Here is a 576,716-nt window from a genome sequence, read left to right on the forward strand (position 1 = left end):
GACCAGTACAGTTAATTTATGCATCTTTGCCAATTTCACATATTTCAATATCCATTCTTGATTGGTTGGAGTTTGTTATGGATCCATTTCCTTCAAGATACAATTCAAACAAAAACATTTATCTGACTGGAAATTTAGAAATCTTAGCTAAAAGATGGAGCCTGGGTAGGGAACATTTAATCTAGCCTACTTGTTTCTGGCAAGAAGGGTTTAAGTGCCCTCAGGCCATGCCAGTCACCAGAAGGCCATTGTAGGAGGAAGGGAGTCTAGTGTTGTGGAGATGTTAGATGGGAACATTCAGGAGTAAAGATGGATGTCCCTGAAGGCTGCAATTCTAAGCACACTTACTAAGGGCCTAAGCCCGTAGAAATCAACAGGACTTACTTCTGAGTAAATATGGTTAGGATTGTGCTGTTGGTAAGGCTTGACAAGGACCTCTGCAAAAATATCAATATCAAAGCAGAGATGGCAATCCCCTCCCTTGAATGCCTTGCCTGCCTTTTAATGTGGCCGCTCCAAATTTCTTTACATATTTGACCTTTCATTGCAGAGAGAAGTTTCAGAAATGAGTAAGTTAAGAAGATTCTCTATCTTTTCCTGCCTATTGTATGGGCTGCTATAAACTAACTTTGACAGCCAACCCAATTCCAGTGAGTAATAATTGACAGAGAGAAAACACACATGGTTTGGTCTACCTTCACAGGCAGTAGCTTGGGAACAACAATTGCAGCCACACTTCCCAGTATGTGAATTCTCTTTTACCACTATTGGGCAAGAAACAAACCATCATGCAAACAACAAGGTTCATCATCAGTGGGTTTAAGGGGGTTGAGCTGAGTGCATGGAACCACTGTTGTTGCTTTGATGGATGTAAGGGAATGAGGTTAGAGGTAAATGAAGTGCAAATAGGAAAATAAAAAATAAAAGCCAGTGACAATTTCCTAAATGCAATACCATACCAACTACAAGATTCCTATGAGTATTTCCTATGAATACTCAGCATCCCACAACCAGTCGGGGTTCCTAAGTAAAACTAAAAGAAAATCCTGGAAGCCAGTCAGTCAAGGACACAGAAATCCCCACACAGCATGACCTGACTCAGGAGCTGCAGTTAGTACAGAATGCTATGGCACAATTGCTGACAGTCATGAGACCCTATCCGCACATAATACCTCTGCTCTGAAATCTGCACTGGTTGCTGATTTGCTACAAGGCTTGGTTCAAAGTGTTCTTCCCAAGTTAAGGGTGACACATAGTAGTTCTGCTCTTGTCAGAAATCAATCATTTAGTATGGCAGCTAGGGATGGAAAGATCTGTCTGTTTCGGTTCTCTCAATTTCTCATTTTTCCAATGTTAAATTCAGTTCTCCACATTTCTAAAGTGATCTGTGAATTTTTTTAAAAAAATCCTCATGAAAATTCTCCACCATTTTAGTGTGAATTTCTCCAAATAAACACATTTCTGTAGGCAGTTTTGACAAAGGTACATGTTTTTGTCCTAGGCAATGTGTCCTGTCCAGAGCCGAGGAATGCAGGCGCACATGATTCAGTAAGGTTTTCTCTTTTTATTAAAGTTACAGCTATCTCAAAAGCTTTTTGACTCATTCACCTAACTATGCTGTCTAAGAACTATTTCTCTGGCTAGCGCTGACTAAGCAAGCCTGCAGTTACAGACATTGACTCAGCACCCACTCCTTGTTAATGCCTCCTTAAATAGGTTTCACTTTCATGAGCTAACAATGGCTTTTCCTAACCCCTGGCCATTGTTCTTCGCACCTCTGAATTCTGTGAGAGTGGGGGAAAGGGGCTGGATCTCAACTTCTCCCTCTGAATGAGGGGGGCTAGCTGACTGGGTAGGCATGGGAAATTGCTGAGGCCCGGCTGGGAATCAGCAAGTAGTTCAGGTGGCTCCTTGGGAGCAGGAGAAAGGGGCATGTCCTCAGAAGCAACCTTTGACAGCTCTCCCTGCACTTCCATGAAAAGAGTTGGGATTTGGGTGCATTGAGATCCTTCCTCCCTCAGCTCCACGCCCGAGTCCTCAAAGTCAGAGTCCTCCTCCTGCAAGCCCTCCCCCCTGTCTTGGGTCACAACATCATCCATCCCTCCATGCCAAAGCTTCCCCCACCCCGATGGCCTGGGCCTGTCCAGGTAAGCTTCATGAAACTCTCTCACCAAATCCGGCACATGTACCTAAGTCGCTGCTTCCCAAGAATGATCCTCTGTACCCCAAACACTGAATTAAGTACTGTAGTTTTCCCCCATGCTACCAAGAATCCAGGATTCACTCCACTTCATACTCTTCCTGACCATCCACCATCATGGGGGAAGGTGGCTCTTCCACGGTGCAATGGGGACCCAGCGGCTGATCTAGAGTAAGCAAGGAACGATGAAAGACAGGATGAACCTTCAAAGTGAGAGGAAGACATAAATGAAATGCCACTGGGTTGATCTGAGCCTCCACTTCAAAGAGTCCCAGTCTTCGGGATTGCAGCTTCTGGCTAGGAACCTGTGTGGGCAAATAGCGCATGGACAGCCACACCTTGTCCCCAGCTTGAATCCCTGGACCAGGCTGGCAATGTTGATCTTCCTGTTGCTTATTGACAGCTTTCTCCAACATTAGTTGTTCTTGTAGCAACTGTTGGATAGCCTTCAGCTCCTGCACAAACTGGGCCGCTGCTGGTACAATTGGGGTGGCCCTGGGATGATGAAATGAATGTGGGTGATACCCAGTGGTGTGCGGGAGCCGGCTTGTACTGGCTCACGAGAGCCAATAGTTAAATATTAGGGAATCTTGCGAGCTGGTTGTTAAACACAGCCATTATTAAAAGCGAAGCATTGCACAGAACAGGAGGGTGGGAAATGGAGTGAAGGCAACAACAAGCGGACCAGAGAAAGAACAGAGCCTCCACAATTTGGTAAACTCTGGAAGAAGAAAAGTCCATTCCCCCTCCCCTTTGTTGCTAGGAAGTACAAAAAAAGAAACAAACGCAAAACCCAGGGAGGGAGTAGGAAGGGGAAGAGCTTCTTTCTCCTTTTCATTGGGTTTCCCGAACTTGCCTGGGAGGGGCTTGGTTCTTCTCTCCTTCTCCCCTCTGGGCCTGAAGGAACTGGGTTTGAACAATGGGGGAAATGCACACCCAGGCAGAAGATGCTAAAGTTGGTTATTCAGATCCTTATTGGCACCTGAATCTGGGAAGCCCATTGGCTTGTTTGAGACTTCAAAGAGAGGTTGTTACAGTCCGCCCAATCCTGTCCACATTTACTTGGGCATCAGTCTCGTCATGTACAGTAGGGCTTTGCTACCAATATACATACATACACACATGTACAATATATAATTGTATTCAGAGGCTGTAAACCTACAGGCGCTTCCTAGGGAGCCACATCTAAAAAAATCGCACTGCAGACGGACTTTCTTCGCACATATCCAAATGAAACTTCATATATAGGACAGTCAAGGAGAAAAGGCCTTTTGTATTCTGTTATTTTTTTACTCTCTTCCTCACCATCCCTTATTTCTCGCCTGATGCATTTTTACTCATTGTTATATCTGAGGAAGATGCTTAATCCCTGTTCAGTACTTTGGCTGGCTGACAGGATTCCTCCCCCTTAGCAGATGACATGTGGACTTTCAACAGGTTAAATGTTAACAGTTAAAGCTCACACATACACAAAAATACAGTGATGGAGAAACTTACACAGTTGAATTTCTACTTGTCCTGTATGAGCATCCTGTCGGAAGTGGGGGAGGGGTCATACGAATGGTGACTGTAACAGTAGAAGATAGTGGGGAGTGGATTCTTTATCTATCTAAGCAAGGCTGCAGTCCTATATACCTGGGATAGCCAACAGGCTCCTTTTGAGTAGACATGCATAGACTTGTACTGTAGATGTTGAAGTGTGTAACATGATGCGGAATGACTACACTAAAGGTTGCCAACTTTTTTCTGTGCCTTTAAAACCTGCATAAAACAGGTAAAGATCCAGCAGGGGAAGCTTCCTCCCATTGATGCACCTTCATGCCAGGAATGCTTCAAAGCTGGATCTCCACATGACATTAAATGATTGAAAGAATAACAGCTCTACCAGAATCAACACTAACCCAGGCTTTAATTACCATTCAGAAACTTATTACCCAAGTATATTCATCACTGAAATCATGCAGTTCTAGTTCTCTATAATATACGTAGGAAGGTATTTATTATATTCATAGCACATCACTCTGTGCATAGTACATTAAGAAACAATGTGCATAGGTTGTGCCTACAGTACATCCTGTACTCCCTTGTCAGTATAAACTTGTTGATTTGCCTTAATAAGCATTTCAGTGTGCCTGATCATGCAAACAAGCACTGAAATGCTGGTGGCTTTCTTAGTTTTAAATGGAATGAACTTCATGGAGTTGCTTGTAACATGCACTTTATATAATTGTAGTAGTTGTTATACATAAAAAATGTCAGCATGGAAAGTGCTTTGCAGCCTAATCTTAAGTATCACATACTCAGAAGCCAGTCCTACTAAGCACAATGGGACTTATTCTCAAGAAAGTCTGCACAGGTTTTTGGGTTGAGGTCTTTACAACAATTTCTATAACAATACTACATGTTGTTGTTGTTGTTATGTGCCTTCAAGTTGATTACGACTTATGGCGACCCTATGAATCAGTGACCTCCAAGAGCATCTGTCATGAACCACCCTGTTCAGATCTTGTAAGTTCAGGTCTGTGACTTCTTTTATGGAATCAATCCATCTCTTGTTTGGCCTTCCTCTTTTTCTACTCCTGTTTTTCCCAGCATTATTGTCATTTCTAGTGAATCATGTCTTCTCATTATGAGTCCGAAGTATAATAACCTCAGTTTCATCATTTTGGCTTCTAGTGACAGTTCTGGTTTAATTTGTTCTAACACCCAATTATTTGTCTTTTTCGCAAATGGTATGTACAAAGCTCTCCTCCAGCACCACATTTCAAATGAATTGATTTTTCTCTTATCCACCTTTTTCACTGTCCAACTTTCACATCCATACATAGAGATCAGAAATACCATGGTCTGAATGATCCTGACTTTGGTGTTCAGTGATGCATCTTTGCATTTGAGGACCTTTTCTAGTTCTCTCATAGCTGCCCTCCCCTAGCCTTCTTCTGATTTCTTGACTGTTGTCTCCATTTTGTTTAATGACCGTGCGAAGAGCTCCAAAAAGACCTCTCCAAACTGAGTGAATGGGCGGAAAAATGGCAAATGCAATTCAATATAAACAAGTGTAAAATTATGCATATTGGAGCAAAAAATCTGAATTTCACATATACGCTCATGGGGTCTGAACTGGCGGTGACCGACCAGGAGAGAGACCTCGGGGTTGTAGTGGACAGCACGATGAAAATGTCGACCCAGTGTGCGGCAGCTGTGAAAAAGGCAAATTCCATGCTAGCAATAATTAGGAAAGGTATTGAAAATAAAACAGCCGATATCATAATGCCGTTGTATAAATCTATGGTGCGGCCGCATTTGGAATACTGTGTACAGTTCTGGTCGCCTCATCTCAAAAAGGATATTCTAGAGTTGGAAAAGGTTCAGAAGAGGGCAACTAGAATGATCAAGGGGATGGAGCGACTCCCTTACGAGGAAAGGTTGCAGCATTTGGGGCTTTTTAGTTTAGAGAAAAGGCGGCTCAGAGGAGATATGATAGAAGTGTATAAAATTATGCATGGCATTGAGAAAGTGGAGAGAGAAAAGTTCTTCTCCCTCTCTCATAATACTAGAACTCGTGGACATTCAAAGAAGCTGAATGTTGGAAGATTCAGGACAGACAAAAGGAAGTACTTCTTTACTCAGCGCATAGTTAAACTATGGAATTTGCTCCCACAAGATGCAGTAATGGCCACCAGCTTGGATGGCTTTAAAAGAAGATTAGACAAATTCATGGAGGACAGGGCTATCAATGGCTACTAGCCATGATGGCTGTGCTGTGCCACCCTAGTCAGAGGCAGCATGCTTCTGAAAACCAGTTGCCGGAAGCCTCAGGAGGGGAGAGTGTTCTTGCACTCGGGTCCTGCTTGCGGGCTTCCCCCAGGCACTTGGTTGGCCACTGTGAGAACAGGATGCTGGACTAGATGGGCCACTGGCCTGATCCAGCAGGCTCTTCTTATGTTCTTATGTTCTTATATTGATAATCCTTGACAAGTTCAGTGTCCTCATTGTCAACTTTAAAGTTACATAAATCTTCTGTTGTCATTACTTTAGTCTTTTTGACTTTCAGCTGTAGTCCTGCTTTGTGCTTTCCTCTTTAACTTCCATCAGCATTTGTTTCAAATCATTACTGGTTTCTGCTAGTAGTATGGTATCGTCTGCATATCTTAAATTATTGATATTTCTCCCTCCAATTGTCACACCTCCTTCATCTTGGTCCAATCCTGCTTTCCGTATGATATGTTCTTCATATAGATTAAACAAATAGCGTGATAAAATACACCCCTGTCTCACACCCTTTCCGATTGAGAACCAATCGGTTTCTCCATATTCTGTCCTTACAGTAGCCTCTTGTGCAGAGTATAGGTTGCGCATCAGGACAATCAGATGCTGTGGCACCCCCATTTCTTTTAAAGCATTCCATAGTTTTTCATGATCTACAAAGTCAAAGGCTTTGCTGTAGTCTATAAAGCACAGGGTGATTTTCTTCTGAAATTCCTTGCTCCGTTCCATTATTCAATGAATGCTTGCGATGTGATTTCTGGTGCCTCTTCCCTTTCTAAATCCAGCTTGGACGTCTGGCATTTCTCACTCCATATATGGTAAGAGCCTTTGTTGTAGAATCTTGAGCATTACTTTATTTGCATGGGATATTAAGGCAATAGTTTGGCAATTACTGCATTCTCTGGGATCCCCTTTCTTTGGAATTGGGATATATATTGAACGCTTCCAGTCTGTGGGCCATTGTTTAGTTGTCCATATTTGTTGACAAATTTTTGTCAAAATTTGGACAGATTCAGTCTCAGTAAAAAATGGAAATGGACTGCCTTCAAGTCGATCCTGACTTATGGCGACCTTATGAATAGGGTTTTCATGGTAAGCGGTATTCAGAGGTGGTTTACTATTGCTTTCCTCTGAGGCTGAGGGGTAGTGACTCGCTCAAGCTCACCCAGTGAGCTTCATGGCCATGTGGGGATTTGAACCTTGGTCTCCCAGGTCGCAGTCCAACACTCTAACCACTACGCAGCTTGTGGCAACTCTATTGGTGTGCCATCTGGTCCTGGTGATTTGTTTTTTCCAAGTATTTTAAGAGCAGCTTTTACCTAACATTCTAAAATTTCTGGTTCTTCATCACATGGTTCCTCGGTGAATGAATCTGTCATCCTGGCATCTCTTTGATAGAGTTCTTCAGTGTATTGCTTCCATCTTCCTTTTATTTCATCTCGGTCAGTCAGTGTGTTCCCCTGTTGATTATTCTGCATGGTTTAAATTTCCCTTTCATTTCTCTAATCTTTTGGAATAGGGCTCTTGTTCTACCTTTTTTGTTGTCCTCTTCTATTTCTATACAATAACTATTGTAATAGTTTTCTTTGTCCCTACGTACTAGTTGTTGTATAGTTGCATTTAGGGTTCTGACCGTGTTTCTATCTCCTTTTGCTTTTGCTTTCCTTCGCTCTTTAACCATTTTAAGAGTTTCTTCAGTTATCCATTGAGGTCTTTCTCTCTTTTTAACTAGAGGTACAGTAGGGCCCCGCTAATACGGTGGGTTAGGGACCAGGCCCCCGCTGTAAAGCGGAAATCGCCGTATAGCAGGGCCCCATAGAGTATAATGGGCTGCGTTGCGTGAAAATGACATCAAAATGATGTCAAAATGGAGCGTGATGGAAAAAAACCATCATATTAGCGCAACAAGTGATGTAAGAGTGGGGCCTTTCCCTAATTGAAAACCGCCACATGAATGAAGCACAGTAAAGCGGAACGCTGTAAAGCAGGGCCCTACTGTATTGTCTTTTTGCATTCTTCCCTGATAATGTCTCTGACTTCACTCCATAGTACTTCTGGTTCTCTGTCTACTAAATTTAGAGCATCAAATCTGTTCCTTATTTCATCTTTATATTCTTCTGGGATGTTAATTGAACTGTATTTTGGCATTATGATTGCTTTGTTCTTCTTTAGCTTTACTCTGATTTTCAATATGACCGGTTGATGATCTGTACCGCAGTCTGCTCCTGGTCTTGTTTTTGCAGAAAGTATGGAACTTCTCCATCTTCTGTTTCCAATTATATAATCAATTTGATTCCTGTATTGACCATCTGGTGATGTCCACGTGGACCCTTCACTGGCTTCATGAGTATTATATCCTGATCCTTCTCCATTTTATCCTCACAACAACCCTGTGAGTTAGGTTTGGCTGAGAGAATGACTTGCCCAAGGTCACCAAGTGAGCTTTAATGGCTAGCCATGGAGATTTCAACCCAGATCCTAGTCAGACATCCGCATTGCTACACTACACTGCCTTGTCCCGCCACCTCCTTAAAATAAAATAACTGCCTTTTTAAAATAAAGAGTATTGTATAAGTTAGTATTATCTGTAAATTGTGTGGTACACATCCTTTATATCAGTAAAAATTATATTAAACTTATGTACGTATATATATGCATACATTTTTTTCCAGAGAGCTGGTTGTTAAACATCTACCGGCATACCACTGGTGTTACCCCACATTAACAAAAAAGGGAGTCTTTTGCATCGGGGCATGTACAGAGTTGTTGTACACAAACTCCGCCAAAGGTAGAAGTTTCACCCAATTGTCCTGCTGATAGTTTACATAGCAACAGAGATACTGCTCTAAAGTGGCATTCACCTTTCCATCCGCCCATCTATCTGAGGGTGACGCACGGACAGCAGTCTTAACTCACTTCCCAACAAATGCCACAAAGCTTGCCAAAACCAGACTGTAAACTGAGATCCCTGATCCGAAACCAAACTGGAGGGGAGCCCATGTAGCCAGAAAATGTGCTCCACAAATAATTGGGCAGTTTCCCAAGCAGTTGGCAACCCAGCACAGGGAATAAAATGAGCCATTTTACTGAAGGCATCTACAACCACCAAAACGGTTGTCTTCCCCTGAGAAGCAGGAAGATCTGTAGTGAAATCGAGAGTCACCATTTGCCATGGTCCCTCAGGCATGGGAAGAGGCTCCAACAAGCCAGCAGGTTGCCCTGGAGTGTGCTTAGCCCTCATGTAAGTCGGACAAGATTGAATGTATTGCTCTACGTCATGCTTGACCAGAGCTTGGAAAAGTTACTTTTTTGAACTACAACTCCCATCAGCCCCAGCCAGTGCTGGCTGGGGCTGATGGGAGTTGTAGTTCAAAAAAGTAACTTTTCCAAGCTCTGTTTGACTTTTGGCCACCAAAAGTCTCGTGACAGTCTGCAAGGTTTTAAAAACCCCAAAATGTCCAGCAGTTGGAGTTTCATGACACTGATGGAGAACCTTAGATTGCAACTCTCCAGGAGGCACGTACAAAGCCTCATAGTGATAGAGAAGACCTCCCCTCCTGGAGTAACCTGGTGGGCAATTCTGTGCAGCCTGTTCCAGTTCTCACATGCGCTTCTGAGTAAATTGGTCCTTCTCCTGAGTGCTACACAATTCCTCCACCCAAGAGTCTGGGCAACCAGCAATCACCATTTTCTCCAGCAGAGTAATGTGACACAACGAGGCAACAGGTTGATCCTCCTGGTACTCAGGCTTGCAGGACAAGGCATCCACTCGATGGTTTTGTGCCTGCAGAATATAGCTAATATGAAAGTGGAATCTGGCAAAGAACTACGCCCAATGCACTTAACGCTGGTTCAGCTTCCGGGCCATCTGAAGGCTCTCCAAGTTCTGATGATCTGTGCAAACTTCCACTTCGTGATGTGCTCCCTCCAGCAGGTGCCACCATATCTCAAAAATGTCCCAAATAGAATCATAGAATCATAGAATCATAGAGTTGGAAGGGGCCTTGTAGGCCATCGAGTCCAACCCCCTGCTCACAGCAGGAAATCCACAGCTAGAGCATCTCCCGCAGATAGCTGTCCAGCCTCTGCTTGAAGACATCCAGTGAAGGGGATCCCACCTCCCTTGGCAGTCGGTTCCATTGCCGAACTGCCCTTACTGTCAAGAAGTTCCTTCTAATGTCCAATCTGAATCTATGCTCCTGCAACTTAAAACCATTAGACCTAGTCCTACCCTCTGGGGCAGCAGAGAACAAATCTGTACTCTCCTCTATGTGACAGCCCTTCAGGTACTTAAAGAGTGCAATCATGTCACTCCTCAGCCTTCTCTTCACCAGACTGAACATGCCAAGTTCCTTCAACTTTTCCTCATAAGACTTGTTCTCCATACCGGCTATCATCCCCGTCGCCCTCTTCTGAACCCCCTCCAACTTGTCTATATTTTTCTTAAAATGATGCGCCCAGAACTGAATGCAGTATTCCAGATGAGGCCTGACCAATGCAGAATATAGTGGGACTATTACTTCCCTTGACCTGGAAAATATAGCTCTGTTTATGCAGCCCAAAACCATGTTTGCCTTTTTTGCCGCAGCATCACACTGCTGGGTCATGTTCAACTTGCTATCCACTACAATTCCAAGGTCCTTCTCACACGCACTACTGCTAAGCCGGGTATTTCCCATCCTGTACCCGTGCATTTTGTTTTTGTGGCCTAAATGCAGAACCTTGCATTTGTCTTTATTGAATGTCATTTTATTAATTTCAGCCCAATTTTCTAGTCTATCCAGGTCCCTTTGGATTTTATTCCTGTCTTCCATTGTGTTAGCTATCCCTCCCAGTTTCGTATCATCCACAAACTTCATAAGGCTTCCCTCCACCCCATCATTTAAGTCATTGATAAGACAGGACAGAACCCTGTGGCACTCCACTCGAAACCTCCTTCCAGTCCGAAGCAGAGCCACCGATGACCACTCTTTGAGTACGGTTTTCCAACCAGTTGTGAATCCACCTGACAGTATTTCCATGTAGTCCGCATTTGACCAGTTTGCTAATCAAAACGTCATGGGGGACTTTGTCAAACGCTTTGCTGAAATCTAGATAGATGACATCTACAGCATTTCCACCATCTACTAAGCTAGTGACCCGATCAAAAAAAGAGATGAGATTAGTTTGACAGGATTTTTTCTTGACAAACCCATGCTGGCTCCTACTAATCACAGCATTGTCATCTAGATAGTTGCCAATGGACTCTTTTATTATCTGTTCTAATATCTTTCCCGGTATTGAAGTCAGACTGACCGGCCTGTAATTCCCCGGATCTTAGCTAGGAGCTCTTTCTCCCACACAGTATAATTGAGCTCAGCGTCTGACAACTTTCTAGAGAAGTATGCACAGGGTCGTAGCCCTCCCCCCCTGCTCTGAGCTGGCTGCAACAACACCACTCCAATAGCCACGTCTGATGCGTAACTTTCCACCACAAAAGGCTATTGAGGATTGGCATGCTGGAGTACAGGCTCTGAGATGAACAACTGTTTCAGTTCCTCAAAAGAATTTTTCGCTGCCTCAGTGCAATGAAAGGTCCCCGAACCTTTTAGGCAGTCTGTAAGGGGGGCTGTCTTGTTAGAAAAGGCTGTGATAAAACGTCGGTAGTAGTTGGCAAACCCTAAAAAGCGCTGCAGGTCCTTCTTGGCTTTAGGTTGGTGCCAAGAGGGTACACAACACACTTTCTCTGGTTCCATCTTGACTCCAGCAGGGGAGATGCAATAACTGAAAAAGTCCAAAGTGGTCAAGTCAAACCCACACTTCTCCAGCTTAGTGTACAGGTGATGCTCTCCGAGTCTCTGTAGCACTGCCTTTACGTGCACCTTGTGCTGCTCTCAGGAGTCCGAGTAAATGAGGATATTGTCTAAATAAATTATCATGAAATAGTCCAAATAGTCCCAAAATATATTGTTCATTAAACTCTGGAAGACAGCAGGAACATTGGACAATCCGAAAGCATTCAATACCCAAAGTGTCCATAACGTGTCTTGAAGGCCATCTTCTACTCAACCCCTTCCTTAATTCAGACTAAATTGTAAGCTCTATGTAAATCCAGTTTGGTGTAAATCTTTGCAGAATGTAGGCGCTCCAGCATCTTCCCAATCAAAGGGAGAGGGTACCAGTTCATGGTAGTCCTGACACGGGCATAACTCCCCACTTTTTTTTTTTTGACAAACAGCAACGGCTCCCCCACAAGGGATTTGGAGGGCCGGATGAAGCCTCTCTGTAGGTTGGTATCCATGAATTCCTGCAGTGCTGCTAACTCTGGTTCTGACAGGGAGTAAGTATGCCCCAATGGAATGCATGCCCCTGGCAGCAGGTCTATGGCACAGTCATAGGGGCAATGAAGGGGCAGTTGGTTGGCTTCTATTTGTCAAACACATCCCCAAACTCCTGATCCTTTGCAGGTAGGGGCCTCTCTTCTGATTTATTTATTTATTTATTTATTTATTTGTTTCATTTTTAGACCGCCCATAGCTAGTAGCTCTCTGGGCGGTGTACAAAACAGATTAAAAATACAATATTATAATAAAATCAATCACATATATCAACAACAATATTAAAATAAAACGTAGACATAAACATTATGTCTACATAAACATACCCGTAGGGTTGTTGGTTGTCCTATCAGCCAACTCTCAGATCTCCAGTTGCTGCTTTTTAATGCCAGATCGGTACATAATAAAACCTCCCTCGTCCATGATTTGATTGTGGACGAGGTGGCCGATCTGGCATGTATAACCGAGACCTGGGTGGGCGAACAGGGAGGAGTTAGTCTGTCCCAGCTCTGCCCACCGGGGTATCTGGTTCAGCATCATGGTAGATCTGAGGGTCGGGGAGGGGGGGTCGCTGTGGTCTATAAGAGTTCCATCTCACTCACCAAGCACCATGTCCATGCAATCACTGGTCTGGAGTGTTTGCACCTTGTGCTGGGCCAGAGGGACAGACTGGGAATCCTTTTGGTGTACCGCCCACCTTGCTGCCCAATGGCTTCCCTAACTGAGCTGACGGAAGTGGTCTCGGAGATACTGTTGAGATCCCCCAGACTATTAGTACTGGGAGATCTCAACATTCATGCTGAGGCTACTTTGTCTGGGGCAGCTCAGGACTTCATGGCTGCCATGACAACCATGGGGCTGTCTCAATATGTTAGTGGCCCAACACATACATCGGGGCATACTCTTGACCTGGTCTTTGCTACTGGACATGGGGATAGTGATCTGGATGTGGGGAGTTTTACATCTCTCCCGTTGTCATGGACAGATCATTGCTTGCTGAAGTTTAGACTTTCAGTAGCCTTTTCCCTCTGCAAGGGTGGGGGACCTATTAAATTGGTCCGCCCCCGGAGACTAATGAATTCTGAAGGTTTTCAAAAGGCTCTGGGGGTTTTTCCGGCTGATAAGACTGGCGCTCCTGTCGAAGCCCTGGTCGATCTGTGGAATACAGAGATGACCCGGGCTGTTGACACGATCGCTCCTGCGCACCCTCTCCTATGTAGAGCTCATACAGCTCCTTGGTATACTCCGGAGCTGAGAGCGATGAAACAAGACAGGAGGCGGCTTGAGCGGAGATGGAGACGAACTCCCGACGAATGCAATTATGAGCTGGTTCGTGCTTCTACTAAGCTCTATGTAGGAGCGGTGAGGGCGGCAAAAAAACAACATTTCGCCGCCACTATTCAGTCATCTCTCTCACGCCCACGGGAGCTTTTTAAAGTGGTTCGTGGCCTACTTCATCCAGGCCTACAAGATACGGCAGATACATCGGTAGCTCGATGTAATAAATTTGCTGAACACTTCCAGCATAAGATCTCATGCATTCGCCGGGACTTAGACTCCTATTTAATAGCAGTTAATCCTACTGAGGTGTCCAGAGCACAGTCTTGTCATGTTTTGTTGGATGAGTTTCAGTTGGTTCAGCTCGAGGACGTGGACAAGGTGCTTGGACAGGTTCGTGCGACCACTTCGGTACTGGATCCTTGCCCCTCTTGGCTAATTAAAACTAGCAAGGAAGGAACAGTTGGCTGGGCCAAGGAAGTGATTAATGCCTCTTTACGAGAGGGAGTGGTCCCTGGCTGTCTGAAAGAGGCGGCAGTGAGACCACTCCTGAAAAAACCTTCCTTGGACCCAGAGGATGTCAGCAGCTACAGACCAGTAGCCAATGTTCCGTTCCTGGGCAAGATCCTGGAACGTGTGGTTGCTGACCAGCTCCAGGCGCTATTGGATGAAACCGATTATCTAGATCCATTTCAATCGGGGTTCAGGCCTGGGTTTGGCACTGAGACTGCCTTGGTCGCCCTGTTTGATGACCTATGTCGGGAGAGAGACAGAGGGAGTGTAACTCTGTTGATTCTCCTTGACCTCTCAGCGGCTTTTGATACCATTGACCATGGTATCCTTCTGGAGAGGCTTGCGGAATTGAGAGTTGGAGGCACTGCTTGGCAGTGGTTCCGCTCCTACTTAGCGGGTCGTCTCCAGAAGATAGTGCTTGGGGAACATTGCTCGACACCGTGGGTTCTCCAATGTGGGGTCCCGCAGGGTTCGGTTCTGTCTCCCATGCTTTTTAACATTTATATGAAGCCGCTGGGGGCGGTCATCAGGAGTTTTGGAGTGCGTTGTCATCAGTATGCTGATGACACGCAGCTCTACTTCTCCTTTACATCTTCTTCAGGTGAGGCAGTCGACGTGCTGAACCGTTGCCTGGCTGCGACAATGGACTGGATGAGAACTAACAAACTGAGACTCAATCCTGACAAGACTGAGATGCTGTTGGTGGATGGTTTCTCTGATCGGATGGTGGATATATACCCTGTCCTGGATGGGGTTACACTCCCCCTAAAGGAACAGGTGCGTAGTCTGGGAGTCATCTTAGACTCTTCCCTCACACTTGAGGCTCATGTAGCCTCGGTGGCCCGGAATGCGTTCTACCAACTTCGTTTGGTAGCCCAGCTACGTCCCTATCTGAGTAAGGAGGACCTCTCATCAGTGGTACATGCTATGGTAACCTCGTGTCTGGACTACTGCAATGTGCTTTACGTAGGGCTACCTTTGAAGACGATTCGGAAGCTACAGCTAGTGCAAAATGCGGCAGCCAGACTGCTAACAAGAACTAAGTGGTCTGAGCATATAACACCTGTGCTAGCCTGTTTGCACTGGCTTCCAATATGCTTCCGGGCCAGATTCAAAGTGTTGGTACTTACCTATAAAGCCTTATACGGCGCGGGACCACAATATCTGTCGGAACGCCTCTCCCAATATGAACCGGCCCGTACACTACGGTCTACTACGAAGGCCCTCCTCTGGGTTCCGACTCATAGGGAAGCCCGGAGAGTGGTGACAAGATCTAGGGCCTTCTCAGTGGTGGCCCCCGAACTATGGAATGGTCTCCCCGAGGAGGTGCGCCTGGCGCCGACACTATCATCTTTTCGGCGCCAGGTTAAAACCTTTCTCTTCTCTGAGGCATTTTAATTCCTGTTAATTGTAAATTATTATATTTTGATTTTAGACTGTACAGTTTTGTGTACAGTTTTGTGTTATTTTTATTGTATTTTTAATGTTCACCGCCCAGACAGCTGTTGCTAGTCGGGCGGTATATAAGCTTAATTAAATAAATAAATAAATAATAATTAACATTAAAAACATTAAAAAGCCTGGGAGTACAGCCAGGTCTTAACCTGGCGCCTAAAAGAAAGCACCGTAGGCGCCAGGCGTATCTCTTCAGGTAAGCTGTTCCACAATTCGGGGGCCACTACAGAAAAGGCCCTAGATCTGGTAACAATCCTCTGGGCATCCTGGTGAGATGGTACCCGGAGGAGGGCCTTAGATACTGAACGAAGTGAACGGGTAGGTTCATAGCGGGAGAGGCGTTCCACAAGGTACTGTGGTCCCACACCGTGTAAGGCTTTGTAGGTCAAAACCAGCACCTTGAATCTGGCTCGGAAACAAATAGGTAGCCAGTGCAAATGGGCCAGGACAGGTGTCAGGACAGGACTGATGAGGTAGTAGCTGCCAGAGTCAAGGGCGTAGACCTCTTGGGGGGCTGACAATGCTGCTCACAGTAATATGACTGAAATGTCACAGTCGCCTCATTCCAGGAAGTGACAGGGTCATGTTGTGCCAGCCAGGTCATACCCAGCACCACTGGGAAATGGGGTAAGGCAGCTAAAGAAAAGGCTATCCATTCCACATACCCCGGCAGTTCTACCCTCAGTGGTTCAGTAGCTTTGGTGACCACTCCTGACTTCAGTGGCTGTCTGTCAATGGTTTCTACTGTGAGGGGCATCTGGAGTTCAGTATTAGACACTTTGTGCTTATGAGCAAAGTCCAAGCCCATAAAATTGGAGGAAGCCCCCAAATCCAACATGGCAAACACTTGAACTTCCTCCCCTGCAGGCAAGCTCAAGCAGACAGGTAAATGTTAGCCAGATCTCATTGGAAGTGGCTCATCTTGAGATCTTTGACTGATAGTTGATCCCAGCTCTTGGACCTCTACAAGGGCTGGGATCTGTAGACTAATGGTCACACTACTACTAATGGTAGACTAATGAGCACACAGCAAGACAATGTGTTGATTGAAGTGAAACTTCCAACAACTATAACTGTGAAGGGGAAACTACACTTCCCAGGATTCTTTGGGGGAAGTCATGCACTTTAAATGTGAGTCGGATGTCCTTTAAATGTATTGTATAGATATAGGTCATAAACTTTGCCTGCATGTAAATCAGTTTAATTATTTTTTAAAAATGGAAATCAGCTACAGAGTTTACTGGGTGACCATGGCCTACTCACCATCTCTCAGCCTAATCTGCCCCTCAGAGTGAAAACAACAGAGGGGGACCATGACCACCCCAAGGAAGAAGGGCGCACTGACAATGTAGAGAAAGTAATATTGTACAACCATAGTGTGAAATCAGATACTTATTGGGACATAGTATGAAGAAATATTTATATAAGCATCACTATCAAATATGTTTATTATTTACACAGCCTGTAAAGATATTTATAGTGCAATCTTATGTTTGTTTACTCAGAAGCAAGGGGTTCAGTGGGGCTTACTCAAACAGGGAACTGTGCAGAGAACTGTAACCTCAAGTGATAAGGTCCTACAGAGCCTGGAAAAGTTACTTTTTTGAACTACAACTCCCATCAGCCCCAGCCAGCATGGCCACTGGATTGGGCTGATGGAAGTTGTAGTTCAAAAAAGTAACTTTTCCAAGCTCTGGATAAGGAACTTCATTCACACAACCCAAAATTCAGAATCATGCCATTTTAAGCTGTTTTGCAACTGTTTATACTTGTTTTTATGGTTATTGGATTTTAAAGGGATTTATTTCTTGTTGTGAGCTGCCTTGGTTTCCAGTCTGCAACCCTACCTCACAGGGTTGTTGGAAATATTCCATACACACACTGGAGATGTAAAAATACACACACCCCATATAACAGTTTGTTTCCAAAAGAAACCAGTTGGCCATTGAAGAACATTTTTTAAACAAAATAAAAGCAGTATTAGTGTCCTACATAATAAAAGCAGTGATATCTATGTAAGTCCTGCCTAATTGCTTTAAAATAGGATTGGAGAGGGAGAGAAAGACTTACAAACACAATTCTTTGATATGTTCACTCAAAAGTCCCATGAATTTACAGCACAATCCTAACCATGTCTACTCAAAAGTAAGTCCTATTGAATTCCGTGGGGTTTACTCTGGGTATGTGGGATTAGCATTGCACCTTTACTCCCAGAACAGCAAGTACTGGATTAAAGCTTCATATTGGGAAGGTTTTCAAAACAGCCCAGAAAAATTTAAGCTCGTTTGACTCCTGCACACAAGAGAGAAAAATACTGAAAGCTATATACTTACTCAGTTAATGAGATCTTCAGAAAAGCAGGAAAAAACAAGCTTTCTGACTTGCAAAGGGCTCTATTTACTGCCTTGTCAATCAGAACCCTGACTTCATTTATTTGCTACAAATGTGAAAAGGCGGGATTAGAGCATCCAGCTACTAACTCATTTAACTGAAGTTGCTTGGGGGGCAGCTGATGTTTTGGTGTATATCTTGGGAACTAGACTACCTAGAAACTTAATTTTTCTTTTAAAATGAAGGCTGAGAGTCTGGAGATTAAGGTGACTCACCCTGAGAGCACCAATAAAATCTGGAGTCTCTGGGCAAAGACCGGACACCTGGCAGCCCTAATGGTTTTCCAATCCCATGAAGTACTAGTTCTTTATTTGGCACTGGTTAGACCTAATTTTGAGTACTGCATCCAGTTCTGGACACCAGACTTTAAGAAGGATGCAGACAAACTGGAACAGGGTCAGAGGAGGGCAACAAGGATAATCAGGGGACTGGAAACAAAGCCTAATGATGAGAGACTGAAAATGGCTATGTTTAGCCTTGAGAAGAGAAGACTGACGGAATATGATAGCACTCTTCAAGTACTTGAAAGGCTGCCACACAGGAACTCTTCTCCATTGTCCCAGAGTACAAGACACAGAATAATGGGCTCAATTTACAGAAAGCCAGCTTTTGGCTGAATATCAGGAAAACCTAACTATCAGAGCAGTACAACAATAGAACCAATTACCTGGGGAGGCGGTGGGCTCTCCAACACTGGAAGCATTCAAGAGGCAGGTGGATAGCCACCTGTCGAGCATGCTTTAAGTTGGATTCCTGCACTGGGCAGGGAGTTGGACTTGATCGCCTTATAGGCCCCTTCCAATTCTACCATTCTATGAAGAAGGCCATGATAATTATACTATGGAAATGCCAAGTAGCTGTGAGTTGGTTCCTAAGAGCATTCCATAGCTATAGTGTCATGTTGCTGTGTCCATTTTCCCTCAGATTAATTGTAGAGCAAGAACTCTGGGGAATGGTTTAAAAAAGATGACATTTATTTAAACCTGGCTCTACTATTGCCCACTAAAGCAATCTTGTATAAGCCATAACATCACAGTGGTATCTTATGAAAGCTATTTCCTTGGTCTTGACCTCTGGCAAATAGATGAACTCAAATCTTTGTTCACAAGCTAAAAGGGAACAGGGGAATGGCTTCATGATACAATAAAGTGCTGTTATGTGGTATAAGAATACATGGGATGCTAAAACGGCAAAGTTTTATGCGTTTTGTTTATGTGTATGTGGGCTTATGAAAATGATCGAATGGGGGAATCAGGGTGTTATGCAACAAAATAGATTTTGTAGGAATAAAATTAATATGAATGTGATTGGGGATTAGCAGCACAGAATGGCACTGTAATTCAGGCAACAGCTATGATTCTTTTTCCTATCACAGTGCAGAGATTGATAAACTAGTCCCAACAAACCAAGTCTGTATTTTTAATTTAAGGTATTTGTATACCATAAAATAGTTCACACAGAAATATTACAACAATAAGCATAAATTAAAACAAAATAATAAAACAGCAAAGACAAGCTATAAAGGGGGTGATTGTTTTTGGAAAACCATATCTCTCTTTCCTTCAGGGCAAGCTGGTTCTATGGGGGCAGTTGTGGGAGAGTTGCGGGAGAGAGAGGCCACCTCCGCTGGAATACTGAGAGGTAAATATCGAACAGCAGTCAAGGCAGTTCTCTCTTTTCTCTCTCCCCAGTACACATGTGGCATTTCCCTTTTCAAAGCAAAATAGAAAAAAAAGGGAGAGAAAAGCCAGGAATAAAATTACTGATACTAAAAATTTGATTTGCCTTTCAAATTACCAATGCCCCCACCCCCAATTGGATATTCTTCCTTGACAAGAACAAGAGGTGGTAGAAAATATAACAGGTTCAAAATTAATCCAAGGACAGATAACGAATAAATATAAAAAGAAAATAAGGCCTGATAATTTGCTTCTAGCCTTGGTTATCAGCCATGGTAAGTACGGCACCCTGGCAAGAGGATTCAAGCAATGGGGGAAAGAAAAAGTGTTATAGATTGAAGAACTGGATTTTGATTTCAAGAGAATATCTGGCTAGCAATTTAAAAGATTGGACACCTTCATGGTAAAAAAAAAAATCAGATTACACATTTTATTCTGCAGGAATTTAGAAGAAATCAACTCAGACAGCTAACTCCCTTTGAAACAATTTTGACAAGAGAATAAGAAAGTAAGCATATATACTCTTGTGTTCATCAAATGGTAAGATCTTTTAAGAAAAATAGAGAATCCTACAAGGTGCTTTGAAGGAAAAAAATGCAGATAATATACAAGCTAAATACAACCTTCTCTGTTAGCTCATCATTGAAAAAGGCCCAGTAAGATTTTGTTTAAATAATATATGCCTCCTGAACAAATGAATAGGGTTTATCAAACTAATATGTTCAGATGTTGAAAACGTAACAGAATGGATGTGGACTTAGGGCACAATCCAACTTGTATTTACGCTGGGCTGAGCGGAGTTGGATATGGCGGATCACTGGCTGAGCCGGCAGAGTCCCTGCTCAGCCAGGCTCTGCCGGCAGAAGCCCGTCACCCTGGCTCAGCTGCGGCAGAGCTGGAACCCTGCTGGCTCAGCTGGAGTTCCACTGGGGAAGCCCAGCCCAGTGAAAGGGGTGCTGGCAGAAGCTAGCATAAAGCTCAAAAAAGGGCATTTCAGAGGTGTGTCAGAGGAGAGGCGGGGGGGGGGACTTAGGCGACATCCAAATCATGTTCAGAGCATTCCTGCAAGTCCCGATCTGGGCCAAAGATATGCCGGGAAAAAGGTTGGTGTAAGAAAATAATTACAATGGAAGTCTATGGAGAGTGCTTATTCCCCAGTAGGGGTATTCATGAGAGCCAGCTTTTACTTTCCGGTCTCTGCATGCAGCTCATGTTCAGCCAGCCTGGCAGCTCCCAAATGTGAAATGGATGCTGTGGACCTTTCCGCTGGCTCCTCCCCCATCAGCCCCCCCCCTTCCACCAGCTTGCCACGAGTTGGATTGCTCTGTTATATGTTGCTAGGAGCGTTGTACCTGCTGTTGCTTTAGAATTGTAAGAAACCAAAATATCATTGCAGTTTTGAAATCATCAGTTAAAATCATTGCATCTTGATTCAAAATGGCATCCAACTGTATTCAGAGATAGACTCTTTGATCTCAGGAACCATCATGCAAAATCTGGAATGAGGCCTGGCTTGGGGGTCATATTGGATTGCTCGATAAAGATATGGATCTAGTGTGTGGCAGCTGTGAAAAAGGCAAATTCCATGTTAGGGATCATTAGGTAAAGAATTAAAAATAAAACTGTCAATATCATAGTGCCATTATACAAATCTATGGTATGAGTACACCTGGAATACCAGACAGAATACCAGATAGTGGTCTGGTCACCTTACCTCAAAACTACAAAACATTCAGAAAAGGAAAGAGCTGGAAAACATTCAGAAAAGCGCAACCAAAATGATGGGTGGTGGGTGGTGGAGCAACTCCCCTATGAGGAAATACAACATTTGGTTTCAACATTTGGAAAAGACAAGTATGATGATGTATGACAGAATTGTATAAAAATATGTATGGTGTGGAGAAAGTAGAGAAAAGTTTTTGTCCCTTTTCTATAACACTAGAACTTGGGGACATCCAGTGATGTTGAATATTGGAAGATTCTGTCCTAAAAAAAGTACTTTTTCACACAGAACACAATTAAACTATGGCATTTGCTACAACAAGAAGTAATGATGGCCATCATCTTGGATGGCTTTAAAAGAGGATTAGACAAATTCATTGAGGATAAGGCTATCAATGACTAATAGCCACAATCACAAATTGGGGGAGTGCTATTGTACTTAGGTGCTACATTTGGGCTGCAAACCAATACAGTACACCCTTACTTGGGAGTAAGTCCCATTGAACCCAATGGAGCTTACTTCTGTATTGGATTGCAGCCTTGGGCTTCCCATAGACATCTGGTTGGCCACACAGGATGCTGGATGTTGGATTAGATGGGCCATTAGCCTGATCCAGCCATCTCTTCTTCTGTTCAGTCCTCCATCTTGATTCAAAAGGTGTCCAATTGTATCCAAACATAAAGGAAAGCCTCCTCTTTTATCCTTGGTTATGCTATTTGAAGAGGTGTTCAAATGCACGGCTGACAAATAACTTTCCAAAATATATAGTACAAGCAACTATACAAATGTTTCAAGTTACTGGACCCAAGTTTCACTAATACAATCAAATAACAAAAAATACTTTCCAATTTACTACACTAACCCCTATGTTGTTAAATTGTGTAATAGACTTGTCAAAAGAAAGAATGTAGGCATGTTTTGATCACAGCAAGGATTCTCTTTGCTCACTGTTACTGGAAAACTTCAACAACTCCAACAACCACAGCATCCTGGAAATTGTGCAAATGGATAAACTAAAATATGCTTTATAGAAAAAATGGACACATGGCACAATGATTCCCCCCATCCCAGTTCACTTGTTTATTATATACAGGAATAATTATTCTGGGTTAGGGAAATTAGATATTTCTGTATTTAAGGATTATTGCATTGTATGTGCAAATATATAAAGCAATAACAACAACAACAAAAGGTGAGGTTGACTTGAGAATCAAGTTGACTATGGTTTTCACCCCACCAACTCATTTTGCTGAAGTACCATTGTGACAGAGGCTTGTGATGTGGTGAGCCAAACATGTCAATGTGGCAAACTGCCGTTTAAGGCACAAGAGCAAGTTCACTTGGGGGGGGGGGATCATCTCGAAAGAAATTAATGGGACACGCATAGGAGCGGGCTATGTAGGATCGGAGCTTTAAGATCTACTCCGACACCTGCGGTTTCCTTCTTTTCAACCAGTCCTTGTTCATTTTGGCCTGTAACAGAACCCTGTTCGTTTTGGCCTGTGAGGGCGCAATTGGTTGACAAGTCGAGATTCCCGCCAACGTCAGCTCATTGTGCTTCTATCGGCCAATCTTGATTGGTTGACCTGCCAGCGGCAGCTCCAAACAGGATTTGCATGGCTGGGGATGGGTGCAAAGGATAGGAGCAAGCAGCCTTTTGTTGTCGACTCTGGCAGGCTGAGGGAGCTGCGCGTGCATTTGGAGGAACTGCCCGGTTGGCTGAGGCGCGCGCGCGCCCTTTCCCGCTTTGCTCCTATTGCAAAGGGGGGGGGGGAGAGCGGGTTTCCCAGCAGGTGCAGCGGATTTGCATTTTCACCTATGGGAAAAGCAATAGCCTGGTAGTACCTGCCTCCTCTTCCTTCTCGCAGCACGAGACACGTCGCTGCTATTGCCGCCGTCTTGTCTGCTTCTCATCGTCGCTGCTGCTGCTGCTACTACCGCTGCTACTACCTTGCTGTCAGCAGTGTCCTCCTAATTCCTAGGGAGGATGGTGGATCTGGAGAGTGAGGTCCCCCCGCTTCCCCCTAGGTACAGGTTCCGGGATTTGTTGCTGGGTGATCAGGGATGGCAGAACGATGACAGGTGAGTAGGCGAAGTGAAGCTTTTCTGTAGCCACAGAAAGGGGGAGGGAGGTGGAAGGAGGTTGCCGCTCGCTGGTACTTCAGTGGTGATATTCCTAGAAACAAGCAAGATACTGTTGCTGACTTTTTCTTTGCTACTCCAATCAATTGAGCCACAAGCATCATCTGGAAATTCAGTAATAGGATTCAGGGGTAGAGTTCTCACAGCTAGGGAGAGAGAGAGAGAGAGCTGTCTGTACATGTGAGGATTCTGTTCAGGCACTTGTGTGCATACAGCTGAATATGCACACACATTTCCACCCTGGGCTGATGCCAGGAGGAAGGGCGGGATATAAATCAAATAATAAATAAATATATAAAATTTCTTGTGCCTATGCATAATAATTCTATATTTCCGCTTAGGGGGTTTATTTTTATTAGACTGATATCCCACTGTTTATCAGGTGCTTAAAGTTGCTTACAGAATTCACATTTTAATGCCACTTTAGCCTGCCCACTGCCCCAGCCTTTTGCACCTGTTGCTCTTTCATGCACATGCTCTGAGCATTCATGCATGCACAGACACATATATGTCTGTCTTGCAGATCCATATAAAGCCTTTCCATATATCTACAGAGCCTGCTGCTATTGTATGTGTATTTTTATATGTGCACATGACCGAGCAGTGTGAGAGTGCTGTTATCCTATACTGCTCTTCCTTGTCTCAACACTTTATTACACATATAACACACAACCCTTCCCCTCTCATGTTTCTTGCCGCTCTGCATGTTATAAGTCTGAAGATGTATTGATCCCCATCAGTACTTTCTAATCCATGCAGGAAATGTGTCTGCTTTTGATGCGTGTGGTTTCAAAGATATTAGACTGACTTTAGCACTTGGAGAAAATATTAAATTGCTTGTAGTAATTCCTCCCTTCCTTTTTCTCTGTTAGTGTATGCTATCTGAAGCTCAGTGCTCTTCTTCAGCATCGTTTCTGCCGTAACATGTGCCCCTTTATAGGGAGAAATATCTAATAATAATTACTTTGTTTTATTATATGACATAATTTTGCTTTGTTCAGACTGTGATGTACTTCTAAACATTAAGGTATATTTGTTTCACATTGGGTTGATGGTGAATCCTGAGCTCAAATCAAGACAATTTGTGGGTACTTCTCTTGTGGCCAGGTTATTAGTAATTTTGAAAAAAAAAGTGCATTTTACGAGCTTCTTAAAACATGTCCTACTCTTGTATGAGGGTTCAGTGGCCTTCCATCAAGGGGCTGATCAAGTCTACACCTGTTTAGCTTTAGCAGTCCTTTAGCATCAGGGGAGAGCCAGTGTGGTGTAGTAGTGGTTAAGGTGTTGGACTATGACCTGGGAGACCAGGGTTCAAATCCCCACATAGCCATGAAGCTCACTGGGTGACCTTGGGCCAGTCACTGCCTCTCAGCCTCATGAAAACACTATCATCTTTTCGGCGCCAGGTTAAAACCTTTCTCTTCTCTGAGGCATTTTAATTCCTGTTAATTGTAAATTATTATATTTTGATTTTAGACTGTACAGTTTTGTGTACAGTTTTGTGTTATTTTTATTGTATTTTTAATGTTCACCGCCCAGAGAGCTGTTGCTAGTCAGGCGGTATATAAGCTTAATTAAATAAATAATAATAAATAAATGAAAACCCCTATTCATAAGGTCGGAATCGACTTGAAGGCAGTACATTTACATTTAGCATCAGGTGATCCCAGGCCATCCACTGAGCCCCTTGCAAGCTTATCTTTAAGGTGTTAAAAATGGTATTGATCACAAATATATGTATATATACACACACTTCATGACTCATCTTTTCAGAACAGATCCTTCTTGTATACTTTTCCTGTAGTTACCTGATGGATTTTAGTGATCTCCATTGAATTTTCTTCCATTTTGCTACTTCTCTCAGGTATTATATATCCTATGAGTTCTGTGCTATAGTGGAATCTTTTTACAGTGATAAAGGCTGAAATTCAGCATGGGGAAATAATGTCTTAGTGATTACTCATTATGAACAGTCTAATGCGTGTTCCTTGAAACCCACATTTGTTTTTGCCATTAAGTGGAATATGTCATAGAATCATAGAGTTGGAAAGAAATCAAATCAAAGGTCATCTAGTCCAACCCGGACTGATGCATGAAATCCACTACTACAGCATCCTTATACAATTACAAGAGTCGTAACCAAGCAAAATAGATAGCCAAGATACTGTCCAAAACTTACTTCATGCGCAACAGAATGAGAGCAAATCAGAAGTCATGCAATTAAACTATTGAACTAGCAGTACAATTCTGTAAATGGCTACTCAGAAAAGCCCATTGGGTTATATTGAATAAAGTCCTACTCAGAGTAGACCCTTTGAAAGTAATGAACCTACGTTAGTCATGGTTATTAATTTCAATGGATCTACTCTGAGTAGAACTAGCATTGAATACACCCAGTGAGTTTAGTGAGACTTATTACCAGGTATTGTGGGTATAGGATTGCAGCCTGAGAGGCGGTTTTGAAGTCCAATGGTATATTTAATTGAAAAGAGAGAAGAGAGAGCAGTTTGTAGGTGGCAAATGTACCTGTGGCAGTTAACCAATGTTGTCAGATGGCTCCACGCCTTTCTCTGGGCCTTTCTTATCCTCCGGTTGCTGGAAAAGTGAGTGATTTTAGACTTACTTGTCTAAAATGTGTTGGTTGAAACATATTACTTGTAAAGCAAAACAGTTAACAAGATTAGTTCTATTAGGCTATAGCCAGTTGCTATAATGTTGAGTTGCCATCATCTCATCTCCCTTATTCTTCATGACTAGATTAATACAATGTATTATCTTCTGTCTCATAACTGTTTGCTCAGGTTTGGGCAGAGCTTGGCAAAGTTACTTTTTTAAACTACAACTCCCATCAGCCTCAGCCAGCATGGCCACTGGATTGGGCTGATGGGAGTTGTAGTTCAAAAAAGTAACTTTTTCAAGCTCTGGGTTTGGGCAATACGCTGCATGACAACCAAAGGCCACAATTCTGTTTGTCATATTCTCAATGAGCAACTCACCTCTTCTAGTGAGTGTGAGAAGTCCTAGCCTTCTTCTTGACCTTAGAGCTGGGGAAAGGATATTATGCCCCTAGTGTCACTCTGCATCTGGGGCCCTATGAGCACCTCAGAAGCAGAAAAGGTTCCCTCCTCCAGCACCAAACTTGGAGCTGGGGAAGGGAGGAATGAATTGTTCCTGATCTTGCTGATGGTTCTGGTAATCACACATTTTGGATTGGCTACCAAGGCCAGTCAAAATTTCTGGTTCCCTACTGATGACATAGTGCTATACATTGTTTTAAGCTAGACAATATTATGAGGAAGAGGGGCAGAAGAGACATGAAGCAGCAGCTGTGTATTTCTTGAGTCTAAATTCCTATTGTGTAAAGGAACAGGAGTACTGAAGAGATAAAAGCCAATTGTCATTAAACAGAAGAGCCCTTTCTAAGGGAGGCCAATATGGTTCTCATGCCTACTGTTTTATGGTCAGCAAGCCACGTGTGTTGTCAAAAGTGCACAAATGGTTCTGGCTGCATCATTAAAACTGAGTATTGGGAAATGAAAGTTAAAGAAAGAAAGCACTACTAATTTTAAGGAGTCTTTTGAGCAGTAGGGTAAAATTGGTAGTAATGCATTCTTATAAAGTGGAACTCATTGAATAGAATGGCACATGATGTCTGAAAACCGCCATAAAAGTGAAACAAGCGCTGTATGAGTGGGGCTTTAGTCTAATTGCATCTAATTGAGACCGCTGTATTAGCAAATCACTGTAAAGCAAAGTGCTGTAAAGCGGGGCCCTATGGTATTAAGATATATTCACAGATGAATTTTCATTAGGTTTTTAAAATCATGCAGAAATGTAGAGAACTGAATTTAAGATTGGAAAAAAGGAAGGATTGTGAGAAACTGAAAGTGACAGGTTTTCCAGTCCCTAACTATGATCCTTCTTCAGAGTTCATCCACACAACTTCTGCTGTCACCTTTGATGAGTAGTTAAACCACAGGTAGGCAGGTTGTGGCTTGGGAACCGCTTGAAGCCCCAACTTCATTCCATGCAGCTCCCAGCGCCTTCTGAAGCTTCCCCATTCTTCCATCCCACCAGAGTTCCTTTCTACCTGTTCATTTTCTCCTTAGATTTCCTTGTGTCTTAATGTGCCCCCCCCCAAAAAGAAAATAATATTTCTCTCTGGCTTCAGAACAATTGGGGGAGCATTTTATTTGATAAAAACAAATTGATTTCTTTTTGCTTTTTTTCCTTGTTGTATGGTGTTGGAGGATAGAAGTCTTTTCATGAGCTGTCTGAGAACAAATTGGTAGGGTTGTGCTATGTTTGTCGTTATGTCAGAAGGAATTATTTTCACTTTTTTTCCAGAACAGCAGCTGTATTTTTCATTTCATTTTATTTTTGGTGGGGCAGAGGAGCAGGAATTGTATATTTATTTGCAAAGCCATAAAACCCAATGGAATTCACTTCTGAGTAGAACTGCATGGGATCAAGAATTCTAATCTGAGGTAGCCATGTTGAAAATTGAAGCAGGGTCGTCTTAATTCTGGATTAGTTAATCTGAAAGACTTTAACATTGATTCTGGCTCTGCCCACCACTGGCATGTGGCCCCTGACAGTTTGCCTCCAAGGGAATATAGCCTTTGCCAGATAAAAGAGTGTCCACCCTCCCCTGGACTATACATTTAGGGGAAGGCAGACCGACTCCTGCATAGTCTGCTACTCACTTTCCTCCTTAAATATGTGTACAATACTTTCAAAAGTGACAACACTAATACATTCTTTGGAGGTATGGAAAAGGTATAGGAGCATTGCATGTGTGTTTGCATAAATCTCACCTTTCATGCAGGAAGGTTTTGTGCCTGCTGTTGTTGAGAGATGGGAGAAGAATTTGGGGAGCATGGAGTATGGACCATGTTTTTTGATGTGGTGAGGCTTGCCATGGGTGAACCAAAGAACCTCAAGGGAGTTAGAAGAAACTTAAATATTGCCTCCTTGAAATACTGTGGTTGGTACTTATGGGGATGTTTGTTTCTTGTGCCTGAAATAGCTAAAATGGTTCATTATCTAACAGCATGGAGTCATGAATTAGTTTTTAAAAAGCAAAAAAAAATCCTTTGTTTTCAAGCAGAAATTGTAAATAGTTGGCATACTAAGTAAATACTTAGTTTAAATGGAGAATGAAAGATAATTCACATATCTGAATTGCAAAAGACTGAGCCAATTAGGTAAAATCACTTTTTGTTTTTTTCCTGTGACATTACCACTTATGTGGATGACTAGTGTGTACATATTTTCATAGAAACATTATCGCTCTTGGGGAAATTTTGGTAACATTGCCATAGAAACTGTCAGCCCTCACTGATAGGAAATATTTAATGAAGAAAGATTGCATAACCTAGTGGTCTCTTGGGAGGCAGACAACTCGTTAGCTGCACTGTGCACAACATTGATTTATTTGGAGAATAACACACAAGCATGTCACTGGCAAAGGGGATGCCTTTCTGTACTTTTGCTAAAGGATCATGTGGATACGTGGATATAAAGTTGTGACAGTGCCTCTTTATTTGCTTTTGTAAATAGAATGCAGTAGTCATTTCTCACATTTATCTCTGTTCACTTTTGTCCCTGTTGCTCTGTGAAGTGCTATGTTCATGATTATGCTAGATTAATAATTAATTGACATCCCTCCACTTCCTAATATTAATTTCCTTTCTGTGCAAGGGGATTTGAGATCTGATCTCAAGTTACACCACTTCTGTTCCAGTGTTTTTTCTGCTTAAGTTGTAGATGGGGTTGATTAGTGCAAACTTGTTCAGCTGATGCCTGTCTGGGACTCTCTAATAACCCCTGGCTCATGCTTCCATATGAACTCTTTGCTCATACTTCCACAATTAAATGCTGTGTTGAGAAATTTCAGCTGCAATCTTGGTGGTTCCAAGGGTTGTCCAAGTGTTTTGTTGCCTGAGACAGAACAAATACCCCTCCCCCAAAAAACAAAAATCTCAAGGGGATATAATCCCTAGACCATTTTGGCACCTGAGGTAGAAAATCCCACATGCATCTCTCACCCTTCTTGGCAATAAAAATACAATAATCACTTAAATAAAAAATTGTTGCTTTTTCATAACATCCAAACTTAGGTGCCTGAGATTGCTATCTCACTCCATCTAATGGTAGGAACAGTCCTGCTCTCCAGGCCATTTGTCCTGGGTCTTTTTGGTACAGTATGGCATTTTGTATTTATTTATTTATTTATTTTTTGATTTACATCCCGTCTTTCCTCCCAGCAGGAGCCCATGTATATGAGCATTATATATACAAACCCCCTTAGAAAGCCACTGCTGTTGATCTGAACGGGCCTTTGGTGACACAATTTAAATTCATCTCAGAGGCACCAGAATTCTACTGTATTGTTCCCAATTTGCTGGGAAGTAATTGGGTGATTTGGAATGTATTCAGTTGAACGGGGGTGACATCCACAGTGCTGTGTGTTATGTATTTGGTCTGTTGCATAGCATCTTGCTTTGGTCAGGTGTTACTGCCAAAAGCAAATTCTGAAGCAAAACCTGGGCCAAACTCTGAAGCAAAAATATGCCTTAAATACTAGCAAGCAGCTTTGCATCTTGTTAGTCTAACAGGTTTATGAACAATGAAAGCCCAGATTTTCCTAAAATGTGCTATGACTGCAGGTGGGCTTAACTCCAAATAGCCCAAAACTGCCTCTATGGCAACACCAACATGGCTATTCTGTAGTCTGACCCCAAAAATAACTCCTAAAAACATCCAGCCCCAATAGTCTATACACATCCTGAGTGTCAGGTTCACACAGGTAAGTAGTCTCTGGCCCCTTCAGCAGTTGCTGGCCCTGCTCTCCCAGGCCAGGTGGAGATTAGCCAGCAATGCAGGCATTAGGTTTTGTAGGATTTGCACACAGATAGGATGCAAGAAAGGGAAAATATGTGTGTGTGTCGATGGAGGGATGGAGGGAGGAAGACAGGCAATTAGGTTGTACCTATAGGAGATAAAAACTTACCAATTTCTCTATCTTCATTTCAGTCCTAGGGTAGAGAACCTCAGACCTGAGGGCCAAATGTTGCCCTCTAGGCCACTCTATCTGCCCCCCCACTCTTTCCAAGGCCATGCCTCTCACTGGCCCTGCTCCACACCCTACTCCACTTCTTATGCTTGGTTGGAATGTGTCCTTGTACTGTTATAATGCTTGCTTGCCTGGTTGTAGAGATGTATGTGTAGATATCACTGACTTTTGCATGGATGGACTTTACCCAACTGTAGAAAGAAAAAAGTAGCATCCATTGCTACACCCACCACTGCCACGTGGCCCCTGTAAGGGATGAGAGAATGAGGCCCTCAGACTGAAAAAGGTTCCACATCCCTGACCTAGCTGAAAGCCCATAGTTCAAGTGGTTGGGCCTATGTTTTGCATGAACTAATGATCCGACTCTGTATTAGGGTTGCAAGGTGTCTGATTTTCACCCGGAGACTCTGGATTTTTAGGGTGCTCTCCAGGTCTCTGGGTGAGTCAGCTTAATCTCCGGACTCTCAGCTTTCATTTAAAAACAAAGTTTCTAAGTGGTCTGGTTCATGAGATATACACCAAAACGTCAGCTCCCCTCGCACTTTCTGTAAAATTATCTCTAGCTGGCTGCTCTAACCCCTCCTTTTCAGGTTTGTAGCCAATAAATGAAGTCAGGGTTGTGATTGACAAGGGATTTCTGGGCCTCCAGGCAATACCTAGACTCCATTGCAAAGGTGAAAAACTGTTGTTTTTTCCCCTGTTTATCTGAAAATCTCATAAATTGAGTAAGTATATAGCTTTCAGCAGTACCAAAAGTCTTTTTTTCTCTTGTGTGCTGGAATAAAAAAAGTTTAAAGTTTTCCTATACTATTGAAGATGGCAGTGTTTTGAGAACCTTCCCAATATGAAGCTTTAATCCAGTACTTGCTTTTCTGGGAGTAAAGATGCAGTGCTAATCCCATATACCCAGAGTAAACCCCACTGAATTCAATAGGACATACTTTTTAGTAGGCATGGTTAGGATTGTGCTGTAAATTAATGGGACTTTTGAGTGAACATAGCAAAGGATTGTGTTTGTGTTGTAAATCTTTCTCTCCTCTCCAATCTTACTTTTAAAGCAATTAAGCAGGGCTTACATAGATATCACTGCTTTTATTATGTAGGACACTAATACTGATTTTTTTTTTAAAAAAAGGTTCTGCAGTGACCAACTCCTTTTGACAATAAACTATTCTTTGGGGGTCTATGTATTTTTACATCTCCTGTGTGTGTGTGTGTGTGTGGTCTTCCCAACAACCCTGTGAGGTATGATTAGAAACCAAGGCAGCTCACAACAAGAAATAAATCCCTTTAAAATCCAATAACCATAAAAAGTATAAACAGTTGCAAAACAGCTAAAAGTGGCATAATTCTGAATTTTGGATTGGGTGAGTGCTGCTTATCACTTGAGGCTGCAGTTCTGTGCACACTTCCCTGTTTGAGTAAGCCCCATTATTCAAACAGGGGAGTTTGCATTCCACAGTAAGCATTGGAACTTGCTTCTAAGTAAACAATTATAGGATTGCACTACAAATATCTTTACAGGTTGTGTAAATAATAAACATTTATATAAGCATGACTGTCAAAGATGTTTTTCATACCAGGTCACAATAGGTATTTGATTTCACACTATGCATGTACATTATTACTTCTTCTAAATTTTTTGTGACCCTCTTCCTTGGGGTTGTCATGGTTCCCCTCTGTTGTTTTCATCTTGAGGGGCATATTAGGCTGTGAGATGGTGAGTAGCCCATGGTCACCCAGTAAACGTTATAGCTCATTTCCATTTTAAAAAAATAATTAAAACTATTTCCATGCAGGCAAAGTTTATTAAGTAGATTTTTTTAAAACAGGGGAAGGGCTGTAGGTCAGTGCCAGGGCATATTCTTTGCATGCGAAGGTCTAAAATTCAATTTCTGGAAAATACTATTGCCTGGAGTCCTGGAGAGCCAACGCTAGTCCATGTCATAAGTACTGAGCTAGATGGCATCAAATGGCAGATTCCTTTGTTCCTAAAAGCGGAAAGAGACCCAAGGGCCACAGTGACTCCAAAATTTATTTTACGTATGTTAATTACAACATTTATATACCGCTTTATTGTAAAACAAATTCAAAGAAGTTTACACAAGGAATTAAAACAATAAAATTATTGGCAAAAACAGTTAGGCAGGTATTTTAAAACATTCAAAATAATAAAACCAACAATGAATTAAAAACAGATAAAAAACACAAAAGCTTCTACATGCCTGGGTGGGTTTGCCTAAACAAGAATGTTTTTAGCAGGTGCTGAAAAAAGTACAATGAAGGTGTCTGCCTAATGTCAATAGGCAGGGAGTTCCAAAGTGTCAGTGCTGCCACACTAAAGGACCGATTTCCTACAAGAGCAGACCAAGTACCATGTGGCACCTGTAATATGGAAAGCAGATCTTTCCATCCTTAGCTGCCATACTAAAGGATTGCTTTCTGACAAGAGCAGAACTATTATGTGGCACCCATAACTTGGAAAGCTCACATTCAACTTGGCCTGGTAGCAAATCGACAACCACTACAGATTTCAAAGCAAAGGTATTATATGCTGATAGGGTCTCACTCTTGTCAGCAATCGTGCCACAGCATTCTGCACTAACTGCAGCCCCTGAGTGAAGTTGTGCTGCATGGGGATTTCTGTGACCTTGGCTGACTGGCTGTCAGTATTTTTTTAGTTTTGTTTTTTGGTTAGGACTCCTGACTGGTTGTGGGATGCTGATTTTTCTGCCTTACTCATAGGAATTTTGTTGTTGTTGGTATGGTATTGCATTTAGGACAGCATCACTGTCTTTTGTTTTTCTTTTCTGTTTGCATTTCATTCACCTTTAACGTCACTCCTTTACATCCATAGAAGCAACAACAGTGGTTCCATGCACTCAGCAAAACCCCCTTAAGCCTGCTAATGATGCACCTTGTTGTTTGCATAATGGTTTGTTTCTTGCCCAATAGTGGTAAAAGAGAATTCACATATTGTGCAGTGTGGCTGCAATTGTTGTTCGCAAGCTGCTGCCTATGAAGGTAGATCAAACCATGTGTGTTTTCTGTCTGTCAGTTATTATTCACTGGAATTGGGTTGTCTGTCAAAGTGAGTTTATAGCAGCCCACAAAGTAGACAGAAAAGGGTAGAGCATCATCTTACTCTTATTCACTTCTCAGACCTCTTTCGGAATGAAGGATCAAATCTGTAAAGGCGTTTGGAGCAGCCATGTTGAAAGGTATGGGTAGGGCATTCCAGGGAGGGGGTTGCGAACCCTGCTTGGATATGGATATCTTTGCATAGGATCCCTTGTCAAGCTTTACCAACAGCACAATCCAAACCATATCTGCTCAGAAGTAAGTCCTGATGATTTCTGTCGGGCTCAGTAAGCGTGTTTAGAATTGCAACCTTCAGGGGCATCCATCTTTACTCCTGAGTGCTCCCATCTAATATCTCCGCAACACTAGGCTCCTTTCTTCCTACAGTGGCCTTCTGGTGATTGGGCTGGCCTGAGGGCACTTAAATTCTTCTTGTGAGAATCAAGTAGGCTAGATTAAGTGTTCCTTATCCAGGCTTTCTAAGTAGGTGAGAAGAAATGATCCTGTCACTTCAGCTGGACCTGGAAACACCCTCATATGCTTGTACCTTATATAGCCCTATGCACACTGTCATACTACATATATGGTTTATGACATGGTAGACATTGGATAGTTCTCATTAGTTCTTCTACTAATAAGATATGTTTTGGGGGTTAACTGTAAGAAATCCTAGGACAGGGATTGCCAATCTAGTGCCTATGGGCACCATGGCACCTGTGGACACCAAAACTCTGTTTTTGTTGACATTGAAATGGTAGGCACTTCCTTTATCTGTGGAGGCTTTTTGTGTGGGGTGTGTGTGCTCAATTATGCTCTGTGCGTGTGTGATTGAGAAATATGCACTTGGGCAGAGAGAGAGGGAAAGATACATGTGTGGGGTGTGTGTGTGAGAGAGAGGTGGGGTCTGTTTTATGTGTGGTCGGTGTAAGAAAGGGAGAGTTGTATATGTGAAGTGTATGTGTGTGTGTAAGAGAAAGGTGCATGTGTATCTGTGGTCTGTATGCAAGTGGTGTGTGAGAAAGTATGTCCTCTTTGTTTGATTTTCCTGGTACTGAGGAATGCTCTCTGGTATTAGACAGCAACAGCATCAGTGTGTGTGAGACTTCCCATGGCAAGCAAAAGGTTTTCATGGGGGTGGGTGGAGGGGAAGCAGCAGTGACTATATACTCCTTAATTTTGTGTCATGATGAATTTTGTCTCCATGGCAGTCATTTTGTGAGTGGCACCCACAGCAGTTTCTCAAACTATGAAGTGTGCCTGCAGATCCGAAAAGATTAGTGACTCCTGTCCAAGAAAATGGGAGTAAAAACTAGAAGAGATTTCAGATTAACATGTAAAGGCCTATATGAGGAGCTGGTCCTGCTCTCAGTAATTTACAATATGATCTTGTGCATGTTTATCTGGAAGAAACCCTACTGAGTTCAATGGGATTACTCTCAAGTAAAGTGTTTAGGATTTCAGTGTATATGAGTAAATGCATTTGGTAAGTATCCTAGGATTATGCAATGGGGGATGGGGAGGTGCTTCTTCAGTTATCCCTAATGAACCTTTTTTGTGTAACTATAGCTTTTTAAACAAAACCAAAGCACAAAACAGGTTTCAGAACAACTGAAGGAGTTTAGCTTTGGTGAGGCTCAGTATATTTTATGTGCGTCCTCTGGAACAGGGGTTGCAAACCTGTGGCCCTCCAGATGCTGCTTCATCATCCACAGCCATTGGCTGTGCTGATGGGAGTTGGGATCCAACATCATGTGGAGGGCCACATGTCCCCCATCCCTGTGCTAGAGTTTTATGTGCAACTATGGCTTTTTCCCCCCATGGCTGATGCACATTTACCTGGGTTTGGTAGAAGTCTCAATCAACTCTGTGGGTCTTACTGAATTGGATCAAACTGTAAGAAAGCAATTAGAACTTATTCTGGGGTTTATTTGCAAGATTAGCAAACTCTGTGGTGAGCTGGATGCTTAAGTGTGTTTTGCTGCTGTTTGGTTCAAGCTAATTGTTAAGAGAAGCAAGCGCAGAGAACATTGATTTGGAATCTTACTGTGATCTAGTATTATGTCTTAACTTGCCACACTGCTGAGGTGCATAGAGATAATTTCACAGTTTTGAGCTACAGCGCTCCTAATTAACTGAATAACTTTTAATTGAATAATTTATAATGAACAGCCATCCTATTGTATTCATAACTTATAATGAATAGCCATCCTATTTTAATGGAATAACTTATAAAGAACAGCCATCCTATTGTGGCCATTGCATAACTCCCATATATTCCCTGTCCAATAAGCAATAGGCAGGGGTGTAGTCCTCCAGGGATGCGGGTTTTTTTTTTTGTCATAGATCCATTACTATTTTGGGAGCAGGGTCCCAGCCAGGTTCCTATGTATAAGCCAAAGCCAATCAGTAAGAAAAAGGAGTGTGTTAGCCACTGAGAAGAGTCGTCATCCTTTCATACTGTTTGAAGCAAATCAGAATGAAAGGTGAGCCAGCCACTCAGAAGACTCTTCTCAATAGCTAACCTCAGCCTCTCCTTTCATGCTGATTGGCTTATGAGATGATGGAGAGCAAGGGAGAGGAGGGAAAGTGGAAAAGGGGTGGGGCTGTGAGGCGTGTGTGGCATGACTCTCATGAAGGAACCTTGCACTTCTGAATTTGCCACTGCGCTACTGGTGATACGATGATGATTTGAGGTGGGAAATGCAATTCTGTTGCTAGAACTACAAGCTAATGAGTAGCAATCTCCTTTCGCCTAATGCTGTGAGTGCTAAACCTCAAGGGGCATGTATAAATAGCTTTCCTACACATTTGGTGCCATTCTAGAATACACTTACGCTTCATTAGATTTGCTCTTTTTGTACTAATAATCAGTATAATTAAAAAAAGGTCAATTTATTTTACTATGAATAGTTTAAACCATTTCAAGCTTTGCCCCTTGGAAGTTTATCTGGCATGTCAGTGATAAGACCAGTAACTGTTAACAAGCTTCGCAGAAAGATAGTTTTGACCACTACTTCTGATCAGACTTGCAGACACGAGAGTATTGGGTGTGTCTTGGGACACACTCTGAGGGTCTCTGGGTCTGGCCTGTGCCCCATATGAACTATATGCACCCTTAAAGCTGCAGAATGTTCTGCAGCCAGAAAACTGTGGTTTGATTGTGAGGTTTCCTTGTGTAGAGAAAAGATCACCCTGGACTTAGAAAGTTAGCCTGTCTCTTATGATGAAAAATCTACAGGGAATGGAGATGTCTTCATAGGTGCCAGGAGAAGGGACAGCCACCTAGCAGACTCACAAGAAACCAGGGAGCTCTCAGGCAGACGTAGCACCCAGAGAGCCTAAGCTCACAGAGCTCTCTTTGGATTTCTAGTGGGAAGCTTGTCTGTAACAGAACCTGTATAAGGCCAGTTCCCAACTCTGTGGGGTGTCTTTGATTAGCCAAATTCTGCAACCCACCCAGATGTTGCTTATTGGAGGAGTGGTACCATGGGCTTTTGTGTGTGTGTGACCCTATGAATCAGCAACCTCCAATAGCATTTGTTGTAAACATCCTGTTCAGATCTTTTAAGTTCAGGTCTGTGGCTTCCTTTATGGAATCAATCCATCTCTTGTTTGGCCTTCCTCTTTTTCTACTCCCTTCTGTTTTTCCCAGCATTATTGTTTTTTCTAGTGAATCATGTCTTCTCATGATGTGTCCAAAGTACGATAACCACAGTTTCATCATTTTAGCTTCTAGTGATAGTTCTGGTTTAATTTGTTCTAACACCCAATTGTTCATCTTTTTTTGCGGTCCATGGTATGCGCAAAGCTCTCCTCCAAAACCACATTTCAAATGAGTTGATTTTTCTCTTATCTGTTTTTTTCCCTGTCCAACTTTCACATCCATACATAGAGATTAGGAATACCATGGTCTGAATGATCCTGACTTTGGTGTTCGGTGACACATCTTTGCATTTGAGGACCTTTTCTAGTTCTCTCGTAGCTGCCCTCTCCAGTCCTAGCCTTCTTCTGATTTCTTGACTGTTCTCTCCATTTTTGTTAATGACTGTGCCAAGGTATTGATAATCCTTGACAAGTTCAATGTCCTCATTATCAACTTTGAAGTGACATGAATCTTCTGTTATTATTTTCGCCTTCTTGATGTTAAGCTGTAGTCCTACTTTTGTGCTTTCCTCTTTAACTTTTGGTGGTTCCCGAGTTCAGATAATTGGTCAGTTGCCTACTTTAGATGGGGTTGTACTCCCTCTGAAAGAGAAGGTCTGTAGTCTGGTGGTGCTCCTGGATCCATCTTTGTTGCTAGAGGCCCAGGTGACCTCAGTGGCTAGGAGTGACTTTTACCAGCTGTGGCTGTTTCTGGACTGGGATAGCCTGACCACCGTTACCAACACACTGGTAACCTCTAGGCTGGATTACTGTAATGCACTCTATGTCGGGCTGCCCTTGAGGTTGGTCCGGAAGCTGCAGCTTGTGCAAAGTGCAGCAGTGAGACTGTGCACTGGGGCAGGGTATCGCCAACATGTCATCCCGCTGCTGAAAGAATTGCATTGGCTTCCCATTTGCTACTGGGCCAAGTTCAAGGTTCTAGTTTTGGTGTACAAAGCCCTACACAGCTTGGGACCAGGATACCTGAAAGACCGTCTTATCCCTTATATACCCAGTCAATCACTGCTCTCTGTAGGTGAGGGCCTCCTGCAGATACCGTCTTATCAGAAGGTCTGTTCCGCACAACATAGGAAACAGACCTTTAGTGTGGCGGCAGATACCTTGTGGAACTCCCTTCCCTTAAATATTAGACAGGTGCCATCTCTGTTATCTTTTTGGCGCCTTTTGAAGACTTTCCTCTTTCAACAAGCCTTTTAAGTTGAGACCTTGTCCCAGTCTGTATCTGTGTTGGAATTGCTTTTTAATATGTTTTTTAAACCTTTTTTTAAACAATATGTTTTTAACCTTTTTTTAAAGATGTCTTGAAAGCTTTTTTTAAAAAAATGTTTTTAAAGGTGTTTTGTTTCAGTGTATTTTAAAGTCTGTTTTTATGATGTTTTAAGGTGTTTTTAGTGCTTTTGTTTGCTGCCCTGGGCTCCTGCTGGGAGGAAGGGCAGGTTATAAATCAAATAATAAATAAATAAATAAACTTTCATCAGCATTGGTTTGAGATCATTATTAGTTTCTGCAAGTAGTATGGTAACGTCTGCATATCTTAAATTATTGATATTTCTCCCTCCAATTTTCACACCTCCTTCATCTTGGTCCAATCCTGCTTTCTGTATGATATAGGATACACCCCTGTCGCACACCCTTTCCAATGGGGAACCAGTCAGTTTCTCCATATTCTGTCCTTACAGTAGTCTCTTGTCCAGAGTAAAGGTTGTGCTTCAGAACAGTCAGATGCTGTGGCACCCCCATTTCTTCTAATGCATTCAATAGTTTTTCATGATCTACACAATCAAAGGTTTTGCTGTAATGAATAAAGCACAGGATGATTTTCTTCTGAAATTCCTTGGTCCATTCCATTATCCAATTTATGTGTGTGATATGATCTCTGGTGCCTCTTCTTTTTCTGAATCCAGCTTGGACATCTGGCATTTCTCGTTCCATATATAGTTAGAGCCTTTTTTGTGGAATCTTGAGCATTACTTTACTTGCATGGAATATTAAGGCAATCGTTGGATAATCACTGCATTCCCTGGGATCCCATTTCTTTAGAATTGGGATGTATATTGAGCACTTCCAGTCTGTGGGCCATTGTTTTATTTTCCATATTTGTTGACAATTTTTGTCAAAATTTAGATTCAGTCTAAGTAATTTGTAGCAACTCTATTCCGGGTGATTTGTTTCTTCCAAGTATTTTAAGTGCAGATTTCACCTCACATTCTAAAATATCTGGTTCTTCATCATATGGTTCCTCCCTGAATGAATCTGTTATCTTTGCAGCTCTTTTATATAGTTCTTCAGTGTATTGCTTTCATCTTCATTTTATTTCATCTTGGTCAGTCAGTGTGTTCCCCTGTTGATTATTCAACATCCCTACTCTTTGGTTTAAATTTCCCTTTAATTTCTCTAATCTTTTGGAATAGGGCTCTTGTTCTACCTTTTTTGTTGTCCTCTTCTATTTCTATACAATAACTTTTGTAATAGTTCTCGTGTTCCTACGTACTAGTCTCTGTATTGTTGCATTTAGGGTTCTGACTGTGTTTCTATCTCGTTTTGCTTTCCTTTTCTCTTTAACCATTTTAAAAGTTTCTTCAGTCATCTATTGATGTCTTTCTTTCTTTTTAACTAGAGGTATTGTCTTTTTGCATTCTTCTCTGATAATGTCCTGACTTCACTCCATAGTTCTTCTGGTTCTCTAAGTTTAAAGCCTCAAATCTGTTCCTCAGTTGATCTTTAAATTCTGGGATGTTATTTAATTTGTATTTTGGTGCTATGATTGCTTTGTTCTCCTTTAGCTTTACTCTGATTTTCGATATTACCAGTTCATGATCTGTACCGAGTCTGCTCCTAGTCTGTTTTTGCAGAAAGTATGGAACTTCTCAATCTTCTGCTTCTAATTATATAATCAATTTGATTCCTATATTGCCCATTTGGTGATGCCCACATGTGCAGTCGTCTTTTCAGTTGCTCAAAAAATGTGTTTTCAAGAAACAAATTATTGGCTTCACAGAATTCAATAAGTCTTTCTCCTGCTTCATTCCTATCTCCAAAACCCCATCCCCCCCCAATTTCTAGTTCTTCTCTGTTTCCTACTTTTGCTTTCCAGTCCTCCATGATTATCAGAGCATCCTGTTTTGGTGTGATCAATTTCTTCCTGTACTTCTGTGTAAAATCTGTCCAATTCCTCTTCTTCTATGTTGGAGCATAGACTTGGATGGTGGTTATGTTGATAGGTTTCCCATTAAGTCTCATTGATATCACTCACTCAGAGCTTGCGTTATGGCCACTAATTGCTGTTGCTACATCACTTCTCACTATTAGAGCTACCCCGTTTCTTCTTAATTTCTCATATCCTGCATAAAATATTTTGTAGTTGTCTGATGGAAAATGCCCCATACCCATCCATTTTAATTCACTCATGTCAAGTACTGTAATATTGACACATTCCATTTCTTTCTTGACAATTTCTAACCTTCCCTGGTTCATGCTTCTCACATTCCATGTTCCTATTGTGTACATTGTACAACTCTGGACTCTCCTTTTGCATTTGTGTGCTTCAGTCTCTGGGCTTCCATTCGGCTTTGACCCAGTTGTGTCATTAGTCACAGCGCTACTCATACTTGTGTGTTGTTTTTCTCCAGTAACTCGATGAGTACCATCTCATCTTTCAGCATTGTCTTGTGTTGCATTTTGAATAGTCAATTCATAGGGCTTTCATGGTAAAAGGTATTCAGAGGTGTTTTACCATTGCCTTCCTCTGAATCTGAATGCATCTTAGTCTGGTGTCTCAGCTTTGACCGTTCTGCCTTGGCTGACCCTTCTAGGAGTCTGTCTTCTTGGTCTAGAGTCCTGACGGCATTGCTCTCAGTTTCATTGATCCTCTCCACCCCCCCCCACATTAAGTTATGCATCCTAGCGGGCTTAGCCTTAGCTAATCATGCTTTATTGGAGTGGAACCACATGATTCACTTGGAATTGTGTGAAGTCTTCCATGTGGTGCATTTTCTTCAGGTTTGCTTGGTTGCATTTGGCTCCTGTTTTAATTTGTTGATTTTTATCAGAACTTTAAGCCAAAGAAACTGTGTGGAGGTGGAGAAATAACAGGTAGTACAAATGATTGGGGGGACATTTTCAAGCGATGGGGGCAGCAGAATGGTCATAATGCTGAGCAGGATCCTCAGAATTCTGGGGGCTGTGTTTTGGCTGGATTTTGTGGATACTGGCAACTCCCAAAGATGATCCTGCATCCTAATCACCTTTTTTAGGCTACAAGGGAATGGATGTCAAATTTATGGGGATAAAAAATGGTTTATTTAGCCAGTGTAACCCAGCTGGACCTATCAAGATCACCTATCAAGATGCACACACACGGAGGTAGGGTTTGAGACAGGACAATGTGAATTCCCCTCCACACTAGGCTTGCTCAATTACTTGCCTATATGCAACAAATAGAAATTGTGTCTCTGGCATCACCAGAGCCTATTTATTCTGAACATGAGAAACTATGGGTTAAGCAAACATTGTTGGAGGTAACATTGTTAATAGATGTTAATGTTTTCCTTTTCCTTTACAAAGTTTGGCTGCCTATGGGTGTCACCTTTTCAAAGCTGTTTTCTCCTTCCGTTGGCAGTGGCTCTATACCTAATCCAGATTCAGGAGCTGTATAACTAGGCAAATGTAATGTAGAGCTGAAGGCATGCTAAGTTGGAGCAGGGGGAGGCTTTACAGATGTGTGCTGCACTTTGTTCAGTGAAAATGGTTTTTTTTAAAATAGGGAAGCTGTATACACTTTAGCTCCATTAAGCTGAATAGAGCTTAATGTACTCGTAATTGTGCATTGTCTTCATCTTCTCACCAGTCAATGTGAGTCTTGAACTTCCACATGTTCCTACACTCTGATATTGACATTTTGTTGCCCACAATGACAGCAAGTCTAGGCTTGCAACGCAGATGAAAATATTTGCAATCGATATATGATACCTTGTCTGTGTGGAGCCTGAGCCATTTATTCAGTATGTATCTTGACAGATATAAAATATATTGGTGGTTTGCCAGAGGGCTTCTGAAATTCTGAAGTTGGTACTATCCCCAAAAGCTGAATGGCCATTTAGGGACAAGTAATCTTAAACAATTATCTGGTTTTAAAAATATTTCTAGCCACTAAAAATATCCTTGACCTAAAGTTTTAACATTAAAAGTTGTTTTTATTTCTGACAGCCCATGAAAAAGTAATTAGCCCTATTTCTTTCTAGGCTAAAAGCTTGTAGGCTGTCGCCTGTGCTTTTCTGGGTGGTGGGGAGGGGGCTTATTATCAATTCTTTGGAGATATATTTTGTCCTCGTGTTTCACTAAGCAGGAGGGAGGGAGAGAAGACAGGCCAGAACTTCCAGTTTGTGTGGTGGAGGAACAGATATATACTGCTCATCACCATGCATGTAGCATAACATATGAGGCAATTGCTGCATGCATAGTCCCATTTGTGTAGAAGCCCGATTAAGGGGCTATTGCTCAGTGGCAGAATGCATGCTTTGCATGGAAAAGATCCCAGGTCCGATTAGCAAGTGTGCAAATGAGCAGCAAAGGACTTCGGCAGATTTGGATGACTTTATCCCCTATGCCTTCTTCAAGTTCTTCAGCAACAGAAAGCTATGAGCACTTTACAGGCAAGCCCCGCTTATACGGCAGGTTCTGTTCTGGAGTGCCACCGTAAAGCGAAAATCACCGTAAAGCGGAACCCATTGAGTATAATGGGGCGTATCGTGCCAAAATGCCGCAAAATGCTGCAAAAGCGCAAAAACGGCTTTAAAACGGGGAATTTCCCCTAATTGAAAGCTGCCGCATTAGCGGAACGCCGAAATGCAAAGCACCAGTAAGCGGGGCCCTACTGTATCACTTTATTTGACTTGTAACTTTCCTTATATTTGAAAGCTTAGAGCTGGCACCAACACTTAAAACAATGCATATTTTAAAATGCAAGCCTGCAAGCCCATTTGGCAATTGGCCTTGTGACCAGGGCTGTGGAGTCCGTACGCCAAACCTTTGACTCTGACTCCGACTCCTCTATTTTTCTACTCTCCGACTCCGACTCCACCCAAAATTGCTTCCAACTCCACAGCCCTGGAAAAGGCTGCAAATGTCTTTTTAAATTGGAAGCTCTCATAGAAGCATTTTTATCGCTGCCTGAATATGCGCTGATCTTGGCATCACAGCATTTGTCTTCATCTGGGTCCTGTGGCATACACTGACACACAAAATGTTTTTCATCTTGAGTTATGTTGAAATGCTCAACTACAGCTGACTTCATGGGAAGCTTCTTTGACATTTTGAATTTATATTTTTTTAAAAATTGTCAATCAAAATTTATTTTGAAGTCGGAGTCGGTACATTTCTACCAACTCCGACTCCACCCAAAATTGCTTCCAACTCTGACTCCACGACTCTGACTCTGACTCCACAGCCCTGCTTGTGACAGGAAGAGCTGCCGGGAGTCCATTATGGATGGGGAAGAAACTCAATTTGGTTTGCATTTGATGTCAAATCTATCAAATTCACACTTTCTGAAACAATATGAGAACTGAAGGACAGCCATCCCTCAAAATTTGTACTTATCTAAAATTTGCAATTCAGTTCTCCAACCGAACAATATTTACAAATTGACAGATCTTTCCATCCTTTAGAGTCCATATTAGATTTCTTGTCATTGGTGGGACCTTCCTCAGGTAGAACTTGGCTATAATGACTTATTGCATGGCAAACAATGGACTATATATTCATGATAATTTTGACATAAACAGCTTTATTAACTTTTTCCATCAATCCACCTTTTTTGTATCTTTTGCCCTTGTCTAATCCACATCCTCCCGTTTTGTTACCAAAAACATTTTACAATTATGGACATAATATAGCACTCACTTCCACAAATTATGGTGATGGTTTAGATAACATTAAAATGAAATGAGACAAATGTATGTATGTGCAACATGTTTTTATCCCACTTCTTGCCCAAAAAGTGGTTTATAAAAATAAGTAGTAATTCATCTCTGTCCTCCAGACATTATAATCTAAAGGGCATGACACATGAAGAAAAATGGGATGGGGAGGAAGGCTGAAAAAAGCAAACTCAGGCACCAGTTCTTATAATGCAGTTAAATAGGTCTGTCTACACAGAGTTTGGCTGTCTTGGAGACAGCAACTGCTTCCCAGAAAACACACACGTTCCCACCACAATCATATCTGTAAGCAGAGCTGGTGGCAATGTCTGGGCAGGAGGGCAGGGATGCCCACTCACACAATGTCTTCCTCATACTTAATGTAGTTCTTTCCTCAGACTGTCAACTTGATGTAATATAACAGATGTCTGCCAGTAGCTACAGTATTAACTAAGATAGCTAAATTGAACCTCCATGCACAAAAATTGTATACATCTGACTACTAAAAAGGCCATACAGGAATGCCATTACCTTCATTCCCTGCCTGTGAACTACTCAAGGCTCCTGGCTGAGATGCTACTGTTGGAAATGGATTACTGGTTTCTTTGTGTAGTAAAACCAGTTCACAAAAGCAGCTTCTAATATTGTCCCTGTCTGGAAGAGACTGTTTTGGTTCAGCTCTATCTGTTGAGTTCCAAAAATGGCAGCAGCCTCTGCCACCTTAAATTCTGGTGAATATATTATGGCACACACTATCACAGGCTGATATGATCAACTTGCCTGGCTCAAATGCACTTTTGTTTGAAAGCACTCCTATGTGTCAAAATCTCCCTGTACATAGAAAGTTCACATGCTAGAGAGATTTCATCTAGTGATTGCCCTGACATGTTAGCTTCAGCGTCATGTTCAATAAAACCATTCTCCATGTATAATTTTGTGAGAGGATGATGATCTCATTAGAAGCTGCACATTCATATTATATCTGGTTACTTGTTATGTGATGCTGTGTTTCATGTTTAGGGCATTTGATGTATAACTGTTGACTTATACTTTGGATATGCCAAAGTAAAATGAGGTATGTATGATTCTTGCCCCACTCTCCTGAACTGCATGTTAGTGTTGCAGAAAGGAGGAAACAGTCCTGAGAGAAAATTGCATGATACATGGATATGTGCCTGCATTAAACTTTTCTTTTGCAGACTGTGTAATGCCCATATCTGCCCATCAGGTGAACAGATATGGGATAAGAGTAGGGTACTTATATACGTGGCAGGAACAACTTCGTCCAAAAGTATCTTCAGATAACTTGAGTGGAAAAGGTTTCAATCTGAAAAGTGAATGTTCCATATTAGAAGACCAAGTGTTCTGAGCCTTAAATACACAAACTACTATGAAATCTATAATAATTGTTGTGAGGGGGTGGGGAGATCCAGGGTCCTTCAATACATTGCAAATTAAATTAGGGGATTCATTTCCAGACGATGTGATGACTACTAGCTGAATAGTCCATTTCATAGAGGATATGTCTGTTAGTAGCTATTAGCCATCAGAGTGCTAAAATTACATTGGCAGCCCAGTGGAAACGAGCCGCAGGGGATGGCTATCTCCATCATCCTCTGGTTGTGAGCCTCTTAGAGTTTTTGGCTAGTCAAGCTGTAGCTTTTGGGCTGACAAAAAATGTTGACATCTTGCATTTTTATGTTCTTATGGAGATAATTGTAAAGTGCAAACTGTCTTCACAAAAGAAAGTATATTATAATATTTCCCCAACAGCATTGTGATGTTTTAAAAGAGAGTGAGTTTACTGTTTGCCAAGTATACATATAAAAATATGCTAGAGAAACAATATTATAAGCATCTGTCTGGACAATAAAAAATAGCAAATGGTCTTGTAAATCACTTGGCAACAATAAAGAACCTAGAGGTATAAGTAAACTATTCTGTAGGGAAAAATACAGTACTAGAGGTGCAGAAATAGTGGAAAGGTTTTGATTGTTTTGGCACAAGGGTACTGTAAACGCAGCTGGCTTGAAGAATTGCTGTAGACCTTAGAGGTTTGTTGTTTTGATAGTTGTCTAATGGTGAAAACTGCTTTCTGTTGCTTAAATTTTCATTTGAATTATCCAAGCAGTTTGGCAAAAGCTCATCCTAATTATGACTGATGGCAACTTAGTGTTTTCCACTGGTATTTTTACCTGGGGATTTGGCATATGGAGCTGCCCTAATATGGCAGGGTTCTTGTATCTCTGTTTTAAATCCCCTAATTTCTCTGTTCAGTTTGCAGGATGCAGTAAACTGTAGAGCCCTGGGAAAATAGCAACAAAGGGCTCCAAATAGCCATGCTTAATTGCCTGTGGCGAGTAAGAATTATTGCCAAGCAGGGAAGTTTTTGTGTTGTTGTTGTTTTGAAACCTAGAAAAGATAGCTCTGTCTCCCTTACCCTCTTGTCTTCAGGCCAGTGATGTGTTACAAAAGGCAAACCTAGCTATGAGTTTGTAGGTGGGCTAGTAAAAAGCTTTGTTGGCTAATAACTTTGGTAGACTTGCTTGTAAGACTGGAATTGCAGACCCTGGTTTGTCACCAGCATAGTGGTATATACTTGCAGCCTCGGAGGCAGAGTAAAGTCCTGGGAGAAAGAGATGACAGGACTGGTGGGGCAACTATGCAAGAATACCTGCAAACCATAACTGAACTAAGCAGGAATACTAGGGATGTTTATCTGGAAGCACATCTCAGTTAAATTAGCAATACTTACTTTGGAAGAAAATGTTGCTAGAATTGGGCTGTTAGTTTATTTTCATCACTGTGTTTGCACCGTAGCTTCCTTCGTCTTCAGTGAGAGCTTCAGTGGAAGCAGGAAGTTTGGGATGCTTCCTAAGTGGACGGGTGGGAGGGAAATTTATAGAGTGGCCACTCACACATTGCAAAGAAAAGGGGAAAGAGAAAAGACAAGAAGAAATGTGTCAGCAAAGAAGAGGACACATATTTCCATATGGGAATTTATATAGAGAGTGCAAATTTAAAAATAAATACTATAATTTAAATAGAAACACAGTGCATCTCATCCTAGCTGGGAAGACAATAAGCAGGTGAATTGTGTTCCTGTCCAGTCTGCTGTCCGGGTGGTAACTTGATGGTATGGAACCTGTGACTCACAAGTGTAATTAGGCCTTCCAGGCCTTGAAGTTTGGCCCGCCAGCCCATTTTGGACAAATCATGCCCACCCACCTATCCAGCACTTGCTGTCATGTATAATGTCAGGTGTGGGAAACGTCAAGCTGTGGCTAAAATGAAGAATTGGAAGTGTACTTACAGCTGCAGATGCAAAAGAACACTTTTCCTCCACAGCCCAGCTTGAGTTGAAGGTATCGCCACAAGGGGAAAATGTTCAATGGAAGACATGTCTGCAAAGGGAAAAAAAAGAAACAATTGTTAGTGTACACTCCTATTTTTTTTCTTTGATGTTGAGTCACCTGATGTCAAAATTACATCTGTTGACAGGTGGGTGGCCATATCTACCTGTAAAGGTGTCTGGGGGAAGGGGGGGGTCAAGTCTCCCACCTCTGTGCTAACTCTTCATGGGAAATTACAGTGGTGTAGTGGTTAAGCTGCTGGACTATGACCTGGGAGATCAGGGTTCAAATCCCCACACAGCCCTGAAGCTCACTGGGTGACCTTAGGCCAGTCACTGCCTCTTAGCCTTAGAGGGAGGCAATGGTAACCCCCCTCTGAATACCTCTTACCATGAAAACCCTATTCATAGGGTCGCCATAAATTGAGATTGACTTGAAGGCAGTCCATTTCCATTTCCATTTTCCATTTCATCTTTGGACTGAATTGCCCTTCAAACAGGATGACTTCAAATTAGAGGACTGCTCTCTGGCAGTCCTTAAAAATAGAGGACTGTCCTATGTGAAGTAAGACATATGGCCACCTTAAGTATAGTATTCTCCTAAGATAGCACTGTACTGTCAGCTGGAAGTCTGTTTCACAGATTGCATTCTCCGCACTGTTCTATAATAGGTTAACACTGATCTGCCATACATACAGCTGAGGGATAAGCATAGTTAGATGGGGATAGGCCAGCACCCTTGCTATATTGCTTTGGACACCTGCTGAAAGCTCATTTATTTCAGCAAACCTACCCAGACATACAATATCGTTATTTATGTTTGTTTGTTTAAAACATGCAGTGATTTTATTGGTGTTTTATGATTAACCAGTGTATAAATCCTTAAATAAATCTCTAATAAAATAGGTTGAGATCTCAAAGCATCTGAACAGCCAGAGTCAGCTGGCATGATAAGACAAGTTTCTGTGAGGCTTTTCCCTAAGTCTTAATATCATTTTTCTTACATTATTAAAGCTAAACAGGTATTCATGCATCTCAATATTGCAACAAGACAAATTACTTTTTTTAAAAAAACCTGTTTGATAATTTGTAAGGAAGCTAGCTTTTCAGAGTTCAAGGTTAAAATTGAAATAAAAACAATACTTGGAATAAAAAAGGTGTTTTGATGGGAACTAAATTTATGTCAGCCCTAACATGATCTGCAGGGATTCCTGGGGCAGTCCTAGCAGCTCATTCTGTAGAAATGTGAGATGTTTATCTCTCTGTTCTACAAATTTTGTGGATTTTAAAAACATATTTATGCACTGTATTTTCTTTAAATCTGGTGTCTTCATGCTGTAGATGGAACTGTTTTGAAATTGTTCTAGTATTCCTAGTTTATTAAATTATGTGCTGCGGTTTCATTTATTTAGTTTTAAATTAATGTCTTATGTGTGTTACTAGGGTTGCCAGGTCAGAAGCATCCCAAAACCTGAGGGCCCTAGTGATGTCAGGGGGGTGGGCCTGAGTGATGTCACATGGGCAGGCCCTAGTGAAGTCATTAAGCATGATACATTAAGCATCAATCACAATTGCTTGGAGCATACAATTTTTTAAAAAATTCTCTGACTGGAAATTAAGATAGAAATCTTACCTAAAAGATGGAGCCTGAGTAGGGAACATTTAATCTAAACTACTTGCTTCCGGCAAAAAGGGTTTAAGTGCCTTCAGGCCAGGCCAGTCACCAGAAGGCCATTGTAGGAAGAAAGGAGCCTAGTGTTGTGGAGATGGGAGCAAAGCATATGCCCTACCAATGAGCTACAACCCTTCCCCTGTTTAAAAAAGTATCTTTTAAAATTGTTCTTTTCAGTTCACTAATGAATGCACAGCATACTAGGGCAGATCCACACCATGCGTGTAAAGCACATTCCACATACATTTGAAGCATATGAATCCCACCACAGAATCATGGGAACTGTAGTTTGTTAAGGGTGGTGGGAACATAATGTGAGGGGGAAACTACACTTCCCAGGATTCTTTGGGGGAAGTCATATACTTTAAATGTCTACTGGGTGACCATGGGCTATGCACCGTCTCTCAGCCTAATCTGCCCCTCAAGGTGAAAGCAAAACAGGACCATGACCACCCCAAGGAAGAAGGGGACATTTAAAATGCAGAGCAAATAATTTGTAAATAATAATTTACAACCATAGTGTGAAATCAGATACATATCAAGGCATAGTATGAAGAAATATTCATATAAGCATCAGTGTCAAAGATGTTTATTATTTACACAACCTGTAAAGATATTTATAGTGCAATCTTATGCATGTTTACTCAGAAACAAGTCCCAATGTATTCAATGGGGCTTATTCAGAGAGCGAAGCATGCACAGGACTGCAACTCTGTGATAAGGAACTTCACTCACCCAATCCAAAATTCAGAGTCATGTCATGTTAAGCTGTTTTGCAACTGTTTTATATTTGTTTTATGGGTATCGGATTTTAAAAGGCTTTACAGGCATACCCCGCTTAATGTCGCTACACTTAACGTTGCCTCGCTATAACGTACATGCTCCATACGCCTGTATTTCTCCAGAAACACAGCTAGCAAACCACTTACAGGGTTAGGGTTAGGAAGAGGCGCGGCAGCGCAGCAGCAGAGACTTTAGCACATGGGGTGGAAATAGATGCGATTGCGCCACCGCAAATCAGCTGGGAGGCGCGATCACGATCAGCTGAGAGGTGTGGCAGTGCAGCAGCAGAGGCTTTAGCTTGGGGCTTTGAGGCTCCGCATGAAGGAGAGGGGAAAAAGTTTTAAAAGGTAGTGCTTCACTTTAAGGACATTTTCGGTTTACGTACTTGCTCTGGTCCCATTGAGTACGTTAATGTGAGGTATTACTGTATTTCTTGTTGTGAGCTGCCTTGGTTTCCAATTCTACCTCACAGGGTTGTTGGAAATATTCCATATACACGCACACACTGGTGATGTAAAAATATGTACACCCTATATAATAGTTTATTGTCAAAACCAGTGGGCCATTGCAAATTTTTTTAAAAAAAGTATTAATTTTCTGCCAAATAAAAGCAGTGACACCTAAGTAAGCCCTGCCTCACTGCTTAAAAAAAAAAAGGATTGGAGGGGGAGAGAAATAGTTACAACACAATCCTTTTCTATGTTCACTCAAAAATGCCATTGATATTCAGCACAATCCTAACCATGTTTACTCAAATCCAAGTCCTACTGAATTCAATGGGGTTAACTCCCAGGTATGTAGAATTAGCATCGCAGCATTACTCCCAGAAAAGCTTCATATTGGGAAGGTTTTCAAAAAAGGTTATGAATAAGACAAATGAACTGCCCTCTTCAACAGTCCAGTAAAATTTAAACCTGTTTGACTCCTTAATTAGAAAAGCATAACACTGCAGCATGTACACTTTTTAAAACTTCTGTTCAAAAATTATTTGAAAGATCAAATGTACAATATGCCATTTTTGCAAGCAATTAACAAATCTGAATGTACACTTTTATTATAACTAAAATTGTTTACTGTGTATTCCTACCAAGATCCTACTGTGATCTTCTGTTGTAGTGCAATCCTATGCATGTTTACTCAGAGCAAGTCCCAATGTTGTACAGAGAATACTATATATTACCTGAATTCCTGATGTGAGACAAGCAGGAAAAGGAAACTGTGACTTTAGCTATTGCCTGGGGTTAAATAAATCTTGTCAATCACAACCTTGACTTCACTTATTGGCTAAAAACCCAAAAGGGCAGGGATTAGAGCAGCTGGAACAAACAGAAGTTATGGGTGGGGTGACTGACATTTTGGTTTATATCTTTTGAACCAGGCTACCTAGAAACTTTTTTTTTTAATAAAGCTAAGAGTCCAGAAATTAAGGCAACTCACCCAGAGAGGACCCCCAAAAACCGGAGTGTCCGGGCAAAAACCAGACACCTGGCAACCCTAAGAATAGGTGTGTGTGTACAAACTATTCAGGAAAACTGAACTCTCCCCATCTCATTCTTTGTTGTCCAGACTCCCTTTCTCTTTATCTCAGCTCCAATAATACTAGTGAGGCAGGCTGAAGAGAAATAGATGCAATAGATCTACTAGTAATGCAATAGAGGGCAGGCAGGTAAGGCATCTTTGGGTGTTGCACCAACTGTTTATATATAAGCAAACCAAGCAAAGCATGGCTGGCCCCATTACTCTTTGCTCCAGGACATCAGGCTTTATGTGGGGCAATATAAAAGGGAGAAAGACTGGACAGCACCTGAAGACCCTTTATAGTTTCAAGGTTTTAGAGATCTAGGGTATCACATTCAAATTTAAGGTGTTGTTTACTAGAAAGTAAAAGAGATTAACCCCCAAGGCCGGGTGAAAGTCAATCCACATCTACTATTAAACAAACTCTTATTTTAGGTTGCCTAATTCATCCTCAGTAGGGACACAGCCAGATTTGCCTAAGTTCCCATTGTGGTGGGTGGCCTAGCCCATCCTTCATACAGGCTTACTGGTGAATGGATAAGGTGTTAAGTCGTCTATTGATCCTGTATGAGCTTATTTGATATTATTTTAGATTTATAATCCAAGGAATGTCAAGGTTGGATAGCCTGTTGCCCTCAGCCAAATTACATGTGGCCCTTGGATTAATTTAATGTGGGTGGCAAGGAGAGGAAGTGAAAAAGGGTGACCTTAGACACATTTTTCTCTGGTCCCACCTACCATTATCATGTAGTCCTGATAAAATGCAGCTCTTGCCAGAAAAGAAGCTGCCCCCTCCTAATGTAAAAGATGGTCTTGTGGATAACAAAAATAAATGTATTAATAAAGAAAGAAAGAACTCTTGTGAAATGTTATCCATATGCTGTTTATTAATAGTAAAACTGACAATCCCTCCCCCGAGCTAAAAGCAAATGTCTAACCTTATTCCTCAGTTTCAAGTAATTAACTCAGAAATTTAGCTGGATATTCTGTCAGGAAATGACAAGAGTGTTTCACACCCTTCAGATGCATCTTTTATGCATTTTTTTAAGAGAACATCAGTGTGGAGATGTATCTTGGTAACCCAAGATTGTAGATACATTTTAGGAGATTATATACCTAAGTTAGAGTCCCTCTTTGTGAAGATTGGCCTTATAGACAATATTGTTAACTATTAATTAATTTAATTAATTGGCATTTGTATAGCTGCCCAACAATACATGTTCTCTGGTCATCTGACAAAGGAATAAAATACAAATAAAATGCAGCGTAAAAAGTATCTTTACTAGCAAAAGAAAAAAAATCATGTGGATATTTAAACACAAACTGAGAGCCCCAGATTTTAAAGTCATATGCTTTAAAAAGGCCTGAGTAAATAAAATTATCTTCACCTGTAAAGAGAATACAGATGGCACTGGAAAACCTCTCTGGGGAGGCTGTTCTATAAAGAGGTTCCACAAGAAGGCCATCTCCCTAGTAGCCATTCTATTTCTGAGGGTAACGAAAATGAAATTGTAGTTTCTACAATGAAAGAGGATAATGCAGGTTATAATCAAGGCTTCAGGCTGCAATCCTACCCATTCACCTACCTAAAAGAAAGCTAAATGGGACTTCTAAGTACAGTGGCGTCACTAGCAGGAGTGCGGGTGTGTGTGGACCTCCGGTGCGCGCCCTCCCAGGGGCATGGATGGGGGTGGCTGGCCTTGCGCGCATGCACACTCAGCAGGAGATGCTGACTATGGGCTCCAGGCTGATGGTGGAAGGCCTGTCCTGGATTCACCGCCAGCGAGTGGGCGCCTGCTTTGGGCGCGCACAGGACCGGGTGCCAGGGGGCCCTTGGTGAGCCCCCAAATCTTGTGCTGAGCATGCACATGCAGCCAGCCGCCCCCGTCCATGCCCCTGGGAGGGCATGGGCCAGAGGGGCACCCAGCCGGAGAAGCAGGCCTGGGAATGCCGGGGCGCCTCCCTTGACCCACCGATGCTGCTCCCGGTCTCGCCCACCCGCCTGCCTGCCTCCGAGGAGGAGTTGGCTGCTCCGACGCCAACCCGGAGTGCTTCTCGGCTCCTTTGCCGGGCAACAGCGCAGGTGCCCTGCCCCGCGATGGGGCGGCTCTGGGTGTCATCCCCCTCATGGTGTCACCCGGGTGTGGTCCGCACCCCCCACACCCCGCTAGTGATGCTGCTGTCTAAGTAAACATGTATAAGATCTCAATATTAATGAAGAATTCACGGTGACCGTGATGGAGAAGCCTGGCCAGATTATTCTATAATTTTAGAAGTTTGTAAAATCTTAGAAGGGGACATGGCTGTGATGTGGTATGGCTGTGACTATCATGAAGGGACCTTGCACTTCTGCATTTGCCACTGCACTACTGCCGAGAATAAGATAGACAGGGAAGATGACCTACCCATCACTTTATTGATCCCAGCTGCTCCAAGATTGGATTATCTGAAAGGAGATATAATAATGAAGGTGATACAGAAGACCACAAACCTGAAGCTTTTCAGAAGATAACCAATGGATGATTGATTTCAGCTCTCAAACACCAGGGGGGCATAGCACAGTTGTTGTTTTTAGAGTTCAACATGCAGTCAGGGAATTTTGGAACAGAAAACAAATTTGGGAAACCTATCATCATGTGTAAAGGGCCTTTTATGGCTAAACCTCCTGTTAACACCAAAGGGATACTATAACCGTATCCAAAGCTACTTAGTTGACCCACTGAAGGTAAGAGGCATGACAGGTTCATTAATTTAAATGGTTCTACTAGCAATGAATACAACCCAAACTAGCTAATTGCCCACTCCCACAAACAACAACAACGCCAATATGACCTTTCAAAATTCAACAAAAGTTCACCCAAACAGTCAGCCCTGGGGAGGGGGGGAGGCTTGGGAAGAGAGTGGAAGAGTTGATACGCCAAATATCTTAAATGAAGTAATGCTGTGACCTCTACAAGAGTCACGTTGCCATGGTGGGCATCCATCTTGATAAATAATGGTTTACAATTTATTTTATTTATTTCTTAAATTTATATCTCACCCTTCCTTCCAGTGGGAGCCCAGGGTGGCAATGCAATTCTTTACATCTCTACTCAGAAGTAAGCCCCTCTGAGTTTAACAGTACTTTCTTCCAGGTAATATATACTGAATTGCAGCCAAACAGAGGTAGAAACTTGTTTACTTTGATTTAAAAGATACAGGGGGGTGCTTATATAAATATAAGAGTGGAGACAGCTTATTGCTGATATTTATTTCATATCACCAGGTATGAGTGAGTCAAGCTTATCAACTCTCTTATTTATTTCATTTTAGTAATTTGTTTGTTGAATTTCAGCATGCAGCATAATTTTCTGGTTTCAATTTCATCTTACAGAATTGCTCATCTTATTATATGCTGATGATACGGTCTTGCTATCTTCCATGAAAATAAGATTAGCATGGATATTTAGATATTAGTTGAGAAAAACACTTGAAGGTTAACTGCAATAAGACTACAGCTGTGATCCTTGGAACCTGGCCTCCTTTTCATGAATGAACAGGATGTTGAATAAATGCAAACACATTACATTATTTGCAAGCCTGATTTTCAAACATGGAATTTCCATCTTGCTACAGCTTAGGCTGAAAACCTTTAAAACAAAATCATGTAGTTCGGGGCTTCTCAAAGTTTAAAGGAAGAACTCAGTTGGCCTTTGGGAAGGAGTGCTCCCACAGTTTCCATATGAATATTTTTAGTATTGTTTTTATTTTTATTTTTTATTATATCATATATCATCCTTATTTATAGGTCACCTTTCAGGGCATAGCCCTTACAAACCAACATAATCATGTAATAAAATACATTTAAAAGCAAGAAAAGTAAACATAATAAAATGGCATAACAGCTGTAACACATAGGGTTACCAGGTGCCTGGTTATCGGCCGGATAATCTGGCTTTTGGGGGTCCCCTCTGGGTCTCACCTTAATCTCCAGACTCTCAGCTTCAATTTTTTAAAAAAATTAAGTTTCTAGGTAGTCTGGTTCCCGAGATACACACCAAAACGTCAGCCACCCCCACTACTGTTAATAACAGATCTATTATAGCAGCTTGTAACTCTAACCCCACCCTTTTAGGATTGTAGCCAATAATTGAAGCCAGGGTTGTGATTTGTTGACCCAGGCAGTGCCTAGACCTCATTGCAACCTCAGAAAATGGTGGTTATAAGATTTTCAGTTTGAGTAAGTAAGTAAGTATATGGCTTTCAGTTTTTTTCCCTCTTGTGTGCAACAGTCAGACCCAGGACTGTTGAAGAGGGCAGTGCTTTGACAAGCTTCACAATATGAAAGTATTTAATCCAATACTTGCTTTTTTGGGAGTAAAGCAATGCTAATCCCATGTAGCTGGAGTAAGCCCGACTGAATTCAATACGACTTACTTTTGAGTAGACATGGTTAGGACTGTGCTGTAAATTAATGGAAGTTTTGAGTAAACGTAGCAAAGAATTGTGTTTATTTATTTATTTATTTATTTCATTTCATTTCTAGACCGCCCATAGCTAGTAGCTCTCTGGGCGGTGTACAAAACTGGATTAAAATACAATAATATAATAAAATCAATAACACATAGCAGCAAGTTAACTAACAAAATTAAACGTAAAAACATTAAAATGCCTGGGAGTATAGCCAGGTCTTAACCTGGCGCCTAAAAGAAAGTACCGTAGGCACCAGGCGTATCTCCTCAGGTAAGCTGTTCCAGAGTTCGGGGGCCACCACAGAAAAGGCCCTAGATATAACAACAGTCCTCCGGGCTTCCTGATGAGTTGGTACCCGGAGGAGGGCCTTAGATACTGAACGAAGTGAACGGGTAGGTTCATAGCGGGAGAGGCGTTCCACAAGGTATTGCGGTCCCACACCGTATAAGGCTTTATAGGTCAAAACCAGCACCTTGAATCTAGCTCGGAAACAGATGGGTAGCCAGTGCAAGCGGGCCAGGACAGGTGTTATATGCGCAGACCGATAGGTCCTCGTCAACAACCTGGCTGCCGCATTTTGCACTAGCTGGAGTTTCCGAACAGTCTTCAAGGGCAGCCCTACGTAGAGCGCATTACAGTAGTCCAATCTAGAAGTTACCAGAGCGTGAACAACTGAGGCGAGATCGTCACTGTCCAGATAGGGGCGTAGTTGGGCTACTAAGCAAAGATGGTAAAACGCATTCCGTGCCACCGAGGCCACTTGAGCCTCAAGCGACAAGGAAGGGTCAAAAAGGACCCCCAAACTACAAACCTGTTCCTTCAAGGGGAGTGTAACCCCATCTAGAACAGGATGAACATCCACCATCTGGGCAGGTAAAGGGCTCACCAACAGTGTCTCAGTCTTGTCTGGATTGAGTTTCAGTTTATTAGCTCTCATCCAGTCCATTATGTTTGTATTGTAAATCTTTCTCTCCCTCTCCAATCCTATTTTTAAAGCAATTAGGCAGGGCTCACTTAGGTATCACAGTTTACATAATGTAGGAAACTAATACTGATTTTTTAAAAAATGTTCTGCAATGACCAACTGGTTTGACAAAAAACTATTATATGCGGTGTATTTTTACACCAGAGAGAGAGAGAGAGAGAGAGTGGGTGGGTGGGTGGGTGGGTGGGTGGGTGGAGTCTTTCCAACAACCCTGTGAAGGTAGGGTTGGTGATTGGAAACCAAGGCAGCTCACAATAAAAAATAAATCCCTTTAAAATCCAATAGCCATAAAACAAGTATAAACAGTTGCAAAACAGCTTAAAGAGGCATGATTTTGAATTTTGGGTTGGGTGAATGAAGTTTATTTATTTATTTATTATTTGATTTCTATCCTGCAATTCCTCCCAGTAGGAGCCCAGGGTGGCAAACAAAAGCACTAAAAACACTTTAAAAATCATAAAAACAGACTTTAAAATATATTAAAATATCTCTAAAAACATTTTTAAAAAAGCTTTAAAAACATCTTTTTTTAAAGAAGAAGAAGAAGAAAAGGTTTAAAAACATATTAAAAAGCAATTCCAACACAGATACAGACTGGGATAAGGTCTCAGCTTATCACTTGAGGCTGCAGTTCTCTGGACATTTCCACTGGATACATTGGAACTTGCTTCTGAGTAAACAAACAGGATTGCACTATAAATATCTTCATAGGTTGTGTAAATAATAAACATATTTGATAGTCATGCTTATATAAATATTTCTTCATATTGTGTCCCAATAAGTATCTGATTTCACACTATGGTTGTACAATAGTTCCTCTACATTTTAAGTGCCTTTCTTCCTTGGGGTGGTCATGATTCTCCATTGTTTTCATCCTGAGGGGCAGATAGGCTGAGAGATGGTGAATAGCCCATGGTCACCCACTACACTTTATAGCTCATTTCCATTTTGAAAAATAAATTAAAACAATTTACATGCAGGCAAAATTTGTTAAGTAGATCCATACAATTATTATTATTATTATTATTATTATTATTATTATTATTATTTATTACAATTGTATACCACCCCATAGCCAAAGCTCTCTGGGAGGTTTACAACAATTAAAAACATTAAAAACAAATATACAAATTTAAAAACACATTTTTTAAAAAACAATTTATAAACACGTGCTAAAATGCCTGGGAGAAGAGGAAAGTCTTGACCTGGCACCGAAAAGATAACAGTGTTGGCTCCAGGTGCACCTTGTCACAGAGATCATTCCATAATTTGGGGGCCACCACTGAGAAGGCCCTCTCTCTTGTTGACAGACTCCCAGCTTCCCTTGGAGGAGGCACCTGCAGGAGGGCCTTGGTTGTTGAGCGTAATGTACAGGTGGGTTCATGTTGAGACAGGCGTTTCATTGGGTATTGTGGTCCCAAGCTGTGTAAGGCTTTATAGGTTAAAACCAGCACCTTGAATTGAGCTCGGAAACATACAGGCAGCCAATGCAAGGGGGCCAGAATCAGTTTTATATGTTCGGACTGTCTGGTCCCTGTTACCAACCTGGCCACTACATTTTGCACAAGCTGCGGTTTCCGAACAGACTTCAAAGGCAACCCCACGTAGAGTGCATTGTAGTAATTTAATTTGGAGGTTACCAGAGCATGGACAACTGAAGCCAGGTTATCACTGTCCAGATAGGGGCGTAGCTGGGCCACCAGCCGAAGTTGGTAGAAGGCACTCTGTGCCACCAAGGCTACCTGAGCCTCAAGTGACAGAGATGGCTCTAGGCGAACCCCTAAGCTATGAATCTGCTCCTTCAGGGGGAGTGCAGCCCCATCTAGGACAGATTGAACATTCACCATCCGGTCAGAAGAACCACCCACTAGTAGTATCTCAGTCTTGTCTGGATTGAGCCTCATCCAGTCCATTGTCGCAGCCGGACACTGGTTCAGCACATTGACAGCCTCACCAGAAGAAGATGAAAAGGAGAAATAGAGCTGCATGTCATCAGTATACTGAAGGCAGCGCACTCCAAAGCTCCGGATGACTGCACCCAATGGTTTCATGTAGATGATGAACAGCATGGGGGACAGAACTGACCCCTGCGGAACCCCATACTGGAGAGTCTAGGGTGCCGAGCAATGCTCCCCAAGCACCACCTTCTGGAGCTGACCCACCAAGTAGGAGCGGAACCACTGCCATGCAGTACCTCCCACTCCCAACTCAGCCAGTCGTCCCAGAAGGATACCATGGTCGATGGTATCAAAAGCCGCTGAGAGATCAAGGAGAATCAACAGAGTCACAATTCCCCTGTCTCTCTCCCAACAGAGGTCATCATACAGGGCGACCAAGGCTGTTTCCGTGCCAAAACCAGGCTTGAAACCCGACTGGAATGGATCCAGATAATTGGTCTCATCCAAGTGTATCTGGAGCTGGCCGGCCACCACTCATTCAAGGACCTTCAAGGACAATACATTTAAAGCACATCCAACTCACATTTAAAGTGCATGACTTCCTCTTCAGTTATAGTTCTCACCTTCCTTAACAAACTGCAGTTCCCATGATTCTGTGGTGGGATTCATGTGTTTAAAATGGGTGTGGAATGTGCTTTAAAGAATGGTGTGGATCTGCCCTTGGTATGATGTGCATTCAAGAGTGAATTGGAAAGAACAATTTTAAGACACATTTTTTAAACAGGGGAAGGGCTGTAGCTCAGTGGTAGGGCATATGCTTTGCATGCAAAGGTCCAAAATTCAATTTCTAGAAAAGACTATTACCTGGAATCCTGGAGAGCCAATGCTAGTCCATTTCATCAGTACTGAGCTATGTGGTACGAAATGGCCTGAGTCAGTATAAGGCAGATTCCTTTGTTCCTAAAAATGGGAAGAGACTCAAGGGCCACAGTGACTCCAACATTTATGTATTTTATTTATGTTTATATATTGCTTTATTATAAAAAATCTCAAAGCAGTTTACAGAAAGAATTAAAACAATAAAATTATTGGCAAAAACAGGCAGGTATTTTAAAACATTCAAAATAATGAAACCAACAATGAATTAAAAAAAGATAAAAACATAATAGCTTCTACAAGCCTGGGTGGGCTTGCCTAAACAAAAATGTTTTTAGCAGGTGCTGAAAATAGTACAATGAAGGTGTCTGCCTAATGTAAATAGGCACGGAGTTCCAAAGCATAGGTGGTGCCATACTAAAGGACTGATTTCTTACAAGAGCAGAAGGAGTACTATGTATGTGGCACCCTAACATAGAAAGCACACCTTGAACTTGGCCCGGTAGCAAATCGGCAAGCAGTGCAGATTTCAGAGCAGAGGTATTATGTGCTGATAGGGTCTTACTCATGTGAGCAATCATGCCACAGTATTCTACACTAACTGCAACCCCTGGGTCAGGTTGTGCTGCATGGGGATTTCTGTGACTGGCTGCCAGGATTTTTTAAATTTTGGTTAGGAACCTTGACTGGTTGTGGAATGCTGAATTTTCTGTTTTACTCATAGGAATCTTGTTGTTGGTATGGTATTGCATTTAGGAAATCATCACTGCCTTTTCTTTTTCTATTTGCATTTCATTTACCTCTGACCTTACTCCCTTACATCCATAGAAGCAACAACAATGGTTCCATGTGGGTCAGCTCAACCCCCTTAAACCCACTGTTGATGCACCTTGTTATTTGTGTGATGGTTTGTTTTTTTGCCCAGTAGTGGTAAAAGAGAATTCCACATACTGGAAAGTGTGGCATCAAATGCTGCTGTTCTCAATCTACTGCCTGTGAAGATAGACCAAACCATTATTCATTGGAATTGGGTTGGCTGTCAAATTGAGTTTATAGCAGCCCAAAGAAAGAGCAGAGAATCTTCTTAACTCTTACTCATTTATCAAACCCTCTCTGCAGTGAAGGGTCAAGTCTGTGAAGAAGTTTGGAGCAGCCATGTCAAAAGGTAGGCAGGGGGTTGGCAACCCTGCTTTGATATGGATATCTTTACAGAGGATCCCTAGTCAAGTCTTACCAACAACACAATCCTAACAATACCTGTTCAGAAGTAAGTCCTGTTGAGTTCTATGGGGCTTAGTCCCTTAGTAAGTGTGTTTAGAATTGCAGCCTTCAAGGGCATCCATCTTTACTCCCAAATGCTCCCATCTCCACAACACTAGGCTCCTTTCTTCCTACAATGGCCTTCTGGTGACTGGCCTGGCCTGAAGGCACTTAAACCCTTCTTGCCAGAAGCAAGTAGGCTAGATTAAATGTTCCCTACCCAGGCCCTCTAAGCAGGAATGATCCTGTCACTTCAGCTGGACCTGGAAACACCCTCTTTTAGCTAAAATTTCTATCTTAATTTCCAGTCAGATTTTTTTTGTTTGAGTGGTATGCTCCAAGGAACTATGGTTGATGCTTAATGTATCATACTTAATGACATCACTAGGGCATGCCCCTGAAATCACAGGATTTGGGATGCTTCTGTCCTGGCAACCCTACCTATTCTGTACATCAGGGATGGGCAACTTGTGACCCATATGTGGCTATCAGCTTGAGGGCTTTGGCCTAATTTTATGTGGGTGGCAAGTAGGGATGGGGGAGAAATTCACTTCAATTCACATTTAAAGCTGAATTTGCAAATTTTGTGAATATTATCAAATATCTGAAACAATATGAGACCTGAAACACAGCCATCCTTCAAAAATTTTACTTATTTGAAATTTGCAATGTAGTTCACCAACCAAACAATGTTTACAGAAATGCATAAATTGGTGAAAGTGTGCACAAAAATTGGCAAAAGTATTGGAAAAAAATAACATAGAAAATGCATTATATTTGGAGAAATTGCTTGCACGAAGGTGTACATTTGTTGAAACTGCATACACAAATGTATTTACTAGGAGAAAGTTACAGTAAAATGCTGAAGAATTTTCAGTTTTTTTAAAAAAACAAATTGCTGCAGAAATGTGTAGAACTGAATTTAAGATTGGAAAAATGAGAAACTGAAATTGATAGATCCTTCCATCCCTAGTGGCAAGGAGAAAAAAATGGACAAAAGCAGTAGCAGAAACAGTAAAAAAGGGTGGTGCCTTGACCACTTTTTTCTCCAGCTCCACCTAACGCTGGCATGTGGTTCTCAACATATTATATGTGGTGCCCCCATCACATTTAGTGTGGCTTTTGGATGTGATCAGAGGTTCTCCCTTTGCCTACTTAATGAGAGGTTGCTTGCAGCTGGCATCCTCCCACCCCAATCTGGCCCCCGTTTAACCTCTAGCTTATGATTTTACTGCTTCTAAATGGCAGTTATTTCTCTTGACAAGAGGTGAAGAAAATTGTGTAGTTGTCTAGAAGCTTCTGCCACTTTGCTGTCCCAAGTCTAAATGCTCCAGTGTATAGGACAGGTGCAGTGGAAAACCTTTCATTGCTGCTGTTCCAGATGTTGGAGTGTTTAGTCCAGGGATAGCCAATTGGCAGAAATTTCCATACCACTACATGATTTTCTGTATTTCTTATTCAGAATTAGAGGCACCACCTAGAAGACTCCCTCACTGCTTTTGACGAGGACAGGTGTCCTCCCATATGTAAAATGACAGTGTGCTCCAGAGGTCTTCGTCATGACAAACAAGCATGTGGGACTGTCATGATCTCTTCTGAGTCCTCTGATGGAGACCAGGAGTGGGAGGTGTATGAGGAAAGGGCAGACAATGGAGCAGAGTCCCATTGACCCCCTCCCCCTGCCTCCAGATGCACCTGGATCTACTGATGAGGCAGGAGTCCCAGAGGCTGCCTCTCCATCATCCACAAGAAGGGATTCTTAGAGACTGTGAAGGCTGTTTCCCTGCCAGAGGGCATGGAGACATGTGCAGAAAGGTGACATATTGAGATAAATGACTCTTCTCCTTAGGTAGAAAACCCACCTCCAGGCCAGAAATTCCTGCAAGGGTAGAGATTTTTGTGACTAGCTGGGAATTCTCCACATCTGCTTCAAAGCTTGGCTGGTAGGTGGGAAAACTCACTGGAACAATATCAGTACCTGTACAGTCTTGAAACACTTGTTACAGATCTTCGAACCTGTACTTTGGCCTTTATTCTGAACCAGATTTATTATCGCTGCTCCTTTGCCTTGTAAGAGCACCTTGAATATATTCTGCTCTTTCCACAACACTGAGTTGGTACTGTTAGTCTGTAGCAATAAATGTTCACTCCTTTACTTACAAGAAAGTGCACCTGCTTTTTAGGAAGGAGTCAGGACAGGGACATCCTTAGAATATGGCATAAGTCTCTTTTGGTTGTTGAATCCAGCTTTTTGGAGCATGGAGTTGCGACTTGTATGATACAAACACTGCCAATGTAATCCTAGGTCTATTTTTTTTTGGGGGGGAGTAAATCACATTGTGTTCAAAGGAGCATTGTCCCAGGAAAGTGCATTTCAGGATTGCAGGCTAAATCTATCAATAATGTGTGTATGTATGAGCATTTGTTGAACTGTCACATGCACATGGGGTTGAAGAATATTATACAGAAAAGTTATGCCTAAACAATAATGCTTTGTAAAATTCCAATATATAAATTATTTGAAGAGGATTGTGTATTTCTGCAGTAATGAAGGAAACCTTTCATTTATCTCCCTCTCTCTAAAGGTGCACAAGGTCTGAAGTACTCTAACTATATAGCCACAAGAGTGGCTGTATACTATTCTCAGCATGGATTTTTCGCATTCCGCAATGTTAAATTGAAAATCCCCCATGCCATTCTGATCCTTCCCATAAGCTCATTTCAAAACAAAACCTTACAAAACTTATAGTCCTGAACTCAGAAACGCTTGCCTAACTAGCCTCTAGATTTTTATTCTGATACACAAAACAGTCAGAGAGAATTGAGAGTTCAGAATGTAAAAAGAGAGAGAGAAAAACCAGACCCCTTTTGGACTTTTTTCTGTCAGAGTTCTCATAATCTGTTGAAATTCATTAAAGATCAGTCATGTTCACAGAGTACCTGTAATCCTATTACTGACCTTGTCCCATACTCTGATCTTCATCTTCTTCAGTTTAAAAAATAAACAAATGCCTGGCTGATCTTTAATTAATTTAAGACATTTTGGCTTGAACTGAATGATAATGTTGGGCATGCTCAGTAAGAACCAACTGCCAGTGTTCTAAAAGCCAGTCTCCCAGCTGCGTGGCTTGGCTAATCAGGGGGCCACACCCACACCACATTTTGATTTCACTTAAGACAGGCATGGCTTCCCCCAGAGAATCCTGGAAAGTGTAGTTTGTGAAGGGTACTGAGAGGAGACTCCTATTCCCCTGACAGAGCTCCAGCGGCCAGAGTGGTTTAACAGTCAGCCACTCTGATTGAAGCTCTGTGAGTGGAACAGGGCATCTTCTTGTAACTCTCAGCGCCCTTCACTAATTACACTTCCCAGGATTCTTTGGGAGAAGCCATGACTGACTGGTGTGGATGTTGCCAGGGCCAGTTTTTGTTTAAATTTGGGTGCGAGGCTACATGTGCCTGCTGCAGAATAAAAAGTTGGGGGAAACCCTGAAAGAAATGATATTGTTCACAATGTTTTCCTTTTGGAAAGGAAAAGGGCTTCCCCTCTGCTTAGTGCCCATCCACCCATTCTCCTCTGCTCCCCCTCCTCTCCTCTGCTCCCCCTCCTCTCCTCTTCCTGCCCTCCTCCTCCCCCCACCCCTCCCCTAGGACAGTTTTACCTATCCTAATCATGATTGCATGCAAATGATCAAACCTGTCCTCCCCTCTTCCTTCCTCCTATTCCCTCCCTCTTGTCCCTTCCCTCTCCCTTCCTTCACCCCTCCCTTTCCCTCCCCAATCCCCTTGCAGTCCGCTCTTCCCCATCCTCCCCCATGGTCAGTTTTACCTATCCTATGACTACGACCTGATAGACCAGGTTTCAAATCCCCACACAGTCATGAAGTTCACTGGGTGACCTTGGGCCAATAACTGCCTCTTAGCCTCAGAGGAAGGCAATGATAAATCACCTCTGAATACTGCTTACCATGAAAACCCTATTCATAGGATCGTCATAAGTCGGAATCAACTTGAAGGCAGTCCGTTTCATTTTCAAGTATGATTGCATGGGAGTAAATCCAGAGCTTGGAAGATTACTTTTAAAAAGTAATAAATTACAGTTACAATTACTTGGCCCAAAAAGTAGTAATTACCGGTACAATTACAATTGCTCTGAAAGTAACTGATTACTTTACTTTTTCTCAAAAGTAATCACTACAATTACATTTCAGTTACTTTTTTAAAAAAACTCCTACAAGGTGCTGGCCTTGGCTGCTGCACATCTAAGAAGCCTAAAACAATATTAAAAATAAACACACACACACAGGGGGTAGTAGAATAAAAAAAATTATCCATAAGATTAACATAATGGCATAACAGAATCTCACATCCCCCCAAGCAATGAAGATACCCCAACTCTTGAAATCAAATTTTACACTTGAAATGCTTTTATAATATATTTCTGTTATGTCTCAAAAGAACAAGATGCTCAAAGAGCATGTCAGACAAGGAATGTCTTTTTACAGTCATTACGTTGCCACCAATACTGAACAGGCATTCTACTGCGGCGCTTGAAGGCATGCCTGTGTTGTGCTGCAAAAAACACCGCAGCACACGTGGAAAGCCATGGAGTGATGACACTTCCCTGCTGGGAGACCTCAGGTACCTCACCAGTTCCTCCTCAGCAGTGTCCACTGCTGACTTCTTGCCCTGGGGCAGAAAGTTAAAGAAGTCATCTTCTAAGTCATCTCCTTCCTGGTCTTTATCTGAAGACTGATCACTGTCCTCATTAAGTACACCCATCTTTATTTCAGCTTTCAACAAGGCTTCCATGGTGTATCTAAGAAAGAGAGAGGATATGTTAACACATATATGTTAGGAAACCATCATCTGCTCTTCATTTCCTGATGCTTGTCATGTCCCCTGGTTCAGGGTCCAGCCTGAGCCTGTGGATGATGACATGGAAGGTAGGAAGGTGACCAAGTCACCACACTCATGAGGCAGCACAGCAGACCCTTAAGGATTACCTGCAGCAACCCAAGGTTGTGATGAGGAGCCCCAGGAAGAAAAGGCCCAGCCCCTGCCTACCACCTTAAGCCCTCTGATGCCTCCCTTGAGACAACATTTCCCTTGGAGTAATCCACCCAAAGGGCTTCCCTAATGTTCTTACTTGTTGGTATGGGTGGCGGCCTGACACGATTCCAGCCAATCTAGTTTGAAGCGAGGGTGTAGGCAGGCTGCCAGAAGAAGCCTCTTGTCCTCCCAGATAGCTGCAAACCGCTTTCTTAGGGCTTCGTGCACACCTCTCAGCAGCTGAAAACAGTATGTGTACCTCTCAGGTTTGTTTTCCAGTCCTTCTAACTTGCGGTCCAGATTGCAGAGCGTTGGTAGCAAATACCCCATGAACATGCCGTTCTCCCGTTGCAGGATATCTAGGGACTGGGCTAGTGGCTCCATAATCTCTGTGTATTCCTGTACCACTTCAATCTCAGCAGCTGTGATCCTGGACAAGGAGCAGCGGTCCATTATGGCATGCATTTTTAGTGGCACAGTTTACAGGAGCTCATGTAGTTGCTTCAACGCATCAAAGGTGGAATTCCACCTGGTCTTATTCGGTACCTTCAGATACACACCATATTGTGCATGGATATACTCAGCAATCTGTGCTGACTGGTTCTGCTTGGACCACAACTTGCTGCACTTTCCCATCAAGGAATGAAACTGTTTCTTGAAAGGACCAAGAAGACTACTTTTGGAGGAGTCAGAAAGCATGGCCTCTATGTCTTGTGTTGCCACAAGGTTGAGGGTGTGGCTAGCACATCTCTGGTGTGGTGGTAAAACAAAATCCTCTCCTGAGTCTGCAGCTTCTTCCTCTGCCTCAGGTCCTGTGTCCAGGATCTCACAGATAGGCACAAACTCCACCTCAGCCTCCTCCTCCTCCTGGTTATCACCATCATCGTCACTGGTGCCTGCAGCTTCCACTGGTTCTTTGGCCATGAAAACTCTGAACGCTTTCACAAAGTTGGAGCCATTGTCTGTAGTAGTGCACATAACTTTGTTGTGGATCCTGTACTGCACATGCACATCATGCAGTGCTTTTGAAAGGACATCGTATGTATGGCGCCCCTTCAGATGCTTACAAGCCAAGGCCCCGACCTCACGTTTCAGGGTAGTTGGGTTGATCCAGTGGGCTGTTACCCCAAAGTAACTCTTCTTGCCATTGGTCCAACAATCTGCAGTGGTTGCTATATATGCCACAGCACCCATTCGGTTTGCAAGAGTTTCTCTCATGTGGCATGCTCTCTTCTCAATTCTGTCTCTCAGAGTCTTGGCACATATGATGGTGAGATCTTTGGGGAGTCCAATGCGAACCAGATTAATGAATGATGGTTTGTCCACAGTCTGAAGTGGTAATGTCTCCTCTACAACGAAATCAATGATTCTCCTGTCGAGATTGCTCTGGGTGACAGGCTCTCTGCCAGATCCCCACCTCTCAAGGGTTGTCTGCTGCTGCTTCAGCATTTTGGGAGAAGGGGTGTCATGCATTGGTTCAGGAAGGCCACGTCTCCTTGCCTTTATTGCTTCTTCAATTGCTTTCAGCTTCTCAGGGTGTGCCCTCTGAGGAAGAACAAAGCATGAATCCAAGAAAAAATGGAAGAGGAACTTCACAATTTAAACATAGACAATGGACACTCTTTGAGGACCAGCATGACAAAGGCTTACCTCAAAATGTTTCTTCATATTGGATGAGGAGGAAACAGCTGATCTCAGATTTTTGATCCTTGGAAGGCAGTAATTGCATCGTACAACAACATTTTTCCCACTCTGGATCACAAATGTACAAGCTTTCTCAAAGCCAAACCATGGTACTTGCTGTTCTGCAGATGTGGCTGTGGGCAACTGGCACTGCTTCATGCCCTCCTCCTCCTAATGAACAGGGCCTCCTTTCTGAACCTCACTTTCTAGTTTTGCCTCCTCAGGATCAACAAGCTGTGACTCAAGTGGCCGCACTAACTGACTGCTGCTCTCAGCAGCAAAACCTGCAACAGGCATCTCTGTAATAAACAAGAGATAATGCTGCTATATGGGTGAACTTCAGCTGTGATGTGCCCCCATCTCTTTCCCATGCTGCAAGATCCCCCAGTCAGAGTGGAAGTAAGCAGGTCGATAGCACAATTAAAAGAGATCCTATTTGCATCATTTTTGCTCACTGAATAACCCTGCCTGGGCCAGTCTAACCTACTATCTCACAGGGTTGTTGTGAGAACAAAATGAGACTAGGGTTCAAATCCCCACATAGCCATGAAGCTCACTGGGTGACCTTGGGCCAGTCACTGCCTCTCAGCCTCATGAAAACCCTATTCATAGGGTCACCATAAGTTGGAATCAACTTGAAGGCGGTACATATATTTTTTTATTTTGAATATGATGATTATGATAATAAATATGCAGCATTTCAAATTAATTCTGTATGAGAAGCATTCCATGCCAAGCTTGGAAAACCAAGGATGAGGTATAAAATGTAGACAAAAATACTTTTGACAAAATGCCGTTTATCTTTTATATCTATATCTATAATTAGCAATACAGCTGAATGATGTATGTAAAGTATTTTTTCTTTCCCTTTTCTTTTTTATTAATATTTTAGTACTACTGCTAAAGTTCTGATGAAAGAATAAAGCATTCATTAGCCAAATTCAAATGATTAGAACACATCACATAAATTCCACTGAAGTTGGAGTTTTTGCCATAGAAAATGAAAAAAACATATAACCTATGATAGCCCAGTAGACAATCAGAACTAATATAAAACCCTATTGCTTCTCATTTGCAAATCTTGCAAGATCTAAGGTAACTCTAGATCATGTGAGTTCAGGTGATGCATGTTATGTACATTTGTATAGATATTAGCAGAGATTGTCAACAGTCTATCTCTCTCTGGGACTGGGAATCTCTCTTTCTCACAGAACATGAGTTTGAGAGCTGGGGGACTGAGAGGAGGAGCTGCAAGGACCCTACTTCTCACCTCATCTCTGCCAAGAACAAAAATATCAGCCTTAAGCCATTTATTATACGCCTAATGATTTTTTATTTTTATTATTATTATTACTATTACTGAGACAGTTTTTGTCCCACATACAATTCAGTCTTGTGATTAAACAGGACAAAAATACAAATAAAAAGATAGATGGAGTTCAAATAAATATACAATAAAAAGCTAGCCGGCATTTTAAAAGGCAGGAGTGCTCTGTCTGGATAAATACAGCACACAGGTAGGCATGGGAACAAGGGGGAGAGTTCAAAAAGGGGGGGAAGGAAGAGAAGTAGGCCGAAGTTTCGGAAGTGCCTTGTGATTGATGGAGGGGGCGGCAGAGGCAAGGAGAGGCAGTGGGGGGGCAGAATGGTGCTGCGGGGGGGCGGGGGGGCAGAATGGTGCCGCGGGACGGAGACACACACACACACACACACACAAAATCATCGTCACTCACCTCCACAGCTCTTCGCCATTCTGCTGCTGCCTTCTCCGTTGTCCTTGCCCTGGCTTTTTCCTCCGGCGTCCATTTTGTCCTCTCAGACGCTAGCAGGCCCTGCCTATTCACCTCTTCCCTCGTGCATCCTAACACAGATCACGAGGGAAGAGAGAGTCTGCGCAGAGGTCCAGTCAGTGTGAGGCACATGTCTTGTGTTAACCAATCACAGCCAGGAGCTGTCTTCCCCTTGTTCCCACCCCCAAGTAACGTGCAACCTAATGTGGAAATGTTAAAGTTGCAGCTGAAAAGTAGGGAAATTACTAGTCGTTCCGTTACTTGCCAAATGTAATGGAATTATCCACTCGTTATTTAAAATTGTAACGAATTACAAGTAGCTCGTTAAAAATAACGAGTTACTTCCAAGCTCTGAGTAAATCCCATTGAACTCAATAAGTATGCAAATGATCAAACCTGCCCTCCCCTCCTCCTCCCTCCCATCACCTTCCTTTTGCCCCTTCCCTCCCCTTCCAATCCCCTCCTTCCCTCTCCCACTCCTTCTGCTCCCCTCTTCCCCTTCTTCCTTCCCTCTACTCTCCACTCCCCCACCTCCTCCCCTATGGTCAGTTTTACCTATCCTAGCCATGATTGCACAGGAGTAAATCCTATTGAACTCAATCATGCAAACAATCAGACCTGGCTTTCTCCTCCCTCCCCTCTCTTCTCCTTTCCTCCCCTCTCCTCTCCTCTCCTTTTCCTTCTTCCTCCTTCCTCCTCTCTTGCCCAGTCCAGGCTTCTCTTCCCATGGTCAGTTTTACCTATCCTAAGCATAATTGCGCGGGAGTAAATCCCACTGTACTCAATAAACATGTAAATGATCAAACCTGCCCTCCTCCTACCCCTCCCGCCTGCTCCCCTCCCCATCCCCTCCCCATTCCCTGTGGTTAGTTTCACCTATCCCCTGGTGCATTCACTTATAGCTGCTCAATTTCCCTGCTTTTTAAAGTTTGATAGAAATATATGTTGGCTATAGGTTCATTCTTAAACAGCAAGGTTTTTTGCCTATTAGTGAATATAGCTCTCATATACCAAAGAGATAATTTCCCTGAATGGCTTGGCCTACTGCTGCTGAGAAACTAGAACAAATTTGCTGCATATGTCATTTGAGAACACATGTGAAATTCTTTCAGCAGATTCCTCTTACTCTATTCTGGGCAACTATTTTCTTTTTTTAAAATATTAATAATAGCCATAGTTCTGAGTCAGACAAAAATATTAGCTTATTTAGATAAATTGTTGTGTGAAGTGTGTTAACACAGGCCACAAAATCCCAGAAGAACTTTATTTTGCAGTTAGGAACTCTATAAACATCCTCAGCTGTCAACTTCAAAGCCGTTTGCAGGGATTCTGCTCTAAACATGACAGAAGATTTGACAAGCTGTTCCATTATTTTTACTTGCAAATGGCATTGTTGTACAACTGTAATGGACCTTAAAGTGACAGCTGAATTAACAATCAAAATATATTGTTGGGATCATTCAAGTCACCTTGAAGAGCCATGTTTTGCAGGGTTCTTTTGTATTCTGTTTGTGATTTGTGGCGTTCTGTTACGGCAAGCTCACAGCTGAAATAAAGTGTCCATTTCATCTATATTTATTTTAAAACAGGCTTGTCTAAATTGACTTCCTAGATAGGTCAAGGCCCATGTAGTCCGACAGCATCTAGCCAGAATCCCCTGGAAGTTCACTAGCAGAGCATTAAGAGCAAGGGGAGGTGGGGCTATCAACACTAAAAATGTGTGCCACCAGCCCCCTGTCATATAGGGCAGGATCTTGTTCCAGACCTCATCCTGCATCTCAGAAGCACAGTACAAGGGCTAAAAAAATCCTTGCTCTGTCCTATTTTGGAGCTGGGGAGGAAACTAGGCCCAATGCTTCTAGGAATATAGGAAGCTGCTTTAAACTGAGTCAGACCATTGGTCCATCTTGCTCAGTATTATGTACACCAATAGGCAATGGCTGTTCAGGATTTCATACAGGGGTCTCTTCCAGCTCGTATCTGGAGATGCCGGAAATTGAACTTGGAACCTTCTGCATGCAAAGCAGATGCTCTACCATTGAGCTATGGATCTTCTCCCCAGCTTGCAGCAAGAGTGGTACAGATAATCACTTCTATTGAGTGCTTGTAATGCAACCATGGGGATGATCCACACTCATTTCTCCAGCTTTTTCTGGCACAGTCTTCCAAAACCCAGCATTAAGATAAGTCTTGGCCTCCCTCTCCAGAGCTTGAGAGAAGCACTGGAGTTTGTCATGCTTTCAGGGTGCAGTGGCAAAACTGTTTGGTATTTTAAAAATATGTTTAAAATAGGAATAGTTTCATGGTCCTATTTCTTAGCAGAGATATAAATACAAGTAGTGGGATGAGAATCAACCAGTCCACCCTTTCCCTCAGACACAAATAATTACAGACACAATCTTCTTAAGTAAAAGATAAAAAATGTTTACTCACGACCTCTCATATGTTCAGAAAACATACGGTGTAGCTTAGATGGAAAAATAGAAGTCTCAGTCCATGATAATGGTCATCTTGGAAGAGAAGCCATGTGGATGCTTCTCTTTCTTCAAGCTTAATGGAGAATATACAAAAATCCCAGACAAAGAAGGAGGAAGAGAAAGCCAGGTAACCCTACCCTTTAGGAAGTTACATCACTGGTAAAAAGGTACATGGGATATTTCCCAAATATCTCTTAAAGGGAACATGCAAGTTTGCTTATTCTAACAAAAACAACATCCAGTTCTCATCTAACCTTTTGAAGCTGGAGAGGGCGCAGGGGTGCCTCTGCAAGCATGTTTGAAGCACTCGACAACTCAGGAGGCAATCCCAGTTTTCCTCTGCAGTTCTTGAAGTCTGAAGAAAGCTTGAGCTTGTTGTGACCCTAGATGGAGGACCCACAGTGTCCCTGGGTCTTTTCTGCTCAGTTCTTTTCCTCTGCAGGTTGCGGGCAATACTGAAACAGCACGTCCATGTTTAAGAAGAAATGTGCCCTTTAATTCTACCAATCATCCTCCTGCAACGCTTATGTTAGGGCGAAGAGAACAATATTGTGCATTATTAGCCAAAGGTAAAATAAAGTAGCTGTTCTGCAAGAACAAAACTATTCAGGTATGAAAGAACATCAGACCTGCCTTGCTAATGAATTCCAATAGTTCAATTTAAACTAAACCCAAGACTTTCTCTCCTTCTTTCTCTTGTGTTTTGCCTCATGATGATACAGATATTTGCTGTAATGCACATATGCCTCCAGTCCTACATCCCATTCTACATTCTACATTCTACATTCATCTGCCTTGTCTCCCCGCCTCCCATATATAACCTGTCATCACCACTGACATGTGCCATTAACTGGGCCCTAAATTAATGGATGTAAAGGCTCTCAGTGTGTGTTGCCTGAAGACCACTGCCTCCCATGGTGTCCTGAGCTTCTATAGCATGAGAGCATAAAATTGGGGCTAAAAGAGTAAGGGAATGTTGGACACATGGATGCTAACATGTAATTGAGCTATGTAATTTACACAGTATTTTGTTGAATAGAACCTGCTGGGCAATCTATTTGGTATGTCGCTTTTGCCCCAAGCTTTATTTGTAAAGCACTGGCTATGCCTAAAATAAATATTGTACAGAGCAGACTGGGGAATCTTTCATACATTATTGCATTTGTAACCTACCCTCCAAGGAGCTTTGGCCAGTTAACTTGGATTATCCCATTTTATTTATTTACTTATAATTTAATTTGTATCCCGCCCTTCCTCCCAGCAGGAGCCCAGGGCGGCAAACAAAGCTCTAAAAACACTTTAAAACATCATAAAAACAGATCTTAAACATTACATTACATTAAAACAAAACAGTGTTAAAAACTTTTTTTTTAAAAAAACCAACTTTTAAAAAGGGTTGAAAACATTATTAAAAAACATTTTAAGCAATTCTAACACAGACACAGACTGGGATAGGTCTCAACCTAAAAGGCTTGTTGAAAGAGGCAAGTCTTCAAAAGGCGCCAAAAAGATAGCAGAGATGCTTATCAATATCCCTACCGGGTAGGTGGGTCCAGTGAACGTCATGACTTAAGTTATAATTTGAACCCCAGTCTCTATAGTACATGCCCCAACTTCTATCTTCGCTCCTGCAGAAGTGCTCTGATTTTTCCTCCCACCAGCTTTTCCTCCAAATGAAGTAATGTAAGTTTAATTTATTCTGTAGTTTCCTGTCTTGAGTACTCTGATCGCTTATTTAAGCACTGTCTAATGAATATTGAGTGGCAGTCAAGTTATGTTTTAGAGAGACAAGGAAAATCAAAACAAACATTAACTACATAATTGATGGTAAGTAACTTGGAAATGTTTGTTGATTTCTTACGCTGTATGGCTGATCTTATTATAGAGAAATCAACCAATATTTGAAACGGGTTTGGCTTCACAAAAAGCTTAGAGATGACCTGAAAACAAAAAAGGACATGTACAGGAAGTGGAAGGAAGGCCAGGGCACAAATCGAGAGTACAGACAGGTAGCACAGAATTGCAGGGCTGGCATCAGGAAGGCAAAAGCTAAGAATGAGCTGAGGTTAGCAAAGGATGCGAAAAGCAACAAGAGAAGTTCTTCTAGTATTTCCATAGTAAAAGACAGACAGAGAAAAGAAATGGTGGTTCAGCTACTCAGTGTCCTGCACGAAGTCGAGGGATTCTGACTCAGCTGTGGCTTTTTCTCTTGTTATTAAAGTAATATGTACATCCAAAGCAGTTCACCTCATTAACCGAAATACTCTTTCTAGGAACTCAGCTCTGCTGTAGCTCTGATTAAACATGACTTCGTGCCGTTGACTCAGTAACCGGGTCTGCCCCCAGTCAGCTTAAGTAGGTTTGGATTGCGTGTGTGAACAAAGACTCCGTATCAGCTCCAACTGTTAAACTTCCCACCTCAAGCACCTCCAAGAGCAGGGTGAAGGTGGTTTGATCTCAACTTCCCCCTCTGACAGAGGCGGGCTAACAGTCAGTTCACGTGTGGGAAGCTGGGCAGCACTTGCCTGGGAAATGTCTGATGTGCGAGGTTGAGCCTCTGGTGGAGGTGGCAGGGGCATGTCCAATTTAAGAGTGTAAGATGGGCCAGGTGGAGCTTCCACAGGGGGTCAGAAGTGGAAGGGACAGAGGTGTCAAAGATGGGGGCCCTATGAGTCCACCCCAGTATCTGCCCCAGTCCTAGTCCTCATCATCTGTTTCACTCTTGTCCATCCTCCCCCTCCCTGCATGGCTCACAGCAATCAGTGAGGATGGCAAAATGATAATGGATGACAAAGAAAAGGCAAATGTGCTCAATTCCTACTTTGGCTCAGTCTTCTTCCAAAAGATGGTCAATGATCCTCCTGGCAAACATGAAGGGCAGTATTGCAGCTTGAGATTGATAGACAAATGGTGAAAAAAAATACCTAATCAAATCTGCACTGCATCCTAGAATATTGAAGGAACTGGCCGAAGAACTCTCAGAACCTGTATCTGTTATATTTGTGAAATCATGGTGGCATCCAGTTCTGGACACCACATTTTAAGAAGGATGCAGACAAATAGAACAGGTCCAGAGAAGGGCAATGAGGATGATCAGCGGACTGGAAACAAAGCCTTATGAGAAGAGACTGAAAGAACTGGGCATGTTTACCCTTGTCGGTGTGCTTTAATTTGGATCCCTGCACTGAGCAGGGGGTTATAGACCCCTTCCAGAATATAGGCCCCTTCCACTGTTCTATGATTCCTTGTATTATTATACAGGGGGTTGGATTGCAGTGATTGACTGGGTATATAAGGGGTAAGACGGTCTTTCAGGTATCCTGGTCCTGAGCTGTATGGGGCTTTGTACACCAAAACTAGAACCTTGAACTTGGCCCTGTATCAAATGGGCAGCCAGTGCAATTCTTTCAGCAGCGGGGTGACATGTTGGCAATACCCTGCCCCAGTGAACAGTCTTGCCACTGCATTTTGCACCAGCTGCAGCTTCCGGACCAACCTCAAGGGCAGCCCCACATAGAGTGCATTACAGTAATCCAGCCTAGAGGTTACCAGTGTGTGGACAACAGTGGTCAGGCTATCCTGGTCCAGAAACGGCCACAGCTGTCTTATCAGCCGAAGCTGGTAAAAGGCACTCCTAGCCACTGTGGTCACCTGGGCCTCTAGCGACAAAGATGGATCCAGGAGCACCCCCAGACTACGGACCTGCTCTTTCAGAGGGAGTACGACCCCATCCAAAGCAGGCAACTGACCAATTATCCAAACTCAGGAACCACCAACCCACAGCGCCTCTGTCTTGCTAGGATTCAGACTCAGTTTATTGGCCCTCATCCAGCCCATCACCGAGTCCAGGCAGTGATCCAGGGCTTGCATAGCCTCTCCCGATTCAGATGTTACGGAGAAAGAGAGCTGGGTATCGTCAGCATACTGCTGACACCTCACCCCAAATCTCCTGATGACTGCTCCCAATAGCTTCTGTTAGGACCCCACCTGCTGCCACCACTTGTCAGGCCCATTCCTGTGGTCACCGCCTTGTCACGGTCCCACCTCAGGGTCCTGGTCTCAAAACAGTTCTCTCCCCAGCTCTAGCAAAGATCTCACAAGATCCCACTGCTAGGCAGCACCACCAGACACTCCCTGTAAAAATATTGCCTTGAGACTGTGCCTTAGTCTCCTCCTGGCTTATTGATACATTGTGTCTGGGTGCACTTGCAGGCCACAACCCCCCTGTATCTTTGTGCCTATAAAGATTACAGCCCTGGGTTGCTCTGGATACTTGATGATATTACACTATCTCTTCACCGCTGCCACCATTGATACTGTTTCCCAACCTTGGTATATGCCCTGCCCACTCTTCTGGTCTGTGTAAGCCCAGCCAAGGATCAGGCATTCTGGTAAACCAATAAATATTTATTTATATACACAGGGAATAACAAGATTACTTAAAGGTATAGTCAACAAGCATGTGGTTTCATAAGACGCGTTACTCTTTATGTTTCTGGTCATCAATGACCTGCCTCACTACCCGCCTAATTCAGTCCACCCAGCAAAAATCTCACAAAAACCCAACCAACTGAACCCCCTCTCCACTGTCATCCTCTCATTTATACCTTCAGACACTCAAGTGCTCAGCCAATCATAATACAACACTCATCAACATTCCAACCCATGTACTCCCCCCCTCACTCAATCTACTTACCACATATACTCTAATAAACCTGCACTTACCATATTTACAGTATTATATATATTCAGGGACATCACAGTGCCATATAGATGTTAAACAGCATGGGGGAGAAGATGGTACCCTTTGGCACCCCACAGCACAACTAACAGGGGGCCGAAAGTTTTTTTCCCTGGGCCTTTTTTTCCTGGGCCTCTTAGTCTTAAAGAGCAGCCAGGCTTTATCTCTGGCCTTGGTATTGTAGTGCTAAGATCAGAGATAAAAAATATCCCTCTGTTTTTTAGTGAAGATATATAAAGAGCAGACATAGCCCTATATCTCTAGATCAGATCAGGAGATAAAGCTGCATGGGGTTGGTGGGCTACTTCATGTGGCTTAGCGGGCTGGCTGTGGGTTAGTCACTACTGCTTTAGGTCCTAAAAGTTCCTAAATCTGGGACCTAGTTAGATAAATGTGTGCACTGCTCAGGCCTCTTAGTTTTCTTCAGTCACAGAAGGGAGCAGGCACGTGTAAGATTGCCTCTAATACTGTATCCACTCTCTGCACTGGCCAAGCCTGAACTGGTATTAATTCCAACCTGGCTTTCTCCCATTTTGCTTCTGTGTACTTTCTGTGTGATGTACTTTGGGTTTCCATTTCCAGCTCCCAGGAAAAAATCAACAAAATCCAAAACAAGATAAGGAAACCTGATCTGAAGAATCTGTCTAGATTCAGGTCTAACCACCCACACCATGGTCTTCAAGAAGTATGTTAATTTCTTTTTGGCTGAATATCCAGGCTAGACATCTTAACACTAGTCTCAGACAAAGACATTTTAAGGGATTAAGGAAAAAATGAAGTTTTTTAATCTGGTGTGCTTATGATTTAAATGAGCATTACCACCTATCAGCAATTGCAAGAGATTCTGTAGGCCAGTTGCTGTCCTTGTGATTGTTGAGCTATTGCTGAATGCCTCCATTAATGTAAACCTCTAAATTCACTCTCACAGTTGTTTGATCTGTCACATTGGTAAATTATTGAATGAATCTCTTCATGAATGAAGGAAAGCACCTTGGGATTGTAAGTAGAAAGGAGGCCCACACATTTCCACATAAAATGCTTTTTCAAATACCTGAGTGTAGTACTAAATCACCAATGTGAGTTCCTTTAAGTAAACATTTTAATTTTGCTTATTCTCAGTAAAGTGGCAATTCAGTTCTATTTTTTAGTTTTTAGTTTAAAATAATGGGAGAGGGGCTTCTAAACTACTGTGCCTTGTAAGACCTGGCATTTAGAGGAAAATCACTGAGGATAAATGATGTTTCCAGAATTCCTGATCCAGAACACAAATTCGTCTAGCTCATAATGTTTGGACGTATTGTGCATCATCCCCCCCCCCCAAAAAAAAATCATTGTTTGGAATGTAAAATTGGATTCTGCACATGCACCAAAGACCAATATCACAGAGCAAGCTGTTTTGTAGCTTTAACCTCTGTCAGTTGCATCCTATGGGGCTTAGGTGGAAAAAACAACCTTGCAAGCAGATAAGGTGATCATTTATACAAAACAAATAGAGCGATGCTCTACAATTGGGACCAGTGCCAGGCATGCCCTGGGCCCCAGCACACACACGTGCACACACACACGTGCACACACACACATGCACACCCCACCTACCTACCTTGCCTTGCTGCTGTGGATCGCAGGAAGGGAGCTTCCGAGCTGCCCACCCGTTCCCTCGCTCCACCTACCTCTCTCACCTGTCTTTTGTGGCTGTGTGCGCATGGCTGCCATTAACCAAGATGGAGGCCGAGGTTTCCCTAAGGGGCTGAAGCCTCTGCCGCCATCTTGGTTGATGGCACGCATGTGTCCAAAATCTATCTCTCTGTCTCCCATTCACATTAGTGGGCAGTGCTTGATGGGATGTATTTATGCTGTGTGTTCTTGTCTCCTCCCCTCAGTTAGTACCACCCACCATAAGTTCTGGAAACTTGAGGTCTGTTGTGGGAATGTGCATTGATATTTGCTTACCTGTGCTAACTCACCTTTACAAAAACCTTTTTATTTTTGAAATATAAGAGTTTTGATCTACCAGACTTGCCCAAAAGACCAATCCAAAAAATAAAATGTCTGCTTTGCTTCAAGCCAGGCAAGGATTTGGAGTTGCTTGCACAAAAGGGTACTGTTTTCTTTCCTTTTTCGTTCTCGTCTCCTGTACCTACAAGGGCAACTTTTATTTTTAATACAGTTGTTTTGTGCAAGAACAGTTTTCCACAAAAGAGTTTAGAAAGAAAAGGAAATTACTGCACACAAGCCTTCAGCAACAATTGGTTGAAAATTTTAAATTCTTATAATCAAAATGTTTCTGGTGACATTTAGTCCCCAGAGAAAGAAAGAGGTAGGGTGGGGTGGGGTGGGGTGAGGAAAATGATGCACTCAGAATTTTTTTCCTGGTTCTATAATGCTGTAATTGCAGAACAGAGCCTTCTGAATTTGTCACTACGCTTTTAATTGCTAGAGATGCATATTATGACATTTTTTCATGGGCTAGTATGCGGAATAGTGGTTAAAGGGCAACTCCCCCCATCACCACCTGCTTTCAAAGAAGATGTAATTGATGGCATTTGTTTGTGAGTACAAGTACAGAATAGTGAAAGACTTGTCATATTGAGAAAATAAGTTGCGACAAACAAATGGAAACAGAAAGGATCTTTTCTGGATTAAATTTGCAAGATGAGTAATAAGTAGTCATCAGGTTCTAGATTGCAGAATCCCAATAAAACAGTAGTTCAATCCAAAGAAGACATTACTTTCATTCCAAAGAACAGCACAGTGATCCCAGGACTTATAATTTGAATCTTCGGATTCATACATACTAAGTAAGGTCAAAATTACTTCCTGCATCCTCAAAATATTGCAAAAATACATTTTACCTAAATATTACAGTTCCTTGAAACACAGCAAGGACAGTATCATCCGTATAAATATCTATGGGCCTTATATCATGCCTGATTGAGACAAACTCTGCTGTTTTACAATGGTTTTCTCCAGGCAAAATAATAAGGGGTCAGATGCACTGCCCTGGTTTATCGGAGTCCTAATTTGCAAGACCTGCCCTTATAGAAAGGGTTATGCCAGAGTTCTAGGGGTTGGATCCCTGTGGTTTGAACTTTTTCATTTTCTTTTCTATTTACTTTGCTTGGGTGAATTTATTATTTATAACTTTAGAGGCTTTTGCCCGATGGATGCATTATTGGAAACGTTGGTAGTATTGCAAATTTCAGTCACTTCAGAAAAAGAAGGAATAATGACAAATATATCAACCCCTGAAACATTAGTGGCAAGCTTATAGGATTCACACTGTATTCAGGGAGGAGGGGGACTTTAACAGACACAGTTTTATACAGGCTTGAGGAACAAAACTGTTTGAAATGTTCTGAAATATTTCAGCTTTCATCCATTTTACTACATATCCTATAAATCGAAAGAGTTGTATAAATGCCTTTTCTTCTGTAACTATGATCTAGTTCTTAGATCTTAGGGAAAACAAAACCAAATGCACAGTTATAAGATGGGAGATATTTGGCTCAGCAATACAACATGTGAGAAGGATCTTGGAATTGTCGTTGATCACAAGCTGAATATGAGGCAACAGTGTGATGTGGCTGCAAAACAGGCAAATGCTATTTTAGGCTGCATTAACAGAAGTATAGTTTCCAAATCGCGTGAAGTATTAGTTCCCCTTTATTCAGCACTGGTTAGGCCTCATCTTGAATACTGTGTCCAGTTCTGGTCTCTGCACTTCAAGAAGGATGCAGACAAACTGGAACAGGTTCAGAGGAGGGCAACAAGGATGATCAGGGGACTGGAAACAAAGTCCTATGATGAGAGACTGAAGGAACTGGGCATGTTTAGCCTGGAGAAGACAAGACTGAGGGGAGATATAGCACTCTTCAAGTACATGAAAGGTTGTCACATAGAGGAGGGCTGCAATCTCTTCTTGATCATACCAGAGTGCAGGACATGGAATAATGGACTCAAGTTGCAGGAAGCCAGATTTTGGCTGAACATCAGGAAAACCTCCTAACTGTTAGCACAGTATGACAATGGAACCAATTACCTGGGGTGAGCGTCTCAACACTGGAGGCATTCAAGAGGCAGCTGGACAGCCATCTGTCGGGAATGCTTTGATTTGGATTCCTGCATTGAGCAGGGGGTTGGACTCGATGGCCTTATAGTCCCCTTCCAACTCTACTATTCTATGATTCTAGAGCAGGGATGTCCAGCTAGTAGTGTGAGAGATGGATCTTGCCCAGAACAATTTTATCTGCTGCCTTTCATCTTGCTAAGTCTAAATCACAATGTGGCCAGAGAGAGAGAGAGTCAGCCTCAGTTTCACTGAAAATGAAAAGGAGCAGTAAAAAATAATAATTTATCCTTCCTATAGTTCTTTATAGTATTTTATGTGGGCATAGCACAATAATGTAGAGTGTGAACTATTATCCAGGGATTGCCAGCAGAAGGAGATTGCCTGCTTGCCTCTGTTGAAAACTTGCTGTTAGCATCCCAGCAGTCATTTTAAGAATTATAACTGGTACCCGAGTTTGCTTTTTATCTCTGCTTTCCCTATCCCGTTTTGATATTGTATTGTATCTTTTAGATTGTAAGTCCGAGGGCAAGAACTGTTTTCTATTATTATTTATCTGAAAGGAACTCTGGGTAAAATGCTTTAGCTAATAACAAAATAAGATGGCATATAGAGTGATTCACAATATGGATGGGATCCACTTGTTGGTGCCTGCTTGATTGCATTCAACAAACTGGCAGGCAGTTCCATTTCAGGTTAGTTATTTTCCTACTCTTTTGCTACCATTCTGATTTTTCCCCTTCCCCCCAAAATATTAATGATATTGTTAACAACGTTTTCTTTTTGGAAATAAAAGTGGCTTTCCCTCTGTCTAGTGCCCACCCACGCAATCCCCCTTTCCCTTCTCCTCCTCCTTCCCCTCCAGCATGTAATTGGATCCTTCCCCACAGCCCTGGGAGAAAATTAGAGCTTGCTCTAATGCAAAGCAGACACAGGCTGGTCAGTTTATCTTCAGAAAAACAAAGGCACAGGCTAGTCAATTTCACTTTAGCAAAGCAAAGGCACAGGCTAGTCAGTTTTACCATAGGAAAGGAAAGGTACAAGGTTAGCAAAGTAAAGACACAGGCTGTTCAGTTTCATGGTACCAAAGCAGTTTGATGCTTTTTTTTAAAAAAGTCTGGTGTTGGGAACAATCAGAGAAACTTGCAGCATTCAGGATATGTCCACAAAGATAGTGTATTTACAGACTTTTTGGAAGTCTGTTGCCAAATTCAATTTTTGCTAAATTCTCACCCATCCCTAATCCACAATCTTTCTGCTTCAGTATGCCCAGCCCAGCCCAGTTGTCTGTAATATGGGTGAATAATACTGATTCATTTTACAAGATTACCATGAGAGTGTGTGTGTAACACTTTAAACATCAAAAGCCCTAAATAAATGTAAAGTGTATACAAATTACAGTAATGTGATATAACATAATGCAAATTCTAAAAGAACAAAGCAGTGTTGCCAGTCTGCCATTTTGAGATCTTTCAGAAAGCATGTTTAACCTCAGCTTTACCTGCTCATCAGTGACCATCTGAGCTGGTGTCTGCTTTTAGCAATACAGTTAATTTCTGAGGTAATGCACTGATATAGAGCCTGATATGCATGGGAAGCATATATCATTTTGGCCAAGTCTAGATATGGTTGAGGTACAACAGGAGGCCACTGTCTGCATTGTCTGGAAGCAATTGAACACATAGCTGGCTGTAGCGGGGAGGGGGAGGGGAGGCACTTGTCTCTTCGTGCATGAACCATAATTCTCAGATTTCTTTCTTTTCTTTTAAAAAAAGTTTCTAGCGTTTGTAGAACCTGAAATATGAAGCACAATGTGCAGACATTCTTCTAATTTCTTTGTGAGAAGCTATGAATGAATGAATGAATGAATCTTTATTTTTACCGTGCCCTTTTTCCAAAACTGGAACTCAGGGCGGCTTACAAATAAAAACTACACATAGGTAAAAAAACATACAAAAATATACAATTAAAATAGAATTAAACTATTTGTGACATTAAAACCATGAAACATACACTTAAGATACTAAGACAATTTAAAACGTTAAGAATAGGACCATAGAACAATACAACAGACCTTATGAGGCCCTATCTTCAACATCTGCATGAAGGGAAGCATAAGTGTCCAGGTCCCCTCGATTCTGTGCAGGTGAAACTGCACCTAGAGTCCCCCTGAGTCCAGTTCTGGGTGACACATGGTAGGACAACGAGGGCTGTGTCCAGAGGAAGGCGGCCTGGATCGGGAGGGGTCTGGGAAACCAAGTTCTGGGAGGGGGAGGAAGAGACTTGCTGCTCTGGGCTGCTCCAGAGCAGGGCTACAACTAATGAGTGGGAACCGCAGTGAAGTAGATTTTAGCTAACCGCCGGTAGTGGAAATTGTGCCCATTTTCAGTGTTTTTAGCCAATGAATGATGCCATCATAGCAATGACTGACATTTAGGAAAGCAGATCTAGCCAACTGGACAAACAGAAAGCTAGAGTGAAACACTCATTATCTCTACTCTTAATTAGTTTCGTATTTTCCCTGGTGAAGCGGTGATTGCTGCCCTATAGAAAACAGTTCAGGTATTTAGGATATTAGTGTGGCTATGATTTAGGAATACTGTGTGTCAATCCAAAAACAAAAGGAAGCAGCAATGTTTATTTATTTATTTATTTTTGGAATGTTTACTCCCCCTCAAAAAAAAAAATCCTACAGGCACTCCTGCCGTATACCTTTGCTATGTTTGCTCTGTGCTTGTATTTGGAGGTAATCAAGTTATGAAGCCTCAAAAAGGAAGAGATCCTTATGGGCTAAGCTGTCTCTGCTCTGGAAACAATGCAGCAGGAACCTGACGTACTGGTGTGGCCAACAGCTGCTTCTGAGGGCCAGTTAAAAAGGTTTTTTAAAAAAGCAGCCTAAACTCTATATTTAGTACAAGAGGAAATGTAATGTTTTCCTTTTCCATGATTAATGTGTCCACTGTCATTGCAAATTTCAATTGTGGTATGGGATATGGTAATGTGATCATTGTCAGATACCTATTCGGTGTAGTTTGTGATGTGTCCTGAGCATTTAAGAAAGGATATTACCTTTCTAAAGTGAAGCTTGAGAGTTTGAGCTGCGGTTTCCTGGTTATTCCTTGGGTACTTAATGTTATTTTGACCTTGCTTCCATTTCTTTTTCCATCTCAAATTAACCATGAGACTTCACTCATTTTACATTTTGCCAGATTATTTGGTGTAAAATTTTCAGCAGTGGGAAGCTTTGTCAAATGCCTATGTCCAGAGGCTCTATGTAAGATTTCATAGAATCATAGAGTTGGAAGGGCCATCGAGTCCAACACCCTGCTCAATGCAGGAATCCAAACCAAAGCATACCTGACAGGTGGCTGTCCAGCTGCCTCTTGAATGCCTCCAGTGTTGAGATGCTCACCACCTCCCTAGGTAATTGGTTCCATTGCCGTACTGCTAACAGGAAATTTTTCCTGATGTTCAGCCCAAATCTGGCTTCCTGCAACTTGAGCCCATTATTCTGTGTCCTGCACTCTGGGATAATCAAGAAGAGATCCTGGCCCTCCTCTGTTTGACAACCTTTCAAGTATTTGAAGAGTGCTATCATATCTCCCCTCAGTCTTGTCTTCTCAAGGCTAAACTTGCCCAGTTCTTTAAGTCTCTCCTCATGAGGCTTTGTTTCCAGTCTCCTGATCATCCTTGTTTGCCCTTCTCTGGACCCGTTCTAGTTTGTCTGCATCTGTCTTAAAGTGTAGTGTCCAGAACTGGATGCAATACTCAAGATGAGGCCTAACCAGTGCCGAATAGAGGGGAACCAATACTTCACACAATTTGGAAACTATAGTTCTGTTAATGCAGCCTAAAATAGCATTTGCCTGTTTTGCAGCCACATCACACTGTTGCCTCATATTAAGCTTGTGATCAACAATCTCACGTGTAGTGTTGCTAAGCCAGGTATCCTCCATCTTATAACTGTACATTTTTTCCTAGGTGTAGAACTTTACACTTATCCCTGTTAAATTTCATTCTGTTGTTTTCAGCCCAATGCTGCAACCTATCAAGATCACTTAGAATTTTGTTGCTGCCCCCTAGGGTATTAGCTATCCCTCCCAATGTTGTATCATCTGCAATATAACCATTCCCTGCACCTCCTCATCCAAGTCATGAATGAAAATGTTGAAGAGCACTGGGCCTTGTTCTTGTGTTGCCATCTTATGAGCTTTCTGTGGAGGGGGCACATGAAGAAGGGCCTCAGATGATAAATGCAGGGTCCAGGTTAGTTCATAAAGGGAGACGCGGTGTTTGAGATATTGAGGTCCTGAGCCACATAAGCCTGTATAGGTCAAAACCAGCACTTTGAATTGAGCCTGGAAACTAATCAGTAGCCAGTGCAATCATGCCAGAATTTGTGCTGTATGTGTAGACCGACCAACCCCGGCCAGCAATTTGGCCACTGAGTTCTGCACTAGCTGGAGTTTCTGAACTGTCTTCAAAGATAGTCCCACATATAATGAATTGCAGTAGTTTATCATCCTTGATAGAGCACATGAGGAGCAACAGTAAATCATAACTTTGCTCAAGGAATTTGCACTTTATTTTCTTCTATATGAAGTATGATTGAATCCTGCCCCTAGCACAATTAAGAAGGAGCTTATTTTTATCTTGTACCACCAGCCTCAGCTTGCAGGATAAAGGCAAGAATCAAATATTGTATGTAGTTTTTTATCTAAAAACATGGCCTAGATTTCGTAAGGCACTACAGCTAGGAAGGCTTGAATTAAAAGGTCAGTAAAAGGTACCTCCTTAAAAAAGAAAATACTGTTTTTGTAACTGGGTGTGCAGGTTCATTTGGCTAAAAAAATATCTCAGTGAATGTTCTTAAAGTTCCTACAGTGGCTAAAAAGATTCATTAAAAATATGCCTTGTAGCATTGATTCTTGACATGATGGATTTGAAAAATGTTCAGATGCAATGATGATGGCCTCATTAGTGCCTGTGTTCAGATGTTCCTGCTAAAATAAAACTCAGTTGATTGATTTATTCAGTTCAGGCTGCTAATCAGTGTCTTGGTCACCGGAGATGGGTATCGATGTACTATATAACATAGAATTACTAATAACTATTGTTCTTCTTTTGTTTTTACTCCTAGTATATCTTGTTGGCTACTACTATGAAACCTGAGCATGGTTTGAAACTTTCACTGTTGAGCTTTTATGCTTGTGTTGGAGATAGGGATGTGCTAAAATTCTGCCCAATTCAGATTTGGTACCAAAGTTTCTATTAATTCACTTACTCTCAATTGCTGAGGATTGGATTTTAATGTAGCAAATTTCCATGGCTATTTTTGAAAACATACTTTTTTTTAAAAAAAAATCCAGCTCTAAAACATTGATCATAAGAATAATTTATCAATATTTCATTCAAAATATCAATATTTCCTTTTAAAATATTGGTATTAATATAATATTGATATTTTTCCGAGCTAAAAAACCCATGAATAGATAAAAGCAACAGCAAGCGGATACAGAATTAACTTGAAATGATGCCAGCCTGTTAGGTTGACAGAATGCTTTCGAACCAGCACCAGCCAGCAGATCCCATCCTTAGTTGGAGATAACTTTTCCTACAGAAAGGAAATAGAGGATCAGCTGTCCTTCACTTTATTCTAACCAATAGAGATGGCGTATTGATTGACGTGACAGTTATGGGAATTTTGGGGGAAAGTGACCATGTTATACTGAGTTCTTGATTTTAAAGGACACAAAAGCTGAGAGTAGACACAGGGCTTATCCACATGGGAGCATCACTTCATACTAAAGACACTGTTTGTTCCTCCGTTTTCTGTTTGTGCCGTCCACAGTAAGGGCAAAATTCCAACTGCAGATACTGTGTTTTCTATTCACACTGAGGGGAAGGAAAAATCACGCAGTTGCCTAATGACCACACCCTCTAATTTTACATTTCAACTCCCTGTGGTTACCTGGCAACCGAGCATGTTCAGTTTGTTCTACCAGTTAGTTTCATTAAAAAAATCAACAACCCAGAAGTGTGATTATTTGTATTTTCACTGGTACAATACAGTTGGAATACAAATCTTTGAGTAGTATTATGCTTTTGCACACAAGTTAGGGGAAAAATAAAATAAATGCACCATTTACAGCAACATAACAATGCCAGCAGAATGGGAGAGAGCAGCCAGAAGTTGCTCTTCCGCAGGAAATGAAAGAAAAGAAGGGAGGAGGAGGGAGGAGGCATGGAGAAGGGAATGATTGATACACCCACCTAAAAGCATCGGAGAACAGTATCTGCAAGCACTAGAGATAAGGAGTGAAGATGCTTTTTCCTTCCCTTTTCGTATTAACAGAGGATTGGGTTAGTATGGATTTACAGGGGGAAAACTGTGTGATAGCTTCTGTTTGCCAGTAATGTCATGCGAACCAGAAGGGGATGTGCGTAGCACCAAACACACACTAAACCACTGTGTAGATGAGCCCATATGCGTACCCTGAACTTCAGGAAAGCCAATTTTAATAAACTCAGAACAATGATAAGAATGGTCCCATGGCAAGCAACCCTAATGAGTGGGAGTTTCTAAAAAAGGAAATTCTAAAGGCACAATTGCAAACAATTCCAACAAGGTAAAAAAATGGAAGACAGCAGAAGAAGCCAATGTGGCTTCACAAAAAGCTGAGCAATGACCTGAAAACAGGAAAGCACACATATAGGAAGTGGAAGGAAGGCCAGACCACAAAGGAAGAATTGCAGGGATGGTGTCAGGAAGGCTAAAGCTGAAAATGAGCTGAGGCTAGTGAGGGATGCTGAAAGCAACAAAAAAACTTTCTTCAGGTACATCCATAGTAAAAGACAGAGAAAAGAAATGGTGGTTCAGCTCCTCAGTGAGGATGGCAAAATGATAGTGGATGACAAGCGAAAGTCAGAAATGCTCAATTCCTACTTTAGCTCAGTCTTCTCACAAAAGAGGGTCTATGACCCTCCTGGCAAATGTGAAGTACAAGTTGAAGGGGCAGGATTGCAGCTGGCAATTGATATACAAATGGTCAAGGAATACCTAATTACTTTGAATGAGTTCAAATCTTCAGCGGCCAATGAACTGCATCCTAGAGTAATGAAGGATCTAGATGAAGAACTCTTGGAACCACTGCTTATCCTTGTGAAATCATGGAGAATGGGTGAAGTACTAGATGGCTGGAGGAGGGCTAATGTCTCTATCTTCAAAAAGGACAAAAAGGAGGAACCTGGTCAGTTTTACCTATCCTCAGAGACACATTACCAAATTCTTCCAAGCTACACAGGAAGTGGATTGGACTGTGAAAGACCAACCCAAATTGTGTTTGCATTTTGACAAATTGTAGGGCAGTACAGTATCTCCGAGAGGTCAGGTCTCCTGCTTCCCTGGTGCATTCACTATAGCTGCTCAAATTTCCCTGCTTTTTAAAGTTTGATAGAAATATCTGTGGGCTATAGGTATGTTCTTAAGCCGCAAGGTTTTTTTTGCCTATTATTGAATCAAATTTGCAGATGATACAAAATGGGGAAGGATAGCTATTACCCTGGAAGACAGAAACAAAATTCAGAGGGATCTTGGTAGGCTGGAGCATTGGACTGAAAACAACAGAATGAAATTTAACTGCAAAGTTCTACATCTAGGAAAAAGAAACCAAATGCACAGTTATAAGATGGGGGATACTTGGCTCAGCAATACTACATGCGGGAAGGATCTTGGAATTGTTGCTGATCACAAGTTAAAAACGAGCCAACAGTGCAATGTGGCTATAAGAAAGGTAAATGCTATTTTAGACTGCCTTAACAGAAATACAGTTTGCAATTTGCGTGAAGTACTAGTTCCCCTCTCTTCAGCACTGTTAGGCCTCATCTTGAGTACTGTGTCCAGTTCTGGATACCACACTTTAAGAAGGATGCAGACAAACTGGAACAGGTTCAGAGGATGGCAACAAGGATGGTCAGGGGACTGGAAACAAAGCCCCACAAGGAGAGACTGAAAGAACCGGGCATGTTTACCCTTGAGAAGAGAAGACTGAGGGGAGATATTATGGCACTCTTCAAGTACAGGTGGGCCCTGCTTATATGGCAGGTTCCATTCCGGACTGCCACCTTAAAGCGGAAATCACTGTAAAGCGGAACCCATTGAGGATAATGCGGCGCATTGTGCAAAAATGACGCCAAAATGATGCCAAAATGCCGCAAAAGCCCCAAACTGGCTTTAAAACGGGGAATTTCCCGCTGCCGCATTAGCAGAACGCCGGAAAGCAAATCCGGTTAGCGGGGCCCTACTGTACTTGAAAAGTTGTTATATAATAATAATAATCTCTTCTCAATCATCCCAGAATGCATGACATGGAATAATGTGGCTTCCTGTAACTTGAGCCCATTTCAGCTGAACATCATGAAAAACGTCCTCGCTGTTAGAGCAGTATGACCATGGAACCAATTACCAAGGGAGGTGGTGGGCATTCAAGAAGCAGTTGGACAACCACCTGTTTGGTATGCTTTAATTTTGATTCCTGCATTGAGCAGGAGGATAGCCTTCTACCTCCACTATTCTATAATAGCTTGTTGACTCTGTTTCCAACTTTTGAGGGAGTAGAACAATGCAGTGTCTTTATACGTCTATTTAAGAAATTAAAAAGAAATGCCATTATGACTTCCTAGCGAATCTTTCAACCTTATTGCAACACGAGGCAACTGCCCAGATGATAGCTAGACTCCATTAAGGGCTGAATAATGGTGATATATTAGAGTTTGTAATAAAAGAATTCTGATGAGATGGAAAATATAAATTGTCCCATTGTATTAAGTACAGTGGAAATGATCATAAGCTTTTAATATTTCTTTTTGACTTAATCCTCACTATGTATGAAAAAATGGCTTTTCTACTAGCAGTAATGGCTTTTTTTTTTTTTGAAAAAAGTCTAGACATTTGCCAGAACCCTCTATACGGAAATGGTTTTTCATGTAGTTTTTTCTTTTTAACTGAAACTGGATTCTTCTGTCTTTGGACAGGCTGGTACAACATTAACAAACTCTTTGGAATACCTAGTGGTTAAAATTTATTTTTTTTGTATTACATAATGTTAATATTTGTAACTGTAGGAAGCTTGTTTGCTTAGATCGTGTAGGAAGCTTGTTTGCTTAGATCTCATTAAAATAATATCTATACTATGAACCTACTCCCACATTATCTCTAAATTTATGAAAGTTTATCTGTAGAGTCACTTCTACAAGCGTCCGTTCCTTTGGTGGATAGGGTCTTTTCTGTGGTAGCACTCTGTTTCTGTTCTGCCCAGAGCGAGACTCACGAGACGGAGACGAGGATGGAATCAATTCCTGTTTTATTAAAGTAACATCGAAGGCAATACGTTTCATAGGCACACTATGCTAGCTCACTGCAATCCCTACGTAGGCTACCTAAGTACACTCTGCAGCGTGTGAAGGAAGTTGAGTCAGCACCCCGGTCAGGGGGGAGCAGGTTTAAGTAGGAAAGGTCTTCGCCTGTAATCTCTGACTCCTTCGAAGAACCTCCCTCTGACTGAAGCGCTTCTCCCGGCATCTGGCACAGGGCGAAAGGGGGCGTGCCTCTGCTGGCTCATCTGGCAATACAGCCTCAATAGGTGCTGTCTCTGCTTCAGCAGGTAGGGAAGCGCTTGCCGTGCCAAGGGGGGAGCTCGGGGTGCGTGGAGTTGGCGTGTGCGCCAAGACATCCCTCAAAGGCTCTGTGGGGTGTCTGCAAGCTGAATGTGGTCTTCTTCAGCGGGAGGACTGTCTGTGGGAACTGGCACAGTGTCAAACACCCCCCCTCCTGCCTCATCCTCGAAAGTCTCCACATCCTCTGATCCTTCCCCTTGCTCTAGCAGCCGGCACTGACGCTCATCCAGCCCCCCTCCTTGATCCTCCTGAGAGAGCTGGGGCTTGACAGTTTCCAAAACTTCCTCCGCAGATAAGTTCACCTGGCATCAGTCATGCTTATTTTTAGGCACCAGGTTAAACCTATTGGTTTTTATCCGAGGTTTTACCTGAACAGGGACCGTGAAGTTTTATTGCTACTACTGCAATTTTACGCTGTGGGAATGTATTGATACCCTGGCTTTTTCTTCCTTTCTGCTGGTTTTGTAATGCTGTCTAATTTTGTTTTTTTATATAACATTCAGGGCTTTTTTAATGATAGTACTCACCGGTACAAAGTACTGGCACCTCTTTTTTTTGCTGCCCATGCCAGCCATTTTGTGCTGACACCTTCTACTCTTTTGTCAAGGTATGAGTACTGGCATGTAATTTTTTATACCCCCAAAAAAACCCCACTGATAATATTATATTTTATTGCATAGAACTTGCCTTGTGAATTTGGTTCTGAATACCATTGATCAATATTTTAGCAAAACTTTATATTGCACGCTTACCAATGGGTTGTATCCAACTAAGTTTTACTTAGAGCAAACCCGCTAAATTAATGAATCTAAGTTGGCCATGTCCAACAATTTAAATGGGTCTACTCACAGTAGGATAATAACATTGGAAATAATTCAGCAAAATCAGGTCGGAGGTATGATAATTATACTATTATACATGAAAATATGGATATTGCAAATACATATGCTAACCTTAGATGTGCAAAATACTACATTCTGTATTTAATATGTGATACTGTTTCATCATAGTGTCTTACTTGGAACCCAAATACTTGAGAGTGCCTTCACCAGTACCTTCCAACCTGAAATCTGCAAACTGAGGGAGACACCCTTCTTGTAGACCCATCAGTAGGAGTAGCGCACAGATCAAGGACCCTAGGCAGGGAATTCTCAGTGGAGGCACCCTAGCTATTGAACTCTTTCCCATGGAAAATTAGCCAGTCATAGAATCACAGAACAGTAGAGTTGGAAGGGTCCTATAAGGCCATCAAGTCCTACCCCTTCCTCAGTGCAGGAATCCAACTTAAAGCATACCCTCCAGGTGACTGTCCAGCTGCCTCTTGGATGCCTCCAGTGTTGGAGAGCCCACCACCTGCATTCAGGAGACTTGTAAAAATTTTCTTATTTATCCAGGCCTTTGGCTGATGGTTTTATGGACTTTTTACACTGCTGGTTTTAATTGCTGTCTGCAGTTTGTTGTAGAACTATTTTAAACTGTTTTTATGTAATTTTATTATTGTCAGTCATCCTAGGCTACCTTTTGGGGATAGTAAATAAGAAGCAATACTTTATTTCATCTCTTTTATATGTTCAGTTTATTTCAAGCTTGAAAATCTGCATTAACAAGATTCCCCACCCCCGTTCAACCAATGAGGCTCATACAATGAACGGTTTGAGGTAGCTTCTCAGAGAACCTAATTTTTAAGAACTTTCCAGAGATTATTTCTTAAATGTGATTAGTATTATTATTATTACACTATCCAATAATTCTGGGATTTGATTATCTCAATTTTGCCAGATTTTTACCTGAAAAAATAGCAACAGTCCTGCATTGCCAAAATGTATTTATAAAATGTATCCCTTTATCAGGGACGGCGCCAGGCATGACTGGGCCCTTGGGCACCAGCCTGCCCCGGGTGTGCAGCTCCTGCCTGTTCCACCTACCTCTCTCCTGTTTTCTGCTGCTGTGCGCACTGTGCGTGCAGGGTTGCCATCAACCAAGATGATGGTGGAGGCTTCTCTAAGGGGCTGATGCCCCTGCCACCATCTTGATTGATGGCATGGATATGCGGTACAGTATGTGCGTGCACATGCCTGCCATCAACCAAGATGGCGGTAGGGACATCAGCCCCTTAAAGGAGCCTCCGCTGCCAGCTTGGTTGATGGCAGCCCTGCGCACACAGTGTACACAGCAACAGAAAACAGGAGAGAGGTATGTGGGATGTGAAAATGGGCGGGTGGCCTGGAAGCTCCCTCCCTGTGATCCACGACAGGGACCTTGCAGCGGATTGCGGAAGGGGAGCGCTATCCTCCCACCGTAACGAGGGGCCTTTCAGGGGGCCCTCTGGGCCACAGGGGCCCTCAGCCAGGGCCCGACCTGGCTGCCCTTTGGCACTGGCCCTGCCCTTAATGTTTGAATACACTTTCTCTGGATTGAAACCATTATTCAAAACAAGTGATATTCAATGTAGATTAGCTGGGGAAGTTCTTTGAAGCTGTGTAGACTTCTATCCTAGATTATTGTTATAATCCCCCCAAACATTTTTTTCATAAAACTTCATGTGCATGTGGAATGAATGTTTGTATACTCAGGTGATCTACATGCTATGGAGGCTGAGATGGTAGAAATCTGGACTGTACCACTTTAGATTAGAGGGTGCCTGAGAGAGGGTCATCATTTCAAATAGGGCTGATTACACTCCTCCTTGTCTGCCCCATGGCTCCAGTCTGGGGGGGGCATCAGGCTGACCTGCCCTGGGTCAACCTGGGGACCACCTGCCTTGGCTCAGAGTCACTCCGTAATAATTTTGGGGGTGGAGTTCATGTTAGGGTAAAATACCCTAATTAAACATATGGCGAGGTGGGAGAAGTTGTTATGTCTCCCCCCCCGACAGAGAGGGGTCAGTTTACTCTGTGTGATGCTGTTGTGCAAGCCCTTTGCAAAACAGCTTCCCCCAGAATCACACAGCCCTGGTGTCAAAAGCTTCTATGTATAATAATCAATCAAGACATTGTAGCAACAATTTCCAGGATATGTAACATATATGGAAAAGTTATATATTGAGAAGAAATGGTAACAATTGGCAAGATTATGAGAAGTAAATTACTTCAAAATAAGTTGAACAATATTGCATCAACCACTAAAGTAAGTACATTTGGAATATCAGCCCTGTTGTAAAGGTACAAATTCAGAAATCTGCACATAGAAGAAAGCAGATATTACAAAGTTAAATGGTACATTTTGTGGATGTGGTGTTTGTTTACAAAGAGTTTGATAATCCAAAGATTCAAGCACACTGTTTTTTTAAAAAATTACTATGTTAATATCCCATCTTTCTTCCTAGGAGCCCAAGATGGCATGCATGGTTTTTGCCATCCCCCTTTTATCCTCAGACCAACCCTATGAGGGAGGTCAGGCTATGAGGCAGTGACTGACACAAGGTCATCCAGTGTCCTTCATGTCTGAGTGGGGATTTGTACCCTTGTCTTCCAGATCCTAATCCAGCACTCTAACCATTACCCCACACTGGCTCTCAACAGGCAGAATGGGCAGCTTGGCTTCATAGCTTTAGTAATCACTAGAGCAGTAGCGGGGAGAAAATGTGACTTGTTGTTGTTATTGTTATTAATCCTGCTCTTCCTCCCAATAGGAGCCCAGGGCAGCAAAATGAAGACATTTTAGCTCATCTAAGATATAGCTAGCCCAGTACTTTGTTTCAATGAATGACCAGCATGATGCCTTCAAAAGCAGGACAATGAAAAAGCTTATTTTTTAGTTTTGTTCCTAGCATCTGTTACACGTAGTGCTGCCTTTGATATGGCACATGGAGGTTCCATTTAGCTATCATGGCAGCACCTTGTTTCCTGCTTTATGCTTTGAATGGTTACATTCCCAGATCCCTGTGCCCACTGTAGAGTGTCTTCAGAGACATTTTGTGCTGGGTCAAGAAGACTCTACTACTGTTCTCAGGAGTCGTCTTTTAATCCTTTAGTATTCCATAGAGCCAGAAAACCAGCACTGAACACACTTAATCTGCCCTAATCTGTCTATCATTCATTTTACTAATGTGTCACTGTATGTGTAAACAGTGAGGACCTTAAGTCTTGCTTCATAAATGTTTATAGGCCACTGTGCAATGTTAATGCAGTGAATCAAGGAGTCAATTAGAACTGAATCACTAATGATTGTAAGGAACAGGGCTGCATTTTCAGAATGACAGTAGTGAGAATTAAATGCTTAATTCCTATAATTAGGGAGGTGTCAGTAGTGAGTTGAAGGTTCTCTTTTGTAAGCCATTTTTACCCCACAGTACTGTTAGATGCTTGGCATGGAAATAGATGGGCCTAGAGGGGTGATCTCAGAGAGAGAGAGAGAGAGAGAGAGAGAGAGAGAGAGAGAGAGAGATTCTATAAGAACAGACTCTATGCCGTATTAGATGATGAATCAGTTCCTCAGAGCAGTTAGTCTAGAGCAGTAGTGCTCAACCTTTTAAGACCCTGGAAACTTCTCCCTCTCATCTTGGCCTGAGAGTAACATGGCCTACATGTACAACAATTGCAAGCTGGTTAAGCTGTTGGAAGAAAAAGGATCAACATTATCCACAGTGAGGGCTACCCTCATGCTGCCATGGTCCTTGGGCATCAGAGAGCCCCCAGCAGGTGCAAACCTGTGTGGCCTAATGACCATTAGGCCATCTGCACTATATATTTAAAGTGCCAATATTCTACTTAAACAGTCATGTCTTCCCCCAAAGAATTCTGGCAACTATAGTTTAAGGGAGGTGAGAATTGTTAGGAGACCCATTTTCCTTTCCCAGAGCTACAATTCCCGGAGTGGTGTTAAAACATGTGTCTGTTGGGAACCTGAGTGTGCGAACCTACCACCCACGTGTCCCATTAAACACACCTCCTTGAGAGGAGGAAGATCTTTTGCTAGAGATAAAGCAAGCGGTTTGCCCTGAAATGTGCCTAAACAGTATGTGTATAACCCCCCAAAAAGCAGGTCCAAATCAGGCTAAAGCAAAACTTTCTTTTATTGAGATAAAAGAAAAGCATTACAAAATTACTGGGTGCATGGCAGCATTAATCATTAATATCCTAACCCATTCATAACTTTAAACTAAAGAGATCAAAGGTTCCTATTGCTATAAGGAATGACAGGTAGCAGATATTACCTATCCTAGGCCCAGGAGTGGGCAATGGAACATACCTGAAGTGATTCCCATTCCCATGCGCTCCTGCTGGGAGGAAGGGCGGGATATAAATCAAATAATAAATAAATAAATAAAATAAAATTTATGTGGCCTGCAGTCCTGAGCCGCGTTCCTTGAGTGCATAATTACACATGTTGGAGCTCAGGTCACCATCTTGGGTCTCAAAAACTGCTCTTAAATACACTTTCCCTCTTATAAATTAATGACAAAAGGAGGGGTCTGTGTATGAGGTGATCTCATGTTGTGTGTGTGTTTCTTGCTGACACTCAGAGAAACTCAGGCTACTTTCTAATGCTTTCTGTAAACAATGGGATCGTTCTGCTGAGCTTGAGGAAAGCTGGCCAAGAAATGAGATAACATTTAATTGAGGGTCTCTACATTCCTCTGAAAGTGCCAAAAGATGGTCCTTGCTTCTTGTCCTCATTTCACAATACTAAGGAAGGCACAGTGTGTCAGAAAACAGGGTGTGGGGTGGGAAACCTAACAAACTACAGCTTTAAGTTGGAGGAAACTTAAACTACAGTTCTCAGTTGGAGGAAACTATAAATGCATTTTGTATACTATTTTCACTCACATATAGATTTTTTTTTTTGCACACTTTAACCTTGTATGTGCATTTTTTTTAAAACACACTACTTGGCCAGAGAACTGCATTGCAAAATTTGGGGAAGTATGAATCTCAAAGGATGGCTGTGTTTTGAGTTGCACTTTATTTTGGATATCACAAGTTAGGTAGGCTTGCTTTTAAATGCAAACTGAATCGAATTTCTTTCCCAACCCTATTTGTCCATCTGTTTTCCTTAAAGTATGGCAGTGGTGCCTATTGGTCCCACTGCAGGACCACACAATTGTGGATCTCTCAATCCACTAGTTAAAGGCCAATGATCTACTATGGGGATGTTGGACTGGACTGCCTTCAAGTCGAGTCCGACTTATGGGCGACCCTATGAATAGGGTTTTCATGGTAAGCGGTATTCAGAGGGTGTTTACCATTGACTTCCTCTGAGGCTGAGAGACAGTGACTGGCCCAAGGTCACCCAGTGAGCTTCATGGCTGCATGGGGATTCAAACCTTGATCTCCCAGGTCATAGTCCAGCACCTTAACCACGTGTTTTCAGAGTGAACATTGAAATCGGGGAAATGACTGCCTATTTCCATAGTGTCATTTCCCCTTCCCTTTATCTTTCTTTTAGAGGAGGGATTGGGGCCCCCTCCTCCCCTTCTTGTTACACCCGTATCATGAACAAGAAAGGCTTTCCCCTTCTCTGCCTCTCTCCTCCTCTCTCATCTCCTGGCGTATCATATTTCCCTTTCAGCATTTATCATCTGCCTTTCCTTCTTACGGCAAGTCTAATTTACCATCATGAAACAGCATTTTCCATCTTTGTCTTCCAGTTTAAATCTTTTATATATGTAATTGTACTGTTACTTACTCCAGCTCTTCTATACACTTAGTGACCTCTGAGAAACCTGGAAACCTCACCCAAATAATGTTGGCTTGTTTATTTACTCTCTCCTTTATTATATATATATATATATATATATATATATATATATATATATATACACGCACTAATAGGCAAAAAAACACCCTTCACAAACTACTCAGCACCCTTCACAAACTTCTCTTCCCGGTATTCTTTGGGGGAAGCCATGACTGTCTCATGTGAAATCAAAGTCTGCTGTGGGTGTGGCCCCGTGATTAGCCAAGCCCAGCAGCTGTGAGTCTGGCTTTTAGAACACTGAAAGTTGGTTCTTACTGAGCCCACAATTATCATTGTTCAATTATAAATTTCTTAAATTAATTAAAAACCATCTAGGCATTTTTTTTAACTTTTAAACTGCAGAAGATGAAGGTCAGAGTATGGGACAAGGTCAGTAATAGAATTACAGGTATTCTGTGAACATGGCTGATTTTTAGTTAATTTCAACAAATTACGAGAACACTGACAGAAAAAAGACCAAAAGGGCTCTGTTTTTTTCTTTCTGTTTTTACATTTTGAACTCTTGATTCCCTCTGACTGTTTTGTGTATCACCATGAAAATGTAGAGGGTTGTAAAGCAAGCGTTTCTGAATTCAGGACTATGTTTTGTATGGTTTTGTTTTAAAATGAGCTTATGGGAAGCATCAGAATGGCATGGGGGTTATTTTCAATTTAACATTGCAGAATGCGAAAAATCCATGCTGGCTATAGTATACAGCCACTCTCGTGACTGTATAATGATTCAGTACCTTTTGGTATGCATCTCCACTGAACCTTGTCAGCTGCTTTATAAAAATGTAAGTACATGATGTTCATTTCACAGCATTCCCGTTATCTGTGTTTCCCCCCTTAATTATCTCCTAATGTAGCAGAGTGTTGCCTCTCATAATCTATTTATATACAGATATATTTGTCTTTTACCTTATTTGCATGAATAATCTGGCTTGCAGATTTTGTCACCTGTTGATGTTTCACCCCCTGTTGATTCTGGCACAAATGAAGTAACTTAACTGTAGTAACTTACTTGGTGCCATTATGATGTTAGGCTGCAGTTATTTATCCCCTTCCTGTGGCAAGCTATTGTGAATTGCATAATTTCTCTGGACCTTTGTCCATTCTAGGATCACTTTTCAATATATCTAATATACCATGACAACAAAGCCCAGATGTTTTGCATTATTTGTAAACTCTTAAGCCTTGCCTTTATGCCGCACCTAATGAAATGTTCTTGAAAGGAGCATGCAATTTTATTACTTAGATTTGTGGCCCATCCTGTCGCAAAAGGTCATGGCAGGAAACATTTCTCTCATTTATGCTTGCAACAAGCCTTTGAAATAGGATATAATTGGTTTTTTTACAGATGGAAGGCTGAGGCAGGGACGGAGGGAGGCAGGGACAGAGAGAGAGACTTACCCATGAGTCACATCTGTAGCTCTATGTCAATGATTTCCAAACACTTTAATTAATAGGGCATACTATTAACGCCATGAAGGGGAGACTGAAATTTGTCTGAAAAAAATAAGCCACAGTGTGAAAGTCACCTCTTATGCTATGTCTGACAGAGAGGGGAGGCCTTCAGCACTACTATTTCCTGCAGCTAGTATGCAGGCAATGGCATTGTTCAGAGACTCTAGCTGATAGGCATGCAGAAATCCTAGAATCATCGCTATTGCCCAGAAAGCACAATTTCATTCCTCAGTCTTGATTGACTGATAAAGAGAAGGGCAGTTTGCTAGGAGGTGATGTTTATTGGACTATTCCACAGATGCAAGGAGAATTCAAGATTACCCAGGAAGTAGCCACTCCTTTGTGAGAGGCACTGGGAATGCCTGCCTAAATCCTGTCAAGTGCCAGGTATGAGAATATCATGTTGAGGCCTGGTGCCACCAAAAGGTTGTCATCAAAGGAAATCCCCCTTTGTGTAGCTGTAAGGGTGATGACAATCCATTTCTTTTGAGATGCCCTCCCAGGGGCAGTCGTAAGGGCAAGGGTGAAGCTGTTTTGGCATATAAGTGGTAAATAAACCACTTAATCATAATGCTGTCCCCTCTTTCTTCGACCAATATTTGGTCCTGATGAAAGGAGGTCCCTTCTTATTGTGGAATGTGGGGATGAGTTGGTACTGAAATTTGAAGGCTTTGATCTTTCTAGTTTTTTTGGGGGGGGTTACTGTGGAGGTCTCTGAAGTCCTTTGTCTTTTCTTCTTTTTATATGCTTGTTATACATTATTTGTATGCAGATTTATTCTCGCTGTTTACTGCTCTCTTTCAGTGGCCTTACAAAGGTGTTGTGGTGATAAGATGGAAATTGGGTTGGGAGAGGCAGTGGGCATATAATTTGGGAGCCATTCAGATAATAGGGAGCAGGAGAAGTTGTGGCAGTGTGAGTCATACAGGCCATTACAGGAGGCGGGGGGGGTAAGTGTTGATTGCTCCACCTTCTAGTCTCTCTGCCAACTGTGGAGGTCTTGGATGGTTTGGTGACCATCTTTGAGGACTACCTTCCTGAAAATTGTGCTGTGGAATGACAACACAGACAATGTAAAAAATTATGGCTATTTCGTTCTTGAATGACAGGCTGATGTGCCATGTATTACCGAGACCTGGCTGGACAAGGGGTGGTGAAGTTGGAATATAATTGTCCCTGCTTTGGCTGCCAGGGTTCTATATACAGCATCAGTCTAGACCAGCCTTTCTCAACCGGTGTGCCTCCAGGTGTTGTTGGACCACAACTCCCATCAGCCTCAGCCATTGGCAATGCTGGCTGAGGCTGATGGGAGTTGTGATCCAACAACATCTGGAGGCACACTGGTTGGGAAAGGCTGGTCTAGACAGTGTTGGTTCTATTTTATTTGTTCATTCTAGTTCTGGTGCTGAAAGTGAGCATACCACATAAAATGTTCTCCCCCCCCCAAAAAAAAGCCCCCTTACTCTAAACCACATGTATCTGTTCCAGCTTGGGTTCAACAGAGGTGTTCACATAATGATTGAGGTTCTGTTCCAATGAGGAAAATAAATACACGAAAGGTTTCTTCTGGTATTTGGTAGAGGTTTGGTTGGACTCCCTGGATTTTTTTGTTGGCTTTCATTATATGTTTTATGTTTTGTTTATTAATAAGATGAAGGATGTCCTGAGTGTTGTTTTAACAGTAGAAATTTAGGCTATAAATACTTTAAATAATGTTTTTTCTTCCTTTTCTTTCCCTTTCCCTGCCTCTTCTATCTGTTGATTCTCATTTGTATCCTGAAGAACCATTTTTAATACATCTGTTTTGTGCATGAACTGTTTTGCACAAAAGAGCTGTATTATATATATATATGACAGTTTTGAAAGCAACAAACAGGACTTCACTCAAGCTTGCTCTGGATCTCTATAAGGATTCCGTTAATCACCTAAAAATATATATGAACGTAATTGTGATTAACAAAACAGAGGTTTTTATTGTATTAACAAAACATTTCAGCTTCCACCTTCATCAGCTGCTAACATACAAATGCTGTTACCAAGGTGGCAGTTATAGAGCTTTGAGGATGGAATGCTCAGAGGGGCTTCATTTGCAGAAGCTAAATAGTGGTGGTACTGTCCTCCAGGTTCAGGCCATGTGGTGCCAATGTGTCCAGGGAGTAAATCCAAAAGCTCTCCCTTTTAGTCAATGCTACTGGATCTGTTGGCATCTCTATCGCTGTAATGGAAAAGTCCAACAGGCTGTGACCCTCGATGTTAAAATGCTTTGCAACTGGTTGCTCCACTTTTTTTGTCAAAATTGCCGACTTGTGGTTCCTGAAGCGTGTGCGTAGGTCAGTTGTGGTCTTTTCTACGTATTGGATATGACATCCTGGTCTTTTGCACTTGATGATGTAAACTATATTGCAGGACCTGCAGGTGATGTTCTGTTCGATGTAATATGTCCTGCCTATCCTAGTGCTTGTAAAAGTGGCATTTGGAGTGACAAGGATGAGACCCTGGATTGGTGATAGGTGGCTTAAGCACAGCTCTCACCAACAGTCTGCGCAAATTAGGAGGTTGACGAAATGCTATAACAGGAGGCCTGCTGATGGCTCTAGTAAGATGTTCAGAGTTTGCCAGCAATGGGTAGCTTTCCCTGATTGCTCGGTGATAGGAGATGCTGGATGGAAATCTGCCACAAATGGAATCCATTGCTCTCTGCTCTTTGAGACCTCAATATGATGGAGAAGGTTTTCTCTGGACAGAATGGAGGCTCGGTGGATGTTGTAATATGTGGAGAATATCCTCTTAGAAGAAGGTGTTCTTTAAGTTCACTGATCCTTCTCTGGTATTTATCTTCAGTGTTGCAAATAAGTTTGATTCTCAGAGCTAAGCTGTACACAATGTTCTTCTTTATATGCCTAGGATGGCAGGATTTCCAGTTTAAATAGGTGTGGGGATCAGTGGGTTTGCTGTAGAGATCAGTGGCTGTTTTGTTGTTTTCAATGGTGAGAAGGACATCCAGAAAAGGGATGTGCGGATTGTCATTTGTACTATTAAATGTAAACTTAATAGATGGATGAATAGAGTTGATGTAATTTTTAAATTGTTCTAAACTCTCTTTACCATTTGTCCAGACATATATATATGCTTTTAGCAGTAATAGGTGAAAATAAAAGAAAAGAGGCAAACTGCATGCTTTGGACTGATGTAAACAAGTGAGCAAATAGAAGTAGGGGCTGTGGGAATAAAGAGTACGCAATAAAATGTCACCACACATGTAAACAACTGCGCAGAGAAATGTGATGTCACAGTGTGCTTCAAAGTGCCCACAGTTGGGCAATGTGTAATTTTATGTTGGATTCTCCCCTCTTATCAGATGATCCACAGATCAGGAAAATCCAGATTCATTGGTAAAAAAAGGAAGAAAAGTGTGGCCTGCAGTTTGGATTGAGAGGACATCATGTGGACCCTGGAAAAAACATGCAGGCAGAAGTAGCTGTGAATCCACATTAAATTCCCATGTGGATGAGGGAGAAGTAAGAGAGGAGTAGGAAGGAGAGAAGCGTAGAAAAAACTGTTTTTTCTTGCCATTTCCAGCCCACTTTCTCTGAAAGTACCCTCCTTAAGGAAAAAGGAGAGAGAAGGCTATATTTTTTTAATTGTTATGAGAAAGAACTGTTGGGAAAGAAGCAGGACATCTGAATAGTCTAACTTCACCACTGATGCCCTGCTGTTACAGCCAAAGGTCAGAGAAGAAGGATGACCCTTGTCTTTACTTCAGCATCCCTCCTTCAAATCACTGTGACTGGGGTACACTGGGGGGAAAAATCACTGTGATTAAAAACTAGACTTGTCCATCAAAATGAAAGATTTGTCCTCCTCTCTACCCGCTCTCTTGCTGAGTTCTGGTTTGGTTTTGTCGGTCAGAAAAGAAAAAGGTGTGCATGGAATGGCCATACATTTTACTTTATAGAAAAATCGAGGCAACAGATCTATGTGAAAGGTTGGGGACTGCCTGATTCACCATATTCAACTTGTTAATGGAACAATTCAACTGAGAAACATAGGGTATCTCAATGTACTTCAATTTCAGGTCTCTGTTTCTCATTTTCCCCAATCTTAAATTCAGTGTTCCATGTTCCCACAGCAATTTGTGATCTTTTTAAATAAAAATCATCTTGAAAATGTGTCAGCCTGTTAGTGCAAATTTCTTCTAATAAACACATTTTTGTGTGAAGTTTTGACTAATGTGCACATTTCTGTAAGCAATTTTCTCTAATATAATGCATTTTTGTATATTTTTACTAATATGTACATTTTTATGTATGCTTTACCCGAATGTATGTGTTTTTGTACACATTACTTGGCTGGAGAATTGCATCACAAAATTTGGAGAATGAATTTTGACAGATGGCTGTGTTTTGGTTCACATATTGTTTTGGAAAGTACGAATTTGGTAGGTTTGCCTTTAAATGCAAACTGAATTGAATTTGTCCCCCATCCGTAGTTATTCGTAGTTCTATCCAGTTGAAGGTCAGGATACAAATCATGGTTAAAGGCAACAATGATCGACAGTGAAACCCTGAAAAAGTGGCATTAGGTTAAGAACAAAGGAGAGCCCTGCTAGATCAGACCAAAGGCTCATTTGGTCCAACATTCCATTTCCCACAGTGGCCAGTCAGATGCCTGTGGGAAGCCCACAAGCAGGATGTGAACAGAACAGCTTTCTCCCACTGTTGTTCCCCACAGCTAGTGTTCAGCAGTCTGCTGCCTCTCATCTTAGAGGGTAATGAAAAACCAGCTAAATGCTAGTGTATCGTTTAACCATCTAACAAAGGGAAGTCTGTGTTGTGTTTCTTATTCTGCTTTGTGCTTAAATGTTTTTACCAAAGTGAAGCTGAATAATTGATATATGCAACGAAACCAAAGGGGAACATGTATAAATCATAACAGGAATAAACAGTTCCATTACCTTTGATGATGCCAGTTGCATTTTTTGATGGATGCTTAGGGTTGTGTTGTATATACCAGTCTTTTCCAACCGTAGGTCCCCAGATATTGCTGGACTACAGTTCCCATCATTCCTGACCATTGGTCATGCTGGCTGGGGCTGATAGGAAGTTGTAGTCCCTCATCATCTGGGGACCCAAGATTGGGAAAAGGCTAGTATACACAATTATGTTCAGTGGGGCTCACTCTTAGGAAAGTATGCATAGAATTACAACATTGGTAGCTCAATGAGTTTGTCTTCTGTATGGGATCCAGTTGTGAACCTTCTATGCTGTATTCAGTACAGGATTTGCTATATATTAGGGGTGTATTTGGGAAAGTAAGAGAAGATAGAAACATTTTTCTGCAGTGTTTGTATGTGTTGAAGTTGAAGCAATTTTGATTAGAAAAATGGCCCTCGTGAAGCAATTCCTTGTGAAGCAATTCCTCCCCACCTACCACTCTTCTAATCAAACTTGAAACCTATTCAGGCTGTTCTTTGTTTATTCATTTATCATTATTGTCTGCAGCCATACACAAATTTAGTTTGGTCCCCACAGTAGTATTCAATTGCTGGAGTAACTAATTGCAGTGAAAAACTCTGTAAAGCTCTTGAATTATTGCTATATATTCTGCGGTCATTCTATAGTGTCATCTAGAAAATGGACCTCAGCAGTTTTCTCAGAATTGATGCTATCAAATGAAACTGGACCTAGGCTTCACTCTTGCTTTCATGTTTGATTCACTATTTCTGCCTTTTTCTCTTTCTCTCCCTGCTGCTTCTAATATAGACTTGTCAAGATAGAGCTGAATGAGACAGATCAGCCTTTGCCAATTTAACCACATGGCCATCTGGATTCCTGTGAAATTAACATGAAGCACATGATTTTTATTCTGTTGTTGTTCTGAAGAAGCACTTGAAAGGGTGGTGAGAGTTTTTGCCAGGATCTAGAGAGCAGTATTGCACGTTGAACAAATCTGACACAAATGGGTCTTTTCAGATTCTCCAGTCACATTCCAGTGTATATACGGCTGCCCCAAAATTCAGATGTACATTTGTGTCTTTTCAGAATCCATGGTTTATTTGCATATGTGTGGTTTGGAGTTATTATGCATGTGTATCTATAATTTTGTATTAAATAGTCTGATTAAAATGAAACTCCATCTGTTACTTTGGCAAGGAACAAGTGCCACCACTCACATCACCTGAAATAAGGGGATAACCTTGGGCCAGTCACTGCCTCTCAGCCTCATGAAAACCATTAAGACCCTCCGTGGCGCAGAGTGGTAAGTGGCGGTAATGCAGCCGAAGCTCTGCTCATGGCTGGAGTTCGATTCCAACGGAAGGAGGAAGTCGAATCTCCAGTAAAAGGGGTCGAGGTCCACTCAGTCGTCCATCCATCCGTCGTCGGTAAAATGAGTACCCGGCATATGCTGGGGGGTAAAGATCGGCCGGGGAAGGAACTTGCAATCCCATCCCATATATACGGTCTGCCTAGTAAACGTCGCAAGACATCACCCTAAGAGTTGGAAACGACTCGCACTATAAGTGCGGGGACACCTTTACCTTTTTATGCAACTAAGTCCATTTGCTATCCTGCCTTTCTTCTAAGGAACTCAAGGTAGCATACATGGTTCTTCCTCCCAGGTTATCCTGTGAGGTATGTTAGGTGACTGACAGTTGGTAATTAGCCCAGAGTCGCCCAGTGAGCTTCATGGCTGAAGGTTTGCTGGATTATGCCTATGCTGAATAGCTGTTACTGTTTGTGTAAGGGTCATTCAAGGTGTTATTCCATGTATCTATTTTCCATGTGTCTACTCAGTACAAATTCATTTTTAACAATTTTTATCAAATGTCAGATGTGGTTGATTTTATATGTTTATCACTTGCAAACATTGCAGACATCTTCCTATGTACCACTGTCTGTGATTCTCTTGAATCCTGCTTCTTATTCCAGTGGAACTTTAATTATGCTTCCCATTCCAGTTCTTCAGCCTGTAACTTCCTTATATATATTCACTAATAGGCAAAAAACCTTGCGGTTTAAGAACATACGTATAGCCAACAGATATTTCTATCAAACTTTTAAAAGCAGGGAAATTGGGCAGCTATAGTGAATGTACCAGGGGAGCAGGAGACCTGACCTACACTCCGAGATATTGTACTGCCCTACAAATTGGTCAAAATGCAAACACCATTTGGGTTGGTCTTTCACAGTCCAATCCACTTCCTGTGTATAGCTTGGAAGAATTTGGTAACATGTGCCTCTGAGCATATGAAGGGTGGTGGCAACACCTGCAATCAGCCCAAATAATAGAAAGAAGACATGTGCTGTGCTGATCTTGTTTTAGCAGGGAGGAAGCAACATTATTAAGACAGTTGATATAGTTCAGGTGGTCACTTTAAATATGTCTGATTTCCTTTGCAATTTTAGTGAAGTTTCCTATAGGGAGGGGAGGGGAAGGAGATTGGGTGGGTGGGCATAGGGCAGAAGGGAAGCCCCTTTCCTTTCCAAAAGCACAACATTGTGAACAGTATCATTGCTTTTCAGCATTTCCCCCACCTTTTTATTCTACAGCAGGCACATGTAGCCCGCCATCCAAATTTAAACTAAAGCTGTCCCTGGCCACATCCACACCAGGCCTTTATACACTTTGGACAGCCACAGCTTCTCTCAAAGAATCCTGGGAAGTGTAGTTAGTGAAGGGTGCTGATAGTTGCTAGGAGACGCCCTGTTCCCCTCACAGACCTTCAAACAGAGTGGCTTGGCTGACTGTTAAACCAGTCTGGCCACTGGAGCTCTGTCAGTTGAATAGGAATCTCCTCTCAGCACTCTTCACAAACTACACTTCCCAGGATTCTTGGGGGGAAGCCATGACTGTCTCAAGTGAAATAAAGGTCAGATGTGGGTGTGACCCCCTGATTAGCCAAGCCTAGCAGCTGTGAGGCTTTTAGAACACTGACAGTTTGTTCATACTGAGCATGCCCTGCGTTATGATTGACTTCCAGCCAAAATTTATTGAATTAATTAAAAATCAGCCAGACATTTTTTTAACTTTTAAACTGCAGAAGATGAAGGTCAGAGTATGGGGCAAGGTCATTGTTAGGATTACAGGTACTCTGTGAATATGGCTGATTTTCACTGAATTTCAACAGATTATGAGAACTCTTAGAGAAAAAAGTCCAAAAGGGCTCTGGGTTTTTTTTCTCTCTTTTTAGACTTTGAACTCTCGATTCTCTCTGACTGTTCTGTGTATCGCCATGAAAATTGAGAGGGTTGTTAAGTAAGCGTTTCTGAGTTCAGAACTATATATTTTGTAAGATTTTGTTTTGAAATGAGCTTATGTAGGGTTGCCAGGTCAGAAGCATCCCAAAACCTGAAATTTGAGGGGCAGGCCCAAGTGATGCCATGGGGTGGGCCCGAGTGATGCTATAGGGTGGGCTTGAGTGATGTCACTGGGTGGGCCCCAGTGATCTCATTAAACATGATACATTAAGCATCAATCACAGTTGCTTGGAGCATACAATTAAAAAAATATATCTGATTGGAAATTAAGACAGAAATGTTAGCTAAAAGGTGGAGCCTGGGTAGGGAACATTTAATCTAGCCTACTTGCTTTCAGCAAGAAAGGTTAAGTGCCTTCAGGCCAGGCCAGTCACCAGAAGGTCACTGTAGGGACAAAGGAGCTTAGTGTTGTGGAGATGTTAAATGGGAGCTTTGGGGAGTAAAGATGGAGGCTCCTGAAGGCTGCAATTCTAAACACACTTACTAAGGGATTAAGCCTATAGAACTCAACAGGACTGACTTCTAAGTAGATATAGTTTGGATTGTGCTGTTGGTAAACCGTGACTAGGGTTCTTCTGCAAAGACATCCATATCCAAGCAGGGTTGGCAACCCCCTGCCTGGAATACCATGCCCTTATCTTTTAACGTGGGTGCTCCAAACTATTTTTTACAGATTTGACCCTTTACTTCAGAAAGAGGTCTGCAAAATGAGTAAGAGTAAGAAGTATCTTTTAAAATTGTTCTTTTCAATTCACTCTTGAATGCACATCATACCTAGAGCAGATCCACACCATTCATTTAAAGCACATTCAAGCACATTTGAAGCACATGAATCCCACCACAGAATCATGGGAACTGCAGTTTGTTAAGAGTGGTGAGAACTATAACTGTGAGGGGGAAATGACACTTCCCAGAATTCTTTAGGGGAAGTCATGCGCTTTAAAAGCGAGTTGGATGTGCTTTAAACTTATTGTGTGAATCCACTTAATAAATTTTGCCTGCATGTAAACTGTTTTAATTAATTTTTCAAAATGGAAATGAGCTATAAAGTGTAGTGGGTGACCATGGGCTACTCACCATCTCTCAGCCTATCTGCCCCTCAAGATGAAAACAATGGAGAGCCATGACTACCCCAAGGCATACTTAAAATGTAAAGGAAGTATTGTACAACCATAGTGTGAAATCGGATACTTATAGGGACACATCATGACAAAACTGGGCAGAAGTAATGAGTGGGGTACCACAGGGCTCAGTCCTGGGCCCAGTACTCTTCAACATTTTTATTAATGACTTGGATGAGGAGGTACACAGCATGGTTATCAAATTTGCAGATGATACAAAATTGGGGGGCATAGCTAATACTGTGGAAAATAGAAACAAAATTCAAAGGGACCTTGATAGGCTGGAGCATTGGGCTGAAAAGCACAGAATGAAATTCAACAGGGATAAATGCAAAGTTCTACACTTAGGAAAAAAGAAACCAAATGCACAGTTATAAGATGGGGGATACTTGGCTCAGCAATACGACATGTGAGAAGGATCTTGGAATTGTGGTTGATCATAAGCTGAATATGAGCCAACAGTGTGATGTGGCTACAAAAAAGGCAAATGCTATATTAGGCTGCATTAACAGAAATATAGTTTCCAAATCGCATGAAGTATTAGTTCCCCTCTATTCAGCACTGGTTAGGCCTCATCCTGAGTGCTGCGTCCAGTTCTGGTCTCTGCACTTCAAGAAGGATGCAGACAAACTGGAACAGGTTCAAAAGAGGGCAACAAGGATGATCAGGGGACTGGAGACAAAGCCCTATGAAGAGAGACTGAAAGGACTGGACATGTTTAGCCTGGAGAAGAGAAGACTGAGGGGAGATATGATAGCACTGTTCAAGTACTTGAAAGGTTGCCACACAGAGGAGGGCTAGGATCTCTTCTCGATTGTCCCAGAGTGCAGGACACGGAATAATGGGCTCAAGTTGCAAGAAGCCAGATTTCGACTGGACATCAGGAAAAACTCCCTAACTGTTAGAGCCATACGACAATGGAACCAATTACTAGAGAGGTAGTGGGCTCTACAACACTGGAGGCATTCAAGAGGCAGCTGGACAGCTATCTGTCAGGAATGCTTTGATTTGCATTCCTACATTGAGCAGGGGGCTGGACTTGAGGCCCCTTCCAACTCTACTATTCTATGATTCTATGAAAATATTTATATAAGCATGACTATCAAATATGTTTATTATTTATACAACCTGTAAAGATATTTATAGTGCAATCCTATGTTAGTTTACTCAGAAGCAAGTCCCAATGTATTCAACGGGCTTACTCAACCAGGGAAAACTGTACCCTGAAGTGATAAGGAACTTGTTCTTTTAGCAAGTCTTTTAAGTTGAGACCTTATCCCAGTCTGTGTTGGAACTGCTTTTTAATATGTTTTTAAACATTTTCCTTAAAAAAAAATGTTTCTAAAGCTTTTAAAAATGTTTTTAAAGATGTTTTGTTTTAATATATTTTAAAGTCTGTTTTTATTATTTTTAAGGCGTTTTTAGTGCTTTTGTTTGCCGTCCTGGGCTCCTACTGGGAGGAAGGACGGGATATAAATCAAATAAATAAATAAAAATAAATAAATAAACAAACTTCGTTCACCCAACCCAAAATTTGGAATCATGCCACTTTAAGCTGTTTTCCAACTGTTTATACTTTTTATGGTTATTGGTTTTTAAAGTGATTTCTTATCGTGAGCTGCCTTGGTTTCCAATCACTAACCCTACACACACAGACACATATGCAGGTGTAAAAATACACCCCATATAATAGTTTATTGTCAAACCAGTTGGTCATTGAGGAACATTTTTTTTAAAAAAATCAGTATTAATTTCCTACATCATAAAAACTGTGATAAACCCTGCCTAATTTCTTTAAAAATAGGGTTGGAGGGGGGGAGAAAGATTTACAACACAAAAGTCTGCGCTAAGTCCCATTAATTTACAGCACAATCCTAACCATGTCTACTCAAAAGTAAGTCCTAATGGAGTTCAATGGGGTTTACTCCAGGTACATGGGATTAGAATTGCTTTAGATATTGGATTAAATACTTTCATATCTCATAGCCCAGGGTCTGACTCTTGGACAGAAGAGAAAAAACAACGTTAAGCCATATTACTTATGCAAACTGCAAAAATCTTAAACCCACCATTTTCTGACGTTGAAATTAAGCCTAGGCATGCCTGGATCAACAAGTCACAACTCTGGCTTCATTGGCTACAATCCTGAAAGGGTGGGGTTACAGCCAGAGCTTTGAAAAGTTACTTTTAAAAACTACAACTCCCATCAGCCCCAGCCAGCATGTCCACTGGATTGGGCTGATGGGAGTTGTAGCTAGAGCAAGGAATTGTTGTAGAGATCTGTAAAAAACAGTCGCGCGGGGAGGTTGACGTTTTGGTGTATATCTCGGGAACCAGACCACCTAGAAACTTAATTTTTTTTTTATTGAAGCTGAGAGTCTGGAGATTAAGGGGTGCTAGCCAGAGCCCCCCCCCCCAAAAAAAATAGAGACTCTGGCCGAAAACCAGAGACCTGATAACTCTAAGCTTATGGGAAGCATCATAATGGCATGGGGGTATTTAACATTGTGGAATATGAAAAACCCACACTTACTATAGTATACAGCCGCTCTTGTGGCTGTATAATTTGGGCTGGAGTGTGGGGGGAGTGTCAAAAACTTGCTCTGTGGGTGGGAATAGGCAGAATGTTTGTTGTCCTCCAGCCACAAGTGTTAAAGTACTTTCCCATTTTTTTCTCAATGGACACAGGAGTCACTTGGATAGTTCAAGTAAGCAGGAGCCCACAAATTTTGGCTGGCCTTAGTAGCTAGTCAAACATTTGTGGTTCCCAGGAACCTTCGTCCAACTGATCAGGGACAAATCACTCTCCACTCCAGCTTTTAATAGAGATGTTATAAAAAAAAACTGTAGTGGAAATAGTAAATTGAAGGGGTGGTTAGAAATGTTTTAAAGAAATAGGACTGTGCGGAATATGTTCCTGTTTCTTATTTTGGAAGGGGCAAAATAATTAATTGGAGGAGGCAGAGGAAAGAAAAATAGTTTATTGAATACAGAAAAAAAGGTGAAAATTCACTCCTGCACCATTGTTTGTTGCCATCATTTCTCTTGTCTGCTGCTTTTTCAATACCATTCCTTTCCCACCCCCCAAATTGTAGTAGTTCTTCATTCTTCCTGGATTATTATTTGTTATTTATATTATTTATTTATTGGATATATGTCCCACCCTTCCTTCCCAAGGGCAGATTAGCTGCAAGAGTGATCCAAGCCTGTTAGGGATCACGTAGTAATAACTTGATCAACAGCACAGCCATATGTATCTAGTTGCAGTTGGTTATGTTATGACAAAGTTGAAGGCCAGTGAAACCACTTGAGAGAGATAGCAAGAAGAGAGACTGTAAATCTGGTGTCAATAAATACATCTGTAACTGAAACATTGAAAAGTTGAAAAATATTCCCAAAATACACATAGTGCTTTTGGCCCAGCCGTACATCAAATTTATTTCACATCTGTAGTATGCTTGTGCTCTAAGTAGCAGTTTACTGGAGGGTCCACCTTTATGATAGGATATTATTCTCTGCCCCTGTGTGCCTATAAAAAGGGAGAGCTAGGTACCAGTAGTGTAGTGGTAAATTGTGAAGTGCAGACGCTCTTCTGCATGACAGCCCTCATAGAAGGGGCATGACTATTGTTATATGGCTTTGATACCAAGCCAGCTTTTGTCTCCTACTCCCTCCACCACCACCCTGCACCATCCCTTTTGCTTAGCATTGAACCTGATGCAGAGTGTTGGTGGACTCAAAATCTAACTTGCTATTTTATGTTTTGTCATCTTGACACTGATGTTTGAGGGTTACATACTTCTGAGTATATTTTTACACAATTAAGGCTCCCCCTCCCCAGTGAAAACTACTCATGACCAACAGCCAACTTGGCTGATAATTTTACTACATACAGTCATTTTTTTATTTTTTTTTAAAAGGCTACCTTGTTTATTTACACCAGATGGTAATCACCCTTCTGGCCCATAGTTTGTTTTATAAACAATTATTTTGTGAATTGCCACTGTTAATTAAGTAAATATCAGTTTATGTGCTTTTCTACTTTTCATTTCCCGCTGACCTAGTTATTTACAACCCCACTCCAATCTGTGTGTATATATGCCTATAACTCAGGATAGCAGTTCATACATATGCTGAGTTAACTGTAGTCCATGAAAGCTTCTGCCATAATAAATTTTAGTCTTTAACATGCCACAGAACTCTTTGTTGTCATAGCACATTGTTTAACTTCTAAGGTTTTCATGTTTTACATAATAGGCTAATTTAACTGGAAAAGGTTGCTCATATATTTCTCTGTTCTTCCATTGTCTATATTTTTCTACTCTCCAAACATGATCCTTGATGATTGGATGATATATGATAATAATTCTCGATAATTTATATTTATAGTCTTTGTAAGTCAATAAAAATATTGGAAGGTCCAAATCACTTGTACTTTGCCTGTATTAGACCAATATTTTCTTGTAGCTGGACAAGTCTGCCCGAAATGGTAGTACGTTCCTGTTTTGTTCTAGTCACACATCCACCATAGATGCCAGTAATTTCTGACCTGTTTTTAAGTTGCAGTACACAATTTTGCCTTTCGCTGTAATCAGGGCCGGTGCTATCATTAGGCCAACTAGGCAGCCCCTAGGACGCAGACCTCAGAGGGGCACAGTACTGACCTTTGAGGGGCACAGTTTTATACAGATTAGTTTTTTTAACCCTTGGAAAAAATGCAACTAAAATAAATTTAGCAGTTCCAAGTTTTGTGCTTTTCATTTTTTCTACAAGACATCTGTTTTTGAAAATTGAAGTTAGCAATTTGGGGGGGGTGCAAGTAGTTAGCCTTGCCTAGGGCACAAAATAGCCTGGCACCAGCACTGGCTGTAATCATTTCCCCTTAAGTTTGTCCAATTGTTGGCATACATGTTCCCAGATTTATTTATTGGATTTATGTGTAGAATTTATATTCTGATCTCCATTGCAAGTGATCCCAAGGCAGATCACAGTATCATAAAAGACAGGAAAGGCTGTAGCTCAGTGGCAGTGCTTCTGCTGTGCATGCATAAGGTCCCGGGTTCAGTCCCTGGCATGTCCAGGTAGGGCTGGGAAAGACTGCCTGACTGACACCTTGGAGAGCTGCTGCCGGTTGGTGTACAGGGGACTGAGCTAGATGGACCAGTGATCTGACTAAGTATAAGTCAGCTTCCTGTGTTCGCATGTACAGTATAACAATAAAATATAATTAAAACATATCATTAACACATTAACACAATTGTCTCTTATATTACAAACAGACACCTTAGTTTGAAATCTGTACACTTTCCTGACAGCAGAGATATGACATAAGCATACATACGTTAACTGTGCATCACTGCGCTGGGAGACGGGTTGCTCAGTGGTAGAGCAAACGCTTTAGATGCCGAAGACCTCTGGTTCAGTTCCTGGCATCACCAGGTAGGCTTCAAAGGACCCCTGTCAGAAACCTAGAAAGTCAGTGTAGGCAGTTCCAGGGTGGATGAACCAATGGTCTGACTCTGCAATAAGTCATCTTCGTAGACGTATTCAAGAGGCAGCCTTTCACTGGAATGAATTCTCATGCTATCTGGTATTCCTGAAGAATGCTATGGTAGTGGCAGCTGCAACATACAGCTAACAGCACTCTGACTACAGTCCAGTTGCACAATAATTTGTAAATTTTGAAACGAAGTGTTCCTTCTTGCTTTATTGTTATATTCCTCAAATTTTGTTAGCGTCTTCAGTTGTACATGTTGCTTCCATAACAATTGTAAATATTCAAACCATTGAACATCTTGATTGTTTATCATGTTTTTATCTTCGTCATTAAATCCTTATATTTATATAGATTATTTTTTCCCTTAAACAAAATCTGCTAACCTGGACCGCAGAGCTGAAAGGAAGCACACTCTGGCATCAGCTGGGGACTAAAACACACTTGGAGATAGCACTCCTTTCCTCCCAGGGAGAACTTCATGATGAGGGGAAGGCTGACCTGACCCCACCCTTTTGGCCAGAGAAGGAGAGGTTGTAGGGAGTGTGTTTTGTCCATGCCAGAAAGAACTATGCTCCATTGCTTGCTTTCATCTTTCCACTTCTTTCTTCTTTTTTATATTGTGTCTGATAGATTATGAGGGTGTAAGCAGGGAGTATTTTATATTTTAATCTGTGTACAACACTTGGAAAATTTTAGGTGCTTTAATAATAAGTAGTAGTAGCAGTAACTGGCAAATTAAAATCTAAATCATAAATTGCAATTGGTAATTTAGCTGGACTTAATCTAATTTTGTATTTCATCAGGTTGAAATGATTATACTTTCTTTCCTTAAATTTGTGTCTCCAACTTGTTCGTAACAAACCTTTTGTTTGACTCAACATGCTCAGTGTCAATGAACACTTTTTGTTCAGTGTTGGTGCTGAACTTCTCTGGATTAGTTGTCCATTCCGATATCCACTGGATAATATTAGCACAGCAATAAAGCTGAATATTTGGCGCAGTCAACTCCCCTTTGTGCAAATACGCTTCATGCAAATGTCTGATATTACAATGTCTTCAGTGCTAGGTTTCGTCCTGTTCTGTTTAAACTGAGCAATTTAATTCTGCCAAGTTCTTGGTTGCTATTTCCCCAATCTTGTTGGAAGTATCAATAATTGCGGTTAAGATTTTCATTTTTATTGGCACAATGCAACCATAACTATTACAGATCCAATTTAGACAACTTTTCTATCTGATTACTTGCTTCTTAAATGCAATTTATCATAACTGTTGTTACAGCTTGTTTTTAATTTCTTGTCAAATAGATCCCCAGATAATGCACTGGCTGTTTAATCAATTGTATCACATTTCTAATTATATATAGTTTTGTTTTCCATTTCTCAATTGTGCAGCTGCTATTTTTGCATGTTTATCTTGTTTAGGGCAGAACCCTATGATCCCTGCAAAGGTTCTCAAATTCTTTAACCAACCTTATTGGATTAGTATTGTCTTTACAAAAGGCCTGTACAAAAGGGACAGGTTTCACTTGAACCAGGATGGCTCCAGATTGTTGGCACTTAAAATAGAAAATGGTGGCAGAGCATTTAAACTGACGGGAGCTGAGGAGCATCTTGTTCAGAACAAATCATCGCCTAGGGATAAGAGTGAAAATGTTTATGAATGTTCAAATGGTGGAGGGGTAGAACTAGGCACTGAGAGTACAGGGGCATATGATAGGAATTTAGAGAGGGCAGAGCACTGTAGGGAAAAAGCATGTGCCAAAGACATTTGGAAAGAGACACTTGGCATAGGTGTTTTATATGTTGATGCTAGAGGCCTCCAAGCCAATATGGAAGAGGTAGAATGCTTGCTGTTGGAGGAGAGCAGAGATATAGTGGGTATAATGTAAACCTGATGGAATAGAGAGAACCAGTGGGGTATCTCTGGATACAAAATTGACAGGGAGGACAGAGAAGGGCATATGGAGGTAGTTCAACAACAGCTCAACAATGTGTACAGTTTCCAGTGAAGCCTCCAGTGCTGGGTTCCACAGGGTTCAATCTTATCCACTATGCTGTTTAACCTCTGTATAAAACTGCTGAGTGGGATCAGCCAGAGTGTTGGAGTGTGTTATCAGTATGTTGAAAACCAAGCTCAGGTTCTCCTTTTCACCTCAAGCAGCATGGCGGTGGATGTGCTGAACCAAGAATCTGGCCTTGGTAAAGGGCTGGATAAGGGCCAAGAAACTGAAGCTCAGTTCAGAATAAGACAGAAACACTGTTAGTAGTGGGTTTCTCAGTTTAAATAGTGAAGTGCAAACTGTTCTATAGTTGGAATCACACTCCCCTTGATGGAGCAAGTGCACTGCTTGGGTGGTACTCTTGGATTCATTATTGTCATTGGAGGTACAATTGGGCTCTATGGCATGGAGTGCCTTCTACCAGGTTGGGATGGTGACTTAGCTGTGACCATATTTGGATGGGGATAGTCTGGTTTCAGTGATCTACGTTTTGGTAACCTCTAGCTGGTATAGCACAGTGGGGAGGAGAGCCTGGCCAATCCAGAGCCTGTGAGTTCAAATCCCCGCTTGTGTCTCCTGGGTGTCAAGGGCCAGCTAAAGATCACCCCCACAGTGAGTGGCTCAGGGGTTACGTGCCCTGCCACCTGTGCAGCCATGGGCAAGCTGCATAGTCCCAAGGAGCCCAGTTGCCCCCCAGCTGGCAGTTGTGGACAAGGAAGGGGCTGGCTTGTGCAGCTGTGGCAAGCTGAGCAGGCCCTAGCCAGCTGGGGAGGACTAGCCTCAGAGGGAGGCAATGGCAAACCCCCTCTGAATACTGCTTACCATGAAAACCCTATTCATTGGGTCGCCATACATCAGGATCGACTTGAAGGCAGTGCATTTCCATTTCAGGTTAGATTATTATAATGTGTTTTCCTTTGCCCTGCCTTTTGAAGACAGTTCAGAAATTGCAGGTATTCCACGGCCAGACTGTTGACTGGGACCTGGCGCTCTGAACTTATAGCTCCAGTTTTAGCCCAACTTCACTAGTTTCCAACTTGTTTCTGAACAAAGTGCTGGTTTTGACCTACAGTAGTGCTGCATGGCTCAGGCTCCAGTAGCTTGAAGACTACGTTTCCTCATAAGAATCTACCCTGACCCTTGGATTGGCATCTGAACCCTTCTCTGATTGCCCCTTCCAAGTTGGATTCAAAGGGTGACAACAAGAGAATAGATCTTTTCTGTGGTACCCCCCCCCAGTGGGATGCTCTCAGACGTTTCCTTGGTTCCAACATTGTTAGTTTTTCAGTACCAGGCAGAGTCTCTTACTCTCTCAGCCATTTGGACAATTTGTGGCTACTTTTTGGAGCTGATGTTTGTGTTGGGTGGGAGGTGAATATTTTTCTACTTATTTTCCTTATTTTATACATATGTTTATGTTTAAGTATTTTTAATGTACACTTTTAGTATATCTGTGTTTCTTTACTGGATACATTGTTATAGATTGTGGGTATTTTATTTTTCTTTCTGTTACTCTCTTTAGGGCTTCCTCTGGTTGTGGGAAGCAATTAATAAATTTAATAAACTAAACATATAAAAGCACTTTTTCAATAATATAATAAGCATAAGGACAAATGTACTTCTAGCTTATAAATCATATAGGGGACAAGAAAGCCAAAGAAACACAGGAAGAACAAAATGTTGTTCTGTGACAACTTATTTGGTACTAATGATTGTGCAGGGCTCTGTAAAATAATCATGTTAACCAGCGTACTGGCCTTCCTGCCTCATAAGATTTTTCCTTAATAGTCTATTGAGCAGTGTTGAGTTTGAAGCTATTGGTAACAGGAAAAAAAACTATATTCAAGATTCAAAAGATGAAAAGGCTACTGTGGTAAAGATATCCTAATTGTGGCGAAAACCTCTTCAAGTTCATAGATTGGAATAAAAGAGAGGAAACGGGAGTCAGGAGAGCATAGAAGAAAAGCACAATGTCCCCCAAACTAGTTCCTCTCGGATCTACATTTGTACCTTTTCCAGGACTTGAACCTCCAGGCTTGGATTCTGGACAGAGGTAATGTTGCTAGCAAGTATTTCTACTGTAGACAGAAGAGCAGTGACTGTGCATACCCAATATATTTATGCTGCTGTTACTCTGAAAGTTTGTCTAACCTGCTGCTCAAGGAAATGACTAAAATTATATTCTGAGTGAAGATAAGACAGTACAGTGGAATAGTTAAGATGATTATTACGGTGAAAACTTTGAAGCATTTTGTATGATTATCTCTTAACAAATCTAATGCATTAGATATTGCCTCTAAAAAGTTTCTATTTCCTAGAGATACATTTTGAATTCTTGGCAGACCCTTCCACTTACATTGATGGTAATTACCTAGGCTATGGTTCTGATTTTGCTAAGTGATTTGAGCACCTGCCTGCCATTAAAACTCATTAAAAATTAAGTGCAAGACTGTTTTAGCATTTTCTTTAAAAAAAATTCTAAGTCATGTTGTTTGAGAGACTGCATTATTGTAAATTCATTTGGAATAAAATCTGGCAGGGGAGAAAATACCTGTTTTTTATGGCTCCCTTCTGTTTAAGATCCCATTTGCCGATTGCAATAATATATTTTAAATAGTGTGGCCATGGCATTTCTCAGAGGTAATTGTAATGTTAAGTTATACATAGTTGAATACACACACACACACACACTTTTGTTGTTTGAGTTCTTTGGGAAAGAGAACCTTCTGCTTCCAAGAATATGTTGTGCTTTTTCTACATGGTATAATAGAGATATGACCTCTGTGATAAAGGAGACCGTCTGTTTTCTTAGGAAGTGTTTACATAGACTCTGAGAGTTTTTTAGGCACTCGCTGGTGTGTCTGGTGATAAACTAATGCCATTTAATGAAAGAAGAATTATTCTAACAGAAAACTCTAGCAATAATGCAGCGAAAAGAACTGGGGGTGTTGGCATTGCAAGGAAACAAACATTTGAATTTTTTCACCTTATTGTGTACATTGCAATGTCCACACTTGGATGATATTCACATGTAAACAACACTGATGATCCCAGATGAATTTTGTGATGTAGATATATGAATTTGCCTTCTTTTCAGACATATACTTTTCAGACATTAACAATCTTATTTAGATGACTGTCATACAGGTGAATATTATATCGTGAGTTTTTAAACATGACAAAATTTGCCTTGAGTTGTCAGTTATGTCTGAAGAGTTTTCACCAAATTCTGGGCATCTACTGTAGCAAATATCTGCTGTACATTTTATATTTGTGCAATGAAATCCATAGATAAAAATAGATACTCTGTGCCATATGTTTAAAGCAGTTGTTTCTTGACAGGAAATTAGAAAGTAAAATAAAGTTTAGTATGTTACAGAATGATCACTGAAGGGCTTTTAGGGCTAAGTGTGCAAAGTGCTGTTCTATGGATTGATCCATTTTTATATGTTGTTTCTACTATTTTATAATTTATCCTATAGCGGTGGCTCCATGTTTTTAATTGCGTGTGTTCTGGCAAGATGCCCTCAGAAGTCCATCCCCGAGTGAGCGTACTTCCCTTCTTCCTGTCCATTCACTCTCCCTCTCCTTCTGAGCCCAATCTCTACCGAGAGAATGATGTACCAGGTGTCTTCCAATGAGATCATGCAAAAATGGGATTTGAAGTGAACCCCAACTAGCTCTATGCTGCTCTAAGTTAAAACTATTTAATAGTGTACTTGTTCTGCTGGTGAAATGTTTTGTGCCAGCGGGACTTTGGGCTCATTCACACAGCAATTTAATATGAGATCGAAGCTGGCTGCATTCCCTTTTAATTTGCAGCTATCTCGTGACTTTTTTTGGAAAGGGAGGGCAAGCTGCTGCATTTCCCTTTAAATGTGAATTAAACCAATCCACTGAAAAGCCGAGTTGTAAGGAAAAAATAGCCTCTGCTTCGCTGCGTCCTGCTCATGTGGTCCCTTATTCCGATGTTTGCTGCTGGGGGTGGTGGATCATAACTTGCAGATATTACTCCCCTTTCTCCACCCACTAAACTCCCCATCAATTCCATTTCATTTCCATCTGCTTAGCCGGCCACTTCCGCCACTCTAGCCTTCCTTTCTGCCCCTTCACTCCCCCACTGTAACATTAATACAAGTTTGTGGGTGTGCAAAAGGGCAACGTTAATGCCCCCCCCCAAGTGCAAGCAAAACAAACATCTGGGTTGTTTCAGGCTGGGAGGAAAAGAACACAACTTATAACTCGTGCATGTGTGCGCTCACACACACACAGAGACAGAGAGAGAGAGAGAGATCTGTCTGCCTGGAGGGAGAGAACCTGATTTCCCCTTCCTTATGTTCCCAGATTTTTAGCTCACCCTCCCATCCCCATCAGCTGTTAGACAGGAAAAGAGAGGCTTTTCAGCCCAAGGAAGCTCAGTTAAAAACCTCCTCTAAACTTTGTTTGTGTAATATTGCAAAATTGCCATTGTGGGGGTGGCCGTGGCAAGGACAGGGTGGCAAGAGGGAGAGTGCTTTTGTGTGTGTGTGTGTGAGAGAGAGAGAGAGAGACCCTCTGTGTGTGTGCACGTGTGTGTGAGAGAGCCCATATGCATACGGGTGCACATGTGAGTCCCTGTATGTGCACATAGGTTCATGTGTGTGCGCGAGAGAGCCCCCATGTGCTTGAGAGAGCCCCGAAGTATGCATGTGAGTGTCCCCATGTGTATGCACAGGCATGCAAGAGAGAGAGAGTCTCCATGTGTGTGTGCAAGCATGAGAGAGAAAGTCCCCATGTGCACGTGTGCGAGAGTAGCCCCATGTTGGTGCATGTGTGTGTGTGAGTGAGAGCAAATGTCTCCATAGGTGTGTGCATGGGTATGTGAGAGAGTGTCCCCATGTATGCAAGCACGGGTGGGCATGGCTTTGTGTGTGAAACAGAGAGTCCCAGTGCATGTGCATGGGTGTGTGTATGTGAGTGAGAGTTCCGATGTGTGTGCACACAAGTGTGTGTGAGAGAGAATCCTGCTGTGCACGCATGCAGGTTTGTGTGAAAATGTGTCCCGGTGTGTGCTCAACAGACTCCTAATGTGTGTGTGAGATAATTCCCTTCTGCCTGCACGCAGGGGTGTGGGCATGTGTGAGAGGGAGAGAGTCTCCATGACTGTGCACATGGGTGTATTTGTGTGTGTGAGAGAGAGTCCCCCTGTGTGTGCTCGTGTGTATGAGCCCTGTGTGCCTGCACACATGGGTGTGGGTGAGAGGGAGCGAGTTCATGTGCACGTGTGTGTGTGAGTCTCAGTGTGTGTGCATGTGGGTGTAGGAGTGAGAGTCTGTGTCTGTATGTGTGCCTTAGAGTTTGCATATGTGTACACATGCATGTGTGTGAGAGAGTCTCTGTGTGTGCATGCGTCAGAGTCCAGGTGTGCACATGTATGTGTTTGTGGGTGAGAGAGTCCCCGTGTGTGTGTGCACAGTCTTGTAAGAGAGAGAGAGTCACTATGTGTGTACATGTGTGTGCAAATGATAGAGTTCTGATGTGCGTGTGTGTGAAAAGAGTCCTATTGGGTGCACGCACACAGATTTTGATGTGAGAAAGAGTCCCTGTGTGCACATGTGCGCCTGAGTGTGTGTATGTCCACATGTGTGCTCGCATATGCCTCTGTGAGAGAGCCCCTGTGTGCCCTTGTGCAAGAATGTGTGTGTGTGAGAGAGAGTCGCCATGTATGCACATGCGAAGGTGTGTTTGAGAGTCCCCATGTGTGTGCCCTTACACACATGTGTAAAGAGTCCCCGTGTGCAAGAAAATCCCAGTGTGTGCAGGTTTAGGTGCGAGACAGAGTCCTGGTGTGTGCACGTGTGCCTGAGGGTGTGTGAGTCCCCGTGTGTGCCTGCATGTGAGTGTTCGAGTGCCCATGTGTGCAAGAGTCCCCATGGGTATGCCTGCGTGTGAGAAAGACAGTCCCTGTGTGAGAGAGAGAACTTGTGCGTAAGTATTCAACCCCTGTGCTGTGGAAGCTCCTAGTTTACACAGATGAAATAAATTGCACTATTGAGGACACAGTTACTTTACCATTGGCCTCCACCAGTGAACTGTTAAAGTTGCTGTCACATTGTCAGGATAAAAAAACCACTGTTGAAGGATCATTGGCCAGACTGTGGATGTGAAGGAAAATGAAGACCAAAGAGCATTTTACAGAAGTGAGAGATAATGTAATACAAATGCATAGTTGAGGAAAAGGGTACAAAATAATATTGAAGTGTTTGGATATCCCAGTGAGCACAGTTGGATCAATAATCAGGAAGTGGAAGCTGCATCACACCACCCAGGTACTGCCAAGACAAGGCCGTCCCTCAAAACTCTGCACTCAGACAAGGAGCTGTGCATAACACTGGCCTGTATGGGCTGTAAGAAGCCATTACTCAAAAAGTACCATCTGAAAGCATGTCTGGAGTTTGCCAGAAAGCATGAAAATGTCCAGCTGTGATGTGGGAAAAGATTTTGTGGTCAGATGAGACCAAGATAGAATTTTTTGGCCAAAACTCAAAGCCTTATGTGTGGCGCGAACCTAACACTGCACATGCCTCAAGATACACCAACCTCACAGTGAAGTCTGGTGGTGGCAGCATCATGCTTTGGGGATGCTTCTCATCAGCAGGGACTGGGCATCTTGTTAAAATTGAAGGAAGAATGGATGGAGCAAAATACAGGGAAATACTGCAAGAGAACCTGCTTCAGTCCACAAAAAAACTGAAACTTGGGAGGAAATTCACTTTTCAGCAGGACAATGATCCCAAGCACAAGGCCAAAGCATCATTGGAGTGGCTCAAGAGCAAAAAGGTGAATGTCCTACAGTGGCCTAGTCAAAGTCCTGATCTCAATCCCATTGAGAATCTGTGGCACTCTTTGATAATTGTGGTCCACAAGCAACGTCCAACCAACCTGAATGACCTGGAGAGAGTCTGCGAAGAAGAATGGGCCAAAATCTCTCCAATACAGTACCTACCCGAAAAGACGTAAAGCTGTTATAGCAGCGAAAGGTGGCTCTACCAAATATTAATGTGTGCGGGTTGAATACTTATGCAAGCAACATGTTTCAGTTTTTAATGTTCTTTACAAACATTTCCCAACATAAAACCAATGTCACCTTATAATAATTGATTTTGAGTTTCAATGTTTCAAAATAAAATATAATACAGAACAAAATTACAATGTACCATTTGTAATTTAGTAATATGAGTGTATTGGTCAGGGGTCTGGTTACTTTTGCAAGGCGCTGTACATTTTGTTAAATCAAATAAAAATATTTAGAAGCAGGGAAAAAAGCAGGAGAAAAAAGTAATCATATGAGAAGTTTAACCACAATGAAAGGTGGTATTGGCTCTTTCCACGGGGGGGGGGGGAATAACCCGTTCTCCAGAAGTGATCTGCTTTTAGATTCGAAATCTGTTGATTGTTTTTGTTAATTTGAATTTATGCAGGGAGATTTCTGGTGCCAGCTGCATTATCTCTTTGGGTTGACACCCAGGTTGTTGGAGATTTATGTTTGGTGAGGTGATAGTCTTTCAACTCTTGATTCCTCTGGATGGTTTCCTCACTCTTGATGCTCCATAATTAATCTTGGTTTGTTTTCATACTTCTTTCTCTGTCTCTTAAGTTTCCCAAGATCCTCTTTGGCCTCCATCATCTTTGGTATTTAGCATCTCACTTTTCAGGTTACTGAACTTTCACCTTCTTTTAAGCCATCTGGTGGTTAATTGTGTTCCTCCCCTCTGATAATCTGTGTCCTTTTTATTCAGGCAAGAGATAACTGAAAGTCAATGAACTGGGATCTTGTGGTTCCAGATACTGAGAATAAGCAGACATAGACTTTTCCAAATGCCTGCTTTTTGTGGGAAATGGGGCATGATTCCGGGATACAGGTGCAGTATTCTTAAAATCTCAACAAGATTCATCATCAGTAGGGCAAAGTAAGTGTGCATGTATATGTACATATGTCAGTGAATATGCTACAACATTGCATAAACATTCTTTTTAAGAACAATGCCTTTATTTTTACATAATTTGACTCTAGGGTTTTCAGAACATACCACCTGCCATTGTTGACACAGGTCACAACATTTAAATTGAATTGCTTTTGTAAATTCAGATCCAGAGCACGAACATTAAGGATTCTAAGAATGTAACTTTGCTCCAGGAAGATCTATTGTCAAAGACTGAAAAGAGTACCAGCTCCCTATTTCTTGTTAACAATCAGCCTTAACAGATAGAAAATAAATCACTTTAGGTACTTGACAAAAATCAATAGAAGGCTGTTGTGCATGGAAAGCTATTCTGCATGGAAAAACTGGTGGACTGCATACATAAATTGCCCTTCTAATATTGCTATACGAGCTCTCAAAAGCAGGGTCTCCATTTCACATTTTAGTGTTGCCACTTCTCAACCTGGACAATATATAGATAACTTAAATCTTGCAGCAATTGTGTCCTCTCTCACCCCTTTCCTCCCCAGTATTGATATGTACCCCATCTCTCACCTGCTGTGACCAGGAGTGACAACAGCATTTTCTGGGCCCAGTATACTGGATGTGGATTGGGTTTTTTGCCCCACTTGCAAAAGAAGACATAAATTGGAATACACTTTGGGTCATATGCAAATGTAGATCCTCCTGTGTGGATGGGGTGGAGGCCCCCAAAGTGAATAGGTGGCCACACACAAGTAATAAGATGTCTGACAGAATCTTTGCAACACTTGAAGCTTTCCCCATACCTGCATTTTCATGCTAGAAAAGGCTTAACCTGTTGAAGTTTTGTCTGCCACACAGCTGTTAAATGCACAAGTCTAGTTCTCTCCCAGTGCCAACCCCAAACCATGCGAAGAACTCAAGTTTCATGAGTTATAAACTAGTTATGTTACTGTAGGTCTTTCTCCAATTGCTGGATTGCAACCAGTACAAAGCATCACCTTGTACTACATGACATTGTTTTGAGAGATGGTTTAATGTGCTTTAAAATGTACTACAATAAAATAAGTTGGATGCTTATTGCTATTATAATGCCATGAGTCATCTCAAGGTGCTGTAAAGCCCCAAGTATGAACTTTTATAGTATATAAAATGAAAATACATTGTAAACGGTTGGCATGATAATTAAGCTTCCTGTAGAAATAATGAGCTGTGGGATCTTCTGAGTTCCATTCGATTCCTGTGTAAAATTCCTGTTTCATACAAAGAAAATTTCAGCTGTTTGAGAGAGCTGCCTCTCAGGCCTGGGTTCAGAGCCTTGTGGTTTGCATAAATCACCCTAATTTAACTCAAACTTCTTTATTTTATTTTATTTTATTTTATTTTGTTTTGTTTTGTTTTATTTTAATTGATTGATTGATTGATTGATTGATTGATTTTATTAGCTTTGTATCCCACCCTTCCCCCCAGTAGGAGCACAGGGTGGCAAACAAAAGCACTAAAACACTCTAAAACATAGTAAAAGCAGACTTCAAAGTACATTACATATTAAAATATATTTATCAGGAGTAGATGGACAAAAATGTTGTGAAATGCTCCAATATGCTGACATATTTTGGGTCTAGACTTTGATGGCAGGTTAGGTTGATTGATGAGTGAAGTGTTCACAGACCATGTATTCATTAGTACATCTGTGCATTACTTCAGAAATCTTTCTATGGTAAGGTTGAGGTTTTTACATATTATACTCCTATTGCCTTCATTCCGTGTTTAACTGATGTTGGGCTCTTAGTACCTTCATCAGAAGCTAATAATTCTGTGTATTGGAAGAGCTATTGGTTTCTTGCTTAGAGAATCTTCTTTTTGGATGTGGTAAGAGCTTGGCACAACTGCTAAGAATAGCAATATTTTCTTAGTTTTAAGAATTGATTTTTTGTGTATATCTGTTGTCCTAATATCTTGAAATATTTCCTGGAAAAATGAACATCGATCCATTTCGATCGTTCTAGACCTCAGATCTGAGTGCAGGTGAGATATATGTGTCACTGACTTTTGGATGCTCTGGGGCCTATCCACACCTAACCACAAAATCCATGTTTTCCATATTTGGTTGGTGGCCTTGAAATCCATACTTGTCCTGTTTGTGGTTGGATTTATATTGTGAAAACACGGTTTTGAAGCATCCATATGTATAAGCTATTGTTCCCTCTAAGATGCTTTAGCGCTGGTCACTCTCCTAAGTCCACCCCTTTTCAGTAATTGGTCCATAATGGTCATTTACTTTTTCAGAAGAGTGTAGAAATGTATATCTTTTTAAAAATTCCCATGCATGTGCAGATTTGTGGATGTGCAAAAAGGCAAAGTTAATGGACCCCCCCCAAGTGCAAGCAAAATAAACACCTGGGATGTTACATATAACGTAGTACATACTAAGAATGGGAGCCACTGGTTACTCCCAATTCCACTGAATTTGTCAAAATGGGAGGCAAGTCCCTTTTGGTGTTTGATTGTTTCCCACTATCTCCTGCTGTTACTGTTTTGAAAGGGCTTTCCGGTTGCCGGGCCTGACAACCAAGAGGTCTTCTGTATCTTTAAAAGTTGTGCAGGGGGAAGGGAGAATTCCACCTTGTGGTTTGTCCCATTACAGAGTTGCAAGAACACCTGCACTTGGCTGACTCTCTCTTCTCCTAAAGATATAGGGTCGTCTCAGGCCATGAACGTAGCAACCCTAAAGACAGGAGTGACTCACACTTCTGCAGCTCTCCAGCATCAATCTTCAGAAAGCTAGGTTCATGCTTCTATTGGGTAGAGACACAATGTGGGGTCCTCCTGTGTAGTCCCAGGCTTTACATGTTACTTGGGGGCTGCAGGAAGGAGTGGCAAGGTTGCACAGCTCTTGTGTTGCTTTGTTAATGTAATGTAAAGACCCAGTCACCTGCTTTTTACACTTTCTGCTCTGAGTATTTTGTTCTAGCCTTGTGGTGGGGCACCAATACTGCAAAACTTGGCCCAGAGGACAATGGAAGTCTAAAAGGGTGTTGAAACATTCAAATAATCAGTTGCTTGCCTTTTGGCATCCCTGTTTGTCATGGTAGCCATTGTGTAAGGAATGCCAATCTGCTTGATAGTTGTGGTTGCTAAAGAATGCAAATTAAAAGCAGGGCACTATTAGGTTATCAGAGCCACTTATAATGGAATTTTAATAAGAAAGTGATTAGCTCCCACACTCACTCTCCTCATCAGCATTATATCACCTCCTACTCTTCTTTTATGTCACACAAATGCTGTAATTTTCATCCTGAAAATATAGGTATGCCGATCAAAGCCATCTGAATAAAATGGGAATGCTTCCTTCATTTTTAAGTTAAATTACTGAGGTCTGTGGCCTTGAATGCCTTTATTCACCTCCTTAAAATTTTCTGTGAAAAGTAAAATTTTGAGGTTTGAATATGACACGACATCAGACAAACAGAGGATTTAAAGTGCGACTCTATTAGTCATGCTATGGCTGAGTGCATCACTACTAATGTCCTTTAACTTCACATGCTAGGTCTACAGCCCTATTTAATGTTTGTTTTTTGTTTATATTTTCTCTTTAGAGTACAAGTTGAATTCTACATGAATGAAAATACATTTAAAGAGAGGCTAAAGCTATTTTTCATCAAAAACCAAAGATCAAGTAAGCAGCTTCTTTTTATTTAAGCATGTGTGTAATAGAACTTCTCTAAGCAGTAATGCATGCTAACTGTGAATAGTGTTTACATGTTACCTTCCAGTGGTAGTTGCACATCACTGGGAGAACGTAGGGAACTGAAACCCCTCAGCATTCTAACCTGTGCAAGGCACTCTACAATGATGCATATTTGCATGCGAGGAGGATGGCCCATTGCAAATATAATGCTGCTGATTTCTTAATTGTGGTTGATGGACTGAAAGCAGGTTCTGCACTCATGCACATACACCCTTCTCCTCTCTGACTCCTTCCCTTCCCTTCCCAGGCTTCAGTATTACAGCTTGGTTCACATCGAATGTTTCCTAGTCTAGAAGATTGGATACTTGAATACCATCCTAATATCATCCTATCTCTCCCGTTTCTTTTTAGTCTTTAACTATGGTTAGGGTTATACCTGCATCAAGTTAAATGCTGAACTAGAATATGAAGCCCACTTCTATCCATGGTTTCAGACTATGGTTTAAAGCACAGAATGATCTGTTCTCAGCTCCACCCAGATGTAACAATAGTTAGGGTTGAAAAGGGAAAGAGGGGAGGACTGAGTAAAGGAGAGGAGCGTGTGAGCCAGAGGAATGTCTCCACATCTCCTAACTATGGCTGAGAGAACTGGAAACCACATAGGACTAAGATGTGGGCTTCATCCTACATCTACACCGATACTGACAATGGTTAATGTTAACCAATACTCTCTGTTAAACGGTATTTCAGTTTCAAATCCATTAATGCAGGTGCAAGAGAAGGGGGAAGTTTTGCCAGAGATGAAAGGAAGAAGAGCGAGGAAGTTTGTGAGTCCATAACCTGCTCCCAGTCCCAGTCTTTTCATGACAGAGAAATTTAGCAGTGTCATGTCTGCATCATTGCAATGAGACTTCAAGGTTGCGTAGCTGTTTATGCTTATATTCAGAGGCCTCTTGTTGTCTGTATGTTTTGATACCTTCTACCAATCTTTCCAAACCTGATGCTTTCCAGAGGTTTTGCACTGCAACTCCCATCAGCTCCAGCCTGCATGGCTAATGGTTGGGGTTATGGGAGGTGTAGTCCAAAAAAACATGGAGGGCACCAGGTTGGGGAAAGCTATTCTGTACCGTTGCATAAAAAGGATGCAATGTAACATAGCCAATTGCCTGAGGGTGTGTGTGGGGGCACAAGGAACATCTTGATACACTGACATTTTAAACAATCAAATTTGGTCTATAAGTTTCTGCAGCATTTTGTTTGAAGGATGAATAATCTGGAGAAAAGGTGAAGTTGCTAGCTTATCTATGTTTACCTCCTTGAGTGGTAGCCAAAGCGCAGATTCTATCAGGACTTATAGGATTTCACTGGATAGTTGGAGAATCTTTCCTTGTTTTGAAAAATAAAAAAGTGCAGGGTAGGCTGATCCCATAAGGTGAATGGGACACTGCCCCACTAAACACAGTCTCCCCTCATCAAGTCCCCATCTGTCCGCCGTTGCAGTCAGTCAGGGGGTGACTCTGCCTGCCATTGTCTCTCGCCTCACCTATTTTTGGTCTCCCTGCCTTCCACCTTGCCAGTCCCATTAGGCAACAGCCACAACTGAACAACAGAGGCAAAAACGGTTGTAGTTCTGTGCTTTGCACATTTAGATCTTATTTTGCTTTGCTTTTATTCTCCTTCCCCACAAAAAGGTATTAGGCTTTGCAGTTTGGTTCCATGGTAAAGCTGAGATGTGGGGAGGGGAGGAGGAGAAGGTTCTCCTTTCCTAGGGTCTTTATGAAGGGTAACTTTTGAGTGTTCCTCCTCAATCTTTATGGTTAGTGGGGAATCACAAATGAGGAATGTGTAGACCCTTCATCTTTTGTAAGTACCTGTGAACTGTGCTGAAGTCCTATACAGATGCCTGAATGGTCACCAAAGAGCCTAAAGCAGTTACCTTTTTATTTTGATGAATAATCAAACATAGTTCTTTATCCCCTGTTATTTCCTGGACAGCATTTAAATTGCTTTAGGCTGCAATCTTATACATGCTTATCTAGGAGAAGGTCCCACTGAACTTAAAAATAGCTACTTCTAATTGCAATGTTAGGCTCGTTTTACAGTGCAACACTGCATATATCAGAAATAACCCCACTGAGTTCATTGGGACTTCATTTTAGATAATCTGTATCTACTTCAAGCCACTCGAACATAATGGATTGTATCCAACAAAGTCATCCTCTTTGTGTAAAGACTTCCACTTGTGCAATGTGACTTAAGAAGTTACATTTCTTTCAAGAAGAAAAACCAAGCTTAGGCTAATGAGAGGACTAACCAAAAAAAAAAAATAGATTTCTATAACTTGGTCCAAGTTTATTGATTTTATTAATAATCCAGAAACTGGAAGATTGCTACCACAGATATATGCTTCGATGTGGTATAATTAGGTTCTGTAAAAAAGGAAAAGATCATAAGAAACATTTTACATTTCATCAAATATTGGTACCATGAGATCTCCCCATGAATAGAGAGACATTATTTAGTTGTCTAATGAATTGTCAAAAATATTTATTGATCTGAATTCCCCTCACTCTTGAAAAATATGTATTGAATTATTGTACTGTATTTATATGTTGAGTAATTATCTTAAAACTTAATGTATATATATATATATTTTAAAAAGAGAGAGAAGAAAAACCAAGGTAATTCACAAAAGCTAACAGCCAAATAACAAGAGTGCACCATTAGTCTGCATTTTGATTAATGTTCTTTTTTATTGCCAGCTGCCTTAAGCAATGTTCTGTTGGAAAGGCAGGATATGTATAAATAAATAAGATGGCAGTAGCTCCATAAAACACTCTTAAGGATGATAATCTGTAAATGCTTGTTAAGATAACAGGCTTTGCTTCCCATGTAAAAGTAAGCAATGAAGGGCCAGGTAGATCTCCATGGGGAGCCTGTGCTAGATCTTGGGTACCACAGCTGGAAAAGGATCTGTCTCAAGTACCCACCTGCTCTGTTTCTGACAATGGAGAGCTTAAAAGCTGGATGATTATGAAATGTGTGCCCAAATTCACCTTCTGTGATTTAGTTATTTATTTGTTTTGTATTTACACAGCCCTGAAGAGCAGTGGTTTAATGGTGCAGGGCTTTTCCCACACACGATCCTTCTTTTAATAAATGACCAGGATGCTCTTTAAGAATCCAAGTGCTAAAGATGAACAGATCTAGGCACAATGCCACAATGAGAAGGAAGACTTGCTATGTTTTTTCCTTCCTCATAAAAGGTTCAGTTTATCTAGCGATAGCCCTGGTATCCAAAAGATGGCTCAGAACTCCTTCAAAACCAGAGCATTTGAGTCATTTTTTGGGTAGCTGGGCTATCGCTATATCTTGGCTAATGCGACATTTTTGGAAGTGCAGTCTGTAAATTAAGCCGGCTTTATAATAGATAGAATAGGCAGCTTCTTTTCATGGCTGCCAAAAAGTATAGGAACCCAGCCACAGATCCAGATGACTCTTCCCACAGCAAGTCAAACGTGAAGGAGCCTGAATCAGACCAATAATCCACCTAGGCTGGTGCTGATTACCCCAACTAGCACAGGGATCCCAAACATATATCTTCTCTTTCCCATCCCTACTGTCTGATCCCTTTAACTAGCACTCATGAGCATTATATTTGTGTCCATCTATATGTAAAGTGTATGAGATGAAATATGATAGCACTATTCAAGTACTTAAAAGGTTGTCACACAGGGGAGAGCCAGGTTCTCTTCTCAATTATCACAGAGTGCAGGACGAAGAATAATGGGCTCAACTTACAGGAAGCCAGATTTCACCTGAACATCAGGAAAAACATCCTAACAGTTAGACCGGTACAACAATGGAACCAATTACTAAGGGAGGTGGTGAGCTCTCCAACACTGGAGGGATTGAAGAGGCAGCTGGTCAGCCACCTGTCGGGTATGCTTTAAGCTGGGTTCCTGCATTGAGGAGGGATTGGACTCAGTGGCCTTATAGGCCCCTTCCAACTCTACTATTCTATGATTCTGTCATTCTGTGATCTGCCTATGTGTAAGAGGAAAGCTATGGTCTTTCATCTTTCCTATGGTCCTTAATGATCTGTTTATAATAATTGTGTGAGAGATTTATTACTGCCAGTATTAATTCTGCAATGAAACTCTTATTTTTGCAATGAAGCACTGATTCTAAAGCTGGCAATTTATGACATGGGTTCTGAGATGTCAGTGTGTGTGTTTTAAGTTATGTATTGTAAGCATTTTTATACCACTCTTTATTTCCCAGAGCAGTTTACACGCACGCACGCACACACTTAAAAGCCACAAAATCATGGAAGTAGTATACAATATTTGGCATGTTTAAAATGTATCTTAAGATGTTTGGAAGAATGGAAAAGTCTTTCCCTGGCACCGGATGGACGATAAGGTACGCACTAGCAAATTTCTTTTGGGTGACCTTTCCACAACTGAGGGGGGCAGACACCAAGAATGTCCCCCCAGTAGATGGTAGTGTTGGATTGTTGACCATTGAACCGCACTGTCACTGAGTTTGTTTTCCATCAAGTCTGCAAAACTGTAAAAAGGGGGAGTTATGTCTTAGCCCAGTCTGGGAACGGGCTGCCAAGGCCGTTGCTATGGTAACCATCTGATAGACTGGGAAAGTTCTAACAGAGTCTGTAAGTTGTGTCCTTCTGTATCATGCCTCTGAACTGAGAGGCTGTCTTACTTTTGCTTTTGGAGAGAGATGTGCTGTAGAGCTAGAGGGGGGGGAAACTGCTGAAAAGCCTTAATGTCTTAATAAAAGACTCTTAACATGCTCTAATGCTCTGAAGAAGTTTCTTGCTCAACTTAACTCCAACGTAATGTATGCTGTTTCACGCAACAACGCACACACGCCAACAGGGTTTATGGGCCCAGATCCACAGCGCATTACACGGGAGTAAGTTGCTGGTCTGAACTGCAGACGGAGTTCCAGAGAGGGCAGCTTGATTGATTGAACCAGACGGAGGTGAGCAACATGGCTGTAAACCTGTCTGGGGGAGGCTTGCTGATGGAACGGCTTAATGAAAAGAATTATGGCAGCTGGAAGACGAGGATGCGGGCTTTGCTAGTAAAAGAGGATTTATGGGAAGTGATTAAAGAAAAACCCCCGGCGGTACCGACCGCGGCCTGGAAGCGTCGAGACCAGAGGGCGTGGGCGTTTATAATTTTGGCTCTATCGGATTCTCAACTGATGTGTGTGAGAGATGAGCCGTCGGCAAAACAGATGTGGGACGCGTTGCAGGATTTGTCCCAGGAATGGCAGCGGAGGCAGGAGGCGCAGAGAGCCGAGTCGATGGAAGCTGTCAGGAGGCAAGAGGTGAAAAATGCCATGCCGAAGGATTATAAACAGGAGCAGCAACAGAGGCTGAAGGCTTGTTTTATTTGCGGAGATTGACGGCATCTACAGCGGGAATGTCCAGTCAAGTGCAACTCCAGGGACGGAGGCTTGCAGCAAGGCAGTGTGAACTTTGTTTGTAAACAGAAGTCTCAAGATTTACGACCTATTGACTGGCTGCTTGACAGCGGAGCAAGCCATATATTAATTAAAGACAGACGTTTGTTTTACACTTCAGAAAATGTGCAAGATTTTGTGCAACTTGCTGATGGATCGCATAAAAGGGTGGAAGCCCGTGGACTGGTGAAGTTTGACAAGCTTGGAATAATGTCAGAATGTTTGTTTGTTCTGGAATTGGCTCATAATATTTTATCAGTTAGAAAACTGGTGAGTTGTAATTATTCAATCTTGTTTCACAAAGACCAATGTTTTGTAATGAGGGGAGATCAAGTGTGTTTGCAGGGAAGCCTTAATGATTCACAGTTTAAAATGTCCATGGGTGTGAAGTGTGCTGATGCCTTGAGTTCAATGGGGCGGAAAGGGAATGACGGTCAGGGCTGTAAACAGACAGCCATAAAAGGCATGCCGTCGGTATTCACTGCCCAGATGGAGGAAGTTCACAGAGAACTAGAAGAGCCAGCATCATTTCAAGCAATCAGGCTGATTGCTTGAGGCAGAGCAGCACAAATGGCAGCAGGCCATGCAGGAAGAATTACAAGCCATGCAAAAGAATGGCATGTGGACATTAGTAAAGTTACCCATGGGTAAAAAGGCCATAGGTTGCAGATGGGTGTTTAAGAAGAAGAAAGCAAGTTCCTGAGAAGTACAGGCGCATAATAGGGAAATTACAATACTTGGTGAAGGTGTCTCGCCCAGACATATGTAATGCAGTCAGTATTTTAAGCCGGAAGGTAGAGCATCCTTCAGAGGCTGACTGGCAAGGGATTAAAAGGATAGTGCGTTATCTGAAAGGCACGAAGACAAAGAGTCTGGTTTTGTCAGGAGCAAAGACAGGAGGTCTTGAATGTTTTGTGGATGCAGATCATGCAGGGGAACTGAGCAGTCGTAAGTCAACCTCTGGCATAGTTGTGATGTGGCACGGGTCATGCATTGACTGGAGCAGCAAGAAACAAAATGTGGTGGCAACCTCAAGTGCAGAAGCAGAGTATGTGGCTCTATCACAGGCCTGTAATGAGCTACAATGGTTCGCAATGCTCATGCAGGAGATAGGCATTGATATGCAATTTCCGATTACTGTATATGAAGACAATCAGACCTGCATCAAGATAGCCACATCAGAAGCTCATACCAAAAGAACAAAACATATTAGTGTCAGATACTTTCACGTAAGGGATTGTGTGCAGCAGGGGTTTGTTAACCTAACATTTTGTGACACTAACAACATGGTGGCTGACATAATGACCAAGCCTTTGTGTGAGGAGAAATTTGGCAAACTGGTGACAAGGCTTGGAATGAGCCAAAGTTTGATTGAATAAAGTTCTAGCTGAATGTACAGAGATGTTCTGAAATGTACTGCAATGTACTGAGATGTAATTCTGAACTGTACTGAAATGTATTGCAAGATGTATTGGAGAAATGTATTGTTGTTATTGTTGTAATGAGTTACAGACATGATGGGAAAAAGGGGGGATTGTTGGATTGTTGACCATTGAACCGCACTGTCACTGAGTTTGTTTTCCATCAAGTCTGCAAAACTGTAAAAAGGGGGAGTTATGTCTTAGCCCAGTCTGGGAACGGGCTGCCAAGGCCGTTGCTATGGTAACCATCTGATAGACTGGGAAAGTTCTAACAGAGTCTGTAAGTTGTGTCCTTCTGTATCATGCCTCTGAACTGAGAGGCTGTCTTACTTTTGCTTTTGGAGAGAGATGTGCTGTAGAGCTAGAGGGGGGGGGAACTGCTGAAAAGCCTTAATGTCTTAATAAAAGACTCTTAACATGCTCTAATGCTCTGAAGAAGTTTCTTGCTCAACTTAACTCCAACGTAATGTATGCTGTTTCACGCAACAACGCACACACGCCAACAGGTAGGGCCCACAGAGACCCCCCACTGAAAATTTTAATATACAGGTAGGTACATATGAGTCGTGATCATTCAGCTGACACAAAAACAGCAAAAATACAACTAAAATACAAAAGTAAACAATAACGATCAGTATGAAATAGAGACTAAAGGCTGGGGGGGTAGTAAAAGTAAACTAAACATGGCCTCAGAAAGACTGGGAGACCAAATATGTTTTATCATGCACCAGATATTGTGGCCATCCACATGTCCAAGGGGAGGGAGTTCCATAACTGGGGTGACAGAGAAAGCCCTGCTTTAACACCAAAGCTGCCCATGGAACCCGTCAGGTTGATCTTGCATCACAGGCTGGTTGATATGGGAAGAGGTACTCTAACAAATATGTAGCTGTTAACAGTTGTTAACAGCTTTACAAATCAACACTAACTTGAACTGGCTCCAGTAACAAACTGACAGCTAGTACAGATCCTGTAGAATAAAAATGTAAATGTACTGCCTTCAAGTCGATTCTGACTTATGGCGACCCTATGAATAGGGTTTTCATGAGGCTGAGAGGCAGTGACTAGCCCAAGGTCACCCATTGAGCTTCATGGCTATGTGGGGATTCGAACCCTGGTCTCCCAGGTCGTAGTCCAACACCTTAACCACTACGCCACACTGGCTCTCCCTGTAGAATAGCTGTAGTATGACATTGTACAGAAGTGTCAGTCAAAACTCTTGAGGCTGCATTCTCCATTCAAGGGCAGCTCAATATAGTGTGCTACAGAAGTCTATACAAAGCATAACCAGAGCATGATGCACTGTGACAAGACCATATCGATCCTGGAACAGCTGTACTGGTGAGCACTCCTTGCTTGGTTGGAGCACCATCAGACTATGAACCTGTTCCTTTAGAGTGAATGTGATACTGTGAAAAAGAAGCCGAAACCCCAATTCCCAGACAAAAGAGCTCCCAAACAAAAAGTGTGTTGATTTTGTCAGGATTCAGCATTAGTTTGTTGATCCACATCCAATCCATTAGCGCCTCCAGGAACCAGTTCAACACCAATATAGCTTCATCTGGATTAGATGATATAGAGAGGTAGAGCTGGGTGTCATTACCCTATTGATGGCGCTGAGCTCCAGCCCCCCTGATGACTGTACCTAATGGCTTCATATAGATGTTGAACAGCTTTGGAACAGAATGGAGCCTTGCAAGACTCCACAGCACAACTGCCAAGGAGTTGACCAAAAGTCAACCAGTGCTACTCCCTGAAAATTACCCTGCACGTAGAAGCTAAACCATCATTACCTCAACCACAAAAGCAACAGAGAGATTGAGGAGAATCAACATGATCACATTCCCAACCCACTGTCTCTCTCTCAATAGAAGTTATTAACCAGAGCAGCCAAAGCTGTCTTAGTGCTAAAACTGGGCCTGAAGCTGGATTGAAATGGATCAAAATAATCTGCTCCATCCCAGTATATCTGCAGTTGTATGGCCACAACCCTTTCACACACCTTGCCCAAGAAGGGCATATTTGCAACTGGGCAATAGTTAGTAAGATCTTCAGGGTTTGGGGGGGGGCTCTTAAAGAAGGGTCCCACACCTGCCTCCTTCAAGATGGTGGGCATAGCCTCCTGCAAAGAGGCATTTATCACGAGGTATTGGACCCACTCAATCAACTACCTTTGGCTAGGTAGGTCACATAAACCAAGATGGGCAAAGGTTGAGAGAGGAAGTTCACTGGACCCCTACAGGCGCCTTGTTCACATTATCAGGCCACAACAACTGAAACTGATCCTGATCTAAGTAATAGCACCAGGATGCTTCTGTAGAGACTGCATTAAGAACAGGCTTAAGGTCAGAATGAAGACAATTTACTTTGTCCTCAAAGTGCCCTGCAAATTTGTCAGAGCAGGCAGCAATGGGTTCTGATATCATTGGCTGGAGAACCAAATTCTCTAGCCCTCTCACCACTCTGAAAAGCTCTGCCAGATGGCTATTCAAGAATGCTTTGGTGGTGGTGAATATGATTTCTGTGCCTTTGCCACATGGATGATTATGTGTTTTGAGTTGTGCTTTGTCATCTACACTCTAGCGGTCTGATTTTGGGGCAGACCATAATTGGATCTTTTCACATTCAGGTTTATAACAGCAGCTATTCCCCTTCACAGGAATGGGGGCAATCATGACAAGAGAGTTAGTATTTTGTTGTTTTGTTGCATTGGTAGACTCTGTCTACTGGGAGAATTCAAAGAAATTATTAACTCCATGCATCTAGCTCTTATTCACCCTTCAGACAACTTAAAAGTTGTATGTTTTTCTATAAAATTCAATCCTCCTTCCCTCAGTTAATTTTTAACCTCTATTCTATTCTATCTTGACCTTTTAGGTTATAGTAAATTTCTGAATGCAAATTCTACTTTAATAGAATAATTGCTGATTCAGATCAGAATCAAGCTGAAGAGGAGTTCATCATCAATAGCTTCAAAACACTTGGTTTCAAGGATGACAGAACTATTTTTGTGGATTTTAAGTGCTATCCTTAAGCTTAATTGATGCCAATTGAATTCCAAGTGAATGTCACTCTAAACCACTTGAGTTTAAGTGTACATTTTTAAAAAAATAGATTAAATGTTCTTTTTAATTCATAAGACTGTCTGGGAATCCTGAAAATGGTCTCAGTATTTGCTGTCTGGTGTTATGTATATTTATTTATAAATGTATTTATAAAAATGTTTATATATTACCCTCTCATAAAATGCCAGGGTGGGATACAGCAATATAAAAACATTAAAAAACTTTAAAAGCAGTACAGTAGAGTCATTAAAATGACTGGCTACACAAGAAAAAATTAAAATAACTGAATAGATCTGTCAGCATAAAAAAAAAGTCTTCAAGAGATGCCTGAAAGTCAAAAGTGAGGATGCCTGCTGAATCTCTGCTTGGAAGAGCATTCCACAGGATGGAAATGGCGACACAAAATGCCCAACTTCTGGTTGAGGCCAGTCAGACCTCTCTAACATAGGGGACAACTAACAGCACTCCTCCAAATGATCTCCACTATAAGGCTGGGATATATTGGGAATGGAGTTTTACCCATACTTCTTCTAGACATCTTAAGGCAGTATAGGCAGAGTTCCCAGGTGGTCTCATATCCAGACCTTGACCGAGCCTCAGGTCATCTTAGTTTCATCAAGATTCTGTATTGTTTGTTTTCAGACCATGCACTGGGCCTGTTGTAAATACTTGCTAACTTCCTATTTCTACCTCTTGTAAGAATGTCTTCCATATTTTGTTTCCCTTATAGTCATAGCCCAGACTTCCTAGTCAGTCATCACATACAGATTTTACCAAAGCCACATGTTCAAATATTATGCAGAGTATATAGATCTTTCCCATTTATTTACTTACTTAGGCAGTGAAGATTTTTCAGTATCAACAGGCTGCTTCTCCTAGTCCTTCTTTTGATCTTCATACCAGTTTGAGAGCTTAGGTGTGAAACTTGCTGTGTTCCCATAAACAAAGGCAAATGGTGAAGACTATTTTTGAAAAAAGAATTAGTGACTCTGGAGCTTGAACAGAAAGGCTAATAGAATCTGTAATGCTGTACCTGCAAATTTTTCCTCTGTAGACTGGCTTTGCAGACAGCTCTGCCATTCTGCAGAAAAAAACGTTAATTTGCAAGTGCTGTTTGAATCCAAACCATGCCTCCAAACTAACAAAGTGGGATTCACTTTCAGCTCCAATCAGCTAATCAGTGTCACTTCCCATCATAATGACATCAGGCAGCCCTGACCACCAGTCAAAGTGATCACCAGGGGTGGGAGAGGTCAGGAACTGGCCCACTGTCTGGAAAAGTTTCCCTGTTCCTATCTAGACAAAAACTGACACAGCCACCTAGAACTGTGGGTGCTCAGGCTTCAGAGCTCTCTTTAGCCACAGAAAAGGATAGGAATATACAATATTGAGCTGTGTGATTGGCAGAGAATATGATACCTCTGGAATTGTAAGGCTTGGCATTAGGGATGTCAGAGAATTCTGAAAGAAACAGGAGTGGAAATTGCCAATGTTCACTTATTCATCCCATGTCCAGAACAGAAATCAGTCCAGTGAAAATGGTCAGTATTTGCTGTTGTTGCTTTCAGTCCACAAACGATATGTAATTGGTTACATTTCCCTCATTTGCATTGTGTTTCCTTTGTACTGAAATGAATAGGTTGGAGTAATGTAATGGCAATATAATTTACATAATTAATGAAGCAAATTAGATAAGTTATGTAATTTTGCAATATCAGGCAGCAAGGCAACATAGTTTTGGTGAAATATGAACTGCCATGGAATGGAAACAGTGTTGCATGTTCTGGCCTTGCCTTGTTGATAGAGTAGTATCTTCAGTTCAAATATGGTTTCAGTTGATGTGGCCTGATGACATAGACAAGGTGCTTGCGATGATGTGGCCAGCAATGTGTCTTCTCGACCCTTGCCCTTCTTGGCTTATTAAAGCTTGCCGAGGGGGCCTGACTGAGTGGATCTAGTGTGTGGCCAACACATCATTGCGGGAGGGAGTGGTTCCAACCACCTTGAAAGAGGCGGTGATCCGACCACTCCTGAAAAAGCCCACCCTGGACCCATTGATTTGTGACAACTACCGACCGGTTGCAAATACCCCCTTTTTAGGGAAGGTGATTGAGAGGGTTGTGGCGCAGCAATTGCAAGTACTCTTGGATGAAACAGATTATCTTGACCCATCCTAGTCTGGGTTCAGGCCTGGTTATGGGATTGAATCGGCCTTGGTCACCCTGATGGATAGTCTTTATCGGGAGAAGGACAGGGAGAGTGTGACCCTGCTATTCTTACTTGACCTCTCAGTGGCTTTTGATACCATTGACCATGGTATCCTTCTGGGCCGACTTGGTGAGCTGAGTATTGGAGACACTTTTACAGTGGTTCTGATCCTATCTCCAGGGTCACTCTTAGAGAATAGCATTGGGTGACTGTCTTTCAGCCCCCTGGCAGTTGTGCTGTGGGGTGCCGCAGGGTACCATTTTGTCCCCCATGCTGTTTAACATATCTATATGAAGCCCTTGGGAGCAGTCATCAGGAGCTTTGGGGCAAGGTGTCAGCAGTATGCTGATGATACTCAGCTCTATTTCTCTGTAACATCTGAATCAGGAGAGGCCGTGGAAGCCCTGGACAACTGCCTGGACTTGGTGGTGGGCTGGATGAGGGCCAATAAACTGAGTCTGAATCCTAGCAAGATGGAGGCACTGTGGGTTGGTGGTTTCCAAGTTCGAATAATTGGTCAGTTGCCTGCTTTGTGTTGGAAGTGGGACAAGAGCAACTCCTGTTTTGTTCTTTTGTTTAAGCTCCAGAAGGAAGATAGAGCTAGGGTCCTCCAGATGGATAGGCATTGTTTACCTTTTACCTGTGATGCTCTGACTGACTTCCTTCTGTCACTACTAGACTATGATGCCTTTAGGGAAGCTTATTTGCCCTTTTCCATTCCTTTGTTCTCCGGCTGTCCAGGAGAGAGTATACATCCCTTTGTCTCTGCTCTCTCTCCAAGCATGGGGCTGACTCCTGCACCTGGGCGTTATGCCTCCAACTTAGCTAGTTAGTTAGAACTAGGTATGCTTTTTCTATCTGCTGTGTATTTCTCTAAATAAAGTAGCTTTTCTAATTTTACTAAGTCTCCAGTCTCAGTGATGTTAATGCAAGGTAAAAGCCTACTTTCTTAGGCAAACACACGCACACACTGGCACACTCGCATTTCAACATCTGCTGTTACTCTGCCTGCTGTGGTGCTGCTTTTAAACAAAATTAAGCAACACAACGACACACAGCGCAACACTTTGGATGGGGTCATACTCTGAAAGAACAGGTCCGTAGTCTGAGGGTGTTCCTGGATCTGTCTTTGTCGCTAGAGGCCCAGGTGACCTCAGTGGCTAGGAATGCTTTTTACCAGCTTCAGCTGGTAAGACAGCTGTGGCTGTTTCTGGACCGAGATAGCCTCGCCACAGTCCATGCGCTGGTAACCTCCAGGCTGGATTACTGCAATGCACTCTATCTGGGGCTCCCCTTGAGGTTGGTCCGGAAGCTGCAGCTGCTGCAAAATGCAGCAGCGAGACTGCTCACTGGGGCAGGGTATCGCCATCATGTCACCCCCGCTGCTGAAAGAATTGCACTGGCTGTCCATTTGCTACCGGGCCAAGTTCAAGGTTCTAGTTTTGGTGTACAAAGCCCTATACAGCTTGGGACCAGGATACCTGAAAGACCGTCTTACCCCTTATATACCCAGTTGATCACTGCGCTCTGCAGGTGAGGGCCTCCTGCAGATATCATCTTCTCAGGAGGTTCGTTCTGCACAATGTAGGAAATGGACCTTTAGTGTGGCGGCACCTACCTTGTGGAATTCCCTCCCCTTGAATATTAGGCAGGCACCACCTCTGCTATCTTTTCGGCACATTTTGAAGACTTCCCTCTTTCAGCAAGCCTTTTAAAGTGAAACCTATCCCAGTCTGTGTCTGTGTTAGAATTGCTTATTAATATTTTTTAAATAATGTTTTTAACCCTTTTTAAAGATATTTTTTAAAGCTTTTTAAAAAAATATTTTAACGTTTTGTTTTAATGTATTTTAAGGTCTGTTTTTATGTTGTTTTAAAGCAAATTGGGGGTTTCAAGGGGGAGGAGAGGAAGAAGTAGTCTTGTTGAGCAAGCAGGCAGACACCATTGGATATCATTCATTGTATTTCTAGGGTGTCTTTTTATTTTTAAAAATAATTATTTATTGATATTTAACAATGTTTTATTGATAGATTCTCTGTTTTTACTGATATATTTCTGTGTATAATGTTGTATGTATATTCTTTTTTATGACATTATGGTATTTTATGTAAACCGCTTTGGGATTTTGTATATTAAGCGGTATACAAATATTATTTTTTTAAAAAAGTGTTTTTAGCGCTTCTGTTTGCTGCCCTGGGCTCCTGCTGAGAGGAAGGATGGGATATAAATCAAATAACAAACAAACAAATAAATAAATACAAATTTAGTAACAGATAACCATTTCCCTGGACTAGAAAAGTCCTGTCCCAGGCCTAGATTTGGCTATGAGTCCCAGTGGCCCTTATAGACTCTACTTTGGTTACTTAGACTTGGGTGGTTGGGTGAAACCCCATTGGATTCTTTTTTTTTTTTGCCTGTCATCTATTGAATCAATAAGTTATAATACCTGGCCCCTTCTGCACAGGTGCTACTTGCATATTCTATCTAGCTGCTGAGTTGGCATGGGAGAATAATTCACTGGGGTCTGGTAGCTAGAATCCACCATCAAGAGTCCCCTGACACCATAAGGGATTCAAATTGAGAACATGAGGTTATACGTGTATCTAGAAGGCAACTTTTGTTTCATCTGTATTGACTACAACAAAAGAAGGGCTAAATGCTAGTTCACGTTATATCTACATAATGTGGAGGCCACTGTAAATCATTCCCCTCGATGGCTATCTTCCCTTGATGAGCCATTCATTTGCTGTGCTGATCAGGAAACAATCTCCACACTACTATAGAACTTAGACATCTTATGACTTTTGGAGACACAGGTCCCATCTAGAGAGTGAACTAATGTGTGCAAATGGCTTGCTGCATGTAGCCACTTAAAGTGACCTTCCCACAGTGGCAGTATTGTATGCCTTGGCCCCAAATAACTAAGAAATATATTGGGCCAAATACCATTTGTGCTGCAACACAGAATATTTCATTAGACAGGTAATCCTATAAAATGCAAAGCTCATAAACAATCCTGTGCCAAAATCGATCCTAGCCATTGTAATTAAGTATTAATGCCTCCAAGTGGCATGCAATTTATTTTGTATTCTTGATTTAAATTACCTGCTTGACTGCAGGTGTATCTTATTACTATGGCAATGCATAGTTAGAAAACCAAAGTTAGTTTTCTGCAAAGATTGTTTCTCCCCTCCCCTCCTCTTCATTTTTTTTTCCAGCAAAAGATTCAGGAGTATGTTTGTGTTAAATGAAATTTTGCACTGCCTGTAGAATACAGTTCAATTATCATGAAAGCTTTTAGGCTTTCTGGTCTCCCCCCTCCTCAGAAATAAAAACCTTCACTTCATTAGAGTTTTAGTAATCCAGAATAGTGGAAGATTTGCAATCTTCTTATTTGAGAAGTTCAAAGTTTTGAAAAAATATTTTTTAGGCTATAGTCCTAAATATACTTATGAGGGAGAAAGTCTCCCTCATAAGTATATTTAGTGAGATTTACCACTGTGTAATCTTGAGTTGGGCTTGGTTTTCTGCAAGGTTAACAACAAATGAAGATATATCTTGGCTAACGATAAGGTTTTCCTGGGACTTGGGGAACAATTGTCAAAAAGAAAATGAAGGAGCAGAACTATGTGGGTTTGTGGGCCTGCCTTTTACCCTGCAAAGTAAGAAATCCATGGAAGAGAAAAGCATGTTAAAAATGATAGACTTCTCATTAGAACTCCGATGCCATTCACCAGTAGAAAGATAGACAGAACTTGAATCCCACATAATGATTTGTCATTCTGCTACAAGAGGCAAAGGTAAAAGACACCTGGTCATTTTATAGATCCAACTGAGATGTTTTCCTTGGTCCTAGTTGTTAGAGTGAATATAACATTTCCCCAGAGGATAGAATGAAGTGACTTTCCATCCTTTTTTGAGAAGACAGATTTTTTATTTGAACTTCTGCATATATGGGCATCAGTCTGGAGTGCTCTCATCTCATATTTGACATTTCAAGCAAGGTAGACAGTGTCTAAGCCATTTTTCTACCACAAGAACAGGATGTTCAGCTCTGGTAAGCATCTGAACTGGAATGTAGCAAGCAGTTATAGGATCTGAGACAAGTACATGATACTTGAGTGCTGAATTACAGTGAAAATTTTATTTATTTATTTGATTTATATCCCTCCCTTCCTCCCAGCAGGAGACCAGGGTGGCAGGAGCCCAGCGTGGGGAATCTACCTCTTAGGCAGACTCTTCACTATCCCTGCCCCAAAGCCCTGGCACAAGCTGCTTGGTGCTTGAGAGGACTGAGATGATGCTCTGGGTCAGGGAAGGGGAACCAGTGGCCCTCCAGATGTTGTTGTTGAACTAAAACTCCCATAATCCACTCCCTTTGGCCTCAATGGTGAGGCTGATGGAAGTTGGAGGGCCACTGGTTCCCTATCCCTGCTCTAGGTTCTGCCTCTGTGGTTTCTCTTCTGCCTCCATCTACTTCTCCACCAGCAGTGGCCATAGTCAAGTGTGTTCTAGCTATAAGAACCAGAAAGAAATTTACACTGACTGGGAAACACTGCTTGAACAATTAGACTGTTGGACTAGGGCTGGGGAGAATCAGGTTCAAGTCCTCAATTGACCATAAATCTCATTGGGTGACATTGGGCCAGTTGCTGTCTCTCAGCCTAAACCACTTCAGAAGGTTGCTTTGAGGATAAAATGGGAAGAGGGAAACAATGTAAGTCAGCTTGAGCTTCAAAGAGGAAAGGCAGGATAAAATGGTATAAATCAGTCAGTAAATCTTCCATTCAAAGTACAGATGAGAATGTTACTGGGGTGTGGCAGTGAAGTTTGGAGGTGGCTTTAGAAAAGAGTTTGCACCAGTGAAAAATGCTCTGCTTCCATTTTCTGTATTGATAAATTGTAGTGTCCGTTGTATGAATCCTCATGAGTACTCTTTAACCTTAAGACACCATGCATCATCTAGTCTAAGGTGAAGGCAGGTATCATTTTCTTGCAGATGACAACCCCGCCACACACACACACACATGTTAATTGGAATTTATGGTTGCAATTAGTGCAGTCTCTTAGGGAAAATGGACAATATTAGGGACACTAAGCATTGACTCCAAAATACATTGAAAACACCATGCTAAATTGTTGACTCCACATATTACTGAAAACTTGCCTTGCCATGCCATTAGCATTAATCAGCTATCTTTGCCAGATGGCATTGACAGAGTAGGAAACAAAGGAAGAAGGAAAAAGGAATTGGATGATATTATGTAGAAGAAATTATATTCTGTGTGAGTGGCTCTGGTCTGGCTATCAAAGGCAGGATCTAATCTATCCCAGCAAGAAATCACTTCCCTTCTGTGTGGTTTCTTACTCACTGCCACAGACACTGATCTTTTCCGTGTCTTCCTGTTAACTTCTGGCCCCTTTCCAGTCTGTAACCTTCAAGAACTGAAGCAGGTAGTCACTCATCTCCTAGAGTTATTCTAATGACCACCAATTCCAATGGCTTCTTTGTACAGAAGCTGTGCCTTTTGGGGTCAAACCTTTGGTTGTTCTCATGGTTACATTCACTTGTCTCCCTTGAGTTGCAGCTAGTATGCCCAAGTCAGCCTCCCCCAAACTGGTGGCCTCTAGATATTTTGGGCTACAACTCCCATCATTCCTGACTATTGGCCATGCTGGCTGGGGCTGATGGGGGTTGTAATCCAAGACATTTCTAATTTTATCTTACCTTCTACAGTTTTCCTTGGAGGTTCTAGATTTTATCTCTTGATTACCTGTGGGAATGTCTTTTAGAAGTGCTTGCTGGATTATTTGCTCTCACAGAAGAGTGAAATTACTCTGGCATAGTAACATAGGGTGAAGACAGATGTTTTAAAAACAGAAGTGATTGAACAGAACAGACAAGCCCAAAGCAACATGAGCGCAACAGTACCAAGTAGCCCTGCCCCCAAAAATCATTTATGGTGGTGCCCATGCATATAGCACAAACATCTGCATGAGGGGCTTTCACAGGTACAGCTGTACATGCAAAGGCTTCTACATGATCTGGAATTCAAGTTGCTCAGGGTTCAAGGTTGCATGGAAGCCCTTGGGTATACAGCTGCATGTGTGAAGATTCTCTTCCTGCCAAATGCCCATGCTATATATGCAGATATCATGGGAAGTGGCTACTTGGTGTGTGCAATGTTGAGGACAGGACTTACTCAACACACTTTCACTCTGTGTTGCTTTTACTCGTAGGTTTTAACACTAGATAGGGCTACAGTTTCTCTGTAAAGAAGTCACATTAATGACAGACACATCTGGCAGGCAGAAATTGCCAATGTGATGTTCATGGGCCCATTTGCGCCCATGGATGCTTTCCATTACACCCACAGTGTCACCTCCTCACACTAGGGATGGAAGAATCTGTCCATTTCAGTTCTCTCAGTTTCACATTTTCCCAGGCTTAATTTTAGTTCTCCAAGTTTCTCGAGCAATATGTGAATTTTTTTAAAAAATAATCGTTATGAAATTTCTCCAGCATTTTAGTGCAAATTTATCCTAATAAACACATTTTTGTGTGTAGTTTCACTGTTGTACATATTTTTGCAAGCAATTTATCTTAATATGCATTTGTGTATGTTATTTTCACTAATATATTCATTAATATACACATTTTCTCCTAATATATGTATTTTTACAAATATGGTTTGGTTGGGGAACTGCATCACAAAATTTGGATACAAAGGATGCCTATGTTTCGGGTGTCATATTGTTTCAAAAAGTGCAAATTTATTTGAATTTAAATGAGAACTGAATTGAATTTCTCCCCCATCCCTACCCCACACTGATATTGCACTTGAAAGAAGCATTTGACTGAAGGCAATTCCATGGGTTGCAGTGTGTGCATGGTTGTGCTCTGTGTGCAATGCCTACATTTTCTCCAGTTTGCAAATGTGTCCACAGGTCCAAAAAGGTTGCTGACACCCATACTAGATGAACCTGATCTTGTTTTCAGTTTAACCTTTTGCCACAAAATGTTTCATGTAACTTTTTTTTTATCCCACTGGTCCTCCAAGGAGCTCAGGAATGGTGCATACAAGGTTACCTTGTATCATGATAATATGCTTTTTGTTTACTTATTTCATGTTTGAATCTCATAATTACATATATTAAAAAATCCAATCCAATATGAATACTAACTGGGATAAAAATATCTGCTTACTGGAAGAGGAAAGTCTTCAACAGGTGCCAAAAAGCCAATAGAGACTATGCCTGTCTGGTATGTAATGGGAGGGTGTTATAGGGGGTAGGTGCCACTGCACTAAATGCCTGATTCCAACATTGTGCAGAACTGATCTCCTGATAAAATGGTATCTGCAGGATTCCGTCTTCTGCAGAGTGTAGTGAACAGTTAAATGTATAAGGGGTGAGAAGATCTCTTAGGTATCCTGGTCTGAAGCTGTATAAGGTTTTATAAACCACTACCAGCACCTTGAACTTACCATGACAGCTAATTATTAGACAAGGGCCACCTATTCATTTTCATGGCTGCTTTTCTGTGTTTTTAGGTTTATTTGATGTGTTTAATAATAAGTGGGCTTTTTGTGGGGTGGGGTGTTGTAAGTTACTTTGAAGACCTGTGGTGGAAAAGTGACCTATAACAGTAAATAAATAACATGACTGAAGATTTTCAGAGTTACAGCATTTTCTTGTCCGGTATAACCCCCATGTCAGTTATACCTGATATGGTTTAAATTTGGAGCTCCATGTATTTAACTTGTAAAAATACAAAATGATGTGCTTATTTCAGAGGCATCCTGTAATATAAAGTGTGCCCAATTTAGTGACCCATTGCTATCTTTGTTCAGATCAAATAAAAACTAACTAACTGGTCATGGGGGGGGAAATGAGCAAATCTATCCTTGCAAGTTTCTCCCCCCCCCATGTTGTTGCAATGATATGAAGGAAACACTGTGTTGTTGTACAGAGTGTTGCGTCTTAAATAATTTATATTGTTCCCACAAACGTCTGAAGATGCAAAATTGTGCATTCAGCACCAGCTTTCAATTATCTGATTTTTAAGTGGTCTGTCAGCAGCTTCAACTTTGAATGAATGTTCAGTATTTTATAGTCTTCTATACTTATTCTCTGCACATTGTTGGGGTAGGGAGGGTGGAAATCCAGGTATTTAAATTATTTTATTTATTTATCTAGTTAGAAGATGTGTATGTCATTTTTGACCAGAATCCCTGATGTAGTTCAAAACAAATATATTATACAGCCACAAGACTGCCTGTATGTTATAGCCAGTGTGGATTTTTCACATTCCGCAATGTTAAATTGAAAATACCCCCATGCCATTCTGATGCTTCCCATAAGCACATTTCAAAACAAAACCTTACAAAACTTATAGTTCTGAATTCAGAAATGCTTGCTTAACAACCCTTTCAATTTTCATGGCGATACACAAAGCAGTCACAGATAATAGAGAGTTCAAAGTCTAAAAAGAGAGAGAGAAAACTGACAGCCCTTTTGGACTTTTTTCTGTCAGAGTTCTCGTAATCTGTTGAAATTCATTAAACATCAGCCATAGTCACAGAGTACCTGTAATCCTATTACTGACCTTGCCCCATACTCTGACCATCATCTTCTGCAGTTTAAAAGTTAAAAAAAATGCCTGGCTGATTATTAATTAATTTAAGACATTTTGGCTTGAACTCAATGATAATATCGGGCATGCTCAGTAAGAACCAACTGTCAGTGTTCTAAAAGCTAGACTCACAGCTTCTTGGCTTGGCTAATCAAAGGGCCACACCCACAGCAGACTTTGATTTCACTTGAGGCAGTCATGGCTTCCCCAAAGAATCCTGGGAAGTGTAGTTTGTGAAGGGTGATGAGAGGAGATTCCTATTCCCCTGACAGAGCTCCAGTGGCCAGATTGGTTTAACAATCAGCCACTCTGATTGAAGGTCTGTGAGGGGAACAGGGCGTCTCCTAGCAATTCTCAGCACCCTTTACTAACTACACTTCCCAGGATTCTTTGAGAGAAGACATGACTGTCCAAAGTGAAATATAGTAGGGCCCCCCTCATAAGGCGGGTTACATTCCAGACCCCCACCTAAAAGTAAAATCTGCCGAAAATTGAAACTCCTTCAATAAAATGGTGCCCGATGCCTGAAAAACACTGTAAAAGCAGAACAAGCGCCATATGAGTGGGGCCTTACTCTAATTTTAGCCGCCATATTAGCAGAATGCCAAAAAGCGGGCCTGGGAGACCAGGGTTTGAATCCCCACAGAGCCATGAAGCTCACTGGATGACCTTGGGCCAGTTCCTGCCTCTCAGCCTCAAAGGAAGGCAATGGTAAAACCACCTCTGAATACTGTTTACCGTAAAAACTCTATTTATAGGGTCACCATCGACTTGAAGACAGTCCATTTCCATTTTTAAACATGATTGCACAGAAATAAATCCAATTGAACACAAAAAGTATGCAAATGATCAAACCCACCCCTTCTCCTCTCTCCTATCCCCTCCCTCTTGCCCCTTCCCTCACCTTCCTTTGCCCCTCCTTACCCATCCCCCTCCCCTTCCAATCTCCTTCCCCTCCCTCCCTCTCATTTTCCTCCCCCCTATGGTCAGTTTTACCTAAGCATGATTGCATGGGAGTAAATACCACCGAACTCTATAAGCATGCAAATGATCAAACCTGCCCTCCCCTCCCCCTTCCTTTGCCCCCTCCTATCTGCTTCTTCCCCTTCCGCCTCTCCCTCCTCCTCCCCATGGTCAGATTTACCTATCCTAACCATGATTGCATAGGAGTAACTCAATAAGCAGGCAAATGATCAGACCTGTCTTTCCCCTCCTTCTCCTCCCCTCTCCCTTCCTCCCCTCCCCTCTCCCTTCTTCCTCCTCCCCTCTCCCTTCTTCCTCCTCCCCTGCCCACTCCAGCCCTCCCTCCCCCTCTAGTCACTTTTACTTTTCTGAAGCATGATTGCAGGGGAGTAAATCCCACTGAACTCAATAAACATGCAAATGATCAAACCTGTCCTCCTCCCTTCCGCCGTTCTTTCCCTTGCTGCTGCTCCTCTTTCTCCTCCCCCCTCCCCATCCCCTGTGGTCAGTTTCACCTATCCTAAGCATTATTGCAGGGGAATAAATCCCACTGAACTCAATAAGCATGCAAATGATCGATCCATTCTCAGCAAACTTGCACAGGATCCCATTTCTTACCTCCCAGATTAAAAAGCTACACGGGAAATGAATTGGACTGTGAAAGACCGACCCAAATGGTGTTTGCATTTTGATAAATTTGTAGGGCAGTACAATATCTCAGAGAGGAGGTCAGGCCTCCTGCTCCTTTGGTGCTGCCCAATTTCCCTGCTTTTTAAAGTTTGATTGAAATATCTATGGGCTATAGGTACATTCTTAAACCGCAAGGTTTTTTGTCTATTAGTGAATAACCTTACCCTTTTTAAAGAAACAAAATGGAAGTTCAGCTAATCTAGAAGCAGTCATCTGCTGGTAGCTATGCCTGCCCCAGTTTCTCTTCAGATTTCTCTCTCATGGAGCAGTTGGTAAGCCCCATGAAGCAGGAGCAGGCATTTGGAGATGACTTTGCCTGCCTCCCTTTTTCTCATGGTTATCTCATGTAGGGCGGTTGGGCTTAGATGGCAACAATAGGAAGGAAGGGCACCCACCTGATCTAGGAGCAGACATCTGCTCTAATGACTTCAATTGCATCTCTCCTGATATTGAGTTCTTCCTCTATTGGTGTTAGATGTCTCTGATGTGAAGGAGGAGTCTGTGTATCTCAGCCTTTCCCAACCAGTGTGCCTCCAGATGTTGTTGGACCACAACTTCCATCAGCCTCAGCTAGCATTGCCAATGATCAGGAAGGATGGGAATTGTGGTCCAACAACATCTGGAGGCACACTGGTTGGGAAAGACTTGTGTATCTAGTCCCGTTCTTTGGTATGAAAACAAAAGAGGCTGCCCCCTTGTTGAAGCTAAGCAGCCCTGCGTCTAGTCAGTACCTGAATGAGAGCCTGCTGAGAACCTCATGTTTCCTGCCTTGGGTTCTATGATGAAAGAAAGGTGGGATATAAAAAAATAAGATGTTGATTAATTGAGCATTCTCATTCCCCTCCCTCATTTGAGCCTACCCCCTTTCATTTTTTTGTTTTACTTTTTATACTGAATATGGAGTTGTAACCTCCAAGTAAACTTCATTTTGTTCATTTTCTTTTTTTATAACAGGCCTCCGGATACGCTTGTTCAATTTTTCACTCAAACTGCTTAGTTGTTTGTTGTATATCATCCGAGTGCTCCTGGATGATCCATCTCAACAACATGGATGGTAATGTTTCCTTCTTTTGTTTGCCTTTCAAAATGCTTCATAATCTGTTTTACCTAAATTGGTCTCATAAGATTTGATCTACAGAGGTTTAATTTTGCATCTGCATTATTATGGCCATATTTCAGATATCACTTTGTATTGGGGGGGAGGACAAGATTCCTATAAAATGTAATTATCATCTTGTGGATGTGAGTAAATTGTCAGGAAATGACATATTTTAAGAGCATTTATTATGTTTTATTGTTTTATACCTCACAATAACTGTTGCAGGTTCTCATTACAGGTAAAAGAGTTACCCACTTTTAATTGAAAGGATTTTGATCTCTAGAATGTGTGCACAGTATGTAGGTCATGCTTAATTGGGCACATAACAATTTGTGCTAGTGTGTTCTATTAGTGAGATAACCATAGATGTGAGTGTTCTTGAGGAACAATTAATCACATAGTGTGTACAAACTGTATTCTGCCCAGTTCAGACAAAATTGTGGTTTGTTGAGCACCTGTAACTAGGGAAGGGGGGGCATGCAAAGGAAGGAGGGGATTACAAGGGCATGAGGCTCACTCACATATTGCCAAATCTTTTTTTAGCATTCTATCTGAACCAGCTCACTTTTTGTGGCACAATAAAAAAGCATTTTCTGGAACAGGCTCATTTCATCTAGTAATTCCAAGCTTGGCATTAATAAGACTGGACGTGCCAAAATTCAGTGGAATATTTCTATATGATTCTAGATTGTCTGTACCATGAAGAAATCAAGATGTTTGAAAGCTGTCTTTTTATTATTATTCTGTACCTCTAACGTCCTCTGAGCTCACCTACAACTCCTTCTGCCTTCATGTCTTAATTTTTTTTGGGGGGGGGGATCCTTGACTACATCAACTGCCAGATGTTATTATGCCTCATTAATTGCCTCTCATATTCTAGTTTTCTGTTCTGCTGTCCCTGACCCCTTTCCTTGTGTCTCATGAACATAACAGCCTTCAGACATCCAGTTTTCTTTTATAATGATCTGTGAAGTGCTTATATTAAGTTCTATACAAAATAATTTATTATTATTATTACACTTAAATTAAATTATTGTTGTTATCGTTGTTAATAATATTAAATAGTTGTAGCAGTAGTTGTTATTGTTTCAATGAGCCTTACAGGTGTTCAGATGCATGCACCTTGTCTCAGAATTTAACACCTTGCAGATTTTTCTGGAGGAGTTGTCCAAGTGAAAGAGTTTGGAGACTGAAATGATAAAAAATTCAACAAGGATTGAGGTTTCAATGGAACTATGCTCCCCTAGCAAAAAGGGAAATATTAATGGGAATCCTGTGTGAAGGAGTATATATTTAAAAGCCTTTCCCAACCTTTAGGTACCCAGATGTTGCTGGACTACAATTCCCATCATTCCTGACTATTGGCCAATGTTGGCTGGAGCTGATGGGAGTTGTAGTCCAACAACATCTGGGGATCCAAAGGTTGGGAAAAGCTATTATATTTCTGAGAATAAGAAGAGTTGGGAGAGAGCTACTTTATCACGGTTTCCACTGAGCTGTCCACACAACCGGAGAGTGGTTTCATTCATGGTTACTGCCTCAAGGGGCCGTATGTAAAAAAGGAGCGTTTGAAATATGGGTTATAGTAAATAACAAAGTTGGAAAGCTTTGAATATTCTGAATAGGCATGGCAGTTATGATGCAACAGAAAAAAGAACCTTTTTTTAATTGGATGTTTTTCCCCGAGTGCAACTGCTAGTGTAGTCAGCATATTTCTGTTTTTAATGCAGACAACAAAATTATTTGTTTTAACATTTATCAAATACATGTAATCAATAATACATTATTCAACAATAAAATAATTAACAAATTAATAATTAATAAAATAATAAAATACAATAATATATCAAGGGAAGGGCTATAGATGAGTGGTAGAGCATCAGCTTTGCACGCAGAAAATCCAAAATTAAATCCCTGACATCTCCAGATAGGACTGGGAAAGCCCTTGAGAACCACTGCAGTCAGTGTAGACAATAATAGTTTTTCATAGGAGCCCTGAACTTTCTGAGGAATATTACTTTCATTAGCATCTAACTGTAGTTTCTTTTCCTCTCTGGTATCCTCTTTGGGATAATATAGAGACCAATTGCACATTTTATTCTGTAGAAGTTATTTCAAAATACATGCAATTATTTTAATGGAGTAGGTAATTTTAACAAATGATTCCTTGTATAAGTTCTCCCGAATAATTGCATTCCCTAGGAACATGTCTACAGAGGCTGTTAGTAATGTTCATGTTAAATAGCTGGAATATAAACTGAGTGCTGTATAATCTAATTATACAGAAAAATACTGTTTTAAACCTGACACGTATTCACATATTAAATCCTATTTCTTGGTGAGGAACAGCAAAAATTCAGACACGTTGGCAGGAGACATGGAGATTCCTGCAAATTAGTGGGTATGAGTGGGTGTCCCCATTCTCTGTTCTGTTATTGTTCCCATGGATTGACTGTGCCTCATCTTCCAGTTCAGCTTGGAGGATATACAAAATTAATTTCAGAATTGGCCCATGTGGCGCTTTCTGCAGTTCAGTGGTGGCTGGTGTCTCCCTGTCAGTGGGGCAGTGGAATCCGCTCTGGGTATTAGTCCAAACTTTGAAGGACTATATGTTTGGGCTAAAACCCAGAGAAGATTCCACTGCCCCACTGACATGGAGCTGCCACTGCCACAGTTTTCAGTTCATGTCGCCACCCTTTCATTATACAGGAGGGCCCTGCTTATACGGCGGGTTCCGTTCCGGACCCCCGCCGTAAAGCGGAAATCGCCGTAAAGCGGAACCCCATTCACTATAATGGGCCACGTTGCGCACAAATGGCACAAAACGTTGCAAAAGAGCAAAAAATACCTTTAAAATGGAAAATGAAAGCCGCTGCATCAGCAGAACGCCTTAAAGCGGAACATCGTAAAGTGGGGCCCTACTGTATGTGTTAATGTTTCAATCACAGAGCAAAAATACTGTTGCTCACATTAACGTTCCTATTTGCATGGTGTTTTCATACATGTGTTTGTGTGCAGAGGGAAAAGAAAGGTATTAACTGAAAAAATGTGGCAATCTACATAATGTTCAGTGGTGTTAAATTTTAAAAGTCTGAATTTTATTTATTTATTTTTTAAATGGCAGTTTGCTAACCCATTCACCCCTCCAATTTGAGAGAAATTTATATTTATAAAACTTTAAAAGTGCACTTTAATTCCAGGTAGCTAACAGAAAATACAAGGCAGACGGGTTTGTGATGGTGGTTGTGCAACAATACTGTCTTAGTCCTAACAGATCATTTGGGTTGCCTTTACATTGTTTTTGTTTTGCTTTTCTGTTTTCCATTTGGTGTCCCTTTTTATGCATTTGCTATCAAACATAACGAAGTAGCCTCTAAATTAGAGTAGGGGCTGCCAGTCTTTTTGGACCAGTGGGCACACTTTAAATTTTTCTAGAGTGCTATGGGCACCAGTCCCAAATGGGTGCCATGGGAGTCTGTCATAACACAAAATGGATGCTGTAGTGTATTGGCCCTCCAGGCTTGCCATATCAGGAACTGCTGTGGCAGTTTCAGTTCCAGGCCTGCCTTAAAAGCAGCACCATGCTGTGGGCCTTGTTCTCTGTATATGTTTAGTTACAGTAAAGTTCTAGTTGTTTATCTGTGTGGCCTCTTCCTTCATGATACTTTTCACTGGGGCGAGGATGGGATCTACTGAGGCACACAGCGTGTTTTCTTCATGCATTTTAGAGGCTGAAAGGGAGAGAACATTTCTCTTTAGACTGGATTAGGACATAAGCTTGGGCCTTGTGGAAACCACTGCGAAGCACTCCAGGTCAGTGTGTATCTTCTGGAATATGGCCACCCAAGGACATCTCAAAGAATTTAACCCTGCATGTCCCAGCAAGTGGGAAAGTTATGCAGCCAGGCTGGAGTTTTACTTGGTAGCAAATGGCATTACAGAGTTAGAGAAGAAGTGTGCTGTGTTACTCAGTGTCTGTGGGGCAGACACTTTTGACTTAGCCCAGGCTCTCCTAGCACCAGCAGAACTTGCTAATACATCTCATGAGGATATCCTGAATGCTTTACAAGGACATTTCTCTACAAAACTGTCTGAAATAGCACAACATAATTCTTTCTACAAACGAAATCAGGGCCCAGCACAGAGTGCTGTATGTTGCTGAACTTAGACACATGGCAAAACACTGCAATTTCCCAAACCTTGAGGAGATGCTGTGTGATCTCCTGGTCTGTGGGTTGCATGATGAGGGCCTGCAAAGTGTCTGTTTGCAAAAGGACAGGTCACGTTCAAGACTGCATTAGAGGCAGCTCTAGCTAAAGAAGCCGCAGCAGCAAGCACCCAAGTAGTGCTCTTGGCAAGGAATTCACCCTGCTCAGAAACCCCACTGGCTAAAGATCCTAATCAACAACTTCCAGAGATCCACAGGCTGCAGTGCAAATGTCCACCAACCAGAGTAGGTGCTGCAGGACCTTCGAAATCCAGACAACTTTCTCCAGAAAAATGTAAGAGCTGTGGCGGATCTCATGAATGTCAGGCCTGCCGTTTCAGAGGTGCACAGTGTTGGTATTGTCAAAACGTTGGGCATATTGAGCGAGTATGCCAAGCCAAAGCAGAAGCAGCTGCCCCCAGGAGTGCAGTGGAAGGAAAAACATCATCAAGGACACAAAGCAGTACCACACACACTGTACAGAAGTTTTCCACACAGAAGAGGTGATTAACCACATCAAGCCAGGGTTGCAGTACTCCGCCAATGTGAGGAAGGTGAGGGGACAGTCACCATCCAGGCCATTCCATGCACCATGGAAGTTGATTCGGGCTCAGATTATGCTATCATCTCATTGGAAACCTATCAGCAAATATTTCCTTGTGGGGGCCCACAAATTGTCCCTTTCTACTCCAAACTTACTGATTACCAGGAAAATCAGGTTCCAAAAAAGGGTGTCTGTGAAGTTGAGGTGCATTACCAAACTTTCCATGGAACTTTACAGTTATTGGTTGCTCAAGGGCATTGCACCAGTCTCCTTGGCTTTGACTGGTTTGAACCATTAGGCATTGCTCTCATGGGGGTCCACCAGATTGGTGAATCATTATGGGATAGCATCCTAAATAATATCAAAGCTGTTTCTGATAAAGGTCTTGGGAAATATAAGGGGCCTCCTATTTCGTTGTTCTTGGATCCTACTGTGGCCCCCATCCGTATGAAACCCTGTCATGTTCTGTTTGCACGGCGAGCAAAGATTGATGCTGAACTTGATCGCCTCATCGGGCAAGGCATCTTGGAGCCAGTGACACACCTTACATGAGAGACACCCATTATCACTCCATTGAAGGCCAATGGTGACATCTGCATTTGTGGTGACTACAAGTGCACTATCAATAAAGCCTTGCATCAGCATCCATATCAAATCTCAGTTGTCAGTCATCCTTTGGCATCACTTTCACAAGGAAAAGTTTTTGTGAAGTTTGACCTGGGCCAGGTCTATCAGCAACTGTCTGTGGATGATGCTACTGCCGATGCTCAGACTGTCACCACTCATCATGGAGCATTCAGAGTAAAATGCAGCCAGTTTAGTGTTTCCGTGGCCCCTGGAATTTTTCAGAGTTTAATGGAGGACATTCTCAAAGGAGCACTAGGTGCCATACCATATTTTCATGATGTCTTGGTTGCCGGCAACTCCATTGCTGAACTTGCCTCACAGGTGTGGGATGTACTGCACCATTTTGCTGTTGCTGGTCTCCGAGTCAAGCATGAGAAATGTGTATTTGGTGTTTCCCAAAATTGAATTCCTTGGCTACAGTATTGATGCCACTGGCATTCGGCCTACCCTGAAAAAATTTAAAGCAATTCATGAAGCTCCAGTGCCCTGTAATAAGCAGGAACTCCAAGCCTTGGGATTCTTGAATTTCTATCATGCCTCCTTGAAACATAAGGCTACAGTGGCAGAACCATTGCATCTCCTTTTTGATAAGCATGCTGCATGGCAGTGGACAGCCCGGCATGATAAGGCTTTCATGATGTAAAACACCTGTTATCGTCTGACAATGTCTTGGTGCACTATGATGAATGGAAGCCCTTGATTCTTACGTGTGATGCATCTCCATATGGTATTGGAGTTTGTCCTGAGCCACCAACTTGAGGACTCTCGTGAGGTGCCTATTGCTTTCTACTCCAGAGCAATGTCTTCAACAGAACGGAATTATGCCCAAATTGATAAGGAGGCCCTGGCTATTGTGGCTAGTATAAAAAAATTCCATGACTATGTCTATGGTTGACCATTCACTATTGCTACTGACCACAAGCCATTATTGGGATTGTTTGCCCCTAACCAGCCAGACACCTCAAATATTATCTCCACGCATGTTGCAATGGGCAATTTTCCTGAATACGTACAATTACACATTGCAACATTGGCCTGGCAGCAGCATTGCCCATACTGATGCTTTGATCCGCCTTCCTCTCTCTTCTGCTGGGGTTGATGAAACCGCTCCATTGGATGTGCTGTTGTTAGAGTCGTTACCGGAACCACCCCTCCATGCTAGGAATATTGCCACTGTGTTGTCCAAGGACCCAGTTCTTACCTGTGTTCTCAACTGGGTGTGATGGCCATTAGGGAAGCTTGAGGAGAAATTCAGACCATTTGTATCCAAACAACATGAACTATCAGTGCACAAGGAATGTTTACTGTGGGAAAATAGAGTTGTCATTCCTACTGTGTTGAGACATCAGGTCAGTTGGAGGCCCTACATGTTGGACACCCTGGTATAGTGCGATTGAGGGCATTGGGGCGCAGCTATATATGGTGGCCCAAGATGGACAGCAAGATTGAAGAATGTGTCAAGAGATGTGAAAAGTGTCAGGTTTCAAGACCAGCTCCACCGCATGCCCCAGTGCATCCATGGGAATTGACAAAAACACCATGGTCACGGCTTCATATAGACTTTGCAGGCCCTTTCCAGGGACAAAATTTCTTGATTGTTCCTGATTCATACTTCAAATGGTTAGAAGTGGTTCCGGTATCGTCAATGACATATCGTATTGTTATCAAGGCCTTATGCAGGCTTTTCACAACACATGGGTTGCCCAACACCATTGTCTTAGACAATGGGGCGCAGTTCACATCTGTGGAATTCCACACATTCCTGGATAATAGACTAATTCGGCATGTCACTTTAGCCCCTTATCATCCAGTAACCAATGCCCAGGCCAAGAGGATGGTCAGGACAACAAAGGATGCATTGAAACGGATTGTAGAAGGTGACTGGGACCGACGCCTTGCAGTTTTCTCCTGACACAACACATCACAAATAAGTAACTGGGGGTGCCCACCCCAAACTCTGCTCTGGGACAGGACAAATCATATACCCCAGGAAAGGGGAGGGTGTCCTCTACGAGATGCCACTGCGTCCCACATGGCCCAGAGCTTCTGCTGGGCGCAGGGCACAGAGGAGCACATATATGCAAAATCAAAGCAGACCAAAACATACAGGACAAAATAAGTAACTGGGGGTTCCCACCCCAAAATCTGCTCTGGGCCAGGACAAATCATATACCCCAGGAAAGGGGAGGGTGTCCTCTATGAGATGCCAGTGCATCCCATCTAGCCTAGAGCTTCTGCTGGGCACTGGGCACGTATGGGTGCATCAATGCAAAATCAAAGCAGACCAAAACATACAGGAAAAAATAAGTAACTGGGGGGTACCCACCCCAAAATTGCTCTGGGCCAGGACAAATCATATACCCCAGGAAACGGGAGGGTGTCCTCTACGAGATGCCACTGTGTCCCACCTGGCCCAGAGCTTCTGCTGGACACAGGGGAAGGATGAGGGCATCTATGCAGACAGAAAGGGTAGAAAATCTTCTTACTCTTACTCATTTCTCAGACCTCTTTCTGAAGTGATCAAATCTGTAAAGAAGTTTGGAGCAGCCACATTAAAAGATAAGGGCAGGGCATTCCAGGCAGAGGGCTGCCCACCCTGCTTGGATATGGATGTCTTTGCAGAGGATCCCTAGTCAAGCTTTACCAATAGCACAATCCAAACTATATCTACTCAGAAGTAAGTCGTGTTGAGTTCTATGGGGGCTTAGTCCCTTTGTATGTTTGTTTAGAATTGCAGCCTTCAGGGGCATCCATCTTTACTCCCGAATGCTCCCATCTAACATCTCCACAACACTAGGCTCCTTTCTTCCTACAGTTGCCTTCTGGTGACTGGCCTGGCTTGAAGGCACTTAAACCCTTCTTGCCGAAAGCAAGTAAGCTAGGTTAAATGTTCCCTACCCAGGCTCCATCTTTTAGCTAAGATGTCTAGCTTAATTTCCAGTCAGATATTTTTTTAATTGTACGCTCCAAGCAACTGTGATTGATGCTTAATGTATCATATTTAATGACATCACTCGGGCCCACCCCATGACATCACTTGGGCCCGCCCCGTGACATCACTCGGGCCCACCCCATGACATCACTTGGGCCCGCCCCTAAAATCTCAGCTTTTGGGATGCTTCTGACCTGGCAACCCTAATGCCTAAGCTTCTTTGCAAAGGTTTCACATTTGCCATTTAGAGACGGGATTCTTTAACATGTATGCACTCACACTTATTGTGTAGTAATAATAACATCTTATGAGTACCTGATGTCAGAAAAACTCACTATAGAAAATATGCATTCTAGTTGCTAGGTAAAAAGGAATGGCAAACTATGAAGATTCCACAGACTATTAGAAAATATAGATAGAAGCAGAAAAGGTACACTAAAGGGGAGAGGAAAACAGAAGCTTTTTAGGACAACTATTGCCTGTTGTGTAAACCACTCACTTATCAATTACTTCACTCATTGGCTAAAAACACTGATAGGCAGGAGCAGCCAGGCAGGCTCATTTCACAGAAATCACTTAAAAGGGTACCTCCACATTTTGCTCCATCTCTTTCTTTCTAGGAGGGCTAGAGACTTGCTTTTTTAAAATGAAAGCTCAGAATCTGGGGGCCCATCTTAGAACACGAATGAAGCCTTTGTGGCCACCAGGTTAGCAACCCTCAAATTAGAATTGCAGCCATTAGAATAGCAGCCATATTACAGAGTAATCCTCCCTAATTGGGCCCTGGCAAGTTAGCAATGTGGAAGGGGAGAAGAGGTGTTTTTATTTCTTTTTTTTGCAGCATAGTGGCTGCTATCAGGGAAAAATGCTGACTTTGGATCCAGCAACATGGTTCCCACCCTGCCCTGCACTCATAACTACCCCGTTTTGAGGCCTTATGGTGGCTACAACTGGTGTGAACACTGGCTGCAGTATGCCCTCCACCATGCTTTCAATGGGCACAGCAGAGCCTCTGAAGCATCCTAACCTCCTCCTGCACTGTGGGCCAGAGGATCAGGATTGCTCTGCAAATATTATTTCAGTGAAAGAAATCAATGAAAGTATCTTCTGGCAGTTTAAAAGGTCAATACTTTATCTATCTGGGATAACCTTGGATTTGTGAAGCAGATGTGAAAATAATGGATACATACAGAAGAAGATCCAGTATGGAAAGCAGGACTCTTTCACAAGGGGAAATATGAAAATACAATTAATTCAATTCAATTGAAGTAAGAAGAAGTCAATCACAAGGAATTAATGAGTCCATAGATGTAGATGGTTCCTTGGTAGCTAGTGATTAATTCTCAAGACATCATCATCATCATCAAATGTATTAGGCTCTTTTTCCCAAAAGGTGAACTGAAAAAGGTATAAACTTACAAAAACAAACATTTAAAACATGAATAAAGACAACCTAAAATGCTCAACAATAATATGTATAAAAGAGCACATAAGAGATAATTACTGTATTATATTACAACTTTAAGCATATTTTAAAAATATTATTAACAACATTACATATGTATATCTAAGCACTCTATTATATATTTGACTTATTAGTCACTAGTAAAAATCTCGAAATGACTTGCAAAAAAGATATAGTATAAAATAAAGCAAAACCATTATAATGATCCATAAACAGATCAAGAAAAAGAGCAAATATTGTACATCAGTAGCATAAAACATTTCATCAATAAGTAGCAAGAAAATTTATCAAATGTCTGGGAGAAGATGCACGTTTGTACCTAGCTTTGCTGCATGCCCATGAAAGCTGGTATTATCCAAGATGTCCCAAAGGTTTGTTTTTTGTAGCAATTCCAGTAAAATCAGCCACTGATTTTAATGAGCCCCATACTAATGCTATAATTTTGATATTGTGGTAAGGCCTGCATAAGTGTTTGCCCAGACTCAATATTCTTCCACCATTTACAAACAATCCTTACATGAATGGAAGAGGCTTTCTGCTAGCAGAAAGGCACCTTTAGATCCAACCCATAATTATATACTTAGTGTATATTCTGAACTATTTCATATCCTGCGTAATTTATTCTTTGTATTGCTAGCTAGCCATGGGGAGATGCAAAGTGCTATGTAACAGTCCTAAAGACTTCCAACCACTGCAAATTATTCTTCTTCATTAACATGAGTCTAGAAACTGACTGACTTTAAAAACAAATACACAAAGCATAAAAGCTGGAGAGTCTTAGAAAGTTGATTTTTTTTTTTAGTGCTCAATAGTGTGCTGTCAGCCAGCCCCCACCTGCCCTGGCTTCTTACTTGCAACCAGTCCAGAGGGTGGCACTGGAAGGGGAGAAAATTAGATTTAGTTGGCTCTGCCTGTCATTGGCTCTGGCTGCTCTTATTAATCTCCTTGTTTTCCACCCTACCAGTTCCATCTTTTTTTCTTTTCTGTGGAATTATAGCATACATAACTTTGGATGATATGCTAAGCCACAGTTTAGCGTGCCAAGAACAAGCTACTATGAGTCTTGGGCTTGCATTCTTCCTTCTGCCCAACATAGCCACAAGGAGCAGTTCAGAAGCTTTCACTTTTAGTTTAGATTAATTGCAGTTTGTTGTGTTGTCCAAACCTATAAACTAATCAATCTTAACTATGTTTTATTTGAAACAAACAAGCTTCAAACCATGGATTAGGGGGCTGCCTTGTTCCAAAAACATGGTCATTGTTAACCATAGTTTAGGGTTCAGTCAACATGTGAATTAAATTAATTGAATTTGGAAGTGAAATCTTGTGATCTGTTTATGGCCACTCTAGAGTTGGAAAGGGGAAAAGAGGAGCATTCAAGCCCAAATCTCAATGCAGCTAATGCTCATCACACTAAACTATGGTTTAGCATGATGTCTGAACATGGCCATTGTCATGGCTATGTGATTTAAATATCCCAAGTTTAACTTTCTAATGTCTTGTTCTTCTAAAAACACATTGTTATGTTTCTTCTGTCAACAAATACTTCCTACTCCCAGTTGTGTCTCTTTTCATGTATGTATCAACCCTTCTAATTTTTAACTTCTTTCCTGTCTTACACAAGACACTGTTGGTCTATTCTGCATGATATTTCACAACCATTTAAAAAGTGTTAAAACAAGCTAATGATCTTGTATGCTTTCCCCCTTCCCCATAATGCCATGTTTTGCAATTACGCCGTTCTCTAAATGAAAATGGATTTTACATTTGGATGTCTGGTAGCAAGGAATTAATTTGGGGATGTTCCAGTCAAAACAACAGTTCCACAAAGATAAATTGGTAAGTTTAAGATCATATTTACAACAATAGTAACATGTTTTGAGTTAAGATGTTATCGCATACTTTTCTTGAAGAATTTTTGTAGTGATGTAAACCAGAACTGTGATTCTGCAGAATGACTGACAAATATAACAGGTATGGGAGGTGGGGAGAAATATTTAGGAGCATGAACCATTGGATGTTTGAATTCACCACCCATACCATTCATCCTAAACATGTAATTGGCATGGTCAAATTGCTCTGGATCATCGTACGAGAGAGACACTTAGCTCGGTGAGTGCATGGCTGTGCTGAAATTCATCAAAGCTATCCCAGGTTTCTTCGTTTAAAAACAAACCAACCAAAAACTTAAAAAAAAATGTTTTTTTTAAAGAAAACATAGTTTTAAATGGATCTCAGAGAGTTTACCTATTATGGTGATTTCATTATTAAGTAAATGTTACTGATTAGGCTATACAAATATTATGTGATAACTGCAGAGTACTTTTTGAAGGTCTCTGCTCTTCAAAAGTGCATTGATAGTATTATTTATTTATTATTGTTTATTTATTAAATTTATATCCTGCCCTTCTTCCCGGTACAGTCTTTCTTATTCCACTTCAATTATTTGGGGGGGAGGGGGGGCAGATCAATCCCATTCTGGACATTGAAGATCTATAAAATGCATAATTATGGTTAAACCGAGGGTGCATAAACGTTACATTATACTATAGTAGTGAAGCTTCAGATACTAAGCTGGAGTCATGACATGGATTTTTTTTTTTTTAGCATTGCAGTTGCTCAGGGAACAAAGCAGTCAAAATAAGCTCCCTTCACCAGGAGAATGGAGCTACACGGAGCTGCAAATCCAGTCCCACTTCCAAAATTGCCCACTTGACCCCACTTTTCTCCCTGTTCTAAAGCAGCAATCGTACAGGATTCCAGAATCTGGAGAAGGCCTATGCGGCCAGGTTTATCCTTGCAGACAACCACACCTAATACGTGGGTCCTACAACCAGTCCCATACTATGCACAACTTGTTTTTGCTCAATGTATGAGTGAAGAGAGATACATTTTTAGCCCAGTTTCTGTGAGGGAAGGGAAGGCTATCAGTCTGACTGGGATTAAAACCTCACACGGTTCCTAGAGAGATGCTTTACAGAGCAGGCCTAGGACTGAGAAAAAGGCATAGATTATAAAGGAGAGGCAGCCTAGTGGCCATGAAGGAAGGGTGAAAAGAGGAAAGGCAAACTAAAATTAGAGAATGAAAGGGAAAGGGAGGGGAGGACAAAGAAGCTGCAGAATTTGGGCAGCTAAGAAAGGGAAAGAGGGCAATGGAAGAGGGGCTCTGAAGAAATGTCACAGTGATTAAGGTTAAGAAAGACTGTATGCAGTTCAGGGAGGGCAAACAGTGGAGTGCTAGGGAAGCCGATGAGGAGCCAAAAAGGCGAAAAGGAAGTGAGGTGGATTGGAGACATTAGGAAAAACCAACTAGTAATAGTGATGCAGATTTGAAAAAAGAGGAGCTGAGAGTGATTAGGCCTGGGACCACATCTTCCACAATGTTTAGATGAAACAGAGCTGTGCCCTATAGGCAGGAAGAATGTGTCCTATGACAGTATTTGGTGTAGCTTATCTGGGCCTCACGAGCAGGCTTTCAAAAATGTTTGATCAGAGGTGCATAAATTTTGTTTCTGTAATTTGACAGGTCGCCTATTATTTGGGTGAACAGAAGCTTACCTTTATGGGGATTACAGGTAATGTATCACTTCAGTTTTTATTATATTTATTACATTTATACCCTGCCTTTCTTTTCATCATGGTCTCTTGTCTCCTCTGGGTGCCTGGAATAAAAGTTGTTAGATTGACAGGCATGCGGGAGAGAGCTTTTTCAGCTGTGGCCCCCTACCCCATTTCAGCTTTGGAATACCCTACCCCAAGAAGTCCGCTCTGCTCCCTCCCTGTTGGTTTTCCGGAGACTTCTGAAAACGATCTTGTTCCGGAGAGCCTTTAGGAGGGACTGAAGGTAGAGCCTGACACTGATTTTATGCCTTCAATGTTAGATTTTACCTTTGTAGTCCCTTTAGTACCACCCCCTACATATGTGTGTGTGTGTGTGTGTGTGTGTGTGTGTGTGTGTGTGTGTGTGTGAACGTAATTGTGATTAGCCAAACAGAGGTTTTTATTATATTAACAAAACATTTCAGCTTCCGCTTTCATCAGCTGCCAACATATATATATATATATATATATATATATATATATATAGTATTTTAATTGTATTTTATGTATTTTAATTTATTTTAATGTTTTTGTGATTTTACTTTTTACACTTTTGTTATGTATGTGTTTGATTTTATTTTTGTAAGCCGCCCTGAGTGCCCTATTATAGGGTAGAAGGGCAGGATAGAAATATTTTAAATAAATAAATAAATAAATAAAAACCCAAGGCAGCTTTTACATATGGTTCCCAGGCGGTCTCCCATCCAGGCACTGACCAGACCTGACCCTGCTTAGCTTTAGTAGGGTGCTGGGCTTATGTGCCAGACCATAACCTGGTCTGCAGATGATGCAGATGTTGTTGAAGAATATTACATTGTAAAAATCACAACGTTCAGCTGTCAAACCAGTGGTGAGGTCTGTGTTAAGAAAGTTAAATTCAGAAAACCAGGCCGTCAAAATTTCTTTTGATTACTGAGGTGAGGTTGTTGTAATCCTTTATACTCTTACCTGGGAGTTAACCCCATTGAACTGAATGTGGCATACTAATGAGTGGACAGGCAAATGATCACTCTGTGAAGCTGATGTCCAGAGACTGCACATAACCAGAAGGTGCTTCTACTTGAGACAGGTGAAGGGTCAGCAATTTGATTTCCATCTGAAGTGCTTTGCACCACCCTGGAAATGCCCATGCCATGCACATAACTCTACCTGTAACCCTTTGGATCTCAGCCTAAAGTGCTCATGATATTACAAGTGGAAAGCTGCTGTTTGGCTCTTTGGTAAAAAGTAAGCTCCGGTTTGTATGTTCTTTCTCTTCACTTGATGGAGGAGCAAATTACTCAGCTATGCAAATTGCCTTTTGATTGGCCTCCATGCTGGTGCACAATCAAACAGATCTCCTCCCTGAAAAGAAGAGAGGATATTGTATGAATCAGGCTTGGCCATGGAGTGCTGGCTTTTACTGAGGAGAGGGTGGGGCTGCCTCTCCACTACACACAAAGGAATGAACTTCCTGTAATTAGTGTGAACGATGAAAGTTATTGATTACAAGAAACTAGCTGAATAGAATCTTCATAATGTTGGACTGTATAAGTTGCTGTCAGTGTTCAATTTAAGATGCACATTTTCAGTATTAGAGTTCTGAATGGTTGTGTGAAATTGGATAGATAATAGTACTGTGACGTTAGTATTTTTATTTCCGTTATTTTCTTTTTTCTTTTGCATATGGGCTGTTCGGTAGAATATCGTTATATCATTAGTTAGGGGCTTTCACAGTCCCGCTAATCATGGGTCTAATCCACTATTATTATTCTTGTATGCTCCTTTTGAAATGAATGGGTGCTGTGCAGCAATACAGTGGTCTTGCAATTCCTATGATGATATTTAGGTGGACACCATCATCCACAATGTTTAATATGGCTCATCCAGTGCTGTAAGATCATAATGTTCCATCTCCAGTCCACATTGTTGGCTGGTGATGGTGCAGACATGAAGCAAAAATTGCCATTAAGTCACAACATAAGGTTTATTAGATGTTACAGAGGAGAGAGATGGGAACTAAGTAACATCTAGTGTGGCCTATAGTGTCAGTCCCCCACCCCAAAAGAGGTGGATGTGTGTGTGTGCATACACACATACATACACATTTTGATTTTATGGGACTGGTATAGAAATGTCTAATGGAACCCAGCACCATTTTAAACAGCAGCTTGGAACAAAAACTATTTTTTTCTGATCTGTCTTTGTCTTGTTTATTGAATTGGTATGTTTTGGAATTGCTGCTGAATCAGCTTTGCAATTTTTTTAAAGAATACTTCTGCTTTGTAGTTTTATAAAGAAACGTTAATAGTCATTCCTAGATACAGCAATTTATTTCTTAATTAACAGATTTTATGTGGGGTCTGAAATCAATAATTTGTTTACCTAATGGTTTCCAAGTGTTGGCAATTTGTGGTTGTTAACACTGAATAATACATATTTTATTTTTATCCCCCCTTAACAATCTAGTATAATTATTTTGTTTTAGTCTTTTATTCTCTGTTTTTGTACCATTCCGTATATTAGATTTAGATTTTTCTGCATGACAGCAGTTAATAAAACCAGGACAATTTGGGAGTCTTTGAGAACAAGTTAAGACTGGACAAGTGAATCCAGATGCCTGTCATTACTTTTATTAAGCTTTTAAATAGTGAGATGATCCAGTCTTTAACAATTGGGTATATAGCATTAATTTAACACAGAACAATTGAGTTGATCCAGAGGAACTTAGCTGCCCTTAAATAAATAGGTAAGTTAGCTGAAGTAACATGTCCTGTTGGTTTCAGTGGGACCTTGGGGGCAGGAACTTAATTTGGTTCAGGACTAATGGATGTAGAAGGTTTATACACTGTCATAGGAGGTGGGGGTTCACATCACCTCTCTACCCACCCATCCGTGTGTTTAAAGAATGTATGAGGGGGGCTGCAAGGTTGCACAAGCTAGTCTGCTCCCTGCTGCTGGGAGGGAGCAGCAGCCACACCCATGCATCTAGTCATCATGTGAATGGGCTCCACATGCATTTTATGTACATTACAAAGAGCTCCTCCACACAAGGGGGGACCTTGATTATGTCAAGTTCCCCTCTTTCATGGAGTAGCTCTATGCACACACAGTCCTGGTGCAGGGGACATGGCTGCCTCAGTTGTCACAGTGGGAACAGGGTTATCCCACCTGACTCCACAACCCCTACATACGTTCTTTCAGAGGCTGGGTGTCATCTGACTCTACTCATTGAGATATATCAGAATTACTCTCAAACATTAACTTTTTTTAAAAAAGACTCAAGATGCCCCATTAGTTTATTTCATTCTATAGATGTCATTTTGCGTCATGGGGTGGCTCGCCTCCTCAATCTTATTTCTCCTTCTCTTGATGTGTAATCCCAGCTCATTCAGCAATAAGCTCTCTTAATGCTGCATAGGTCTCTTACTTCTTTATTCCTACGAAACACATGCTTAACTTCCAGTACCTGCTGTTTCTTAGATCTCTCGTATCCTCTTTTGTTTATATAGGTGTTATAAAATAGGATCTTGCTTTCAGACCATCCTCAAAGTTTTGCCTTCTCTCCTCTTTATTTATTTATTACATTTGTACCCCAGGTTTCTTCCAAGGAATGTAAGATGCCATACATAGTTCTCCCCCTCCTCATTTTATCCTCACAACAACCCTGTGACGTAGTTTAGACAGTGATTGGCCCAAGGTCATCCAGTGAGCTTTCATGGCCAAGTGGAGATTTGTACCCTGGTCTCCCAGGTCCCAGTCTGATGCTCTAATCTCTACACCGGGGCTTCTTGGGACATTTTTCCAAGCCTAGCGCTGTTCCTTTCCCCTCTTCTCATTGTTAGAAGCTGCCTGTGCCAGTTTCAAAGAGGAGCAAGAGTAGTCATGGAGAGGAGATGTGTGTTCCTTCTGGGCTGGGTAGAAATAGGAGTGCTGCTGTGAGCTCTGGTCACAGAAACCAGGGGTATTGGAGCCCACTTCCCACCTGTGAAATTTCATGGACCTGTAAGTAGTGCATAGTGAAAGTCAAGGAGATTCGAATTCTGTCATGAAATGAAACATTTATTTGTGCTGAGGGACTGGGTGTTGGCAGCATATGAGTCACTTCAACCAGAACCAATTGCTTATTTGGTGGCATTTTAACATTTTTTTCAGATGCTGTTGTTATTTTTATACACTTTCAATTCATAGTATCTGTGCTGAATCTTGATTGTGCAGTTGTTCAGGATGCTGAGTTTTCATTAGCAAGGGACATTTGCTTAAAATTAGAAATTCTCATGTTAATCTTATTCAGGATTCCAGACTTGATGATGATATGTTTCTGCAAATACTAGTTCACAGAGTATCATGTCGTTATTGAATGTACGCAGTTATCTTAAGCCATTTAGTTCTTTTTCTAGCAGTTTCAAAATTGGTTTGAGATGACTGAGGAAAATTAATCTGAGAAATTTTGTATGTTAAGGAGCTGAAAAGAGCCTAAATAAATCTGAGTATGAGCACTTAAACTGGCACACAGTCTAATTTGTTTCTGACACTTCTTAAGGTTTCCACTGGGTACAACTTTTTTTTAAAGTGCAGTTTAGATAGAATTGGCTTCACCTAGCAGATGCATGGTTGTAAAAGTCATTTAATCCAGTATGAAAAGCGAATATGTAAGCAATAGGTTCAGATATTTCCTGAAATGATTGATGTAAGCAATATATTGAACCTGATTAGTAATTTTTGGGGTTTTTTTTAATAGTGTAGGTAGCTATCAATATACATGAATAGTATAAATTGAAAATATTGTATGCCTGTCAATGCATGACCTCTTCAAAAAGACTGTCAATTGATTTATAGAAATGATTATAATCAATTGGTGGGAAATCTTCCTCCATTTCTATTGAAAATATAGTATCTGTATTAGCACTCCATGTTAAACCATAGTTAATGTTTGCTCTGCTTCTGTCTCCTCTGCCCTGAGCTGCCCTGGGAACAAGGGCCTCTTGTGTCATCTGAACCTAGACTTATGGTTTGTTTCCCCACAAGCAAATCACAAGCAGTTAGCCAAGAACAAACTTTAGGTACTGCTCATGTTTTGGAGAGAAAACAAACTATAAGCCTGAGTTTGGCAACATGACCAGCCAAAACTTGTGGTCTGTTGTTCCTGGTACATGGCAGGGAGGAATGAAGTGGGGACTTTTGGGCAGTGTGAGTGACCACACTGCTCGTTCACATTAAACATAGTTAAACATTAGCTGTGGTTTAATGTGATGTAGAAACCAGGCCAAAGTAAACATACTTAGTAGAAATTAAACTCACTTCTGACGAGCTCTGGGAGATGGCAAAATTATCCAGATTAAAAGGTCAGAATCTATCACTTTTAATGATGTGACCATGAGACCTTTGATGATTATGTAAGGGCAATAAACATAATCAACCAAGCACTGCTGTCATGCATTTCCCTTTAATTTTAATGTAACCTGCCTAAGAAACTTGCACAAATATTGTAGAAGTAAATGGATGCTGTGTAACACTAATGCCTGGTAAGAGTCTAGGTTATATATAAAACAGAATTTCAGTTGCTGTTCAAGGCAATAAATGCCACTGATTTACTGCCAGAATCAATTTGTGTGCTTAGGACTGCTTTCTATAGTACAGCCACCATCTGGAGGCCATTTCTTATTTAAAAACCTGCTGTGTAGCAGCTCAGTATATCCTTTATTACTATAGAGGATAAGTGGAGGCAGTATGCTTCCAAATACCAGTTGCTGGAAACTGCAGGAGGGGAGAGTGCATGCAGATTTCCCATGAGCAACTGGCTGGCCACTGTGAGAACAGGTTGCTAGACTAGATGAGCCATTGGCCTGATGCAGTAGACTTATTTGTATGCCAACTACACACACACACACACACACACACACACACACACACTCTCTCTCTCTACCCATAGGCAACCCCTGATGCATGCTCTCTCGCCACCACAGTCCCAATCTCAACCCACTTGCCTTGGTTGTTGGTCTGCCACCACCACCCCAGACTCACTGCACCCATTAAGCTATTTTTGTGTCTTGCCACCCAGCTGCCATGCCATGCCCCTGACGCCACACTGTGTGATGTCATGATGGCGTAACATCTTACTTTTTATTATATAGTAAGATAAGTCTATCACTGGCTTTTAGCTTCTGATTACCAGGGTTTGGGAACAAGCAGCAGAGACAAGGAAAAGTCATCACCCTCATCCTTTGTTTGTGAGAATCCAGAGGAATTTGGCTGCCCAAATTTGGGCTAAATCACTCTTGGTCTGATATAATACGACAGCTCATATGAACTGGCTTTATTGTATGGATTAGCTCTGGTGGCTATATGATTTCTGTCTCTGTAATGCTTGCAAACTTTTGTGTGTGTGTCCTGTCAACATGAGAACTGGAACATGTGAGATATGGCTGGAGTAGTCATGATGAAGAAGAAGTTTCACGTATATTCTAGTTGACAGCTGTATCAGGAGAAGTGGTTCCGATCAAGAGATTAAAGGTTCCAAAGGAAATTTGCAGGATAACTTCTTTACTCATAGGTCATAGGTTACCTTCACATTTTACATTTATTTCAGGTTTGCTTAGTCCTCCAATATTGAGCAAGACTTCACACATATTTCATTTCTTTAGGTGTCAGTGGCTTTGATAAGTCTGCTAGAAACTACACTCCTGAGCTATCTGAGCTATAAAGTAAGTAATTATGGCCACATTGTTCCAAATCTATAGTTTAGCCTTTCCCGGCCTGGTGTCCTCCAGATGGTGATGGACTCCAACTCTCATCAACCTCAGCCAACATGTCTGCTGGTCAGGGAAGATGAGAGTTGCATAGATAATTGGAGTTGTACAGGGCCGACCCTACCATTAAGCGGAGTAAGGCAGTTGCCTCTGGCAGCACATGCTGGGCAACAGAAGTGGCAGCCCCCCACCAAGCCATTCTTCCTGAGCCCCGCAACCATTGCCCTCTGTTGGAGAGTTATGTGTGCAACAGCCCTATAATATACCCTCCAAACTAGTCTGTTGCCCTCAGACGCCGTAAGACACTATCACATTGCCATTGTTGTACTAAGATTTTCCTGCCAATCATATTCTGTACATAGATTTTGGTGAGCAACATCTTGTTCTTTGCCTCAGGCAGCAAAGCATCTTAGGGTGGCCCTGATAGTTCATAGTAAGGCACTTTGCTATGGGAAAGTTCTGTTTCTCTCAATTTAACAAGTAAGATTGCAAACAGGCTTTATTAGCTGTATTTAGAAGTTGTTGCAAGCAGTGTTCTTCCAACTCCATGTGGATTTTAAAAACTGGAATGTTTAGAGAGAGAAAACAACAGCCCCGGTATGTTGTGGAATTTTGGATCATGTCCCCTGTGTTCTTGCTGAGCAAGTTCCTTTCCTAACTTACTAACTACCCATTCTTGATTAACCCACTGGTGCTTAAATTTGTGTGCTTAAATTAGTAGCATAAAAATAAAAGTAATAAAATGGGTGGAGCTTTTATGTTTTTCAAGTTCAGTATTTGCAAACATTTGTGAAGGAGCCAGACTGTCATTAGACACAATCTGTCTAGCAGTTGTTCCATTGTAATGAATGGAAGTTCTCTTGTGTAGCTCCCATTCATTTCAGTGGGGCTTGTGCAAAAGATCTTCCAGGTGATTAAGAGTACTGGCAATAATATTTCTGGATGAAATCTTGTCCTTCTAAAACTCACTTAGCGCAGAAGGCCTGAATCTATCTCTTTTAAATATATTATACAGATTAATAACTTTTACTTCATTGGTGATTCTTAGATCCCCCAATCCAAAATTCCATCTTTTTTGTGGAAACGTTTCTTTTTTTTAATCTGATTTTTTAAAAAAAAAATTAATTCACCCTCAGCTAACCTTTCAGGGCCCATGTGCCAGTTTTGAGTATTGCCAAAAGTGAGTGTGGTCACCCCACACTCTTGCATGCACACATACAGCCTCCCCCCTCTCTGGCAGCCAGTCCACACAGGTCAGCTGAGGAGGGGATTATTGCCCTCTCCCTGTTCATCAAATGATCAATCTGATGACAAGGGAGGTGATAATTTGTATAACATCAGGTTGCTGAGGTGGACAGAGATTTTAAACTATGCTTGGGAAGGGGGTTGATCCAGTTAGACACCTCAATTTAGAGTATATTAGCATAATTTTACAGTGTATCACTCACTATGTATCACACAGTGTTAGTGTGTAAAATATTAACTGTTGATTGTTAGTGTTATGCTTTTGTTTTTACCTTCATTTTTAAAAGGGAAACATATGGGAACAAGTTGTGAGAATTCCTTTCCTGTTGGAAATTATTAATGCTATTCCTTTCATCATTACAGTAAGTCCTGTCTATCTGTGTTGGGTGATACAATATTTTAGTGGGCTAAGAATTTATTTTACAACTGATATGTTTTTCTTTATATTTTTCATTTCTTATTCAAAGTCACCCACCCAACGAGTTGTAACTTTTGTTTACTACATTTATTTTTAGTTTGCAAGCTTGTAGTCTAAGTTTGCTCTTTTAAACTTAATTATTATTCAGCACCTAGAGTCAAAGGTGGATTATAAAAAATGTCTCTCACTTCGTTCATTATCTCAAAAAAGAATTTATATTGAGGTTTTGTTAATATGCCCTTTTCAATCAATGTAATTGATTGATTGCTTAAAAGGAAGTTGTTTAATTAAATATAAATTATTTAAATCATAGGCAATCTTAGTTTCCTTGAGTTTCAGTTCACAAACAGTTAATGTTTTTATGCATGTATCTAGTCTGGTCCTTATTTTGTGTTTAGGATTCCATCCTTTATCAGGAGTGAGGATTAGGATGAAAAAAGAATAGTTCAAATATCACAAAGTTCTCTCTGCCTAAGCAAATTCTTCATACTGGTAGTGTTGCTTGGCAGAGCAGCAATGAGGCTTGAAATTTGGTTTTTTAAACTGAAACGATATTTTCTGCACATTAAGTGCAGTTCTATTGATAAGTTTGCTGAATGCATTTAATGTGTTTCTCTATTTTTCTTCAGATTTTCTGGCCTGCATTAAGAAACTTATTTATCCCAGTATTTTTAAATTGTTGGCTTGCCAAACATGCTTTGGAGAATATGATTGTAAGTATAACAAAGGGCTTAGATGTGAATTGATTTAAGAAAAACAAACCTCTGTACTTTTATTTGTGCAAAGCACAGTGCTTGATCCACAGTCTACTTAAACCATCGTATTTTAATTCAAGCCTGTGTAGTACCATTGAAAATCCATGGGGGTAAATTGGATTAAATCCACATATATCAGGTTAATTTGTGTTTGAACTGCTATTCAGATGTTGAAGTTGTTTTATTGTTGGCATTTGTAACCTTTTGTTTTACCACCCTGTGGTATAGTGAGATTCACTTCTTAGAAATCCAAGTGCATTGTCTATGTTTATAATAAAACTACTGGTCCAGCATTAATTTTTTAGCCTCATTTATTTATTTATTTATTTGTATCCCACCCTTCCTACCAGCATGAGTTCTTCCCCTCCCCCCCGGCTCCAAACATCTAGAGTTTGTGATTTTTTGAGGTCTTAGTTTAACAAATAGCAATTACACTTGGCTCCTAATCCATGCTGGTATGTAAATCATGAAAATAACTGAATACAGGGACATGCACAAAGAACAGGTACACTTCACTTATTTCCACCTAGGTTACTTTACACTGGGGACTGCAGCCAACTGGCAGATTTAAGACTGAGCTTAAAACATGCAACTAGAAGGACCAGCCTTGGAAATAATTGGGCTGTGAACCGAATTCCTTGGACTGTTCCTCAAATATTCTCCAAATTTCAGGTATTCTGTTAGGAGCCAGAACCATTGTGAAGCTAGCCAACTGAAGTCCAGTACAGGCTGTAGAATCATTGCAATCTCATAATGCAAAATAGTAGCCTGGGTTCAACCTTTTGCAAATATATAATGCAGAATGCATATTTCCATGTTAAATGCTGAAAAAATCAATTAGTTGAATCATACGTAGTATAAAAAGCATGTCTGAATATTATACATTGCTTTTCTTTTAATCTAGAATGATCTTCATAGAGCCATCCAGCGCACACAGTCTGCAATGTTTAACCAAGTTCTGATTTTAATATCTACGTTGCTGTGTCTTATCTTTACTTGGTAAGTAGTATGTGGTGATGTTATTACTACTATTGTAATTCCTTACTTATACTGTTTCAAGCAAAAGTTTTAATTACATTTTTTGTAAAAACATATTTGATCGTGGAGCAAGTTTAGGGTAAGATGCCTTTTGAATGTTTGTTTGTGATAGGAAACAAAATACTAATCCTTAGCACTTTATGAAAATACAGCTTAGGTAAGGAGACTTCTCTAATCACAGAGTAGCAGAACTCGCTGTTTTGCAAAGGATGTTTGTAGAGAGAGCCAGTTCAAGACTGGGTCCCATGCCATCCAAGGGGGTAGGGGTTCACACCTAAAAGAAAAATGCACCCCTCTGTTCATTCACTCTGTCCTTCTAGGTCCTTACGGCTGCCACCAGGTGGCTGCTTTTCACCAAACAGTCCTCAAATCTGCCTTCCTTATGTCTCCTCAAGATCAGTTCAAGTAGCATGGACCTGGCTATAAGTGTGGGTAGTGAATAATTGGAGATCACAAGATTATTCATGAAACAGGGATAGAAGCTTACTTAAGATGGGTGGTTGTTAGAAAAATAGTATTGTGTAGGAATATTTACAGAAATCAAGCATATCCCACCATCATGCAAAGGAACAAACAAAGCAAGAGATAATTGTGACCCTCTTCCCTTATCAATACACAGCCCCTAAAGATGTAAACTTACATCAGGCTTCACCCAATTGTAAGGTCTCTAGCTAGGCTGTGTGTGTCTGCCTTTTTGAGATTCTGCCTTAAATCTGTCTTGAAAACAAAAACGGACTAGATCTAACTTCTGCCTAGGTGCCCTGCAAATCGCAGGCTCCAAGAAGTTTGGGGGCGTTTAATTCCCAGCTTTAGATAGGCTACTGCTAGCCTTCACATCCTCAATGAATTTTCCCTTTCCCATTTCAGCCCCAAGGCAGGTCAGATACAGCAAATTAATCCCTATGATTCCCAAACTAACAGAGCAGCAAGAGTTTACATGTTCATATAAAACAGTCCAACTATATTTCCAAAAGTTCAAATCCTTCACAAAGGCCGTTGGAAAATGGGAAACTATTCTTCATAAATCACTAACATGGGAATGGAGGTAAATGTGACAAACATGATTGGCTGGAGCAGGGTGGGAAATGTTATGGAGGGCTATAATATATTTTTAATATATTTTTAAAGTTTGAAACCTGATTCTTCCAAACATTCAGAAGCCAAAATGTGATATGTGAAAAGCTAAATCTGAAACTCAGTTGTAAATACTTTTATAAAACTTTGCAGCACACAGTTCTGCATTTCTGTGTTTCAAGTTTAGATTTTTTTGAAAATATATGTTTCACTTCTAATGCAAACTCTTGAACACTAGCAGCCTTAACTGGTGTGTGAAACATGACATTCTTGGATGAGCTTGTGCTTTTGTATTTGTTAGAGTCTGATTCTCTTGTGGCTTCACAATGTAGCTTCAGAAAAAGCTTAGAGATGACCTAAAAACAAGAAAGGACACATATAGGAAGTGGAAGAAAGGCCAGGCCACAAAGGAAGAGCACGGAATTGCAGGGATGGCATCAGGAAGGCTGAAGCTGAGAATCAGCTGAAGTTAATGAGAGATGACAAAAGCAACAAAAAAGCTTTCTTCAGGTGCATCAATAGTAAAGGACAGAAAATAGAAATGGTGGTACAGCTACTCAATGAGGAAGGCACAATGATAACAGATGACAAAGAAAAGGCAGAAGTACTCAATTCTTGCTTTGGCTCAGTGTTCCCCAAAAGAGGATCTATGACCCTCCTGGCAAACATGAAGTTGAAGAGGCAGGATTGCAGCTTGAAATTGATAGGCAAATGGTTAAGGAATACCCAATCACTTTGAATGAGTTCAAATCTGCAGGACCCGCTGGGTTGCATCCTAGAGTATTGAAGAAACTGGCTGAAGAACTCTTGTCTTTTGTGAAATTGTGGAGAATGGGTGAAGAGTCAGATGACTGGAGGGCTAATGTTGTCCCTATCCTCAAAAAGGAGGAACCTGGGAACTACCAACCAGTCAGCCTGACATCTATCTCTGGGGAAATTCTGGAGCTAATACCTTGGAAAACAGAAACAAAATTTAAAGGGATCTTGATAGGCTGGAGCATTGGGCTGAAAACAACAGAATGGAATTTAACAGGGATAAGTGCAAAGTTCTACACCTAGGAAAAAGAAAGCAAATGCACAGTTATAAAATGAGAGATACTTGGTTCAGCAATACTACATGCGAGAAGTATCTTGAGATTGTTGTTGATCAGAAGCTGAATATGAGCCAACAGCGTGATGCGACTGCAAAAAAAGGCAAATGCTATTTTAGGCTGCATTACCAGAAGTATAGTTTCCAAATCATGTGAAATATTAGTTCTCCTCTATTCGGCACTTGTTAGGCTCATCTTGAGTACATTGTCCAGTTCTGGATATCGCACTTTAAGAAGGACACAGACAAACTGGAACAGGTTCAGAGGAGGGCAACAAGGATGATCAGGGGACTGGAAACAAAGCCCTATGAGGAAAGACTGAAAGAACTGGGCATGTTTAGCCTGGAGAAGACTGAGGGGAGATATGATAGCACTCTTCAAGTACATGAAAGGTTGTCACACAGAGGGCAGCCAGAATCTGTTTTTGATCAACCCAGAGTTCAGGACACAGAATAACGGGCTCAAGTTGCAGGAAGCCAGACTTCAACTGAACATCAGGAAAAACATCCTAACTGTTAGAGCAGTATGACGATTGAACCAATGATCTAGGGAGGCAGTGGGCTATCCAACACTGGAGGCATTCAAAAGGCAGCTGGACAGGTTCCTGTCAGATATGCTTTAATTTGGATTCCTGCATTGAGCAGCTGTTTGGACTCAGTGCCCTTATAGGCCCCTTCCAACTCTTTCTCATAACATCACACTGAAGTAGTTGATATAATGTAAAGTATGTCTCCTCACTAATGCCTGGTTGGTTGTGGGAAACAAAAGTGTTTGAGAGCAAGCCAGAGTCTGTGACTGACAAGGAGGAAAGGGCTGTTCGGAAGGGAACATTATGTTCAGGTGCAGCCTGTGTTTTTGTAACTGACAGAAAAAGATGAAGAAAATGGCAAGTTGACCTACAGCAATTACTGCTGCCTTCAGCATCTGCACATAGCAGCTTATTATGCACCATTTCATTCTGCCCTTGTTCTAACCCTTCTAGACCAGGGAAAAAATAGACTAAATAGCAACAAAAAAAGCCCTATAACACAATTGTTAGCTAAGGAAATTAACAGTTTGTAACAGTAATATTAATTGGAATTATGTTCAGTTTGCCTTAAAAACAGTCCTCAGCTGATCTGTCATTTGTTTATGTTGCCGTTTCCTTGGACTTTCCAAAAGTTATGATTATATTTTTACATAATTATCAGCAAATATTGATATTTTAGACAATTTCTCACACACATACAGATACTTACTTGTACTCCTCAAAGCAATTGCAGTTATTATGAAAAATTGTACTTCCTTTATCACATCAACCTGTAAACCATGGATAGTTAGCCCTACTTTACTGTGTGTGTGTGTGTGTGTGTATGTGTGTCTATGTTGTGCTGTAGCTAGAGAGCTTGGAGGACATTGTTGGTGCAACTGGACAACTTAGTCACACTGTGTTTCAAGGTCTGCCCAGAGACCAATCAGCTGTAACAACTGATCTCTCGGGGCAGGACTTGGATGAAGACCAGATGGTGAACTTCTTTCTGGTCCAGGCTGGTCCATAAATTAAGATGCTGTTTCAGACTCCAACTACTTGCCTCATACATCAACCACCCACCTTCATCTGGCAGTGCTCATCTGTTACCTTGCTATGAGCGCACGGTAGCAATCTGTTCTTAGGGATGGGAAGGAGTTTTACCTGCACTTGAGATAGGAGCAGGTATTGTGCCTTCCCCATATCAATGTCTTAGTTCTTTGTTCTCTTTTAAATGCTCTGTTTTTGTCACAAATCATTCTGTCTGGCATTGGGCAGGATCTTCAGCAGAAGGTAAGCAGAGTTGAGCTCACTGGGGGACCCACTTAAGGGGAATTTGGGGCTTTCCATCCCTTAATGTTTTCCCCAGCACCAGCTAGCCTGTTAGAAAGTCAGGTGCTTGTCCTATGCTGTGCCAAATTCTGTGTAAAATGTAGCAGCCAGTGTATTTTTGGAGAGTTTCAGTGTTGTTCCCATCTCCGTGGAGCAGATAAAACTAAAACACTGTATGAAATGAGGGAGACTGGGAACTGGCAAGATGTTTTTCGGCAATAATAAATATGTAGCAGTTATGTAGCACTCCAGTTTTCAAAGCACATTACCTCAATCATTTTGTAAATAGACTGGGATTATTGTCACCATATTGCAACTAGCAATATGGTGACAATAATTTAGGCTTGAGTGGCTTGCCTGCCATGCAGTGAGTCTATAGATTACTTCTAGGATTGGAGCTCAGTCCTTTAGCCATTAGGCTAGCTTTTTGTTTTGAGACTACGCACTCTGAAACATGTATGTCTTTAAAAAATTTGAATTAATCCCCATTATATTTTTAAGATAAAGTTAATATAAGGCTAAGGATTGGGATTTTTTTAAATCCTTCTCAGCATCAGATATATTTGTTATCTGTTTTACTGGTGATCATGATACCCTGGTCTTCATGCTATCACTTTCTCTGGTTAGGTAAAGCTTTTGTAAACTATGTGAACAGTTTCTGCTAATGGGGCTTTTTTTATGCCCAATGGATTCATTTGTTATGGGTTCTGACTCAGTACAGCAGTCTTTGAATGTCATTAAATGTATGCAGGATGTTGATCCCTATTTGAACTCTCTTCCATCCAGTCTTTCAATTCTCAAAGAAATATATTCAATAGTTGTTTGTCTTAGGCTGCACTCCTAACCCCACTTCAATTCAATTCTATAGGACTGACTTCAGAGTTGACACAGTTAATTATGCTGTTATTCACCAGAATTTATCAGAGGAACTGTGATGTTCTTACTGTACATAATACTGTGGGGAATGTGCTGGCAAAGCAGATCCCTGCAGCCAGCAGAAATGAGCCCTCGATGCATCAGCTGGTGAGCAAAGTGTTCAGTCCTTCTGGGTGCTGCTTTGCTAGTATGTTCCCTGCAGGGAACCTGCAAGTGAAGCAGACCTCTCCCCCCACCCCTGGGAGTCAACTTTAACAGTTGAGCAAGACTAGGCAGTTATCAGTCATCATGTCATCAGATGATTGACAGGTGAGTGGTCCTACCCACGTGTCAAAAGCTGACCCACAGGGTGGGTGGAGTTAAGACCTGGCCCACAGGGCCAAAAAAGGTTGCCTACCCCTGTGCTATAGCATCATATGGAGGTACTGTTAAGGATCTTAGGAACCAGCATCTCCACACAGAGGCCACCTAAAAGATCTCCATCACTTGTGCTGCAGGTGTTACAGGTTTTACACAAATATATTGATCCATAAAATGGTGCCCCTACATAAGGGTTGGGGAGAAATTTGAAATAGCTCACATTTAAAAGTGAACTTACCTAATGTGCACTTTCCAAAACAATATGGAAAAATAAAGACAACCATCTTTTGAAATTCACACTTCTCCAAGTTTTGCAAAATAGTTCTCTAGCCAAGTAATGTTCAAAAATCCTAACTTCCTGTCTGTGAACAAAATAAAGCTCACATTCACAGGATGTGTCATGTTCTCTGGTCTCAGTCCCCCCTCTGACTTAGAGAAAGACTCATAAGAGGAGGAGGCAGTGATTGGAGAAGTGTCCAGGCCAGAGGACATGGCTGTATCTGACTTGGAGGGCACCTCGATGGAGTATTCACCACTTCCCCAGTGAAGAACTGTGCATTAAAGGGCAATGGTCCTTTAAGCTTCTTAAAGGAGGTGGGATTAACAGCAGATCCAGACTAGTTTCAGAAGGCCTCAGCATGCCACTCTATCAGCAGATCTCCTTGGATGGGTTCCAGCCAGCACCCCCCATAGTAACATATTCAGGGTCTTGGCAGAATGTGATTTGCTTGCTGGTTGTGATCCAATGTAGCCCACCTTGCCTTAACTGTTGGACTTCCAGTAAGTGCAACTGCTTCAATCCGGCCCTCGCTGGGAGCCCCGCTAAGACAATCCCCCTTGCAAGCACACTGATCATATCTGCTCCTGGGATTGGGGTTCCCTTGGAGGGACCCCTTGGGAATGGTATGGGAGATGATGTGGTATGGGAGATGATGTAGGGGACTGCAGATGGAGGAGGGGATCTATGGAAATCCCCCCCCCAAAAAAGATGTGTGAGTGTCTCATTTAATTTCATTGGGACATGAAATCTGCCTCACAGTGGTAGCCAGAATGCTAGAGCAGAACAAGCCAAAAAACTGATAGGATGCGATATTGGACTGAGTTCCAAACTAGCCTCAGATTTAACAGAGATGGGATTAGCATTAGAACAGGGGAATGCATTTTTGTTTTAACAATTCATAACATTATTAAAAAAACATATTAAACATTATACAACAAAAGCATATATAATCACTTTCAATATACCATATCAAAATAAAGAAATCTGAAGACAAAAGATCTTGACCTAAATTTTCTTCTAAATAAGTTTTAGCAAAGCATATATTTAAGTAGTCACAAACTAAAGAGAGAATTTATGATGTAATTCTGAAAATGGGACAAACTATATATTTTGTGGGACATTCCCCAGATTTAACCATTTTAGCATTGTGAACGTACAAAGCTTAGATTGAGGAAAGGGTTCCCCCCCCCCCCGAAGAAAGCTGGGAACATATTTGTGTTTGCAGAATGCAAGCTGCTTTTATTAGTGAATTTCTAAAAATAACATATTTTCAGTCAACTCTTCTTGACAGTAGTAGTAAATTACCCTCTTTCCCTAGTGTTAGCATTATTGTGTTGTGCTGGCATAACTGCAGAAAAGTAAAGAGGAATTGTATTCTATTTTCATGAATCATTGGCTAGGCAGTCAGCTAAACCGCAGTTTCAGAATAATCTTGGATAGAAGTAACAGACAGAATCCAATTGATGCTTCAGATTTTCTAATAAATCAGCAGGGCAAGCAGTCAGAAATGCATCCCTTGGTTTGAAATAGGAATATACATGAAGTAAAAAGAAGCAAGTGGATAAATGAAGGAGAATATATGACAGCAACTTTGATTTCTCCTCTCCCTTGTGCTTGGTGCACAGCAAACACTCTGAAATAAAAATAATACTGGGCCAGAGCTCTGCTCTTTAATGACATCCTGTCCAAATTCTGTTGTATGGCTTCAAAACTATAAGTGTTTCTAAATCCAGATAAAAGTTTATAGCACACTTTGTTCTTGCTCTGCCAGTGCAAATAATTATGAAATGGTGCCAGTGTTTCAAAATCCTTATACAGGCCTTCCTGTGTTAGCATATAGATCTACATAAATAATACATATCAGGAATATAGTTGTGTGGAAATGGTTTGTCGATTAATGTTTCAGTACCATTAATAACTTTACTTGAGTGGCAAGAGTGCTGCTCCTCTGTGGCTGCGTCTCATATTTCTCAAGTAATGTATGAAGTATGGAGGTTGTGTAGGAAGTTGGTACCACAACCACAGATCAGGAGGGTTCCTATTATCATATCAGGATTTCCCCATATAATCAATTCCTCCCTTGTGATTTCTTCATATTGTATGTTGCTAGGGTGGTATGGGAAGCAACCACAGAGAAGCAGCATCTTGGGTAGCGTATGAATCAGTCCTTAGAAGCCCATGCTTACCTCCTAAAAAGGCATGTACATCTAAATCCTCTTCTGGTACACTGCTAAGTAGTACTTGGAGAACAGGAAGTGAAGAGAAGAAGTGCACAGAGGTTGCGGCAGTAGCTCCTAGAGACGGGTGCAGTTGAAGATACATCAGTGGACCAGCTGAGGTCTCACTCATAGTGTGCAGTTCATTCAGTCACATCAGACAAAGGATTTTCTTTTAAACGTGTATGTTTGTGTGCACACGGGCTATGTGACTAAGAGTTATTCTGCTCATGTTGCAAGACATAATTATGTTTTGGTCTAGAGTTTTGCTAAGTAATCATTAGCTTAGCTTGTTTACTGTGGAAATAATACTGCTTGTTTTCTCTTGTTGCTATCATCATCTTTACTTACTAACTTACTTATAATAACTTAATATACTGCCTTTTAACAAAAAATGTACTCAAGGCAATTTGACTGCTCCCTTGTATTTCTGTTTTTCCACAGAGATGAATGAAGCAGGTGTTAAAATATCAAATGCCAATCTAATATTTTTTTTGTGACAGTATTCAGTAATCTGATTCTAGAAAGAAGTAAGCCCTATTCAGGCATTTTGATTAGGGTGGAATTAAGAAATCATTCAAAGGGAAGCATAAAGACAAGTGCACTAGCTCTGCCCCCTGTTGTGTTGTTGTTCCTGTCGCCTTTCACAAGCTGAAGGGCAAGCTTCTCAAGTGGCGAGTGTCCTGATCTCATGGAGGCTGTCTGAGCATTTTAGAACCCTGGAAACATAAGGATTCTAAGATGCATGGAGATCCTCTATCAGTACAGGAGGCTCCCTGATGCAGAAGCTCACCCTCCAACACAGGAGGCAACAAAAGGGGTGAAGCTAGTACATTCATCCCTTAACATGTGTGTTTACCGAACCCCTAATCAGTGTGGCTGAAAAGGGCTGTTAAAAAGAGTATCAGTACGATTCTGATTATGGCCTGCCCCCTGTGGCACTAGTGGTTTGCAGGGTCTGCGCCTGTTAGAGCTGCCTCATTCTTTGAGATGCCACAGGCCTGTACACTTGTTTAACATGTTCTTGAGTAGCCAGTTATTGTAATGATTGATTTATATGTACTGTGTGTGTATTGCATGCATACATACATACATACATATATATATGTGGTTGGCATAAGTTTTCAACCCCTGTGCTGTGGAAGCGCCCAGTTTACAGATGAAAGAAATTGCCCTATCGAGGACACAATTACCTTACCATTGGCCTCCACCGGTGAACCGTTAAAGTTGCTGTCACATTGTCAGGGTAAAAACCCCACTGCTGAAGGATCATTGGTCAGGCTGTGGATCTGAAGGAAAATGAAGACAAACGAGCATTCTACAGAAGTGAGAGATAATAAAATACAAATGCATAGATTAGGAAAAGGGTACAAAATAATATTGAAGTGTTTGGATATCCCAGTGAGCACAGTTGGATCAATAATCAGGAAGTGGAAGCTGCCAAGAAAAGGCTGTCCCTCAAAACTCAGCACTCAAACAAGAAGTAGACTTGTGAGAGAAGCCACAGAAAGGCCAACAATCACTTTCAAGGGGCTACAGAGTTCAGTGGGTGGGAGTGGAGTAATGGTGCACCTGTCAACCATATCAAGAGCTGCATAGCACTGGCATGTATGGTGGGGGGGTGGCAATAAAGAAGCTGTTACTCAAAAAGTACCATCTGAAAGCATGTCTGGAGTTTGCTAGAAAGCACAAGTGCCCCAGCTGTGATGTGAGAAAAAGTTTTGTGGTCAGACGAGACTAAAAAAGCTTTTTGGCCAAAACTCAAAGCAATATGTATGGCACAAACCTAGCACTGTTCATGCCGTCCCTACAGTGAAGTATGGTGGTGGCAGCAGCATCATGCTGTGGGGATGCTTCTCATCAGCAGGGACTGGGCATCTTGTTAAAATTGAAGGAAGAATGGATGGAGCAAATACAGGGAAATACTGCAAGAGAACCTGCTTCAGTCCACTAAAAACTGAAGCTTGAGAGGAAATTCACTTTTCAGCAGGACAACTGATCCCAAGCACAAGGCCAAAGCAACACTGCAGTGGTTCAGAACAAAAATGTGAATGCCCTACAGTGGCCCAGTCAAAGTCCTGATTTCAATCCCATTTATAATCTGTGGCGCTCTTTGAAAATTGTGGTCCACAAGCAACGTCCAACCAACCTGAACAACCTGCAGTGAATCTGCCAAGAATGGGCCAAAATCCCTCCGACACTGTGTGCAAAGCTGGTACATACCTACCCCAAAAGACTTAAAGCTGTTATTACAGCGAAAGGTGCCACTCCCAAATATTAATGTGTGGGGGTTGAACATTTATGAAAACAACATGTTTCAGCTGTGCACAGCCCTGATATTTTGAGAGAGCGGTTTATAAATTATACAGCCAAGAGTGGCTGTATACTATAGCCAGCATGGATTTTTCACATTCCGCAATGTTAAATTGAAAATACCCCCATACCATTCTGATTCTTCCCATAAGTTCATTTCAAAACAAAACCTTACAAAATGTATAGTCCTGAACTCAGAAACGCTTGCTTAACAACCCTTTCAATTTTCATGGTGATATACAAAACAGTCAGAGAGAATACATAGTTCAAAGTCTAAAAATAGAGGGGGGGAAACCCAGAGCCCTTTTGGACTTTTTCTGTCAGAGTTCTCATAATCTGTTGAAATTCATTGAAAATCAGCCATGTTCACAGAGGACCTGGAATCCTATTACTGACCTTGCCCCATACTCTGACCTTCATCTTCTGCTGTTGAAAAGTTAAAAAAAAAATGCCTGACTGATTTTTAATTAATTTAATAAATTTTGGCTTGAACTCAATGATAGTGTTGGGCATGCTCAGTAAGAACCAACTGTCAGTGTTCTAAAAGCCAGACTCACAGCTGCTTTGTTTGCCTAATCAGGGCCCCACATCCACACCAGTCTTTGATTTCATGTGAGACAACCATGGCTTCCCCCAAAGAATCCTGGGAAGTGTAGTTTATGAAGGGTGCTGAGAGGAGACTCCTATTCCACTGACAGAGCTCCAGTGGCCAGATTGGTTTAACAGTCAGACACTCTGATTGAAGGTCTGTGAGGGGAACAGGGCATCTTCTAGCAACTCTCAGGACCCTTCACTAACTACACTTCCCAGGAGTCTTTGAGAGAAGCCATGACTGTCCAAAGTGAAATAAAGGACTGGTGTGCATGTGGCCCGGGACAGCTTTGGTTTAAATTTGGGTGGGAGGCTACATGTGCCTGCTGTAGGATAAAAAGGTGGGGGAAATACTGAAAAGCAATGATACTGTCCACGATGGTTTCCTTTTGGAAAGAAAATGGGCTTCCCCTCTGCCCAGTGCCCACCCACCTACCCACCAAATCTCCTCCCCTTCCCCTCCTCCTACCCTCCCTGCCCCTCCCCTGGGTCAGTGTTGGACTATGACCTGGGAGACCGGGGTTTGAATCTCCACACAGCCAAGGTCGCTGGGTGACCTTGGGCCAGTCACTGCCTCTCAGCCTCAGAGGAAGGAAATGGTAAAACTACCTCTGAATACTGTTTACCATGAAAACCCTATTCAAAGGGTCGCTATCGACTTGAAGGCAGTCCATTTCCATTTTCAAACATGATTGCACAGAAATAAATCCCACTGAACTCAAAAAGTATACAAATGATCAAACGCACACTCCCTTCACCTCCCTCCTATCTGCTTGCCCCTTCCCTTCCCCTTCCTTGCTCCGTCCCTCAGAGGCACATGTTACCAAACTACACAGGAAGTGGATTGGACATTGAAAGACCAACCCAAATTTTCTTCGCATTTAGACAAATTTGTAGGGCAGTACAATATGTCAGAGAGGAGGTCGGGTCTCCTGCTCCCCTGGTGCATTCACTATAGCTGCCCAATTTCCCTGCTTTTTAAAGTTTGATAGAAATATCTGTTGGCTATAGGTACGTTCTTAAACCGCAAGGTTTTTTGCCTATTAGTGAATACTCTTATGAATAAATGAATGAATAAATAAATTACTGCAGAGGCCCAGCTCCAGGTCCCTTTACTGCATTTTGTAAAATCTTGTGGGGCAAGACTTTTTCATTGTTGGCTTCATAGCTAGCAATCCAGAGAAGCCCATCAAGGCCACCTTATTTCTGGAATCCAGGTACAGAGTGAAGATTTGGCTGTTTTTCTCCTCCGGAATATTAAACAGGATTATTGAGATGCTGCTGGTGCTTTTTCTTTTGGGCTGGGTGATTAGGATTTTAGAAATTGTACACCACCACCATGGGCACCTTGTAAAATGATTACAGTGGGTTAGATTCAGACTCGGTCATGCTTAGCAGACTAAGTTGTGCTTAGACTAGACCCACTAAATCAGTGAGACTTTAGTTAGTCACTAGCTGATTTTTTATTTAAAAAGTTGCAGGATAGAGCAGGGCCTCCTGTCTTTGATGCTACCTTTGCTTTTCAGTCCTGTCCCATCCCACAAGTTTAGGTAACATATACTCACCAGGAGCACACAACAATATTTTGTTGTCGGCCCCACTTGTGGCACCTTTATAAGTGTATGACACTCTGTCAGGGCTTGGCACAAGGCCTTTGTCAAAATCCTCTTGTCCAGATCACTACAATGGATTCAGGGCCACAGTGATCTCAGATACCCCCCCTTCGAGCCGTAAACCATTGCAGGAGGTATAACACCTTATTCAAGGGATGAACACTGTTGTTTTTTCCTTGCACCCAAGACTAGGCCCTACAGGGATTTGGGGCTGAGGAGGATAAGCAAGCTCACCCTCTCCCTTAGACACCAAAGCCATTGTAGAGGACAAGCACAAAAACTAAGAGCCCTCTGAGCTGTTGAGATGTATTGCCAATCTCCTTGATGTGCTTTCACCTGCCACGTTACATGGACCTACCAGATGAGGTGGCTATGGCCCAGATGTATATGGCTGCAAAACTATCACCAAGTTGAAATCATGTTTCATTAAATTTCTATTGATTTTTTAAAAATAGTTTTTCTCATTTCCCCAGTAAATGCCAGAAAATTCAACAGCCAAAACCTAGTAATTATCTGTACCCTGGGAAATTGCCATCCCTTCTGGCCAATATTCAGGGAAATAAAATTATGCTTTGTATGCCTGTTGTTGTGTAGCCATGATCTCATAGCTCCACAACATGCCATTTTGAGGAATGTAATTTTTTTTTTTATGCATCACTACCAAACATGAGGCCAAGAGAACTAAGGCTACAATCCTAAATCCCACTTACCTAGGCAAAACCCCTCTGAATTCAGTAGGACTTGTGAATAGACATGGTTAGGATTGCACTAAAATACTTAGCTTGAATCAGCTCAATTAAGCATTTTTAAGGTCCATTTATTCTAAGGAGCAAGTTTAAAACCTTGAAAAATCTCCCATTTAAAAGAAATACAGCTTAAACATGCTGAAACTAGATCATGTCTAATAAAGATAAAACTCTTCCTGAATTGGTATCTTTTCTGACCCCCTATCTCAGCATTCCCCTCTGCATTTTAATTTTCATTTCCCCGTTAAGTTTAAGTGAGATCTTGAAGGAAGTAGATACTTGTACATATTTATAAAATTATTCTTTCTCATTTCTTGCAGTCCTAAAGCTTATAGGAGATGTGTGCAGGGTTTAATGCCCAGTTATGTGTATGTTTTTAGAAAAAAGTAAAGGATACTATATTGCTAAATCATGAGGCAGATGAACATCACCTATTTACAGATTGTGGTCTCTGCCATGAACATTGTCCGGGATGCTGACATGGAAGGGAGGCCTATAAGCACATAATTTAGTGTATGAGGGCTAGGTATACCACTGCAGCCATTATACTAGAGGTGGATAACCTGTGGCCCTGCATATGTTGACTATGAGGCTTCTGTGTGCAAGTCAGTGGTGCATTTGTCCTGGAAAAGACAATTTTAAGTAGATTGACCTTTGTAACCCCAGAGCTATTTGGGATTTTTGACTGGAAACCCACCTCTTCAGTATTAACTGTGGACTACATTGTAGGAATGCTGTAAAATTCTCCTCTCTCAACACAGCTCCCCAACCTACATAAAGATATATCAGTGAACTTCACTACAAGGTTGTTGTATACTATTATTTCAGCTGAACCTGTAACGTAGCAATAAAGAGAAAATATTACTCTGCAGGGTTGTTGTAAACCACTCAGTTCCTGACCTTTAACATTCAGTGTGAACTATGCTGCGGGGTTTTCATGAGCTTCTCTCTCCCAGCTGCATGCAGCCCTTTCCAACCTCCCAAATGGGTACAATGAACTACATTTGCTTTGGAGCCTGCATTACTAGGACTATTTTTGAAGTGTTTCACACTAAATAAGAACTGTGTTAGAAAGAGCTGGAACACATCTTGTTCTGGCTACCTTTTGAGGGGCAGTGAGGTGGGCTTGCTTGAGCCCAGTCTCAGCTACATTTAAAATCTTGGATTCCTCTGTTGATTTTTATGTGTAAGTTCTCACCTTTGTCTCTAGGGAAATAATAAATAGTTTATCAAACTAGGAAATGACCTCTCTAAACATTGAGGTGGTTCTGACCTTTTAATATTTGTGTCTTTTCCACTGTCCTCTTTTGCTGTCTCCTTGGAGAGAAATGGAACGTAGAACAACGGATGAAAAGAAACAGAATGGCCCACTTTCTATTCTCCTCCTTACACCCTCTCACCTTGGCGGCGGGGGAGAGGTTCACACAAATTCTATGTGTAGTGGGGACCATAGGATCAGCAGGCCATCCACATGTTCCCCTAATGTCTGTGTGTTCAATGGAAGTTGGAAGGAGTTTTATGTATCCAAGTTGAGCTCCTCCATGCTAGGAGGGCCCTTTCTAATCAGGGTGAGTAGGGCGTCATTTTGATGCATGAAGGAGTTTGAGGGAACCCCCTGCTCTCTCACCTAGTCTGCTTGCCTGCTGATAGCAGTATTCTGGATGTTTTCCTGAGTTGCCACTGCTTCCTCTTCCTCTTCACCTGCCTCTTTCAGCCAGACAGCTGATTCTACATTGCCCTTGTCCTGGTTTTCTTTTCCAACTAGCTTGAAGTTTCAGGGCTATTGAGCATGCTCATACATCATTGGGCTGCTTTGTGGGTTTTCTCCCTTTTAAGGGGAGGGGGTTTAAATGTTGTACTTCTGCAAAAGTACAAAAGCCCCAAGCCTGCTGATAACCTTGCCTTAGATCTATGATGACATTGTGTGGGGATGCTGCTGTTTTGGCCACATAAAGAGTGACCCTCACCTGAACTTCCCAAATAGAGGGAGCAATATTGGCTGCAGATTCCTCTTTCACATTATGGCTAATGGCCATAGTTGGATCTGTCCTCTATGAATTTGTCTCATCCTTTTTGTCAAGCTAATCATCAGGTAGTATGTGTCATCACATCTTGTGGTGGTGAACTGTACACAAGTTAGTGATTCATTTTGTGAAAAACTACTTCCTTTTCGTCTGTCCTGAATGTGCTTGATCTAGAGTTCTATTATTATGAGAGAAAAGGAAAAACCTTTCTCAATGGAGTCGAATGAGTGCACAATTTTGTAAAGTATCTGTTTCACTTACTTTGTCTTTCCTGCCCTTAAAAAAAAACTAAAAAGCTCAGCCATTTCCCCCCCTCAATTTTTTATTTACAGATATAACAGAAAAGAAAAAAAAGATAATTATATTAATAAACAACAGCAACAAAAAACCACATTGCGAGCTGACATTAACAATAAGAATATTCCATCAATCCTCATTTAAATGTATGAGTTAATATGGGCAGTCCAAATAAATCAAATTGACGATAATAAGTCATGCGCTCAAATGTTAAAAGGGCTCTGAGATCTTTTTTAATCTTCTCTGATAGAGAAACTGCTCTAGATTCTTGATCTCTCTCTCTCTCTCTCTCTCTCTCCTTTTTTTTTTGTGGGGGTGCTGTGCTATATTTTTGGGGTTGGGTAACCAGACCAATGTTCTATGGCCAAATATAGATTTACAAAATGGTATTATGATGATGACCAACCTGATTTTACTAATAATCCCTAATGTTGTTTTCAGAAGTATTACGCTTGGTACTGCTAGCTACTCAGGCAACTATGTGCCTGCACACAGTGCTAAGTTGGCAGCATCCATGCCCCTGCAATTTCACAGTGGCAAGGCAACTCCCTCCCTTATACAGGGGTGCTCATTGATGGAGGCTGGCAGCCTTCAGAGAACCACCACACAGCCCACTACAGATATTATGTTCACGGGTCTCGTTTATCCTTTAAATGTAAAGCCAGTTCCCAACATTCCATCTATAGTACGACCAAGAGAACATAATCCAGGATGGAATCATGAAAATGGCTACACTCACTGGAGAAATGCAGATTCCAAATAGGCTGGATGGGAAGAGATAAGCTGAAGCTGAACCCTGACAAAACCGAGGTACTGTTTGTGGGAGACAAGGGAACATTGGGGGTTTGGAGCTGGTGCTCAATGGGGTACAATTGCCCCTGAGAGACCAGCCTGGGGGTCATTCTTGACTCCCAACTGTCCATGGAAGCTCAGGTCTTGGCTGTAAGCCGGGTGGCGCTGTATCAACTCCATCTGATACGGAGGCTGCGCCCCTACCTTCCCAATCATCTGCTCCCATCGGTGGTACATGCCCTGGTCTCTCGCCTAGACTACTGTAATGCGCTCTATGTGGGGCTACTCTTGAAAGGTCCGGAAGTTGCAACTGGTACAGAATGTGGTGGCACGCCTGACTAAAGGCAGCCGGTGACGAGATCATATCACTCCAGTGCTAAAAGAGTTGCACTGGTTACCAGTTGCTTGCCAGGCCCAATTCAAGGTGTTGGTTTTGAGCTTTAAATCCCTACACGGTTTCGGCCCAGTCTATCTGAAGGAGTGCCTCTAGCATCATCAGCGATGCCGCCCAACAAGATCAGCCTCAAAAGACCACCTCTCCATCCCACCAGTTAAAACAGCCAGACTGGTGAGGACTAGGGAGAGGGCTTTTTCAATGGTGGCCCCCACCCTGTGGAACTCCCTCCCAAATGATCTCCACCATGCCCCGTCTATAATGAGTTCCCGCCGAGCTCTGAAGACCTGGCTCTTTAGGCAGGCTTTTGGGGTTGGCTAGGTTTTACTATTATTGCTTCAGATTGTTAATGTTTAATGTATTTGTGCCTTTTATTTTGTATGTCGCCCAGAGTGGCTGGATAACCAGCCAGATGGGCGACTAATAAATTTAATAATAATAATAATAATAATAATAGGCACTGCCAGAATTATTTTAAGCCTCCTCCTCAAGACCAGCCCCCCCCATTTAGTTTCAAGGAATAGGGAGGGGGCTCAGTCCTTGCTGTTCTTTTCCACTTCATGCCTCACCCTTATTAGGTTTTACTAAACTTTTGGTAGTTAAGAAACACAGTCCCTGTTTTCCCAAATTCTTCTTGTGCAATCCCATTTGCTTAAACCAAGAGCAGTGTCATATGTCCAAATGTTTCTGCAAATATTTAACTTTTAGTGGCCCACTTAATCTGGTTGCTTATCAGTTTGCTCTGCAGTTTTCTAGAAGTGATGGGGCTTTGTTGCTATAGACTCTTTTAACCATTAGTTTTGAATATAGCTATTTGAGAGTAACCACACTGGAGTTTCAAGAGTGCCACAATATAAGTTTAATTAAGTGGATTTCTCATTGGATTTAATCATTATAATTTGATGACGGTGATGTACACCTTGGGGAGTTCTCTACCTGGCAAAAGGGCAAGATAAAAAAAAAAGTAAATAAATCCAGCAGGGAGTACATGGTATCATGCTTGGAACTGGTCAAATATAAATGTTCAAATAAAACAGATAATGGACAATTGACCAGTGTAGCCATTTAGATTGTTTGGAGCATATTTGAAAAAGAGATAGTTACAGTTCTCTCTGACCACATGTGATAGAAATACCACAAGCCTCAAATACTCCTAAACCAACAGTCTTAGCACCAGAATAAAGAGCTGACCACTGCTATTAGCAACACACAGCTGTTGTGGCAGCCCATCATGGCCCTAATCCCGCTAATAGTTTTCAGAGGGCATACTCACAACTATCATCACAAATAACTCACTTTATTGGTTTCAGCAGGACTAATTTTAGCTGGCTAATGTTCAATTACTGCACTAACAATCAAAATGAAAGCCAAGAGCCAGATTAACAGCCTGTCCCTTGAAGCTGTGCCTGGATGATTCACACTGAAATAGACCCTTGTGTGACACAGCAGAGATTGGACAATCACGACGAAGGCTGTTGTAGACATCCCTTATCTTAAGGATGTTCTCCAAACTGCAGGGCTTGAGTGCTCCATAGAACACTGTGAATGTTCTTTTTATCAGAACATCTTCCACTCCATATCAGTCTAGAGAACATTCTGCAGCTTCAGTGTCATTTATTTTTGGACATTTCAGATCTGGAGCAGCAAGTGTGGAGAGCTAAACAGAATGAAAAGTAGCATGATAGCATGTTTGCTTTTACTCTAACTTTTTCATACATCCATGCAGTTTCAAGATATTTCACAGATAGTTGTTTGGAAGATCTCCCTTCACTTTTTTATATAGATATAAATAAGATATCTATTGCTAATAAGAAAGAGTTGTGTGAGTAACTTTAGCAGTGAAGAGATAATTTCTCCAAGCACTATAGGGAAGGATAAGAGAGAATTTAGCAGTGATCTGAAGACAGTCATTAAACATTCAACTTCCCCGAAGCAACAACTCACCATATGCTCAGAGGCACATGTTACCAAATTCTTCCAAGCTACACAGCAAGTGGATTGGACTGTGAAAGACCAACCCAAATGGTGTTTGCATTTTGACAACTTTGTAGGGCAGTCCAATATCTCAGAGAGGAGTTCAGGTCTCCTGCTCCCGTGGTGCATTCACTATAGCTGCCCAATTTCCCTGCTTTTTAAAGTTTGGTAGAAATATCTGTGGGCTATAGGTACATTCTTAAATTGCAAGTTTTTTTGCGTATTAGTGAATATTATTATAAAGATGGGCTCACATGAAGAGAGGTTGTTGCATAGGTGCTATAAAATTCATGCTTGCTAATTAGAGTATAAAACTTTATGACAAAATATTTTGATAAGAGAATGATGAGGACACACGTCAAGACATTCTCCCTTTCCCATATCAGCCTACATGTGGTGAAATTTCCACAATTTACAGTCATGGTTCACAGTCTTTATCACATAAAGGTGACAGATATGATCCCGGTATTTACGTACATGAGATGCCTGTGTGATTTGCTCATCTCCCATAATTTTATTACCATCTCTCTCTTTGGTGCAAGAGAGAGAAAAAGTGGACTGTTATTAGCAGGGTGAGCCAATTCTAGAACAGCATCATATGTCAATTAATATTGTTATATATGTATGAACAGAGACCACATTTTGAGAGCATGCTATTGAGCAAAAATATCACCTTCCTTCCAGATGGCTCTGTAAATTGCAAAACCAAGTAATCTGAAAGGAAAGCTTTTTTTTGTTTGGCTCTTGTCTCACTGTAAGTTTAAAATATAGCTTACAATGGAACAAGAGATGAAGTATAAGCTGGGGGATGGTTTGCAGAGACTGTAATGAAAGGCTTTGCAGTTATTATTGGTTGTTTGACTTGGGAAACTTTCCAGTTCTTGGTTACTCAAGCTCATAGGATACACAATTTTGTTTGTTCCCTCATTCTTAGAGGGGACTTTCCCACTTGTCCCCAAAGCCTTAAGCATCCCACCACCACCACCAAAATATTTGCTTAGCTATGTGTCAGTAGGAATTGGTGTCCAAAATAGATTTAAGGTGAAAAGCAAAACAATACTCTGCCTGTATGTGGAAATGTTGTTGTTGTTGTTTGCTTCAAAAGAACTTTTAGGGGAATAATATTAGTTTTGTATTGCTTCCAGTCATTATGAGCTATACAAAACTTGTATTCTGAACTTGCCAATAGAAACAATAGTATATGTTAACTCATGTCTAACCCTTTCGGCTAGTAAGTCATTGTCATAAAGTGCCACTAGAAATTGGTACAGAACTATTTCAGTATGGCATCCACAGCAATGACAATTTCCTCTGAATTGATTTTTCAGCCAGATGAACTTTTTGAAGAACTTTCAGAAGTGGGGGCTGCATTTTTATTGTGTTTCATTCTCATTCTTACTTTCTGTCTATATGGTGTTCCTCTTCACTCGGAGAGAAGCACATTTGAAGAGAAGTACTACAGGTTATTTAGAAATAGAATGAATATGGAAGAGAGAGAGCTCAAACTTCCACTTCATTATTTTTATTTATTTATTTATTTATACCCTGCCTTACGGACAAAGGCCCTCAAGGCAGCTTACAAAAAACACAAATATAAAAATACAATATAAAATACATCAATAAAACAATTTACAAAATACAATTTACAAATATTACAAAATACAAAAATTACAAAATACAAAAAATACAAATATTTATGGCTCAGTAGTGTGTATATCCTGTAGATTTATTTGTTCTCCATGTTTCTTGAACTGTAACACAGGAGTGCTCAGGCCCAAAACTATTACAGGGCAGCTCTGCCTCTGAGCCATGCCTTCTAGGTTGTAAAGTTATAAGCAGACGGCCGTACAACCTGGTTCTTTGGCTGGTCACTTCAAGTTTCAGCAGACAGACACCTCTGCACTGCAGCTCTTTCAGGGACAGACTTTCCTTCCACACCCTGGCTTCCGCAATCTTGGGCTCTCTTTCCTCCTTTAGCAGGTCTACCTGCTGCCCTACCATCTGCCTGAGAGGGGTGAGCAGTGCCTCGGCTGCAGCAGGCCCGTCCATGTTGGCTCTGGCACCGATGTTCTGCGGGAGTGGCGAGGAGAGAGGGTCGGCGGGGTGGGGATGCCTGGTGACCAGAGGTCAGCGTGAGGCTGCTTGCGGCTTGGTCGGGCCGGCTGTGTAGAGCGAGGCACCAGGGCCTGGGCTGAGGGGACAAGGTCTGCTCATACTGCAGCGCCCGCTGCTCCAGACCGCCATCTGCCGCCATCCCAGTTGGCTCTGCGGTCTCTTTACCATGCTAACATGATGGGGCCACATGACCAGTGGAGGCATGTTGCCAAAAGCAGCTATACTTGTTCCTGTTAACCTAGTAGCATACCCTGAGAGAAACAAAATATACAAAAAGGCAAGTGCAAAGTGCCCTCATATTGGTTTCCAATAAAAAGCTATTCCATTGTTAACTCCACACATGTGGGACCAAGATCTGTGGGCCTCTAGTAACATTAAAACCCAAGTTCTTTTAAATTTCAAACCAAGTCAGGAAACTGCTGTATCCCATTTCCTTGCCAAGATTTAGTAACCTGCTTTATTTTAATGCCCCCCCTTTTGTATATGATGTTCTCTTCATTTTCTGTCATTGAGGAAGATCTCCCATTTAATTCTTTTTCAACAGAACTTTTCACATTTACTTAGGAAATACGTACTTGCAAAAAAAATAGAGTGGCAAAAGTTTTTGAGTAAACACAGAATGAAACCATCTCTTTACGGGAACTAGATAAAAGATTTCAGTAAATAATGACTCACCACTCCAAAGTTCAAGTAGTTCATGAATGTGACTAATCTTACATGTTAGCTGTATCACACTCCCCTGCCACTCAATTCCTCATCTGTCTGTGCATTACTTGCTTCTGGGTGATATGTGCCCTTTGTTGCCTTAGGAGACAAAGGTTGCTATAATGCTGAGTTAAATCTGCTCTGCCTCCTGGACATCTATGTTCCTTGCAGCAAACTAACTTTTTTTTTAATGAAGTGACAGTATATAGACTTGTGTTGACATTTTAATCTTTATTATTTACTGTTATTTCTTTAAAGCAGCTTACAAATATCAATAATAAAACTATTGATGGAAAGATCACAGTTCTCTCAGTTTCTCATTTTCCAATCTTAAATTCAATTCTTCACATATCTGCAGCAAATTTTTTTTAAAAAAAATCCTTATGAAAATTATTCAGCCCTTTGGTGTGAATTTCTACTAATAAACACAATTTTGTATACAGTTTTGACTAATCACACATTTTTGCAAGCAATTTATCCTAATGTATTTTTGTATGTTAGTTTCCCTAATATATTCATTTCTACACACACTTTTCCCTAATACATGCATTTGTACAAACAATCTTTGGTTGGAAAACTGCATCAAAGATTCAGATGAGTGTATATTTTGAAGAATGGCTGTGTTTTGGTTCTCATACTATTTTGGAATGTACAAATTTGATAAATTTGGCTTTAAGTGTGAGTGGAATCTAATTTCTCCCCTATCCCTACCCACAGACTCACAATCTAAAAAACTGAATACAAAAGGAAAAGGGAGGAGAAAAAAAGGAAACTCAACCACTAGATCTTGGTTACAGAGTTGTTGCAATGACCAGCTAGAATGGATAAGAGGAAGAGTCAAAAGTACCTCGTTTCTCAGCAGAGCCAATGGAGAGGCCCTGAAGCCCCATCCCTCCCTCTGTAAACAGCATATTTTGTTAAAGTGTTAGCCATAATGTTAAATAATAATTTGTTTTACATTGGTCACTTTAAATTCCTACACGTCTGAGAGCCCAGGCTACATGTGTGATCACACGAGAAAGCAGCCTGACGACTTGAGCACTGATTTACAGCTGCTTTTTCCTGATCTTCTGTTCCACTTCCCACAACTGTTAGAGAAAAGCAGCTACATGAGGCAACATAAGGGGAATGATGATTCAGACCTGCAAAAAAAAAAAGAGAGCATTGATTACACATTTACTACACATGGTGTGTTTCATGGTGTCACGCTTTTGGAAGGATCTATCCAGGGCTAACATAGAATACTGGATTAAGCAGGTCTGGAATGAAGCATTGTTAGATAAACTAATGCAAAAACTGAGTCTTTAGAGGTCAAAGTAAAAGAGATAAATTTGTTTTGACTTGGTATGATTTTATAGAATACATGAGCCAGGAAGAACATGGTCAAGTTCCTTTGGAAGCATATCAGTGGTTCCAGTTTCTTTAAGCGGGTCTCTCCCCCCCCCCCCATTTTCTCATTTATCCTGTACCCAAAAAGGAAAGGGAAAGAAGAAATACAAGTAACACAAGCATTGAACATTGTAAATGAAATATCCTGACTTTAAAAGTTGACTTCCATAAATGCACTGTAACACCAACCCGATATGAGTTTATTTTAAATTATTTTGTGAATTTTGCATGATTTATATATAATATTTTGATGATTATTAATTATGTTTAATAATAGCATAAAATTAATAAAGATTGTTTTTTTAAAAAAGGGGGAGGGAGAAGCTACCAGCATCACATATTTCCCTGGGAATACAGGGACAACTGGTGGGTGGGCAAGCAAGTACCATTACTGATGTCACCTACGGAGCTGTGTCTTGGATATGATCAGGAAGATCCCCAAGGGAAGAAGACAACAATTGCCAGAGCCATTTGGAACTCTGGCCATATTGACACTTTACTTGTTTTCCTACATATTCCTGAGGTAATGTTTGAATTATTTGGGTTAAAATCAGAACTCTTAAGCATTTAAGAAACTATCCCAAGATCATGAAGTGAAATAAGTTACTCTAAAACTTTCTTATATTTATTCCTGAAAATGTATTAGGTCAGTCTTGGAACCTGGAAAGACTCTTTTTTGGGGTGGGGTAGGGTGGAACGCTGAAGCTTATAACAAGACATGCCAATTTTGCCCAAAGTCAGTCGAGTCTGAATGGGTGTATTCATGGTGTAGAAAGAACCTGGCAACCGTGGTCTGCTGAAGTTTGTGAAAAGACCTGGTAACTTTGCCCAAAGTCAGCCTGCATGTTATGGGTGTGCCTGTGGCCCAGATAGAATCTGGCAAAACACTGAGCATAAATGAATGTTTTTGGGGAAAAGAATAATAAGACAAACATTGAGCATAAATTAGTATTGTTGGTGAAAAGAACAACAAAAGAGGTATTTGAGCCACAGATATCCAGCCGTGACTTACAGCATGCTTAATTAAATGATAGGGCACAGTATAAATGCAAATGCAAACCATTAGTCAGATACAGGTTTTCCTCACTTGAATTTTCCTCTAATAAATGGATTCCTAACAGATTTCTTGGGGAAAAGTTGGAAGGAGGTGGGGAAGAAGATGAATTACTGTATACACACTAGAGTCTAAATACTGTCTGGTCTTACGCTATGGGCAAAGTCAGTGAGCCATCATAATCTTTATGATCAGACATGAGTTGCCTCTTGGTAGTGCATTGCATATATCAAATCCAGATGGCATTAACTGAACCAATCCTGCATGCTCAGGAAAATGTTTCCTTTTAGAGTAGCACCACTGAGACTGCACATGGAGGTCCCTTTACTTGAATATAGTAAGATCTTGGATCAGAGGTCTTTCTCTGCAGCTATCCAAAAGAGTTCCTGTAACTGGAGATGCTTGGAACTTAACTTGGGTCCTTCTGTATGCAAAGTCCATGTTCCACCCTTGTATTGTAGTCCCTCCGTGCAACATAGGTGGTATGTAATACTGATCCAAAATTTTATCTACTAGTATTCAGCTAAGTCCTGCTTGGAGTAGACCTTTTGAAGTTAACAGGCATGACTTACAAGTTTATTAATTTCAATAGTTCTATTCTTAAGTAGGACTTAGTTGATTACACCCCTATATTTCTCTGTACAAGATCTCCTTTATGGTATGAGAGGAGTCCATGTATACATGTGCATCATTCAGTGAGCATAAAGTGATGTCTTGCCTTCATGAAACATGCTATGCAGAGCTTTCATATTTGCCTCTAGTGTTTTTTGATAGAAGCAGTTCACACATTCAGCCACAAGTCACTCCGATTACGCATTGGGTAATGTGTTATTGAATAATATATTTGCATATGTGTTTCAGCTCTTCACAGATTCATCTTGGCAGGTCTTAATATCTGACATTAACCAACAGTTGCAATAACAAAGTTAGAAGGCAATCTCAATAAAGTTCAGTTGAGAAAATGCATTACATTATTGAGTGTGCACCTTATGTTCTCTCCTTTAAGTACAAAAACAGCATATAGAACCTTGCAATGGGACAAGTTGGCTAATTGCATTTGCTTGCCAAAACCATATCCATGCCCATTCTGTGTTCATACTTAAAAGCCTTGGCAGCTGGTATTCAGCACCTGTTAATTTTCCCTTGCCTCATAGTTGATCTTGCCACTGTGGTCACATAATTCTACTTAAAATAATAAGGGACATAAGGATAATAATAGCATTTCTTGTCTGTATAGTAAAATGAAGAGTGCAGATTTTTTAAAAAATGGTTTAATACCTAAATATGACTGCAACACAGAAAGCTCTAAGTGTAATTTTCTCTCCATCCCTGATGTTTTCAGTTGGGGAAATTTCCAGGCGTCTCATACTACAGTAACCTTGTCCAGATACTTAACAGATCCTAGCAATTGCAGTGTGCTTGTCAGCTTCTGAGATAAAAGGGTAAAAGGAAATGTTGAAATATGGGAGAGTTTAAGATGCACAGAACTCTTCTTCAGATAGCATGAAATAGAATACATTATTTAAAGTTTTGTTTTCCTACTCTGCTCTTCAGTCAAAGCTGAAAAAGGCTCCCTGAGCTGCTTGACATTGCCATAAACATGACAGTGACTGTCCTAAGGTTTGCAATCTAAAAAGATGTGACACAAAAAGAAAATGTATTTAGACTTTAGGATGGTGGAAGAAATAGGCACACTTGGAGCCCCTCCAGATGACCTATCTATTGAGCATTCATCCTGATTTGCTTGCAGAAAGCGTACCAGAGGTTAGATTTATATGCAGTCTTTATTGAGCATTCATCCTGGCTTGTTTGGAGGGCAGTTATAACAATGAGCTTTCATCTGGATCCTAATTGCTTGTGGGGTGTTTGCACATCTTCCCGTTCACCATTCATTCATCCCATACTTTTCAGTGCAGCTCCCCATCACTTTCCAAAACACAACATGTTTTTTTTTTAAAAAAAAGAAAATGAAGGAGGATTTGCTGCACCAGGGTGACAGAGAGTTTTAATTTACTTTGACTGCATGAACCTAAAATTCTGCTATGTGATTCAATACCTCCTGCAAAATACTGAGAGTCTGGAGGCCTCATTGGTTACATGTTGTTTTAATGACTAGCTGAGGTGGAAAAAGTCAAGGAGAGGAGGAGCAAAATGTTGCTGAACTCTCAACTGCTGCAATTATTGTGAATCGTAAAATATTATCTTGACAAGAAGTGTATTTCCATGAATGCAAGTATGCATACCAAAAATCTGATCCCCTCGCAAGCAGAATTGTCCTAGTTACAGGTGTTGTTTTTGTTTTTATTCATTCTTTTCTTTACATAGTATTTGTGGAATTCAGCATCTGGAGCGAGCAGGGAACAAGCTGACTCTCTTTGACTCCCTTTATTTCTGCATAGTGACATTTTCCACTGTGGGCTTTGGGGATGTTACTCCCAAGATCTGGCCTTCAAAACTTCTGGTTGTCATTATGATCTGTGTTGCCCTTGTGGTGTTACCAATACAGGTAATTTTTTCTCTCATTATAGGGATTATTTTTTTGTTAAATGTATCTTAATGTGTCTTAATAACTAGATGCTCATTGTTCATCCTCTTTTCAAAATAACCATATATTTTTCCATTTATATAAAGAAACATTGTAAGTATTATTTACTGGAAAAGGTTTATATTGGCATTGAAACAACCATTAAATACATTTTCTACATCTATGTGTGATGAGTGATGTTTTGTCTTTGCTGCAGTCCAACTAAATTATACTCAGAGTAGACCCATTGGAATAATGCAGTGAAGTTAGTCACATTGGCTTGATTTCATTTGGGTCTACTCTGAGTATGGCTTAGTTGGATTCAACCCCTAGAGTATGTACCTTGCTTTTGGAAGAAATTGGAAGTTGTCACACTGAAGTATTTAATTCATTAATTTATTTATTTTTCTTTTCAGAATTTGCATTCTGTAGTCATAGTGTTGTTTTGTTCAAAAGAGACTTGCGGGGAAACCAAGGGCCTGTTTCAGAAGCAGGGGTGAGGAATCCTCTCTCTCTCACAAACACACACCCACTCACTCTTCCTTTTTGTTTATTTTATTTTTTTGCAAGTATCTCTTTCTGTAGCTGACAGCTTTTAATTTCCATCCTTGGCCATCCAAATCTTTATTGCTTATCCAAAAGGCATCATCATTTGATAGTACAATAAAAAGTGGGACATAATTGCATCCATGCACAGACTGATGTACTGAGTTCAGAAACTTGGTATAGATTGTAAACAATTATTAATAATTTCCCTAGGACATAAGAACATAAGAAGAGCCTGCTAGATCAGGCCAGTGGCCCATCTGCTCCAGCATCCTGTTCTCACAGTGGCCAACCAGGTGCCTGGGGGAAGCTCACAAGCAGGACCTGAGTGCAAGAACAATCTCCCCTCCTGAGGCTTCCGGCAACTGGTTTTCAGAAGCATACTGCCTCTGACTAGGGTGGCAGAGCACAGCCATCATGGCTAGTAGCCATTGATAGCCCTGTCCTCCATGAATTTGTCTAATATTTTAAAGCCATCCAAGCTGGTGGCCATTACTGTGTCTTGTGGGAGCAAATTCTATAGTTTAACTGCGCTGAGTAAAGAAGTACTTCCTTTTGTCTGTCCTGAATCTTCCAACATTCAGCTTCTTTGAATGTCCACGAGTTCTAGTATTATGAGAGAGGGAGAAAAACTTTTCTCTATCCACTTTCTCAATGCCATGCATAATTTTATACACTTCTATCATGTCTCCTCTGAGCCGCCTTTTCTCTAAACTAAAAAGCCCCAAATGCTGAAACCTTTCCTCATACGGGACTCGCTCCATCCCCTTGATCATTCTGGTTGCCTTCTTCTGAACCTTTTCCAACTCTATACTATCCTTTTTGAGATGAGGCGACCAGAACTGTACACAGTATTCCAAATGCGGCCGCACCATAGATTTATACAATGGCATTCTGATATCGGCTGTTTTATTTTCAATACCTTTCCTAATTATTGCTAGCATGGAATTTGCCTTTTTCACAGCTGCCGCACACTGGGTCGACATTTTCATCGTGCTGTTCACTACAACCCCGAGGTCTCTCTCCTGGTCGGTCACCGCCAGTTCAGACCCCATGAGCGTATATGTGAAATTAAGATTTTTTGCTCCAATATGCATAATTTTACACTTGTTTATATTGAATTGCATTCGCCATTTTCCCGCCCATTCACTCAGTTTGGAGAGGTCTTTTTGGAGCTCTTCACAATCCCTTTTTGTTTTAACAACCCTGAACAATTTAGTATCGTCAGCAAACTTGGCCACTTCACTGCTCACTCCTAATTCTAGGTCATTAATGAACAAGTTGAAAAGTACAGGTCCCAATACCAATCCTTGAGGGACTCCACTTTCTACAGCCCTCCATTGGGAGAACTGTCCATTTATTCCTACTCTCTGCTTTCTGCTTCTTAACCAATTCCTTATCCACAAGAGGACCTCTCCTCTTATTCCATGACTGCTAAGCTTCCTCAGAAGTCTTTGGTGAGGTACCTTGTCAAACGCTTTTTGAAAGTCTAAGTACACTATGTCCACTGGATCACCTCTATCTATATGCTTGTTGACACTCTCAAAGAATTCTAATAGGTTACTGAGACAGGACTTTCCCTTGCAGAAGCCATGCTGGCTCTACTTCAGCAAGGCTTGTTCTTCTCTGTGCTTAGTTAATCTAGCTTTAATAATACTTTCTACCAGTTTTCCAGGGACAGAAGTTAAGCTAACTGGCCTGTAATTTCCGGGATCCCCCCTGGATCCCTTTTTGAAGATTAGCGTTACATTTGCTACTTTCCAGTCCTCAGGCACGGAGGAGGACCCGAGGGACAAGTTACATATTTTAGTTAGCAGATCAGCAATTTCACCTTTGAGTTCTTTGAGAACTCTCGGGTGGATGCAATCCGGGCCCGGTGATTTGTCAGTTTTTATATTGTCTATTAAGCCTAGAACTTCCTCTCTCGTTACCACTATTTCTCTCAGTTCCTCAGAATCCCTTCCTGCAAATGTTAGTTCAGGTTCAGGGATCTGCCCTATATCTTCCACTGTGAAGACAGATGCAAAAAATTCATTTAGCTTCTCCGCAATCTCCTTATCATTCTTTAGTACACCTTTGACTCCCTTATCATCCAAGGGTCCAATCGCCTCCCTCAATGGTCTTCTGCTTTGAATGTATTTATAGAATTTTTTGTTGTTGGTTTTTATGTTCTTAGCAATGTGCTCCTCAAATTCTTTTTTAGCATTCCTTATTGTCTTCTTGCATTTCTTTTATTTATTTTTATTTATTTATTAAATTTATATACCGCCCGACTAGCGATTGCCAGAGTTTGTGTTCCTTTTTATTTTCTTCATTTGGACAAGGCTTCCATTTTCTGAAGGAAGACTTTTTGCTTCTAAGAGCTTCCTTGACTTTGCTCATTAACCATGCTGGCATCTTCTTGGCCCTGGCGGTACCTTTTCTGATCTGCAGTATGCACTCCAGTTGAGCTTCTAATATAGTGTTTTTAAACAACTTCCAAGCATTTTCGAGTGATGTGACCCTCTGGACTTTGTTTTTCAGCTTTCTTTTTACCAATCCCCTCATTTTTGTGAAGTTTCCTCTTTTGAAGTCAAATGTGACTGTGTTGGATTTTCTTGGCAATTGGCCATTTACATGTATGTTTAATTTAATAGCTCCATGGAGTGATTAAAAAAAATGTGTACATAATTATTCCCACTCCACAAAAATATACCTGTTGGTTACTTCTCCACAATCAACCAATGAATTATTTTTATTTATTTATTGGCTGTTCTTCAGCAAATGTTCTCAGAGTATCTTGCAGTGGGTTCCACAACTGAAAAGTACTTCACTCCACCCACCTACCTCAGTTCAGATGATGGCGAGACTCAGAGCAAGACTTATTTGAAGCCATCTTTAAAGTTATGAACTGCTTAGCATATACAACAGGAAAATGGTGTGTGATTTAACAGAAGCTACATGTTTCCTTAGAGGGAGCAGGGAACCTTCTCAGACTGAGCTTCTCATTCCCTCATGGGAAACCATCAGGGGGCTGAATGACAGTGGTGGACAGGGCCAGAGAGAAAACTGGGTGGACCAATATGTGTGATTCTTATCTTTGCATAGTGGGCTACCTGCACTATATATGTATAGGATGTGCTAGAATTTTACCCTATTTGGATTTAGTACTGAATTTTCCATTAATTCACATTATCTGTCATTGCAGATCAGATTTTGATGTGGCAATTTTCTCTGGCTATTTTTGAAAACAGTTTTCTTTAAAAAACAACAACTCCACTCTCAAATATTAAGAATGATAATGTTATCAATATTTCCTTTCATTTATCAATATGTCCTTTCAAAACAGATATATTTACTTTATTTGTAAAAGCAGTGGCTAGCAGACAAAGAATGAACTTGAATCAATGCTCGCCTGTTAGGTTGGCACTATGCTTTCGAACCAGCACCCGCAAACTGATCTCATTCCTTCTCTCTCACTCTTCCATCTAGGGAAGAGGTATCACAGTTCAAGGGCACATTGCAGCCAGACAAAAGACTTGATGAGAGTGTGGGATAGGCCTGGTGGGAGATGTGACCTGGTGAAGGGACATGGTGTAGGGAGAGTCCTAAGGGCCAGATAGAGAAACCTGGAGGGCAGCATTCAGCTCCTGTGCCTGCAGTCCCCCACCCCTGGTTAACGAGGTTATGAAACTGCAAATAATAATGTGTTAGTATAGTGGGGTTCCTAGCTCCTTGCCTATGTTTTTTTATGTGATTGGGTGGTGTCTGACTAATAATCAAAGTAGACCCATTGACAGCAGTTTGATTAAGTTAGTTATGATTAAGTCCACTGACATCATTGGGCTTACTTGGAATATGACCTAGGTGGATCCCACCCATATTCTTCCTTCCTTCCTTTGGTTACTGTGGATTCCATTTTTAAGCTTACAGGTTCATTAATCATTCTGCTCATATTCATAAGAGCATCTGTTCCTACTTCTCACATAGTTACAAAAAGCCCTAAAATGTGAGGGGTTTCTTTAAAAGAAAACACAAAACTTCTACTGTCTGGGCCTGTCAAAGCTTGTCTTGACTGCAGGCTCAAGTCAAATTATAGGTACTGAGCTCAATTTCTGTCAAACAGAATAAAACAAGATATACTTCCCTGCCTAAAGTGAGTGATGTGAAAATGAACCTGCTTATGTTCTCATGGAAGGCTGCACACAGAACAATAAAGAAGTTATAAGGATTTCAGTAATGGATATTTGCAACTGTAAAATGTAAAAAAAATGTTTTTAGGAAGATATTAATTTTGAATGGCTGGGGTCACGGTAGGTAGTACAGTAGGGCCCCACTCATACGGCGGGTTACGTTCCGGACCCCCGCTGAAAAGCGGAACTCATTGAATAGAATGGTGTGCAAAGCCCAAAAACCATCAAAAAATCAGAACAAGCTAGTGGAACAAGTGGGGCTTTAGTCTAATTGCATCTAATTGAGACCACTGAATTAACGAAGCGCTATAAAGCAAAGCGCCATAAAGCGGGGCCCTACTGTATTTAGATTTAACCTGCACCTTAATAATATTTACTACTGTACCCCTTTATTTCCATACAATTGAATAGTTTCAATCCATTCCTATGGGGAAAAGTAAAGTGTTGTTGCGTTGAGACTAAAGTTTGCCTGGCCCTCACTCACATGAATCCAATAAGGGAATACAGTGTGTCTGTGTCTGTGCACAGACCACAGAAACATGTACCCTTCTTTCTAGGGATTCTCGCACATTATAAGCCCTGGGCATTTTGATGCTTTATGAGGTTGATTTGCTTAGTATTATAAACATAGGCACTATAATAAAAGTCTAAGTCAAGACCACATAATTTGGTAGCTAGTTGAGAAATCTGAATATGACATCATTTTCAGTTCTTCATAATTTAGCCTTTGACAAACATGCAGACTGTGCTCTTGAACCAAGTATATGGCTCAAGAAATTGTATTCCACAATCCAGCCCCCTCCTATCAGGACCGGTTTCCACATTCCATACTTCAGAATGCAGGTAGGGAATCAAATCAAAAATTTCTAGCTTTCCAAAGGCAAGTATGTTAGGCTGTAGCTTAGTCCTCACCTGAAGTGCTAGCTATCCACAGGTTAAGAAACTTTTATTTCCTATGAAGGGAGTATATAAACATGTGAATTCCAACACTCTGAAACAGTACAGTCACAGAGCATTTACTTGTTACTTTCTCAGAACGTATGTGTTGGAAGTCTTACTGGCAGTTCTTCCAAGCATAACGTTTGCACACTCCATGTGTGATCTGTATATGTGAATGAGTCATAAGTCATTGTAGATTAAGTCATTTCAAATAAAAGTTTCTAGGCACCTGGACCATATGATTTCTTTGCTCCTGTCCCACAGGCTTCTTGATGGCCAGAGACCTGGGGAATTTACATGTACTTCATTTGCAGTCAAATATTCATGTATAACTTTTACCTTTCAATTTCATTGCAGTTTGAACAACTGGCTTATTTGTGGATGGAAAGACAAAAGTCAGGTGGAAATTATAGTCGACACAGAGCTCAGACTGAAAAACACGTGGTGTTATGTGTCAGTTCTCTGAAGATTGATCTGCTTATGGATTTCCTAAATGAGTTCTATGCTCATCCTAGGCTCCAGGTAAATCAAACAGACCAGAATATCAACTGAGGCAGACATCTTTTTCAAACTGTCTTCTAAAACATTTAATTCAGGCATGACTTGAAATTTTCATCTTGGTTAACTTTATTAGATTGTGGCAACTTTATTTTTAAAGCTTAAGTAAATCAAAAAAAGAAAAACTATGTTATTACAGATGTTTAAAGCTGATAGAGCATCCAATGTTAGGGTTGCTGGAGCTTGTTTTGTGCTCGCCCTGTTGTTGTTTTAATGGTGAGATGTCTTTGGTAATGTAAAACTTGTGTTTTGTTCTGCAGAACCACAGATTGTTTTCCAAGACATGCAATGCTTAAAAAACAATTTGCCAGAGGAAGTGATTTTAATTCAGCTCAGCATGGTGCAAAGCTTTGTACTTTGATGTCTTGCGGGGGCAGCTTTGGCATCAGTGAAATCAGTGTGGAACTAAATGAAATGAAACTATTTCCTTTCCTCTTTTCAGAGAACCTCAAAGTTAAAACAAGTTACCTGTCGTAAATTCTCCCTTCCTACACCCCCAGATTTTTCTCTGCTAAATATTAAACGAAATGTGTCCCACTGGCAAAGATATATCTACATAGCATTCTCTTTTCTCTCTTCTTCTGTTCTTTCTCACATGTGCTTTTACAGGACTACTATGTGGTCATATTATGCCCCACTGAGATGGATGCTCAGGTTCGAAGAGTGCTCCAGATTCCAATGTGGTCCCAAAGAGTTATCTATCTGCAAGGTTCAGCGCTGAAGGATCAGGATCTGCTAAGAGCTAAGTAGGTTCAAAATTATCAGGTTTTCTCTTTTCTTTTTTTGCAATTTGTTTCACAATTTTCATCTTCATAAATCAGTGCTAGAGGCAAAATACATAAGCAAACCTGGGTTTTACCACTGAATAGTGAGCTTTAAGCAAGTATTGTGGTTTTTCGTTTTAGTGCCATTCCATCATAGAAAATAAAATTGCTTGGTTTAGTGGATGATATTTATTTATTTATTTATATCTCACCCTTCCTCCCAGTAGAAGCCCAGGGCAAACAAAACCACATAAAAATAGACTTTAAATACTGAAACAAAACATATTTAAAAACATATTGAAACAAAGCATCTTTAAAAAGCTTTTTTAAAAAAACTTTAAAAACAACTTAAAAAGCAATTCCAACACAGACTGTGGGTTTAGGTCTCTACGTAAAAAGCTTGTTGAAAGAGGAAGGTCTTTCAGTAGGTGCCGAAAAGATAACAGAGATGGCACCTGTCTAATATTTAAGGGGAGGGAATTCCAAAGGGTAGGTGCCACTATACCAAAGGTCCGCTTCCTCTGTTGTGTGGAACGGACCTCCTCATAAGATCTGCAGAAGACCCTCACCTGCAGAGTGTAGTGATTGACTGGGTGTATAAGGGGTATGACAATCTTTCTGATATACTGGTCCCAAGCTGTATAGGGCTTTGTAGACCAAAACCAGATCATTGAACATAGCCCAGTAACTAACAGGTAGCCAATGCAATTTTTTCAGCAGTGGGGTGACATGTTGGTGATACCCTGCCCCAGTGAGCAGTCACGCTGCCACATTTTGCACCAGCTGCAGCTTCTGGACCAATCTCAAGGGCAGCCCCACATAGAGTGCATTACAGTAATCCAGCTTGGACATTACCAGTGCATGGACAACAGTGGTCACGCTATCCTGGTCCAGAAACGGCCGTAGCTGTCTTACCAGCCAAAGCTCATAAAAGGCATCTGGGCCTCTAGTGACAAAGATGGATCCAGGAGCACCCCCAGACTACAAACCTGCTCTTTCAGAGGGAGTATGACCCCATCCAAAGCAGGCAACTGACCAGTTATTTAAACTCGGGAACCACCAACCCACAGCACTTCTGTCTTCCTAGGTTTGAGACTCAATTTATTGGCTCTCATCCAGCTCAGCACCAAGTCCAGGCACCTGTCTAGGGCTTGCAATGCCTCTCCCGATTCAGATGTTAAAGAGAAATAGAACTGAGTATCATCAGCATATTGCTGACAATTAGCCCCAAATCTCCTGATGACCACTTCCAAGGGCTTCATATTGATGTTAAACTTCATTCGGGACAAAATGGTACCCTGCAGCACCCGACGGGACAACTGCCAGGGGGCTGAAAGACAATCACCCAATGCTATCCTCTGAAAATGACCCTGGAGGTAAGATTCGCACCACTGTAAAACAGTGCCTCTGATACTCATCTCACTAAGTTGGCCCAGAAGGATATCAGAAGAATATTGAATAGTGAAAGGAATTGGCCAACCTTTCTTGTTAGGTAGGGCAGCCACATTTCAAGATGGGACATTTATGGGGAGGAGGCACAAAGCACAAACAAATCCCCAAACACACACACATATGCTCACTGGTGGAGAGGATGTAAGGGCCAGGCCAGAGGAAGGAAAAGGCAGTGACTTTCCCCTGACTTCTTCTCCATGCATAGACTGTGCTAACTTACATAGAATCATAGAATAGTAGAGTTGGAAGGGGCCTATAAGGCCATCAAATCCAATGCCCTGCTTAATGCAGGAATCCAAATCAAAGCATTCCAAACAAATCGTTGTCCAGCTGCCTCTTGAATGCCTCCAGTGTCAGAGAGCCCACTACCTCTTTAGGAAATTGGTTCCATTGTCGTATGGCTCTAACAGTTAGGAAGTTTTTCCTGATGTTCAGTTGAAATCTGGCTTCCTGCAATGTGAGCCCATCATTCCGTGTCCTGCACTCTGGGACGATCAAGAAGAGATCCCGGCCCTCCTCTATGTGACAACCTTTCATGTACTTGAAGAGTGCTATCATATCTCCCCTCAGTCTTCTCTTCTCCAGGCTAAACATGCCCAATTCTTTCAGTCTATCCTCATAGGGCTTTGTTTCCAGTCCCCTGATCATCCTTGTTGCCCTCCTCTGAACCTGTTCCAGTTTGTCTGCATCCTTCTTGAAGTGCGGAGACCAGAACTGGATGCAATACTCAAGATGAGGCCAAACCAGTGCTGAATAGAGGGGAACTAGTACTTCACGCGATTTGGAAACTACACTTCTGTTAATGCAGCCTACTATAGCATTTGCCTTTTTTGCAGCCACATCTCACTGTTGGCTCATATTCAGCTTGTGATCAACAACAATTCCAAGATCCTTCTTGCATGTCATATTGCTGAGCCAAGTATTCCCCATCTTATAACTGTGCATTTGGTTTCTTTTTCCTAAGTGTGGAACTTTGCATTCCCTGTTGAATTTCATTCTGTTTTTTTCAGCCTAATACTCCAGCCTATCAAGGTCCCTTTGAATTTTGTTTCTATTTTCCACGTTATTAGCTGTGCCCCCCAATTTTGTATCATCTGCAAATTTGATAACCATGCTGTGTACCTCCTCATCCAAGTCATTAATAAAAATGTTGAAGAGCACTGGGCCCAGGACTGAACCCTGTGGTACCCCACTCGTTACTTCCACCCAGTTTGAGAAGCACTCTGCTTTGGTATTCCTTGACCATTTGTTTATCAATCGCAAGCTCCAGTCCTGCCCCTTCTACTTCATGGTTTCTGGGAGGGTCATAGACCTTTTTTTGGAAGAAGTCTGAGCCAAAGTAGGAATTGAGCACTTCTGCCTTTTCTTTTCATCTGTTGTCATTTTGCCATCCTCATTGAGTAGCTGTGCAACCTTTGCTTTTCTCTGTCTTTTACTATGGACGTACCTGAAGAAAGCTTTTTTGTTGCTTTTAGCATCTCTTGCTAACCCAAGCTCATTGTCAGATTTAGCCTTCCTGACACCATCCTTGCAATTCCATGATACCTGCCTGTACTCTTCCTCTGTGGCCTGGCCTTCTTTCCACTTTCTGTATGTGTCCTTGTTTGTTTCAGGTCATCTCTAAGCTTTTTGTGAAGCCACATTGGCTTCTTCTGCTGTTTTCCCCCTATTTTCTTTGTTGGAATTGCTTGCCATTGTGCTTTTAGAATTTCCTTTTTTAGAAACTCCCACCCATCTTGGACTCCTTTTCTCATTAGGGTTGCTTGCCATGTGTCGGGAGGCAGAGTTGGGGTCCCGGGGGGTTGGAAGAAGGGGATTCAGATGGATGGCAGGGAGGAGGGGGAGCAACTTCGCCTGAGTGGAGCGAAGACGAAACAGAGGAAATGCCAGAGATAGGGTTGCTTAGCAACGGAGAGCCTGAGAGCTTTGGAGTTTCAGAATCATCCCTGGACATTCCCACGCCTCCCCTTCTCCGAGGCTCAGAACAGGAGGGAGAAGAGGGAGGGCTGCCCAAGGCAGAAAAGCTGCGAGGCAGTTTACCATCAGCCCCCCCTATCCCCCATACTGGAATCGGAAACTTCAGAAGAGGAGGGGCCGATGCTTCCCCCTTCGCCGTGCACACGAAGACATCTGAAAAGACAAGAGAGAATGGGGGGAAGGCGGGTAGTACCTGAGGGGCAGATAAGGAGGAGCGAAAGGTTGCGCGCCCGTTTAGCCCCTTCTTAAAGAACAAGCGGGAAGCAGCTCCTTGCTCTGTCAACTTTCTCTCAATGCCGCAGGACCTGTATTTCTGTACTGCTTCATGAGAAGACGCAGTCTTTGTTTGGACATTAATAAAAACTGAATTACTTACAACCCCTGGTCTGGTTCCTGGGTCTCATCCTGGGCCTGACAGCTTGACAGAGCCACCTCAATCACCCTCAACGCTCTCTTCACTTGACTGGGACAAGATGTCAAAGGGAGCGGGGGGGGGAACGAACCCCACTTCCGAGACGGAAGAAGTGAAACTCTTGAGGACTAAGGTAGCTGATTTGCAGACGGATGTCCAAGCCCTGCTAGCAGCCGTCAAGGTGTTGAAAATGGATAATCAAGCCTTGAAGACCATGATAGACCAGATGCGAACAGCCCCTCCAGTTGCCGCAGTAAAGGTTCCCATTGGATTGCCCCCAAAATATGCAGGACAGACTGATCAGTTGGCAACTTTCGTGGCTCAATGTGAATTATATCTAGATGTCAGGCACACAGAATTTCCAGACGATGGGGCTAAAGTCGCCTTCATGATTAGCCTTCTGGAGGGAGAAGCTGCAAAATGGGTGACTCCATATCTGGTGAGAAAGGATACTGTCTTAAGAAGATACAGAGGATTTATACAGGAGATGACCGAGATGTTTCAAGACCAGCAAAGAGCTGAAACAGTAGCGCGGCAGCTAGGCGCTCTGAAGCAAGCTAAAGGGACTGTTTCCGAGTCTTTTAAAATTTTGTCCCAGGAAACGGGTTATAATGATGCCGCTTTGATGTTTATGTACCGGAGTGGATTAAATGCTGAAATCCTGGATGAGCTGGCCAGGACCACCCCTCCCACCGACCTGCCAGGGCTAATCCGGCTATGCCTACAGATAGATCACCGGATGGAAGGAAGACGCCTGGAAAAGAAGCAGGAGGTCCCGAGATACTCAGCCTCGGCATCCTGCAGCAAGGCCCTTTCCACTGCAGGGGCGGCAGGTAATGCAACTGAGGGACAGGGAGGGGCTAGGCCAAGATTGTCAGAAGAAGAAAAAGAAAGACGACATCGAGAACGTTTATGCTTTTATTGTTCAAGACCGGGCCATGTGGCCAGAGACTGTGGGCTGAAAGGGGGGAAAGCCGAGCCGTCGGGAAACTAGAACACCCAGTCCACGTGCAGGCCGGTGGATTGGGGGCTGCGTTGTATAAAGGCCCTCCAACGATCCAACCTCCCTCAAAAGGGGTGTTGGTCTTAGCTATTCGGATTACAACTTCCAGAGGAGTGGTGTTTAATTCTACTGCCTTGATTGACAGTGGAGCCTCCACAAATTTTATTGATGCAAAGCTAGCCAAGTGTCATGGAATTTCCCGGTGGAAACTGGACGCTCCCCTATCTGTGGAGACCATCGATGGGAGACCCCTGAAGTCAGGAGGGGTGACACAAGCCACAGAGGAAGTGAAACTTCAAATCCCTGGGCATGAAGAGTTCATTTCGCTATACGTGTCAGATCTCTCAAACTTTGAGGTGATTCTGGGAATGCCCTGGCTAGCAAAGCACGAACCCAAGATAAGTTGGAAGGAGGCGGTGGTGTGGTTCACCTCACAGTATTGTCAGGAGAACTGTCAACCCGAAGGAATCAAGAGCACCTTGGCAGCGGCAGCTCAGGAGAGCGAGCAAGTGACCCTGCCGCTGAAGTATGAGGAATTCAAAGATGTATTTGATGAAAAAGAGGCAGAGACTCTACCCCCCCACCGCCCTTACGACTGTGCGATTGATCTCGTGCCAGGAGCCAGCATCCCATTGGGGAAAATTTACTCGCTCACAGAAACTGAGAGGGAGGCCCTGAAGGAATTTCTGGATAAAAACCTGAGGCGAGGATTCATACGTCCCTCACAGTCCCCTGCTGGAGCGCCACTATTGTTTGTGAAAAAGAAAGGGGGGAACTCAGACCTTGTAACGACTATCGCGCATTGAACCAGATCACCATCCCTAACAGCTACCCGCTGCCCCTGATTTCAGAGCTGCTAGACCAACTGCGCTCTGCAAAAGTCTTCACAAAGCTGGATTTGAGGGGAGCGTACAATCTGATCAGAATGAAGGATGGAGATGAATGGAAAATGGGATTCTTGACCGCTTATGGTCAGTTTGAGTACCTGGTCATGCCGTTCGGGCTTTGTGGAAGTCCAGGAGTTTTTCAAAAGTTCATGGACGTGTTTAGAGACCTGTTGGACACATATGTAATCTGTTACTTAGATGATATCCTGGTGTTCTCAAAGAACCAGGACGACCATGATCAGCATGTGAAAACGGTGCTGAAGAGACTGAGAGAGAATCACTTGTATGCCAAGTTAGAGAAATGTGGATTTGACCTCAAGTCTTTGGACTTCCTTGGGTACCGAATCTCAGCGGAAGGAGTGGAGATGGACCCAGGGAAAGTAAGTTGTATATTGGACTGGGGCCTGCCTGTTACCAAAAAGGATGTACAACGGTTTCTAGGGTTTGCCAACTATTACAGAAAGTTCATTCCAGGGTTTTCCAAATTAACAGCTCCTCTGACTGACTGCTTAAGGGAAATGAAGAAGTTTCAATGGACAGAGAATGCCACCAAGGCCTTTGAGGAGCTGAAGAGAAGGTTCACTTCCGAGCCCATTCTGCGCTTTGCTGACCCGACCCGCCCTTTTGTCGTGGAAGCAGATGCTTCGGATTTTGCCATCGGGGGGTCCTTCTGCAATTAGACCAAGGGGGAAAGGAGCTGCACCCCTGCGTGTACTTCTCTAGGAAGTTAAAGCCAGCAGAGAAGAATTACACAGTATGGGAGAAGGAGTTCCTGGCCATCCAGGATTCTTTTGAGAACTGGAGACAATACCTAGAGGGGGCCTCTCATCAGATTGAAGTGCGCTCCAACCACAAGAATCTGGAAAGCCTCCAAACAGCCAGAAAGTTGAACCAGAGACAGATAAGATGGTCTCAGTTCTTCACTAGATTCAACTTCAAGATTATTTATCATGCCCAAGCCAAAAACCAGAGAGCAGATGCCTTATCCAGACAGCCACAATTCAAAGAAAGTGAATCAGATGACCAGCCTCAGTACGTGATCCCGCCAGAGAAATTAACATTGGGATCGTGTCAGCCTTCATGGGAAGAGGAACTCAAAAAGGCACAACAAGAAGATGTAGACATGCTAAGATATAGGCAGGAGACGGGACAAGATCAAGACTCAGAAGTAACTTTCCACTGGAGGGATGGACTGTTATGGTTCAAAACAGCCAGATATGTGCCAGAAGGGGAATTAAGGCTCAGAATCCTACGCCAGTGCCATGATTCCGTCACGGCGGGACACTTTGGGATTTACAAAACCATTCAGAACGTGGCCAAGGACTTTTGGTGGCCTAAAATGCGTCGGGATATTGAAAACTATGTAAAGTCCTGCTCTGTCTGTATGCGGACAAAAACACAAACAGGAAAACCAGCAGGACTGTTACAACCGTTACCTGTCCCACATGAACCCTGGAAGGACCTATCCATGGATTTTATAACTGATTTACCCAAGTCCCAAGGAATGACAGCCATTCTAGTAGTGGTAGATTTACTCACCAAAATGGCGCATTTTCTTCCTTGTGCAGGGGCCTTAGAGGCTAAAGAAGCGGCCAAGTTATTCATCAAAGAAGTCTACCGGCTGCATGGGTTGCCAAACAGTGTAGTCTCGGACCGAGGACTCAGTTCACAGCCAAATTTTGGAGAGCCATGTGGAAACAGCTGCAGACGGAGTTAAAACTCTCCTCCGCCCATCACCCCCAGACAGACAGCCAGACGGAACGCGTGAACGCCGTTTTGGAAAGATATTTATGTAATTATGTGTCCTATCAACAGACTGACTGGGTATCATATTTGCATTTTGCAGAGTTCGCCTACAACAACTCCCTGCATTCCAGCACTCAACAAACCCCGTTTTTCACTAATTATGGATTCCATCCTAAAGTCTTTCCAAGCTGCTCAGAGGGTATGCTGGTACCGGCGGCAGAGAACTTTCTTAGGGAATTGCAGGCGGCGCAACAGACGTTGAAACAGTAAAACGAAGCGAAAATGGAGTACAAGCGAGTTGCTGACCTGCACAGGAAGGAGGGGCCCCCCCTGCAGCCAGGAGATCGGGTCTGGCTGTCCACCCGCTTCCTCCAAATGCCAGGTAAATGTAGAAAATTACAAGACAAGAGGGTGGGTCCTTTTGAAATAGAAACTCAAATTAATCCCGTGGCGTACCGACTGAAGCTACCTGACACGTTTAAAATACATCCTCATCGATCCCTGTTAACAAAAGCCGCCCCTCCCAGTGAGTTACAGCCGGAGGAGCCTCCCGGAGCTCCGCTCCTGGTAAATGAGCAAACTGAGTTTGAAGTTGGGGAAATACTAGACTCCAGAATAAGACGCCGCAAGTTGCAGTACTTGATTCACTGGAAAGGCTATGAACCAGCTGATAGATCATGGGAAGATGAAGTTGACGTGCATGCTCCAGACTTGGTAAAACTTTTCCATCAACGTTTTCCCCACAGCCCCAAGTCAGCAAAAGGGGGGGGCAGCTTGGGAGAGGGGATGATGTCGGGAGGCAGAGTTGGGGTCCCGGGGGGTTGGAAGAAGGGGATTCAGACAGATGGCAGGGAGGAGGGGGAGCAACTTCACCCGAGTGGAGCGAAGACGAAACAGAGGAAATGCCAGAGATAGGGTTGCTTAGCAACGGAGAGCCTGAGAGCTTTGGAGTTTCAGAATCGTCCCTGGACATTCCCATGCCTCCCCTTCTCCGAGGCTCAGAACAGGAGGGAGAAGAGGGAGGGCTGCCCAAGGCAGAAAAGCCGCGAGGCAGTTTACCATCAGCCCCCCCATCCCCCATACTGGAATCGGAAATTTCAGAAGAGGAGGGGCCGATGCTTCCCCCTTCGCCGCGCACACGAAGACATCTGAAAAGACAAGAGAGAAGGGGGGGAAGGCGGGTAGTACCTGAGGGCCAGTTAAGGAGGAGTGAAAGGTTGCGTGCCCGTTTGGCCCCTTCTTAAAGAACAAGCGGGAAGCAGCTCCTTGCTCTGTCAACTTTCTCTCAATGCCGCAGGACCTGTATTTCTGTACTGCTTCATGAGAAGACGCAGTCTTTGTTTGGACATTACTCTAATAAAAACTGAATTACTTACAACCCCTGGTCTGGTTCCTGAGTCTCATCCTGGGCCTGACACCATGGAACTGTACTTACAATTGTTAAAATCAACTTTCCTGAAGTCCAGGGTGTGCGTATGGCTACTCTCAGCTTTTGCTTCTGTTAAAATCAAGAATTCAACTATGGTGTGGTCACTTTCCCCCAGAGTTCCCGTAACTGCCACTGCATCCACCAAATTATTTGTATTGGTTAGAATCAAGTCCAGGATAGCTGATCCTCTGGTTGCTTCCTCCACTTTCTGTAGGAGAAAGTTATCTTTATTAGTTAAAGTTATGCTATTTAACATTTACATGAAGCCGCTAGGGACAATCATTAGGAGATTTGGGCTGCAGTGTCACCAATATGCAGATGACACTCAGCTCTATCTCTCGTTTAAATCTTCACCAGAGTTGGCTGTGGAGACCTTGTCCAAGTGCCTGGAATCCGTGAGTGGATGGATGGGAAGGAACAGGCTGAAGCTGAACCCCGATAAGACCGAGGAGCTGCTTGTGGGGGACAAGAGAAGGTTGGGAGATGTTGACCTGAAGTTCAACGGGGTGAGTCTTCCCCTGAAGGACCAGGTCCGCAGCCTTGGGGTGGTACTTGACTCCAGGCTGTCCATGGAGGCTCAGATTTCAGCAGTGAGCCGGGCAGCCTGGTATCAACTACACCTCATACGAAGGCTGAAACCCTACCTTCCTGCTCATCAGCTCCCACTGGTAATACATGCCCTGGTCACCTCTCGTTTGGATTACTGTAATGCGCTCTACGTGGGGTTACCCTTGAAAACGGTCCGGAAACTACAACTTATACAAAACACGGCGGCTAGACTACTTACGAATAGTCGCCGCCGGGATCACATCCCACCTGTGTTGTTCGATCTACACTGGTTTCCTGTTGTTTTCCAGGCCCAATTCAAGGTGTTGGTATTAACCTTTAAATCCCTATACAGTTTCGGCCCAGTTTATCTAAAGGAGCGCCTTCAACGCCACCAATTATGCCGCCCGACTCGATCAGCCACACAGGGCCTTCTCTCAATCCCGCCAACAAAAACAGCTAGATTGGTGGGAACTAGAGAGAGGGCTTTCTCAGTGGCGGCCCCCACCTTCTGGAACTCCCTCCCACAAGATCTATGGCACGCCTCTTCCCTAAATGTCTTCCGAAAAGCCTTAAAGACCTGGCTCTTTCAACAGGCCTTCGGGATTTCCGGGGAGGGCTAAATGCTGTGATTAAATGCCTCATGCCCTGTATTATTACTGCTTTTGCTGTCGCACTGTTCTATTTTGTATTTTGTATTATTGTATTGTGTTTTAATTTTTCACATGTAAGTCGCCTAGAGTGGTCATTGGTCAGATAGGCGACGCATAAATTAAATTTATTTATTATTATTATTATTATTATCTCCAACACAAGTCAGAAATTTCTTGGAGGGGCTGTGTTTGGCAGAATTTGTCTCCCAAGATATTGGGATAATTGAAATCCCCCATTACTACTACATCATGCCTCCTTGAAACATTGGCAATTTGCTTTTCAAAAGTTACATTCTTGTCTTCTCCTTGATTGGGTGGTCGGTAGTAGACTCCAAGCACCACATTCATTTTATTGCTTGCCCCATTAATTTTAATTCAGATACTCTTGGTGGAGCTACCAAGCTCATCTTCCTGTATTTCTGTGCAGGGATAATATTTTTAACATATAGCGTGACTCCACCTCCCTTTTTATTCCTTCTGTTCTTTTTGAACAAGTTATATCCTTCAATTGCTGTATTCCAGTCATGGGAGTCATCCCACCAAGTTTCAGTTATACCTATCAAGTTGTAATTACCCTCCTGTATTAAGAGTTCAAGTTAGTCCTGCTTGTTTCCCATGCTCTGTGAATTAGTATACAGACATCGAAGACCATGTGATTTATGGCTTGGCTTCCTCACTACATTTTTCTGAGAACTGTTACTGGGCCCTATTAGAGATGATTTCTGTGTTCCCATTACCGTGCATAAGCCTTCATCAGTCGTTACCACCAAGTTTACGTCTCCCTCCCCCTTAAGATTCAGTTTAAAGCCCTCCCGATGAACTTCTCTATGCTGTGGCCAAACACATTCCTCCCAGTCCTTGTGAGATGCAACCCATCACTTGCCAGCATTCCATATTCCAGGAAGCATAGCCCATGGTCCCAGAATCCAAATCTCTCACATCGGCACCACCTTCGTAGCCATTCATTTACACGGAGTATTTTTCTTTCCCTTTCTTCTCCTCTTCTAAGTATTGGAAGGATGGATGAAAAAACTATCTGGGCCCCAAAGTCCTTGAATTTCCTTCCTAGAGCTTCAAAGTCTGATGTGATTTCTTCATAGCTCCGTTTGGCAGCATCATATGTGCCCACATGGATGAGGAGAAAGAGATAACTGTTGGTGGGCTTGATGAGTGATGGCAACCCTTCTGTCACATCTCTAATCCATCCTCCTGATAGACAGCATACCTCGCAAGTCCACAGATCTTCTCGGAATACTTGGGTTTCGCTCCCACACAGGAGGGAGTCTCCCACTACCAGTACTCTTCTCTTATTGTTGTGGGGCGTGGTTTCATTGCCTCTGCTTGATTGAGCTTCAGCCTCTTGCTTGTTATCGCAGTGGTCTCCTATAATTCTTCCACCACAGGCTGTTCTCCAGTCTCATCCTCGAGTGGTGGAAAGCAGTTCCATAGTTCCACTGGTGAAGGGTGTCTTCTAGCTCTTCTGCTCCTAACCATCACCCTTTACATAATGGGCTATGTAAAGGTCAAGTTAACATTACATTTAGTATGAATACAAGGAATTACTGGCATATTTTTTTGTTTCATAAGAAAAAAGAATGTTAAGGATACAGTGAACAATGAGATACCAAAATGTGTTAACTCCTCCTTGAGGGTCCTTCTTCTAGTCTTGTTCCTGACCTTTAGATTTCCATTGCTGTTGAACAAGCAAGGGAACACCTTTTTAACTGGTGGCTATATAAAGGACTAACTAAGTAGTTGGAAACTAATTGGAAAGCAATTGGGTTTTTTTTTGCTGGTTGCTGGGTTTATTTTCCTTCCCAGAAATTCTGAAAAGCCTCATGCTGAGCTGCACACATTGGGAAAACGGAAATTAGGCATCAGTTACAGCCTGTGTGGTCAGCTAACTCTAGTGTGTCTGTAGTGTTCCTATTCCCCTAGGGCTTTTTTTGCCCTTTGCCATCAAGCACTCATGAAAGAGAAAACAATAGCCATTACAATTGTGAGTATAGTGATTGCTTTACAAGTGTAAAGGGTAACTTAGGTTAGTTGTTTTTTTCAGTTCCTGCCATTGTTATATCTCAAACCTAAACCTGCATTATCTGTTTATTTTACCCTTTAGCAATAAGCACCCTATCGTGCTCTAGGCATCATAACAACTGTAGATTTTTTTTTAAAAAAAACTCTTACTACTTACTGCAGGCAAATAAATATGCTTCTTTATTGCTGGCTGGGTAGAGAACACAACTGAAACTGAAAAGCAGAACAAAGGAAAGTCCAAAGGGTGGAGTCTAACTCTAGCCTATAATACAGAGTTCTAATAGTTAACTCTGCAAGGGTCATGTTACTATAATACAGGCTGTTTTTTTCAGGATCACTGAAGTAATTATAGGAAAAGTCTTGACTGAACAGACTTTTGGGGTCTCTTCCAGATGAGGCTTTTGTTGTGCACTCGCCCTGCTTTATTCACTGAATTTTCTAAATATGCTCCTATTCTTAAAATAAACTTTAAATGAATGGTGTCATTGTCTGTTGGGTCACAAGTTAAAAAGACAATTTAAAAACTTTAATCTGCTTCACCGGGTTCCTCAACCCTCTGGGCCAGATGGGGGGGGGAAGTAAGCTGAAAATTGCTTCTGTCCCTGTTCTGCTGACATATTCCTTTCTGTCAGTGGACAGTCAGTACTGTATTCCACCCACAGTGATTAAAAGTTCCATTTTAAAAAAAACACTCCCTATGATAAGCAATGAAATGCTGGGCCTGTTCACTGTTATACTCTTTATATATATATATATATATATATATATATTGTGTGCTCTGGATCAGCTTGGGAAGCAGCTGCAGAAGCAGCAATTAATCATGCTGTCCCTGTAATGGTTCATTCTGTGCTTTAATTCCTGTTCTGTGAATGGGTTTGAGAGCACTACCCATCAGACAGATAAAAAACTAGGCTCAATGAATCGCTGATGAAATGGACTTTGCTGATTCTGACTTCATAAGTTGTCTTACGATAGCAGTCAAGTCACAGGAGATATAAAGAAACTATCCATCCACATATTTCTGGTTTTCACTTGCATCAGTCTTGGACGTGCACCTTGATCATATAAAGAATCCCAAATATGAGACCATGTGAAGAAATACCATCTTAAAATAGTGTGAACAAGTCCTTGATTACCCTTGCATTCAGCCTTTATTTATTTATTTATTTATTTTATTTTTCAAAATATTCAGTGTTTGTCAGATATCCTGGGTATTTATTCAACTATTTCCTGATTTCAGTCTGGATAAGAACTCTTTCATTGATGTTGCTTAAAAATTAGGCATTATAACAACTTGTTTGACACTCAGAAAGCTACATTATAACAGGTCCTGTTATATTAAATTTATCTCTGCAGTTTGGAGGGCTAAAATGTGGTGCTGGTGTTTTTTGTTTGTTTTTAATGAGGTGTATCCAGATTCTAACTAGACTTAATATTGGCTACAAAACAGAGATTTCTATAGCATAATGCCATACACGTCTAGTCGAAAGTAGATCCCATTGAGTTAAATTCGACTTATTCCCAAGCAGGCTTAGATATATTAATGGCATTTGTATGCTGTGCCATAAAATTCTTTGGGCATTGCACTCTTATGCACACTCACCTAGAAGTAAGATCAGTTGAACACAGTGGGATTTACTTTGAAATAAATAACCAACCAACCAACCAACCATGTATGCCAGGGATGGGAAACCTGTCATCCTCAAGATGATGTTGAACTATAGATCCCATCATGCTTTATTGTTGGCCTTGCTGGCTGGGACCCATGGGAGTTGGGATCCAACATTACCTGAAGGGCCACAGGTTCCCATTTCTTCTGTATATTCTTACATGAGAATAAGTTTCATTGAAAACAGTGGTGCTTACTCTAGGTGAGGTATATGAACCTGATATTGTTCTATAATTGAAAGAAAGAGTGGAATGAAATTATAGATATAGATATATATAAGATTCCAATGGTGTCAATTTTTTTAAAAAAGTTGTTTTTTATTATTATATGTGGTGAACTTGAATCAAAAAGCTGCCCCTTAATCATAATAATAGGAATTTATCCTTTAATAACCCGAAAGCCAAGCAACTATAAAGATGTACTTTTCTTCTTGCAAAACATGTAATCAAATGTACCCTTCCCAAGAGAATTTTAATGCTTTGTATGGGAGGCAGCATGGTGAGAGTTTAATAGGCCATGTCATGAATCCCTACCGTCAAGGCACAGGGACCATGCGTCAGACCCAAACCCCACCCTTAGAGAAATGGGACTGGAACCGAAAAAATACCACTTTACCCTTGCCAAGGCTGTGTACGCTCACAACAAACCTGCAAGGTAGAAGGTAGGCTGCCACCACCCCTGTTACTGGTCCACTCAGAGCCAGGGGATCTCTAAGCCCAGAAAATAGGTAAAACCAAGATCCTATGAGGCAAGAGCCACAGTTACACTCCTTGCCGGGAATCTCTGGTTTAACATCTCAAATTAGAATTAAGCTTTTAACTTCCTTTCCCTCTTTGGTAGTTACGTGACTGAGAATGGCCAAGGTACTGAATCCAGAACCACCCTTTCTCTCAATGAACACACCAAGTTAAATAGAAGTAGCTTTATTCAAATATATAAGTGCACATAAAACATATAGCAGCAAGTAATCCTTTAAGACCATACACCCAACAGGGGTTTTGGTACAAACAAAAGGATTCAAAGACACAACAGGAAAATAACAACCTTTCTAGCCTAATACTTACACATGAGGTAGATGGTTGCAAAGGCTGCTCTCCTAAGAGAGGTTGGCATCAGAACAAGAATGGAACCCTGCATAGTTGCCTCCCATAGGCAACACTTGGGGAACCAGGAACCCTTTAGGTCAACTTCAGGGAACAAAGGCTAGGGGTTTTCAGCCCTATACTTAAGGAAAGGAATCCTAACGGTCCAAGATTAATTGACCAATCAGGAATTGGCTGATGTAACCTCTTTCTGGATGTTTCTCACTTTTTCGCACCTTCCAGGCCCCCCTCCCAACTGTATGTTCAAACTTCACAGGCCAGGGATGACCTTGAGTGCCAAGCACTTGTTAATCAGCACAGATAACCAGGTGCAGCTTGTTGAGGCTTCTCCCTAACCGTCTTCAGCTGGAAAGTGAAACTCAAGACTTGGAAAGTGAAACTCAAGACTTTATTTTGTCAGAGGCCTGTCTTCTTCTACTGTGAAATCTCCCAGAGTCCCTTGCTTGAGCCAAGATATTACTTATGAGATTTTTAATAACTCATGAACATATACAGGTTCATGACAGGCCATATTATAAGAAATGTTGCCCAATAAACAGGGAAGTTGCTAAGCAGCAGTATGTACTCTTCTAGTAGATGAAGTGTTAGATATGTTTTGACTGCTAGTTTTTTAAAAAAAATCTGAATCTTTTTTGTTGTTTATTATCCCAATTTGCATACTATTCTGTTGACTCTGTATTAAAAATGTTGTATGTTAGGCTTATGAAAATTAGTGGCTATGTAGTTTGTCTTTTGTTAAAAGCAGCGGCATGAGACTTATTTTTAAAACATAATTTGTTTATTTCTTAAAAGTAATTTTGGCTATTTTTTTTCAGTAGTTCAATAGAAAAAAGTAAAAATAGGATAGGATGCATAGAGCTGATGGAGAGCACCAGAAAGATTCAGGAAGGAATAGAATAAGATTCCTTTCACAACTGATTTTATGGATGGGATTTGGATTCTAAGCTGAGCTCACACCCTCATTTAATGCTCTCCTGCTGAATGGCTAAAACCTTCCCTTTTAAGAGCCCTTTTGGATTGTTGAATAGATTTAAGATCCTGGACAGTTTGTGTTCTGACTTGCTATGTTGGTTTTTGTTTATTGCTAGAGAAAGTGTATTTATCTTAATGGCTGCCTTTTTAACTTTTTCTTTTCTGCTGCTTTTGTAATTTTGGTATTTGTTTTTAATTATTTTTGTTAGCCACCTTGAGCTTTTTTTAAGGAAAGATGGAAAACAAATACTTTAAATCAATTAATATTTATTTATTTATTACATTTATATACTCTCCGTTCCATTATCCAGACTCTGTTTGCGATATATCTCTAGTGCCTCTTCCCTTTCTAAATCCAGCTTGGACGTTTGGCATTTCTCGCTCCATATCCAATAGAGCCCTATTTAAAAAATGACTGAGATGTACTTACCTAGAAAGATGCACCTCCTTAATTCTCTGGTTTCATATTTTTCTGTACTAATGTATTTTATAATACATTATTATATTATATTATATTATATTATATTATATTATATTATATTATATTATATTATATTATATTTTATGTTGCTGCTGTTATTATATTTTGTTTAGGTGTTATATCATGTAATATGGGTTGTTTCTGCAAATTAAAATATGAGAAAAAGATTTTTGCTATGTTTTGTTTTGTTTAGAAAGGGTTGAGGCTGACATTTTACAGCTTCAGTCTTAAAATATTAATTTACCTGGGAGTATGCTATATGAAACTCAGTGGGACTTACTTTTGGGTAGACATGTATAAGATTGCACTGTAAAGCAAGTATTTAACTAGACTTTCATTGGAAGTGGCATAGAAATGCTAAACACGTTTTGCTAAAGTTCCTGTATGATTTTTAGGATGGATGATGCTGAGGCCTGTTTCATTTTAAGTAGCCGCTGTGAAGTGGACAGAACTGCAGCAGTAAGTTTTTTTCTTCTTCTTTACTAACATATATTTGCTTTGTGTGCACCTTCATTATTTGTCAAGATTACCTTGTTAGACATGAGGAACAGCTGTTAAAATGTGCATGTTGCAGTAACTGGATGAAAAACACTTAAATATATACAGTAGAAGCTCATTGTAACACTGGGGTTGAGAGACAAAGGACGCATGTGCATTATAGGGCTTTCCCATTATAATGAAAACTGCACTGACCTAGAATGATGTGTGAACTACAGTAAAGTACTTACTAATGGTATTAAAGGTGCAGTACTTACATTTTAGGCTTCTTTTTCCCTTTGGAAGTGAACAGACACTTTGGTTTGGCAAAACTGAGCAGAGCATTTTCTCAGCACGTAGTTCTTGATGCTGCTCAGATGGAGTAGATGAAGGTCCTCACAATCTCTCTGCCACTCCAACCGCCTCATCACCTTGTTGATGTTTTCCAGCACCATGTTGACTTTGGGTGCTTCTTCAGAGGAAGACTCACCATTGTCATCTGACGCACTCCTCATGTCGTTGGCTTCATAGTGCTCGTACATCTTGACGCTTATCACAGAAGCCACAATTTCCTCCTTAGTCCAGAGCTGCTCCACCAGAACTTCCATATCCACCATAATCCAGGCAGTGAGATCATTTGCCACAAGATTTCCCCTGAGTGCACTGTGAGCAGCCTGCACTTCCTGTGCGAGAAATGCTTCTGCATGCAACTCTGTGTCATCGTCCACGATCTCCTCACTTCCAACATATTTTTTTTCCAGCAGTTGGCAGTGGTCATGGAAGTGACTTTTCCCCATGCCAAGCCAATGCTATATGCCACATCTTTCAGTGTTAACACCTTCAAGAAAGTTAGAATTTGCATTTGAATGTTTGCAACACTAGCCAGCGAGTCACAACAGTAGTAGGCTTTACATTTCGGAATGATGGTTGGTCTATGGGCTGGATCCGTGCATTGGTATTCTTTAGGAGAAAGAGGACTTTGATAGTCCTGTTTCTGGACTGCAGGACATCGGTTAAAGATGGGCTGTTCCAGTATTCTTGAACACAAGTGGCATCTCACCGATGTTGCATACAGTAGTGCCCTGCTTTACAGCGCTTCGCTTTACAGCATTCCGCTAATACAGTGGTTGTCAATTGCAGAAAGGCCCCACTCCTACGGCGCTTGTTCCGCTTTTATGGCGGTTTTTGCTTGTCACGCGTCATTTTCGCGTGACATGCTCTATTATCTTCAATGTGTTCTGCTTTACAGCATTTTTTGCTTTACAGCAGGGGTCCGGAACATAATCCACTGTATGAGTGGGGCCCTACTGTACTGTTTTTCAAGTTGTGGTTCATTGCTGTGTGTGTGTGTGTTATGTGCCTTTAAGTTGATTACGACTTATGGTGACCCTATAAATCAGCAACCTCCAATAGCATCTGTTGTGAACCACCCTGTTCAAATCTTGTAAGTTCAGGTCTGTGGCTTCCTTTATGGAATCAATCCATCTCTTGTTTGGTCTCCCTCTTTTTCTACTCCCTTCTGTTTTTCCCAGCATTATTGTCTTTTCTAGTGAATCATGTCTTCCCATTATGTGTCCAAAGTATGATAACCTCAGCTTCATCATTTTAGCTTCTAATTATAGTTCTGGTTTAAGTTGTTGTAACACCCAATTATTTGTCTTTTTCGCAGTCCATGGTATCTGCAAAGCTCTCCTCCAACACCACATTTCAAATAAGTTGATTTTTCTCCTATCCACTTTTTTCACTGTCCAACTTTCATATCCATACATAGAGATCAGGAATACTATGGTCTGAATAATCCTGACTTTGGTGTTCAGTGATACATCTTTGCATTTGAGTATCTTTTCTATTTCTCTCATAGCTGCCCTCCCCAGTCTTAGCCTTCTTCTGATTTCCTGACTATTGTCTCCATTTTGGTTAATGACTGTGCCAAGGTATTGATAATCCTTGACAAGTTCAATGTCCTCATTGTCAACTTTGAAGTTACATAAATCTTCTGTTATTACTTTAGTCTTCTTGACGTTCAGCTGTAGTCCTGCTTTTGTGCTTTCCTCTTTAACTTTCATCAGCATTTGTTTCAGATCATTACTGGTTTCTGCTAGTAGTATGGTATCTGCATATCTTAAATTATTGATATTTCTCCCTCCAGTTTTCACACCACATTCATCTTGATCCAGTCCCGCTTTCCGTACGATATGTTCTGCATATAGATTAAACATATAGGGTGATAAAATACATCCCTGTCTCACACCCTTTCTGATTGGGAACCAATCAGTTTCTCCATATTCTGTCCTTACAGTAGGCTCTTGTCCAGAGTATAGGTTGTGCATCAGAACAATCAGATGCTGTGGCACTCCCATTTCTTTTAAAGCATTCTATAGTTTTTCACAATCAATCTACACAATCAAAGGCTTTGCTGTAATCTATAAAGCACAGAGTGATTTTCTTCTGAAATTCCTTGGTCTGTTTCTATAGTTGCCCTCTTTTATCACTTTGATGAGAGATTTAGGAAATTACGCTGTTGTGTTAGTGACACTGGATGCAACGTCACCTGAGAGATCCCATGATAAACCTTTCACCTCCAAAGCCAACCATCAGAAGCTTTGAAGGTGTCATCTCCACCAAGTAGCTTATTGAATTTAACTGCTTGCAGTTTCAGGATCACCTCATTTCCCAGCACTCCTTCAGAACTCTTCTATAGGAACCATTTGTAAAACATTTGCCCATGTTGCTCTTCTGATAAAGCCTGGTTTTCTTTTGCTGCAGCCCTATCTCATCCTCAACGCTGTCTATGAATGCATGTAACTTTTCTTCCTCTTTCATCCAGCCTCTTATTGGCCCTTCTGGAATTCCACACTCCGAAATAAACTGGCTTTTGATTCACCGTTTTTTACTTTCTCAATAATTTTAAGCTTTTCCTGCACTGTGTAATTTTTTCTTTTGCTCACCATTACTCAGTGCCTGCTATTCTCCCTGTGTGGTTTCCAAGCCACTGGCAGTTTGGCAGGAACAACCCTTAGTGCGCCCAGTAGATGTCATCTAGGCACATTCCATTTTCTGCTCATTTTAACCAGCCCACCACCCTCTTTCTTGGAGAAACACTTGGAGAACCTTTCCCAGTTGCATTTCAGCTCAAGCTGTCACCCTTAAGGGTTAACGCTAGCAAGTGCTATACTAGAGAGAGAACTGTACTGAAGAGAAACCAAACTGTTGGTGGCTTAGAAACTCAACAGGAAATAGGCTCTGAAGTGAGAAAAGTTGTTTGGAAGGACAAGAACCAATCTTCTGAATTAAAAGATATGTGAACTGCTGTACTGTATATTTTACTAGGGGAACATGGTCCCAACTGCAGTATACCTGATTCCATGATACAGCAAGCTGCATTATAATGAGCTTCTACTGTATTAGATTGAACAAGTCTCATATTTGTTAATGGTCTTACCAAAAACTTTACAAGCAAGCTAACACAATCTGGATGTATTAATTAATAATTAATGCTTAAATGCAAATAATGTTTAAAAGTATCCACTTTGCTTCTCCTTTGCTCTTGGTAGTACAGTGCTGGGAGCAACATACCATATGCCTCAGTTTATTGTATCATCTAGATGGCTTAAGATTTGTTTCTGTCCTAACAAAAGTGGTAGGCAAGGTTTGTTCTTAGTTTACTGCTCATGGTTTGCATGGGGAAAACAAACCATGAATCCAGATTCAGATGTCACAACAAACCAAGACTTGTTTGTTGCTCACAGTGCAGACAGAAGTAGGGGAGGAGTGAATTGGGGACAGAGCAGTGTGCACCAGTATGCTGCTCGTTCTCATTACACCATGGATAAACATTAACTGTAGTTTAAAGAGATACATATGAACCAGTCTGTTATCACTCTAAAAAACCACACAGTTGCCATTGCTTCTTCTAAGCCAGTGTTATTTTCCCCAAAACTTCTTATCTTCAGGGAACACTTTGCACAATGACTTGTCCGCTAAGGAACTACCGTCCATTGCAGAAAACTCTGGAACATATTTTATTTATTTATTTAACAACATTTATATACTGCTTGAATATAAACAGCTCTAAGCAGTTTATTTCAGGGTGCACAGTCAGTTCTTGTGGGTTATTTCACTGGCAAGGCCAGTTAGGCTCTATCATCTACCTATGTGAACAGTGAGCATGACCTTGAACACACCCCAGAATTCCCTGCATTGCAGATTGCAGGGAAGAGCCATCATGGTGGACAAGCAACCTTTTAGGGAAATTTTTCTTCCATTTATTTTCTTCTCATTGAGAAACTCTTTAATAAATTTCCTGTGAATCCCAGGCTTCTCCTGAACACTGTGAAGACCACTGTTCAGGCTATACTTATAGCGTATTCTCATCTCTTTTTTTGGGAGCAAGGAAGGGATACTAAATAAATAAGTAAGCACACACTCTATTTTGCAAATACCCAGTTTATGTTTTTGTCATTGTATGTATATGCTATTGTATGTACTTCTGTGTCTAAGTTAGGCCTGTGGAAGTGGATGAATTTCAGGTAAAAAATGTTGTCCTTTTTGTCATAGGATTCATTGCTGTACTGAATAACTGGTTGCAAAGGTCAGCCTTGCATAGTCTTGGGTTCCTCTTATGTTTTTTTACCCCCACTTTCCTGAGCTAAACTGCACTCTCTTAAGCTGCTCTGTCAAGGTTTATAGTTTCAGAGTCCTATATGGCCACCCAACTGATGTTTAGCAGGGCCCAACATGATCTGTCTGGACTTGCTCATTCCAGCAGCACCCCTCATGTCCCATTATCCCACTGCTTAATGTAGGGCTTCAGGCAGACCTGCTCCTTGATGTTAAATACATTGTGTCTCAGTCTCAGGAAGCTTAGATGGTTGTGATATGAATGCCTTTGTAGTATTGTGTTGTCTGCATTCCAAGGCATGTAGGACAATTTATTTATGTTTTGCTGTTGCTGAAGTTTAATCTTGAGAAACCTGTATATGATGTGTGTGAAAGGAGAGGAGTTCTAAAACTGGGGGGAAAAAAGATCTTGACATTTTCCCCTCAAGATTGCAGACATCATGAGCTCTATGCCATTATTATTTGTAGGCAGGCCATAGCCTAGAGTGGAATCATGCTTTTAGCCCCCAACATTATATATCTTTTCTTCAAAAACTGTGTATTGTACACAGTTGTCTCTAAAGAAACCCCAAAGTGTGTTCCTACTTCAGATTAGCCACAGGAATGCCCTATCTATGAGTAATGCACAAATCAAGCACTACTGAAATTGCAAACAACATTTACACATTGTTTGGGCATATAAACTATCACATTGCTTTGTACTGCCTAGGCCCTAGATGTTGGACAAAGTGCTTTGCTCACTGATGGTTCAGTGGCATATGGGATAAAGGTTTTCCTATTAGAATTAGAATCTTTATTAGAATTAGACAGAGAAAGGCACACTGAGAACATTCTCACCATTCTGCTTCACTTGAACATTACCTGGTTGAAACATGATCCACAGCATAACCCTGTATCAAGCCTTCCTTATTAGGTGGGGTAGGTGGATCTTTTTTGGGGGTTGTGGCAGCCAATATAACACTCCACTCACTCATGGAGAGGATGTGGGGGCCAGGCCAGAAGGCAGAGGCAGTGCTCTCCCCCTCACTCCTCCCTCGTGCTGAGAGTGTGTTAATTTTACATGTGTAAATCTGTTGAATTGTCTCACTCTTTTTTGAGAGATCCCCAGGAATACCAGACTCAAAAGCTTCGCTTTGCCTATAGCTACATTCCTCTTTCACCTGTGGTGTGGCCCATGTTCTGGTTCTTCATTAATCAAACTACTTTGGAAATGACAGTGCGCTCCTGAGCTTGGTTGTGATGAGGGATTAGGCATCTCAGTTTTAGATTCAACCCCAAAACCAAATTTGTCCATGCTACAAGTTTAAAGAAGGGCAGAGAGAAAATAAATACTTTAGGGTGTGTTTGTTAACACCTCAGTAAGGATTCCTCCTTTTAGTCTTGTTCTTGGCCTTTAGATTTTCAATCTTGTTGGACAATCAAGGAAAAATGTTTTTACTGGCTGCTATATAAAGAAGCAATTGGAAACTAATTGTGGGTTGTTGTTTTTACTGATTGCTGGGTTTTTTGTCTTCCCAGAAACCCTGAAAAGGGTCTCATGCCAAGCTGTACACTTTGAGAAAATCAGCAATTAGGCCTCAGTTACAGACTAGGTAACCAGCCAGCCAGCTAACTTTAGTGTGCACAGCAGTGTTTCTATTCCTCTAGGTCTGTTTTCATCACTTGCCATCAAGTACTCAAAAAAAGAAGACAAAATAGCCATGGAATTGTGAGTATAGTGTGTGCTTTAAAAGAGTAAAGGGTAGCTTAAGGTATATATTTTTTCAGATCACTTTTCATTATCTCTTTATTTTATCCTTTAGCAATAAGCACTCTCTCCTGTTCTGGTCATCATAACAACTGGATAAATAAATAAATATCAACCACCTCTTACTTCTTACTGTAGGCAACCAAATATGTTTCTTTATTGCAGGCTGGGTAGAAAACACAGATGAAACTGAAACAGAAAAGCAGAACTATTTTTTTTCAAGATCACTTAAGTAATTGTAGAGTCACTGTGATCCTGAAAAATCCACCCTCACTCAAAGTCTTAAATGAGCAGACATTTAGGGTCTCTTCTAGATGAGGCTTTTGTTGTTGTGCACTCGCTCTGCCTTATTTACTGAATTTTTCATAGGCTCCTATTCTTAATATGCTACTGTTCTTAAAATAAGCTATCATTCTTTAAATGGAGGATGTCATTGTCTATCATGTTACAAATTAAAAAGAAAATTAAAAAAAATCAGGGGGGGGGTAAAGGACAACTGGAGGGTGGTGCACCAATTTGCCCCAACCTGGCTATAGGCCTGCCACAGTAGTGTGAGCATTCAGTCCCTGTGATCTGGTCTTGCGTAGCTTCAATAACATGTGGTTGATGGAATCACATAACTTCTCATATCAGCTCTCTTAGCAGCTGGTCAGTGCTTGCACAGAAAGGAACCACAGCATAAACATGATCCATTTTACCTGAAAGACAAGACCATGGGGGAAATGTCTCTCCTGCTGCTGTAATCATGTATTACTTGGACCCTATATATTTTTTTGATTTTTTTCTCCCCTATAACCAGTGCCTATGGGGAAGGGCCTTGTCGTGGCGGCACTGCTTATACCAACGCTTCCCCATTTTTACAGTCTCATATTTAGCATGTATATAACTTGTGAACTTTGGCCCAGACAATGAACCTCAGTTAAACTGCAAACCCTTGAACCCTCCCTTCCAATCCTACTGAAATAGTCAAGAATTGTCTCTCTCTCTCCACTCTGCTTTTGATTCTTCTATTTCACAAATTACTGAGCTCAGGGAAGAGCACATCAAAGCCAAATGGAGGATTTCACAAAAATCAATTCGTACTTTACAGCCTACCCATCCCTCTGCCGATATGGAAGACAATAAAAAGATTTAGTGAAATTCTGAAACTTTATGGATAGCATAGCACTAATTATTAACACAAGGAATAACAGTCTGCCCTCCATTATATTGATGTGCTATCACTTGACCTCCTGGCTCAACAGAGACTTTTTTTATTTGTCCAGGCTTTTTATCATCTAGTGTAAGCTAAATGTAAATTTTGTGTTTATCCACTGCACTGAGTTGTTGTTCAGCTGCTGTTTTATCTATTTCATTATTGTTGGTTTTATTTTTATTTCTCTTAGTCTTGTAATCCACACTGGTTTTTACAGGAGCAGCAGAAAACATTCTAACAGTGTTGCAGGCTCCAATAACGGTTAAGCCTTCAGTATGGTATGCATGAGGAGCAGGATTTCTTGGGGGGGGTCCTGTTGTGTTAGCACAAGGATTTAGTGAATACTACCCAATCTGTTTGAAGGGACACAAGTAAGGCTAGGCCAAGAGCTATTGATATGGTGTCTATGGGTGCAATGGTACCCTTGAGGTCTTCGTCTCATGCCCACTCACTGTCCCCTTGGTTATGAGGTGATAAGGAAAGTTACCTTTATTTCCTTTGAAACATACATAGAGCTGAAGAAGGAACTTGGAAGGGTGATGCTCTTTCCCTCCTCTTTTAGTCTATGTGCTTTTCAAGGCTCAGATTAATTCTACTGGATCTGACTTTTACACGGAAACCTTGGAAAAGTAAAGTGTGTGTTCTCTCTTTTTTTGTGTCTCTGTCGGTTGATGGGGAGAGGGGGGAGAGAAGAGATGATCAGAGAAGGAAGGATCATCTACTTTGACTATCAGGAATTGAATTCAGAACTATCAAACACTGGAATGGGATTCTCTGAAAGTTTTCAGACATAAGGGTGATGCATACCTCTAATTTTCCTCTTTAAAAAAGTGTGTTGGCTATCAGAAGCTTGGAGAACACAATTCTTGGCTTTCACAATGTGGCTTTCATGTTTTTCTGAATGAGAAAACCATGCCTTCATGTGGACTTGAGTAATAGGAAGCTTCACACTGCCTCTTCATACTTTATACCGACAGGTATCCTGATAAAGCAAAATGCTTATGCTTTCTGCTTGTTTAAATCCATCTGCCACAAAAAGGTGGTGAGCAGATCACATGAGCAGGGCATATGCTCACAGAGACCATTTGTGTATCAACTGTGAAGTAATAACAAATGTAGCAGTGGAACTTTAGGGACATTGCTGCATCAGGCCAGACTGTTGGTTTGTCTATCCCAGCATTGTTTCCCATTACCTGCTACCTGATCCTTTTAACTGGAGATGCTAGGAATTCAATCTTGTATCTTTTGCATGCAAAGAGTGTGCTCTGATACTGCATTATGTTCCATCCCTTAATGTTGGACCAGTTCATCTGATTACATTTGTCATCTGTGATAATTGCAATCTACCCCATAAGAATTTGGCTCTATGTATTAATCCTGTCCTTTCTGATTATCATAAGCAACACATTCTCATTCTACAGTTGCCATTCTAATTAATATAAGGCATGGTTTTATAGTGAATTCTTTTAAAAGCAGGATGCAGGTAAATGGCTATGAGTGTTATCCAACTAAGTCACCCTTGGAGTGACATTCAGATATTAGCATTGGCATTCAGATATTAGCTTAGTCATGACTAACTTAGCTCCATTGACTTCAGTGGGCATACTCTGAGTATGACTTGGTCAGATGCCACCCTATGTATTAGGAAGATTATTTAGCATTACAATATATAGGTACATTTCTTCCTTCCAAAAATTTAAATATTTCTTTATTACTTCCATAAGTCAGCACAGAATTGTGGTCACTGGGACTTAACTTTTCAAACCCAACTTTATTTGGGTGTGGTCCCTTTCTTAATTACAGTCTGGATAGTGGAAATCACAGAAAAAATCAAAAGAAAATGAGATGCTATGCCACATATGAATGTTTTATTAACATGAATTAAAAATTATATATAGGCATTGAGAACAAATAAATATTTGATTAACTGGGATGAGGGCACAATTGTGCACCGATGTGAACTGTTGTAAGATCTTTTCCAACTATGCTATTTATTTTTTTACTTGTAGAACTGGTATGGAAATATTATTCCCCTCACTAAAATAATGTTGAAAGGACTTATAATCCTTATCTATTTATGAGTCAAACATGGCTAAACTATTAATCCTAGAAATAGCTTACCAAAACCAAAGTCTGTCTTGCAAATAAATCACCAGTCTTTCTAAAGTTGGGAGTGACTTGTTGGTACACTCCTGAGAGCAAAACTGCAATATCAAAAGAAGACCTGAGGACATCTCTAACAAGTTAGAGGGAAAATGTGTTTTTTGCATGTGCACTGCTGATTGTGTCCTAGGCATGCATGTCTGTGCTTTACACATTTATTACGTATGCTTTAGATCACTGTTCTTCAACTTTGGGTCCCCAGAAGTTCTTGGACTACAATCCCCATCATGCCCAGCCAGCTTAGCCACTGATCAAAGGATCATGGGAGATCTAGTCCAACAACATCTGGGAACCCAAAGCTGAAGAACACTCCTTTAGATCTTTGCTCCAGGAGGCACCGGCCACAGTATCATCAGTGTACATACTGTGAGCATGTATGCCTCATATAGTGTGGAGTTGCCCTACGTATACTGGCACAATTATAATAAGGGTTGAATGGAGAACAAATTAGTCACAGTTAGTACCCACTGAATGGAATGTACCCATTAATGTAGTAATGATTAGCTTTTCATTTTGACTTCTGTGGGATCAAAGCATGTCTAAGGTGGACTAGATCTAACCCACGCAGTTGTATGTATGATGGAGAAAGTGGGAGGAGATAAGGAGGCTGCAATTTTATATAAGACATACAAATTAAACAAAAGACCTCTTCAGATGTTCAGCATGGACATGTACAAGTGTCTAGGAATACCCATCCCGCAATGTCCCCATGTGTGCTGGCTTCACACCTTCACTTCCAACCTATGCATTTCAATGCAAGGTTTGAAGGGGGCTTGTAAACATGTTCAACTGAACATTTTTAAAAGCTTTCCCACAATCGAGGACCCTACATTATCCTGATCACAAGGAAGCTTGTAAGCATGTTCAGCCATGTTCATATCCTCCTTCTCAATGCAGAAAAATGGGGGTGGGCCAGAAGTGCCTGGGGACATTGGAGTTGTAACTGGTATGCATGCACACCTTTGCCCTCCTACATACTTTTTACCCTCACATTTTCAGGCTGAATGCTTAAGGGGGACTAAAGTAATGGCAGGGACCGAGCAACAGCAGCATTCCCAACTGATACTTTGTTTGCACAAAAGGAGATGGGCATCAACACATATGCAGCCCTTACCAGGGACTAGGCAACCAGTTGCCGGGTCTGGCAACCAAGAGGTCTTCTGTATCTTTAAAAGTTGTGCAGGGGGAAGGGAGAATTCCACCTTGTGGTTTTTCTCATTACAGTGTTGCAAGAACACCTGCACTTGGCTGACTTTCTCTTCTCCTAAAGATACAGGACCAGTCTCAGGCCATAAACCTGGCAACCCTACCAGACCCATAACAGTGAAATCCTGGTCTGCTTCCCAGGCCCGCTTCCTCAATTCCATCCATGGTGACATAGACAAGGACTGCCATAGCAATCTTCTGCAGGAGTCCATGTTATCACGTTGGGTCATTGGTCTCCCTTTCCACACAACTGAAAGCAGGAGTGGCCATTGATTGGTTGTAATAAAGAAGACATTCCTTAGTGATTAACTAAAATAAGAAACATTTCTAAAATAGTACCAGTGCTTTGATTCTTAAATATTTCTCTCAGATACATATGTAGTGAGAGAACTTTGTCTTTACTGAAGATGTGTCACATTTTAAACATAAATGTAAGTGGGTTTCATTCAAACTGTGTTAATATTCACAGATAATTTTTAAGTAGTGGGAAGAAATAATTTTATCAATATAAATGGACAAATCATGTTCACAGCCTTTAGAACAATACAATGAAGAATACGAACGATGATGAAGAACCAAAGGTGAGGGGGAAATAATAGAACTATTTTATTTATTTCAGTTATTTTTCTAGTTGTGGCAGTGGTTCCTGCCCTCATTCAGGATCCAGAGAGACGTATTCTGATCTATAGATAATTTTATACATACTCGTGCATATACTGGAGTGATTTGATTTTTTAACTTCTCTATTAAGAAAAATCAATAAAAAAAGAAAAGGAGTGAGAGGAACCCATGTGGTCATTACCCTTCTTTGAAACACACATGGACTTGGACAAAACAGGGTAGCATGTTCCTTACAAGCATATGCACATATTAAGCTGTGTTATACTAAGTTATGTTGCTGATCCATGTAACTCTCCAACGTCTCGAGAAAGGCTGTTCCAAGCCCTACTTGGAAAAGTGTTTAGAGAAAGGATCTAGCTTGTTCTTTTAGGAGTATATTTGTTTAGCGAATGAATAACCCCGCATTCAAATCCTGCCAAAGGCAGAGCAGCTATATACGGGTGTGGGGGAAAGAAGGGGTAACAACTGTAGTGAATATCAGGACAAATTGTATGGCAGAAATTTCTCTCCCATAAACCTATTTGGAAAAAATGGTGTACATTTTTTACCTCCCTGGCAGCGCCTCTCCATATAAAGTGGGATTAGTGATAACACTAGAGGCATGAATTTTTGTTTGTTTTTTAAATGCAACTTGTGGGTTACTTCAGTGCACTTTTCACCCTATCATTTCTGGCAAATGCCCCTCCTGTTCCGATATAAAAGAACAAATAAGGTGGATTACGAGATTTCTGGTTTGAGGATCAAGTATTCTGCGATCCAGGAACATAATTTATTTCTGGCATTCCTACTTGAGTATGGGAGGCATCCCATCCCACCTGCAGTAATGAACTTTTATCTCCAAGACCCCATTCTTAACGTTACACTGGCGGCATAGGAACCACTGCATCTTGGCTTCTTCCTGCATTACTGAGGTAACATGAGGAGCCTCAAGGCTATGTGGAAGAAGTCCACAGTATGGTTCCTCCCAGCAAGAAAACCATCCCAGAAATTGGGACAATGCTGGCATTGGAAGGAATGATCAAACATCATTTAGTTTGACCAGCACAAACTTGTAACATGCCTTCTTCCCCCCCCCCCAACAAAAGGCATTGCCTGCTTTGGAAAAAAATATGGAAGATTAATTGGTATCCTTTAGCTTCTTTTACTGCCCTTTTAAAAAGCTCCTTAAATTTCTGGCTGCTGTATTTATAGCCAGACATGGCAGTATAGTATGTATATTTATGTTAATTATATAGAAGTAACAAATCCTTTACACACTGTTCTCTGCCCCTGAGATCTAGTTTCAGTTCTTCTATGCTCTCCAGGGAACAAATCCCTACATATGTTCTGAGCATGTCAAAGCCTTTCATTAGCACTGGCTCTCAATGTCCCTGCTCTGTCCCTTCTTGTTGTTGCCACATCCTGATGATTCTACTTCCCTGGGCACAGGAAATGCTAGCAGGAACTCTGAGACTGGTAGTTCTTAAGAGAGCATATTGCTTTGAGAGACAGAATTGTCTCCTAGCATTTCTCTCCTAGCATCCTAGCATTTCCTGTACAAGCGTGCACTCTTTCTCAGTCCCATTCCCCCTGTAGCGGAGGGTCTAGTCCACCCATCTAATTGTGCAGAATGTTGCTTTCTCAGTTCTAACACTGCTTCTGATTTAGTTCCAGCAAATCTCCCCAAACATTACAAGATCTGGACATCACATATAGATAGAAGGAAACAAGTTCGAATAAACATTCTCAAATATTATCTGTATTTTTCTTCCACATGGAATGGTCTTGTAGCCGCCCACCCTTCCGGGCTTGATGGCTGAGGTGAAGCATCCCTTTGCCTCACTATTTTGGCTCTGAATAGCCTGGGGCTGCTCAGGTTATCCTGGTGGCACAGAAAGGAGCCACACTGAAGCAGCTCCCATGCCAGCTGTGTAAAGGGAATAGAGGGCCCAATGCTTTCTATTGGGGGTGAAGAACCTCTAGCCCAGCCTTTCCCAACCAGTGTGCCTCCAGATGTTGTTGGACCACAGTTCCCATCTTTCCTGAACATTGGCAATCCTGGCTGAGGCTGATGGGAGTTGTGGTCCAACAACATCTGGAGGCACACTGGTTGGGAAAGGCTGCTCTAGTCCATGGATCAATCTTAGCCAGCGCGGGCCTCCAGTTTGGCCCATGAGGCCATGTTCCCCAAACAATGCCCACTTGGCAATCATCTGATGTCACTTGCAACATCAGCTGATGGGAGGGAGGGATTCAATTCTGCATTGGGTCTGCTTGCTTTGACTATTAGTGCCGGTTCTGAGCAGGAGATAGGCATGTGCAGCCAAAGCAGCAGGATTTGTACCTCAAAATCCTAGAACTGGCTTTTATTACATTACTGTTTTACTTCCCAGTGATAATTGACTCATCCTGCTCCTATTGAAATCGATAGTGCTGTCACTTAGAAGTATCAATGGTCCTAAATTTTTGGATGAGATTTTGTTTTGGGTGACAAACCATAGAAGACTTTCCTGTCTGCTGACAGCAAAACTAAATAGATTATTCTATTTCTTTCCCCTTTTCTCACACTAGCAAGTTTATGACTAGATAATCCATTTCATTCCTTAGCATCATTAGATCTTGGAAATTACCCTCAATTGTATTTTTGAAATGGAAAATGAAAAAAAAACCTGATATGGAGCTCAGATAAATAACATTTTAGAAGTTTTAACACTGTTTGATTAAAGAGAGGAGTTCTGTTGAATCAAGCTCTTTATATTTGCTAATAGGAATTGATTGTAGGCTTGTGAAATGGAAATGAAATGTATGTGTGTATTTAAATATCTTGGAAACTAGATAAATTCATTAGTCTTTAATGAATAATTTGTATCAACCTTTCATCCAACATCTAGGGTTGGTTCCAAAATTTGTCATAGTCAGAAAAGACCCATTGAAATTAATGGACATGACTAACACAGGTTCATTAATTTCAATGGAATTTAGTTGGATACAACCTATACATTTAAAAGAGGCGTGGGTGGGTGATTTGTTAGAAAAGGTTTGGTTGCAAATACTTAACATTGTCTTATTTACATTTTAATTTAATAATTATATAATTATAATTTTAACACTTCTATCAAGATATCCTCCATAGACATACTGAATTATCAACAGGATGGTTCAAACTTGAGCCCTACCCCCACTCTCACATAAGCAACTCAGGACACTTAAAAACAACCATCAAATTTCTTATTCTGGTACAAAGTTTCCTTCTAAACTTATGTTAAGGTTATCAGAGAATGTTTTATGACTTTAAAACAGTGGGAATACAGTACCAAAAATTATCGTATTTTATAATTTGAAATAGGTCAGCAGCTAGGTGCATTTCCTCACCCTTCTATTAGAACAGTGTATATGTAAATCTCAGCTGAGCAGTTCTTGCACATGACTTCTCAATCTCTTGAGAAAGCATAACGTGTTGCAATTTAAGGGCCGACTCCAGCAGAGACCTTATGAATACATGAGATCATGGTGTTCACTACAACCTTAAAAACAGGAACAGTAGCTCCCCCTGTTCACTGTTTCTTTTTGAAGAAAACACACTCCTTCCTTCTCACAAAATGTTCCTATGGCAAGGAAATTTTTCATCAACCTACAAACGTTGCCTGAGGAGCATATCTGGCTCTCACCAGATGTGCAGAGATGATATGCCAAGGTATTCTTGTCCAATATATGGCAAATTGCACGGAAGGGTTTTCTTCCATTTTCTGTTTCTTTCATTGCCTTTCAATATTGGGTAAGATCTATTAAGAATTACAGATGAGACAGAGGTTTCAAATAAATAAATTGTGCAGTTCTAAGATAGTTGTGTGAGGGTATTGATGTCACTCTGTCATTCAGAGAAACAATAAGCTGTTATATTGTAAATCCAGCTTCACCATTGCTATTTATTTATTTATTTGGAAAGTGTGATTTGTTATTGTATTTTCATCAAAAGTTGTTATTGTTGCTTTTTAATGATATCTTATTTAATTTTTGTAAATTGTACTGTTTTTATTGATATGTATTTCTATATTTATGTTTATTTTTCATAAGCTGCCTTGAGAGCCTTTTGCCCAAAAGCCAGCATAGAAATAATAATAATAATAATAATAATAATAATAATAATAATAATAATAATAATAATAATAATAATAATAATAATAATAATAATGAGATCCTGTTGTCAGGTGGTTGTGTCACCATCATAGGCATCTAAAGTGCATTCAGCATCAAGGATAACATCCGTAATAAAATATTGATTTAATATATAGAGCTGGTGTACTAGCAAAGAGTGGACAGCACAGTTCAAATTTTTCGTTATTCATACATTTATTAGGTGCCTTTAGGCATATGTATATTGACCCAATCTCAGCCCTCCATTGCAGTATGGGGATAATAATACAGGCTTACTTCATGTAATAGTATTGTTACATTACTGAGATAGTATATGTGAAGTACCATGACAGCCTAAAATGCAATATATGTGGGATGGCTCTCCTGACGTTGTTAGACTACAACTCCCATAATCCCTGACCACTGACCATGCTGGCTGGGACTAATGGGAGTTATGGTCCCATCTGGAGGGTCACAGTTCCCCATACCTGCAATATATAAATGCTAAACATTCATAGCAAGTAAAGTTGCAAGGCTAGGCTATCTTGCTCCATTTCCTAAATTGCTTTGGAAACCTTAGCAATCTACAGAAGGTTCCTAAAGCTCAGTTTGGTTAACTGTGATTTATATTAACAATATCTGAGAGAGAAAGCTGCAAGTCTCACACATTTTATGCTATTCCTGACAGCAGCATCTACCTGTGACTTCTATTATAATTTATTACACTAAAATAAATAAAAGTATGAAGACTGGAAGCACTACTCCCACATGATTCATTTTTCTTGGGGTTTTTTAATCATAGCATGACAACTGAAAATGTCCTATTAGTTTAACCAGCCCAATGAATCCCATTATTTGTTTCTCATTTTGTGCTTTTAAAAACACACTTGTCTTACATAGTGTCTCCTGTTTCATTCTAGGATCATCAAACCATTCTAAGAGCTTGGGCTGTTAAAGATTTTGCACCAAACTGTCCTCTGTATGTTCAAATATTGAAGCCTGAAAATAAGTTCCACATCAAATTTGCAGGTAAGACTGGTGCCATTCATGTCATGGCACAGGGATGGACAATTTCATTTTGTTTCTTGTCCACATCACCTTGGCATGTGTTCACCTGTAATTCCATGCCATCCCATTGATGCATTAATTGATGTTTGTTTTCTAAATCATTTAAATAATGTTTTCTTCCAAAATATAGACTTCGAAACATTTTTATCTCCAAATATACTTTTCTATGTGTCTCTCAAAATACACATTTAAAAAAATGTATGCTGATATTTTTTGGAGCTGCATCAGAATATTCAGAGAAGTATGGGATCTGGTGAGCAAATTTTAAAACTACACATTAACCTAGGAAGTGAGGATCGCAACAGTTCATATTAGAATTCATAAAGTTTAAATTACTCAAGCTTCCCTATTTAGCAGTTGCTTTTGCTTAAGAATTGTTTTTCTGGATCAGACTAAGGTCCATCTAGTGAAGCACTTCATACCCATCAGCAGCCATCTAAATTCCTCTGGTAGAACACCAACAACACATGAAGAGGACTAATTCCCTTATCATGTTTTCCTAGCATCTTTATAAATGAAAGCCCAGGGGCTCTGGTCTGAAGGCACATAAGGCTGGTTCCCTGCTGAAGCTAAGCAGTGTCAGGTCTGGTCAGTGCCTGGATGGGAGACTGCCTGGGAACCATATGTAAGCCGCCTTGGGTTTCATGAAAAGAAAGGCAGGGTATAAATGTAATAAAATAAATAAATTTAGCCATTGATAAACCTATCCTCCAATGAATCTGCATTTACTGCAAATACATTTCAGTACCTGATCCACAAGTTCTAGTATTAAGAGAAAAGAAAAAAAATCTCATCATGCTATTCATAATTATAACCTTCTCTCACAATAATTTCATACTTTCTCTCCACATGGAATCTTTTTCACATCATTTTGTCTTCTGAGGAATCTCTGAATGTCTGCACAGACCATCTTCTGAGCAGAGGATTCAAGAAATCAGTGTGTCATGGAACACTTATTCAGGCCTGTAGGATCTAGCTGTTACCCTGCCTGATATCACTAATAGGCAAAAAAGCATGCCGTTTAAGAACTTACCTATAGCCCACAGATATTTCTATCAAACTTTAAAAAGCAGGGAAAATGGGCAGCTATAGTGAATGCACCAGGGGAGCAGGAGACCTGACCTGCTCTCTGAGTTACTGTACTGCCCTACAAATTTGTCAGAAATGCAAACACCATTTGGGTTGGTCTTTCACAGTCCAATCCACTTGCTGTGTAGCTTTCAAGAATTTGGTAACATGTGCCTCTGAGCATATGGTGAGTGGTGGCAACACCTGCCATCTCCAAAGATAGAGAATTATATTATTGTATGTTTGCTGATGTTCTTCTTACTTTGCTTCTTTCCTGTATTACTAATGTTTCTACAGAGAATCTAAACTAGAAAGGTTTATTTCCCTCATTATTCATCCTAGAAATCTGTGTCAAATTTATTTTTATTAATTTCAAAGCCTTTTTGTTGGTCAGTGTCATATGATGGTGAAGACAGACTTTTGTGTTTCAAATTGGAGGTTATGTTCTATTTCTATTTTGGGTGCATTAACAGTGGAATCTGAAACTGTAGTTTGATGTAAAATCAGACTGATCACAATATGTTGCTACTTCAGCAATGATTTTTAGCTGTTGGAAAAAAGAGGATGCATGTTTTCAGCCTGCTATGTTTAAACCCCTTTATTTAAGGCAAGGTGGGCATGGTCAATTAAAAACATAGAGCACACCTATCATTTTGCTAGAATATATTTCACCTCCCACTGTTTTATCTTGTGCAAACTGAGACACTCCTAAGGTACACTGGAGACTATTCTGCAGAAGTCGGTGCCATTATTCCACAATTATGTTTGGAGTTTTTTACTGTAAAATTTGCAAAGTGTTGCTGTACTTCACATATTCACAGAAACAGAAACAAAAGAAAATGATTTCCTATAGGAAACTTCACTAAAATTGCAAAGGAAATCAGACATATTTAAAGTGACCATCTGAACTATATCATCTGTCTTAATAATGTTGCTTCCTCCTTGCTCAAACAAGATCAGCACAGCACGTGTCTTCTTTCTATTATTTGGGCTGATTGCAGGTGTTGCCACCACTCACCATATGCTCAGAGGCACATGTTACCAAATTCTTCCAAGCTATACACAGGAAGTAGATTGGACTGTGAAAGACCAACCCAAATGGTGTTTGCATTTTGACAAATTTGTAGGGCAGTACAATATCTGAGAGAGGAGGTCAGGTCTCCTGCTCCCCTGGTGAATTCACTATAGCTGCCCAATTTCCCTGCTTTTTAAAGTTTGATAGAAATATCTGTGGGCTATAGGTATGTTCTTAAACCACAAGGTTTTTTGCCTATTAGTGAATTTCCCTGCTTTTTAATCTGGGATGTAAGGAATGGGATCCTGTGCAAGTTTGGTGAGAATGGATTGATCATTTGCATGCTTATTGAGTTCAGTGGGATTTACTCCCCTGCAATAATGCTTAGGATAGGTGAAACTGACCACAGGGGATGGGGAGGGGGGAGGAGGAGGAGGGAGGGGAGGAAAGGGAGAGGGGAGGACTAGGATGGGGCATGAATATTGCAGGTCACTCGCTCTTTGTGATTATCTTCAAATACCATTTAGTTATATGTAACGGCACACCTAATAATCCATCCTCAGATTATTACACATATATTGGTCCGAATGGAAAGGGCGTTATAGATTATATAATACTCTCTCGCCCTTGCAATGCCTTCTGTGAATCATTCACAGTCTTAGCTAGAACTGAGAGTGATCATATGCCCATCCGTGCCTGCTCCACGCTTCTGATGGACTATAATTCGATTCCTGCGGCACCAATGGAGACACTCTCACCGCAGGGCGTTAGAGGGATTCGTTGGAATGGCACTATTCAAACAGCCACAAATTTATTGTTATCCTCCCCTAGACTACAGGTGTTGAGAGGTCAACTCCTGACTGTGGACAATCCTTTGGATCACTATTGCTTAATAACATCAGAGATAAAACCGTTGATGAGTAAATGTTATGTCCCTAGGCCAAAAAAATCTGGCTGGTATGATAATCACTATGCCAGAATAAAACGATCTCTCACAAGAGCAATAAGGAAGCTCAGGAGAGTTGACTCCCTAGCAAACTTTAACTCCTACATCTCTGCTTGAAGAGACTATAAAAATCTTCTACGAAGAAAAAAAATGGTATATCTGATGGCAATGGCTGGACCTCGGTCTGGCATCTCAAGAAAAGAACGCAGATAGATTTTGGGCTCTAGCGTCTAAAGGGACTAGGGGGAATTACTCCCCCCTTGATAATTAAATTATCTCCTCTCAATGGTGCTCCTATTTTAATGCCCTCTACGACCGCCACCTTTGCGTTCCACAGGTTTATCCCTCTCTTGTTGATGAATCTTTCACCCTCTCCCATTGTCTGGAGTGGGAACCCGTTACTCCCCAAGTAATTTCCACTCTGATTTCGTCCTTACCCATAAAGAAAGCTCCAGGTGAGGACATGCTCCCTGCAGAGTTATTTAGAGCAAATCCTCACTGGTGGGCACCAGTTCTCGCCAAAATGTTCACCTCCATAAACCATCGAGGTGAAGTTCCTCCTGGGTGGGGAGTCAGCATAATTGTACCAATCCACAAAAAGGGATCCAAGGCTGACCCAAAAAACTTTTGACCAATCAGCCTACTGGACATAGTGGCCAAACTGTATGCCAAGTATGGCTTGAAGATTGGGCTGCCGAAAATGCAATTATTGCAGAGGAACAGGCCGGTTTTACAAAAGGGAAATCAGCAATAGATCATTGCTTGATCCTATCCCATTTAATTCAAAAATATGCTGGAAGGGGAAACAAGAAATTATTTGTCACCTTTGTGGACTTCGCTTCCTCATTTGACCTTATCGATAGAGATCGATTATGGTTCAAACTCTCCTTGACTAACATAGATAGAAGACTTCTTTGCTTACTATGTATACTACATACGAACACCTCACTTAGGGTTAGAGTTGGCGCTAGTGGCTTTCTATCAGAGTCAGTTCCAACGGCTAAAGGGGTAAGGCAGGGCTGCCTTTTGGCACCCTTTCTTTTTAATTTCTATGTTAATGATATCGTGCAAGACTTGAGTGGCCCACAGTTCTTTCCTGTTTCCATCTTGGGCACTAAACTCTCAGTTTTACTTTATGGCAACGATTTGGCCTTGGTCGCCGTCACCTTGGTTGGAATGAGGAGGCTACTAAGAGCTTTGGGAGAATTTTGCAACAAAGAACATATCTTAATTAACTATTCAAAAACCAATGTAGTGGTATTCAGAAAGAGAAGGAAATTCCATAGCTGGAAATTGAACAACCAAGCTATTGCCCAAGGCCACCATGCTAGATACTTAGGTAACATCCTTAATTAAAACCTACAATGAAACAAACCAGTTAAAAACAGCCAATCAAACCAGTTAATGAAATCAGAAGTTCAAGTGATTTCCCCTTAACCATCTCTTTTCAAACTAAAAATTCATATGACCCTTTGGATTTTTTCTTGCGGGGCTGGTGTGTCTGCCCAGTAATACTGTTATGGGTTTGGGGGTTGAGATAGATGATTTCTATGAGTCCCCTTCCAGCCTCTGATTTGGAATCCTGCACCTGGAGGTGAGAAACCCACTCCGCTGGTCAGATGAGTCTCTTTTGTTAATCTAATAGAGTGTCCAGGTGGTCTAATGCGTCTTCAAAGTGTCCATTAACTGGTGAATGGGCCAGGGAGATCCTGTTGTTATTGAAACTCTTCAGGAGAGCCCCACCCCACAGAGCCTAAGAGAGGCTTTGTTTTGATTTGAGTCTGAGGAAAGGCTGGGAACTGGAGACATGCAGAGAGGCTTGCTCCCTGCACCATGGCTTCAGAATCCCACCTGTAAGCCTGATGGAAAAGCAAGATCTATTGGACTGTTAATGCTTTGAACTCCTCCATCTTAAACTCAGGTTGGAATGTGTGTAAATAAACAAACCATCTTTCATAAGGACACTATAAACTCTACTAACCTTCCTCCAAGGAAACCAAACCCTGGAGACCGCTTGGAGAACGGGGTGTCTCTCAACAGTACTTTTAGTTGTCTCTTTCTGCACGTTCTTAAGCTCTACAGTATCCTTGTATGCTGCAGCGTAAATGCACATGCATTTTTTTATTCAGAGTAAAAATACGTGAAATGATGACATGGAATGCTCAGCATCTCTTCAACAATATTTGTTTCTACCTAAAATATTTTCTTAAGCTGAAACTACTCTGTGTGCATCACATTATAGGCACTTTGTCAAGCAAATGAAAAGGGAAGTCTGGCTTTGTTCCAAGAACATGTGGTTCTTGCTGTATAATAACTCAAGCCTGTCAAACACCCTCTGAGATTAATTAAGATACTTTCCAACTGGAATTAAGATGAATGAATGCACAAAATTTAGGTAACTGATTATTAGGAGTTTTTGTACATATTGTCTCACAACTACTTCAGAACTAGTAGTGTACAAAGTACACAAAGCAAAACAAGAAGTTGTTGCAGCCTTTAAAAACATCAATCCTGATTTTGAGATTAAGAGGTTTGATTGATCTTGCTACCTTTAGCAACGAATTTTCCAAAAGTTGCCCCCCCATGCCAGGGTTCAAATCCCCACATAGCCATGAAACTCACTGGATAACCTTGGGCCAGTCACGGCCTCTCAGCCTCATGAAAACCGTATTCATAGTGTCGCCATAAGTCGGAATCGACTTGAAGGCAGTACATCTACATTTTTTTTTATTGTATTCTCCTTTTGGCACAGCTCCTGAAAATCCCTATACAGGATCAGTCCCTGTTTCTGCGGTGAAATCTCTCAGCTTGATTTAGTAGCGTTACTGCAAAGATGCCATTTACGATTACGATTTTCAGAAACACAATTCTATGCTAATAGAAATAGTAACAATTCTTAATCAGTAAGTAGTCTTCATAATGACAAATTTTATTTCAAGTGGCCACCTTTGATTATCATCAAATGAGTCTAAAATCATTCGAAGTATCTACTTGCTCTCAGAAGTGAATCAGCTATGAATATGCTGTAGTTTGGGCACTATCTTAACATTGTCATATCTGTTTGATGAAGGTATTTGTGAAGGTATAAACACTTTCCAGGTTTTATTATAAAGAAGATAGAAGCCAGCATTTGTCTGCCATATTTGACAGGAGCCCTATATGGTTGTGTATTTATTTATGTGCAATTTTGCTCACACCTGCTTTATTGTTCTATTTGACCAAGATATGATAATCTGTTGTGGGATTTTATCTAAATTGTCAGATATAGAACAACTCATTGAAGGAGTCGTCCAGTTACTCTGAGTGATAATTGCCTGAGATTTCTGAAGAAAAGGAACATTTGCAAAATGTAGTGAGGAAAAGAATATGAGCCAAAAACAAAAAGGAAAGAACACACTCATTTAGGACATTTAATGAACCACAGAAAGTGATGTAATTCTATAATGGATAATTTCTACTTCTTTTCATCTCTGCACTTAACTGGTGGACCAATTCAGTGAATTAAGCATTTAGACACTGGGTAGGAGAGAAACACAGTTCAGGAGAGAGACTGAGAAAATTGAGTGATTTTACTAATGTGGAAAGAAGATAGGAATGATAATCCCATTCTAAAATGCTGCTGGGCTCAACACATGCCATGGGTATAAATGTATAGCATTTTTTAGAAATGAAGCTGATGGGGCAGGTTCTGTATGCAATGCTCTTCATGTGTGCGCTGGAGTGCCACATGGATCGTTCCTTACAGCAGAGGAAAGGGCTGGACTGGATGATCTTTTAATCATTACCCTGTTTGCTTGGTACTCTACATTTCCCCAAACTGGTTGGTACGTGATGATTGTACATGTTTTTACATGACATTTATGAAAAGCATTGTTTAAATATGATAATCACTGCCACCTGCTTCACATTTTTTTGTTCTATATGTTGCCAGTTATAGGATTGGGATTGCTTGCATGGAAGGGAAGCAACTATGTGATCTTTTGGGATAGGAAGCAACCTGAAGCTAAATAAACAAAATACTGGAAAGTGTTTATACCTTCACAGATATCTTCATCAAGCAGATGTCAGAATGTTAAGATAGTGTCCAAACCTCAGCGTATATGCATAGTTGATTTACTTCTTAGAGCAGGTAGATATTTCAAATGATTTTAGACTCATTTGACGATACTCGGAGGTGGCCACTTGAAATACAATTTGTCCTTACAAAGACTACTTGCTGATTAAGAATTGTCACTATTTCTATTAGTGCAGAATTGTGCTTCTGAATATTGTAATCATCAATGGGATCTTTGCAGTAATGCTGCTAAATCAAGCTGCGAGATTTCACTGCAGAAACAGGGACTGATCCTACAGAGGAATGCAAGGACAAGATATGAATGTTAATCACTTTTGAATTCAATTCATTTGTTGATCTGACATCATTGGCTAGTGGGACTAAGTAAATGCATATGAAAATGACATTATGGCAACGGATAAGTTGCCTTAGATTATATGGAAGGAGTAACAATAGCAGGCTGCATTTTTAAGGGGGGGAGGAGGGTAAATTATGGTTGTGCGCTCACTGAGAAGAAACACTCCAGACTCCCTGAAATCAAATAGTGTGATTGAGATAAGGAGGTAGTATATACTCAGGTCTTAGTTGGACATACTGCATATCAAGGGCCATAATTGCTTTTGTTCCTAATTGTACAAAGTGATTAACATTCATATCTTGTCCCTGCATGCCCCATTAATCTGAAGTAAATTGCCAATGTTTTTAGCAGTAATAAAATTAACTTTGTTGCTGTGGTCAGCAGGAAAAATAGGAAATTTCAAAACTTTGAGAACTAGTTTATAATGCCTTTAAATCACTTGATAACTGCAGCATCAAGCGACGATTCTCATGTATGAATTAGACATAACCAGTATCTGCAATTTGCATTGCAAATAAAGACCTCATTCTTTTTAGTGGGGCCATTTTTGCAATGCAAATTGCAGGTGCAGAAGGGCAATCCAGATTTGGACTATAGTGAGTGGTAAAGTGTTAAACGTCCCCCTACCCCCTCCTTGCACTAGGGGCCTGATCCGGATTGTCCTCCTATGCTGTCAATTTTGTTGGGTGGGGAGATACACACAGAACTACACATTTAAAATCATGTGTTTGGCCCTAAGTTCTATACTTGAACCACAAGATAAATTCTTAGCAAATTTATTATTTCCATACAGTATCAATCTCAAGGGACTTGAGAGTTTTCTTAGATTGTCTATGGCTGCAGGTCTTGACCTTTATCATTGCAAGGTGGCCAAGGGTTGTGTGTTTTTGTGTCCAGTAAACATTTCTCCAGCACTCTACAACCTCCCCAGTTGCCCACACTTCCTCATCCGAAAAATGTCCCATGGGAGGAGTTATTTCATGATGCCTTCCTCTGGGCTTTGATTGAAGTGTCGGCTCCTGAAAGGCTCTAGAGTACAGACCACTGGTGAGATAATTTGTAGAATAAAAGAAGGGGCATTTGCTAACATCCCTCAGCCACCTCAAAAGTAAGGTAAGCACATCAACAATTCTGCACCCCAACCATGAGAATTTTATTGGAAATTTATCTCCCCTTTGATGATTTTTTGAATGCAATTTCTGTTCTTAATAGCTGGTGGAGACTGGTAAAAAAAACTGGCAGAAATTTTCAGCATAGCACTTGAGTTGTTGTTGTTATATGCCTTCAAGTCAATTACTACTTATGGCGACCTTATGAATCTTTTTTGGATATATTCATAGGGTTTTCATGGTAAGAGGTATTCAGAGGTGGTTTACCATTGCCTTCTTCTAAGCTTACGGCACCCAGTATTCCCAGGCAGTCTCCCATCCAAGTACTAACGAGGCCTGACCCTGCTTAGCTTCTGAGGTCAGACAAGATTGGGCATGTTCAGTGTAGTATGGCCATAGGCACTTGATTTTTTAGGAGTCATGATAATGGTTGTCCAGTGTAGAGAATGGGGCAAACATTCAGGATCATGAATTGTTTAAGGATGGCTTAAGAAAATTCACATTTTTTTTATTTAAATGACTGATTGTAAAAACAGTGCTTAGTGCAGCTTGCATGATGTTAAGGCTGCAGTTCTATGCACACTTCTCTGACAGTAAGTCTTACTGAGCATGATGGGACTTAACTTCCAAGTAAAACTGCGTAGGATTGTGTGGCGTGCTGTAGCAATGATGGTTCATACTTATTGCTAAGCCAAACTATGGCATAGTGGAAACACACAAAATTACAGCCGCCTTGCTCCTCTTCAAGCCTACCTCCTCCTGCTGCGCTGCTGTGAGCTAAGCCATGGTTTGGCTTAGTGTGTTTTCCAAACTTAGGTTCATGGCTTTTCTCACTCCAGACAAACCATGAGCTGTAATCCAAGGTTTGTGCTAAGGTTTACAGCTTGTGGTTTGTTTGGAGAGAGTCAAAATGCGAGCCCGGGTTTGGACAACATGCTAAGCCAAACCATGACTCAGCTCCTAGCAGTGCAGCAGCAGGGGAACTAGGGAAGGAGCACAGCAACTGCAGTCTCCTCTCTAAGCCGTGGTTTGGTTTTGTCTTCCATGTGAACCAGCTCAATAACAAGCATATTAAAACAAGACAGGTCACAGCTGTTAAATGTCCCTTGGGTATTTAAAGTTAGAGATTTCCCTGTTTTATACAATATGCAAGGTGTAATGGAGTTTCTAGTATATGCGTGCATTATATATTATTATCTTTTAGACAGAATTTGTAATCCAGTGATGACAGCATAATGTATGCAAAATAGAGAGCCCTGTATCTTCTTTTGGCTATGCACAGTTTTGAGATAAAATACTTTGCAGTCCATGAATGAGAAAAAGAAATCTAGCTCAGAAGCCCAACAGTGACTGGATTAGGTTTTCCTCTCAAATTGAGATGTGGATTAAGTTTGTGGAAATCAATATTTCTGGGAATGTGAAAATGAGATAACCCTACTAAGCGAAGTGATACTTCCAAAAAGCAATTTAGGGATAAAAATTGGGAGATTGTTCTGAAAGTAGAAAAGGGGGGTGGGGGAATCAAAGCTATTACTAGTTATGCCAACAACTTTTAAAACTACTTTTTATTGTGTTATACAGAGAAAAGATTAGACCCAAGGAATTGTGCTGGCTGTAGAATGAGGTTATTTCAGTAAGAAGTGATGGTTGCATTTTTTTAGGCAAAAAAGTCAGTATAGCTTCAGTCCATAAATCAGTTAAGCAATCATATTTGCATTTACACAGTTGACTTGTTTGAGGCAAGGCATCACTGTCATAGTTACTGTGCAAAACCTCAGTACAATGATATTGGGAGTAATCCCATTTCTTCAGTGTGAGTATGGACCACTTTACATTAATATTTTCTTCAGAGTGTGCCTAACATGGTTAACTGCCCAGGTCACAAATGAGACAGAAATGAATGTTGCTGGATTTGTAGACTTTTGAGGGGCTGGGATACATGCTATGGACACCAGCGTGATTGGCATCTCTGTGATTTGTTCACTGCCACCATTAACACCTTAATATTTACAACATCTTACCATGTGATTTAAGGTGGGATTCATTCAAGAGCCCTCATGCATTGAGATTATATGTGAGAGGGGCATGCTAAATAGCCTTAACCACTGCCTTGTCTTTGGTAGGTGTGTGGAGGAACACTACATGTATATATAGTATTTTTTTGTGTGTAGAGCTTCTCCCCTTGAGGATGATCTTTTATATGGAGAAGCTCTATGTGCCTACATATTCTTATAGATCTGGACGTCATCTTTGGTTCTCCTCCAAACATGATTTCACTAGATGCTGTGCCTCTGCTTGCTCCTCTCACCAATCCCTGCCGCTCCCACCATGGTAACTCCTAGAGCTTCCCCTTCCCACCCCATGGTGCTTAGCTCTCTTTTCACCTTTCCAACTCCATTTCTGAAGCCACTAATCTCATTTATCCTGTAGGCTCACACTGTACCCCTGTCTTCATCTTCACCCCCATGTCCATGCCTTCTCCCCCTCCTTTCCTAAAACCTCCCTTGCACACAGATCACCCACATGGTAGCCTCTGCCTCTTCCCACACATTCTAACTACTTTTCATCTCCTGCCCAGTTATGGAGCCACCACTGTTATTCAGCCCATTTTGTACCCATGTTCATCTTTCCCCGATTCTCATGCCTCTTACTCCCTCCTTTTTTGCAGTCTCCCTTGCCCCATCACCCCTTTTCTTCCCTCCTCCTCCCGCATTTTCTCAACTTCCCCTTGCACACAGACCACCCCCATTTCCATGCCTCCTCCCCCTCCTATTCTGCAGCCCCCTTTACACACACACCCCAATTGAAACAATGGGAGAGGTCTGAGTAAAGCATGGGTGGAGAAACATGAGAGAGGCAAAGTGTTGGTTTTGAACAACAGGAGATGTTTGAATACAGCAAGAAGGAAGTTGGGAAAGGCTCTGTTGTGCCAGTGTTAACTATTTGGTGTTACCTTCTGTGTTGTATCCATCTCTGCTATTGCTCCCTGTTAAAACTTTTTTTTAAAAACAACTCTCCATATCTTTCTTCCCAATCTATTCAGACCTCTCCTGCTGCTTTCATCTGCCACTTTCCCCCTCTTACTGTCCCTCCCTGTCCTCACTGCTTTGCTAGGGCAGGAGAGGATCTCAGTATTGTTAGAATACAGCATCTGCCTCTCTGTTAGAATTGCTTGTTAATTTTTTTTTTAATAATGTTTTTAACCCTTTTTTAAAGATGTTGTTAAAGCGTTTTTGGGGCACACACTTTTTTACTTTTTCAAATAAAATCATTGGAACCTTTTTATCTGCATTTCCTTCCTACGGCATCCTGGGTTCCCCCCCTCCTTTCTCCATTCAAAGCTTTTTTTAAAAAATGTTTTTTTAATGTTTTTAACATTGTTTTGTTTTAATGTATTTTAAGGTCTGTTTTTATGATGTTTTAAAGTGTTTTTAGCGCTTCTGTTTGCCACCCTGGGCTGCTGCTGGGAGGAAGGGCAGGATATAAATCAAATAATAAGTAAATAAATAAATAAATATAGATAGGTAAATAGACATAGTGTGGAGGCCACAGCCCTGCTCTCCTCCTCCCTCTCCATATTTCCATGGTGATGAGGCCTCCCCCTCCAGTGTGATGACATTCTTAGGCAAAATTCACTAATAGGCAAAAGACCTTGCGGTTTAAGAACGTACCTATAGCCCACAGATATTTCTATCAAACTTTAAAAAGCAGGAAAATTGTGCAGCTATAGTGAATGCACCAGGGGAGCAGGAGACCTGACCTCCTCTCTGAGATATTGGACTGCCCTACAAATTTGTCAAAATGCAAACACCATTTGGGTTGGTCTTTCACAGTCCAATCCACTTTCTGTGTAGCTTGGAAGATTTTGGTAACATGTGCCTCTGAGCATGGTGCATGGGGGGTATTTTCAATTTACCATTGCGGAATGTGAAAAATCCACGCTGGCTATAGTATACAGGAAGTGGATAACTCTTTTGTGAGTGATTTGTATAATGCTGCCCTGGGCTCCTTCTGGAAGGCTGGGATATAAATGAAATAAATAAATAAAGCTGGTCAAAAGCAAGCTTTCTGAGGGGAAAATCTTTTTTCCCCTCAGGAAAAAAAAAATTACCCTCAGATTTTATCTGCTGAAAAACTTAGATGGACTTCTACAGATCAAAGAGCCAGGGTTAAAATAACATCTACCTTTCCTGCCTCACACAACTAATTCGGCTAAGGGCTTCTTGCTGTTAATTTAGTCATCTAATTCCAGAGATGTACATTCATCTTCTATAGACCAACATAAGCAAAAAAAGATAAGTGCCTGCTCCCTTTGAAATCTTTGCTGAAATCTAAATTTTAACAGAGGGGAAGACAACAAAAGGTGGAGGAGGGGGAAAGTAAGAAACAGTGGTAATGAGCCAGGGAGGGGGATTGCAAGAGTAATGAAATGTCTCATGACCAAATGCTCTATAGAGTCCTGTGGAAATCATCTTCTCTGCATGCGGGCTAATCCTGCAATGTGAGCGGACCATGTTCTTAATGTATTTTTCTATCTAGAAATTAGTTTCCTTCTATTACCATTTCAAAGATATATTTATGTAGCAGACATATACATGGATGAGTCTAATCTTTTGTTTTGCCTCATTTTGTCTTTAATTATAGAACTGAATCAAGGAGCTGATTTTAAATTTCTTTTTCTCAGCTGTGCTTCCACATTTTTATGAATTGGAAATGTTATATCATAGCCATCAACTTGGGTACATGGATATACTTTCCTCCCAGGCATTTTAGCATGTGTTTTTTATTTTTATTTTTTTAAAAAAATTAAATTGTTTTTAAATTGTTTTTTGTGTTTTAAAATTTGTATATTTGTTTCTATTGTTTTTAATTGCTGTAAACCACCCAGAGAGCTTCGGCTATGGGGCGGTATATAAATGTAATTAAATAAATAAATAAATATATGCTGTATAACTAGCCTACAAGTAACTTAGGCTAAATGTTATTTTTTTAAAAGGGCACTTTCAAATATCAGCTTTCTCTAGCAGTTGCAGTGCTTCTGCTGGTCTGTGTCTTCAACAAACTGAGGTGGGAATGAAGTTGCATTTGGCAAAGAAGTAAGCTATAGTACTATATTTTTACACAATGCCAATAAACAAGATTGAGACCAGAGAAGGACAGGAACGCATTGGGCAATAATAAAATATTTTGGGTACTTTTCCCTTTGGTTTATTCCTCCATTAGCAGTTACGGCTGCCTGATTTATGGACCATATGCAGCATGTCATGAGCATACCTTTACATTTACATCTTTCATGTATATGATCACTTGTTTTGTTTAGAATTTATATACTGTCATTCAATATAACTTCCATTGTGGTTTGCAAGGTAAAACAAAATGTCATACCAAACTAACACAAAAAAAATGAAAAAGAGTTGTGGATGAAAGCAGCAGGTCTAAAGGCATGTGTGGTCACCACCTTGCTGAAGCTAAGCAGGTCTGAGTCTGGTCATTACCTGGATGGGTGACCATCTGGGAATCATATGTTGAGTACCATGCTGAAAGGCGGGTTATAAATGTAAGAGGGGAAAATATTAAAACTATACCACAATTATTAAAAGATCTGGGGAAATGTTTAAAAATGTAATTGCTTGATACTGAAAAGACACCAGGAATGTCATCAGGTGAGCTTCCCTAAGGAGAGCATTCTCTAAATATGGCCCCACCATCGTAGAGCCCCTTTATCCAGTTGCCACCCTGTACAAAAGCCAAATGCAAGATGTAATATCAACGTTACAGAATATGACTATTTCTCACCATTTTTATTTTCCTTACAAATGAAATTGAGGAAATACATTTTATGATACCTTGGTTCAAATTGGATAGGACCTCTGCAGACCACATAAAATTACTTCAGGGGCCAAATCCACCCTGTGTGTTGCCAGCTGTTCGTCCATGTCTTACATAAAAGTATTTTGTTTTTTATTGCAGATCATGTTGTATGTGAAGAGGAATTCAAATATGCAATGTTAGCTTTAAACTGTATTTGCCCAGCTACATCTACACTCATCACCTTGTTAGTTCACACCTCAAGAGGGCAGTAAGTATAAAATGGTTTAAAAAACCCAAATTCTGCTGTTGCAGATACATACTAGAATGAGCGTGTGGGAAGTGTATGTCAGTTATAATTGTGTTTTTTTGGTCCTGAAGAATTATGAGCAACCTATTCAGATGACCTACTGTTTTCCTCTGTTTTTTGAACTACATGTAAATATAATTCACTACACTGTCATATTAGCAGAACAATCTGGGTTTCCAAATGGATTACTACTTCAGTGGGAGAAGCTGGTTTATTGATCGCATATATCCTTCCATGAGTTAAGGTGTTTGTTAAGCCTTGTCTGGGACATGACTGCTTTAGGGATAGCTTTCCCCTTTGTGTTTCTCCCCATCCTCTGGAGATATTGCCTTCCACTTTTCTCGTTATATTATGGAAAGTTCTGCCTGTGGAGCCCCAGCTTAATTGCTGTGTTTGAGATGATTTTCAGAGGGTGGCAGCTGAAGACAGAAAGATCAAACCTCCTTGCACACAGTGACACTCCCCATCCCCCATCGTGTGGCAATCAGGTTTCAACAAAAAGATACAATTCATGTGTATGGGAGCTTTCTTTCCAATGCCTAATTGCCACATGAGGGGGGAGGTGGTCCAGTGGTAAGAGGAGGGGAGAAAGTGGGGAAGAGAGAGTGACAGAAAGAAAAAAAGTGGTCCGCTGCCAGCTCTAGCCTCCTCACCTTTGTTTTTGGCACTGCCCACTGCAGATTCCAGCTCAGCCCAACCTGGTATATTGTCCCTGAGAGATTTTCCTTCATGAGAATGTGGCCTTCAACACACTCTCTCTCCCCCCCCCTTGCCCACAAGAGCTTTTAAAAGCTGCATGACAGGAGAGGATTTTAACAGCTGCAGCTTTCCCCATCATACAGTTAGGGTGATGGGAAAGTTGTCCGTGAGAGAAGTAGCTTTAAAAAGGCAAATGAACCTGCCAGAAGAACGGTGGAGACGCTATATGGAAGAATTCCTGTAAAATATATTTCTGGCTACTAAGGTGTGAGTGCCCGTGTTGAGTTGAGTACTGGGTCTCATTAAGAAAATTAAAAAGTTACAAGGGAGGAATAGGGTAGCTATTGCCAAGTATGAATCAAACACTGGCATTTACTCTCAGGAGGTTTTTAGCCTTTTGTGTGGCAATTGAGTATACCCCAAGGTGGACAAACCACCACAGCGAATCTAGGCTGGCAAATGTCAAGATATTAATGCTGCCCATTTTGTTGCCACCTGTTAAGAAAAGCAAAGGGGAAAACAGGACTGCCTGCCAGCCGAGAACACTGAAGGGAAAGGGGGGGAGGGGGAAGTGGCTTCATTAGCATTAATGTGCTCAACCAAGCATATACATAATTCTGAGGTCATGAAAATATAGCAGTTTTCTTGAGTAAATAAGTATTAGCATAAGATAGAAAAAATGTTTTGCCATTTTTAAAGCTGTTTAATATTAATTCTATATCACAGACTGTTTTTCTACCATTTACAGGCCACATCCACACCAGATATTTATTCTACTTTAAACAAAGAATCCTGGGAAGTGTAGTTTTTGAAGGGTGCTGAGAGTTGTTAGGAGATGCCCTATTCCTCTAACAGGGCTCCAATGGCCAGAGTGGTTTAACAGTCAGACCCCCTTCCCAGAGAATTCTGTGGATTGTAGTTCTGTGAGGGGAATAGGGCGTCTCCCAGCAACTCTCACCACCCTTCACAAACTATACTTCCCAGGATCCTTTGGGGGAAGCCATGACTGTTTAAAGTGGAACACATGTCCGGTGTAGACATAGCCAAAATGCTCCTCCCCTGGTAGACTTACACAATAGGATGTTTCTATGATAGTGCAAAATGTTACAGTATGAAAAGGTTAAGTATAATGGGTGGTATCCAACATAGGGCTAAGTCATGGTCCCATCGGCACAAGGATTTCTGCTTGTACAATGGGACTAACCTCTCCTTCTTCTGCACACCTCCTCAATATCCAGAGTGGGGGGGGAGGTTTGGGGGGGAGTCCTGTTGCACAAATAGAAATGCTTGTGCTGACGGGGTGCATCAGTTGAATACCACTCTATTCATTTAAGATATTTGAATACTGCTTTCAGGCGCACCTCACAAAATGCTTTAAATAAAGCTGTTAAAACAATAATAATCAGTTAAAATTACAGAATAAAATGGTAGAGATGAGCTATCGTGGGGGGGGAGCTTTTTGAAAGCTAGATCTCTACTCCCTCAAGGCAAGATGGTGCTTAAGTAGCCTTGTGACAGCTGAAGGAGGAAAGGGCTACCTCAGATAGAATACCAAGAAGTAGATGGTATGCAGCTTTCTCGGTTGTTCTGCTTTCTCTCTTTTTTCTCCCCTCAGGGCAAGATGGAGAGAATATAAAATGGCTTGTAACAGAGTGGGAATTCCACCTCAATACATTCCATGCATAATTCTGTATTCTAGATAGACACAGCCTGGGAGGGAATTCTTGGCACTCTTGCAGGTTGTTGTCATCATCGTGTGATGAACAAGGATGGAGAAGAGGCTCCATTCATGTCATGCATCTGCCATCCATCTGCATAGTGAAACACTGATTATTTCTTTCTATTTGTGTTTCAGGGAGGGCCAGCAATCACCAGAACAGTGGCAGAAAATGTACGGCAGATGCTCTGGTAATGAAGTGTATCACATTATCCTGGAGGAGAGTGTGTTTTTTGCTGAATATGAGGGAAAGAGTTTCACATATGCATCTTTCCATGCACACAAAAGGTATGTTTCATTTCTAACAGTGGCATTTAATATGACTTCCTTTCAGAAACTCTTTCTTTAGTACTCTGGAGTGCACAGAGCTGTTTGGCCTGTTGTAAGAAACCTCTACACTACAGTTGATGGGCTGCTGGATTTCATTTCAGTGTAGACTACAGAAACAGTCTTAGATATTTTGGAGTCCTAGGCTGTTAAAATTGCACCCTTTTCCCTGATCAGATACTAGGACCCTGGATCCTTACTCATTGCACTCCTAAAGAAGACTGCAAAGTGCAGCCTCTCATTTGGAAGCCTTTTGTCTGTTTCCAGGTGCTTGGGGGCAGGTTGCGGTTGTCCAGGGCCAAACTAGATGAGGTGACAGCCTCAGAGAGGCTATTTCATTGGGAAAATGGTGCCCTTCCTGAGTGCCATGGTCCTGATCTCAGCTGCCCCACATATTGGCTGATATTGGTCAAACTTTGAAGAGACAAAAATTTAAAGAGTGCTGCATGTCATTACAAGCAAATAAAAGTGGCAAACCACAAAGATGTGAAAGACTTTAATATGATACACATGCTGCAGCTGCTTCTGCTGCTGTTGTCTCCCAATGTGTTTTGAGCATCAATACTTTTTTTCAGAGGGTATAACTCAATGTTCTTTCTTAGTGAGTTAGGAAGATTTGCTTACATCTTAGTGGTGTAAGTTCTTGTTTCAAGAATTGCTTCCTTGGAGTTCTGATAAGGTGTGGAAAAGTGTGGTAAAATTCTCATCACAGCTTGGCAAAAACCTGGGTAAATGGGGCCGGGGAAACACAGGTCTTCCAGGTCTCTCTATCTGGCTGTTGTGACTCTCTCCAGGCCACACTCGTGACTAATTCATACCCTCCTTGAGTGTTTTTGCTTAGCTAGAATGTGTCCTTGAACTCTCATAATGTCTCTAGGTTGCCTGGATGGGGGAGGGGTGCATGTATAGAACTATGCTACACAAAGGTTGTATTGCCCACTTTTTCCTCTGGCCTTGCTCACCACTGGCCTCTGGCCTCTGGAAGGTTGCCCAGATGAGAGTGTGGCCTTTGATCTGAAACAGATCCCTCCCCTGTGCTGTATAATATACATACTTAGGTGAATGCTTTAGAACCATTTAGAACCATTTTTATTTTAGAATATAAAGCTCAGAAATGCAAGAAATATGAAAGTGATGCTTCAAAACATTAGAGTTGAAGTTATTTTCTGTTTACCTATTTTCTGCTGTTTATAAATAGATTTTAAGAACACTCTGCGGTGCGAAAAGTACCTGAAAATAGGTCTCCATTCAGCAGTAATGGTTCAATTTTAATATGATGAATATCTTGAAGCAGAGCTTGATTCTTCTAATATCGTATAAGCAGAAGGGAATTAGAGTCTGATTTGCGAAATTAGTTGGCAAAACATGAAAGAAGCCTAGAACCTTTTTTCCTGTTATATCTCTTGAGATGCCATTGTAACACAGGAGCTGTGTTTGATCACAAACATATTTTGGGGGAAATTAATTCTATATACAACACAGGGCTCAAAAATATTCTGATTATTTGTCAATGTCTGTGACATCTTCAGTATATAAAAGTCATGAGTATGAGAACATGATTACAATAGTATCCTAGGATCTGTAATTGGCATTATTTATCTTTTGGGACACCCTATATTTATCCCAATTCAAGATGTTAGTTTTCACCTCTAGTGTCCTAAATATACTGAATCCAACATCCTTGAGGGGGTGTCTGTGACAACACTCTTTCACACTTTTATTTTGTTTTTGTTTCTCAATGACCCATAAAACATATTTGTGTATTGCCTATACATCTTTTCTTTCTGGAGTTAAGGTTTCTGTATCTTTCTTTAATGCTTTATTTGCACTATTCCAGCTGTGTATCCCTCAACAAATGTGATTCCATTTGCCAAAAAAAGGGGATTTGGAGATGGCTCATGAATGATTTTGATATCAACAATAAGCCAGGTTTAAAGAAAATGGAAAATGGAAAAATAATAATAATTGAACAAAAATAAAATTGGGGCTCATCTACACTTGAGTTTAATGTGGATCGGAAGCTGCTTGTGTCTCTACTTTTTTTGTGGTACCCACATAACATCCTCCTCATTCAAGTGACAGACCACACTTTCCCCCCGCTAAATTCAGGTTTTCCCAATCCATGGAAAATCCAATAAGGGAAGAAAGCCCAATATAAAATATTATGTTACCCAGCTGTGGTCACTTCCCCCCCCCCCATGTGTTCTGATGTTTTTCTGGATGCTACCTGTCACACACACCCATTTCCATTCTGTTTCCTTAAGTCCAAAAGAAAAGATGATGCCTGTTTTTCTCTGCAAATTGTTGCTGAAGGCAGGGTTACACTATTTATTTTATTTTTAAAGCAGCTCTTTCATGCAGAACTCTTTTTGCATAAAACAGCTGTGTTAAAAAATAAAAATTGTGCTTTCGTGTACAGGAGGCAGGAAACAAAAAGGAGGAAAGGAAATGGCAACCTTTCATGTGAGCAATTCCAAATCCTTCCCTGGCTTCAAGGGACACACAATTTTTATTTATTTATTTTTGACTGCTCTTTTGTGCAAATCTGGTAGATCAAAAAACTTCAAAAGTAAAAATTTCAAAATTAAAAGATGAACATGCACAAGTAAAAAAATATTTGCATATATGTCCATAATGAACCTCAGTTTTCATGAACTTATGGTGGGCGGGGAAGTACTAATTGATGGAAGGGCTCAACAACACACGGCAAATATACATACTATCAAGCACCGCCTGCAAGTATAAACAGAAGACATCAAGAAAGAGTGAACCATGTAGGCATTAACACTTTAGTGTGGACACAGCCTAAGCCCAATAATGATGAAAGAGATATTAGGCAGGCGCCATCTCTGTTATCTTTTCGGCGCCTTTTGAAGACTTTCCTCTTTCAACAAGCCTTTTAGGTTGAGACCTATCCCAGTCTGTGTCTGTGTTAGAATTGCTTAAAATGTTTTTTAATAATTTTAACCCTTTTTTAAAGTTGTTTTTTTAATGTTTTTAACGCTGTTTTGTTTTTTAAAATCTGTTTTTATGATGTTTTAGAGTGTTTTTAGTGCTTTGTTTGCCACCCTGGGCTCCTGCTGGGAGGAAGGGAGGGATACAAATTAAATAAATAATAATAATATGGAATAATCAGGAGTAAGACCTTTGTCCAGACCAGTTCCAAAAATCTTTGTACTTAAAAAAAAAAGTAGAAATTTTGTGTACCATTTCCAGTGCTTTTATTTTCTGCACAAAGTGTGACACATCATGTTTTGCAAAATACACAGCACCTTCTCCATGCTAATACCAGTTTACTACGTCAGAATTGCAACAGGGCTGAGACATTTTCTGGACCAATAAGAATCTTTACATGGTGAAGGAGTGGGCATGACGTCCTCTTCTTTACCACACATCTAAGGTCATGTATGATATGGGCTCTCCATGTGGATGCCCAATTTGAAGTATTTTCCCCATTTAAAATTTAAAGAAATAAAAAAAGAGAAGGATGAAGGATTAAATGAATTGGACATTCATGAAGGATCTTGCATCACGTGTTGCACTTCTAATGTCCAAAATGCCTCATGGTAATGTCCTTTTATCATAAGCTGGTTCTCATATGTCCTTAAGAGCACACTCAGTCATTAATCGATTTCTAATTGTAAGGAATTATGGAGAGGGATCTCTAATGGCTGTACCATGATTATAAAGTTTCTTCCCTTGAATGTTTTGCAAAGCCAGTGTATATTCTGGAAGCAGTATAAACCTTATAGCTCTTGAGCTAAATTTTGTGAATGGACTTAAGCATCTAGGGCAGGGGGTGACTTTTTTTTGGCCCTGTGGGCATATTTGCAAACTGGAGAAACTGTTATGGGGACAACACACGCACTACAACCAAGCACACAGTGCATCCTATTCTATTGGCTACAACAGACTGTTTCTTTCAAGTACAATTTCAGAGTGGGGCAGGGACTCTGAGGGCACCATGGAAATTATATATATGACTTCCGGGAAGGGTGACTTAGCCTGTGCCTGCTTTTGAGACGGGCTCCTGCCTCAAAAGAAGCTTATTCAGATATATCAGTCAGATTTTTTTTTTTTTTTGACTGATTAAACTTCTCCCGGGTAGGGAGAAACGAAGAGATTAACCTCAAAGCCTATTTTTGTTGGGACGACCAGATCTCATTAATTTATGGGACGAGGTCCAGCCGACGAAGGTGGGACGGATTTTCAACAACAAGCTCTATCTGATAAAGCGAACGTTCATCTTATCTTCTAAGAGAGAACGCACTAACAGGCAAGCACCCTTCTTTCTATATTTTTCTTTTACTTGACTTAAATTGTTGCTGTTTAAAAGAGATTTGCCAGATTGATCGGTTTTTGACATCTCACTGGGGAGCCATAACTTCTCTCTGCTACTCACTAATTAATAGCTTATCTCTGTTTTTGTTGCAAAAAGCTGTCCTGGATTTGCATTCTAAAGATATACACAGAAGAGGGATTTCTATTCCAGATTTTTATTTTGAAGAATATTATATTGTCTGAGACTACTCTCTTTTTGGTCTATTTTATTTTGACGAATCTGTTTCCTGACGACCGCCATTAATTGTTTCGATCCTGGGAACTGCATTTTGTTTACTTAAGCATGGAGAGATAAGGCTGTCTGCTCTGTTTATACTGTGATGTCACCAAGTTTGGAGTATTAACCCAATTGTTGCTGAAATAAGAAGTGGTTTTCCTATATTTTTCTTTTAAAATGGCAATTAAGAAAGTGGCTGAGAAGCTGGAAATAACTATGTTTCAGAAAATAATGGATGAGATTGAGATAACGAAACAAAACCTGCGACAGGGTTGTAAGGAGCTGAAAATTGAATTGAGTAAAATGAAGCAGGAGATTAAAGATATAGGGGTCCCTGTGAGAGAGGTGACCCTGGAAGGGGTCCCTGTGAGAGAGGAGACCCCGGAGATTGGAACAAACGTGGAACAGGAAAAAGATTTGGAGTCTATGGACTTTAGAAACAAAATCTATTGTTTGGAGACACAGGAGATTAAAGACATAGGGGTCCTTGTGAGAGAGGAGACCCTGGAGACTGGAACAGGGGTCCCTGTGAGAGAGGAGACCCTGGAGACTGGAACAGGGGTCCCTGTGAGAGAGGAGATCCCGGAGATTGGAACAAACGTGGAACAGGAACAAGATTTGGAGTCTATGGACTTTAGAAATAAAATCTATTGTTTGGAACTCAATGTTATCTCTGAAGAAATTAATGAAGATTCTAGAGATAAAGTTATCAATGGCATGGATAATCTTCTGGACTGGAATGATGTGATGGAGCCCAATATAGAGAAAATCTATGGAATTAACTGCAGCCATGTGACAATGGAAAAACTTTCAAGAGATGACCCAGTGTATTTTGAAAAAAAGAACAGAGATATGATTTTACAGCAGTATTTCAGCAACCTATTCAGAATGGATGGCAAGAAAATATTTGGGATAGAGGTAATTCCCATCAGACTCTTACTATATGACTATGGCTTTGACAGCAAGATTATTATGGAATACTGATAATGGAAGATTGGATACTGAAATTACTGGACTTAACAAGACTACTGAAGATGGAAGATGGAAAATGGAACTAATAGGGATAATAGAACAATGGCTACTGAAATTACTGAACCTAACAGATTCTGATGTGATGGATTAATTGAAATGTTTATTTTGACTATGGTTATGACAATAAGATTATCATAATTAGTAATGAGATGGATTAATCGATATGCTTATCTGGAAAAAAAAATTGATAGATATATTTCTTAAAGAATTGAAACCTCTCTTTGACTTTTTGTGGAAAGAATAAAGTAATGTTTATGAGATTTGATGATTAAGTAAGATAACTACTGGAGGAAAGTGATTTTATAATATGACTTAAGAGACAGGATTGTTATATATTATAGACTTATAACTGATTTGATCTTTGACAAATGGGAAGTCAATATTTTACTCTTTATTTTTTATTTTTGTTTTTTTTTCTTTTTTTCTTTTTGTTTAACTATTTTTGATTTTGTTTTTTGTCTTTGAATGTTTTATGATTTTGTCTTGTATGTTTTATGAAAATCTGAATAAAAATTATTGAAAAAAAAAAAAAGGAAATTATATATATGTCTGCAGGTACCATAGTGGCAAATCCTGATCTAGGAAGCTATTTCTTGGTGTAATGTATTTTCATGTTGCCCAACTTCAGCTTTCAATATAATGTGGGGATACAAAAATAAATTCATGTTTCTGTATGTGTGTGTGTGTGTGTGTGTGTGTGTGTGTGTGTGTGTGTGTCCTTCATTTTGTTCAATTTTTCCTAACTCCTTTTTTTTAAAAAAAATTAAATCAAGGTTTGGCGTCTGTCTAATCGGTGTTAGGAGGGAAGACAACAAAAATATTTTGCTGAACCCAGGTCCTCGTTATATCATGAGCTCTTCAGACATATGTTTTTATATCAACATCACAAAAGAAGAAAATTCAGCTTTTAAGAAGCAAGAGCAACTTCGGAGAAATCACACATCCAGGTCATTTTATCATGGCCCTTCTCGCTTGCCAGTGCACAGCATAATTGCCAGTATGGGTAAGCAAAACTGAAGTGATGGTGTTTTATTAAACTATTGAAAAATAAAATATAGAAACATTTATTTTTAAAAAGATAGAAAAAATAAAATGTGTATATATATTGGAAAGTTGTTTGTTTGCTATGCAGTTGGACCTTCTTAAGATTTCATAACCAAACTTTGTATGATGGTTCCTGAGATCAAGTTTGCCTATAATTGGACACCATTTTGCATCAAGATGGTGGACTGAATCTTTCAAAACTGCACTGATCTTAATCACTGAATTCAAAACTGCGACAATTCTTTGGTTTCTTAGAATTCCCAAGCAATGCTGAGTATGAGGCTGCTAGTAATATGTATATGAAATACAAAACTATGAAATATTAGTTGAAGACAGCATTTTGACACACCTCAAACAAATTAGATGAGCAGAAGCCCATACAATTGCTTTGTAAAACCACACTATTTTCTTGCCATGTGTTGTTATGTAAAACCTTACTTCACTTTATCTTACAATCCAGCCACTGAATGGGAAAGGAACAACCCTATTCTTCAGTGTCTGATTAAAGTCCACACATAGCATAATAGGGATGGAAGGGATGAGTGTTAGAAATGGTAATCCAAGCCTCCTTTTCAAATATTTGCAACCCATTTCAAGTCTGGTCCAGGCTCATTCAATTCTCAATTGGACTTAAATTGGGTGGGCTCTTCACTCCATCCACCTGCATAAGTGTTCACTCACGCTTTTAGTGTGATATTGAATCTAGGAATGGAAAGATTTGTCAATTTTGGTTCTCTCAGTTTCTCATTTTTTCAGTCTTAAATACAGTTGTCCAAATTTTACAGCAATCCACTTTTTTAAAAAAACAGCACCTCATGAAAATTCTTCAGCATCTTATTGTGAATTTCTGTAGGCAGCTTTGACTAATATACACGTTTTTGCAAGCAATTTATCATCATATAATGCATTTTATATGTTGTTTTCATTTATATATTCATTTATGCATTTTTGTAAACATGCACAATTAGAATAAGTGACTTACAAAGGATGGCTGTGGTTTGGTTCTCATATTGTTTCAGAAAGTGCAGATTTGATGGATTTTGCTTGAAATGCAAACTGAATCAAATTTCTTGGCAATCCAATACTAATCTCAGTTTTTGTGCTCGCTCTCCTTGAATTACAATTAATGCCTCAATGTGTATCAGTCTGCCAAAATGCAGAGGGAAATTACCTCAGTGGTCCTTGCTGAGTCTTTCAAAGAGACTGATGACAGAGTCAAGGAGAAAGCAGTCTTCTACATAGGCCCATTTTCTAGGGATCAGTAGGCTGAGACTATTGATGGGAACCTTTCTGTCACTTATGCTGAATCTCTGTCAAGCACCTTTGCACTGTAGAATGTCCATTCCTTGCTGTCTTATCCACTTGTTACAAGGAGCAGGATTATAATGGTCAACAACTGAACTTTGGGCAATATGTCTGTATTGAATGAAGGTGACCCACTATTAATGCCAGAAGCAGAATGCTTTGTGTTAACTGCAACTAGTAAGAAGGGGCACTCAAAATGTTGGTCAGTTAGGGTGTGATGTGACGACATGGGATCCAACCTCAGTCCTGCCGATTCCATGTAGAGTTGGCAGTGGGAAGTGATTTAAAGTGCAGCTTGGGTGAGTGGGGGAGGGGAACTGCCCCCCTCCCCATGTTTTTTTTTAAATGTGAAGTAATTTTTAGCTGTTTTTTTTCTGCACCAAATTTACATCTGGCCACAGATACCTAATCTGCTTTAAAATACTGTTGGGAGAGGGAAACGTACAAGTAATGAAGGATTCTGTTCCCTCCTCTCCTGTCCATGCCAAGGGGCCCAGTTCTGTCTATGGATCTGCCACAATCACGCCTAGCTTGGTCCTTACCTTCAAGATCAAATCAAAGATGTTGGCACCCACCTTTCAAATGCTAAATTGTTTTGGTTCTTTTCTGCATTTCCCCCCAGGTACTGTGGCTATAGATTTGCAAGACACAGGCTGTAGATCTTCTAGTGTGGCTACCCTAACTCTTCCTTCAGAGTCAGGCAAAGCAGGCAGAAGGCCGAGCATAGCACCAGTTTTGGAGGTTGCTGACTCTTCAGCACTTCATACCTGCGACCTATTAAGTGACCAGTCAGAAGATGAAGCAACTCCCTCAGATGAAGAAGTTTCAAATGGCCTAGAGTATGTTCAGGTCACAAAAATAAATTTATATATATACATATACATGTAGTTAAAAAGGCATGGGACTGAAAAAGGGAAATTAAAGGTCAGTGACAGAAATAACTAGAAGTAGAAAGTTAACATTTTCATGTGAGGCATGTGCCAGGTTTCCACAGCATATGTACTTGGTGCTTAAAGGATAGAATTCAAGAAAAGTGTTAACAAGACAGGACAAACAAAATAATAAAATCTTGGCTTTTAATATAGAGTATGATTAGTTAATAACTGGGATTAAAATGTGAAAGAAAAGCTTACAGCCCAACTATTAGCAGAATCAGTTCCCTTTTGGACGAGGCACTTTTGCAGAAATAAAAGAGAAGGGAACAGTGCGTACCAAAACAACAACAGAAGGTTACAACCAGGAAGTTAGCGGTCAAATGGGCAGAGTATGCAAACGGGTGAGATATAGAGAGAGAAAACATGGGTTTGAGCAAAGGTCCTAAGTTTAATGTTTCTGTTTGAAGAGTCCAAAGAACAGAGGCTTAAATGGGAGAAATTGGGAGGCAATGAGACCACAGTTGGAGCAGTGGAGCCAGAGAAGGTGTGTGTGCATGTTCATGTCCATGTGTGTTTTTGCAGCTATATGACAGTTAAAAATTGTCCAGATTGATACATAGTGGGGCTGTAGAAAGACAGGAGCATTCTCCCTAGTAACTGTGCCTCAGGCAAAAGACACAGAGAGAGAAAGATATTTAGAATCAGCAAAGTCCATAGTGTGCTGAAATGTCTTATGGGGATGCTCATAACTTACACTGATAATGACTGCACTTTTCCTTGTTTTAGGTATATGAAAGGCTATCCCCCTTACTCCCCATATATAGGAAGTTCTCCCACCTTCTGCCATTTGCTTCATGAAAAAGTGCCATTTTGCTGTCTAAGGTTAGATAAGGTAAAGTCACTGTTGTTTCATGTGAAGTGTTTGCTATGTATTTATTTCATATGTGTTAAGACATGGTTACATTTGTATCCTTGATTTTTTTTTTTTTCAATAATTTTTATTCAGATTTTCATAAAACATACAAGACAAAATCATAAAACATTCAAAGACAAAAAACAAAATCAAAAATAGTTAAACAAAAAGAAAAAAAGAAGAAAAAAAAACAAAAATAAAAAATAAAGAGTAAAATATTGACTTCCCATTTGTCAAAGATCAAATCAGTTATAAGTCTATAATATATAACAATCCTGTCTCTTAAGTCATATTATAAAATCACTTTCCTCCAGTAGTTATCTTACTTAATCATCAAATCTCATAAACATTACTTTATTCTTTCCACAAAAAGTCAAAGAGAGGTTTCAATTCTTTAAGAAATATATCTATCAATTTTTTTTTCCAGATAAGCATATCGATTAATCCATCTCATTACTAATTATGATAATCTTATTGTCATAACCATAGTCAAAATAAACATTTCAATTAATCCATCACATCAGAATCTGTTAGGTTCAGTAATTTCAGTAGCCATTGTTCTATTATCCCTATTAGTTCCATTTTCCATCTTCCATCTTCAGTAGTCTTGTTAAGTCCAGTAATTTCAGTATCCAATCTTCCATTATCAGTATTCCATAATAATCTTGCTGTCAAAGCCATAGTCATATAGTAAGAGTCTGATGGGAATTACCTCTATCCCAAATATTTTCTTGCCATCCATTCTGAATAGGTTGCTGAAATACTGCTGTAAAATCATATCTCTGTTCTTTTTTTCAAAATACACTGGGTCATCTCTTGAAAGTTTTTCCATTGTCACATGGCTGCAGTTAATTCCATAGATTTTCTCTATATTGGGCTCCATCACATCATTCCAGTCCAGAAGATTATCCATGCCATTGATAACTTTATCTCTAGAATCTTCATTAATTTCTTCAGAGATAACATTGAGTTCCAAACAATAGATTTTATTTCTAAAGTCCATAGACTCCAAATCTTGTTCCTGTTCCACGTTTGTTCCAATCTCCGGGATCTCCTCTCTCACAGGGACCCCTGTTCCAGTCTCCAGGGTCTCCTCTCTCACAGGGACCCCTGTTCCAGTCTCCAGGGTCTCCTCTCTCACAAGGACCCCTATGTCTTTAATCTCCTGTGTCTCCAAACAATAGATTTTGTTTCTAAAGTCCATAGACTCCAAATCTTTTTCCTGTTCCACGTTTGTTCCAATCTCCGGGGTCTCCTCTCTCACAGGGACCCCTTCCAGGGTCACCTCTCTCACAGGGACCCCTATATCTTTAATCTCCTGCTTCATTTTACTCAATTCAATTTTCAGCTCCTTACAACCCTGTCGCAGGTTTTGTTTCGTTATCTCAATCTCATCCATTATTTTCTGAAACATAGTTATTTCCAGCTTCTCAGCCACTTTCTTAATTGCCATTTTAAAAGAAAAATATAGGAAAACCACTTCTTATTTCAGCAACAATTGGGTTAATACTCCAAACTTGGTGACATCACAGTATAAACAGAGCAGACAGCCTTATCTCTCCATGCTTAAGTAAACAAAATGCAGTTCCCAGGATCGAAACAATTAATGGCGGTCGTCAGGAAACAGATTCGTCAAAATAAAATAGACCAAAAAGAGAGTAGTCTCAGACAATATAATATTCTTCAAAATAAAAATCTGGAATAGAAATCCCTCTTCTGTGTATATCTTTAGAATGCAAATCCAGGACAGCTTTTTGCAACAAAAACAGAGATAAGCTATTAATTAGTGAGTAGCAGAGAGAAGTTATGGCTCCCCAGTGAGATGTCAAAAACCGATCAATCTGGCAAATCTCTTTTAAACAGCAACAATTTAAGTCAAGTAAAAGAAAAATATAGAAAGAAGGGTGCTTGCCTGTTAGTGCGTTCTCTCTTAGAAGATAAGATGAACGTTCGCTTTATCAGATAGAGCTTGTTGTTGAAAATCCGTCCCACCTTCGTCGGCTGGACCTCGTCCCATAAATTAATGAGATCTGGTCGTCCCAACAAAAATAGGCTTTGAGGTTAATCTCTTCGTTTCTCCCTACCCGGGAGAAGTTTAATCAGTCAAAAAAAAAAAAATCTGACTGATATATCTGAATAAGCTTCTTTTGAGGCAGGAGCCCGTCTCAAAAGCAGGCACAGGCTAAGTCACCCTTCCCGGAAGTCCACATTTGTATCCTTGATTAAGGCCTGTTAGTTTGCCCACAATTTTGTTTACATGGGCCATGGGCGGACAGGTATGTAGACACATTGTTGCTTTGACCCTACACCTATTAATCTAGCTACATCCCAATATATTTTCTGAAGTGGGGGGCAACAGCTTCATACACTGCTAGAGTAGGGTTACCACAGGATGTCATGTAAGGTGGGTTTAACCTTGACATCTGGGTTAGACTTCAGGGCTGTATGATTCTGGTGCGATTTGTGAGCAATGGATTCTCTCAGAGAGGAAAGGTTATACATGGAGGTAAGGTTTCATTTAGCTGCATGCAGAAGCCCAGTCTTTTCTCAGCATAAGGTGCTCATATGTCCAAGAAGGTGAAAGCTTTATCAATTCAAGATCTTGATTGGATATGGTCAGTTACACAAGCGTCATATCTCTTTCCAATCCAGTGCAAACATGAAACCAAACCTCTCATGTTTCACAGGGAAGGACAGGCACATGAAGCTGGCCACACAGAACTGCAACGTAGAAGCTATGGAGGCTGATCCTCTGTCTCAGCCTGGTAGAAAGGAAGAACTCAAACTCAAATTTACTATAAGTTGGAACCCTTAGTTCATCATATTGTTTATTTACCATATTTTACACTGCTCTGCAGTCTATTCAGAATTTCCACAGCATGTTACAATAAAACAAGAAATGATAATATTAATTAATATTTTCTTTTCTCTAGTATCAGATGTGATTGAACACATTCAATATAGGTACACTTTTCTGCATGCAGCAATATTTCATGATGCAGTCAGACCCTAAATTCAACAGCTGACAGATATTACTTTGAAGATATTATGTCTTGCATTCCCTCCTGTGAATGGAGGCCACTGTGCCTGTTTTTACTTGCTGATTTTAGGGATGCCAACATAATTACTATGAAGATGCCAAAGCCTATGGATTCAAAAACAAAATAATTATAGTTGCTGCAGAGACTGCTGGAAATGGCCTCTACAACTTTATTGTTCCTCTCAGGGCTTATTACAGACCAAAGAAAGAACTCAATCCAATAGTGCTACTACTGGACAATCCGTAAGTGGGTTTTAAATAATGGGTTTTTTAATCATACAGATATGGGTTCAGATTCAGAACATAGTATGTTCTATGTTTATTCCTGACTAATTTGTTAAACTGATAGTTTTAAATCAGAAGCATTATGCCATCAATACCCTTGAAGATGGTCAGTAGAAAGGGAAATACCAGGTTTATTTTATGTGCCAATGGTTAAGTTCAGTTACCATAGATTATGGTGCAACTGCCTTGAAATATGGCTAAATGAAATTAATTTTCACATGGCTGTAGCATGAGCTATATAAAGATCATCTGTACATAGTAGCATGTCATTCATATTGCTGGAGACCGTAAAATGTTCATCTTGATTCATGCAGACACGGGTGTTATACCAAATATAAGCTTTCAGCTCAACCTCCACCAGATTACCTGTTTATGGTGTGCTACTGAAGCTTTATATATGAATAGTTGCTTCACAGTGGCACACAGATTGCATGTTCTTCAACTGACAAAAACTTAGGTTTTGACAAAATATTAGGCAACACCCCACTAATAATTCCCAGTCCTTTTTACATTATCACAAAGGGTAGTTTTTAGTATTTTAAACAGGGACACAATAAGTATTCTCATTAAGAGCAGCAACCCTGTACTGACATAGTTCCGTTTCTCATGCTGTATAATTCAGTAACATCAATTTTCCCTAATGTTAGGCCTTGAACCTATGATCTATGGTAGATAGCTTTCTGACTCTTCCTGTCTGAGAACCATAATGTGTGAAATGTCTTCAAAGTATTGTTTCAACCTTGCCTTTGAAAATTTCACACTGCATTGAAATTTGGAATTTAAAACCACAGTGCCCTCTAGTGCTTGCACTGAGTTCTGTTTTTGAGGCTCATTTTTTAAACATATCATTTTCAACATATAATTTTCCCCATTATCCTATATCATACTTCCTGTTACTCTCTTCCTGTGTGGCCTTTTTAGACTATGTTGAGCATTACCAATCACTACTTGGGCTGTTAATGCAACAAAAATATTGTATCTTTTTTTTTGGTGAATATACCAAAATATGTTTATTTATATTTATAGACCACCCATCACCCCATAGGATCCCATGGCTGTGAAAAACAAAACAATAAAATAATTCAAACCATAATTAAATGTCATATTAAGCCAAAAAAGCAGTTCAGCAGCAAGCATAAAAAAATGCCACCTCAGAGGCCTCCTCCAAATTTCTATGTAAAAAGTTGTGTCTACAGATTATTTCACTGATCATGTATCTCAGCTCCCAATGAGTTGCAGTAGAAAACAGAAACTATTTCCACTAAAATATTGCCCACAACAACCCAGCACAGGGTTAGATATGCTTTAATCCTATTGATTTCAACAGGATTCATGTAGAGAAATTGTGTACTAAAATGTGGCCGTTTTATATAAGTCCATATGAGGTGTTTAATGTACTACAGCTGCATCTGGCAAGGTGCTGATTTCCTGAGAAAGTCCTATATATGATATGCCATGCCCACACTGTTCCACAATCCGCATAAAGCCTCCAATGATGTGTGGGGTCACATTGCAGAAACGTGGTTCCCACAGAGAGTGTGTGAGGAGTATCCATATTTATCAATGAACTGTCATGAAACATAGTGTTTTGTCTGTGTTATAACGCTTCTGATTTAGACACTTTTGCTAGAAGTACTGATATGTATATAATTATGTTTAGCTTTCCCTGAGTAAAACCATTGTTCTCAGTGGCTGTAATGAGATAAACATTGTGAAGGAATAAAGAATAAAATTATATTTTCAAACTGTGTTCACATTTGTTAGCATTGTAGGACTTGCCAGTTGCCACACTTTTTGTGATATTATGTTTCACTTATGCTGCTTAGGCCAGATATGCATTTTCTGGATGCAATCTGTTGGTTTCCAATGGTTTACTACATGGTGGGCTCTATTGACAAGTAGGTAAAATCATCCTTGGAACACTAAATATTGTAGTGTGGTGTGCAGTGCTGTGTAATTGCATGTATCTCTGTGGTGTCAAAGTTCAACAGGGAGTATCTTTGCATGCATGTTTGTTCTTCAACTTTCTCAACTATTAAGTAACTAGTTTAGCCTTCTAGCTGTTTACAAAAATAATCCTGGACTCATACCCAGTTATGTAGATCAACAGGCTGTTTCTGAGATCCAGAAGACTCAAATTCTAGTTAGTTTTGGAAGGGGTTCTACCTTTGGGGACAACAAGAGCAATATAATGCAGTTAGACATTGTCATGGGTCATTTTCAAGTTGCTGAGTCACCTACAAGCCCACTATTGATACTTCCCACAATTCCCACATTGAGGCCATATTGGTGGTATTCCATAGAATTATAAGCCGTCCTTTTCTTCCAAGCTAGAAGTTTCCCCAAGCTGTTCCCTGTGGGGTGATTTAGAACTTGCAGAGTTCCCTGGAACCATGAAAACAGGCTATGTATTTTTTTACAGAGCTCTATTTTAGTTGTCACTAGTGGTCAGCGGCTTGGACAAAAAGCAGGAACACATAAAAGTTGTCATGAAAACCCTATGAATATATCCCCCCCCCCAAAAAAAGATTCATAGGGTCGCCATAAGTCGTAATCGACTTGAAGGCATATAACGATTCAGCTATTTGACAACATGTTTACCCTCACTGAACATGCAAGATATCTTTCTCTATATCTCTCAACTCTACTTTTAGTCTCCCTAAACAGCTACCTCATTTTGACTTTTTAATTGACTGTGACATTTTATGTCTTTAAATGTAGGTTTGTTTTTAATTGTTATTAATAATTTATTCTGAATCTTTCTAAACTGTGCTCAAACATGGATCACATAATGATATACATAAACATTCAAAATGTCAATAGACTATAAACAATAAAAATCAAACAGCATAATAAAATATGAAAGGTAATAAACAGTGCCAACCCTGTCAGCCAGAAAATTCCCCAAAGAATTCAGGTGTCTATTGGATTCCATAAATTTCCAGAACTAGACCAATTTAATGAGTCCACTGCCCCTGTTGAGGGGGAAAAGCCACCTTCAGTCTAAACCAGCCTTTCCCAACCAGTGTGCCTCCAGATGTTGTTGGACCACAACTCCCATCTTCCTGACCATTGGCAATGCTGGCTAAGGCTGATGGGAGTTGTGGTCCAACAACATCTGGAGGCACACTGGTTGGGAAAGGCTGGTCTAAACCTTCACCAGGAAATGGTCTCATCATGACAATGTGGTTAGAGAATCCGCCCCCTTTCCAGGCCGCCAACTTCAGTTCTTCTAGGTCATGAGGGTCTCCTGCAAAATATGTTCAGCCAGCTATATATACTGAGACCGTCCCATGGCTGTCATGGCCACCATGAAGTCCCAATCAGGCTCTTCATAATTGTTTTTAATTGTTGGAAGTTGACCATGGAGAGAGAGATATAATCTTAATCTTAGCAATTTGGTTTCATTTGATGTGGATATGGGTTTTTGTATACATTTTCAACATCCTTCTATTTCTTCACCAATCAGGTTTTTTTTGGGGGGGGGTGGAAAAATATACTCAGTGGGTCATATCCAATACTGCTGTTCTGCTAGCACATTAGAATTTCATTTGTCTACTCTTCTCTGAACCCCCGCCCCAGACCCACAAAATCTGTGTTCCTGAGGGTTGGAAGACCCTCCAGAGCAGATTTTAAATGTGTGTGAGGAGAAGAAAGGAAGAGGAAATACTGTTGTGTGAGGAGAATTCTGAACGTGCAGCATTGGATACAACTCAGAACCTTTGTAGACTACTCCGTATATTGAACTTTTTTGTTTAAATATCAGTGTTTCCTGATCATATTAAATCCAGACTAAGTTTCCAATTGAAATTAGTGCTTCACTGGCTTCACTAAGATCAGCTAATTATATTTATTTCAGCAAAACCTGTCAATGCATTTTTCTTCAAACCTTATTCACCAGTTCCTTAACTGACATATGTTCAGATATGAATATGCCCTGCTGATATGAACAGAATTATGACATGCTTGTCAGCTTAGCTGTTTAGCAGATTGTGTTGTTCAGGTTTACTCCAGATGGCTGTTGACAAACTTATAATTATACAGCCACGAGAGTGGCTGTATACTATAGTCAGAATGGATTTTACACCTTCCACAATGTTAAATTGAAAATACCCCCATGCCATTCTGATGCTTCCCATAAGCTTATTTCAAAACAAAATCTTACAAAACGTATAGTCCTGAACTCAGAAACGCTTGCTTAATAACCCTCTCAAATTTCATGGCAATACACAAAAAAGTTAGAGAGAATCAAGATTTCAAAAGTAAAAAGAGAGGAAAAAAACCAGACCCCTTTTGGACTTTTTTCTGTCAGAGTTCTCATAATTTGTTGAAATTAATTAAAAATCAGCCATGTTCACAGAGTACCTGTAATCCTATTACAGACCTTGCCCCGTACTCTGACCTTCATCTTCTGCAGTTTAAAACTTAAAAAAATGCTTGACTGATTTTTAATTAATTTAAGAAATTTAGCATTGAACTCAATGATAAGGCCAGGCATGCTCAGTAAGAACCAACTGTCAGTGTTCTAAAAGCCAGACTCCCAACTGCTTGGCTTGCCTAATCAGGGGGCCACACCCACACCAGACTTTGATTTCATGTGAGACAGTCATGGCTTCCCCCAAAGTATCCTGGGAAGTGTAGTTTGTGAAGGGTGCTGAGAGGAGACTCCTATTCCTGTGACAGAGCTCCAGTGGCCAGAGGGGTTTCACAGTCAGCTGCTCTGATTGAAGCTCTGTGAGGGGAACCAGGCATCTCCTAGCAACTCTCAGCACCCTTCACTAATTACACTTCCCAGGATTCTTTGGGAGAAGCCATGACTGTCTAAAGTGAAATAAAGATCTGGTGTGGATGTGGCCAGGGACAGCTTTGGTTTAAATTTCGGTGGGAGGCTACATGTGCCTGCTGTAGAATAAAAAGGTGGGGGAAACCGTGAAAAAGAATGATACTGTTCACAATGTTTTCCTTTTGGAAAGGAGCTTCCCCTCTGCCCAGTGCCCACCCATCCAATCTCTTCCCCCCCTTCCCTCCCCCTTCCTTCCCCTCCCTGCCCTTCCCCCAGGTCAATTTCACCTATCCTAAGCATGATTGCACATCCCACTGAACCCAAAAAGCATGCAAATGATCAAACCTGCCTTCCCCTCATCCTCCTTATTAGCTCCCTCTTGCCCCTTCCCTCCCCCTTCCTTCACCCCTCCCTCCACCCCTCCCTCCCCATCCCCTTCCAATCCCCTCCTTACCCCATCCTTCTGCCCCCCTTTCCTCCTTCCCTCTACTCTCCCCTCCCCCCATGGTCAGTTTTACCTTTGCTCAGAGGCACATGTTACCAAATTCTTCCAAGTACAGGAAGTGGATTGGACTATGAAAGACCAACCCAAATTGCATTTTGACAAATTTGTAGGGCAGTACACTATCTCAGAGAGGAGGTCAGGTCTCCTGCTCCCCTGGTGCATTCACTATAGGTGCCCAATTACCCTGCTTTTTAAAGTTTGATAGAAATATCTGTTGGCTATAGATATGTTCTTAAATTGCAAAGTTTTTTGCCTGTTAGTGAATAAATGCTCTAGCAGCAGCCTAAGTCTTTAAAGCTCTTAAAAGAAAATTCAGATCTAGCATTGAGGTGATCCACAAACCAGTTCAAATGAGCTCCATCCATTATTGTTCAAGGTTGAAACCCTGCATGGTGTCCAGGTGCAGAGTAGTATGCAGAGCTGTTTCTTAGGACTCCCTCTCCTGCCTTGCTGCTGCTATGTCCCTACCACACTGGAAGACACATAGCCTTCCATGTCTCACTGTAAACATCCAAAAGGCTGTTTTCCATTAACTACTCACAGTCTGCTCCCAGGAAAAGCAGGAATAACGCTATGTCCAGAGGTGTGGAATATAACAAGATGCTTTCTGAATTTACAATCTGTTCTCTAGAACCTTATAGAACTCAGGCCCGCCCCTGTGACATAACTCAGGCACACTCCCTGACATCACTAGGGCCCGCCCCTGAAATCTCAGGGTTTGGGATGCTTCTGACCTGGCAACCCTAATTCCCGCCTTCCATTTTTCTTAGCCAATGAGAGACACCACAGTTGTCCTGGAAAAATGAAGAATTTTAGTCTGCTTGCCAGCTGCATATTCAGAATCTAGCAGTTTAGAAAACTGCACATGCTCACTTGATCAACATGTGCAGCTCCAGCCCTTACCCATATATTTTCTGGTTGCGTCAGCAAGGAGAAGCAGCTTTCATCTCAGTTGCCTGTTTCTCAGGATATGTGTCTTAAGTGGTGAATGCCATGGGAGGGTCTGCCTGTCATCATGGAGGATGGAATAAAAGGGTTTGATTCCACCAAACACTCCCTCCCCTGAACAGATACATGATATAAAAGCAAACCTCTCTGTAGAAAAGGCAGTGATACTAGCATTTGCATTTTCAGCCCTGTACCCACCTTGTTAAATGGTGCTTACTCCTAAGTAAAGTTGCATTGGAATGCAGCCTCACTTACCCTGTTGCCTGACAGAGCTTCTGTTCAGCAATTCAGAAAAGGCCAAAAAGTATTTTTGATACATACCCTTCTTTAAAATGACTGGCAGGCATCTCTCCACCAAAGATCACCCTACTTCCATCTCCCCAGGGATGGATATGTGTGTGTGTGTGCACGTATACATACACACATGTGTATACATACATACACACATAGGCGCTCCCTCTCTCTATGCCCAGTGCCTGCAGGAGGAAGGGGACCACCACTGGCCAGGCAAGGAGAGCAATTTGCTGCTCCTGCCTGCCTGCCTGCCTGCCTGCCTGCTGCTGCTGCTGCTCAGCTACCACCACTGCCCTCTCCCTGTTGGACTTCTGTGCTGCAGATTGTCATGCCTTGCAGGACCAGGCCCCCCCAGGTACTCAGCCAGCTGTTGCTGATTTCATCCACCTGTCCCTTCCCTGGAGGGGATACATATAGGGTTGCCAGGTTCAAGGCCTGAGACTGATCCTGTATCTTTAGGAGAAGAGAAAGTCAGCCAAGTGCAGGTGTTCTTGCACCATTGTAATGGGAAAAACCACAAGGTGGAATTCTTCCTTCCCCCTGCACAACTTTTAAAGATACAGAAGACCTCTTGGTTGCCTTTTTCACATGAGATGCATGCAGCCATGCCTCTCTTTCTTGTATTTTCACAGCTGAATTCATGACTAATAACACCTGAAAAGGTCCTTCCCAGGTAGGAGTAAGAGTATTACCTTTATGAAATACCGCTACCCACACATAGTCACCCTCCTTTAGGTCATGACAAGGTACATCCATAGGGAAAGGCTGGAGGACTTCTTTAACCTGTGTCCAAAGAGATTTTGCAACATGTGATAACTGGAAGACATAATCCACCACTTGTGCATTTAATTCAGATAAAGTACTGGGTTTGATTTTCCAAGAGGTGCTTAGAATAAGTCCCAACCCTAATGGCCATCCAAACAGAATTCCAAAAGGTGTTAAACCATGTTTCTTATTAGGTATGTTTCTCAAATGCATTAATGCCAAAGGAAGAGCTTCAACCCAGGTGAGACCTGTATCAAGGCATATTTTATGAAGCTTCTCCTTCACCAGAGCATTACGCCGTTCAGTATGGCCACAGCTCTGAGGATGATAGGGGGTGTGAAACTTCTGGTTGATGTGTAATGCCTTACACAATTTCTGCATAATTTCTCCTGTAAAATGAGTGCCTCGGTCTGAATCAATAACTAGGGGGAATGCCAAAAAAATGGCACCACTTCCCGAAAGAGACACTTTACAGTAGCCTCCACTGTGGCATGTTTTGTGGGGAAACATTCAATCCAGCCTGAAAAAATATCCACCACCATGAGGCAATACTTATTCCCTTGGCACGGGGGTGACATTTCTATATAATCAATTTGCAAATTCTCAAATGGGCCATAAACCCATGGGTGTGCACTCATTTTACGTCTGGGTTTATTGTCCAATTGGGCACAAACCTTCCATTGCTTACAGATACAGGCTGCTTCCATATGGATTCCAGGGGCATACCAATGTTTCATAACCTGTGTGGCTATCTCTCCTTTGCCCATGTGGCCGACCTCAAGAGCCACTTGGGCAATCTGTCGAATTAAAGACCTGGGAGCCACTGGTCATCCATCTGGAAATCGCCACAGAGAAATTGGAACATTTTCCAAGTGTGTTGTTCTGCTTCAGATGCATCCTGCTGTAACTGCTCCAAAATCCTGTAAAATTTGCACTGTTAACATTAGAAACAAGATTAAAAATGGCTGGGATGGGATTGGCTACCTGAGCTGCATGACGTGCAGCCAGATCAGCGTTGTAATTACCTATGGAAATGGGATCAGTTCCCTTTGTGTGTGCTTTGCAGTGCATAACTGCAATTTGAACAGGTAATACAATAGCATCTAAAAGAGCCTGAATAAGAGGTCCATTTGCTACTGGAGCCCCAGAAGCTGTCAGAAAACCTCTGTATTTCCAAATTTGACCTGTTGCATGACACACACCAAAAGCATAATTAGAATCAGTATAGATGTTGACCTTTTTACCTGCAGCTAGGGTACATGCATGTGTGAGGGCCACCAATTCAGCTCCTTGTGCACTCGATATGTGTGGCAAGGAATAGGATCCCAATACTTCCCCATCTGTTACTATTGCATAGCCAGTTTCCAACTGGCTATATTCATTTCAGGTGCAAGAACCATCAGTAAATAAAATCAAATCAGGATCTGGAATAGGAATATCAGTGAGATCTGGGCGTGGTGTAGCAATTAATCTAACAAGCTGTTGGCAATCATGGACATCTGTTTCGTCCAGCTCATTTGAGTTACCTGGGAGCAATGTAGCTGGATTGAGGATGGTGCAGCGTTCCAGGGTGATGGATGGATCGCCTAGTAGATCTTTTTCGTAAGAAGTAAGGTGTGCATTTGTCCAATGTTGTGTGTATTTTTGGAGTAGCATAGCAGCAACTGAATGAAGTACCAAAACAGTAGTCTCATGGCCTAGTGTGAGATCTTTAGCTTTTCCTACCAACAAGGCAGTTGCAGCCACTGCCCGCAAACAGGGCGGAAAACCTTGAGCTGTGGTATCTAACTTTCCACTATAATATGCAATGGGGCGATTTGCAGAACCCAGCTTTTGTGTAAGGACTCCTACTGCTACCCTCTCTCTATCCGTAACAAATAAGGAAAAGGGTTTCTCATAGTTTGGCAGGCCCAATGCTGGAGCATTAATTAAAGCCTGAACAAGCTCACGATACCCTACTTCCATGTCTTGGTCCCAGGCCAGAATCTCTGGGCGATTATCCCTTGTGGCTGTATGTAATGGTTTGGCATGAAAAGAAAAATTTGGAATCCATTGTCTGCAATAGCCTGCCATTCCCAAAAACCCTCTTAACTGTGTTTTTGTATTTGGTTTTGGCATTTTTAGAATAGCCTCAATTCTGCCTTTTGTAAACTTCCTTCCTTGGAGAGACTATGACCTAAATATGTAACTTCAGGCTGAACAAACTGCAGCTTTTTCTTTGATACTTTGTGTCCTTTTGCTGCAAGATATTGTAACAGTTGCAAAGTGTCCTGGGAACACTGTTCTTTGTCTTTTGAACAGACCAGAATATCATCAACATAAAAAATCAGAGTGGACCCTCTTTTTAGGGTTAGGCCCTCCATATTATTCACTAAGGCCTGCGTAAACACGGACGGACTTTCGCAATATCCCTGAGGGAGCCGCGTGAAAGACAGAGTCCTATTTTCATACTGGAATGTGAACAGAAACTGCGAATCTGGGTGTATAGGTATACTAAAAAATACAGAACATAAATCAATGACTGAGAAATACTCAGCATCCGTGGGGATTGAGGCAAGCACTGTAGCAGGGTTTGGGACCACATTATGTCGGGGTACCACAATTCTATTGATAAATCGTAAATCCTGAATCAGCCTAAAGACTTTATTGCCCTTTTCATCAACTTTTCCTGGCTTTTCCACTGGTAAAATTGGGGTGTTACATACTGAACCATGTGGAAGTACACGTAATACGCCTTGATCTAAAAAAGACTGGATGACTGGTCGTATACCATCATTCTGTTCCTGTGATAAAGAATACTGTGGTATTCTTGGAAAAATGATTCCAGGCTTTACATTTTGAAGGCACCCTACTTCGTTTGAATGGGAGGCCCACAATGATTCTGGCAGAGTTTTTAACAGGGAGGTCAGATTAGAGGCCTGAGGCATGGTATTGATATGCTCATATCCCCCTTCAGTGGCTAAAAGCATCAATAATGAATGGTCCACTCCCTCTGGCAATTCCATATTGATGGTGCCATCAGCATGACAATAAATGATTGCTCCTAATTTACACAACAAATCTCACCCTAGGAGGTTTACTGGAGTGCAGGGTGACAGCAAAACAGAATGTTCCACTTCTCTTGGCCCAATAGACAATATAACCGCTTCTGAGAACTGATGGGGAATATCATGACCTCCTATCCCTATAGCCTGAATTATCTCATCAGTTCCCTTTACATTTGCTTCATTAGTTTTTAAAGTGGTCACAGCTGCCCCAGTATCAACCATGCAATCCAGTTTTTTTCCTCCCACGACTACTGTAATCATTGGTTCTTGGGTCCCAAACTTTTTCACCGTAGTTGAGCTAAAAATTTTGGAGGGAGTGCTATTACACCGTCATTGGGAATTCCAGCCTGCAACTCGGGGTTGGGGTCCCTTTCCTTGATTGCCAGGGCCCCTGTGGGGACCATTAGCATTTTCATCCCTTATACACTTCTTGCACTGTCTAGCAAAATGATTCATCAGCCCACAATAGTAGCAAGGGCCCTTGTTTCTGGGGGCCCCCTGAAACCCTATAAGCCTTGGAGGCAGACCCCCATTTCCTTGTGTCTGAGCCTCAGGTAGGCTGCCCTGTTTCTGAAATCTCTGATTTGGTTTCTGTCGTGGCTTTTCTAACTGTTGTATTTGTAATGCTAACAGCTTAGCTTCCATCTTCTTCTGCCCTCCTTTCTTCTTTCTTAAGTCCTCCCAGTATTGTACAGCAGCTGCCACAATTTCATTAACTGGTTTTTCCCAGTATGCAATTACACTCTTCTTTATTTGCTCTGAAATTTCAGGCAGAAATCCGTCTAAAAGCTGCAGATTGTCACACCTTGCAGGACCAGGCCCCAGGTACTCAGCCAGCTGTTGCTTATTTCGTCCACATGTCCCTTCCCTGGAGGGAATACGTAAGCTGGCCGGTTGAGGTGGCTCTTGCTTTGCAGATTGCCTGGCTTTTTGTGGGACTTGTGGCTGTTGAATCATGTGCCTGGGATAGAGGACCTGGAGCCAAGTGGGGAGATTTGAGGGGGGCAATTAGTGTAGTGATGGGTAGAGGGAGATATGGCATTGTGAGAAGGACCTGCCGGGTAAGGGGAATGTGGCCCAGGCAGTTCACAACTGTGCCTTGTTCTGGTCCTCCCCACACCCTCAGGTTTGTTGGTTGCCCTATCAGCCAGCTCTCAGACCTCCAGATGCTGCTCGGTGCATAATAAGATCTCCCTCATTCATGATTTAATTGTGGATGAGGCAGCCAATCTGGTATGTATAACCGAGACCTGGGTGTGTGAGCAGGGAGGAGTCAGTCTCTCCCAGCTATGCCTGCCTGGTTCAGCATCAGGGTAGACCTGAGCATCAGGGAGGGGGTTGCTGTGGTCTGTAGGAGCTCCATCTTCCTCTGCAAGCACCCTGTCCATGTGACTACTGGTGTGGAGTGTTTGCACCTTATGTTGGGTCAGCGGGACAGATTGGGGATTCCATTGGTGTACTGCCCACCTCACTGCCCAACAGGCTGCATAGCTGAGCTGACAAAGGTGGTCTTGGGTGTACTGTTGAGATCCCCCAGACTGTTGGTTCTGGGGGATGTCAATATCCATGCCGAGGCCCGGGGCGGGTCAGGATTTCATGGACTCCATGACAACCCTGGGACTGTCCCAATATGTCATTGGCCCAACACATGTAGCAGGGCATACTCTAGACCAGCCTTTCCCAACCAGTGTGCCTCCAGATGTTGTTGGACCACAACTCCCATCAGCCTCAGCCAGCATTGCCAATGGTCAGGAAAGATGGGAATTGTGGTCCAACAACATCTGATGGCACACTGGTTGGGAAAGGCTGCTCTACACTTCATTTTTGCAACTGGACATGGAGATGGGGATCTGAATGGGGGGGCTTACATCAGTCCCTCTGACATGAACAAATCACTGTTTGCTGAAGTTTAGACTTACAGTGGCTTTTTCGCTCTGCAAGGGTGGGGGACCTATTAAGTTGGGCCACCTCCAGAGACTAATGGATCCAGATGGTTTCCAAAGGGCTCTGGGGAGTTTTCCGGCTGATAGGGCTGGCATTCCTGTTGAAACCCTGGTTGAACTGTGGAATACAGAAATGACCCAGGCAGCTGACACAATTGCTCCTGACCACCCTCTCCTATGTAGAGCTCGTAAGGCTCCATGGTATACCCCAGAGCTGAGAGCGATGAAACAATATAAGAGACGGCTTGAGTGCAGATGGAGACTAACAATTATACACTGGAAAGTGCCTATGGTAAGCTGTGTTTAGGGGCAGTGAGGGCAGCAAAAAAAACTATTTTGCTGCCACTATCAAATCATCAATCTGCTGCCCAGCGGAGCTCTTCAGAATTCTCTGGGGGCTGTTACACGCTGGCCCCAAGGACATGGTAGAACCATCTGAGGCCCACTGTAATGAATCATAGAATCATAGAGTTGGAAGGGGCCTTGTAGGCCATCGAGCCCAACCCCCTGCTCACAATTTGCTAATTTGCTAGGCACTTCCAAGAAAAACTCTTTAGCATCCACCAGGACTTAGACTCCAGTGTTATAGCAGGTGAATCAAGCGAGGTATCCAGAGCACAGCCTTGTCCCGATTTCTTGGATGAGTTTCAGTTGGTACAGCTTGAGGACGTTGACAAGGTGTTTGGACAGGTTCGTGCAACCACTTTTGTGCTGGAACCTTGCCCTTCTTGGCTAATAAAAGCTAGCAGGGATGGAACAGTCAGCTGGGCCAGGAAAGTGATTTAATGCCTCTCTGCGAGAGGGGGTGGTCCCTGGCTGCCTGAAAGAGGTGGTAGTGAGACCACTCCAGACACCCTTGGATGAGACCGATTATTTGGACGATTTCAGTTCGGTTTCAGGCCTGGTTCTGGCATGGAAGCAGCCTTGGTCACCCTGTATGATGACCTCTGTCAGGAGAGAGACAGGGGGAGTGTGACTCTGTTAATTATTCTTGATCTCTCAGCGGCTTTCGATACCATCGACCATGGTATCCTTCTGGGAAGACTAAGTTGGGAGTTAGAGAGACTGCATGGCGGTGGTTCCGTTCCTACTTGGCAGGTCGGCTCCAGAAGGTGGTGCTTGGGGAACATTGCTCAGCACCCTGGACTCTCCAGTATGGGGTTCCACAGGGGTCAGTTCTGTCCCCCATGCTGTTCAACATCTACATGAAACTGTTGGGTGCGGTCATCCGGAGTTTTGGAGTGTGTTGACGTCAGTATGCTGATGACACGCAGCTCTATTTCTCCTTTTCATCTTCTTCAGGGGAGGCTGTCAATGTGCTGAACCAGTGCCTGGCTGCGACAATGGACTGGTTTTCGGCTAATAAACTGAGGCTCAATCCAGACAAGACTGAGATGCTGTTAGTGGGTGGTTCTTCTGGCCGGATGGTGGATGTCCAACCTGTCCTGGATGGGGTTACACTCCCCCTGAAGGAGCAGGTTCATAGCTTAGGGGTTCTCCTAGAACCATCTCTGTCACTTGAGGCTCAGGTAGCCTCGGTGGCACGGAGTGCCTTCTACCAACTTTGGTTGGTGGCCCAGCTATGTCCCTATCTGGACAGGGATAATCTGGCTTCAATTGTCCATGCTCTGGTAACCTCCAAGTTAGATTACTGCAATGCACTCTATGTGGGGCTGCCTTTGAAAATGGTTCGGAAACTGCAGCTTGTGCAACATGCAGCAGCCAGATTGGTAACAGGGACCAGACAGTTGAAACATAAAACCAATTCTGGCCTGCTTGCATTGGCTGCCTGTATGTTTCCGAGCTCGATTCAAGGTGCTTGTTTTAACCTATAAAGCCTTACACAGCTTGGGACCACAATACCTACTGGAACACCTCTCCTGACACAAACCCACCAGTACTCTATGCTCAACATCCAAGGCCCTCCTCCGGGTGCCTACTGCGAGGGAAGCTGGGAGTCTGGCAACAAGGGAGAGGGCCTTCTCAGTGATGGCCCCCAAATTATGGAATGATTTCCCTGATGAGGTGCGCCTGGCGGCAACACTGTTGTCTTTTCAGCACCAGGTCAAGACTTTCTTCTCCCAGGCATTTTAGCATGTGTTTTTAAATTGTTTTTTTTTAAATGTGTTTTTAAATTTGTATATTTGTTTTTAATGTTTTTAATTATTGTTAACCGCCTGGAGAGCTTCAGCTATGGGGCGGTAGACAGACAGACAGACAGATAGATAGATAGGTTCAGTGCAGTGGGGGGTGTAACCTCCCCCCCCTTAAGACTAATAGGAATGGAACAGCTACCCTGTCTAATGCTACCACAGCTTGCCAGATCTCTAGAATTCACTGCATTTTTATTTTATTTTTTAAAGAGGTGCTAGCACCCAGGTCTCCATCATGTTCCATCCTTTATCATAGAAGGCTCCATTTCCCCTCTGATCGGATATGTGAGAATTGGTATACTAAAGACACTTCTTACATGCTCAGACATGCTCCCTTTAGATAAGATGATTGACAGAACTGATAATATTGAAATCTTGATTTCTATCTCCATTTTATAGTGCTGCATTGACTTATTTTATGTTTGTTGTGTTTTTATTGTTACATTGATTGTGCATTTTTATCATTTTTGCTATGTTTGTAAGCTGCCCTGAACTCCATTTTTAACAGTGGAAAGGCAGAATATAAATCATCTTAATAAATAAATATTCCATAATAGACATTTAATGTTGAAAATGAAGGATTTCCTTTTTAAATCTTCAAATCCTCCCCCAGTTTTTGGTGGCAATTGCTTGGCACAAAACAAAACAGCTGGACAATGCAACCTTTAATATGATTAATTTGCCTAATCAGGACACGATTTGCATAATATGCAAATTATGCAGCTAATTTATAATTTGCATAATATGCAAATGAGCTTGCCTGGATTTGTGGGATTGGAATATGGCAAGCCTATGTATTGTGGTTAGGCTGGCGATGAAGGAGATCCAGAGCAGGGGGAAGAGATAAGGCTGGACGAGTTGCCAGCTGGTAGCTGGTCTCTCAGGCAGAAAAGGAGGGATTACTCCTAAGGAGAGGGAAGGAGGCACCACTTGCTCCCTGGGTGGGCACCTCTGGAGCCTCCTTTCTATCGCCCAACAAATAACAAGGGCTGGGTTCATACATGGGATACAGGAGCTGTTTTGTAAACCACCATGTGGGTGCAGGGGAGAGTGGCGTGAGTTTGTGGGGATGCACAGGATTCTAGAGGAGGGGTATCACTGGGTTGCAGAAGAAGAGACACTAATTGCTCTCTCCTGTGACTCAAAAACAGCCAGTTTTTGCCAAAAGGGAGCGGATATCCCTGCTTGTTGTGCCCAGCCCGGGAGAAACCTTTGGAGAAAGAGAGAGAGAGAGAGAGAGAGAGAGAGAGAGAGAGAGAGAGAGAGATTGGGCAATGTTGAGACTCGCCTGGAGTTGGGGAAAGGAGTTGGGAGTCAGAGAACGAGAGACAGACCTGCCCAGACCAGACCTGTGGGCCTGGGAGAGTGTTATCTTTCAAAGTGGTGGAGCATGCACCCTAATTTATGCACACCTGCCCCCAACCCAGCTGGAATGGGGGCAAGTGGCAGGGAGAATGGGGTGGGTGTTGTTGAATCACCAGCCTACCCCCACCTGGATTGGCAGGTGGTGGCATGAGGGGAGCCACAGGGGAGCTCTGGAGGCATTTGGCAGGTGAGTGGTGGGAAGGAGGGGTGTGTGTGTAAACGCAGTACTGAGGAAGGCTATTTGGAGTAAGATATCCTCCCCCCCCCAAAAAAAAGTGGCTTCACTGCAAGGGAAGGGCGCTTAAAAGAAAAAAATCTGGCCATCTTCAGCATCCTCAATTTAAAGAGGGACAAGAATGAATAATAAATTGCCATTAATACCAATAAGGCCATGCTCTGTGGTCCAAGCTTGCACTTAAGCCATGGTTTCTGGTATCGTGATCTTTCCTTCCAGGTAGACAGGTGTGGGGAAGATGCCAGGTTCTCCAGATGCAGATGAACAACTCCCATCCTCCCTTTTGGCCATTGGCCATGCTGGCTGGGGTTGATGGGAGTTGTAGTTCAGCGACACCTGGAGGGCCAAAGGTTCCCCACACCCGAGATAGTGGTTTGTGTCTGTTGATGCTGTGATGAGACAAGGGATGTTGCTGGATTCCCAACTCCCGTCAACCCCATCCAGCATAGCCAATTGTCAGGGATGATGGGAGTTCAGAGATACCTGAACTGATGATGGGGATGGATATCTGGATGATGGGGATGGATATCTGGAAGGCCACATCTTCCCCAGCCCTGCTTTAAGACCACATGCTCATAGATACTCTTGTTTTGCTTTTTAAATCGCATATTGCAAAGGTTCTGGGGTTTGAAACCCCTGCAGCAATCATGCACACGCACATGTGTGTGTGTATAAAAGTAAAGCAAAATGTAGGCATCTAGAGGTAGTGAGTGGCCTAACCCTCCTTGCATGATGGACTGGGGCAAACTTCTTAATTTGGCAAAGATTTGGAATTGCCCAATCACACCCTCTGTACAGCTGCCTCACATCCTTATGCTACCTGCTAAGCACAAAGAGAAGGGACACTGTTGCTTTCACGCTTTGCTTGTGAGCTTCCCCGAAGCCTCTACTCGAGAGACAGAATGCCAGATTAGATGGACTTTGATCTGATCCAGCAAGGCCATTTGCACAGTCTTTGGGCACCCTGTCTTCATTTTCACTTCCAAAAAAAAAAGAAAAAACTTGATATAACAGGAAAGCAGAGAACCCATCTGCTTGCAAGTTGTGTTCTTTTGTCTTACTTAGAATAGGTCATTGGTGATGGCAGGTGCACTCTGCACATGCTCAGAGTGACTGTTATTGTTCTTGCATATATTATCATTGTAATTTCAATTTATATCCCATCCTTCCTCCCAAAGGAGTCCAGGGCACTAGAGCCGAGTCCACTGGCATTAAAAGCAGGTTTAATGGTGGGGCCAGGGAGAGATATTTGAAAGATGCTGAAGAGACTTGGCTCTTTTATTTCTTTAGCAAGACAGTTTTGGCCAAAACAAGACAAAAATGTAATCTACTATTGCTAAAAATCCCACATTCAGGAGGAGAATGAGAATGAGAAGAGAGCGTAATAATAAACTCACATCCTCACCATATATATAAAACATGTTTAACACACTTTTAAAGTGCATGGCTTCCCCCAGAGTATTCTGGGAACTGTAGTTTCCCCCTCACACAGCTGCACTTCCCAGCACTTTTAACAAACTACAGTTCCCAGGATTCTTTGGGGAAACTGCCTACAGTAAATGTGCTTTAAATGTATGATTCAAAAAAGGGCAACCAAGATGATCAAGGGGATGCAGTGACTCCCCTATGAGGAAATTTGAAGTTTCTTAGTTTAGAGAAACAGACGGTAACAGGTGACATGACACGAGTGCACAAAATTATGCATGGCATGGAGAGAGTGGATAGAATTTTTTTCTCTCTCATAATGCTATGACTCGTGGACATCCTATGAAGCTAAATGTTGGAAGATTCAGGACAGACAAAAGAAAGTTCTTCACCCGGGAGGGGAGGGGGAGCACTCCAACCTGAGTGGAAGGAATGAATTTCTTCATGCCATGAGGAGGGCATCTGAAGGCAATTTGTCTACTTAGCAGTAAGTCACACTTATAGTAGAGGATAACCCCAACTTTATGGCATCAAGTATAGATTTATTTTTAAGAGTAAATTGTTAAGTTGCAGCAAGCACCTAGAGATGAAGCTGAAGGTGGAACCAGCAGGGAGGGTGGCTGGTTGGCTGGCTTCCCTACCTTGAGGGCACGGTGGGCCAGGAAAGCCAGGCACATAGGCAGCCACCACCACACCAGCTAAACGGGAGGCAGTGGTGGAAAGCTGTGCTTTCCATGTATGCGGAGAAGATGCCCGCCAAGAAGCAGTGGCCAGTCTGGATGGATCTACTTGCTTTTCAGTTGGTTAAGCCAGAAAATTCATCCTGCTCTGTCCTCCTCCTTGGCGGGAGGCTACTCTGCCTGCAAAGAACCCCAGTGGCCTAGTCTTGAGGAAGGAGAATCCTGGGCTGTGACACATCGGGCCTACTGCATCCAGAGAAGGCACAAGTGGGGGGGAGGAGTAATCGTGCCCACCCAGCCTGTACTCAGGCTGCTGTTGCAGGAGAGCATCCATGCAGTCAAGGTTCCATGAATGCCCCTCACAATATTGTTTCCTAGCAGTTTCTTCGTGCAGTGAGGTGGCCGTCTGAAGGCAATCTGTCAACTTAGGAGTAAGTTGCAGTTATAGTATAGAGTAACTCCAAGTTAATGGCTTCCAGTATAGATTTATTTTTAGAAATCACATTTTAAGTTGCAGTAAGGAGGTACAGGTAAAGGTGAAGGCAGAACCAGGCAGGGAGAGTGGCTGGCTGGCTTCCCTGCCTGGAAGGCGAGGCAGTCCTGAAAGTCTGGGCACATAGGGAGCCACCATCACACTGAGCCAACTGGGAGGCTGTACTGGAAAGCTGTGCTTTTCCTGCATGCAAGAAGCGCCTGCCAAGGAGCAGCGGCCAGTCTGAATCCTTTCGCTTAACTACTAGGTTGTCAGTTGGTTAAGCAAGAGGATTCATCCTGCCCGATCCTGCACCTTCGCAGGAAGCTACACTGCCTGCAAAGAACCCCACTGATCTGGCCTTGGGGGAGGGGGAATCCCACCCTTATGGCCTCTACTCATGGTGGGATGTGGGATGCATTGTGTGTGCAGGGACAATGGGATATGTTAAGAATGGCGATGATGGGTGAAGTGGCAGAGATGCAGGCGTGGGGACAGCAAAAGTGGCTGGGATATTGTGAACAAGAAGGGAAAAGAAAGGAGTTGAGGAATGGCAAGAAGACCTGTGGCAGTCAAAAGGGGAGAAGAATTATTAATTAATTAATTAATTAATTAATTATATGTATATCCATCTTTCCTCTAAGGAGCTCAAGGTGGTGTACATGGTTCTAGTTTATCCTCACAACAGCCCTGTGAGGTAGGTTGGGCTTAGAGATTTAAGGAACAGTGATGCTGAATAGGAAGGGGGCTCTCTGTGTTGGCTGCACAGTCCAAAAGATTTCATGGTCTTTTATAATTAATCAGTGATATTAAAAAGGGAACCCCCTGCTCTTATGGAATCTGACTTAAATGCTCACACAGGTACGTACATCTTGTAGATGTTATCTGGTAATGTGGAAATGATAGAGGAACAAAGAAGTGGAACACTTAGAGCAGACGCAAGATGTTCTGGACTACAACATCCATTAGCTCCAGGTACTAACCGTTAGGGCACAATGGAGATTGTAGACCAGAACATCTTCCGGGCACCAAATTGCCACCCCTTGAGTTACAAGATCACTGTTAATGGATTAAATTCTGTCTGATTGATGAGGGTTTTTTTAGGAGTTCATGTAGAAAAATTGAGAGAGAGAGATTTTGATATCTCTGACTTCACTGAATTCATTTGTAACACAAATGACATCTTTGGATCTGAGTGCCTCATAAAGTAGTCATGGTCTATTTCAAATTACCTTAATCTTCTGATCGTGTAGTATAATTATACCACGGAGCCTTTTGATTGAAAATGTATAATGGAACAAATAGGTACTACATAGTTTTCTTCCTTGAGGTAAACTACAATGAGAAGTTTAATTTCCAGGGTGACAAATTATCTTACCATACGTGAGCAAGCAATTTCTTACCTCCAATAAACGAAGTAGGACAGAGAGTTCTAGCCAGAAGACATTGAACTAAGGTAATTTTTGCAGCACTGGTTTTTTAGACTGCAGCAGGATTTTGTAAACACATTATAGCCCTTGGTAAGATGTGCACACTTAACTCTTTCTCTTGGAGGGGATAACTGACATCATAGAATTATTAGATGTTGGGATTTGCAGGGTAATAGGTTTGGATTTGATACAGAAAAATAGTTTTGAGCAACTGAAAATATTGGTTTGATTTTCTTTTAAATAGTTTTGAGTATTTTTTCTTCATAGTAATCTGTTGCTAATTTTTCTTTCTTTGCAAGTAAACTGGGAGCAGGCCGGTTAAGAATATGACAGTCTCTAGTAAGGATCATAGTAAAAATGTTTCCACTAATGTGCATTTTTCAAGCAGTGAAATATACTGCTTTTGAAAACAAATGCAACTTTCAGAACAGGAATACAATGTGATTAGGTTTGTTCAGTCAATATAGAAGAGGAGACCTGTTTCATGCCAAATGAACATTAACCTGCAAGTTAAATCTATTATAGGCAACACTTGTAGCATGATCCTAAACATATCTGCTGCCACAGCATTTAAAGGGGCTTACTTCCTAACAATTATGTATTTCTTTCTTCTCTCAACCAGAGCTGGTTACTATATTGCATTTGGGGTTCAGTTTAAAATTGCTATGTAGTTTTGTATTAATTAGTCACAGGAATAAGTGATGGGGCTGTATATTATGGTCTGGCAACAGTACCATTTTGCAGTATTGTTTCCCTATCATTTGTACAAAGGACTCAAAGAAGAATGCTTATTTTTCCTTCTCTCTCCTCATGTCCTTGGTTCTATACTCACAACAACCCTGTCAGGTAGGTTAGTGACTGGCACAAGAGTTTCATGACCGAGTGTGGATTTAAACTCAAGTGTGTCATCTTTAAGTGGCTCTCAAATTACATGTTAGGGTCTTTGTAGCCACCTTGATTTCATCACTGAGGTTTTTGATACCTTGCTGTGACCTGTGTAAATACTGTAACATGATTACTGCTTAATGTTTCTAGTTAGGTTTAGATTTCTTGTAACAGTATGTGAGATAATTACAAAACATGTAATTGGGCTTTTTCTGTCAGAGTTCTCCTATTCTGTTGAAATTCATTAAAAATCAGCCATGTTCACAGAGTACCTGTAACCCTGTTACTGACCTTGCCCCATAGGCCGACCTTCATCTTCTGCAGTTTAAAAGTTTTAAAAATGCCTGGCTGATTTTTAATTAATTTAATAAATTTTGGCTTGCACTCAATGATAAGGCCGGGCATGCTCAGTAAGAACCAACTGTCAGTGTTCTAAAAGCCAGACTCCCAGCTGCTGGGCTTGGCTAATCAGGGGGCCACACCCACACCAGACTTTGATTTCATGTGAGACAGTCATGGCTTCCTGCAAAGAATCCTGGGAAGTGTAGTTTGTGAAGGGTGCTGAGAGGAGACTCCTATTCCTGTGACAGAGCTCCAGTGGCCAGAGTGGTTTAACAGTCAGCTGCTCTGATTGAAGCTCTGTGAGGGGAACAGGGCATATCCTAGCAACTCTCAGCACCCTTCACTAATTACATTTCCCAGGATTCTTTGGGAGAAGTCATGACTGCCCAGAGTGAAATAAAGGTATGGTGTGGATGTGGCCAGGAACAGCTTTGGTTTAAATTTGGGTGAGAGTCTACATGTGCCTGCTGTAGAATAAAAAGGTGGGGAAAACCCTGGAAAGCAATGATACTGTTCACAATGTTTTCCTTTTGGAAAGGAAAGGGAGTTCCCCTCTGCCCAGTGCCCGCCCACCCAATCTCCTCCCCCTCCTCCTCCCCTCCCTGCCCCTCCCCCAGGTCAGTGTTGCACTACAACCTGGGAGACCAGGGTTCGAATCCCCACACAGGCATGAAGTGCACTGGGTGACCTTGGGCCAGTCACTGCCTCTCAGCCTCAGAGGAAGGCAATGGTAAAACCACCTCTGAATACCACTTACCATGAAAACCCTTTTCATAGGGTTATCATAAGTTGGGATTGACTTGAAGGCAGTCCATTTCCATTTTGAAACATGATCGCACAGTGATAAATCCCATTGAATTCAAAAAGTATGCAACTGATCAAACCCACCCTTCCTTCTCCTCCTTCCTATCTCCTCCCTCTTGCCCCTTCCTTCCCCTCCAATCCCTTCCCCCTCCAATCCCCTACTTCCCCCTCCCCTCCCCCTCCTCCTTCCCATGGTCAGTTTTACCTGTCTTAAGCATGATTGCACTGGAGTAAATACCATTGAACTCAATAAGCATGCAAATTATCAAATCTGCCCTCCCTTGCCCCTCTCTTTGTCCCTCCCCCTCCAATCCCCTCCTTCCCCATCCCCTTCCTTCCACTGCTCTCTCCCCTCCTTTTCTCCTTCCCTTTCCTTTCCCCTCATTCTGCTCCTCCCCCATCATCAGTTTTACCTATCCTAACCATGATTACATAGGAGTAAATCCCATTGAACTCAATAAGCATGCAAATGATCAGACCTGGCTTTCCCTTCCTTCTCCCTCCTCCCCTCCCATCTTCCTTCTTCCTCCTTCCCTGCCCACTCCAGCCCTCCCTCCCTCCCTCCCTCCCTCCGGTCAGTTTTACCTATCCTAAGCATGATTGCACAGGAGTAAATCCCACTGAACTCAATAAACATGCAAATGATCAAACCTGTCCTGCTTCTCCTTTCCACCTCCTTCCTGCAAGTGGATTGGACTGTAAAAGACCAACCCAAATTGTGTTTTCATTTTGACAAATTTGTAGGGCAATCGAATATCTCAGAGAGGAGGTCAGGTCTCCTGCTCCCCTGGTGCATTCACTATAGCTGCCCAATTTCCCTGATTTTTAAAGTTTGATAGAAATATCTGTGGGCTATAGGTAAGTTCTTAAACCGCAATGTTTTTTGCATATTAGTGAATACACACATTTTTAAATGTGATTTTGCCTAACATACATCTGTTTGAAAGTAATTTCCCTTAACATAATTATTTGTTAACTGAAAACATTTATATACCTCTTAATCATTAACATTTCTAAGTAGTGTAATGCATTGTTATACATTATTTTTGCCAATATATGCATTTTTATGCATTCTTTCCCCTAATGCACACATTTTTTGGTCAGAGAACTGCATTGCAAACTGCAATGAAGTTTGATTTTCAAAGAATAGCTGCATATGCTTTGTGTTTTATTTCAAGAAGTTCAAATTAGGTAGCTTCACATTAAAATGTGAATTTAATTGAATTTCTCATCTCTAGCTGGAATCTGGATTAGAAGTTGCCACCACCCACAGAACAAAAAAGCAGCTCAGACTCTGAGTGGGTGGTTTTGATAAGAAAATTACTTGCAGAGAAAGAGATGAGTTCCGTCTAGTGCAAAATTCCAGATTACAGCTTTGTTTAGCAGCTTGTGATATATATGAATATACCTTGAAGAAAACATTTGTGTGCTTTAGTGTCTCCGATAGTTTAGTATTTATTTATTAAAGTATTTATATACTGTCCTCTTGCAAAACAGGGCAGGGTACAGCAATATAAAATCATTTAAAAGCAATACAAAACAGTAATTAATATGACTGGCTGCTCAAAAAACATTCTAAACAGCTGCATAGGCCTCTTGAAGAAAGTCAAAAGTGAAGATGTCTGCCGAATCTCTGCTGGAAGAGTGTTCCACAGCATAGGGTTGGTGATCCTAAATGCCCGACTTCTGATTGAGGCCAGTTGGGCCTCTGTAATGGGTGGACAACTAACAGTGCTCCTCTGGATGATCTCAGTCATTGGGCTGGGATATAGTAGTTCAAGTGGTCCTTAAGATACTCTGGATCCAAGTTGTTCAGGGATTTGTATATCAACACAAGAGACTTGAACCTGGCCCAGTAGGATATGGGCAACCAGTACAGATATTTAGCTGAGGTGCCACATACTGTCAACTATTCTTCTTCTTAGACTATCCCATTCATCTCTATATTAACTTTGTATGCATCATACACAAGGATCTCTTTCTGTTTTTGCATACTTGCATCAGCACGAACAGTGTCCCTTTGTGTTTTCCAAATATCCATATTTCTTACATTCCACCTCCCCCCACTCCCTATGGGTGGGAAATGTTTTCCATGGACATTCTGATAATTTAGGTAGAGAACAGTGCTTTTAAATGCTTGGGCTCCTGCTGTTTTATTAATTATTACTACTGTGGCATGTCTTAGCTGCTGTTAGTAGAAGGCTACTGATGTCAGTTCTCTGAATGCCATTTCACAGGATACATGGCAATAAACAGAAGGGGATTTTTTTAAAAAAAAAATCTTAGTGTACATTCAGCAAACAGCCTCTGCGTTGCTATCTCTCTGACAAGCCTTCCTGCATGAAAAATGTCTGCCAGTGTATTTGTTGTGTACACACTTTATACTTTAGGTACTAATTAAGCATGCAATTAATGGATTTACTGTGTGTGAAGCACCCCTTCCCTGGAACAATCTTCTTGACTGAATGAACAAGACAAGGAGGAGATGGTGAGGGGTTGTATTATGTCAAGCATTGCCAAACATTGTCTTGCTCCTTAGATTCAAATTAAATACTTACCAACACACACTGGGGAAACCATTGCAGGGAGTAATGCCATAATACTGTGTTGCCTGAAGAGTGCAGTTTTATCAGAAGCCTTTGAAAATATATTTTCAATTATTTAAAATGCCATATTAACTCAACTCCAGCAACAGCTTTACCAAAACAGAAGATTGTGCCTGTCATCGTTTCTAGTACGATATGTAATTATAGCCTATAAACTATCCAATACAGCAAATCTGATTCATTCATTTTTAAATTGACCTTTAATATTTTAAGGCGGTAATACTGTCCAGAAGGGTAGTCATCCATCAAAGGAAATTAGTCATACTGGGGCAGTACATATGTAATGCTAGCATGCCCTATTAACCATAGTTTAATATGTTGGGTCTCAGCCTTGGAAAGTTTGTTCCTTTCTGGCAACCCCCTTGAAGTAAATGTCCCTCTCCCAACCTTATTGTGGTTAAGCAGTATATTGGCAGTGACATTAGCTGTTGTAATCAGAAACTGTGTTTTAATGCAGGTTTCAGATCCTGTTTAAAGTGAGTCTTAAGCCTGTTCAGGTGTGCTGTTTGCATGTGCAAACACATTAAGCAAATTACCATTGCCCGCCACAAGTTAGAGGATGAAGGGTGGAACCTTCTTGACTCATAGAGGCTCCCAGCGCAATTTAGAACCCTGCAAAATTGGGGTTCAAAATCATGAGAGGAGGCTTCCCACTTTAGACCACCCTCCAACTTGTGGAGGGCAATGGATCTAGCAATGCAAGGGGCAGAGTTTATTGTGATTATCCATGCTCACATGTAGGATTTGCATGCAAGCAACATACCCAAATAGCTCTTGAGTGAACTATGATTAAGCAGTTTGTTGTTACTGAAGTTAACAATGATTAAAAGTGAGGCTGGGCTAAAGACTTGTTCTCGAAGGCTAGGGACTGCAGGAAAGAAATGTGTATTCCTGAAGTTGACTTTTGATTTGTTAACCATCATAGTTGAGACAGAACCAGATTGATGTCTACTGATCTTTTATAGGGCTAAGTCATGGTACGTAGCAACTACTTGAAAACAAAATAATACATTAGCTTTCTGTTTCCCAATTGCATATAAGCAGCCACTACAATGGCAGAGCTTAGGTTTTTGCATGCTTAATATGTAGCAAAGGTTAAATTCTGCAAATTACAGTGGTGTGTGCAATTGGCTAACCACTCTCAAGGAAGAACCAGCATGTTGCAATGACATACTTGTAAATTGGCCGCAAGGCCCCAAGGCTTCCAAATTCCTAAACATTGTAAAAGTTTTATTTTAATACAAGGTTAATTTATGATGAACCATACATTTTTAAACATTGCCTAACCTTTTGTTCTGTTTTCAAAAGCCTAGATGATTTGCTAAAGTGTGGTGTGACCTTTGCTGCCAATGTGGTTGTGGTGGACAAGGAAAGCACTATGAGTGCGGAAGAGGACTATATGGCAGATGCTAAGACTATTGTAAATGTACAAACCCTCTTTAGGTAAGTGGTGGTACAGCTACTTTCACCCTTGTGCATCAGGTTGGATATGGTATGGTGAAGAGAGTTAGCCAGAAGTGTAAACACTTCTTTCTTTCACATCCACACCATACCTTTAAAGCATTCTTATACCACTTTAACAGTCATGGCTTCCCCTAGAGAATCCTGGGAACTGTAGTTTGTTAAGGGTGCTGGGAAATGTAGCTCCGTGAGAGGTGTCCTAACAGCTGTCAGTACCCAGTACAAAGTACAGTTCCCAGAATTCTTTGGGGGAAGCCATGGCTGTTAAAGTGATATAAGAGTGCTTTAAATGTATGGTATGGATATGAACTTAGAAAGTTTATGAGCCACTTCTTTGTTCAAACAAAAATAACCCCCAAAGCTATTCTAATATTAAAAGGTAACACCTACATCCACATTACTGTATATAGCATATGAAAAGATATAAACAACACTAGCTAAGATTTTTAAATAAATAAATAATTGCATTATTTAAAAGCCCTCTCTATTTTTTAAAAAAGTGTTCACCCGATATTCTAACATATAGAATGATTACTCTTGAAATTCAGGGCATGTTAAATCTGCTTCAAATCTGTAACTAATGGGCCCCAGTACGTTCAGCTAAACCCTGGTTTGGGGAAAAAATTGTGTGTTTTTGGTCCCATCCCCAGAGCTCAGATTTGGTGTCAAGTGGTGTGAATGAGGCCTGTTTTTCCACCTCCTCTTATTCTGATCACCATATATTTCTCTTTTTCACTAGATCATACTATTAAGAGCAAGTAAACCCAACTACTTGCTACACTTTGTGTGGCAGCTGCTAGAATACAGAAACTAATGACCAAGTAGAGTAATTACTAGAGTGTGTAATTAACCACGATATTCTAAGTGAATAAACTGCAGCAATACAGAAGACCATGGGTGGTTGTGAAATATTCTTGGTGATTGTTTTGAACTGCTGCATCCATGTTTGGAGGCTGCAAGCATGAAAAGCTCATCCATGGAGATATAGTCTCAGTAAATATGCCTTGCCTTTTGGTTCACTCACATTTTCTGCATGTGGATCCAGTCTTAGTTTGCTACTGCATACAGTCTATTTTAATAGTAAAGTAATAGACTGGATGACACTTAAAAAAAAAAAAACATTCCTGCAGGCACTATTTTTCTTATAGTCCTGCTGTCATCTGTTCCCTGAAGATTAACAGTGATGAAATGCTTGCCAATGTTTCCATTATTGAATCCATAATTACTTTACCACAATTTTTTTCTGCTCAAAGAACAAACACCTCCTAGCTATTAATTTGCAGTAATCCTCAGCTGGGTCACCCCCTTCACACACTCACCCCAAAATCATGTTTCTTCTCAAGGAAACATGCATTTATAAATCACTGCAGGAAAATCCAAGGAAGGCAGAGGAAATCTAAATTAAAGCTTATGTTCAGGAGCCAACAAAGATGCTAACATAGCCAACAAAAATTAGGCACACTTAACTTTAAATACATTTTCCAGTGTAATTATACTTTGCAATGAAATTATTACAGTTATCTGAAAGTATTACTGTTAATCCTTGGCTGTAGCATACAACCACTAGATGGCAGTGTTTCCCCATGTCTGCAAGGAACAAAAATCCATAAGACTTTCCTGTGTTTAAACATTTTTTTAAAAAGTTTAGCTTATCTTTGACTTAGTAAATCAAACTGTTACTCTGTAAAAAAAATATCAGTAATTTTGTAGCAGTAATGCAAAATGCCAAAATGCAGCAAAGCATTTTTGGAAAATACAGAAAAGGTTTAGTCTCTTGTTCAATCTGGGCTGCTTCTAGCTCGCTGTCTAACCTTACATGACCCACGACCTACCCTCTGAGGAGCAGGAGAGGGGGGCAGATAAAGTTTAACTTATTTCTGCAGTCCAGCCCCCTTTTCCGCATTCTTACCTGTTCCCTGGTCAGCAGAGTAACACAAGGGGGGTAGCAGGGAGAAAACAGTTTTAAACCTCCCCTCCCCACCATTCTGGCCCCATGCTGCTATTAAGCTTTTTCCTTAACTTAATAGCAGTGTTTCTATGTCTGTCTGTGTGGAATAGGGATGGGCGAGAATTCTGCTGATTTAGCCCCGGGTTTTTCAATGATCCACATATACTCCATCTTGGTGGAGCAATCCTGTTTGCCCCAAAGTTCAGTGACTTTCCCTCAACACCCTTTCCCCCCTAATATTCCCTTGAATTTATTGTTCTTTTACTAATTTTTACTCACAACACAGCACCCAGCACAGCAGTACCCCCCCTCTCTCTCTGCCACCACCCCCACTCGAATAATCCAAACTCCAAGCAGGAGGGGGGAAAGTCAAGTCTCACCCACATTGACTCTAGCAGAAGGAGGGTACTGAAAGTTGCTTTCCTCTTTTCATTTTTGAAAGAAAAGCAGTTTCTGCTTGCTTGCTAATGACCAGCCACAGTCACAGCACAGAAGGAAGAGGAGGCTGCAAAACTGCTTTCCTTTCCTGTATCAATATTTTATTTCAAAATATTGATATTTTATTTCACTTAATGATATTTCCTTTCAAAATATCAATATTTCAAAGAAAATATCAACATTAATATCGATATTTTTGGAGAGGGGAACAATCAGACTAGTGAAGCAGCTGATAGCAGACAAAGAATGAACTTGTATTATTACTGCCTGTTATGTTGACAGAATGCTTTCAAAGCGGCACCAGCTAACAGACCCCATCCCTAGTGTTGAATCATGGGAGGGGGAGGCCAAGATGTGTACATTCACCAAAGCCTGTGGGGGTTATGCATAATGGCCAAAGAATGCACAGAATCCAGTCGATATAGGAACATTCCCCAAGGCCTGTGATGGCCGGAAAATGCACTTAATTTCCTCTTCATGGAAGGATTATGTACATATTCTCCATGAGGCCTGAGGAATGTGCACAATAGCTTGTTATGATGCACATTAACTGATCAACTTACATTCCTTTTAACATGTATGTAGTTGTTTTGGACTGCAATTCTGGACACACTTAGCAGGGAATAAAACCCATTGAAACCTTTGGGGTTTACCTCTGAGCAGATGACACAGTTAGTGTTATTATCTGAAGAGTAATATAGAATTGGTTCTAATGAATAAATAAATAATGCACCAAACAGGTTAAACAGTTCCCAGTGTATCCACATCAGAGCCAGCATCTACAGCAAGACAAATTACACAAGGCCAAAGGGACTGGTTTATAGCTGCTGAATACTTAATTCCTACATAGCACTTTCATTTTGTATTGAACATTCCACAAGAGCACAGCCTTAGCTGATACATGAAGTGTTATCATTGCAGGTATTTAGTTTGATTGGGACTTACTGAGTATATTTTCATGATTTTATGGTTCTGTCACTTTTGAACTAGATACTGCTGACAACAACAATATAAATATTGTTCCTGTTTTTCAAGGGTATTCACGTTCAATTGATTCTGATTTTCCTGGGCAAACCAGAGGAAATAGTTGTTTGAAATTATTTATTGATTTATAAAAATATTTATAGACCATTCTCTCACATAAAATGTCAAGGTGGTGTACATCTAAATATGCAAGTAAAATAAAACAAATGCCATAAAATCAATACAATGCAATATAGTCATAAAAATGACTGACTCGTCTTGAAAAACTAAAAACTAAACAACTAAATAGGCCTGAAGACATAAAGGTCTATAAAACTAGCAGTAAGGACGCCTGCAAATCCCTGCTAGAAGAGTATTCAACAGCAAGGGATTGGTAACACTAAGTGCCTGACTTTTAGTTGAAGCCAGCTGAGCTTCTGAAACACAGAGAACAACTAGCAGAGTTCCTCCAGATGATCTCAGTGATCATATAAGGGTTCTCAGTCATCTCTGTGATCGTCATGAGTCTGTCATCTATCGTATGTTGTTAATATAATTGCTTTTATATGTATTGATGACTGTCCAGTATTTCTATCTATTGTTATTAATGTGATTGCATCTGATATTATTGTATTTTATCTTTTTTAATGTACGTCGCCTAGAGTGGCTAATTGCCAGATAGGCGACAAACAAATTAAATATTATTATTATTATATAAGTGGCATGTAAGGGTTCAGATGGTCTTTAAGGTATCCTGGACCAATGTTAGGGGCTTTGTATTTTTTTGAGGGGTTTTAATACAAGAACCTTGAACCCAGCCTAGAACAATATGGGCAGTCACTTTCACAGAGCTGTAACATGCTGTTGGCCAATTACCCACATCAGCAATCTAGTTGGTGCATTCTGCAGCAGCTGCAGCTTTCAGACCAGGCCCTAGGGCAGCTCCACATAGAGCACATTTCAGTAATCCAGTCTCAAGGTTACCTGTGCATGGACTGTAGTGGCCAGGCTATCCAGATACAGCTGTAGATGGTGTACCAGACGAAGCTGGTAAAAGGCACTCTTAGCCACAGAGGTCACTTGGGCCTCTAATGACAAAGAGGTATCCAGGAGTACCCCCAAGCTACATACCTGCTTCTTCAGAGGGAGTGCATCCCCATCCAAAATAGGCAATTGGCCTATCTTCTGGACACAGGAACCACCTGCCAGGGATGGTGTAGAATATTCACAAAATTGGATTTGGCATTGGCATTGAATTCTGGGATAATCCAAGTTCATCCGGCTGTAGAGGCAGAACATAGCCATCACTGATAGCTTTATTCTTCATGGTAACCCTCTTTTGAAGCCATTCAAGTTGGTGGCCATCACAGCCTCTCATAGGAGCAAATTCCATAGTTTAACTATGCACTGTGTGAAGAAGTATCTTCTTTGGTCTGTCCTGAATCTTCCAACATTCAGCTTCATTGGATGCCCCTGAATCCTAGTGTTATAAGAAAGGTAGAAAAACTTTTCTCTCTCCACTTTCTCCATGCCATGCATAATTTTATACACTTCTATCATGTCACCTCTAAACTAAAAAGCCCCAAATGCTAAAACCTTTCCTCATAGGGGAGTTGCTCCATCCCCCGGATCATTTTGCTTGCCCTTTTCTGAACCTTTTCCAGCTCTACGATATCCTTTTTGAGGTGAGGCCTAGCATGAAATTTGCCTTTTTTCACAGCTGCCACACACTGATACCACATTCACACCATATATTTATTTCACTATTATTCTAGTCATGGCTTCCCCCATAGAATCCTGGGAAGTGTAGTTTGTGAAGGGTGATGAAAGTTGTGTATTCTCCTCACAGACCTATAATTCTCAGAGCTCTCTGGGACAAGGGACCAACTGTTAAAAAACTCTGGAAAACTGTGGCTCCGTGAGGGGAATAGAAGACTCCTAACAACTCTCATCACCCTTCACAAACTACACTTCCCAGGATCCTTTAGGGGAAGCCATGACTGTTTAAAGTGGAATAATGGTGTGATTAGTTCCATGAGCAATTGTTCAATCGCACAGTCATTTAGGGTATCTATACATTTTATCTGTCATGACGAACACATATGTAGCCAGCCTATGTCAGGGTAGCTGAGGTCATCCATTACTACAACATTTCCTAGTTTGGATGCTTCCTCAATTTCATTTTTTCATTTCAAGATCTCCTTGAGCATTTTGATCAGGGAGACAATATTTATTTATTTATTTATTTATTTGTTAGATTTTTATACCGCCCCACTAGCATAGCTCTCTGGGCGGTGTACAACAAAAGCTATATACAATAAAATCACATAAATCGGTACAAAAACATATATATAAAAATCCACAAATCTAAAACCAAATTGAACATATTAAACTAAAATGCCTGAGCAAAGAGAAAGGTTTTGACTTGGCGCCGAAAAGATAGCAATGTCGGCGCCAAGCGCACCTCAACGGGAAGACTATTCCACAATTCGGGGGCCACCACTGAGAAGGCCCTAGTTCTTGTAACCATCCTCCGAGCCTCTCTATGAGTCGGAACTCGGAGGAGGGCCTTCAATGTTGAACGTAGTGCACGGGCAGGTTTCTAGTACTAAATTACTTTAGGGGCTCAGTATCACCAGCCAGAATTCTGTGGATGAGTCTGCCTCTTTTGGGGTTTCTAGCTTGCTGGATTCAATGCCCTCTTTCACATATAGTGCAACACCACCTCCATTATATCCTTCCCTGTCCTTCCAATATAGTTTATATCCAGAGATAACCATGTCCCACTGGTTTTCTCCATTCCACCAGGTTTCCATTATGCTCACTATATAAATGCTGATCTCTAAGACCAAGCACTCCAGTTCTCCCATCCTGACTCGTAGGTTTCTAGCATTAGCATATAAACACTTGTATACAGTCTCTCTCTTCAAGTGTCTTTGGCAATTTTGGTTTGGCCTGTGGTACCTTTGCCTCTGGATTGCCATCCTGTGCCCCTGCACTCATCATGCCTAGTTCTAGACCTGCCCCATTTAAGTTTTCATAGTTTTTAGGTCTTTATCCCAGGGAGGAGATTTGTTCTGAACCGGACCCTCCTCAGGTCCTGTCAGCTTTCCCCCCTCCATCAGCTGCTCTGTCACCTTAATTTTAATCACCAGCTGTCTAGTTCCATCCTAGTTCAAGTGGGGCCATCCCTTTTGTACAGGCCCACCTTGACCCAAAATGTTCCCCACTGCCTAACAAATCCAAACCCTCCCTTCTGACACCATTGCCTCATCCTCACATTGAGACTACAAAGCTGTGCCTGTCTAGTTGGCCCTGTGTGTGGAACTGGTAGCATTACAGAGAAAGCTACTTTGGAGGTCCTGGCTTTCAGCATAGTACTTAGCAACCCAGAATTTTCCTTCCAGGACTTCACGACTGCATTTCCCCATGTCCCCATGCCAACATGCACTACAACCATTGACACCCCAGCACCACCTACACAGCTGTTGTAAGGGCGTAATATCAAATCAGGACTATGAAATGACATCTATTGATTGCTGCTAAAATGACAATATGCCCAAACTGTGCAACCCCACCTTTATCATGTGGCTGGCTAGAGTTTGAGACATGGCATATATGAGAATATATTTTGCACCTTGTCCTGCAAGGCTAAGAATAAAGTAGCAATTTTGACATTCATAGGGATATTGGAATACAGGGAGCTGCCTTATAATGAGTCACTCCACTGGTCCATCTAGCTCAGTATTGTCAACACTGATTGGCAGCAGCTTTCCAGGATTTCAGACAGAGTTCTCTTTCAGCCCTATGCTGGGGATTGAACCTAGGGCCTTCCACATGCAAAGCAGATGCTCTACCATTGAGCTACATCCCCTTGTCATTACCTCTCATTTGCTCTGGCCCCATCTACTGTTGGTCTCTCTGCCTTCTGCCCTACAAGTCCCAATGGGCACCAGCCACTGCTGCCTTGATGACAAGATCCTTCCCAGTTATGCCTGGCAGGACTGAGGGGAGGAAAAGAAGGCAAAGCTGCAGCTATTTCAGCCATGGGCTTAAAGGTTTTGTTGTTAAAAATGAAGATGGTGCAATGAAGAGGTCTAATAATAATGATGATAAGGTCACAACAGTTTTTTGGGTTGTGACTTAAGCAACCCTAGCTTTACAAAGTCAGACTTTCCCAAGTGTTCAAATGAGTGGCAATTTCTTATGTTGTATTTAAGCCTCTTAAATTACTAATTCCAGAGCCTTTAACAATTTTAGAAATTAAATTAGCTACCTTTTAACAGCAATAAACTTACTCTAATAACTTTTACTAGAATACTATTTGAATTCTTGGATCGTCCAGTTAAGTTAGTTTCATTATGTGTTAGGTTTATTCAAAAACCACTCGGTTTGCTTTCAGTTCTTTCCCAAAAGATTAGACTTTTGAGTTCTTCTCTACTGATTTCTGTTTTAAGAAAAGAATAGCAATGTGAGCTTAACTCTATTACTAGCTCTGTTAAAGCTTTGGGAATTTTCTAGCAGATTGGAATGGGGCCAAAAATGTATTCATCTTATATAAATCATGACTGTAATTTAAATTCTCAACACAGTTATAATTTAACATATTGGAAATGTTGCTTCCCTTATATCCAATACAGGCTACATAATCTTTACAACCATGTCTCCAGGTTTTCTTCTGTTCCTGCACAACTGTCCCATTTCTGAGAATAAATGATCAAACACAGCTCTAATAATTACTGTTCAATGCATTCTCTGTCATATTAAATGTTATACAAGTACCCTTTTGAAAGGTAATATGCTAGGTCCCTCTGAATCTTTGCAGTGCATTTGTCCTGTTGGCATGTTTTCCTCTGCCAAAAGTTGGCATTTCCTTGCAACTAATTATAATTTTGGAGGTATAAGTAATTAGGTTCAGTATATGTTGCCATTGTTTATCTTACCCAGCTGATACTACTGGAGGAATAACTATATCATCTCCTTGTAAAAACATTTAGGTTGTTCTCTAGTCTAAGCATAATCACTGAATTAACTCACCCAGCCAACATGAGATTCATGCAATTCAGGGCCAAAGACTGCTATTCTCTTGCTCTCTCAAAACTGGAGAAGGTAAGAAAAATATTTATAATTAAGTTATAATTAAAGTATGTTATGTAATGCTTTTCAAATAGAGTTAATATATGTTTCATGTTTTTAATATGACATTATTAATGCAAAAGTAAACCATACAGTTGGAACCATCAAAGTAATCATGAGAATATTTATATAGCACAATAAAATAATAAACAGTTGTGACTGATGGGAATGCATGATTTCATTTATTACACATTAATATTTGCAAATATTCACAGTTGGCCAGATTTATCCAGTAGCTAATGGGGGGGGGGGTTTAATGAGAAATTCAAATTATGGATGTGAAATGCTTTACCTTAAAATGTAAATTTGAATGCTTTAGGCTTATTGGCATCTCTTGATTTTTTTTTCTTTTTTGTAAAAGAGTGTCACAGGCTTTAGCTATGATAGTTCATTAAGCTGTCAGTGGTCAAATACTCATTACCATTGCACACTATCTGTCAAGTGCTGTCAAACAAAATAAAAAATCAATTAACGGGCAGCCATCATGTACTACCACTATAGTAACTTGTTCACTGGGTTTCCTTCTGTATCTTTTAAAATAAAACTTTAAAAGCAAGGGTTGTTTGGGGGGAGGGGGATTGTGTATGTTAAATCTATCTGGTTCTGAATAAAATTAATTTAGGTTCTGATTTCACAAAATGGAAAGGAAGTCATAAACAACTGTTTTACACAGCTTATTTAATTGTAAGAACAAATATAATGTGTGGTAGAATAATTTCAAAACAGTATTTCTAAAGTGATGTATTGCGTATTAGTCATTTAATTGGAGAAAATATTGAAGCTAACATGCACTTTTAATATATGTGCATTTATTTGGATAAATAAGAGGGGCAACATTAATTTCACATTGAGTTCAAATGTAACATGTTATGACCAGATATTCTCTTCAAAATTGCCTTCATTCTGTTTGCTCTGCATTTTAAATGCACTTCTGTACAATTTTATCCATTACTCATCTTCTAAGAGCCAGGGTTCTTTTACAGCAAATATGTGCAACCCATATATAAGCCATAAGAAAACTTTAACTGTAGAGCTATTTTAAATGTGTGTGTGTGTGTATTTGTATCTGCAAATGGGAGTGGCTGAGAAGAAGTGTTTTATTTTAGGAGCAGCTGTCTCAGGGAGCCAACAATTATAGACAATGTTCTTGGAAGTAGTAATATGTATAATATATAAATACAACCATTAAATAAACACCATGAAGTACTCTCAAAACAGCTTAAGAGGCAGTAAAATGCCATAGGACAGTCTATGCAGCTAAAATGCCCTGGGAAACAGAAAAGATTTAACATGGCACTGTAAAGGTAAGGTCTGCACCAGTCATACTTCTTTGAAGAGTGTGTGTATGTGGGAATGTTCCACAGTCAAGGTGCCTTGACAAAGAAGATCTTAAGAAAGAAGGCTGGTATAGGAAGAGGCCCTCTGTTAGGTATTTGGACCCCAAGCTGTTCAGGGCTTTAAAGTTAAAACCAGCACCTTGAATTGAAACAACCAATGCAATTCCCTCGGAACTGATAGAATGAGCCTATCTAACCACACCCATTCACATTCTGGCAGCTGCATTCTGCGCTATTTGAAGCTTCCAGCTCATCTTCAAAGGCAGCCCCATCTGCAACATATTACAGTAATCCAGTCATATAACATCATTAAGACCGACTTTACAAGCCCCCCCCTTCATCTACCCACTCCACATGAATATGCTGCCATTCTAAATTACTTTTCCCCAGGTTTTTTTTTTTATCGCTTCTTTTTCTTTTCAAGAGAGTGGCATCGCTAACATCTGGAGTATGTCTTCAGGAAGATGAAAAAAAATGTTAGCCTTCCTGTCTAGAAACATTCCTCACTCCATGGGGATATTAGATATCTATTTAATTGTCATATTTTTATCTTACCTTTCCTCCAAGGAAAAAGTACAAATGCATATTTCCCCCCTCACAACAATACAATATAGTGAGGTAGATACAAAGCTAACCACTTCTATTGTACCACTGATCACCAGAGTAAATACATCCTTAAGTTTTCCATTAATATTTATAGGAACCATGCTTAACTTTGACTGGATTGTGTCTTTATATTAACAGGGGAAAAAATTCCTTTAAAACACACACACAAACTGCAACGTGACTAACAACGTGTCGTAGAATAGACCCATCCAGTACTATGAAATACCATTCCAAATTTTTATTTCATGAATGAACTCAGTTGAAAAATGCATGTTGAGATTTTATTTATATATATATCTAAGGGCCTTATGCTGCTTCCTGACAGTATGGTGTTAGACCTTGTTGGGCTTCCATAAGGATGGAATTCTAGAAGGATGAGGTAGAACAATGTTCTGCTTCACATCTTGTGAAAACGTAAAGCCTAGTTTTAAAGGAAAATCTGAAAAAGAAAAAAACTATGAAAATCCTGAAGAAAAGCTGCTTAATGGACTTCCTACCCAATCGCTTATTCCGCATACAGATAAGTAGAGACATTAACTGAATTAAATAGGTTTCTCTTTCATGTGGGAGAAGTAGGCTGCAGTTACTGCTCTGTTCCATCCATTTCACCTTTACCAGTCACCACAGCACATTCTTGCAGGTGGAGCTGTAGCTCATTAAGCTTCAGAGAAATCCCTTAGGCAAAATGAAATGCAATTAAAATTTGAGAGGAAATTGGCTTATGTGGTCCATTGTACGGCTGATTGTTAATTCTTCAGCAATGTCTCCCTTTACAAAGGGACTCTAAAAATGAGGCCGTTCCCCACAGCTAAAGCATACAAACATACATGGAAAATTGACTTTGTGACTTAATGGGCTTCTGAAGCAAGAAATCCCTGAGTCACAGGAGAACTCCATCTGCTACTACAGCTGCAACTCCCCTTGTTTTTTCTCTTTGGAAACAGCTAAGCAATCACAGTTGGCATCTGAACAAGCAGAGCATTTTGCTCAGCAGAAAAATGTGAAGATGAAAAATACGGTAGCCATATGCTGAAAGTCAAACTATCTGTTCTGGTTTCTTCATAAAAACTAAAAGTCAAAAAAGTCTCCATACAGCGTCCTAATAGTTATAGAATGTTTTGCAATTACAGGGTAGGAAAATCAGCTGTTTAAGTATGCATTCATTATTTTCACTGAAGATATTGGCTGGGTGTAATCCTTTGCATAATTAAGCTGCTTAAATCCATTATCTTTTGTTTGATATAAGTCAGGAGTAAGGATGAAAGGATCTGTCAGTTTAAGTTCTCTCAGTTTCTCATTTTCCCAATCTTCAGTTCTCCACATTTTTGCAGCAATTTGTGGTTTTTTTAAATAAAAAAAAATCCTCATGAAAATTATTCAGCATTTTAGTACATATTTATTCCAGTAAACACATTTTTGTATGCAGTTTTTGCAAGCAGTTTCTCCTAATAGAAAGTAGTTTTTCATGGTATTTCCACTGATATTATTATGCACACTTCCCCTAATATCTGCATTTTTGTAAGCATTCTTTGGTTGGAAAACTACACTGCAAAGTTCAGAGAAGTGCTAATTTCAAAGGATGGTTGTGTTTGGTTGTTACATTGTTTCAGAAAGTGTGAATGTGAATTTGGCTTTAAATGCAAACTGAATTGAATTTCTCCCCCATTGCTAGGAATCGGAAACCTTAAGATTTTGTTGGACTCCAACTACTATTAACCCCAGCCAGTATGACCACACATCAGGGATAATGGTAGTTATAGACCAAAAACATCTGGAGAGCCACAGGTTACCTCCCCTCTTTTAAGTAGTCTAAGACCTAGTTCAGAATCACGAATCTGTATACACCACTTGATTTCTGTACACTTGCAGTTAAATGTGTGAACTGACTTCATTAAGATGTGAGATAAAATCAAACTTCTGTCTCTGATGAGACTTTTGTGCTGTTTGGTTAATATATGTGAGTCATCTCTTGATGTTGTAGTCAAGTGATGACTATATGTGTATGAATCAACTTTTAACTGTTTTCAGGATTGCAACTGCAATCCTTATGTTTATGGTTTAGTGTTCTTTCTGTTAGAATGAGCAACCTTTTCGTTGAATGTGAAGATTTTCTGGTTTCATTTTGTAATGTCAATACTTAAATTATGTATGCACACACACACACACACACACACACATCTTGATCCATTCCACCATGGGCATAGCACCCACACATGAAAGGATCACCATAAGGCATAACAGGCTGGTTTTCCTTTCCCCGCCCCTTCAGCATACATCCATGGGCACCCTGCATGACAGCAAATTATAGGAAATAGGAGGTCCTGGCCACCATTACTCCTACTTCATGGTCAAAGAACATGGACTGTGAGTTTATGAACCTTGACTGACCAGAAGAGGAGGTGGGCTAGGTTGAGATTTCTCCTAAATGACTAATGTGGCACTAATGTATATATACTGCAGGGAAAGGGGGAGAAGGTTTTGGTATGCCTTATGCTATCTTAATGATATCTCCACTCATGCCAACTGAGTCTAAAATGTATTAGATTGGGTCTATTATAACCTTAAACATACTTGTTGAGGAGCAAATACTCTTACAGCACATCAGCTGCTTGAAGTAGTTGAGTAATTGAGTAGATGCTTCATGATTATCAAGGAGGAAGCATTGCACAGTGACATCCATTTCATAAAACTGGTGAAACTGAATTGCCCATACTACTCAGGGGCCTTCCTGATATTTGCAACTTCTATACCTTGAAGACTTAATGAATCTGCCAGTGGCAATTTTTTTCTAATGAGAACCATGCCAGGATCCTTCCCAGATCTCTTCTAAAATGACTAAATAAACACTGGAATTTTATTTTTATTAAAATATTTGTTGGGGTACACATCTAATAAATAAGAAGGATCCAAAATTGCCAGAATATATACAAGTGAAGGGGCAGGGGGCAGAGACTATTATCATCGCCATTATTACTGTTTTTGTTGTTATTGTATCAAGTGATACACTGCTTAGAAACCACTTGGGCATGTAAGCAATAAATAAATAAATAAATGCAAGTTGTTGTTGTTGTTTAAAAAAACATGTTCCTTCCAGCAGCTGCAAACAAAACCCAAAAGGGATACAGAATGGATAGGGGTTATTAAAGTGCATGGATATTTATTAAAATAAATATTACTATAACATTAATAATAAAATTAAAATAAATTACGTAGATAGAACAAGCAAAAGCTAAAGATACAATTCTTGTATTGCTGAAGAAACTCATCAGCTTGAGGTACAGCTCCACCTTGTGGTCAGAGGCAGGAAAGATAAGTTGAGGAAAGTAGGTTGCTCTCAGCATTCCTCAGTTTGCTTTCCTGTCTCCATTAAAGTGGTTACTGTTTGTATTTGCTCCCACCTTTCTTCTCAGGCCTTACTCTATTTTCCTTGACTCTTAACTCTCTCTTTTTCCTTTGGTTTATTTGCCTTTTCTGGTTCTTTGCGGTTCCTTCCAAACAACAACAACGAAACCCTCCTTCTGGCTTCACCACTTCAGTGCAGGGGGAAAGCCTAATTGTTTGTAGGCATCCAGAGCTATTTTTTCCTCTGAGGCTGGTCCATCGTGCCTTCTTATTGAGTATGTGTGTTGCACTATTTGCAGCTTCCCTTGACTGCATTCGCGCTACTCAGAGCTGCCATTATGGCATGTGGTATCTGTTCTCTGGTCACTTCCTCTAGCGCTAGTGTTCCTGCAACCCATAAGGCAAAGCAGAAACACTGTCATTTAGACCCCGCTCCTGTTGGTGACAAGACTCTTGAACACAAAAGGGTGTGCTTCGTGGAGGAGACAGACCTCACGTCAGCCTGCTCCTCAGAACAGCATGTAGGTACTGATTGAAATGTTTCACCCCCCCAAACCAAACTCAGTGCTTCCCTGTCTATCTGTGCATAATTTCTCTCTGCAGCTGTGTGTGAACTTGATGCAAAAGCTATTAGACGTTCGCTGCTATCTTCCATAACATGTTATATAATTGCACCAATGCCATATTGCGAAGCATCACAAGCTAGCTACACTGGTAGGTGTGGGTTGTAGTATGTGAGCACAGTATCTGATGTCACCATTTTCTTCGCTTCCTTGAAAGCTTGTTCACACTGTTTCATCCACTGACATGTTCTCCCCACTTGTAACAAGGTATTCAAGGGGTATAGCATGGAAGCTAAGTTTGGCAGGAATCTGTTATATTTATTTATTTTATTTATTTCATTCCATTTCTATACCGCCCTTAGCCTATGGCTCTCTGGGCGGTTCACAGCAAGGAATAAAATACAATACAGTAAAAATAAAAATCAGATAAAATCACTAAAAACATACAACTTGAGCATTTAACCACTTGGAATAAAAATAACTTGACAATAAACATAAGCATTAAAATACCTGGGAGAATAAAAAGGTTTCAACCTGGCGCCAAAAAGATAGAAGAGAAGGCGCCAGGCGCACCTCATCGGGGAGACTGTTCCATAATTCGGGGGCCACCACTGAAAAGGCCCTAGATCTAGTAACAGCCCTCCGAGCTTCCCTATGGGACGGGACTCGGAGGAGGGCCTTAGATGTTGAACGTAGTGAGCGGGTAGGTTCATAGCGGGAGAGGCGTTCCGCAAGGTATTGTGGTCCCGCACCGTGTAAAGCTTTATAAGTCAAAACTAGCACTTTGAATCTAGCCCGGAAACAAATAGGTAGCCAGTGCAAACGCGCCAGAACAGGTGCTATATGTGCGGACCATCTGGTCCTCGTCAGCAGTCTGGCTGCTGCGTTCTGCACTAGCTGTAGTTTCCGAATCATCTTCAAAGGCAGCCCCACGTAGAGTGCATTGCAGTAGTCCAATCTCGAGGTTACCAGAGCATGGACAACTGAGGCGAGGTCATCACTATCCAGATAGGGGCGTAGCTGGGCTACCAACCGAAGATGGTAGAACGCATTCCGTGCCACCGAGGCCACCTGAGCCTCAAGCGACAGGAATGGATCGAAAAGGACCCCCAAGCTACGAACCTGTTCCTTCAGGGGGAGTGTAACCCCATCCAGAACAGGTTGAACATCCACCACCTGGGTCAAGAAGGCACCCACCAACAGCGTCTCAGTCTTGTCAGGATTGAGCTTCAGTTTGTTAGCTCTCATCCAGTCCATTATCGCGGCAAGGCAACGGTTCAGCACATTAACAGCCTCACCTGAAGAAGATGAAAAGGAGAAATAGAGTTGTGTGTCCTCAGCATACTGGTGACAACGCACTCCAAAGCTCCTGATACCACTCCCAGCGGCTTCATATAGATGTTAAAGAGCATAGGGGACAGAACCGATCCCCGCGGGACTCCACAATGGAGAGTCCAGGGCATCGAGTAATGTTCCCCAAGCCCTACCTTCTGGAGACGATCCACCAAGTAGGAGCGGAGCCACTGCCAAGCGGTACCTCCAACTCCCAGTTCCGTGAGTCTCTCCAGAAGGATACCATGGTCGATGGTACCAAAAGCAGCTGAGAGGTCAAGCAGAATCAACAGGGTTACACTCCCCCCGTCCCTCTCCCAACATAGGTCATCATACAGGGCGACCAAGGCTGTTTCAGTGCCGAAACCGGGTCTAAAACCGGATTGAAATGGATCAAGATAATCGGTTTCATCCAAGAGTACCTGGAGCTGGTTGGCAACCACACGCTCTAGAACCTTGCCCAAAAATGGGATGTTTGCAACCGGTCTAAAGTTGTTCAGATTATCTGGGTCCAGAGAAGGTTTCTTCAGGAGTGGTCTCACCACTGCCTCTTTCAGACAGCAGGGGACCACTCCCTCTCTCAAGGAGGCATTTATCACTTCCCTGTCCCAGCCAGCAGTTCCAACCCTGGCAGCTTTCACTAGCCAAGAAGGGCAAGGATCCAGTACGGAAGTGGTTGCACGCACCAGTCCAAGTACCTTGTCAACGTCCTCAAGCTGTACCAACTGAAATTCATTCAATAAGTGAGGACAAGACCGTGCTCCGGATACCTCATTAGGTTCAACTGCCATAATATTGGAGTGTAAGTCCTGGCGGATGCATGAGATTTTATCTTGGAAGTGCCCAGCAAACTCATTACAGCGGGTTTGAGATGGTTCTAAGATATCCGGAGGGTTAATTAATGAATCCTAAGAAGGATTGTAGCTGGCACATATCTTTTGGCTTTGGAGCATTTATGACTGCTCGGAGTTTGTCTTCACACTTGTGTAGGCCTTGTGCATCAATAGTGTGACCACAAGCTTGGAAAAGTTACTTTTTTGAACTACAACTCCCATCAGCCCCAGCCAGCACATGCTGGCTGGGGCTGATGGGAGTTGTAGTTCAAAAAAGTAACTTTTCCAAGCTCTGCATTTGTCACATCATGCTCTGAGTCCATACTCTGCCAATCTCTGCAGAGCTGTCTTGAAGTTTTGTAGTTGCATCTTGTTGTGTATTGGCCCTCTAGGCTTGCCATACAAGTAACTGCTGAGTCTGCCCATGGCTGTGGCAGTTTAGTTTCAGTTGAGAGTTGCAGTTGGGCCTACAAGCAGCACCATGCTGTGGGCCTTGTTCTCTTCATATCTTTAGTGATAGTAAAGTTCTTGTTGTTGTATATCCTCTGTGTGGCCTTTTCCTTCAGAATACTTTTCAGTGGTGACGAGGATGGGATCTACTGAGGTACACAGAGTGTTTTCTTCATGCATTAAAGGCTGAAAGGGAAAGAACATTTCTAGATTAAGACATCAGTTGGGCCTTGTGGAAACCACTGCAAAGCACTCCAGGTCAGTGTGCATATTGTGGAATATGGCCACCCAAGGGCATCTCGAAGAATTTAACCCTGCATGTCCCAGCAAGTGGGAAAGTTATGCAGCCAAGCTAGTGTTCTACTTGGCAGCAAATGGCATTACAGAGTTAGAGAAGAAGCATGCTGTTACTCAGTGTCTATGGGGCAGACACTTTTGACCTAGCCCAGGCCCTCCTAGCACCAGCAAAACTTGCTAATACATCTTATGAGAATATCCTGAACGTTTTGCAAGGACATTTCTCTCAAAAACTGTCTGAAATAGTACAATAAAATTCTTTCTACAAACAAAATCAGGGCCCAACAGAGAGTGTGTCGCTGTATGTTGCTGAACTTAGACGCATGGCGAAACACTGCAATTTCCCAAACCTTGAGGAGATGCTGCATGATCTCCTGGTCTGTGGGTTGCATGATGAGGGCCTGCAAAAGTGTCTTTTTGCAAAAGGACAGCTCACATTCAAGACTGCATTAGAGGCAGCTCTAGGTACAGAAGCAGTAGCAGCAAGCACCCAAGAAGTGCGCTTGGCAAGAGACACCCTGTTCAGAAACCCATCTGGCTAAAGATTCAAATCAACAACTTCTAGAGATTCGCAGCCTACAGTGCAAATGCTCATCAATGAAAGTAGGTGCTGCAGGGCCTCTGAGATCCAGACAAGTTTCTCCAGTGAAATGTAAGAGCTGTGGTGGATCCCATGAACGTCGTGCCTGCCGTTTCAGAGGTGCACAGTGTCAGTATTGTCAAAAAGTTGGGCATATTGAGCGAGTATGCTAAGCCAAAGCAGAAGCAGCTGCCCCCAGGAGTGCAGTGGAAGGGAAAACACCATCAAGGACACAAAGTAGTACCACACACACTGTACAGAGGTTTTCCACATATGACAACACAGAGGAGGTGATTAACCACATCAAGCCAGGGTTGCAGTACTCCGCCAATGTGAGTAAGGTGAAGGTGACAGTCACCATCCAGGGCATTCCATGCACCATGGAAGTTGATTCGGGCTCAGGTTATACTATCATTTCATCAGAAACCTACCACCAAATATTTCCTTGTGGGGCCCCACAAACTATCCCTTTCTACTCCAAACTTACTGGTTACCAGGAAAATCAGGTTCCAATAAATGGCATCTGTGAAGTTAAGGTGCATTACCAAACTTTCCATGGTATTTTTCAGTTATTGGTTGCTCAAGAGCATTGCACCAGTCTCCTTGGCTTTGACTGGTCTGAGCCATTGGGCATTGCTCTCATGGGGGTCCACCAGATTGGGGAATCATTATGGGATAGCATCCTAAATAATTTCAAAGCTGTTTTTGATAAAGGTCTTGGGAACTATAAGGGGCCTCCTATTTCGTTGTTCTTGGATGCTACTGTGGCCCCCCATCCATATGAAACCCCATTGTGTTCCATTTGCACTGCGAGCAAAGATCGATGCTGAACATGATCGCCTCATCAGGCAAGGCATCTTGGAGCCAGTCACACACCCTACATGGGAGACACCCATTGTCACTCCATTGAAGGCCAATGGCGACATCTGCATTTGTGGTGATTACAATAAAGCCCTGTATTAGCATCCATATCCAATCCCAGTGGTCAGTCATCCTTTGGCATCACTTTCACAAGGAATTTTTTTTTGCAAAGTTTGACCTGGCCCAGGCCTATCAGCAATTGTTTGTGGATGATGCTACTACCAATGCTCAGACTATCACCACTAATTGTGGAGCATTCAGAGTAAAACACCTCCAGTTTGGTGTTTCTGTGGCTCCCGAAATTTTTCAGAGCTTAATGGAGGACATTCTTAAAGGAGTACTTGGTGCCATACTGTATTTTGATGATGTCTTGGTTGCCAGCCACTCCATTGCTGAACTTGCCACATGGGTGCGGGATGTTCTGCACCATTTTGCTGTTGTTGGTCTCCGGGTCAAGCATGAGAAATGCGTTTCCCAGATTGAATTCCTTGGCTACAGTATTGATGCTGCTGGAGTTCGACCTACCCTGGTGAAATTTAAAGTGATTCTTGAAGCTCCAGTGCCCCATAATAAACAGGAACTCCAAGCTTTCTTGGGCCTCTTGAATTTCTATCACACATTCTTGAAACATAAGGCTATAGTGGCAGAATCATTGCATCGTCTTCTTGACAAGCATGCTGCATGGCAGTGGACAGCCCGGCATGATGAGGATTTTCATGCTGTAAAACACCTGTTATCGTCTGACAGTGTCTTGGTGCATTTTGTTGAATGGAAGTCCTTGATTCTCACGTGTGATGCATCTCCATGAGGTATTGGAGCTGTCCTGAGCCACCACCTTGAGGACTCTCGTGAGATGCCTATTGCTTTCTACTCCAGAACAATGTCTTCAACAGAACAGAATTATGCCCAAATTGATGAGGAGGCCCTGGCTATTGTAGCTAGTGTACAAAAATTCCATGACTATGTCTATGGTTGACCATTCACTATTGCTACTGACCACAAGCTGTTATTGGGATTGTTTGCCCCTAACCAGCAGACGCCTCAAATATTATCTCCACGTATGTTGCAGTGGGCGATTTTCCTGAACGCGTATGATTACACATTGCAACATCGGCCTGGCAGCGGCATTGCCCATGCCGATGCTTTGAACTGCCTCCCTCTCCCTTCTGCTGGGGTTGATGAAACCCCTCCACTGGACATGCTGTTATTAGAGTCATTACCAGAACCACACCTCCAGGCTGGGAATATTGGCACTGTGTCATCCAAGGACCCAGTTCTTGCCTGCGTTCTCAACTGGGTGTGGAGGGGATGGCCATTAGGGAAGCTTGAGGAGAAATTCATACCAATTGTATCCAAACAACATGAAGTATCAGTGCACAAGGGATACCTCCTGTGGGGAAATAGAGTGGTCATTCCTACTGTGTTGAGACATCAGGTGTTGGAGGCTGTATGTGTCAGACACCCTGGTATAGTGCGAATGAAGGCTCTCGGGCGCAACTATGTATGGTGGCCCAAGATGGACAGTGAGATTGAAGAATGTGTCAAGAGATGTGAGAAGTGTCAGGTTTCACGACCAGCTCCACCACATGCCCCAGTGCACCAATGGGAATCGACAAAAACATCATGGTCACGGCTTCATATAGACTTTGCAGGTCCTTTCCAGGGACAAACCTTCTTGATTGTTGTTGATTCATACTCCAAATGGTTAGAAATAGTTCCTGTATCGTCAATGACATCCCGCGTTGTTATCAAGACCTTACATGTGCTTTTCACAACACATGGGTCGCCAAACACCATTGTCTCAGACAATAGGGCCCAGTTCACATCTGCGGAATTCCACACATTCCTGGATAATGGACTAATTCAGCATGTCACTTCAGCCCCTTTTCATCCAGCAATCAATGCCCAGGCTGAGAGGATGGCCAGAACAACAAAGGATGCATTGAAATGGATTGTAGAAGGTTACTGGGACCAAAACCTTGCAGTTTTCTCCTGACACAACACATCACACCTTGCACCACAACTGGAAGGAGCCCAGCTGAGCTATTAATGAACAGAAGACTGACAACTCTGCTTGATCGGTTGCATCCTGACTTGACCAACTACCAACCAAGGGAGTCCATTGCAGTTCTAGAACCTGCATGGGTGTTCACCCCAGGTGACCCTGTGTATGTCAGGAACTACGGTGCTGGTGAAACATGGATTCCTTCCACTGTGACCAAAGCCATGGAACCATTGTCCTACAGGGCTCAAACACCAGATGGCCAAGTGTTATGTCGACATGTGGACCAGATGAGAGGATGAAGCCCAGCTCCATCAGTTCTCTGAGGGTGCTGGAAATACTCAAGTGGGAAGAGAAGATGAGCCAGTGGCTGCTCCTGATGCCGGACAAGAACAGTTGAGCCTGGACCCTGCAGTGGACCTGCATGAACCAGAGCCAAACAGGGAACTAGGTGATGCGCTATCTGCTTTGATGCAAAACTGCTGCTGATCGACCCACATGAGGACTCATCCCAAGTATCTTCAGGACTACGAGAGCTAGGGGGGAGGGGTGTTGTGTATTGGCCCTCCAGGCTTGCCATACAAGTAACTGCTGAGTCTGCCCATGGCTGTGGCAGTTTAGTTTCAGTTGAGAGTTGCAGTTGGGCCTACAAGCAGCACCATGCTGTGAGCCTTGTTCTCTTCATATGTTTAGTGATAGTAAAGTTGTTGTTGTTGTATATCCTCTGTGTGGCCTTTTCTTTCACCATACTTTTCACATCTAATCATTCTCTCCAGTGACAATGATGTCATCTAAATAGCAGTGAGTGCCTGGACAGCCTTGTGGCACCTGATCCATGGCTCTCTGCCAAAGCGTTAGTGCTGATGCTATTCCAAAAACAAGTCTGTTTTAATGATATAGCCCTTTGTGTGTATTTATGGTAAGAAACAACTTAGAAACACCTTTTATTTCCATTTGTAAATAAGCCTCTGCTAGGTCTATTTTGTCCCCCAGCTAGGTTAGCAAAAATGTCCTCAATTCTGGGCAGTGGATACTGCTCAATGCATAATACTGGATTAATGGTAATTTTAAAATCACCACAAATTCTGACAGTGCCAATCTTCTTTGCCACTGGAACCACAGGTGAGGCCATGGGCTCAATCAACTTTAGAAAGAATTCCCTCCGCTTCTATGCGGGCCAGCACAGTTTCCACCTTTTGGTGTATGGCATATGGAACTGGACGGGCCTTGTGAAACTTGGGTGTGGCATCCCCCTGTAACACTATTTTATCTTTGATGTGCCTTAGTGTGCCGATGCCAGCTTGGAACACAGGTGCAGCAGCATCCAATACCTTTTCCAGCTTACTTTCAGTTGACTCCAACATGGGGAGCATGGTGTATAGACTATTCATGGCACCCCAATCCAGCTGCAGCTTCCTCAGCCAATCATGACCCCAGAGTGCTGGTCCACCTGTTTTCAGAACATATAACTCCAATATCTTTTGTTGGTTATTTTATCGTATGATTACAGGTGTCATTCCAATGGGAATGACCTTTTCTCCAGTATGTTTGCAACTGTAGTTGCAACTGAAGCCGTTAGTTTAGCATGTCTGAAATGCTGCTCAAATTCATACTGTGATATAAATGATACAGCCAAACCAGTGTCCAGTTGCATTGATATTGTTTTGCCATTCACTTCTGGTGTAAGCCATATTGCTTGTCTTATTCCACCCTTTCTTTTATAGATTTCCAATCTAGCTAGCCCTCCATTATCAGGTATTTCCTCTACACTTCTTCACCTTTTTTAAAGTGGTGGCTTGATTAATTATCTTTGTCTCTGCCATTAGCAAATGGTTGCCTTTTACCTGAGCGACAGACTCTCTGAATATGTCCCATTTTATTGCATTTTCTACACATTTCACTTCTAAATCTGCATTGAGCTGGTGTGTGTGAACCCTTGCCACAATGATAGCACAGTTCATTTGAACCTGCTGTCCTCTGCTTACATGTTATTGCAAGATTGTTCATGTTTGCTTTTACTCCTGACTGCAACTCTATTGCATCTTTGGCAGCAGTTTCCATAGACAAAGCAATTTCAGTTGCTCTCTTAAATGTTAAATCTAGCTCTGTTGAGTCTTTTCTGAATGCTTTCTTTCAGAATTCCACAGACCAGCTGGTCTCTCAATGCATCATTTAGCTGCTCACCAAATTGGCAATGCTCAGATAATCTTTTAAGTTCAGCTACGTATGCTAGATAGATAGATAATTTTATTTTGGTCACAGACCAGCAAATACAAAACAGGTAATTCATAATCATAAAATACATATTTACAAAGGCATCTTCCAGTTTACAAGGCTATGTCATTGAGACTAAAGCAGGAATGGTTCAATCTGGAAAGGCTTTTAAAGTATTTACACCTACATTAAAATGTTTACACCAACTTCTTCCTACGGGCCATGGCGGCTACACAAAATTTCGCCACCATATCCATGACCCATGGCTCACGATCGGCGAGTAAGAGATGAGCAAATTTTTCTTCAGTGAATCTGAGCCTTTTGTGCAGACATGGACAGATGAAAGTAGTATGAAGATCACCATAGAGAGGGCAATATAGTAAGTCATGATCCACCGATTCCACCACCCCGGCGTCACAAATGCAAACCCATTCAGCATAGGGCACTCTCTTGTATCTCCCCTCTAATAGTACATTAAATCTTGCAATAGAAAATGCCTTTCTGTACTTGGGGATGCTCAAATTGGTTAGATAATCCACAGGAACAGCTACGTATGTTGCTTTCTAGTTTCATTTATGGAATCTGAAAACGCTCTGCAATCAGTAATGGTTTTGGTGCCAAATGCTCCTGCATTATTTTCACTAATTCTGCAAAGCTGCTTAGTGAAGGTTTTTGTGGAACAGTCAGACTTCTCAGTAAACTGTATGCTTTGCCTCCCAAAAAGCTCAGTAACCCTGGCACTCTTTTTTCAGCAGCAATCTCATTTGCTTCAAAATACTGTTCAATCTTCTCTGTGTATAGTGTCCAATCATCTGTTGCATAATCGAGAAAGGTTTGAGACCCAATACTCTAGAAAGACAAGGTGTGGCTATATCCTGTCTATCTTCAGACCCAGCCCCTGCTCCAATTTCTCAAAATCCTCTTCTAAAGCATTTTCTGAGAGGAGCAACTTTGAAATGTCCTCCCACAATACATAGATTCTCATCCTGGGATCTATACACGGTACTGTGGGCCTTACAAAAGTCCCCCTTTGAGCCTTTAAGTAAGGTATCTCTTAGGCTTCTGTCTCTAAAAATCATTTTTTCTGGTGGCCATAACTTCTGCTTGCAGAGCATCTGAATCGAACACCTTATCAGTTACCAAACACTTATGCTTCTTTCATAAAGACAGGGTAGTACTCCATATTGACCCATCCTTCCTCCCTAAGATTCTAGCCCGTTTTCATAGGCAACAGGAGTTAATCCTTCCCACCTTCTGTCCTAATCCTGTCCACCATCATGAGTGGGTGTGGCATTCCTAAGACTTTAGAAGAGCCCTTAAAGTTTATATTTCCAGAACCAAGTCCTTTAGGTTAACTGATTCCCTGTTTGTTTCTTTTCATCCGGCTACTTTTGGTAAGAGTCACCACTTCCACAGTATCCAGGTGGAACAGGGCTTTCATTGCCCTTGCTTATGAAGCCCAGAAATTGCCTATTTCGTCTAGAATAATGGCCAATTCTACAAGTGCCACAGCTACCTCTGTGGCTCTCTTGGCTAATGCTCCGACAAAGGAAATTTATAGGACAGCCACATGGGCTTCCCCCAGTATGTTTACTAGACATTATAAAATGAACACTTAGGCATCGGTGGAAGCCGCCTTTCATTGAAAGGTTCTTCAGTGGAACCTCCTGACTTAATGGACAGTCCTTATTTTCCTCCCTACATGGGAAGCTTTGCGACATCCCAAGCTGATGAGTTTCTCTAGCAACATGAGAAAGAACAATTGGTTCCCTACCTGAAAGGTAGTTCTGTGTTGCTGGACAGAAACTGTTTAGCTACCCTTACGAATGTCCTGTCCATTCACTCTTATGCAGCACTAGTTTGTCCTTCAGTTTCTTTCTTAATGGGAAGTAGATCACACATCCTCCATTTTGCATGGTTACTTTCCTTGGACCATTCAAGCTTGGTGAGAATGCCAACTGAGGAATGCTGGGAGTGACCTACTTCCCTCAACTTGTCTTTCCTGCCTCTGACCACAAGGTGGAGCTGTAACCCAAGCTGATGAGTTTCTTTCTAGCAACACAGAACTACCTTTCAGGTAGGGAACCAACAGTTCTTTTTACTTTGAAATCAACAGATACTAATAATAAAAGTCAGCCCTCTCCTTTCTAAAACAAACAATAAGTTCCCAGTAACATAGCTTCATCTCATCCTCCTCCAATACTGCATTTTTTACCATTAAGTCTGAATTCATTTCCTGTCAATTAGAGCAGAAGAGTAATAAGTTAAACATTGTTTGCTGAAACCTATTGTTAGCCTAAGGCATTTAGTCCCCAGCCTGTTGATTCCACTGTTTTATGGTTATATTCTAAAAGGCTTTTATGCAATGTAATCCAAACATAAAGATCAAAATAAATCATACCCAAATATTTTAACCAGTCTTATGCAAATATTTAATATTTCAATATGCACATAATTTAAGTGTGTGTTTAAAACATAAGTGAGCCAGATTGAAATTTCTTCGGCTATCTAGTTAAGAAAGAAAATTAGTGGCTGAACCCTTATTAACATTTGTGACTGGGTGATATATAAATATTCTGAAGTAAATAAACCCTGACACTTTGGTAACCAGTTTGTGCTGTGCCTCAACGTATATGCACAGGCTCATACCTTCTCCCCACTGTATGAACATTAGTATATGAGCCCACATAATCTTTCCAGCCTTTCTTTGTGGTTTGTTTATATGGGCGAGGCAACCTTGTGACGTCCTTCCCTGGTTCTCCCTGTCAGGTTCCCACCTGCTTGTGGCTACTGCCTTTCACTAGGCACCACCAGGGATACCACCAGTCCGGACCGTCCTTTATATGGTTTCTCACTCCACTCTAGCACAGATCTCACTAGATTCCCCTGCTAGGCAGCACCACCAGTCACATCCTATAACCAATACTTCCAGAGACTTTGCCTGAGTCTCTCTCTAGCTGGTTACTTTTGTGACTGCGTGCTTATGCTGTTCCCAACCCCCTTGTATCTTTATTGTTATTATTCCTCCCTTCACCGCTGCCACCATTAGATACTGTTTCTGTTCAGCCTTGGTAATTACCTTGCCCTCCCTTCTGGTATGTATATCCCCCAGCCAAGGATCAGGCCTTTGGTAAACCAAATAAGTATTTATTAAATATCAGAAATAACAAGATTAGTTTTAGAATGTTTCACAAGCGTATGGTTTCATCTATTCCTGTTTTGTACTTGACTTATTATTAATCAGAACTCCAACTCCCTCTTTCTCCACACTCCTGACCTCCACCCTCAAACACCTCTTTCTCCACACTCCCAACATCCACCCAGATTCAACTGTCATTCTTCCATTTATACTCCCAGCCATTCAAACGCTCAGCCAATCATCCAGCATTCTACTGCTCATGTACTCCCCCCTCCTCTTTCACTCCACTTACCATATGTCTTTTATATAAACAGTACTTACCATATTTACACTATAAGCAGGAACATCACATTCCCCCCCCCTTAAAATAACAGCAAAGTATTATTCCTGCTCTAGGATTCATATGATGCGTTAACAATAAAAAACAAGTCTCTTTGGGGAAAATGTCTTTTTTGCACCCACGTCTGGGTCACGTCACTGCAGTCCCGGCCACCTGCCTTGAAAGTCCATCGGCCAATACATTGTCCTTGCCTTTTATGAACTTGAAGTCCACCTGGTAATCTTGTAGAGCCCAGGACCACCTCTGCAGCACAGTGTTATGATTTTTCATAGTCTGTAACCATAACAATGCTCGATGATCCGTCATCACTGTAAATCTTCGTCCCCACACGTATGGGCACAACTTGCTCAGTCCCCACACGACCGCTAGGCACTCCTTTTGGACCGACGAATAATTCTTCTCCCTCGATGTCAGCTTGCGACTAAGATACGCCACTCGATGTCTGGTGCCTCCTCTCTCTTGTAGCAAGACGACTTCCAGCGCTAGGTCCGACGCATCCGTAGCCACGATGAATGGTTGCTCGTAATCTGGTGCTATTAATACAGGCCCTTGGCACAAGGCTTGCTTCTGAAGGTCAAAAGTCTTTTGACATTCATCCGTCCAGACCACACGCTCAGCACTTTTTCCTTGTTAGCTCATGCAAGGGGGTTGCGATTTCCCCAAAATCTTTTACAAATTTACGGTAAAAACCAGCCACACCTAAAAATGCCCTAACTTGTTTCTTAGTTAAGGGGATGGGCCACGATTGTATTGCCTCAACTTTGCTCCATAAGGAGGTTATTTTCCCACTCCCCACCTTATGTCCTAAATAGATCACTTCATTCAACCCAAACTGGCATTTCTTGGCTTTTATTGTTAGCCCTGCTTTCTTAAATGCCTCTAATACTGCTGTCAGGTGTTGGACATGCTCAGGCACCGACTTGCTGAACATGGCCACATCATCTATATAGGCCACTGCGAAATCTGACATGCCTCGCAACACAGTATTAATTAGTCTCTGAAAAGAACTTGGTGAGTTCCTTAGTCCCATGGGTAAAGTCACAAACTCATATAACCCATCTGGTGTACTGAAGGCAGTTTTGGCTCTGGATTGCTCGTCTAATTCCATCTGCTAAAATCCTTTACACAGATCTATGGTAGAGATAATGGTTGCTGGATGGTAAGTACTTGTCTTTTAATGTTTTAGACCACAACACTTCCACATATATTGCATCACTTCTCCCATGAATACACTGCCTTGATCCATCAACACTTCATGAGGGAAACCCAGTCTCATAAAGATTTTTAATAAAGCCTCTGCCACTACAGGGGCTTCCACGGATCTTAGTGCTTCAGCGTCTGGGTATCCGGTGGCAAAATCCACCACCAACAACAGATATTTCTTGCCATGCCTTGTGGGTTTGGAAAAAGGGCCCACCAAATCTATTCCCACTCTATAAAAGGGTTGTCCTATTATAGGAAGGGGCTTCAATGGTGCTTTTGTCTTTACTCCACTTTTCCCCACCTTTTGGCATATGTCACAAGATAAACAATATTGTTTTACGTCTTTAGAAATATTTGGCCAATAATAGTGTGCAGCCAATCTTTTCTTGGTCTTCTTTATTCCAAGATGCCCTGCACATGGGACATCATGGGCTACCTCTAGCAATCTGGCTCTGTATTTGCTAGGTACCATCAATTGTTTCACTGGTTCACATTCATTCTCTCTCTCAGCAGGCATCCACAGTCTATATAAAATCCCATTCTCACACACAATTTGATTCCTCAGATTGTCAGTAAAGGGAATCTTTTGTGTAAGGGGTTGGTCCTTCATTTGCTTCAAACTTGCATCCTTATCCAGCTCTTCCCTGAACTGCTCTGCCTCTTCACTAGAGACCATTCAATACAGTTTGTCTCTTTTAGCAGGCCTGCCAGGGGTTGCTATGGCGACCTTAGGCTCGATAACAGGTTCCACCCTGTTTTCTTCGGCCTCTGTTAAAATGGTTTCTGTTGCTTTGCCAAGTTGTTGTCTGGTCACCACATGTATTTTTCCTTGTGCCCCCATAACATCTCTTCCCAGTATCACTGGTTCTTGTTGTTGGGCATTAATACCTACTTTACATATTTCCTCCTTTCCTCTCCACTTTAATTTTATCAGGGCCATTGGTATGCTTTCTGGTTCACCCCTCACTCCTTGGATTGTCACCGTTTCCTGAGGTAATATTTCCTCAGATTTTATCAACTCTGGCCTCAGTAATGTCTGAGCAGCACCAGTATCAAGCAATGCCCAATAATTTGCCCCTTGCACACTCACTTCTTCCCTCAGACTCGAATCAAAGTCTTTTACATTTGTCCAGTTTATCTGGCAGAACTGAACCTTCTTCGTTTCTAACTCCCTTGGTTCTGTTTTCACTGCCCTTCCCTGAGCAGGATTACCAATGGGGTTGGCAACCTCACATTGAAAACGTAGGTGCCCCGGTCTACCACATTTATAACATAATTTCTCCTCCATTTTAGGGTACACAGATCCACTCTGGGGTGTCCTGTGCCCTTCAGACTTTATTGGAGGACTCACTCGCTGTGGTACCACATCATTTCTGCCACTATTATATGGTCTGGGTTTAAACTCTCTTGATGTTTTCCCCACCCAGCCAGTTCTATTGGAGGCAAAGTGATCTGCCAACTCTGCAACCTCTTGAACAGATGTAGGGGAACGGTCTTTGACCAGGAGCCTTATTTCTGGTGGTAACTGGTGGTATAATTGATCTAGTATCATGAGGCTTTTCACCTCTTCCACTGACTGAGCTTTGGCACTTCCCATCCACTTTCCAAATATGTCCATCAATTTTGCTCCCAGTTCAACAAAAGACCTCCCTGCTTGGATCTGACAGTTTCGAAATAACTTCCTAAAGTAGTCAGGTCCCAGTCTGAATCTTTTGTACACTGCCTCTTTAAAGTCGGCATATGTGACAGGCCTGTCTGAGGGGAAATATTGGTATACCTCTGCCAATTCCCCTTTGATCAGATTTGATAAATATTGCATATATTTATCCTCCGGTAGCCCCCACATCTGAGCTGCCTTTTCGAAGGTGTTGAGGTAAATCTGTGGGTCTTGTCCAGGTTCAAACACCACAAAATCTTTTGGTGTAAACTTTATTTTGGTTTCATTTCTGTCCTTTCTTGTTTCATCAGAATGAAACTTCTCTCTTTCAAATTTTAACTTTTCCACCTGTATCTCAGCATCCAATGCTCGTTGCTTCTCCCTCTCCTCAAACCCCATTCTCATCCTTTCAGTATCCATTCTCATTCTCTCAATTTCCAACTCCCGCTGTTTTTCCTTCTCTGCACCTTCCATCCTCAATCTCTCAGTTTCCAACTTTAACTTCTCTCTCAAATACTCTATATAAGCGGGATTGCTTGAGTACCCTTCTGGGTTCTCTTCTCTGACAGGTTGTTTTTGTTGAACAGATGCGAATGCTATCAATGCTACTCGCAATTCATCTACCCCTTTACCCTCGTGAGGTAAATTGAATGTTATGCACTTCTCCACCAGCTCCTCTCTTTTCATCTTTATATATTCAGCCATGTTTTTAGGAGTTCACTCGCACTTTGCCACACACTCTTTGCCAGTCACTCTCACAAGTAATCTTTATTTGTTATTTCTTTTAGCCACACCACTTTTAGGGACTCTCTATTGTTCGTATCCCACCACTACAGCCACCACATGTGACATACTTCCCTGGTTCTCCCTGTCAGGTTCCCACCTGCTTGTGGCTACTGCCTTTCACTAGGCACCACCAGGGATACCACCAGTCCGGACCGTCCTTTATATGGTTTCTCACTCCACTCTAGCACAGATCTCACTAGATCCCCTTGCTAGGCAGCACCACCAGTCACATCCTATAACCAATACTTCCAGAGACTTTGCCTCAGTCTCTCTCTAGCTGGTTACTTTTGTGACTGCGTGCTTATGCTGTTCCCAACCCCCTTGTATCTTTATTGTTATTATTCCTCCCTTCACCGCTGCCACCATTAGATACTGTTTCTGTTCAGCCTTGGTAATTACCTTGCCCTCCCTTCTGGTATGTATATCCCCCAGCCAAGGATCAGGCCTTTGGTAAACCAAGTAAGTATTTATTAAATATCAGAAATAACAAGATTAGTTTTAGAATGTTTCACAAGCGTATGGTTTCATCTATTCCTGTTTTGTACTTGACTTATTATTAATCAGAACTCCAACTCCCTCTTTCTCCACACTCCTGACCTCCACCCTCAAACACCTCTTTCTCCACACTCCCAACATCCACCCAGATTCAACTGTCATTCTTCCATTTATACTCCCAGCCATTCAAACGCTCAGCCAATCATCCAGCATTCTACTGCTCATGTACTCCCCCCTCCTCTTTCACTCCACTTACCATATGTCTTCTATATAAACAGCACTTACCATATTTACACTATAAGCAGAAACATCACAAACCTCTCAGTCAAAACTTTTAAAAAAAATTCACACAAAGCATTCTACCCAGTATGCAAATCCCAGGTTCCCTCCTGTATCCCAAATTGTGTACAACCTATTCAATTGTATTATGCCCTTGATCTCAGTGAAATTCATTCTGAAGCCAAAGGTTTTTAGTGGTCTGCCCTTTTTCCCAAGGAGGAAAAGACTATTGTATTTTTTGTAATGTATATATGGGTATTATGCCAAAAAGGTACCATGTTCATGGGTTATTTGGTGGGGGGGGCATTTTAACTGATGGGGTTGAACTCATGTTTGTTATTTTACACTATATTGGTTCTAGTCTGGTCTGTAATAGGAAATAAAAATACTAAAGATGGCATTTACTTCTAACAAAGTGTGGTTGGCTTTGTTTATTAAGTGGTTACATTAGACAGTCAAAATATCAAAAAGACATTTACATTGGTGACTTGCAAATCTACATAAATGTAATCAACAGATTTGTTAAAACAGATGATGAATCCAGGATTTTTTTTATTAATGAAATTCCCTACTTTAATGTTCTCATTTTATCTAGACAAACACAGTTCCCACCTGTGAGTGCGCCCTTTGGGCCTGACCCTGTTCGGGGGGTCGATGGAGGAGGAGTGTTGGTGGGAAATAACTCACCATGTTACTCCTCAGATTGTCCTGCTCATTGGTTAATCAGCTTGGCAGCGATTGGATGACAGGTGGGGCATTCTGGAGTGGACTGGAAGCTTCTCAGTGGTATATAAAAAATCAACCTGTAGTGGAACATATACTTGTCATGCTAGGTCAGACTAATGTCCCAAGCTACTTAGCATCCTGTGTACCAGCCACATGCAACAGAGAGGTTCACAAGCAGCATAGGAGGGTGATACCCATTCTCTATTGAAAATCCTAACCATCTGGTAGCTACCATGGTATAGTGTCTTCAAACTTGCCGGAGCTGAGTAGATCTGAAAAGTTATACAGCTAGGTTCTCTTCCGTAAGAGTACTTCACCCATCCATCCATCCACACACCCACACACACCTTTAGCACACTATTATCTTCTGCAGTCTTTCCACTTTCAGAGACTCCTGCAGTGAAATATGTAGGACATAAAGATCCAGTTCCAAATAATTAAAGCTGTTGTGGTGATTGTCTTTGTGCCAAGGAGTAAATTGTATCTCTTTATCTGTGCTACTTGGATGATCAATTAAAAATGCATGCGAGCGATTACTGCAGCAATTCAAAAAGTATCTGTTTGCCACAAATCTCAACGGACAAGGCCAGAGTTAACATCCAGAGTCATGTTTCATTATTCATAAAGCAGATGTGAACTTGAATGCAAGTTAATTGACATGTTAATGCTGCAATAACATTTGCAATTCTGTAATTATAGGCAAGCTGCTTTTTAAAAAACAACAGTGTAGGATTTTTGGATAGTTTTTTTGTTCATTGTTTTCGATAGGAAAGTATTAACATTTACTTTCCCACAATGGAGAACCACAGAATATTAATCATGGATGAGGGAGAGCCAGATTTACATCAGAAATTTGAACTCCTTCCCCAGCCAATGCCTCAGCATTGATCTTAGACAAGTTTGTTTTATCTCAGCCTCCTCTCATACAAATCTACCTCGTACGGTGGTTGTGACCACCTATGAGATAAAAGAAGCATAGGAGTACGGGGGGGGAATGAACCATTGTACTGAGAGACAGTGATGACTCAAAAATTAGCACTGGTACACAGCCCTGCAGGGAGGGAAAGGAATTGCCACATATATCATTAAACTGCTGTGGACTTTACTCTTAATTAGGTGAGTGGAACAAGGACTATTTGTTGAGAGAGCTAAGAGCTCCAGCTGCTGTGAAGTGAGCATGTCAATCTCTCTTAGATGAAAAATGGATCATGGATGGAAGGGGAGGGGGGAACACTGCTCTGATACTTTTTTCACAGCAGGAACTATGATGTCCCATGCTGAATTGATATTTGCCAGTTATGTAAGCTTGGGGGTTGGAGGACACGTCTGGCATGACGTATGATTCTTAGGCTGGATAGCCCAATGTCACCTAGTTACCTTCATAGCAGATTAGTAGGATGTGAATCCAGTTCTCCCCAAAGTCCAATATTCTAACTAATGCACCATCCATTGTCAGCTCACTATTCTATAACTGTTGGTTGATCCTAATAAATTGGACTTTCCCAGGGTGCATGACAATAGTGACTGTCAGAGTAAACTCTTGCACTTCACAACTAACTGCTTCACCACTAGTCTCTTTTTTATTATGGAAGATGCTTGGTGGTCTCCTTTTGTCAGTGTTTTTTTTAGACTGGAGTCTTATGGCACCTTAAACACTTTTTGAGCACATTTATTATGGCATAAACTTTTGTGGACTGCCTTGGTTGCGTGATGTGTTATCCTCAGTTGCCTGGTGTATACAAATGGGTCCATGGGGGAGAGGAGAGAAATAAACAGTGTGATAAACATCAAGACATGCAAAAAAATACAATCTGGGACAACTCAGTTGAAATGTACATATATGCAGCATATGCATAGCGTTCATTCACAGCAGCAGTTTTTGGTGATAACATACTCATCTTAATTTCTGAACTAATTAATTCATATAGTGGAACAGGAAACCATCCCCATATGAATATAATCAAATGTACTATTATTATTATTATTATTGTTGTTGTTGTTGTTGTTATTGTTATTGTTATTATTATTATTATTATCATTGCAGTTTGTACTTTCAATTTACAATTCCTTTTGTATGAGAATTGAACTGTTAGGTTATATGATGGAAGATATTTCCTGTATGAAGGAAACGGCTTAGGATATTGAATGAATGTACTTGTCAGTGGAGGAGCTAAAATGATAAGAACTCTCAAAAAGTTGAGACTAAATGTTGGTTGTTTTATTTGTCTTGAAATTTTGGGTTTCATATACAGCAGTACCAAATTAATGATGGAACTGGTGTGTGCGTGTGCTTGCGTGCGTGCATGTGTGCATGCACTACATCTGTATGTGCATATGCAAGGGCAATCTCTCAAACTCTGGAAGTTCTGAAGGAAACAAAACCCTTGAGAAATGCCACTATTTTTCTCCAAGTAGTGTATTAATAAATGAATCAGCAGCAGCCTAAGAAGAAGCTTACTTTGACAGAATGTTTCCTGTGGAATCCACAATGTGCCATTTACTTGATGTTTGAAAGTGTTATTTACTTGATGTTTGAAAGTGTTTATGGTTTCTTTTTCTCTCTCTCTCTTCTTCTTCCTCTTCTTTTTCTTCTCCTCCCATCCAATCCTCTTCCCTTGTTGAACAGAAAGAACGAGAGAAGGGCTCCAATCTGGCATTCATGTTTCGATTGCCCTTTGCTGCCGGTAGAGTTTTCAGTATCAGCATGCTGGACACTCTGCTGTATCAGGTATTGTGAAGGAAAGAATTTATTCTTCTGAACACACACTGTCATTCTAACTCACACTCTAATGTCCCAACTCTCTTGCCTTTTCCTTCCCATCACATTTTAAGCCTGGGTGCCTAACGTCTTATGAACTGGTGAATTAGCCAAGTAGGAGTCAGGAGGGAACATGGCTGCATCTACCCCAGTATCAGGTTTTATGACATTGTGCCAGAATCATAACACAATTTCAAAAGGCCATGCTATTCACCCTGAGAAGGTCAACAGACAACAAGAAAAACAACAAAAAAATAGAAAGAGAGGAGATACTGCTGGGATGGGATGGGATGGGTGCTCCGCTGGGAACATCTGACTGTCTACCCCGCCCATCTGAAAAGTGCTTCAGCACCACAGCTCCAACTACATTCATACCATCCAGCACATGCTAATAGTAGTAACAATTGTATTTTGTATCATTGTATGCTGCCTTGGGTTTCTGTGATGAAAGAAAGGTGGGGTATAAATGTAATAAATAATATTTGGTGTAATACATCAACGTACATCATACTACAGAGTAATATATGCAAAAAGACTGGTTAGATGAGTTTATAATCTACTTTAGAATAAAGGAGCAGACAACAGAGGGAGGGGAAGTAAGGAATAATAATCAATGAAAAATTGTGAGTGCAATTGCATGGTGCTTAATTTCTGTAGGAGGTTTAAGCCTAAAGAGGTAAACCAGAGGCTTCACAAAAAAGGTAGATTATGAGGGGGGATTTAAAGGAGGAAAAAAGGTGGTATCAAGTAAGTTCTGAGGGTTAATCCAGGACAGTAAAGGCTACTAAGAAAGAATGGATAAATTTGTTTGAGGGAGCAGAAGGCTTTTGGGCAAATGACTATGGTAGAGTAAGGGCCAAACTGCACAATGTATTAAACCCACATAGGATAACAGTGGCGGTGGGGGATTCTGTGCCATGGTCTCACCCAAAATCATCCTTTGTTGGGGACAACCATTTCTCCCCAAAGATCCTTCTGGAACAAAGCTACATCAATCCCATGGAATTACTCAATTCACATGGCAGCTTCTTGCCTGTCACCATTTGTGAGGGCAACCAAACTGCTGGGATATAAATCTAATAAATAAATAAAATAAATAAATATATAATAATAATAATAATAATAATAATAATAATACTGCCACTGACACCTGCCTCTGTTATCCCTCTGACTTCTAAATATGTATAGAATTTTCTCTTGCCTCCTCAAATTGCTGCTGCTGAGGCTATGGAAGTATGTGGGGGGGGGAGCTCAGCATTAGGCATTATCATCACCATCATCATCAATTGAATTTCTGTCTCACCCTTCCTCCTGAAGGAGCCCAGAATAGCAAACATAAACAAAACAATTTAACAAGAAAAAGTCTACTAAAAACAGTTTAATACATTCCAAAACACAATTACAATTAAAAACATTCTAAAACACAGTTAAAATATGCTAAAATACAGTTAAAACATTATTTCATCAGTGATCTTTGGGTTTCCAGGAACAGTCCCCTTCAGCCATCAAATGCCTGGGTAAACCGTTTTCACATTCTTCCTGAATGTCTATAGTTACGGAGACAGATGCACCTCACTGGGCAGAACATTCCACAAACAGGGAGCCACCACTGAAAAGGCCCTGTCATAAGTCAGTGCCAACTGGGCAACACTCAGTGGCAGCACTACTAACGAGGCATCGCCTGCTGATTGTAGGTTCCAAGATGGTTAATACTGAGGAAGGTGCTCAGCAAACATTACTATTGTTTATCTCAAATGTAAGGATAAAAAGATCGCAGAATCTTTTGAGTAATTTCTTTGTGGTACGGGGGAAGCTCCCTAGAATAAAAACAAATAAACAGGAAATTGGAGGGAGGAGCTGCAAAACCAAATTTGCCAAACATGCAGCACAGTTGGCAGTTATAGTAATATTGTTATATCTAGAAAGCAATCAAGCTTGGAATACTTTTGGCAAGCTGAGGTTTCTTTCCTTTTAATTATATCATTTGGATCTGTAGAAGACATAAACCATGTTCTGAAATGCCCATCCACAAGTTCATGAACTCATGGAGGAGGGCTTGCCTGTTGGCCCCAAACTCAACGTCACCAATGTCTCTGCCCTCCCAAACTCCACATGTTCACTGGAAAGTCCAAAGGCAGAATTTGTGAAGGCAGAGTGTTTAGCTGAATGTGCACACACTCCTTATGTGATCAGGAGCACTATGCTTCCCTTTTGTACCTTTCACCAAACATGGAGTAGTGGAGCCAAAGATGTAGGCGAGGCCAGTGGAGACAGCTCCATTCTCACCCCCCCCCTGTACACATTCATGAAGTCATGGAGGGGAATTCTTAAACAAGTCCAAAGAACAGCACCAATATTAACATTGCCTCAAATCCATTGGCGATCACTCGTGACCGAGTAAGATTGTCTTCCAAGAGAAGGTCTTTAACAGTGGGTCCGTAAATGACTGTGGAGGCCAATCCTAGATCTGCACAGCCTCCCACAGTGAGGACATAGGTTTCCAGATGGAAGACAGTTGCAATGAGGATTTGCTTGACATGCCTTCCACTTAGCTTGTTTGTCCCTTGAAGCCTGTACTCGTGCTTCTTCAAAGTCCATAGCACCTTTGATAATAGCTGACCTCCAATTGGGATGCTGATGGGCCAAATCTTCCTAGTTCTCAATGCTCGTATTACTTTTTTAGATTATCTTTAAGAATATTTTTAAACCTCTTTTGCTGTCCACTGATTTTCAGTTTTCCCTCTTTAAGTTGGGAGTAAAGTAGCTGCTTTGGAAGACGGTAATGAGACATTCAAACAACATGGCCGGTCCAGTGAAGGTGATGTTGAAGGATCATTGTTTCAACATTGGTGGCATTCTTCCAAAATGCTAACATTAGTCCATCTATCTTCCCAAGTAATTTGCAGAATTTTCCGGAGGCAGCGTTGGTGGAATCTTTCAAGAAGTTGGGAGGGGTATTTATAAATGGTCCATGTTTCACAGACATACAGTAAGGTCGGTAGTACAATGGCTTTGTAAATAAGCATTTTGGTCTCCCTGCGAATATCCCAATTCTCGAACACTCTACGCTTCATTTGGGAGAATGCAGCACTCGCAGAGCTCAGACGATGTTGAATTTCAGTGTCAATGTCAGCTTTTAGAGAGAGATGGCTGCCAAGATGAGAAAAGTGATCAACATTCTCCAGCGTTGCACCATGAAGCTGGATTAATGGTGCTACTGAGGGACTAGTTCGCACCTGCTGATGAAACATTTTGGGTTTTTTATATTAAACAAGAGCCCAAGCTTTCCATATGCCTCTGCAAAGACATTTAGGATAGTTTGAAGATCTTTCTCTGAATGTGCGGAGACTACATCATCGACATACTGAAGTTCTACGACAGAAGTTATAATTACCTTACTTTTTGCTTTCAGCCTACTGAGGTTAAAAAGCATTCTATCTGTTCGATATATGATTTCCATACCAGTAGGAAATTTCCCCTCAATAAGAGGTAGAATCAAGGCAATGAAAATAGCAAATAAGGTCAGAGCAATGTCGCATCCCTGTTTTATGCCTGATCCAACTCTGAATGGATCACTGTGAAAGCCATTGTTATCCAAAACTGTTGCCATCATGTTGTCATGAAGGAGTCACAAAATATTCACAGTTTTATCACAGCATCCAATTTTCAGAAGGATGGTCCAGAGAGCAGTTCTATTTACAATATCAAAGGCCTTAGTCAGATCAAAAAATGCCATATATAAAAGTCAGTTTTGCTCCCTGCATTTTTCTTGATGCTGTTGTGCAGTGAAGATCATACCCACTTTCCCCCTGGAAGGGAGGAAACCATTTTGAGATTTGGGGAGAATATCTTGTGAGATAGATAGGAGGTGATTTGTGAGGATCCTTGCAAGGATTTTACCTGCAGAAAAGAGATGTTTCAATAGTTCCCACAATCTGTTCTACCACCCTTCTTAAAAAGAGTGATAATTATGGCGTCCCTAAAGTCTTCTGGGATCTCTTCCCTCATCCAGATCCTTTTGATGACCTTATGAAGTTGTTGTGTAAGTTCAGGCCCACCTTTTTTAAAGAAGCATGGATCCCATCAGATCCACTAGCTTTGTTATTCTTCATTTGATTAATGGCTTTACTGACTTTATCTAAATTAGGGGATACTGCAAGCTCATCTCTAGTTTCATCTCTAGTTTGTTGTTGCGGAATTTGCGAGAAGATCTCACTATAGAGTTATGATTAAGGAGGTCATGGTAATGTTCTTTCCAACACAGTGCAATGGACTCTTTATCCTTAAGAAGTTTGGTACCATCCACTGAACGTAAAGGATTTGTACCATAATTTGTTGGTCCATAGATGGCCTTTGTGACATTAAAAAGGCCCCATATATCATGAGCATCTGCAAAATTTCTTGAGCTTTCTTTATCCACCAGGTGTTCTTAAGTTCTCTAGTTCTTTGTTGGTCCTCAGCCTATGCACTGGTATAGATTTTCTTCTTAGCAGCACAGTCAATGTCATTCTGCCTTATCCAGAAGGCTTCCCTTTTCCTTTTCTTTTCAATTATAAATTCAAGTTCAGTATCATTCTCATCAAACCAATCCTGATGTTTCTTAGTTTGGTATCCAAGAGTTTGTTCACATGCTGTAATAATAGAAGTCTTCCATTTAATCCAGTGTTCCTCAACATTTTCGGGTTCCATAGGTAGATATTTCTTAAGTGTTGTTTGAAAACAAGCTCGCTTAATGGGATCTTGAAGGATGTGGATGTTGATTTTACGCCTTGGTTTTCTTCCTTGGAGCGTATATTGAGGAACAATATTAATGGCTATAGTGGATCAAATTAATCAGTGATCTGTTCAGCAGTCATCAGCATTTGTCATGGCCCTAGTGAGGAGTACATCACAATGATCTCTAGCATTGACAATGACACAATCCAGGAGATGCTAGTGTTTTGACCGAGGGTGCTTCCATGATGTTTTAAATTTATTTTTTCTGTTGAAAGTGTTTGTAATAACAAGATTATGCTCTGCACATTTAGTCAGAAGTTCCATTTAGGTTGCTATTGCCAACTCCTTCTTTCCCAATGGTTTCTGGCAATAAATCGAAATCACGCCCACCTCTTGCATTGAAATAGCCCAGGAGGATAATTTTATCCTCCTTAGGTATCTCTGATAAGATGGTGTCCAGCTGGGTATAAAGCATCTAATGTTGGTGCATAATCATTTATTTATTTATTTATGATATTTATTAGTCACTTTTTTCCAAAATGAATCTCAAAGCGACTTACAAAAAAAAAATCTCAAAAACATATACAGAATAAAGATAACAGTACAAAAGCATACCAAGCAAAACTCAATACAATAAATAGAACTTACAATAGTTGCCTTTTGGTTTTTGGTGAGTTTTAACCAGAGAGTTGAGAGCCGTTCATTAATGCCAGTAGGAACTTCTGACAAGAGCTTCACAAGATGATTTTTAATAGCAAAGCCTACTCCATGTATTCGGCGTTCTTGTTCAGGCAATCCTTTCCAGATGAAGGTATAACCTTTTTCTTCCTTCAGTTGTCTTCCTCCTGCTCTTTGAGTTTCTTGGAGTTCTGCTATGTCAATATTAAAATGTCTCAATTCCCTCACGATGATGGCCGTCATGTTCAGGACATACACTATCTGTGTTGTCCAGCAAAGTCTGTATATTCCATGTTCCAAAATTCAATTGTCTTTTGCTACTGCTAAGTGGTGACCCACTGGACGTGGTAATCCAGTCAAAGAGAGATGAGGCAGGCTATGTTTAGTGCACCTTTTCTAGCCCCCTTCCCATATGGGGTGAGCAGAGTGGATCCTTAATAGGACTGCTCAGTCATGCATATAGCTGCCAAACTACTCAACTGCCTTGGTCCTTGAGCCAAGATGACTGAATCTCTGTCCATCACCTATGTGCCAGTCCATGACTAGGGGCTCCCGGATTTCACAGTCCTGCCCCTATTGCCATTCGCCGATCACCACAGGGCTTTTGTTTTGTTTTGTTTTGGTTGGAAGATGCCTGTACATGACTTTGTTTTATGTGGGGAGATCAGCGTACAACGATCAACACACAATCTTGACAAAAAAAGGCATTGATCCAATGGCATGGATATCACGATGACTGGAAGTCTTTTATCTGCTGCAGCCTTCATCCACCTTCACAGTCATCGTAACACACACATTGTTATCTTCTGCCTGTTCTGCCATTGAGGACATTCTTGGATCATTCTTTATCTGGTTCCTCTCCCTTGACCTTACCACCATGTGTGACCCTACTGGGAGTACATGACTCTCGATGGCATCACTCACAGTGTTCTTTGGAACACTCAAGCCCACTCACCACTACAAGGTGATTATCCAGTGAGTGAGACCTCAAATATATTCAGTTGAATGACTGGAATAAATTTAAAAGTTGGCTGAGTCTCTTAAGTAGCTCCTTGGGAGACGGCGGGATATAAATCTAATAAATAAATAAAATAATGTAATTCAAGAGTTTTTCTTGCTTCAGAATATGAACATTGTCCTGCAAGGTATGCAAATTTGAACACACAAGGTATTTGTAGAATGTTTATCAAAATAAAATGTAAGTTTTTCCAATATTTTAAAGTATGTTCTTTGCTGATTCGGAAATTTCTCATTAATCTAGGCATGAAAAACAGACTAAAATTTTAGAAACTTCTGAGTTTGGTTTTAAAAAGGGCTTTCTTCCAAAACATACTCAGCAGTAATAAAACATTGCAATGTAACATTATAGTGTAGACCTCCATACTACAATTTCCAACAATAGTTGGTCGGAATGTGGAAAACAGCAGGGAAAACTATTCAAAAAGTGTAAACATGTAAATATGCAGACATAATAGAAAAGAAATATAAAATTGTTACTCACTCACAGAGCAACTCTGTTCATGTATGCTTGGAAATATGTCCAATGAGCTTAATGAGGTTTTCTCCCAGGGAAGTGTATATAGGATTGCAGCCTTAGCTGTATTATACCCATAGAGGTGGGGTATGGCTAATTTAATAAAGCTTTATATTGTCAGATTTCAGGGAAGTGTTCTGAATAAGGTCATAATAAGACAATAGGAAATAATCTTTGTTTCCAGCAATCTTGAATAGAGTCTAATTTTACAGTCATTTAATTGTTCATTTAAATATTTTCATATAGTATATAATATGATTTTCTTTAAGCACTACCTAATGCCCTGATACTTCAAACTCCAGTAGTGCTTCCCATCCTCCTAAAAATGATCTACAGTAAAATAATCCTTGATCCTCGAAGGGGAGAATTTTTATTTCACAACCCTGTCCTGTCTTATTCTTACTGATTCTATTGATTGATAAGGATCTTTCATGGTCACTCTTGATATGATTCAACAAATCTGTACCATTAAAAACTACCACCAAGTGGCCAGGCAGCCAGTTTTGTCAGGCATGTGAGCTAGTGTTGTGATTGGATTAAACTACTAGGAATTTTAAAAAATATAAATATATATCTATCAATCCAGGCTCAGGGGAAAGAGTGGCTGGGCACACAGTAAAAAAAGAGGCTCAAAACAGACATTGATCGCCACTTTTCAATACTCATTGCAGAGATCATGAGTATTCTGCAGCTGGGAGATGATTAGGGAGCTGTGAGCTTTTAAACTCTGCCATACCATGTGCTACATCAGAAGTTCAGTTCTCTTCCATTAACAATAAAGAATAACACTGAAGTTTTTCTGCCTCATGCTTCATCTTTAAGCAGCTGAATTGTGTTCATATTGTCTTCAGGGTTTGTTGGTTGGCTTTATAGACAGATCTTTGGAGCAAAGGGATGCCATTAGTAACAGAAAATGCTCTTACTAGATCTGGTCTGTGAGAGCTTCTGTTGTGAACTCAGCACAGGGACAAAGAGTTAAGCTGTTCTTCCTCCAGCACCATGTTTCTGGTCCTAATTACCCTCCGTAACAGGTTGTTTTAAAGAGGGGAACCTTGTAGAGTTCCATTCACTTATCACTGTAAGTTTCTGTCCTCCTCCTGTCCTTCAAAAGAGTGTAATTAATTAATAAATATTCTAGTTTATTACTAAATGCCCCAGAGTGCATTGCTGTCTCAACAATAAAGTCACTTTTATTAAAATATCTCTCTGGTTGGAGCCCAGAAGTGGGAAATTTGCCATGGGAATCCTGATTTCTGGAAAATATAATATCTAGACCAACCCTTGGTTAGATTTCTATGATTAGACCAATGTTTGCACATTAGGGAAACATATGTAAGTATATTTGCGTACCCTATATTGCACATTTTTATATGAAATATTTTTTATGGTGTAGAAACAGGGCCAGTGCCAGGCATGACTGGGCCCTTGGGCACCAGCCTGTCCCGGGCCCATGGTGCTCGCCCACACATTCAACCTACCTTTCCTGTTGCCTTTAATGCTGTGTGCTCTGTGCATACATGGCTGCCATCAGACAAGATGGCGGTGAGGGCTTTCCTAAGGGGCTGATGCCCTCACTGCCATCTTGGTTGATGGCATGCATGCACGCTATGCTACATGCACACACGCCTGCCATCAACCAAGATGGCAGCAGCGGCATCAGTCCCTAAGGTGCATCAGCCCCTTAGGGAAGCCTCCACTGCCACCTTGGTTGATGGCAGGTATGCATGTTCAGAGCGCATAGCATTCAAGATAACAGGAAAGGTAGGTGGGGCATGTGAATGGGCATCACAGCCCGCAGTCAGGGCCCCCTCTGGGCCACAGGGGCCCTCGGCCAGGGCCCAACCTGGTTGCCCTCTGGCGCTGGCTTCCAGGTTAGTAGGTCCTAGAATGATAGAGATAATGCATGTATGAAAGACAGAGAAACCTGTAGAGGAGTTGGGGATGACCAGAAGTCTGTTGAAAATATATAGGGGAGGACAAATGCCCTAGTTGTTGAACACTGAATATCTCACGAAGATCTGCTGCTGAGTTGTCATCTAATTCTGTTTACATATTTTCAAATTCTTCTCTACAATCCTTAGGTCAAAAGCATATTTTTAAAATGGGAAAGTGGTTCTATCAAAGTTCAAACCAGATTTTGCAACATGATTAGGCCAAATAGTTTTTCTCTCTCTCTTGTTTATGACCTGAATAATTAGTTTTATTAGGGGTGTTCACATGTTACATTCAACAAGTGTATAGTCTGTATACACAATAACTGAGCTGTACCAATCAACAAGTGTACACTGTTTTACACAAACAGACAGTTTGTACCTGTATTCAGTGCAATGTGTGATATATTGTCATAGAAAGCTCATAGCTAAATAAGCATCACTGAATACACATTGAACTCACAAAGTGAAATCTTAGAGTCAATGTGCACAAGCCATTTTTGTTTTTCCATTCGTGACTTACTGCAAATGGAGCCAATTGACCCAAGCAGGTGGCAGTCAGTGCCATTCCATTGCAAACCTTGTCAGTGGCATGCAAAACTGGGTAAGATAAGGTGCTCTCACGCCATTGGTTCATTTGGCACACTGAAGTTTATGCTGAGTGTTAGATGCTCTCTGTTGCTTACAGTTCTGAGGCCTGCTATCTAACATACTTTTTATTTGGATACATGAACGATAGAACATTGAACAGTTTGCTTGAGCTTTGTCCTCATTCTTGAGGGAGCATGGCGAACAAATCAAGAGGCTGCTGTGTACAAAGGAAAATGTGATTTCCACAGGCACAGTAGGTGTAAGAAATGAGTGCATCATCAGTGGTAGAGCCAATCTCCCCACATACACGCATACACGTACATACATCAAGTAAATATTCATTGCAAAAAATGTACGGTGTGCATTTCGCTATTCTGTTTGTGAATTTTGATTACTGATATATACAAAAAGAGTTTTCTTTTTTAAATCCTGCAGTCATTTGTTAAGGATTACATGATATCTATTACTCGACTTCTGCTGGGACTAGATACTACACCGGGATCTGGGTTTCTTTGTTCTGTAAGTTTTTTTTTTTTTTTTAATCATACATTATTCAGTTCACTGATATTTTCGTGGTTGTTTCATTTGTTTTTGATATTGCCTTCTCTCCCTAAGAGTGACTGTCTGATTGCTTTGGGTACAGAAAATGACATTAACAGAAGTAGGTGCAATGCATTCATTTTTGCTTAATGGCAATGCAAGGGTGGCATCCAGCTAAGTCATCCCATTAGTGAAAAGACTTCTTCCTGCACAATGGGACTTCCTCTCCCTGCACACACCCCAATCTGTTCCAGAGGGTTGGGGGAGGGGACACCCAGAACAAATGGGGGGGCAGAGGGGCATAGAAGTCCTGTTGCACAGGTGGAAGTCCCATTGCACTAACTGGAGAACTTCACTGGATACAACCCCAAGTGTGAGTTGTAGTCCAACAACATCTGGAGGGCATAACATTGGCTACCCATGACCTAGAGAGAGAATGGAATAGTTCTGCACATTCTATTTTTCGTTCTCCTGTACCTTTCCCCCTCTTTAGCCTGTCTCCCTGATTACTAGCATGGGCAGCCCAATCCACAAGCACAACAGTGTCTGTGGCTCTCTACCTTGTCTCATCAAACAGACAGATGTTATAGTGTAGTGCAAGGGGTAAAGAATCTGTAGCCCTCCAAATGATGTTGAATACCAACTCCCATCAGCTGCAGCCAGCATGGCCAATGGTCAGGCAAGGCACACTTAGTTGGATAGAACTAGGGCCACATTTTATAATTAAGTTTTGCATAGGGTGATGACAGTGCAGGCAGCTATCCATACAGAATTACTTGTTTGGGGTGAGAAAGCCTCTGCTTAATTCGAGTGGCCGTCTCTCTGAGACACGTTTTCCATTCTTGTTCCCATTTAACTTTCCTCTGAGATATCTACCTGAAATTTAGGCACCCGTTGTTACAAAAACAAAATATTTTATAGTTGGTAGAGACTATTCAAGAGTAGAATAAATAATTTTATATCTGTTAAAGATTGTTTAGTGGACAACGTGATCAGTCTTTTGTAGGCTGAAATAACTTTGCTGGTCATTCCATTTGAGTAAATAAAGTATATCAGAAAATTAAAACTCTTCATTTTTGTTGTTTAGATGAAAATCACAGAAGATGATTTGTGGATCAGAACATATGCCAGACTTTATCAGAAACTTTGTTCTTCTACAGGGGATATTCCTATTGGAATCTATAGAACTGAATCACACAAACTTGCAACATCTGAGGTATGGATGGGTTCAATACAAATTTTGATAAGGCATGTTTCAGGATTGTTACTCGTCCAATTAGTAATGAACTGTGATAGATGATCTCACTTACCAGTGTTTTGCTGGCCTTTCTTTCATCTCTGAATCACACTTTTATTTATGTATTATTTATTTATTTAATTAAATTTGTATCTCGCCCTTCCTCCCAGTAGGAGCCCAGGACAGCAAACGAAGACACCAAAAACACTCTAAAACATCATAAAAAGAGATTTAAAATGTATTAAAATAAAACATCTTTAAAAACATGTTAGAACAAAACATCTTTAGAAACATATTTTTTTTTAAAAAAAAAGCTTTAAAAACATCTTAAAAAGCAATTCCAACACAGATGCAGACTGGGATAAGGTCTCTACTTAAAAGGCTTGTTGAAAAAGGAAGATCTTTAGCAGGTGCCGAAAAGATAACATATTTAAGGGGAGGGGATTCCAAAAGGTAGGTGCCACTACACTAAAGGTCCACTTCCTATGTTGTGCGGAATGGACCTCCTGATAAAATGGTATCTGCAGGAGACCCTCACCTGCACAGAGTAGTAATTGACTGGATACATAAGGGGTATCCAGGTCCCAAGCTGTATAGGGCTTTGTACACCAAAACCACCAAAACCAGTTGCAGATGTCTTACCAGCTGAAGCTGGTAAAAGGCACTCCTAGCCACTGAGGTCACTTAGGCCTTTGGTGACAAAGATGGATCCAGGAGCACCCTCAGACTACGAACCTGCTCTTTCAGAGAAAGTATGACCCTATCCAAAGCAGTAGCTGTCCAGTTGTCTGAACTTGGAAACCACCAACCCACAGCCCCTTCATCTTGCTAGGATTCAGACTCAGTTTATGGACCCTCATCAAGCCCACAACCGAGTCCAGTCACCGGTCCAGGGCTTGCACGGCCTCTCCCAATTCAGGTGTTATAGAGCAATAGAGGTGGGTATCATCAGCATACTGTTGTTACCTCACCCCAAATCTCCTGATGACCACTCCCAAGGGCTTCATATAGATGTTAAACAGCATTGGAGACAAGATGGTACCCTGCGGCACACCACAGCACAACTGTCAGGGGGCCAAAAGACAATTCCCCAATGCTGTTCTATGAAAATGACCCTGAGATAGGATCAGAACCACTATAAAACAGTCTTTCTGATACCCATCTCACCAAGTTGGTCCAGAAGGATACCATGGTCAATAGTATCAAAACCCACTGAGAGATCAAGTAAGAATAACAGGGTCACACTCCCCCTGTCCTTCTCCTGATAAAGGTCATCTTTCAGGGCGACCAAGGCCGATTCAGTCCCATAACCAGGCCTGAACCCAGACTGGAATGGGTCAAGATAATCTGTTTCATCCAACAGTACTTGCAATTGCTGTGCTACAACCCTCTCAATCACCTTCCCTAAAAGGGGGGTATTTGCGACCGGGCAGTACTTGTCACAAACCAATGGGTGCAGGGTTGTCTTTTTCAGAAGAGGCCAAATCACCGCCTCTTTCAAGGCATCTGGAACCACTCCTTCCTGCAAAGACATGTTGACCACTCCCTGGATCCACTCAGTCAAAATCCATCGGCAAATAAACCAAGAAGGGCAACGGTCAAGAGGACACATTACTGGCCACGTCATCACAAACACCTTGTCCATGTAATCAGGCTGCATCAACCAAAATTGATCCCAAGAAGTTGCAGCAGATGTTGCACTGGACACTGGATACTGGGGACTACTGTAGATGTGGATGGGGCATCAAGATTGCTATGGAAGTGAGCAACTTTACCCTCAAAGTGCCTTGCAAACAATTCACAGTGGTCCTCTGAAGTGTCTAAAACTCCATTTCCTGGAGTTGATGTCAACAGACCCCTGACAATACAGACAAGCTCCACTGGAAGGCTACTTAAGGATGTGATGGTGACAAAGAAAGTGGCCTTCTTCGCCACCCTCACTGCTACATAGTAGACATGGTATGATGTTTTACTCGTGCCCAATCATCCTCACAGCATATCTTTCACCACTTGCACTCTAGCCGTCATCCAGCCTGTTTCATTGCCCTTAGTTCACTGGTGTACCAAGGTGCAAACCGGGCTCCACAATGCCGGAGAGGGTGCTCAGGGGCAACTGTGTTAGGAGCCAGACAAGCCTCATTGTTTCACAGTGTGACAAGAGCTTCAACAGGGTCATCTCCTCTATCTAGTGGGAATTCCCCCAGGGCATTCAGGAATTCAGTGGATACCATTAGTCTCTGGGGGCGGACCATCTTAATCTATATGCAGAAGTTGTATTTTCAACCTATACAATGCTGTTTTTCATCTATAAATGTAAAATATGAAGGGGAATCCATCTTCAAACATCTGGAAACGTGCACTAGATATGATTCTTAGAGCTGCAGTTGGGTACCGCTCTTGACACCTATCCACTATGTGCTTGGAGATCTAGTCCCTTCAGCCACATATGTTACAATAATAATTTCTCAAGCTGGCCAAATATCCCACCCACACCTTTGCAGGATCATTTATCTCCTACAAGGGGGAAAGTGTTCTAATCTAGATCCATTCCCATTAGTCAAGATCCTTGGAAGCAACAGCATATCTGGTGGAATAAGTGCCAACATTGTATTAGTTAAATTCCTAATAATCATTGAGGGAGAACAGCTTAAATGTGAGGAACTAGCTGCTTGTTGTTTTGTTCTTGCCACTGTATTGTGCTACCACCCAAAGCCATACCATACATTTGTTATGACGCTGGTTGTGTTTGTTTCCTTTCTCTATCACAAGTTTAAAAGACTTTCCTATGTGCCACTCTATCCTAAATGAAAGAACTGTCAAAATGCAGGAGATACAAAGTTCATAGAAATCAAAATTAGAGATAGATCTGTATTACCATAATCATGGGAAATTCTTCTGGCAATATATTTGAGGGCCTAGTTCATATGTTTACATTTGTCCATGGCAGTATGTACCAAGGAAGATTGGAACTCCTCACCTGGAGAAACATACTGTAAAACCAGCCCTGATGACTGCAGAAACTAAATTTCCAGCTTTGTTTTATTCTAGGGATGTGTGACATTCTCCTGGCCAACTTAGTAAAATTCCTCAGATGTTTTTGCCAAGCTATGACCTTCTGGTTTGCCTTGAACTTAGGCAGAATTCAGCACTTTATAGGGTTTTATTTTTAAATAAATCTCAGCAAACATGAATGAGAATTTTTCATTTTATAACTGTGTAACTCTGAAATTTGTGTTTTGAGCCAACAGTGTTGGTAATTTGTGTTGCAATGATAGACCTCTTACAGCTGGAAGAAACCTGAAGGTCATTACTTCAGCTTTCAGTGCTGAAGGGTAATTTTGGCGTAGTTGAAACAGGAAATGAGGTAGTAAACCTCTGTGAGAACAACTAGATCTTCTTTGCCTATAACACAATCTTATTATCACTTAGATTATTTATGAATGCATACATCCCACTAACTAGAAAAATTATGGCATTGGAATATTACAATGTGATATGTGAAAACATGGATTATGCTCAAAATCAAGCTTAGTTGCCATGGAACTTGATTGAGGAATGTGTTTTCTTAAAAGCTTATGAAAGTTTTAAGTAATTCTACTCTTCAGTGGCCAATAAAAAATGAACATTCCTAGTGCATGAGAAAAAGGCTGTAAAACACAGGTCTAGTCACTTAAAGTAGTCCTAGCCACTTAAGGGAGTATCACAATACACTTCTGTATTTGCTGTGATTTACTGTAAAATAAACTTGCATGATTTTTTTATATGAAATTTGCAGAAACATATTTGTAATAGCAGAAAATGTGGACTGCAGTTTATTATATCCTTAGTTATATTTGCATTCTGTTCTGATGGCTATTAGGCCTATGGGTACTTAACATCCACAATTTTTTATGATCAGAATTTTGGGAACAGAAAATGATAGTTGTGGAGGGGTAGGTTTTTGAATTTGTTTTTATTTTAATTTGAATAAACGTTATCCACATGGAGAAGTGACTTACCAAGTTCTGAAACAGAAACATCATATAAATGTTATCTTATGCAAAATAATAGACATTAAATATTTAGTTGCTTGGACTAGAGATGGTATGAGAATTTCAAGCTGGAGGAAGTTTGAAATGCAAAATTCCATCACTCAAAATGACTGCCCCCACCCCTGCCAATCTGGGCCATACTTTCTCTATGCCTTCCCCCATGGTTTTCCTGGTGTCCTTACCCTTCTGGGGTTTGGTCCATGATCCCTTGGCTGAAAATGAAACTCTGTGTACTTTGTACAGCAGAGGAGAGGCGTTGCAGGACATCTGGTGTCAACCTGAGCTTTCTGTTACCAGTCACCCCCTTACCCAACCTATGGTGCTCTTTTTCTTCAGACAGGTGGAGGGATCAGGTAGGAGACTGAGGAATGGCAATCAATTGGGCTTATCAAGTGTTATTGCTGCTGTTTAGCACTGAATATTAACAACCAAGTGCAAGGATGTTTGAGCGTTTGACAGGATTGTTTGAAAAGCTCAGTTGATATTTGAGGTGAACTAGAGTAGTGGTGACACCAAACTATTTTGTTTGCTTCTCCTTTTTCTAAAAAAAATAGGACATATATATAAAAGGGGAAAATGGCAAGAGAAAGGTAGAATGGGGAAATAGCAAGTGGGTACCATCCTGCAGGTTAGGATTAAAAGTAACTCTAACCTCTGAAATGGTTGAAGACAGTGATATAATGGACAGATTTATAATAAATATCTTATTCACTCAGTATAACTAAAGCCTCTGTATGGAATCCACAAATTTGTTTTTATGATTTCATATGAAGATGTCCATTGGCTTGGGGGGCAGGGGATGAATACTATGCATGGATTTGTGTGGAGTGAATGAGATGTTTATATCTATATCTATAACTTATCTTACTGAATAGGCTGATCAAGGGCAACTTCTGTGACATGGGAAACAATGGCTTACATGAGTCACACTTTCTTCATTTGTTCCCGTGGTTGTAAATTGAAATTGCAAGTATATTTTACACTAAACACACATCCAGCTGGGTGTATTTATTTGTACAATCCTAATATTGCAATTGCTATAAATTGTCTGTGTGCAATCCTTGTTTGGATACTGTTGTTTGAATTGTGTTTTTTTCCCCCTTCGCCTGACCCCCCCACTTTGTATCAGTCTCGAGAAATGGCTTCACAAGTAAGTATTTGTCAATGTATTTCCATGTGCCCAGTGTTGGCTTAAAGCAAGAGTGGCTAACCCCCAATTTGAAGGCCTAATCTGCCCCTCCAATAACCCACTGATTTTGTCAGAAAAGACAAAAATATTAAAAAAGAAGAAGACGTGGACACAGTGCTGTGGTGGGTGAGACCCAGTGCTCTAATACGGCATCCCCTTCCTAGTCATCCAATCAATCATTTAATGAGAGGAGAGAGCACAATAATGCCCTCTCCTCAGCTGATGTGTATAGTGTCGCGCTGCGATAGTGCGTGTGTGGTCCAATACAACACCAAAAGCAGGTTCAGGTATAGAAAAGATCCAGTCACAGGCAATGATTTCTTTTAAGAGTCTTTACTGAGACATTAGAGTTACAACCAGCTTCTTCCACATAAACGCTACACCCCCACGTCCTTTCGGTTTCTCTCCAGCCTTATGTAGATAATAGTGCCCTTGTGATGGCACAGCTGCCATCGACAACCTTGGCACTCTTCCCAACCGACTTAACCCCATAAGAGCAGGTTTGTCCGTTGCTTTCCTCTCTGTGAAGAGCACACACATAACCTGAGAGCCCAACAGCCCCCACCTGTTTCTCACAGACGTTTCAATTCCCTTTTACATAGATTACAGTTTTACATTACATCCTTTGTTTTTACATGTTTACATTTTCAGATTCTAGGCTTACTTTATTCATTACATCTTGGTTTTACACAAGTCATGTACAATGTATCTGCATCCACTTCTTGTTCAGTGTATGCCCCCTGGCCTGTGATAAGGCCTATTGTGAATCTATCAGGCGGGTTCCCTTTGTTCTCTCTCTCAGAGCGTCTTAAGGGCAATTGAGACTCAGTTTCCCTTGTGCTACTGTTGCCTGCACTAGCTCCTGGTACTTCTCTATCTTGTAATGACACATCATCAGCCTTTCTTTTCTTTGTTTTATGTTTCCCCCAAATGAGTTTGTTTAATGCATCCTTTAATGGCATTTGCAGTACTTCTTCTTCTGCGCTAGGACCTGGCTGTATGTCTTCTTCTTTTACTGCATGTATATTGTGTGACCCATTTAGATGTATAGTCTGACTTTGATCCCACTCTTGATCTGACACTTTTATGCTTTGACTAAGAATCACTTGTTGCAGCTCAGGCACCCAGACCCTGTAATAGGTGTTCTGAAAGCCCAGTACATGTCCCTTCTGGGCTCTAGGTGCTAGCTTACCACGCCTTTTATTCTTGGGAACGTGAACCCAACATTTAGCCCCAAACTGCTCAATGTGCTTTGTCCGTGGTTTCTTTCCCATTAGTTTCTCATAGGGAGACATTCCCAGAACTCTGTGTAACAACCTATTCTGAATATATACAGCATACAGGATACACTGTCCCCAAAACGTGTTATCTAGGTTTGAATCTCCCAACATGGCTCTCATGGATTCCTGAAGAGACCTGTTTTTCCTCTCCGCAACCCCATTAGAAAATGGAGAAAACGGAGCCGTGAAGTTTTGGGCTATTCCCTTGCTTTCCATGAATTCCTGCAAAGCTTGGCTCGTGAATTCACCCCCCTGATCTGAGCGTATGCGTTTTATTGTGACCCCATGTTGTGTTTCCACTCTCTTTATGAACAAGCGTAATTTTGTATCTGCCTCATCCTTTCTCTTCAGCAAGTACACATGACAATGCCTTGTGAAATCATCTACCACAACCATGAAATACTTAGCACCCCACTTTGAACACTGCAATGGTCCAGATAAGTCGACATGTATTAACTGAAATGGTGCAGTTGTCGTGCTTTCTGCTGTTTGATTTATGGGTGCCACTGTGGCTTTAGTTCTGTAACACACATCGCACTCATATACTTGCTCACACCCCTTTAATTTCATATCCTCGCTATGAGTCGGGGTTTTCTTAATTGTGTCATAATTAGCATGACCCAATCTTCTGTGCCACTGATGCACACAGCTTTCGTGCAACAGCTTATTGGCACTTAATACAGCACATTCCGGCTTAGCGTGAGCGCTTTGCAATATGAACAGTGAATCTTGCAGACACCCCTGCATGCATATCTCATTCCCTCGTTTAACAACACATTTCCCTTTCTCAAAGATTACAGAATAACCCATATCTGTAAGTTTCTTTACAGACAAAATATTACTTGCCAATTGCGGTACTAACAATACATCTGTCAAAATAGTCTGGAGCTTACTCAGTTTCAATGTTCCACGTGCCAGGACATCACGTTTGGATCCGTCAGCCAACAAAACAGTTTCCTGCACTGGTTTCGATGAGTGAAATAGGCTTGCATTATTTATGAGGCAATGAGAAGCTCCGCTATCAATTACCCAGTGAGAGTTAATTGTTTTATGCTGCTTTGTACTAACAAAGTTCACGCTAGATTGCTTCCAGCCTCTGTCTCTTTGCTTGGCTGCACAGTTTCACTGTATATGTCCCCTTGCTCCACAAAACTAACAGGATTTTAGTCCATGCTGCTCTTTGAAGGTAAACTGCTTAGTTTTGACTGCTTCTTTCGGCTCAGTCCTGTTAATCTCCTGTCTTCTTTGCCATTCTTGATTGAGTTTTTCTTCCACAAAATCCAGACTCAATCCTCCATTGGGCATCGCCTCCATTGACATCACGAGATTGTTCCATTTCTCGTCCAGTGAAGACAAAATGATGTACACCTTTTGTAGATTGCTATGCTCGACTCCTCTGTCCTCCAATTCTGCAAACAGACGTCTAAATTCCATCAAATGCTCAGTCATGCTGCTCTCTTCAGTTAGACGCATCCGATATAACTTCCTTGCCAAACAAAGTTTGCTCCCCGCGGTTTGTTGCACATGTACATTATTCAAAACAGTCCACATGCGTTTTGCTGTGGGTTCATCTCTCACATACAGCAATTGAGAGTTGGACAGTGCTAATGTGATAAAAGCCTTCACCTTTTCATCCTTACGTGTCCATACCGCTTGAGGGGCCGCCGGTGGGGTGGTGTCAATTACTTCAAACAAATCCTCTTTGATCAGAAAAGCCCTCATCCGTAGCTTCCAGCTGGCATAGTTTGTTTCAGTGAGCCGTTCCATTGGCATTCCAGCAGACATATTTATCGCCATCCTCAACGATCTGCTTTCCGCTCACTTCTTTCTCACACGGTTTCCAAGCAAGCTTGCGTCTCAGCTCCGAGGTTTCGGACCAGAACTAACTCTAGCACTGTAAATTGAACCAGATATCTGGGCCCATAACCCTTGTCGCGCTACGATAGTGCGTGTGTGGTCCAATACAACACCAAAAGCAGGTTCAGGTATAGAAAAAAACCAGTCACAGGCAATGATTTCTTTTAAGAGTCTTTACTGAGACATTTAGAGTTACAACCAGCTTCTTCCACATAAACGCTACACCCCCACGTCCTTTCGGTTTCTCTCCAGCCTTATGTAGATAAGAGTGCCCTTGTGATGGCACAGCTGCCATCGACGGCCTTGGCACTCTTCCCAACCGACTTAACCCCATAAGAGCATGTTTGTCCATTGCTTTCCTCTCTGTGAGGAACACACACATAACCTGAGAGCCCAACATATAGGTCAGCTGAGAAGGTAGAGAGTGTGTACCTGTGTACACACATGTGTCCTGTGTGAATACGTGTGCATGATGTGAGAGTTTGGAGTGGTCACACTCCTTCTCGCCACAGCCATCACTGACATGTGACCCCCAGAGAGTTGGCCAAGGGAGAATGCATCCCTTGGGCTAAAGAAGGTTAGCCTAAAGAATGAAAATGAGCTATTACACAAAAATGAGAAATCATAGGGAAAGATAGTAGTTTTTGTACAGGAAAATGAGACAAATTATAGCAAAGGATAGTACAATGTGTTTCAGGGTATAATTCACTGTGCTGTTTTGATCTTTAAAGACTTATATGGCTTGGGATCACTATACCAAAAGGACCACATTTTCCTGTGTGAACCTGCTCTGACCTTGAGATTTTCATCTGAGACTCTTCTCTGTATGCCCTTCCAAGGGAGGTCCAGAGGGTGGTGATGAGAGAACCAGTGTTCTGTGTAGTAGCCCCCCATTTATTGAATGTTTTCTCCTGTGAGGCCCACCTGGCATTAGCCAGGCAAAGATGTTTTTGTTTCCTGGGCATTTGGGTGTAGCACCAATAATACTATGTTAAATATGTTTTAATATGTTTTAGTAATTTGTTATGTTTTATTTGATTGTAAATCACTTTGGGACTTTTTAGTGGTAATTCATATACAACTAATCTCTTGCATTAGCAGAACAACTTTAACTAGCGCAAGGGGATTTCCCCCCTCCTCCCCCCATGCACACCCCATGCCGTTCCCAAATCTGCTCTGGATGGCTGGGGGAACCGCCAGAACAGATTTAGGGAGTGTGCAAGTCACACATGAGGTAAGAAAGGGGAAATCCCCTTGCGCTAATTGAAATTGTCCCACTAGCATAAGAAGTTAGTTGAATACCACTCAATAAACATAAAGCTATTTAAGGGATATGTTAATATTGCAATCTAGTAATTGTATATAATATTAAGTATATATAATACAGATCTCAGTGAATTTGCAAAATGAAATATTCTATCTAATAGTTTCATAGAATAATGAAGGCTGTATGCATTTACAGCAAATAAAATAAAATAAAATAATAGCTAGTGCCCCAAATTATATCACACTTTTACATGACCAAGGAATAGAATACAGGATGGAGAGATTCCGATAGGGGCAAGCTTGGTTCTTGTTACCTCTCAATGATTTCTGTGGGCTGCAAATATGGTACATGGTTTAGAAGGGGAGTGGAACTTTGCTTCTAACAACTACAGGCCTTGGCATTGCCAAAAGCAGGAATGAGCATTACCTGTGGGAAAAAGAAAAACACAGGGATTCATTGAAACCTCCCTCCTTATTGCCCCTGCATTATATAGGATCTCCCACTGCTCACAAACTCCATCAGTGACAACAAAATGCCAGTGCCTGTCATTATATTAATATGTCATTGTGAATGTGCAAAACTAGCATATATTCTGTTGCCATTGATACTATTGTGGCTTCTAGCCTGTTTTGCCCCAAGCTTACCTATTCTGTCCCCTGCATGAAATGGTAGACACATGAGTCTATGGAGGCTGTGCTCACCTGCTTCTTGGATCTCCTAGTGCAGCACAGGCTTTAAGCTTAAATACCATTTGGCTGGGCTATATTATTTGGTTGTGCACCTTCAGATAAGACGAAATGGGCCCAATGTAAAAATGAATCTGTTTCTGAACAGATTCAGGAACTTGAATAGTCTCCAGCTAATGAGGACTTTCAACTTATAGTTTATTCCTTTGTTTCCATTTCCGTTTCTCAAATTCTGGTTGCTGTAAACATATTTCATATCCATGCAAAATGCAAATATATTATTGGACTAAGCAAAAATAAGAGTGAGGTGCATATTCCAATGAATGAATACACAAAAGTATTTGGCCACATAGTCTTTGATAGATTTAGCTATCACCTTCCTATTCCGCCCCATATTTTTCTTCTACATCCTCTTTAACAAACACCATGTATTTTGTGAAATATGGTCTTAAGTTGTCCCACCAACCTAAGTTCTTCCTACAATTGTCTAATGGTTGGTCCAACAAGTTTCCCCAACTAAATTCATAGCTTTTCTCTTGTATTATGGGTCTACTGGAGCAAATATTGGGTGTATTAAATAGTGGACTTGGAGGCAGGAAAATGAGGGGGGAGGGAGACTCCCTGAGTTAAGATTAATATAAGGAGAAAGCATTTTCCAAAGGATTTAATTTTATTTCTTGAATGGGTTTCTCTTTAAAGTCTCAAATTTCCATCAGTGTGGAAGAATGGGAGGACACCAAGGATAATAAGGAACCATTTAACTACCGTAGCAACCATCGTAACTCAACATCCAGTGATCAGTCAGATCATCCTTTATTACGACGAAAAAGTATGCAGTGGGCTCGACGGCTGAGCCGCAAAGCGCCAAAGCACTCGGGGAAAACTGCAGAGAAAATAAGTCAGCAGAGAATGAATCTTTACAGAAGGTCAGAAAGACAGGAACTTGCTGAACTGGTGAAAAACAGAATGAAACATTTGGGACTTTCAACAGCAGGATATGGTAGGACACTGCTCTATAAAGATAGATATAACCCTGATTCTGTGTAGCAGTGCATTGGATGAAAGAAAGCTAGAGTGGTTATATTCCATTGTCAGAGGCTCCTCGGTAAACTTTAAAAATCATGGGTCAAGAGGGCATATCCTCTTATGGATAAATAGCTACAGACAACAAAGAGTGGGTATAAATGGACAGTTCTTTCAATGGAGAAAACTAAGGAGTGAGGTCCCCTAAGGATGTTGGGACAGCTGCTATTTCATTTCTTCATAAATTATCATTAATTAATGATAAATTAATGATAAATTAATTATCATTAAGCAGAGGAATGGCCATGTTTGTTGTGAACACTCAATTATTCAGGTGAAAACCCAATCAGACTGTGAAGAGCTTCAAATGGATCTCTGCAGACTGAATCAATGGGCAAAAAATGGCAAATGAGATTAAATGGGGGAAAGTGTCAATTGATATTGCACTAGAATGTTTCTTTCTAACAACCATATCATAGCTTTTAAACATATTTAAAATCCATATAAAGGTGTCAATATTTTTATGTACATCCAACCTGATACTGCAAAAGCTAACTTCAAATTCTTAGTCATCCTCTGTCCATAAGTTGAACATGTCTTCTTTTGCCATATGGGTGTTATGCAATGTCCGTGTTGATCTCTGGAGATCAAGCACTTATAGCTGATTCCTATTGCTTGTGGAGCACTGCTACTTTCATCTTGTACACTGTCAAACTACGACGTCTATTTGAACTGGAGAGCAAGAAACTTACAGCATCGTTCTTCATTTTGCTATACCTAGTGATAACTGTTTATTTGGAGATTATCCTAGAAAGTAATGAGGTTTTCATTGGTTAAAACTGGTGGGTTATAACCCACAACAGTATTGCACCTCTTTTTAAGGTGGGATGTGCAAGCAGGACCACCACCATTTTCTTTTTTTAAAGAAAGTAGGAGAAAAAATAGGGAAGACAAGATAAATGGGTGCATATGAAGAAAAAGTAAAAGTGGATCCCATGATTCAGGTTGGGGCCAAGGGTGAATCCTGTGTCTGAAGAGGTTAAACACTCCTACTGTAAGAGAGTCAGTGAAGTATGCCTTATGTTGTTGTGGTGAGTTGATACCTACCCACTCTATTTAGGCAATAGTTTGGGATGTATCTGACTTTGATCTCCATTTGTTTGTAACTGTTACTGCCAAGATTCAGTTTAATACTACTTCATGCCTTAAAGCTATGGTATGGCTCTGTATGACAAGATGAGAACCCTGGTGCTTATTCATGATAGATAGGACTCAAGCACATAGAACACAATCAAGAAAAAGTGGACATCAATGGGGCTTATGCACCTCACTGTTTGCTTCTAAAATATTATAATTTCCATATGATGTGGTGGTATTAGACCTTCTCTGAACTGTGTCTACCATATGGATGGGGATCTTGTGGCCCTCCAGTTGTTGTTGGGCTACAACTTACCACCCATTATCCGTGTACTTGTCATGTTGATTAGGGGTTGAAAGACTGATAGCTTTTAATGAGAGAGCTAATTTTGGCAAGTATTCTCTCTCTCTTAAAAACAGCTACAGTAAAGGAAATATAAACTGCTATATTTTGTTTGTCTAGTATGGCAGAATAAATGACTACTGCTAAAGATGACTCCAGCCTTCCAGATATAATAGACTCAGTGTCAGTGCAGGATTGCAGACAAGATTATTCTACTTTATTTTGATGATCTCATTAAGAAAATGTGAAGAACCTGTTACAGATCTATAATAAAAAATATTTGGTAGTAGACTTTCAAATTGTTGATAGACTTCTGTACAGAGTCATTATATCCCTTAAAAAAACCCCAAACCCTTAACAGAGGTGGGCTTTTTTAAAATAATAGTTATAAAAAGACTGGCTATAATTGGTTAAATATAGGTTTCTCAAAAGTGACATTCTAGGCACAGCTGCGCACCTGGGACTGGGTTGTGGGGTTGCAAGGCTGGCCCCTTGTAAGGGAGAGGAAGGACTCCCACTGGATTGCATGAGAGCACGCTGGCTCTCACAAGATCCCATGGGATCTTGCGGGCAGGTGGTGCCACGGCCTATAAAAGGCCTGGTGCAACTCCATTTCAGTCTCTTGTTCCCCTCCCTTGAAATGGTTAACCCAATCCACCCACAATCAGAATAGGAGCTCTCATTGAGGTATCAAGCAGTTGCTGGCTAACAGGGACAGAAATGAATTTTTCCTCCCAAGCAAGAATTGTTTGCCTTTCTCTTAGTGACTAACAAGAATTGTTAGGCATTGATTATCTTCCGTCATGACTTTTTGTAAGGGGGACATGGCATCAGGCAGAATAAATTAACATAAGGGGTCCAGGGATATCAGTCAGAGTATGGCGCGAGCCAGGTGAGTGTGTGGATCTGATGCCACGTAGCTCCCATTGCCAGATGCCTGGCACGCACCATGCAGGATCCATTTTACACTGGCCATCTTTCAAGTGTGCATCCTCAATAGTTCTGAGGTACGTGTTCAACAACCATCAGGCTGTTTGAGGGGATGTTGATCCTGCCATTGTTGCCAACCCCACTTACCTCTGTAATCAACAAAGCTGTGGCTTGTTTCAACCCACACCTGGTTGTGATCTGTAATTATCATCTCTTGCCCAGATGGGCAGTATAATGTGTGTACCCCCACAAATTATAATTCTTTCAATTCACCTGTAAATAATCTAATAGAATACTATTCAACCTTTTCAGACCAGGGCCTACCTTTTGGTCCTCACTGCCACACAACATGGGACACACTTCCATTGTTTGTAATATGTTTATCTTTCTCCTTCACTTTCTCTCTCCCCCTCCCCTCATTTTTTCCTGCTCTTTTAAATAAAAGTGTAGTTTTGGTGCTTCTGGTTTGACCCATCTTAGGTCTAAGTGTGGCCTTCTTATGTGTGAGTCATTTAAAGTTGAAACCATACATCCTTTATTTGTTTATTTATTTATTTATTTCTCTCTCTCTCCTATAGATGAAATGAATGATCATCAAAACACCCTTTCTTACATTCTGATCAATCCTTCTCCAGACACACGACTTGAACTGAATGATGTTGTGTAAGTTAAGTCCATAAAAGATAAGAATTCACGAAGCTTCTAGTTTTCACTTTCATAAGGCAGAGATCAAAAATATTTTTTCTCCCTCTCCTCCTTCTCCTCCTCCTTTACTTTTTCAGCTTGAAATGGGAGGATTTAGGAGAGTGAAGAGCTTTAAAAAAACCCTGACCTTTTGCAGCTGCTGCCAGTTTACATAATCCTGATAGTTGCAGTAATAGCAACCACTGCTGGATGTCATTTTTCTTCCAGGTTTTTTTACTCATACAATGAGAGCATCTCATTGGCTACATAGAATTGCAATGAAGCCAATTTGGTGTGAAGGGAGAAAGCAGTGCTAAGTCGGGGGGGGGGTTAACACAACCCCCTTGATGTGTTAGAACAATGGTTCCCAACCCGGAGGCCATAACCCCCAAGTGGGCCGCAAGTCGGGGGAGGGGGGTTGCAGACAGTAAATAAATTAATTATTTATTAATTTTTTAAAAAAGAAACACCTTCACTCCCTGAACGTTGTCTGCTCCCAACTGCCCCTGGAGATGACACCTCCCCCTTGCTCCAAACAAGAGGGAGGCATTTTGCTGACGTAGCAGAGCATCTTTCAGGCACACCGAGGGCAGACTCCAAAGGAGGCTGAGGGTGGAGCTACTAGGAAGAAGAGGGGATTACTATTGCTGACTCCCATCTCCTCGCACTGCCATTGCTGCTGATACACTTGCTCAAAACAAGAGGAGAGGGCTTTTCGTGAAGCAAAACAAAGCAAGGTGGTTTCCCCTTTTTTTCCTGGAAACCCACATGCCTGCCTTTCTTGGCTCCTGCTTCATTGCCACCTCCTTTAAAACATTATTCTTATTTGTGAGGTCACCCAGGTCTTGTCTTTGGCCCAGATGGAGGCCAGGAGCAGTAAGAAAGCCCAAGACTTGCTCGCCCCCATCTCTGAGGCTAAGTGTGTATGTCAGCGCCCCCCCTTTCTTCTACCTACAATCTTCCCTCCCAGCCTCTGTCTCCAAGATGCTGTGGCAGTTGAGGGTTTCCATGTGCCTGAATGGATGCACGCCTGCAGATGCTTGCAGGAGTGGCAGGTGTGTTTGTGTGTGCGTGCATGCATGCGTTGATCTATCCTCTGGTCCGCTCTCATTCCCCAAGTGCACACTAAGTCATCAGTACATCAGATCATCCCAAGGCTTAAAAGCACTAACTGCCCAGCTTAATCCATACACCCTGTTGTCTGCAGTGCACAATCTAGCATCCCCATGACCACCACACTGCTGCTTATTGATATTTTAAAAAACAAAAAAATTCAGGAGCTCAACACTGTCCTCTGCTGGTGTTGGGAGACAGGACTGTACAACTTCAAATTATGTGTGTGGGTGGAAAGGAGGATGCCAATTTGATTGGACCTTTGCATTAAGAAAAAAAAAAGCAACACCTCCCTGTCTGCAGGGAGCTTTTTATGGAAAGGTTTATTTGGAGATGTGATTTTGCCACACACCATTTTTTCAATTAACAGAGACTAAAATTGCAATTAGTGGGGGGGGTCATGAATTTTTTTGAGGTTACAAAGGGGGTCCCGTACTCATAAAGGTTGGGAACCACTGTGTTAGAAGATGTGGAGAGGGCTGTGGAGACATGCCCTGAACCCTGTTGCCACAACCACCACTACATTCCACAGGTACCGGCACTTTCAAACTATGTCAGAGGGATTTCTACCCATGTACTGAACCCCTGCTTAAGTAGGGTTTCTCATGTGGAGGAGCTGTATACACATAAATTAATTCACAACTAGAATTCCTTCGCACACACTTTGGACATGTGGACATTGAGGAGTGTGGTGACGGTGCATGCAGACAGGACTTGTCCATGTGGCCCTGTAACATCTCCCTCTCCACACTTTCCTTTGATGTATTAAGATATTTTTCTTGGCAATCTTTTCCAGCATAATCAATGTCAGCAATAAGTGGGGCAAACGCTTTGCCCACACCCACTCAAAATGCCTCTTCAACTCTACATTCTGCAAACAGGATGGCAAAATTGATGGAGGACATTTTGGCTACCTGTCATTTATTTTCACTCTTGGTTGCTTTTTTGTTTCTTTCTCTTTTTTCCCTGTAAATGATTTTCCCTTAAAAGAAAAAGAATACAAACAGTGTTAGCCCACCCTGAATCTCTGTTTCCCCTGGTCCTCTGTATAGACAAATCCTAGGCCTGGCTGATTTACTCAGCTTAAACTGTCCCTGTGTTAGCATGGTGAGGAAGTGTGCTCATTCACTTTTTCCTACCATGCTCACAATCTAATAGTGGCATGGCTGTATGTGTGGATGATTACAGATGTGAAGACCGGGGGGGGGGGAATGGAAAATTTCAAGGAAAAAAAAAGTTTCCTCCCATTTCTGCCCTAATTTTTCCTCTTTTTTTTCCTGAAATAATGGAAAACACAAGAAAAAAAACTTTTCCCAAACAATCTTTTTCCCCCCCAGGCTTTCACAATTCTATGGATGATTCATACAGTCATTTCCTCCAGAAATACTTACAAAAATTCTCCTTATTCAAATGTCTCTTGGGATTTTGGTACTCCAAACTGTTTGATTGTCAGACTTTCTCAAGGCCGTTTCACATCTACAGTGCCACACTTTTCAGCTTATGACTTTTTTATTTATAGCTTACAAATGTGCATGAGCACTTGTGCATATTGGTCAAAACACTGCACAGCAGCCTATCTTAATGGAATCATACCATCATATCAGTTTCCTTTTTGCACAGTATTTTAATCAATGTGCATATGCTCTTGCACATTGTTAATCTCTACTGAAGGAAAGGGGGGAATGTGAAATGAAAACTGCAGCAAACTTTGCATGTATCAGCCCTCCAATTAATTAAGAAATTCACCAAGCCCAACTGGGATCCCAAAAATTGCTTAATTAAATTCACCAAGCTAGAGTGGAAGGGAGGCAAAGTGGGAAGTGAGGCCAAGCTAAGGAACAATAATGGAGTGGGAGACATTTGATCTTCTCTACTTCAAAAAAAGCTTGTTGGAAGCCTTCTAAAGGTTGATGAAGACCTTGTTTAATAAGGATTTCTGTTGTGATTTGTTGGATTTCTGACTTCTGTTTAATTGATTTTGCTTCAATTTATTTTGAAATTGCTTTTAATGTTTATGTATGTGTTTAATGTAGATGTGTGCTTCCATCATAGATGATAGCTGGCTAGTCCAGAGTGATGATCATTTTACCGTAAATGCATGCTTATATACATATCAGTGCTCTGACTAGTTACAATAGGAAATTGTTGTGAATGGAAGTGTGGGGGTTTCTTGTTAAATCTGATACCTGTTGTGTATATTTTTTTAGATACTTGATCCGCCCAGATCCATTGTCATATGTTCCAAACAGTGCATCCAGCCGGAAAAACAGCTTCTGCAATGCCATTGGGCAAGACACCAGGGAAGAAACACAGCTTTGATGCATCACACAGATTCATTGATGAAAAGACATTTTTATACAAATAGCTGTTTTGAAATTTAGTGAAAATAAGAGAATTGATGGCCAGGCATAATGCTCAACTAATGTTAAGTGAGCAACCGCTTCACTGAAATCATAGGAATGATTCTGAAAAGTCAAATAAGGCTTCTAAACAATTAATCTGGTACTGGAAATAAAAATAATGAAAGACAGAGTAAAATCAAACAAGTATGCCCATGGTGTTTCTCAGTGAAAGGAAGATTTTAATATGGAAACTAAATGGATTTTTTTTCAAGGACATGCTAGAAATTAAGGTATTCTTTTCCTATCCTGACTTCAGCCAGCCACTGTGGGGAAATGAGTAATTGTTAAGCATAATACATAGCAGTCATTGTGATTTCTCTGTCCTAGAACTATAAACCTCTGGTTGTTGCCATGGATGTAGTCGTCCGGGGTCATGAAGATGGGGTTGCAGACCCCTTAATTTTTTGGGAACAGTCCCAGCCAGGTGCCTATGCATAAGCCAATCAGCATGAAACAAACATGTCAGCTACTGAAAAGATTCCTTGTCCTTTTGTGCCAATTGAAGCCAATCAGAGTGAAAGGAGATTAGTCAGCTACTGAGAAGTCTCTTCTCAGTAGCTAACACACAGCCTCCCCTTTCATGCTGATTGGCTCCTAGGGACTTCTGTTGTAGGGGAGTGTGGACTCAGAGACAACATCTTCAAGGGAGATGAGAGAAAGTGGGGCATGGCTGTGAGGGGGCATGTTGTGACTCACAAAGGAACCTTGAACTTCTTAATTTGCCACTACACTGTTGGTTGTAACAGTTAAGTAGATAATGAAGGGAAGGTCCTGGCAAGTCCCATTCCTAATATCTTAAAGCTGGAATTCAAAGTGAAAGTTCAACAAATTTGCTGCTTGGTGAAACAACAAATGTCAACTTTGAACAATAGTAATCCGATGTGTATTTTCATTGAATCCTTTAGTTCATTGTATTTCATATATCCCCTATAGTTTTTTTCAACAAATTTAAATCTCTATTTGAAAACATTTGTTTATATTTGTTTCCTTCCATATTGAAAGGCTCAGAGCAAATGTAGCATCACAACAGAAGCATAGTAAATTGATTTCTGTAGTAGAGATTTGTAGTCTAGAGGAGAGTGGAGAGGGAACCAGTTTAGTGTTGTTCCCCAAGTTTGGAAGCCAGCAATCTGGTAAGCACAGTCCTGTTTGCAGTCGGTGTACCAAAAGGTAGGAATTAAGAAAAATTTATAATATCCAGTCAGAAAATTGAGCCATTTTGGTAACTGGATTGCGGTGTTTGGTGTTTGTGAACTGTCCATCACAAAGGGGGAAACATAATACACTTGAGAGTATCTACTACTATAGCACTGCTGAAGTACAGGATATTGCATTTTTAAAAAAAAGCAAAATGTATGGCTGGCAACGTAGCCTTTGGTATGTTCATGTAACATGTAGCTTAAGGTCCAGAGGTTTGTAATCTGCCTGCAAAAACTTTTCTGCCAGCCCACTTAACACCATGCTGCCACTGTATAGAGCAATATTTGCCCATGGGCCAGTCTTAAGAAAATAAGTAAAAGGGAGGGGAAAAAACCCATAGATTTTCAGTTGTCTGCCCCGGTCTAAACCAATAGTTAAACTGTAACGAGAACCGTTTTTGCTGGAGTTGTGCTCTGTAGAGTACTTAACCTCATGATTCATCCAACCCTAATCTTCTCTAAAGGCAGGGCAAAATTAGGTGCTTAAGTATGATGCTGTTCTTGACAGATTTAGCCACAACCATGGCCTGATTAATGTATTATTACTGAAGTGTGGGAGCTGCTTTTGTGTTGTCTGGTCCGATGTCATACCAGTGAATGTCTTGAGATTCAGACAGTGCCAGACACACCTGTTGAAAGCACATGTGAGGTTGTGGCAGCTAGAGACATGCCCTGCCACTGTCCATGCTGTTGGAGCCTGTCAGGAGCTTTACAAGCATGTTCATAGAGCTCCTTTGAACAAGGGAGCATGCTGGTCCAGTGAGGATCCCTCCTTGTGTGGAGCTCTGTACACATACATTGGTATGTGTGTAGAACCACTTCTATATGGGTGGCAGGGAATGGGGGGCAGCAAACACAGCCCCATGACATCCCTCACATGTTTGTTCAATATTGTGTGTGTGTGTGTTTCAGTCTTTAGTTCTCCACATTTTCACGTTTGCCTTTTTTATAAAAAAAAGTCCTCATGAAAATTCAGCCACGTTTTAGTGTGAATTTCTCAATACACATGTTTATATGCAATTTTGCCTATTGTATATCTTTTTGCAAAGCAATTTCCCCTAATATAATGCATTTTGTATGTTTTAACTAATATATGCATTTTATGCACACTTTACCCTAGTATGCATTTTTGTACCCATTACTTGGCTGAAGAACTGCATTGCAAAATTCGGAGTGTAACTTTCAAAAGATGGGCTGTGCTTCAGTTCTCATATTGTGTCAGAGTGAGCAGATTAAGTAAATTCACCTTTAAATGTGAATTGAATCAAATTTCCCCCCATGCCTAAGTATAACTAGGGATGTTCATAGAATTTTTACTAAAGTAACAGTAGTGCTTACATATTACTACACAAGGAACTGCTGGGACAGGACCAATGGAGTAGGTTGGAAATGATGTCATCTGCTGTCTGAAGTCCTCATTAGCATTATATGTATTGATTATTTTTTCTGTATCATTTTAAAAAGCTGCTATAAGTTTGTGTGTGGAAATCAAATGATGCCAAAACTGCTCAACAAAACTATCCATGCATGTGACAGTAGACTACTGCATATGTCAGCATTTTAAATGGTTGTAATATTTGTTGTAAGGAACCAACTATTGTTGCAGTCATATGCACCAACAGTTTCTTTATTTCTCTTTCTTCCACATGTCAACTATGTGAACGAATAAAAGCCATTTTCCTATGCACCCCGTTCCTCCAATAGTGTCACAGTGGCAACAACTTTTTCACAATTCCCCCTGTGTAGCTATGTCAACTGAATCTTCATTTCAATGTTTATACATATAGCATGTCATGAGGGGAGGGGGACCCCGGTCCATGGCCTATCTTCTTCAGCCTTGTCTCCTCCCAGCAATTGTACTCAGATGTTTCCCTCTCCCCCCCCCAGTTGCTGTATAGGGATGATTTGCAGGGGCTGGCAGCTGGGGAAGGAAGGGTTACAGCTCCCTACAAGATGAAACTCCTTCAAAACTTACGGGCCCTCATATGGCCAATTCATGTGAATGGGACCTTTTTTCGAAACCAAATTACCATTGGGGATTTTCAGGGAATGGCAACTGGGGAGGGAGAGTTTAACCCTACCTCTACTTGTCTGCTAATCAGGCTTAGATAAAGCTCCCACTGGTGCAGCAGACAAAGAGGCAGAAGAGACTCTCTTTCTCTGTATGTTTGTTTGTAAAGAATTGGGAAGTGAGAATGTGTGGTAGCTCTTACCCCACCCACTTTTTGCTTCAGACTTGTGTGCTGCTGGCACCATCTGCTGCATTCAGTCCCCAACATATTACCCCAGAAGGAATATGGCCTCATGAACAGAGGGAGACTCAAAAGGCTGCTTAGACTTCTGCTGGCTCAGAGTTATCTTTTTCTTCTTTGAAGAGGTGATCCCCAATGTCTTTATTACAAACTGCATTGGAAATTCCTCTCACTTTCAAACGCAATTTGCCATGCCAATATTCTATTTTTTTTGGGGGGGGGTGAATCTAAAGTCCAAATGGGCTCATGGGAACTAGTTCTATATTTCTTCTGACTAGAGTGTTAACAATTTGATGAACTTTTGAGATTTTAAATAGCGCTAGAAGATAATGTTAGAAAATTCTGACCTTTTACCAATAAATGTCCAAATTCCATTTCCAAACAGTGTCCATCAATAATAGTTACCATGGTGGGGGCAAATGTCAAAAACAAGCCTCTAGACACTAGTATTTCCCAGTGAGATTTTAGGACTTCACCTAAAATCTTAAGATTTACATGTAAATATGTGTGACAGAATAGTAAATGGGGGGAGTCTTGATAAAATTGGATATGTTCCCTATGCTCTTCCATTCCATCAGCTTAATTTTGTTCTCTGTTGATCCAGTTATTGCCATTGTCAAACCTTCTGTTTCATCCATTAATCATGCTTTACATTTCCAGCCATTGTAAAGGAAGAGCTTTCACTGGACATATTCTTCAATTTCCTGCCAGTCCTCCAACTCTGCATGAGTAGAAGGAATTTTATAGTCAGTTTTCTAAGTGAGGATAAATAAGTGGACATTTGGGCTGCCTTTTCTAAAGAGAAGCTTATTATAGAGATGTTTTTGTTAAGTAATTAAGTAGACGTGTTTGCAAAAGTCATCATCCCAGCAGAACCAGGGTAGGTATCACATCCCACCTGGAATAGGCTATGCATTTTGATTCTCCTCACTCATGCATACCACCAGCTCATTCCAGTGTCCAAAAGGAAAAATATTACCTTGGGCACCAAACCAGGATAGCAGGATCCACAAGCAGTGGATCCAGTGCTGCAACATCTTAGATGGAACAGGCCTGTCTTGGGCTCTTCCTCCTACCATGCTTTCCCTTCTTTTACCCGCATCAAAACTGTGAACTGTTTTCTTCACACCTCTCCAAACGGGAGGGGTACAAATTCCTGTACCATGGATCTCATTCCCAGCTATCAGCCATTAATCAGGAACCTATTGTCCATTAACAAATGTCTGGCAATACAAAAATCTAGAGTGGGTATTCTGAATAATCAGGGAGTGTGCCTGCAGCAATATTTTTGATCCACCTCACTACTATTAAATATTTTCACCATCAAATGTAACATTATGCAAGCAGAATTCTGCAAGTAGTTCTGTATACCAAAGATGATTTGGACATGTTTTACTTCCCCTGTAATGACATATGATATCACTTTTCAAAAATGGGATTTTCAAAAGCAGTTTGTGGTGAGTGAGAAGTGAGGATCTATTGCTGCGGAAAATCAGTTTTAACAAATATACTTTACTGGGCATGACAATATTTTGGGCATTCCTAAGGTAGCTCTTTGGTTTCTGGATAAGATGTGTAACAGGTCTTTAATTTAAAAAAGACTGCGGGGGGGGAATATGCAAAGCCCAACATTTAACATCTGTGCAGCTATATTGCATGAGAAATCTAAATCCCAGCAATTTTGAGAAAGAAGTTGCTTTCAATTATTTAAAAGAGGAACATAATGATTACAGAAATTAGAATATTTAGTTGCATATTAATGATACTGTAAAATGGTTAGTTCTCCCAAATTTGCAAAAGGAATATAATATTTGTCATAGTATAAATTAGCCTTGGGTGAACCCACCCTACCACTTGATTTGCAGTTGGCTCACTCTTGCCAAGCTTTTGTGATAAACATCCAAAGAAAGGTGTCTGTGTGTGTGTGGGTTCCTGGCAGTTTTCTCCTGGTTCATAATGTCGGTGCACATGTGTTCATGCATGCACATTTATTTATTTAAAGCATTTCAATCCTGCCGTTTAGCCAAAAAATGCTTCCAGAGCAGCTTACATGTATTGATGGCAAGACAACCCCTGTCCTCAGGGTTACAATCTAAAAAGCGTGAAACAAAAGGAAAAGGAATTGTGAGGGGGGAGGACGGAGACCAGTCCTGTAGCCAGCCTTCCTTGGTAGGAAGTGCAGCCACATTTTGAGTAGAGGGTCAGGTGCAGCTCTGCAGCCAAAGTGGGTCAAATGCACTGTGCTGAGCTGTGCTGCCCTCCCTCCCGATTTTGTTGGAAACTGGTCTTTTTAAATTTCTGACATTACAGACAGTGACAGCCTTCATTTAAAAAATAATACTTACTGCAGAATAAAGAAACTTGTATTTATTACTTCAGGCAAAAAACATGCTTCTTTACTGTTGGGTGGGTACAGAACACACATGAAAATGAAACTAAAAAGCAGAGCAAAGGAAAGTCCGAGGGGTGGAATCTAACTCTAATGTATAATACAAAGTGCTGATATGTTCCTATACAGATTGTTTTGTTCAGGATCAGTGAAGTAATTATAGGGTGATCTTGATCATGAAAAATCCACCCTCAGTCTGGGAAACTCTTGAGTGATCAGACTTTGGGGAGTTCTTCCTGATGGGACTTTTGTTCTGCACTCACCCTACCTTATTCACTGATTATTTTTTTTAAAAAAGGTCCTAATAAATTGTTCCTATGCTGAAAACATGCTGTAATTCTTTAGATGGAGACTGTTATTGTCTGTTAAGTCACAAATTAAAAAGAATTTTTTAAAAAATCCAGGGGGGGGGCAGTGCACTGATTTGCCCCACCCTGACTACAGGGCTGGCATACAGAAGTAATAAAAATATTGATGAGCAGGAAAACTTTATTCACACAATGTGCAAACTGTAGATAAACAAAACCTGCCTATTTCAAGCTGATCTTGGAACCATTATTTAAAGCCAATGACTGTGAATGATTATACAATGAGCACAACTTAAGCTTTAGATTCTGCTGGGTTGAGTAGGGTTGGCATTGTAAACCTTACCTGAACTTGCAAATGTTGCATGGCCATCAATGAGAGGGGCCTCTTCAGGACCATACTTCAATAGATAGAGAAAAAGTGAAAATATTTTTGTTGCTGCTCATCCATGCTTTGGTGCCTGGCTTGGGATGATGATGATGATGATGATGATGATGATGATAATAATAATGTGAATGGATGGCAGGCTTCTCTTTTAGCAATACAGGGAAAATTAAAATGATATTCACTAATAGGAAAAAATCTTGCAGTTTAAGAACGTACCAATAGCCCACAGATATTTCTATCAAACTTTAAAAAGCAGGGAAATTGTGCAGCTATAGTGAATGCACCAGGGGAGCAGGAGACCTGAACTCCTCTCTGAGATATTGGACTGCCCTACAAATTTGTCAAAATGCAAACACCATTTGGGTTGGTCTTTCACAGTCCAATCCACTTCCTGTATAGCTTGGAAGAATTTGGTAACGGGCCTCTGAACAATATCTCAGAGAGGAGGTCAGGTCTCCAGCTCCCCTGGTGCATTCACTATAGCTGCCCAATTTTCCTGCTTATTTATTTATTTAAAATATTTCTATCCCACCCTTCTACCATGTAATAGGGCACTCAGAGCAGCTTACAAAAATAAAATCAAACATGTACATAATAAAATTGTAAACAATAAAACCACAAAACTTAAAAATAAATTAAAATACATAAAATACAATATATATATATATATATATATATATATATATATATATACACACACACACACACATATACATAGGGAGTGATACTAAAGGGGACTACAAGGGTAAAATTTAATGTAAAAGGCATAAAAACTTTTTAAAGTTTGATAGAAATATCTGTGGGCTATAGGTGCGTTATTAAACCACAAGGTTTTTTGCCTATTAGTGAATTTCTCCCCTTTTTAATCTGGAAGGCAAGAAATGGGATCCAAGTTTGCTGAGAATGGATTGATCATTTGCATGCTTACTGAGTTCAGTGGGATTTACTCCCTTGCAATCATGCTTAGGATAGGTGAAACTGACCACAGGGGATGGGGAGGAGGAGGAGGAGGGAGGGGAGGAAGGAGAGGAGGGGATGGGAGGAGGCAGGAGGGGGAGGGAAGGAGGACAGGTTTGATCATTTGTATGTTTATTGAGTTCAGTGGAATTTACTCCCATGCAATCATGCTTAGGATAGGTAAAACTGACCGGGGGGGAGGGACGGCTGGAGTGGGCAGAGGAGGAGGAAGAAGGAAGAGGGGAGGGGAGGAGGAAGGGAGAGGAGAGGGGAAGGAGGGGAAAGGCAGATCTGATAGTTTTCATGCTTACTGAGTTCAATGGGATTTATTCCTATGCAATCATGGTTAGGATAGGTAAAACTGAACAGGGGGAGGAGGAGGGGGAGGGAATGGGGAAGGAGTGGATTGGAGGGGGCAAAGGAAGGGAAGGGGGCAGGTTTGATCATTTGCATGCTTATAGAGTTCAATCGTATTTACTCCCGTGCAATCATGCTTGGTAGGTAAAACTGACCATGGGTAGGAGGGAGGGGGAAGGGGAAGAAGAGGATTGGAAGTGGATGGGGATTGGGAGGGAGAGGCAAAGGAAGGAAGAGGGAAGGGGCAAGAGGGAGGGGATAGGAGGGAGAAGGGAGGGTGGGTTTGATCATTTGCATACTTTTTGAGTTCAGTGGGATTTATTTCTGTGCAATCATGTTTGAAAATGGAAATGGACTGCCTTCAAGTTGATCCCAACTTATGGCAACTCTATGAATAGGGTTTTCATGGTAAATGGTATTCAGTGGTGGTTTTACCATTGCCTTCCTCTGAGGCTGAGAGGCAGTAACTGGCCCAAGGTAACTCAGTGAGCTTTATGACTGCGTGGGGATTCAAACCCTGGTCTCCCAGGTGGTAGTCGAACACTGACCAAGGCGAAGGGCAGGGAGGGCAGGAGGAGGGGAGGAGATTGGGTGGGTGAGCACTGGGCAGAGGGGAAGCCCCTTACCTTTCCAAATGGAAAACATAAACAGTATCATTGCTTTTCAGCATTTTCCCCACCTTTTTATTCTATAGCAGGCACATGTAGCGTCCCACCCAAATTTAAACTGAAGCTGTCTCTGGCCACATCCACACCAGGCCTTTATTTCACTTTGGACAGTCATGGCTTCTCTCAAAGAATCCTTAAACCATAAGGCCTTTAGATTCTCTTCCAATTCTTTTTTATTGTGTGGGAGAAAAAATACAAAGCTTGAAACAGGCCTGCACAGCTGGTAACTCAATAATCTAAACACTACTACTTATTAGCTATATATGACTGACCACCCAGAGCTCAGTAAACACTGTTTTTGCTTTCTGGTTGGGACTACAGAAAAAAAAATGTTTTCCAGCAACTGACACACTATAGTATAATATAGTGGGCTCCATTCAGCTTTGTGGATTACTAGTTTTGCAGGCCTGGTTCAGCCTGCAATCTTAAACACACTTCCTTGGGAGAAAATTCTAATTAACTCATTTGAACTTACCCTCAGAGTAAGCAGCATTGCACTCAGAATCTGAGGTGCTCTGCATAATGCAGATATAGCTGACCTGGTGCCATCCAGACCATGGTGGACTCCTACATCCAAAAGCCCATTAACTAATAGCCTAGTACAGGTATGAGGAACCTATGGTCCTCCAGGTGTTGTGAGACTCCAACTCCAATTCCCATCAGGTCCAGCCCGCATGGCCAATGGTCAGAGATGATGGGACTTGTAGTCTAATAACATTTGGAGGACTCCATGTTGGCTGTTCTCAGTGTAATGTTGTACATGTAATGTATGGTAATGACCAGTGTGTGGATACATGCAACCACTTTATGTCAGATCAGCATTTGATTTGTGACAAATTCCCTATACCACTTGGAAGGATGGTATCAAGCACCCTTCCTCAACCTGGTATCACACACCCAGCATAGCCAGTGATTAGGTATGATCAGAATTGTAGTCCAAAACATCTGGAGGCTACCAGGTTTGCACAGGCTGATAGGGAAAGTGATCAAACTACACTGGGTTTTTTTACTACACATCAGGTGCACATGTAGCAGAATGGTCACTCGTATGGACTTAGATAATCAGTATTATTCCATGCTTACCATACATGGTGTCTATGCCTTTGATCCATAATTCTCTTTTAAATAAGCATATTAAGATCATGCAGGGGTTTATAGCCAAGGGCCTATTGCACAAGTTCTTACTGAAACAACTATTTGAAAGAGAAGCATATTCATAAAAATAACTCTGCTGTACAGCATTAACATAGCACACAAACTGATCTAATTAGCAAATTGACTGCCATTTAGAGTTTTTCCATATTCTCTTTGTGAATTCTATCTACATGAGGGGTTTTTTTTGGAGTGAACAATATCTCATTACAGCCTCTGAAATTCCTAGCAATTACAACACAAAGATATATCCAAATGAACTATCTGAAGTTCTGTTTAATGTTCCAAATTTGCAGCATCCCATTTGAATCCAACACTAGGGTTCTTTTGTGTGTGTTTCTTGATTCATCTCATATGCATCTCACACTCTTTATTTCCCTGGCTGTCACAGCATGGGCTCAAGCCAGTCAAGGTTCAGAATACCAGATTGACAAACATGTGGGAGCTATTGGCATATGCATAGATGTCCAGTTTTTGATACGGATATGTGAATAAGTTTGTTTCTGTGTCTGCGTCACTTCAACATGTGTTCCCCCATAAGTTCATCCTCTCTCATTTCCATATTAATTTACACATGTAAAAAAAAAACCTGGAAGAAAATGGACAGTGTAAGTACACATTTTAAATATATTTACTCTCAAAATAGCTATTCCTATTTTTCTCCCAAAATATTCATATTAAGAGTATTTCAATACTTTATTTGAGCTATGAAGTGCGTCAGAACATTTGGCAAGTGCAAACACTGGTGGAAAGCTCAAGTTCTCATCCATACATTACTTGGGAAGTGCAGATCGAGCCAATTCATATTGCAATTTTTGAAGAGCAAATTCCTTAAGCTTCCCTAATGTTAGGTGTGTTGTGTGGAAACTCTTATTAATTTGCCCCTATGGTGAACAAAGGTTTGCAGTCGAGGGGCGAAATAAGACACAGAGACATCAGCTTGGGTTGAACAAGGGCCACTTTATTAAATTACAGCAAACAAAACCCAATTTAAAGTGACCTGCAGAGGGAAACCTAGGTGCGGGAACTGTCTATAAGCAAGTAGCTTGCCACACAGCTCTTGGGCGACCAGCCCCTGCTGGGGCAAGGGCAAGCCCATCTGCTTACCCTTTACCCCGGCCACACCTTGTAGGTGAGTAGGGGGGCCTTCCCACGTCATCCCCACCCGGGCCGTATAACCCCTGGGTAGATGAGGATAAGTTGGCCCCAGAAGCAGCCCATATCCTGCCCTCGAGCCATAAAGCCCTGACAGACAGGCCTCCGGAACCGCCAATCACCTCCAAAGGTGCCTAAGGGGGCCACCTAGCTGTCCTTACCTATTTCCCTTCCCGCACCTTCCCGCCACAAAAGGGGGACAAATCTCTATTTAGTCCCACTTTATCCCACTGCCGAGAAGCACCTCTCACAGACACCTCTGCAGGTCTCCCAAATATGTCGTTACCTGCATCTGACAGGTGAATGCCATCGGCCCTGTATCGTTCACCCTTCTAATGCTGAATGGGGATGCGGAATGACTAATCCCCCATGCCCAAGAAGAGCCAACCAAATCTGCCAGTTAGCCTTCGTTCGCCAAACCCTGCGTGGGAGCATGCCCATAAGTAACTGAGGCCATCGTAGCCTCTCCGCTGCATGTCACACATGCTCAGCAACTGAGGGCCTTGCCCTGAGTAACTGAGGCCGTTGTAGCCTTTCCGCTGCATGTCACACGTGCTTGCCAACTGAGGGACTTGGCTTTAAGTAACTGAGGCCATCGTAGCCTCTCCATTGCATGTCACACATGCTTGCCAACTGAGGGACTTGGCTTTAAGTAACTGAGGCCGTCGCAGCCTCTCCGCTGCATGTCACACATGCTTGCCAACTGAGGGACTTGGCTTTAAGTAACTGAGGCCGTCGCAGCCTCTCCGCTGCATGTCACACATGCTTGCCAACTGAGGGACTTGGCTTTAAGTAACTGAGGCCGTCGTAGCCTCTCCGTTGCATGTCACACATGCTTGCCGACGGAGGGACTTGGCTTTAAGTAACTGAGGCCGTTGCAGCCTCTCCGCTGCATGTTACACATGCCAGCCAACTGAGGGCCTTGCCCTTACATAACTGAGGCCGTCGTAGCCTCTCAAGCTGCATGTTGTCCCATGTCTGCCAACTGAGGGTCTTGCCCTTAAATAACAGAGGCTGTCATAGCCTCTCAAACTGCATGTCGTCACCTGCCAGCGATCTGTGGGTCTTGCCTCAAGCAACTGAGGTCATTGCCACCCGGGGGAAGGACCACCACTTGTGAAACCGTCTGTACTGAATTATGCTGGAATAAAGTGGGTAGGAGTCTATCCAAACGCATTCCTCTCCGGCCACGCCACTGTATTGCAGCCCATTGACTGAGGCCCAACTGTGAGCCCATGCTTGATTTCAAGGCCCTCCTGGCTGCCCAGAAGACTATGCTGAGGCTGCCTATTAGGATGCGTGTCTGCTCCGTCCCCGTCCAGCAGCCTGTCAAAATAATTATAACTTGTTAGGCTTCTGAATTCCCAGGACCTCTAAAAGGGGTGAATATAGCCCTTATAAACCTGAGGACGAGCATCCAACAGCCTGCACCTTTGCCTGGGAAAACCCAAGACCTGCTGCCGTAGAAGCAGCTGTAAAAGCCCGCTTTGTGAGCACCCAAAACTGGTATTTTGTGAGGGGGTCCTCGCTTGCATTGGGGAATAAATATCCTTCTCCAGATCCCCCTGGCCAATGTACGGTCTGCCCCATACATCTCTGGTCCGTCTGAGACCTTCACAATTGTATATGGGCACAACGCCCCCATCCACGGAGACATCTGATAGCTGGAGGGCACGTCGAGACAGGTCTCACTTGGATCCAGCCATCACCTTACCTATCCTAAAAGCTCCAAAAAAGCCCAGCATAAGGGCTACTGCCTGGAAAGTCTGGCTTCATAGCCGGAGGAGCATACTGTATTCCCACTGGCTCACCATACCCAATAAAATGTCCAGTGAGAAAGGGTGACGGGAATAGGGAAAAAACCACCAGCCTAGCTATGAAGGAAAGTCCCACCAGCTTACCTTGAAGTGCTTGGACTAACAGGCCCCTACTCCTGCCATCCACTGGGAATTTCAGCGGGTGACACAACGGAAAAGGCCATTCTGGCACATAGCCCTTGCCGGCCCAGAATTCCTGAATTGCCCTACCTGCTCTGTGGTAGCTGGCAAGCGTGCTGGGGGCAATGGAATCTACGGGAAGTCCAGCGCGCAGTTCACAAGAATAGGCCATGTTTGCACAGCCCCTACAGCCCTTTCAGCATTCCGAGAGCTGGTGATCACACTAGGGCAATGGATAGGCTTATGGCCATCTCCGACTGGGGTAGTTCATCCCTACTCCCATCTGTCAAGGGAATCCCCAGGTACATAGCCATACTATAAGCTGTGACCTCAGGTGCTAACATGCATCCCAAAATCTGCCATACCCCTGAACAGCCAATCACACAGATAGTGCCCCACCACTTCTGGGCCCACATGTCTCCTGATTGCTCCCTCCCAGAAGAATCTGAAGCACTCCATGTAAGAAATATAGCAGTCCATAGGCAATGTTCTGCCGCATAAATGCATAAGGCACCTCTGCCACATGCACGCACCATGTTAAATGAAGTGTAGCACATGGTACCTAGACTATCAGGTATGAACCACTTACAGCCAAACCCCTTCAATAAGACTGGTGGTGAATCAGGTGTAATTTGCATCTTTACACTCTGTCCCTGGCAAATTACTGCCATAACGAAAACAGATCAAAGATTGTAGGCCATGAAGGCCAGCCTGGAGTTGGAGGCCACGAAGGCCAGTCGGGAGTTGGAGTATGGGACTAGGAAACCGAAAGGAAAACACCATAACAGACAAACCTTCCCTTAAACCAGGTAGCCAGCAAGCAAAGTTCGTAGTACCTTGAGTCTAACCGGGAAGGGACACATGTCCTTGAGCAGCTTATGCTGGGGGCTTCTACTTACCCCTTTGAAGGGCTCTTGCCTCCTATCTCACTGTTGCATATATCCTTCTGCAAAAGGGAAGGAAATCATTTATGAGTAAGTACACTTTACCAACTACTAGTTCATTGCAGCTAACCCAGTTCCCTTAAAGCAGAGACTTCAGGTAATTGTTATCAAAAATCCCAACAAAGAAAGGTTTTGTTATTGTGGTAAAGTCATCAGGAAAGGGTGAAGAGTCTGCCTGGATCTTAAAATGCAGCCTCTGTGTCAAAAACAGAGTCTAAGCTTGCATCAAGGCAGCCCTTGTTTCAGTAAAGTCCAAGATCTTGGAAATGAGGATAAGATCCTGATAAGTGGTCTGTCTTTCCTCTTTATTGCTATCCACCCATTCAGCCACACTATCATCTGCAAGACCTGCAATTCCCTGCAGAAGTTTGCATGTCCTTCTGTAAATATAACAAATGCCATATGCCTTGTTTTTGATATGAGACCAAATTCAAATAAATGCAACTTCTGTCTCAGAGTTAACAAGGAATGTGTAACTGACACTTGGAAAAGGATCACTGTCACCTAATAGTGGTTGTGATTTAGACATTTCCCAGCAAACCCTGTCATCTGTGCACACCATTAGTATCCAAATATGAAAGGCCCAAAGGCTCACCTGGCCCCTCAAAGGCCACATGTAATATAATAATAGAATTAACTACCTCAACCTACTATATTCCTGGGCCTAGCAGGAAGTCAGAAGCCTAACCAAAGAGCTCCACCCACCCCCCAAGCAACCACGATGTAATAAAATCAATAGAATAAAGTACCTTGAACCTAATATAGGCCCGAGTCAAGCAAAGGCCGCAAGCCTAACCAAAGAACCCTTCACAATGGCCAAGAGAGGCTGCCAAGGCCTCACCCACATCCTTCACTACCTAGGCTGAACTCACACCCAGCCTTGGCAACCAAAGGGGGGTAAATAGGGCCTGTTGAGACTCGAAAGGCTTGTGCAGCCTCCTCTCCTGTAATTAGTTCTGAGCCTGCAGCCCATGGCTGTTGGGGAGATTTCAACCCCAATCTCCCGGATCGCAGTCCAAACACCTCAACCACTATCAAAACCTATCCCATGCGTATGGGGTGGTGGTGGTTTAAAATTGCCCAAAGGCCTGCATTTTATGAGGGGACCTTTCACACACACCTCTTTTCCTTGCTTGGTTGGCATGACTACTTAAATCCTCCCTGGCCTATAATAAGAATTATGAGACCAATTATAATAATAATAATAATTATTATAAGCCACTAACTGCAGAAACGCCAGCACAAATACCAGTATTGTAAGCTGCTAACTGTAGTAAGTCACTGTCTTCAAGGTCCGATCCTTTTATTCAAAACCCTGCAGCTCTTTTGCTCTTATTTTAATTACTGATTTATTCCAATTACTTTATATTATATCGCTGCTCTTATACAATATTAAATGTGTGTGTGATCTTGTTTAACTGGCTAGCAATAGCCCTAAGGCGGCGCTGCTGGAGGACACTGAGTGCCTACACCCCCCCAGCCAAGGGGGAGGGGGTTTCCACAGCATTCGGCCCAGCAAGCCCTTAATAAAAGACCCGCTCCAGCCGCCGCCACTCCTCCAGGCTCATGACCGCCTGCCTCCTCAAACTACCCCCACCAAGGAAAACCATGCCCCACTTGTCAGCTGCACGGTGAGCGGGGCATCATTTCTCTGGAAGAATAATCAGGCACATATCAATGTGTACATGAGTACATGCTTAAAACATTAAAACAAATATACGACATAAAACCAGTAAAACAGTGGTATAAAAGCATGTAAAAACAGGACATTCAGGGAATTCTAACAAATAAAAACAGGATCTGATCTTATGGGTCAGGAAAAGTCTAGGTAAAATATATATTTCTTTACAAAACATCTGAAGCAACTGATAGCGGCTGTTTCATGTATGGTGTAAATCAGCTGCCAGATGCCAATTAGTAGTTCCAATCAGGGCTCATGCCATTCTGGCCTATGCATCAACCTTCACTGGATTATTCACCCTGGTTCTATCTGCTCAGCAGCAACCTGGTGGAACAGGAAGGAAACCACATAACTCAAAGACACAAACTCAAAAAATATAACTGAAATGAATACTCCAGTTTATGAAAGTACAATGGTGTCACAGAGCATAAAATGACAGACAATATCAAATGAGAGGCAGCAAAATGTAATGTTACAGCAAAACAACATATGCGCATGAATTTAGTGGTGTTCTAGAAATCATAACAAAAAACAAGGTTTGGAAAATAGAACTATGAGCCAATTAATGATTGATGATGAAATGAGCTAATATTACAGAGAACGTTTTAATAATTCTTATTAAGATCTGAACAACGTTCGGCAAGTCTCAAATCTGCCATTCCTGGGCAAGACGGTTGAACGGGTGGTGGTGAAGCAGTTGCAAGTGCATTTGGAGGAAGTGGATTATCTGGATCCATTTCAATCAGGCTTCAGGCCTGGACATGGGACTGAAATGGCCTTGGTCGCCTTGGTGGATGATATGAGGAGGGTGTTGGATGGGGCGAATGCACCTTCCTTGTCCTCCTGGATCTCTCAGCGGCTTTTGATACCGTTGACCACGGTATCCTTCTGGACCGCCTGAAGAGGTTAGGCATAGGGGGCACTGTGTTGCAGTGGTTCCGTTCCTTCCTCTCTGGTAGGTACCAGAGAGTGGCATTGGGGGATGAGGTTTCGGATCCTTGGCCTCTCACTTGTGGGGTGCCACAGGGCTCCATCCTCTCCCCGATGCTGTTCAACATCTATATAAAGCCGCTGGGGGCTATCATCAGGAGATTTGGGCTGCAGTGTCACCAATATGCTGATGACACTCAGCTCTATCTCTCATTCAAATCTTCACCGAGGTTGGCTGTAGAAACCCTATCCAAGTGCCTGGAGTCAGTGAGCGGCTGGATGGGAAGGAATAAGCTGAAGCTGAACCCTGACAAAACTGAGGTACTGTTTGTGGGAGACAAGGGAAGGTTGGGGGATGTTGACCTGGTGCTCAATGGGGTACAATTGCCCCTGAAAGACCAGGTCTGCAGCCTGGGGGTCATTCTTGACTCCCAGCTATCCATGGAGGCTCAGGTCTCAGCTGTGAGCCGGGCGGCACTGTATCAACTCCATCTGATACAGAGGCTGTGCCCCTACCTTCCCAACCATCTGCTCCTATCTGTGGTACATGCCCTGGTCTCCTCTCGCCTAGACTACTGTAATGCACTCTAAGTGGGGTTACCCTTGAAAATGGTCCAGAAGCTGCAACTGGTACAGAATGTGGCAGCTCGCCTGATTAAAAGCAGCCCCTGGTGAGATCACATCACTCCAGTGCTGAAGGAGTTGCACTGGTTACCGGTTGTTTCCGGGTCCAATTCAAGGTGTTGGTTCTGACCTTTAAAACCCTATACAGTTTCAGCCCAGTCTATCTGAAGGAGCTCCTCCAACATCATCAGGGATGCCGCTCAACACGATCAGCCTCAAAAGGCCTTCTCTCTATCCCACCAGTTAAAACAACTAGACTGGTGAGAACTGAGAGGATTTTTTCAATTGTGGCCCCCACTTTGTGGAATTCGTTCCCAAATGATCTCCACCATGCCCCCTCTATGATGAGCTTCCGCCGGGCCTTGAAGACCTGGCTCTTCAGGCAGGCTTTTATTATTATTGTTGAGATTTTTAATGTTTTAATGTATTTGTATGTTTTTATTTTGTACATCACCCAGAGTGGCTGGACAGCCAGCCAGATGGGCGAGTAATAAATTTAATAAATAAAATAATAAATAAATAAATAAATAAATATTGATAAATGATAACAAATGAAACCTATACTATAATTCATTTAGTCTTCCTAACTTCCTCCAATCCATTATTCAATATTTCCTAATCTATAATGATAATGAAAAGCATAGTTGCTAGGGTTGCCAGGTCAGAAGCATCCCAAACCCTGAGATTTCAGGGGTGGGCCCTACTGATGTCATGGGGTGAGGCCCTAGTGATGTCATTAAGCATGATACATTAAGCATTGACCACAGTTGCTTGGAGCATACCACTCAAACAAAAAAATGTCTCCGATTGGAAATTAAGATAGAAATCTTAGCTAAATGAGTGTGTTCCCAGATCCAGATTCCTTCTCACCTGTTTAGGGAGCTTGGGTAAGGAACATTTAATCTAGCCTACTTGCTTCTGGCAATAAGGGCTTAAGTGCCCTCAGGCCAGGCCAGTCATCAGAAGGCCAGTGTAGGAAGAAGGGAGCCTAGTGTTGTGGAGATGTTAGAGGGGAGCACTCAGGAGTAAATGTGGATGATCCAAACCGCTTTACAGACTTGATCCTTCACTGCAGGGAGAGGTTTGGGAAATGAGTAAGAGTTAAGAAGATTCTCTACCCATTCCTGCCTATCCTGTGGGCTGCTATAAACTCACTTTGACAGCCAACCCAATTCCAGGGAGTAATAATTGACAGAGAGAAAATACACATGGTTTGGTCTACTTTTCACAGGCAGTAGATTGGGAACAGCAGCAACTGAAGCTGCACTTCCCAGTATGTAAATTCTCTTTTACCACTGTTGGGCAAGAAACAAACCATCATGCAAACGACAAGGTGCATCATCAGTGGGTTTAAGGGGGTTGAGCTGAGCACATAGAACCACTGTTATTGCTTTTATGGATGTAAGTGAGTGAAGTCAGAGGTAAATGAAATGCAAATAGAAAAACAAAAACAGCAATGATTCTCTAAGTGCAATCCCATACCTGAAAGACCGTCTTACCCCTTATTTTCCAGTCGATCACTGCGCTCTGCAGGTGAGGGGCTCCTGCAGATTTTTATTTATTATATTATTTATTTATTTTTAAAACTTATATACCGCCCGACTAGCAATAGCTTTCTGGGTGGTGAACATAGATACCATCTTATCATGAGGTCTGTTCTGCACAACATAGGAAATGGACCTTTAGTGTGGCGGCACCTACCCTGTGGAATTCCCTCCCCTTAAATATTAGGCAGACGTCATCTCTGCTATCTTTTCGACACCTTTTGAAGACTTTCCTCTTTCAACAAGCCTTTTAAGCTGAGACCTATCCCAGTCTGTGTCTATGTTGGAATTGCTTTTTAATATGTTTTTTAACCCCCTTTTAAAGATGTTTTAAAAGCTTTTTTAAAAAAATGTTCTTAAAGTTGTTTTATTTTGGTGTATTTTAGGGTCTGTTGTTATGATGTTTTGATGTGTTTTCAGCACTTATGTTTGCTGCCCTGGGCTTCTGCTGGGAGGAAGGGCGGGATATAAATCAAATAATAAATAAATAAAATTAAAAAGGTAGCACTTCTGTCCTGATTTCTAAAATCCCTTTCACACTGCAGTAACTGTTGCATTAAGGAACAGCAGCTTTTTCAGCTGATACACCGGCATTTTGCGCAACTGTGTTTCACACAGCTTGTTTTCATCCCTCACCCATGCACACTGTTCCCCACTGTGTAGGAGGTCTAAGATCTTGTCCCATCACCATGCAAGCCCTCTCCATTTAGGATCTGACTTTTTAAATTATTTTAGTTGTATCAAGACAGGGGTGTGTGGGGGAAATGCTTCCACTATCTGCACTAATGCTGGAATACCAGTATAACGTTCATTAGACAAAAAAAACCCGCATGACTAAAGGAACGCACTGCATGCTGGGATGCCTGTCACGTGAGCAGCTGCAGCTAGCGAAAAACTCCTGTAATCTTCCAGGTTACCAGCCTTGCTAACGGATTATTTCTGGTATCATTTATCATGGAAATTAGTGCTAAACTTCCACTATATTCCACTAGAATTCTGGAGTTAGCTTGTGTGTCGTGTGAAAGATTAAATATAATGCACAAATTACCAGGTAAGAAATCATCAGAATAACAGAATACAGTGCAGTGTGAAAGCAGCCCCTATCAGCACATAATACCTCTCCTCCGAAATCTGCACTGGTTGTTGATTTGCTACCAGGCCAAGTTCAAGGTGTGCTTTCCATGCTACGGGTGACACATAATACTTCTTCTGCTCTTGTAAGAAATCAGTCCTTTAGTGTGGCAGCACTTATGCTTTGCAACTCCCTCTCTATTGACATTAGGCAGATTCCTTCATTGTGCTCTTTTTGACACCTGATACAAACATTTATTGTTTCTTGTTCCAGTGACCTGGCAACCCTATATTATACACTCACTCAACTTCTGATGTGCAGACAAACAGGAAAAAGAAACTGTTTTCAAGATTTGCAGTGGGTTCTAGCTCTTGCCTGGAGGTCAGCAAATCTCTTGTAAACCGCAATCCTGACTTCACTTATTGGCTAAAAACCTGAAAGGGTGGGGATTAGAGCAGCTGGCTTCTAACAGAAGTTGCAGGAGCAGCGGCTGACGTTCTGGTGTATATCTTGTGAACCAGACCACCTAGAAACTTTTTTTTTAAAAAAAAATGAAAGCTAACAGACCAGAGATTACGGTGCCTCACCCAGAGACCTGGAGAGGACCCCCCAAAAAAACCAGAGTCTCCAGGTGAACACCTGGCAACCCTAATAGTTACTGATGAATGCAGAAGTTCAAGCCTATCCAGGTCTTAAGGCCTTCAGTATAGTGTCAATAGGAAGGGGAAACCAGGCAGAAGCAAGTCAGATAGCAAACAGGAAAAATAATCCAAATGGCAGAATTCCTCCACCCCCGTTCCTCCAGAAAAGGTTAACTCTCCAAAATAAATATTTTACACCAACCTGCAAACTTAGTCAGAATATATGAATTATCCAATACATTTGCATTAATTTCAATAATTGTGGGTGGAAACCCATAATATGTAGTCCATGCACAGACTATGAATTATCATAATCCATCAAGGAGGGGAGACAAAGAGGAACATCTGAGATCCCTGCACAGGGCTGGCACCAGAGGGTGACCAGGTTAGGCCCTGGCTGAGGGTCCCTGCAACCCAAAAGGGGCCCCTGAAGGGCCTCTCCTTAGGGTGGGAGAGTGGCGCTCCTGTCCTGCAATCTGCAGCAGCAACCCGACCCTGCTGCAGATCACAGAGAGGGAGCTCCCAGACACTCCTCCAATACAGACAGCGTGGGCCTCAATAAGCCCACATGCATGCCCCACCTACTTCTCCCATCAGTGTGAATGCCAAGCGTGCTGTGTGTGCATGCCTGCCAGCACCCAAGGTGGCGACAGAGGCTTCCCTAAGAGGCTGACACCCCCACCACCATCTTGGTTGATAGCAGGCATGTGCGCTATGTGCACACATCATTCACATGATACAAGAGTGAGAGGGGCATGCATGCAGGCTTATTGAAGCCTGCACCATCTATATTAAAAGCAGTGCCTGGGAGCTCCCTCTCCGTGATCAGGGCAAGGTTAGTGCCGTACCACCTGTATGGAGTGTGTGTGTTGGGCTACAGCACCATGGGCCCAGGGCAGGGCTGGTGCCCAAGGGCCTAGTCATGTGTGGTGCCAGCCCTGTGCTCCTGCATCTGTGATTTTCCAAGCAGTGCCGTTTTGCACAATGTTATCTCAACACACAAATGTTATTCTTTTAGATATTATTTTGTCTATCAGGCAGCTCTGTACCAGCTTCTTATCAGAAGCCTTTTCAAGACAGCAAGTGACAATGGTTTGTAGACATTCAAGCAATCCAACCAAAACTGACACACATAACACAAAAGTGTCTTGGTCCATCATGGCTTCAGCATTGCTCTAGTCTGGGCATCCATTTTTAATCTGACTGCCATATGTAAACCATGTACAGGCCTAATACAGACCAGATTAACATATGGCAGAAGGAAGAGCAATAGCAGAAAATGCCTGTTGTCAGGTCTCTGCCCTATAACACTCTGTAGGGTGCAGTAACACAAGCAGAATTTCCCCAGATCGTCTAAGAGAACTTACAGGTCTAAACAAGGGAAGTTGGTTTTCATAAAACCTCATCCCAAGTGGTTATGGTTATCTTAACAAGTGTATTGTGGTCATGCCGTCACTAGCCCATGTTTTAGCTTCTTTCTGTTCTCTGGAGCACATCAATGTATTAATGACACAGTTACACCCCAACTTGTCTAGTATGTACTGTAAAAAAAACCTGTGACTGTTTATAGTTTCTTTTTGATATATATTTGTCATAATTATTACACACAGAATTCAAATAGAAATACATATATAACCCTAATAATCTGCTTGATTAAACACAAACCATTCAGATCTGTCGCAAATATTAAAACATTAAACAATTTAGATTCGATTCTGACATTGTCCCGTCCAGAGTCGGACCCAAGAGGCTGAGACGTTGGTGCAAGTAAATCTTGTTTTATTAGAGTAATGGATACATCAAAAGCAGTGCGCTTCATAGAGTTCCTACAATAACTCACTATAATTCCCTAACAACACTTTAGACCTGCTCTGCAACGTAAAAGAGAGTTGACGCAACACCCCCCTCCCAACTCAGCAGACTTATATAGGGGAAGTTTTGGAGCGCAATCTCTCATTCCTTCATACCCCCGCCCTCTGACCAGTACGCTTTTCCCGCCGTCAAGAGCAAGGTGAAGGGGGGCAAACTTCCAAGGGCTCGTCTGACAAAACAGGGTCCTTTTCAACAGACAGGGAAGTAGAAGGTGGAGAAGCCTCAGACATCTCTAAGTTACGGGTGGACAAAGGGGGAGTTACGGCTCTTTCACAGCTTTGCAAAGGAGGAGTTACTGCTCTTTCGGAATCCTCCCCTAACGGTTCCGAGAGGGTGTTTGGAGGCTGAGCACTATCCTGAAAGGGGGAGGGTTCACCCGTGGGAATTGGCGGAGCATCTAACACACTCCTTTCCTCCAAGGCTGGAAAAAACACAACAACAGCTGGACCTTTCGTGCCTTCTGGCCGTGGAGGCGCCTGCAATTCATGCCTCCCCCTCCCTGCTCGTTGAGAGAAAGCAGAGGCTCAACATACATATTTGTAATTTACACATTTGGTAACCTAATTAATTGATTCTTAAGACATTGATGGTACTATCCTATACATGCCGACTCAGAAGTAAGCCCCATTCAAGTTGTTAGACTTTCTTCCAAGTAAGTATGCATAAGATTGCACCCTCTCACAAATATTAAAACATGGAAGCAATGTAAACATCTTAGGCTGCAATCCATGTCTACTCAGAAGTAAGTTCCATTGGGTTCAATGAGGCTTACTCCCAGGTAAGTGTGTACTGGATTGCAGCCTCAGACTCCATCAGGACATTCTTACCATTTACAAAACTTTAAAACAGACATGTAAGACAATGGGTGATATTCAGTGCTAGTCTTACTCAGAGTAGACCCAGTGAAGTTAGTGGACATGGCTAATTTAGATGCAGCTGAACACAACCCAATCATTATTATATAAAGAGCCAGAATATCTTGGTTCTTAAGGAACTCTCTGCTATTTTCTGACCACCAAATGCTGGCCAAAATTGAAATGTCTGTAAACAGGTTTAGCCTTGGGAGGACCCCTATAGTGTGGCAGCCACTGTGAAAGTATCTCTGATCTTGGCACATGGAGGTGGTCATGGTGATTCCTGCTGTGGTGGTGATATAAAAATAGATCATAGTAAAAGTGCTAATATTTCAAGTATATCAAGTATATAGGATTTAGAGTTGTTGACTGATCAAGTAAGCCCCACCTTTTTTAAAAGCAAGTTTCTAGCCCTTATGCCTATGGAGGTATGCTTAGAAGTGTGTAGGCAAGGTTTTGTATAAGATACCATAGCAGAATGCCAGTTGCAAAAGTTTCTTGTGTTTGGGGATGGGACATCAGAGCCCTGAATAACAATTTAGAGCAAAAAGTGGAATAAACTACACAACATTGTAAAATGACTGAAGAATTTATGCAAATCAAGAGAAATTGTGCACATGTGCATATTTTATTTCCACAATAAATGTATACCTCACATAGGAAGCTGACATACTGAATCGGAACAAAGGTCCATCTAGCTCAGTATTGTCTATAACAGTTGGCAGTATCTCTCCAGGGTTTCAGACAGGTTCCAGCCCTACCTTGAGATGTTGGGGATTGAACCTGGGACCTTCTGCATGTAAAGTAGATGCTCTACCACTGAGCTGTGGTGCTTCGCCACAGACCTTTGCTTTGGTGCAGAATTTGGATTGCTTGGCAATTCCTTTATTTATTTATTCTTTTCAAAGATGACACCACAACACTGAAAAGAATTTCCTTGCAACATTCTAGAAATGAAACCCTCAGAACAATAATGGATTATGAAATTTTGAGTTCTAATCTGGTAAACATATCTGGTATGGCGGAACCTCAGAACTGAAGCTGGACTCTGACAGTGGTATTCTGTAAGCATTCCTAGTAATCAGCTGCAGTAATCAGACTTCAGCTTTTCCATACTAGTGTTTGCTATCGAACATAGTTTCTCCTTACCTCACAAACAATATGGGGCCGAAGGAAAGATAAGGGAAGGGCCAAAGGAAGAGTGGTGGAGGCTTTGGGAACCAATCCAAAAGGAGTCAGTGAGGAAGTGCTGATAAGGAAGATGGTGCAAGCATGGGGCCTAAGAGAGAAGAGGCTGGATGAAACAGGAGCTCAAGACAAAGCAAGATGAACAAAGGCAGCTGAGTGCAGTGAAGGGAAACTGGGGTCTCTCAGTTATGCCATGAGGTTTCCCGCTCAAGCTCTAGATCCCTTGACGGTGGTTCTGGAGATCAAAACCCTTAATCAGTTACTCCATCTAGGACCAGGGTGCCGATAACAAGACCAGTTTCCTGTATCTTGGAGGAAACAGCTCAGATGCATAATTAATAGTGGATTGCCTTTTGTTCTCACCAGCCAAACCAAACTGCACAGACAGGCTTAACTTAAGTGAGGGCCAGACTAGATATGATGGTGGCCGGTTACCTGTGTCTAAATAAAAATCTGCCCCACTCATGTAGAAAGCAGGAAGGAAGGGCTTTGATTTTTAACAACAAAAGGGATATATTGGTAAGGAGTGTAGAACATGCCCACCCTTCGACTCACCAATCTCTTTTTCTCCAAGCTAAGCACAGGTCCAGTATTGGAGTGTGACTGAAGAGAGTAGTCCCTGGGTGGACAGACTGCAGGAAAGTAAGGATCTGGACTCCCTGCCTGGATACACCTTTTGGTGTTAAAAGCAGACATGCATCACATTGCTTTCTAAGCAATTAACACACAGATCTGCCACTGTTACATTGTGTTGCTGTTTGATTTGTCTGAGGTGACCAATCAGGTAGGTAGAGGAACCACAGACAGAACCCATGAATATTTCTTAAAGCTGACATGGTCAGTTGACATGTCTGCTGAATCATGCTGCTTCATTACTGGACTAGGTAAAGGTAAAGGTGTCCCCGCACTTGTAGTGCGAATCGTTTCCGACTCTTAGGGTGATGTCTTGTGATGTTTACTAGGCAGACCGTATATATGGGGTGGGATTGCCAGTTCCTTCCCCGGCCTTTCTTTATCCCCCAGCATATGCCGGGTACTTATTTTACTGACCACGGATGGATGGAAGGCTGAGTGGACCTCGACCCCTTTTACTGGAGATTCGACTTCCTCCTTCCGTTGGAATCGAACTCCGGCTGTGAGCAGAGCTTCGGCTGCATTACCGTCGCTTACCACTCTGCGCCATGGAGGGACTAATTACCCTGAAAATGGATTTTGCCTGCTTGAGCAGATGATTGCCTCTTGGGCACACCTAGCAATTCCTGGCTCTTATTTAGATAGGATGCACCCCGTTCAACCTTTTAAAGGGCATTTTCCATATTTACACCCATTTACCATGTAAATATTCTGTCTCTTCAGATGTACAAGCACATGCATAGGTTGGAAGCCACCTCGAGTCCACATTGGCGTTCTGCCCTCTGTTAAATTGCTTATTGAGGTCAAGAGGAGATCAAGCAGCAGAAATAAGCCAAATGAAAATTAGGTCCATGCATTAGAAAGTTTTATTAACCTTTACCTTGACATGGAGTCTGGTACAGAACTTCTTTTAAATGTATCAATGGTGCCAATTGTGGATCATTTTGATGGGGATAAAAATAGTTCAAGGTTTTGAGTCCCTGGTAACGTAAGGCCTGCCATTGCTTAAGAAGTAACGTCTTTGGCTTGAAATCAGGGATGGGGAACCTGTGGACCTCCAGATGTTGCCGGACTACAACTCTCATCATCCAGGGCCACTGGCCTTGCTAGTTAGGGCTGATGGAGTCCAAGAACATCTGGAAGACTGCAGTTTTCCACACCCCTTCTTTAAATGCCATAATGCAGTGAGAGAAGATGCAACCCTGCACAGGGATTCAGAACCAGGTCTCCTCAGTCCAACTCTCTATTCACTAAGGCACCCTGACAATTGTTTGACCTAATGTGTTACATTCCAAGAAAAGATACCCCTAAGGGTAAAATGTGAGTAAACTGCTTCCCTGACCTACAACTAGCAAAACTATTGTAGAAAATTATGCCCATCGTTTTAATTGTGTTTTTACTTTATTGATTTGGTAACAAGGCTAAGATTTCAGAAACAAAATCTCATTAGCAAAGCCATCCCCTTGGGCTTGGAAAGATTGCCATTCTATGTGCTGTACGATCAAAATTGGACAGATCATAATCTCTGAAGCTGCATACTGGATGTCAATGAGGAGGCTGGTGTTATTTTGTGCAAATTATTTGTTTATACTATGTTTGCACCAGACAGTAGCTTTCACCATGGACGACTAGAACTGTAGGGCAAAACCAGAAGGGAGTAGAAAAAGAGGAAGGCCAAACAAGAGATGGATTGATTCCATAAAGGAAGCCACAGACCTGAACTTACAAGATCTGAATAGGGTGGTTCATGACAGATGCTCTTGGAGGTCACTGATTCATAGGGTCGCCATAAGTCATGATCAACTTGAAGGCACATAACAACAACAATATTGGTAAGATCTCAGTTAGCATGCTTGAACGAATTAGGGATATTTCAGACTACAGGTGATAGGAGGATTCTTAATGATGCATATACACTTTGGGTATGCACTCTGAATTCACATTTCAAGCTTAGCTTTGGTGAGATGACACCCGAGCAGAATTTTTGACCGACAGGGGTTATTCCATGATGGTGGCTGAAAGTGTTCCTGACTACTATACTTAGGCCCAGGTGTGCCTCTTTGTAAGCTTTCCAGTACTGGGGACCCAACTGATACCACTAAAACGCCAGATACGTAGGTCTAATTAAGCACTAGATGGAAACTCCTAGCAGGAGAGAGGGCCTGCATCAAGTAAATGATTACCAGATTGAATTATGAATTTATAATAGATAATTAGAGTATTATTATTCGTCAATTGATTTTTGATAGGATCATATCACTCTCTGAACATACCACAGCATGATATAACCCTGAATATGAAAACTTTTTTCCCAAGAGTCGAAGGGCCACCTGATCACAGAGCATTCTCTGCCCCCCCCCATATTTTCAAGAAGTAGGCCTTTGGCTAATCAGTGTTCCGGTGCTGCTGGTTAATGGCTGTAAAAGGGCAGAAAAATGGGAGGCAGCACCACAAAATGAAGCAAAGGAAAAGCAAAGCCGCAGACTGATGCTAAAATACATATTCATCAAATTATACTAGTCCTCATGAAACAATGAAATCCTCAATGTATTTTGGTTAATGACAAGCTTCCTCAGGGAAGGTTCACAGAGAACCTTAGTCCCATGCCCCAGAGGAAGGTTGTTATCAGGGCAAGCCCTGCTATTTGGCAGAATGAGGCAATCTCCACAGAAGACAGGTGGTGGGGACCAGTACCCCCCTGCCATTTCCCTCTGTTGGCAATCAAAGTTGTCTCTGTCACATGCCTGTAATAAACTAGTCTGCTGCTCTCAGGGGCCCATTGTCAGTGTTAAAGTAAGATTCAAGTGCCTCTCCAGTCAGCTTCTGCCCAGACAATGGGGTTTCCATTCGTCAGGCAACAAAATGTCTTGAGATGGCTCCCCAGCTATCATGTTGCTTTTTGTTCTTCTTTAAGAGAAATGATTGAGTTCTTGACTAGCTTCCTGATGTATGTGCCCTCTAAGAATTCCATGACAAATATGCATAAAGCTTCTCAGGCACTCTAGGTGGTGTGCAATAAATAAGGGTCCCTGCAGATGTCCTTTTTATTTTGCATTCACCAGGATTTGTGTTCAGGATGTTATCAGGGCAGGTATATGCAATCATGTGCCATTTGTGCTTACAAAAGTTCTGGGATGGATATTAGTGATTTGGCTGCAATTGGTGTGTGTCCTGTCGTTTCCTGCTAAAATCCCCTAATTTTTTCTGCTAGAAATATTCCAGCTCTTTTTTTTTTCACTCCCACTTGTAATGCACAATAGCGTTAGAGTGCCTTGGCACCATGCCAAAGTGTATCCACTTCTTTCTGACGGAGCCACTCCCACATACTTCCTGTGGATGCCGGATACTGGCATTCCTGTGAGTTGTTTGTTTCTGTGGGAAAATGTGATTGTTGAGTCCAGCAATCACAGTCTGAACATAAAAATGTAAAAAAGTATAAAAATACAAGTATGGTGGCACACAGTTGTAGCACTACAAACTTATGCTAAAAGGAGGGGGGGGGAAGCTTACAATGTTGCAAATATGAGCTATCCAGTCACCAAGTTTTGCATCCATCTCCTCTTCAAAGAAGGCAAATGAGTGCTCCCTTGGCTGGTTGAAGGGATTGTGACTTGCCCATCTCCTCTCCAAGCAGCCAAACCATCCAGCACTAGTCACCAAGCCTCGCAGGCCAATAGAGTGAGACAACTTGGGTGATTACAATTTGGGGTGTGGCTAGAAAGGCCAGCGAAATGTTGTAGACCTCTCAAAAACACATGTATACAGTTTTAGAATATTTTAAATGGTGTTTTACAATATTTTAACTGTGTTTTAGAATGTTTTAATTGTAATGGTGTTTTGGAATGTTTTCAACTGTTTTTAGTATGTTTTTACTTTTGTTGTTAAATTGTTTTGATTATGTTTGCTACCCTTTCCGTGTCAGGTTACAAGAATGTATTTGCCCAAGAACTTTTATGTTGCCTTTTGATCTTATTATTGTTTGAAAGATATTGTGTTGCTTTATTGTATTGTATTGGACGTTGCACTTGAACCTGCTGAATAAAGCATGGTCTAGAATTCTTTTAAAAATAAACAATGAAAAACAGACTTAATCTATTAAAAGCTATGGAAAAGCAACAACCTAAATTAGCCATTGTTGAGCAATGCTGCTAAGGTAACAATGCTATGTCCTCCATTGTGATATGTCCCCTCTTGGCTGACTTGCCATAAGTCTTTAGTAACAGCAGATCTTTGAGGGTAGAAAGGAGAAAGAGTGAGGTATATCGAGTGTGGGAGAATTAGAGAGCAAGTTACTGACCAAATACATTACTTTAGATTCCAAAACCTGCATCACCTTTTTCTTTGCCAGTGATTCACCTCATTATTTATTATCATTTTCATTATAATTATTGCAGCCTAACATTACTTATGATTTAATCAATGGAGTTCCAGTAACCCTATGACATTGCTGACAAGAGGGTCAGGCATCAAGAAAATAAGGCAGAAAATATGTGGGAGGCTGGGAGTTTTACCCAGGATCCTTCACTAGTTATGCTAACTCTTGGTTCACTTCTGAACACAAAATGGAGGCTAACAGCAAAATCCTCATAACAATTGTGCACTTCCAAGTTTAAAGCAAGTGCTGCTTCTAGACAGCCCAGGTGATCTTGCATAAGGCAAGTATTTGTAGACTGGTACCTGAAACATTTTCTGCTTAGGATGATGTGCTCAAATTCTAATGTACAAGACTGAGAAGATCGTCCTGCCTGGAACAAGCAGGGCAAGGAACTGAGTGACAGGTTTATCATCGTGGAGAAGACAAAAGATCTAGGCAGCCAATGTGAAAGGGACAACACAGTTTGAATGGAGATAGCCAAGGGCATAAAAGGCTTTGGTAAAACTAGAAAAAAGAGAGTAACCAAGCACAGGATGGACAAGAGGAAAAACTAGACTTGGTGAGAGACCTGGACTTGAGGCAGTCAGAGGTCACCCATGCTTGTTGCAAACTGTTATGTGTACATACCAATACTTTTGTATGTGCTGCTTTTTCCTCTGAGTGTGCACTTGTTGTAGTAGTAGCCTAATTAAAATAATTTTGAACTTGTCTGAGCTACCATCACTTGAAAACCCCAGTGGACTCTTGAGTTTAAAGGGTAGTAGGATCCCTGTTGGGGGAGTGTTGGGGCTACATTATACAAATCTTTTTTAAAAATCCTATAGGGAGACTGCAGCGAGTGGGTGGGAGAATTTAACCCTTTCTCCCTCTGCTTTGCTCCCTCTGCCATAGTCCTTGGCACCTCCCTCTCCAAGCTGCTGTTTGCATTAGGAGGGAAATCTGTGAACTAGGAGACCAGTTTCTCAAGATCATGTTTAATATCTGTCACTTCTTTCCTTCTTTGTTTCCTTTACCACTGTTTATTATTTAATGGGTCCTGAGGCTCTTGATTCTGGCCCTTTAAATGCAGAGGATATCACTGAGCTGAGCTGCCTCTCTGAATGCTCCTCCTCCTCTGAAATGGCAGAAGCAATACTTCCAGACATTTGCATAGGAGGGGCAGGTGACACAGGGGTTGTGGCACCCCAGGCAGTTATCTAATTTGCTTTCATGACTGGGTGAGGCTTGTATTCACCTTTGACACTACTGGCAACTCCCGTTAACAGTAGACTGTGCCCTTTAGGTAGGCTTCTCCAAAACTCCATACAGAGGAAAACTAAAACCACCCACCACTATTTTCTCTGGTCATCAAAGAGTAATCAGGTGGCAATGTCTGTGCTCTACTGCCTTTGTATTTAAATAACTTGTCTAACAACTGAAGGCCCTCCATGTTATTACCATTTCCCCGAAGCTTCCCATTTCCTTACACAAAATATTTTTTTAATTGTAGCAATTAGTAAAGTTTGATACCTGTAATGAGACATGCCATTTCATATTGTTAAATGGCAAAGCTGAAAAGCTGATGGCTTCTCTTTGATCTTGTAGATGAAGATAGCAAATGGGAATGGTTTTTTTTTTTAAAAAAACTAAAGTAATTCTGAATTGAATGTCACATCCTACAATCTCCACTAAAATGGTTCAGATAATGAATTGTTCTAAAGTTTGCTCAGCACTTTGAAGATCTAAAGAACTGTATAAATGAATTAAAGCCACACTCTAGTAGCAAGTGCTCATAATGGACCTTTGTTTTCAGCCATTCAGCCATTTCCATATGAAGTTAGATAGTAATCTCTACAAGGCTAGCCAAGACATTATGTGACCTGAGGTAAAATACAGAATGGCGTCCTCCTTAACAGGACATTCACATTGTGGCCACTGGAGCTCTGTCAGAGGAATAGGAGTCTCCTCTCAGCACTCTTCACAAACTATACTTCCCAGGTCTTTGGGGGAAGCCATGATTGTCTCAAGTGAAATCAAAGTCTGCTGTGAGTGTGGCTCCCTGATTAGGCAAGCCCAGCAGCTGTGAGTCTGGCTTTTAGAACACTGACAGTTGGTTCTTACTGACCATGCCCAACATTATCATTGAGTTCAATCCAAAATTTCTTAAATTAATTAGAATCAACCAGACATTTTTTAAACTTTTAAACTGCAGAAGATGAAGGTCAGAGTATGGTGTAATATTTGCAAGACTTGAAATGAACCACAAATGCTGGTTAGCAGGAACAAACTTTACTTCACAGTGTGTTGCTGCATAACCAAAAAACTCTACTTTCGTTTTCCTACTTGTCCCACCCCCAACTGATTCCCCCATACAATTACTTCTAATTCACTTGAGTTCCTACTCACATTACATCTCCCTTTTTTTAAAAAAAGAAAAAGATAGAAACTACTGTCTATATCGAATTGGTTTCCTGATCACTCTGCCTCTTGATGTAGTAACAGGTAACTCAGAGTCCAAAAACTTTTCTGGTATATCACTGTCACTTTGTGCTACAGCTGTTCTACCTCTGTTGTCTTGAGACTCTGATAGGTCTACCTCTGATGGAGGTGCAGTTGCAGTCTCAGTAGTCTCATCCATTTTTGGTTCACAACTTGGAGTGCTTTGAAGATCTCTTCTGTTCCATCTGTAGACAGCTAAATCATCAGTCTGAACCAAATATGATCTTGGAGTCATGTTTTGTCCAGTCACTCTCACTGGTTTCCACACTCCATCTTGCCGAACATTAACAGAATCACCAACCTGCAAAGGTGGTAAAGGCTTTGAACCTTTGTCAAAGTAAAGCTTCTGTTTTTCTTGTCTTCTCTTCAGATGATACGCCTACAGTATGTCTGTATGTCACCTTTTACCTGCTGAGGTAGTAACAACGGTGCTGAGGTAGGCAACCTGGTTCTTAAACGTCTCCCCATTAAAAGTTGTGCAGGTGAGGCTATATCTACTGTAGGCGTATTTCTGTAATCCAATAAACTAAGATAACGATCTGTGCTATTCAGAATAGATTTCTTAAGAATCCTCTTTACTGTTTGGATCGCTCTTTCTGCCATTCCATTTGATTGATGAAATAGCGGACTGGATGTTGTGTGAACAAAGTCCCAATCTTTGGCAAAGTCTCTAGAGCAAAACTGAGGGCCATTATTACTGACAACCTCTTCAGGCATACCATGTCTTGCAAATATAGATTTGCAGTGTAAAATTACTGATCTACTTGTAATGTCTTCAAGCAAACATATTTCTACATATTTTGAATAATAATCAACCAAAAGTAGATAGTCCTTTCTTTCAAATTCAAACAAGTCCATTCCTAGCTTCTGCCAAGGTCTCCTTGGAATTTCATGAGGTAACATTGGTTCTTTTTGGTTTTTATTTCTGAAGGTGTGACATGTGGTACATGACAGTACCAATTCTTCAATTTGGGCACACATACCTGGCCAATATACAGCTTCTCGTGCCCGCTTTTTACATAATTCAACACCCAGATGAGTCTCATGTATAATATTCTATATCTCTTTCCTCAAATCTTGTGGTACTACGATTCTGTCACTTTTAAAAATGAGTCCATCATGAACACTTAATTCCTCTCTGTAATTCCAATACAACACGTATACACTCTGGAACTTCTACTCTTCTATCTGGCCACCCCTGCAAAATGGCATTTTTCAGGATTTGCAAAATGCTATCATTTTCAGTAGCCACCTGAAATTCTTTCAGGTTTGATTCGGAGATTGGTAAATAAGATTACTTGAGGTTAACAGCAACCTCAGCTTCTTCAGAACTTATTCCTTCACCCTGTTCAAGATATGTCCTGGACAGGGTATCAGCAATGATTAATTCTTTGCCTGGTCTATAGTGCACTTGTAATTGATATTTCTGCAGTGTTAACTGCCATCTTTGGATTCTTGGAGGTGCATTATGCAACGGTTTTCTGAAAATTGTCTCCAATGGTTTGTGGTCTGTTTCCACAGTCACTTTTTTGCTGTAGAGAAATTGATGGAATCTTGTGCATCCAAACACTATTGCCAACATTTCCTTTTCTATTTGAGCATAGTTCTGTTGGGCCACAGTCATTGCTTTAGAAGCATATGCAACAGGTGCACCTCTTTGCAACAGTATAGCACCTAAGCCTGTAGAACTAGCATCCACTGACAGAGTTACAGGTTCTTTCACATTATAATATTTCAAAACAGGAGTTTTTGTTAATAGTTCTTTCCACTGTGTGAATGCTGTTTCATGAACTGACATCCAGCAAAATTCAACATCTTGGGCCAACAGCTGTCTTAAAAGGGTTGTTACTGTTGACAAATTTGGGATAAACTTTGCTAGGTAAGTCACCATTCCTAGAAATCTTTGAAAATCAGCTTTGGTACTTGGACTGGGCATATCAGTGATGGCCTCTATTTTAGATGAATCAGGTTTTAGTCCTTCTTTGGTTAAGATGTGTCCTAGATATTTTATTTCAGTCATGGCAAATTTGCATTTAACTTTGTTCAGTTTCAGATTCCTCTCTTGGCACCTGTCCAGAATTCTCTTCAGTCTCTCATCATGTTCCTTTTTGGTCGTCCCCCAAACCAGGATATCATCTATGTAGCATGTGACCCCATCAATACCCTCAAATGTCTGTTGGATCATCCTCTGATAGACGTCAGGAGCTGAAGAGATACCAAATGGCATTCTTCTAAATCGGTACCTGCCAAAAGGTGTATTAAATGTGCATAGCCTGGAACTGTTGTCATCTAGCTGAATTTGCCAGAACCCACTACTGGCATCAAGAACCGTAAACAATTCTGCTTCTGCTAGCTTACTGGTAATTTCTTCTACAGTAGGCAATTGAAAATGTTCTCTTAAAATTGCTCTGTTCATATCTCTTGGATCTAAACATATTCTTATCTGGTCCCGGCCAGGCTTGTCTACAACCACAATTGAATTCACCCACTCTGTAGGTTCTTTTACCTTAACTATGACTTTTAATTGCTCCATACGAGTCAGTTCCTTTTGGACTTTATCCCTTAATGCCACTGGAACCTTCCGAGGTGCATGAATTACAAGTGGACCCTGTGGGTTGATTTTGATGGCATATTTCCCTGGTAAGCAACCTAAGCCTTCAAATACATCTTTGTATTCAACTGCAACATCCCATTGATCTACTGGAGCTCTTTTCATTAAATTAACTCTTTGCACCAAATTTAAATTAGTCACAGCCCGGAGACCGAGTACAGCTTGTGCATCAAAGTCTATGATGTGAAATTCCAACTCAGCTCTTTGATCTTTATATTTGCAATCCAGTTTACATTTACCAGACACATGTAGTCTTTCTCCAGAGTAGGTTATTAATCTGGCATTTGAATGCTGAAGTGGTTCAGCTTTCAAGGCTTTGTATGTTTTTAAACACATTGCATTAGCCTGTGCTCCTGTGTCAATCTTAAAGGTGATCATTTATGAGAAGATCCACACACCATTCATCTTCCAGAGCTGTAGAATTCAATGTGCCAATGAAGAAATCATGAGCATTTTAGTTGTATCTGCTACTGAGAACATTTGTCTGCCTTGAAGTTTTCTATCTCTAGTTTTACACATTTTAGCAAAATGATTAAGTTTGCCACATCTTCTGCATTCCTTCCCATATGCAGGACAAGCATTTATGTCATGATGACTGATACCACACTTGTAGCAGGCCTTTGCTGCTACTACAGGCCTCTGTGGCATTTCCTTTTCTTGGGGGCTGGTAGTAGTGCCAAAGCTCCATTTACTCTGAGGCTGGCTTACGTTTGGCTTTTTAAAGGTACTTTTGCCCTGTAAGGCATCCATTTGTTTTTCTGTTGCCCCAAAATCTTTCATCTGTTTTGCAGTCACTTCTTCTGCCTTGCATATATTCACTGCACACTCAAGGATTAAATCACTCTCTCTCAGTAACCTGGCTCTCAATCTGTCTTTCTGAATGCCACACACTATGCGGTCCTTAATAAGAGAATCACACAGCTCCCCAAATTCACAGGTCTGAGCCAAAAGCTTCAACTCAGTCACACATTGGTCTATCCTTTCTCCTTCACTCTGTATTCTAGTGAAGAACTTGTGCCTTTCATAAGTAACATTTCTTCTGGGCACACAGAAGGCAGTAATTGCATCGTACAACAACATTTTTCCCACTCTGGCTCACAAATGTACAAGCTTTCTCAAAGCCAAACCATGGTACTTGCTGTTCTGCAGATGTGGCTGTGGGCAACTGGCACTGCTTCATGCCCTCCTCCTCCTTATGAACAGGGCCTCCTTTCTGAACCTCACTTTCTAGTTTTGCCTCCTCAGGATCAACAAGCTGTGACTCAAGTGGCCGCACTAACTGACTGCTGCTCTCAACAGCAAAACCTGCAACAGGCGTCTCTGTAATAAACAAGAGATAATGCTCCTATATGGGTGAACTTCAGCTGTGATGTGCCCCTATCTCTTCCCCATGCTGCAAGATGCCCCAGTCAGAGTGGAAGTAAGCAGGTCGATAGCACAATTAAAAGAGATCCTATTTGCATCATTTTTGCTCACTGAATAACCCTGCCTGGGCCAGTCTAACCTACTATCTCACAGGGTTGTTGTGAGAACAAAATGAGACTAGGGTTCAAATCCCCACATAGCCATGAAGCTCACTGGGTGACCTTGGGCCAGTCACTGCCTCTCAGCCTCATGAAAACCCTATTCATAGGGTCACCATAAGTTGGAATCAACTTGAAGGCGGTACATATATTTTTTATTTTGAATATGATGATGATGATAATAAATATGCAGCATTTCAAATTAATTCTGTATGAGAAGCATTCCATGCCAAGCTTGGAAAACCAAGGATGAGGTATAAAATGGAGACAAAAATACTTTTGACAAAATGCCGTTTATCTTTTATATCTATATCTATAATTAGCAATACAGCTGAATGATGTATGTAAAGTATTTTTTCTTCCCCTTTTCTTTTTTATTAATATTTTAGTACTACTGCTAAAGTTCTGATAAAAGAATAAAGCATTCATTAGCCAAATTCAAATGATTAGAACACATCACATAAATTCCACTGAAGTTGGAGTTTTTGCCATAGAAAATGAAAAAAACATATAACCTATGATAGCCCAATAGACAATCAGAACTAATATAAAACCCTATTGCTTCTCATTTGCAAATCTTGCAAGATCTAAGGTAACTCTAGATCATGTGAGTTCAGGTGATGCATGTTATGTACATTTGTATAGATATTAGCAGAGATTGTCAACAGTCTATCTCTCTCTGGGAATGGGAATCTCTCTCTTTCTCACAGAACATGAGTTTGAGAGCTGGGGGACTGAGAGGAGGAGCTGCAAGGACTCTACTTCTCACCTCATCTCTGCCAAGAACAAAAAAATCAGCCTTAAGCCATTTATTATATGCCTAATGATTTATTATTATTATTATTATTATTATTATTATTATTATTATTATTATTATTATTATTATTATTATTATTATTATTATTATTATTACTGAGACAGTTTTTGTCCCACATGCAATTCAGTCTTGTGATTAAACAGGACAAAAATACAAATAAAAAGAAAGATGGAGTTCAAATAAATATACAATAAAAAGCTAGCCGGCATTTTAAAAGGCAGGAGTGCTCTGTCTGGATAAATACAGCACACAGGTATACATGGGAACATGGGGAAGAGTTCAAAAAGGGGGGGAAGGCAGAGAAGTAGGCCAGAGCTTGGAAAAGTTACTTTTTTGAACTACAGCTCCCATCAGCCTAATCCAGTGGCCATGTTGCCTAGGGCTGATGGGAGTTGTAGTTCAAAAAAGTAACTTTTCCAAGCTCTGAGTAGGCCGAAGTTTCAGAAGTGCCTTGTGATTGATGGAGGGGGAGGCAGCAAGGCAAGGAGAGGCAGTGGGAGGGGCAGAAGGGGCCACGGGGTGGGGTTGGAGGTGGGCAAACATGCCACGGGGGGTGGAAGGGGCTGCGGGGGGGCACACACACACACAAATCATCGTCACTCACCTCCACAGCTCTTCGCCATTCTGCTGCTGCCTTCTCCTCCGTTGTTCTTGCCCTGGCTTTTTCCTCCGGCGTCCATTTTTTCCTCTCAGATGCTAGCAGGCCCTGCCTATTCAGCTCTTCCCTCATGCCTCCTAACACAGATCATGAGGGAAGAGAGAGTCTGCGCAGAGGTCCAATCAGTGTGAGGCACATGTCTTGTGTTAACCAATCACAGCCAGGAGATGACTTCCCCTTGTTTCCGCCCCCAAGTAATGTGCAACCTAACGTGGAAACGTTAAAGTTGCAGCTGAAAAGTAGGGAAATTACTAGTCATAACGTTACTTGCCAAATGTAATGGAATTACCCACTCATTATTTAAAATTGTAACTAATTACAAGTAACTCATTAAAAATAACGAGTTACTTCCAAGCTCTGGTTGATATAGTATCTCTGAACTGAAAGGCCAAATTTAGACAAAGAGTTCCTTATTCGGAAAATTTGGTTGGTCATAGCCCGCGAGTGGCATGTAATGATCAATCTCCATTCGTGGAAGGATTGGGCTAAGATTTTCATAGATCTTATGAAATTCATTCGTCTAGGGGCCACCATAGATTTACTGAAGCAAGTGTCCAGAAAATCAATACTAGGTAACAGCAATCTGGTGGCATTGGAATTGCCTTTATAGAAGATCACCAGCTTGTCCGGTTGTAATAATAATTTCCAAGGAATTGCAGGAGTTCGAGAGCAGACCTTCGGCGGAGGAGAGCAATTGCACAAAGCTTGGAGGTTGTCTGTTTGAGCCATAGCATGATTATTTCCAGATCCACAATGAGCTGGTTCTGAGTAAGAAGAGGTCTCAGAAACAGGGACATTGCCCTTTTCACGTTTTTCCTTAATGTGGTGGTTAGAAGTTGGCTTTGTTTTTTGGGGTTCAAGAAGTTTAAACAGAGGTTTATAATTCAGTTTGTTAGTAGAGTTAGTTTTTTGATTTTTTATGTTTTTGGATTTTTTGGAGGTCTTAGTTTGTTGTGGTAATTGTTTTGTTTTCCTCGGGTTCTTTTTTGTTCCTTCTTTGGGCACTGTTAAAGATTTCTGGGAGGAAGACAAGAGAGATCGAACAGACTGAGCAACTGTATTAAGTAACTGGTTAGTTGTTAAGATATAGTCTTTGATAAGTTTTATTTCATCAAACAGTGAAGAATGGATGGATAAATCCAACTTCAATTCAGCAGAAATTTTTCTTTTATCCCTGTAGACAGGAGATGGCGATGTCGAGTCATTAAAAGGTTGATACGAGTCAATTGTAAGAAGAGATGAAGGAGATGTTTCATTCTCAGAAGATGGGTTTAGCGAATTGTTAAAACCTGCATCTTGTAACTCTTCTGCAAGATTCTTGGAGGCAGAAGGATCCAAAGGGAAGTTAGTAAAAAGTTGTCGGTCGAGATACCACTCATTATGGACAGCTCTCGGAGTGGGTGAGTGTAAACTTGGTGTAGATAAGTTCACTGGAAAACTCAATTCGATCATAGGAGCAAAAAAATTGATATTTTAGTTTGTATGAGACAATTGGGTGCAACATCCTCCACAACAGTGTTATTTTGGCTAGCAGTTCTCGATGTCATTATCAGGTAGGGATGTGTGCAAAAGATAAAACAACAGAAGTCTAGTAGCTTTGCTGATTTAGCTGTTGCAATTCGGTTGTAGTGAGATCATTTAAAATGCAGTATCTTGGGTCAGTAAAACAATAAAATGTAACCCCATAAAATAATAAAATGGTGAACAGCAATAAAACAGTAGGAGCCGTCGAGGAATGGCGGCGTCTTGAGCTCAAAGAGAGCTATCAGAGCTGGGAGTGTCGCGATTGAAAAGTCTAAAGGGAAAACACTTTCGCTAATTTTCAAAGTTCGCCGCGACTTTTAAGCACCCGACAGCTTATAGGAGGCTCACAAGGATTGTAAAAAGTAAATAAATGGATAAAAAGAACCATTTAGGCAGAAAATCAGAGACGAAAGAATAATGCGTCCTACTGGAAGCTGAACTGGAAACCCATCCCTGATAACCTGTGAGCTTAGGTGAATTAACGTTTGACATACAAGGAGTCTATGTAGACATGGAGGAAGGAAGGAGGCAGGAACCCTCAACCTTCTGCATTCACTGGCAAGGGGCTTAGTCTTACCAGTATCAATGGCCTTCCATATTCCATTTCCCATGACGTTCTGGAGGGTCACCCAACCCTCTCGAACAGATTTGGGATGTGGGTGGGGAGTTGGTAAATATTACCACCCTCTGGGGTTTTTCCCTAAATAAATCATACTTGGCTGAAGCTGAACTTACACTTAGCCGGTGCTCCATCTGTTTACTTGCACAAGCTTCATGCCTTTTGCTCAAAGCAAAGCCAAGATAACATTTTCTCAGGGCACATAACAAGTTCCAGTTTAGCCAAGTTTCTCAGTAACAAAACAGTATGGCTGTGGGTGTGTACATCAAGCATATTACTGTTAGATCAGCCCCAATGACAGTCCCTCCCTTCCTATAATCGATTACCTCCCCCCTATCCTACCAGCAAAATCAAGCTTTTGCCTACAGGGTTGGTGGAGTAAAGAGATCCCTCTGTGGCAGCATTAAAGATGGTTGTCTTGATGCTACTGCAGTCAAAAACACTTGCTCTCAGTGGCCTGAGATTGGATTAGAGTGGAAGGGAGAGTTGAAGGGCATCAATTGAAGGAAGATTGGGAAAAGGGAATTTTCCTCCTGGAGGACTCTTGTAACAAAAGAGTGTGATTAAATTATGGAGTGGATGTAGAATGAGTGAGAGATGGACAGAGTGACTGATTAAAAAGCTTCTGGGAAGACAAGGAGAGGGAGTAAGATGGGAGCAAGAAGGAATGTATAGGTTAAGAATGTAGGATTACATAGCCGCAAGAGTGGCTGTAGACGATAGCCAGCATGATTTTTAATGGGGCACGTTACGAAATTCTTCCAAGCTATACAGGAAATGGATTGGACTGTGAAAGACCAACCCAAATGGTGTTTGCAGTTTGACCAATTTGTAGGGCCGTCCAATATCTCAGAGAGGAGGTCAGGTCTCCTGCTCCCCTGGTGCACTCACTATAGCTGCACAATTTCCCTGCTTTTTAAAGTTTGATAGAAATATCTGTTGGATATAGGTAGGTTCTTAAACTGCAAGGGTTTTTTTGCCTATTAGTGAATAGCTATTAAGAAGGAAAGTCAATTATATGAGGATATTAGAACTCTTATTTTGGTATTATGTATAAAATGACTACTTGTGATTCTTAGCCCAAGGTTGTTTTTTTAATAGTTAAAATCTTACAATATATAAAACTTGGTCTTTTTAATGATCTCCCTGCTCACTTTGACTCGCATTGCCAAAGTGACACATATTTGTATTTAGATTTCTCAACAAGCATAAATATTTAAAGGTACACTCTCATAACACATGAGTGCAAAGGGTATTCTTTTCCTTCCTGAAAACTTAATCCATCTCTGTGGGTCCCAAACAGTACTACAAGGCTCTTGTGTCAGTCTGGTTGGAAGCTAAAAAGGGACACTCTTGTAACATTTTGTTGTGTGTCTGCCTCTCTTAAGAACATCACCTGTAATACGGCCCTTAACATAACAGTTGTTTGCGCAAAGAGGCGGGAAATAAATGAGGCAGACACATGTATGGGGTAAACTAGGGGCACTTTATTAACTATAACTTAAGAACTTAAGTACATACGAACTCAAGAACTTAAAACATTTCTAACCAGTAAACTGCATAGTGTATTGGAAACATGTGCGGGAAATCCATTAATCCCTGTCAGTCTCCTAAACCTGTCATGCCCGGGCGAGCCTACCCCGCAGGGAGTCAAGCTGGCCATTCTTCCAGATCTTTCCCCCCTGCCATACCCTTCAGGTGCGGAGGGAGGTCTTCTTGACTCATGCCCCCCTGAAGCCCCATAACTCCAGGTGAGTGACACAGGTTAACCTCAACAGTGACCCATACCCTGCCCCATAAGGCCCCACAGCCCTGTGTGCAAGTCTCTGGGATAACTGATCATCTGAAAAGTGCCTCAGGGCACTCACCGCTTGTACTCCGCTCTTCCCTTTTCCTGCACACACCTGCTACAGAAGGAGGACAAGTCTCCACTTAGTCCTTCTTCCCCCACCTGGCCAAAATGGCCTCTCTCAATCCCCTATGCAGCTCCTCTAAGAATATGTCATTCCCTAAATCGGACAAGTGAACCCCATCCTCCCTATAGAGCTCTTCCCTATAATGTTTGATCTCTGGATGAGGAATTATTCCATCACCCACTTTCATCAAAGCCAGCCTAAGCTCTCTATTGACCTTCCTGCCTGCCTTATCCAATGCCCTAGGATTCCCATCCGCCCTCCAAACTAATCTAGGCAAAATATCAGACCATAAAATAACAACCCCCGGGCATCTTTGCCGTATCAATTCCAAATCACTTAACACTTGTAAGATTAGTGCCTTTCCTTTCAACAGACCGAGGTCATTGCCACCAACGTGTAGAATTAATGTGTGGCGTTAGTCTGACCTCACCCTGGTGAAAGAGAAGAGGCAGAAGCCTATCCCAGGTTAATCCCCATGGCTAAATTTTGCTCTGACTACTTGTAACAACATACCCTAGGCAAGTCCTGGTCAAGCCATTGCCTTCTGAGTATATTTTCTTCAAAAGTATCTTCAGCTAACGCAGATAACCCATGGCTCTTGCTGAAACAGAAACTATTTCAAGCCAGGAGGTTTCCTCCGCACAAAGAAAGTCAAGTCTGCTTGATCACTCAGTTGCTCCAAACACCTAATTCAGTGATTTCGTAAGTATGGGCACATCCACAGTTCATTTTATACTTTTAAAGAATGCTTGGCACACATTTTAAACACATAACGTCCTGCAAAGAATCCTGGGAGCTGTAGTGTGTTGGAGGTGCTGGGAATCTTACCTCTGTGAGAGGGATAAACTAGAGTTCCCAGGATTCACTGGGGGAAGCCATGGGCTTTAAATGTGTGTTAAATGTGCTTGGAATGTATGGTGTGGATGTGATGTAAGTGAGTAATCTGAAGCAAATAGAGCTTCCCCATCTGCAAGTGTTACCCCATTCATTTCTATGGAGGGGGCAACTTCACAAGCACATTTCCATGAATGTATAAGTGGACCTGTTCTTCCCTCTCCCCTGCCTCCCCCATCTAAAGTAGTAAGCAAGTATGCACTTCTCTGGAGTGTTTCCAGCATTTGGGATCATGTTAAATTGTCTTTGTTTTCAGACTGTATTTCTGTGCCTTTCATATGTCTACATTTTGTTTTACTGCATAACACAAAGAGCCTTCTTTAGGAATGGTTTAAGCCATTTTTCAAAACTGTGCTGCAGACTTAATCCCCTCTATGAAGTCTCTTCAAGCATCACTCATTCCTTAATGCCTTTCTTTTTCTTTAAAATAAAAGGCTCCTTGCTTCATGAATATCCAAATCAAGGATTACAGTTATGCAGAAATGTATTTCAATCCCACTATCTCTTTTAAATGGGAATGGAAAAGAAAAAGTATGTTGGAAAGAGGAATGTGGCTCCAGCGCCAGTAAATTTATATTTATTCTTAGCAGATGAAGGAATCTCAAGATGTTTTATAAACCGATTGCACTTTGGAAAAAGTACATGCTAGTACTGAGCTAGATCTGCTTTATTTATTTTAAACATTTTTTGCCCATGCAAAGGCAATGGAGGGGAGAGATGCAGGAAGGGACATGAATAGGGTTGCCAGGTCTCCGGTTTTCTGCCGGAGTCTCTGGCAAAAGTGGGCCATCTCCGGCCTCCAGCCATATTTGGTGTGAAGAGGCTGATCTCCGGCTTTTGGACCTCCCCCTCAGGCACGCATGCGTGATTGACACGCATGGCTGCTGGGTGGGAGGAGCGGCCACGATGGGCGTTTCTGGCTGCGGTTTGCATCGCGGCCGATAGAGCAGTTTGGAATCTCATTTGGAAGCAGAAGGCTGCTGGGTGGCAGGAGCAGGTTGGACTGCGGCTGATTGCAGAGAGAGGCCTGAGAGAGAGAGGCCTGAGAGAGAGAGAGAGAGAGAGAGAGGCCTGAGAGAGAGAGAGAGAGGCCTGAGAGAGAGAGAGAGAGAGAGAGAGGCCTGAGAGAGAGAGAGGCCTGAGAGGCCAGAGAGAGAGAGGCCAGAGAGAGAGAGAGAGGCCTCAGAGAGAGAGAGAGGCCTGAGAGAGAGGCCAGAGAGAGAGAGAGAGAGAAGCCTGAGAGAGAGAGAGAGAGAGGCCTGAGAGAGAGAGAGAGAGAGGCCTGAGAGAGAGAGAGAGAGAGAGAGAGAGAGAGAGGCCTGAGAGAGAGAGAGGCCTGAGAGATGGGGCTCAGCAGTCTCTGGCCATCACCACACCTTGGGGGAGGAAATTCCATCACACACACACACACTCTCACACCCTTGGCCCCCCCTCTTCCTTTTCTGATTGTGGAAAGTTGGTGGTTCCATGTCTGCCACTGCTCCTTGGATTGTTCAAAACCAAATGTTTAAATAAGCAAAATGTATAGCAGGATGAGGTTGCCATGTGATTTTTCCAGCTGGGTTTGTGTGTGTATGGAACTTCAGCAGGTGAACAGGCCCGTCCCCTCATCTCTGTGACAATGAAAGTTCTACGTCTTGAATTTCTGGCTGCCACCCAAAGAAAGCTGGCAGCCCAGGGAACAGGTGGGTGCAGAGTGGGTCTTAAAATAAAGAAAGAATCTTGCAGACGGAAGGCAGGGAAAACCAGGCCAGGTTCCTCAAGAACGATGTCTGTTTCCTAATCCCTGTCCCTGATAAATCACAGTTTCCATTTTAAGCATCACTTGTGTTGGAATTGTGGAAATGCAACTCGATTTGGGTGTTTCCACGTCTGGAGGGAGACAGAGAGGAGACCTCCAGGTTGCTAGGCTGTGCCTTTCCTTTGGTCATATGCTCATCTTCCTTCCTGAAAACTGATACCTCTTAGGAATGCCGACCACACCTTCCAACTCTCTCCTTCCTGCTTCTTCTCTGTCTCTTGAAGAGAAGAGATGTCTTTGCTTTGTCTCTCTCACCTGCAGCATGAGGGCAAAGGCCTTGTCAGGTCCATGAACCTCCAATGCAGGTAGTTTACTAGAACTAGAATCCTTTTCCTATCTATTGTGTATTTCCTTCAATGAAGCAAGCTGTTCCTTATTTTACTAAGTCTGAATCCTCAGTTATTGCTGCAGCATAAAAGTCTGCTACTTCACAGGGAAAGTCTCTCTCTCTCTCTCACACACACACACACACGCATACACACATCAGCGCTGGGTCTGCTCTTGATCCCAAACCTAACTCTGCTAACAAGTTTCTAGTCTTTTTTCAGCATTGAGTTGCCTCCACTGAAGACTCTGGAAGTTAAACCTCTCAGTGTGTGTGCAAAGCCCCCCGCAGCAGAGTAGGAAGCCTCTTTTTGTCTGTCAAGAGCCATTGACCACCAGCAGCCAAATCAACCTGAGGCCCCAGCTGGCTTTGTCTGTGGGTAAGTGGCCTGAGGAGAAGATGCCTTGGGTCAGCTGCCAGCCTGCCCAATGTGCACTTTCAAAATTCTCCTCAAGCAGAGACTGCCCAGTGCTGAACACCCTCCTGCCTGAGAAGAGCCTGTGGAGCAGGTGATATTGGGGGACCTGCAGGCCAGAGCCCGTCCCCCCTTTTAAATCAAGGGAAGATGGCCATAACTCAGTGGTAGAGAACATGGACAGTCGCTGCCAGTCGCTGTAGACAGTGCTGATGCTGAACCAGATGGACCAATGGCCTAACTCAGTATAAAGCAGCTCCCTGTTTAAATCACCCTTCATTCAGAACCATAAGGACTAGAATCTTACTTTATTTTTAGGGAAACTGTTGCGCATGCAGAAGGGCCCAGGTTCAGTCCTCAGCGGCATCTCCAGGTAGGGCTGAGAGACACCCCTGCCTGAAGCCCTGAGAGCCGCTGCCAGTGCAGACAGCACTGGGCTAGAGAGCACCCATGGGTCTGCATCCAACATTCCTGGGTAAATGAAGTGGATCCTCGCATCTGGTCCAATCCTGCCTCAGGCCAGGGCTCGGAGTCTTAGTTTGCCTTGGCCACCCTGCTTCATCTGCCCGTGCTGGGAGCTGCACAGCAGGAGTTGGGCCCATCTGTTCTCCTGGTACCTTTCAGTAGTTTTCAGGTTCCCTTAAGGACATAAGAACATCTAGTTCCTCACCCCAACCGTAATACGAAGCCTGCAAGCAGGACCCTTCTGGGAGGAAGGGCGGGATATCAGTTTAATAGATAAATAAAATAAATAAGCGCAACTGGCCTTCAGAGGCATATTGCCTCCAAATGTTAATGCAGCTTCAAATAGCATTTGCCTTTTTTGCAGCCACATCACACTGTTGGCTCATATTCAATTTGTGATCAACAACAATCCCAAGATCCTTCTTGCATGTAGTATTGCTGAGCCAAGTATCCCCCATCTTAATAACTGCATTTGGTTTCTTTTTCCTAGGTGTAGAACTTTACACTTATCCCTGTTAAATTTCATTCTGCTGTTTTTAGCCCAATGCTCCAGCCTATTAAGATCCCTTTGAATTTTGTTTCTGTCTTCCAGGGAATTAGGTATTCCTCCCAATTTTGCATCATCTACAAGTTTGATAAGCATTCCCTGCCCCTCCTCATCCAAGTCATTAATAAAAATGTTGAAGAGCACTGGGTCCAAGACCAAGCCCTATAGTAGCCCGCTAGTTACCCCCGCAGGTTGAGAAGAAACCATTGATTAGCACTCTGAATATGATTGTGTAGCCAACTGTGGATCCACCCAATAGCTGTTCCATCCAGTCCACATTCAGCTAGCTTGCTAATCAGAATATCATGTGGCATTTTGTCAAAAGCTTTGCTAAAGTTGAAATATATTGTGTCCACAGCATTCCCACAGTCTATCAGGGAGGTTTGTTGTTGTTGTTATGTGCCTTCAAGTCGATTATAACTTATAGCGACCCTATGAATCAGTGACCTCCAAGAGCATCTGTCATGAACTACCCTGTTCACATCTTGTAAGTTCAGGTCTGTGGCTTCCTTTATGGAATCAATCCATCTCTTGTTTGGCCTTCCTCTTTTTCTACTTCCTTCTGTTTTTCCAAGCATTATTATCTTTTCTAATGAATCATGTCCTCTCATTATGTGTCCAAAGTATGATAACCTCAGTTTTATCATTTTAGCTTCTAGTGATAGTTCTGGTTTAATTTGTTCTGACACCCAATTATTTGTCTGTTTTGCCTAGAATGCCCTCCCTTGTCCTTAACATGGCTGCAACCATATCTACTCAGAAGTAAGTCCTATTGAGTTCTATGGGGCTTAGTTCCTTAATAAGCATGTTTACAGTTGCTGCCTTCAGGGGCATCTATCTGTGCTCCCATCTAACGTCTCTGCAACACTAAGCTCCTTTCTTCCAATAATGGCCTGACCTGAGGGCACATAAACCCTTCTTGCCAGAAGCAAGTAAACTAGATTAAATGTTCCCTAAAGGCATTGAACTGTGACCTGGCAGACCAGGGTTCGAATCCCCACACAGCCATGAAGCTCCCTGGGTGACCTTGGGCCAGTCACTGCCTCTCAGACTCAGAGGAAGGCAATAGTAAACCACCTCTGTCTGAGTACTGATTACCATGAAGACCCTATCTGGGATCAACTTGAAGGCAGTCCATTTCCATTTTGCATCACCCTAAGCTTGTGAGAAAGAATGACCTTGTCACTTCAGATGGACCTAGGAACACCCTATTTTAGGTAAGATTTCTATTTTAATCTCCAGAGAATTTTTTTTGAATGGTATGCTCCAAGCAACTGTGATTGATACAATGTATCATGTTTAATGATATCACTAGGGCCCACCCTGTGACATCACTAGGGCCCGCCCTGTGATGTCACTAGGGCCCGCCCCCTGATGTCACTAGGGCCCGCCCCCTGATGTCACTAGGGCCCACCCCCATTTTCTCAGGTTTTTGGATGGTTCCGACCTGGCAACCCTAGACATGAATCTTCCTTCTCTCTGTGTCATCTACAGTGTTTCTGTTGATGCTGGCACTAGGGCAACAGGGGACAGTTCTCCTTCCTTCCCTCCTTTCTGTGTGCCAACGTTAGCCATATAAATAGCAGGAAGGGTGGAAAGGGTGTTTGGGGGGCAGGGAGGGCTGGCCGGGGGGACGACGATGACACAAGGATTCTTTTCCAGCTTGGATTTTAATACAAACTGGAGAACAACTTGGGGTCTTATAAAGTTTGCCATTCTTTTGAGGCAAGCTTTTGTTAGCCCCCAAAGTTCTACACTGAGCCTGGCTTGAGAGACCATCACCAGCATCTCTGATTGCTCAACATGAGCAATCAGGTACCCTCCCTTTTGAGGGGTCTCAATCTCATAGAGAGAGCCTTCGTGTATATGACTTGCGCTTACGCAGCCTCTATTTGCATCTTCAGCTGAACATCCAGAGTTTAGGATTGGGGACAGTAGGTGTGATCCTGATTCCTCATCCCTTCCTCACATTCACTGAACATCTGAAAAGGATGAAGCTATCCTCTGGTCTCATTCCACTTTGATGTGATTAAATAATTTAGTACATATATAGGACAGCTAAGAGATATAGGGTTGTATTCAATGTAGCAGTAAAGCAAACATTCCAACAGAACATTCGCCCCCTCTCCTCCCCCCTGCACATTCCCTATATATGTTTTGGGGTTTCCTGTATTTTTTTAGATCTTAGATCTATTGAACAGGAAAAGAGTTAGACAAGAATGACTGATTACAAACTCAGTGGAAAATTGTCTTCTATTTATAATCTAGAAAGGCTTAAAATTGTTATACTACAGTATTTCACATTACTTGGTTTACTAACTGCTTGTGTTGTTTTTTTATATCAAGAAATAAACCAAAGTAATCTATTAGAGAATATTGTCATTGATTTCACAAGAAAGCTTCAGACATTTAATAAGGAAAAACAAAGCTTCTTAAACCTATGCAATTACAATCTAGATAAATCCAGCCATTGCATGTCTTGCAGTATGTGCTTAGCAAGAAAAAAAGTTTTATATACTTTGTGGAAGTCTCTTTGGATGGATAATCTTTGCTTCTCACAGTCGGTCAAAAGCCAGTTTTAATATCTGGTGGTTTTACTGTGTTCTTGTAAATTTAGAATTCAATAAGGCTAGAAGAAATATTGGAGGATTAATGTTTGAAGAAGCAAAGTTGCCATGAAATGCACATGTTTATTGAGGAAGTTTTAATACAAGGCAACAAAGACTTGTGCAAAAATAGAATATAAAATATGAAGTTCAGAGAAGCTTAAAAAATGGCTAGTTAGTATCTCCCACCACATAGAAAACTGGTGCAATATAGTTCCTTAGAAGGAATGTCACTCCAAATGACACTGTCATTTGGAGCAGACAGGTCTGGACTGAATTCTGAGCACATTCCATTTCATGGTTTATTTGCAATAATAATCCTACTCAGATAAAATAGCTTTTAGCTAATCATGCCATTCAACGTAAATATGGATTGTGAAAAATTTAACAAAATCATACAGCTGAAAAAGGAACATCAAAGATTTCATGCAATTAATGGGGCCCTCTCTGCTCCTCTACTTTGCTGTGCCTACTAGATGTGTCTGAAATTATCAAAAGGGCCGTATTCTCAGTCAGTTTGAAGATCACAACAGGAATGCAGACCGTGGATATGTTCATATTTCTGTTAGGGATGGACCACTCATTCTATTTCTGGTCCATATCAGTTCTGCATGTGTTAAATCATAAATCCGTTCTGTCTCATTCTCTTATTTTTTTTAATAATTTTTTTAATTGCACCAAAATGCATTTCAAGCTGTACTTTTCCTCCTAAAAATGCACTTTGGGGCACATCTTCCTCTAAAATATATTTTATTTCTCATAGTCTCTCAAAAGGGAGGTGTGGAGGTATCTCGTATCTCCCAATGTGATGGCCTAATCACTCCATTCTGGGGTATTGGTGCCTGGTGGACAACAAAGTTGAGTCTTTAGGTAGAACCGGACAAGTAACTGGATAGATTCTGGCATGTCCTGTTGCTTATTCTGTTCTAGTTTGAGGGAGAAAACAAAGTTCTTATCTAACTTCCTGAATGGTGTGTCCCCTAAACTTTCCATGAGAGGACTGATAAGCCATAAACAGAAGTCAAGGTGCACTGGATCTAATATTGCTTAAAAATGCTGAGAGGCCAGTGTTTTCTAGAGACCTAACCTGCATTCTGTCTGGATGATCACCCATGTTCTTGTACATGTGCTGCTCAGGTGACTTACAATAATATTATGAAGCTCATTTCTTAAAGCAAATGTTATACTATTTTCATCCATTTTATTTAGTAGCTTCTTTATTTAGAACCTACCAGAAATGGAAGAATTAACAAATCATTTGCTTGTAGTTCCAGGCTGCCATTTTGTTTCTATAGTGCGAATAAAATGGTGCCTGCAATGCATGATACACCAGAAATTAGCTATTTTTGATGGATGTATTCATCCAAAGTATTACCAAAAATGACCTTTGCTATTCAATTAAAAAAGTAATGTCTTGCCTCAGAAAGTACATTGATTATTAAATATTTACATAGAATTGTTTTGATGACCAGAGACAATTAATTAGTTATAGTTTGTTCTTACATTGGAAAATATTCCTCTTGCCTTTGAGGTATATCCATAAATTATCTGAAGAGGTCACTGTGACAAGTGTAATTACTTGATGCAAAATAATATTTCACATTTCCACAGGCTATTCAGAGGCATCCTTGAATGAGAGGAAGCACGGGATATGCACTCTCAATATCTATTGAATCACTGAGTATCCTTCAAAAGATAAATGGTGTTGGTTCCTGAGCTTCTCTGATCTATTCCATCACACTATGGTGTTACTGTTGTTATTATTATTGTAGTTATGAACACCATGTAATGTTGTACATAAAATTCATCCCAGATTCGTGTTAATGGCCAAGAGTACGTGACTGTAGTATTACTGAGATATCCACCCAGTGGTGGTAATGAATAGGGAAATGGGCCACAGTTTCCTTACGTGGAACCTCCTATGCCCATAGGCCTCATGCCATTATCAGATGCATAAGGAATACGCAAGATTGTGCAACATCATTTCCCATGACTGGCAAGCAGTATAAAGTCTCCAGATTAGCTGGGCCCAATTATTTTAATTTATTTATGACTAGGAACCAGTACAGACCTTCTGCCTGATTCAGTTAACAAGCACCCAGATCCACTTCAAGCAGTTGAATCATGGGACGGTGGAATCAAATTTTTCTTGACTAGATGCAGCTTCATGTACCCATAGCTCTAATGGCTCTGAATGAGTAACTCCCCCCTGATCACTAGAATGATCAGAGTCCTCTTCAGGAATTCAACCTGAACATGTGAAGGCAATTAGTATGTCGGGGGCCAATGATGTGTGCCGCTGCTGCCCTCATTGGCCCCATGCACGCTATACCCTCCACTCCAAATCTTTGTATGTTTTATATAATCATACAACAGTAGAGTTTGAAGGGGCTAATATGGCCATCGAGTGCAACCCCCTGCTCAATGCAAGAATCCAACTTAAAGCATACCCAACAGGTATGCATGCAAAGTAGGGTTACCAGATGTCCAGTTTTCAGCTGGATACTCCAGCTTTTGGGGGTCCTCTCTGGGTCTCTGGGTGAGTCAGCTTAATCTCCGGACTCTCAGCTTTCTTTCTTTTTTTTTAAAAAAAATTAAGTTTCTAGGTGGTCTGGTTCTCAAGATATACACCAAAATGTCAGCCGCCCTCCCCCCTCAACTTCCATGAAATGATCTCTTAGCTGGCTGCTCTAACCCCACCCTTTCAGGTTTTTGTAGCCAATAAGTGAAGTCAGGATTGTGATTGACAAGGGATGTCTAGGCCTCCAGTCCTAACACCATTGCAAAGGTAGAAAATGAGTGTTTTTTCCCGTTTATCTGAAAATCTCATAAACTGAGTAAGTATATAGCTTTCAGCAGTACCAAAAGTATTTTTTTCTCTTGTGTTGTGTTGAAATAACTTTAAAGTTTCCTGGGCTGTTGAAGATGTTAGTGTTTTGAAAACCTTCCCAATATGAAGCTTTAATCCAATAGTTGTTTTTCTGGGAGTAAAACTGCAGTGCTGATCCCACATACCTGGGGTAAACCCCATTGAATTCAATAGGACTTACTTTTGAGTAGATATGCCTAGGATTGTGCTGTAAATTAATGGGACTTTTCAGTAAACATAGTAAAGAACTGTGTTTGTGTTGTAATTCTTTCTCTCCTCCACCAATTCAATTTTTAAAAAGCAATTAGGCAGGGTTTACATAGATATCACTGCTTTTGTTATATAGAAACTAATATTGACTTTAATTTTTAAAAAATGTTCTGCAACGACCATGTCATTTGGACAATAAACTATTATATGGGGTCTATGTATTTTTACATCTCCAGTGTGTGTGTGTATGGAGTCTTCCCAAGAACCCCGTGAGGTAGGACTGCCGATTAGAAACTAAGGCAGCTCACAACAAGAAATAAATCCCTTTAAAATCCAATAACCATAAAAAGTATAAACAGTTGCAAAACAGCTTAAAGTGGCATGATTCTGAATTTTGGGTTGGGTGAGTGTTCCTTATCACTTGAGGCTACAATTCTGTGCACACTTCCCTATTTGAGTAAGCCCTATTGAATACATTGGAACTTGCTTCTGAGTAAACAGAAAATTGCTGCCCTGGGCTCCTGCTGGGAAGAAGGTTGGGATATAAATCAAATAGTAAACAAACAAACATAGGATTCCAATACAAATATCTTTACAGGTTGTGTAAATAATAAACATCTTTGATAGTCATGCTTATATAAATATTTCTTCATTTAAAGCACATGACTTCCCCTAAAGAATCCTGGGAAGTGTAGTTTCCCCCTCATAGTTACAGTTCTCACCACCCTTAACAAAGTACAGTTTCCATGATTCAGTGGTGTGATTCATGTGCTTAACATGTGTGTTGACTCTGCTTTAAATGAATGGTGTGGATCTGCCCTAGGTATGATGTGCATTCAACAGTGAATTGAAAAGAACAATTTTAAAAGATACTTTTTTAAATAGGGGAAGGGCAGTACCTCAATAGTAGGGCATATCCTTTGTATGTAAAGGTCCAAAATCCAATATCTGGAAAATACTATTGCCTGGAATCCTGAAGAGCCAATGCTAGTCCATGTCATCAGTACTGAACTAGATGATACCAAATGGGCTGAGTCAGTATAAGGCAGATTCCTTTGTGCCTAAAAGAGGACAGAGACCCAAAGGCCATAGTGACTCAAAATTTTATTTTATGTATTTTATTTACAGCATTTATCTACCGCTTTATTGTAAAAACACAATACAATACCTCTAGCTGCAATTGTTAATCCTATGATAAAAAAGGGTAGACATATTGCATACCCCAAGTAGTCTTCCAAGCTCTGCGACGATGATGATGAGCTGGCTGCCAAGCGCCTGGGCATCAAAGTTGTGGGCGCCATTGGTGCCTCCACTGCCACCAATGGCTCCCCCCTCGACAGCAAGGGCGGCTGCTGGAAGAGGCTCCAGCCGTGAATGTGGGTGCTCTTTAAGGACCCCTACTCTTCCCAAGCAGCCAGGGCTCCTGATAAACTGATACCCTAAGACGCAGCTTACTTAGCTTGTGCATAAATCCAGCACTGGCCATCTGCTACCCTATGTCTTACTATCTGAGCAATACCAAGCTCTTCGCCAAGTACCTTGCCCTCAAGCAGTACTGAGCCGCTGCTGCCATGGAAGAGGGAGAAGGAGAAAAGTTTTTCCTCTGTTGTTATTGCATTGTTCTTGTTGTATTTTATTTGCATTGTTTTTGTTGCATTGTATTTTTACTGTATATATTTTACTGGTTATTTCTTATGTAATTTCTTTTTTGTAATATGTTTTATTATATTTTGTTCACCACGTTGGGGGCCTTTTGCCCAAAAAGTGGTATCATCATCATCATCATCATCATCGGCAAAAATAGTTAAAGACAGGTATTTAAAAACATTCACAATAAAACCAACACGGAGTTAAAAACAAATAAAAACATAATAGCTTCTACATGCTAAGCCTTCCATCCATCTGTGGTCGGTAAAATGAGTATCCGGCATATGCTGGGGGATAAAGAAAGGCCAGGGAAGGAACTGGCAATCCCACCCCATATATACGGTCTGCCTAGTAAATGTCGCAAGATGTCACCCTAAGAGTCGGAAATGACTTGCACTACAAGTGCGGGGACACCTTTACCTTTATCTTTAAAAACAGTACAATAAAGGTGTCTTCCTAATGTCAATAGGCAAGGAGTGGCAAAGCATAAGTGCCGCCACACTAAAGGACTGATTTCTTACAAGAGCAGAACAAGTATTATGTGGCACCCGTAGCATGGAAAGCACACCTTGAACTTGGCCTGGTAGCAAATTGACAACCAGTGCAGATTTCAGAGCAGAGGTATTATGTGCTGATAGCATCTCACTGTTGTCAGCTATCGTGCCACACCATTCTGGACTAACTGCAGCTCCTGGGTCAGGTTGTGCTGCATGGGGATTTCTGTGACCTTGGCTGACTAGCTGCCAGGACTTTTTTAGTTTTGGTTTTTGGTTAGGAATCCTGACTGGTTGTGGGATGCTGAGTTTTCTGACTTACTCATAGGAATTTTGTTGTTGGTATGGTATTGCATTTAGGAAATCATCACTATCTTTTATTTTTATTTTTCTGTTTGCATTTCATTTACCTTTATCCTCACTCCCTTACACCATAGAAGCAACAAAAGTGGTTCCATGTGCTCAGCTCAACCCCCTTAAACCCACTGATGATGCACCTTGTTGGTTGCATGACTGTTTGTTTCTTGCCTGATAGTGACAAAAGAGAATTCTCATACTGGGAAGTGTGGCTGCAATTGTTGTTACCAAGCTGATGTCTGTGAAGGTAGATCAAACCACATGTGTTTTCTCTCTGTCAGTTATTACTCACTGGAATTGGATTGGCTGTCAAAGTGAGTTTATAGCAGCCCACAAGGTAGATAGAAAAGAGTAGAGCAGCATTTCCCAACTAGTGGGCCACCAAATGTTGTTGGACCACAATTCCCATCTTTCCTGACCATTGGCAATGCTGGCTGAGGATGATGGGAGTTGTGGTCCAACAACATCTGGTGGCCCACTAGTTGGGAAAGGGTGGAGTAGAGCATCATCTTACTCTTATTCATTTCTCAGACCTCTTTCTGAAGTGAAGGATCAAATCTGTAAAGACGTTTGGAGCAGCCATGTTGAAAGGTATGGGCAGGGCATTGCAGTCAGGTGGTTGCCAACCCTGTTGGATATGGATATCTTTGCAGAGAATCCCTAGTCAAGCAAATCCTGCTGTGCACCCCGGGACTTACCGGGTTGTGGAGTGAGCTTTGTGGCTACAGCTGAATCCCATGCTGCCATCTTATTGAGGGAGGGGCATGCATGCCACAATGTGGAGGGGCAGCCAAGCCGATTTAGGCCCGTGCTGCCTTCCTCCCCGCCCTTCAATTTTTTGACGTCACAGACGGACGGGGCAGCGGAGCCCAACCGGCGACAGGCGAGGCAGTCTTTGGGTCACATTTCCTCAATTCATTTTGGTTTGTGGGAGCGGCAACTGAGTGTCTTTTCCGGCCACAGTGAGGGCCTATTTAGCGGCTGATCCAGCACCAGGCCTCACCCCCCACATTAGTTAATACTATAGCTGCGCTGGTGGCAGGCCCTCAGAGCTCGCTTGTACGAGGGCAGCTTTTAATATGTCCCTCTCCTGGTATAAGAAGGAGGCCGACATGTGGTTGAAGTTCATGTCACATTCCAGGCCCATGGCCAGAGACAGGACAGACAGCAGCCACCTCCTGGCTAGAGAGTCAGGAGCAACTCCTCCCTGTGGGCCACAGAGCAGGGGGTTCAATCTCACCTGCTCTGCTGGGAGTTTAGCTCCTGTGGTTTCTGCAGTTGGAACCCATGCAGGTTCAGACATGAATGTGTAATATGTGGGGGGTCACGCTTGCACTAGCTGCCCCAGGGGCAGTCCTTTCAGGAGCAGGAACCGGGACACCACTCCCCCAAGGAAAAAGTGACCTGCTGGTACAACTCAGGGAAAAGGGCCCCAACCCAGTTAAGCTCCCCGAGCTCCAACACTTACTCAGTCATTACCCCTTCATTCAGGATGCACAGTTTTTGTTGGAAGGCTTCAAGGTTGGTTTTCGGATCCCTTACTCAGGTCCCAGGCACACCTTCAAATCTCGCAACCTTAAGTCAGTGCGAGGCATGGAGGTGGTGCTGCAGGAAAAAATTGAAAAAGAAAGGCAGACAGGTTGAGTGTTGGGGCCCTTTCCTGCACCACCCACCACCTCGCTCAGAGTCTCACAGCTGGGCATCATCCCTAAAAAGGCACCAGGCCAATTTTGCTTTTTACATCACCTGTCCTACCCACGGGATGGGTTGGTTAATGACTTTATTTTGCAGGACCTGTGTTCCATCCACTACACATCCTTGGACTGTGCAGTATGGATGCTTCGTAATTGTGGGATTGGCACTCTCATGGGAAAATGCGACATCAAATCTGCCTTCCATCTCCTCCCTGTCCACCCTTCAGGATTTTGAATGGTTGGGCTTCACCTTTGCAGGCGAATATTATGCTGATAGGGTGCTGCCCATGGGCTGCTCAATCTCATGTTTGGTTCTTGAGTGTTTCAGCTCCTTCCTGGAGTGGGTAGTTAAGAGACGGGCAGGTTTGCAGTTGGTTGTACACTATTTGGATGATTTCCTGTTTGCAGGTCCAGCAGGTTTGGGTGTATGTAAGTCCTTCACGGACCAGTTTGCCTCACTGTCAGAGGAACTGGGTGTTCCCCTCGCAGCCGAGAAAAAATAACAATATACAAAATGCTTGCAAAAACAGGTATACCAGACAAAATTGCATGCATAATTGTTGTTAAATATTGTATACTGATTGAGGGAGTCGTCAGTACCTTTGTGACAACAGTGATTATTAACCAGTCCCCACCCTCAACTCAGGCCTATTTGCATGTCTAACAACTAATGCAAGGACTCCCATACTTAGGTATGTAATCAAGCATCAAGAAGGAATGAAAACATGCAGATATGGTATGAGGAACAACCAGTTAAGTGTCTGTCTGAAAATACATCTGAGTGACAATGCAGGATTTGGGACAGTAAGAACATATTTATTTGGTTTGGGGCAAGAGAAAATATAAAATCCTGCTTCTTATGCAAAGGGATCACCCATTTCTAGACCACAGTTCCACACACATTTCCACTATTCGATGGTCATTTTAACAGCATCTTGTAAAGAGGCAATTTAACAAAAAAAAAAAGAAAGCAAAACAAAGCCTCTATGAAGCTCCGGGCAATCTAATTTCTAAAGTGCTGGGCAAAACTTTCAGCTGGAAGGCTGAAATTATTAAAACCCTGATAGACCCTCTGGATGCCAATCTCACTGTAAGTATTGAGATAAACAAGAAATACCTAGCCCATCTTGTGAGCAATACTTACCCCATCTTGTGCTAAAGCAGGCCCAGTAGCCTTTATGAAAAAACAAGCACCCCATGTAGAGAGAGAGTGTGATACTTAGAAGCTGCATGAGCAAAATAACCTGCTTCCTGTTCTTCAGAAACCGCAAGGCTTGTACGAGTATGTCTTAATCTGTTCCATCTTAGAAATGTTCCTGTGGTTACCAAAAGTCGTAGTGATAGATCTTTTCCAGGAACTTATCTCCTCTATTCGCCAACTTTTAGCCCCAAAAATTACTAGAAGGCTTAGGGCCCAACGATATAACTCCAAACCATGGTTCGACCATGAATGTATCACCCTAAAGAACCTACTGCTGGATAAATACAGGGAGTATAGATCCTTAGACTTGCCCTCCTTGCCTGGGGAGTATTTTGATCTTAAGAGGAATTATAAAGCTTTAATAAAAAACGACAACGTGCTAGGAAGCAAGATTGGGAAAACTTGATAAAAGCAGTCAGAATGAGAGACCAACCCAAATTTTGGAAACTGGTTGCCAGAGGATGCCAGTCTGTTACTGCGAACGTGGATTTTTATATCTCTCCTATGGCGTGGGAAGCTCACTTTAGGTCGATTTTCTCCAAGCCTGCTTTCAAAGACCGTACAGATGAGGAGACAAATCAATTGGAATTGCTTCCCAAATGGCCCCCAGTGTCAGTCTCGGAAATTGTGTCGCTTATCAATAAACTTAAATTGGGTAAGGCCCCAGGAAGCAACAACGTGCCTCCAGAACTCCTCAAGGATAATGTGGACTGGTGGGCACCACTTTTGGCAGCCCTCTTTACACACATTGATCGAACTGCTTATATCCCTGATGACTGGAGACTGGCCATTGTAATTCCCATATTTAAGAAGGGGAAACGATCAGACCCCACTAATTATTGTCCAATCAGCCTGCTAAGTATTATTAGCAAGCTTTATGCTTCCCACCTACTTGACAAATTTCAGGACTGGCTTGAAGCTGATAAGATCCTAGCAGAGGAACAAGCTGGTTTCAGGGCAGGTCGCTCCACCCTTGACCAGGGGCTGGTATTGCAACATCTCGTGGAAAAGTACATGTCCCCCTCTGGTGGATCTTTGTATGCGGCATTTATTGATTTTAAATCCGCATTCGACCTGATCCCAAGGGACAGGCTATGGGAAAAACTGAGGGAGTATAAGATAGACAGGTGATTACTCGCCTTGATTCAGAACCTGTATGGGAACACCTCTTTAAAAGTTAGATGCAATCAAGCGGGCCAGTTATCAGCTTCTATTCCAACACATAACGGTGTTAAGCAGGGGTGTGTCCTTGCGCCATCGCTATTTAATTGTTATATTAATACCCTAATTAAACATCTTGCAGTGGAAAATGCCCACCCTCCCATGCTAGCAGGTAGATCATTCTCGTCTCTTTTGTATGCTGACGACGCTGTCCTACTGTCCTTAACTTGGGTGGGTTTGCATCGTCTTCTAAAAGCACTTGGCTCTTTTTGTGAGACAGAACATCTTATAATTAATCATGACAAGTCTAAGATCTTAATATTTAACCGTAAAAGATCTAAACATCGTTGGTGGCTGAACAACCATCCGATTGAACAAGTTCTAATTTATAGATATCTGGGGATTATTTTTCATTCATCGGGTTCCTGGGCGTATCATTTAAGAAATTCTGGTGAAAGTGCACAGGGAAGCATTAGGGCGCTTTCTCATTCTTGTTCTCCAAAGGGGGTCAATACACCCCTTCAGCAATGCTGGTTTTTAATGCCAGAGTAATTCCCCAACTCTTATATGGAACACAGTTATGCCCTCAAGGCGACTATGCCCCTCTGGAACGTGTTCAATCAAAATTCATTAGGAGCATTTTAGGCCTGCCCAGCTGCGTACCAAATGTAGACACCCTGTTGGTTGAGACCAGGGCGTGGGCTTATAGGATAAATTTGTGGCTTAAGCTGATTTTTGCCCCCCTGGGTCTTGCCCCATTAATCCTTACCAACCTTTTTCAATCTAGATGGAAACATATGGTGACCTCTAAGTTGTTGGCCTTAGGCTTCTCTCAGTCAGCTATATTACAACTGGGATATTTCAAAGCCAAAGAACTCACCATGCAACTTATTAGGGACATAGAACTTCAGTTTAATATGAGTCACTTGCCAGCATTTCCCTATGTTAGGACCTGCGCAAAGGTGCCTGCACTTGCGACTTACCTAACTACTTTGAGTCTTCCCAAGTACAGAAAGGCATTTTCCTGGGCCAGATTTAATGCTCTTCCCTCGGCTGTACTTGATGGGAGGTATAAGAAAGTGCCCTATGCAGACAGGCACTGTATCTGTGATTCTGGAGCGGTGGAAGGGGTGGAGCACGTTATGTTACATTGTCAATTTTATTCTGATCTTCGCACTCTGTTCATCTCTTCCAGCCTTCTTAAAAGGATCAGAACTTTCGAAGAAAATGAAGTCCATGTTTTACTTGAAGATTGAGATCCATTCATCACGGATATGGTTGCGAAATTCTGTGTTGTGGCCATGGCTCGCAGAAAGAGCTTGGTCCAATCATCTTAAATTTTATTTCAATTATTTTATCACCTGGTATCAGGCTTGGGTAAAATGTATTTTATATGTCTGTATTTATATTTGTGTCAAAATTGCTGGTCTTGGACCGAATTAAAGAAATTCAATTCAATTCATGGAACATGAGCAAAGCGCTTGTGTTGTTCTTTCCAGCTAGGGTGGTTAGTACAGGTGCAAAGATCAATATCTATGCAAAGAATATGTGTCTATGATGCAGGAACTGCTATGCAATGTATGTAACCAGAAATGTGTAAAAATAACTTGTACCCGGTGTTCGGGACCTCAGTCAGGTTTTTTTTTTTACTGAGGTCTTAGCTCTGAGCTAATACACTGCCGCTCCTCCAATAAATTGCTGCTATTTTTTATTACTTTACATCTTGTCGAATGGCTGTTATTTGCAGTACCTGGAAAAGACCCCAAAGGGAATATTTTCTCTTACATCAGTATTTCACTGAAATAAACGGCTTTGCTTTAATGTCTTCCGGGATCTGTGGACAATGATAGGGTCAGAACTACTCTTAGTTAATTCCACTTTGCATTCACTGGCTGGAGAACTTGGAGAACACCACAAAGACTTTGCAGCTTGTGAGTTTCACTTTTTACATAGCTGATGTCCTAATTGCTAGTAATAAATTGTAGTCTCCAGGGGACGACTATTGTTTTGCAGTGGCTACTCTTGGATAAAGGTTAGTATCCAGACTTGTGAACCTCCACAATGAAGGAGTCCTGCCCCGGGATACCAAGGCACTTGAGGCTGGTGGAAACCTACTCTGCGGAGCATCTCAGGAAGCAGCCACTGTGGAACCCTCTCTTGCAGACCTCTCCACAGAGGAAGAACTCCCAGGGGCCATGAATTCTCCACCTCCTGCTCTTGGAAAAGCTTCTGGAAGGGAGGAATAGGTATCCGAATGAAGTTTGGGTGGTTGAAGAAGCCAAGAAATGTGCAAGGTGGTGTTGGTTATTTATTTATTTAACAGAATTTATATACCGCTTGATTGTAAAAATATCCTCCAACCAGTTAAAAAAACCTCTAAGCAGTTGCCTATTTCTCTTATACATCAAAAAGAAGTGAAACAGCTATTACAAATGGTTGCTGAGAAGGGATGCTGGTTGCTCTGAGTTACATTTTAGCCTCCTACCACACCTCCTGCTTCTGTTGAGTATCCATTGGCTCCCTCACCCCTCTCCCTTCTGATATCAGCCAATCTAAACTGGATAAAATGACACTTTTACAATGATTTACAAAAAGTGTTCTCTCACATCTTCTGCAGGACTTGGGCCATCACTGCTCTATTGGTTAAATCTTCTACAGTCTGCCATGGTGCCTCAACATGAAATGTCTGGATCCAGGTGAGCAAGCTCTTCCCGAGCTCGGCCCACTCCAGACTCTCTGCACTGAACATGGTGAAGGCCGGGTGGGACTTTCCTAATGGTGGTGGGAGAGCTGCTGATGCTGTCTGGATCTTGGAGCTGGAGTCTTTGAGAGGTGCTTACACTCCTTGCTGTCGCCTCTTTCTTCTTCCCCAATGCAGGCCAGCAAAGCTGGGCCAGGCAGCTTAGCGCAGACACGTCACCGGGCCTGTAGTGATCAGCCTGCTCCGCTGGCACCGGCAACCATGGTGCAGGCCACATGAGCCAATTAGCAATGTAACACACCTCCGGCTCCTGTTGGGTTTGCATTGGCTCCCTCACCCCTCTCACAGGATGAGGAGGGAGGGGGAGTTTATAAACAAAAAAAGGGCACACCTGCAAGTATGGATGAGGAAAATGTGTGATGCAAGTACAAAGAAAGTGTAAAGCAATCAGGTTTGGACTACCAGCAGACAATTCCAATAAGAAAAATGTGGATGTTTAGTATGGTCTGGATGAGCCCTTGCATTAGCATTATGAGGTGACAGAGTGGAATGCAGAGCTTGGAAAAGTTACTTTTTTGAACTACAACTCCCATCAGCCCAATCCAGTGGCCATGCTGGCTGGGGCTGATGGGAGTTGTAGTTCAAAAAAGAAACTTTTCCAAGCTCTGGGAATGTGTGCTTGCTTTCAATGTTCCCCCCCTCCAGCTTTCAGACTCTCTCCACATTGTTGGAAAGTTGTATGAAATGACCCTCTTTGCTCCCTGTAGTTTATCAGCCCAGCTTTATTTGCTGGAATTTCTATGGAAAACAGTTTTTTTCATGGACACTTCAGCAAGCACAGGCAAACTACAGAAAGCTGCAGGGATCATTTCAAACAGTTGTCATCTCTTTACTCAGGAAGCCATTTTGGTTGCTGGAGGGAGATTGAAACTGGACTTTTTTGCCTGTTATACAGGCATACCCCGCTTAACGTTGCCTCGCTATAACGTACATGCTCCATTCATCCCTGTGATGTTCCTATATATTAGTGTATATATGGTAAGTGCTGGTTGTTTAGAGTATACATGGTAAATAGTGAAAGAGGAGGGGGAGTGAATGGGCAATAGAATGCTTGATGATTGGCTGAATGTTTAAAATGGCTGACAGTATAAATGAAAGGATGACAGGTAAATCTGGGGGAATGTGAGGTGGTGAATTGTGGAATCTGGGGGGAGAAGAGAAAGAGTGGATTGCTTGGTGGGGTTTAGAGAGTTGTTTACCAGGAGGGAGGTGGAGTTCAGATTAGTACTGAGTAAAACCATATGCTTATGTGCCTTAAGAAGAAATCTTGTTAATCTTGTTAGCTTTGTTATCTGTAATAAATACTTAATTTGGTTTACCAAAGGCCTGATCCTTGGCTGGGGTTTCACAGACCAGAAGGGAGGGTAAGGTAATGACCAAGGCTGAAGGGGAACTGTAACAAATGGTGGCAGCGGTGAAGAGAATAACAATACCAGTATTCAGAGTCTCTGGGAATACTAGTATTGGGACGTTACCGGTGGTTGCCTAGCAGGGGGATCTGTTGAGATCTGTGCTAGAGCGGGGAGAGAAATCATAAGAGAGAGCGGTCCGGACTGGTGGAGTCCCTGGTGGTGCCTAGAGACAGGCAGTAACCACGAGCAGGTAGGAACCTGACAGGGAGAGCCAGGGAAGGACGCATCACATGTGGTGTCAGTAGCGGTGGGATACGAACAACAGAGAATCCAGATACGAACCAAAGAGAGTCCCAAAGACACGTGGTGACAAAGGAGACTACGTCACAGGTGTTGGCTGTAGCAGTGAGATACGAATACTAGACAATCCCTAATAGTTGTGTGGCAAACAGAAATAACAAAACAAGATTTCTTGTGAGAGTGACTGGCAAAGAGTGACTGAACTCAAACACCATGGCTGAATACATAAAAATGAAAAGAGAGGAGCTGGTGGAGAAGTGCATAACATTCAATTTACCTCATGAGGGTAAAGGGGTAGATGAATTGAGGGTAGCACTTATAGGATTTGCAACTGCCCAGCAAAAACAACCTGTCAGAGAAGAGACCCCAGAAGGATATTTAAGCAATCCCGCTTATATAGAGTACTTGAGAGAGAAGTTGAGGATGGAACGTGCAGAGAAGGAAAAACAGAGAGAGTTGGAAGCTGAGAGATTGAGGATGGAGGCTGAGGAAAAAGACAAGCAGAGAGAGTTGGAAGCTGAGAGATTGAGGATGGAGGCTGAGGAAAAAGACAAGCAGAGAGAGTTGGAAGCTGAGAGATTGAGGATGGAGGCTGAGGAAAAAGATAAACAGAGGGAGTGGGAAGCTGAGAGATTGAGGATGGAAAGTGCAGAGAAGGAAAAACAGAGGGAGTTGGAAATTGAGAGAATGAGATTGGGGTTTGAGGAGAAGGAGAAGCAACGAGCATTGGATGCTGAATTACAAGTAGAAAAGTTAAAATTTGATAGAGAGAAATTTCACTCTGAGGAGACAAGGAAAGACAGAGATGGAGCAAAAATAAAAATTACTCCAAAGGACTTTGCTGTCTATGAGCCTGGTCAAGATCCTCAAATTTACCTCAGCACCTTTGAAAAAGCAGCTCATTTGTGGGGGCTACCTGAAGATAAATACATGCAGTATTTATCAAACCTGATTAAAGGGGAATTGGCTGAGGTATACCAATATTTCCCCTCAGACAAGCCCGTCACCTATGCTGAATTCAAAGAAGCAGTGTTTAAAAGATTCAGACTGGGGCCTGATTATTTTAGAAAGCTTTTCAGAAATTGCCAGATACAGACAGGGAGGTCTTTTGTGGAACTGGGAGCAAAGTTGATGGATATATTTGGAAAGTGGATGAGTAGTGCCAAAGCTCAGTCAGTGGAAGAGGTGAAAAGCATCATGATACTGGATCAATTATACCATCAGTTACCACCAGAAATAAGGCTCCTGGTCAAAGACCGTTCCCCTACATCTGTGCAGGAGGCCGCAGAGATGGCGGATCACTTTGCCTCCAATAGAACTGGCTGGGTGGGGAAAACATCAAGAGAGTTTAAACCCAGACCATATAGTGCTGGCAGAAGGGATGTGGTACCACAGCGAGTGAGTCCTCCATTAAAATCTGAAGGGCACAGGACACCCCAGAGTGGATCTGTGTACCCTAAAAGTGAGGAGAAATTATGCTACAAATGTGGTAGACCAGGGCACCTACGTTTTCAATGTGAGGTTGCCAACCCCATTAGTAATCCTGCTCAGACAAGGACAGTGAAAACAGAGCCCAAGGCTTTAGAAACAGCGGAAAAGGTTCAGTTTTGCCAGATAAACTGGTCAGAAGTAACAGACCTTGATTCAAGTCTGAGAGAGGAAGTGAGTGTACAAGGGGCAAATTATTGGGCATTGCTTGATACTGGTGCCGCTCAGACGTTACTGAGGCCAGATTTAATAAAATCTGAAGAAATATTACCTCAGGAAACAGTGACTATCCAAGGAGTGAGGGGTAAACCAGAGAGTTTGCCTGTGGCCCTAGTGAAAATGGAATGGAGAGGCCAAAAGGGCCAATATAAAGTTGGTATTAATGCCCAGCAACAAGAACCAGTAATACTGGGAAGAGATGTTATGGGGGCACAGGGGAAAATATATGTAGTGACCAGACAGCAAATTGGCAGAGAAAAAGAAGCCATATTAAGGGGGGCTGAAACAAACAGGGTGGAATCTGTTAACCAGCCTCAGGTCACCATAGCAACCACTAGCAGGCCTGCTGAAGAAGACAAACTGTATCAAGTGGTCTCTGGGGAAGAAGCAGATCAATTCAGGGAAGAGCTGCATAAAGATATAAGTCTGAAGCAGATAAAGGAACAAGCGCTGACCCAACAGATTCCTTTCACTGACAAACTGAGGAATCAAGTTGTGTGTGAGAATGGGATTTTATATAGACTGTGGATGCCTGCTGAGAGAAAGGATGAATGTGAACCAGTGAAACAAATGATGGAGGTGGTGAAAAAGAATCTCAGTCAAGCACAGCAGAAGCAACGTTACTGGTATGACAGAACAGCCAGGGAACATGTGTATGATGTGGGAGATATGGTTATGGCGTTCATACCCAGGAAACATGACAAATTACAGGCTAACTGGGAAGGACCATATACCATCAGAGAAAGGCTTGACACAGTGACGTATGTAATCACCACAGACCAATTAAACAAAAGCAAAGTGATTCATGTAAATATGTTGAAGCCTTACCATACCAGGGATGCACAGGTGTTGCAAGTTACCTTATTCCCTGAGGGAAGTGGGCCTGAACTTCCAGATTTGGTACAGGAAAGCAAAGTCAAAGGAGGGGTAGATCAAGTGGAATGGTCAGAGGAGGTGAAGGAGGAAGTAAAAGAAGAGATTCTGAGAGTTTTGAAAACCTATAGGAATCTCTTTAGCAACAAACCTGGCCGAACCAGTATAGTTATACATTCCATTGATACTGGAGATCATGCCCCAATCAGATCTGTTCCGTACCGTGTGAATGGGAAAGTTTTGAATGAGATCAAAAAGGAGGTGGAACAGATGCTGGAATTAGGAGTGATCAGGGAATTCATCAGTCCCTGGGCCTCAAGTATTGTCCTGGTTCCGAAAAAAGATGGAACGACAAGGTTTTGCATTGATTATCGGCTAATCAATAAAATTACTGTCCCAGATGCGTATCCTATGCCTAGGGTAAACGCAATGTTAGAGTTATTGGGGGCAGCAACCATTATCTCTACACTAGATCTCTGTAAAGGATTTTGGCAAATGGAACTAGACGAGCAATCCAGAGCCAAAACTGCCTTCAGTACACCAGATGGGTTATATGAGTTTGTGACCTTACCCATGGGACTAAGGAACTCACCAAGTTCATTTCAGAGGCTAATCAATACTGTGTTGCGAGGCATGTCAGATTTTGCAGTGGCCTATATCGATGACGTGGCCATTTCTAGCAAGTCGGTGCCTGAGCATGTCCAACACCTGACAACAGTATTGGAGGCCTTAAGAAAAGCAGGCCTCACAATAAAAGCTAAGAAATGCCAGTTTGGACTAAAGGAAGTAATCTATTTAGGACATAAGGTGGGGAGTGGGAAAATCACCCCCTTATGGAGCAAGGTGGAGGCAATACAAGCGTGGCCGATCCCCTTAACCAAAAAACAAGTAAGGGCATTTCTGGGTGTGGCTGGTTTTTATAGGAAGTTTGTGAGAAATTTTGGGGAAATAGCAACCCCCTTGCATGAATTGACCAAGAAGAAGTGTTCTGAGCGTGTGGTATGGACGGATGAATGTCAGAAGGCTTTTGATCTGCTGAAGCAAGCCTTGTGCCAAGGACCCATATTAATAGCACCAGACTATGAGCAACCATTCATCGTGGCTACAGATGCGTCAGACCTCGCGCTGGGAGTTGTCTTGCTGCAGGAGAGAGAAGGCACCAGACATCCAGTGGCGTATCTGAGTCACAAGCTGACGCCGAGGGAGAAAAACTATTCGTCGGTCCAGAAGGAGTGCCTAGCGGTCATGTGGGGACTGAACAAGTTGCGCCCATACGTGTGGGGACGAAGATTCACAGTGACTACGGATCATCGGGCCTTGTTATGGTTGCAGACTATGAAAAATCATAACACTATGCTGCAGAGGTGGTCCTGGGCCCTACAGGACTATCAAGTGGACTTCCAGTTCATTAAAGGCAAGGACAATGTACTGGCCGATGGACTTTCCAGGCAAGTGGCTGGGACTGCAGTGACGTGACCAGACAGAGGAACAAAGAAAGACATTTTCCCCATAGAGACTTTTATTTGTTAACGCGACGTATAAATCCTGGAACAGGAATAATACTCTGCAGTTGTTTAAGGGGGGGGAAATGTGATGTTCCTATATATTAGTGTATATATGGTAAGTGCTGGTTGTTTAGAGTATACATGGTAAGTAGTGAAAGAGGAGGGGGAGTGAATGGGCAATAGAATGCTTGATGATTGGCTGAATGTTTAAAATGGCTGACAGTATAAATGAAAGGATGACAGGTAAATCTGGGGGAATGTGAGGTGGTGAATTGTGGAATCTGGGGGGAGAAGAGAAAGAGTGGATTGCTTGGTGGGGTTTAGAGAGTTGTTTACCAGGAGGGAGGTGGAGTTCAGATTAGTATTGAGTAAAACCATATGCTTATGTGCCTTAAGAAGAAATCTTGTTAATCTTGTTAGCTTTGTCATCTGTAATAAATACTTAATTTGGTTTACCAAAGGCCTGATCCTTGGCTGGGGTTTCACAGACCAGAAGGGAGGGTAAGGTAATGACCAAGGCTGAAGGGGAACTGTAACAAATGGTGGCAGCGGTGAAGAGAATAACAATACCAGTATTCAGAGTCTCTGGGAATACTAGTATTGGGACGTTACCGGTGGTTGCCTAGCAGGGGGATCTGTTGAGATCTGTGCTAGAGCGGGGAGAGAAATCATAAGAGAGAGCGGTCCGGACTGGTGGAGTCCCTGGTGGTGCCTAGAGACAGGCAGTAACCACGAGCAGGTAGGAACCTGACAGGGAGAGCCAGGGAAGGACGCCTCACAGTCCCCATACCCCGCTTAACGTTCATGCGCTTTGCAATAACGTATACTCTATTGGCATGACGCCGCTGCCATCTAGTGGTGATTGCATGCAATACAAGTGAAGACAATTGGTTCACTTAAAGGTTATTCTCGCTTAAAGGATACTCTCTGGTCCCATTGCATATGTTAAAGCGGGTTATGCCTGTATAGATTTTCTGTTGGTTGTTTTATTTCCTGATTCTGTGATTCTTCTGCATTGTTTTGTCTTAAAGACTTTAAGCTGCCTTGAAATGCCCATGGGCTAATAATAATGGCAGATACACGTAATGCACCACTAGATAGAAGTGCTTCTCTGAATAATTATCTTTTTTTTCTATTGAAAGTGCTCATTAGGTCCAAGTTGCTACAGTTATTTGTTGTCAACTATTCAGTAGTTTTGCATGAATTGCTCAGGTTGAACACATCCCTGACAGGTGGCAGATGGTAGCGTTTAGAGCAGGGTGGAAAACCATTCACTTGATGCAACCACTGGGGCTTCCCTATCCAGCCCATAGCATCCCCTCCTCACCTCTACATTGTAATTAGGCTTGGGGGGCAGTCTTCAATTGAAGCTATTAGGAGTTGTTGTTTTTATTTCAAGCCTAACTATGGTGTAGGTCTGCCCCCCCCGGAATGCAGATGCTAATAGAAGAGTTAACCCTATTATTCCTTTGAACTACCACTACCTAGTATTGTAAATTAGAAAATAAAAGGGAGAAAGGCCTTCCACTGGCTCCAATATAAGCATTTTTTCAAACCTCATTGAGTAGAGGGTGACAGCGATCTTTCTGGAGAGTGCATCTGGGGTGGGTTAACCCTATCCCTTCAGCTTTAGTCTTAAAGGTAATCACACCTCTTTTGGCAATGAAAAGGCTGCAATGGCAAGCCTAATTGCTGGATGAGCAGCCACACACACTTTTGGCCACATACACTATTGGCATGCAGCCCCAGAAGGTTGGCAAAATGGGAATGCAGCACTCCATTCAAAAAAAGATCCCTACTCCTGATCTAGAGTCAGCTGTGCAGCTCACTGATAATCTTGGGCAAGTTATTCATTTTAGCCTAATTTACCCCACAAGGTTGTTGGGAGGCTACAATAGTATTGTGAGATTGCGGGGGGGGGGTGGAGAGAAGGAATTAAATACCACAGATTCCTCTCGGCTGCAATTCCATGATCCTTGGAATAAGCCTTATTAAACATAGTGGGAGTTGCTTCTGGGTAAACATGCATAGGATTGTCCTGTTATCCATGTGGCCTCAACTCTCTCTTTTTGCTGCTACAAACCCCAGCTACTATTTTATATACATATTATATATTTTTCATTTCCTGGTGCACTTTGTTGGAAAGATTTGCATGACTTTTTTTTTTCAAAATTTGGGCTTGTATTAATGAGCTGGTATTCTTTTAAAACCACTTTCACTTATAATGATTGCAGCAATTTGAATAACAAATAGCTCCATTATGTGCCAAGGAATTAAGTACTTTTAAGATGCCAGTGGGGAAAAAAATACAAGCTATTAATTATATTTAATGGCATTTAATGATTTAACAACTTGGGAACATATTTATTTTCTAAAGTTCCTTAGATTTTTTTTAAAAAACCCAGTTCTTAGGAATATATATATTTGCATATCCTAGTTACTGCTGCTTTTTGAAGATTAGCGTCATTGCAGCCACAAAATTGACAATACATTTTTTCAGATGTTGCTGACCTTGTAAATATTCGCCAGATGGTTTGGATACATTTTATTAACCCTGAGACAGATGCAAATCTACGAAGTCCTGTGTCATCCAGGAAGAGTTTCTATACTTAGTGGAAAATCTGTTCAGCCATTGTCCAGTTTCAGTTTGACCATGATCCCTCCTTTCCCCCTCACCCAGCTATGCTAGGAGAGGATTTGCATCCACTTGAGTAATCAGAAATGGATTTCTTGTCTCATTCCCCATCATCACCCCATAGCCACCCACCCACAAAAATATGGGAAGGAAATGGTGTGTTCCATTGCTAGAGTGTTCAAGCAAAACCTATTTTCCTGTTATTTGTCCCCATGGCTCTGTCTCAGAGATTGTCAACCTTCTAACATTAGTGCTCCTGTCGCTTGAATGATGCTTTAATGAGAGGATTTTGGTGGAATATGCCATTTGCTGTATCACAGTACTGCCGAGTGAAAAAGCTAGTCCTGGCAAAATTCCTTTTTCTCTGCAGAGATTAAAGGGATAGGCAGCTTAATGGCAAAAAGTTGCCCATCCAATATAGAAGAAGTGGTTGACTGGTTTCTGTAAGGTTTCCTTTACATTCAGTTTTGCATGCTGCTATGTCTATGTAGTTCCAGATGCTGTCTGCCCTTTTCCATCTCATCCATGCTACAGTCCCACCACAGCATTGCAATACCCCTCATGTGTCATTGCTGTCAGGGCTGTGCAGATGCACCAGAGGAGCCAATCTAGTATTCCTGCCAGTGTGTCTGCACAGCCCTGCCTTCACCATTGCTTTCCCCCTCCCAGTAAGTGACTGAATTACTTCTGCCAGGAAGCTGTTGCTGTGCTCTGCCCTACTCCTGGGCAGATGAGCCACTCCTGGTCATAGAATCACAGAATAGTAGAGTTGGAAGGAGCCTGTAAGGCCATCGAGTCCAACCCCCTGCTCAATGCATGAATCCAACTTAAAGCATACCTGACAGGTGGCTGTCCAGCTGCCTCTTGAGCCCATTATTCTGGCTTTGTTTCCAGTCCACTTTGGTCTGAGGTGCCACATTTCTCCAACAGACTGCAAACTAAGTTCTGAATGTAACTAGGCACTAGAGATGTCACTAAAATTCATAAAGCTTAATTTGGGATATGAACTTTATTATTAAAGGTGAGTACTGTGACCCCATAGTTCTTCTCTGGCTGAGATTTTAATCCAAGATGGAGAAGAATTCAACTTCTTAATGCTCCCATACACCCACAATCTTCCACCCCCATCACCTGCTTAGCTGGCAGCTCTGGTGGTAGATGTGCAGGAGGCATCCCTTCCAGCAACTGAACTGTGAACCAGATGCACATAGCACTGTGCATCTGCTGTGGATCTCAGGGCTAGTTGAATCTGGGTCACTGCCAAGCACAGCTCAAGGCACTAGAAGGAGGAGAAGGAGAGAAAGAGAATTCCTTCCCTCCTATTGTCAGACCTGACCAGACTTGAGGGAAATGAGAAGGCACTAAGACGCTCATAGATGCTCTTGACTCTGAAGAAGGTGAAGTGGTTTCAAGGGTCATGGGAGACTGGAGGAGTTAATGGACTCATGATGATGTCATGACTCTAATAGGGTTCAGAATAAGCTGAGCTATCTCCTGTCTCTGCTCCCTGAAAACTATTACGTTTGCTGAAGCCAAAATGTAGGAGGGGGAGTGAGGGTTCTCCCATCAATATTATGAACATGCACTGGTGCTGAGGTGAACATCTTTCAATGGCCAAATGTGTTAGGGTTGGAAGATGCTTTAGGGCCCAGCTGTGTCCTTTGAGGAGGGTAGAATTGCAGCATATACTGAGACTCACGGATGATGATTCCTTGATGCTGAATGTCAGCATTTGGCACTTGATGATTCTGTGTGTAGTAGAGATGAGGAAGAAATTTCATTCAGTTCACATTTAAAGCAGAATCTATCAAATTCACACTTTCAAAACAGTGTGAGGGCTGAAACAGCCATCCTGGGAGAGTTACATGTATCTGAATTTTATGATGCAAAAACCAAATGATGTTTACAAAAATGCATATATTAGGGGAACATGAACATAAAATGAAAATATTAGTGAAAGTAACATACAAAAATACATTATATTAGAAGAAATTGCTTGCAAACATGTGTACATTAGTCTAAACTGCATGTATGTAAGGAGAAATTTGCACTAATTTTTTTCATGAGATTCTTTTTTAAAAATTGCCAATTGGTGCAGAACTGAATTTAAGATAGAAAACTGAAAAAATGAGAGAACTGAAGTGGACAGATCCTTTCATCCCTAGTGTGTAGTAATCGCTTTCAACATTTTGACAGTATTTAATATGCTGTAGCTGTTGGTGATGTGACAGTGTCTGACAGTGATTTGCAGTAGCATTTGATATGTTTTCTACTAATCTCTTCCTTCACTTAACAAAGAAACATCCCCTGCAGCAGGTGACAGAACTCAAAATCGTTAAATTTGGTATGTCAGATTTTTATTAAACGGTAAATGTCAAATTCCGAGGCACAATTTCAGAGTTAAATTCCAAGGAAAATGTTCTGAGATTTTGCTTTATGTATGGGCTCCATTTGTGCTCTATGTCTCCTCCATAGAGTTCAGAATGGCTGACATAAAATTCCTGGGTAATCTCTCTCCATTCCAAGCACTTAAAGCTGTACCATGTGCTGTTCACTCACTCTTTGGACCCAGCAGTTAATTCAAAGCTACCTCCTTGAAAAATATTATTGTATGTTTTTTGCTTTTCTGTCACTCCTATTAAAAATTTGTTCTTCATTAGTGTAACAGAGCCAACCCCAAACCTCTCTCCACCCACCAAAACTCCCATCTGTCATTGACTCATCTTCCCTCCAGCACGGCAAGGAAGGTTCTTGCATCCTTAATCTCCACAGCCAGCTGACATGTAGGCACTAAGTTGTTGCTTAGTACACAAAGAAAAGTCTGTCAAGGGAAAAAGAAAAAAACCTCCCTAGTTTACAACTTTCCCAGATATTTCCCTGTCCTGGCTTGGTGCTAAGTCCTGTTTTCTACTTACATGCAGATTAAGCAAATCTCCAAGATCTTCTCAGGTTGGGGCTGATTGCTTTGCTCATCAACCATCTGATCCTCTTCCAAATCAAAACATAATTCTATTTTTTTTAAGATTAATTTGAAGTTAACCCTGCCCTCCTGCCAAATTCTTCAATCAAAAACAGTGTCCTTTGAGCTGATTGTTCTGGATTCATCAATAAAAGTAGGATGTTGTCTTTGAAAAGAACTCTTTTATGATGCATTTATCTGAATACCTGTGATTCCCCATCTCTAGAAGTTCTTGAAGAAAGACAAATAAAAGAGCCGATTGCTGGCAACCTTGTTTTGTGCCCCTTGCACAATTAGTCTCAATAAATATCACAAGCCCACTGTTTCAAAGCTTTGGTGGCATGTAATGATAGAGCCACTGAAGCAGTTTTGTTTTTCTTACAATGGAGAACAATATTTAATAAATATCTTATAGGGTCTGCTATGAAACTTGTTTGATTTAAATGACTACAGTTTGGGCCAGATTGCTCAGTCAAGCTGCTAATTGTAAAAGTTTTGGTGGCCTGATTTATTAAATTTATTGGTTTGTAAGAGTCTATTTTGATCAGATTCTTTCCTGGTTTCAATGACATTATAATACATGATATTTTCCATAATTCTTTGATGGGGGATCCTTCAGGCATACCGCTGAACAATATTACTAAACGACATTACTTAATTTCTGTATATACTTTACAAAATTCACAGATTAGAGCATTCTGGATGATCAGTTATTTGTGATTTTTTAAATAGTCTCTTAGGTTTCACCAGCTGTTATTGCCCTATTAAAGAGATCTTGGTGTTCTTGTATAAAATTTTTAATGTCATCTTCGGCTATATGATCCCTAATTGTATTTACTGAAGGTTCCTTAGGACTTATAAACTTGCAAAGCTGCTTCAGAATTCTTCAGCTATATTTTTATTCTCATATATCTCTTCCACTTTGCAGTACACCTCCTGCATTAAAGGAGATTTCTGGGCAGCCTATAGTTCTATCTTGCTTAGCTGTATTTCTTTCCCTGCATCTGCATCTTGTCTCCTTCAAAAGTTAGTGGTTCTTTGCCTCTTACCAATTTCACTACGTGGTAGTTTACTGCACATCTTGTGAAGTGACTGAAACATCTGCTTAGACTTCAGCACCAGGGCTCTGTGTGCCCATTCAATATTTGCAGTGGTTCTGGGGAGCACAGGAAACTGGGGTTCAAATAACCTCAATATTGCCATTATATCTTGTTCTCCCACTGACTTGCTAATCCCATGGAGCCTCAGATTTGGTTTCCTTCTAACAAGAAGTGACTTGCTCAATGGAGCACAACCACATCACCAACATCCCAGCAGCAGCGTCTCTACTGCTTACCAGGACGGGGAGGTATCAAGGAGGTTGGCATGATGCAATCCTGGAGATGCTGGGAATTGAACATGGGACATGGAATGTGCTCTGCCACTGACTTACAGCTCTCTACTTGTCCATAACTGAACCTCATGATAGATAATCAGTTCTCATGATATATATGTCAATTCTCTAGTCACCATTTTTTTTTCAGAACCAAAGTGCTTCTCCCTTCCTTTCCTATAGTATGGTATTCCATTTTATAAGCCCTTTCTTTGTATCTTCTGTCAAATGAAGGAATATCTGAAGTCTATAGCTAATGTTAGCACAATAATTCTGTGCAGTATTTTTCCTGTTCTGCTCTAAGGGAAGACTGTGGTTAGAGAATGTTAATTCATCTACTAAACTACCCACTTGAGCACATGAAACAAACCTGTTTTACTGGGTTTTATGACTCACACTATACCACTTACAGTGATAAATAACTGTACTTGCTCACGCTAATTAAGCACTGTTTTTACTGTGGAGTTATAACTTTAAAATATATCCCCAGTTTTCTTTAAGCCCACATTTTATTGCATCTATACACTCTGTACACTTCCTTCTCCAAGGAGTTACTAGCAGAAATATATATGCAAAACTTATACTAATTAAATAACATAGTCTGTTTACTTCATTGTTTCCTTAGTGCTGAAAATGGTAAAACATCTATTTCTTCTTGGCAATAAGCAAAGGTACCGTGGCCAGGCTATCTACGCTCCTCTTCAGCAGCAACATCTTTACATATATAATATGGTGCCACATACTGTGTTTTCGTTGGCCTTGGCCTAATTTTTTTTATTGTAAGAGAATATTTTCCCTTACAACAATACCCTGCTCATCCTACACCTGGAAGCTCTAGTTGCCTACTTTTGTACCATGTGATCTGACCAGTCATTGAGGATCTCCACTTCCTTTCCTGACATGCTTCTCAGCAGACTAGGTTACTTAAACAACAACAAAAGTACTCACCCTATCACTCTTCATCTTCGCTTCCCACTGGGATAGCTTTCAGTAATTCACCATATTCATTTTGTGAATTCATTTTCTCTTTTATCCATTCAGTATATGTATAGCCTTAATTCATTTTGCTTTATCAGTAAAGCCCTCTTGTCTGGAAAAAGCTGAGATTCATCTATGTTATTCCTGCTTAGCAATGGGTGAGGAATTTGATTCAGTTCGCTTTAAAGCTAATTTTATCAAATTTGCACTTTCTGAAACAATATGAGAACTGAAACACAGCCATCCTTTGAAATTCATGCTTATCCAAATTTTTGATTCAGTTCTCCAACCAAATAATGTTTATAAAAATGCATATATTAGAAGGAAATATTCACAAAATGAATATACTGCTAAAATAACATATAAAATGCATTATATTAGGATAAATTGCTAGCAAAAATGTGTGCATTAGTCAAAACTGCATACAAAAATTATTTATCAGGAGAAATTCGCACAAAAGTACTGAAGAATTTTCATGAGGATTTTTTTAAAAAACAAATTGCAAATTGCTACAGAAATGTGGAGAACCGAATGTACAATTAGAAAATAAGAAACCAAGAGAAAGGAAATTGTCCGATGATTCCATCCCTACTCCCACTAGATACCTAATGAGAGTGCTCCACAACTTAACACAAAGTTCCTCACTCTGCGCTCCTGTTGATGTTGTAATATATGCTGGTTTCTGGGCCAGCTCTCCAAGACTAACAGCTGCCTATCCTTTGGCAGAATACAGGGGTTCAGAGGAAATAGATTCTCCTAGCACCAAACTGAAGTTCTCCTAGTCATTAGCATTCATGACAGGCTTACTCCCTGAACACAGAAAATGTGCAGTAACAGGTGTTTTTGAGGAAGAGTTCACTGGCACTTTGAATGCCAGTGCCACTTGAATCGAGGGGGATCTGCTCTCCGCCTCAGAGATTTAACTTCTAAAGATCCAGTAAAAGTGTCTGAAACCTGAAGAGCTCTAATATATGTGTGTACAAACTGAGGATATTTACCAGGGAAAAGTACTAGAAAATAGGGACATTTGGACTGCATTTAAAATGTCTGCCTGGGTGCCCAAACTTACATTCAGCAATAAAATGAATGAATGAGGTTGCAGTCCCATGGGATATTAGAAGAGCTACTTCCAAGACTGTATGAAGAGATCAAATAATAGAATTGATTTTGCAAATAATATTGCATGACAAAATTCATATGGAAAAAAGTGAAAAAAAATGAAGCAAAAATTAGGAGGTTTTTCCCAGGGAATTTTTTCCCCAGAGAATTGTTTTCTGATGCCTCCATCTAGTGGCCAATCTGAAAATGGCACCTAGTTTAAAATAACACTTCTCCACTCTCTAGAGACATTTGTTATATATTGAAATATTAGGGTTGATTTTGCCAGAAAATCACTCTCTTCCACTGAACCAACAAACATTCCCAGGACAAGGAAATATTTGGGCTTGTAAGCTATAGAGCAGAAGTATACACAATAGCTCAACAATTTAAACAATACACTATATAGTCATAAAGATGAAATTTTACCTCAAGCTGGGTTGATATTTTCAGCCTCCCCCTTTTTCTTTCTTTCTCTGAAATATGGGCTGGAGGGTGGGGCAAAAAGAAATCACCCACAAAATGAAGGGGGAGTGGGAGAAATGTCATAAAGTTTTCCAAGGAAGAAGGGGTCAGCTTATCGTACTGTATTAAACAAAGTGTGGAAATTCCCCCTCCTTTTTTGTAAACTGTGGGAAAGTCCTGCCAGCTCCCTTTGTCTCTCCTTCAACTAGCATCACACATTCCATCAGGCTGCAGCAGAGGAAGGGAAGGGAAGCAGGGCTATTACATTGGTTCTGTTATCAGATGCCTTTGTCTCTTGTCCCCCCCCATGTCACCTAGCAATGGCTATTCCGTCAGGCTGCCTGAAGTGTTTCCAATCCAGATGGTGAGGAGAGAGAGAGAGTCTCTCTTCACCAAAAGGTGTGGCTGTTTACACCTGTCTTGCCCTCACCCTTCAGCTCTAGCAGCTTTCAAAATGGAGCAACTTGCAATAGAGAAACTTGTGAGGAGAGAAAGATTCTGTGTTTGCCATCAGGGTATGGCTGTTTCTTCCTGTCTTGGCTCATCCTCCAGCCCAAGGAGCCTTTAAAGGGAGCTGCTTCCAGCAGAACCATGAGAGGCCTTTCTGAGCTTTTGGGTCTAGGTATAAAAATTGAGGTTTGGGAGGCCCAAAGGCACTAATGCTATCTGCTTTGGGGCTACTTCGGGATATGAAGATATTGAATATTGTTCATTGGCTTATTGGTAAGTTGTATGCTCACTTTTTGATGTGTAAATTATTGACAGTGTTATTTTGCAGTGATACAACTTTTATTATGATTATGTACTATTATTGTAGAATGCTTATCTTTTATTAACTGTTTTGGGCACAAATGTACTAGTGAAAAATGTGACATATAAATATCTCGACTGATAAAAAGGTAAAGGTGTCCCCACACTTATACTGCGAGTCATTTCCGACTCTTAGGGTGATGTCTTACGACGTTTACTAGGCAGACCGTATATATGGGGTGGGATTGCCAGTTCCTTCCCTGGCCTTTCTTTACCCCCCAGCATATGCCGGGTACTCATTTTACCGACCACGGATGGATGGAAGGCTGAGTGGACCTCGACCCTTTTTACCAGAGATTCAACTTCCTCCTTCCGTTGGAATTGAACTCCGGCCGTGAGCAGAGCTTCGGCTGCGTTACCGCTGCTTACCATTCTGCGCCATGGAGGGTCTATCTTGACTGATAGACTGACTTAAAAGAACTGTAAGAAATGGTACCTGAGTTTGCTTTATTCCTCTCCCTCCCCTTCCCCTTCTCCTTTTGTGTTGTCTTTTTTAACTGGTAAGCCTAAAGTTTTATTATTATTTCTAGTGTTCTGTAAGGTACCTTGGCAGCCATTTTGGCTAAACAACAGGGTAAAAATGCTTTAAGCAAATACTCTATACTAATTCTTATTTATTCTCTTTCATCCTTGCACAAAAGAGTTCAAGGTAGTGCTCATGGAGCTATTCCATTTTCTCCTCACAACAATTCTGTGATAAGGAGTCCAGTGTGTGTGTGTGTGTGTGTGAGAGAGAGAGAGAGAGAGAGAGAGAATTCACTTCATGAGTATTATTAATATTAATTACCTGCCCTTCACCCAAAGGTCCCAGGGCCGGTTACAGCAGTTTTAAAACACATAATAAAAACTTTAAAACAACCTAAATAGGTGTCTTCAGCATTCACTGAAAGTTATACAATGAAGTTGCCAGACACACCTTGATGGGAAGGGTGTTCTACAGCTTAGGGGCTGCCACAGAGAATGTTCTCTCCTGGGCTACCACCACTCCAAGTTTCTGAGGGTGGTGGTACTTCCAAAAGGGCCCCCTCTGCTGATTTCAACACCCAAGAGGGTCTGTAGGGAAGTGGTCTTTCAGATATTTGGGACCTAAGTCGTTTAGGGCTTTAAACACCAACATGAGCACCTTGAACTAGGCCTGGAAATGAACTGCCAACCAATGCAGCTATTTTAATACAGGGGTTATATGAGTTCTAAAGGGAACGCCAGCCAGTAATCTGGCTGCTGCAGTTTGAACCTGTTGAAGTTTCCACGTTGTGTTCAAGGAAAGCCCCACATAGAGTGCATTGCAGTAATCTAATTTGGAAGTTACCAGAGCATGGAGCAATGTGGCCAAGTCTTCTCTGTCCAAAAGGGATCGAAGCTGGTGAAGCAGCTCAAAAAAGGCACTCCTAGCAACTGAGGCTAACTGAACCTCCAATGACAACATTGGATCAAGGAGTACCCCCAGGCTGCAGACCTGCTCCTTCAAGGAATGAGCAACCCCGTGCAGAACAGGTCCTCTTCTTGCCTCCTGAACATGAGAACTCTGGACACATAACACCTCTGTCCTTTCAGGATTCAGTCTCAATTTATTGGCCCACATCCAGTCCATCACTGCCTCCAAGCATTGGTTCAACACCTCAACTGGTTCTCCTGATTCAGTGGAATAGAGAGGTAGAGCTGGATGTCATCTGCATATTGATGTCACCTCACTCCAAATCTCCTGATGACAGCTCCCAATGGCTTCATATAGATGTTAAATAGCATGGGATACAAGATGGAACCCTGTGGAACACCACAGTATAATTCCCATGATGCTGAACAGTAGCTTCCCATAACTACTTTTTGAAAGTGGATCTGGAGGTATGAGCAGAACCACTGAAGCACAGTGCCCCCAACCTCCATCTCCTCAAGATGTTCCAGAAGGATACAGTGCTCAACAGTATCAAAAGGCATTGAGAGATCAAGGAGAATGAGCAGGGTCTCATTCTCCCTATCTCTCTCCCGAAAAATGTCATCGACCAGGGCAACCAAGGCAGTTTCAGTGACATGGCCAGACTGGAATGGATCCAAGTAATCAGTTTCCTGTAAGCATGGCTGAAGCTGGAGTGCCACCACCTTCTCAAGCACCTTGCCCCCAAAAGGTGATATTTGCAATGGATGATAGTTGTTTAACACTACTGGGTTCAGGGAGGTCTTTTTAAGGAGGCGACACACCACCTCCTCCTTCAAGGTAGATGGTACTTTCCCCTCCTCCAGCAAAGTGTTAACCACTCACTGGACCCACCCAGTCAGTCTCCTATGGCTAGTTCTCAGCAGCCAGGATCGGCAAGGATCAAGGGGCCACGTGTTGGGCCACACTTCTTCAAGCAGCTTTTCCACATCCTCAGGCCACAGTAATTGAAACTGATCCAATACAGGTGGAACAGACAATGTTCTGGATGCCTCTGCTGGACTTGCTCTAACTGTAGCAGCCAACTCTATCCGAATCTGATTGATTTTGTCCCTAAAGTGCCTTGCAAATTTGTTATAGCAGGCCTCCAAGGGTGTCAAGGCAACACTGTCCTGGCCAGATGACAAAAGCCCATTCACCATTTGGAAAAGTTCTTCTGGCCGGCTCCTTGTGGACAGAATGGTGGCAGAGAAGTAGGGTTTCTTTGCCATGATCACTGTCATGTGGTAGGCACGATAGTGCAGCCTTATCCCTGTTTGGGCAGGTTTGGACCAAGATTTGCACCACCTGCAGCCCAGCCACTGACCATCCTGTGTCATCGCACACAGATCACTGGAATGCCAAGGTGACCTATGTGCTCCACAGCGACAGTGGGGGTGCTCAGGAGTGATCCTGTCAATGGCTGTACCCATCTCACCATTCCACAGTGAGACAAGAGCCTCAACAGGAGCACCAGCCATGCCAGCAGGAAAATCCCCCAGAGCATTCAGGAATCCATCAGATTCCATAAATCTCTGAGGGTGGACTATCTGAATGTGCCCCCCCAACTTTTCAGAGAGGAGTAGCTACATTCAGCCCAAACCTTATGGCCAAGAAGTAAGGTTTTTAAAAACCACCAGCACTACATATTTAAAGCAGTATCATACCACTTTAAACAGTCATGGCTTCCCCCAAAGAATCCTGGGAAATGTAGTTAGTTAAGGATGCTGAGAGTTGTTAGGAGACCCCTATTCCCCTCACAGAGCTACATTCACAGAGTGGTTTGATAATCCCTCTTGCCATAGTCAGGATTGCTCCCTGAATATGGATTGCTTCCTAGATATGGATCTGTCAGGGAGTACACCATATTTCAACCTTTTGATATCGAACAACATAGTTAAGCATACTCCAGGTTATTTATAAATTGGTGGGATATTTAGATTCCTTTAACAACAGTCTATATAGGTCAAAATGGGAATTAGATTTTAGGAAAGCTACCCCACAAAAGATATGGGCCTGGTTGTGAGGGCATATTCCACAATCAACTCTGGTGTTTACTAAAAAGGAGAATCTCTCTCTGTGCCACATTCACAATGTTTGAGACATAACACGAGTTCCAGAGCTCTATGAATCCAGGCATTAAATTCCCCACTGTGTCTAGGAAGAGACAGTGGAAAATAGGCAAAATTAAATTACAGTGCTGTTATAGGAAGCATGTACATATGGGGAAACTGTGTGTACATGGCAGCATACAGCCATCCATTTTGTAAATTAAAGAAAACACTGTATTTTAAGATAAGTACTGTGTTCTCCCCTTTGTGGCAGTGTATTGTAAATACAATATATATTTATTTGTCCTCTTTTTCTGGTGGTTAAGAATTAGGTTAGTCATCTTGGGAGAAACTCGGAATCTATTTATGATGAGTTACATAAATTTCATTGTACATTACATAGATGTACATTGTACATTATATGGATCTGGATTGCTTTTTAAAAATGCCTAGAGCTGCATATAAAACAAAGAGAGGGGGACATCCAGTGATAAAATGAATGATGCTTTCAAAGCTGATTTTGAGCAAAGAGAAAAGCCTTTTAGGAATTTGCACAAGTGCATTTATTTTGTTGATGCTGAGAAAAAAGAAGCTTTTATTTTTGTTCTTTCCTGCAAAAGTGATTTCATGTGAAATGTTGGGAAAACAGCAGAGATACAAAGGGACCATGTGAACGTCCGCCCTTTTTGAAGCTCAATGATATTCTGTAATACATGTTTCAGACACAGCTAAGGAACCGGGTGGTTCTCCCTCCATTTTGCAATTTATATTGTCACATGCTGGAATCATGTATATTTTATAATTAGAAACCCTCACAATAATGTATTATTCAGATCAAGTGCTATCCAAAATTAGCATAAATGTAATTACACATCTTTTGTGTGCCAGTAGTTCACAAATGCCTTGTCTTTGGAATTGTCTCATAGGTCTGCATTGTACAAATTTCAGGGAAAGCAGCAGCATTCCAGATGCTAGCAATCATTCAGCTTTCCTGTGCCCCAATCTTTATTAATGGCATCATCATATCTGCATTATTTGCTGCAGCACTATGTAATGTGTTTTTTTACTTCATAGTGCTGATGATCCAGTTGTGTCAGATGAATACAGGTCATCACAACTGGGAGCTGAACTTCATGTAGGGCTGTTTTAATTTTTTTATACATAAAAATAATATTTTCTTGGATTTTCTAAAAAAAATTCAGCTTCTTATTATATGAGATATTAAGATAAAAAAGAAATTAATACATAAAACTAACAGCCCTGTGCTGCTCTAAGAATCTCAGAAAACTGGAAGTTTAAAGAACAGTGTTTAAAGAGCAAGCAGCCCCACACTATGCTTTGGCTGCATGTGCCAGTTCCCGGGAGGGGAAGGAGCGCATGCAACCAACACAGAATTAAACCCTGCTCCTTTCCGATCAGCTAACATCACCTGCCATTGGAGTCATGTCAGCTGATTGGCAGATGGGTGTTTTTATTTTTTAAAAAAGGCCTCCCTGGTCAAATTTGATAGCCTGCCAGGCCAAGATTGGCCTGTGGAGTGGAGGTTCCCTACCCATGCTCCAGTCTCATGCTACTAGAACCTGGGAAAGCTGAATGTTGGAAGATTCAGGACAGATAAAATGAGGTACTATTTCATACAATGAAATGTTTACCTGTTTTACAAGCAAAGCTGTATTTATAAGGCATGTATTTTATTTATTGATTTTAAATGTGATTATTGACATTGTATGAATGTCTTTTAACATTTTTAGGTTTTATATTCAGTTCTGTTCTGCAATGGTCTTTGGACTAAGCAATAAACATATTAAGTGTTTCATACTGAGCTATGGAATTTGCTCCCCAAAGATGTAGGGATGGCCACCAACTTGGATGGATTTAAAAGAGAATTAGACAAATTCATGGAGAATAAGGCTATCAATGGCCATGTTCTTCTTCTACTGTTAGAGGCAGTATGTCTCTGAATGCCAAGTTGCTGGGAATCACAAGTGGGAAGAGTGCTATTGCACTCGGGTCCTGATTGTGGGTTTCTGGTTGGCCACTATGAGAACATGCTGTAGGACTAGGTGGGCCACTGGCCTGACCAGTGCGGCTCTTTTTATGTTCTTGTATTCTGCCTTCCTCCAAGGAGCTGCTACTTCACTCCTGTGAAGTAGATAAGGCCGATAGATAGCATTTTGTTGAAGGTCACTTAGCACCCTTCATGGCTAATTGGGGATTTGACCTGGGACTCTTCATTCTTGATCCACCACTCTAGCCACGATAGCAAGCATGGCAGAAATGCTTCCCATGCCCATTATATTTACAAATAGCTGTCAGACTTCCAGTCTGGTAACCATTCAGAGGTGTAACTAGGGAAGCAGATACCCATGTTGCATCCACACACAGAGCTTGGAGTATTCCATACTTTTAGGAGAGAATATGTCATGTGAGAATAAGATTGTCAACATTTCCTGCTGCCAGGATTTTTGTTTATGAAATAGCTGGATAAATGGGAGAAATGGGCAGCCAATGACTAATTGCTCTACCTACCAGTTTCTAATTCAGCAGCTGGTAGCCCAGGCTACCTCTTCCCCATCACATAAATATTCCACTTGATTCAGCCCATTAGATTCCCTAAACCCAATGATGATTTCATCAGGGACAGCTCTGCAATACTTGTTGCAATATAAGTGATGACATTATACAAAATTGCATTTATTTAGCTTTATGAAATCTTCATGCTTGTATTCTGTGCTTTGGGCATTTTTGCACAAACCATTTCTGTAGCAAGAAGATCACAGTTCTCTCCACTTCACCAATAAGCACACAAATTTCGACCAAGGCAAAGCAGCTATTCCCTTCAAAGGATGTTGTCTGTCTTATGAATGACGCAGCAAAATATGCCCTTGTGGGATTTGTAACAACACATCAGTCCTACATTTGTGTACTAGACAAAGTTGCAAAAGGTATTTGTTCATTTCCTTTTGTAGCTTTCTAGCCACCTTTAACAGATAAGATTCACCTTACAAATAGGTCAATCATTCTTTCTACGAAATATTCCAATCCAAATGGCGCTTCACAAAAGCAAAGCAAGGATCTCCTCAATTTACTAAGTCTACATATATCCTGATCACATGTTATGCTTTAACGCGCATGTGAACATGTGATACGGTGGACCTGTGATGTTTAGAGATCTTGGGCCCAGAGTTGTGGTTTGTCATGGAGAATTTGCCCTGTACTTATTAGGGGGAAATTCAGAAGAACCACTGGGTCTCAATTTGGATTCCAAATAAGTTTGCTTATTAAAGTGCCAAAATGGTACCGGAGAATAAAACAGTCATGAGGCTTTAATCACCAAAATAAGAAGGAGAAACAGGAGGATTGAAATTCAGATACTTAACCTGTTCCAGGGAGTGGATAATGAGATGGAACAGGTTGCCTGAGTTTCTCAGTAACTCGAGAGACACAGCTGCTTGGTGGGTTTCTTCAAGCATTTAGGCACAAGCATTTAGGTTAGATGTAAGCCACAGTCTACCTTTTAATGTTTGCAGACTGTGTTTAAGCCAAGATTTCTAACATCTAGAGGGGTTCCACATGCTATGATAGGGGGACCAAAGACATGCAAGCCTTTGTAGGTTCCCCTTGAGCCCCACATAGCGCAGTCCTGTGTTCTCTTCAGAACCCTTCCAAGATGGTTTACAAATGAAACACTGCTTTAAAGGAGAATAGACAGCTTTATGCCCCCTTAATCAAGTGACTCACAAGGGACTTTTTGAGTCCCCTGAATAATCCCAAGAAAACAACAAATGTGAAGAGGCAAGGGTATGGGGCAGAGAAGGGGAGGAAGGGAACTAGCTAAATTTGGAACAATCAGAGCTTTGAAAAGTTACTTTTTTAAACTACAACTCCCATCAGCCCCAGCCAGCATGGCCACTGGATTGGGCTGATGGGAGTTGTAGTTCAAAAAAATAACTTTTCCAAGCTCTGGGAACAATCTGCCCTACATACGATCCCACGAAGATTGAACGTGGACAATTCGGTGGACTTAAATACAAGGTTCCACTAACTAATGGACATGCAAGTGTGGATCAGCTCTTCAACAGATGTATCATCTCCCTTTTGATCCATTTCACTTTTTCCAAGTAGCCATTTTTTTTACTCATCATACTGATTTTAAGTATTACAAAGCAGAAAAATCTGTGCTCTTATTACATGGCAAGTCACTACCTTTATGCCTGCTTTATAAAGCAGCATTCAAGCATGCTTGCATTTTCACTCTGCTCCCATGGCACCATCATTATTACCTTCCATCTGCTTCTGTGCATTGGATTCTGAGTTCCACAGCTTCCCCCCCAGCTTTAAGATTGAGGTGCTTCATATCACTGCAACACTTTCACCAAAGGTAAATGTGAGTAGGCAAACAAAATCTCTACTCAAATACTGCCAACAAAAGAACAATTGTACAGGCATTTTATAATGCTCAAGATTCACTTGGGTCTTGACTCTTATTGTGAGCACATATTTAATTAAAAAAACCCTGCTTTCTTAGGTTATCAGATCTTTAAATGGTAAAAAGTTTGTTTTTTTTAATGGCTCCACCACCATGATAGTACCGAGTGTGATGTTCCTATATCAGGATTACCACATGATCTTTCAAACTGTTCTTGCATTCTCGTTTAAGCACATTCAGCTTCAATTACAAAACACAAATCCATCCTAAATTCCATTGAAATGAGTGATTTGCAGAAATCATCTTGTCTCTGATATGAAAAAGTAGGGTCTTTCTCACAATAAATACATTGTGTTTCTAAAGTTTGACCCATAAAGTTTCCCAAAAATCCAATAAGCTCAGCAAGCTCAGTCTTCATTGTTTCCATGTTCCTTGCTTGGAGGTCCATGAATGACCAGTAAAACATTAAGATGCTCTCCACTTCCAGGACATATTAATTGAACTGTGACTCCCAAACAGAGAGAGCAAGGGTATAACAAAGCATTCAGTTAACTGTTCTGTGCCAAAATTTAATCAAAAGGAGCACTTATCATTTAGTAGTAGAGAGCATGCTTTATTTATTTAAATATTTAGAGACAGCACTTTTCATAAAATTGCAGTGGCAATATACAAAATTATGGTCAATAAAACACCAATAAAAGCAAATCCCAAAATTCTAAAAATTGGTTGGGAAGAAGAAATTTATGTTTCAAAGGCCTGTCGGAATAACACAGCTTTCAGTAGACCTCTACAGGTAGGCAGGGATTGTCCCTGCTGATTCTCTACTTCTACAGGGCAGGGCTTGGTACCTTTGCATGCAGAAGGTCCTAGGTTCAATCTCTGGCATCTTCAGGTAAAAGTATCAGGAGCACATGGTGGGCGTTACCTCTGCTGGATATGCCCGTCTCTTACCTCCCTTATATATTCTGTATCTCCCCTCTGATGTTGGAGCTTTGATGTCAGAGGGACACTGGCTGCAAAGACCTTTCCATAGTCTCACGGAGGCTTGCAAGGTCAGATCTCCCTCTTTGAGGGCTGACCTGATTCTCTGTCCTTGTAGTATGAGATATTACAGGTCCCATAGCTCCTGGGATGCCTGTCCAGGGCCCATAGGATGGCAACCTTAGTCCCACATTCTGGCATTTTACTCTGAGCAACAGGAATTATAATTTCAGTGGGTTGGATCCAAATATTTCCTTCTTCCAATGGAAGCAGCTTCCTATGGTGGAAGCCTTGTTCCACAGATGGACGACTCATTGTATCAGGGGAACGAAACCTTGGACCCAATCAGTGAAATATGTTCTACAAGGAGTCATATTGGTCAGGAATAAAATTGATATTAACAATTTGCAGGATAGGAAAATTTCCTTGGTGATGCAGAATCTTGTGCTATCAGTTTCCATCATTCATTGTAAAAGAAATAATAGCAAAATCTGCTCTTGAGTCACATTGATTTCAATGTGAGACACTTAAGCTTAGCTTGCTTGTATATCAATCAATAGAACTAAAAAGTGCTGAACGGTTCCCAGGGTTTGAAGCTTTCACCTTGTAGTTATCCACATACAGAGTGAAGAAAAAGTCTTTCAAGAGAAGTGTCAAGAGATGATAGAAATGAGATTTTGCATAACAAGCCATTATGCACAGGAATGTCATCTCTCTCCTGTGTCAAGTACTATGGGCACTTTGCTTCATTATGCACATTGCCATACTCACTTTATTTCATTACAAGTCTGGCGGCACCTTAAATTATTTATTTCCCATTTTTGTAAATAGGAGGAAATGGCTCCTCTGATAGGCAATTCAGGTTATTGCTTATGAGTGCCATCAAGTTACAGATGCATTGAAGTGCAGCAGAAATGAAAATACCTATCACCCCGCTGCTGACGATGTGTCCAAAAAGCTCAGGAATTTTAACGGCTTGTAATATATTTTGTCACTGGAAGTCACTTTCACAACTGACTGTGCAACAAATTATTTTAACTCTTGCTAATCGTTCCTCTGGTTTAAAGCAATAGTTAATTTTCAAGTTCTGGCTGTTTCTCTGCGCTTTCCCAAACTTCATCATATATAATAATGTGTCACATCTCTGTGCATCTGTTGATCTCTGCCCCTTCTCTTCCCAAAAACTACTTTGTTGGTGGAGCCCAAAAGCTGAAAGTCTGGGAGTACACTGTATTTGAGGAAGCTGCAACCCTTCAGTCTCCTAAATGCCTTTGCTTTATACTCACTCGGAAAATCATTGGTGTCTTTATGGTATTGCAGTCATTTCACCAATACTCACCTTCACCTCACACATGTTTGCATGCCTAGCAATTAACACACCTCAGTCAAGAACAAATTTGGGCATATGAACTGCAACAAGCACATCTGTTGTTCAGATCCAACACATTTAAATGACAATGCAGGATGGGTGGAACTAGGGACATGTTCTCAGGGCCACAAAGAGATAGGTACAGTCGTACTGATGTATTGGGCCCACAGCCAGCAGGGCCCCCAGACTATGAGCTTTCTTCTTTTTAGAAAAGTACATTTCTAGCCCTCATAGAATTGTTTTGCCCTTCTTTCTTCAAAACCTAATTCACTTTTTCTCCCACTCATGCTATGACTCCTCAATTGATGATCACAGTTGCTTCTGGAGTACCATAAAATTGAAATCTCTTGGGAACCTATTGAACAGCACATCCACACTATGAAAGACACCAAACACTTAAAGTAATTGAGTGGAGTTGTCACTCTCCATCATATTTCAACTGAATCACATTTATACCATTACAGATGCACACCTGAAACAGCTCTTCTTGTGCCTCAGTATTCTTCTCTATGGCATGAGCATGTAAACTTCATTTTTTCACCTGTCTTACTGCATTGCAGACTAATATACTTTACATTAGCTATCACCTCTACAAATTCTCATTTTTGTCTGTCAAATGATACATGAAAGTTGGAATCACTATAGCTTAATAGAGTAAGTGTCTTATCAGCACACAATATCAAAAGCATCCCTTTCGGAACACCTGAAAGCGACAGTCTGTAGTAGTAGTAGTAGTAGTAGTAGCAGTAGTAGTAGTAGTAGTAGTAGTAGCAGTAGTAGTAGTAGTAGTAGTAGCAGTAGTAGTAGTAGCAGTAGTAGTAGTAGTAGTAGTAGTAGTAGCAGTAGTAGTAGTAGTAGTAGTAGCAGCAGTAGTAGTAGTAGTAGTAGTAGCAGTAGTAGTAGTAGTAGTAGTAAACCAGCTCCTTGCAAGTGCAGAGGTTTTCTTTCTCTCACTCTTTTTGTAACCTTAACTTTTAGAGCATATAGGGTTAAGCTGAAATTGTGTACTTTATTATGGAAGATATTAAAAGGCATCAGAACTGGGACTGGACAGCTAGAGATTCAAGGTCACTCATGGTGTTAAGAGTTTTAAGCCAATGTAATTTATATGAAAGGCAGGCATGTGCCAGAGAGGTAAAGCAAAAGGGGAGGCATAGCCCTGTTTGTATGTTATATTTTTGGCACCATTGCTACTATTGTATCTGCTATTTTGTTCCCTTCCGATATCTAAAAGAAACAGATCTGATGTGGGATAGACCAAAAAAATGGCAACAGTGAAAACATGATTTTTTATGTTAGGATGAGGAATGGAAGTATCTGTCAATTTACGTTCTCTCTGTTTCTTATTTTTCCAAGCTTAAATTTACTTCTCCACATTTCTGCAGCAATCTGCAATTTTTTAAAAATCCTCAAGAAAATTCTTCAGCATTTTAGTGTGAATTTCTCCTAATAAATACATTTTGTATGCAGTTTTGACTGATGTACATGTCTTTGCAAGTAATTTCTTCCAGTATCATGCATTTGTATGTTAGTTTCACTAATAACACAATATATTCATTTTTATGTCACTGTTCATAGGGTCTCCATAATTCACAAATGACTTGAAGGCAGTCCATTTCCATTCTCCCCCCAATATATGCATTTTTGTAAACATTGGTTGGTGAACTGCATTGCAAAACTCAGATAAGTGAATTTTCAAGGATGGCTGTGTTTCGGGTCTCATATTGTTTTAGAAAATGTGAATTTGATAGATTTGGATTTAAATGTGAACTAAATAGAATTTCTCCCCCAACTCTAGTTAGGACAAAAGCTTGGATTAAAAAAAAAATCAAACTGGGGGTATTGTTGAAGAATCATAATGATTCCGTTGAACCACAACTTTCTTGATAAAAGCTCAAAATAGCCCTATTTTATTCTATAATTCACCCAACTTTTCAGTTTGTACATTTCTCAATATTTATTCCACTTTATTATATGAACTGAGTAGTAGTCAACACTGATGTGGTGTTCCTCCATTTCTTGACCTAATAAGGTACTGGGGGTCTCAAACCTGAGAGCCTAGCAGCAGCTGTACGCATTGTGACACCATGATACCATGCCCAAGGAGAAAGGTGCTAGACTTATCTCTGCTGTGTTCAAACGCCATCACTGCAAATGGCTAGAGGTGGTATTACAGCTGCCAGTTCAGCATGGTCAGGTTACACAAGCGACCAACTGGATTTTAACTGAGAAAACCTCTGAGTTTGCAATATGTTAATTCTGGCCTGCTTGTCTTAGGCTTGGTTCACTCCATGCATTTAAAACACATTCCCTCCCACCCCAAAGAATCCTTGGAACTGTAGTCTATACTTCACAGATCTACAGTTTCTAGCACAGTTCCCAGAATTCTTGGAGGGTGGGGGCGTATGTGCTTTAAATGTATGATGTGTACATGGGTTTAGGCCCCATGTACTCAAAACATTTAAAGCAGTATTGTACCACTTCAAGCAGACATGGCTTCCCCAAAGAATCCAGGGAACTGTAGTTTGTTAAGGGTGCTCAGAGAAAACCCCTATTCTCCTCAGAACTACAATTCCCAGAGATCCCTGGGACAAGGAATTGATTGTTAAACAACTCAGAATTGGACTATGTTAAGGAAATAAGGGTCTTTTAACACCCATCAGCACCCTTAACATACTACACTTCCCAGGATTCTTTGGGGGAAGACATAACTGTTAAAAGTGGAATAATAGTGCTTTAAATGTATAGTATAGTAGATGTATAGTGCAAATGGGGCCTTAGTCTGAGCAGCTGATTGCTCAGGCGAAGACTGGGCTCTCATGCTGCCTACCCTGGCATGATTGACTGAAGGGCAGTCTGCTTTCTGGCTTGCCGCCACACTGCTGGCCTTGATGTCATTAGAATAACGAAAAAGAGGTCCCTGAAAAAATAAAACTCCATGATTGTGCAAAGCTAGACGACACAGATCTAGACCTGAGTAAATTCACAATTCTAAATGTTCTTCACCAGTCCCAGGTTCCCAGCACAGGACGCTGGCTAAGACCATTTTGTCCATGTATTGTTTAAGCTTTCTTGCGACGGGAAGCCATCTTCTTTAAGGGCAATGGTAAAAGACAGCAGACAGGTAGGTGGGGGGCTGTGTGTGTGTGTACATACACACACGCCAGGGCCCAGGGCAAGCTGATGCCCTAGGGCCCTGGCATGCCTGGAGCCGACCCTGGTAGCAATGATATTAAAAGGGAGAGGAAAACACACATACAACACAATATGATTTGCAACTAATTAATTACTCTTCTCATTCCTCATATATTTTATTGGAACATTAATGACTGAACATGCAAGTTAATTAGTGCAAATGAAAATTTTAACATTAAGTAAGAATGCTCTTACTATGGAATGTTTAATTTGGCCATACAATTGTGCATGCAAATGTACCTGTCACTGTGTGAGGCAATCAGACTAGTATTTACTAAGACCCATAAAGTAGTCCCGTTCTATGCTATTAAGAGCATAATTTCACTGAAGTGAAATTTGAAGTGAATGTGGATGTCTGAGGAATTATAAAGGAAACCAGGAGAGTTTTGATAAAACTGGTAAAATTTCTCAGAGTTCCGCAAATCCTTAAGTCGTCATGGAATTTCACATCAAGTGAAATTTGAAGCAGAAATGGAGGCTGAAGTAAACATTTGAAGTAAACTTAGATGTTTCCTCCTCAGCTGTTCTGTGGAATATCAGGAATAACCAAAAGAGTTCTGATGAGGCCACTGAAATTTCACAGGGAGGTTTCTCACGTTGCTAACTGCTGAAGGCTTCGTGGTATCATGTTAAATAAGAACATAAGAAGAGTCCTGCTGGATCGGACCAGGGGTTAATCTAACCCAGCATTCTGTGATTGCAGTGGCCAACCAGATGCTTTTGGGAACCTGGCAAGCAGGACTTGAGCACAACAAAACTCTCCCTGTTTGTGCTCCCCAGCAACTGGTGTGCAGAGACATGCTGCCTTTGATACAGGGGAGTAATGCAGAGCCACCATGGCCAATAGCCAATGATAGCCTTCTCCTCCATAAATGTGTCTAATCCCCTTTTAAAGCCACCCAAGTTGGGGATCCTCACTACATCTTGTGGTAGCAAGGGCCAATAATGTTGCTTGTGCTGAGGATAGGGGAAGGCCAAGAGGAAAACATTCAGAAACGATGGCTCTTCATGATCAGTCCCACCATTCATCAAGGTGGGCAACCTATTCAAGATTCTGGCTTGTGAAGATGGCATGGAATAGTTGAGTTCTATTTAAAAAAAAACACCCCACGTTAGTTGGCAGCCGCGGGCAGAAAAGGCCACTAGAGCTTTGGTGTAGCTTTGGCTGCAACCAGGCTCGGCCCAACCATTCCACCGCCCCAGCCACCACTATCTTAAGAAGGCCTGCAGGCCTAGGAGCTGCTGGCATTCGGTGCCCAAATGGCGCCGACCACGCGGCCAGGTAAATGGCTGCTGAAGAGACTTGTCCCTCGTCGATCCGGCTCGGCCCAGCTTCTGCCACCGCCGCTATTAGCCATATCGGGCCTCACCAGGCCCCGATGCAAAATGACAGTCAGCGCCTAAAATGGCGCCGACCATGCGGCCAAGAAAATGGCCACCGCCGAAAGTCCCACGCCGCTCGTCTTGGCTCTGCCTCCCTACTGCCATCGCGAGCCAAGAGGAAGCCGGAGGGGGCGCCGTGGGCTTAAATAAGCCCTTGGCTCTGCCTCCCCCGTGCTGCATGTCACGCGTCATCTCAGCGTGACGTGTGACATTGCCCTTCCTCAAAATGGCTCCTGTGGCTTCGTCCTCGGCTGCAACTGCCCCGCCGCTCCCCAGCTTCGCCCAGGTAAGCGGCTCTTCATTTCTATTTTTTTTAAAAAAATGAACCCCACTTAGAATTCACATTTCTTATCAATAGGGATGGAAGGATCTGTTTTGGTTCTCTCAGTTTCTCATTTTTCAAATCTTAAATTTGGTTCTCCACATTTCTGCAGCAATTTGTGGTTGTTGTTTTTTTTAAAAAAATCCTCATGAAAATTCTCCAGCATTTTCGTGTGATTTTCTCCTACTAAACATCTTTTTGCATGTGGTTTTGACTAATGTACACATTTTTGCAAGCAATTTCTCCTAATATAATGCATTTGTGTATGCTATTTTCACTTTTGGGCACCTGCTTAAACTTTTTTGCTTAGGCAAGCCTATCCAGATACATAGAAGCTGATGTGTTTTATGTATTTATTTATTTATTATTTTATCTATATCCCACCCTGCTCCCAGTAGGAGCCCAGGGCGGCAAAACTGTCTGTTGCTATTTTTAATTTGTTTTAAAAATATTTTTAATTACTCGTTTTTAACTGTTTTATCAATAATTTTAATGTCTTTTGTAAACTGCTTAGAGGTTTTTTTACAATAAAGCGGTATATAAAATTTAATAAAGAAATAAAATAAACAATATATTCATTTTTAGGCACACTTTCCCATAATATATGTATTGTTGTAAACATTGCTTAGTTGGAGAAGTGCATCACAAAATTTGGATAAGTGCAAATTTCAAAGGTTGGCTGTGTTTCGGTTCTCATGTTTTTTCAGAAAGTGCGAATTTGGTAAATTCAGCTTTAAATGTGAACTGAATCAAATTTCTCCCCCATCTCTACTTATCACTGAATGGTACTTAGGTTTGTCTGCTGCTTATGGAAGGAAACTTAGTACAGTTTTGCACGTGTCCATGAAGTGGAGACTGCTGATGGTTTTGTGTCATCTTTCATTGGAGTGGTATATCCAAGTGTGGTGTGTGCAGCAGAGTGATGTTACATTTCACCTGTGTACCCTCTCTGGAAAGGAAAAATATAGCAGCTGATGTCTACTGAGGGCACACACCTAGCTGCCCTTATAAATGCACAAGGATGGCAAAATGAGTCTCCGATTACTAGTGAAAGTCAGGTTGCACATGCAGATATACCATTTGGTTTCTCAGTACTTCATTACTCCAAACTTGATGGCTCACATATGAATGTATACGCTGACTCCACTAGAAAACACTGTATTTTCAGTGATATCAGGAATTTACCTGTGATGGATAACTTAGACATGTAACTCATTACCCTTCATATAGTAACTGTAGTTATCAAGTGATGAAATGTGCATGTGTGAACCAATCTTAAGTGTGTAAAGCAAGGTGGTGGTACCTCCAGGACAAGAGACAGTATACCTATGAATGGCAGTCATTGAGGAATAACAGTGGGAGAGGATGATTGCCTTCACGACCTCCATGTGGCCTTCCCATAGACTTCTGGGTAGCTATTGTGAGAAACAGGATGCTGGACTAGATTGCCTTTAGTCTGATCCTCCAGGGCTCTTTTTATATTCTTAAGGAGTTGACCTGGCTGCCCTTGATGCTGTAAGCCATTTTCCATGTGTGGTGGCCTACCATGAAGGCCACTGAATGCCTGGCCTGCTACCAGTGATTTCACTAATCGATGACTCACAGTAATAGCATTCCCCTCCTGTGTCAGTGGCCACTCAGGTGTAGCAACTGAGTAGTGAATATACCTTGCCACACATCTCCTCATCCATCCAAATCCTCAAAATTAATTAAAATTGTCCAGCCTCACCACTAGAGTGCTACTATTGGGATCAAAGATGGCAAGAGTGTTGTTCCATTAGCAGCTAGGAGCACAGGAAGCTGCCTTATACCAAGTTAGGCTTTTGTTCCAATTAGCTCTCTGTTGTCCACACTAACTGGCAGGATCTCAGGCAGGTCTCTCCCTACCTGGACATTCTGGGGATTAATCTGAGACCTTCTGCTTGCAAAACAGAGGCTCTTCCACTGAGCTATGGTCATTCCTGTAGAGCTCCACCCAACTCTTCTGACACCCTAAATGTTTCAGGTGGAATTGATTGTTTGCTGCTACCAAAAAATAATATGATGGGAGGTGGATGGGGGAGGGAGAAATTGCACATATGATTCAAAGTAATCAGATAAATGAATTATTACAAGCTTTTGCTGTACCAGCAGGGTATAAAAATGTCACATTGAAATGTGTTGTTTATGAGCATTCAGCTTGCAGGTAAAGCAGCAGGAGCAATGGTACAGCACCATGGAAAAAGTTCTAGCAGATGGCAGATGTGTGGATTTTGCTCCCCTGTTTCAAATGGGCTGGTACAGTGGAAACCTCTGCAGTCATCTTCATTCATTGCCATTGACGCAGAGCTGTGAAGTGGTTTCCTTTCCTTTCTTCTTCATCTTTTGTTTTTAGAAGATTTCATCACGCTGTGTAGTTTATTGAAATTCTAACCTAGATTATGAAAGTATTTTTTTTTTTAAAAAAGAACACTATCAGAAAACATGAAGGAATTAAAACCACCCATGGACTGTTGCCAATGGTGAATGTAGAAAAAGCAGGTCAACAGTATCTTGACTATCATTATACACATCAACACCTGGCCCAGGGATGGTTGTTTTCCTTTCAGATCATGTTTCTCAATGTTTATGTCACAGTGCAGCTGCTTAACTGGAGAACAATGTTTTCAGCATCTTAACATTCAGCTACAATGAAAAGGATACTGAGGTTTGACTATGAGAAGGGCAGTGAGGTACTTACTTGGGATACATCTGGTTCCTGCTTATTTGGTAGTTGTCTGGTGTGTGCTTATTTGGCAGGCCCAGTGTAGAACAACAAACTAGGCCAACCCACCACAATTTCTGTTGACCAGTCGGCTACTAACTGATTTCTACAACCTAGAAGACTCTGCAAATGAGCTGGATCAGCTGCCAGCAATCTAAATTCAAGTTCAGTTTGTAGTATTGGTCTGTGCAGTTGTGTGGAGACAGCTGAGAGGCAAAGAGGCCTCTAGTGGTATATCTTTCTTAACATAGTGGGTGAGGAGGTCGAGCCGCTTCCCTGTAAATTCACCCCCAAACCCAAGACCAGCTCACTACCTATGGGCCAGCTGGGGAATTTTTTGGTCAGCACTGGGCAAGTAATTCCTAGCCATCTGATGGAGGGCAGATTCCCCAGAGAGTTGGTTTAGGGATGCTTCTCCTGAACCTGATCCAATCCCCTTGTGATTGCTTCCAAAGCAGAAGACTGTTGAGCTTTCTCTGCCATGAAGCAACCATTGACAAACCAAACAGAGCTTCCTGAGGCTGAGCCAAGACCTTATGAACATTTCAGGGGTAGGGATTGTCTCACTTTGGCTTGGATGCAGGGAAAAGGCTCGGAAGACCATGCCCTTCCCCCTACAGCTAAGCCCCCATGATTTTGAAAAATAATTATATTTTATAATGCTGTGTTATAGGGTTCATGGTGTCCTTTTCATAATTTGATTTTACAAATGTTGTGGTAAAATCTAAAGAAAAGCCCTGACTTTAATATTTATATTTGTTAGTTGGTGACACTGTTAAATATAAATATTAAAATGCAGGTGGAACAAATTATTCCTCTATCCCTAGTCCTATATAGCAGATGTTTGTTAACTGAGGAAGACACATTAATAAAAATAAAAATGCAAAAACATCAAATTATAAAGTTACTAACAACAGTAGGGTTGCCAGGTCTCTGGTTTTCACCTGGAGAGTCCAGATTTTTGGGGTCCTCTATGCATGAGTCACCTCAATCTCTGGCATTCTGTTTCCTGACTCCTAACAGAGCACAGCAGAGTAGAGCAGAGGGAGCTGTCTCAGCTGGTCCACAGGAGAGGAGATACAAGCAAGCCAGCTTTCAGAGAGAGAGCGAACAGAGCAAGCAAACAAGAGTTTCACAAAGGAGTCCGTCAGGGGGAGGTCCCTAAAAAAACTAAAAAGAAAAGAAAATACTAATTCTCCTTGTACAGTGAACCTCATACCAGTGGGACTCTCAAGTTTATCCTGAAGTAGGACAGGACAAAGCACAGGCCACTCCAAAACAAGTAGTTAGAAAGAAACAAAAGGTAGAAGAGAGTATGAACAGGAAGGATACTCCAGTGGTTGTGACCTTCAAGGTGTGTGCCATGTTTGTTTTCTTGCCTGAGACCAACATGGTGTACACCTGCAACAAGTGCATGGTACTGTTGGAAGAAAAAGTGAGAGGCCTGGAATGGGGGGTGCCACACTGAGGACTATAAGAGAAGATGAGTTCTTAGAATGCTGGAATAACAGCAGCAAAGAGAAGTGGAGGTGGAAGAACAACAGCATGTGGTAGCAGAAGAGGAGACTGCTTTGGAGAGGAACAACGAAGTGGAGGAAACTCTGTGGGAAAGGGTGACAGGAGCAGAAGAGCTAGAAGACACCCTTCACCAGTGGAACTATGGAACAGCTTTCAACCACTCAAGGATGAGACTGGAGGACAGCCTGTGGTGGAAGAATTACAGGGGACCCATGCAACAACTAGCAAGAGTCTGAAGCTCAATCAAGCAGGGGCAACGAAACCACGCCCCACAACAAGAAGAGAAGAGTATTAGTAGTGGAAGACTCCCTACTGCGTGGGATCGAAACCCAAGTATGCTGAGAAGATCCGTGGACTCGCCAGGTATGCTGTCTACCAGGAGGATGGATTACAGATGTGACGGAAGGGTTGCCATCACTCATCAAGCCCACCGACAGGTATCCCTTTCTCCTCATCCATGTGGGAACAAATGATACTGCCAAACGGAGCTATGAAGAAATCACATCAGACTTTGAAGCTCTAGGAAGGAAACTCAAAGACTTTGGGGCCCAGATAGTTTTTTCATCCATCCTTCCAGTACTTATAAGAGGAGTAGAAAGTGAAAGAAAAATACTCTGTGTGAATGAATGGCTACAAAGGTGGGGCCAACATGAGAGATTTGGATTCTGGGACCATAGGCTATGCTTCCTGGAAGATGGACTGCTGGCAAGTGATAGGTTGCATCTCACAACGACTGGGAAGAATGTGTTTGGCCACAGCATGGAGAAGTTCTTTAGGAGGGCTTTAAACTGATTCCTAAGGGGGAGGGAGATGTAAACTTGGAATGTTTTAAAGCTTGTACACAGTAACAGGAACAGAGAGATCGCCTCTAACAGGGCCCAGTAAGAGTCCTCAGAAAAATGTAGTAAGGAACCCAAACCATAAATCACATGGTCTTTGATGTCTGTATACTAATACGCAGAGCATGGGAAACAAGCAGGATGAACTTGAACTCCTAATACAGGAGGGTAATTATGACTTGATAGGTATAACTGAAACTTGGTGGGATGACTCCCACGACTGGAATACAGCAATTAAAGGATATAACTTGTTCAAAAAGAACAGAAGGAATAAAAGGGGAGGTGAACTTGATTCTAACCAATAGAGATGATTTGGTGGGTTAAGTGGCAGTTACGGGAACTCTGGGAGAAAGTTACCTCACCATACTTGAATTCTTGATTTTAACAGAAGATAAAGCTGAGAGTAACCATACACACACCCTGGACTTCAGGAAAGCTGATTTTAATAAACTCAGAACAATTGTAAGTACGGTTGCATGGCAAGTGACCCTAATGAGAAAGGGAGTTCAAGATGGGTGGGAGTTTCTAAAAAAGGAAATTCTAAAAGCACAATGGCAAGCAATTCCAACAAGGAAAATAGGGGGAAAACAGCAGAAGAAGCCAATGTGGCTTCACAAAAAGCTTAGAGATGACCTGAAAACAAAAAAGGACACATACAGGAAGTGGAAAGAAGGCCAGTCCACAAAGGAAGAGTACAGGCAGGTGTCACAGAATTGCAGGGATGGTGTCAGGAAGGCTAAAGCTGAGAATGAGCTGAAGTTAGCGGGAGATGATAAAAGCAACAAAAAAAATTTATTCAGGTACATCCATAGTAAAAGACAGAGAAACGAAATGGTGGCACAGCTACTCAATGAAGATGGCAAAATGACAACAGATTACAAAGAAAAGGCAGAAGTGCTCAATTCCTACTTTGGCTCAGACTTCTTCCAAAAAAGGGTCTATGACCCTCCCAGGAAACATGAAGTAGAAGGGGCAGGATTGGAGCTTGAGATTGATAGACAAATGGTCAAGGAATGCCTAATAACTTTGAACCCGATAAACTGCATCCTAGAGTATTGAAGGAACTGGCTGAAGAACTCTCAGAATCACTGTCTATTATCTTTGCGAAATCATGGAGGACTGGTGAAGTGCTGGGTGACTGGAGGAGAGCTAATATTGTCCCTGTCTTCCAAAAAGGGCAAAAAGGAGGAACCGGGGAACTACAGACCAGCCAGCCTAACATCAATCCCTGGAAAAACTCTGGAGCAGATTATAAAGCAGTCAATCTGTAAGCACCTTGAAAACAATGCAATGATTACTAGGAGCCAACATGGATTTATGAAGAACAAATTCTGCCAAACTAATCTTATCTCATTTTTTGATCAGGTAACCTCCCTTGTAGACTGTGGGAATGCTGTGGACATAATATATCTCGACTTCAGCAAAGCTTTTGACCAAGTGCCCCATGATATTCTGATTAGCAAACTAGCTAAATGTGAGCTGGATGGAACAATGATCAGGTGGATCCACAGTTGGCTCCAGAATCGTACTCAAAGAGTGCTTAAGAACATAAGAACATAAGAAGAGCCTGCTGGATCAGGCCAGTGGCCCATCTAGTCCAGCATCCTGTTCTCACAGTGGCCAACCAGGTGCCTGGGGGAAGCCCTCAAGCAGGACCCGAGTGCAAGAACACTCTCCCCTCCTGAGGCTTCCGGCAACTGGTTTTCAGAAGCATGCTGCCTCTGACTAGGGTGGCAGAGCACAGCCATCATGGCTAGTAGCCATTGATAGCCCTGTCCTCCATGAATTTGTCTAATCTTCTTTTAAAGTCATCCAAGCTGGTGGCCATTACTGCATCTTGTGGGAGCAAATTCCATAGTTTAACTATGCGCTGAGTAAAGAAGTACTTCCTTTTGTCTGTCCTGAATCTTCCAACATTCAGCTTCTTGGAATGTCCACGAGTTCTAGTATTATGAGAGAGGGAGAAGAACTTTTTTCTATCCACTTTCTCAATGCCATGCATAATTTTATACACTTCTATCATGTCTCCTCTGACCCGCCTTTTCTCTAAACTAAAAAGCCCCAAATGCTGCAACCTTTCCTCATAAGGGAGTCGCTCCATCCCCTTGATCATTCTGGTTGCCCTCTTCTGAACCTTTTCCAACTCTATAATATCCTTTTTGAGATGAGGTGACCAGAACTGTACACAGTATTCCAAATGCGGCCGCACCATAGATTTATACAACGGCATTATGATATCGGCTGTTTTATTTTCAATACCTTTCCTAATTATTGCTAGCATGGAATTTGCCTTTTTCACAGCTGCTGCACACTGGGTCGACATTTTCATCGTGCTGTCCACTACAACCCCGAGGTCTCTCTCCTGGTTGGTCACCGCCAGTTCAGACCCCATGAGCATATATGTGAAATTCAGATTTTTTGCTCCAATATGCATAATTTTACACTTGTTTATATTGAATTGCATTTGCCATTTTTCCACACATTCACTCAGTTTGGAGAGGTCTTTTTGGAGCTCTTCGCAATCCCTTTTTGTTTTAACAACCCTGAACAATTTAGTGTCGTCAGCAAACTTGGCCACTTCACTGCTCACTCCTAATTCTAGGTCATTAATGAACAAGTTGAAAAGTACAGGTCCCAATACCGATTCTTGAGGGACTCCACTTTCTACAGCCCTCCATTGGGAGAACTGTCCGTTTATTCCTACTCTCTGCTTTCTGCTTCTTAACCAATTTCTTATCCACAAGAGGACCTCTCCTCTTATTCCATGACTGCTAAGCTTCCTCAGAAGCCTTTGGTGAGGTACCTTGTCAAACGCTTTTTGAAAGTCTAAGTACACTATGTCCACTGGATCACCTCTATCTATATGCTTGTTGACACTCTCAAAGAATTCTAATAGGTTACTGAGACAGGACTTTCCCTTGCAGAAGCCATGCTGGCTCTGCTTCAGCAAGGCTTGTTCTTCTATGTGCTTGGTTAATCTAGCTTTAATAATACTTTCTACCAGTTTTCCAGGGACAGAAGTTAAGCTAACTGGCCTGTAATTTCCGGGATCCCCTCTGGATCCCTTTTTGAAGATTGGTGTTACATTTGCCACTTTCCAGTCCTCAGGCACGGAGGAGGACCCGAGGGACAAGTTACATATTTTAGTTAGCAGATCAGCAATTTCACCTTTGAGTTCTTTGAGAACTCTCGGGTGGATGCCATCTGGGCCCAGTGATTTGTCAGTTTTTATATTGTCCATTAAGCTTAGAACTTCCTCTCTCGTTACCACTATTTGTCTTAGTTCCTCAGAATCCCTTCCTGCAAATGTTAGTTCAGGTTCAGGGATCTGCCCTATATCTTCCACTGTGAAGACAGATGCAAAGAATTCATTTAGCTTCTCTGCAATCTCCTTATCGTTCTTTAGTACACCTTTGACTCCCTTATCAGCAAGGGTCCAATTGTCTCCCTAGATGGTCTCCTGCTTTGAATGTATTTATAGAATTTTTTGTTGTTGGTTTTTATGTTCTTAGCAATGTGCTCCTCAAATTCTTTTTTAGCATCCCTTATTGTCTTCTTGCATTTCTTTTGCCAGAGTTTGTGTTCTTTTTTATTTTCTTCATTCGGACAAGACTTCCATTTTCTGAAGGAAGACTTTTTGCCTCTAAGAGCTTCCTTGACTTTGCTCGTTAACCATGCTGGCATCTTCTTGGCCCTGGCGGTACCTTTTCTGATTTTTTTTTTTATTTATTAAATTTATATACCGCCCGACTAGCAATAGCTCTCTGGGCGGTGAACATAAAACAGCATAAAAATACAATAAATAACAAAACAATACTAAAATACAAGCAACAATCCAACACAATAAACATTTTTAAAATTAAATCAGTGTAACTTAAAATGCTTCAGAGAATAGGAAGGTTTTGACCTGGCGCCGGAAGGAGAGCAGAGTCGGCGCCAGGCGTACTTCCTCAGGGAGACTGTTCCATAGTTCGGGGGCCACCACTGAGAAGGCCCTAGATCTTGTCATCACCCTCCGGGCCTCCCTGTGAGTTGGAACCCGGAGGAGGGCCTTCGTAGCAGAACGTAGTGCACGGGCCGGTTTATATCGGAAGAGGCGTTCCGCAAGGTATCGTGGTCCCGCACCGTATAAGGCTTTATAGGTTAATACCAACACTTTGAATCTAGCCCGGAAACATATTGGCAACCAGTGCAAGCTGGCCAGAACAGGTGTTATATGCTCGGACCGCTTGGTCCTTGTCAGCAATCTGGCCGCCGCATTTTGCACTACTTGTAGCTTCCGAACTGTCTTCAAAGGTAGCCCTACGTAAAGCACATTACAGTAATCCAAACGTGAGGTTACCAGAGCATGTACCACTGATGTAAGGTCCTCTTTACTCAAATAGGGACGTAGCTGGGCTACCAACCGAAGTTGGTAAAACGCATTCCTAACCACCGAGGCTACTTGAGCCTCAAGTGAGAGGGAAGAGTCTAAAAAGACTCCCAGACTACGAACCCGGTCCTTTAGGGGGAGTGTAACCCCGTCCAGGACAGGGTATATATCCACCATCCGATCAGAGAACCCGTCCACCAACAGCATCTCAGTCTTGTCTGGATTGAGCTTCAGTTTGTTAACTCTCATCCAGTCCATTGTCGAGGCCAGGCAACGGTTCAGCAAATCGACAGCCTCACCTGAAGAAGATGAAAAGGAGAAGTAGAGCTGCGTGTCATCAGCATACTGATGACAATGCACTCCAAAACTCCTGATGACCTCTCCCAACGGCTTCATGTAGATATTAAAAAGCAGGGGGGACAAAACTGACCCCTGCGGGACCCCATATTGGAGAGCCCGCGGTGTCGAGCAATCTGCGGTATGCACTCCACTTGAGCTTCTAATATAGTGTTTTTAAACAACTTCCAAGCATTTTTGAGTGATCTGACCCTCTGGACTTTGTTTTTCAACTTTCTTTTTACCAATCCCCTCATTTTTGTGAAGTTTCCTCTTTTGAAGTCAAATGTGACCGTGTTGGATTTTCTTGGCAATTGGCCAGTTACATGTATGTTGAATTTAATAGCACTGTGGTCACTGCTCCCAATCGGTTCAACAACACTTACATCTCGCACCAGGTCCCGGTCCCCACTGAGGATTAAGTCCAGGGTTGCCGTCCCTCTGGTCGGTTCCATGACCAACTGATCTAGGGAATAGTCATTTAGAATATCTAGAAACTTTGCTTCTTTGTCATGACTGGAACACATATGCAGCCAGTCTATGTCCGGGTAGTTGAAGTCACCCATTACTACCACATTTCCTAGTTTGGATGCTTCCTCAATTTCATATCTCATCTCAAGGTCTCCCTGAGCATTTTGATCAGGGGGACGATAGATCGTTCCCAGTATTAAGTCCCTCCTGGGGCACGGTATCACCACCCACAATGATTCTGTGGAGGAGTCTGCCTCTTTTGGGGTTTTGAGCTTGCTGGATTCAATGCCTTCTTTCACGTATAGAGCGACTCCGCCACCAATACGTCCTTCCCTGTCCTTCCGATATAGTTTATATCCAGGGATAACCGTATCCCACTGGTTTTCTCCATTCCACCAGGTCTCGGTTATGCTCACTATATCAATGCTCTTCTCTAAGACCAAGCACTCAAGTTCTCCCATCTTGGTTCGGAGGCTTCTAGCATTAGCGTACAGGCACTTGTAAGCAGTGTCTCTCTTCAAATGTCTTTGGCACTTGTGGTTAGGCCTGTGGTAATTTTGCTCTTCTGAATTTATATCCTGTGCCCCTGCTCTCACAATGCCTACTTCTAGGCCTACCCCTTTTAAAATTTCATCATTTCTTTGGTTTTTATCCCAGGGGGGAGGTTTATTCCAAACCGGACCTTTCTCAGCTCCTGTCGGGTTTCCCCCTCAGTCAGTTTAAAAGCTGCTCTGCTACCTTTTTAATTTTAAGTGCCAGCAGTCTGGTTCCATTCTGGTTCAAGTGGAGCCCGTCCCTTTTGTACAGGCCCGTCTTGTCCCAAAATGTTCCCCAGTGCCTAACAAATCCAAACCCTTCCACCCGACACCATCGTCTCATCCATGCATTGAGACTGCGAAGCTGGGCCTGTCTGGCTGGTCCTGCGCGTGGAACCGGTAGCATTTCAGAGAAAGCCACCTTGGAGGTCCTGGCTTTCAGCATCCTACCTAGCAACCTAAATTTTGCTTCCAGGACCTCACGGCTGCATTTCCCCATGTCGTTGGTGCCAACGTGCACCACGACCACTGACTCCTTCCCAGCACTGTCTACTAAACTATCTAAACGACGGGCGATATCAGCAACCTTCGCACCAGGCAGGCAAAACACCTTGCAGTCTACACGCCCATCACACATCCCACTGTCTATGTTCCTAATGATCGAATCACCCACTACAAGGATCCCTCCACCCCCTGGAGATATATCCTCGGCATGAGAGGATAGCTGCTCATCCCCCAAGGAATGGGTCCCTTCTAAGGGATCGTTTCCCTCTTCCTCAGCTGGATGCTCTCCTTCCCCGAGACCATCGTTCTCCATGATAGCAGGAGAGCTATCATCGTTGGAGTGGGACACAGCTATAACGTCCCTGAAGGCCTCCTCCACACACCTCTCTGCCTCTCTCAGCTTTTCCAGGTCCGCCACCTTGGCCTCAAGGAAATGAAGTCGTTCCCGGAGAGCCAGGAGCTCATTGCACCGAGAGCACACCCACGACTTCTGTCCAACAGGCAGATAGTCGTACATGCTGCAGGCAGTGCAAAACACTGGAAAGCCCCCACACCCCTGCTGGCTTCTTACCTGCATAGTTTTGTTTAAGGTTTATTACGTCAATGGGTTGGAGACTGCGGTTTAGTTGAGGTCAGGGAACAGACGGGCAGAGTGGGGGCCCTGGCCTCCTCGCCCTGCTGCCGAACTCGCTCTGCTGCTTAACTCGCCTTGACGCTTCGTCAGCTGGGGCTCCCTCTAGCTTGTGGAGCAGCAATGCTTATCAATGGTTCCTTCTCAGACTGGATGGAAGTAACGAGTGGGGTACCTTAACGACTTGGATGAGGAGATACAGAGCATGCTTATCAAATGTGTGGATGATACAAAATTGGGGGGCTCAGCTAATACTGTGGAAGACAGAAAGAAAATTCAAAGGGACCTTGATAGGCTGGGGCATTGGGCTGAAAACAACAGAATGAAATTCAACAGGGATAAATGCAAAGTTCTGCACCTAGGAAAAAGAACCCAAATGCACAGTTATAAGATGGAGGATACTAGGCTCAATGATACGACATGTGAGAAGGATCTTGGAATTGTCGTTGATCACAAGCTGAATATGAGTCAACAGTGCGATGTGGCTGCAAGAAAGGGAAATGCTCTATTAGGCTGCATTAACAGAAGTATAGTTTCCAAATCGTGTGAAGTATTAGTTCCCCTCTATTCATTACTGGTTAGGCCTCATCTTGAGTACTGCATTCAGTTCTGGTCTCTGCACTTCAAGAAGGATGCAGACAAACTGGAACAGGTTCAGAGGAGGGCAACAAGGATGATCAGGGGACTGGAAACCTTTGAGGAGAGACTGAAAGAACTGGGCATGTTTAGCCTTGAGAAGAGAAGACTGGGGAGATATGATAGCAGTGTTCAAGTACATAAAAGGTTGTCACATAGAGGAGGGCCGGGATCACCTCTTGATCATCCCTGAGTGCAGGACACGGAATAATGGGATCAAGTTGCAAGCCAGATTTCAACTGAACTTCAGAAAAAACTTCCTAACTGTTAGAGCCATACGACAATGGAACCAATTACCTAGAGAGGTAGTGGGCTCTCTGACACTGAAGGCATTCAAGAAGCAGCTGGACAGTGATCTGTCAGGAATGCTTTGATTTGGATTCCTGCATTAAGCAGGGCATTGGACTTGATGGCCTTATAGCCCCCCTTCCAACTCTACTGTTCTATGTTTCTATGACTTTCAGCTTTCCTTTATTTAAAAAAAATTCTAGGTGGTCTGATTCAAGAGATATACACCAAAATATCAGTGTCCCCCACAACTTCTGTTAAATGAGCCCATAGCTGGCTACTCTAACCCCGCTCTTTCAGGTTTTTAGCCAATAAGTGAAGTCAGGGTTGCAATTGACAAGGGATTTGTTAACCTCCAGGCAATAGCTAGAACCTATTGCAAGCCCAGAAAACTGTTGTCCTTTTCTGCTTTTCTGAAAATCTCATAAATTGAGTAAGTTGATAGCTTTCAGCAGTAGTAAAAGTCCCTTTCTCTCTGTGTGCCGGAGATGTAGAACAAAAAATCATAGCAGGTACTTGGTAAGCAATTGTTTACTGTAAACAATTTTATTTATGATAATAAAAGTGTACATGCAGGGTTTTATAAATTACTTGCAAAAATAGCATATACATTTTATATTTCAAATAATTTTTGAACAAAAATTTAAAACAAGTGTAGATATAGCTTATGGTGCCATTACAATGTGTTATACTTTTCCAATTATGAGGAGTCAAACAAGTTTAAATTTTCCTGGGCTGTTGAAGAAGGCAGTTTATTTGTCTAATTCACAGCCTGTTTTGAAAACTTTCCCAATATGAAGCTTTAATCCTATACTTGCTTTTCTGGGAGTAAAGTTGCAATGTTAATCCCACATACCAGGAGTAAACCTCACTGACTTCAATAGGACTTACTTTAGAGTAGACATGGTTAGGATTTTGCTGTAAATTAATGGGACTTTTGAGTGATCATAGCAAAGGATTGTGTTGTAAATCTTTCACTCCCCTCCAATCCTATTTTTAAGGAGGTTAGGCAGGTCTTACTTAGTGTCACTGCTTTTGTTTTGTAGGAAACTAATACTGATTTTATTTTATTTTTTCAAAAAAGTCTACAATGACCAAATCTTTTGATAGTAAACTATTATATGGGGTGCCTGTACTTTTACATCTCCGTGTACATGGACTCTTTCCAACATCTCTGTGAGGTAGGGTTGCCGATGGAAAACTAAGGCAGCTCACAACAAGAAAAAAGTCCTTTTAAATTCCAATAACCATAAAACAAGTATACTACTGTTGCACATCAGGTTAAAGTGGTATGATTCTGAATTTTAGATTGGTGAGTGAAGTTCCTTATCACTTGAGGTTGCATTCCTGTACATGCTTCCTTGTTTTAGTATGCCCCATTGAGTACATTGGGGCTTGCTTCAGAGTAAAAATGCATAGGATTGCACTATAAATATCTTTACAGGTTGTATAAATAATAAACATCTTTGACAGTCATGCTTATAAAAACATTTCTACTCACTATGTCTGGATTTCACACCATGGTTGTACATCATTATTTCCTCTACATTTTAAGTATGCCCTTCCTTGTCTTCCTTGGGGTGGCCATGTTCCCTCTCTGTTGTTTTCACTCTGAGGGGCAGATTAGGCTGAGAGATGGTGAGTAGCCCATGGTCACCCAGTTAACTTTGTAGCTTATTTCCATCTTTAAAAATTAATTAAAATTATTTACATGCAGACAAAGTTTATGAAGTAGATCCACACAATACATTTAAAGCACAACCAACTCACATTTAAAGCACATGACTTCTACCAAAGAATCATGGGAAGTATAGTTCCCCCCTCACAATTATAGTTTTCCACCACCCTAAAGCTACAGGTCCCATGATTCTGTGGTGAGATTCATGTGCTTCACAAGTGTGTTCAATGTGCTTTAAAAGAATGCTGTGGATCTCCCCATGGTATGCTGTGCATATTTTAGTGAATTGAAAAGAACAATTTTAAAAGATACTTATTTAAACAAGAAGGTCTGTAGCTCACTGCTAGGGCACATGCTTTGCATGCAAAGTTCCAAAATCCAATCTCTGGAAAAGACTATTGCCTGGAGAGCCAATACTAGTCCATGTCATCAGTACGGAGCTATATGGTAGCAAATGGCCTGAGTCAGTATAAGGCAGATTCCTTTGTTCCTAAAAGTGGAGAGACCCAAGGGCCACAGTGACTCCAAAATTTATTTATGTATTTTATATACAACATATATATATATATATATATATATATATATATATATATATATATATATATATATATATATACCACTTTATTGTAAAAAACCTCAAAGTGGTTTACAGAAGGAATTAAAACAATAAAATTATTGACAAAAAGAGTTAAAGACAGGTATTTAAAAACATTCAAAATAAAGCCAACAATGAATTAAAAACAGATTAAAAAAATAGCTTCTACATGCCTGGGTAGGCTTGCATACACAAAAATGTTTTTAGCAGGTGCCAAAAAGAGTACAATGAAGGTGCCTGCCTAATGTCAATAGGAGAGAGTTCCAAAGCATAGGTGCTGACACACTGAAGGATCAATTTCTTACAAGAGCAGAACAAATATATTACATGTTACCCATAACATGGAAAGCACACCTTGAACTTGGCCTGGTAGCAAATCAGCAACCAGTGCAGATTTCAGAGCAGAGGTATTATGTGCTGATAGGGTCTCACTCATGTCAGCAATTGTGCCACAGCATTCTGCACTAACTGCAGCTCCTGGGTCAGTCTGTGCTGCATGGAGATTTCTGTGACTTGGCTGACTGGCTGCCAGGATGTTTTTAGTTTTGGTTTTTGATTAGGAACCCTGAGTGGCTGTGGGATGCTGAGTTTTCTGCCTTACTTGTAGGAATCTTGTTGTGATTGGTATGGTATTGCGTCTAGGAAATCATCACTGTCTTCTGCTTTTCTTTCTCTATTTGCATTTCATTTACATTTACCTCACTCCCTTACATCCATAGAAGCAACAACAGTGGTTCCATGTGGTCAGCTCAACCCCCTTAAAGCCATTGATGATGCACCTTGTTGTTTGCATGATGGTTTGTTTCTTGCCGAATAGTGATAAAAAGAGAATATTGGGAAGTGTGGCTGCAATTGTGGTTGGGCTGAAGCTACTGCTTGTGAAGGTACACCAAACCATGTGTGTTTCTGTTTCAATTATTACTCATTGGAATTGGGTTGGCTGTCAAAGTGAATTTATAGCCATCCACAGGGTGGCCAGGAATGGGTAAAGAATCATCTTAACTCTTACCTATTTCTCAAACCTCTCCCTGCAGTGAAGGGTCAAGTCTGTATTTATTTTATTTATTTATTTATTAAACTTTTATACCGCCTGACTAGCCGAAGCTCTCTGGGCGGTGAACAACAAAAATAAAGACGTTTGGAGCAGACATGTTAAGGCAAGCAGTGCATTCCAGGCAGGGGGTTGCCAACCCTGCTTGGATATGGATATCTTTGCAGAGGATCCCTAGTCAAGCCTTACCAACAGCACAACCCTAATCATATCTACTCAGAAGTAAGACCTGTTGGGTTGTATGGGACTTAGGCCCTCAGTAAATGTGCTTAGAATTGTAGCCTTCAGGGCATCCATCTTTATTCCTGAGTGCTCCCATCTAACATCTCCACAACTAGGCTTCCTTCTTACTACAGTTGCTTTCTGGTGACTGGCCTGGCCTTAGGGCATGTATATCCTTCCAGGGCACGTATACCCTTCTTGCCAGAAGCAAGTAGGCTCGATTAAATGTTCCCTACCCAGGTTCCCTAAGCAGGTGAGAAAATGATCCCGTTGTTTCAGCTGGACCTGGGAACACCCTCATTTAGCTAAGATGTGTGTCTTAATTTCTAATCAGGTATTTTTTTTGTTTGAGTTGTATGCTCCAAGCAACTGTGGCTGATGCTTAATGTATCATGCTTAATGACATCACTAGGGCCAACCCCATAACATCACTAGGGCGTGCCCCATGACATCATTAGTGCCCCCTGAAATCTCAGGGTTTGGGATCCTTCTGACCTGGCAACCCTAAACAACAGATTATTTGGAAGTATTTCTCTCTACTGTAGTTGTATCTGCAAGTCCGTTACCAGTAAAATGTCTTCCACTCACCAGTCCCAGACTTGCATGCAGAGAGGAATGCAGCTATCTATTGTGTTATGAACTTCTGTGAATTTCGTGATGCAGTTTGGTTCAGAAAAACGTGCACAAAATGCATATTTTACAGAAAAAAATGAAAGCAAAAATGCTAGTTTTAAAAGGAAATGCAGTGAAAAGCATACAAAAATGTATAGTTTAGGGGAAGAATGTGTTCAAAATGAGTACTTCAGGGGAAAGTGTGTATAATTCAAGTGCAAATTTTATGTGAATTTTTTTATCTGCAAAAGCTTGACAGAACAGACCTATGATTCAGTGCAAACTAACACAGAACACAAACAGGCGGATCTTTTTCTCCCTATACAGGACACAAACCCTAGTTTATTTGCAATGGTAAGTGTGTACTCGCACACACATCTTTTTTCCATCCTTTTTTCTGCAAATTTTGCTGTTGCATATGTCATCCCAACTCTCTCGTATTATATTGCTGCCCAAAATATTACTAGATTTGCTGTGCTGTCAATCTTGCCTCGCACAGTTATATTTGGAAGTCCAGAAGGATATTGATTAAATGTGCTCAGCTGCTGATCTCAGTACTAGTAAGTTCTATTCATTTTAATGATATTGGTCTTTGGATCATCAGTGCTAGGCAGGAAAACCCAGCCACAGTTAAAATTAAAACCGTCTACAGTATTTGGCTATTTAAGCCATTTGCAAAGCTACTTGGCAGGCAATAAGTACCAAACAGAAATGTTAAAATGAAGAGTGGCTTGCTCCACCATGCTCACTCAAATGTTGCTAAAACTCTGACCTTTGAAGTCTTCAATTACTTATTAGAACCTGTATTTTTACCTCTGAGTTTCCTTCCTAAGCTTGCTTAAGAGCTCATATCACTCTCTTAGTGAAAGGTCACTGTGGCTTGCCATGTTACTTAGATTTTCATTATTTCCTCATCAACTATGACATTTCAAAAATGTCAGCATCTAAGGAAATCTACACAAATATGGATTATGGAAGGAGAACAAAGCATGTTTATTCCAATGTTTTCCAGAGCTAGTCATATAACTGTGTTGAATATATGCAGTGGATGTTTTCTGCAGTCCAGGTAAAACAACTTGGTATTTTCCACTTCATGAATGAAATGTATATCTTCAGACATTTGGCATCTTTTGGTTTATATTCAAGACAGTGAAAAAATTAAATTGAAGGCAGTTCTTTGGATCTACACCCGATTCACCAGTGGATTAGCCAGAAGGCCCAGGGCAAGGCAAGTCTTGTCCATTTTCTACTTGTAAAATGGAAACAGTAATGACCCACTTGCTGCACAGCATTTTTTTCTCCAGAATGAACCAGATGATTTGCAAAACATCTTAAAAATTCAACTTCTGTAACAACAAATATTCCAAATGCTGAGACACCTGACAGTCATTTGGTATGCTATCAATTTCACACTTGGTTAATGTAAAATGATACAGTTACATTGATGCCCATTAATAATTACCAATAAGCGTCTGTCTAGATTCATTGGTCCACTTTCCTGTTTTCAGACATTCACATTCCCTGTGAGAATGTCAGCACAGTCTTGTGCTCTTAACAGTGTCTGTGTTTTGGATATGCACTGTAATGCAGATAAAGTGTAGAATAATATGCTTCCAGGCCATGTTAATTAAATTTTCATTATTTCCTCATAAACGATAACATTTCAAAAATGTCAGCATCTAAGGAAATCTACACAATTTCTACTTGACCCATGTATGTGATAATATCAAGTAGGCTTTGCATTTTGATATGATTCAGTTGCTTCATTTGATTATTTCATTTTTGCATCCATTCAGTCTTAAAGGCCTTCATTGTGGAGTCCATGGTATCCCAAAGCAGATTTAGGCATTTGTCTTAAGCATCTGTAACTAAGGCAGCTAAGGCAATCTCCTGAAATTGCATCAATCTTATTTTCATCTAGAATCACAAATTGTTGGCTCAATCTCTGTGGAAGCAGAAATCCCAATGGATTGCCTTGATTCATCAAAACTGTTCTTACATCTAGCAAAACAGATTAAGATCATTCAAGGATTTTCTCTACCTTGGGACTTGAATCATTCTAGCATGACATTTCTTTTGTCAGATGCATCGAGTCCACCGAAAAGGTGACATTTGTATGTCATAAGGATTGCTGGCTTCCAGTGCCACCGGGACAGGATACTTGATGCACATATATCCTTACAATTTCCCTTTGAGTAATTTTATTCTGGAAGCAGCTTTGATTGGAAGATACTGTGGGCCATTCCTCCTCCATAATTTATCTTCAAGAGTATATATGACATCTATCTTGGCTCATTATGTTGTTCCATACTATGTTTAAAGAGATGATGTGTATTTCCTTTCTGTGCATCATCTTACATTGTCAGAGACAAAGTTGGAAAGTAAGAAAAGAGAAAGACAAATGATCCCTAAATGTTTATTCTAATGTTTGAATCTTAATGGCACATGCAATCAATGTTCCCTTTTGTATGTTAATCTCAAAAATGGCATACTGAAAGAGAAATGAACATGCCACATGAAACTCTTGTATTAATAAGCTAAGAATTGGCTGTAGAAAGAAGTCCCTCTTATTTGGTTATCCCAGATTTGAAAAGTTTAAAATAATTTATTTATTTATTTATTTAATTCAATTTTTATACCGCCCATAGCAAGGCTCTAAGCTAGCATGTTTTTTTTTCTTCCCTTTTCCCTGTGAGACATCAGAGACTCACAACTAGAGATGGAATTATATGTTGCCATCTTAAAGAAGTTAAGAATAAACATTTTTTTAACTATTGAATGGGCAGGGAGGGACATACAGAGCTTAGTTTTGGATCTGGATGAGCCTCATTTTGAATTAGCTTCTCTGAGTGCTTTGTTCTCTGCTGTGTGCATTCAGCAATGACTTTGAGCAAGCTACAGGAACTCAGTCACAAGCTACTGGGGATGAGAGAGAAACTCAATTCAGCTTGCATCTGAAGCCAAATCTATCAAATCCACACTTTCCAAAACGAGATGAGAACTGAAACACAGCCATCCTTCAAACTTTGCACTTATCCAAATTTTGTGATGCAGTTCTCCAACCAAACAATGTTTTAAAAATGCATATATTAAGGGAATATGTGCATAAAATGAATATAAGTGAAATAGGAGAAATTGCTTGCAAAAATGGGTATATTGGTCAAAACTATATACAGACTGTGTTTATTAAGGGAAATTAGCACAAAATGCTGAACATTTTCCATGAGGATAGTTTGAAAAAACATTCACAAGTTTCTGTAGAAATGTGAAGTACTGAAAGACTGGAAAAATGAGAAACTGAGAGGACTGAAATTGACAGATTCTTCCATGCCTACAAGCTACCTTGTGTGTATATGCACCAAACTGTAGTGCAAGTGGATGAGCTACAGGAAGTGGATGAGGGGTGGGGTTAACTTTACTTTCAGAATATGACTACCACTTTGGGAGCTGGGAGCATTTCCCTTCAAAACCTCTCTTAATGCAAAAATACTTTTTGATGTATTTGTTCATTTAGCCTTCATTAATGTGTTTGGCTAATTTTCCTCAGACATTTCAATTGTTTTACTAAATATTCCTCGGTTGAAGGAATACCTTGTATAAATGAGCGATATGGACATTTGATTATTTATTTATTTATTCAGTTTATATCCCACCCTTTCTCCCAGTAGGAGCTCATTTCAAACAGAATGAGTCCGTCCATACGTTCAGCATAAGGTCATTGAGTGTTGAGTAGCTGCTTTGAGACTCTAAAACTGGGCCAACAGTCAGGATATGAAATTAAAATGAATGGGTGGATTTTTGTATGTATGAATTAAAAAAAACTTTTCTGAGGTGTCATACACTTTGGATCACATTGTCTGCTTGTGACATAGTACAATCTGCCTGTGTGTTATGGGTGGCATCTAAATATCATGAGCTGGCTTCCCTTCTTTTGCTGTTCCCTGCAACTCTATGCCTCTTCCCCTGGTCTGGGAGACCCTCTAGAACAGAGGTAGTGAATCTTTTTGAGAGTGTGTGCCCAAATTGGTGATAATATTCTAAAAAATTCTCTCGCATGCCCATGGTAATTTTGAGCAGCAGATTATCACTTATTATTATTATATTTGTATTTTACAATTTTTTTTATGGAGAAAGAGAACAAAATGCTTGGAAGCATTCTTAAATAAGTCTGTTTAGGCAACCAATAACTCTTCTGAACTGTTTAAAATGGGACAGCTTTAGGAATTACATGTTATTGAAAAAATGGAAATGGACAGCCTTCAAGTCGATCCCAATTTATGGCGACCCTATGAATAGGGTTTTCATGGTAAGCGGTATTCAGAGGGGGTTTACCATTGCCTCCCTCTGAGGCTAGTCCTCCCCAGCTGGCTAGGGCCTGCTCAGTTTGCCACAGCTGCACAAGCCAGCCTCTTCCTTGTCCGCAATTGCCAGCTGGGGGACAACTGGGCTCCTTGGGACTATGCAACTTATCCATGGCTGCACAGGTGGCAGGGCACATAACCCCTGAGCCACTCACTGTGGGGGTGATCTTTAACTGGCCCTTTACACCCAGGAGGCATGAGCGGAGATTTGAACTCACAGACTCTGGACTCCCAGCCAGGCTCTCCTCCTCACTGTGCAATTCACAAGAAGTAAAATTAATGAATTAGTAACAATAATAATGGAGCTTTTTTAAAGGAAAAATGAGGAGTCCTGTTGCTTATTTATGTGTATTCATTGTTTTACTATTAACAAAAGTATAACAGAGATTGAAATAAATGAAAGCATTTTAGAAAGCCTATTCAAAGGACGGAGATGGTGACGAGGGAGGCTGCTCCGCTTCGAGATTAAGATAAATATAAATTAATTATGTTGAGTGGCTAAAGAAGAAAGTTTGAATGAGAAGGAGAGAAGGAGCTGAGCAATTTATATTAAATTGCTCGCCCTTACTAAGTGCTGCAGCTAAAATGCCTTGCCATCCCTCCACAGGGGAAGGGAGAGAAGAAAGGCAGAAGAATTTCATCCATCCACCCTTTACGCCTCCCACGCTCAGTAACAACCTGAAACAGCTGAGCAGAGCACCCGTACGGGGCTGCATTGAAAGTATCGGCAGCGGCTAGAGAAAAGAGCATAAATGTGAAGGAGTTGAGTAACGTATATTTCATCTTATCTGATTGCTTGCCCTTCCAGAACTGCTGCAGCTCAAATGCCTCACTTTCTCCCCTATGGGAAGGGGGGAATAAGAAAGGCAATATAATCTCGTTCATCATTCATGCCTACCATTCCCACAGCAAGAAGCTGAGCAATTTATATTTAATTGCTCGCCCTTACTAAGTGCTGCAGCTAAAACGCCTTGCCATCCCTCCACAGGGAAAGGGAGAGAAGAAAGGCAGAAGAACTGCTGCAGCCCAAATGCCTCACTTTCTGAGATGCCAACTTACCATGGATATTGCGCCTATTAGTAATGGCTGGAGAGGAGACTGGGAACATGAAGAAATTGAGCAACATATATTTCATCTAGTTGTTTGCCTTTCCACAATGCTGTAGTTTAAACACCCCACCCTCCCTGAAGTACTGTTTGAATACTGTTTGCACCGATGAGAAGCTGAGATGCTAACTCACTTTGGACTCAACATTTACAACAATGTTTGAAGAGAGTTAGTGTTCCGATGAGCTCACACCTGAGCTGAGAAATAAACAGACATATTTTTCTTTATTTCTTTCTCTTAACATGCTAGCAACATTAACTTAACCTTAATTTTTCTCTTTTCCTGCTTTTTATTGCTCTTGACTTTGTCTTAGTACCCAATGTTTTTTTTTTGTACGATTACTGTTTTTGCAAGTGTGTGATGGAAATGAGAAAATTTAAAAGAACTTAATAATAATAAGAACATGAGCAGCAAAGATACTATAATATCAGTGTTTATTTATATATCTACTTATGAAATAAGTTGGTACTTAAACCAGATAAGTTTTATATCTTTGGGGGCTAAGTTTGATATATGCAAGCATTATGTGTAATATATTGTAATATATAATTAACTGGTTGTTACTGCATCTATTGTTAATAACCCTATTGGAATAGTATCTTTTAATAACCACTACTTTACTATAACTTTTAAAGAAGGAATAACAACAAGAGAAAGGAGTAAAGATAGAACTGTGACATCTGAGCTTTCTCTTCTAATCACAATTAAGAAAATGGGAAAGAAAACAGCTAAAACAAGGACTTAAAACAAAGTTTATTAACAAAAGACTTAAAATTAAACCAAGAGGAAATGAACACAAATAAAGAACCTCCACAAGAAACAGAGATAGAAGAGCAAATTACAGAGGAAAACTTGTTAACAACAGAGCAAGGACTTGCAGAAAAAACTTAGATCTGGTGTTATCTTTAAAATCTTTGCTAATAGAAGAACAGAAAAACTCAGAAGCAAGAATTAATAAAATTCTGGAGCAAAGGGATGAAAAATTCTTAGAATTATTACAACAAAGAGACTCTGAATTTAAGAAAAAGTGGGAAGAACATGATAAAAAAACTAGAAGAACAACTGGATATAATAACAGACAAAATGAAAAACTTGGAACAAAAGCTGGAAAAACAATATAAAATTATAGAAGACCTACAGAGAAAACAAGAATCAGAACAAGTGCTAAATGATGTAACAAGTAAAGAAATTAAAGAATTGAAAACCATGGATAAATGGAGTAATATCATCTACAATGGATAGATCTAAAAAAAAGCATTTCAAGGAAAATTACATAAAACGTTTATAGAAATGATGAAGCAGAACAATTTAGCAGATGCTTGGAGATTCTATCATCCAGATGATAAAGATTATACATATTTCTCCCATGTACATAACTCATATTCAAGAATAGATTACTTTCTGACAACTCTGTATTTACTCACTCAAATAGAAGAAATTAAGATTCAACCTATGACGTATGCAAATCATGCCCCAATAAAGATAAAACTAAAATTACAACAGTGTCAACATAATAGATTATGGTGATTAGACAATACTATTTTGCAAAATGAGGATATTAGAGAAACAATCAAACAACATTTGGAATTATATTTTGAACAAAACATAACTCCAGATGTAAACTGGTCAACAATATGGGATGCAGCTAAAGCATACATAAGAGGGACCTTAATACAAAAAACAATTGAGCAAAGGAGAAAACACAAGCAAAAAGAAGAATTGATCTCATTGATCATTGAAAAAGAAACTGAACATAAACTAACTGAATCATCAGAAGTATTAGAACAATTAAATATATTGAGACAGCTATATCAAAAATGCAAACTGAGAAACTAGAAAAATACACTAACAGTATGAAGCAAAGATGGCATGAATATGCTAATAAACCATCAAGAGCGCTAGCTAAATTTTTAAAAAATAAACAAACAAAAGCTCTAGTTCCATTTATTAAATATAAAGACAGAAAAACAACGAATTCAACAGAAATAGCAGAATGTTTTCAACAATTTTATCAACAATTGTACTTTTCGCAAAAACCATTAGGGGAACAAATGGATAAAATATTTTTAAATATCAACTTGCCTAAAGTAACAGAACAAGATTTAAGAACCTTAGAGATAAATGTATTAGAAGAAGAAATAAGAACTACAATTAAAGCATTGGGAAATAATAAATCTCCTGGACCAGATGGGTTAACAAGCGAATTTTATAAAATATTTGTGGATATATTAACTCCTCATTATCTATCAATGATAAATGAATCAACGCAACAAAGAAAACTACCAGCATCATGGTCAGTAGCCATTATTAAAGTTATACTAAAACCAAACAAAGATCCCACCTTGCCAGAATCATATAGGCCAATTTCATTATTAAATCAAGATGCAAAAATATGGAACTCCATTATAGCAAAAAGGCTTAATAATATAATACCAAGCTACATTAAGCAAGACCAAATGGGATTCATAAAAAATAGGAAACTACAACATAATGTTAAAAAATTGTTGATTGCATAGAAATAAGTCAAAAGCAAAATTTGCAAGCATTGTTTTTGTTCTTAGACGCAGAGAAAGCATTTGGCAGGGTGGAATAGTCATTGCTGATTAGAACCCTACAAGAAATGAACTTGGGAGGGATATTTAAATCCTGGATAGAATTAATATATCAGAAACCCACAGCAAAAGTATATGTTAATAATCAAATATCAAAACCTATTTGGCTGAAATGTGGAACTCGTCAGGGATGCCCACTCTCGCCATTATTATTTGCTATTTTTTTTGGAACCATTAGCAACATTAATAAGAAATAACCAACAAATAACAGAAGTCAAATATGGTACGGAGGAATTTAAAATAAACTTATATGCAGATGATATAGCTTTAACTTTAACACACCCAGCAATATCTATTGAAAGCACTTTTAAGGTATTACAACTAAATAGTGAAGCATCTGGATATAAAATAAATATAGATAAATCTGAGTGCTTTGGAGTTAATATATACAAAAGGCAAATAGAAAAACAGTTAAAGGACATGGGTTTACAATGGGAAGATAAACCAATAAGATACTTAGGCATTTGGCTACATCCTAATCTTCAAATAATCAAAGATTATAATTATAAAAGATTGCTTAAACAGATTGAGGAAGATTTAAATAAATGGGGAAAATTACAACTGTCATGGCTAGGAAAAATAGCAGCTATATCCATGATGATCCTACCTAAGATTTTTTTTTTATGACATTACCATTAGAAATAGAAAACTATGAACTTATTCAAATACAGAAAAAATATTGAAATTTATCTGGTCAAACAAGCCAAGTAGAACAGAAAATGAACATCTGTATCAAAAAATTAGTAATGGCGGACTCGGAGTACCCAACATTATTAGGTACTACCAAGCAGTCAAATTATCGTTAATTACGGATTGGTTTGAAGATTGTGATAGTATCTTATTAAAAGCAGAGCAAGAAATGTATAGGAGAAGATTACAGGAACTACTATGGGTTAAGCCAAAAACAATAATAACTAAACAGAATTTCCTTATATCTACAAACAAAGTATTTAAAGTATGGATTTATTGCGTAAAAAAGCTGGCCCCAGGTTTCTCCCTTCTGACTTCAATTTTGAGAAATGAATTTGTAAACAATCAACTACAACAAACTATTAATTACCGTACATGGGGGAAACTGTTCAAGTATAGTGATTGGTTTAGACAAGGATTTATTATTTCTTATGAAAATGCAGCTGCAATTTTGAATAATAAGAGGCCCCCATTATTTCATTTTTTTCAGTTAAGGCATGTAGTAGGACAAATAAAAACAAAACGCGGAAACCCACATCCTCCTATGGCTTTTGAGACTTTTTTTTACTACAATCAGAGAAAAAGAATGCTATTGCTAAAATATATCAAATCCTCTCCTCATTAAGTATGCAACAATTACATTCAACATATAAAAAGAAATGGAGCAGAGATTTAGAGAAATTTAATTTATCAATATCGGAAGAAGAGTGGATTTGGTTGTTTAAGAATATCCCAACCACATTATCAAATAGTAATTTGAAAGAAATTTTTAACACCACATAGATTAAGCAAAATATTTAATCAAAATATGTACTGTTGGAGATGTAGAAGAAGTAACACAGATTTTATACATCTTTTTTGGAGCTGTGTTAAAATAAAACCTTTTTGGAACAAAATTTTAGATATAATACAGAATATTACAGGTCAAACGTTATCTAGAAATCCTAAAACAATTCTTTTGTGCTTATTTCATGAAGAAATTATTAATGTAGATTTTCAATTAGTAGCTACTTTGCTCACAGTGGCAAAAATATGTATCGCGCAAAAATGGAAGAATAACAAACCCCCAACATTGATGGATTGGTTGAAAAAAACTTGGGAGACAGTATTAATGATAAAAAGGACTTATAATAGTAATGTGATGAATTATAACCATCAAAATAAATTTGTAGAGAAATGGGCTTTATTTATACAATTCTGGAATGATAAAGTGATAGATGAAATAGCTCCATTTAATTTATTTACCTCAATATAGGAAACTGTTGTATTATATTATTATGCTTAAATATGAAGGGGTAAGAAGTTAACCTTAATAATTACCTATTATTACTTTTGTTCATTCATATTTTGTTGTTGTTGCTTTATTTTGTAATGCTTCTATGTAATCGAATTGGAACATTTTGTACTTTTACTTTATCTTAAATAAAATTATTTAAAAAAAGAAGAAAAAAAGCCTGTTCAAAAATTATTAATATCAATGTTTAAAAAAAGACAATTGAAAAATAACATCATTTATAAGTAGTATTGTTATTATACCTTATAAGCAACATAAGAAATGTGAACGTGAAATGATAAGCTTTGGTTCATATTATATAAAACATTAAAAAAACAAGGAAAGGAAAATAAACATATGTTACTCTCAATGAGACTTTTGCTGCTGCACCAAGGATGACAGATATTTTATATCAGGCTTGTATTTGGTTGTTTTGAGAGCTATGCATGCAGCACTAGTTGCATCAGTAAGTCTACTCCTATAATTACTTGACAAAGTTCATCACTGAAAATAATGACTCACATGGATTTGTCAATGAAAATACTGTTAATACTGCCATTGCAAGATTTTTCAGACCGTCAAAAGTTTCAGGAATGGAATTCCAGTTTCAGAACCTCAGTTTCTGTAATTTTCTGCGTTAATCCAGTCACTAACTGATTTCTTTCAATATTTTCTGGTTCAGCTCTTGTCGACACATTTTTGCCTCCCAATTGAGCTGCTTTGTAAATCAATCAATTGCATCCCAAAATTATCCAGATCAATCCACTGCAACATTTCCAGATTCAGTTTGTCTAGTGTTACACTGTCTGCATACTTTATGAATTTTGCAGTTTCTTCAAATGACCTGAAATTAATAAATCTTAAAGAAAATTGTACAGTAGTTGAATCAATATATCTCCCCGATAAACTTAAATATGATAATATAACTTAGGTGGGAATTGTGGCAGCCAATTGCCCCACTCTCTTCGCATCAGCGTGGGGGTGTCCGCACTCCTACCCAGTTGTGCCTCTGCGCTGTTGCGCCTCTGCACTGCCATGGCATCACAGCGGCTCTTAAAACTAGGCAGCCGACCAGCCTCCTCGCCAGGTTGTAGTCTCCTCTTCTCCTTTCACAGCTAAGTCCCAAACTAGGTTTCTGTCTGTCTTTCTGCTCTGGCCCTACCGCTTGGAGAGTCACTTTCTTATAGGCTAGACCAGACAGGCAACCTCCCTGGAGCTCGGCACAAAAACAGTCTGCCGGCCTCTCACTCTCTTCCAATTCTAGGGGTGGGGGCGGGGAGGAAAGCAAGAGAACCCCAAAACTGTGCAGCTCAGGGCCCTCCCACCAATCAGCAGCACCAAGGCTTTCCCCCTTCCTTCCTTTCTTCCCTCCCGCCTATCCTCTCTGGCTGCCTGTGGCTGTCATTCTCCTTCAGTTGTTCTTCCCCTTAATCCCCCCTCCCATGCTCTAAGGAGGGCGTGTGAAAGCACAACATGTTGCCTGAGAGTCCCGGCAGAGATGCACAAGGTCTCTGTGGGAGGAAGCAATCCCACAAGGTTCTCAGACCATGGTCTCTCTTGGGGGAGGTGGAGAGACAGGTGTGCCAAAAATATTTCTCACATGCCACCTTCGGCACGCTTGCCATAGGTTTGCCACCCCTGCTCTAGAACATATTTTGGAGGCACCCAGGGAGCTACAGAAGGAAGAGAGGAAGGCAATTCTGTTGGACAAACAGAATTCTGTTGCACAGTCAGGCAGACATCACTGGAAGTCACCCTGCATGAGTACAGAGATGTTATGTGAAGGGTTCTGCCTTCAAGAAGTCACATTCACATTTGGAGGAGATGATCTTTGAGTCACTTTCACTGCCTTCTGATGCCACAGGAAGCCCCACCAGCTGGATGTGTGAGACAGTCATGTGTCTTGCTGGTGGTATTCCTCAGAGCTTGGAAAAGTTACTTTTTTGAACTACAACTCCCATCAGCCCAATCCAGTGGCCATGCTGGCTGGGGCTGATGGGAGTTGTAGTTTAAAAAAAGTAACTTTTCCAAGCTCTGGTATTCCTATATGTGTACGTACACACACACACACACACACATCTGAATTCATATATATATTCAATATATATTCAATATATATATATATTCAATATATATTCAATAATACTCACACACACACACACACAAGAACCCTATATGAGAATCCTTGCTTGGAATGCTAAGAATATACAGTGAATATGCACAGTGAAGACAAGATTTTACCCATCCTTTCTTCCAAGGGGGATAAGAGTTATGCTGAAATGATAAATGAGGGTTATAACTGATACCAGCCTGAAGTGATGTGCCTAAAAGATACGCACAAGAGAGGGGGGGAAATGACGGGCTGAGAAAAATGTGGGTGCTTCAGTTCCTCAGAGAAAAATGAAAGAAGAAATCACAGCTTAATCTTCCAGTTTCTTTATAAAAAACAAAGCAAAAAACACATTGCTTAAGCATTTGCAAAGCAGTAATATGTGGACAGAAGCCAAGGATTTTAGTCATCCTGTCATTCTCTTGTCCCTTCTGAATTGTGCAGTACAGAGAAAGGCAGTCTGTTTTTGCCCTGGGGTGCCTGAGAGTATGTTTTCAATTATTAATTCTTCAATTATTTTATGACTTTTTATAAATGCTGGACAAACAGCTGTGTTGAGGAAACATCTGAAAGGGCTGAATATGAGGTCTGGATTGCTCAGGCTAATTTGTAGGATCTTTGTAGATGGATAGTCCTGCTTTACAATGGGGGATTGGACAAGACAGTATTTAATTATAACAAATCAGCCCTTGCCTAAGACAGCTTTTTGTAACATTTTCTTAGGCAGTGGGGGAGGGGTTGCCTTACTGAAGGTTAAACCCAGCAATCAAAACTGAGTTTGATTTATTCTTCTTGGTGCGTTCAAAAATGTTGTTGCTAACCTTTTACTATGTGTTTTGATAGTGCAGTTCTAAAGCTTAGAGAAACTGGATGAGTTATATACGAGCAATCCCAATTGGATTACGCCTACATCCAATAAAAAATATCACTCAATATCCGAGCAGGGACAAATTCTTATCTAAGGTGTGCCTGCCACCTGCAGTTTTGTGAATGCTTGTATTAATACAAAGTTATAATCCTTTTAAGAATCTGGTGCCTAATTAACATGTTTAAACCATCAAAAGATCATTAACTGATTGACTAGACATTCTAACCCTAATTTAAGAAAAAGCAGAAAAGGAGGATTAGAATGCAGTACCCATTTTTTAAAGAAGTGATATATATATATAAAACGAATACCAGCATCTTAAAAGGTAAAGGTGTCCCCGCACTTATAGTGCGAGTCGTTTCCGACTCCTAGGGTGATGTCTTGCAACGTTTACTAGGCAGACCATATATATGGGGTGGGATTGCCAGTTCCTTCCCTGGCCTTTCTTTACCCCCCACCGTATGCCGGGTACTCATTTTACCAGCCACGGATGGATGGAAGGCTGAGTGGACTGTAGTGCGTCCTTCCCTGGCTCTCCCTGTCAGGTTCCTACCTGCTCGTGGTTACTGCCTGTCTCTAGGCACCACCAGGGACTCCACCGGTCTGGACTGTCCTTTATTTTATTTTTTCTCTCCCCGCTCTAGCACAGATCTCAACAGATCCCCCTGCTAGGCAACCACCAGTCACGTCCTAATACTAGTATTCCCAGAGACTCTGAATACTGGTATTGTTATTCTCTTCACCGCTGCCACCATTTGTTACAGTTCCCCTTCAGCCTTGGTCATTACCTTACCCTCCCTTCTGGTCTGTGAAACCCCAGTCAAGGATCAGGCCTTTGGTAAACTAAATTAAGTATTTATTAAAGATAACAAAGCTAACAAGATTAACAAGATTTCTTCTTAAAGCACATAAGCATATGGTTTTACTCAATACTAATCCGAACTCCACCTCCCTCCTTCTCCACTCTCTCCTGTCAAACAACTCTCTAAACCCCACCAAGCAACCCACTCAGTTCTCTTCTCCCCCCTGATTCCACTCTCACTCTTCCTTTTATACGTTCAGCCATTTTAAACACTCAGCCAATCATCTAGCATTCTACTGCCCATTCACTCCCCCTCCTCTTTCACTACTTACCATATATCTTCTAAACAACCAACACTTACCATATATACATTAATATAGGAACATCACATGGACCTCAACCCCTTTTACCAGAGATTCGACTTCCTCCTTCCGTTGGAATCGAACTCTGGCCATGAGCAGAGCTTCGGCTGCGTTACCGCCGCTTACCACTCTGCGCCACGGAGGGTCAATGAGCACGGAGGGTCAATACCAGCAACTTACCAGCTGGTAGAAATGAATGCCAGCATTTTTCTTCTTTAACTGGATAGCAACTTTCACACATTTGGCTGCAATCCGATAAATGTCTATGCAGAAGTAAGCTCCATAGGGTAAGTGTGTATTGGATTGCAGCCTTAGTGGGTGATACCCAACCAAATCATACTCTGAGAAGAACCATTAATCTCAATGGCTTTACTTTGGGTATGGCTAACAACACTGAATATTGCCCAGTTACTGTAAAATTACAATTCACACTCATGGCAATTGTCACACAACCCAATGAAATGGAATTAAGAAAAAGAATAAAATGGTAGCTATCATAATATACCCATGATATTCCAATGGTTCTCTCTTTCTGGAGTGTTTGTGTGCATGTGTCACTATAATGAAATACCTTCCTGCAGTTCACCACTCCATTACTGTCGCCAGTTGGCTGTCAATCATTTTATTTTATTTTAGCTAGGTATGTTGCTCCCCACCCTATGGGCAAGGCAGGAGAGCACAACTTACCAAACTATATAACTAAGGTAAACACAATGCACAACCTTCCCCCACTGAACCCCCCTGCCCCGTTTCCACCCCTTCCCACCCCCACCCCCACACGTAGGAGTGAGGAGCTTATCTCATACAGCACCAGTAGGACTACACTGATATACTATACCAAGCAGTAGTTCAGCCCTCCTCATGACAGAAAGTGCAGTGGGCTTTATAGCCATTGGTCTAAAATTTAGCTTATATGGAATAAAACAAATCTGCTTACCCAGTGTTATAAACAATGGAGAAGGGCCATAGGTCAGCCGTAGAGCATCTGCCTTGTATGGAGAAGGTCCCACATTCAATCCTCAGCATCTCCAGGTAAGGCTGGGAGAGATTCCATATTTGAAACTCTGGAGAGCTGCTGCTAGTCAGTGTAGACAATACTGAGCTAGATGGACCAATGGTCTGACTCAGTATAAGTCAGCTTCCTATGTTCCTAACAATGGGTGGTATCCACTGCTGTCTGACTGCTAGCAGAAGGAACCCATCAGTGGAACAGGGGCAGAATGCCATTTTCAGCCATTTGCTTGCCTCTCTGCAGCCCCCTGAACCCACTAAATCTGCTCCAGAGGGTCCCCCAATTCGCCGGGTCATGCCCTGATGGCACAATGGAGAGTGGAGGTAAGATAAACAGTTAATCACAACAATTTCTAATTGTATTGTTTATAACACAAGGTACGGTAATTCATTTTATTGCATATAAACTAAACCTTGCTTATATTGCAATAATTCAGCTAAAGGGATAAACATGTGTCGTGTTTTGGGACAGATTAATGAGTGATTTTATGGGAAAAGCTAATTTAGGAATGATGACTGAAGCTACATCTGTCTCTCTCTCTCTCTCTCTCACACACACACACACACATACAATCTTCTCCAGACAAGTACATTAAAGGTGGTAAAATATTTAGAATTTCTTTAATTAATCCATTCTTATTTGCGTGAGAAAAGCTAGGCTGGCACTTCATGGTGTTAGGTGTTTAATGGGAATGGTTTATATGCTGATACATACTGTTTAGTTTGCCTTCCTGGAGCTAATTTGCTCTGTATTATTGAAAGCTTCCTACAAGACACACTCACAGGATTTTTTTCAGTAATATGAGCAATATTGTTAAAAGTACCCGTGCTGTGGAATAAACTTATGAGCTAAAACTGCATGTTCCTAGATGTGCAGGTGCACACATGAGATGAGATCTATTAAACCTCAGTGGGGTCCTTTCCTCTCCACTTCCTGTGAGCTGTCTGCCATGAATGAACGCACATCAATGCTCTTGGCTATTATCTCCTGTGGGAGGCCTGTGCATGCCTCCCACAGGTAGACTGAGCATGCATATTGTCAAAGAAGACATAATCTCCTTCCAGAAGAGCTACTAGACTCATAAACCAAGAAGAGCACAAACCCAATGGGCATGACATTCAACTATGCACATCTCTCCCAAGCACCTTGCTAACATCACACAAACCTGAGATTTGAAAGCAAGAGCACCCCATGGTGCTGGCCATAAGATGCAAGGCTGCTTTGTAGAAGCACAGGATTTGCAGAAATTGGATGATTTGTGGATTCATCTGACCAGATCCTATGTAGGCGTGCATTATACTGAAATCTAAGCCCACCTGCATTATACGCTTAAAGCAGCATCATACCACTTTAAACAGTCATGGCTTTCCCCAAAGAATCCTGGGAACTGTAGATTGTTAAGGGTGCTGAGAGTTTTTAGGAGAACCCTGTTCCCCTCACAGAGCTACAGGTACCAGAGTTCCCTGGGAAGAGGGATTGACTCAGAATTGTACCTCTGTGAAGGGGGTAAGGGTCTCCTAACAATGCTCAGCACCCTTAACAATCTACAGTTCCCAGGATTCTTTGGGGGAAGCCATGACTATTATAGTGGTATGATGCTGCTTTAAAAGTATGTTGTAGATGTGGCCTATTATTCAATGCACATGTAATACTAACTCTCTGCAAACTTTGGTTGCAAGTAAAGAGCTGATCTTGGGAGCATGTGTTCTTCCTATCCCTGCTGATCTGTTTGGTATAGTAAGCACAATGTTAGCTAGTATATTATAGCTTCATAAGGGATGTTTGAAGAATTCTATAATTGCACATTCTGTTACGAACTGACCAGATCTGCACCTCGCAGACTAACGTGCCGATCAGAAAGTGGTAATCCATTGAATTTTGCACTTTCCAAATGTTCTGGTGTCATTTTATCTCAAAACCATATCAAAATATGTTTTAAAATGTGTATTTTGAAGGAAAATACATTTTTAAAATGTATTTGAATATGTATTTAAATGCTATTTTTATGCAGATTTTTTTAAAAAATATCAGATTAATGTGGAAATAGGATAAATGGATTTATGAGTGAACGCAAGTAAAAGTGACAAGAGCTGGATTGGTTTGATTAATTCATTCCTATGTTCAATGAAGCATATTCCTAGGTAAATGTATATAGAATTGTAGCTTAAATCAATTTCAATGGTCACAAAGTAAATACTTCATACTCTGTCCAGCTGATCACAGTCACTGGCTTAACTAGGAACTGACATTACCTAGTTTATGTCTCTCCACTAGAGGACACTACCACTCCTAAAGATAAAGACTTTATTTTGTACAAACCATATTTCTGACAACAAAGAACAATTCAGACAATACATGAAATGTATGCTATAGAAACACACACCAGTACATCACAGAGAGAATACAGTTTGTACAATGAATCTCAGCACCTGCTTTGTTCCAGTGACATAGACTTTGGGATAGGATTTTTCAAAATGGGTTTTTCCATTGATTTGCTCTTTCTGTTCAATATGCAGCTGAATGTAGTAGCAAAGGTTACCATGCCAAGGATACCTGCAATGCAACCATGCAACAAAGAGAAACATGTGTTTTCAATGAATAGGGATATATGGCAGCAACTTTCCTAGACTCTGTTCATGGTAGCCCTCAAAGGCCCCAAAGCTGACACTTGATTCTGTGTTCTGACTTTGATGCATTTTGTAATTTCTGGTTCAGCTTTTAGTTAGAGCCTCCTTTTCAGTCTTCCTTGTCTTGTGCATGAGAAAATAACCCAGAGCCCAGAATGCATTGCTTTGTGCACAGCGAGCTCTGCGCATGCTCACAATCCTTTGAATGGAGGCAACTGTGTGCAACTGGAGCTCACCTGCCCATAAGAAGCTGCTGGAGTGTCACACATATCGCAAAATTGTAAATTAGAAAATTGTTCATTGAAAAATATGCATCTGCTGGCTTCTTGCCACTGTTGCTGCTGTAGTTGTACTTCACCCAAAGATCTCCTGGGGCCCAGTGAGTGGCCGTAGTGGCACCAATACATTTTGTCCATTGGCTCAATGATGTCCATTGGGAGAGGCAAACTGGCAAAGGGGGCAAAGAAAGGGAAGGAAGCAGAGTGCACTTCCCCCCTCTGCACTACCTTCTCCAACCAAAATAAAGTATTGTGTGACACACCTCCCCCCCAAAAAACCCCCCACTAGTGTCTGTGTAAAGTTGGCCTTTCTTTTCTAGTGGGAATAATTGTCTGGCCCTTGAAGACCCTTCAGAAGATCTTAGGGTCCTAAAAACACTTTGGAAGTTGGAAATGATCCTGTTGGATGTGGATTTGTGGGAGAATACTGAACTAGTCTTTTAAAGACTAGCTCCGTACAGATTTCTGGGCACAATTATAGGCAATTAATTTGGCTTGTTTTTTAAAGTGCTAAGTAGCTGGACTTTGAATACTGCAAGGATGTCATACCTTCCCCTTGTGGTTCTGTTATTCAAGGGATACTTTGTAGACTTCACATGTCAAAATGCAAACAGTGCGTGAGTACTGATGGAGACTAGAACTAGAATTGCAGGACTAGACCGTGCTTGAGGGGTGTCCGGCCATAACACCCAGTCTGAACAGCTTTTTGTAAAATACACAAGGCATTTTAGTTGGACACTCATTAAGGTACTGAGGGTCTTTTCCACTATTACATTATTTATCTACAGGGAGCCTGTTCCTTCTTTCCCTACATGGAAGGCCCAAGATCACATTGGAGGGGGATCACACTGTCGGTCCTTCCTGTATGGAGTGATGCTGACGTGAGACAAGGTTATGGTGTAGACTCCTCCACAATGACATCAGATGTCTGAAATCACTAAGCCAGCCTTCCCTAAGGTAGTGCTCTCCAGATGTTTTGGACTTTTAACTCCCAGCAGTCCAACTGAGCATGTCCAATTCTTAAGGAGCTCAACAACATACCAGGTTGGGAAAGGCTATGCTAAGCTGTGCAGGAAGGAGCCACGATACCACTAAAAGTAATGCCAGATGAGTCCTTGAGAACAGTTGTTTTAGTTCCTGTAGCTTTTTGTCACCTTAAAATTCAAAAGCACTCTGAGCCTGAGAGTATGGAATATAAGGGTGGAGTAGATATAATGGAATTATTAATGCTAGGAAGGTTGGCATATAACAAACAGATGACTTTTTCCTCGTTTTTTGTTTGTTGGTTGATGCTGCTGCCAGTAAAGTTAATTGCAAGACTCCCATTGTCCTTAGTGGTGCAGTGTTGATGCCAAAATGAGAGAAAATAAATAAAATCAATGCGGTATGATTATGGAGTCCTTGGATGATGAAGATTGCCTAATAGAACTGTAAATAGTCATGGTCCAGAGACTGCTGCAACTATCAAACATCTATTTCTGCTGTTATCTTCTTTCTGCAATAAAGGAGACAGATCTCCTTAGTAACTCTGAATTTGCACAAACCATTTGTTTTAATGTGTACCATCATGCTGCATCATTTGGTTCCTTATAATCTAATTGCATTTGATTCCAGATGTTTAGCTCTACAGCTTCTGACCTTCTAGGCACTATTACATTAAAGTCCTTAAGAGTTTGCTGACAAAACAGATGCAGCCATAATCACTCCCCTTTTACCATTTATGGGTAAAAGCAAGTTTTCTACAGTGCATGTTCAGTTCTGTAATGAAAATAAAATTCTGAATATTTTTTTCCTACTCACTCCCACGTATAAAGTCAGAGAATTTTCAGTTGACAAAGTAGCCAATCTGTAGGACAGTTTCCCAAACAGTATTATTCTGTAGGATTTGAAGATGAAAGAGAACCACAAAATAGTTAACTCTGCCTTACATGTTCTTCAAAAAAGTAAAATCCCATCTAAGGCTGGTGGTATCTCGTCCCTTTAGGGAACCAGATGGAGCAGTGACTTGCAATACGATGAGGCCTAGGCTGGTCTTTTAAAAAGGTGATAACTTGCATACGAGATACCAGCAGATTTCTCTGAGGTTGGTCATATTAGTGAGTTTCAGAGGCCCACAAAAGCTTGCCGCCAAGGACAGGTCAGTCAGTCAGCCAACTTTATTGCTTGAGCCATAGACCATTGCAAATACCCAACAAAATTGAAGGATAAGATTATCACCATAAAACTACTTAAGGCATGTATGCTAATTCAAAGGCAAAAGAACTAACAAACTTATAAAACTAACTTTAAGATTAAACTGTATTATTTAAAGTCTATTAAAATTGAACTGCTTCAAAAGTTAAGAATCAATAATAAAGCGAAAAAACCATTGATAATAGGAATGTTAGATGTAAAGGACAGGCAAGCTTTACAAATCCCAATTTTTTTTTCTGGTTCAGATTTTAAACCCAACTTCCCTCCATCCATCTCCACAAGCCTTGATGGTTCTCAAAAGGCTTCTCGGCCACCCCAGAAACACACACTACCCCTTCCTTTCTCCAACCTTGGAAGCAGCAACTGAAGCAGCAACAGGAGGTGTGTAGGGAGAAAAGAGGATTCCCTCCCCTGCTTCCCTCTAGAGGCAAAGTAGCTTGCTTTCCTCATCTCAGATTGATTTGGAAATAATCCCCCCCAAAATCAGAAAGAACTCCCTACATCTGTAGCCCATTTGACATCAGACATTAAGATTCTCATTTCAGCAAGCAGTTATAAGTTACCTTTAGATTTCATCCACTCACATAAGGATTTTGAGGAAGGTGCATTATGTGGCCCCCATCAAACAACAATAGTGTGGTAGAAGCTTCTTAAAGGCCTGGTACTGGCCCCGCCCCTCCTAGAGCTCTCGCAGGATTGACTGGAACCACAGGCAGTCCTGCGACAGCTTGAGCATGGGTGGGACGTTGAGTCATCCCATCCATTGCTGCCTTGGGCTGTGTGCCACCCCACCATAGCAGTCATTACTGGCCTTAGGGGTGGGTGAGTTGGACAGTTCCCTAGGGGCCTCACTGAGCTCAGTGGCTGTATTTTTTAATGTGCTGCCTGCAATGAGCTAGGATGGTAAAAAGCAAGTGTCTGTAACCTTTTTTCCCAAGTTTCTACAGGTTGTTTTGGCACTAGGTACAAAAATTATCTTCCTTCAGTTAGGAAGGGTGGCAGCAGGCCACAACCAGAAGACCTGTGAACCTGAGCCCCAGGAAGCAGAAAGAAGCTCTGTCAGAAGAGGTTTGGAATTTGGAGGACTGATTCAGAAGAAGCACATCCTGACTTCCGGGAAGGGTGACTTCGCCTGTGCCTGCTTTTGAGACGAGCTCTCATCTCAGAAGAAGCTTTTTCAGTTTTAAAATCAGTCAGAACGTTCTTTTTGACTGGTAAAGATTTTCTCCCGGGCAGGGAGAAATGTAGAGATTAACCACAAAAGCCTGTGTTAGTTGGGAAGACTGGATTTCATTAATTTATGAGAGAAGGTTCAGCCAGCACTGCCAGACGGATTTTCAAACAAGCTCTAACTGATTAAGCGACACGTTTATCTTTTCTTCAAAAAAAAAAAATGGATTCTAACAGGCAAGCACTCTTCTTTCTATTTTTTTCATCTGGTTTAAATTGTTGCAGCAAATAGAGATTTGTCAATGAATCAGCTATAAAGAATTTCTAGGTGAGTTATAACTCTTCTCTTTCATTCACGAAATTAAGGAGGAAAGAAATTGAAAAAGCTTATCTTTGTTTTGATTGCAAAAAGCTGACCTGGAATTGTGAATTTTAAAGATACAAACAGATGAGGGATTTCTATTCCGAGGAGATAAATAAATAAATTTGATTTATGAACTTTGGAGTATTATATGTCTGGGACTATTTTTTTTTGGTCTATTTCATTTTGACGAATCTGCTTGTTCACGACGCCACTAACTGTTCTGAAGCTGTGAACTAAATTTGTTTTGCATTCCTGAACATATAAGAGATAAGGCAGGCTGTGTTGTCTACACTGTGATGTCATCAGGCCTGAAATATTAACCCAATTGTTGCTGAAATAAGAAATGGTTTTTCTTTTTTCTTCGTGGTTTTAAGAATGGCAATCAAGAAAGTGGCTGAGAATCTGGAAGTAATTATGTTTCAGAAAATAATGGATGAGATTGAGATAACGAAACAAACCCTGAGACAGGGTAGAATGGAGATGAAAATTGAATTTGGCAAAATGAACCAGGAGCTTAAAGAAATAGGGGATCTTGTGAGAGAGGAGATTGATGAGATCAGAGATGAGAAAAGAAAAATTAAAGAGAAGATGCAAGCCCTGGAGATTGGAACAAATGTGGAATCGGAAAAAGACCTGGATTTTATGGATATTAGAGATAAAGTTTACTGTTTGGAATTCAACGTCTCTGAAGAAATTAATGAAGATATTAGAGATATTAATGTCTTGGATAAATTTTTGGACTGGAATGATGTGATGGAGCTTGACATAGAAAAAATCTATGGAATTAACTACAGACATGTGACAATGGACAAACTCTCAAGAGATGTGCCAGTGCATTATGTAAAAAAAAAGAACAGAGATATGACTTTACAACAATATTTCAGCAACATATTCAGAACTGATGGCAAGGAAATATTTGTGAGAAAGGAAATTCCCATTAGACTCTTATTATATGACTATGGCTATGACAGCAAGATTATTATGGGATACTGACAATGGAAGAATGGCTACTGAAATTACTGGACTTAACAGGATTATTGAAGATGGAAGATGGAATTAACATTGATAATGGAAGAATGGCTATTGAAATTATTGGACCTAACAAATTTGATGAGATGGATTAATCGATATTTTTATTTGGAGAAAAATTGATAGATATATTTCTCAAGGAAGTGAAACCTCTCTTTGACTTTTTGTGGAAAGAATAAAGTAATGTTTATGAGATTTGATGATTAACTAAGATAACTACTGGAGGAAAGTGATTTTGTAATATAATTTAAGAGACAGGATTGTTATATATTGTAGACCTATAACTGATCTGCGACAAATCGGAAGTCAACATTTTATTTTATTGTTTAATTATTTTTGTTTTGTTTTGTTATGTTTTTGAAAATTTAATAAAAATTAATGATAAAAAAAGAAGAAGCACATCCCGATCCCTATTCCCTTATCCCCATGTAAGAAAAATGAAGCACATCTATCATTCTGTTTGATGCCATGGTAAGGCGGAACGACATGCAAGAATTTCCCCATGTAGTCTATGCATGCTATAATTCTTGCCCAGGTTTGTACACATATACATGAGACCTTGTAGGGGGCAGTGGCAGGGCCCCAACATCACACCTTCAACAAGCCCCATAAAACCTCTGGTTGGCCCTGGAAAACTGATCATGGGGAGGGGTGCCAAAGGCACTCCTCGCCCAGGGCATTATTTATCCTAGGGCAGGGCTAGGATGTGTCTCTCTTTCTGAAAGCTAACATTGCCACAGGCCACAGTTATATTTGGTTCTTTTAACAAAGAAACCCAGTACAGTACTTACTATTAAAATACGTCGGAGGAGGGGGATTTGTGCTTCATTTTAATAGTAGTATTTAGAAACTGCAGTATAGGTGAGAAGGACAGTTATCTATATAATTAACTGGGCTGCCATTGTACAGTGGTCATTATGAATCACAAATGCAGACATGGAAGAGAGCTTGTATCTGTCTCAAGCAATACAACCTAATTTAGAACACAACTGGCTTCTATTAGGCAGGCTGTAAGCAACCTCAGTAAGGGCCAAATAAAATCCATACAACTTGAATCTTAGTTTGGCAGCTGAATCTCCCTAGCTCCTTAACAAAAAGACAGGGATGGGACAGAAGTTGGAGAAAGAGAAGGGAAACAGAAATGGATTTACTTACTTACTTACTTACATTTATATCCCGCCTTTCTTGCATCAAGGAATGCAAGGTAGCATATATGTGGTTCCCAGGTGGTTTCCTATCTTGGCATTGACTAGATCCAGACCTGCTTAGCTTCAGCAAGGTGGTGGCCTCATGTGCTTTCAGACCACACCTTAGGATGGATCAGTAGAGATATTCTTCCCCATGCTGTTGATTAATAGATTAATAGATACATAGTCAGCAAAGGCCTGGGAGAAGTAGTAATTTTGCAGCAAGCACTGAAAGTCAAGAACAGTACACAGTTGTTCCATAGGTGGAGTGCCACAACAGAAAAGGCCCTCCTGATTGTCACAAGATGGACATCTACAGGCTATGGAACAACCAGGAGGGGCTTGTTAGAAGATCTTAGTGACCTTAGTGATCTTAGTTCTCTCAAATAACTTTGGTCCTTTTTGTTTAGGGTCTTACAGGTAAGTATGAAAATATTAAACCTGGGCCACTGGCATATTGGCAGCCAGTGCAGTTATTTTAAAAGCAAAGTTACATTTTTATGGTGGGTTGCCCCAATCAGCAGCCTAGCAGCTGCATGGTACACTAGCTGCAGCTTCCAGACCAGCCATAAGGGCAGCCAGGGCCAGGAACAATTGCAGCTGTGCATCAGCCAAAGCTGGTAAAAGGCATTCCTGGCCACTGTGACCACCTGGGCCTCCAGTGACAATCAGGCTGTTCAGTTATACTCTCTTCTGTCTTCAATCAGCATTATATTTTATTACTGTGCTCAAAAGTTGGATAGTTTAATTTTCAGTGATGCATGTACAACAATATATTATGTATCATTTGCGAGATGTGAGTTATGGTCCTGACATTTCCATTGTGTACTCAAACAGAATCCCCCCCCCAAGAAAAACCTGCTTGTTATGCCAGCTTCCTAGGAGAGATAGCAAAAGTAGGAAGAAAACAAAGGATTAATATATAAAATTTCAAATTGTCTTTTTTCCATGTCCAATATTTCCCAGCTATTTACAATTAATATACTATACTGTAAAAAGATTCAAATAAAATTGATTTTCCTAGTTCTCTGTCAACAATGCTTTCAGAGGATTGACGGTGCAAAAAAAACAAACCCTAAATGGTATAAGCAAAAACAAAAGCTAATAAAATAAAGTGTGTTTTCAGGGAAGCGTTCAACTAAGGGCTATAGCCCATGAAACAGGTTTGTGATTAACAGGGATGCCCTGGTCCAAGGGTCTAGTAATTAAAAGTGATTTTGAAGCCAACAAAATCTCAGCAATGTACTATCCATTTTGGGGCTAACAATTTTTAAACTCAGCAGTCAAATTGTTTAAATAAGTATCCTATCCAAATTTCTTGGCTTCCTTCTTTTCCATCTCCCTGTCCCATAGTCCCCTTGCCTCATCAGGTCCCTTCTCAGCTGTATTCTCTCTCCACCAACAGTTCACAACCATGCATTCTCACTGCATGATTCATTCCTCTGTCTTCTTCAGCGTGTCTCATCCCGCCCCTTTAGACCACTTTCTTCATTCTAGTCCTTGCTTCTTAAACCATTACCTAATCTGACACTGGTGTGTAGCTGGGATTATAGAAACACCTAGATGTTACCTTCTCTGCATGTAGAGCTCCCCTGTTTCTGTTCTCTCTTCTTGCCAATCACCCACTGTCTTTTCCTGTTTAAGACGGCAATCCTGCTTGGGAATAAGCCATGAATTCAATAGGACTTACATCTAAGTAAAAAGCTTTGGGATTGCACTGTTAGTCTCTCTTGACCTTCAGAAAATTGGTTGCTTTTGTTCCTTCAGGGCCATCACACTATTTGCCATTATTATGTGTTCAGACATTCCCCTGAAACAGTTGGATTGTTTCTGAAGGTTCCGTGACACCATAGAAGTTTAGCCAACACCTATCAGAGACTCTCAGGTTGTAGGTTACTGGTATTTCTTACTTTGGCTATTGACACCATCTAATCCCATTCTTAATGGGCAGAAAATGAAGCTAACTCTTCATGCCAAAAATGTTTTACAGACTAGTCTGCATTTTTAAAACACCATCTGTGTATTAAAAAGTAGCTTAATTTATTCTCCAAGACTGACATCTTGGCCTATAGTGGCACGGCTTTGTTATGACAGTGATGGAAGCAGTCATGGAAATAATATTAACACGCCTATAAGAGCTGGATAGACAGGGGGAAAAGAACAATTTCACACTTTGCCTTGAACATTTACATATGCACATGATGGTTTTGAAACACAGCCTGGTTGAATAAAATGCAGATAACTCTAAGAGGAACTCAGAGCTATTTTTCTAGCCCAATTATGGTTTTTGAGGCCCAGAAAATGGAAACATCTGCTGGAGCTACAAATAGCTGCTCACTGGCTGAGAACAGCAGGGCAGCTCATGGTTAATCATCTGTGCTGCTAGCAGGAATCGCTTTAGCCAACATGAATGAGTAAAGTGGTTTTCAGGAGTTGGAGTGATAATGGAGAATCTGTATCCATAAAGCAGGTGGGGAGACCTACACTTCAATGCAAAAAGGAGAGAATTCTCCTGGCCAGGAGGCGAGACAGCACTTTTTGCAACTTGAAACAGGAAGTCTGAAAAAGGGTGCTACTACAGTGTTTTCTTTTTTAAAAAAAATCAGATATTGGATGAGCAGTGCTTGTTGTGCAGGCAGGGGTCAGAATGAAGAAAATCAGTTGGTGAGTTGTGTTTAACTAAGGGCCTGTCCAAACTTACCTTGATAATCCACATGTTCCATATTCGCTTTGTCATGGGAGAGTTCCCGTTATGCCTGTTTGCTCACTGTTTTCAATGTTAACAAATCCGCTGTTCTTGCCCCCAGATGTGAAATACATTCATTGCGGTTTTTCCCAAAGTTCCGCCTGTCACTCTGCCCCTATGAACCAATTGGTCCACAAAATATGACATATGCTAGCCCCCCCGTGTCCGCCCAAACACATCTAATCTGCATTTCAATGCACAGGTGCTTTTGAGACTGGGCAGAAGAGCGCAAAAGTTTGAATTTGCTGTAGGTTTTGCTGTGAGCCTTCTCACATTAGCGTATCAACACTCATACATGGTGCCAGTCTCCAAATCGCTGGTTGCACATTTTCTCAGTCCTTTGGCTTCTTTGACTGGCTATCACTATTTGGGTGATCAGAAACATTTTCACCTTCATGCCCTAGAGATGTTTCTCACTAAGCTGGACGTTTCCTGTCTCCGGTCGGCTTTCCCTTAGGGCTTAGTTGGAAACTTGCTCTGTCAGCTTTTTGATATTAAGCAGTAGCAGTTTGTTCCATTCTGGTTCAAGTGGAACCCATCCCCTTTTTTCAGGCACAGATGTCCCCAAATGTTCCCCAGTGTCTAATAAATCCAAACCCCTCCTTTGACAGCAAAATATTTGGAGAAGGGGATATGAATTAAGTGATAGTGGGATATCATCTGCTTGATCTAGCAGTGAATGGTGTAGTGAGGCTGTACCACTCACCTGACCTCCATCCCCCTGAGTTGCTGTAGCATACTAGGACAGAGAAGGGGAGTAGTGCGGTGGTGAGGTCTATGGGCTCCGTTGGCATTTTTGCACTTATGTACCACCGCACCCCTCTCCTCTGGTATGCTGGAGCAACTCAGCCAGACCGAGACTTAGGTGACTGGCACAGCACCATTGTGCTAGCTGGTGCTGCCCTGCCAATCTCATTAGATAAACCAGTGTGTTAATCTATTCCTCTTCAAGTTTACTTTTTAACCCTGAAGTACCTCTCAGATCTCAAACTCAGTTTGGGCTGCTTGCTAGGAAATGGCAAATGCGAATTTGTGAGCGTGAAAATCCGCAACAGTGAGCAATGTTGTATGGACCACGGAGAATTAATCATTACACAAAGCTATCATATTGCAGATTATACAGTCATTTGGATGGGTCCTAAGATGTAAGAAAGAACAGCAAAGCTAAAACAAACTTTGTGCAATTTTGAAAGAGGAAGATAGCAAGATTTGTCCTTATTTAATACACTGTATTGCAACAAGTAATTTGCATTTATACTGACAGAGGATTATCATATTCAGAAAGAGCAGATATAAGAAGGGAGCTTAGTGAATCACAATGAGAGTATAATATTCTGTTCCAAGATGTCCTCTTTAACCATATCACTGGGCTATTCATGCATTATCAGTAATACTACAGGGATCATTGCATATACATTCCTTAGTCTTAAAATTTATCCCTTCCCCTATCTAAAGCTAATTATCAATAGATCTCCAACAAAAGTGCTCATCTAAATTTGCCAACAGAATATTTATTTCATTTTGATGAATATTCAAAGTATAATACACATTCCTCAAACCCATGAAATCAAATACAGTATATCAAGTCTGGGCTAGATGAAAAATGACATAGTGAACTTAATACACTTCCATAGAAGTGTGTCCAGCTTAAAAACCCAATTATTTTTAATCAGGCCTTAGGAAGAATACACCTCCTACACCCTTCATGGAACTCAACAGCCCGCTGTCAAGAATTTGCACGGCACTTTGCAGATAAAGTCGCTCAGATTCGCTCTGACTTGGACACTAAAATTGATACAGTCTCAAGGGATGTAACTTTGGCTCCTGCTTGTCCAATAACAATGGATTCTTTTCAATTTGTACAGCCCGAGGATGTGGACAAGATCCTTGGAGAGGCGAGAGCCACCACATGTTTGCTAGACCCTTGCCCTTCCTGGCTCATTAAGAGTGCCAGAGGGGGACTGGCCGACTGGGTGAGGGGAGTGGTAAATGCCTCTTTACAACAAGGCAGAATTCCAATGTGCCTAAAAGAGGCAGTTGTAAGACCTTTGTTGAAAAAACCCTCCCTGGATCCCTCTATAATGGATAATTATCGGCCAGTCTCCAACATTCCATTTCTGGGTAAGGTAATAGAGCGTGTGGTGGCTGCCCAGCTCCAGAGATTCTTGGATGAAACGAATTATCTTGACCCATTTCAGTCTGGTTTCAGGCCCAGCTACGGGACAGAGACGGCTTTGGTCACCTTGGTGGATGACCTACGCAGAGAGCTGGACGGGGTAGTGTGTCCCTGTTGGTTCTACTGGACCTGTCAGCGGCTTTCGATACCATCGACCATGGTATCCTTCTGGGCCGCCTTGCCGGGATGGGACTTGGGGGCACTGTGTTGCTGTGGCTCGGCTCCTTCCTGGAGGGACGAACCCAGAAGGTGGTGCTGGGGGATTCCTGTTCGACTCCTTGGCCGTTGACATATGGGGTCCCTCAGGGCTCAGTTTTGTCCCCCATGTTATTTAACATCTACATGAAACCGCTGGGTGAGGTTGTCCGGGGGTTTGGGGTTTGGTGTCATCAGTATGCGGATGACACCCAACTCTATTTCTCCTTTCCACCTAAAGCCAAGGAAGCTGTCCTGGTCCTGAACCAGTTCCTGCCATCAGTGATGGACTGGATGAGGGCGAACAAATTGAAATTAAATCCAGACAAGACAGAGGTGCTTCTGGTTAGTCGAAAGGCAAATCAGGGAATAGGGATTCATCCTGTGCTGGATGGGGTTACACTCCCCCTGAAGACATAGGTTCGCAGTTTGGGTGTGCTCCTGGACTCAGCTTTGAACTTGGAGGCCCAGGTCTCTGCAGTGGCCAGGGGTGCTTTTGCCCAGCTAAGACTGGTGCGCCAGCTGCGCCCATTCCTGGAGATGCCTGATTTGACTACAGTGATGCATGCCTTAGTTACATCCCGTTTAGATTACTGTAACGCACTCTATGTGGGGCTGCCTTTGAAGACTGTTTGGAAACTTAAACTGGTACAGAGTGCTAACTGGGGCTGGTTACAGGGAACATACAAACCCCTTGTTACGACAGCTCCACTGGCTGCCAGTTTGTTTCCGGTCACAATTCAAAGTGCTGGTTTTGACCTATAAAGCTCTATACGGCCCAGGTCCAGGCTATTTGTCACACCGTATCTCCCCATATGAGCCTGCCGGGACGTTGAGATCCTCAGGAGAGGCCCTTCTCTCAGTCCCAACACCTTCGCAAGCACGATTGGTGGGGACGCGAGATAGGGCCTTCTTGGTGGCTGCCCCCAGGTTCTGGAACTCTTTTCCTAGGGAAGCACGAATGGCCCCTTCCCCTTCCGTCGGCAGGCAAAGACTTTTTTATTCTGACAGGCTTTTGGACTAGAAGATGTTTAAGATAGGGCCTCATAAGATCTGTTGTATTGTTCTATGGTCCTATTCTTAACGTTTTAAATTGTCTTAGTATCTTAAGTGTATGTTTCATGGTTTTAATGTCACGAATAGTTTAATTCTATTTTAATTGTATATTTTTGTATGTTTTTTTACCTATGTGTAGTTTTTATTTGTAAGCCGCCCTGAGTTCCAGTTTTGGAAAAAGGGCGGGGTAAAAATAAAGATTTAGTATTATTATTATTATCCTCCTCCAATTGGTTGCCCAAAGTCTTGGAAGATCCAAATTTCCTTTCCTCCTATTAGAAGATCAGCAATTTCACATTTGAATTCTTTAATAACTCTTAGGTGAATACCATCTGGAGCTGGTGTTTTGTTAATTTTTGATTTATCAATAAGGCCTAGAACTCTGTCTCTTGACACCACTATGTCTCAGTTCTTCAGACCCCCTTCTGGAAAAAGTGAGTTTAGTCATGGTATATGGCCTAAATCTTCTGTAGTAAAGATAAGCACAAAGAAATATATTCAGCTTCTATATAATCTCCTTATTCACATTTAGCACTGCTTTGACTCCTTTTTTGTCCAATAGCCTTCCTCGCCAGTTTCTTGCCTTTGATGTATTCAAAGAATCTGCCTTTTTTGTTGTTCTTAATGATTTTAGCAATGTGTTCCTCAAATTCTTTTTCTCCCATCTGTTCTTGCATCCCTTCCTGTGCTTCTTTTGCCAAAGTTTCTGTTCATTATTGTTCTCATATCAGCAAGGCTTCCATTTTCTGTAGGATGCCTTCTTGCTTCTAATAGCTTTCTTGACTCTGCTCATTAATTACATTGGCTTCCTCTTGGACTTGGTGGCACCATTCCTGATCTGCAGTAGATTATTGTGGTTTTGAATAGCCTCCAAGCATTCTGGAGAGCTTAACACTTTTGACTTTTCCTTGAAATTTCAGTTTTTAACAATCCCCTCATTTTGGTGAAGTTTCCTATTTTGCAGACAAATGTGACTGTGTTGGACTTACTTGGCTATTGTCCACTTACATATATGTTGAATTTGATAGCACTGCGATCACGGTTTCCAATCAGTTCAACAACACATATTGCATTTGGTCCTCAATGCCAAGTACAGAGTTGCTTCCCCTCTGGTTGAAGATCCAGCTGTTCTAGGACACAGTCATTTAGAGTATCTAGAAACTTTGCCTGTTTGTCGTGACTAGAACATGCATTGACCCAGTCTATTTTATGGGGTTGTATCCAATGTTAGTTAGAGAAGACTCACTGAAGTTAATGGACATTCTTAACTTAGGTTCATTAATTTCAATGGATCTGCTCCGAATAGGACTAACACTGGCTACAACCCATAGTCATTGAAATCATCTACTATTACAACACTTTCCTCTTTGGAGGCCTCTGTGAATTTCCTTCTCCATCTCATAATCAATCACCCTGAGCATTTTGGCAAGGGGAGAAACAGTATGTAGCCAGGACTAAATTACTTTTAGAGCCTGGTAGTGCCATCCAGAGCAAGTCTGCAGAGGAACCTGCCCCTTCTACAATTTCTACTTTGACTGACTGTGTGCCCCCTTGGATGTCCATTGGTTCTGTCCTTTCCCCAGATCTCTGTTATGCCATTACAGTGATCTTTAAAACCAAGAGCTTCAGTGCCACCATTGTTGCTCTGAGCCTTCTCACATTAGCGTATCAACACTCATACATGGTGCCAGTCTCCAAATCGCTGGTTGCACATTTTCTCAGTCCTTTGGCTTCTTTGACTGGCTATCACCATTTGGGTGATCAGAAACATTTTCACCTTCATGCCCTAGAGATGTTTCTCACTAAGCTGGACGTTTCCTGCCTCCGGTCGGCTTTCCCTTAGGGCTTAGTTGGAAACTTGCTCTGTCAGCTTTTTGATATTAAGCAGTAGCAGTTTGTTCCATTCTGGTTCAAGTGGAACCCATCCCCTTTTTTCAGGCACAGATGTCCCCAAATGTTCCCCAGTGTCTAATAAATCCAAACCCCTCCTTTGACAGCAAAATATTTGGAGAAGGGGATATGAATTAAGTGATAGTGGGATATCATCTGCTTGATCTAGCAGTGAATGGTGTAGTGAGGCTGTACCACTCACCTGACCTCCATCCCCCTGAGTTGCTGTAGCATACTAGGACAGAGAAGGGGAGTAGTGCGGTGGTGAGGTCTATGGGCTCCGTTGGCATTTTTGCACTTATGTACCACCGCACCCCTCTCCTCTGGTATGCTGGAGCAACTCAGCCAGACCGAGACTTAGGTGGCTGGCACAGCACCATTGTGCTAGCTGGTGCTGCCCTGCCAATCTCATTAGATAAACCAGTGTGTTAATCTATTCCTCTTCAAATTTACTTTTTAACCCTGAAGTACCTCTCAGATCTCAAACTCAGTTTGGGCTGCTTGCTAGGAAATGGAAATGGCTCATGGGACTAGACACTAAAGGACTCTGCTTTCATTCCTTCTCTGCCCAAGATACATGCTTCCTCTCACTGTTCTTTGTAGACCATGATATCTTTTGGTATATTTCTCTCCCCCCCCCCGGTCAGGTTGTTGGTATGTGAAATCCTCAGCACTGCTATATGTTAGGTGTCTTTGATCAAGAGATCCTACAGTTTAGCAAGACAAATAATCATGTATTTAGGGATCCTGCTGTAGCTGTGTGTCTCTGTACATTCCTATTCTTTCTGCTGAAGGTTAAAAGAAGGGGGAGGTTCTGAGTTTATGTAGACCTTCTGCATGGTAAGAGATGGAAGAGGAAAGTGGATCTTTTCATGTATGTTAAAGAAGTGTAGGAAGGGGAGGTGAAGAAAAACACCTGGAGCAGACTTTTGTTTGGCAAGGAATAGGTTGTAGTGTTAACCTACCTTGGCACGGAAGGGATTTAATCAAAGTAAAAAAAAGAAATGCGTATGCAAAGTTCTTTGCACATAATTCTGTTTAAAAGATGTGTTGTATTTGCTGAACAGAAACCAAGTCTCAGTTAGTACTATCGTCTGAAGAAGATCATCAGCTATAAATGCCAAGTTCTTTGCATAAAGCAAGCAACTGGCAATACATGGGAGGCTTTTATGAGCCATCAGAAAGCAAATGAAGCAACTGCCATGCAGCACAAAATGTTCTTTCTGCTGATGCGAAGGTGATCTCAGATTAATTCAATATTTTTCTACTCCATTTCTCCTTCTCAGCAGTGACAAGATTGCACAGGGTCGTAGTTTCATCTCACTGTAAGACTCTGGCCATGTTAAAATTGTCCCCATATGATGCAGTACCTTCTTTTAACACTTTCTACCTTTCATGCTATTTTTAACCCTCCACCCAACCTCTACGAGACTATTGATTCTTATTGGAAAGAGGCTGTTGTTTGGTTCCTTGTAATTGCAAGGTTATTTCTAGTACCGCTGGAGTGTGTGCTTTTTCACCTTCCTTTCCTCCACTAACAGAACTACTGATACTTTTGTTAAACCAAAAATAATCTCTTTTTCCCTTCCCATACCTACCAGGTTCAACATAAAGGGGTTATGTTTTTAAAACAACTATAGAATGAGATGTCATTCCACAGAAAGTGGCACCATGAGCAGGCTTGAACTTATTTGAACAAATAAATGTTACCATTTGCCCTCCCATACATGATAATGTGAGCAAGTTAGGAATCCATGGAATTCGCTGGTGCCTTGCAAATTCATACTTTCCACATATTCATGTCTATTCCATTAACTGTAACACCCCAAGATTTCATCTCTAAGTTACTATCGTATTATACTCTGTGTATCCTGCTCTGGATGACACCAGACCCATCAAGGGAGAGGAGAAAGACTTTGTGTTTGCCTTGATCCAACCCTAGAAGCCTTCATAAGGGAGCTGCTTCCAGAAAAAGAACTGTGAGGGGAGAGAGACTCTGTTTTTGCCATCAGGGGATGGCTGTTTGCGCCTGCCTTGCCTCAACCTCCAGCCCTAGAAGCCTTCAAAAGGGAGCTGCTTCCAGACTTTCTTGCCTTTGGGGTTGAGGCAGAGGTGCAAGGGGTAGAAGCAGAGCTTGGAAAAGTTACTTTTTTTGAACTACAACTCCCATCAGCCCCAGCCAGCATGGCCACTGGATTGGACTGATGGGAGTTGTAGTTCAAAAAAGTAACTTTTCCAAGCTCTGGGTAGAAGAGATTGTTGTATCAGCTCTGGGGGTTGCTTTTGGATATTTTGGCTTGAGCTTTATGCTCATTTACATTTTGATGTGTATTCTATTAATTTTTTTAGTGCTGTATTGATTGTTCTTTTTATTATGTATTGTTGTTAAGCTACAGTATTTGGAATGTTTGTTTATGTAAACTGCTTTGAGCACAGACTAGTGGTAGAAAATGTGATAGATAAATAAATTGACTATTGACAAGCTCTGAGCCAACAGATGCAGTTGTGTTTTTATTTTTATGGCATAATATATTTATTTGTTTTTTAACATTAAATCACTTGGAGACTTCCCAGTAAGAAGCAACTAACAAATCAAATAATAATAACTCCAACCCTACCTGGCTCCCCCTATCTGTTAGATACGGTGATGAGTGGCAAGGGCTCATTGGTCCTTTGCCCTTAAGTACCTTGCCCTTTAGGTAGGCCCTGATGTACACCACCAAGCACCAACCAGGCTATGGCTCCTGAGCACCATATTTGGGCATTGCCTGGAGGCTCCATCTGTGCCAGAAGAAGCAGGGTGGGGCACTCCCATTCATCTGCCTGGTGGGAGGGAAGGAGCACAACTGCAGGGCCTCAGTCAGAATGAAGGGTGGAAAAGGCTGGAGGATATAAAAAGCCTCAGAGAGGAGGAATAATGGCAATGGAAGTTCAGAGAACAGCCTAGAATTTCCAGGTCTCTAAGCGAGGAGTCTGCACACAAAGAAGGGAGGCTTGGCTCTTATGCTCCTGCCAGAAGCCATCTTCAGGTTCTTCCTGTAAGTTCCATTGGGGGGTGCCAAAGAAGGAATAGCTGCCTTCCAGGTTTACCCGCTCCCTTCTTTCACAGGAAGACATAGAAATCCTGGACATAATCCTGACAAGGCCAACAGTGATGACTCAGGGCCAGCGTTTTTTTAGAAAAACAAACAAAAAAGAAACTGAATTTTATAAGGCCTAGAGAAGTTACATGTTTGCTGAAGCTTATCAGTAAAATACACGCTTGGAAGCTGCTGTTGTAATGGCTAACTTGGAATGCAGATATGGGTGGAGAAACCAATGTGCCGTGTGCATAAGAGGTGGTTGGCATAGTCAGAAGATCGACCAATGGAAAGGTGACAGGTTGGCACTAAGGGGCCAATTAGAATGTGCCATGAATTTTTGCTTGCAATGTATAAAAGTGTAGCATCCCCATAAGTGGTGTGCTAGTTTTGCGAATTATTGCCTTGCACCTCTTTCAGGCCAGAATGAAATAAAGTTTGTTGGACCCTTCAAGCTGGGTGTGGTCATTTGGCTGTACTGCGCACCGGGAATATGGGAGACAACAATTTCTGGCACTCCAGATGGGACGTGACTGAAACAATACACAGCTTTGCCTGGTTCAGCCCTCTGACTTTGGAAGTGACATGGATTGGACTATGGCTGAGGCGCCACGGTGAGTTCACCGAAGGTCGAGTTCCCTCTGAGCTGCGGATGGAGCCAGTGGGTGACACATCGGCGCAACGCTTGAAGGGCCAACAACTTGGGGAATGGGACAGGGAAAAGACTGCCTGGTAAGTAATATTTACATTGTTTCTCCCTTGGAAAAGTGAAAGGAAGTTATAGTGGGGAAAGTAACAAGTGTCTGTAAAAAATCCTACTGCTCAGACGCTGTGGGTGGCAAGACCAGGTTCGAGTCCCATGAGTCCCCTTAGCCCGTACGGGTCGGGAGCCGAGCAGAGGTCGATACTATGGGTACAGGTCAGTCTAAGCCCCCTACTTGTTCCCTGTTGGGATGCATCCTTGCTAATTGGTCTAAGTTTGGAGGGGATCCCCCTGACAAAAAAGAAATTGATTATGTTCTGCAATCGATGGTGGCCTCAATATACCCTCGAGGATGGAGAAACATGGCCTAAAAATGGATCCTTGCAATATAACACAATACTGCAGTTGTTGCTGTTTTGCCTGCGCAAAGGAAAATGGGGGGAAACACCGTATGTTGAACGTTTTATGAATTTATTTAGAAATAAGGATGTGCAAAAATCTTGTGGAATAAGCGTGGGAAGTGTGATGGTTGTGGCAGGTAAAAAAGGAGGTTGAGAAAGTTTATCCTGAGGTGCAGGAGGAGGACATACAGCTAATGATTGCCCCACAGAAATGCGTTGCTTGTTTTGACTCGACTCCCTCGGCACCCCCATCCTATGTGAGCCAGGCATCATCACTGGGTTCGGGGGGGGAGTCTTTAGCTAGCACCCCTGAGAAAGATCTGGCAGCCACCCCTCAGGATGGCCCTAGGCTCCTAGAGAATCTTTGGAAAATACGGGAATTAGTGGAATGTGCCCAGGAGCTGAGCAGCCCAGTAGCCAGTCGCACTCGCTCCAAAGACTTAGAGCGTTCAGTGCTTCAGTCCCCTTTAACACAAGCTTTGGGAGGAGGGGGCCCCACCCTCATTTATGTCCCTTTCTCCACCACGGATCTTTTAAACTGGAAGCAATCAATGGGCCCCTACAGGGAAAACCCAGAAGAGCTGCAAAGACTCATGTCTACGATTTGTCTTACTCATAAGCCGAGTTGGTCAGATATGCAGGCATTGCTTAATTCCTTTGTAACTCCAGAGGAGAAGTGAATGATTGTAGCTAAAGTTGTGGAGGAGGCGTGATGGCGGCATCCTTGAGAGGAGCCGGAAGAATATTGTCCAGAGAAGGAGCCACCGTGGGATCCTAATGTTAGAGTTGAGAGAGAGAGGCTGGAGGAATATAGGGTGTTGATTTTAGAAGGAATTCGAAGTGAAGTTCCAAAGCAGAAAAACTTGGCTAAGTTGTATGAACTCCACCAGGGACCGGAGGAAGATCCTCCTCATTTTATGGGAGGTTAAAACTGCCCGACAGTATACTGATCTGAATCCGGAAGAGGGGACTGTTTAACACCCTGTCTATAGGGCAGGCTGCCCCTGACATTAGACGAAAGTTGCAAAAGGTAGAAGGGGCTGGGGCTACGTCGATCAGTCAGTTGATTGAGATTGCTTACAAAGTATACACAAACAGAGACCAGGTGAAGAAAAAGGAGGAAAAGGAGAAAATGAGGACTAAGGCTTCTTTGCTGGCAGCGGCTCTAGTAGAACAGGGAGGGGTAAGAAGACGAGGGCGCGCCCAAATGAGAGGGAGAGGAAGAGAAAGAGGTGCCAGTGTGGGACGTGGCGGGGGCCAAGGGGACCCCTGGTTGGGTCCGAATCAATGTGCAATCTGCAAAAAAGAGGGCCTTGGGCACCAGGAATGCCCACAAAGGAAAGAGTTGGAAAGCTTACGAAAACAGGGGGAGGAATCCTTGATCATGTTGGAGGAGTCAGATCAGAAATGACGGGGACCGGGGGTTGAGGATATTCCCGTCTCCCCCAAAGAGTCCCTGGTTAAAATGACAATAGGAGGGGAGGCAATTGATTTTCTGGTAGACAGTGGAGCAACTCATTCAGTTGTGACAAGTTGCAAAGGCCCATTGAGTAAATTTAAAGTTCCTGTCATTGGGGCAATGGGCAGAAGAGCCTTGAGGCCTCTCATCCAGCCAATGGAATGCAAAATTGGGGAAAGACAAGTTTCTCACCAGTATCTGTATATGCCTGAATGCCCTATCCCTTTAATGGGTAGAGATCTGCTGTGTAAACTGAGAGCCCAGATCACTTTTACTGAGGACCGAATTACTATGAAAATCCCTGTGGAGGAGTCATGGCAAATGCCCTTATGCCTATTATTGGAACCAGGAAGCCCTGAGGAAGTGCCTTCCGCAGTGTTAGATGCTGTTTTGCCATGGGTGTGGTTCAAAGAGAGCCCTGGCTGAGTGAAGTGGGCAGTCCCAGTAAAGGTGGAGCTTAAGGCAGGGGTGACACCCCCAAGTGTGCCACAGTATCACATCAGTCTCGAGGCGAGAAGGGGATTGGTGCCACTTATTGAGAAGTTTTTAAAGTATGGAATGGAGATTTTTAAGCTCCTGGAGGCAGTAAACAGCCCTACAGAAGTGGCAGTAATGCATTGTCATGCCCACCAGAAGGGAGATCAGGATGTGGTGAAAGGAAATCGGAGAGCAGATGCTGCAGCTAAGAAAGCAGCCCGGGGAGAGCCGGCAAAACAGATGGCTCTTGTCCCACAAGTGAAGTTACCATCAGAAACTCCAAAATATACCGAGAAGGAAGAAACACTGGCATCTAGATTAGGAGCTAAGGAGAAAGTTGATGGATGGTGGAGGGTCCCTACTGGACAGATATTAGTACCAAAGATTATTCTAGTCCACTTGATTAATCAGTACCATAAAGATATCCACATGGGAGCTGATGCAATGACCCAGAATTTACAGAGGATCCTGGTAGGACCTAAAATGCGAACTTTGGCAGAGCAAGCTTCTCGTAGGTGTCCAATATGCTGTCAGAACAATCCAAAGATACAGCCTAAGCCTCTACCAGGGACAGGATGGCATGGAACATCAGCTGGGGAATAATGGCAAGTAGATTTTGCAGAACTACCAAGATCTCAACGGTACAAGTACTTATTGGTATTTGTGGACACCTTGACCGGATGGCCAGAAGCTTTTCCCTGTAGAACTAACCAAGCCAGAGAAGTAGTAAAATGGATGATGAAGGAAATAATTCCCAGATTTGGAGTGCCAGAAGGACTTACCTCAGACCGAGGATCTCATTTTGTAGCAGGAGTTACAACCTCTCTAGTCAAAGCTTTGGGGTTGAGATGGGATTTACACACATCATGGAGACCCCAATCCAGCGGGCAAGTGGAAAAGATGAATAAACTTTGAAAAGGCAATTGGCAAAGATTTGTCAGGAAGGGAATTTAAAGTGGCCAGATGCATTGCCCTTAGCATTGTTGAGAGTTAGGGTGTCACCAAGGGCCAGGTTAGAAGTTAGCCCATTTGAACTTTTATATGGCAAACCATACCCAAGGAATCCAGTGGTGACGCAGAGTACCCAAATGCATGTAAAAGGGGGGTTGTGGGTACAGCAGTATTTGTCTTCTCTGTCAGCTGTGTTATCTTCTCTCCACAGATACGTTCAAGACTGCTTGCTGTTGCCATTGGAGGCGCCAGTCCATTCCTTTCAGCCGGGAGACCAGGTGTATATCAGGACGTGAAAGGACGAGCTGTTAAAGGTGAATCGGAGGGGAGCAGTGATGGTTTTACTCGCCACTTACGTGGCGGTGAAGGTACAAGGTGTCAAGCCGTGGATCCACTACACCCGAGTGAAGGCAGCCCCACCCGAACGAGAAGGACCCCCTGAGAGTGACGCACTGGAATCCATCACAAAAGGACAGCGGTGGACAGCAGAAGGCCTAGTGGAGGGAAATCACAAAGAAGCTGAAGCATTCTTACGAATGGGCCAGATAAGTGAGAACTGCGAATCCATTAAATAATGGACTCGAGTCTCAAAGGGGGGATATGATGACTCAGGGCCAGCGTTTTTTTAGGGAAAAAAAGAAATAAACTGAATTTTATAAGGCCTAGAGAAGTTACATGTTTGCTGAAGCTTATCAGTAAAATATGCACTTGGAAGCTGCTGTTGTAATGGCTAACTTGGAATGCAGATATGGGTGGAGAAACTAGTGTGCCGTGTGCATAAGAGGTGGTGGGCATAGTCAGAAGATCGACCAATGGCAAGGTGACAAGTTGGCACTAAGGGGCCAATTAGAATGTGCCATGAATTTTTGCTTGCAATGTATAAAAGTGTAGCACCCCCATAAGGGGTGTGCTAGTTTTGCGAGTTATCGCCTTGCACCTCTTTCTGGCCAGAATGAAATAAAGTTTGTTGGACCCTTCAAGCTGGGTGTGGTCATTTGGCTGTACTGCGCACCGGGCAATGGACCCATTTGGGAGACAGCAACAGCACAGGAACCCCTGAAGAGGAGACCTACAGAAGGAATGTACATAATGTTGAGAGTAAGCTGGGACATAGTGGAAGTTGGCCTCTGAAGCAACAGGAAAAAAGCTATACTTGCAGCAGACCAGATGTGAGTCAGTGCCTTCTTTGATCCGTTAGTTGGGTGTGAGCCTATGGCAGATAAGGAGCACCCTCTTCTGATGTGCCCCTGTAGGGTATAGCACACATACCATTCCTTGTTTCCAAAGGGCTTCTTCCTAAGTTTTATGGTTTGAAACTCCAGATAACTTGCAACCTTAGGACCACGTGATGCTTTGGATACTTGAATAAGCTTTCTATGCTGGTCATGGACTGTAATAGAGAAGATTGATTGATTGATAGATTAAACACCACCAGACCTCTCATCTATAAAGCTTTTTAATGGAGACACTACAAAAGAAGAGGTGAGTCTTCAAATGATGAATATGGAAATGTGAGTTGGCACCTAGTTACTGAGGATACCATCCTTGACAGTAAAATGTGTAGATAAACAGCTTATCCCCCAGACATTTCTGTTCACATATACCTCTAGTTCTCCACATATACCCTCCAGAAGTTGCAGGACTAAAACTCAGGTTTTCCCTGACCATTGGCCATGCTGGCTGGCTGAGGCTGATGGGAGTTGCAGGAGGGCCCTTCCCCATCCCTGCTCTAGTGACATCAGGAATGTTCTTATGTGGTGAGCTCTCATACCACTGCTGTATGAGTGAGAATACCATAGATTGAGACCCAGCTTCAGGCCAGATCTTTCCACAATCCCCAAAATACAAGTAAATGCCTATTCCATGAACAAGTGATGACCCAAAACGTAAGGAATGCATGCATCTTCCCACTAATAAGACTTGGGCAAGAGAATTGTGCACAATTCTCTTGTATGAGTCTCATTGAAACAAATGCTTATAAGATATTTAAAAAGTAGCTGCAGCATATGCTTTTTAAATGTCCTGCTGTTTTTAGCCCTTTTTACCATAGTTTATTGATTTATTTATTGCATTTGTATACCGCCCAATAGCCGAAGCTCTCTGGGCGGTTTACAACAATGAAAAACATTAAAAGCAAATATACAAATTTAAAAACACATTTTTTAAAAAGCAATTTAAAAACACATGCTAAAACTTTTCTCCTTCCACCCCAAAAACAACCCCTCTGCAAAAAACTGAAATGACGTTCATTTATTATTTTTTCCCTCTCATATTTGGTGTCCTCATTTTTTTAAAAAAAAGTTGGAGCATAGAGGGTTGCTCACTGCATCAAATCCATTATAATGATGCTCTTATTTTCAAAAGAGGTTAAAAGCACATAAATTATTCTGTGTGTCATTTATTGTGCCACTGCAACCAAAGATAAAATAACTATTTTCAACCTCTGGGGCTGTATGGAACTGGTGAAATTGTCTAGTCCTCAATGCATTTTTTTTTTGTTGTTGAACCTTCACTATTTGCGTTGCTACATTTTTGGACTGTTTTTTCCTAATGCTAGTACACAGAGAGAGAGAACAGTGGAAATAGGTTGTGATTTTCACCCATCAGAAAGCAATTCCTCCAGAATTTTCAGTTCTGTATCAGAATCTAGATCCAGGATTGGGCATGTATATTCCAAGTTTCAGGTGTGTGCCACATATGTCTTGTGTGGTGGTTGTGATAGGGTAATATTACAAAAAGGGTTGGCATCATGAGGATGCAGATATTTTAAGAATACAGAATGCTCACTGATATAAAGCATGGTTCCTTCATGGATGAACATGCGACAGATTTGATGAAAGGTATATTGTGCTAATATCTTGGGTGACCACTGAATTTAGATAATGAACCAAAACAATCACTATAGGAGGATTTAAGTAGCAGTACTGCCACCCCCTGTGTATATCTACAGTATTTTAATACAATTAAAGATAAGATTCAGGTATTCCCAAGGAACTGAGGTAGATTGTGTCATGCTGACCCTTGATCCTTAAGTCTTTTTTATTATAAAAAGATGTAATTCGGTATAGTTTTTATTCTACCATTGATTTTGGTGGAGTTTCAGGAATAAGCTGTGTGTCGCATGAATTTTGTGTGCTTTTCTCAAACCTTCTAATGCACAATCCTTTCTGCCCCCCCAACCACTTATTCATGTACTTTCTTAACTTCCAAGACACTATCAGAGAAGACAAAGCCAGTTGACAAAGTCTAGAAACCAGGAGCTAAAAGAATTGGCTGATTAATTTAAAGCATTATGTGACCTTCAGCAGACACTCCCAGTTCACTGCCATTTACCGCTCACTTCCCTCTTTAGGATTGTCAGTCCTCAGTCCTCATGACACATTTTTTATCATTTATTTGTTGCAGTATTTTTAAAAATTGTAAATTGTGGCTTGACAGAAAGGCAATATATAAAGGTAATAAATAAGGGAAGGGAAGAGTCGCAGCTGGCACAAGTCTTCCTTATGTGCACCTCTAAGGCACAGGAGCCCTCTCAGAATCTAGAACCAGCAACCCCATGTCTGTCTTGGCTAGAGTTCTCAAGCCTGTTCCTTTGGCCTCTGTTCCACCTGCCTTTCCCTCCTGCTTCTGTATTTAACTCTTCTGTTTACTCCATCTCCTCCCTGTCCTGGGACTTCCTCACAATCAACTTTACTGTTCTTAGCTTTCCCTGCACATCTCTTTTTTGTATAGTGTGCAGTTCCTGCAGAGCTAGCAATACTGCTGGGCTGACGTATTTTCAGAGCTTTTTCCCTCCCAGAAATTGGGGAGGGGAAATTTTGGGTAAGTGAAGGATGACATCATTGGGGGTTGAAATCTATTAATTTTCATTGAGGGGCTTACCATAATGAGACAGCAAAGGGCTTTTCCAATTCTTTCTTTTACTTAAAAAAGAAAGCTTTGCTGCTGTTTCAGGTAGAGTTACCAGGTCTCCGGTTTTCAGCCGGAGTCTCTGGTTTTTTGGGGGGCCCTCTGCCTCTCCGGCTACCACCCCTTAATCCCTAGACTCTCAGTTTCAATTTAAAAAAACATTAAGTTTCTAGGTGGTCTGGTTCCCAAGATATAAACCAAAACTTCAGCCCCCCCGTGACTGTTTAATCTATTTAACTGATACGATGCTGAAGTTGGTTCCTAGTTCCCAGTTCCTTATTTGCTTGAAAGTTCAAAACACTAAAAAAGAAGAGTTGACAACTACAGCAACTTCAAACCAAACTTAACATGTCTCTGAACACCAAAATATATGTTTGGAAACCCTGTATGATATATCGCTGTGATCGGGGGACTCTCCCTGTGAAGAATAACAATACATTTATGCAATCAAAATCATCAGGCTTCTGATATTATCATAAATACATAATGATGTCATAAAATCATAAAAAATAAGTAACTGGGGTGCCCACCCCAAACTCTGCTCTGGGACAGGACAAATCATATACCCCAGGAAAGGGGAGGGTGTCCTCTACGAGATACCACTGTGTCCCACCTGGCCCAGAGCTTCTGCTGGGTGCAGGGCATGGAGGAGGGCATCTATGTAAACTCAAAGCAGACCAAAACATACAGGGAAAAATAAGTAACTGGGGGTGCCTACCCCAAAATCTGCTCTGGGCCAGGACAAATCATACACCCCAGGAAAGGGGAGGGTGTCCTCTATGAGATGCCACTGCATTCCGCCTGGCCCAGCACTTGTGCTGGGCGCAGGGGAAGGATGAGGGCATCTATGCAGACAGAAAGGGTAGAGAATCTTCTTACTCTTACTCATTTATCAGTCCTCTTTCTGAAGTGAAGGGTCAAATCTGTAAAGAAGTTTGCAGCAGCCACGTTAAATGATAAGGGCAGGGCATTCAAGGCAGGGGGTTGCCAACCCTGCTTGGATATGGATGTCTTTGCAGAGGATCCCTAGTCAAGCTTTACCAACAGCACAATCCAAACTATATCTACTCAGAAGTAACTCCTGTTGAGTTCTATGGGGGCTTAGTCCCTTTGTACGTGTGTTTAGAATTGCAGCCTTCAGGGGCATCCATCTTTACTCTCGAATGCTCCCATCTAACATCTCCACAACACTAGGCTTCTTTCTTCCTACAGTGACCTTATGGTGACTGGCCTGGCCTGAAGGCACTTAAACCCTTCTTGCTGAAAGCAAGTAAGCTAGATTAAATGTTCCCTACCCAGGCTCCATCTTTTAGCTAAGATGTCTAGCTTAATTTCCAGTCACATATTTTTTCTAATTGTACGCTCCAAGCAACTGTGATTGATGTTTAATGTATCATGCTTAATGACATCACTTGGGCCCGCCCTGTGACATCACTCGGGCCCACCCCATGACATCACTTGGGCCCACCCCTAAAATCTCAGGTTTTGGGATGCTTCTCACCTGACAACCCTAGTTTCAAGTGATGCCAGAGCTGCAATCTACAACCAGTCAGTGCTATTCTCTGGCCCAGTGGTAACAATGCTACATCATGGAGGGCAATGTTGGAAACAAATGAGCATTGTTGGGGGGAATATGGCTGCCCCTATTGGCCCTGCAAAAGTGGGAGGGGGATATTCAATCTGGCACTAGTTAATACAGCATTTCTAGGGTGTGGAAAGAATTTAGAAGAGAGAAACTGTGTGGAAAGAAAGGGCCAACATTAACACTTCCTTCCCCCCACCCTTGCTTCCCCAATCCAATTATCACATGGCTGCTTTGAGTTAAAAGAAAAGTTAAAACATTGGCAACCCACCATCACATCTAGCTGAGCTGTCAGAATCCTCAGTTTTTGTTCAGAACTCTCAGGAACAGTGGTGTTTAATGAATGCCAGAGACTGCAGTAGATTAACTGTAACTCTTTTATTGTTTAAAAGTGACTACAGTAGGGCCCCGCTTTACGGCATTCCATTTTCCAGTGTTCCACTGATGTGGCGGCTTTCAATTAGGGGGAATTCCCCATCTTAAAGCCGATTTTGTGCTTTTGCGGCATTTTGCGGCATTTTTGCGCGACGCAACCCTTTATAGTCAATGGATTCCACTTTACGGCGATTTCCACTTTACGGTGGGGGCCTGATCCCTAACCCGCCGTATAAGTGGGGCCCTACTGTATACAACACCCCTTACTAGGGTTGGGATCTGCTAGCTGGTCCCAATCTGCTTTCATTCCATCCTTCCTGATTTGCTTTGTTTCCACTAACTTCTGCTGTCTTCCATATGAAGAGACTATAAATAGGAACCTGAAGTGTGCCTTATACAGTATTGTGCACCTCTTTGGGCGCCTAAGCATAACAGATTCGGCAGCTGAGTAAAGAGTTGTTATAGCCTTTCTTCAAGCCTTTTTACCTCTCAATTAAAAATATATATTTTGATTTGTTCTTTAGCATATGCTTGCTTTCTTCTCCCCCCCCCCATGCCAGCAGGTTTCTGTTCTGTTCTTGGGCCTTGGCCTGCCTCTCCTCAGACTAACCTTACTTCTTCCATGGCTGGGGAATTTCCCCTGGTTCTGTGGTCTTCTAAGCACTCTATATCATGCCCACCTGCTCTTGCGCACCTCATCTGCCTGCCACCTTTGGCTTCCCAGGCACCCTGCAGACAGAACACCTGGCAGTGGAAGTGGCTTCCTTATTACTTCTGGACTGTGGTGCTTTTCCCTAGACATGCCACACCCTCCATTTTTATGTCCTCCTCCGTCCTTCTATCCTTCGCTCTTCCGCCAGGCCACAGCTAGCTTTACACATTGCATTACTATAGCAGCTGGCAACACCGTCACCCTGGGCTCCTGCTAGGAGGAAGGGCAGGATATAAAACAAATAATAAATAAATAAATAAACACTCTCAGTCCTCCCCTCCCCTCTAAAGCTAAGGCTTTGTTAAAACAGGCCTAGTGGAAGTACAGTATTTAGAAAGGTAATACTAGAGATTAAAAGGGAATCCTAGAGAGTCTCACCGACATCTCCTTAATGTGGGAGAGACTCTCTAGAATTATGTTAACCACTGTAGCATTAACCCTTTAAATACGGAAGACAATTATATTCAATGCAGTTTTTTTTAAAAAAAATCTAGTATTGGGGAAAGCAGCAGAAATGCCGAAGCATTTAGAATCGGTCCACAAAAAGAGCGGATGTGTGAATTTTTAAAAAATCCAGTCCCAAGTCTGTCTTTTGGCAGAATTCTCATCCATCCCTAGCCCTAATAAACTTACTAATACAGATCTTTCTTGTGCTTCAGCCATACCATATAAGGTAAAAAAAGGTAAAGGTGTCCCCGCACTTATAGTGCGAGTCGTTTCCAACTCTTAGGGTGCCATCTTGTGATGTTTACTAGGCAGACCATATATATGGGATGGGATTGCCAGTTCCTTCCCTGGCCTTTCTTTACCCCCCCCAGCGTATGCTGGGTACTCATTTTACTGACCACGGATGGATGGAAGGCTGAGTGGACCTTGACCCATTTTACTGGAGATTCGACTTCCTCCTTCCGTTGGAATCGAACTCCGGCCGTGAGCAGAGCTGCAGCTGCGTTACCACCGCTTACCACTCTGCGCCACGGAGGATCTTCGTCAATACCATATAAGGTATTGACTGTTTATTCAGGATCACATTTCACCACAAGTGGGGATGAGAAACTCTAAACTAAGCCTCTCTTCTGTATCCCCTTCTCTTTCACTTTAAGGGCCAAAATTCCGCCCTGGGCTCCTGCTGGGAGGAAGGGTGGGCTATAAATCAAATAATAAATAAATAAATAAAATAATTCATTTCACCTTAAGAAAATGCCTGAGTGGGAGAATGCTCTCAAGCCATATCTTTTTCTCACCTCTGGCAAATCCCAGCATATCAGCTGTGTCTCACACCTCAGTCTAGTGAAAAGGGTGCAGGATTTCTTTTTTGCTTGCTTTCCCCATATCTGGTCTTGCAGATTAAAAATCCCTTCTCCGCCCCCTTAAAAACTCTCTCTCAGCCTTTGGTCTGATATACCAGGATGCTTTTAATGTATATATGACCTCCTAGTTAATTTAAATATATTTATGTATGTTTTGTGCTGGAGGAATAGAACTGGGAGCTGTCCTGGGTGCTAGAAATGTCCTTTCTATTGAATGCCTCAGACCCATCTGCAATATTAAAAATGATCCTAGAACAAAGTGTGGAACTGGAACCGATAATGATAATGTCAATTGTTATCTAATTTATTTTTTGTAAATTGTATTGTTTTTATTGTATTTTTATTGTATTTCTACACCTGTGTTTATTTTTCTTTGTAAGCCGCCTTGAGGGCCTTTGGCCAAAAGGCGGGGTATAAATAAAATTTAATAATAATAATAATAATAATAATGATGATGATGATGATGATGATGATGATGATGATGATGATAAACTGACATACTTAAGAGCTAAAAGTTGCTCTTCCTCTTCTAAATTTCAGTTCAGTCTCTGGATCATAATTTATAGCTAGTTTTTCTACAACAAAGAGACAGCTGAGTGTTATATAAAACAGTGAAGCAGAAGAAAAAGCAGTGGTACAAGTAGCTGATTGAGGATGACAGGCCTTTCCAAAATTTATGAGGTGACATGAAATGGAGTAGCTCCTTGTTTAAAGATTTACAGCTAATTTAAAAAATATCTTCCATTACCCATCGACTTGGGGAATTTTTATTTAAGCACATGCATCCATACAGAAGACTTCTGATGGTATAACATAATATGTTTATCTTATCTTTTAGAAAATGTACACAAGTGCCTCTTTGTGTTGCGTCATTTGCTTTAGTAAAAATAAAAATGTCTAAACCTACTGGGCACATTCACTGCAAGCTGCCATTATATTAAAGCAAGATTTATGAAAAGTTCATGGTAGATCAAGTGCATTACTAACTTATCTCCTATGCCTTCCCAGTTGCATATGTAAGTCTGCACAGATCATAAATTAGCAACAGAAGTTGGCAAAAGTCTTTGTTTTTCTAGAAGACTAGGGTTGGGAAGACAGAAGTTCAAATCCCTACTCAGCCGTGAAGCTCAATGGGTGACTTTGCACCAGTCACTATCTCGTAGCCAGATCTACCTCAAAAAGTTGTTGTGAAAATTAAATGGGAGAGGGGAAATCATATATATCACCCTGAGCACCTTGGAGGAAGGGTAGGATAAAAATGTAACACATAAATTTTATCAATCCTAGCCATTTTCTTGGTTATCCTTTCTATTTTACAAATTGCTGTGCATTATTTATTACTTTAAGTTGCTTTTCTGCAAAGCAACTTACAAAAATTTAGGTAAATCATGAAATGTCACATGGGATTGGGAATGACTGTTGAATGAAATACTGTTACTCCAGGGTATGAGAATATATTCAACCATTAATTTGCATGAAAGCTTGGTATAGATTTCCAATGCTGTTCCAAAGTTTATTTTGAACTGCCACTTGTGATGCTAAATTAGATCCTGGGAAGACAAATGTCAAGTTATAAATATGACTTAACTTAATCATAACATTATAAAAAAAGTTGTTCTTGTAATAATTAATCAACTGCAATTAACAGTTACCATTCACAAATGACATGCAGAACAGATAAACACATCAATCTTCCATTCTCTTGTGTTGATGCTAAATACATATAACACAACCTGTCCCTCCAGATGTTGTTGGACTTCAACTTCCATCATTACCCGTCAGCATGGCCAATATTCAGGGATGATGGACCTGCAGCATCAGGAGGACCACAGGTCCTCCACCCCTACACCTGATCTAGAGGATCTGACAGGAATATTCCTTGAGTAATAGGAAATAATGAAGCAATTCTTGTATGCATGGAACACCAAAATGCATTATATGGCATTGCTTCAATGAGTAACACAGTGGATTGTATTCAGCTACATCCTACTCAGGATAGGCCCACTGAAATTAATGAACGTATGTTAGTCATGTCTACTAACTTCAATGGGTCTATTCTGAGCAGGGCTAACACTGAATACCACCCTTTGTACTGAATTTCCTCTTATTAATAGGTCTATCATCAAAATAGGCAAGACAGCAAAATGGAAACTCCAGAGGCAGTCTACGTCTGAATACCAAAAGGAACAAACAATAAGGGACATCATACCCTGCTGATGAGCTTCCCAGAAACACCTTCCTGGCTGTTGTGGAAACAGAATGCTAGAGTACATGGGCCTTGGCCTGATCATGCTAGGCTAGTCTTACGTTAACCTTGTCCTCTTGGAGTTAATATGTCTATTAGGTGGATGCAAGAAGTGCTAACAAAAACTGTATCCCTTTGTTAAGCCCTCAACCTCAGGTGTAAGGTTCACTTACAACTTGCTGTCATAACAACTGTGTGTGTTTCCCCACTTTTCTTCCACATCATTGGATGGCAGTAGTGGGACAGGGACTTACATAGCATGATGATGTCACAACATGGGGTCAGTGAGCCTACACATTTCAAGAGACTGGAGGGGAACTGAACATGAGGATGCTATTTTCACTTGTAGCTCCATGCCTTGCATAACATGTAGTTCTACTCTTACTGCCCTAGGGGAAGAAGAGTCAATGAGTTTGATGTGGCTTATCCTCTCCCTTACATTGCTGCCATCGTGTTGAGATTTTTGAAATAGACACTTTCTAATGCTAAAGGGCAGAGAACTTAGATGTCACTATCTATTATTTCCTTCCAGTCAAGCAAATGGGCAGGGTCTGTACTGGAATCTCTAGATGAAGGCCAAATTGTTGTGCAGTTTTAAAAAAACAGTAGGCTTGCAGAGCTTGCGTAAATCTGGGGTTTCTTCCACACTATTAAAATTCTTCTGATGCTTTAGTATTTTCAGTTAGTTTTCAGCTCTTTTCAGTTAGTTTTCAAAATTGCCCTACAGTTTTGATGTAGTAGGGATTTTGTGGAAATCAGGTAAGTTGCATTTGATTTTGTAAAATGTCCATCTAATGGCATCCTATACTTTGCCTTGAGAATCTGTGTTTTGCAGTGCATCACTGTGAGAGAAATTTATATTTTCTGCTTGGCTGTCTCTAAATCAGCTATCACATACATAGTAAAAAGGATCATATTTGGGGATAATTAAGAGTTGGTTGAGGAGCACTGGCCCATTTAATAAACATTTGAAAGCAAGCATACTATATTAGTTGGGAGCAGAATCATATCTCTGCAGCCTATGAGCCAAAGAATTAGAGATGATGATCATTTGCTACCAGTGGCTAACAATAGTCCCTTCCGAAGGGAATATATTTTAGATGTGGGAACCAGGGCTGGATGTATTCGTCTCACACTGTTCTGATCTTGAAACATGTATCTAAATATGTTTAATTATGCATATTTAAATAGCACCTAAACGGGCATTTTCCTGCATTTTTTAAAATCACAGATTAATGTGAAGGTGGGACAGAATGGAATAATAGATGAACACATGTATAAGGGACATGGACTGTAAACAGACTGATTTGCCTATCCCTAGAGGAGTCTGCCCATATCAGCATCACCTCTCCTGAAACCTGGAGTTACTTTGGCAGAGAAAGGAGATATAGTGCAGTCAACTCCTATATGACCCTATCCCTCCAGGTTTCAGGAGAGAAAAGAACACCTCTCTGCACCCCCGGTGTTACGATAGCAAACCTGTAAATGTTTGTGCTCACTGAGAGTTCCAAATACAAATGTTTCAGTCAGTTTTTTAGTGACCAGGGAGATAGTTAAAAAGCAACCATTATTGTAAAGTCTCTCTCTCTCTCTCTCTCCTCTCTCTCCCTCTCTCTCTCTCTCTCACAGGTATGTGTAGTATTAAAAACAACCTTGGTCTATGAAGGCCCTGTCTTTACAAAATAACAACACATCATGATTTTCCTGAAACCTTTTATCTATTTGTGGAATGGCTGGCTGACAGTTCCTAATCTGAGTGCTATTTTGCTAAATGTCAAGATCTGGAGTGGGAATGGGGAAAAAGTGTCCTTTCTATTTTCCTTCTTTCTGAAACATCCCTGTATAATCCAGTCCAGACTTCCCTTAATGGTCCTCACCATACATGCTGCCACCACCTGCTGAGCTATAGGGAGCAGTAGGACTCCCACTCCAATTTCTTATTTGAGTATATCTTCACAAGACATGTGGGATGAGATATATTAACCTTGTCATGCACCCAGACATTGCTAAACAATAAGCATATGTTTATAGAAAATAAAACTTAGAACATTTTATACACAATACTAAAATAAGAGTTCTATGTTTTAGGACCGACCCCTCCTCCCCCCATTGTGAATGTGATTTGTTTTAAACAGTTTTCAATAACATATTTTATGTTATGATCCACTCCAGGACTCACTGGTGAAGGGTGGGCAGTAATAATAATTATAATTATATCCTAACCTATCAACTCCCCTCCTTAATAGTTATTCTGAATTCTTACCCTATGCATTCATTCTCCCATCTCATTCCACACACTCTAACTCCCCCCCTGCAAAAAAATCCCCTCATACTTTTCTGTTACAGGATGCCCCAAGGAGGAAAGTCCCCTTTTCTCAACCTTCCTGTTCTCCCCCCCAACCTCTTTCAAATGAGGTCCTCAATTTTCCAGTGAATAGTTTCTTCCACACTAATCTTATTGTGGGACAGGACAAGGCAGCCTTTTTGACTGCAATAGTGTCAATGCAACCATCTTTAATGCTGCCACAGAGGGATCACCAACCCTGCAGATATTTAAGCCAGCATCTCCTTGGTCTTTTCTGATTCCTGGCATCAATTTTCCAGCCTCATTGCTGCTCAATCCTGACAGGGATGGGAGATACTAAAAATGCAATCTCTGCTGCTTACATCATAATGCAGGGGGTTTACACACCACAACTGATCCATGCCCTGCTCCTGAGCATTGTGTCTACACAAGAGTCTTCCCTCTTATGTAAGGGCATAGCCCAGTTTTTGATTCTACATATTCTATATGCTCTATGCTTCTGTCAGATTGTGCTGATGTCTATCAGGCCATGTATTGCTAAACTGTGCCTAAAGTGGTGGTGATACCTAAAACATTTCCCTGAAAGAGTTTTCTGACATTGTAGTACAGAGTCAGGGCCCGTTCACATGGTGACTTAGTGTGAGATTGATGCTATTTGCATCCCCATTTAATTCGCATGGTTCACATGACGTTGCAGGCAAAGAGATGCTAGGATGCGGTCTTTTGCTTTAATCCACATTAAACCAATCCGAGGTGAAGGAAGTGAAGGAAAAGTGAAGGGAAAACAGTCTCCTCTTCACAGCGTTATTCCATTTAGGTGCTTTGCTTCAACGTTTTTTGCTGGTGGGTGGATCTTCACTTTCAGATACTCCCCTTTCTCCGCCCACTAAACGCTCCATGAATTCCATTTTATTGCCAGCGACTTAACCAGCTGCCTCCCTCTCTGTCTTCCTACATTGGAGTTTGCTGTAGCTTTCCTCCCCTCCCCCACTCTAATCAGTTTCATGTCAATTGCACTCCTAAGCTCTGGGCTTCAGCCAGGAGAGGTGTGCAACTGACAAGAAGAAACAATGAAAGAAAACCATATTCCCCCCCCCCAATCAGTATCATGTCAATTGCATCCCCACACTTTGGGCTTCAGTGGGAGAGGCATGCAATTGACAAGAAGAAACAATGAAAGAAAACCTCCCCCCTCTAATCGGTATTGTGTCAATTGCACCCTGAAGCTGTCTGCTTCAGCAGGGAGAGGCATGCGATTGATAAGAAACACTGACAAAAAAACCCCTTCTCCGTTAGCAATAGTGATACACCGGAGGGAGGAAACATGTAAATTGGAGGGTGGGGGCACGAAACAGCAACACCAATCCGTCCCAGAGGAAAACTGATTCGTATGAATGAAAAACAGCAGATTTGAAAGTAGAAAGTGTGAACCTTGCAAATCTATTGTGATGGCAAAAGCTGCATCTTTAGTACTTCTTTCAGCTCCCATGTGAGCCCTCAGAGGTGTTCTCAGGCTTCCAGTAAGAATCATAGAATCATAGAATAGTAGAGGTGGAAGGGGCCTATAAGGCCATCAAGTCCAACCCCCTGCACAATGCAGGAATCCAAATCAAATAACAGGCACTGTTATTTACTAAAATAACTTAATCATTTTATTTTCGTATAGAACACAATTGAGGCCTAGAGCCTCTGACAACTGTAAGCCTTATCAATACCACAAAGAAAAATCAGGAATTTTTCTTCCCATGCTGCCTCTGAAAGGCACAAGTTTTCCCCTACAGTCATTAAATCTTCACTCTCACAGTACAGTTGCATGCACTTCACCAGACACTTGTATTCTTAGCTGCAGGATCAATCCCTTTCAGTCATTTATCTTCAGTATGAACAGTAGATAGCTCATGGCTGGATCCCTGATAGCAATTCTTTAAACATCAAGTCTGTTGTGTTTGAATTTAATTTCTTCTGATCTTAGAAGGGAGGGAGAGAGACAGGCTAATCAGTACTATAGTGGCAAATTCAGAAGTGCAAGGTCCTTTCATGTTAATCACAGCCATACCTCCCCCTTTTTTTGCTGCTGGGTTGAGAATGAGATCCTTGTTAATGCCTTCTCCCACAACAACAGACATCCCTAGGCGCCAATAAGCACAAAAGGGGAGAGTGCTAGCTGCTGAGAAGAGTCTTCTCAGTGGGTCTCACCTTTCACTCTGATTGGCTGCAGTCAGCAGCAAAGGACAAGGAAGAATGTTAGAAGACTCTTCTCAGTGGCTAACACACTCCCATTTCATGCTGATTGTATGCTCATAGAGCATGCTCATAGGATGCTGAAGACATAGGGACCCTGCTAGGACTCTGCTCCCCAAAAAGTAAAGTGTCTATGACCCCCCCGAGACCTTGCATGACTACACCCCTGAGGCCAGTTCATGGAGGCTGTGTGATCCTCCCTGCTAGCACCTGTCCTGCCAGTTATGCTTGGCTTCCTTATTCATAGCTGAGACATGCAGGGCTCCTCGAAATACCCTGAAGCCTTTCATGCAGAGGAGCCAAATGGGAACTTTGGGCTTTTGAAGGAAAGGAATTCTGGGTGCCTTCCTTCTAAGCATCCAATCATCCTCCAGACTTCCTCTCAAATCTGGTGCTAGGGAAGTTGTGGTGATCACTGCACAGCAGCTGCCATGTTTTCTACTTCAAACTTTCTGGCTGCCAGAAGAAAAGACTGGAACACAGTCTAGTCCAGCATTCAGTCCTCAGAGTGGCCAGCCAGATGCCTTGGGGAAACCTGCAAATGAGCCCCGAGTGCAAGAGGACTCTCCCTATTTGTGATTCCCAGCATATTACCTCCGATAGTGAAGGCAGAACATAGCCAACATGGCTAGTGGCCATTGATAGCTTGATCCTCCACGAATGTATCTAATCCTCTTTTAAAGCTATACAAGTTGATGGCCATCACTACATCTTGAGGTAGTAAATTCTATAGTTTAAACTATATGCTGTGTGGAGAAGTACTTCCTTTTGGCTGTCTGAATCATAAGAGGAACATAAGGGAATAAGAGTGGTGCTGAATCAGGCAAAAGCCCATCTAGCCCAGCATCTTGTTCTCACAGTGGTCAAACAGATGCCCATAGGACCCCTGAAACCAAAACTTAAGTGCAACAGCTTCACTAGAAGGCCCTATGTGGCGTGGAGGATCCAGCCTTGCTTATCCTCAGCAGATACTTGTTCAATGCAAGCAAAGCCATGCTACAGAATCCTCTTTTAATCTTGGAATCAAGAAAGGATCATATTCCAAAGGGAAGTGGTATTCACTGACTTTTAGCTGAAGAATAGAACAAGTAATGTGCCCATGTCCTACTTGTGGGCTTGCTACCAGCATCTGATTGGCTACTGTGAGAACAGAAGGCTAGACTAGCTATCTTAGTCTTTGGTCAGACCAACAAGGCTCTTCTTCTGATCTTATGTCCTTAAGCAGGACCCACAACAAAAATGTTTCGGGAGTGCTCCTGCTTAGTCATCCCATGAGCCCACCTGAAACAAGAGTCTTGTACTGCTGTTTGGGGTTCCTAGAGATGGTGCAAGTTTCCTAGAGGGAAAAGAACATTCACGCCTACATGTGATTCTGTGAAAGTTAGAGCTCCTCAAGAATTCCAGATAAGAATGTCAGTTGGCAGTTGGAGTTACAGTTGGAGTCAGTCAGAGTGACCAGAGATAAAGTGAAAGGTCAGCCTTGAGATATTGGAAGGGTTTAACTATAAGTGAAACCTAGGACAAGGGAGAAGCTCTTTTACACCGTTACCCCAACATTAAGCCAAAACGTAAGGGGCTCACGCTAGCCACATTCATCTCCCACGATATTCCTATGCCGCTCCTTTTAAGTAACACCTCCAACTTTCCAGTGGATAGTCTCTTCCATGCCATTCTAATCTTGGAAGAGCAAGAAGTATCTCCTGTGGCTGCAACAGTGCAGCCATCCTTGATGCTGCCACAGAGAGATCTCCTCTTACCTCACCAGCCCTGCAGGCATGCAAGGCAGCGGGTCCTTGGTCTTTTCTGATCCTGGCACTACCATTCTGTAGCTTATTGTATGCTCAGCCCTGACCAGGAGACATCAGAAACTAGGTCCTTGTTGTCATAATGGGTCTTTCTGACAAAAGTGGCCTGGGGTCTTTTTGTTCCTTTCACATGCTGTTGATCCAGAAGCCTATGGGGTACCCCCAGTTTTCCCGCTGTGTGGATTTGTGTGACTTTGCTCATGCCTGATTCCAGCAGTGAACTGAATCTTTGGGGAAAGAAATGCAACATGGAGCATACCGGTGATCCGTCAATAATGGAGTCAGCAGAGTTGGAGAGGAATGGATTGGAAAGAAGTGGGGTTATATCTCAGATCAGCCCTACTTCCAATTGAATATTCGCCCCCTGGGGACCCTCATAAGCAAAGGAATATACAACAGGGAGACCTTCCAAGCTAAGAGGTGAGATTAGTTTGATGCTGCCATGCTGGACTGGCCAGCATGTAAAGTTTGCCTGAAAAAGAGCCATTTTTGAAAGAGATGGGATTGACTTTAATGGGGGTTTATGTTGGCTCTTTAGGGTAAGATGTGACCTCACAAGGAGGACCTGCTTGTTTCATCCTGTCCAGCTTACTTGCCCCTTTGATGGAGCAGGAGTTCATGGAGGCAGCTGTTGGCCTCTATGCTCTTATGGGTCACATTTCTTGCAGCTGTAATAAAAGTTGTACATTCTGCCAAGTAATGTCCCAAGGCAGGGAGGCCAACAAGATGGATCTCTAGCCACATTTCTCTGTTGGTTCTTGTCTTTGCTTCAGTTGATCTCTATCCTACCAGTCATGTCTCTGGAGTTGGGGTTTAAGAGGCATGGCACTTTCCCCTTTGTTTTCGTCCTGATTCAAGTTTGTACTTGAACACACCTGCTACCTTCATGTGGGAAGCGGAGCCCCTGCTCAATCCAATGCCACTTTGGGTCCACTTCTCCTAGTTGTCTTACAACCCCACGCCAGGATCCAGATTCAAGTTGGAGTGCTCAGATTCATTGTGTAACAAGCATAAAAGTGCTGCATATTATGGCCCAGGATTTCTCCAGGATAATCCAGGGGATGCATTTGTACAGCAAGCCTACAGAGTAGAGAAAGTCATGTTACTCAAGCCATCCAAGGGCAACCCTCAAGCGAGAAACAGTTTCATCGATTCAGGACAATGAGGGCATGCATGCTGCAGCTAATAGACACTCACCTCTTCCTTCCTTCTTCTAGGTTCATGCCTTACAGATATCCACTGCACCCCAGAGGATGGAGCACATCACCACAGTTTCAATTAAAGAAAGTGTCATGTACCATGGACCCAGAAGTGCATTTGCCCCAGCATAGATGAGGTGGACTAGAATTTATCTGACTCTGGAAATCTGCTGTTTCTGTATTTAGAGTGAAAACACCATGAAGAGATGACTTCAGGAGAGGCAACTGAAACTTGATTTTGCTGGTAGGACAAAGAGGGAAGCAATCGGTTATAGGAAGGGAGGGACTGTCATTGGGGCTGATCTAACAAGCAATATGCTTGATGTACACAAGCCCACAGCCCTACTGTTTTGTTACTGAGAAACTTGGCTAAACTGGAGCTTTTCATGTGCCCTGAGAAAATGTTATCTTGGCTTTGCTTTGAGCAAAGACCATGAAGCTTGTGCAAGTAAACAGATGAAGCTCAGGTTAAGTTCAGCTTCAGCCTAGTATCATTAATTTAGGGGAAAGCCCCAGAGGGTGGTAATGCTTACCAACTCCCCACCCACATCCCAAATCTGTTCCAGAGGGTTGGGTGATCCTCCAGAACACCATGGGGCATCAACATGGAAGGCCATCATGGGGAAAAAACCCAATTTGGCATGCTTACATTATATTTTAAGTTGCTTTTGGGGTTCCATTTTTGGGCTGAAATGTCGAATAAAAAGGGAATTATCTCAGACCCAACATATGTTTTTAAAACAATACATTGAAAAGGATTGCATTCATCTTTCTGAAACAGAAAATGCTGCATAAGAGGTTCAATTTCCCCCAATATTTCTATTTTTTCCTGATTTTTCCCCCTTCATTTTTTTTAGACCTTCACACTGCTGGGTCCAGCCCTTTTATCACTGGGCTCTCTCGTGGCAGCGAAAATGGTTATGTCTTTCAAGAAGTGACAATCCCGTGACATCACCAGGCTTCGCCTTTGGCTTTCAGGGAATGAGATGTTGTTGATCTGGCAAGCTGAGTTTCAGAGATTTCCAGATTGTTCGTGCTGCTTTCAAGGTCTTCATAAAACCGTTACCGTGCAGCCTCCAGTTTCTTGCACAGCTCTTCATTTGCTGCTTCCTGCTCTTTATATTCAAGCTTATCTTTAAGGTGCTGGATTTGCCACTGTAAGGCCACTATTTTTGCAAGAGGCTTGGGCTCCAGTCACTGCTGTGGGGCGCCGATTTTGTGTGCTAGGAGCGTGGCAGCCATATCTCTATTTTGGCTCAGCCATCCCAGTTTGCCCTTTCTGTCCAAGAAAGGGAGAAAAAGATAGTGAGACATGAGAAAGAGAAGGAAAAACAAAGCCTTGAGAGCTGAGGGGAGAGGGAAAGGAAGATGTTGAAGTGGGAGAAAGGGGGGAAGGAGAAAAAGGGAGCAAGAGATGGGAAAGGGGAGAGAAAACAAAAGGGTGAGAGAGAAATACAGAAAGCAAAGAAGGGAGCCAGTGACTGAACCCACTGCCTGCAAGGGGAAGAGGACCATCAATGCCCAGGGAGGGAGAGCCATCTGCCTGCTTTGCTGCTGCTGCACTGCTGCTTGGCCAACATCTCTGCTCTCTCCTTCTTGGGTTTCTGCTCTGCTCGTGGCACCTTGCAGGACCAGGCCTCAGGTACTCAGCCAGCTGTGCCTGATACTGTTCCACCTGTCCCTTCTCTGGAGGGAATATATAAGCCGGCTGGCTGAGGGGGCTTGGGAGATCCAGTGCCTGCAAGGGGAAGAGGACCATCACCGCCCAGGGAGGGAGAGCCATCTGCCTGCTTTGCTGCTGCTGCACTGCTGCTTGGCCAACATCTCTGCTCTCTCCTTCTTGGGTTTCTGCTCTGCTCGTGGCACCTTGCAGGACCAGGCCTCAGGTACTCAGCCAGCTGTGCCTGATACTGTTCCACCTGTCCCTTCTCTGGAGGGAATATATAAGCCGGCTGGCTGAGGGGGCTTGGGAGATCCAGTGCCTGCAAGGGAAGAGGACCATCACCGCCCAGGGAGGGAGAGCCATCTGCCTGCTTTGCTGCTGCTGCTGCTGCTGCTGCTGCTGCTGCTTGGCCAACATCTCTGCTCTCTCCTTCTTGGGCTCCTGCTCTGCACGTGGGCACCTTGGAGGACCAGGCTCCAGGTACTCAGCCAGCTGTGCCTGATACTGTTCCATCTGTCCCTTCTTTGGAGGGGATATATAAGCCGGCTGGCTGAGGGGGCTTGGGAGACCCATTGCCTGCTGTCCATCGCTTTTGGGCCCCTATTACATCAGCTACTACGGACTGCCGGTTGCTGAAGCCCCTCGGATACTGCTGTGCTGTCTGAATGTATGAGTGGGTTGTATGAGTGAGTGTGTGATTGTGTGTATATGCCATGAGTTTTATTATTTATTTTATTTTTATTATGTGCCTGGGCGAGAGGACAGTGTTGTGGGAGGGTGGACCAAAGGGGGCCCCTATTAGTGTAGTGACAGGTAATGGGAGGTATGGCGCTGTGAGTAGGACATGCCAGTTAAGGGGAACTCGCCCCAGACAACTGGTGGCTGTGACGTGTTCCGGTCCTCCCCACACCCACAGGATTGCTGGTAGTTCTATCAGCCAACCCTCGGATCTCCAGTTGCTGCTTTTCAATGCCAGATCAGTAAATAATAAAACCTCCCTCATCCATGACCTAATTGTGGATGAGGCGGCCGATCTGGCATGTATTACCGAGACCTGGGTGAGCGATCTGGGAGGTATTAATCTCTCCCAGTTGTGCCCACCTGGGTATTCGGTTCAGCATGTGGGTAGATCCGAGGGTCGGGGAGGGGGAATCGCTGTGGTCTATAGAAGTTCCATCCCTCTTGTTAGGCACCCTATCCAGGTGGCTAATGGTCTAGAGTGTCTACACATAACGTTGGGTCAGCGAGACAGACTGGGAATACTGTTGGTGTACCGTCCACCCTGCTGCCCAACAGCCTCCCTAACTGAGCTGACAGAGGTGGTCTCGGATCTATTGTTGCGTTCCCCCAAACTTTTGGTATTGGGGGATCTCAACATTCATGCTGAGGCCGCTTTATCTGGAGCAGCTCAGGACTTCATGACCTCCATGACAGCCATGGGGCTGTCTCAATTTGCTACTGGCCCTACGCATGTGTTGGGGCACACTCTGGACTTGATTTTTGCCTCTGGATTAGGGGATGGTGATCTGAGAGTGAGGAATTTTACATCTATTCCTTTGTCATGGTCAGATCACCGCCTATTAAGGTTTAGACTCACATTGTCTTCTCCCCTCTGCAAGGGTGGAGGACCAATTAAGATGGTCCGTCCCCGGAGACTAATGAATCCTGAGGGTTTTCTGATGGCTCTAGGGAATTTTCCAGCTGATAGAATTGACGGTCCTGTCGAAACCCTGGCCACGCTGTGGAATACAGAAATGGCCCGGGCAGTTGACACGATCGCCCCGGTGCGCCCTCTCCGTTGCAGAGATCAATTGGCTCCCTGGTTTACCCCGGAGCTAAGAGTGATGAAGCAAGAAAGGAGACGGCTTGAGTGCAAATGGAGGCGAACTCCCGATGGCTGTAATCATGCACTTGTGAGGGTCTCTACCAAACTCTATGTGAAGGCAGTGAGAGCAGCAAAGAAGCAATACTTTGCTGTCTCTATTCAGTCATCTCTTAACCGCCCAGCGGAACTTTATAAAGTTGTCCGGGGACTTTTACACTCTGGTCCCCAGGATGCAATAACACCATCAATTGCCCGCTGTAATGAGTTTGCGCGACACTTTCGTGATAAGATCATGAACATCCGCCGGGACCTTGACTCCATTATTGTAGCAGCTGATCCTAATGAGGTGTCCAGAGCACAGTCTTGTCCTGTTTTACTGGATGAGTTTCAGTTGGTACAGCTCGAGGATGTGGACAAGGTGCTTGGACAGGTGCGGGCGACCACTTCTGCTCTGGATCCTTGCCCCTCATGGCTAATAAAAGCTAGCAGGAATGGAACAGCCGGATGGGCCAAGGAGGTGATTAATGCCTCTTTACGAGAGGGAGTGGTCCCACCCTGCCTGAAACAGGCGGTGGTGAGACCGCTCCTAAAAAAACCCTCCTTGGACCCTGATAATTTGGACAACTATAGGCCGGTAGCAAATGTTCCATTCCTGGGCAAGGTCCTAGAGCGTGTGGTCGCTCGCCAACTCCAGGCTCTCTTGGATGAAACTGATTATCTGGACCCATTTCAATCGGGCTTTCGGCCGGGGTTTGGTACAGAAACGGCCTTGGTCGCCCTGTATGATGACCTCTGTCGGGAGAAAGACAGAAGGAGTGTAACTCTGTTGATTCTCCTTGATCTCTCAGCGGCGTTTGATACCATCGACCATGGTATCCTTCTGGAGCGACTTACGGATTTAGGAGTGGGAGGCACTGCTTGGCGGTGGCTCTGCTCCTATCTCTGGAATCGTCTCCAGAAGGTGATGCTGGGGGAACATTACTCGAGTCCCTGGGTACTCCAATATGGAGTCCCGCAGGGTTCAGTTCTGTCCCCCATGCTTTTCAATATCTATATGAAGCCGCTGGGTGAGGTCATCAGGAGTTTTGGAGTGCGTTTCCAGCAATATGCTGATGATACGCAGCTCTACTACTCCTTTTCATCTTCGTCAGGTGAGGCTGTTGATGTACTAGACCGCTGCCTGGCCGCGATAATGGGCTGGATGAGAGCTAATAAACTGAAACTCAATCCTAATAAGACTGAGATGCTGTTGGTGGGAGGGCCCTCTGCCCAGATGGTTGACGTTCGACCTGCCCTAGATGGGGTTACACTCCCCCTAAAGGAGCAGGTACGTAGTTTGGGGGTCTTATTAGATCCTCTCCTGTCACTTGAGGCTCAGGTAGCCTCGGTGGCACGGAATGCATTCTACCAGCTTCGGCTGGTAGCCCAACTACGACCCTATCTGGACAGGGAGAATCTCGCCTCAGTTATCCATGCTATGGTAACCTCTAGATTGGACTACTGTAATGCACTCTACGTGGGGCTACCTGTGAAGACGGTTCGGAAACTTCAGCTAGTGCAAAATGCTGCGGCCAGAGTTCTCACTGGGACAAAGAAATTTGACCATATAACACCTGTCCTGGCGCAGCTGCACTGGCTACCGATATGTTTCCGGGCCAGATTCAAAGTGTTGGTTCTTACCTATAAAGCCCTAAACGGCATCGGACCACAATACCTGGTGGAACGCCTCTCTCGCTATGTACCTACCCGTTCACTATGCTCGACGTCGAAGGCCCTTCTCCGGGTCCCAACTCATAAAGAGGCCCGGAGATCAACAACTAGATCTAGTTGTTCTCGGTGGTGGCCCCTGAACTATGGAATGCCCTCCCAGATGAGATACGCCTGGCGCCTTCTTTGTTATCTTTTCGGCGCCAGGTAAAAACCTACCTTTTCGCGCAGGCTTTTTAAACATTTTAAATTTAATTTTAAACCTAATATGGATTTTAATTTATAAACTCAATGGCAATTCTATTTCGGATTTTTATCATGTTTAATGTTTTTATAATTGTATTATATTTTTCACACTTGCTCATATTTTAATTGTGATTTTATTTGTTGTACACCGCCCTGAGAGCTTTCTGCTATAGGGCGGTCTAGAAATGTAATTAAATAAATAAATAAATAAAGGCGGAAGAGAGAGAAAGGAAGTGAGAAGAAGTGGGGCGAAGAGATCAGGACAGAAGGGGAGAGGTGCATGGAGGGCTTCTTCCAGTCCTTCCTTGATGCTCCATTCATCTTTGCTGTTTGGGATTGTGGGGTTGTGGGGACTTGAACCTGTTTGCAGTGGCATTTGAAATCACTACAGAACCAGGCAGGAGTTAGATAAAATGAAGTCCTGTATTAAACAGGTCTACTTGTGTGGTAGGAGCATATTGCGCCCCCTTTAGCAATGGGAATAACACAGCCAGACACATATTTATGGGTGAAGTAAGGCCACAACTTTATTGATAAGAGCAAGTAAAGCGGGGCTGGCATGGCAGTAGGTCAAGGATCTGCTTCATTCCGGCAGCCCATGCTGGGAACTACCCTTGGGAGTTGGCTCACTTTAGACCCAGGTGGGGTGTGAACCCAAGGCACCTGTGGTCCCGCTGACCAACCAGTGGGAGGGGCTGTGAGCTGGATGAGTTGGCGCCCCTCCCGATCTAGGACTCCTTATGGGAGTCCCCCTTGTGATTGAACCTGCCCAATGCCATTTCCGCCTAAAGTTGTGACAGAAGTGAGTGAACGCCTAACAATTGCACAGCGAACCACTGAGGGAGAGGCGAAAAAACCTGCTCAACCATGGGGCCAGATTCGTTGAGAGGAAAAATTCCTATCCAGCCCTGTCAACCAGCAACCCAGATAAACACAGCTCAGTGATGCCCTAAGACTGAGTGAGGGTGGGTAGGGAAACCGGCACACGAAGAAAGAGGCCAGCTCTCAGGAGACTGGGGCCTTTAAAGGCCCGGGTCTGGCTCCACCCTTTGGCTACTCTCGCGAGACTGCCCAGGATTATGGGTGATCTCATGAGAGCCAGGTCATAGATGGAAGGGTTCTAACTCCTCCCTCCCATCGCTGCCTGGGGCGCGCTCCACCCCACAATTAGCGCCCTGTGCGGAGGCTAGGGGCTTGTCTTCCAGCTCCACATGGTTTCTGCCCCTTCTGCTCTGTCCTTGTGCTGTTTGCGGACTGGTTCACTTTCTGCTGGGAGCTGTTCCCTCCCTCAGTCTGCACTTTCCCCTTATGTCTCTTTATCTGAGTGATCAAGCTTGTTGTTCTTTGGGTTGTGAAACTTAACTCTGCACTTGCCCCCAGGTTTCAGGGCACTCTTGTTGTAAATATAATAAGCATCTCTCCACATGCTTCAATGTCCACTTTTTTGTCGATTTAGTGCCAATGACAGGACAGCCGTGGCTGCTGGCTCCACAATCCTGTTGAAAGCATACTGGCTTTCTGCCATTTATTCATATTTATACTTACACATATATCTCACTTTTCCTCCAGAGCGTCCAAGGTGCCACATATGGTTCTTCCTTTCCCAATTTTATCCTCTCAACAACCATGTGAGGTAGGCTAGGCTAAGAGACAGTAACTGCTCAAGGGTCACCCAGTCAGCTTCATGGGTGAGTGGGGTTTTGAACTCTGGTCTCCCAGGTCCCCTGAAGTCTTCTTGAATCAGATACATGTCTCATTCTCTCTGGCCTCACAACAATTCCCCACCAGCATAGATCATTTCTCACCAGAAGAATAAGATCCACTGCCATCCATTTCCTGGTCATTGGACCGCATGAAAGTTACTCAAATGTTTGGCTCCTCCTCTTCCTCTTTGCAGACTAGGGGATGGACTTTAGATTTTCTGCAGCAGGAGAGCAACTGCTTCCTTCACCTTTTCAGTCTGGGACAGAATGAGGAAAATCTTCATGCTCTATATTAATGCACCGAACGTGGGGTACCTGACTTGACTGTCATGAGTATCTTGTGGAAAGTGCAACAAGGAGTTGACTCAACAAGAACATCCTGTCAAAAGAACCTCCAAAACTTGGTGATGGCCACAGAGCAAGAGGCAAAGCATTTCACTTGAAGCATGTAAACTGGCCCTAAGAATAATCATTTGAAAATAACCAAGCCATGACTCGGGGGGGGGGGTCCCCACTAAGAAACCCCACTTACCTTTTAAGAGATGAAATGATTTCCTGCTTCGTTATAACTCTCTAACACTATAACCCCCTAACTAATGCTATGACTCCCTCTCTCACACACACTTCATCTCACTAGCCCTCCTTACTCCCTTCAAAGACTTGCTCTTACCAAACCTTTTTTTAGCAAGTCACCCAGCAGAGGGATGTGTCACCATGAAGGACACATTACATTACTTTAGCAACCTTGATCAACAATGGGCATTTTTCCTCTTTATATTAGTGTTTTTAACAGCATTCAATGGATTGTTTGCCACCACACCAAAGAAGAGTCGGGACACAGATATGGTATAATGTTATATTTATTAAAATATAACCAATATTAAGCCAAAATCCAATTCAATCAAATTAATCCAATTTAACTCCTTTGGGCAGGTGAGGTGCAGACTAACTAGTAGGGAATACTCCCTCAATCTTACAATAGGTCAGTCACCTTGGACTGTAACTCCCCACCAAGGATGTGGGAAAAGTCATCCCTCCTTGCTATTGGAGTCAGGTATGTGGTTCCAACTTCTGCACTGTGGCCCCACCGTACAGGCATTCACCACGATGCGCAAGCCAGTCCCACTAGGACACTCCCCAGGTCCACACCAGACATTAAGCACTGATGGTTCCCTAGGGAGTGCCCTTTACCAAAATGCCTCAGCCTCCTTACTTTTCCCCCAAATACCTCACCTGCCCGAATTCCACGCCAGCCAAAGCAGAACAACCCGAACCGCTCCCAGAAAGCCAATCAAATCAAACAAAGCAGTATGGAGTAGGCGAAACCAAAGGGATTCTGAAATCAGGATCCCCACAAAAAAAATCCTACTCAGCCCCGTTGGCGACTAGCAAATCCCATACTGACAAGGGAGGGAGGGAGGGTGCCGCAAGGCAAAAAAAGCAGGTCTTCCAGGGAGGAGCGGTCTTATATATCCGCTGATCCCTGTTTCCTAATTGGCCCTAAAAATACCACCTGACCCCCTTTGCTTTCTTTGCAAAGCTTCCTGAGCCTTCTATTAATTATGGGTGGTGGCAAACACGCCCCCTCAAAGCGGGAACCATTGCCACCACACCAAAGAAAACTCGGGACACAGATATGGTATAATGTTATATTTATTAAAATATAACAAATATTAAGCCAAAATCCAATTCAATCAAATTAATCCAATTTAACTCCTTCGGGCAGGTGAGGTGCAGACTAACTAGTAGGGAATACTCCCTCAATCTTACAATAGGTCAGTCACCTTGGACTGTAACTCCCCACCAAGAATGTGGGAAAAGTCATCCCTCCTTGCTATTGTGGTTCCAACTTCCGCACCATGGCCCCACCGTACAGGCATTCACCACAATGGACAAGCCAGTCCCACTAGGACACTCCCCAGATCTGCACCAGACATTAAGCACTGATGGTTCCCTAGGGAGTGCCCTTTACCAAAATGCCTCAGCCTCCTTACTTTTCCCCCAAATACCTCACCTGCCTGAATTCCACACCACAAGAGGGGATCAGCTGAAGCTTGGTCCCCTCAACCCAAAGAAAACAAAGCCCCCCAAACCCAACCTAAGATCCTCCAATAACAAATCACACCCACACTCCGAGAGATGAACACCATCATCTCAAAAGAAATGTGGGGAATGAAACTGAATCCTGTCGTGGGGAATGAAAGCCCCACCAAGAGACAAACCAGGTCCCTAACCGTTCTATTAACCCACCTTCTAGACCTATCAATCCTGTTGGAGTGAATCACACCCCTCCACACTCTTCTCCCCAGCATATCTGACCATACTAGAATGAGATCCGGATAAGAATGCAGGAGCCAGGTGAAATCATGAGTGACCTTGAGTAGCAAATCCATACCTGGCCGCTGCACAAAGTCATTCTCCCCCAAATGAACTAACAAAACGTGGGGTCGGTTAGCCAAAGACATAATTCAGCATACTAAAGGCATCAATGCATCCCAACAACATGCCCCTCTGAGCCTCCCAGCTAACTGTTGCTCGAGCAGAAAGCTGCAGCTGTGTCCCGGCAAGAGAAGAGAAGGCCCTCTGGTGGGCCCAAATAATAGAATGGCCACACAGGACGATCCTCGCAGGGACTGGAAGGCTCTGCGCACCTACGGAAAACAGAAAAACAAAAGGCTTTAGAATTATGCCTGACATATGACTTGAAAGCTGAAGATCGCCACCTGTCAAGTGCCTGGATACCATCAACGTTCATGCCCATGAGGGCCATGGCTGTGGCTGCCCCAATACGAAAGAATGCAGCCAGGATTCTGGACTCCAGGATGGCAACCGCTGGCCAACAAAGGCCTGCCGAACAACGGCCCAAAACTGAAACTGAGCCAGGGCAGAACCATCTGCATGTATGAAGATATAACGCTGGCCTGCAGGCCTGATAGACAGGAATTGGTGCACTGCAGAAACTGGGCATAATTAAGAAAACTGGCAACTGTGTAAAGATATAATACTGCCACGACCCTTTTGATCAGTCTTAGAGACTCAAAGGGAGAACCTCACTAAATCAGCATCTAGCGTGCAATCGCCAGAGAAAAAGGCTCAACGGGACACATCGCGCTTCAAGGAAACTAGAACTTCACTAGGGCGAAAAGCACCATGGAACATCATCAGAGTTAGTGCAGTGAAAAGGTGCGACTCATCCTGAGATGAGCACATAGAATTAAACAAAGGCAGGATCTGGAGGAGGACATTGGGCGTGATTGGCCTCCTCCGGTCAGTGGGCCTGTGAGCGGAATGTGATCAACTCTGAAGGACCTTTCTTTCTTTTTTTTTTTAAATAATTTTTATTCAAAGTTTCAGAAAACAAAACAAAACAAAGTCAAAAACAAAAACATAATAGTACAATAAAAATCTTGACTTCCGATTTGTCGCAGATCAGCTATGAGTATATTATATATATCAAACCTGTCCCTTAATACATACAAGATCACTTTTCTCCATAGGCTATCTTAATTAATCGTCAAATCCCATTATCATCATTTCATTTTGATCTTTCAGCAAAAAGTCTAAGAGAGGCTTCCATTCCTTAAGAAATGTATCTGTCGATTTTTCTCTAAGTAAGCATGTCAATTTATCCATCTCTACTAAGTCCATTAATTTCAATAACCATTCTTCCGTTGTTGGTGTTGATTCCATTTTCCACTTTTGTGCATATAATAATCTTGCTGCCGTAATCATATATAATATTCTTCCATATTTCTTTTCTATTTGTTTATCCATAAAACCCAATAAAAAAAATTCTGGCTTTAATTGAATATTTATCTTTAGAATTTTTTGCATCATCCTACCTATCTGTGCCCAAAATGATTTCGCCTGTTTACACAACCACCACATATGATAAAATGATCCTTCTTGGAGTTTACATTTCCAACAAACATTAGGAACATTATTATACATTTTTGACAACTTTTCTGGAGTCATGTACCAACGATACATCATTTTATAAAAATTTTCTTTAAGATTGTAACATAGTGTAAATTTCAATCCTTTTTTCCACATATTTTCCCATTGATCCATTTGTATGTTATAACCAACATTTTTTGCCCATTTTACCATACACTCTTTTACTTGTTCTTCTTCCATTTCCATTTTTAACAAAAGTTTATACATTTTCGCAATTATACATTCATCATTTGTACACAGACATATTTCAAAATCAGATTTACTTATTTCAAAACCATACATTTTCTTATCCATTTTATATCTTTCCAACAATTGTAAATAGGCAAATCATTGAGAACTATATCCTTCCTTTATTAGTTGTTCTCTCTGTTTCATTATATATTTTCCATGCACATTTTCTAATAGTTCTTGATAAGTTAACCATTTCTCTTTTCCGGCCATTTCTCTTCTATAGAACGCTTCTTGACTTGAGACACATAATGGTATTTTGGAACAAAACCTTGGTTTATATCTATTCCATATTTTCAACAAAGGACGTCTTATAAAATGATTATTAAAGTCCACATTAACTTTTACTTTGTCATACCATAGATATCCATGCCATCCCACTTCAGGTTGTGGCCCTCCAAATCCAATAGTCTTTTATTCCTCAGTAAAATCCATTATTTTATCCAGACCAAACAACAAGCAGCAAAATAAAGTCTCAGATTTGGTAGTCCCAATCCTCCTCTTTCTTTGGAATCTTGTAATAGTTTAAATTTAACTCTTGTTTTTTTCCCTGCCATACAAATTTAGAAATATCTTTTTGCCATTGTTTAAAAGGTAAATCAGAGGATATTACAGGTATTATTTGAAACAAAAACATCATTCTCGGTAATACATTCATTTTTATCACAGATATTCTACCCATTAATGACAACTGTAGTTTATCCCATCTTGACATATCTTTCTTAATCTCTGTCCATAATTTTTCATAATTATTATGAAACAACTTTGAATTTTTATTTGTCATAATAATACCTCGATATTTCAACTTTTTCTCTATTGTGAAATCTGTCTTGTCCATTAACTCTTTTTGTTCCCTTAGAGATAAATTTTTCACCAACATCTTTGTTTTTTGATTATTAATCTTAAATCCTGCTAACGGTCCAAATTCTTTTAATTTATCCATCAATACATTAATTCCTTCCAAAGGATTTTCTAAAACAATCATCAAATCATCAGCAAATGCTCTCAGTTTATATACTTCTTTTTTTATCTTTAATCCCGAAATCCTTTTATCTTGCCTTATATCTCTAAGCAGCACTTCTAAGACCAAGATAAATAAAAGGGGAGATAACGGACATCCCTGTCTTGTACCCTTTTGTATTTCACATGAATCCGTTAAGCCCCCGTTGACAATTATCGGTGCCTTCTGAGATGTATAAATCGATCTAATCCATTTTATAAAATTATCTCCAAAATCCATTTGCTCCAGAACCTTAAACATAAATTTCCAATTCAAATTATCAAACGCTTTCTCAGCATCTAAAAAGATCAAAGCTGCTTGTTTATCATTTCGTTGTTCTAAATATTCCAACACATTCAAAACATTCCTGACGTTATCACGTAGTTGTCTTTTAGGTAAAAAAACCCGATTGATCTTCCTGGATAAATTGTTGCAATATTATTTTCATTCTTTCTGCCAAAATCATTGTAAATATTTTATAATCATTATTCAATAAAGATATCGGCCGATAATTTTTTGTTTTAGTTAGGTCCTGCTCCTCTTTAGGTATTAATGTTATATTAGCATTTTTCCAACTATCAGGAATCTTCCCCTCTTGCAAAATAGAATTCATTGTATACTGTAAAGGTAACAAGAGTTCCTCCTCTAAATATTTGTAGTACACTGCTGATAACCCATCCGGTCCTGGCGCCTTTCCTAATTTAATTTTACTTATAGCTTCAGATATCTCTCTTGATGTGATAGGGCCATTAATAGCTTGTCTCTGAAAATCTGTAATTTTAGGCAAATTCTGTTTAGATATGTACTCTTCTATTTTTTCAGAGGGAATTTCCTGACACTTGTACAAAGTTGAATAATACTGATGAAAAACCTTTTGAATTTTTGCGTTATCCGTCAACATCTCATCTCCTTCTTGTATCTTTAAAATAAGATTTTTTTGTCGTTCTTTTCTTAATTTATATGCTAACCATTTCCCTGGTTTATTTGCAAATTCAAAAGTCCTTTGTTTAGCAAAAATTATTTTCCTTTCAATTTCTCTCACTGTCAGCATTGATACTTGATTCTGTAACATTTTAATTTGATTTACAATAAAAACTTTAGTTGGATTCTTTTTCAATTCTTCCTCTTTTTTTTTATTTCTTCCAAGATTAATTGCATTTTCTGTTTCTTCTTTTTTAATTCAGAGTTGCATTTAATAAAATATCCCCTCATGAATGCTTTACTTGTATCCCAAACAATATTTTCTTCTGTTCCTTTATGTAAATTATGTTCAAAAAAAATCTTTTAATTTCTTCTTACATTCTTGTACTACTTTATCATTCTGTAATAAAGATTCATTTAGTCTCCATCTAAATCCAAGATTTTTCTTTTTAAAAGTTAATATCACAGGATTATGATCAGAGAAAGTTTTTGGTAATATGTCCATCTTGGAGATGTCTTTCACTAGATTTTTAGACATCCAAATCATGTCAATCCTCGAGAATGCTTTGTGTCTTTCTGAAAAATAAGTGAATTCCTTTGCGTTATCATTTATGTATCTCCAGGTATCCACCAATTCTAAATTTTCCATCAACTCAAAGCAAATCTTCGGTAATTTACCCTGTGTCTCTTTAATGTTTTTCTCAGAAAGTCTGTCAATTTGTGGTGAGATTACTCCATTCCAATCGCCCATAACACACCAGTGATCATACGAGAAATCTAACAATTTTTCCATAAGTCCCGTGTAAAACCTTGTTTTATCTTCATTGGGGGCATACATACCCACTATCAAAATTTTTATCCCCTGTAAGGTAATTTCATCCCCCACAAATCTGCCACTATCATCCAATAATATCAATTTAGGAGACAATTGTGGGTTAATATAGAGAACAACACCATTTATTTTTTTCAATCCAGCCGAAATAAATTCTTCACCCAAATTTTTACAAATCAAATATTTGGAATCTTTCTTCTTGATGTGAGTTTCTTGTAAACAAATTATATCCAATTTTAATTTTTTCAAATAGTGAAACACTTTCTTTCTCTTCTGCGGAGTATTGGCTCCATTTATATTCCAAGTTAGATATTTATAATCCATCTTCAAGCGTGTATTTTAGAAAAGTCTGTACCTGTTGCTCCCATTGATCCATCCTCTTCTTTTCCTTCCTCTGCCTGTTCCTGTTGACTTTGTTTAATTTTGTCTTCTTCCATGTCTTTTGAAGCTTTTCTCAAGAAATCCCTTGCTTTTTGAACTGTATTCAATCGATACTTCTGTTGTCTAAATGTAAAGATCACTCCTTCAGGAACATCCCATCTAAATTGGATTTTGCATTGTTTAAGTTTTTCTGTAAAGAAAGAATATTCTTTTCTCTTGCGTAAAAGTCTAATAGGAATTTCCTTCATCACAAGTATTTCCTTGCCATCAATTTTAAGGGCATTGTTAAAATGTTGTTGTAAAACCATATCTCTGGTCCTCTTTTTTACAAAATGGACAAGCACATCTCTTGGAATTTTTTTCATTATTGCATATCTGGAATTAATTCTGTAAACTTTGTCTGTTTCAAATTCCATCAAATCTTCATTCCAATCCAAAAATTTTACCAAGGCGTTAACAATTTTATTTCTGATATCTTCACCTGTTTCCTCAGGAATTGCATGAATTCAATGCAAACAATGTTCATCTCAAACAATGTTCTTTATCTCTAAGTTCCATCACAGCCATATAGTCCAAGTTTTTTTCCAGTTCCACATTTAATATATCTGCTCTGTTCTCCAAGGTTTGCACCTTTCCTTTAGAATTTTTTACATCCTCAGTTACTTGTCCAATTGTATCTTTAATCTCGTCCACTTCTTTTCTCATATGGTCCTTTATATCTTTCAGTTCTTGTTGCATTTTGCCAAATTCAGCTTTCATCTCCTGTCTGTCCTGTATCATTTCTTGTTTCAGGTCATTAATCCCATCCATTATTTTCTGAAGCATATCTGGGGAGATAGCCCCTTCCTGTACATCAGTTGAACCTCTTCGCTCCAGAGCCATAGCTGTTTTCCTGGTTGTCATTCTTAAAAGAAGCCTTTAATTTCTAATATTAACCACTGTTCCCAAACATAAAGGCAGTCTATTTCTTTTTTTTTTCCAACAACAAAAGAGTTAATATTCCAAGCCTGTTGACTTCTGGCCAGCACAGTTCTTATCTCCCTCACGTCTGAAGGACCTTTCTGACCCTAAAATCTACAGAATGATCCTGCAGTCCTCTTGCCTTGGAGATGAAGGCCAGCACAGATAGGTGTCCAGCGATGGTTGAAACATAAATATTTTGCCCTTTTAAATGTAACATAAACTGCAGCAAATGTGATACAGGAATAGGCCACAGAAAAGGCAGCGTGCTGCTGGCTTGGAACACCTGGAATGTTCCACAGGCATGCTGATACACTCTCTGAGTGCTGGGAGCAAGGCAGAGGCTATGGCAGCCCTCACTTCTAATTCCAAAGGCTCCACAGGAAAGGAGGTAATGCTGGCTCGTATGGCCTGAATACAATCTGAACACATGCCCACGGGGGTGGCGGCCGCTGCCGCTCCAGTTTAAAAAGAATTGGGTTAGGGCGGATCCATCGAGATGTACGAACATGTAAAGCTGGCTTGTATGACCAGAATGCATCCAGAACACATGCCCACAAGGGCAGCGGCAGCAACAGCTCCTGTGTGAAGGAAATGTAAGCCTTACACTCAGGGATCTCACCCACAGGCCCTCATGGCCCTAGGAACATACCAAACTTTAAAATCGAATCACTTTGTAGCGGTTGATGCATAAGAAAAGACGGCACTGGCCCACCGGCCTGACAGAAGGAAAGCTCCTTTAGAGCAAAACCAGCACCAAGTGGGCAATGGGTAGGCCCTCAGCTTCACCACCCAGCTACTACCCCCCTGGTCCGTATTGAGGATATGCACTGAACACATCACAGAAATGTAAGCGCAGGGCTCAACTGGACGTGACTTGCCTTGAAAGCTAATACCTTACCAGGCAAAAGGCTCCCGAAACCATTAAGGCCCCTGCCTGGAATAACTTTCCCATCAAGAGGGAAGCACGACATGCTAATCGAAGGCAGGAGCATCATGAGTACCTCAGGGGTGAATGGCCACATAAGACCAGGCGGCCTTAGGGTGGAATGTGACCAAATCCCTTTGATTTTTCGTAGTGGGTTCCGGAATGCACTTGGCTTGGAAATTAAAGGCCAGAGCAGAAAGGTGGCCGGATATATTTTCTAAAGTAACACCCTGACCCCTTTAGAAGAGCATGAACTGCAAAGGTGTAAAACTGATATTGGCCACGCCCGAGGTAGGGCATGCGAAGATAGCATCAGCAATGTCGTTCTGCAAACCCGGAACATGCCGAGCAATGAACAGAGTATTAAAACATACAATGCAGAGCAAACACACACAAGGCGCATCACTCCAGAGTTGGAGTTCTAGGGCTTTACCACACAACCAGAGCCGGATGCAGCCCCAAAAAAGTACTGCGTGGTTCCCAAAGGCAGAAGGCCAGATATGTACCACAAGCACTATTGGAAAAGAGCCTGAGCAAATAAAAACTAGAGTGAGCCCCATGTCCCTCAAAGCAGCTGGCCAATGCTCGACACCCCCAAGGTTCCTGGAATAGACACCAAAACCCAACCACCAGCTGCAACAGAGCTTACCTACAGTTCTGCCTCGAGAAGCAAATCCTCGTCTTTAAAAAGAACGGCTGGTAATGTATCATCCGTCTGGCCTCACATATACAATCCAAGAGAAGTGGTCAGGATCTAAATGCCAGCCTGTTCAGGAGCTACATGCCTGCATAGCCTATGCATGCTTCCCACTGAAGGTTCACCTTCAAATAATATAAACATGTACTGCCAGCCAGAGGTGTGTATAAGAATCTGACATGCAGCAATCACATATGTGTTTGAAACTGTTGTAAAACAGACATAAATACAGTGAGTACCTGTGTATATGAAACATGCACAGTACAATTGATATTTCTTAAGAATAAATTTAATTCCATTTAAACAAGCCTAATAAAAGCTTTATATTATAGATTTACCAAACTCTGGATCAGCCCTTGAGGCAAGGACCAGCAGGCTGTCATTTTAAAATGCACATATTTATTTTTCATTTAGTTATTTCAGAGATGAAACACAGGATGCGAAAGTGCAGGCAATAGGATGCCTTAAACAACCAAGCACACCTAAATAAAATAGAAACTTGAACTACTCCCAAATATAAAGAACTGTTTACACAATCTTATTAACTGCTAAAAATCCCTAATTAGAAATAGAATTAACCTAACCATAACCAGCCAGGATTCAGATCTATCGAGCTTATGATATCTCATATTTTAATCAGTCACATGAAATGTCTTGGCTCTCATAATGGAATCCACACAATAAGATTTTATCTAGCTAAAGAGCGTTCCATTTGAACTTGCATGGCAACCGCTACCTTCCTATAAATCACACTCAATTAGATGATTTGAATCCTTTAGGAAATCTGAATGGCAGGATTTTAATTTCTTGCATTAAAGCGCCTCTAAGGAGGATATTGTATAGGCATATATAATTTCCTCGATGCATGACAGGTGCAGCAGTAAAATTATGAAGCTAACACATCTGAAGCAGCATCCTAAAATTAAATTAAAAATATAGAAGTATCAAAAATAAATCTATTTCTTGAAACCTCCTTGAGTCAAAGGTTGACAAATTCGTTGAGGAGTATAATACCATAATACTATAAGAGCATGAGACTCTCGATCTCAGGGTCGTGGGTTACTGTAAACCACCCATAGAGCTTCGGCTGTGGGGCGGTATACAAATACAATAAATAAATACATAAACTCAGTCTGGCAAGTGCCAATTCACATTATTTGAACATTAAAATACACCGCACTGTGGCAAATTACTTCCACTCCGCACTCACACATATGTTTAATATATGTATTATATAAATTGCATACATGATTAACGTATGATTAATACTCTAAATTTATATAAAACTCATTCTATTTAATTTTTGATGGGGGATTCGTGCAACCTTTATATACAAAATTAGCAATATTAATTAATTAATTAAATTTATCATTATTATTAATCTATCTATCTATCTATCTATATTTCTTTTATAACAAAATTAATAAGGCAATTCAATTAGACATCCCCCACCCCTCCAAGCAACTATCAGCTGAAAAACAGAGGGGGAGAACCCCCTTTTTATTATTATTATTTATACTTTTTATTATTCATTTATTTAAACATTGGCACCATAAGCGCAGGGCAAACGATGTGGAAACCACCCTCCGATAGCCTTGCCACCAGGATCAAAAGGCTGGGTCGGGAAGGTGGGAGGGAGGGGAACACGTGGCAGGAAAATTACAAAAGGCAACCATGGGCAGGCGCACAAACACTGGCTGGCAAAGCTAATAAATAGCCAGCCAGCCAGCCACTGCACAGCTGATGAGTGGGTATAGGAGGAAAAGAAAACCACTCAGCCGTCCTGCGAACCAGCTGTAAAAAACCACCCACTCCACCGGCTTGTTCAAAAGCCAGCCAGACACCTGCCTAATAGCAGATAATCTGGAAGAAAAGGAGAGGGGCAGCGTTCAAGCACACAGCTGACGACCGGGAAAATCGCCCTCCCCACCACCGGCTTATTCAAACGCCTGTCCAGTCACCCTCCTTACAGCTGATAAGCGGGAAGAAAAGGAGGGAGGAAGCCATCTAGCACACAGCCGATGCAGAAGGAAGCCCCCAGTGCGTAGCTGATGAGTGGGAAGACCGCCCCCCCACCAGCTCATTCAACAACCGCACAGACTCTCTCCCTGCCGCTGATAAGCGGTAAAGGTGGGAGGAAGAGCTCCAGCGCACAGCTGATGAGCGGGAAAGATAACCCCCACCCGCTTATTCAAAAGCAGGCCAGACACCCGCCCCACAGCTGATGAGTGGGAGGGGAAGCACTCCAGCGCACAGCTGATGAGTGGTAAATTAAAACACCAACACCACCTCATCTGAACCAGCTGCTAAGCGCGGCAGGCGGGTGGGAGCACGTGGTGCAGAGAGGGAAATCCGACTGTGAGTCCTAGGGAGAGTGAAGGAGGAGAAGCAGTACGAGGAGCCCAGCGAGATGCTGATCGGACCCCTTGCCAGTATGAGATGTGAGGATAGCTGCCGCAAGGCAAAAAAGGCAGGTTTTCCAGGGAGGAGTGGTCTAATATATCTGCTGATCCCTGTTTCCTAATTGGCCCTAAAAATACCACCTGACCCCCTTTGCTTTCTTTGCAAAGCTTCCCAAGCCTTCTATTAATTATGGGTGGCGGCAAACACGCCCCCTCAAAGCGGGAACGCCATTTATTTTATTTATTTTTGCTTATTAAAAACAAATTCTAAACCTTCCTTCATGCAGTGGATCCCAGTACAGTGTCCAGTCATAAAAATACAGTATAATAAAACAACTTCATAACCTTCAAGCAAAAATAAGATTGAGAGGCAAAAACATGGAAGACAGAAATGGCCACACAAACCCTGGGCAAATAAAATTTTATAACCTGGGGCAAAAAAGATTGCAAGGCAGCTGGATGGTTTGGCTGCTTGGAGAGGAGGTGCCCAAGTAGCAGTCCCTACAACCAGCCAAAGGAGTCCTGCTGCTCATGTGCCTACCTTCCAGGATGGATGGGTGGCCAAAGAAGCATCCCAGATGCCTCTCATGCAGGGTAGGTGGACAGGGAGATGAAGTTTCTAGGTTCCTTCCAAGTGACCAGTGATCTCTCAAAATTCCTCTGAAACCCAATGGTAGGGAGGCGGTGGGAATTACCATTTCCCACTTCTGCAGCCTTGAAGGGAATCTGCTTGCTTTTCACCCTCACCAGGGCACCACACTCCATGGCAAGCACACTGAGTATTAATGTCAACGTCTGTTTTGTTTAGATTCCGATAAGATTTGCACATGCAACTATCATGCGTATCATCAACAGAAGTCGCAGAAATGTTTTCCAAAACACAAAACATAAACAGTCATATACCCAGCATTTCCCCACACCTGCTCGCATTCCCTCTCCTGTTAGCATCCCCTCTTCATTTCCATGTTCCAGTCATGCCTTATGTTATTTATTTATTTATTCAATTTATATACCGCCCCATAGCCGAAGTTCTCTGGGCGGTTCACAACAAGTAAAACATCTGATATACAATTAAAACCACATATCAAGCAATTTAAACATACATTAATGATATCAAAAATTACACATACAAATGCATATCAAATATTAAAAAAGCTGAAATACTAGAATACTAAGATGCTAAAAAGCTAAAAACTGAAAACTGAAACTAAAATGCCTGGGAGAAGAGGAAAGTTTTTACCTTGCGCCAAAAAGATAGTAATGTTGGCGCCAGGCATACCTCATCAGGAAGAATATTCCATAGTTCAGGGACCACCACTGAGAAGGCCCTTTTTCTTGTTGTCACCTTCTGGGCTTCTCTCTGAGTAGGCACCCGGAGGAGGGCCTTCGATGTGGAGCAGTGTACGGGTAGGTTCGTATCGGGAGAGACGTTCCATCAGGTATTGTGGCCCCGTGCCGTGCAAGGCTTTATAGGTTAAAACCAGCACCTTGAATCGAGCCCGGAAACATATAGGCAACCAGTGCAAGCGGGCCAGAATCGGTGTTACATGTTCGGACCGCCTGGTCCCAGTTATAAGTCTGGCCGCTGCATTCTGCATGAGCTGTAGTTTCCGAACCGTCTTCAAGGGCAGCCCCACGTAGAGTGCATTGCAGTAGTCTAATTTAGAGGTTACCAGAGCATGAACAACTGAAGCAAGGTTTTCCCTGTCCAGATAGGGGCATAGCTGGGCCACCAGCCAAAGTTGGTAGAAAGCACTCCGTGCCACCGAGGCTACCTGGGCCTCCAGTGACAGGGATGGTTCTAAAAGAACTCCCAAGCTACGAACCTGCTCCTTCAGGGGGAGTGCAACCCCATCCAGGACAGGTTGAACATCCACCATCTGGTCAGACGAACCACCTATTAACAGCGTCTCAGTCTTGTCTGGATTGAGCTTCAATTTATTCGCTCTCATCCAGTCCATTATCGCAGCCAGGCATCGGTTCAGCACCTTGATAGCCCCACCTGAACAAGATGAAAAGGAGAAGTAGAGCTGCGTGTCATCAGCATACTGGTGGCAACGCACTCCAAAACTCCTGATGATGGCACCCAGCGGCTTCATATAGATGTTAAAGAGCATGGGGGACAGAACTGACCCCTGCGGAACTCCATATTGGAGAGCCCAGGGTGCCAAGCGATGCTCCCCAAGCACTACCTTCTGGAGACGACCTGCCAGGTAGGAGCAGAACCACTGCCAAGCAGTACCTCCAACTCCCAAATCCGCAAGTCTCCCCAGTAGAATACCATGGTCGATGGTATCAAAAGCTGCTGAGAGGTCAAGGAGAACCAACAGAGTTACACTCCCCCTGTCTTTCTCCCGACAAAGGTCATCATACAGGGCGACCAAGGCCGTCTCCGTGCCAAAACCGGGCCTGAAACCCGATTGAAATGGATCCAGATAATCGGTCTCATCCAAGATGTTATGCTGCTTCCTATGCAATTTCCCCTTTTCATTGTTCAATTTTTCCTCATCTAGTATCCTAAATGCTAGCCCTGGGCTGCTGAACATACGGAAATCAGAAGTGCAACTCCTAGTGCAAGGACTGGAAGTTAAGTTGGCTATAGTGCCAAGGCAGATCTCACAAGGGGTGGGCATCTGTTTTACCCCAAAGGGCCACAAATGGTGGTGGGCAGGCAGACGGGGCAAGTGCAAGAGTCAGCAGTAAAGCAAGGCCTGGACTCAGAACACACATACACACTCCCATGGGGAGGATGCACAAAGAAAAAGGAGGGCTCAGTTAACTCCTCCCTGCATCACTAATGGGCAGGCTATTTGGTGGGCTGGGAGTTAAGTTTACATGGGGTGAAGGTATGTGGGGATGAGCCTACCCGCACACCTTCCTATTGCAATTGTACTCCCAACAGCAGGCCAAATGCCTTGGTAAGGCAGCAAAATTCAGGGTTGAATAGAGTGAATGGGGTGAAAACAGTGGGGGCAGCTTGGGCAGAGTCTAGAGTTAAGAAACCCCTCCAAAAAGGGGTGCAAATCCTTGCAAATCAGGGAACAGACATTTTCAGCAGCATTGACTAAACAGCTTACATAGCCATTTCAGCCTAGGACAGAATGGGGAGAAAGTAAGAAAGTCAGATTGTAACATCTTCATGCACTATATTGCTGCACTGAACCTGGGGCACCTGAAACTGTCAGGTCTGACATAAATTTGCTGTCATGAGCATCTTGTGGAGAGTCCAGCAAGAAGTACAACTCAATGAGAACATCTTGTCAAAAGACTACCCAAAAAATGGAGATGGTCTTTTACTGAATATGCCCACAGAAGGAATATATTTCACTTGAAGTATTTTAGATGGCTTGGAAGACAATATTTTCAGAACAATGCAGCCATGACTGGAGCATTGGTCCCTGGGTTTTAACTCTTGATGGATAGCAATAGAACCAGAATACAGAAACCACTAAGAAATTCTACTTACATTTTTAAAGATGCAATGGTTTTCTGTGTAACTTTCCCTCCATAACTAACACTATAATCCTCTAACCCCCTTCCCTCTCAATAGTTCTAATTCACTGTCTTTATTTAACAATATGTATTTAACAAAATTCATATATTGCTTGATTATGACAGAACCTGTATGCAGTTTATAATAAATATTAAAATTATCAATAAAAAGAGTTCAGAACAAGTAAATAGACAAAAAAAGCAGTAAACTAAAAAGAGATTAAAACTAAAACTGTCTAACTCTCATTGGCTAACTACCCCTCCCTCACTCGCTACCTCTCTCTCACTTTCCTCACTCCCCTCAAAGCCTTACTCATACCAAAGTTTCCTGGGAAGTCATCTAGCAGAGGGAAGTGTCACAATGGAGGACATGTCACTGTGACAATACAGAAACCACCAATGTGATGGTTTTCTGTATCACTCCCTCTCTTACCAACACAATAACTCTCTAACAGAGCAATCCTAACAAAAGAAGCCAGGATAATTTACACCAGGGTAAATGGTGCTGGCATAATTTATCCCTATTCCAAACTCTGTTCAGGAGCAGGGCTACTGCTGGCTGAGCCGGCCCAGCCTGGCAGAGGGAAAACAAGCCTTTAAAATAGAGTTTGACTTACACCACCCTTTTTGCCAGTGTAACTGCTGCTGCATTGCAAGGTCACATGACTGAGCTGAATGGAGTTTGGAACAGGGGTACATTTCCCCCTACCTTCCACCCGCAGAACACCCCTTTGGTTGGAGTTATCCTGGCCTCAACTGGGCCCCAGCTGAGCTGGGATGGAGGACTTAGACAAGCACTCCGAGCTGGGTCTTCAGGTGGCTGAGCCCAGACTCAGCTAAAGATCCACCTATTCCAAATTCCACTCATCCTGGCAGATCTTGGGTTTGGCTTGCTCCCTAACCCGATGGCCTGGTTGGCACATCACAGTAAGCCAAAGTATGTTGGGTCCTTTAGAGAAGTTTGCACCCACTTTGTTCCTTCCTGGGCTTTTTAGCTCAGTGCAGGATGGGAGTTAAGGTTTGATGTAGCTTGTTATCCGAACCCAGGGTCATGGTTAAGTTCTGTCCTCCTTAACTACAACCTGTAGGCAGTGACGAAAAAGGGCAGGATGGCATTTGGATGAGGAGGATGTCATGTGGATACCAGGAAAAACATGCAGGCACAAGTAGCTCTGAATCCACATTAAACTCCTGTGTGGATGCACCCCTAGAGATAAATACAAAAAGAGGAGGAGTGAGAGAGCAAGAGAAAAGAGAGCGGGGGGAAAGAGAGCAAGACAGAGGGGAAGGAGGTAGGTGGGTGTTACTCCCAATCCTTCTGTGATGTGCTAGAAATTCTTGCTGCTTGGGACTGCAGGATCTCAACAGGATGGCACTCACAGTTGTTTCAAGTAGTGTGTTGAGCTAGCAAAGAACCAGGAAGGAGTTAAAAGTAAGTCCTGCATTAAACATGCCTACTTCCAACTCCACATTCTCTCTGTTCCTCCTGCTCTGTCCCTGTGCTGTTTTCTAAGTCACTTCGCGTTGGGATCTTTTGCCTCAGTCTGTGCCTTTGCATCACTCCCACAGCTGCCGTCCCAACTCTGTTACCTAGTTCCACATACATTGTTACATCTTTCTTTCTAAAACATTTAATAAAGAAAAGCTACTAGCATAGAATCAGTTGCATGGCTTGCACTGCTTTGCCCTCCGGCAACCTTTTTCTCTTTGGCCGCACAACAATTCCCCATCAACACAGGTCATTTCTTACCTGAAGAAACAGAGCTGGTGCCATCTATTACCTGGTGCTTGGGCCGCACAAAAATTATGTGAATGTGTGCTTCCTCGTCTTTCTCGTAGACCAGGGGATGGACTTCGCAGTGCGTGCAACAGGCCCCAAACATCTTGCGTAAGATTTTCAACCTAGGACAGAATGGGGAGAAGATGAGAAATGGGGTTGCAGTGTCTTCATGCGCAATGCTGCACTGAACGTGCGGCAGCTGACTTCTCCAGGCTTGACGTGAATTTGCTGTCATGAGCATTTTGTGGAAAGTGCAGCTAAGACTCAATGAGAAGGTATTGTCAAAAGACCAACAAAAGCTTAGAGATGGCCTTTTACTGAATAGTGCCCATAAAGAAAAATGAAAACTACTTTACTTGAAGCATGTAAACTGGCCCCAAGGACAATATATATATATATATATTTTAAATCCAGCCATGGCCATGACTAGGGAGGATCTTTTAAAATTCAGTCTTCCCATTTTTTTCTCACCCCTCTCATTTTTTAAATACAAATGTGAGGAATGAATTCTGGAGAATATAACTTTGCTGTTTTCAATTATTATATTGATTTTTTTTCTTCTAACAACAATCTTTTTATTCAGTGTTTCGATTTCTATTTTTATTTTACCCAACAGGGTGGTCTGAATTCAATCGCCCACTCTGGTAGCCTGAGAGGAAGTACTCCTAATTCTGGTTTAATATATACTAGGAGGGCTCAAATCTCCCTGATCGCTCTGCTTGCCAGCCCCCAACCTCAACTCCCCCTGCCATCCCCCAGGCAACTCCACTCCCCTCGCCAACCCCTATCCCCTTAGGCCCCCCACTCCTCTCACCAACCTGCTTGCCTCATCTGTTCCTCTGCCACTGCCACTATTTCAGATCTACAGTGCTGATGTGCAGTTCAGTGTGGCATAGCTCAGCACAATGCAGCACAGCTAGGCCGCAGGCCAGTATCCTGTCCACCTGCCAGGCTGTCACTGCTGCCCCACGTTCCCACCTCCCCTGGACAAACGCTGCTGTGCAGCACCCACCCCAGCCAGGCTGCCACTGCCACCTTGCCTGCTTGCTGTGGCAGGCGATGCAAGTGGTGTGCAGGGGGGGAAAGCATTCACAGTACAGTTCACAATGCCACCTGACTGTGGCGCTGTGAACTGCAGCATGATGCTTACCTTTTTATTTAGATAGACATTGCATTTGCTTCTTTTTAAGCAAACTATCCTTATCTGAAAATAAATGGTACAATTTATTTCTCTCTTTCTCATATTGGAATGTACTTTCCATAACTTTGGCTTTAGCTGTCAACCGTGTTTGGAACACTGTGTTTTATTTGTTTGATGTTAATTGCAAATAAAATCTGGTTTTGGCCCTTGAGGATCTTTCCCAGCAGTTGTTTTTTTCTGGCATTCATGGTATTTTCCCCTTGATCTTCCAGTTCCTTCAATACGCTTGTGACTTCAAATGCCACTTGTATTGTGGATTGTGAGGCCTTGTTTGATGGTGCCAACAGTGGGGGCTGCCCAATTGGCACTGACTCATGACAGGGCCTTTTCAGTGGCAGTTGACCATTTACAGTATGCCCTCCCTGGTGAGGTGCAGCTGTCTCCCTCGTTATTGACTTTCAGGAGAAATTTTAAAACATCCCTGTTTACCCAGGCATTTGATGGCTGAAAGACACTGTTCCTGGCAACCCTGAGTTCACTGCTTCAGAGAATGCTTTTAACTGTTTTTAGAATATTTAACTATTTTTAGGTTTTTTAACATTATCATTGATGTCTCTGCCATTCAGGGGGAAGGGTGGGATATAAAAAATAAATAATAATTGTGACTCCTGGAATTTTTCACTACTTCTGTGTGATGTTCCCTTTGGTGTTCTCTTTCCATATACCTCAGTTGTCTTTCATTTTGCCTGAGCACCTTTCCTTTCCGTATCCTCACTCAATATGAATGTAACATACCTGCAATGTCTTGCTGATGGTTCTTCATGGTGAACTTGCTACTGAACCTTTTACAGGATCTCTTTTCTTTAGCAGTTTGAGTAGTTTTCACCTGTGCCAAAATAACAAAGAAACTGTAATATCTGTGGTTTAAATCCGCCAGTCCCTTCCCATCCATGGAAGGGCCTTTGATCCAGCAGAGGCCTCTGCCAAGTGAAGGAGGAAAGAGGTAATGTTTACTATTCTGCCTCTACCCCTCCCTAGATCTGCTCCAGAGTGTTGGGGGACTCTCCAGAACATCAAGGAAGATGGCAGCAAAAAGGACATCATTGGTTGCAACTCAGTTTTCCGTATTTGTTTTATATTTTGAGTTGCTGGGGGGCATTTTTGGATTGAAATGTGGGATAAAAATGGGATGAATACAATGAGCTGTGATTTGAAAGAAAAGAAAAGTAGATGTTCTCAGAGAGTGCTTAGGGCATAAATCGACATTCACAGAGCTGTCACATTTTTGTAGCTTTTGATTTTCACATGGAAACTTTCTCTTAGAACAAGGAAGACTATTTTGCTGAATTAGTAGGCAAAAAGCTATTTGTCAATATCACTGAAATGAAACTGTGAACAGTTTTGGCTCAGCCCCAGCATTTACACCAATAAAGGCAAATGAAATGTGCACACACAAAAAGTTGTCTACTGCCTTTTATTTATCAGTTTTGTAGCAAACACAGGAAATCCCAAGCTGAATGGTGAAAACAACAGAGCACAGTGCTGCACATTAGAGATCAGGGCTGGCCCTACAACTAGGCAGAGTGAGGCAGCCTCCTCAGGTGACAGATGCTAGGGGGTGGGGAGGCGAGGAGTTGAAAGATGTTGGAAGACAAGAGTTGTGTTATCCTGTGCCCATACGCTGCCCTGCTGCCCTCAAGTGTGCTGGGGTATACCCCAGTTAAGGAGGGCACCATTCTGTCCTTCATTTCAGGCCACATAACATCTTGACTAGCTCTGTAGAAGTTGCTATCTAACTTCAAGTGGAAATGGCTGAAAGCCAAAGGTCCATCATGATCACTTTCTACAAGACTGTAGCTTTAATTCATATATACAGTTCTTTAGATCTTCAAAGTGCTAAGCAAACTTTAGAATACTGAACCATTTTAGTGTAGATCTAGAATGTGACGTTCAGTTCAGAATTACTTTCTGGGATTTTTTTTTAATCCCTTCCCATGTACTATCTTCATCTACAAGATCAAAGAGAAGCCATCAGCTTTTGAGTGTTGCCATTTAGCAATATAAAAATGACATGTTTCATTACAGGTATCAAACTTTCCTTGCCGGTAAAAATTATATCACTATAATTTTTTTAAAAAACTTTTGTTTAAGGCAATGGGAAGCTTCGGGGAAATGGTGATAACACAGAGGGCCTTCAGCTCTTAGACAATTTATTTAAATTCAAAAGCAGCAGAGCACAGACATTGCCACCTGATTACTCTTTGGTGACCAGAGAAAATGATGGTGGCTGGTTTTAGTTTTCCTTAATCTGTATGGAGGTTCGGAAGAGCCTGCCTAATGGGGACAGTCTACTGTCACAGGAGTTGCCAGCAGGGTCAAATGAGAATGCAAGCCTCACCCAGTCATGACAGCAAATCAGATAACTGCCTGGGGTGCCACAACTCCTGTGTCACCTGCCTCTGCTATGTAAATGTCTGGAAGTGTCTCATTCTGCAACTCAGCTCAGTGATATCCTATGCATTCAAAGGGCCAGAATCAAGAGCCTTGGGACCCGCTAAATAATAAACAGTGGTAAAAGAAACAATGAAGGAAGTGACAGACATTAAACATGATTTTGAGAACCTGGTCTCCTAGTTCATTCTTGTTCTGCTACTCAGCATGCACAAGTGGATGTGTGTGTGTGAACATTTCAATTCTACGAGAAGATTTCACTCCTAATGCAAACAGCAGCTTGGTGAGGGAGGTGCTGAGGACTATGGCAGAGGGGGAAAGGGTTAAATTCTCCCACCCACTCGCTGCAATCTTCCTGTAGATTTTTTTTAAAAGATTTTTATAATGTAGCCCCAACACTCCTCCGACAGGGATCCTACCACTCTTTAAAGTCAGAAGTCCACTGGAGTTCTTTCCACCATCTGAACCAAGCAGTGACAGCTCAGACAAGTTCAAAATGATTTTAATTAAGCTACTACTACAACAAGTGCACACTCAGAAGAAAAACCAGCACATACAAAATATTGGTTTGTGCGTGTAACTGTCTCTTAGCTTGCAACAAGCATGGATGACCTCTGACTGCCTCAAGTCCAGGTCTCTCATCCAGCCGAGCTTTTATTTTTGTCTTTCTCCTGTGCTTGCTTTTTTCTAGTTTAACCAAACCCTTTTATGCCCTTGGCTATCTCCATTCAAACTGTGTTGTCCCTTTCACATTGGCTGCCTAGATCTTTTGTCTTCTCGATGATAAACCTGTCACCCAGTGCCTTGCCCTGCTTGTTCCAGGCAGGACGAGCTTCTCAGTCTTGTCCATTTGAATTTGAGCACATCATCCTGAGCAGAAAATGTTTCAGGTACCAGTGTACAAATACTTGCCTTGTGCAAGATCATCTGTGCTTGCTTGGTTACCCTCTTTTGTCTAGTTTAACCAATTCCTTTTACTCCCTTGGCTATCTCCATTCCAACTGTGTGGTGTCCCTTTCACATTGGAGCCCTAGATCTTTGTCTTCTCCTCTGTGATAACCTCTCACCCAGTTTCTTGTCCTGATTGTTCCAGGCAGGATATGCAAATTTATTGATGTCACAGGGGTGGGCACTAGTGATGTCATGAGGTGGGCACTTTTCTACTCGTCACTCATTCACCCAGGCACTTTCCTAGCCCCACCCCACTCACTTCCCCACTCATTTGCCCAGGCACTACCCACTCATTTCCCCAGGCACTTTCCTACCCCCCACCACATTCACTCCCCCAGGCACTTCCCTACCCCCACCCCACTCATTCCCCCTGGCACTTTCCTACCTTTCCACTCACTACCATCTTTTGTTGACACCCATGTTGGGTGCTTACAGGCCTCCCTCCCGCTCAACCTTTGGGAACTCCTGGGCTAGCTCACTGTGGCTGCTGCTGCCTCTTCCTCCTCCTCCTCTCACATGACCCCTCATGCAACCTTGCAACCCCTCGCCTGCCCAGAGATTGGGGTGAAACCCCCTGAGACCCAGGGAGGACCCCCCCAAAACCCAGAATCTCTGGTTAAAATCCAGAGAGCTGGCAACGCTAATCTGGAGAATCAAAGGGTCACCGCATCTGACTAAGACATTCATCATATTGTTCCTACCAAAGCTCTTGAGCTAAACATATTAAGGCTGAATTCTGTAACTAAAGCATATTTGCTATTGAAGACTTGTGTTAGTCAATTCTACATGAAAAATCCTGTTAAGCATCCTCTGTGCTTGTTTGGAAAAAAACAAAAGGGGAATGTGGAAGAATCCATAAGTGAGGGGCAAACCAGTCTACAATATGTTTGTTCTTGGCTGACCTTTTCTGCCTCTTTGTGTATATTTTCTTAAAAGTGAGATGTTGGTTTGATATTAATAATAATAATAATAATAAAATTTAATTTATGTGTCACCTATCTGCCCATAGGCCACTCTAGGCGACTTACATGTAACAACTAAAACAAAATACAATAAATACAATAATGCAATGCAAAAACAATACAGCAGCAAGAACAATGTCAATACAGGGTTAGAGGCTTTTCAATCACAACAATTAACCCTCCCCGGAAATCCCAAAGGCCTGTTGAAAGAGCCAGGTCTTTATGGCTTTACGAAATGCATTTAGGGAAGAGGTGTGCCGTAGATCTTGTGGGAGGGAGTTCCATAGAGTGGGGGCCGCCACTGAGAATGCCCTCTCTCTAGTTCCCGCCAATCTAGCTGTTTTTATATACACATTGCTCCGTACAATATAAATGTTACCCTGGTTAAATCTGAATGTTATACACATGCCTACACTTATCTAATGTATACTGTGTATAAATGTACTTACAGAACTCTGTTGATTTGTGTCAGGGGTAGTGAATGTGATCCCTTCTAGATGTTGCTGGACTCCAAGTCCCACCAGTCCTGGCCATTGGCTGAGGCTGATGTGAATTGGAGTCCAATAGCATCTGAAGGGCACTATGTTGGCTGCCCCTCATCTGTATCTATGTACAATGTTACCATGACATTTTACCCATGCAGAACATTTTTGCAATGCTCGGGGGGGGGCAGAAAAAACCTCCCCGCTTGCTATGTTGGAGCTTTGCTGGGATACCTGTTAATAAAGTAATCATGGTGTCAGCAGAAGTGGGGGAAATTCTATATGTGCTAATCTTCATTTCTACTCATGTTGTGAGTTCCTAACTACTTTCAGCTGTGGTTTTGTGTTAGTATCATGGTTCTGTGTCCTCCATGATTTTCTTTCTTTCTTTCTTTCTTTCTTTCTTTCTTTCTTTCTTTCTTTCTTTCTTTCTTTCTTTCTTTCTTTCTTTCTACCTACCTACCTACCTACCTACCTACCTACCTACCTACCTACCTATCTATCTATCTATCTATCTATCTATCTATCTATCTATCTATCTATCTATCTATCTATCTATCTATCTATCTATCTATCTATCTATCTATCTATCTATCTATCTATCTATCTATCTAATCTAAATTCTAGTCCTACATTTCATACTGCTCCTCATATCTCATTTCTAGTTTGACCTAAATATCAAGCTTGGATATATGTGCATAGTCCCATCTTCACCTCTGCCTGTGTGTGTGTGTGTGTGTGTGTGAATTCTAGTAATTAGCAGAATTAGCAGATAGTACTAATGACGTGCAGTTACAATGTTCTTCTTTTTCCAAGCTAGCATTAACATTCTGCTTGTCAGTCATACATTTGAGCACACCATCATAAGCAGAAAACATTTTAGGCACAAGGCTACAAATCCTTCCAGGAAATCAACATCTACACTTCACAGAAGAGGAACTCAGGAAAAGGGACAGTGCCTTCTGCAAGATCATCTGGGCTGCCTATGAGCCTGGAAATGCACAGTCTCCATGGTTGCACTCATCTTCAGAGCACTAAAAACAACCACAACTAATGGCAAGCTTTGTTTTTTATGTGTGGTGACAGTGGAGGCAATGAATAGATGAGCAAAGATTGGAGGTGTTGCATTCAGGGGGAAGGGAAGCATGAAGGGCTTGTCCACATTTCAGCATAATTTAGTTGTTAATCCACTTTCCCTCCATTTGAATTAAACCACAACCGCAGATATTTGAATTTATATCTGGTATTTTCTGTTCATATCGCAGGCATTTCCCTTTGTGTTTGTCACCCACTTTTAATTTGTTGATTCTGTTATGTCAATTAAGAGCCCACAGGGCATGCACACAGATACCTGTGTAGGCACCTTGTTTAAAAAAAGATTTCCCTGCCCAGGAAGTGTGCAAAAGCTTGTGAATTGTTTTCTAGCTTTGTACAAATCTGAGGGATCAAAAGAAAAAAACCCCACATATTATTTTATTATTATTAATTAAATATATTAGTCGCTTTTCTTTGTAAAAACAAACACAAAGCAACATACAGTAAAAAGATTAAAACCAATATAAAACTAACACAAAAAGTAAAAAAAACCCACAATACATTGATAAGATCAGAGAACACCACACCCCTTAAAAGAGGCTACGTCAAAAGCCCTCCAAAAATTAAGAGCCAAATGCCTGGGAGAAGAGGAATGTTTTTGCTTGATGCCTAAAGATAGATACTGATGGCACCAGGCATGCCTCTTTGGGGACAGTCCTCCATATGTTGGGGGCCACCACTGAGAAGGCCTGTTGTTATGTCGCCATCCTCCACATCTCCATTGGGGGAGGCTGTGATGTTCCTGTATTAGTGTAAATAGGGTAAGTGCTGTTTGTATAGGAGATATATGGTAAGTAGAATGAAGGAGGAGTGAATGGGCAGTAGAATGTTGGATGATTGGCTGAATGTTTAAAATGGCTGACAGTATAAAAGGAAGAATGACAGTAGAATCTGGGTGGTGGTGAATGTTAGTGGGTTGTTTTGGTGGGTTTTGAGAAGAGATTGTGTGGAGAGTTGGTGGATGTGAGGAGAGGGTGGAGTTCGGATTAATACTAAGACCAGTACCTCAGGAATAGATGTAACCATATGCTTAAGTGCCTTTTAAAGAAATCTTGTTATCTTTGTTATTCAATAAATACTTTTGGTTTACCAAAGGCCTGATCCTTGGCTGGGGTTTCACAGACCAGAAGGGAGGGTAAGGTAAATACCAAGGCTGAAGGATAACAAAGGGTGGCAGCGGGGAAGGGAAGAATAACACCACAAGCAGTCTGAGTAAATCAAAGGGATTGGGACAGCTTAAGCACGCAGTCACAGAGGTAACCTAATTGAGGGAGACTCAGGCCGAGTCTCTGGGACTACTGGTTATAGGATGTGACTGGTGGTGCTGCCTAGCAGGGGGATCTGTTGAGATCTGTGCTAGAGCGGGGAGAGAAACCATAAAAAAGGACAGTCCGGACTGGTGGAGTCCCTGGTGGTGCCTAGAGACAGGCAGTAACCACGAGCAGGTAGGAACCTGACAGGGAGAGCCAGGGAAGGGCGTCACAGAGGCACACAAAGAAGGGCCCCAGATGCTGAACACAGGGTCCAGGTTGGTTCCTATGGGAAGAGGTGGTCCTTGAGGTATTGGGGTCCTGAGCCATATAAGGCTTTATAGGTCAAAGCCAGCACCTTGAATTGGGCCTGGAAACTAATTGATAGCCAACGCAGTTGTGCCAGAATTGGTGTTATGTGTTCAGACCATCTTGCCCCCGTGAGCAATCTGGCTGCTCAATTCTGCACTAGCTTCAGTTTCCAAACTGTCTTCAAAGGCAGCTCCACATATAATGCATTGCAGTAATCAAACCTAGAGGTTACCAAAGAATAGACAACAGACGTCAGGCTATCCCTGGCCAGATAGGGTCGTAACTGGGCCACCAGCCATTACTGATGGAAGGCACTCCTCACCACTGAGGCCACTTGAGCCTCAAGTGACAGTAATGGATCCACAAGTACTCCCAAACTATGCACCTGCTCCTTCAGAGGGAGTGTAACCCCATCAAGAGCAGGCTGCTTCCCCTCCATCCGGTCTAGGGAACCACCCAGTAACAGTGCCTAAGTCTTGTCTGGATTGAGCTTCAGTTTATTGGCTTTCATCCAGTTCATTACCAAGGTAAGACATCAGTCTAGCACATCCACTGTGCACCTGGGGATTTAAAGGAGATATAGAGTTGTGTATCGTCAGCGTATTGCTGACAATATACTCCTCCAGATGACCCCACTCAGCGGTTTCATGCAGATGTTAAATAGCATGGGGGATAACATAGAATCCTGAGGAACCCCACACTGAAGGCTCCATGGGGCCAAACTATATCCCCCAAGTACCACCCTCTGAGTGCAACCATCCAAGTAGGACTGGAAACACTGCAAAGGGGTGCCATCCATCCCCAACTTGGACAGCCACTCCAGAAGAATGCCATGGTTGATGGCATCCAAAACCATGGAAAAAGGATTAGCAGAAAGTGATGATTCATCCACCCACCAAAAACACGGAAACAAATAGTCTGCGACTGTGAGTAGATTGGTTTGGAGCCTAATTTCCCGTAATTTAGCAAATTATCCTTGTAAACTCCAATTTGCAGAGGAAAAGCACTGGGACTGGTGTGGACTACACAAATTAAATGGGATCACAAAGAGTACAACACAAACAGGTCCAACTATTCTGTGGACAAGTCTGCTTCATGTAAATGTGGGATTGATCAGTAGAATGGAAAAAATAATAACAGCCCAAGGCATCAAGGTTGGCTACCTTTTTTAGCCCAGGGATGGCATTCAGCCTTGACCAAACCTCTGAGGGCCACATGCCATCACAGGGAGTGGTAAAGTGAATATAACCACCTCCTACTCTTGCATGGTCTTTCATGCACACCTTCATCTGACCCATGCATATCAGCTGTGGAAGGGTTTTTACCTTCTCCTAGCTCGTCACATTGTCATGGATATTAGAGAAAAATAGATTTATAGTGTGGTGTAGTTGCTAGCATGCAGGACTAGGGCCTGCAAAATCAGAATTCAAACAGCAAATGCAAAGGGAGATTCATGGACTCAGCTTGGCCCGCTCTACACAAGCATGAGAAATGGAAGGGCAACTCACTAACTCTTTGTCTTCCACTTTGTTTAGAACACCCAAAGACATTATCTGCAAGTCATTTTAATATCAGTCCCTTATCAATGGTTATTAGCAACGATGGCTATATATTACCTCCAGTATCAGAAGCATTAGGCCTCTGAATCCCAGTTGCTTGGGACCAGGACTGAGGAGTACTGTTATGCTCGGGTTCCTGTTATTCTTATAGCACACTGCAGAGAAAGCAAACTACAGACAAGGCTTCATTTTCATTACCGATTTGATATTTCCTTCACTGCAATCAGCGGCAATGCTCCAATAGCGAAAATAGTCTGGGAACTACCCATCCATTTTACCATAAAGGGTTTAGTTGCAGCCTCATTGAACATTATTTACTTGCCCTTGTTACTCAGCTCTCCGATAATTAGTGAGGGAGTTCTTGTCTCTTGTCAGGTCTATCATCGCCCATCGGCTGGTCGTCAACATGGCACCACCTTCTCAGCATCATTAAGTGACTCAGTGGAGGATATGATTTATATACATTGTTGGAACACTTACTCCAGGGGACCTTTGCAAAGCTGTGAGAGGAACATTTTCTTCAGTAGTAAACACAGCCATAATGATGGGCTATTAACTTTGGGTGGCTGATGCTGGCTTTGTTTGAGTGATAAAGACATTCCACCCAAATTGAATGTTATTAAATTCTTTTTAGAAAATTAGAACTAATGCATGACTCCATTAACAAGCCCTACTTTGCTATGCTCATAAAGTTAGACTCATATCCACATATCCACATAGGACCCACTCCAGACATGAGGGGGGTCCTGGGCAAAGTGATATCTGTTGGGCTATAATGGACTTACTTGGCAGTGGGGGCAGGCAGAAGCACTGCTCCAAGTAGAACCAGGTGGCTGAAGGATGCAATTTTATTTTCCCACAGTGCCCCAGAGTGACATTACTTCAGGAGCATGGTAGGAAATTAAAATGGTGGTTAATCCCAGCCACCAGATGCTTCTTGGAGTTTCATCCAAGTCTCTCTCCCTCCCCCTCTATATATAGCTGCCTATTAGCTACTGGGCCAAGTTCAAAGTTCTGGGTTTGGTGAACAAAGCCCTACACAGTTTGGGACCAGGCTACCTGAAAGATCATCTTACCCCTTATATACCCAGTCGATCATTGTGTCTGCAGGTGATGGGCTCCTGCAGATACCATCTTATCAGGAGGGCAGTTCTGCACAACATAAGAAGTGGACTTTTAGTGTTGTGGCACCTACCCTGTGGAATTCCCTCCCCTTAAATATTAGGTGGGCACCATCTCTGTTACCTTTTTTGGTGCCTACTGAAGACCTTCCTCTTTCAACAAGCCTTTTAAGTTGAGACCTTATCCCAATCTGCATCTGTGTTGGAATTGTTTTTAAAGCTTTTTAAAAAAGATGTTTTTAAAGATGTTTTGTTTTAATATACTTTAAACTTTATTTTGAAGATGTTTTAGACTGTTTAGAGTGTTTTGTTTGCCACCCTGAGCTCCTTCTGGGAGAAAGGGTGGGATATAAATTTGATAAATAAATAAATGGTACAGGGTAGGCACCAGCAGTGAGATATCCCATGTGGTTATTGGATAAAACTATTTCAGCAAAGAAGGGAGAATACTGACATCAAAACCACTTCCTTCAGCTGCTACAAAGCATCTTATGTAAAATATCATTTTAAGTATCTTCCTTTACCCAATATGTTTCAGGACTCACATGCCCTTCTTTGGGAATTTATTTTTATTTTTTTTAAAAACTATTATTTATCAGAGTATAATATGGACATCTGACCCAGGTGCAGGGGTGTGACATAGTGGGAGCAAGAATCATGCTCTGAGACTGGGGTAGATGAAAACATGGGCAGAACTTTTTATTGATTATAGACATAATAGAGATTCCCATTGGTCAAGGAAAAGGATCTGGAACTGGGCAGCTGATCTGCTGACTGATGTAATATCTGCAAGCTGCAATTGGGTACCAGAAGGGAGTTGCTGGGTAACAGGTGCCCAACCTAGTGTGGGCTATTCTGGTGAAGCCCCACCCAGAACGTGGGTGAGTGGCAGCCAACCTCAACCCCCTGAAGTAGAGGCCTTGGGATGATCCCACTCAAGATCCTTTATGGGGGTCTTATAAGAGTATGGATCCTGCCCTATATTCCCCCCACACCAACATGTAAAGTTGTGACAAACCAATCGGGGAAGAGCCATAACTCAGTGTTAGATCATCTGTCTTCCATGCAGAAGGTCCCAGATTCAAATCATAGCATATCCAGTAGGTTTAGTAGAGAATCCTGCCGCAACCCTAGAGAGCTGCTGCCAGTCAGTGTAAACAATACTGAACTAGATGGACCAATGGCCTGACTTATTACAAGGCAGCTTTCTATGTTTTTAACTTGAAAACCACACTGAACAGAACAAAACATAATAATTGCTGTGAGGAAGGCGAAAACTTAAACATGAGTTTTGCCACTTTCTGTGGTGAATAAAATTTGTTAACCAGCGACTGACAAGTACATAGCAACTGCTCTTAACCAAGGATGAGCAGGAGGGGAATTAAGTTCAGTTTGCATTTAAAGCCAAATCTATCAAATTTGCACTTTCCAAAACAATATGAAAACTAAAACACAGCTATCTTTCAAAATATGCACTCATCTGAATTTTGCAATGCAGTTCTCCAACCAAGCAACGTTTACACAGTTGCGTGTATTAGGGGAAAGTGTGCTTAAAATGAATATATTGATGAAAAGAACATTAAAATTCATTATATTTGGAGAAATTGCTTGCAAAAATGGGTACATTAGTCAAAACTGCAAACAAATGTGATTATTAGGAGAAACTCACACAAAAATGCTGAAGAAATGGCTACAGAAATGTGGAGAACTGAATTTAGGAATGGAAAAATGAGACACACAGAGAACAAAGATTGATAGATGCTTCCTTTCCTAGTTGCAGGTAATGCCCCCTATGCTCTGCACTGGTCCTACGATTGGGTTCCCACAGGGGAGCCAATCACAGGAGTCACAGCCCTGCATCTAAGCCACATTGATTCCTGCTCTTCTGCTGTGCTTGTGGCAGAATGGCGGCCCACTGCAGAGAGGCAGCAAGCAAGGATTTCTTGAATGGCTGCAAGCAGGGCTAACTTACTGCGGTTGTGCATGCTTCCCCTCCCTGCCCTGCCCCAACCCCCCAGCCACCTCAAAGCCTTTTTCCATTCAGAAAGTTAGATGGAAGTGAAACAATTAAAACACCTAGATCTTCTGGCAACAGTGCTAGTATTTCCCAAGGAGGAGCCTGCAGAGTTATTAAAACAGGACAATTTGCATTTAAAACATTTTATATAGAATTGCTTTTAAAGACATTTTTAAAGCTGTTTTTAAGGCGTTTTCTTTTAATCTGTTTTAAAAGATGTTTTGTTTTAATATGTTTTAAAGTCTTTTGTTTTCAAGATGTTTTAAAGGGCTGCTAGTGTTTTTGTTTGCCACCCTGGTCTCCTCCTGGGATGAAGGGCGGGATATAAATGTAGTAAATAAGTAAGTAAGTAAATAAATAATAGTTTCTTTGAGATGTCTATATTGCTGGGTTTCCCCTCCTCCTGTAAAATTAGCAAAAGCTGAATTGCAGAAACACAGTGCTTTTCAAACCCCTGGGGTTTCTTGGGAGCTTATTAAGAGTTCCTGAAGAAAACTGTAATGTCAGACAAGATTTCTTCAAAGAAGGCTTGCACACTACTTCCTAGCAATGTGCAGCCGCTGGATGGTGGGGGTACAGGGGTGAACCTCAGTTTACGCAAGGCAACAATGAGGCCCCACAAACCTATCCAGCACTCCATGTGATCTTAGTCATTATATAGCTGATTATGCTGAATCTGCTGTTCTTGTGTGTTTACTAGTTTTACACAGTGAGTGTGTTACTTAGTTAGTTAACCCAGCTCTATGAACACAAGAGCCAATCTAGCTCAGCATCTGGGGTCTCACAGTGGCCACCTATGGGAAGCCTATTAGCAGGACATAAGTGCAACAGTCCTTTCCCACCGTTATTTCTCAGCACCAACTGCTCCTGAGAGCCTCTGATCCTGGAGTTGGTATACAGCAACCATGCCTAGGTATGGCTGCATCACCATACATCCATCTTGAGATGGTTTCACACACACACCCAAACTGGCTCCATACTGCCCTGTTTATGGGTGGGCTTTTAAAAGGAAAAATCTTAAAACAGTGACTCCTAACCTAGGGGCCATGACAAAATAATGCAGAGGGGACTGCAAACAGTAAAGAAATGAGTTATCTATTTTTTTTAAAAAAAAATGTCCTCACTCCCTGGATGCTGTCTGCTCCCCACTGCTGCTGCTGCAGATGACACTTCCCCCTTGCTCCGAATGAGAGGTGAGGGCTTTTGCTGAAGCACCAGAGGATCAGGCACACCGAGGGCAGGCATTTGCCTATAAAGCATGCGGCAGACACCAAACGAGGCCAAGGGTGGAGCTGCCAGAAAGAAAAGAGGATTACTATCACTGACTCCCATCTCCTTGCACTGTTGCTGCTGACAACACCCTTACTCAGAATGAGGAGAGGGATTTTTGCGAAGCAAAAAGAAGCAAGGCTGCAAATAAAGGCTGCTTTCCCCCTTCCTTCCTGGCTGCCTGCCTGCCTGCCTGACTTTCTTGGCTCCTGCTTTGCTGCCACCTCCTTTTAAAAATTATTATTTGCAAGGCTGCCCACATCTCACCTTCGGCCCAGATGGAGCCAAAGAGCAGTGAGGAAGCTCAGGACTTGCCCGCTCCCCACCTCTGAGGCTAAGTGTATGTGCCAGCATCCCCCTTTCTTCCACCTACACTCCACCCCTCATCACTCTCTCCAAGAAGCTGTGGCAGTTGAGGGCTTCCTCTCCTCCCATGTGCCCAAATGCATGCATGCCTGCAGATGCTTGCAGGAGGGGCAGGTGTGTTGGTGTGTGTGCATGTGCTGATCCGTCTTCTGCTCCACTCTCATTCCCCAAGTGCATGCAAACCAAGTTACAAGTTCTGATGATCATCCCAATGCCTGAAAGCACTAACCCCCCTTCTCAACCTATCCACTCTTTTGTCTTCAAAATCTGGCATCCTGTCCAGCCCAGAGTTGGATACAGGAGTCGGAGGCGACTCTGGCAATAATTCTTGCTTTATCAGAGTCACCGTTACATCAAAAGCTGTGCGTCTCATAGGCCTGGCTAGACTACCTCACTACTGGTGCTAACTATGCTAACTAAGCATCCTCTGCAGCGTGTGGAGTAAGTTGACTCAGCACCCCAATCAGAGGGGCGCTGCCTTAAGTAGGAAAGGTCTTTGCTCGTAATCTCTGACTCCTTCGAAGACTCTCCCTCTGACCAAACCGTTTCTCGCGTTGTCTCGCACGGGGTGAAGGGGGTGAGCCTCTGCCTGCTCATTGGACAGTACAGGGTCACTAGGTGTCGGCTTGACTTCAGGGGGCATGGAGCGAGTTGGCGGGGAAACGTTTGAAGGTCCAAGCGGGGTGTCCTCGGGGTTGGAGTTGATGTGCGCGAGAGATCACTCCCAATGGCTCTGGCAGTGCTCTTGCAGGTGGCAAGACACTATCAGGTGGAAGAGGCTCTAAACCACCCGGGGGAGTGTCCAGAGATATTGAAGGGTTGCTAATGCTCCCCCCTCCCTCAAGGCTGTCATAAGTCTCATCCTCCTCTCCCCACTCACTCTGAGGCGTTTGGAGTAACTGGGGTTCAACACATCCCCACCATTACCACATTGATGCTTCATCATCTTCATCATCATCATCATCATCATCATTAATACTATTATGAAAAGCTCAGCAGGGTGGCTGAGGCTGGGGTCCACATACTGCAACTGAAATGTATTTATTTATTTAATTATCATTGCATTTATATCTCACCATTCTTCCAAGTTGCTCAAGGTGGTGCACATGGTCCCCCCCTTTCCATTTTATCCTTACACCAACCCTGTGAGATAGGTTTGGCTGAGAGATTGTGTCTGACCCAAGGTCACCAGTGGGCTTCATGGCTGGATGGGAATTTGAACTTAGATCTTAGTCCAACACTGTAACCCACTGGTGTTGGGAGACAGGCCTGTTCATCCTCAGACGGGGGGGGTACCAATTTGATTAGACCTTTGCATTAAGAAAAGAAAGCAACACCTCCCTGTCTTCAGGGACCTTTTTATGGAAAGGGATATTTGGAGATGTGATTTTGCCATGCACCATTTTTTCAATTAACAGAGACTAAAATTACAGTTAGCGTGTGTGGGGGTGTACAAAATGTTTTGAGCTTACAAAGGGGGTTCCATACTCATAAAGGTTGGGAACCACTGTCTTAAAAAGTTCACCCACTTCTTTTTTAAAAAAGTTCTTATGAGATAGTCTGAGGGCCACCTCTTCCTTCCTTCCTTCCTTCCTTCCTTCCTTCCTTCCTTCCTTCCTTCAATTTTTAAAATGTTTTAAGCTGTGTAGGGCAGTTCCATGGCTGGCCATGCAGTTTTTTTAAAAAATGCATTTAAAATGTTTCCAATAAGTGACTGTATGTTGTAACGTGCAGTCCCTTCCAAGGGAATTTTATTTGGAAAAAGATAGCCACCCCATGTTCGTATGGGGGCATATGTAGCTGTAATCTTTTTTTCTTGAACAAAAGAGTCCTTCCTCCATTTAATTCTTCTTCCCAACTGCTAGTACTATTGTAAAACAATCATTGCTTTCAAAAAGAACAGAGCAATAACCGGGAGGAATGAAGTGTTATTCTCCTATTCCAGTAGAAGTGGTAAAAGAAATTAAAAACATAAAACTCTCTTTGACAGTTTTGTTTGTAAATTGGCAATTTGCCAATATATGTTTTCCTCACTAAAGTCATTTTTTCACTTTTTATTTGCAGATAAAAAAGGGAAAGAGTGTGAGAAAATATCAAATTTATTATCTTAAGAAGGACTGAGTGTGCCCTAAATACTTACAATGCTGCACTTTAATGCTATTCAGAAGAGCTGAACAAAATGGTGTCTTGAGAGCATGTGCAGACTATCCCTTTCATAACAAATGGAGGGCTGTAGCTCTGGGCTTGTTAAGGCATGTGGATGCAAATATTTTACCATTTAAACAAATGTGGAAAATCATTGAGGGAACTTATTGTGTGTATTAAAGCCCCTATGCCTACAATACATTACTGGGTTATGGTGAGTGTTTTCATATGTGTCAGTGTTGGTGATGGGCTTCGTTTCTGCAATAATCAGATTTGCCATCGGATTAATTATTTTTTCTGATATTCTCTTTCTTTGCAGAGAGAATTTTGATGTAGCAATGCCCCGCGCTTGGTTTCTGATTCATTCTTCTTCTTTTTCGATTCATTTTTTTAAAAATTTGCTTTGAAATAATCCATAGTATGAGTTATACTTTTATAGATCTACTTTCTATGTGAGCTCTTCAAATGTATATTCCTTTTCACTGATGTCAGTGAAGGATTGGTTGTAACTGACAGACAGAAAGCAGCAGGGGGGAATGAGTTGTTGATTGTAGGCTGCAAGGGGGAAGACACTGGCTTGATTATCTGCCTTAATCTGTTCTGCAATGCACTTGAAAAGGAATGTAAACATGCACTAATTACAGGGTTCAGAATAAAAATAGATACCAGTGGAGACTTGTGAATAAATAGTGATTATAATACCAGTTATCAGAGGAAAAAGGAATTGGATCATTAACATCCACTAGAGGGCCACATTTAAAAATGAAATGTACAAAAAGAGAGGATTCAATCCCTAATCAGTGTACAATACTAAGGGCTAGAAATTTACCTCATATCCTGTGTGAAATTACATCCACCTCGAGACTACAGATTAGGCCCCCTTCACCCCAGCCTGTAGCACAGTGAAAGACATTCTCCCATGCTGTGCAGGGAATGTGTGTGTGTCTAAGAAGTAAAAGTACAGAAGTGAAACATTTAGGGGGGGAAACTAACTTCCTGCTGCCTCAGATACTTAATCTGCTAATCTTACTGTAGACTCATCTCATTTCTTCCTGTCAAATAAGGCTTAATACAAAGATACCCTGAGAGAACAAAGAAATGAAACAGCTTCTGGTGTTTCAAAAACCTTTGGTTAACCTCAGGCTACCTGGGGAATAATATACAGTCTATAGCATGTTTTATTGTGAAGAATTTATAATTTGCCCTCTGGGATGTAACAAGGTGCTGTACATGCTATAGCCAAATGCTTCTATCCCCTCAGGCCCAATTATCTCATGATAATTATACTAGTTTATGCCACATGTTGCTTTTATTTAAAATGCCACCTGCCAAGGTAAAATTGATAGTTTTTGTGGGCAGAAAGTGAACAGGGATATTTTCACGTGGGGAGGTATAATATTCTTAAGTCCTGAAGACTGACAGTCTTTCCATTCCTGTTAAGAAAACCCAGTAACTCCAATTCTATTAGCAGGTAAGTTAAATATAAATTCCACTTTTCAGTATGTGTCTCATTAAAATGAAAATATTTGATGCACACAAACTTGCTCAGTGATGCTGCACAACCTAAATAATCATCTTGGTATGAACCCATTTCATCAAGGGCTGGTTCACACATCTGCCTGTCATTGCCAAAATTCCATATATGCAAGGTTGCGGCATGCCCATATGTGTGAACCCACTCACATTTGCTGCAACATGTCATGCAGGACATACATCTGATCACCACCCCAGAATGCATGGGGGATGGTTTTAATGCACCCCAATGTCAAAATCTTCCTGAGAGTGCAAAACTGGTGAATGGAGGTCAGTTTGGCTGAACCTAAGTCCACGTATGCATCCTTGTCACCATTTTATTAAAGTGTGCTATTTAGTCCCCCAGATACAAGTGTGTTTTCCTCTCCATGCATCAACAAACACATATATTGAAACAATAATACATCATCCGAACAGCAGAGTTTAATCTAGGTTGGGAATCAAATGCAGAACATGCATATTGATGGGCTATCAACAATGAGTTGTGACATCTGGCTTGTGCTGTCACTTCTTAAAATAACGGATGGATTGCTCCAAATATATACAAAGGAAAGCAACCTCCACCTTCATCTTATCTTGTATTGTGTTTTTGGTTGTGAAACCTCTTTACGAAAGGTCCATGCATAAGAAAGGAGGTGAAGGGATAAGAGACACAGGAAAGAGGTGGAGAATGAGAGACAGTTGTTAGAAAGAAAGACATAGGCAAGACGTTTGGGGCAATATGCGAAAAAAAGAGATGCAGGCAAAGAAAGAGATTCTCCCATAGTTCTCTGACAGGGGAAATATGTGGTGGGCAAAGGGGAAAGGCTGGGTGCATTAAATTTTACCAGCCAAAATAATGGCTCCAGACCTCCTGTAGGACTAAAAATTTTAGGCTCTGTTGTTGACTTCAAGCCATTTTCTAGCCCAGAGGAGGAGAAAAATATATCATGCTGGTGAGTACTATCACAGGCTTGTGTCCAAGTAACTGACCATAGACAACAGAGTCTCTGCCAGCCTTTCTAGCCATTAAATCATCAACACTGCACTACTGTAATGTTCCTTCATGGGACTGCCCTTGAAAACTGTTCAATAGCTGTCCCTGGTACAGAACTCTGCAGCCCTGACTAAGGCAGGCCACAGAGACTATATCACTCCCGATTTGGCACAGCTGTGCTGCCTGCCTGCCCAATTTCACAGGCCCAATACAAGGTGTTATTAATATGACACAGTTTGGACCCAGAAGTATTTATGCAGTGCCTTCTCCTACATGTTCTTCCCCATGGATCTTGGATCCACTGATGACATCTTGCTCTATCTTTTGTGGATACATACAAAAAACACAAGACAAAAAATAGGGGTCAGTTGTGGCACCAATTTTATGGAACAATCTACCCAGAGAATCTCACCATTTCCCTAATCGAATGAATGTACTTACCTAGTTCCCTATGCCTTCTTGCCTAGAAAATGGCAAGCCTCTCTGTGTAGATTGATGACTCCTGCTGATTTTGAGAAAAAAAAACAGTTCTGTTTATTTAAAAAAAATGGCTCCCCCCTACTTATTTTGGTTGTAATTTGCACATGGTTTTTATGATTATTTTGGTTTTGATCTTATCTATTGTGTGTCTCACCTTGAGTACTCTGGAGAAAGACAGCTAACAAATACTTTAGATAGATGAGTTATAAAATATTATGGATAAGAAGCACCAATTAGGGTATACAGCTAACCAAACAAATCCTGCCTTGTATCATTTTTTGTCCTCCAGGACAGTTGCTAGAATTTTGGAATGGTCACCAGAATTTCTCCCTAAGGCTGAAATCTGAGTGAAAATTAGCATCTTCAGTTTTGCTTTGTAGGCATGCTTGAACTGTGTAGACCTCACACATGCGCTCTCTGGAGCCAAAGCAAACCCAACACAATCTGAAGGGGTGTAGGGGGTGTCCCAGCAACTCTCAGCACCTTTCACAAACTACAGTTTCCAGGATTCTTTGGGAGAACCCATGACTGATTAAAGTGGCTTGATGCAGGTTTAAATGTATGGACATACCACCCCAAATTCATTCCGAAGTATTTTATTACACTTTTCTGATGTTTTTCAAATCCTGATCCGTGGGTCATGGTTTTTGGCATTTTTTGGCATCTTTTGGCATCTTTTCAGGAGGTGCATGATTTTTGTAACTCTGGCCCGTTGGCCATATTTTTGGATGTTTTTCACCATCATTTTCTGAGATGCATGTATTTTGTGTTTTTGGAATCCTGACCCACTCCTCACATTTTGGGGTGTTTTTCAGCTTATTTCTTGAGGTCACTTTTTTAGTGTTTTTGGAATCCTTACCCATGGGTCACCTTTTGTGTATTTCCCCCCTCTTTTCTTGAAGTGCACTTTTTAGGTGCATTTGGAATCCTGACCCACGGGTCACATTTTGGAGTGTTTTTCAGTATCTTTTCAGGAGTGCATTGCTTTTCCTGTTTTGGAAATCCTGAACTGTCATGTTTCAGGATGGTTTTTGACTTCTTTTCAGGAGATGGATAATTTTTTATGTTTTTGTAATCCTGACCCACAGGTCATGTTTTGGGGTGGGTTTCTTTCTTTTTTTTTTTTTTTTGCTTATTTCTGGAAGTTTGGTGCTTTTGTAATTCTGTTCTATGGGTCACATTTTTGGCCATTTTTCATCATAATTTCCTGAAGAGCACTTTCTCGGTGATTTTGGAATCCTGATTTTGGAATCTTGATCACATTTTAGGGCATTTTTTGGCATCTTTTCAAGAGGTGTAATTTTTTTTTAATGTTTTTGGTAATCCTGACCAGTGGTTCTTATTTTAGGGCATTTTTGGCATCTTTTCCTAAGGTACACTTTTTTGATTTTTTTTGGAATCCTGATCCACCTCTACATTTTAGGCTGTTTTTCAGCATCTTTTCTGGAGAAGCATGATTATTTGTGTTTTTGGAATCCTGACCTGTGGCTCATGTTTTGGGGCATTTTGGGCATCTTTTCCTGAGCTGCACTTTTGGGGTGTTTTTGAGATTGTGACTCGCAGGTCACTTTTAAAATTATTATTTTCCAGCTTATTTCTAGAGGTCATGTTGTTTGGTGTTTTGGGAATCCTGACACACCAGTCACATTTTTGGATGTTTTCAGCTTCATTTACTTTTGTGGGAGATTTTTGGAAACCTGATCCATGTGTCATGCTTTTCAGCTTTTTTTGGTATTGTTTACTCAGGTGCAGGGGTTTTTTGTGTGTGTTTTTGGAGGACTGACCCTTAGGTCACTTTTTTATGTTTTGGAACATCTTTTTCTGAGGTGCACTTTTTGGTGGTTTTGGAATCCTGACCCGCTGGTCACTTTTGGGGTGTTTTTTGGCATCTTTTCCAGATGTCACATTGTTGTTGTTTGAAATCCTAAGTGGTAGATCACTTTTGGGGGGCATTTTTCAGCATATTTCCTGAGGTGTTCTTTTTTTTTGGTATATTTGGAATCCTGACCTGTGGGTCATGTTTTTGGCCTTTTTTGGTATCTTTTCCAGAGGTGCACATGTTTTGTTGTTCTTGAAATCTTGACCCATGGGTCATATTTTTGGGCATTTTGAACCATCTTTTCTGGAGGTGCATTTCTTGGTACAGAATATGATCATCTATGAGCAGTGTTGGTTCCAGACTTTTAAGGGCCCTTGGGTAAGACCTCCATGGCCTCCCCTCCATCACTGAGTCTACCTTCTTACTGCCATTAGCGCTATCTGATGATCCTCCTCCTCATTGCTTCCAGATAGAGAGCCAATGAGAAACCAGGCAATGCTATCTACTCCTCATCACACCACTGTTGTCTGGACCAAAATTAGAAGAGGGTGAAAAAGTAGCTTGCAATCATGAAGTCAAAGAGCAGGTCCAGTCCCCAGCCCCATTAGGGCATAGGCTTCAACAGATGCCTGAACATGCTGACGCATGATGGGATCCCATGACCCTGGCTCTGGTGATGCCACACTTTCAGATAGGATGGTCATCTATATGCACTCTTACCCACAATTAATGATGTTTCAAGTAGCACATATTCCCCTAATTATTAATTCTGTATTTCTGTATACATGGCTTTTCACCAGGAGCTGTAGTAAGCTTCTGCTGGTAATTATAGCAGAACTGTCATCTGAGCGAATTTAATTTTCTTCTGGCGGAACTAGAAGGACACAGTATAACTTCTTATAGATGGGGAAATTAAATGGCCTTACAAAAAATATATATATAAAGCAACGGAAAGACAAATATCCCAAATGCTTAAAAATGAGTGAACACTAAAGAATACTAATAAATAACCTGAAGTAATATGAGATGATTGTTATCTGTGCTAGGATCCACAGGTACGTCTAGGGATATCTTTTGAAAAAGCTTCATAAATGCATACCAGAAAGGTACTTACATAAGGATTCCCTAGCTAATAGTGGATTGCTCTGTAGCGACTTTCCATTATAAATTTCAAAGAGTGTGGCACTGAACTGTGATGTGGAATACATTTCAAATATGTTTTCCAAGGAGTGACACTATACCTGCATTTCAACTGTAATGCTATATGGGGAAGAATGAAAAATAGAAGCTCCTCTAAATAAGAATAAATGGGCATGTTCTACCTGGATGTTGTCCTTCACAAGACTGACTGTGCGAGTGAGAGTAAGAGCTGCCCATGAAATAGAAAACTATCTTAAATCAACTCAGGCCATTGGCCTGTCTAGCTTGGTGTTATCTACATTGTCCAGTAGCAGCTGTACAGGTTTGAGACAGAAGTTGTTCCCAGAGCCTGGAAAAGTTACTTTTTTGAACTACAATTCCCATGATGGGAGTTGTAGTTCACAAAAGTAACTTTTCCAAGCTCTGGTTGTTCCCACTCCTATGTGAAGATGCCAAGGATTGAACCTGGGACCTTTTGTATACAAAGCATATGTTCTACCACTGAGCTACAGCCTTTTTCCCATACAATCGGACCTAAAAATGAAATGAAAAGCAAACCCAAGGGTTCTTTCTTGGGGAAAATATTTAACGAATTTTGATAGAAGCCAGAAGAGCTTTGGCAAGACCAGTGACATTTGTCAGTGAAGAACCGCAATGAATCTGTGCAAGCTTTAAGAATGTGTTGAAATTTCCAATTGAACCCTTCAAATATGACATTTCATATAAAAAATCAAATTTTCAATTTGAATATAAAGTTTTACCTTAGTATTTGAAATGTAAGTGTTGTAGACTTGTTTATATCTCTTGACTGCTTTGTCGGGCATCAAATATGTGTAGAGATATCAATTATTTGGTGAGCATGCAGCAAATCAAGATCTGAACAGGGTGGTTCACGACAGATGCTCTTGGAGGTTGCTGATTCATAGGGTCGCCATAAGTCATAGTCAACTTGAAGGCACATAACAACAATGCAGCAAATACTTGAGCATCTATAATATCTGGTGAATACCTTGCATCAAAATGTACAGATCAGCACTTTGAGACAAATTTGGGGGAGCAGATTTGTTTTAGTTTGCTCTCAGAGAAGATTGGGCTCTTCCCAGTGGGAATGGTAGGGTGTGTTTTTTTTCATTTCAGTAGAAGATTGTGCGCTAGGCTAAATCATGTGGATCATGCCCCAAACCTTCCCAGCCTTCCATCATCAACTGAATAATCATAAGCTAAATTTACTACAATAAATAACATCTGAATTGTATGTCATAGAAATTATCCATAAATTAGCAGCCTATTCCTGTACACCAGGTACAGAAAACTTTTGGCTCTCCAGAGGCAACTCCATCATCCTTGACCATTGGCCATGCTTCCTGGGGCTGATGGGAGTTGTAGTTCAGCAACCTCCGGAGGGCCAAAGGCTTACTACCTCTGCTATACATGCTTACATAGCAGGAACTCCCCAGGCTGTTCAATGAAGCTTACTCCATGGAAAGTAGGATTGCAGTCTAAGTCCTATGAGCAGGAACATTTTTCTTTTTCTACACATTTCTCACTCCACTCACCTGAGATAGCCTGGGCAGGCGGGGAGTATTTGTGGCATGGGGTTGAAGCCCCAGCCGCCATTTTGAGTGATAGAAGGCAGTCATGTCGTGCACACTGTGTGCATAATGTGACCATGCAAGGGTGTGGTGGCAGAGCTTATTTAAGTCTGCACTGCTTGCAATCCCTCCTCTTTGGATCCTGATGCCCACCCGCCCTCCCATTGCTATGGTGTGATCTTGGTCGCTTTGGGGCTGAGTAAGAATTTTTATTCTGCCATTGGGCAGGTTTTTTTGCCTACTCCACACTGTGGTGGCCAGATGGAACTGGGTTAGGGGGCACTGAGTTTAGCACTGGCTCATTTGGCAATGTTAATTCCCTGAATTTGGTCTTAGGCTGTCTGGTCACTTGTGCTGGAAGGGAAGTAGGTAAGGACAGCT

The 576,716-nt window shown here is 41.7% G+C and overlaps 1 protein-coding gene and 1 pseudogene across 4 annotated transcripts; one reads left to right on the forward strand and one right to left on the reverse strand.

The window, feature by feature from the left end:
• The first annotated feature begins 22,970 nt into the window (after nucleotides 1-22,970).
• Nucleotides 22,971-364,039, forward strand: KCNT2 (potassium sodium-activated channel subfamily T member 2). Of its 4 annotated transcripts, XM_061633981.1 has the most exons (29): nucleotides 22,973-23,406; nucleotides 127,045-127,124; nucleotides 150,566-150,665; nucleotides 162,268-162,324; nucleotides 164,012-164,060; nucleotides 170,709-170,768; nucleotides 172,346-172,420; nucleotides 173,106-173,189; nucleotides 174,136-174,230; nucleotides 200,339-200,519; nucleotides 206,552-206,716; nucleotides 207,362-207,498; nucleotides 224,279-224,342; nucleotides 240,946-241,054; nucleotides 255,614-255,722; nucleotides 258,316-258,465; nucleotides 264,868-265,097; nucleotides 267,066-267,282; nucleotides 268,105-268,210; nucleotides 271,342-271,514; nucleotides 297,547-297,681; nucleotides 306,046-306,157; nucleotides 331,853-331,954; nucleotides 341,870-341,953; nucleotides 343,062-343,190; nucleotides 348,372-348,392; nucleotides 354,221-354,521; nucleotides 357,533-357,617; nucleotides 360,959-364,039. In XM_061633981.1, the coding sequence occupies exons 1-29, from the start codon at nucleotides 23,312-23,314 to the stop codon at nucleotides 361,068-361,070; spliced, it is 3,417 nt and encodes a 1,138-aa protein (XP_061489965.1). In that variant the 5' UTR covers nucleotides 22,973-23,311; the 3' UTR covers nucleotides 361,071-364,039. The 4 variants fall into 4 exon arrangements, with proteins under 4 accessions (XP_061489966.1, XP_061489969.1, XP_061489965.1 ...); XM_061633982.1 differs by lacking the exon at nucleotides 348,372-348,392 and having other exon boundaries at nucleotides 22,971-23,406; XM_061633984.1 differs by lacking the exon at nucleotides 162,268-162,324.
• Nucleotides 249,926-250,044, reverse strand: LOC133388154 (5S ribosomal RNA; annotated as a pseudogene).
• Nucleotides 364,040-576,716: the final 212,677 nt, after the last annotated feature.

The sequence above is a fragment of the Rhineura floridana genome, chromosome 6 (genome assembly GCF_030035675.1).
Source record: "Rhineura floridana isolate rRhiFlo1 chromosome 6, rRhiFlo1.hap2, whole genome shotgun sequence".
NCBI classification, from domain to species: Eukaryota; Metazoa; Chordata; class Lepidosauria; order Squamata; family Rhineuridae; genus Rhineura; species Rhineura floridana.

Bases quoted from the DNA above. Each gene is read 5' to 3' on its own strand.
- KCNT2 (XM_061633981.1), top strand. From the start codon at position 23,312: ATGGTGGATCTGGAGAGTGAGGTCCCCCCGCTTCCCCCTAGGTACAGG. The intron at 127,125-150,565 runs GTAAGCAGCTTC...TTTTTATAACAG, and splicing joins CATCAAAAACCAAAGATCAA to GCCTCCGGATACGCTTGTTC. The intron at 164,061-170,708 runs GTAATGTATCAC...TCATTTCTTTAG, and splicing joins TACCTTTATGGGGATTACAG to GTGTCAGTGGCTTTGATAAG.